Source organism: Camelus dromedarius, chromosome 9 (genome assembly GCF_036321535.1).
Source record: "Camelus dromedarius isolate mCamDro1 chromosome 9, mCamDro1.pat, whole genome shotgun sequence".
Lineage (NCBI taxonomy): Eukaryota > Metazoa > Chordata > Mammalia > Artiodactyla > Camelidae > Camelus > Camelus dromedarius.
Window position 1 is genome coordinate 73,555,683 of NC_087444.1, and position 548,737 is coordinate 74,104,419.

At 48.7% G+C, this 548,737-nt stretch overlaps 40 protein-coding genes, 6 long non-coding RNA genes, 1 other non-coding gene and 2 pseudogenes across 100 annotated transcripts; 19 read left to right on the plus strand and 30 right to left on the minus strand.

Annotated features, from left to right (window-relative positions):
* The first annotated feature begins 23,389 nt into the window (after positions 1 to 23,389).
* Positions 23,390 to 24,521, plus strand: LOC116154933 (uncharacterized). The gene is made up of 3 exons (XR_010382542.1): positions 23,390 to 23,518; positions 23,742 to 23,823; positions 24,146 to 24,521. It is a non-coding gene; the product is annotated as an uncharacterized LOC116154933 (long non-coding RNA).
* Positions 24,522 to 24,980: 459 nt separating this feature from the next.
* On the minus strand, positions 24,981 to 54,509 carry LOC105098941 (uncharacterized). Of its 2 annotated transcripts, XR_010382389.1 has the most exons (4): positions 53,839 to 54,509; positions 49,195 to 49,304; positions 27,344 to 27,528; positions 24,981 to 26,766 (listed from the first exon to the last, which is right to left on the minus strand). It is a non-coding gene; the product is annotated as an uncharacterized LOC105098941 (long non-coding RNA). The 2 variants fall into 2 exon arrangements; XR_010382388.1 differs by having other exon boundaries at positions 24,981 to 27,528; positions 53,839 to 54,508.
* Positions 41,816 to 76,334, plus strand: SULT2B1 (sulfotransferase family 2B member 1). The gene is made up of 7 exons (XM_031459012.2): positions 41,816 to 41,987; positions 64,642 to 64,781; positions 68,941 to 69,149; positions 71,235 to 71,361; positions 71,820 to 71,914; positions 74,247 to 74,427; positions 76,108 to 76,334. Exons 1-7 carry the CDS (start codon positions 41,917 to 41,919, stop codon positions 76,305 to 76,307), a joined length of 1,023 nt encoding a protein of 340 aa, XP_031314872.1. The 5' UTR covers positions 41,816 to 41,916; the 3' UTR covers positions 76,308 to 76,334.
* A 340-nt stretch (positions 76,335 to 76,674) lies between these two features.
* Positions 76,675 to 86,555, minus strand: FAM83E (family with sequence similarity 83 member E). Its single transcript, XM_010996412.3, has 6 exons — positions 86,160 to 86,555; positions 84,559 to 86,055; positions 83,118 to 83,285; positions 82,655 to 82,779; positions 79,061 to 79,508; positions 76,675 to 77,561 (listed from the first exon to the last, which is right to left on the minus strand). The coding sequence occupies exons 2-6, from the start codon at positions 85,030 to 85,032 to the stop codon at positions 77,286 to 77,288; spliced, it is 1,491 nt and encodes a 496-aa protein (XP_010994714.3). The 5' UTR covers positions 85,033 to 86,055; positions 86,160 to 86,555; the 3' UTR covers positions 76,675 to 77,285.
* SPACA4 (sperm acrosome associated 4) lies at positions 80,734 to 81,188 on the plus strand. The gene has a single exon (XM_010996397.3). It carries the CDS (start codon positions 80,734 to 80,736, stop codon positions 81,115 to 81,117), a length of 384 nt encoding a protein of 127 aa, XP_010994699.1. The 3' UTR covers positions 81,118 to 81,188.
* A 334-nt stretch (positions 86,556 to 86,889) lies between the features above and the next one.
* Positions 86,890 to 91,678, minus strand: RPL18 (ribosomal protein L18). The gene is made up of 7 exons (XM_010996391.2): positions 91,539 to 91,678; positions 90,281 to 90,367; positions 89,832 to 89,939; positions 88,355 to 88,453; positions 87,722 to 87,845; positions 87,524 to 87,593; positions 86,890 to 87,009 (listed from the first exon to the last, which is right to left on the minus strand). The coding sequence occupies exons 1-7, from the start codon at positions 91,539 to 91,541 to the stop codon at positions 86,934 to 86,936; spliced, it is 567 nt and encodes a 188-aa protein (XP_010994693.1). The 5' UTR covers positions 91,542 to 91,678; the 3' UTR covers positions 86,890 to 86,933.
* A 26-nt stretch (positions 91,679 to 91,704) lies between these two features.
* Positions 91,705 to 99,765, plus strand: SPHK2 (sphingosine kinase 2). Of its 4 annotated transcripts, none has more exons than XM_064489474.1 (7): positions 91,705 to 92,287; positions 92,773 to 92,921; positions 95,722 to 96,190; positions 97,093 to 97,242; positions 97,358 to 97,452; positions 97,543 to 97,658; positions 98,078 to 99,765. In XM_064489474.1, the coding sequence occupies exons 3-7, from the start codon at positions 95,791 to 95,793 to the stop codon at positions 99,168 to 99,170; spliced, it is 1,854 nt and encodes a 617-aa protein (XP_064345544.1). In that variant the 5' UTR covers positions 91,705 to 92,287; positions 92,773 to 92,921; positions 95,722 to 95,790; the 3' UTR covers positions 99,171 to 99,765. The 4 variants fall into 4 exon arrangements, with proteins under 4 accessions (XP_064345544.1, XP_010994696.1, XP_010994694.1 ...); XM_010996394.3 differs by having other exon boundaries at positions 91,705 to 91,877; XM_010996392.3 differs by lacking the exons at positions 91,705 to 92,287; positions 92,773 to 92,921 and adding an exon at positions 94,125 to 94,344.
* Positions 99,766 to 99,940: 175 nt separating this feature from the next.
* On the minus strand, positions 99,941 to 105,844 carry DBP (D-box binding PAR bZIP transcription factor). The gene is made up of 4 exons (XM_031459015.2): positions 105,023 to 105,844; positions 103,724 to 104,134; positions 101,992 to 102,203; positions 99,941 to 100,446 (listed from the first exon to the last, which is right to left on the minus strand). The coding sequence occupies exons 1-4, from the start codon at positions 105,159 to 105,161 to the stop codon at positions 100,231 to 100,233; spliced, it is 978 nt and encodes a 325-aa protein (XP_031314875.1). The 5' UTR covers positions 105,162 to 105,844; the 3' UTR covers positions 99,941 to 100,230.
* A 336-nt stretch (positions 105,845 to 106,180) lies between these two features.
* Positions 106,181 to 111,856, minus strand: CA11 (carbonic anhydrase 11). 2 transcript variants are annotated; one of them, XM_010996383.3, is made up of 9 exons: positions 110,990 to 111,856; positions 110,826 to 110,900; positions 109,947 to 110,059; positions 108,280 to 108,465; positions 107,989 to 108,084; positions 107,756 to 107,828; positions 107,505 to 107,659; positions 107,078 to 107,243; positions 106,181 to 106,309 (listed from the first exon to the last, which is right to left on the minus strand). In XM_010996383.3, exons 1-9 carry the CDS (start codon positions 111,054 to 111,056, stop codon positions 106,284 to 106,286), a joined length of 957 nt encoding a protein of 318 aa, XP_010994685.1. In that variant the 5' UTR covers positions 111,057 to 111,856; the 3' UTR covers positions 106,181 to 106,283. The 2 variants fall into 2 exon arrangements, with proteins under 2 accessions (XP_010994685.1, XP_010994684.1); XM_010996382.3 differs by having other exon boundaries at positions 109,947 to 110,089.
* LOC105102904 (galactoside 2-alpha-L-fucosyltransferase SEC1) lies at positions 106,242 to 138,546 on the plus strand. 19 transcript variants are annotated; one of them, XM_064489482.1, is made up of 8 exons: positions 106,242 to 106,311; positions 108,673 to 108,774; positions 116,895 to 118,017; positions 118,590 to 118,681; positions 119,519 to 119,719; positions 121,458 to 121,575; positions 125,924 to 126,035; positions 130,402 to 138,546. In XM_064489482.1, exons 6-8 carry the CDS (start codon positions 121,549 to 121,551, stop codon positions 131,427 to 131,429), a joined length of 1,167 nt encoding a protein of 388 aa, XP_064345552.1. In that variant the 5' UTR covers positions 106,242 to 106,311; positions 108,673 to 108,774; positions 116,895 to 118,017; positions 118,590 to 118,681; positions 119,519 to 119,719; positions 121,458 to 121,548; the 3' UTR covers positions 131,430 to 138,546. The 19 variants fall into 19 exon arrangements, with proteins under 19 accessions (XP_064345552.1, XP_064345550.1, XP_064345547.1 ...); XM_064489480.1 differs by having other exon boundaries at positions 118,593 to 118,681; XM_064489477.1 differs by having other exon boundaries at positions 116,895 to 117,120; positions 117,841 to 118,681.
* On the minus strand, positions 117,187 to 123,948 carry NTN5 (netrin 5). Its single transcript, XM_031459016.2, has 6 exons — positions 123,104 to 123,948; positions 119,950 to 120,138; positions 119,607 to 119,756; positions 119,166 to 119,219; positions 118,871 to 118,951; positions 117,187 to 117,551 (listed from the first exon to the last, which is right to left on the minus strand). The coding sequence occupies exons 1-6, from the start codon at positions 123,732 to 123,734 to the stop codon at positions 117,187 to 117,189; spliced, it is 1,470 nt and encodes a 489-aa protein (XP_031314876.2). The 5' UTR covers positions 123,735 to 123,948.
* A 161-nt stretch (positions 138,547 to 138,707) lies between the features above and the next one.
* LOC105102923 (amyloid protein-binding protein 2-like) lies at positions 138,708 to 143,090 on the minus strand (annotated as a pseudogene).
* An 11,226-nt stretch (positions 143,091 to 154,316) lies between these two features.
* On the plus strand, positions 154,317 to 157,366 carry FUT2 (fucosyltransferase 2 (H blood group)). The gene has a single exon (XM_010996410.3). The coding sequence runs from the start codon at positions 154,651 to 154,653 to the stop codon at positions 155,728 to 155,730; it is 1,080 nt and encodes a 359-aa protein (XP_010994712.3). The 5' UTR covers positions 154,317 to 154,650; the 3' UTR covers positions 155,731 to 157,366.
* A 970-nt stretch (positions 157,367 to 158,336) lies between these two features.
* Positions 158,337 to 170,484, minus strand: MAMSTR (MEF2 activating motif and SAP domain containing transcriptional regulator). 4 transcript variants are annotated; one of them, XM_010996379.3, is made up of 10 exons: positions 169,713 to 170,484; positions 169,061 to 169,144; positions 167,861 to 167,899; positions 167,069 to 167,244; positions 166,705 to 166,889; positions 166,301 to 166,403; positions 165,893 to 166,087; positions 165,415 to 165,612; positions 165,282 to 165,336; positions 158,337 to 165,080 (listed from the first exon to the last, which is right to left on the minus strand). In XM_010996379.3, exons 2-10 carry the CDS (start codon positions 169,116 to 169,118, stop codon positions 164,797 to 164,799), a joined length of 1,293 nt encoding a protein of 430 aa, XP_010994681.2. In that variant the 5' UTR covers positions 169,119 to 169,144; positions 169,713 to 170,484; the 3' UTR covers positions 158,337 to 164,796. The 4 variants fall into 4 exon arrangements, 3 of the variants coding, with proteins under 3 accessions (XP_010994681.2, XP_064345565.1, XP_064345564.1); XM_064489495.1 differs by having other exon boundaries at positions 169,061 to 169,204; positions 169,713 to 169,752; XR_004139016.2 differs by lacking the exons at positions 167,861 to 167,899; positions 169,061 to 169,144; positions 169,713 to 170,484 and having other exon boundaries at positions 158,337 to 158,929; positions 159,542 to 165,080; positions 167,069 to 167,634.
* LOC116154936 (uncharacterized) lies at positions 166,082 to 178,594 on the plus strand. Its single transcript, XR_004139026.2, has 7 exons — positions 166,082 to 166,237; positions 166,743 to 166,901; positions 170,826 to 171,335; positions 171,597 to 171,748; positions 172,416 to 172,486; positions 172,908 to 173,061; positions 176,660 to 178,594. It is a non-coding gene; the product is annotated as an uncharacterized LOC116154936 (long non-coding RNA).
* Positions 170,617 to 182,885, minus strand: RASIP1 (Ras interacting protein 1). Of its 2 annotated transcripts, none has more exons than XM_031459021.2 (12): positions 182,738 to 182,885; positions 182,361 to 182,501; positions 181,127 to 181,812; positions 179,342 to 179,697; positions 175,737 to 176,390; positions 174,979 to 175,016; positions 174,591 to 174,742; positions 174,369 to 174,472; positions 172,931 to 173,174; positions 172,552 to 172,724; positions 171,585 to 171,732; positions 170,617 to 171,020 (listed from the first exon to the last, which is right to left on the minus strand). In XM_031459021.2, the coding sequence occupies exons 2-12, from the start codon at positions 182,495 to 182,497 to the stop codon at positions 170,821 to 170,823; spliced, it is 2,892 nt and encodes a 963-aa protein (XP_031314881.2). In that variant the 5' UTR covers positions 182,498 to 182,501; positions 182,738 to 182,885; the 3' UTR covers positions 170,617 to 170,820. The 2 variants fall into 2 exon arrangements, with proteins under 2 accessions (XP_031314881.2, XP_064345545.1); XM_064489475.1 differs by having other exon boundaries at positions 174,369 to 174,484; positions 182,738 to 182,884.
* Positions 182,886 to 183,048: 163 nt separating this feature from the next.
* IZUMO1 (izumo sperm-oocyte fusion 1) lies at positions 183,049 to 187,234 on the minus strand. 2 transcript variants are annotated; one of them, XM_010996408.3, is made up of 9 exons: positions 186,521 to 187,231; positions 186,080 to 186,154; positions 185,603 to 185,689; positions 185,129 to 185,149; positions 184,735 to 184,815; positions 184,447 to 184,547; positions 184,023 to 184,176; positions 183,507 to 183,714; positions 183,049 to 183,265 (listed from the first exon to the last, which is right to left on the minus strand). In XM_010996408.3, the coding sequence occupies exons 1-9, from the start codon at positions 186,756 to 186,758 to the stop codon at positions 183,139 to 183,141; spliced, it is 1,092 nt and encodes a 363-aa protein (XP_010994710.1). In that variant the 5' UTR covers positions 186,759 to 187,231; the 3' UTR covers positions 183,049 to 183,138. The 2 variants fall into 2 exon arrangements, with proteins under 2 accessions (XP_010994710.1, XP_031314909.1); XM_031459049.2 differs by having other exon boundaries at positions 183,130 to 183,265; positions 183,486 to 183,714; positions 186,521 to 187,234.
* A 629-nt stretch (positions 187,235 to 187,863) lies between these two features.
* Positions 187,864 to 191,774, minus strand: FUT1 (fucosyltransferase 1 (H blood group)). Of its 2 annotated transcripts, none has more exons than XM_010996370.3 (2): positions 191,377 to 191,774; positions 187,864 to 190,305 (listed from the first exon to the last, which is right to left on the minus strand). In XM_010996370.3, exon 2 carries the CDS (start codon positions 190,301 to 190,303, stop codon positions 189,218 to 189,220), a length of 1,086 nt encoding a protein of 361 aa, XP_010994672.1. In that variant the 5' UTR covers positions 190,304 to 190,305; positions 191,377 to 191,774; the 3' UTR covers positions 187,864 to 189,217. The 2 variants fall into 2 exon arrangements, with proteins under 2 accessions (XP_010994672.1, XP_010994671.1); XM_010996369.3 differs by lacking the exon at positions 191,377 to 191,774 and adding an exon at positions 190,853 to 190,968 and having other exon boundaries at positions 187,867 to 190,305.
* Positions 191,775 to 192,183: 409 nt separating this feature from the next.
* On the plus strand, positions 192,184 to 194,328 carry FGF21 (fibroblast growth factor 21). The gene is made up of 3 exons (XM_010996368.3): positions 192,184 to 193,257; positions 193,370 to 193,473; positions 193,962 to 194,328. The coding sequence occupies exons 1-3, from the start codon at positions 193,023 to 193,025 to the stop codon at positions 194,250 to 194,252; spliced, it is 630 nt and encodes a 209-aa protein (XP_010994670.1). The 5' UTR covers positions 192,184 to 193,022; the 3' UTR covers positions 194,253 to 194,328.
* An 11,180-nt stretch (positions 194,329 to 205,508) lies between these two features.
* LOC135322077 (uncharacterized) lies at positions 205,509 to 211,082 on the minus strand. Its single transcript, XR_010382391.1, has 3 exons — positions 210,835 to 211,082; positions 206,413 to 206,558; positions 205,509 to 206,140 (listed from the first exon to the last, which is right to left on the minus strand). It is a non-coding gene; the product is annotated as an uncharacterized LOC135322077 (long non-coding RNA).
* LOC135322089 (large ribosomal subunit protein uL6-like) lies at positions 209,006 to 209,619 on the minus strand. Its single transcript, XM_064489571.1, has one exon. The coding sequence runs from the start codon at positions 209,617 to 209,619 to the stop codon at positions 209,017 to 209,019; it is 603 nt and encodes a 200-aa protein (XP_064345641.1). The 3' UTR covers positions 209,006 to 209,016.
* Positions 211,083 to 217,149: 6,067 nt separating the features above from the next.
* On the minus strand, positions 217,150 to 228,581 carry BCAT2 (branched chain amino acid transaminase 2). The gene is made up of 11 exons (XM_031459046.2): positions 228,365 to 228,581; positions 225,044 to 225,118; positions 224,520 to 224,723; positions 220,933 to 221,043; positions 220,725 to 220,844; positions 220,423 to 220,586; positions 219,135 to 219,277; positions 218,882 to 218,967; positions 218,499 to 218,639; positions 218,347 to 218,421; positions 217,150 to 217,565 (listed from the first exon to the last, which is right to left on the minus strand). Exons 1-11 carry the CDS (start codon positions 228,386 to 228,388, stop codon positions 217,527 to 217,529), a joined length of 1,182 nt encoding a protein of 393 aa, XP_031314906.1. The 5' UTR covers positions 228,389 to 228,581; the 3' UTR covers positions 217,150 to 217,526.
* Positions 225,420 to 228,904, plus strand: LOC105102895 (uncharacterized). Its single transcript, XR_838409.3, has 3 exons — positions 225,420 to 225,468; positions 225,911 to 226,038; positions 227,781 to 228,904. It is a non-coding gene; the product is annotated as an uncharacterized LOC105102895 (long non-coding RNA).
* On the minus strand, positions 228,640 to 242,452 carry HSD17B14 (hydroxysteroid 17-beta dehydrogenase 14). 3 transcript variants are annotated; one of them, XM_010996365.3, is made up of 10 exons: positions 242,318 to 242,452; positions 241,853 to 241,991; positions 241,326 to 241,364; positions 241,132 to 241,214; positions 240,448 to 240,514; positions 237,635 to 237,726; positions 231,000 to 231,104; positions 230,700 to 230,767; positions 230,489 to 230,585; positions 228,640 to 230,401 (listed from the first exon to the last, which is right to left on the minus strand). In XM_010996365.3, exons 2-10 carry the CDS (start codon positions 241,938 to 241,940, stop codon positions 230,228 to 230,230), a joined length of 813 nt encoding a protein of 270 aa, XP_010994667.1. In that variant the 5' UTR covers positions 241,941 to 241,991; positions 242,318 to 242,452; the 3' UTR covers positions 228,640 to 230,227. The 3 variants fall into 3 exon arrangements, with proteins under 3 accessions (XP_010994667.1, XP_064345567.1, XP_064345568.1); XM_064489497.1 differs by having other exon boundaries at positions 241,853 to 241,983; positions 242,318 to 242,433; XM_064489498.1 differs by lacking the exon at positions 231,000 to 231,104.
* Positions 242,421 to 261,869, minus strand: PLEKHA4 (pleckstrin homology domain containing A4). 5 transcript variants are annotated; one of them, XM_031459025.2, is made up of 20 exons: positions 261,383 to 261,869; positions 260,723 to 260,812; positions 259,477 to 259,584; positions 257,958 to 258,030; positions 257,741 to 257,841; positions 257,474 to 257,583; positions 256,686 to 256,901; positions 256,036 to 256,315; positions 255,348 to 255,422; positions 254,442 to 254,489; positions 254,234 to 254,314; positions 253,931 to 254,080; positions 253,051 to 253,149; positions 250,963 to 251,103; positions 249,867 to 249,966; positions 249,719 to 249,795; positions 245,192 to 245,353; positions 243,709 to 243,767; positions 243,189 to 243,301; positions 242,421 to 242,884 (listed from the first exon to the last, which is right to left on the minus strand). In XM_031459025.2, the coding sequence occupies exons 2-20, from the start codon at positions 260,804 to 260,806 to the stop codon at positions 242,619 to 242,621; spliced, it is 2,343 nt and encodes a 780-aa protein (XP_031314885.1). In that variant the 5' UTR covers positions 260,807 to 260,812; positions 261,383 to 261,869; the 3' UTR covers positions 242,421 to 242,618. The 5 variants fall into 5 exon arrangements, with proteins under 5 accessions (XP_031314885.1, XP_031314882.1, XP_064345566.1 ...); XM_031459022.2 differs by having other exon boundaries at positions 261,262 to 261,869; XM_064489496.1 differs by having other exon boundaries at positions 260,723 to 260,863; positions 261,383 to 261,532.
* Positions 261,870 to 263,416: 1,547 nt separating this feature from the next.
* PPP1R15A (protein phosphatase 1 regulatory subunit 15A) lies at positions 263,417 to 266,703 on the plus strand. The gene is made up of 3 exons (XM_010996362.3): positions 263,417 to 263,656; positions 264,390 to 265,910; positions 266,284 to 266,703. The coding sequence occupies exons 2-3, from the start codon at positions 264,399 to 264,401 to the stop codon at positions 266,623 to 266,625; spliced, it is 1,854 nt and encodes a 617-aa protein (XP_010994664.1). The 5' UTR covers positions 263,417 to 263,656; positions 264,390 to 264,398; the 3' UTR covers positions 266,626 to 266,703.
* A 1,078-nt stretch (positions 266,704 to 267,781) lies between these two features.
* On the minus strand, positions 267,782 to 274,154 carry TULP2 (TUB like protein 2). Its single transcript, XM_064490020.1, has 11 exons — positions 274,132 to 274,154; positions 273,576 to 273,790; positions 272,710 to 272,847; positions 272,351 to 272,467; positions 271,412 to 271,533; positions 270,440 to 270,751; positions 269,435 to 269,547; positions 268,795 to 268,909; positions 268,611 to 268,709; positions 268,210 to 268,381; positions 267,782 to 267,938 (listed from the first exon to the last, which is right to left on the minus strand). The coding sequence occupies exons 1-11, from the start codon at positions 274,152 to 274,154 to the stop codon at positions 267,805 to 267,807; spliced, it is 1,560 nt and encodes a 519-aa protein (XP_064346090.1). The 3' UTR covers positions 267,782 to 267,804.
* A 1,347-nt stretch (positions 274,155 to 275,501) lies between these two features.
* On the plus strand, positions 275,502 to 293,144 carry NUCB1 (nucleobindin 1). 3 transcript variants are annotated; one of them, XM_064489499.1, is made up of 13 exons: positions 275,502 to 275,522; positions 276,115 to 276,281; positions 278,825 to 278,932; positions 281,378 to 281,510; positions 284,931 to 285,034; positions 286,611 to 286,796; positions 287,066 to 287,156; positions 290,579 to 290,637; positions 290,906 to 290,998; positions 291,090 to 291,182; positions 291,465 to 291,635; positions 292,072 to 292,168; positions 292,287 to 293,144. In XM_064489499.1, exons 2-13 carry the CDS (start codon positions 276,126 to 276,128, stop codon positions 292,397 to 292,399), a joined length of 1,404 nt encoding a protein of 467 aa, XP_064345569.1. In that variant the 5' UTR covers positions 275,502 to 275,522; positions 276,115 to 276,125; the 3' UTR covers positions 292,400 to 293,144. The 3 variants fall into 3 exon arrangements, with proteins under 3 accessions (XP_064345569.1, XP_010994661.1, XP_010994663.1); XM_010996359.3 differs by lacking the exon at positions 275,502 to 275,522 and adding an exon at positions 275,588 to 275,730; XM_010996361.3 differs by lacking the exon at positions 275,502 to 275,522 and adding an exon at positions 275,589 to 275,730 and having other exon boundaries at positions 276,115 to 276,251.
* Positions 293,145 to 298,389: 5,245 nt separating this feature from the next.
* Positions 298,390 to 306,262, plus strand: DHDH (dihydrodiol dehydrogenase). The gene is made up of 7 exons (XM_010996358.3): positions 298,390 to 298,622; positions 299,145 to 299,256; positions 299,916 to 300,079; positions 302,276 to 302,528; positions 304,565 to 304,689; positions 305,715 to 305,868; positions 306,115 to 306,262. Exons 1-7 carry the CDS (start codon positions 298,533 to 298,535, stop codon positions 306,222 to 306,224), a joined length of 1,008 nt encoding a protein of 335 aa, XP_010994660.1. The 5' UTR covers positions 298,390 to 298,532; the 3' UTR covers positions 306,225 to 306,262.
* Positions 306,263 to 311,742: 5,480 nt separating this feature from the next.
* BAX (BCL2 associated X, apoptosis regulator) lies at positions 311,743 to 315,641 on the plus strand. Of its 3 annotated transcripts, none has more exons than XM_064489503.1 (6): positions 311,743 to 311,866; positions 312,447 to 312,498; positions 312,598 to 312,744; positions 313,129 to 313,264; positions 314,900 to 315,009; positions 315,385 to 315,641. In XM_064489503.1, the coding sequence occupies exons 1-6, from the start codon at positions 311,833 to 311,835 to the stop codon at positions 315,575 to 315,577; spliced, it is 672 nt and encodes a 223-aa protein (XP_064345573.1). In that variant the 5' UTR covers positions 311,743 to 311,832; the 3' UTR covers positions 315,578 to 315,641. The 3 variants fall into 3 exon arrangements, with proteins under 3 accessions (XP_064345573.1, XP_064345571.1, XP_064345572.1); XM_064489501.1 differs by having other exon boundaries at positions 314,900 to 315,004; positions 315,435 to 315,638; XM_064489502.1 differs by having other exon boundaries at positions 311,792 to 311,866; positions 312,608 to 312,744; positions 314,900 to 315,004; positions 315,435 to 315,637.
* Positions 315,642 to 318,778: 3,137 nt separating this feature from the next.
* FTL (ferritin light chain) lies at positions 318,779 to 320,570 on the plus strand. Its single transcript, XM_010996356.3, has 4 exons — positions 318,779 to 319,141; positions 319,305 to 319,451; positions 319,795 to 319,920; positions 320,268 to 320,570. Exons 1-4 carry the CDS (start codon positions 319,040 to 319,042, stop codon positions 320,418 to 320,420), a joined length of 528 nt encoding a protein of 175 aa, XP_010994658.1. The 5' UTR covers positions 318,779 to 319,039; the 3' UTR covers positions 320,421 to 320,570.
* A 77-nt stretch (positions 320,571 to 320,647) lies between these two features.
* On the minus strand, positions 320,648 to 336,317 carry GYS1 (glycogen synthase 1). Of its 3 annotated transcripts, XM_064488654.1 has the most exons (17): positions 336,000 to 336,317; positions 334,364 to 334,545; positions 332,222 to 332,413; positions 331,157 to 331,342; positions 330,771 to 330,915; positions 329,789 to 329,906; positions 329,373 to 329,493; positions 329,027 to 329,133; positions 327,788 to 327,847; positions 327,620 to 327,698; positions 325,918 to 326,031; positions 325,500 to 325,626; positions 324,465 to 324,560; positions 324,107 to 324,270; positions 323,568 to 323,648; positions 323,284 to 323,407; positions 320,648 to 320,820 (listed from the first exon to the last, which is right to left on the minus strand). In XM_064488654.1, exons 1-17 carry the CDS (start codon positions 336,115 to 336,117, stop codon positions 320,690 to 320,692), a joined length of 2,145 nt encoding a protein of 714 aa, XP_064344724.1. In that variant the 5' UTR covers positions 336,118 to 336,317; the 3' UTR covers positions 320,648 to 320,689.
* Positions 336,318 to 336,529: 212 nt separating this feature from the next.
* Positions 336,530 to 350,717, plus strand: RUVBL2 (RuvB like AAA ATPase 2). 2 transcript variants are annotated; one of them, XM_010996353.3, is made up of 15 exons: positions 336,530 to 336,669; positions 339,461 to 339,515; positions 341,554 to 341,609; positions 341,910 to 342,051; positions 343,306 to 343,435; positions 343,590 to 343,656; positions 345,912 to 346,018; positions 346,102 to 346,195; positions 346,561 to 346,684; positions 346,924 to 347,018; positions 347,114 to 347,232; positions 349,347 to 349,466; positions 349,882 to 350,011; positions 350,369 to 350,483; positions 350,606 to 350,717. In XM_010996353.3, exons 4-15 carry the CDS (start codon positions 341,922 to 341,924, stop codon positions 350,629 to 350,631), a joined length of 1,257 nt encoding a protein of 418 aa, XP_010994655.1. In that variant the 5' UTR covers positions 336,530 to 336,669; positions 339,461 to 339,515; positions 341,554 to 341,609; positions 341,910 to 341,921; the 3' UTR covers positions 350,632 to 350,717. The 2 variants fall into 2 exon arrangements, with proteins under 2 accessions (XP_010994655.1, XP_010994653.1); XM_010996351.3 differs by having other exon boundaries at positions 336,546 to 336,924.
* A 61-nt stretch (positions 350,718 to 350,778) lies between these two features.
* LHB (luteinizing hormone subunit beta) lies at positions 350,779 to 351,898 on the minus strand. Its single transcript, XM_064490021.1, has 3 exons — positions 351,884 to 351,898; positions 351,411 to 351,713; positions 350,779 to 351,124 (listed from the first exon to the last, which is right to left on the minus strand). Exons 1-3 carry the CDS (start codon positions 351,896 to 351,898, stop codon positions 350,882 to 350,884), a joined length of 561 nt encoding a protein of 186 aa, XP_064346091.1. The 3' UTR covers positions 350,779 to 350,881.
* SAXO3 (stabilizer of axonemal microtubules 3) lies at positions 351,712 to 355,462 on the minus strand. Its single transcript, XM_064489504.1, has 5 exons — positions 355,300 to 355,462; positions 354,838 to 355,038; positions 354,577 to 354,738; positions 353,695 to 353,822; positions 351,712 to 353,172 (listed from the first exon to the last, which is right to left on the minus strand). Exons 1-5 carry the CDS (start codon positions 355,453 to 355,455, stop codon positions 352,800 to 352,802), a joined length of 1,020 nt encoding a protein of 339 aa, XP_064345574.1. The 5' UTR covers positions 355,456 to 355,462; the 3' UTR covers positions 351,712 to 352,799.
* Positions 355,463 to 356,997: 1,535 nt separating this feature from the next.
* NTF4 (neurotrophin 4) lies at positions 356,998 to 359,875 on the minus strand. The gene is made up of 3 exons (XM_031459057.2): positions 359,741 to 359,875; positions 358,578 to 358,701; positions 356,998 to 357,950 (listed from the first exon to the last, which is right to left on the minus strand). Exon 3 carries the CDS (start codon positions 357,936 to 357,938, stop codon positions 357,306 to 357,308), a length of 633 nt encoding a protein of 210 aa, XP_031314917.1. The 5' UTR covers positions 357,939 to 357,950; positions 358,578 to 358,701; positions 359,741 to 359,875; the 3' UTR covers positions 356,998 to 357,305.
* Positions 359,876 to 361,652: 1,777 nt separating this feature from the next.
* KCNA7 (potassium voltage-gated channel subfamily A member 7) lies at positions 361,653 to 366,096 on the minus strand. The gene is made up of 2 exons (XM_010996403.3): positions 365,527 to 366,096; positions 361,653 to 364,441 (listed from the first exon to the last, which is right to left on the minus strand). The coding sequence occupies exons 1-2, from the start codon at positions 366,079 to 366,081 to the stop codon at positions 363,626 to 363,628; spliced, it is 1,371 nt and encodes a 456-aa protein (XP_010994705.2). The 5' UTR covers positions 366,082 to 366,096; the 3' UTR covers positions 361,653 to 363,625.
* Positions 366,097 to 375,766: 9,670 nt separating this feature from the next.
* On the plus strand, positions 375,767 to 391,075 carry SNRNP70 (small nuclear ribonucleoprotein U1 subunit 70). Of its 3 annotated transcripts, none has more exons than XM_031459058.1 (10): positions 375,767 to 375,927; positions 376,705 to 376,861; positions 378,235 to 378,297; positions 378,413 to 378,467; positions 382,905 to 382,969; positions 383,118 to 383,180; positions 383,865 to 383,946; positions 387,146 to 387,247; positions 390,085 to 390,172; positions 390,254 to 391,075. In XM_031459058.1, exons 2-10 carry the CDS (start codon positions 376,715 to 376,717, stop codon positions 390,909 to 390,911), a joined length of 1,323 nt encoding a protein of 440 aa, XP_031314918.1. In that variant the 5' UTR covers positions 375,767 to 375,927; positions 376,705 to 376,714; the 3' UTR covers positions 390,912 to 391,075. The 3 variants fall into 3 exon arrangements, with proteins under 3 accessions (XP_031314918.1, XP_031314920.1, XP_031314919.1); XM_031459060.1 differs by having other exon boundaries at positions 375,787 to 375,927; positions 390,281 to 391,075; XM_031459059.2 differs by having other exon boundaries at positions 375,815 to 375,954.
* Positions 391,076 to 394,641: 3,566 nt separating this feature from the next.
* On the plus strand, positions 394,642 to 398,166 carry LIN7B (lin-7 homolog B, crumbs cell polarity complex component). Of its 2 annotated transcripts, XM_031459062.2 has the most exons (6): positions 394,642 to 394,724; positions 395,147 to 395,265; positions 395,538 to 395,609; positions 396,256 to 396,465; positions 397,541 to 397,701; positions 398,057 to 398,166. In XM_031459062.2, exons 1-6 carry the CDS (start codon positions 394,688 to 394,690, stop codon positions 398,076 to 398,078), a joined length of 621 nt encoding a protein of 206 aa, XP_031314922.1. In that variant the 5' UTR covers positions 394,642 to 394,687; the 3' UTR covers positions 398,079 to 398,166. The 2 variants fall into 2 exon arrangements, with proteins under 2 accessions (XP_031314922.1, XP_031314921.1); XM_031459061.2 differs by lacking the exon at positions 398,057 to 398,166 and having other exon boundaries at positions 397,480 to 397,684.
* Positions 398,167 to 398,206: 40 nt separating this feature from the next.
* C9H19orf73 (chromosome 9 C19orf73 homolog) lies at positions 398,207 to 398,854 on the minus strand. Its single transcript, XM_031459063.2, is given in 4 exon segments — positions 398,207 to 398,598; positions 398,600 to 398,632; positions 398,634 to 398,704; positions 398,707 to 398,854. Coding segments are annotated over 4 exon segments (465 nt in total). The 3' UTR covers positions 398,207 to 398,385.
* Positions 398,855 to 403,718: 4,864 nt separating this feature from the next.
* PPFIA3 (PTPRF interacting protein alpha 3) lies at positions 403,719 to 419,957 on the plus strand. 3 transcript variants are annotated; one of them, XM_031459065.2, is made up of 29 exons: positions 403,719 to 403,958; positions 404,214 to 404,315; positions 404,682 to 404,846; positions 405,173 to 405,247; positions 405,708 to 405,782; positions 406,104 to 406,325; positions 407,444 to 407,590; positions 407,678 to 407,812; positions 408,240 to 408,323; positions 408,451 to 408,582; positions 409,040 to 409,102; positions 409,250 to 409,329; positions 409,602 to 409,746; positions 410,283 to 410,470; positions 411,498 to 411,720; positions 412,374 to 412,537; positions 412,666 to 412,793; positions 413,481 to 413,574; positions 413,946 to 414,027; positions 414,739 to 414,939; positions 415,578 to 415,640; positions 415,807 to 415,833; positions 416,909 to 417,084; positions 417,505 to 417,602; positions 417,799 to 417,974; positions 418,062 to 418,130; positions 418,391 to 418,562; positions 419,015 to 419,086; positions 419,171 to 419,957. In XM_031459065.2, the coding sequence occupies exons 1-28, from the start codon at positions 403,719 to 403,721 to the stop codon at positions 419,071 to 419,073; spliced, it is 3,585 nt and encodes a 1,194-aa protein (XP_031314925.1). In that variant the 3' UTR covers positions 419,074 to 419,086; positions 419,171 to 419,957. The 3 variants fall into 3 exon arrangements, with proteins under 3 accessions (XP_031314925.1, XP_064345577.1, XP_064345578.1); XM_064489507.1 differs by having other exon boundaries at positions 419,015 to 419,957; XM_064489508.1 differs by lacking the exon at positions 415,807 to 415,833 and having other exon boundaries at positions 419,015 to 419,957.
* A 2-nt stretch (positions 419,958 to 419,959) lies between these two features.
* HRC (histidine rich calcium binding protein) lies at positions 419,960 to 424,205 on the minus strand. The gene is made up of 6 exons (XM_064489509.1): positions 422,037 to 424,205; positions 421,891 to 421,961; positions 421,276 to 421,344; positions 420,960 to 421,014; positions 420,443 to 420,479; positions 419,960 to 420,260 (listed from the first exon to the last, which is right to left on the minus strand). The coding sequence occupies exons 1-6, from the start codon at positions 424,006 to 424,008 to the stop codon at positions 420,224 to 420,226; spliced, it is 2,241 nt and encodes a 746-aa protein (XP_064345579.1). The 5' UTR covers positions 424,009 to 424,205; the 3' UTR covers positions 419,960 to 420,223.
* A 1,180-nt stretch (positions 424,206 to 425,385) lies between these two features.
* TRPM4 (transient receptor potential cation channel subfamily M member 4) lies at positions 425,386 to 462,540 on the plus strand. 6 transcript variants are annotated; one of them, XM_064489510.1, is made up of 25 exons: positions 425,386 to 425,508; positions 425,818 to 425,885; positions 429,909 to 430,083; positions 430,555 to 430,735; positions 430,917 to 431,080; positions 431,244 to 431,427; positions 434,882 to 434,943; positions 435,098 to 435,289; positions 435,573 to 435,672; positions 439,433 to 439,545; positions 439,834 to 440,166; positions 440,348 to 440,482; positions 444,936 to 445,065; positions 445,241 to 445,386; positions 446,562 to 446,674; positions 447,040 to 447,117; positions 450,287 to 450,718; positions 455,210 to 455,342; positions 455,519 to 455,693; positions 455,929 to 456,106; positions 460,875 to 461,068; positions 461,359 to 461,491; positions 461,702 to 461,774; positions 461,866 to 461,971; positions 462,215 to 462,540. In XM_064489510.1, exons 1-25 carry the CDS (start codon positions 425,485 to 425,487, stop codon positions 462,217 to 462,219), a joined length of 3,627 nt encoding a protein of 1,208 aa, XP_064345580.1. In that variant the 5' UTR covers positions 425,386 to 425,484; the 3' UTR covers positions 462,220 to 462,540. The 6 variants fall into 6 exon arrangements, 5 of the variants coding, with proteins under 5 accessions (XP_064345580.1, XP_064345583.1, XP_064345581.1 ...); XM_064489513.1 differs by lacking the exons at positions 429,909 to 430,083; positions 430,555 to 430,735; XM_064489511.1 differs by lacking the exons at positions 455,929 to 456,106; positions 462,215 to 462,540 and having other exon boundaries at positions 460,875 to 461,127; positions 461,866 to 461,972.
* On the minus strand, positions 459,684 to 460,368 carry LOC105100220 (histone H3.3A-like; annotated as a pseudogene).
* Positions 462,541 to 470,554: 8,014 nt separating the features above from the next.
* On the minus strand, positions 470,555 to 496,389 carry LOC135322080 (uncharacterized). The gene is made up of 3 exons (XR_010382394.1): positions 495,710 to 496,389; positions 483,072 to 483,332; positions 470,555 to 474,233 (listed from the first exon to the last, which is right to left on the minus strand). It is a non-coding gene; the product is annotated as an uncharacterized LOC135322080 (long non-coding RNA).
* Positions 496,390 to 497,361: 972 nt separating this feature from the next.
* Positions 497,362 to 501,980, minus strand: LOC135318459 (orphan sodium- and chloride-dependent neurotransmitter transporter NTT5-like). Of its 2 annotated transcripts, none has more exons than XM_064489516.1 (5): positions 500,814 to 501,980; positions 500,215 to 500,416; positions 499,936 to 500,095; positions 498,644 to 498,806; positions 497,362 to 498,426 (listed from the first exon to the last, which is right to left on the minus strand). In XM_064489516.1, the coding sequence occupies exons 1-5, from the start codon at positions 501,030 to 501,032 to the stop codon at positions 498,181 to 498,183; spliced, it is 990 nt and encodes a 329-aa protein (XP_064345586.1). In that variant the 5' UTR covers positions 501,033 to 501,980; the 3' UTR covers positions 497,362 to 498,180. The 2 variants fall into 2 exon arrangements, with proteins under 2 accessions (XP_064345586.1, XP_064345587.1); XM_064489517.1 differs by having other exon boundaries at positions 500,215 to 500,739.
* Positions 501,981 to 501,991: 11 nt separating this feature from the next.
* Positions 501,992 to 504,951, minus strand: LOC105100219 (sodium-dependent neutral amino acid transporter B(0)AT2). The gene is made up of 4 exons (XM_064489518.1): positions 504,235 to 504,951; positions 503,418 to 503,544; positions 503,050 to 503,225; positions 501,992 to 502,564 (listed from the first exon to the last, which is right to left on the minus strand). Exons 1-4 carry the CDS (start codon positions 504,634 to 504,636, stop codon positions 502,319 to 502,321), a joined length of 951 nt encoding a protein of 316 aa, XP_064345588.1. The 5' UTR covers positions 504,637 to 504,951; the 3' UTR covers positions 501,992 to 502,318.
* An 8,288-nt stretch (positions 504,952 to 513,239) lies between these two features.
* LOC116155042 (U6 spliceosomal RNA) lies at positions 513,240 to 513,346 on the minus strand. Its single transcript, XR_004139072.1, has one exon. It is a non-coding gene; the product is annotated as a U6 spliceosomal RNA (small nuclear RNA).
* Positions 513,347 to 520,568: 7,222 nt separating this feature from the next.
* On the minus strand, positions 520,569 to 543,045 carry LOC105100238 (orphan sodium- and chloride-dependent neurotransmitter transporter NTT5). The gene is made up of 11 exons (XM_031459080.2): positions 542,494 to 543,045; positions 541,903 to 542,060; positions 541,199 to 541,717; positions 540,854 to 540,964; positions 540,446 to 540,687; positions 525,288 to 525,474; positions 524,746 to 524,947; positions 524,455 to 524,614; positions 522,495 to 522,657; positions 521,637 to 522,275; positions 520,569 to 520,586 (listed from the first exon to the last, which is right to left on the minus strand). The coding sequence occupies exons 1-10, from the start codon at positions 542,918 to 542,920 to the stop codon at positions 522,021 to 522,023; spliced, it is 2,424 nt and encodes an 807-aa protein (XP_031314940.1). The 5' UTR covers positions 542,921 to 543,045; the 3' UTR covers positions 520,569 to 520,586; positions 521,637 to 522,020.
* Positions 543,046 to 548,737: the final 5,692 nt, after the last annotated feature.

Here is a 548,737-nt window from a genome sequence, read left to right on the forward strand (position 1 = left end):
ACAAGTATCATAGGCACAAATATACACAGACACACAGCAGATACACGGAGGGACATGCACATCACATACACAAATACACACAAACACATACAATATACATCTATATATTTACAAATATATAAAAAATACACACATCTCTCACCCAAACACACATTTCACCAACATGAATACACAGAGACACGTCACATACACAGGTACACATGTACAAAAACAGGTCATACATCAATATAGACACACAATACATTCAAAGAATATACAAAGTTACACAAATCACATACAAAAATGCACATAAAATTACTGATACATGCATGTCACACACATCTATGCAGTCACACATACATACAGAAACACACGCAACATAGGCACACACATTGAACACACAGATACACAAAGACACATCGCATACCTAAACACTCGTGGACACATACACGACAGATGTACACACATTTCACACGAAGTTACAAGGACACATTACCCCACCGTAGTCACATATCAGATGCACAAATACACACAGGCATACAGGACACATACAAAGATACACACAGACACATGCATCACAGATACCCACAATTCCAATGAGGTTACACAGCCATTACACAACCAAAGGCACCTGATTCTTACAAAAGATAACATGGTCATTGTTTATTTAATTTATTTATTCTTTTGAGCTTTTACTCCGCGCAAGGCATTGTCCTCAGCGCTTTACACATACTACTTTTAAATCCTTACAACTGCCTTCTGAGACAGCTTCTTTTCATCATTCCCATCGTACAGATGAGGAAATTGAGGCACAGCGAGGTGCAGACATCTGCCCCAAGGCACACAGCCGGGAAGTGGCCAAGGGGGTACTGAGCTCGGTCTGTCAGGGACACAGACAAAACAGACAAGGACGCACACATCACGTGCCAGGCCGCCGCCGTCTCGGGGTCGCCCTCCCCCTCCCACCCCCGCACGGCACCCGGAGCTGCAGACACACCGGAAGCACGGACTCCCACCCTACGCGGACGTCTCCGTGGTCCGTGAGCCCCTGCGATGCGTCCCTCCCGGGTGAGGCTGGGCCGGAGCTGCGCATCCCAGGCGCAGCCTCACAACACACCGCGGAGGCGACCCAGACAACCCTTCCAAGCACAGCCCACACCGCCCCCGCCCCTGGCCCCCAGCGTGGGCCCAGGATCCCCTGGGTCCAAATCGCGCAGCCAGCACACTGGTACAGGCGACCCCATTGGAGGGGGAGGGGGAGGTGGGGGAGGGGGAGGAAGCTGTCTCTGAGGGGGGGCTCGTTCGAGAAACTGAGGCAGGTTCATCACGCCAGGAGGGGTGGGAGGAAAGGTGTGCCGGGACCATGGCTGCAGGGTAGGTTGACCATATATATATAGGTAGAGAGAACGGAACTGGGGGCTGGGGGTGGTGAGGAAAGGTGCAATTATCTGCCCGGGTGGGTGAAGGACACAGAACCTGGCGGAAGCAGAGGCTTATGGGAAATGTAGTCCCAGCCCTGAGACTTGTGGGAAATGGAGTTCTGGTTCATCCAGAGGGAGGAAGCCGCGGGTGGGTGATGGTAGCAGGATCCTGGTCTCCGCTGCCTGGGTCTTTGGAAATGGTGTGGACAGGATTCTTGAGTCCTAGAGACGGGCACAGGCGGGGATGCAGGCCTAACTCTGTTCCTGGCTTTCTGTTCATTCACTCAACAAACATTTATTAATTCCACTATGTGCTTAGCCAAGCCCTTTGCTGGAATTTTGGGGGCGCAGCACGGAACAAGTCAAACCCATTCTCTACCCTTGTTGGGGAGGATGTGTGTCGCAGGAACTTACAGAAAGTCTCTAGAGTTTTTCAAACAGTGAGCCATTACTGAGGTCTGACATGAAGCTTTCAGGTTGAGACCAGAGTTTTTTGAAAAACAACATAGAATAATCTAGAATATGAAGGGAAAATACCATGTAGGGAAGTTTTATTTCTGACAGGTCCCTTATCTGAAACCCTGAGGGCAGATATATTATGGATTTTGTAATTTTTAGATTTTAACAAGGCCATAAGAATATATACTGTATATTCTGAACAGCCCCAGTGTGGTCTGGGGCAGCCTGGCTGGCGTATTTCTAAGGTAAAATGTATGGACAGTCCCAGTAAGAGGGATAAATAATTCAAGACTGTGACTCTGTTTAGGTCACGTTCTGCCTCCAAACCTATGATAAAACTTTTTGTTTACGGCGCTTTTTTGATTTCCAAACTGTGGGCCTGTATGTCAGTAGGTTCTCAAAGTGTCCCCTAGGGGTCCCCGAGACCCTGTCAGGGGATAACGGAAGTCAAAATTCTTCTCCTACTAACTCTGAGATGTTACCTGTTTTTTTCACTCTCCTTCTCTCATGAGCGTCCACTGGAATTTTCCAGAAGCTACACAGCGTGCAATATCATGACTAAACACAGAAGCAGCTACAAGGGTCCAGCTGTGTTCTGTTGACCCAGATAGTAAAGAGATTTGCAAAATGATAAAACCAATGCTCTAAACTTTTTTGTTTGGGAAAGTCATTATATTTCATAAAATAGGTTTCTATGTTAACTGCAATGGGTTTGTTATTATTTTTAAATACATTAATAAACAAATATTTTTAAATGTATCAGTTAATTTCTAATGTGGTAAATATAGATAGACATAATTTTTAAGAGTGTAAAGTCTTAAGAAATGTTGCTTGTGTAAATATATATGACCTAGTCACAATATTTATCTAGTATGTGTGTATATATATATATATTTTTTTTTTCCTTATGGGTAACAGTAAAAACTGAAACAAGAAATTACAAAGTATTAGCTGAAATAGTATCTGAGAGACAGGGACATGAAACTCAGGCCCTGTGGGAATTAGCCAGAGGAAACAAGAGGGAATAGTGTGTTTGGGCAGAGGGAACTGCGCAGGCAGAGGAAGGTAGGAAGTGTCTGTTGAGGGCAGGGCAATGAGCACAAATATTTAGTTTGCTCTCATTACATGTCAGGCACTGATGCTCACCCACCCTCGTGGGGCCCTACCTAAGGTGGAGGCAGCCACTGGGCAAAATGTCACAGGAACGGACATGCAACTTCAAACCATACTAAATGCAATAAGAAAGAAGTTGAGGGAGGAGTCAAGGAAGGCTTTTCTTGGAAGGTGACATTAAAGCCCAGATCTGTGAGGGGAAAGAAAGAGGTAGGGGAAAGCAAGGCAAAGAGGACTGGTGCAGAGGGAATGGCACTGGGGATGGCTCTGAGGCTGGATAGCCCTTGGGGCATCAAGAAGTAAATAGGAGGCTGGTGTGGTTGGGTCTGAATGGGCAGGAAGTGGGGACATGGGTTACATCAGAGAGGTGAGCAGGGGCTGGCTAGGTGAGCCAAGCATGGTGAGAATTTGGATTTATTCTCAGCCAATGAGGAACTATCCAGGAGTTCTACTCTGAGGAGGGTGCAGCCCCCTGATTGTGTGAACAAAGGAAGAGCCTTGGGCCGGAATGGTAAACAAGTTATAAAAGGCTGCAGACTCAGAGGTGAGAAGGCTGGTTAGCCAAGGATGGGTAAGATCCCCAGAGGGGGGCAACCTAAGACAGGCACAGCCGCCTGAGTCAGAAAGAATGTCATCAAGCAGCTGTTTTCCTATATGTTCTGCCTGATACAGTGTAAGTCCCACTGGCTCCATGACGAGTGTAATCTATTAAAAATATCAAAGGATCTTAAGATCCTGACCTTAAAATAATCTGTGCGTCTAGGGGGTCATAAAATGTCATACCATAGTTAAACATTTTCCATACTTGTTCTCTTTTGCTTTATAAGCCTGTGTAGTTTAATAAACTTTTAGAGTAGCCATCAGCTCTCTCCGCATATGGTGTGTGTGTGTACATTGATATTGCGACGCCAACGTTTGGTGACCCCGACGTGATATCAACTTGGCGGCATTTCATACATGTGAGTATTCAGGGGAATTTTCTTTTCAGCCAGTCAGGCCCGCCGTGATTTACCATGGCTCAGCAACTGACCGTGCAACAGAGGTTATATTTTAAAAATTTGCAACAGCTCTTAAAAGCTATTTCCGTTTCGCTTTCTCCGACGGATCTACAAAATTTATTGTTAGCAATTGCCAAACATTGCCCTTGGTTATGGTAATGCTCTGGCTACAAAAATGGAGCCATTGGGAAACTTGAAACGGGGCATTCTCCCCAGTGCCCCGAAAAAACAAATATGGGGAGCAATGGTCAACAACAACAACGACCACAGCGCCTGTCAGTCCTCGATCTCGTTTCAGCCTCCCCTGGGAGCGCTGGAATAGATCTGATGACTGTCAACGATGGAATTTTAAATGATGCTGAAAAAACTTATCTTCTGCCCACTGGAGTATGGGGTCCCTTACCCTTTTCTTACTTTGGTCTATTATTGGGACGATCTAGCACCGGGTTAAAAGGACTTACTGTTCTCCCCAGGGTAATAGACAATGATTACACAGGAGAAATTAAGATTATGATCCGTTCCTCCTCTTATTACATTATACCAGCTTATACATGTATTGCTCAGCTAATTTTAATTCCTTATCTAAAACCCCAATATTTTGAGAAAGAACAAAGAGGCCAGCAAGCTTTCGGACATTCTGCACAGCAGGCCTTCTGGATACAATCATTAACTCATAAAAGGCCCACTCTTACTGTAACCATTCAAGAACGTGCTTTTCAGGGATTAACAGACACAGGGGCTAATAAAACCATAATTTCTTCATCGCAGTGGCCTATAAGTTGGCCTAAACAAAAAACTTACGTGGCTGTCCAGGGCATAGGAGTTATTATGACCCCTGAGTTTAGCTGCAATGTCTTAAAGGTCAAGGGCCCTAAAAACAAAATGGCTATGGTGACTCCCTTTATATTACCAATTCCTTACTCCTTATGAAAAAGAGATTTACTGACTCAATAAAACTTATCTTTAAAAATAGACCCTTTTTAATAGGGGCCACTGAGCTCACCCACAGTGTTCCTCCCATTGCCCTAACATGGACCCAACAACAGCCTATTTGGATGAAGCAGTTGCCCCTTCCTAAAGAAAAACATAAGGCATTTCAAAAACTGGCCAAGAAACAATTGTTGTTGGGTCATATAGAGCCTTCTACTTGTCCTCGGAACACTCCTGTTTTTGTTACTTAAAAAAAAAAAAATCAGGTAAATGGCGTCTACTACAAGACCTAGAGCCTTTAATGCCATCATGCAGCCAATGGGACCCTTACAAAGAGGGTCACCCAACCCTTCTTTAATTCCAGACTCCTGGCCTTTACTAATCATAGATATAAAGGATTGTTTTTTCTCATTACCTTTGCATGACGATGACAAAGAGAAGTTTGCCTTTACTATACCTGTATGCAATAACCAGGCAGTTCCTCAATGATACCAATGGAAGTTTCTGCCCCAGGAAATGAAAAATAGTCCAACCATTTGCCAGCAGCTAATTGGAGAACTTCTCCGCCCTAGAAGACAATTTCCACGTGCCTTTATTTTCCATTACATGGATGACAATTTGCTTGCAGCTGAATCCTCTGATACTCTCTCTAAATTATATCACTCTCTATACTTTCTTTTGAAATCTAAAGGCTTACTTATTGCTCAAGACAAAGTTCAAAATCGTACTCCCTGGAAGTTCCTGGGCGTGAATATTGATGCACAAACTATTAGACCTCAAAAGTAAATATCAAACAGACCATGACATTTATACAATTACAACAGTTATTTATTAGGGCATGTTAATTAGATTCGACCATTTTTAGGTATTCCTACTTATTGTTTACACCATCTATTTTCTTTACGGAAAGGAGACAGAAATCCTGCTTCCCCATGAACAGTAACACCTGAAGATCTAACAGAGCTTCAGTGCCTTAATTCAGCCATAAAAAAGCAATTCTTAAATAGGATACAAGTAGACCTTCCAATATTGCTTCTCATTATTAATACACCACAAACACGTACAGGCCTCTTGGCACAAGAGAGGGATTCACAAATTTATTTTTTGGAATGGGTATACTTATCTCATTCCTTTCACAAGGTACTACCCACCATTTTCCATACCTTTGCTGATTTAATTAATAAAGGACAAACACGATGCCTGCAATTACTAGGGTCAGACCCTCACAGCATAAATCTTCCTTGTACATCTTCTCAATTTCATACTTGGTTCTCTACTAATGAAGACATTCAGTTGTCTCTAGCAAATTATTTAGGACAGATAACCTTTAAAAAATTCTCTCATCTTCTATTACAATTTTGCATGCAAGTGCCTCTTAGCTTTCCTGCTGTCTTGTCAGAGATGCCATTGGCCAAAGCCTTAACTGTCTTTACAGATGGATCTGGAAAAACAACAAAGGCAGCTATAGCATGGCACGATGGCAACAAATGGGGCACACATTATTCCAAAGGACATAAAAGTACTCAAATTGCGGAATTGGCCGCTGTTAAATTAGCCCTTCGACAACATAAGGATATTCCTTTAAATATTATTACTGATTCTCTTTATGTTGCTAATGCGGTACCCCTTTTAATCACTGCTATTCTACCAAAATCCCCCTCAAAGATACACTTACAGCACTTTTTTGGCAATCAAGGGGTTACTGATGGAAAGAGAACACCCTTGCTTCATAGCTCATATACGATCTCATAATAAATTACCAGGCCCCTTAACAGAAGGTAATGCACAGGCTGATAAGATCTTCTCAGGTTTTACACGAGATACCTGTAAATCTATAAATATTTCTGCCTTCCTTAAGGCACCACATTTTCATGAATTACATCATAGCAATGCAACAGCCTTGAGAGTTATATATTCTCTTACTAGGCATCGAGTACAAAGTATAATACAAGCCTGCTCTCAATGTAATCAATTTACTGTAACAAAACCCTTATATAACCTTGAAGGTATTAATCCACGAGGAATCAATGCTAATCAAATCTGGCAGACAGACACTACTTTCTTCCCACCTTTTGGCAGGTTAAAATATATTATTGCTTCAGTAGATACATATTCCAAATTCTTATATGCCACTCTTCACACAAAATACAATGCTGCTAACGTAATTAGACACTGGCTTTCTGCTTTCAGTGTGCTTGGGAGGCCACTATACATGTAGATGGATAATGGGCCTGAGTTTTCTGCAAAAAGCATTTCTCAATTTTGTCAAGATTGGCAAATTCAACATAATACTGGGATTCCTTACAATTCTACAGGACAAGCTATTATAGAAAGATGTCACCGTCCTCTGAAGTCTTATTTGCATAAATTAAAAGGGGGGAAGTATGGGGCACAGGAGGTGCATAATATATTACGCCATGCACTTTACAGTGTTGCTTGTTTGAGTCACACTAAGGATGGCTCTACTGCTGCTGTCCGTTTTTCAACTCCTCCCATACCTATACCCTCTGCAAATAAGAAAGCTTGGGTGAAGAAACCATTCGTGGGTAAATGGGAGGGGCCCTTTGAGGTGAAACGTTGGAAGAGGGGGTCTTTATGCATTGACACAGGTGATGGTCTTCAGTGGATTCCGCAAAAATATGTTCGTTCGTGCTCCACGGCCGATGAAGCTGACCTTTCTACAGGTTAGTATGCTTTCTGTATACTTACGCATGATGGGTATCTCAGCTTCTACTTTCACTTCTGCAAGCATGAATCTATGCTATTGGGCTTATATTCTGAATCCTCCTTTATTTACACCCTTAACTTGGTGGCGTGCAGTTCCCCCTCTTGCCTCTAACGATTGAGTGGACAGGTGGAACATGGATCCCACCGGTGACCAGTACTGGAAATTAATCTGCGCAGCGACGATTCTCTGACGTTGTATTCTCACAACCCTCCGATATGCACCCAGTTTGACAACACAAGCGATTCTTCATGCATAAAATTGCAAGCTCAATTGTACTTATACTACCAACCAAAAAAGGGAGATATCGCAGCAAACCTTACATCTATTACTGCTGTATCTACATCCTCTACAACATTTGTAAATGCTTCTCGAGTTCCTCCTATACCCATTTCCCTGCCGAAAACAGACTGGAGGTGTAAGTTTTATTCGGTGCAATGGGCCCCTTGTCTGATTCCTCAACCCGGAAAAGACTATTTTTTTTTTTTGAGGGGGAGGTAATTAGGTTTGTTTATTAATTTATTTTTAGAGGAGGTACTGGGAATTGAACCCAGGACCTCATGCATGCTAAGCATGAGCTCTATCACTTTGAACTATCCCCCCAACCCCACAAAAGACTATTTTTAACGTGACTTTGCTGGATTGGGGGGCCTCATGGATATTTAAGCAGTAAAAATGTCTCCATACCGTTTGACAAATTCTTCAGCTCCCATCACGTGGAGTGAACATGGCCTTTCCGGACCGATACTACAACTCATGGGTGGAAATACAATTTTTAGTCCTGTACATAAAAGTTTGGAGGTTGGGATTGCCTTTTATCAACAGGCTTCTTTATCATGGCCGATATGACAACCATTCTGATAATTATTCCATGAAAGTAGAACGGAATGTTTCCAATTCAGTTATGATATGTACTACGCATCCATACATCCTGGTATGGGGGCCTGCAAAGCCCAATATTACTATTGATCAATTGTATACGATCAAATTATCCTCACCTTTCTGGTATTCTGATTTTTTATCTTATGCTAATGTAACTTCTCATAATGTGTCTTTTGTTAGGGCATTGAAAAGGAGAGCTCGTGTCTGGCTACCGGCAACACTTAATAGGACTTGGTCTAATGCACAAAGTTTATATGTACTTTTACAGTCCTTTAAAAAGATTCGACCCAAGATTTATTGCTACGCTAATAGCTTTCATAGTATCAGCTGTGATTATAATTGCCTCTGCTGCTGCCGCTACTACAGCCCTAGTTTTGTCCATTAACACCGCTCATACTGTGGAAAAGGTGTTAACCAACATCACACGAGAATTACAAACACAGGTGGATATTGATAGAGCATTATGGCCAGATTACAAACGCTAGAGGCTGCAGTAGAATGGCTGGGGGAACAGCAAGAGGCCTTAGCTAGTAGATTACGCCTCAAATGTGACTGGCAATTTTCTATGCAATGTGCCACTCCTAGACATTATAACGAAACGCATATACTTTGATATATGGTAAAACATCATTTACAAGGGGCATTTAACGCGTCCCTCAATGAGAAAATTGATGACTTGCAAACTAAATTAGATGAACAAGTGCAAAGTATTCACTCTGCCTTTGCAGAGTGAATTTGCAGATTTTCCTTAATGTGGGACTTTGTTGCCTTCTTGGTATCATTATCCTGTGCATGTTACGATGTATGTGTCGATTGTATAAACAACAGCAGGCACAAGAACAAACACTGGCTATGATGGGGCTTCTAGCCTCTGTACAACACGATTGCTTCGTTGCTTTAAAACAAAATAAAAAAGGGGGAAATGTAGCTCCCCGATTGTGTGAACAAAGGAACAAGCCTTGGGCCGGAATGGTAAACAAGTTATAAAAGGCTGCAGACTCAGAGGTGAGAAGGCTGCTAAGCCAAAGACGGGTAAGATCCCCAGAGGGGGGCAACCTAAGACAGGCACAGCCACCTGAGTCAGAAAGAATGTCGTCAAGCAGCTGTTTTCCTATATGTTCCGCCCTGATACAAAGTGAGGCTCACTGGCTCCATGACGAGTGTAATCTATCAAAAATATCAAAGGATCTTAAGATCCTGACCTTAAAACAATCTGTGCGTCTAGGGGGTCATAAAATGTCATACCATAGTTAAACATTTTCCATACTTGTTCTCTTTTGCTTTATAAGCCTGTGTAGTTTAATAAACTTTTAGAGTAGCCATCAGCTCTCTCCGCATATGGTGTGTGTGTGTACATTGATATTGCGACGCCAACAGAGGGCAGGACTTGACCTTGGTGCTAATAGGTTCTCTCTGCTTACAGTATGGAGAAAGACAGAGGGCAGAAGCTGGGAGCCCAGGCAGGAGGAGACTTTGATTGTCCAGGTGAGAGATGGTTCCTGGCAGTAGAGAGCAGAACGCTTCAGGACAATAACAAATGTTGACAAGGATGCGGAGAAATCGGAACCCTTATGCAATGCTGGTGGGAACAGTGCAGGCATTTTGGAAAACACTTTGATAGTGTTTAAATGGTTAAACACAGAATTATTATATGGCTCAGCAATAGCACTCCTAGTTATTTCCCCAAAGAAATGAAAACACGTGTCCACACAAACATTTATACAAGAATGTCCACAGCAGCATTATTCATAATAATCAAAATGTGGGAGCAACCCGAATGTCCATCACCTGATGAATAAACAAAATGTGCTATATTCGTACAGTGGAATATTATTCGGCCACAAAAAGGAATGAATTAGTGACAGATGTTACAACATGCATGAACACTGAGAACATGCTGTGTGAAAGAAGCCAGACACACATAGCCACATACTGTACGATTCCATTTATAGGAAATGTCAAGAATAGGCAAATCAGATAGAAAGTAAATTAGCAGTTGCCTGGGGCTGCAGTAGGGGTGGCTTAGGGGTTTCCTGAGGTGGTGAAAATGTTCTAAAATTGACTGTAATTATCGTCACACAACTTGGTTAATATACGAAGCCCCACTGAACTGTACAATTTAAACGGGCAAATTTGCATGATATGTGAGTTCTGTTTCAGTAAAGCTGTTGAAAAATTGCTTCAGGGTATGTTTGGGTGAGAGACTGTAGCAAGCTTAGTGATGGTTTGGGCTAAGAGAAAGGGAAATATTTGGAGTACCTGCTGGTGGGGGGGGGGGCTTGAAATTGGACAACCGGTCAACCTTCTTTCAACATTGCTTGCACAAATTTCTGAAGTTTTGTGGTCAGTAGGACATGCTCAACAAATGTCAATTATTATTGCTGTTGTTACGGTGATCCTGCTGACTTGAATCAAATCACATCACTCCTCTACTCAGAACACTTCCGTGGCTTCCATCTAACTTGGAGTAAAAAAGGGAAGTCCTCCATGTGGCCCCCAAAGTCCTGCCAGATTGTCCCCTTCCCCTTCCATTCCCTCTCTGAACCCTCTCTAACCTCTATTCATCAGCCCTGGCCACGCTGGCCTACTCCAAGTTCCCCCCATATTCTAAACACATTTCTACCTCAGGGCCTCTGCACTTGCTGTTTGCTCTTCCTCAATATCCACATGGCTTCTTCCTGATGTCCTTTAGGTTGATGCTCAAATGTTACCTTCTCAGTGACTCTGTGAAACCTCCCTAATCACCTTATGAATAACTGCCCCTCCTCACACCCCCACCTCATCTCACACATGGAATCCCATTTTTTTTCTCCATCATCATCACCATGAGACACACTAGATCTTTTACTTCTTTGCTTTGATTATTGTCGTCTCTCCTTGTAGAGACCCATGAGGGCAGAGATCTGCCTCTCCTGTTCCCTGCTCTCTTCTCAGTGCCTATTAGAGTTCCTGGCACTAGGCATAGTTGCTGAATGAAGGTATGGATTCAAGGTCATTTCCTGTTGATGCATTTGCTACCTGGCTAAAGCCATGGCCCCTCCTCTGTCACTCAAGTGTTACCCACTTGGCCCGAGGTGCTGGCAAATAAACTCTGACCGTCCCGTTGGGAAAAGAAGAGCCAGGTGTTGTGGGGCACACACAAGAGGGCACACCATGCTGAGCCAAGGTTAAAGAGAAGCTTCCAGAGAGGGTGACATTTTGGCTCAGCTATGATGACAGCAGGGGCGAGGCTGAAGCTGGAGGTGGGAAGTGGAGAAGGGAGGGCATTCCAGGCTGGGGGACTGGAACGCACCAGGGCCTGGAGGTGTGAAACAGCTTGGTACATTTACGAAACTTCCACCTGCCTCCCCAGCTCAGTGGCTTGGGCCCAAACCTCACAGTCATTGCTGACTCCAGTCTCTTTCTCACACCCCCACGTCCAATCTGTCAGCTGACTCTGCTTTCAAAATATTCCCAGAGCCTGACCACCTCTTGCCACCTCTACAGCTACCGTCACTGTTTGCTCAGACCATTGCAGTAGCCTCTTCAATGGTCTTCCTACATTGGCCAACCCCCGCCCCCCACAGTCTCTTCTTGAGAGGGAAGGCTGTTAACACCTATCAGTTTGCATCCCTCCTCAGCTCCCAATCCTCCCGTGGTTCTCATTTCACTTAGAGTAAAGAAAACAAAATTTATCCCTTGGCGCACAAGTGCCCAAACAGTATGCCCCTCAATATTTGTGTCTCTACCTCTGGCTCTCTCTCCCTCCTCTTCCAGCCACACTGGCCTCATTCCTTCCTTGAACATGCTGTGTAAGTAGGAAACTGCCCCAGGGCCTTTGCACCAGCTGTTTTCTCTAGGGAACACCCTCTCCCCAGATCTCCTGGCTGATGTTCTTGCTTCAACCCAGCCTCTGCCCATGTATGGCCTTCCCAGAGCACCCTTTCCTGGCCACCAAAGATGCATCCCCAGCTCTTGCCTCCTCCAGCCCCTCTGCCTGATTCATTCTGCTTCAGTGCAGTTAGCACTACCTGACATCAGGCTGCATGCTTGTTTATGGAGCCCCCAAGGGCAGAATCTTGGCCTATCTTGTTGCCAGCTCTCTCCCTGGTACCTGCACCCAGAAGGCACTCAAGAAGACAACTGGATGGGCTTTGACAGATGCATACATCTGTGCAAGTTTAATATCCCAGTTAAGATATAGAACATTTCTGTCCTCCAGAAAATTCCCTTTCACCTCTTCCTGGTCAACCCCTCCGCCCCCAGGCAACCATCAGTCTGTTTTCTTTCACTATTTATTAATGTAGCCTGTTCTAGAGCATTGTATGAATGGAATCATACTGTTCATATCTTAAGAGCTTTTCATTTGCACAGAATAATGACTTCGAGGCGCACCCATATTGTTGAATGTATCAGTGGTTTGCTGCTCTTCATTGGTGAGGTATATTCCATTGCCATGGGTGGACCACAATTTGTTCATCCACCTCCTGATGGGCCTTCTTCAATTTGGGGTGATTACGAATAAAGGTGCTGTGAACACCTATGCACAGGTCTCGGCGAGGATCTAAGTGTTCATGACTCTTGCGTAAACACCTAGCAGGGGAATTATTGGATCAAAGGTTGAGGATATGTTTAACTAGATAAGAAAAGCAGCAGCATTTTTTGAGTGTTTATACACACTAAACACTCACCAGGAATCATATGTTGTCAGACAGCCCTCAGAGACAGATCTTGTTATCAGCCCATTTTGTAGGAGAGAAAATACAGGCTCAGAGAGGATATAATCTTTGCCCAAGGCCACAAACACTAGAAGTGACAGGGCTGGGACCCAAACTCAGGCCTGAAGGCAATGCATCCAAGGGCTGTGTCATCAGACCCAGGTTGATTCACTGGGTTTTATCTAGTAAAGGAGAGAGACATTTGTGCAGATCTGCCTACAGAATCTGAAGCCACATCTCCACCACCGAGGTACTGTCTGCCATTTGTCTTTGATTGTCATTTCTGTAAAAGTCACAAATCATGGGAAGCTACCTTAATATTCAACAGTAGGGAGTCGGTTGATAAACAGAGGTGCATCTATCCTACGAAATATTATACAGCTGTTTTTAAAAAATGAGGAAGAGCCATGGACTAATAGGGAAAGAGCTCTGAGATGTATTGTTGACTGAAAAAAGTAAGTTCTAGAACATTAAGTATAGTGTGATACTACCTCTAAAAGAAAAAGAATGTAATAACAGTCCAAAGCTGCTTTTTGAGGCTCATACGTACATATGCTCAGAAAAAATATGCAAGCATATAAAACAAACTTGGCAACAAAATCGGGGGTAGGCATGAAATGTGAAGTCTGTATCATTTCAATTTAAAGAATATTCTGGTTACAAGAAACCCGCTTAATTTTCCCCCAGCTTTAATGAAATAGAATTGGTATACAGAAAACTGCACATGATGTATATAATTTGGTGAGTTTAGACATCTATGTGTGCTCATGTTAGTCCCTTTGTTTGTGTGTGGTTTGGTTTGGTTTTGTGTGGGATTTTTTTTTTTTTTTGGGTGGTAAGAGCACTTACCATGGGATCTACACTCTTTGATCTTAGATCTCTACACTCAGATTAAAAAAATTTAAAGTACACAGTAGCATTGTTAACTATAGGCACTATGTTGTACAGCACATCTCTGGAACTTTTTAAGAAGAAAGTATTCATACATACTGTGTCTCTATTTTTAATTGTTAATTTAAAATTAGATAATGTTAAGGACACAACAAAGGTTTGAACCAATGTTGTCATATACACAGGTCGAAGCAAATGTTTTTATTGGAGCAGGCGTTGTGCGTCATTAGGGAAGCAAAGGAGATGGCATTTGATCTGGGCTCTGAGGAGCCAAGAGTTTGCCAGATAGATAATAGGGCAGTTGGGAGAGATTTACAAGAGGAGGGCTCAACAGCTGCAAAGGCAAGGAGGTGTGAGGGGACAGGGAGCGGTTTGGAGCATCTTGAAGTACAAGATGTAGCTATGAGTGTTTGCATTGCGGGGAGTGAGGGAGAAAATGGAACAGTGAGAGAGGTGCTTCTTTTAGAAATTGTGTAGCTACTGGTAGCCCAGAAATATCAATGGCTTAAACAAGATGGATGCTTATTTCTTGCTCACATTAAAGAAATCTGGAAAGCAGCAGTTTAGAGATGATATGGGAAGTCCACAATGCCACCAGGACCAGGACCTTCCAATTTTCTGCACCACCACCTTATGCATATGGCTGCCATCATCCAGATTGCCTCATGGTCCAAGGTGGCTGCTGCAGCTCCAGCTTAATGTCCACACTCCAGGTAGGAAGAAGGAGGTGGTGGTGTTGGGAGGGAGCAGAGAAAAGGGAACATGCCAGATGTCTGTGCCCTTTTTAAGGAGCTTTCCTAGAAGTTCCACCCTACAACTTCCACTTACATCTCATTGACCACCAGTTGCAAGGGAGGTTGGGTAATGAAGTCTTTTAAGTGAGCATATTTCTGGCTCAAAATTAGGGCTCTACAACTAAGGAAGGAGAGAACTGTTGTTGGATAACAATAAGAAGTCTTTGCATTTTAAAGTAGGCCCTGTCAGGAGAGTTCTCGAATGCTCAGTTCCTTGGCCTCTATCCTCTGGGCAGTAGGGGGTCGGTTTTGAACAAAGTGGGATATGCAGACCCTCCCATGGCAGTCACGTCTTAGATGTGCCTTCCTTGCCCCATAATCTAGGTTGTATGCTCTCCTAGAACTTGACTCCTTTCTTTTAAAGCTTTTTGTCTTGGTTTGTAATATATTGTATTAAGTAGTGTAATTATAAATATCTCCCTCCTCCACTATACTATATGTATCAGGCAAGCAGAGGCTGTGTTGGTTTTGATTGTAGTTGTATCCTCAGAAGCTAGCTCAATATTTGTTGAACAAGTGAATGACATACTTTAGAACAGTTGTTTGAAACATAACACCTCTTCTGGGGTGTAGAGAAAAGGGAAACCTCCCACACTGTTGGTGGGAATGGAAATTGGTGCAGCCACTATGGAGAGCGGTATGGAGGTTCCTTACAAAATTAAAAATAGAGTTACCATATGATCCAGCAAGCCGACTCCTGGACATATATCTGGAAAACATGAAAACTCTAATTCAAAAAGGTATCTTCACCCCAATGTTCATAGCAGCACTATTTACAATAGCCAAGATGTGGAAGCAACCTAAATGCCTATCAACAGATGACTGGATAAAGAAGATGTGAGATAGATAGATAGATATGCGATGGAATATTATTCAGCCATAAAAAAGAATGAAATAGTGCCATTTGCAGCAACATAGATGAACCTAGAGATTATCATATTAAATGAAGTCAGACAGAGAAAGACAAATATCATATGATATCACTTATATGTGGAATCTAAAAAAAATTGATACAAATGAACTTATTTATAAAGCAGACTCACCAACGTAGAAAACAAACTTATGGTTACCAAGAGGGAAAGTAGGGGGGATAAATTAGAAATTTGAGATTGAAAGATACATACTACTATATATAAAATAGATAAACAACAAAGTCCTACTGTACAGCACAGTGAACTATATTCAATAATAATTCAGTAATAATCTTGTAATAACCTACAATGGGAAAGAATCTGAAAAGGAATATATATAACTGATCATTTTACTATACACCTGAAACATTGTAAATCAACTATACTTCAATAAATTTTAAAAAACACCTTGGGGGAGGGAAAGTATAGCTTGGTGGTAGAGCACATGCTTAGCATGCATGAGGTCCTGTGTTCAATCCCCAGTACCTCCATTATAAACAAACAAACAAACAAACAAACAAACCAAATTACCTCCTCCCCCCAAAATGAAGACGTAAACTAAATTAACAAAAACCCACCTCTTGCATCCTCCTGGAAGTTCTCATATCTGAACTCGCCTAACTCTGGTTCAAGAGTTCTTAGTCTTGGGTCCAGGGACCCTCAAAAGGTTTGTGGATAGAATTCATGCCATCCATGAATTTGGATAAGAAAGAAAAAAAAATCACATCTTCCTTTTCACTAACTCCAACTGAAAACTAGCATTTCATTCCATTTCGTGGCAGATTGTAGGTTCCAAAGATGCCCTCAACAGTATCTCCCATTCCACACACTCTTCTGCCATTTCCCCATTAAGAGATGAAGTCCGTGTCTCTACACCTTGAACCGGGGGGACAACCTTGCTCAATAGGGTGTCAAGGAAGTGAGATTTTGTGAGTTCTGAGGCTAGGTCATAAAAATACCACGCACTTCTGCCTGATTCTTTTGGGACAAATGCATAAAACTCAGCCTCTGCATTGTGAGGAAGCTCAGGAGTCCATGGGGAAGCCCACACACAGAGGACTTTGGGGTCCCCCAATCCCCAGCCCCAGGTGAGGTAAGAAGCAACAGCCGGGATCAACTCCCCAGTCAGATGAGTGAGCCATCTTGACCAGGAGGCTCCCCAGTTCCCAGAGGAGATGTCTCAGTTGTTGCTTCACGGAGCAAAGATGAGCTGTCTCCGCTGATCCCCACCCAGACTGCAGATTCAAGAGAAAATGAATGATCACTATTGTTTTAAGCCACTAAAGTTGTGCTGTGATTCCTTACATATCAGTAGATAACTCATACAATTATGAATGTAGGTAACGAGACACAATCCCTGTGCAATCCCTGTGACTTTGTTTATTCTGGAACCAATTATTCCAGTGATAGAAATCACAGCTATGCCCCAACCACATCACAGCTGTTGCAGATATCTGACATATTATTTACCCTCCTCACCACTTGGAAATTACAGTAATTACTAGACCTGCTGCTAGTCTTTGTTATTCAGTATGTTAATCAAGAAGCAAAAGTATTGTATCAAAGAGAGATCCTTTAAATATTTTTAAAAGTGTGTTTTCATTGGTTTGTCTTGTAATCGTATGAATTTCCTTTCAAGTATTTACACATCATTTCAGAAGGTAGTGTCAAAGTATAATTTTCAGAGAAATAGTTAAAAACATGATCCATACAAATGTATTGTAAGCGCATGTCAAAGATTCACGGAATACAGTAACGAGAGAACCAAAGCGCATGTGCCAGGCACGAGGTCCTGGGTTCAATCCCCAGTCCCTCCATTAATGAATGAATGAATGAATGAATGAGTAAATAAATAAACCTAATTACCTCCCCCACAACAATCAATCAATCAATCAATCTTTAACAGCTTTATTGTGGTATGGCTCCTGTACGGTAAACTATACACATTTTAGATATACAATTTGATGAATTTTGATAGATGTACACACCCACGAAACCACCACCACAATCAAGATAGCTAACATTTCCATCACTCCCCAAGAGGTACATTTTTCAAATTTCCAATTTGTCCCTTCCCACTCCCTTTACCCTCTGGTAACCATAAGTTTGTTCTCTATGTCTGTGAGTCTGTTTCTGTTTTGTAAACAAGTTCATTTGTGTCCTTTTTTAAACATTCCATTTATAAGTGAAATCATATGGCATTTTTCTTTTCCTGGCTTACTTCACTTAAAATGACAATCCGTGTTGCTGCAAATGGCATTATTTTATTCTTTTTAATGGTTGAATAGTATTCCATCATGTATATACATCACATCTTTATCCAGTCATCTGTCAATGGACATTTGGGTTATTTCCATGTCTTGGCTATTGTAAATAGTGCTTCTGTGACCATTGGGGTGCATATTTCTTTTTGAATTAGTTTTTGTCTTTACTGGCTATATGCCCAGAAGTAGGATTGCTGGATCATACAGTAAGTCTATTTTTAGTTTTTTAAGGAACCTTATACTGTTCTCTATAGTGGCTGCACCAATTTCCATTCCCACCAACAGAGCAGGAGGGTTCCCTTTTCTCCACACCCTCTCCAGCAGTTATCATTTGTAGACTTTTTAATGATGGCCATTCTGACTGGTATGAGGTGGTATCTCATTGTAGTTTTGGTTTGCATTTCTCTATCAATTAGTGATGCTGAACATCTTTTCGTGTACTTGTTGGCCATTTGTATGTATAAAAAAACGAGAGAACCAGAAAGACAGACTTGCTTAAGAGCGGACATGAGAAACTGATGGAGAGATAGTGAAAGAGAGAATTCCAGAGGGAGATAACGGAGTTAGAGACAAAAACAGTTCATGACTCAAAGGGCAAAAACGTTGGGGATGGACTTTCTACTTGAAAAACAATCATTTCAATGTATTAATTTAAAACAAGTCAACATCTAACTTTACAGATGGGAACTCTCACTCAGTGATAAAGAGTAAGTCAAACGAAGGAACCTTCCGCTAGAATAGGGGTTGGCAAATTGCAGCCCTCTGGCCACATTCGGCCCACTGCCTGTTTTTATCAGTAAAATTTTATTGAAACACAGCCATGCTCATTCCTTTCTTGTCTATGGCTCTTCTTGCTCTATAGCAGTAGGGTTGGGTGGTGGTGACGCAGACCACATAGCTGCAAATCCTAAAATATTTATCTGGCCTCTTACAGACAAAACTTTGCCTCTCCATCCCTGGTGTGTCAGAAGACCCTTAGGTGGGCTTATTAACGCCCTAGCACTCCTCTGTGCACTATGGTTGCCTCCGGTCACTCAGTCACTTAAATGTAATTGTGTAGGGATTCTGGGGGGCCATCTTGGAGGCTGCCTGCTGTAATCTGGGGTCCATAATTCACAGTGGCAAATGACTAATTATCATAGGGCCCTGTTTGTCTGTGACACTCAACTCAGCTTTCAAAGCTGTAGCTGAAATGGTCCCCACTGGCCAGCGACACCCCTCACAACGCCCAGGGGACCATACTGCTCTGTTCCCCGGGACGTCGATGCCCTTTCAACATCCATCCAGTTGTCCCCGTTGTTGGTGTCGCGATACCATGTACACATACACACCGTAGGCGGAGAGAGCTGATGGCTACTCTGAAGCTTTAGTAAGTTACACAGTCTTATATAGCAAAGAAGAATGACAAGGGAAACGGTTAACAGGCAGCGTCTGGCTCAAGGTCAGAAGTTCCTTTATGTTTTGGTAAATCATGTTCGTGTTGGCACCAGCGAGCCTTACAGCTTATCAGGGCGGAACGTATGAGAAACGGCTGCTTCACAACATTCTTCTTGGACTCAGGCGGCTGTGCCTGTCTTAGGTTGCCCCCCTCTGGGGATCTCACCCATCCTTGGCTAGCCAGCCTTCTCACCTCTGAGTCTGCAGCTTTTTATAACTTGTTTACCATTCCGGCCCAAGGCTCGTTCCTTTGTTCCCACAGTCGGGGGCCTACACCCGTGTCACCTTCTGGCTTTGTGTTTGTGTCTTTCACGTCTGTTATTAATTGAAATGAGGCAGAGTCTGCACTCTGAATGCAGAGAATGAAAAGTTGTGGGTTTTACTGTACCTTTAATATAAAGGGAAAAGAAGAGGGTGTTGGTTTGACAAAGGCATCTCATTAGGTATGCCTTTCAGGGAATTCAGAACTGGCAGTTAATATGATTAGCAGATATGAGAAGTCACAGGCATAATTACTTCGCAGGGTAGGGCCCAGGGACACAAGGGCTCGAGTTTGGTTTTGTTTTGTTTTGTTTTGTTTTGTTTTTTAAAAATCTGGTGCTAGCTAACTGGTTTGTCCACTTGGAATTAATTCACCAAGCTGTCTACTTCTGAAATGCATTCTCTTATATAGGTAATTTGTAGTTCAATAAAAACTTAAAAAGTTCGTTGCCAGGAAAGCAAATTATCAAATAAGATAACTAATTAGTGTCTCAGGTTTTTTAGAAACAAAATTGCCTGGTGGTTAAGAGCATGGGCTGTCTGCCTTTGAATCCCAGCTGTGCCACCAAGGCTGTGTGGCTTTGGGCAAGTTACTTGACCTCTGTGACCCTTCATTTGTACAGCTATGAAATGAGATACCTACGGGGCAAAATTGCCTGAGATAAAGAGTAAAGCATTTAGTAGAATAGTTGTCACAGAGCAGATGTTGAATACATGATACCACTGTTGTTTTTGCTTTTGCCATAGTTGTGGTAAACAAAAACCATTTATCCTCATTACTAACTCTCTTAATAGTACGACAGCAGGGTCCTGCTGTGGAGCACAGGGAACTATATTCAATATCTTGTAACAGCCTATAATGAAAAAGAATATGAAAAGGAATATATATGTGTATAACTGAATCACTCTGCTGTACACCAGAAATTAACACCACATTGTAAGTCGGCTATACATCAATTTTTAAAAAAGTACATATTGCTCTCTGATATGATCCATCCACTTATTGATTTACTTGATTACTGTCTATCTTGCGCCCCTTCATGCACTAGAACAAGTCTGTTTTGTTCATTGCTGCATCTGCAGTGCCTAAAACTGTGCCGGCCAAGCAGCAGGTGCTCAATAAACACTGATGCAACGAATGAGTGTAGAAAAAGTGACGGGGGGAGGGTGTAGCTCAGTGGTAGAGCGTGTGCTTAGCATGCACGAAGTCCTGGGTTCAATTCCTCAATAGCCCCCTTCAAATAAATAAAAACCAAATTACCTCCCCCTCAAAAATATAAATAAATAAATAAATAAATAAATAAATAAATAAATAAATAAATAAATAAAAAGAAATGAAAGTGAAATTCAACTTGTCACTGACCAGTAGTAAAGCTCTGATAAAACGATAACATTTGGTAATAACGAGGGTGCGGTGAGACAAACTCTGCCCTTCTGTGCTTTTTGTGAACAGGTGGAAATTATTTTAACCTTTCTAGAAACTGACTTGGCACTCTTACCCAGTAATTCCATTTCCGGGACTCTATTGTAAGGAAATCCCAAAAGATCTGCACAAAAGTTTATGCACAAAGATATTCTCTGTTGCATTATTTGTATCAGTAAAAAACAACTGGCTACAACAAATATTTGTAATACTAAGTTTTATACATTTACAGCGATAAGCTTTAGAGGAAAGGCTCTGTAAATTACGGAATAGCAACATTATGGAATATTAGGCAATCATTTTAAATGAACGGGGAACATGTTTTTATGACATATTAAGTAAAAATAAGCAGAAGGCGGAAGTGCTGTGTGATGTACTCTCAACAAGAAATGGAAGAAAACTATTCATAATTTTAAATTATTGGAAGAATCCATAACAAATAACCGGGGGCAGAATCACCATGGTTTCTCTCTTTTTTTATATTTTATTAATTTATTTTTTAATCGGAGTATAGTCAGTTTACAATGTTGTGTCGGTTTCTGGTGTACAGCATAGTGATTCAGTCATACATATACATATATTCCTTTTCATATTCTTTTTCATTATAGGTTACTACAAGATATTGAATGAAGTTCTCTGTGCTATACAGTAGAAACTCTCTATCTATTTTATATACTGTAGTTAGTATCTGCAAATCTTGAACTCCTAAGTTATGCCCACGGTTTTTCTTTTCATCTTTTGGTTATCTATAGTTTCCAAACTCTCTACACAAACATGGATGCGATTTTTTTCAGTGCCCACAAAGAAAGCAAATCATTTTCAGAGGAGAGTGTTTGCTTCCTCTGACTGGTCAGGAATTTAGTTCCGGAGATGGTGGAACTCATCCAAAATGCAGAAATGGCGCTGGGCACAAACACAATTATCCCACAGAAAACTTGGCAAAGAACTCAACATCTAACCATAGGGAATTGGGGAAGTAAATCATAATCCACCCATAGAAACTCGGGCAGCCATTAAGAGTTATGTTTATGAAAAGCCTGAAGCACCATGGCAAATGTTTGTGTTTAAAATCATCTGTAAAACAGCAAGATATAAAATGACATATGCAGGGGGAGGGTGTCGCTCAGTGGTAGAACGCACGCTTGGAAAGCATGAGGTCCTGGGTTCAATACCCAGTACCTCCGTTAAATTAAAAATAAATAAATAAATAAATAAACCTAATTACCCGCCAAAAAGGGCTGCGTAAAAAAATGACATATGCAATATCATTCCCTCTGTGAATATATATATACATAAAATCTCGTGTTACATACAGAGGGAAATATATATATATATATACACACACACACATACATACACAGAGAAGATTTTATATATATGTATACAGACACATACATAACATAGAGGCATAGAGAGGATTTTACATACGCAGAGAAGGAAATGAACATATATATAATATAAATGTAAATTTTATATATAAACATAAAATATTCATTACTATAAATATATAAAATGTATATGTAAAATTATACAGATGAAAAATATACATATATGAAATTAGGAAGCAAAAACAGGATGCTAACAACACAATTTTACAAAGACAAAACCTGGAAATAAACATGTTAGACCGCTACTCCTGGTTGTTTCTTGGTGGATTAATCTTGCTGCTTCAACTTTATAGGAAAAGCCCCTCAGCCACTGGACGCCTCTCCCTGGGGACCAACTTTGTCTGTCAGATGTGTCACTTCATAGGGTTTCCCCCCCCCCATGTATTTCCCACATATTTAAACCTTTATAAATACAGACTTCTGTAAGTTTTTTTTCCACCTAAACCTTGTATATCGTATGAATCGTTCTGCAATCTGCCTTCATCACTTCATAGGCTTCAGAAAATTTACTCTGTCAGAAGCACCGCCTTGGGAGTTTAATCGGCTGCCTCGCATCTCATAGAAGCGCGGACTCCCAGTTTATTTGACGATTCCCTTATTGGTGGCACGTGGGTCGTTTCCAGGGCTTTTGCTGTGACACACAGCGCGGTGAACATCCTTGCGCATCCTGCCGGGGGTTCAGGTTCAAGTATGTCTCTAGGGAGATTCCAAGAAGTGAAAGTTGAGGAGGAAGAGGGCGCACGTTTAAGGGTTCCGGGGGCCCTACATGAAGACTGCCCCCTCCTCTTCCTCCTTTTTTGTAATCGCCAGGTTTTCCGTTCTGAGCCTGTTATTTTCATGAAAACAAAAACCAGGCGTGATTTCGAAGAATGCGACTTGCAGCCCATTTTCTGGGAACCAGTTGAGGATCCCCCTGGACTGATAAGTTACCTGCATCCCCCTCAGGTGAGCTCCCAGTGTGTTGAGGGTGACCTGGTCCCACCTCAGGTCTGAGATGGAGGATCCAGGTCCCAGGTGCCCTGCCCCCTCTCTACCCAGCAAGAGGCTCAGAGCAGAGTCTGGGAGACCTGAGATTGCCTACTCTCACCCCATTTAAGGGGGCAGCTCACACTCCCTCAGGGAGCGAGCCGGGGAAACTGAAACTTGTTTTCTCTCCCTCCTGCTGCAGCGCGAGTCTCAGTAAAGCCTGGCTTGGATTGCTCCTCTGGCCTGTTATCAATTTCTATTGATTAAGGAGATCAAGAAGCCAGGTGAGTAGCAGCGAGTTTCATTATCCATAACAAGCCCCTTTCAACCACACCTGAGTTTATGCTAATCAGGTGATGCTCTTGCTCCCCTAGCGATCTTCAGAATAGAGGCTGGTTGCCAAAGGAACCAACCATGTGATTAGAGGGCTGGAAGGTTCAGCCTACCCACCCTGCACCCCCACCTCCTGGAAGAGGAGATGCAAATTAAGTTAATCAGGAATGGCCAGTGATGGAACCAATCATGCTTATGTAATGGAACCTCCATGAAATCTTAAATCAAAGAGGTTCAGACGGCTTTTGTGTTGGTGGATGTATTCACATGCAGGGAGGATGGCTCACCCCAACTTCCTGGGACAGAAGCTCCTGCCCTCCAGACCTCCAGACCTCCTTCATCTTGCTATTCATCTGCATCCTTTGTAACAAACTGATAAACATAAGTGAAGTGTTTCCCTGAGTTCTGGGAGCCACCATGGTATATTATCAAACCTGAGGAGGGGGGTCTCGGGAACCCCCTGATTTACAGCCGGTTGTCAGAAATACAGGTGACAGCTTGGGACTTGTGATTGGCGTCTGATGTCGCGCCAGCATTGTGGGACTGAGCTTTTAACCTGCGGGGTCTGCCCTTACCCTGGGTAATTAGTGTCAGAATTGAACTGAATTGTTGGACAGCCAGCTGGTGTCTGGAGAGTTGGAGACCTGGTTGGGAGAGGGAGGGAACCTACGCATATTTGGTATCAGAAGTACTGTGAGTAGTCTTTTATCCCCTTTTTACTCACGTTGATATAAAATGTTTCAAACATACAGAAAAATCAAAAGGATTGTACAGAGACTGTCCCACCCCACCCTTTGATTCATTGGAGAATTTTCATTCAGTTTGCTTTGTGACCTATCTGTCCATCGACTTTTTACATTGGCATGTCGTTGACACATAATATTGTGTAAGTTAAGGTGTACCAGGTGATGATTTGATAGATTTATATGTTGTAGTGTAATTGTCACTAACACCTCCATCATGTCACTTTTATTATTGTTTCTTTTTTGTGGTGGGAAAAATTAAGATCCAGCCTCTTAGCAGCTTTGCAATTTCTAACTCAGTATTGTTTGTGCTCACTCTACTGTGCATCAGATCTCCAGGATTTATTTATCGACCAGTCGCAATCTTATTTTTTTCAAGTCAGATTTATTGAGGAATAATTTACCTAATAATCATACAATTCTGCACAATTCAACTCATCCTCTTAATAAAGTACATGGTTCAACTTTTCAAGTCTACAGTTTGAGTTTTGGGTTTTTTTTAACTTACAGCTCTATTGAGACATAATTAACATACAATAAACTGTACGTACTTGAAAGTGCACAATCTGGTGAGTTTTGACATGTGTGTACCTCTGCGAAGCCACCACCACAAGCAAGATAGTGAACACATCGGCACCCCAAAAGTTTCCTGTGCCCCCTTGTAATTCTTCCTTCCTACCCCACCCCACCCCCATCCCCAGACACCCATTGACCTGTTTTCTGTCAGTGTAGATTAGTCTGCATTTCCTAGACTTTTATATAAGTGGAATCATACGGAATGTTCTATTTTTTGTGTGTGTGTCTGGCTTTTTTTGCTCAGCAGAATATTCTGAGGTTTGGCCACATTTTTGTGTGCTTCAGAAATTCATTCCATTTATTGTCAAGCAGTATTCCGTGGTCTGGCTGTGCCACAATATGCTGATCCATTTGCCTATTGATGAACATTTGGGTTGCTTCCCATATTTAGTTACAATAAATAAAGCTTCTGTGACCATTTGTGTCCGGGTCTTCGTATACATGTGTGCTTTCTTTTCTCTTGGGTAAATACCCAGGACTGTAATTGCTGGGTCATATGATAAATGTCGGTTTCAATTCATAAGAGTAGAGGGGGGGCAAAAAATGTCCTCTACCGTTCGAGGTTCTTTTGGCTAGTCCAATAATTAAATCAACATAAGACAGATCAACAGGAGAAAAACAAATTTGATTTTGTGTGTACAGGAGCCTCATGCAGACATGAGAGGCTCAAAGACAGTCAGGCAGTTGAGGTCTATGTGCCATCCGGACCTAAGGAGAAGCGGGTGGGCATCTGGGGCTTCAAAAGGGAAGGAAGACAAGTCACAGGAAAATGGAAGGAGCAAGCGTTTGGTAGACAAATGGTCGCCAGGCCATGCAAAGACAACGGGGTACAGAGAGGAGTTTGAACAAACAGACCCTGGCGAGCTCCCCCACAGTTTACCACACGTAGACCATACTCTTTGTAGCTCTTTCTGGGGATAGTTCTCTTCCTGGACCAGGCCCCCGATCTGAATTCTTTTAGGCAGTTAAGGGAGAGATGAAAAGCCCCTGTTGGGCCCATTGGGCATTGACTGTCTTCAGCGTGAAATAATCTACATGCCCAAGTGGCACGCCCTGGGGCAGCCTGCCCCGAACGCCATCAGCCCCCTGCTCCGAAAATTCCCTGGAAGTTTCACACATGAAAAGCAGAGCTGGCTGATTGTTTCATGATTTCATTGAATTAATCTCATAGTCTTGAAAATAGGTCATTGCAGTTGAACAGTTGTGTCTCATTTTTAGGAGGTGGTGATGCAGCCGGTCTCCCCAAGTTAGGCCTATATTGCATGAGAAATTAGGTATTTAATAAGGCATTTCTATGGAAACAAAGGGAAAACAATGCATTAATGACTGGAGCAGATGACAGTCCCGGTTTCTGAGGTCTGAAGGCAGCCAGTTGGAAGATTTCTAGATGTTGGGCTCAGAGAATCTTCGGATGGAGTGGAGGCAGGCCATGGCAATCTGACGGGTTTTCTTGGTTTGTAGTTTGAATGTCTCTGGTGCTTTTTCTGAGTGACCCTGCAGCAACAGGCGTGCAGATTGTCCATGCATGAGCTGTTGTGGATTTTGTATCAAATTGTCCAACTTTAGTTTCCATGGCTTTGAGGAAAAGGGCAGTTTTAGTTTTCAATTTTTCCAAGGCAGAAGGGTGAGGGGGGAAAATAGGAAGTGTTAGTGTGGACAATAGCCAAATATTGGAGGAAACTGGACAAGTTCAAGATCTAGTCCAGGTACAGGTTGTTTACAGGTAGAAAACAAAATCTCAAAGTCAATTCACAGAACTAGAATCTAATATCCACATGTATGTATTATGGTGTCTACTGAAACACAACTTTTCTCTCTACAGTCACCACATTTCCATCACAGATAACCACAGTGAGGTGAATTTGTTTGCAAGTTAAGTCTAGTTTCAAAAAACATGGCTTGATTATTTGCATAAGGGTAGCAAACATAGTGATTAATCGTATATAATCTTTTAATCTGTTTGTTGGATTTTTTAATGAGAAAGCTCAAACTGGATTTTTAAAAGCCTCTCAAGGCTAGGAAGTCAAGTCAAGGACTTACCATCAGACTTTGCTTGCTGCACTTATAGATTTGGGCTAATTCCTCTCTTTTTAGGGTCCTTAGACTGTTCTGAGGTTCCTGTCCCTGCCAGGAAGTGACCTTCCTTTCTCACCTGGTAAGGCTGCTGGGAACCGTGTAAGTAAGGTATCAGGCTGTTTTTCCAAGGGGCTTTATTGGTTCCATTAAGTCAGTCTTAGTTCCTTAAAGCGGTCTGGTCATATGTGATTCTTTGCATGTACTCAAGTAGGACGTTCCCATCAAAGCCTTGGTAATATAATCACTGTTTCCAATTGTGTCCTGTTACAAGGAGAACAGATCCTTAGTGAACTTACGCAAGTAACTATATTGCCGTGAAATAGGCATACTCACTGTGAGTTTCTGAATTCTGGAGGGATCAGGTAGGGAGAAAAGGAGAAATGTTTCATCTTTGTTCACAAAGGTATATTGCACTAAATTGTTCTAAGTCATAGGTATCTTTGGAGAAAAGAGAAAAAGATTTCCTTAATCTGAGAAAAACAAAACAATTTAAAAATCAGCAATGTTTTAAACAAAAAAGTCATAAAAATTATAACCATCCTCCTCAGTTCATTCAGTCCCATGTAATTCATATTTGTTTTGAATCCGGTTTTTCCATTAATTCTGGAAATTCTTACCCCATTCAGTTTGATGATTTTAAAATTATCAGAAACCTGTATTCTAGAGTACTTGTCAGAGTCCTTTCCATGAATCTTTCTGATGAAACACTTTTGCAGGAACACTTTTGCAAAAGCATCAGAATAAAACAATAACTGTCCATAAATAAGAAAAGACTTTAAAATGACATGGTTAAATATCTGATTAGAGTTCATTACAGTGCAATTGACAGGAAATTTCATTATTTCTGTGATATACAACATTTTAAGATAATAATTAGAATTATGACTGATAACATTATAATGACGTATCAGAATTTTAGGGACTTTATACAACTTCTAGAACACCCATGTTACCAACATTCACCTGTACAATATAACCTTAGGAGGTTTATCATTCCCTATTTGACAATGATTTCCATATAATTTAATATACCAGATAAGCCAAATTAGTTTTATCTCTCTTTTATAAGGAGAGAGAACAAATCTTTTGAGATATTCCAGGATCCTTCTAGAAAATCTTGGTTTTGTTCAAGGTAAAAAAGACTTCACTTAGAATTTGAATTTTTGAAAGTTTGTCAAAAATATCACAAAGGTTTGGACACTTTACTAAATAGGATCACAAATAATTATGAAAAAGTGCTAATTAGTCATTTACCCAAAGTGACAAAAAGATTTTTAGGGTAAATATAGATTACATAATTCTGAGCAAAACTCAGTTCAATATTGAAAAGACCCAGTTTATTTAAGTAACCAAATTCCTAATGATAACGTAAAGCATAGGAAATTATTTTAATAAAACATAAAATCTTTGTTTTCTAGGCAGATTACTAAAAAGATAAAGAAAAAACACTTTGTTTAAATCTTTGGAATTAAGAGCAGACCGATAATCTAATAGAACTTTGTCCTTTTAACAGAGAGAGAATCAAATTCTAATTTTTTAATCAGTGTACTTTTGATATTAAAATTTATTCATTTTTAAAAACTTAAATTCATTTCAATCTTAACCAGCTAGACCACACATAAAATTTCTTTCTAAAGTGTCTTTTTTCACAAAGCTTCTACAATTTCTTTTTTACATTCAGATTTTTGGTCCTGTGTTCTTTCTCTTTCCCATTCTGAAATAACCAGCCTCTCTTCAGGACAAAACTACTTTCTTTTCCCTTAACAAACTGCATTTCCATTCCTCTCACTTTCTTTTACCAAAACACATATCCTACTTTCCTAATGTATAAAGATGTTTCCCTTACTATGTCTAGTAGCTTCAACGACATATATCAGAATTTTTACCTTTAAAAACCTTAATTTGGAGAGGGTGGATATAGCTCAGTGGTAGAGTGAATGCTTAGCATGCACAAGACCCTGGATTCAATCCCCAATACCTCCATTTAAAAAAGAACCTTTAATTTTTAATAGACACTAAGAAGTAAATAATTGTGAACTGTTATACCAGCATTCTACAGATTGGCAAATGTATGAAAACACAGACATTAGACAAAGCCAGCCATCATCTCAAGCTGTTTTTCTTGCTGAAAAATTTTGTAAGAGACAACATGAACTTACCTAACTTTAGCAAACCTAGGTAGAATAAAGGCATTCTATTTAACACTGATAACTCTAAAGACATGCCTGTTTTAATTTGAGCCAGCAAACTTAAACTAGCTTTAATAACCAAATATTTCCCTAGGTCATGTGAACCTGAAATCGATTTGGGTTAGTTTCTATTATATTTCTGAGGATTTAATTTATATAAGTGTTTAATTGTCTTTAAGCCAATTAAACAGAACTCTCTTTTACAACTGACTGAGAACACAAAGGAGTGCAGAAGAGACCAGCAGGAGTTATTTACTCTTCCATTCTTTTGCTTTAGGTACCTCTTGCATCATTCATTTTCCCCTAGCTTTTTACAATGAATCTTTCGAAGAATTGGGTAGCCTTTTCCCTGGTAATGCTTAGAGGCTGATTAGCTCATCTAATTCCATTATTTTGAATTTGCCTTTTTATATCAGGAGGAAATTTCCCACTAAGGCAGAAATATAAAGATTTTTAAAGATTTTAAAATTTCTACTAAGGCAGAACTTAAAAGGTCTGGAATTTCAGGGTTTAGTGTAGTATGGCTTTTAAAAGCCTATATAAAGTATTCAACAAAGGCCTTCGTTCTCAGTGCAAAATTTAATCTTAGACCACTTCACTCACCTTAGAGGGGGAAGCCTGTATGAATGTCTCTGTTGGCCTCTGAATACGAACCTCCTGCCTAGACATTTCCCCATTATTTACAAGAAGTCCTAGGAGACTCTCTGGCCATCTGTGTCCTCTGTGTGGGTTTTTCCCCCAGGGGGTGGTCTGGTTTATCTGATAAACCAGAATGTCATATAACCATGGGTGGGAAGGACACCCCTTAGCTGCCAAACAAGATCGCTAAGAGTGGGGTTGTGAATGCCCATTAATCTATTAAATATATCTTTAAATTTGGTAGGATCTTCTGAAAGTGGAGGTAAAAGGATTTGATAATTTAAACGATCTGCTGCTGTCCAGGGGACATAAATTCTCTGAGTGGGGATCTAAGCTGTATCTGCAAAGGACATTGTACAGGAAGGCAGAGCCTGATTATAGAGCCCAGAACATGAGCTGTATCACCCCTCCCTGGTGCTCCTGCTGACTTGCAGCATTTACAAGGGTAACCTGTGCATCCCAGGCCTGGAGATTAGGCTGAAGTGCTCTCTGCAAATCCTGTAGGGAAAAGGAGGCTAAAACAGGCAGTTGGGCCTTTAAGGGATTTTCCAGGAAAGGTGGAGGGATTTTTGGAGTTAAGGGAATTTCCTGAGTTGGGATAAGATTATAAGAAAAGGAATTTATGTAGGATGTGGACTTTAATTTTGTTCTAAGTCTAATCTCTGTTCTTTCACTTTATTAAGGGAGTCCCTAAGACCAGCTATTATGCAATTGACCCTTAAACAACATAGGTTTGAACTGGGTGGGTCCACTTATACGTGAGTTTTTTCAATAGTAAATACTGCAAGACTGCAATAATACATGATCCATGCTTGGTTGGTTGAAGGGTCAACTGTATTTCTTTGTATCCACTTTTTAAGTTTGTTTTTCCCTGGGTACCAACAAGACAATTATTTAGGATGAGAGCTCTCTGAAAAAAATTTTTTTTCAGATACGGAAGTTTTTCCCATTCAAAAGATCCATCATCAAAGAGTAGGATCTATTCATCTGAATAGTGACTCAAACCCCTAAGGTTTTGTTTTTGTTTTTGTTTGTTGGTTTTTTATGGTTTAACCAAGAACACAAGAGGTGTCCCCACAAGAGAGTGCAAAACATGCAGCCCTCACAAGATCCAGGAAATTCACTCCCAAAGACAGGCTAAGAAAGTAAAGCCCTTTGTTGTTACAGGTGGCAAGAATGGTGTAGTGAGAACAGCGTCTCCAGTTTCCCATGAGAACGTGAAACACCTCCAGCCACAGACCCACCAATCTGTGACGCTGGGCAGGACACTGGAATGGGACTTCTCTAGCACTAACAGAAAAAGGTTGAGATGACAAAAGCCCCTTATGGGCTTAGATTCCTTATGATAAACTCCCCTGAGAGCTGAAATAATCAAACAAAGAGAGGGCTGCTTGTGACTTCGTGTCTCAGAACCCTAGTCTATTTGACAGGCCACCAAGATGCGTGCCAGGAAATGCACCTTCTGGGTGGTGGAGACCAGACAGAATATTCTCACTGGTCACAAAGCCAAGCTCTCAAGACATAAAACAAGATGAAAGGAAAACCTCATCTAATTTTTTCTAATATACACAGGAACAGCTTTAGCTAAACCTTGTGTCTCTCAGGACCAAATTAATACCTAAGAGGGATGAGCCACTGCAATGGGGATTATGTGATGTTTTACAGAGTACCTGATTGCGTGGAAATTTTCTTGAGGTTGATGGGTGGTGTAGTGTCAATCTGATCCGTTCTGTGACCAACTTTTTGCAACACGGGAGTCTTTGAGTTAGCCAGTGCATGTTCCAGTAAATTTTAAGTCCTCGACCAATACCCACCAATTTAGCGGCTTTGGTTTCCAAGATGTTCCCTAGCAACAGCCTTTATCTCATGTGCACATTAACCCATAGCTAAGTTTGCCTGAAGAGATGCTAGTCTGGTGAGAGCTGCGACCTCCCCAGTCTTGAACAGCAGGCTTATAGGAGTTATGCCTGTGTTGTAGGGGAGGGAAAAATTTTCCTCCACTGTTCAAGGTTCTTTCCTCTGGTCCAACAATTAAATCAACATAAGACAGATCAACAGGAGAAAAACGAATTTGATTTTGTGTGTACAGGAGCCTCATGTAGACAAGAGAGGCTCAAAGACAATCAGGAAATTGTCTTTGTGCCATCCGGACCTAAGGAGAAGCGGGTGGGCATCTGGGGCTTCAAAAGGGAAGGAAGACAAGTCACAGGAAAATGGAAGGAGCAAGCGTTTGGTAGACAAATGGTCGCCAGGCCATGCAAAGACAACGGGGTACAGAGAGGAGTTTGAACAAACAGACCCTGGCGAGCTCCCCCACAGTTTACCACACGTAGACCATACTCTTTGTAGCTCTTTCTGGGGATAGTTCTCTTCCTGGACCAGGCCCCCGATCTGAATTCTTTTAGGCAGTTAAGGGAGAGATGAAAAGCCCCTGTTGGGCCCATTGGGCATTGACTGTCTTCAGCGTGAAATAATCTACATGCCCAAGTGGCACGCCCTGGGGCAGCCTGCCCCGAACGCCATCACTGGCAAACTGTTTTCCAAAGTGTCTGGGACATTTTGTACCTCCTCCAGCAGTGTAGGAGAGCTCCAGGTGCTCATACTTGCCTGTTCTTTGATCTTTCACATTTTAGCCATTCTAGTGGGTATGGAATATTCTGACTCCAATTCCAATTCCAGCGTGTGGATTTTCTTTCCCTCCACATGCAGAAATTCTCAGACACTAACTGGGTGTACTGCAATTCAACTCGATGCTGACACTGTCTACCTAGGGATAGTGTCAGATCCCACAGGTTTAGAATTCAGTCCTACAGGACTGTTCCCCTCATGCCCGCTTCAGGCATCAATAGAAAGTCCAGGTTGTCACTTGTGATTCTGACTGGCAGATCAGAGGTTTGAATAATTCTTCCCTGGGCTTGACTAATTTGCTAAAGCAGCTCACAGACCTCAGAGAAACATTTTACTTACTAGATCACTGATTTATTATAAAAGAATATAACTCATGAACAGCCACACGGAAGAGATGCATAAGGCAAGATATGGGGAAAGAGCATAGGGCATCCAGACTCCCTGCGAGTGCACCAAACTCCATAAATCTCCATGTGTTCACCAGCCCAGAAGCCCTCCAAACCCCAACCCTTTGGGTTTTCATGAAGGCCTCTTTACATAGGCATGATTGATGAAATCACGGGCCACTGGTGACTGACTCAACTTCCAGCCCCTCTCTCCTCCTCCCAGGTCAAGGGTTGGATCAAAGTTCCAACCTTTCAATCACATGATTGGTTCCCCTGGAAACCAGTCCCCATCCTTAGAGGCTTTCCAAAAGTCACTCCATTAACATAAACTCTGGTGTCGTGGAAAGGGGTTTGTTATAATTATCAAGACAACTTTATCACTTAGGAAATTCCAAGGGTTTAGGAGCGAGGTGCCAGAAACAGGAAGAAAGTATATAATTCTTATTATAAACCACAATATCACAGTATATGAAAATTTTTTGATGCATTTCAAAGTTCAGTATTCACAGTTGTATTTTTAGAACAGGGGTGAAATTTATACAATGCGAAGTGCACAAATCTTAATTTGATGAGTTTCAAGAAAGGTCTAACTTCTGTGGCCCTTTCCTTTTGCTGTTCCCCTATCTGAGGCACTGAAGAGCCTGGCATATTGTCCTGTATAGAACGCCCCACCTCCTGGATTCATCTCTTCCCTTGTAGATTCCTTTAGCTTAGACCCTCTCTCTGCTGCTCTGTGTCTCTCCAAAACTGGAAGGTATGTCTAGAACGAGGCTTCTTGCCTGGGCCCTGCTGACTTTTGGAGCTGGATGATTCTTTGTTGTGAGACCATCCCGGGCACTGTAGGATCTTGAACAACATCCTTGACCTCGACCCACTATTCCTTGTCCCTGGTGGTGAGAAGGGTGGACACAATCTCTCCTCCAGAGACCGCCAACCAACAGGAGAGACAGACGGTTACACTTGGACTCTGGCACTTCCAACCTGTCTCGGCACGGGGAGTGACTTTTAAAAGCTGTCCAGGGGATTTTGATGAGCAATCAGGATGAGAACTGGTGACCCTTTGAGTTACTGTTGATTAAGCATTGATTGAGGGGCAGGAAATTTGTAAAATGCTTTTTTTTAGCATGGGCTACTGGGTTTGAATCCAAGCTGGAAAAGTGATGTTAGCCTTCGGTGTCTCGGTTTCCTCGTCTGCCAAATGAGGATAATAATAGTGCCAGCTGGGTAAGGTCATCGTGAGGACTAAATGAGGAGATGTGTAGGGCTCTTGGCACCATGTGAGGCACTGAGTAAGTGCTACGTAAGTGTCTGACAAACACAGCAAAACTATGACTCTGTATCTTGGTATTACAAGGGTGTCCCTGTGCACTGGCAAGGCGTGTCAGTTTCCCGGAGCTGGAAGAGAGCTTCCCACATCACAGGGGCCCAGCTCCTCCCATCTTTCTGTTCTGCCTGTGAGAGGCAGGGTCCCACCTCCAAAGCTTTGCCCTTGCTGTCCCCTCTGTCCTTTCCTCCTCGACCTTGTTCAAGTACTTGCTCAGATGTCATCACCTTCGTTAAAACTGCAATTCAACTCAACACCCAACCCGTCTCCTAGTCCCCTATTCTGCCTAAGTTTCCTCCATCACACTATATTTCTTTTTTTTAATTTTTTAATTACAATGTGTCAATTTCTGGTGTACAGCACAATGTCCCAGTCATGTACATATACACAGATATTTGTTTTCATATTCTTTTTCGTTAAAGGTTATTACAAGATATTGAATATAGTTCCCTACATCGCACTGTATTTCCATGTTTATTGGAAAGCTCTCCCTGCAGGGCAACCACATACCATTATTAAGGCCATTCAATCCCATACTAATATTTTAAAAAATTCACTTGAGAAAGAGAGGAGATATCTTTCTTTTTTCTTAAAAAAATTTTTTTAATTGAAGTATAGTTGATTTACAATGTTGTGTTAGTTTCAGGTGTACAGCAGAGTGATTCAGTTATACATACATGCATATATATTCTTTTTCACATTCTTTTCTATTATAGGTTATTACAAGATATTGCATATAGGGGGGAGGGTATAACTCAAGTGGTAGAGCACATGCTTAGCGTGCATGAGGTCCTGGGTTCAGTCCCCAGTACCTCCTCTAAGAATAAGTCAATGAATAAACCTAAATACCTCCCCCCACCAAAAAACAACAACAACAACAACAACAAAAACCCAAGATATTGAATATAGTTCCCTGTGCTATACAGTAGGGCCTTATTGTTTATCTATTTTACATATAGCAGTGTGCATATGTTAATCCCAAACACCTAATTTATCCTTCCTCCCCACCTCCTAGTGTCTTCTTTAGTAACCATAGTTTGTTTTTTTTATGTCTGTGAGTTTGTTTCTGTTTTGTAAATAAGTTCATTTGTATCTTTTTTTTTTTTTTTTTTAGATTCCACATATAAGTGATATCATAACGATGTTTGTCTTTCTCTGTCTGGTTTTCTTTACTTAGTATGATAATCTCTATGTCCATCCATGTTGCTGCATTCATTCTCTGTCATGGCTGGGTGACATTCCATTGTATATATACACCACAGGGAGATGTCTTTTTCTAATTGACCCAGAGGCACTGTATGGACACTCAGCTCCCTCCTCAAACCTTCTGCTCCAACCACACTCGCCTCCTACCACATGCTTCTACCACAGGGCCTTTGCACTGGCTGTTCTTGCTGTCTGCAACACTCTTCCCCCAGATATCTAGGTGGCTTGCCTCCTCACTTCCTCCAGGCCTCTGCAAAATGTCACCTCCTCTGAGAGGCCCACCCTGACCACCACCTAAAAGAGCCCCTTTTCCCGATCAAAGTTTTCTTTCTGGTTCTTGTCACTTCTTGCCATTTATATAATTTTTAGCTATTTGCTATCTTTCTCCTTTACCACCATATTAGTTTCTGCAGTGGCTATAGCAAATTGCCACAGATCCAGTGGTTTAAAACCACACAAATTAATTGTCTTCTAGTTCTGGAAATCAGAAGCCCAAAATGGGTTTTACTAGGCTAAAATTAAGGTGTCTGTAGGGCTGTTTCTTCTGGAGACTTCAGAGGAGAATTTGTTTCTTTGCCTTTTCCAAATTCTACAGGCTGCCTGCATTGCTTGGCTCATGGCCCCTTCCTCCAGTTCCAAATCCAGCAGTGTGGGATCTTCAGTCTCTCTCTAACTCTGACCCTCCTGCCTCCCTCTGTCACTTTTAAAGACCCTTGTGATTACATCGGGCCCACCCACATAACCCAAGGTCATCTCAAGGTCCTAAACTCAATCACACCTGCAAAGTCCCTTCTGCTGTCTGAGGCCACATATTCACTCCAGGACTAGGTGGCTGGCTCACTATTCAGCCCGCCACATTCTCATTTTTTGTTCATCATTAGATTCCCCAGTGCCTGGAACAGTGCCTAGAACAGTGCCTAGCACAGAATAGGCACTCTGTAGGAGGTGCTGAGTGAATGAATGAAACAGAAGGAGCAGGAAGGGCAGGATGGATGTCTGGCAGAGCAGGTTTGGGGGGAACTGAGGGCCAAGGAGGAAGTGCCAACCCCAGAAGGGAGTAGGGGCAGTGCCTGTTGCCCAAGACAGGACGGTGGAAGGAGCTGGGAGAAGCCAGATGGGTGGGACAGGCAGGAGGCAGAAAGATGGAGCTGGGACTGGGGCATCCTGTTCTCCAGGACTTGAGCCTGCCTTCCACCCGCCTGCTCACCTAATCCGCCCGCCCACGCCCTGGGGCTGGGCCCAGACCTCCTTGGAGCTGCTGTGGGGAAGGGAGGGAGTAGGGAGAGGGGGTCAAGGGGATGCCCAACTGGCACAGCTGGTTTGGCTGGTCCTGACATCTTGGCAGAGGAGGGCCCTGGGGACAGGTGAGGATGTCACTGGGAGCACCGACCAGGAGCTGAGGTTTGGGGGGAGGCAGCCCCTTTCTTCTTGGGTCCACTCCTGTGGACCTCAGACTCCCATACCCAACACCCCCACCCAGGAAGTTCATTTGATGCTGTCTGTCCCAGTCCCAAGGACCAGGAACCTAACCTCCCCATCTCCAACCTCCTCCTCCCTCAGACCCAGGAGTCCGGGTTCCCAAGCCTTGGATCCCCTCACACATTGTCACCACCAGGCTTGATCTCTTTGGAGTCCTGCTCTCTATGCACCTACGCCCCCGGCTCATCCCTCTCCTCCTTTTGTGAGCACGCAGCTAGTAAGAACAGAGGTTCTCAGGCCTCCTCCCCCCTCCCCAGTCTCTGTCCCCCTCCAGGACCCCAGAGCCAGGATCCCCAGGCACCCACTGCCCCAGAAGAGGCCAGATGTGGCTCCGCCCCCACCCCTGCAGGAGCCGGGGGCGGTGGGGGAGGGGGGTGCGGCGCCCCTCTGTGAGTGTCTGGGGCGGTGCTGGGCCTGCAGTATCGGCCCTGGGGCAGGCTCCTCCAACCGGATGGAGTAATTGGGGTGGGGAGCAGAGCCGGAGGTTTCTGCAACGATGCACACCCCGAGATGGACCCACTGATTAGAGGGAGGGCTGAGGGGAGGGAGCTGTGCCCACTCTGAGGTGTCAGCTGCCCTCCTCCCACCTCACCCAGCATGACAACTTTCTTCCCTTTTCCTAGGGGCCCTGGATAGCCTTGGGGAAATATGCATCCCCACCACCCATGACCTACCCAGGTGTCTAAGCAGCCCAGTTTCCTCTCTGTCTGAGTCACAGGAATCTCAGCCCCCTTCCCTTCCTCCTCCAGGACCCAGGAGTCAGGGCCTCCAGCCGCTGTACTCCACCCCCACCCTGATCCCAGGATTTGAGAGCACTACCTCCAGCCTCTGCCCTCTGGGGAACCCAGCCTAGAAGCAGACAGAGCTGGCCTGTCCTCAGCTTTCCCAGAATTCCCAGCAATTACTAGCTTTTATTGGAAAGGTCAGACTCTGGAGGTGGCAATGGCCCCGATTCTGTGGAAATGTGACCCCGTGACCCAGTGACCTCCCTTTGCCCATGTCTGAGCTCCAAGACCAAAATGGCACCTCGTGGGGCTTCCTGGGAACCAGGTGGGAATCTGAAGATGGGGGCAGGAAATTGACATGGGGGTCCCAGGGAGGGCACGCTTACAGGGGCAGAGGGCATGTCTCAACCGGCCCAACCCATCCTTACCTGGAGCCTCTGGGGATGAGTGTGAGCTCCCACTCGAAGACCCTGGATGCCCCCTATCCCCAGATGCCCCCTCTTTGGACTGGTGGAAATATCTCCCAGCTGTCTCTCCAGCCTCTAGACCTTTGCTGCCACCAGACCCTCCATCTGGATGCTCTCTCCATTCTGGCCACTCACCTGGTGAATTTCCCCCACTGGGGCATCCTTGCCCCTGGGAAGCCATCCCTGACCTTCCCAAGAGGCCCGTATCTACAGGCAGGATGCCAAGCAGACTGAAGGTTATTCCAGGCCAGCAGAGTCAATTCCACTAGTATGCTAGCCACGTGTGTCATTCTAAACTTTTCAGTAACCACATTTTTTAAAAAAGAGAGAAAAAAACGTGAGATTAATTTTAGGAACATATTTCATTTCATCCCATAAAGCCAAAATATCATCCTTCAATCTGTCATCAATATAAAAAATTACCCACGAGATATTTTACATGCTTTATCTCAATTCCAGTGCTCAGTTTCCAAGGGTGAGCGAAGTGTAGTCTTCCCAAAGCATTAATGCTGCATTTAAGAGGAATTACGTTGTTTCTGTTTTTAAAGTTTCTGTTTCTGTTTTTGAATTTAAATTTCACATTTCTAGTGCTTAACAGCCACATGTGGCCGGCAGCTCCTGTGCTGGATAGCATAGCCCTAAGCTGTGTCTATTTACCTATCTTGTTTGTGGACACAATGCCAGGTCCTGATGTTAGTCAGAGGGTTGGATGGCTGGAAGGATGATGAGGAATGGAGGGAGGGATGGGTGGATGGATGGACGGATGGATGGATGGACGGACGGACAGATGGATGGATGGATGGATGGATAGGTGGACAGAAGGATGGATGGTTATACAATCTCTTTTCCTTTCAGTGCCTCCCACCCCAACAGCTGGCACTGGGTTTCCCACCTTCTCCTTCCTACCTGTTTCCAAGTCTCTTCCTTATCCCCAGATGCCTAGGCCCCCCAGATCCATTTCTCTGGGGTCAGTGGTCCCCATTACTGTCCCTTCCCCTTGTCATTGGATAAGATGCTACTTGTGTCTTCTGGGTCCTCTTGCCACCTCCTTAGGAGTCTGGGCCTCTCACCCTCTACAATCAGGCTTTGCATCTCCCCATCTTCATCCCCATGTTCTGAAGGGATTCAACCAACTCCTCCATGCACCACTGCTACCCATCCCTCATTCCCCATCACCCTGTGACAATTCACTCATTCCATCAGCAGCACTGATTGATTCCAGGAGCTCTTACAGGCACTTCCCTTAGGATACAACAGGAGACAGATAACAAGTCTCGTCTTAATGGGGTTAACTGATGAGGAGACAGGCAGAAAGACCAAGGAGTAAAACATTTAGGATATCAGATGGTGATGAGCACTACGGGGAAAAAGCGGAACAGGAAAGGGGGAGGGAGAGGTTGATGGGCAAGCTCAGAGGAGGTGAGACAGAGCAGACTTGGACAAACGGAGGCAGTGAAGCTCCCAGGTGTCTGGGGAAAAGCATGTCAGACAGAAGAACAGCAGGTGCAAAGGCCCTGAGGTGGGAGCATTCTCTGTGTCTCCTTGTTTGGCTGGTCCCTTGCTCACTAGGCACAGCCTCCAGGCCTGCCTTCTCCTTTAAATATCTTCCTTGAAACTCTCACTGGGTCTTCTTGGCTCTTTTTTGTCCCCAGGGCTGTCCCCCGCAAGTTTCCCTCCCAGTCTCCCTCAAGGATCTGGGCATTCCGTTCCCCCTAGACTCTCCCTCTCCTTGGAAACTTGAGGCTCCCAGCTGTCTTAGGTGCCCCTCCCCTCTGGTTCTGGCAGCGCTGTGAGGGCCCTGGGGAAGGGGTTCAAGGGAGGTTCCCATGGGAGGGACAGAGCAAGGTTGTCACCTCCTCAGGGCTAGGAACAAAGGGTCATTGAAGGCAGAACAAAAGCCAGGCAGTCCAGGCCCAAAGGCCAGGCGGCATGTCTCGCTCAGCCCCCCATCACCCCAACGTGGGACGTGCACTCAGCCCCAGACAGGGAAAGCTGGCTCTCTTGACTTTCCTCCTCCCTGTGAAGGAGCCCTTTTCCCAGATGAGAACATCAAGGCTCATACTGAGGAAGGGGGAGGCTCTCCACACCACAGCCTCCTAGAGATAGGTCTTCAGGCAGATAAACTGACGGGGGGCATGACACCCCAGGATGCTTGTCTTCTGCCTGCCCTCAAAGTGAGGGTGGACAATGCTTTGTGAACTTGGGCAAGTCACTCCCTCTCTTTGAGCCCTCTCCTGCATCTATTACATGACTCTGACGTGCCCCCTCCCCCTCCCCTACACAACAACACATGGCAAACTGTACTGGTCAGTAAATAGATTTGTAAGTGGTGATATTTGTGTATTTATTCATCCAACTAAAATTTCTCTGGCACATACTAGAGCGATGAGGAAAAGTTTCTAGAAAGACACCACCAAAATGTTAATGGTATTTAGCTCCGTGAGTAGAAGGAAGGTCACAAGGATTCTTATGTTCTTTCTGGACTTCTCAGCTCAGTTTGTGTTTTTTTTTTTTAAACAAAGTACACACATTTTTTTGTTCTATGAAAATAAGTCATTTCTGGCGAGGAGATTCTGGTGGTCAGACGCTAAGTCTCTGAGGGGTCAGGAGACCAGGGGGTAGGGAGGAGCTGGGTTTGGAGGGACAGAGCAGAAGGAGATGTGGGCTTTGCGGAGCCTACTGTGTGTTAGAGACTCCGCTGAGCGCCTGATAAACGTCCCATCTGGTCCTCACAACAGCCCGATGACGTGGGTACCATTCACAGGTGGGGAAACCGAGGCACGGGGGCTGACGGGACTGGTTGCAGGCTGCGCAGCTGGAGGTGCTGGAGGTGGGATTCAGACCAGGCGCTGTGAGCTTCAGACTCCCATACCCAGCCAGGTCTGGCTGTTGCATCTCTGCGTCTCTGTGTCTCTCACTATCTCTGACCCTCCGTGTTTCTCTTTTCCCCTTGCTCTCTCACCATCTCTGTCTCTCTGTGTGTCTCTGTCTCTCCCTCGGTCTCTTGGTGTCTCTTGCTGTCCCTGACCCTCTGTCAGTCCCTCAGTGTCCCTCTCCCGCCTGTGCCCCTGTAATCCTAGCTGCATCTCTCTTGGTCTCTCGATCTCTTTCTCAGTGTGCCCCTTACGGTGTCAGCCCTCCAGGGCAGTTTCTGTCCGTCTGGTTCCCAGTGGTGTCCTAACCCTTAAAACAGCACCTGACAGACAGGAGGCGCTCAATAAATATTTTTTGAATGAATAAAGGCATGAATGAATGAGTGAATGAATGAACTCTGGGATGAGGTTAGCTCTGTGGTCAGACGAGCAAACTGAGGCTCCCGGTGGGCACAGACCTGCCCAGAGCCACCAGCCAGGGGCAAGATGCCCAGGAGGTGCCTGTCACCTGTCCTCCCCACCCTCACAGAAGGGTGGCTCTCTCCTGGCCTCTCCCCCGTTCGGAGGCGTGGGTAGCAGCCGGGAGAACCGGCTGGATGCCGCCCCTCCCCTTGGGCGTGGAGGTAGACACCGGGCGGGCTCCCCCGGTGGCAGACGCCAGGGCTGCACATACCCGGTCCCTGTGCCGCCTGCTCCCAGCACGTCCTCCTCTCCCCACCCTCACCCTCCTGCCATGGACGGGCCTGCCGAGCCCGGGAACCAGGCCGCGTGGGACCCCTATGAGAAAAACATCTCGGAAATCAGGTGAGGTCCAGACCTGAGTGTGCGATGACAGCCACCCTGGAGGAGGTGGCCTGGGGCAAGAGCCAGGGGCCTCTGCCAAGGTGGCCCCCAGCCTCCCGGAGCCTCAGACCTGGCTGGGCTGGGTGGGCTTGTCCACCCCGGGGTGCAGGTCCCTCCTGAGAAGGGAGTCAGTGACCTAGGCTGGGCTGAGTCACCAGTGGGATGCCTGCGGTGTCCCTGTCCCTCTGAGAGCCTCAGTTTCTCTGTCTGTCCAAGGGGCCCAGAAACCATTCAGTCTCTCTGATATCAGACTGGATGAGAGCAGGGCACCGGATGTGTGTTAGCTGCGGAAACAAGGGTGCCTGTTGTACCCCCTTTCCTCCCCAGACACCCCCCAAATCCCGCAAGCTGGGGTGCTTTCCCTCCTGGGGGCTCTGAATGTGCCACTTTGTTTGCGGGAGGATGGAACAGCAGAGATGGGCGGCATTCTGGAGGGAGCAGAGCCCCAGAACCACAGCCATGCCCCACGGGGGGACTTGGGGGCCCAGAGGAGGGACCTGAGACTCCTCAGTCCTTGTAGGAGTGGTGAGGACAGATCACTCCTCACCTCTGAAGTGTGGCTCCTTTGTTCCTAGGAATGAGTCACAGACTTTTATAGCACCCACTTTTCAGATGGGGAAACGGAGGCTCAGCAGGAAAGTGATAGGGCCATCATGATGCTGCTTGGAAGCAAATCTGAACTCCATCTATCTGACTCCCAGGTCTGTGGTTTCTCCTTTCCTCAGCAGCCTCAGGGATACCCCACTCCCCACGGCTCCTTTTCTCAGAGGAGAAGCAGAGGCTCAGAGAGGGCAGGCAGCCTGCCTAAGATCACACAGCGAGCTGTTTTGATGATGTCCAACCCCTGATATCTTTCACTGTCAGGCGAGTCTATCCTGGCCTCCTGGGCCCCTCCAGCCACCCCTGGCTGTACTGTTTCAGACTCTCCCCTCCCCTCCCTCATCCTCGTGCCCCAGACTCCAGAGATCAGAGCAGTTGAATTCTCATTGCTGTGTGACATAGACAAGACTGATGGTATCTCTGTGCCTCTCAGGGTGAGAGTGGCCACCAGGCTGGTCCCAGCTCTGCTTGAGAAAGTCCCCAGCATTCTCTCCTTGGCATTCTTTTCTCTGCATCCTCTGGGTGCTGCAGTTTCTCCCTCCTGAGATAAGCTGGTTTCCCTCCTGGGTGCCTGTCTCTAGGAAGACTTCACCTCCCACCAGGCCCTGGGAGCCTCTCTCTTCTCTGCCCTCACACAGCCAGTTGGCCTCAGTGCGTGACCTTGATCCAGTCATTTGTTCTCTCCCAGCCTCAGTTTCCCCATCTGAGAAATGGGGTAAATAACCCTCACCTATAAGATACTTCTGGACCTGAATTCTGCAGCCCCCTGGGAGGTGCCCTCAGGACCTCAAACCTCCTTTTCCGTGAGCTTCTGGAATCCCCTGGATCCAGAAAAATGCCTCTCATGAGGGCACTGAACCCCAGGGCCCTCTGACACAATGTCCAGGGTTGTGCAGAATTGGCTTCCACGGAATTGCTCCTTCTCTCACGCTGCCATCTCAGGGATGCCCCACCAGTCACCACGTCAGGCCCCCTCCCCCCAACATTGTCCTTGTCCCTTCATTCCTCTCCCTCCTACACCCTGCCACTCCCCAACTCACTCCCCTGTCCCCTGACTCTCTCCATTCCCATGGCCCCAGCTCAGGCCTCATCTTCACCCCTAGGTCCTCGCCCAGGCCTCCCCACCTCCAGTCCTTCCCAGAGCTGCCCCTCCCCTGCTCCCAGTCCCGAGGCCCTCCAGGTCCAGGCACCCCAGCCTCTCCAGTACAATCTTCTCCCTCACCTGCATTCCATCAGCCCTATTACTTCAGATTCCCTGGCTATGCCTCACTGTTCCCTGCCCCAGTGACTTTGCATATAAGGTTTTCTCTGCTGGGATTCCCAGAGCAGTCTTTTCTAATCTCCTAATCGCCCCCTGGGCTTATTCTGCTCAAGTCCCTTCCATGGCTCCCCAGCACCCACAGTGACAATTTCCAAAATCTTTTTAAGACACAGATTCCTTGGTCCAAGAGAAATCTTACATCCAAGCAGAAATACGTAATAGAGATCAAAACAGAACTGCTCTGGTTTTAAATGGGGGAGTGGAGCTGGGGTTCTGCTGCCAGCCCTACTCCCTCTGTGGGACTGCCTCTGCCCAACTCTCTCCATCCCCACCTTCCTCACTGCCTGGGTCCCACTTGGCTGCTTCCACATCTCCTTCGGTCCAGATCTCACATCTCCGGGCCTTTGCACCTGACGTCTCCTTTGCCTGGGATGACCTCCCTCTCTCTCATCAGGGAAACTCCTCCTCCTTAAGACTCTTGGCCACCACAGGTAGGTCCCAGATCACACTTCTAGCTTCAAGCCCGTACCATGGCACCAAAAGGCTGACCAGTTCACAGACCGAGACATAGTTGGGACCACCTCTGTGGTCCTCGGCTGGGGGCCCTGCAAAGTCTCTGAGGATGATGTCAAGGAATGAATGGAGGGGAGATTAGGCAGGCTTTGAGTTGGCGCTTGCAGGGTGAGTCGGGGGTGGAGGACAGGCAGGGGAGGAGACAACGGACACCAGCTGAGGGAAGTGAATGAGTGACTCAATGTCAAGGGCAAGAAGCGATTCCCAGGACGCCCTCTGCTGCCTGATTCTTTTAACCCTCACCTCCACCCCCACAAAGAAAAGATAAGCAATGTATTGTTACAGGCATATGTGATCAAACTGTCTTTAAAAAAAACACAAGTGGCTGACAAGGATTTAACTTGGGACAGTGGTTGGGGTGTGGGGTGGTGGGAGGCCAGCGGGACATGGAGGAGGCCAGAGAGACCCGCAAGACAGAGTGCTCAGAATGTTTGAGTTCATGGGGTATGTTATGAATTATGGTTTAGAAATTCTCTGTGTGTTCCATGTAGATGTGTATGTATCCCATGGACTAAAAAGGGATCTGAAGGGCAAAACCAAAATTTAAAGAGGAAAAAGTTAGAAACAGGGGGTAAGAAGGACCCAGGCATTTATGCACAGTTTACAGGCGGCAGAGCCAACAGAGACAAACCCAAGAGGCGTTAATCCCTATAGAATTTTTTTAATGCTCATTTGCTGAATATCTCCCACGTATTATCTCATTTTATCCTCACAACAACTGTTTGAGATTAACTCAGGTGAATGATTACTTATGATCATCCCATTTGTAACAAAAGCAATTGAGGCCCAGAGAGGTTCAGTGACTTGCCCAAGGTCACACAGCTGTTAAGTGAGGTGTAGTCAGGATGTGAACTGGGACAGCCTGACTCTGTCACGCCCTGGATGGGATGGGCAGATGCGAAATGAAATTGGGGAGAAGCAAAATGAGGGAGCAGCAGGATCAAGGAGGTAGCCCCTGCCCAAATAGGAGGCTTAGCAGGTCCTCAGTGTTCTGCTGTATTACCTGGATACCTTGTGTACTGGGCTGTACTTTGTCCAGGCCCTTCTGGAGAAGGTCAAGGCCAGAAGCCCAGCTGGCATTTGGACTCACGGTTGCTGCCCCTCCCCTCCCTCTGATCTCAGAGAACCCCCAAAAAGGTCCTTTCTGATCTCACCCTCCTTATGGTTAAGGCTGCCAACCCTGGTTTTACAACCCCAGCCCCTCCTTCCTTGGGGAGAAGGCCAGCCAGCTACTTGAAGCATAAGCCCTGTGGGTTATGGAGCTGCTTCTGCCAAGGGGAGGCGGTCTGATAATAAAAAGGCAATAAACAAATAATTAGATATTGGATCTTGTCGCCTGGGTGGAATTCTGGGCAGGCAGAGAGAAGTCGGGGCAGGGGGGTTCTGGACCTCCACTAATAAAGTGCCTTGTTAAGAATTAAAAAGAAGTGCTCACAGCTCCCACCTCCCCCTGAGCAAAGGGACCCAGGCGTGGAGAGTGAAGGGTGGGATGTGTTTTGGTTCCCGCTTGCTCTCTAGAGGCTGGGGAGTGGAAGGGGGGGACGTGTTCCTGGGGGTCCAGCACAAGGATCGGGAAGGGGGATCCTTCAGGACCCAGTTGGAAAAAACTGAGCAACCCTGTTTGCGGAAGTTAGGCTCTAGGAGAGGGAGTGGGACCCAGCGCACCATCGCTGGTAGCGAAGGCCAAGGCGGGAAGGGAGACCCTAGTCACGCTGGGAGGCTTGAATCAAAGTCCTAGGAGAGGTGTGGCCAGCTACTCACCGGGGAGTGGGGTCCCGGCCAGGACCTGGGCCCCGAGGACAAGGCCACTGCAGGCAAGAATAGCAGCCTGCAGGAAGACAACCCTGAGTTCAAACCCCGCCCATATCGCTCACCAGCTGGGACCCGCCGAACAGACAACAGACAACAACAGTCTCTGTGGGAGCTGCGCACTTGTGAAATGGGCGGAGCTGCGCATCTGTGAAATGGGCGTGGTGGGTGATGCCCCGGGACGGACAGGCCAGACCCGCTACTCTCTGCTGAGTCAGGGATTGCTTGGTTTTCTGTCCTCCTTCTCTAATTCCTGTGACCACTCCTGAGCCAGGAACCCAGGGACCAGGAAGGGTGGGGATGGGGTGAAGCAGGATAATAATTACGACTTTCCTGGGCATTGGCCACGCGCCAGGCTTGTGCGCAAAGCTTCACAACAGCCCTGTGAGGGCAAGGATGCTAGGATTTCCACTTTACAGATGGGAAAACAGGCCCGGGGCGGGGGGGCTCGCACCTCTGGGATTTGCTCCAGAGACCTCGCTCTTTACCCGCATGCTAGACAAAGGGCTCAGACAGGGGCCTCGAACTACAGAAGAGGCTGCCCCTCTGGGGCCATAACCTTCACCCGGCACTTGTCACCCCAAATGGAATCACTGAGTCCAACCTCCAGACCAAAATTTTCCAGGAATTGAATGGAGTGTCAGTGTTTCAGTTGAAATCAGTAATAATTAAATAACCAGTAAATGTTTAGCACCCTGTTTGCAGTGTCATCATTTCAAGGGTTCATGTGGCCAGTGGCCACAGCAGCAGTGCAGAATAGTAGGGGGGCGGGCTGGAGGGTAGAGCTCAGTGGTAGAGCGTATGCTAAGCATGCACAAGGTCCTTGGCTCAATCCCCAGTATCTTCATTTAAAAAAAAAAAGTCCATTTCCATCATCATGGAAAGTTCTGCTGGAAGGGAGAGAGAAAGAGGTAGAGAGTAAGGAAAGAGAGAAAAGTCGAGAAGAGCCTTCAGGCCAAAGGCACAGCACATGCAGAGATTCAACTGAGTGGTGGAGCATGGAGAACGCAGGGAACAAGTTGAACTTGATGGTGGGAGCAGAACAACACTGGCTGTGCTGGCCTGGGGACCCAGGGGAGGGGCGGGCAGTGCAGGCCAACAGGCCCACAAAGAATCTGCTGAGAGACAGAGCCAGGGATGCAGGACCAAGAACCCTGAGAATTTCAAGAGAGTGATTAATTTCTTTAGCTAGATTTTTCTCTATTATTATCATTATCATAAAAGTAATGTCAGTGATATATCTCAATTGTTTTTTTTTAATCGTTTAAAAGTGTGTATAGATTTTAAATGTGCAGGAATTGCCAAGGGAAGAAAAAAGAACAGGGAAGGAGAATATACCCTATCAGACCTTAAAATCTACAAAGTTACTATAATCCAAGCAATATGACCCCCACCCTATGAGCCAGCAATTCCGATGCTACTTATTTGCCCAAGAGAGATGAGAACTTAGGTTCCACAAGAAGACAAGGGTGGTCACAGTGGTTTTATGCATAACAGCTGGGCCTGCACGGGTCAACACACTGTGATTTATATATACAGTCGAATTCTATTCAGCCATAAAAAGGACCGACTCTGATGTACACACAAACAAGGATACATGTCAAGAATATTATGCTAAGCAGAGGGCGGACACGTGGCAGTCACTGCCGCTGTGTTCATTATTCCAAATTCAAGGCGTACAGAAAAGCGGAAAATTCTAGTTTCCATAACCACCCCAGACCCATCCCTGGAGTCAACACTTTCAATGCTTGCCTGCCAGAGAATTTCTGTTTATGTGTATAGCTTGCTTTTACTTATTTTTTCAACATAATTAAGATGCTACTTTATATCTGTCTCTGCCTCTTGCCTTTTCACTCTTTGTAACAGCTATGAAAATTTCAAAGCATATACAAATATTGGAGGAATTATCCCAGTGAACACTCCTCTATACCAAGTACACCTAAACTTTAAAAAAAATTTAAGAAAATTTTTTAATGGAGGTACTGGGGATTGAACCCAGAACCTTGTGCATGCTAAGCACTCACTTCACCACTGAACTATACCTTCTCCTTCAAAAACTTTTATTACATTTGTCCTATCATATATCTGTTTATCTTTCTCTTCATCCAGCAATCCGTCCATATTTGTGATGCATTTCAAAATAGTAAATTGCAGACATCAGAACATACCACCTTAAACATTCCAGGCTGCATATCATTAAATGGACTTCAATAATTGCTTATGTTTTTCTTTTAAAGATGACGTTTATGTACAGAACACTGAAAAACTGCAGCGCACCAGTTTTGAGAAAAATACGTGTAACCCAAATCCCTATCAAAACATAAATGCCTCCTTTAGAATGGCTGGATTCCAATGTTTGCTGGCTGTGATTTATTCATCCAGTCCTGATTTGTTTATCTGGTTCCCTGTCGTTCTGGTCTTATAAACACTGTTGGAATCAGCAGTCCTGGTGCTACGGAAATGACAGGCCAGCCAAGAAACAAGCCCCACTCGGAGGTTTGGAGTACTCAGATTTATTACGCCAGCGGGCTCAGAGGGGCTTCTGCTCTGAAGCTCTGAGCACCTCCAAGACGTGTGCATGAGGTTTTATAGGGTTAATTACAAGCTTGGGGTATTTGGCCAATAGGCGTAGAACAGCTTTAGCAGCATCATGATCACAAAAGAGGAGGCAGGAGGCAGCAAACTAACATTCCAAGGCCAGATATGTCTCTCTGAAAATCCAGCTGGCTAGCAAAAAACATGAGCAGGGAATCAGCAAACCGACACTTATTAACTTAGATTTACCAGTTAGCCCAGCAGAACTCAGATCAGTAATCCGACACTTGTTACACTTAGATTTACAAGTAGGCCCAGTCCGGCTTTTCCTTCAGATTCCCCTCTCTTGGTGCGTTCACAACCCTTGCTGGAGTGAGCATCATCATTTACCTGTTGCAGGGGCTCATAATTGGAGGCTAACATCTGGAGTTTCATAGCCTCTATCCGCTCACTGGCAAAGCAGGTCAGGAAGTTCAGGACACAGGGCCCAAACAGCAGAGCTGTAAAAATCAGGAGCAAGGGACTTATGAACGGTGCCAGCCAGGAGGTCCAGCCCCACGGGCCTGTCCATGGGCTCTTGTCTAAAATATGTTTCCTCTTTTTCACTCGGTCTTGTAACCCTTGAACCATCCCTCTGACATTTCCTGATTGATTGGCATAAAAACAGCACTCTTCGTTAAGGAAGAGGCCCAGTCCCCCCTCTCTGGCTATGAGTAGGTCCAGACCCCTCCTGTTTTGTGAGACCACCTCGGCCAGAGAGTCAATCTGATTTTGCAGCGCTCCCAGGGTTTCTGTTATTTATTGGAGATCCTGGCTGAACTCACCTGTAAGCTGATAATAGTAATAAGAGGATGAGACTATGCCAGCGAGTCCTGTGCCCACCCCTGCTGCCATTTCGAGCCCCACTAGCAAGGGGAGTGAGGGCATTAGCATCAGTAACATCAGCCTTATGATTATCTTAGACATGACGCTGCGGTGATGGCACTAGTTATAACAAAGTATAAAATAGCTATCAGGATCCTATGGCCTATGTCCCAGTCAGGAGGGGCGGTGCTGGCCAGCCCCACTGCCAATACGCAGGCTGGTATAGCAAACAAGGGAAGAGGCGAGGGAGCACATGAGGAATACATTTAACAGTTTCACTGCACTTTCCTCAAGCTTCGGCCGTGCGTTGACTAGCCAGCTTCCGGGTGTGGCTAGAGCAGGGCTCCTCAATCTTCTTCTGGTCCCTCTTGATCTTGATCTTGAGCGGGTCTCCTGGGATGCTCTCAATTCTTTAGGGACCCTCTGTCCGAGGTGAAGTCGCTCACTTAACCCTGGAGTGGTGGATCCAAGGGATGATTACTGCAGCTTTAACAGCTTCCCTGAGCTTTGAGGCTGGTATGCTGTGTTTTTAGTGTCTTAGGATTTTACCCACCCTGTGAAGGTGCAGACGAAAACCAGCAGGTACTTATATCCCTTACTGTGTCCCAGTTTAGTAAAGTACACTTTTAAATCTTTGAAGGGAGCCAATCTGCATCGTTGTATTTTCGTTGGCCCAGTGGGCCCTTGTTTTGGGTTGTTTTCAGCACAGAGCAAGCAGCGCTGGGAGACTGATGTGCACAGAGTAGGGAGACGAGAAATCGGGAAATATCACATTTGGAGGGCCTCCAAAGCCATTTTTCCCGTTGTGTGGCTTCGTGCTGTTGTTGGACTATGCGATAAGCTAGTCATTCCGGGATGAAAACCCTTCCATCCATCCGTCATGATCCACCATCCGTCCTTTGCTTCCTTCCCTTGTTCAGCCTGTGCCCAATTGTTTTCGTCGTGGCTATATTCTGGGGCAGTGGGTAGCTCTGGCGCTGCCATAATTTTAATTATTGAGTGTTTTTAGGTGGCTGCCTCTCTTGCCTTTTGATTAGCCAGCCTGTTTCCCTGGCTCACAGGGCCATTTCCTTTTTGGTGTCCCTTACAGTGAATAACAGCCACCTTCTTTGGATCCCATACTGCCTCCAGTAACTGTAAAATTTCTTCTTTGTTTTTGATCTTTTTCTCCCCGGCAGCCAAAAGTCCTCTCTCCTTATAGATGGCTTCACGTACATGCAAGGTTGCAAATGCGTATTTGGAAAGAGTGTATATATTGACTCATTTTACTTTTCCTTCCCTTAGTGCCTGGACCAGTGCCCAAATCTCTGCTTGCTGAGCAGACCATCCTGGGGGAAGGGACTCCGCCTTTATTACCTCTCGGGTTGTTGTTACAGCGTAACCTGCTCGCCGTTGTCCATCCTGCATGTAACTGCTGCCGTCTGTGAAAAGTTCCAGGTCTGGGTTTTGCAGGGGCTTGTCGGTTAGATCAGGCCTGCTCGCGTACACCTCTTCGATGATTTCTTCGCAGTCATGGTCAGGCTGCCCTTCCCCCTCAGGAAAATATGTGGCTGGGTTTAAGGTTCGCACAGTCTCTAGACGGACTCTTGGATTTTCACATAGAAGCCCCTGGTAGTAGGTCATCCTTGTGTTAGTTATCCATTTGTAACCTGGGCTGTTTATCAGGGCCACCACAGAATGGGGCACTTTTACATTTAAAGTCTGTCCCAGTGTGAGTTTGTCTGCCTCGTTGACCGGGGGCTGTGGCAGCGAGGGCCCGTAGACAGGGTGGCCATCCTGATGCCACAGGGTCCAGTCTTTTAGACAAATAGGCCACAGGCCCCACAATTTGAGTCAGGACTCCGAGAGAAAGTCCCAGTCTAGTCTGGTGTCAGGGGCCCGTGTCATAGCCCACCCCTGAGCATTTAATGTGTCCCTGGGGGCTCGGCCCTGCAGCCATTTTCGTGCTTCAGTGAGAATGTGTCTCTTTTCCTCCATATTGAAAAGAGTCAGAAGCAGCTGGCGAACATCTTCCCAGGTGGGCCGGTGAGAATGAAAGACAGACTCTACGAGGTCAATCAGAGCCTGCAGTTTGACAGCCTGATTACAGTCGTCACACACCACCAAGTAGAAATCATCGTGGGCTGGACAGAGACCAAATATTGGCATGTCTCCGTGAGAAAGCCCCATGACTGTCCCAGCATCACTTCGGGACTGGGCAGGGGCCGGCGCTCCCCGACAGCTGTGGCGGCGGTGGTGGTGGCAGCAGTGGCCGCCGAGGTGGAGACGGTGCCGGGGCGATCCTCCTGATGTTAAACACAGCCCGCTCCAACACTTTTTGCTCCTTTTTCTTTTTCTTTTTTGGAGGGCAGGCCAAAAATCCTGACCGATTTACCAGTGGCTCTTCATCTGCTATTATTGTGGAAGCTCTTTTTTAATTCTGTTCAGACCATGATGTGATTGAAATGCCTGCGGTTTTTCAGAGTAGGAAGGAGTATGACGGCGCCAATTGAGAAGGGCTGTAGTGCTAAAGGGTTGGTAGCAGAGTACGGGGCGCCTGGGCTGAACAGTCCCGTCCTCCCCAGCTTGCTGGGGCCCTTGTGTCCCCCACAGCGGCATTTGGAGGGCCGGCGGTGCTGGCCTCCCGGCTTGTGCTGAGCAGAGTCTCCTTCCTGCAGGCTCAGGCTGGGGGCTGGGCTCTGCCTCTGGGTCCTCAGGTTGGGGAGGTGGTGACACAGAGGGTGGCCATGTCTCCAGTGGGACCGGAGGTGTCGGTGCCCCGGGGGCATACAAAGGGGGCAGGCACATCTCATCCTCTGTGTCTCCCTGGAAAACAGGCTTTTCTCTATCTGGTTTTTGTTTTTGTTTCTGTTTTTTTGTTTTTGCCTGGACCAGCTGAGCTGCTAATATCTTGCATCGTCCAGATCCATTTGAGCAGAACCAAATCCATGAGGGTAGATTCTGGGCAATATTTAGCCAGGAGTCAACATAAGGGAATTGAACTGGGTGGCCTGGGGTTCCGGTGATTATTCAATAGACTGCTCGCACTGTTGCGAGGTCCAGAGTTTCTCCTGAGGGCCACCCGACTCCAAAGGTCGACCATTTAAATTTTCACAAAGTATGGAACCTGCCAGGGGTCATTAAACTCTATAGTTTCCTGAGAACACCTTTTGGAAATTTTTAATCGTGCAGTCCAGAACTGTCGGCTTTGATTTAGAGGCTCCCATTATTGTTAGTTGACAGATTTTACGGCCTATAGGTGTGGGTCTGCTCCTGGCACCAAGGACTGTGACCCCAGTATTTCTGGTTTTTTCCACTCAGAACAGTGAAAATTTTTTTAAAAAAAACCCTGTTGCCTGGCTGGGCCTAATATCTATCTGCTTGGCTGGAAGAGCTGCCAGTGAGTTAGGGTTTCACAATAGGCACTTGTCCCTGAGGTTCTCCTGGGCCTGGATGAGCTCTAGGGGGTCCCTGCACAAAGCATTCTCTGTAGCCTAAATTGACAAAATATGAGGCCGGGATGGCCATCCGGTGGCAGAATAAATGGACCAAAAAGGGGACCTCAAAAGAGGGTTTTAGCCAGTCCTGGGGTGGCTCCCTCTGGCTCAGGTCTTGCGGGCTGTATTTTAGACAGAGGGGTAGTATTGAGGGTGGTTTATTAATCATGACAGGATATTCTGGGGGACTGGTGACAAGGTCGCATCTGAAACTTTTTTAAAGTAGTCTCATTTTAGTCCCCAAGGGCACAGGGGTCGTTTACTTCTATGCTGTTTTATGTCCCTTTCCCTCCCAGTGTAGCCACCCTGTGCCGGTGTTGCAGACAAGACAAGGGAGGGTTTTTGCTGCGTCCGCCTGGCCGCTCCCCTCACGGGGACGAAGGTGCCTCTTAGCTTTGGTGGGTCAGTATAAGCCGCTGACTCCAATAGGGACCCTGAGGGACCGATACCTCCCTGAGCCGTATGAGGTCACCACAGAACTGCAGGTTGGAACTCACTCGAACTCCATAGCAGAATGCCGTGGAGCTACAAACTCGAGCCTGATCGCATGCTTCACAGGATGCACATTCACTCACACACACAGAGGTTAACAACAGTCCTCCCACCAATCCCAATATCCTGTTTCCTGTAGGAGGGGATCAGCCTCCTCTTCTGTCCACTGGGACAGGACCTGATTCCTCCCGGGGGTTCCTACCTTGTCCGGACGGCCACCTGGTGAGTCTGTCCTTCCCTCCACCGAGTCTGGCTCTGGTTGTAGCCCAGCCACACAGGGGGCCGAGTCACCGTCACGAAGGAGAACCCGGAATTATCGTCAGGCGGCACCACCTCGTTCCCTGCTGAAGTCCGGTCCCCTAGTCGGCTGGAGCCACCAGTCCAGTGGCTCAAGGGGCCGGCGTGGTTGAATCTCGCTGGGGCCTCCAGAAATGTTACGGAAATGAGAGGCCAGCAAGAAACAAGCACCACTCGGAGGGTTGGAGTACTCAGATGTATTACGCCAGCAGGCTCAGAGGGGCTTCTGCTCCGAAGCTCTGAGCACCTCCAAGACGTGCGCATGAGGTTTTATAGGGTAAAGTACAAGCTTGGGGTTTTCAGCCAATAGGCGTGGAACAGCTTTAGCAGCATCATGATCACAAAAGAGGAGGCAGGGAGGCAGCAAACTAACATTCCAAGGCCAGATATGTCTCTCTGAAAATCTAACTGGCTAGCAAAAAAAGAAAATGAGCAGGGAATCAGCTAACCGACACTTATTAACTTAGATTTACCAGTTAGCCCAGCAGAACTCAGATCAGTAATCCGACACTTGTTACACTTAGATTTACAAGTAGGCCCAGCCCGGCTTTTCCTTCACAGTGGAACATATTTCTTCTGGCACTTCCTTAGGGGGGCCCCATCCCTTAAAATTCTGGGGGGTCATGTTCATTTGTGCATCTAACAAAAATAATGGAGTGTTGCCTGCCTGTCAGACTCTGGTTCTTGGAGGGGGGACCTGTGAGGAGGGGAATTTCTGCTCCCTTGTAGCTCCACTACTAGTGGGGAAGATTGATTTAAAGAAGTTAATAGACAAAGAAAATAGTTACTAAGTATTAAAAGGGCTGTAAAAGAAGCAAACAGGGTGCTGAGGTGGGGAACCATGCGCATGGAGGGAATGTTTTCTTTAGCAGAGGAGGCCTGTGTAATTTAAACGTTGCCAAGTGAGCTCCCAAAGAGGTTACTCTAATTACTCTCCCTGCTGCCGCAGCAGGGGAAGGCAGGACAGTCAAAGAGCCTTTTCTGCATTCTGGCCAAGGCATGAGTCATTCCACTGAGGTGGAGGTGGCCAGAGAATGTGAGATGCTTGCCCAGATGGGCTCCAAGTGGAATTTCGAGAGGTGAAAAAGAGCACTCCTGTAAGAGAGACAGCCCAGGCAAAGGCGGGGCGGCTGACCACCGCACAGGGTGTTCTGGGAACGGAGGCGCATAGAATGCAGCTCAGACTAGTGGAGTCTTGGCAGCGTTCTCTAGAGAAAGGAGGGTTGATCGCAGGCTCCCGCTGTGAGTCAGCAGGACCGCGGGGCTGCAGAGAAACTCCTGGTGCAGCCGCAGCCGCAGCCGCAGCCAGATGCAATCACATTCTTGGCCGGATAGGGTCCACACACAGGAGTTGGGGGGCAGTTCCAGTCCCACAAAACCCCAGAATCCCAGCAGCCTGCCCTCCCTCCCTCCTTTGCACACACTGTTCTTTCTGGTACCCACACATGACTCTTTCCTCACCTCCTTCAAGTCTGTTCAAAGGTCGCCTCCCCCGAGGGCCCTCCCCTGACTCCATCGACCTAAAATCGCAAACCCTCCCAACCCTAGATGCTCCCTAGCCCCCACCTGCTTGTTTCCCCTATCACTATCCAATACACAACATTTAGAACATTTTGTGTTAATTTTATTGTTCCTTCAAACATAAACCGCAATAGAGGTTTTTTTTTTAATTTTATAAAGCATTGTTATTGTTTTGTTTTTGAGTGTTTTGGGGGGGAGGAGGAGGTAATTAGGTTTACTTATTTTTTTTAATGGAGGTACTGGGGGTTGAACCCTGACCTTGTGCATGCTAGGCATGCACTCTACCACTGAGCTATACCCTCCCCCTGCAATAGGGGTTTTTGTCAGCTGCACTCACTTTTGTGTCCCCCAGTGTCTGGCACAAGGTAGATGCTGGGTAAGTATTTGTGGGCTGAAAGAATGAATTTGACCCATTTCAGGCAAAAAGGCCTAAAGCTACCAGGAATGGGGAGTTCTCTTTGGAGATCAGACTGGGAGGTCCCTGGAAAAGAGGCCCCTGGTATCTTCTCCCTGCCCCATCAAATCACTGCTCATTCTTCAAGTGAGACCAGAGGGGGCTTGAGAGTGACCTCAGGTCACACAGCAAATCCAAAGCAGGCCTGTCACTTAGGCAGGAGTCACTTCTCTGCATAAACCTGGGTAGCCTAAAGGGACCCTGGCCAGCGGGATGTCTTGTTATAAAAATAGCTAATGGGTGTTAAGTGTCTATTTGAGTTTTTTTAATGAATCAGTCAAATTGATTTGTGTTGTGGGGGAGTGTATAGCTTTATGAATTTTAACATATGCATAGATTTGTGTAACCATCACTGCAATCAGGATGGAGGACTGCACCACCATCCTTTTGTAGTCACACCCTCCCCCATCCCTAGCTGCCCTCTCCCCTCCCCTCCTTACCCTACTCCCCCAGCTACTGATCTATTCCCTGTTCACATAGTTTTGTCTTTTCAGAAATATTATGTAGTTTCCTATTGCTGCTGCAGCAAATGACCACAAACTGGTTTAAAGCAATACAGATTTGTCCTCGTACACTTCTGGAGGTCAGAAGTCTGAAATCAGGGTCATTGGGCTAAAATCAAAGTGTCAGCAGGGTTGCAGGCCTCCCGTCTCCTCCCAGGCCTTTCCCAGTTTCTGGAGGCCACCTGCATCCCTTGGCTGCCTTCATCCCTTCCTCCATCTTCAAAGCCAGCTGTGTAGCACCTTCCAAGCTCTCTCCTTTCTGACATATGAGTATCTCTTCCCTCTCCGATTCTAACACTTCTGTCTCCCTAAGGACCTTTGTGATCATGTTCAGGGTCCACCAGATTCTCTCCCCAGCTCCAAATCCTTAACATAATCCTAGCTGCAAAATCCCTTTGACAGTGCAATGGAACCTATTTGCAGGTTCCAAGGACTGGAACGTGGACCTCTTTGAGGGCCATCATTCAGCCCACCGCAGTCATATGGATGGAATTATATAGTTTGTGACCTCCTGAGTCTGGCTTCCTTCACTCAGCCCAAAGCCTCTGAGACTCATCTATGTGGCTGTGGTATCAACGGTTTCTTGCTTACCATTGCTGAGAAGTACCGTGTGGTGGTTGTGCACCACTGTTTATCCACTCAACCTTTGAAGGATATTTGAGTTGTGCCCAGTTTTTGGAGATTATGAGTAGGGCAGCTATAAACATGCTAGTACAGACATTAGTGTGAACATAAGGGTTTTCTTTAAATATTTTAATTATTATTAAATTTTTTAATCATTTTATTTTAGTGGGTGGAGGGAGGGGAGGTAATTAGGTTTATTCATTTTTAGAGAAGGTACTGAGGATTGAACCCAGGACCTTGTGCATACTAAGCATGCACTCTACTGCTTGAGCTATACCCTCCCTCTGCCAAGTTCTTAAATTTTCTGTTGTTTTGGGGGGGGGGGTAATTAGGTTTATTTATTTATTTATTTTAATGGAGGTACTCGGGAATGAACCCCAGACCTCATGCATGCTAAGGACGTGCTCTACCACTGAGCTATACCCTCCCCCCACCTTTTTTTTCCTGACCCCAGCAGCCTCCGTGGCCAGCAAGGTGCTACAGAGGCCCCTTCCCACTTGAACAAAAGTTTTATTTCTCTTGGGTGAACCCCCAAGTGGGGGAGAAACTCCACTTTAAAATCTGTGCTTATATTAAGATATTTCATTGAGGTATATTAATCTACAATATATAATATAATATAATGATAATAATAATAATAGCATATGTCTAGGAGTTAAATATTCCTGCGACCAAGGGGAGGGAGGTGGACACTGAGACTTATCGAGGTTATGTGAATTGCCTGAGGTCAAACCTATGTCTTCCTGACCACCCCCTCCCCCAGCCCCCCACAGTCCCCTCCCAGAAAGAGCACATTTGAGGAGAACCCTATGGGGAGTGGGGAGGAGCTACGCCATGGCACTGAGTGGTTAGGGGTGCAAACTGTGGGGCCACTCTGCCTGGGTTCAAACCCCAGCTGTGCCCTCTGCAGCTGTGTGACATTCACCAAGTGACTTTGCCTCTCTGTGCCTCCATTTCCCCATTTGTAATGCAGGGATAGCAATACTATTGTGGGTGGCCTCCTGGGGTTGTTGAGGGTATAAATGAATTAAAGCGCATGATGTAGTGAGGAGTGTCGGGTCAGGGAGCACTGTGAGAGTTATTTTTTATTTTTTCAACAAAAATTGACTGGGGGTCTTCTCTGGGTATGCCAGTGGTTTGATACATTGGCAATCAAGACAGATTCCCACCCCCTCCCCCCAAAAAATCGCTGGTCTCATGGAGTTTACATACAAGCACAGAGAAAGGCAAGAGACAATCAACATGATATGTAAACCGTAAGAGCTGGTCATGGGCAATGTGATGGGAAAACAAGGCAGGGTGAAGGGATGAGGTGGGTTCAACCGTAAACAGCGTGTCAGGGGAGGCCTCGTTGACAAGCAATGATGTTGGAGCAGAGACTTGCAGGAGGTGAGGGTGCCAGCCACAGGCCTGAATGGAAGACAAAACAGCCAGTGTAAAGGCCCTGAGGCAGGACTCAGCCTGAAGTGTTGGAGGAACAGCTAGGAGACCTGTCTGGCTGGAGCCCAGTGAGCACGGGAGAGAGGGGGAAGATAAAGGCAGAGCAGGATCAGGGTAGATCAGGCGGGGCCTTGCAGTCATGGTGAGACTTTGCTTTTACTTTGAGTGAGACAGACCGAGGGACAGTTTTGAGCAGAGGAGGGACAGGAGCCGACTTAGGTTCTGACCAGATCCTTTTGGCTGCCATGCGGGGAACGACTGTAGAGGGCAGGGGTGGAAGCAGGGAGACCAATAATGAAGTGAGCGCAGTAATCCTGGTGAGAAGGGACAGGTGAAAGCAATGTTAATCCCTACCAAGTGCCCTCTTTCCTAGACTCCTCCAGATGAGAAACTGAGGCACAGAGAGGTCAAGCCGTGTATTCAAGGTGTCAACTTTAATAATGTAATAGTCAGTTATTTTATCAGCAAAAGTGAGTTTATTTGAGAATAGCGAAACGAATTGCAACTCGGGAAATGCAAGCTGTGGTCTCCCATTGGCAAATCCAGAGAACAAGGGAGAAGTTGCTTTACAGGGGAAAAGGGAGAATTGGGAGGGGCTGTGACAACCAACGAATTCATTGGAGGGTTCCAAAGTCTGGAGGTTTTCCATTGGTTGGGCTGCTACAGTCTCTGATTGGCTGGGCTGCTCAGTTTCTGATTGGTTGGGCCATCATGGGCGGGAGTTTCCTTCCTTCCGCGGGATGGTAAGTAGAGTCACCTTCCTGAGACGGAAGCTTCTCTCTCAGGTTTGGAGCAAATGAGTTCATGGCAGGGCATGAATGCTCCCCCTTCAGGCCTCTGACTCCAATTTTAGCTGAGGTTTCTTTAATTCCACAAAGGTCACACAGTTAATTGGAAAAGGAGCCGGGGCCAAATCCAAGTCTGTCCAACCTCAGCCCGTCTTTCCTCCCCGCTGTGTGGCCTGGGCTGCCTCTGGAGGTGGTGACTGAGCCCCCAATACCAGGGAATCTGAACCAAGGATGGGTTTGTTTCCTGCACAGCTGTTGTATGCGAGGCACAGGGGATAAAACACAGAAGGAGGCAGACACACTGTGTCCTAGTGGAGGAGGAAGGAGTGGAGCACATTGACAGGTATTTATTGAGACCTCCTATGAAGACTGCTGTGAGACCTTAAGAAAATATATTAACCTCTCTGGGGCTCCACTGCTTCTGGCATGAAGTGAGGCTCTCAAGACCCACTTCATGGGGTTCTAGGAGAAGTCTGTGATAATGCATGCCCTTGGCATAGCATTTCCACAAGGGTGGCTTCCCCGCCCCTCCTCCCAAGCTGGGGCCAGAAGGGTCTTTGGAGTCTGAGGAGGCCAGAGGAGTGGCAGGCCCCAGCCTACATAGGGCCTTGCATTCCAGGCCATTTCAGAGATGGACAGGAAGGAGAGGCTGGAGGCCAAGAGACTGGGGAGCAGGCTGGGTTGAGGGTCCAGGGGGCGAGGAGGAGACCTGAGCTGGCCGGGGGCAATGAGGACGGAGAGGAAGAGACTGGTGGACTGTGGGGCAGTGGGAGGCAGGAGGGTCACCATGTTGGGCGGTTCTTAGAGTCTCATGTCCTGAGGTCTCCCTAGCAGGGCAGGACAGGCCAGGCCAGGCCAGGCCAGGCCCCTTCGAGGAGGCTAAGTACGTCCTTGGCCCGTTGCCTGTTGTGTGGGCCCTAGCTGTGTCCCCTGTTCCTCCTGCTGCTGGTCTCTGCCCCAGTTCAGTTGCCATCTTCATTCCTCTGCTCCAGCCGAGAGAGCAGCATGCCAGACCCTGGATGGGGCATGGGAACAAAATGGGCTCAGAACCCAGGGAGAAAAAATGTCACCCGGGGCCAGATTTAATTTACAAGGTAGGGAAAGAAATGCACAGCTTCTGCTTGGGGACACACAGGAAGATTCAGCCAAGCCAGAATGCGGGCCTCCCTGGCTAGCCTCCATGCTCAAGCGCAGAGAACGGCAGGGGGAACGACATTCCCGGTGGGAGGAACTGCAGACACAAAGGCCAGGGGTGCATTTGGGGGCTTTGGCTGGAGCGAGGGGTACATCGGGAAGGAGGGACTGGGCCAGAGCTGTCTCAGGCTGAGGTTCAAACCTCACCTCTGCTCTGTACTTGCCGCGTGGCCTTGGCCAAATCGCTCCCCTTCCCTCAATCTCCATTTTGTTATCTGTGGCCTCCTAACCTGCTGGGAGACCCCAGTCCTCTCCCTTTCATGCCTTGGTTATTTACTGACTGTTGATGCCCAGTCATTTATTGAGCAACTGATTGTTCTGGGCTCAGAGAGCCAGTGGTGAGATTTGAATGCTATCGGCTTTGAGTGATTTCAGGCTTTGAGAATTTCTAACGTCCCCACAGGGGATTCTAAAGTGCCTGGGGCTGAGAACCACAGAGGCAGCTGAAAGGACATAGCAAGGGCCCTTTGATGGTCCTCCACTTTTGTCCTGGTAACTCCCTTCATTCATTCACACATTCATTCATTCATTCACTACACCTTCAGTCAATATGCTAACACTATGGATTCCACCCTGGCCTCCTGGGGTGGGGCTTGGATCCCCATTTGGAGATTGTAAGTGCTGAGGGGGGTGGTGGGACACCCTCATATATATACATTTCTGCATCCAGTGACTATTTCGGGGATACCCGAAGGATCCAGGATCTTTGCTTTGCTAGCATCTCTGTTTTTCTCTCCCGTAGGCTAGGGAGGAAATTTCTCCCTCAAGGAGCTGTTTTGTTGGTGAGATCAAAGACTAAACTAGCAAGGAACGCTGAAGGGAGCTTCAAAGTCCTGAGCATTTATCAGGAGCCTGGTGCTTAACATACATTATCCCTTTTAATCCTCAGGTAGGCATTAAAACCCTAAGGTTGAGATTACTGTTATCTTCATGTGACAGGTGAGGAAACAGGCTCAAAGAGGTGAGATCTGCTGCTCTGGGCACAGAGACAGCGTATCTGACCCATCAGAGCCAAGGCCTAGCAACTTCAGCAGCTAATCCGCCTAGTAACTGATGACCTCACAGCTCCACCCACTGGGCTAAATCTGCCTGGCAACTAGTGACATCACTAATTCCCCAGCCTGCACTCAACCTATAGGATAACTGATGACATCACTGAACAATAAAGTAATTACAATGTGCTGAGGGCCTACTGTGTGCCAAAGGCTGTACCAGGCAGCCTCTCCTCTGGGCTCACACAATGCCCAATGTTGCCTCTATTACTGGTATAATGACAATAATTTTAGCCCAGATTTATTGAATGCAGACTAGGAGCCAGGCTCTATTTTAATCATTTTTATTTCCATTGCCGCATGAAACCCTCCAACTAAACCTATTTTTTTAAAAATTAACAAACACGTATATTGTGCTTACTCCTGTGCCAGGCCCAGTCCTAAGCTCTTTTTAACATGCTCACAACAACCTTCTGAGGTAGTGTTTATTATGCTCCCCATTTGATGGATGTAAGAACTGAGGCACAAGGAGGTTGAGTGAGTTGCCCACGGCCACACAGCTGGCGGAGGTATCCTTCAAACCCATGTATTCCATCTCCAGGGTTAATGCTGTTAACCAGCACACCATGCCATTTCTCCTATTCCCATTTTACAGCCGAGGAAACTGAGGCGCACGAGGAAGCACCAGGTCTCACTGGGCTAGCAAGTGCCAAAACCAGACTGAGCCCACAAGGCCCAGCTCCAGAACCACACTCTTACTCATATCAGTTCCACTTTGGTTACTTAGAAGCAGGGCCTGCAAAGCCTCCACCCCTACCCCTTTGAAGTGACCAGCCCTTCCTTCCCTGTCTCCTTGGGAACAGCCCCCAGCCAGGGACAAAGAGGGCCTTTGCCAGCCGACCATAGATCACATACCAGGTTCCTCCACAGCCTCCTCCAGGCCTGCCTTGGGACACTGCCCTTGGGAAACCCTGGCTGTCTGGGCTGAGCCTCACCTGGGCTCTGCAGAGCCCTCCTGAGACTCCAGGCAGAGGACACAGTTCTCCACCTTTGTCCTTCTGCTGTAAGCCTGAGCCTGGTACCAAGCCCCAGAGAAAGTCCTCACCCCTCAAATCTCCCAAGCTGGTGGAGGCCTTCGGGAAAGACACCGGGAGTGGGGGAGGGTACAGCTCAGTGGTAGAGTATGTGCTTAGCATGCAGGAGGTCCTGGGTTCAATCCCCAGTCCCTCCATTAAAAAAATAAATAAATCTAATGACCTCCCCGCAAACAACAACAACAACAAAACAAAAACAAATTAACAAAATCACTGGGAGAGCCCCGGGCAAGTCGCAGCCCTCAGTGGGCCTCAGTTTCCTCATTAGTCAACTGGGTAGACAAGGAAGAATGACCAGAAAAGGCTTGTGCAAGTCAGCTGGGTTTTCAACCTCACTAGGCCCCACATCTCACCCCCTTTTATTCAAAACAATTGTTTTAGTAGGAAAGGTGGTTTTTTTCCCCATTCGTTTTATTCATTCATTCATTGAAAGTTTTATTAAAGGAAAACATGAGTGCTGTGCAGAGAGCTTCAGGCAACCGCTCAGCAAATTTTGCAAAGTAGGCAACGCGGTTGAAACCAGCCCCCTCATCAGCCCCCACCCCCCAAGGCCACCCCGCCTTCTAATACTGTAGGTTACTTGTCCCTCCGTTTGAATGTCCCCTCATTGGAATCATATCCTCTGGGACATCCTGTGTTTCCGAGTGTCATCTGTGTGGTCACACCCCAGCCTTCTTTATGTAACAGAATATTTGTAAATCCCCTTCGCTATCCTGAAACTAAATCCACAGACAATATGACCCACTTACACACACATAATTTTTTCTTCCGGCTCAAAGTACTGTGATAAGTCTACCATAAAGGACCACAAATGTTAAGTAGTACGGTGTGGCGGCCAAGACTGGGCGGATCCAGGTTTTGTGGGGCCTGAAGCTTATCCGGTTTCAAAGAGGTTCTCTCTGAGAAAAAAGATCAGTACGTGTGACTGCAACATGAGGTAGTGGGAATGTTTGTTTAGAGTGAGAAAAGAAATGACAGCGAGTTGTTTCGCTTTGAAAGCTGGCAAACACTCCACATATTCCAGAAAAATAACACACCAGCTTCTGGCTTCAAACCTGTCTCCTCTTCCACCCAAAACTTTTGGTTCCAGGTGCCCTTGGACAGGTGATAGGGTAATCTGACCTCGGACCCCAGCCTTCCGGTCATTAAGCCCAAGAAATGCTCCTGGAAGCACTTCCTGTACCCAGCCAGCTCCCCATCCCAAAACTATACACAGACGTGACCGCAGACCTGATCACTGTCCCACGCGAGCCCAGTGAAATGTATCCCCAACTCGAGTTCTCCTTACCCAGGTCCCCAACATCCCTATCGCTCTCCCACGCCACAGACAGAAGACCCCGGGAGAGCATGCGATTAAACAGATGAGCCATCGGATTAAACGGATGGCTCCTAAAACGTCTCACTTTGGAAAATTTTACTTACGTGTACGGCTATATGAACCCATTGCAGGGGTTTTGGAAAAGCAGCTTGAGTGAGGGGCTGGAAGCTTAAGGCTGTTTTAGCTTCCCGGGGACTCTACATCTGGGCTCTGCTGCTCTGTGACTGCCTAGGAAGGGTGACTGCTTGGGCCTTGGTTGCCCCGTTTGTAACGTGGGTGGTGACTTGGTGTCTTCCTTGAGGGTTGGGGTGAAGAGTAGATGTATGGAAAGCGCTTAGCCCCCCTCGGCAGATGGGAGGTGCTGCATGCCCCGCCAGCGGTGTAGCTTTAGGCAAGCCACTCAACCTCTCTGTGCCTCGCTTTCTTCATCCAGAAAATGGGGAGAATAAGCATCGTCACCTCATAGGATTGTTAGGGGTGTTAATAAATCATCCTCACTTTGTGGATGAGGAAATGGGGTGCAGAGAAAGTTCCTTGTCAAGGACCCGCTAGCAAGTGGGGGCAGCCCTCACTGCCCTCCCTCACCTGCCCTGAGATTCCTCCGCCACTTTTTGCCGCCACGTGTCCCGGAGGCCTCCGCTGTGAAGCTGGACCCTGTGCAGGCTCCTGGAACCTTGAAATCTGCTCAGTCGCAGGCCTTTGGTCTCTCACCCTCCCAGGGGTGACCTCGGTCCTAACCTCCTCCCCAGTCCTCACGGTGTGTCCCCCACCCTCCTACAGCCAGAATTTGTCGGGTGAATACTTCAGGTATAAAGGCATCCCCTTCCCCGTTGGCATCTACTCACCTGAGAGCATCAGCATCGCAGAGAACGCGGATGTGCAGGATGACGACATCTTTATTGTCACCTACCCCAAGTCAGGTAACTGCTGGGCCGGGGCAGGGAGCGGGGACGGTGCTAGGGAGTGTTGGGGTGGGTGTGGGACAGAGGATGAGAAGGGCACAATAGGGAAAATGGAAAGAGGAAAGCGGGGAGGAGGTTCTGAAGGCGCCTTGGGGGGCTCAGGACCAGGGTGAGCTTGGCCTTTGCACTGGCTGGTTCTCCGCCAGGAGGCACCCTTCCCCCAGATCCCTCCCTTCCCCTAGGCTGGCTCACCGTCCCAGGGGTGCCTTCCCTGACCTTTCTGGCTAAAATAGCATCCCCATCCTGTCCTTCTCTACCCCTTAACTCCCCTCATACTGTTCTGCGCTGCCAGCCACTATGTTATATTTTCATTTGTTGATTTTGTCTCTGGTTTCCTCAATACAACACGGCTCCTTGATCACTAGTGTAGTCTTTGAGCCTGAATAATAAATGCCTGGCACATATTCAATAAATATTTGGGGAAGGAACTCTTTTTTTTTTTTTTTTGAGGTACTGTGGATTGAACCCAGGATCTCATCTTTTGAATGTATCATGTTTTTGAAGTTCATCCATGTTGTTGCCTGTGTCAATATTTCATTCTTTTTTATGGCTAAATAATATTCCATGGTATGGGTGTACTGTATTCTGTTTAGTCATATAAACAATCAGTTTTTTTTCACTCTTTTACTCTTATGAATAATGCGTGTAGGAACATTGACATACAAATCTGTCTGTGGATGTGTTTTCATTTCTCTCGAAGTTCTATGAGTTTTGATAGACAAAGTCATAGAACCACTACAATCAAGATACAAAACAGTTCCATCCCCCCCCAAAAAAATTCCTTCACACCCCTTTGTGGTCAGTTCCTCCCATTCATCTGTTGAAGGAACTTTGTGTTGTTTCCACTCTAGGGTGAGTATGAATATGGCTAGTCTGAAGCTTTGCATACAAGTCTACACATGGAAATATATTTTCACTTGATCTTGGGTAAATACTTAGCAGTGGGATCGCTGAGTTTACGGGAAGTACATATGCTTAACTTTATGAGAAACTGCCAACCTGGTTTCCAAAATGGGAACCATCCTGCATTTTTTACAAGCTGGTTTACCATCTTGCCTTCTCACTGGCAATGTGGGTGGGTTCCAGGTGCTCCACTTCCTTGTCAGCACTTGATAATGTCAGATTTTTTTAAAAAGCCTTTCTAACAGGTGTATTCTAGTATTTCGTTGTGGTTTGAATTTGCACGTCTCTAATAGCTAATTATGTTGAGCATCTTTTCATGGACTTATTAGCCATCATATATCTTCTTTGGTAATGTATCTGTACAAAACATTTTTTGCCCTTTTCAATTGGGTTGTTGGTCTTCTAATTATGGGGTGTTGACAGTTCTTTATACAATCTGAGTCCACATCCTTTATCAGATATGCCTTTTGTAAGTATTTTCTCCAAGTCTGTGGCTTGTCTTTTCATTCTCTGTTCAGTGTCTTCTCAGAGCAAAAGTTTAAATTTTTGATGAAATCCAACAGCCAGTTTGTTCTTTAATGGATCAGACTTCTGATGTCATGTCTAAGACATCTTTTCCTAAACTACGGCCAATGAAGATGGCCTTTATGTTTTCTTCTAGAAGTTTTATAGTTTTAGATTTCACACTGAAGTCTCTGATCCATTTTAAGATAAACTTTATATATGGCATGAGATATATATCAAGGTTCTTTGTTTCCATATGGATGTCCAGTTATTCTTTTAGTTGTTTTTTTTTTAATTTAAAATGTATTAATTAATTTCTCTCTTAGAAAGTAATATATTCATGGTTCAAAATTCAAAAGGTACAAAAGGTTTACTCTGTAAAATATCTCTCCTCCCACAGCCACCAGTAGTCCCCATGTATCCTTCCAAAATTTGCATGTACAAGCAAAAATGTACATAATTTTTTAAACTTTTTTCCCACAAAAGTTAACACGTGATACACACCATTCTGTGTCATGGTTTTGATTGGTTTTGCCTTATATTTTGACATCATCCCATCTGAGAACTGTAAACAAATAGCTTCCTGTTGTTGGTTTTGTTTTGTTTTGTTTTGTTTTTTTACAGTTCCATAGTATTCCATAACAGCTGTACAAGAATTCTTGTTTAACTAGTTCCTTCCTGATTAGGATTTACTAGTTTCCAATCTTTTACCTTTATATACAATGCCACATCTTGTACATGTATCATTCGCACACATTTGCACTTACCTGCAGAACAAACTCCTAGACATGGAATTGCTTGGTTAAAGGCTCTGTGCACTTGCAATTTTAATGAATATAGCCAAATTTCCTTTCATAGAAGTTGTGGAAATCTGTTCCCCAAACAGCAGACTTTGTTTGAAACAGCTTTGGAGCTAGACTGTAGTGATATTTGCACAATAATGTGAATGTACTTAATGCCATAGAATCATACTCTTAAAAATGGTTAAATTGGGGGGAGGGGTGGGTATAGTTCAGTGGTAGAGTGCATGCTTAGCATGCACAGGGTCCTGGGTTCAATCCCCAGTATCTCTGGTTAAATTGGTCTATTTCGTGTTATGTATATTTTCCACCCACCTACAAAAAAAGAATTATTAACTGGTAACAGGGGATTATACAGGCAGAGCCAATACAAAGAGCAGCTGCTCCCTCTAGGGCTGAAGAAAAGCGCCCAAGGAAATTTGCTGGGGGGTTGGCGGAGGCCTAAGTGCCACTGGTGTCCCCTGCACTGCTGGCCGCTGTCCATCACAAGAGCCAGCCCGGAGAAGCTCAGGAGAACCAGGAAGAGATAGCCCATCCTTCTACAGGGTTCCTCTGGCGCCCTCTACTGACAAAGATTAACATTGCGCTAGCTGGCAAGGGAGAAATGTTTCCAGGGTCCAGCTCCAACGTCACAAAACCCGCCAATCCAGTGCGGATTTGGAGCTGAGAGGCAATACACTGAGAACTGGCACAGGGTAGCTGTTAGAATCCAAGGCAATAGAATACTAATTCCAAGTGATTAAACAAAAAGAAAAAATTTAAAAAGAAGAAGAAAAAAAATTTCAAGTGATCATTAACATTATTATTATTTCTCATCTAACCTGCCAGTAGTCTCCTAGAATCTGGACCTATGAACTGGGTCATTAATGAGGTCTCTTCCTTCTGTGTGGCGTTTGTGGCTTCCCACAGAAATCAAGGTGTTATTTCCAACCAGGGGCAGTGAACAGAGCTGAGGTTTTAAGTCTAGACACCTAGATTCAATTCCAGTTTCCTCTATGTATTAACAGAGGGCTTCTGTCCTAATACATAAGCCTTAGAATCTCAGAAGCTGAACCCAGTAGTTTATTTCTCATTCCCATAAACTCCAACTGGCGCAGGATGGATGCAGGGAAGTGGGGGAAAATCTATGCAGTCTCCAGCATCCCAGCTCCTTCCAACTCATGGCTCTGCCATCCCGAGGAGCCCCAGTTTCCACTGGCATCTCTGCATCCAGCCAGCAGAGAGGGGAGGGCGGGTGTCACGTGGCAGGTGTTTATGGGCCAGGCCTGGAAATGTCTGCACATCGCTGCCGCCTGCACTTCCTTGGCCAGAACCCAGTCACATGGCCCCACATGTAGCTGCAGGGGAGGCTGGAAAAATGCAGTCCCATGATATTCCCGGTAGGGAAACGAAATGGGGATGGGTGGACAGCTAGCCAGTCCCTGCCACCTGCCGCTTCCTAGCTCTGCTGCCTTGGCTGGCAACTTTGTTTCTTTGAGCTTCAGTTTCCTGCTTCTAAAATAAAGATAACCAACTCTAAGGGGGCGGAGGATGGAGGGATAAATTAGGAGTCTGCGATTAACATATACACACTACTATATATAAAAGAGATAAACAAGGACCTACTGTATAGCATAGGAAACTATATTCAATATCTTGTAATAACCTATAATGGAAAAGAATATACATATATATATGTATCTGAATCACTTTGCTGTATACCTGAAACTAACACAACATTGTAAATCAACTCTACTTCAATTAAAAAAAAAAAAAGATAACCAACCCCTGACTTCTTTGCTGGTTTTAAGAAATCTGTGCAATAAAATAGGTAGCAAATTATGCAATAAATGCAGCCATTACGCTTTTGATTATATCCTTCTCTTCACCCCTCCCCACTTCTGATTAATGTGCCCAATTTCTCCTGACAGGCACCAACTGGATGATTGAGATCATCAGCTTAATCCTCAAGGATGGGGACCCCTCTTGGATTCACTCAGTACCCATCTGGAAGCGGTCACCCTGGTGTGAGGCCATCATGGGTGCCTTCAGCCTCCCCGACCAGCCCAGCCCCCGCCTCATGAGTTCTCACCTCCCCATCCAGCTCTTCACCAAGGACTTCTTCAACTCCAAGGCTAAGGTGATGGAGGAAGGATGGGTGTTGGGGGAGGGGGCTTAACTAACTGATGAACTTAGCACATCCTTATTGAATACCTACTATGGGCCTGGCCCTGATCCAGAACAGCAGTAAATACACACACAAGAACACCTGCCCCGTGAGCCACATTTTAAAGGGGACAGGCAGTGAACAGATGGCCTACATAAGGAAAATATTTAACACGTCCAAGGCGATAAATTCACAGTGAGAAGGGGGAGAGGGTAGGACTAGAGTTAGGGGTGGGGATTTCAATGATAAATAGGGTGGTCATGGAGGCCTCAGTAGGAAGGTGTATTTGAGTAAAGACCTGGGAGGTGAGGGAAAGAAGCCAGTGGGATGTCTGGGGAAAGAACATTTCAGGCAGAGGCAAGAGCAAGTACAAAGGCCCTGGGGTAGGTATGGCATGCCTGAGGCCCAGCAAGGAGGACTATGTAGTTGGATCCAAGTGAGAAAGGGGGAGAGGAGTGGAGATGATGTCAGGGAGGTAAGAGGGGCCAAAATGTGCAGGGCCACGTGGGCTTTGGTGGGGAGTTTGCTTGTCTCTGAGTGGGACAGGAGCCAGGGGAGAGCTCTGAGCAAAGGAGAAATGGAGCCAATTTAGTTTTTTACATGTGCCCTCTGGCTGCAAATTGGGAACAGACCGTTGGGGAGAGGGCAGAAGCAGTGTGCTGGTGAGGAGGCCATAGGCTATAAGGAAGGGGGTGATGGAGGTGATCAGGGTGATGGCCATGGAGGTGAAGGCAAAGGGCTGGGTTTAGGGGTGTATTTTGAATGTGGAGCCCAGAGGCTTTGCTTGGCAGATGGGATGTGGGTGTGAGAGAAACAGATGAGTCAAAGGTGACGGCAGGGGGGTTGGCTTAAGCAGCTGGGAGGATGGGGCCATCATCAACTGAGATGGGGAGGTTGGGGAGGAGAGGATCTGGGGGGAGATGGGGAGCTCTGCTGTGACCCATCGACGTCCAGGGGGAGGTTGCCAGTGGGCAGCGAGATAGACAAATCTGGATTTGACAGGACGGATGTAGGCTGGACGCATCTATTTGCAATCTGTTGAGATATGCATATATGGAGAGAAAGACAAAGAGACAGATATACAGAGACAGAGAAATTAAAGCCAGGAGACTGGTAAGATCACCAAGGAAGGATATGAGTGCAGACAGAGAAGAGACGGCTACTGCAATCTTGGGGTCCCCAAGACCACTTTCAGACTCAGTGATTCGCTAGATGGATTCACAGAACTCAGAAAAGCTGTCATACTCACAGTTACAGCTTATTACAGAGAAAGGGTAAAGATTAAGTTCAGTGAAGGGAAGAGGTGCCTGGGGGAGCATCCAGGAGAGACCAGGCACCAGCTTCGAGTTGTCTCTTACAGTGGAGTCGCATGGACCGTGCTCGGTCCTCCAGCAGTGACGTGTGACAACACGCACAGAGCATCACCCACCAGGGAAGCTCACCCGAGCCTCCGTGTCCAGGGTTTTTGTTGGAGGTTTAGCCATGTAGGCATGGCTGACCTTGGGCTTGGGGAAGGACATCTCTGATGGGGCTGGAGTAGGGTTGGTTGTGGAATCTGACGCTGGTAAACAGATCAGAATGCCAGGCCCAGGGGCCAGGACTCCACCCTGGGCACTGGAGAGCCAAGGAGGGCAGGGTCAGTTTCTGGTGTTGTGTGGAGGCTGGGAGGCTGGGGAGGAGGCTAGGGTGGGAGTCTACGCAGGAAAGAATGAGGCTGGGGTCTTGGCTTTGGGAATAGGCAGGAGAGGAGGCTGCCTTTCTCTGTTGGTCAATAGCCCTCACCGGGATCTCCCCCACCCTGAACCCCATGCCTTCCTCCTCTTCTCTTTATCTCCTGAAGCCAAACTGTGCCTCCACCTGGTCTAGAAACAGTCCCTCTCTATTCCTAGAACATAGTTGGAAGGAACTCTCTCCATCCTGTGGATTGATCTGAGCTCCCGTTAACTGGGAAGTCCCTTGAGAAGTCTAGCTTGAGTCCTTCCTGCTGCAGGATCAGGAGAAAAAGGGCATGCAGCTTGCTGGGCTGACATCTCTCCTCTTCCCAACACCCACGCACAGGTGATCTACATGGGCCGGAACCCCCGGGATGTTGTGGTTTCGCTCTATCACTATTCCAAGATTGCCAGGCAGTTGAAGGACCCTGGCACGCCTGACCAGTTCCTGCAGAACTTCCTCAAAGGCGAAGGTGAGGACTGGGGCAGAGTGAGGTGGGGGACCCCCTGGTAGACCCAGATGGGAAGAGGGACAGAGGAGGGATGGGTAGGAGACAGAAAAAAGAGACAGAGAGATAGAGAGACAGAGATACTGGGCATTATAAAGAGCAATGGAGACAGAGAAGAGACCAAGAGATTGAGAGAGAAAACAGAGACAATAAGATACAGAAACGGGGAGAAAGAACCAGAGAGAGATTGAAAGACACGGAGGAAGCAAGAGAGAGAGAAATGGAAACGGAGAGAGACGGAATCAGAGAGACACAGCAGGAGACAGAAGGACACGGGGAGCCCAATGTAGGGGGCTTGGAGGGAGGCCTCCAGCTGGGAGAGGCCAGGCCTCGGGCCACATGGGACAGGCTGGGCTCCTCTGAGCCCCAGCAAAGGGGGGCCAGCTGCCCGCCCCTCACCCCACCTGCCCCTCTGCCCGCAGTGCAGTTTGGCTCCTGGTTCAACCACATTAAGGGCTGGATTCGGATGCAGGGCAAGGAGAACTTCCTGTTTATCACCTACGAGGAGCTGCAGCAGGTGATTCCCCAACCCCACCTCAGCCCAGCAGCCCTATTACCCCTCCCCTCCTCATGCCCGCCAGCTTCCTTCCGGTAAGACAAAGAGCTGAGGAAAAAAGGTGAGTGGGGAAGGAGGAGGCAGCAGGAACAGCCAGTGCAAAGCCCCTGAGGAGAGCATGTGCTTAATGTATTTCAAGGAGAGCAGAGGCCACCGCCGTGGCCAGAGCCGAGGTTGGGGGTGCTGGGAAGTGAGGGCAGAGAGGGGATGGGGCCCACAGTGAGGACTCCGGCTTTTCTCTGAGTTGGTGGAAGCCCCAGCTGGGCTCTGAGCAGAGGTGACAGGATAAATGGGACGATGCAGAACTGTGATACGTGGGAAGTGATGATGGTTTAATGATGGTTGTGACCTGAAATGTGGAGGGAAGCAAAGGAAAGAAACAGCCTTAGGAGTCAGACAGGGAGCCTATCTGGACCCCATCGAACATCCTGGGGGCAGGTACCCGGGAGAAAGAAACTTTCCTGCTAGGGCAATCAGGGAGGACTGCCTAGAAGAAGGGGCCATACAGAGTGCCTATGGCTTTACCCAGGCAAGGAGATGCTGGGCTTCTAGATGGACCAGTCCACAGTAAATGTGTCCAACTGTTCTACGTTCTTAACAAAGATGTGTCCTGAGACGCTGAGAACTTAAGAGGCTCTCAACACATTCCTTCACCAACATTCCCAGACATTCTCTTCCCATGTGTGCATTTCATGCATTTTTGTACCCTCCTTTCTGTCTGTGCTTTTTGCAGCCTAAAGAGCCTGGATTTTGGTGTTGAAAAAGCTGTTAAAATCTTTTTTTAAAAAATGTTTATAGTTTCTTGTTTATTTATATTTTTTTATTGAAGTATATAGTTGATTTACAATGTTGGTAGTTTCTGGTGTACAGCATAGTGATTCAGTGATAAATATATATTCTTTTTCATATTCTTTTTCATTATAGGTTATTATGAGTTATTGAATATAGTTCCCTGTGCTATACCGTAGGATCCTGTTGTTTAAAATCCTCTTAAAAATCTCTCAGAGCCTCAGAAGTCTCATCCTTAACATGGGTGAAAAATGCTGGAGCAGAGGGTTGTTGTGAGGTCCACAATATCAGGCACTGGCGTATTATAACCATCTGACAAGCTATTGCAAACAGTTAGTATAGTGAGCAAAGTAAGAGTGATTAGGTACTGAGCGAGGGCCTATCTGATTAGTAATAGCCCCAGTATCAAACGTTTCAGCCTCTCTGACAAATGTCAGGCACCAAATGCTGCACACAAATGATTTGGTTTAACCCTGTAATCGGTGAGGTACAGATTAGATCAAACAACATGAAATGCCCGTATTTAACCAGTTTCGAGCTGCAAAAAAAAAAAAAGATAATTTTCTATGCTTCACCCCAATATTGTTATCGCCCCCATTTTATAGAGGAGGAAACAGGGAGGTTATAACCTAGAGAGGGTAGGGGTCTTCCCTGTGGGCCCCGTGGGTTTTTTTTCCCCACCCTCGTAAATCTCTTTTGATGGAAAGATCCAGAAAATATTTCAGCACTACCCCTCCCCCTCTCTTTTCCATCAAGCTTTATTCTCCAAACCCAAAACTGGGTCACGCAGCCTGACAGAGTTTCTGGGCTGCCCCTGGGTGTGAGGAACTGCCAACATGTTTGAATTTCTGGGACACCTTAGTTGTTCAACAGGATAAAGGGATGGAGGCTTATGAAACCAAGAATGACCTGGAAAATTGGGGCCATGGGGTTGGTGGAGCTGACCGGTGCCAGGCGCTGCATATTAGGGAAGGCAGCAAGATGGAAAGGAGGATGTGGGCTTTGGGGACTCAGATCTGTTTTCCTCCTTGGCTGTGTGACCCTGGACAAGTGTCTTCCCCTCTCTGAGCCTCCATTTACCTACTCGGGTATTGACACCTCTCTGTAAGGCTACTGGTAGGTCCGATGGCAGGTATTCATGAGGGGGTTGGACTAGAGATTGGTACACAATAGGCGCACAATCCACAGTGACTTTCCAACCTGAAAGAGGGTGATTCTGCATAAGATGCTGAACTGACCTCCGCCCCCTGCTGTGACCTCTGACCCAGCCCCATCCCTTCCCTCCCTACAGAACCCTCCAAAACCCTAAACTGCAAAACCCCTCAGAGGTCATGGCCCAACTGCCTGGCTTGGAGGTGGGGAAACTGAGGCAGAGGCAGAATCACCCAGATTCCAGATCTGGGTTGGGACTCAGGAATCCAAACTCTGGGACTAAAGTTTCTTTCTCACCTGGGGTCCCCTTCCTCCACTGACTCATCCCCTGCCCCTTCTCCCCTGTCTCCAGGATCTCCACAGCTCCGTGCAACGCATCTGCCAGTTCCTGGGCCGGCCGCTGGGTGAGGAGGCGCTGGAATCCGTCGTGGCACACTCGGCCTTCAATGCCATGAAGGCCAACACCATGTCCAACTTCACGTTGCTGCCGCCCAGCCTGCTGGACCAGAGCCATGGTGCCTTCCTCCGGAAAGGTGTGAGGACTCGAGGGCTCCAAGGCTCATGAGACCTCTGCCTGGCTGTGTGGCTTGGCTAGTTTACTTAACCTCTCTGGGCCTATTTCTCTAGCTCTCACATGGGGTGCTGGGAGCAGAACTGCATTTATGGGATCACTGTGGACCCGGGATTGACTCTGCACACAGGGCTTGGCAAGGGGCCTGTCGTCCCAGGCCCACCACACCCAGAGAGCTCTAAACCGGAAGAAGACACTTGAGTACGTTTTCTTCATAGCCAGCTCCAAACCACTATGAGGCTATTTCAAGTCTTCGTGAACCCTTCTTAGCATTAACGTTCACCCCAGAAATACTCAAGTGTTGGATTCAGGGTGAGGGTGGAAATGTGTTAGTTTCCTGTTCCAGCTGTAACCCAATACCACCAACTTAAGTGCTTAAAACAACACATGTTCGTACCTTATGGTTCTGGAGGTCAGAAGTCCAAAATCAGTCTCACTGGGACAAAATTAAAGTGCCAGGAACATATTCTTTCTGGGGGCTCTAGAGGAGAATCGGTTCCCTGCCTTTTACAGTTTCCAGACCCGCCTGCATCTCTTGGTTTGTGGCCCCTTCCTCCATCTTCAGAGCATCTTCTACTCTCTGACTCTGACCCTCCCTCATCCTCTTATAAGGATGCTTGCCATTAAATTGGGTCCACCCAGATAATCCAGGGTCTTCTCCACACCTCAAGATCTTTAACTTAAATCACATCTGCAAAGTGTGATTTATCAGGTCACATATTCATAGGTTCCAAGAATTAGGTCTTAAACATCTTGGTCGGGAAGTGGGTATTAACCCACCACAGGGAGCCCCACCCCCAGGCCTCACTCAGGGTGTCTTGTAACATGCAGTGTGGGGATCTGCTAAAATTCAAAATACTGTGATCTAAATTACTTTGGCCCCAAGATTCCAGGCAAGGGCTGGTACCTCAGATTATCCTCCTGTGAGATCAGAAACCTAAGCCTCAGAGTGCTTGATCCGGGGCACACAGAACCAGCAGAGCCACGCCCTTTGCCTGATCAATTGCTGGGAGGATTAAAGAGTGAATCCCAGCCAATCTTCATCATGATGCCTGGTATCCACTGAGTGCTGGGACAGCACTGATTCCCAATGTCAGAGCAATAAATGGAGGTAAGGTAGGGCGTTGCAGGAGTGCTGGAGCGAGGAAACCCTGCTCTAGCCAGGGAGCAGAGGGACAGGTCACAGTCAACCTATCCTTGTAAGAAGGTGAAGGAGGGTCAGCGTCAGAAGGTAGAAGATGCTTCAAAGATAGAGGAAGGGGCCATGAGCCAAGGGTTGTAGAAGGATCTGGAAACTGTAAAGGCAAAGGTTGGGAGTGTGTGCAGGAATACTAGATGGGGAGGCGGATATTCTGGGTAGAGATTTAAGAGATCCGTGCAGGAAGGTGAGAAGTCTGCTGGAGGGTTGAGTAGGGTGGGGCGGGGTGGGGGGGGGAGGGAGGGAATGGTGCCCGGGGGTCTGTCCATTGTTAGTCATCATCAGAGGAGGTAAAGGGGCAAAATGGAGATGGGGGGGCGGGGGAAGGTCAGTGCTTCTGGCAAAGGGAACATGGGCAAAGCCCGGGAGGTGGGAAAGAGGGTGCTGGGATGTTGGGGGCGAGGGACGATGCTCCTCACCTCGGCCTCCCTCCCTCCCCTCCAGGGGTGTGTGGTGACTGGAAGAATCACTTCACGGTGGTGCAGAGCGAAGCCTTCGACCGCGTCTACCGCGAGCAGATGCGGGGGCTGCCGACCTTCCCCTGGGACGAGGCCCCTGAAGACACCAGCCCGGACCCCGACCCCAGCCCGGACCCCAGCCCAGCCCCAAGCCAGGCCTCTGAGCACCCCCACCCGTCACCCTAAAAATAAACACATCCCTCCTGCCCGGGCTCAACGATGCGCTGTGGAGGTGGCGTCCCGGCGGCAGGGGGCGCGCGAGGGCGGGCGGGGCGCCGCTGCGGACCGCGGAGGTTCTGGCGAGGACCCCTTGGGGGCCACCCGAGGCCTGGGGAGGACGAGGTCCTCTAACCCACCTGGCACGCTGGTGGAGTCTGTGACTCAGAAGTCTCGCCCAGAGGCAAAGGTAGGGCAGAGAGGCCAGCGCTGGGCACCCGACTCCCCCAGGGTGAGGGTGCTGCGGCCGCGACTCCTGGATCCTTGGGGGAGGAGGGGGCTGGGGGCCTGGACTCCTGGGCCTCCCACTAGGCTGTGGAAATGCAAGTTTCTGGCATGAAGCAGCTTTATTCTAGGCAGAGGTAAAAGGCAGCCCCAACAATTCACCCGCTGGTGCCCACAAAACAGTCCCAGCTCCTGCTGGGTCCCTCTCCACGGCCTTGGCCTGTTCCCCAGCAGGTGTGTCCTCACCGATTTCCAGTCCCTCCCGATTCAGCGCGGCTCCCTGGATGGGGCTCTCTCCTCTCCCCGGCCAAGCTCAGTTTATCCTCAGCTCCTGAGCACGGTGGGTGCAGAAGTTTCCCCTTTGTCTCAGGGACTCCCCATCTTCACCCCACACAATTCCAGCCTGGGAGCCACTCAGCCAGGCCTGTCCTCAGAGAAGTTCTGATCCAGCCGGAAAAGGATGTGTGCTGTTCTAGCTCCCAGCCAGAGGAGACTTTCTGCCCATTTTCTAGGCTGTGACACTGAGGTCTAGAGTGGGCACTGGGGCTTGCCCACGGTCTAGAACAAGTGAAAAAAAACAAAAACAAAAATAAAACCCCTTTCCACTTCCCGGACACTGAGGCCAGAAGCCTTGTCCAAGGCATGATAGCAAGGCTAGGGGCTTCAAGTGACATTTGTCCAAATATCCTGAGACAGGCCAGTCCCATTTGGTTTTGGCTTCTGTCAGGGCCACCCCTGGATTCCTGGCTGGGCGGCCTGGTCTGGCTGCCGAATGCCTCTGGGTTCTGGAAGTTTGCCTGCAGCATCTTTACCAAGCCTCCTTTGGGTCGGGGACAGATAGCGGAGGCGGCGGGCAGGGATGGGGGACAGGGTGCTGCCCCAGGGCTGGGACCAGGCCAACGGACGGGAGTCTGCCTCACCCCAGGGAGCCCCTCCAGTGCCCCGCTGCCTCATCAGGGCCTTGGCTGGGGTGTCCTTGGAGCCCCGGGACTTCTTGTGCTGCGGAGGGAAAGAGAGGGAGGTGAGAGGAGGCTCTTGGGGGCCCAGAGCTGGAGTAGAGAGACGAGGGTGAACAAGGATGGAGAAGGTGGTTAGGGAGAAAGGAGAGAAGGAAGGTGAGACAGGAAGGCGAGAGATGACACAGGAGGGAGGTGAGGGAGAATGAAGGGTGGGGTGAACTCCACGGGGAGGCGAGAAGACCCCTGAGTCTCCAGAGCCAGGAAGGAAGTGAGCAGGAAGGCTGGGGACCCCCCAGACCTACAGAGGGGGCAAGGAGCTGTGTCCCCTTGGGCATGTTTGCAGCTGGGAAGGAACAGGAAGCAGCTGGCAGCTGTGTGGGGGGAGCAAATATTTGCCAAGGGAGGTGATGCTGGGTGAGGGCGGCTCAGGATCAGGTAGAGGTAAGGACCTTGCCCCTGCCCCTCCCTTGGCACAGACTGAGGGAGGCGATTCCTGGGACATTTCTCGCTCAACCTCGGAAGAGGCCTTGAGCTCCCAGTTAGATGAGGAAACAGACTCAGAGGGCACAGCTCGCTAAGAGACTGACCGCAAGTCTGCCTGCGTCCAGGGAGGGTCCACTGGTTTCTCCACAGCCTGCTTTACTGCTGGGGATACTGATGCCCTGCCCAGGGTCCCCTAGAGAGTTGGGGCAGGCTGTTAGAACCCCAGTGTCTAAGCAGCTGAGCTCCCCTAATTCCCTCCCCAACACCCCAGGACACTCAAATCCAGGAAGCCAACAAGCAGAGCATTTAAAAGCCCTGCCTGAGAGGCAACCAGGGCTGAGTTCTGATTCCTCCCTGGTGCCTCAGTTTCCCCATCAGTGAAAGGAGTGGATGGAGAGCTGTAATCACACCTACCTCGTAGGGTTGTGGCAAAGGTGAAATTTAACCACCTCAGTGAAAGCGCTTGGCCTGGAGCCTGGCACGTGGCTAGGAGCCCACAAAAGATCGTTGCTTTGACCTTGAGCAAGTTCGGCTCAACCTCTCCCAGCCTCTGCTTTCCCAGCCATAAAACTGAGCATGAACATTGCCTCACTGACCTTGGATAAGGATGTCATGAAGGCAAAATAAATTCCATTTGGGGGAATTTATGATAATGATGATGATTCTAGTTCGTTCTACCCTTATTGACTCCTCCTCCCAAGCAAACTGAGGATAGGGACAGTCACTCAGCCCACATCCTTGATGAGAACACTGAGGTTCAGAGAGGGCAAGTCTCCCACCCTTCACCCACCCTGGGCTCTCAGAGTTGGAGAATCATGCCAGGTTTCATGCCCAGGGCTCATGAGGTCTCTGCCCCTGCAACCCAGGGCTCCCCTGCCCAGCACACAGTATGGGTACAGGAAGTGGACGATGCAGTTATGAACAGAAGTGAGCAGTTTTGCTTTTCCCTGCCCCTACACAGGGCCAGGCACGTGGCAGGCCCTGGCACGTGGCAGGCCCTCAGATGCCTCCATCCTCTCTCAGCTATTCTCTCTCAGACCAGCCACCAGGTCTCACCTCATTGTCACCGTCACTGGAGCCTGACAGCTCGGACAGGCGGCTCAGGTCCCATAGAGAGCGGCTGGGCCGGGCTGGGGGGCCACTGGGGGTCCGGGTGCGCTGTACGCTCCTCAGGATGTCGCTGAGAGCTGGCCCTGGCATGGCTGGGTTCTCCTGCCAGTCCTCCTTGAAGACCCGGCAGGCGGCCAGGCGCTGGGCCAGCGAGCCATCAGGTAGTGGTGGCGGCAATGCGGGGGCCATGGAGCGGCGGTGGGCCACACGGTGCGGGCTGTGTGCCAGCTGCAGCTCCCCCGGGGCTCTGACAAAGGGTCCTGGGGTGGGTGCGGGCGGGAGTGGCCAGGAGGCCGCATACAGTGTCCGGAACTCACGGCTGAAGTCATCGGCAATCTCACCGGTCAGCAGAGTCACCAGGCCCCGGTGCAGGCGTGAGTCACTCCATGTGAAGCTGAGGGGCACAGATTAAGGGGTCAGGATCTCCAAGTGGTCCCAGAGGCCTGACCCAGCCCCCATCACCTCCAAGTGGTCCCAGGGCAGGCTGTGTGACCTCAGGTAAGTCCTGCCACCTCTCTAGCCTCAACATGCCCCTCTGTAGAATGGGAACAATGAAGTACCTACCCCAGAGGGTTGATGTGAGGACATGAGTTAAGGTACTTATATTATCATCCGGAATCAGACTCGAGTTTAAACCTGGGCTCAGCCCCATCCCCACCGAGAGATGCCTCTGTTTCCCTCTCTGGAAAGAGACAGGATTCCGACACTCTCAGGGACTGTTTTAAGACTTGGCTGCTTCCTATAATGACAGCCATTTATTAAGTACTTGCCATGTGCCAGGCTCTAGGTGCACCTGCTCCCTGCCTCAGTTTGCTCATCTGTAATATGGAGCTAAATCATAGGAAGATTAGAATGAGAGGACATGGGGTCGAGCACAGTGCCCAGTAGGTGCCCAGCACCAAAAACCTGTGGGCCGTGGTCAGCTGCACCCTTAATATTCCTGTGATCATAGAGGTTGTGATTTAAAGTCCCTAGCACAGGTCTTGGCCCACGGCAGGTGCTCGGTAAATGCCGTCTTTGGAATTAAGTGAACCTGGGCTCTAGTCCTGGCTCCGGGGACCTTGGACATGCCACTTTCCCTTCCTGAGCTTCGGTCTGCCCATCTGAAAAAACCCTGCTCACCCTGGGCCGTGTATCTTGTGCCTTAGCAGCTACAGCACCCAGCAGAGAGGACAAGTGCAGCCGGGATGGTGAAGGTGGGTTTGAGCATCCTTACCTTGGCAGGGTGGCGGTGTCCTCGCTCCCTCCCAGCCTGCCCTGGAGATTGTGACACCCCTCCCCCACCTATGACCTCATCCCCAGAGCGGCCAGTGGGAACCCTAGAGGGTCTGTGAGGTCACCCCATTCCGCTCCACAAAGACTCCTGACGGGCCGCAGCCACTGGCTCGTCTCTGTCCCGGGGGAGTTTCTGAGACCCGAGGACTTGAGAGCCGTGGTCACAACGGCGCTCCTGAGAGGGACACAGAGCATTGGGAACTGAGGACACGCCGGGTGCTGACCCTGGGAGACCAGAACCAGGGGCAGAAGTCTCGTGGGCGTGAGGAGTGTCATTCAGCAGTTCCAGGAGGTCCAGGAAGCCCACGGCCTGGCTTGGGCACCGTCACCGCCACTAGGCCACCATGGTCCTTGGCTGGCTGCTGCTTCTGGTGACAGCTCTGCCCCCAGGTACGACAGGCGCCAAGGACTGCGTCTTCTGTGAGCTGACCGACTCCTTAAGCTGCCCCGGTACCCACATGCGCTGTGGCGATGACGAGGACTGCTTCACAGGCCGTGGGGTGGCGCAGGGCGCTGGCCCCATCATCAACAAAGGCTGCACGCGGGCCACTTCGTGCGGCCGCGAGGAGCCCGTCAGCTACATGGGCATCACCTACAGCCTCGTCACCAACTGCTGCACAGGCCACCTGTGCAATGGGGCTCCCAACCCCACAGGCAGCTGGATGGCAGGGGCCACCACTGGCCTGGCGCTGGGCATGCTGCTGCTGCTGCTCCAACATTTGCTGTGACCTACCTGGAGGGCAGGGCTCAAGACTGGTCTCCCGGCTCCACTGCTCCCCGTGCCCCCTGCCTCCACCCCCTTCCCCCATTAAATGGCCAGAGGCCCTGGACAACCTCTTGTGGCCCTGGCCTCATCCATTCTAGGGTTGTCCACCAGAGCCCAGTGCTTGGCGAAGCATCCTCTGGCCTGATTTAGTGGTGGGGACCCGTGCCCAGTGGGTTCGGCTGGACTACTGTATTTTGTTGGTTCTAAGACGCGTATCTTTTCACATTTTCAACAAGAAGCTTCCTTGCTTTAGTGGCACCTTAGAGTTGATGAAATATGGTTAAAAAAAAAAGTAATAATAATAATAAATGACAGCTGACATTCATGGAGCACTTCTTATGTTATATGCCAGGCACCGGTATCTCACTGAATCTCCAAGTGAAGCTGGGATGGTAGGTTCTCTTCAAAACCTCCCAGTCTGGATGCTGGTGGCTCTCCAAGTGTGGTCCCCGGACCAGCAGTGGCAGGATCAATGGAGAACTTGCCAGAAATGCCAATTCTTGGGCCTCATACTAGGCCGGCTGAAGAGGGGTAGGGCCCAGAAATCAGGGTTTTAACAAGTCATCCAGCTGATTCTGAAGCCCAAATCTAGAGCAGTGGTCATCAGTTGGGCACTTCTGCCCCTCAGGGGGCAGCTGCAATGTCTGGAGACACTAGGTTGTCATAACTGGGGAAGGGGAAAGATACTGACATCTCCTGGGTAGAGAGCAGGGTTGCAGGTCAGCCCAGGAAAGCCCCCCACAACACAGAATCACCTAGCCCCGAATGTGAGTAGTACCTCTGCTGAGAAACCTTGCTCTAGAGGCACTAACGATATCATCCCACAGTGGCGAGGGGGAAACTGAGGCACAGAGAGGTGAAGCCAGTTGCCCAAAATCACACAGCTAGGAACTGGCAGAGCAAGGATTCGACCCCAAGCCACCCAGCCCTGGACTCCACGCGCCCCACCACATGCTGCTCTGAGGACACTGGAAGTAGCTATTTTCACACTGTCCAGATGGGAAACAGGTTTGGGGTGTGGGAGGCACCCGCCCAAGGTCATGAGCTAAGAAGTCATGGAGCCAGGTTCCAGGGACCACAAATAGAGCAGAGGAGGGAGATGAAATGGTCGGAGGGCCAGGCCATTTGTACCCTGGCTCTGATTTTTTTTTTTAATAGATGCTCAGAGAGGTGGAGTTACTCACCCAAGGCAGAGCTAGGACTCCAATCCAGGTCCCCCTGGTTCTGAAACTCCTACATCCTAATTGTGGGCCCAGTTTTCCAGATAAGGGAACACATAGTCAAAGAGACAAAGACTTACCCCTAGGCCACTGAACAGCCCAGCACCCAGCCAATGCCAGCTCGTTCTGCTCCAGGACACCTACTCTCCGGGGCCGGGTGTTTAGACCCATTTTACAGATGAGGAAAGAGTCTAGAGAAGGGGATGCCACCTGTTGCCTGAACATGCTGAGGGAGAGCTAGGGACAGGAGACCGGTGGCGTGGTCGGGGGGAGCCGCACCTGTAGGATCCTGAGACGACCCTCTCGCTGTCCAGCAGCACAAACTTCTCCCGAACATTGCCGCTCACCTGCCGACCACAGCGGCTCTGGAAACTGCAGCCCCGTACAACTCGGATGTCCAGGTTCTGGGGTGGGGAAGGCATACCCCCTGCTCAGGCCGACCCCACAAAGCCCCGCCCAGTGCCAAGGGCTCAGGACGCCTCCAGACCTGGAGATCCTGGCCTCTACCTGGGTGGCCCATGACTCTCTGGAAGGGTCTGTTCCAGCTTCCCCAGAGCCTCAGGGTATCTTGGAAATACCCCTAACTCAGAGGGACCGCATGGGGAGATCCCCCCGCTCCCCATGCCATGGGCATCAGCTCTCAAGGGACCCTCAGCTGGCATCCACCTCGATGACCCAGGACCCCATGGAAGGGTCTGGCCCAGCTGCCCCCAGTGCTCCCAGACACAGGCCAGGCCCCTACCTCAGTGGCCCAGGGGTTCACCTCCATCTGCTGGGCCAGTGTCAGGAAGGCAGGCAGCTGCTGACGGTCCAGGAGCAGGTAGACGGGCACCCGGCGGCGTGTGGCTGCATCCACCAGGTCCGAAAGCAGGTCTGGGTCAGTGAAGATGTCCATGACTACAGCCACCAGCTGGGGGGGTGGGGAAGAGGGGCTGTGGTAGAGCCTGGGGCCCAGGGGACAATCTGAGGGTGGGGCTCTGGGGATGAGGTGCTATGGGGGCTAGGGGTTTAAGGGCCCAGGCTCTCTGTGGGATGTTTAGGGGGGCTGAGGGGGAGACCCCCAGACACGCACTGCTGTTCATGCAGCGCCTATGTGTGAATGAGAAGAAAACAGCCAGCCCTTCCTTGAGATCCTGGCCTCTAACTGCTGGAAAGCTGTCATCACAAATCACACATCTGCAATGGTGAATGGTGTCCCCTGAGTTGTGACACTACAGGGCAGCCCTGCTCCAGGGGTCAGGGGCTGGAGGCCCCCACAGGGCACTGTGGGCAGCTGCACACCTGGTCCTCAGGAGCACCCAGCATGCCGGGTGGGAAGGGATGACATGCCAGGCCACCAAGGAGAGCTCTGTGAACCAGAGGATGCTGAGGGCTTAGATCTTGTGCGCAGAAAAAGGTAGTGGAGATAAACTCCCACTCACTGGCCAGAAGGCCTTGGTTCAAATCCCCACTCAGCCACTTACAGGCAAAAGACAACTTCCCATGTCTGTTTCCCCATCTCCTCAATGGATACATTAAGTCTCAACCTAATGGTGCCCTCCTGAGGATTATGGAGGTTAAGCCATATAAAGCACTTAGCGTGGGAGCAGAAAAAGATAAATTGCTAAATAATGAATAGGCTGGGAGTGGGGAGAATATAGCTTAGTGGTAGAGTGTGTGCTTAGCATGCCTGAGGTCCTGCATTCAATCCCCAGTACCTCCACTAAATAAATAAATAAAGTGAACCCAGTTACCTCCCCCACACACAAAGTTTTTAAAAAAGGCTGGTAGAGTGCATGCTTAGCGTGCACAAGGTCCTGGGTTCAATCCCCAGTACCTCCGTTAAAAATAAAGAAATAAAAATAAAGAACAGGCTGGGGGGATGCAGGGGAGATGTCTGGACCCTCCCTGGAAGGAGGCGGGGTAGGGTAGATGGCCAAGACCAGGGTGGGTCATATTTAGTTCCAAGGGGCATGGATGCCTAAGGCACCCAGGTCTTGGGGAGAAGGTGGAATATGCTAGAATACACCACATCTAAGAGGGTGAGGATGAGATCCCGGAAGTGTGGATGCCCAGGTCCTAGGGGCTGGGAGGTGTGGACTTGCAAGTTCCAGGAGGGCCCCTCATGCCAGGGGATGTGCTCTCACTCACAGGTGAGGATGACGGGGTCTGGGGAAGGGACACCAGGCCCCCGAGGCCCCCACCTTGTGGGCGGCCTGGATTTCCTGGCGCACCAGCTCCTTGAGGGATGGCTGGCCCTCACCAGGCGGCTGAGTGTACAGCTGTGCCCGGGTGATACCCTTCCAGGCCGAGTCCTCCGGCCAGCCCAGCCGCAGCATGGGCACTGGCTCCTCCGACTGTCCAGGCCAGTAGGTCAGGCTGCCCAAGTCCCCGTCAGCAGTGGTGGCTCCATCAGCTGCCCTGCCAGACTCCTGCTTGGCTGCTGTCCAGTCCTCGGCTGCCGCCTCCAGGCCCCGGACCTCATCTCCACTCAGGAAGGGCCGCAGCCCCTCGCGCTGCAGGCAGGCCTCGAACACGTCTGCGCCCTTGCTCAGCAGAGCCTCCAGCGCCAGCCGCTGGCCCTCGGAGTACAGGAAGCTGGGGCTGGCCTCGGTGAGGGGCAGCCCCTCAGCGCCCGACTCCGTTCCTTCCAGTGCCGCCAGCTGGGAGGCCGCCATCGGACCACTCAGGTGAGAGGACGGTGAAGCTGGGTGTCCAAGGGCTTGGCTGTCTCTGGTTACTTACCATCTGGGGTTCAGACCAACAGACCACCAGCCATCTGAGTGTCCTGCCAGCCTCTGAGGGTCAGGCTGACCACCTGACACCGTCTCCAACTAGCTGCCCATCTCTGCTACATGACACGACCTCCAACTCTAGCCCACTGGCTCTACAATGCCCCAGCTGACCCTGCAGCTGGCTCAGGCTGACCCCACTGCCATCTCCAGGTCACAGGCTGTCTGCTCGTCTCTGTCCCTGATTAAAGGCAGGGCGGGCTGCCTGTTTGCCCCTGGCCAACGGCACATCAGACTAACCCTCTCTGGATGTTTCTTCGTCTAGAAGACACTAATTGCTTCCAACTGACAAGCTCAGTATCTGACTGCTGGGAGGAGCTCCCAGCTGGCTCCGTTCAAATCTGTTTCTCCCGACGACCGACCTGGCTCACCAGCTCTCACTGGCTGACCATCCTGGAAGCCCTCTCTGGATCTCCTCTCTCAGCCGTGGAAGAACACACTCCAGCCCTGTCTTGGCATCACCCCTCCCCAGCTGGGGAACTAGGTCAGTCTCCTCTGGGTTGAGGACTCTGCTCCCCAAACCTTCACACCCACTCGGGCTGCCCCAGTGGTGGATGTCCTCGGAGGGGGTTTCATTACGATGGAACCGGCCCATCTACATTGAGGACACGACTAACTAGCCACTGTTCCTCAGGCTACTGCCCCTGCCTGTCTCCCGGGCCACCAGTCGTCTCCGTCTGTCCTACAGTCGGGACAGCTACCTTAATCCCATTCTCTCCTGTTATCAGACCACCCATTTATTCCTGGCCAAGGACCACTCCGCTCCCTTCTGGTCCCCTTTCCAAGTTGCCCCCTTGAGGCTCCTGACCCAACCTCTGGTCTGTGGACCTTGTACCCCTGCAAACCAGCAGCGCCTCCTTCCAACCCCAGCACCCAGGGAGCTCCTTTCCTCCAGACCAGTGTCCAACCCTGCAAAGAGAAAGGAGAGGAAAAGCCAGGCCGTCTCCTCTCCCTCCCGTCCCCCTCAGCTTCCCCAGCACATCCAGGTCTCCATCCCTTTCCCCTCCTCTTGCCTTCTCAGAGTCAGATCAGGGAGCTGGAGACTTCCTGCTTGTGTTTCTGCGGTTCTTCCGGCTGTCCTGCCTTATTCATCAGGTTTCTGCCTGGGATCTGGGAAACCCAACCCCTTGAGCAAACACAGGGGGAGGGCCGACCCAAGTCCCCGGAGGTCTGGGGAGCCACACGAGTGTAAGGGAAGGTCCCAGCCCAAGAACACATTCAACAGGTTGCTCACCTGGGGGACAGCAGCTGGCCACTCGGGCTTCGGGGTAGGGGAGGACCTTGCCTGTTCCCACGCACACCCTCCCAAAGGGGCCTACCCCATCCATACTTCCCTGTCCACGCCCCGCCCAACCCCATCCGGGAGGACAGCAAGGGTGCTTTAAGAGTCGGCATGACTAATCCTGAGAGGAGGCAGGTGCACTAACACCTGGCTCTTGGGTGGGGATTTGGCCTTATGGGGGGGGGGAGCTGCGAGGTCCCAACAGGTGCAGCTGCAGCTAGGTCCAGACACACTGACTCCACCAGAGGGCGCCGGCAGGCTTGGTGTGGGAAACGGGCAGGCAGGCGCCTGGGATCCACTGACTTGGCCCCAGCACCGCTGAAGGGGCTCCATCCCTGAGGCTGGTCTCCACCAATATAGGTGCAGCATCCAATTGCCCAAACAAAGACTTTTTCACTAGCAGGCTCCAATCCTTTCTCTCCCCCTGGCCCCAACCTTCCCCAAGAACACACAAAGGGCCATCAGCATCCAAAATCAATTTTTAATAACAAGGCAAGATCTGGGGTTAGTTTTTGTAGCCGCGGCTGGCACGTCGCCCTCTGGCACGCTCGAACTTCCGGCCCTTGGAGCGGACATAGGGTCTGCGGGGAGAGAAGGGATGGTGAGCGTGGGCCCCCGTTACAGATGGAGACAGGGATGCCCCCTGGCGGTCAGGGCCTGCTTGAGAGCTGGGGGCTCAGAGCAGTGCTGCTTGCTCTAACAGTAGCAGGGGGACACCGGAAGGGGGCCTCACTCAACCCAAGAGTATCAGTGGTGACACCGAGTCGGCTGCTGGAAAAGCCTGTCAGTGCAGGAAGCCAAGATGCCAGGAGTGGCTGCTGCAGCACCTGCACTGGGCCCGGGGCCCCCCAGAAACTCAACAAAATGCAAGCCCCGCCTGAAAGATGGGGACAGGCCCTGAAGAACACAGGGAGCTCAACACCCCCAGGAACACCGCTTCAAGCCGAGTTCCGAAGGAAGAGCGGGTAAGATGGGGTGGGGAGTTCTAGGGAAGCCCGAGGCTGGACAAGTAGGAGAAACAGAAGCAGATGAGAGCACAGCAAGGCCTAGGCCTGCAGGCCAGGGCCCAGGGGAGTCAGGGCTGGGTATACTCACTTGGTGTGGCTGTGTGGGGTTCCTGGGGCCTTGCCAAAATGCCTGTACACCTCTCGGCCCTTGCGAGGACCTGGGGAAGGAAGGGGTGGTTCAGGCTGATTTGGGGCAGCAGTGCCCCTGACCTCCCAGGCCTGGGAAGGTAAAGAATGCCAGTGGTCACACACCCCCACCAGTCTTGCGCCATTAAGTGTTACTCACCAGAGAGCAGGACAGTGCCGCAGCCCTTGGGCGAGTCCAGGGCCAGCTGGTCAAAGGTGAGGATCTTGCCCCCAGCCTTGAGGATGCGGCTCCGGGCACGGCTGCTAACTCGCAGGGCACATACCTGGGGGACACAGAGGACAGGCATTTTCAGAGTCCCCTAGATGGCAATGTAAGGGCTGCTGCCCAGGCCCAGCAGAGGCGTCCCACTGCTTGCTCAGCCTGATAACCAACCCCACCAACTACTAGAGGGCACTTCCTGAGCTGACAAAAGCTGTTCTTACCACTTTACTTCTACAAACTCCTTTAACACAGCAACAACCCGCAGCTATTACATGGAAGGAAACTGAGGTTTGAAGAGATCCGGGGCTTTGTCCAGAGATGACAAAGTGGCAGAGAAATCTAGCTCTGAACACTGGCTGGCTCAAGAGCCAGCACCATCAACAGGGTGCCAGCAGGGGCTTGCCCAGGGACACCGGCCATCAATATGCTAATGACAACCCCACTTCCATCCAGGCATGATGCCTACCAGCCCCACAGCAGGACAAGGATGTGAGCCAGGTCTGTAGGACCTCACCTTCAGCCTGTGCTCGTGACCTACTCACCATGCTCCTGAGCCCCCTCCCCGCTCACCTTCAGCTTGGGCACCTCCTGGACACGCACATCATCAGTTATGGTCCCCACAACCACAGCTGTTTTGCCTTCCCGACCAGGAAGCTTCATCTTCCGGATCTTGGTGGGGGGGGGGGAAGATACATATTAGGTAAGTCCCTTCTGGTGGTTTAGTCCAATCCCACTGCTCCAGGAATCCCGAGGACCAACAGCTTTGCCTACTGGACTAAACCCACCCATGGCACACCTCTCAAAACAAGCACAAGCCTCGGCCAACATGGAGAACAGTATGGAGGTTCCTTAAACAACTAAAAATAGTTACCATATGATCCAGCAATCCCACTAATGGGTATATATACAAAGAAAACTCTAACTGGAAAAGATACATGCACCCCAATGTTCACAGCAGCACTACTTACAATAGCTAACACACGGAAGCAACCTAAATGTCCACCAACAGATGACTGGATAAAGTATGTGTGTGTAGTACACAGAGGCATATACTACTCAGCCGTAAAAAAAAAAAAAAAAAAGATGCCATTTGTAGCAACATGGATAGACCTACAGATGATCTTACTAAGTGAAGTCAGTCAGAAAGAGAAAGAAATACCGTATCGCTTATACATAGAATCTAAAATATGATACAAACGAACTTATTTACGAAACAAAAACAGACGTACAGACACAGAAAACAAACTTATGGTTACCAAAGGAGAAAAGGGATGGGGAGAAATAAATTAGGAGTTTGGAATTAACAGACACAAACTACTGTACATAAAATAGATAAATAAGGGTGGTGTGGTATAGCTCAGTGGTAGAGTGGGTGCTTAGAATGCACAAGGTCGTGGGTTCAACCCCCAATGCCTCTATTTAAAAAAATAATAAATAAACCTAATTACTACCCCCCACAAAAAGAAAAAAAATAAAACAAACAAGGGCTTATTGTATAGCACAAGGAACTATGTTTGATATCCTCAAATAATGGAAAATAACATGAAAAAGAGTATGTATTTACATGTATAACTGAATCACTGCTACACACCAAAAGCTAACACAATATTGCAAAACACTATACTTCAATTAAAGAACAAACCAAAAAACCTAACACAACCCTAACCTCAGGTCCAGCCTGGGAAAATCTCCAGAAAAGAGAATGCACCTCAGACTGTTAACAGAGCTCTCCTACAGAAAGCGTTTGACACACAAGACTTGCTCTATGACATGACACCTCAGGAAGACCTCATAAAGCCATTCTAACACCTCCCCCCCAACCGGGTAACCAATGAGAAGGAAAATGAGGCCAAGCCAGTCCAAAACCGCTGCTATTCACCTACAACCAGAGGATCAGAGCTCTGTGCCCACCACTGGTAGAGGTTAAACCAGGTGATGGCCAGCTGCTACCACAAAGCTCCAAGCCTGCCCTTCCTCTTGAAGTCCAGTTCCAGACATGATCCAGTTGCCCCCCAGTTTGGCTATGTTCCCAGCTTTCGTCCCTCACCATCCGAGAAAGGGACAGAGGTGGTCGGTTGGTGCGACTCATGAACAACCTCTTCAGCACAACTTGATTGAAGGTGGAGTTCGTTCGTCTGGCCAGAAACCTGTACAGCTGGAGGGGAAGGAAAGAGAATGAGAACCCAGGGCAGCCCACTCCCTGCTCCCTCCCAGCCTTCTAACAAAGAGGCAAACAAAGGACTTAGGGCTTTCTCCCAACCTGTCAAGCCCAAGGGGGAGAGCTGGCCCAGGCCCTGGCCAGGGATCAAGAAAATCTCCCTCCACACCTGCAAACTGTACACAAACCCAGAAACTAAAAACACTGAAGGAATCTCTGGAAAACAATCAGACTCCAGCCTGCCCTGCAGGCCCCTGGAAGGAACCAATACTCGCAGAGACTCTGGAACTTGTAGTTCTGGGGTGGCCTTGCCTGAAAGTCTCGGGCCCCAGCTTCACCTTGACCAACAGCCTTAGGTAGATGTCCTGGCTCTTGGGCTCCTTGCGCCGAACCTTTCGGTCCTTGTTGTGGCGGATGTCAACTCCCTGCAGGGATTAAGGGAAGACCATGAACTCAACTCTGATCTGGCCGATTACTCAGCCCATAAACCTTCTATTATTCCTTACCTTACCTCTAAGAATTAAAGCCTCAGTCTCTGGAGACAACAAATCCCAGTCTACCACAGGGAGACCCCTGGGAAAAATCACTTACAATCCCGAGCCTCAAATGACCCCTTTGTAAAACTCTACACGAAAAGCTTTCAGCACGCGGCATACAACACCATGAGAGATCTTAACACAGTAGCTAAATTAACTCAAATTTTTGGTTCTTTACAAGTTGTGTTTTTCAAAAACCTCAGTATTATTTCAGCTCCCAAAGCTCGCTCCCACACGTGGAGCATAACCAAAAACATTTCAACCCAGGGCAGATTGTAAAATTATAATGGCAACGCGCTTTTTTAAATTACTGTGTACCAAATCCTACAACGACCTTTCATGCACTATCTCCTTGAATTCAACCACCTTATGAAGTAGTTTCCCAGTTTAGTGATAAAAAACTTGAAAAACCCACGATTTCCACTACACCCCCACTCGCTTTCCTGAAAATGTTTTGTACTGTCATGAGCCGTAAAGAATTACTTAACTATTAATAGCAGCCATTTAGCCAACACTTAACGTGTGCAAGGACCTGTGACGAGCACTTCTTTATTTCTTCCCAAACTAAGTTGAGCAAAATTATCGTGTCCCCAAATGAATAGATGAACAAACTGGGCAGAGGCCGGGAAAGCAAGATGATAAGGTGGGTAGGAGCTTGAGACTCGGAGGCCTGCCGGTCCCCAAAACTCAGGCACCGGACGGTTGACACCCCTAAGAACACAGCTTTTCAGGCTGGGGTGTGACAGGTCCAGAAGCAGCACAGGCAACCGTGGCTGTGGGACCAGCTCCGAATCCTGGGTCCGAATCCGGCTCCGCCACTTACTGGCACTGTGACCAATTTGGTCATCTATTAAACGGGAGCCATAAGGAGTACAGGAGGGGCGGAAGGTTGATACGACTCCCATCCACGGTCTTCGGGCCCCCCAAATAGCTCCCAAGCACAGGAGTCGCCTCATTCAGACACCAGGGGATCCCTGCCTCCCTCTGGAACGTCCCCAGCCCAAGACTGCAGCGGATGGCAGCGGATGGTCGAACCCCAAACGCCCCAAAACGCGCTCACCATGATGGCGCCTACTCCTTAGCCAGCTCCGGAAAGAAAGAGCGGAGCCCGGGTGGGCGGGGAAAGCCTTCAGTGAGTGGCGCCTACGTGACGTCACATGGGCGCGACGGCAATCTCTACCGCGACTCGTGCCTCTCCATGGTGCATCGGAGGACCGGCTAGAGGGGCGATTCCGGAATTGGATGGAAGAACATCTAAAGCTGAACAAACGCCATGCCAAGGAGGGAAGGGCCAGCACTTCGGAAGCCTCTCTGGTCATACCAGTCCTTGTTCTCCATAGTCTTCCGGAAGAAAGGGATCTGGGAGCCAGAGAGATGTCTCGCGGCGCTAGGAAGACAGGTTGGGCGGTGACGCTCTGGCCCGACGCCGACGGCTTCTCTGTGGCTCCTGGACGACCCAGAGAGGGCTGGCTCAGCTAGTCGGGGCCTTGGGAAATCTCTGATTGCATGCTTTGGGCGTTTCCTTATCAGGCTCACCTCTGCTTTATCTCTTGCTGAGCTTTCCAGGCGCGGCAGCAGCTCAGGAAATCTTACTTGAGATCTAACCTGAGCTCTTATTGCTGCAGCCCAGCCTGTGGCATCCTGCATTTCCACCTTTTAGGTTCAGCTTCTCCCTTTGACTCCAGATGGCCCTTCCCTGACCCCTCCTCAGCCTCTGTCACCCGGAGGCTGCTTTTCCCAGCCAGAGAGATTCAGGTGGCCCAGCGGGTTCGGTGAGAGGGATGTGCATTTTACTGGAGCGCAGAGGAGGCAAGCTGAGGCTCCGGGCTTGGAGGACGGGGTGGAGAGAGGGGATGAGTAGAAAACTCTTGAGAATGGTGATGCCATTTGTAACCAAATGCAAATCCTGGCTCTGCTACTTACTCATGGTGTGATATTGGGCAAATCAACCTCTTTGTGATCTTGGGCAAGTCTTGTAACTTCTCTGTGCCTTACTTTCCTTATCTCCAAAAAGGGGATAAGAGGCCTGGCACAAAGAGTGTTTTCTAGTATTACGTAACTTAATTAAAATGCTCAGGACAGTGCTTTTTACAGAATAAGTGCTCAGTTTAAAATTATTGGATGGGACCTTATTGGGTGGGACCAGATGGACTGGTTGGGGCAATGACAAAGCTGACTTGTACACTTTTTTCTCCTTCCTTGTAAAGGCCCTGCCCCTTGGGCCTCCAGCATTTCTAGCTTGACCTCCTGTACTCTGCCCTTGATGTTCCTAGTTACTCACCTCTCCTCCACAGAGCCACAGGACAAGCCATGAGGCCTAGTTCCTTGCCCAAAGCACCCTCCCATGGCCTCTGACCCAGGACCAGAATCTCACTGATGTGGTAACACAGCAGTGGGCTGGGAGATAAATGGACACCTTGAATCCAAGGAGCAGCAGGACCAGGTAAGGGTCCATCTGAAAGTCATGATCACCATACCATGGGACACAATTTCCTCCTCCTCCTTGTCCCCCTATTCCTTGGTCTCTGTCTTTCTTTCCCCTGGAGCCCTGAGCTCACACACTGTGTTTTCCTATCTCTCCATCTTAACTGGTTTCTGTCCCTCTCTTTCTCTGGGACATTCTTTGGCACATATTATCTGGTGCTGTTGCTACTCTGGGTTGAACACTAGGTACATTGTTTGACAGTAAATGAACTTCTTCCTCCATTTATCTCTAGCAAGCTCAGTCCCTATCTCCTTCAGCATGTGTCTTTCTCTCCACAGTTCTGTCTGTTTCTAGGTCACCTGATATTCTTGCCTTGATTTCTTTCAGTTTCACCATGTCTTTGCTCTCTCTGTCTCTGTCAGCATCTTTGCTTTCAGTCTTTTGGTTTAAGTTCCTTGCAGCCTATGGGCCTTCTACATTCTCTCCCTCCCTCACCCCTGATCTAGAGGTCTCTCTCCTGTGTCTCTGTCTTGCCATGTAATTGGGTCACTCACTGGGCAGTTATTTGTGTCATGCTGCCCCCACTCTGGTTTGGGCCCAAGTACAGTTTATGAATTAATGAGCCTTTCCTCCCTGGTTTTCATTCCAAAAGTGTCTGCCCCCATCTCTCTGTGTGTCCGTCATTTTCAGGGTTTTCTTGTGTCCTGACCTTGCATACTCTTAATTCTACTGTCTTTATCCCTGCTTTTCTTTCTATCTGCCTCTCTGACTCTCTGTAACTATCTGAAAAAGAGACAACACTGTTTCCAAGTCTCTTATTGCCTCTGACTCTGCTTCTCTTTTACTCTTTTTGCATATCTCTGGATCTTTGTTACCTGTGTTAGAGTCCTTCTCTACCTGCAGCTAAAGATGTCCTTTCCGATATCCCTTATCTTTCATAAAGTCAAAGAATGGGCGGGCCCACTTGCCCTTAATAAAAATGGCGACAGGATCGCTGGCTGTACGGCCGTGAAGCCGCCTCTACTGCGCTTGTGCCCTCACCTAGAATGGCGGCTGATCTCGCGAAGCGCGATACCCCGCCCAGTTCTCCGGCGGCAGGCCCCGGCGGCAGGCCCCTGCGCCAGGCTCGCGAGTCGGATGGCCCAGCCCCTGCGCGTCCTTATTGGTGCGGTTCAGGCCGGCTGCGCCACCATTGGCTGAGGGGATGCACACCCTCCCCCCCACCCCTAGGTCTGATGGGGGCGGTTGATGCTGATTTGAGGGGGCCGCTTGGAGGACCTGGCGTGTGAGAAGGGTCCGGGGGTCGGGGCAGGGACCCGAGTCTGGAGGACTGAGGGACCAAGAGGAACGGATACGCAGGCCCAGGATTGGGGTATCAGGGGTGTGGGATGGAGATGGAGAACCAGAACCAGGACTGAGGGATCCGGTAATGAAAACCCAGGTCTGGAACTGGGTTCTGGAAATGGGGTGGGGATGGAGGCCCGGACCAGGGGAACCGGAGACAGAGACGCAGGCTTAGGATTAGAGGGACCTATGGATGGAGACCCAGGCCCTGGTGCGGGGTACCTGGAGGGTGGGGAGAATGGAGACCAAGCCAGAGACCTGGGGACCTAGGGATGGAGGCTCAGGCCCAGGGCTGAGGGAGATCTAGGGCTCTGTGCCTAAGACTGTTTTGAGGTGGGGGTGGGGCCTGAGGACCTTCTAAGGGTAGGAGGCAGAGGTAGCTCCTGAGAGTGAGTCCACAGATGGGGGTGTGTCTGGAGCAGTTCTGAGCCTGGGGAAGGCCAGAGGCAGGACTGATAAGTGGCTGGGTGGGTGGGGCAGTGGGGAACAAAGGTGAGCTGGAAGGAGGAGGCAGAAACTGGGCAGAGGGCAGGGGGAAGGGACCTCAGGCCCAGCTCCCACTCTCTCCCTGGAGAGCAGGCGGCCAGACGCCCAGGTCAGTGCTTCAGGCCCAGCTCTTGGCCTCTGTCCCTTGCAGGTGTCTGCATGTGGCTCCTTTACCTCGCTGACCCCTTAGTCCCTCCAAGTCACACCCCTTTCTCAGTCTCTCCAGCTACTACATCCCTTACCTCCTGCCTTTCCTGTCTGCTCTTTCCCTCCTTTCTAAGTCTGTTGTCTTTCTTACCCTCAGAGGGCCCCCTAGAGCCCCTAAACTCTCACTCAGCTCTCTAAGTATCTTTTATCGTACTAGGTTTCATCTCACTGAAGCTATCTGTCTCCTCTCAGTGTTTTCCTGGCTCTCAGACCTTACCCCTCTTTTTCTTTGTGTCTGAGTGTCTCTTGTTACTTTCTCTATCTAGTGATGACTCTGTGGGTATGTGTTGTGTTTTTCTCTGTCTCTGCATGTCTATTCATGTATCTCCACCATCCTGATCTCTTTCCTCTGCATAATTTTTCCCCGAAGCCTTTATCACCCAACATGATTCTTATTTGATTTCTTTATCTTGCTTTCCTGTCTTCTGATTAGAATATAAACTCCACAAAGGCAGGGATTTTTGTCTGTTTCATTCATTTCTGTGTTTGCTGGGCCCTGCACTATGATTGGCACAGAGAAAGTACTGAATAATTATTTGGGAAATGAATGAATGTTTGCATGCCTGGGTGTGGACCCTCTAGGATATGGGCCTCCTGTCCAGCTGACCTCTGCCCTGGCTCCTCAGAGTCTTCCCACATTTGTCGGGGCCTGTCTCTGGTGCGCCATCTTGCCTGTCAGCACTCTTGGTTGTCTCCTCCTATCCACAGGCACTGCCCCTGCTTCCCTCTGCCCACTGTGGGGGTCCTGGACTCTGACTCCCACCCTCCTTCCTCCCCACAGAGGCCAGACCAGGAGCTGACCTGGAGCTGGGGACACAGGCCTAGGAGTGCCCTGGACAGGGCAGAGGCCATGGCCCCCCCACCACCACTGGCCGCCAGCACCCCACTCCTGCATGGCGAGTTTGGCTCCTACCCAGCCCGTGGCCCACGCTTCGCTCTCACTCTCACACCACAAGCCCTTCACATCCAGCGGCTGCGCCCAAAGCCTGAAGCCCGGCCCCGGGGTGGCCTGGTCCTGCTGACTGAGGTCTCAGGCTGCTGCACCCTGCGGAGCCGAAGCCCCTCGGACTCAGCAGCCTACTTCTGCATCTACACCTACCCCAGGGGCCGGCGCGGGGGCCGGCGCAGAGCCACACGCACCTTCCGGGCCGACGGGGCAGCCACCTATGAGGAGAACCGCACCGAGGCCCAGCGCTGGGCCACAGCCCTCATGTGTCTGCTGCGTGGACTGCCACTGCCTGGGGACGGGGGTGAGGCACTGGGCAGCCTCTCTGTCCTCAGGCTCCCTCGATGTCTCTGCGGATCTCCCTCTGTGGGCATCTCTGTCTCTACTTTTCTGTGTGTCTGTCTGTGTGATGTGTCTCTGGGTTCGTACTGAAAGAGCGATACACAGACAGGGGTGAGCTACAGAAGGAACGCTATCCCAGGCAGAGAGCTATGATTTGTGTCTGCGGCTCTCTCACTGAATTTCCATCTCTGCCCCCTCCCCCATTCCATGGGTCCTGACCCCAGATGAGTCAGAGGCTCCCGGGCTGGTGAGAGCAGCAGACTGAGACATGCTCAGTCACCACCCATGGTGACAGGCACTCACGGAGGTCCCCTAGGGCATCTCGAGCCCAGAGATGGCATCTGACCCAGCTGTGGGGGGTCAGAGAAGGCTTCTGGGCAGAGCCCTGTCCCCCCTCTCCACCCCCAGGGTACTCAGTTGGCCCAGAAAGGTAAAGGTTCAAGGGTCCCCATCTGTTGGCCTTTTCTTGGTCCTCCAGGATCCTGCCGGCTGTCTAGGGGCCCTAAAGGGGTGGTGACAGTGAGAGGGCCTTGCATAGTGGAGTAACCTGATCCCGGGTTCCAGGTGTTTGGGGTTGAGGAAAGTGGAAACCACAGCTCTCCTTCCATCTCCCACACATGGGTCCAACGGGCACTGGGATTAGACACCCAAGCCCTGCCTTTGTCTCAGCATCTGGGAGGTGGGGCGGGGCTGTTTACCTGGCCTGAGCAGGTGAGGCTGGGGAGAAGAAAAAAACTTTTAATTACCGCCAGGCTCCAATGCCGGCCCTCCACCAGTTCCACTGGAGGCTATTTGAAGTTATTGTTTCTGATGTGAGGGGCCTGGGTCCCTGACCTGTGTAGACTCCTTCCCCTCTCTCTGCAGAAATCACCCCTGAGCTTCTGCCAAGGCCGCCCCGATTGCTCCTATTGGTCAATCCCTTTGGGGGGCGGGGCCTGGCCTGGCAGTGGTGTAAGAACCATGTGCTGCCCATGATCTCTGAAGCTGGGCTGTCCTTCAACCTGATCCAGACAGGTAAGGGCAGGGTCAGGATGGAGGTGGGAGCTGGGGGCTAGGACTCTTGAGTCCTGGGGAGTGGTGATGGGTGGGGGTGGGACAGCGGGCCTCACTGCCTGGTTCCCCACATTAGAACGACAGAACCACGCCCGGGAGCTGGTCCAGGGGCTGAACCTGAGCGAGTGGGATGGCATCGTCACGGTCTCAGGAGATGGGCTGCTGCACGAGGTAGGGCATGAGTGCCCCACCCGAAGCCTGAGCCCTGGGGGACTGCGGAGGCCAGGACCAACGCCTGGTGTCTGGTCTCCTGCCCTTCAGGTGCTGAATGGACTCCTGGATCGCCCGGATTGGGAAGAAGCTGTGAAGACACCCGTGGGCATCCTCCCTTGCGGCTCTGGCAACGCGCTGGCAGGAGCTGTGAACCAGCATGGGGGGTAGGTGGGAGGAGCCCTCCTGGGGTGATGGGCCTGGCAACAGCTGCCCCACCTTCCCATCAGCCCAAAGAGTCCCACTGTCAGTCACGTTGATCAGTCTGACTGCAGCATGCTCCCCACACCCTTCCTGGATGTTTTTGCCTGTCATGTTCCCAGCTGTATCCCTAGTGCCTAGAACTGTGTCTGGCACACAGGAGGCACTCTGTGGATGCTTATGGAATGAAAAACCTGACAGGAATCCTGGCCCAGTAAGGAGTCCATCTGGAGGTGGCCAAATGGCTGTGGGCAGGCCCAGGACGTGGCCTGCCTGGTTTCCCCCAATGTCTGCTGCCCGTGTGTTTTTCCTTCCTGCTTCGTGCTGTGTCTCAGCCAGCCTGTTTCCTCTTTCCCACTGTGTCCCTCCATCTCTGATTGTGAAGGTTTGAGCCAGCCCTGGGCGTTGACCTGCTGCTCAACTGCTCCCTGTTGCTCTGCCGGGGTGGTGGCTGCCCACTGGACCTGCTCTCGGTGACGCTGGCCTCTGGCTCCCGCTGTTTCTCCTTCCTGTCTGTGGCCTGGGGCTTTGTGTCAGATGTGGACATCCAGAGCGAGCGCTTCAGGGCCCTGGGCAGTGCCCGCTTCACACTGGGCACGGTCCTGGGCCTCGCCACACTGCACACTTACCGTGGACGCCTCTCCTACCTCCCTGCCACTGTGGAACCTGTCTCGCCCACATCTGCCCATGGCCTGCCACGTGCCAAGTCAGAGCTGACCCTAGCCCCAGCCCCAGCCCCACCTGTGGCCCACTCACCCCTACATCGCTCAGTGTCTGACCTGCCCCTGCCTCTGCCCCAGCCTGCCCTGACCTCCCCTGGCTCACCTGAACCCCTGCCCATCCTGTCTCTCAATGGTGGGGGCCCAGAGCTGGCCGGGGACTGGGGTGGGGCTGGGGATGCTCCACTGTCCCCGGACCCACTGCTGCTCTCTCCCCCCCACTCCCCCAAGGCAGCTCTACTCTCACCCATCACTGAGGGGGCCCCGGAAGTACCAGCATCCTCTGGGTTCCCGCCTCCTACCACTGATGTCTCAATAGCTGCCTCTCCTGGGGGCCCACCTGACCACCTTCTCCCTCCTCTGGGCACTCCACTACCCCCAGGCTGGGTAACACTGGAGGGGGACTTTGTGCTTATATTAGCCATCTCACCTAGCCACCTAGGGGCTGACCTGCTGGCAGCCCCCCATGCGCGCTTTGACGACGGCCTTGTGCACCTGTTCTGGGTCCGCAGTGGCATCTCTCGGGCGGCTCTGCTGCGCCTTTTTCTGGCCATGGAGCGTGGGAGCCACTTCAGCCTGGGCTGTCCCCAGCTGGGCTACGCCGCGGCTCGTGCCTTCCGCCTTGAGCCGCTCACGCCCCGCGGCGTGCTCACGGTGGACGGGGAGCAGGTGGAGTATGGGCCGTTGCAGGCGCAAGTGCATCCGAGCCTCGGTACACTGCTCACTGGTCCCGCAGGCTGCCCTAGGCGGGAGCCGTGAACCCAATCTTGTTTCGAGCCCGCCGGGGGCGGGGCCTGAGCGAGGGGGCGTGGCGTGGCTGCTAGAGGTAGGGCAGAGGGCACACCGGTCCTGAACCGTTCTCAGGATTGCGCCCTCCCCTAGGGGACCAGAGGTGATGCTGGAGGGTGTCCTGAATTCCAAGGGGTGGGGGTCCTCATGGTCACGGAGGAATGGGCTCTCCCCAAGGGTAGTGCCTGATCAACTAGGGCGGGGCTCACTCCAGACCCTCACCTCCGGCCTGTAGGAGGCCAGGTCGGCTGAGGGCGGAGCCTTACACGTCGTCCAGTGACGCGACCTGGAATGTATGGGCTGGGGAGGCCTTAGGTAATTGGCCAGTCAGGGCCCGGGTCTCACCCTGTCCACTCCGGTGCCTCCACTAAGCTGGCCAATCAGCCCAGGAGGGGCAGGTTCCCCGGGCCCGGCACTCCGATTTGCACTAATGTTCCTCTCCCCGCAGGTGGGGGCGGGGAAGTTCGTTTCTCCTGTCTTCTGTCTCCCGTGCGTCCCCTGGCCCCAGTCTTCAAAGCAATTGAAAAGGTCTATGCAATAAAGGCAGTGGCTTCATTCCTCTCAGGCCCTCGCCCCTTCCTCCATCCGGCAGCCCGTGGGAGGGATCGGATTCTGGGCACTTCCAGCAGCTCCTGCCTTTTATGGACCCAAGCCCAGGCCTACCCGTGGACTGGGGCCAGTGTGACCCGCTGGCCTTGAACTGGGGCCAGGGCGCTGCCTCCTCCCCCAAGACAGCTGGCTCCGGGGTTCTCAAGATTTATTCAGGATCGTGTTAACGGAGGCGGTGGGAGGATGTGGTCCCCGACGTGCCCGGGGCACACACAGAGGACCCTCCCCGCCCCCGTGAGGGAGGGGGGAGGCTCGCTTTTTCTTAAAAATATAAATGTATTTATCTGCATCATCACGTCCCTGGGGCACCCAGCTGGCCAGCCCGTGGACCACAGGGCGGGGAGGGAAGACGGCGGCAGGGCGCAAGTCTGAGCGAGGTGGAGGAAAGCTCCGCCTGATGGGGGTGGGGGTGGGGGCGGCCTCACAGGGCTCCGTGTTGGGCCTGGTATCGCGACAGCACAGCGCGGTAGTGGGACAGCTCCTGGCGCACCGCCACCACCTCCTGCCGCAGCAGGGCGTTCTCCTTCTCCAGGAAGGCCGCCCGCACCGATATCTGGTTCTCCTTGAGCCTCCGGGCGTCGCGGGACCGCTTGGCCGCCTCGTTATTCTTGTACCTCCGGCTCCAATACTTCTCGTCCTAAGGGATGGGAAAGCACTGAGGTCCAGACGGGGCCCAGCCCCAGCGAGAGAAGCGAGGAACTGCTTTGCTGGCGACTTTAAGGACAAGAGTCCATCTAAGAGAGCCCTGAGGCTGCTTCTCACCCAGCAGTGGGGCCCAAAGGATACCGGGTCTCCCCTGCGTGGGTACCCAAGGGTCTGCCCTTGAAGGGCCCTGGTTGCTAAGGACAGCAGGCCCCTAGCAATAGGCATGAGATAGCCTCCCACCCCAAGCAAGTCAGCTTCAAGTCTCCGCTGTGCAAAGCAGACGAGCTCTCCTCATTTGACAAAGGGCCTGCAGTTAGCCCCTGGTTTGCTAAGGATGCTTGTTCCCTAGCAACAAGGCCTTCAGGGTCTGAGGGTTTCTCCCAGTGAAAAGCACTGCCCTATGCATCACCTTTCCAGATCCTGTTTGCTAAGGAAAGCCTAGGCTCCCAAGTGATGGAGTTTGGTGTCCCATAAAAATCCTCTCAGAGCTGGGCCCTTTGACCTGGTTGCCAAGGCAACCTCATCCCTCCTCAGCAAACAAAAGTGAGGTCTAAGTGGTCCCAATGACCACAGCCAGTCTCTGACCCACTGGCTTTGAATAGAGGCCAGGGAGCTGCCTCTTCCCTAACAGTCCCTGGTTGCAAAGGGGTCTACCTGAGACCTCCCCGCACCAGCCTTGGAATTGGTTGCAGAGGAGGACCACTCCTTAGTGACAAAGGCCACCCAAAGCTCCAAAAGATGCCCCTCCATCCGCATTTCATTAAAGCCTAGTCCCTGCTTGCTAGGGTCAAACCAGTCCCGAGCAACAGGGTCCTGTGGCAGGAGAAACCGCCTGTCTAGATTTGGGGTATAGGGCAGTACTCACTGCTTCAAGTAGTTGTGTCTTACACAAGGGCATGGTAAAGTCTTGTGTGAGAAGCCCAGGCACCTCTTGTTAGGGAAGACCTCAGAACTGGCAAAGATAGAATTCTAGAGAGATGCAGTCACTGTCCAAAGCACCCCAAATCAGAATGTGGCCCTGGAGGCTAATGGACACCTGAGGCCTCTCACCAGTAAGTAGTCCAGGCCCAGGAAACAAGGCCCAGAGGGGCTGGCAAACTCTTCATCCTAGTCAGATGTAATCACGCTGAAGGATGTCCTAAATCAGAGATTAAAAGGCCAACCCCAGCCTGGTTGGCTGCTCAGAAGAAACAGGCTGATACTCCATTCCTAAGGGATGCTGTCCTTAGCATCTGGGCCTGGTAGAGCCTGAAGCCTGCTCCAGTGAGGGTTTTGGCTCCTTCTGAAAGAACCTCTAAGCCTATACAACTGGCCCAGCAGGGCTGGCTGAGTCTGAGTCCCACAGTGATACCATTTTCACAGTCTCAAACCCAAACCTCTGCCCCCTGTGCAGCCCATGGCCAAGATCCTTTGCTGTAGGTTAGGAGAACGTGAGAGCTAATCCGAGCTAAGCCCAGGCCTGACTCTGAGAAAAGGGCCATCCCTGCCTGTGGGGCTATGCCCTCCAAGCCCGTGTCCCACACCCAGTGATGCTCACCTTCTGCTCCTCTGGCACCTGGATCTTCCGTGCCTTCTTCATGATTGGCTGGGGCTTAAGCTCCTCCTCTGAAAAGCGATGTCTCCGAGGGTCAAAGGTCTCATGGCCGGGAATGCTGGACAAGGCTAAATCCGCTGGGTCAGGTTCAAAGGTCATCAGCACCTCCACGGTGTCTGGGTCCACAGGGCTGGGTGTGTCCCGAGAGGTCAGGCCTTGGGGAAACAGAGTGTGCCACCTGAGTGTGTGTTTATTGGGGGCGGGGGTTCCCAGAGGCTACCCCCTGCTTAGGTATCATATCCACTACAAGGAAGGCCCTTACAGGATCCAACATAAAGCCCACCAGGGATCAACCTCCCTAATATAAAATATGAAGGTTCTGTAAGCCACAAAGGTACTTAGAAATCATGGAACCAACTCCACTTTTACACAGGGAAACTGAGGCCCAATCACGCGTGGGTAACACAGGAACCTGGGCTATTGCTTCTAAAACCTCATGACTTCAGAGTCACAGTGTTACATTCTTTTTTATAGTCTACCCTTCTTAACTGAATCGTCAACCAAAGCTAAGACCCCAGGCTGCTCAGGGAAAAGTAATTTAATGCAACGAAAAGACCTCAAGTCAGCTTCCTAAAAGGTACTAGCTGGGAAGAGTTAATGACGTGAATAAATGGCTCTGAGGTTCCAGGAAGTTGGTTCCCGAGGAAGGGCGGCCTGTACCTTTAAGAGCGAGCAAGCCGGGGCCAACTGAGGACACAGGTTCAGGGCCGAGTCACGTGCTGGCGCCTGCTTTCCCGCCCCGCCCCCTGCCGCCACAGGCGCCCTCACGTTCCCCAGCCCCGCCCCCCTCCCGCGTGACCGCGCGTGCGCGAAGCGCGAAGCATGGAGGAGGGAGGAGAGGGCTCACGTGGCGAGGGAATGTGCTGCTGGGAAAGGGAGGGCCCTGGTTCGGCCCGGAGGTCGGACCAGGAGCAGGTGGGTCCAGGAATCCCCCACCTACAGTCCGCACTTGGGGACCCCAAGGTGCCCGAGGGAGCACACCTTTCCTCTTGCTCTCTGGGGGTGGTCTGTCAGCTCGAACCTCTCAACCTCCGAGGATCCAGACCCCTCTGCTCTCGGGAGAACACTCGAAAAGCAGCCCCCGGATCTTCTCCTCAGGCCCCCAACGCCCTCGCCACTAGCATATATACGATTTTGGGGTCCCAGGCCCCTGGGTCCTTGCCCCAATAGAAGACCTAGAATGAAAATCCTTTCTGAAGGACTCCAGTACCCAGGTCCCCAGCCCCTCTCTACTGTGGAACGCAGGAACCAGGGCTGCCAGTCCCTTATGTCCTGGGGAAACAGAAGTCTGTGCCTGGCCCTCGCCTTCTCCCAGTAGAGAGCCAAGAAGTTCTGGTCCTACCCAAGTCCCACTGATTCTGGGCCCAGATTCTGGGGCATAGTCCACTCCCCAGTTAATAACTCCGGTGTTCTGGAACCCCAGTCCCGGCTCTTCGAATATCCAGACCCTTTGTCCTCAACGTCCCACATAAAAGTCCACACACTACTTCACCTAGTCTCTGATCCGTTAGGGGACACAGAATCCGGACTCCTCTCCCAACATCTCCCGATTAGGAGATCCAGAATTGGGGTGTGCAGCCCCAGTACCACTATCCTGGCCCCGTGTCGCACAGACCCGCCCTCTGGAGTCCAAGCCCCGCCCAACAAGGGCCCTGCCCCGCCCCCGCCGTCGCACCTGCTCGGTGGCCGCCGGCGGCCCCGAGGGCAGCCCTGGCGGGGGCGTGCCCCGGCGAGGAGCGAGGGGAAGCCGAGCCGCAGGAGCCGGGCCCCGGGGAGGGTGCGGGCGTGCGCACGGGTGAGGGAGCTGGCGACGGGCCGCTGGGGGGCGGCGGGCTGGGAGGGAGCCCGTGCTCCAGCAGGAAGGCGTCCAGGTCCACGTACTCCACGTCGCCGAACGGCAGCGTCCGCTCCCACAGTAGCGGCGCCAGCAGACCCGGGCCAGGCGCGGTCCCCGGGCGTCCCCGTGGGGACCCGCCGCCCACCACCGCCCCAGCTGAGGCATCCGCCGGGCCCGCCGTCTCCAGGCCCGGCCCCGGGACCGCGGCTGCCGGCGGAGCCGCCTTGCGCTCCTTTTCCTTCAGGAGACCTGCAGGCCAGGGAAATACCGGAGAGAGTGGGGAAGAAGAGGAAGACAGAGATGAAGAAACGATTCCGAGTGGAGAGAGACACGAGGAACAAGAGGATAGAGACCCACACCGCAGAGATCCAGAGAAATAGGGGACAGAAGGGAGGTGAGGGAGAGATCGGAGAGAGAGGGCAAGGATCCAGAGAGAGGAGGGGACACAGGCTCAGAGAGGGAGAGAGACCCAGAGAGAAAAGACGGAGATGGGGTTGGCAGGCCGAGAGAGGCACAGAGGGATAGAGACTCAGAAAGAGGGGAGGGCCGGGATGCCAAGAGGAAGATGGGGACAGAGACCCAGGAAGGCATAGAGACACACAAGGGGGACAGAAGTTCATACAGATGTAGGTGGAAGGTTGGGCAGGTGAGAGAAAGAATGACAGCTCTGTAATTCCCCTGTAATCTATCCCCTTCCTTGCGCACTGTACCCCTTTCTCCCCGCCCCCACAATCTGTAAGGGGCAGGAAGGGGCTCTATTCCTGGGGCACATTCCTCATCCCTAGACTCCATGTGACCCCAGGAGGCCCCGCCCAAGCCCGTGTAACTACCGTGTGAGCATCCGACACACCCCCTCCCTTCTCCCTGGACCCCAGAGGTCCAGATTCTCGGAACCAAAAGGAAGAGGGGTCTAGGGCTTAAAGTCTTGGGTCCTCGGGGTGGACGGGCATGAGAGAGCCAGGACTTTGGGGTACTGAGGGATCTAGGGGCCCCAACAACTAAGTATTTGAGTAGATAAAGGTTGGGAGGATGGACTCTTGGCACATAAGAGGTAACTGTGGGACACCCCTCCCCCAGCAGTTGAGTCCCTAAGAGAGTAGAGTTTCTGAGCTGGGCGAGGTTGGGGCTAGAACTCACAGCTGGCTGGCTCTTTGGGCTTGCTGGTCCCCTGCAGAAGGCTCCGCAGCCCAAGTAGCGCTCCCCCGCCAGGGGGGGCCCCGGCCGGGCCGCCCAGCAGCAGTGGGGCCGGGGTCCTGTCGCTCACGGGCCGCGCCATTGCCGGGCACCTGCCGGCAGGCTCACGGGCTCATGGAGAGGCGAAGAGCTGGCCTTCCAGTCAGCGGCACACTCCTGTGGTTCAGGCGAGTGTCTGCCCAGGGGCGGGCGAGCGTAGCTTGCAAGCCTCCAGTATCCAGAACACTGCAAATCCTAGGAGCGACGTGTTATTGCTGTCCTCGGTGCAGAAACGTGCAACTCAAGAGGGTCCCAGGAGACCATACAGTCTGGGTGAGGGGTGATCAAATCAGGCGGCCGGCTCTTTGCAACCGAGGGTTCAAAAGGACACAAGGCGCTCCTTCTACAAGGTGGGCGAGCCTGGCTCTTGCAAAATCTGCAGCTCTCTCCACGGAAGGAGCTTTGCAATCTGTACCGAGAGGTGTGCGCGGAGGGGCGGGGGAGAGGGCAGGAGGAGGTGGCCGCCTTGAGGCGTGGCCAAAGCAAACTTCTTTCGCGGAAAAAAAAAAAAAGAAGCCAAACCAAAACACCCGACGCCACAGCGCTCACCCCTCCTCTCGGCCCCCGCCCGACTCTAGGGCCCTGCACTCCAGCCGCGTGCCTCCCTCTGGCTCAAAGCGCAAGCCAATCACGTCTCGACCCCTCGAGATGTACAGCCAATGGGACCCCTGGATCCGCCAAGGCCGAGGAGTGAGAGAGGGGCTCAGTGCGTGAAGTTACCGTGCCTTTTGGAGGGAGGCGGGACCCTGACCTACATTTACCCAATGGGAGACAGCGCTGGGGGCGGGACTGTGACCCAGTTCGGACCAATGAGGCAGGCGGGAGGGGGAAGCACATGGCTTTGCGCGTGCTGCCTGACTTGGGGGGGGGTAAGAGGCTGGGGGATGGAGGGGTAGAACGCCGCTTAAAGGAGCCACATACCGAAATGACTGTTCTGGGAAACAGGAAGCAAAAAAACCGAGTTGTGGGGTTTAGGAAGAGGGATATTGGTTTCTAGAAGAAGGCTGCTATTCTTTAACACCCAGATGTTTCCCCACGGCGCCTAGAATCAGACCACTGAGATACAGGAAGTATTCTGTCCCTTTAATAGCTTTGTTTTGGGGGTGACTCCCCTCCCCTTGTGAGGAGGCTTGGGAAAGGCAGGCGCAATCCTCGATGACGAGTCTCAGCGACCGTGGGGGGCACCATCCACTGTAAGATGACACCGGTGAGGGGGGCGTTAGTTTAGGGCAAGATAGAAAGGAGTGCAGAGGGCGTGCAGGGGGCGGGGATTGGGCCGCGCAAGGCTCTACCACAGGTTGCGAAGGGGGAACCAGAGTGTACCAGGTTGAGAAGTTGAGGGAAATGGTAAGATTCTGGCACGGGGCTAAACCATAGGAATGCAGCAGGAGAGTGGAAAAGGGACTCGTTTAAGCTTTAGGCAGAACTATGTGGAGGTATTCATGGGGCGATGTGGGCTGTACCATGTTGAGAAGACAGAGAGGTGAACTTTAGATCACTGGGCTGAACCAAGAGGAGGCTGTAAGGAAGGGGGTTGTACCATGTTGATTCTCAGTAAGGGGGATGTCAGATTATGGAACAGCTAGGGTTGTACCACATGGAAACAGGGAAAAGGATTCGCGGTGTACCATTTCGGAAAGCCATAGTAATAAGAACCACGGGCCAGTAGTTGATCGTACCACAAGGAAGCCAGGGGGCTCGGGTTAAACACCAAGTTGCAAGTTGCAAGCAGTGAAGAGGAAAGACAAATCAAGGACCAGCAATGGTCTATGACGGGAAGGTGGGCTGTACCACGTTGACACAAAGAGGGAAGGTTGAGAGGGCGAGTGAGAGCTCAGGAGGCTGGATCACAAGGAAGCAGTAAAGGGGAAGCAAGGACTGTATCATATTGAGACACCAAGGGGAGACACAGAGGCGGGTTAGACGAAGACATGGAGGGGGGTGCAGACTGGATCATACCATGCAAGCGGTAGTTGGGGCCTCGGCAACGCCTCTCGGGGTGCCGGGGGTCCCTGTTGCCCCTCAAGGCCCTGTGGGCCAAGGGCTGCAAGGGCCGGCCGTTACCGCTGAGGCTCTGGAAGATCTGGGACGGAGGATTCTGGCTCAGGAGTCTCAGGGAGTGCATCTGCCGTGGAAGTGGGGTGGGAAACTCCGAGTGAATAATAAATGGCCCTGGTGACGTCACAAGGAAACCCCGCCTGGGAGCGAGTGGGCGGGGTCTTGCTTAGTCCCACCCGACCCCCAAGGTTGTCAGACCCTCGAATCGACTCTAATTCCCTGTCAATGCGGGGGGGGGACGGTTGGAGGGTAGGTGAGGCAAAGCGACACCTAAGCCAGGGAACGGATTGGGGTGGCAGGGATGGGGGGAATGGGCCGACGGGTTCACCTGGAGGGAGGTGATATTCAGGGCCCTGTCAATGAGGATCCAGGTAACAGTCTCCGAGCAGGGTGGGGTGCTGAGAGAGCCCTGATAGGTGATGAAGCCAAAGGATTCGGGGAATAGCAGCTCCAGGCTGAGGTCTTGAAGAAAGTAGGCATCATCTGCGGGAATAGCAGGCCAGAGTGAAGAGGGGTGCCCCTGCTGAACTCCCCTTCTGTGCACATCCCACCCCTACGCCCCAATGCCCAGGGACTTACTCTTGTAGGAGATGCGGGTGATGGTGTCACGGTTAAGGAGGCGGCTGAGGAATGGGTTTGAGCTACCAGCCACCTGTGTGGAAGTCTGAGGTGAGGAGACAGGAACCCAGAAGTCCAAGCCTCCAATCCCTTTCTCCCCCAGGACCCAGGAGTCTGGGCCACCCTCTCAGAGGCCCTCTTCTCAGGCCCCAGGTTCCAGCCCCTCCCTCCCTCCAAATCTTGCCTGGGCTCACATTGACAAAGAGGCTGAGAATGGCCAAGCCATTGGGGCCCCGGGAGGCGGCGCTGAGGTTCCCATAGAGTTCTTGGTTGAAGTGGATGAGCTGCACCTGGGAAGGGAGCACAGAGAGTGGGGTCCTCCAGCAGAATTGGGGAGAGAGAATGGGTACAGCTCTGAGTTGTTGAGGTTAAGGATTAGTGCTGGGGGGCAGATCTGTGGAAGGAGGATGGGGTGAATGGGGGAGGTGGGAGGAATTGAGTCGACTCAGGGTCAAAGTCGAGGGTTAGAGGTTAGTGGCTGCCACCTCAGCAGAGAAACCCTGATGGTTGATCTGGTGTTCAGAGCCAGCTCCATCCCGTGCTCCAAACAGCAGCCGCAGTTCACTGAGTCGGTGGCTATAAAGGAGGGGCCCCCCAGACACGTTGACCACGGGCCGGGGTGCAGGCAGGAAGGAGACATGGCGACCAGTGTTGTACAGGGTTCCCCGGAGCTGTGGGAGAGGTGGAAACCTTTATGGGGACACACAGAGAAAATCTTTTCCCTACTGTTTTCCACTCCTACATTTCCCACTGCCAACAACCATTTAGTTTGAACACTAAAGTCTTGCCAGGCTCTGTGCTGGTCCATGGTAGATGCCTAATAGTGGTGAATATATTTAATTAATAACTAGTTATTGAGCTGCTACTCTATGCCACAGATTCCAGGAAGAGAGCAATGAGCAAGTACACAAAAATTCTGGGCCTCCTGGAGCTTCTGTTTGAATGGAGGAGAGACAGACAATAAATACTGAATCGCAGAAGTAAGTGCTTAATTAATTACATCCTGTGCTCATGCTGGGAAGAACTGGGAGTTCTGAGAAAGCAGAATGGGAAACCCAGTCTAGATTGGGGTGGGGGTGGGGTGTCAGGAAAGGCTTCCATAAGGAAGTGACATTTGAATGGAGCCAGGAAGGATAAGGAGGGGTTAGTTGCAGGGAGCAGGGAGAAGAGCATTCCACAAGATGGAACAGCAAACGCAAAGGCTCTGAGGTGGCTTGTTTTAGAAGCCAATGGACCAGAGCTCAGTGAGCCATGGAGAGAGTGGTGATGGGAGCCAGATGGTGCAGAGCCTTGTGGGCAGTGATGGAGTATTTTGTGTTTTTATTTAAATAATTGAGTATATATAACACACTTGGCACAATGCCGGGCACATGGTAAGTGCTATATAAGTGTCTGCTGATATTACTTATCCTAATAGGATTTTTGAGCAGGAGAGTGGTATGGTCTGGTTTGCATTTTAAAACATCTCTCTAGCTGGAGATGGAGAATGGATTGCAAGAGACAGAGAAGCAGGCCATCAAGGATGCTATGGCACTGGTCCAGGAGCAAGATGATGGTGGCAGCAGTGGAGGGACAAGAAGTGAAGTGATATTTAGCAGGGAGACCAGAAAAGACATGATGGGAAGTGGCAGTGAGGGAGAAAATGGGATAGGAAATAACTCTGAGGCTTTTGACTGGGGTGGCTGAGTGAAGGATACTGCCAACTCTTAGAAGAAACGGTATTGCAAAGTGGGAAGAGCATGGATTCTGGGACCATACTGCCTGGGTTTGAATCTCAGCCCTAGCACTCTCTAGCTGTGTGACCTCAGGCCAGTAACTTAACCTCTCTGTGCCTCAGTTTCTGCATCCATAAAATAAGGGTAATAATAGCACCTATTTCATGGGGTTGTTGTGAGGATTCGAGGATTTATCAAGTTTTAAAACAGTGCCTGGCACAGGAAAAGGTCTATTTTACCATTGTTTCTAAGAGATGGGAAAACTAGGGAGGATAGACGAATAGGTAATCCATTTTAGACTACAAGGCACCTCATCTCCACCCAGTGTGTAGGCCTCTTTCCCCAAGACTAGCCTCACAACTTAATGCCTCACCCCCCCACCCCTACTCATGCCCAGTCCCCATGGATTCTGTAGCCCCTCCCACCAAGCTCCTTACCTTCTCTCCTCCAGTGCTGAGTCTCAGCGGGGGCAGAAAGGGGTCATAAAGGACCCTCTTCAGCTCCACATCCACGGGGCTCTGCCGCTTTCCCACGGCACACAAACTCCAGGCTGCATTCACCAGGCCCCAGAAGGGAGGCCCTGAGAACAGGGGTGTGGCAGGGAGGAAAGGGAGTCAGAAATATGGAACAGATGCCAATGCTGGCATCTGATGGGAAGGCTGTGGTCTGGACTCTGGATCCCAGGAGATGGAGAGCTGGAAATCTGGACTCCTGGCTCTGAGGGAGGGGACTCGAATCCAGGATCTCGGGTCCTAGAAGAATCTTGGAGGAGTTTCCTAAGACCCCACCCCCACCACTCTCCAGCACCTCCAAGCCTCTCTCTGATCAAACCTATCTTAAAAATCGTCATTGGGGAAGGAACTACAACTCCCAGCAGGCCCAGCGGCTGCCAGCCTACCAATCTACTGCCGGCCTTGCCAGAGCCCATGGGAGTTGTAGTTCCCTCAGTCTCCCTTGTCCCACAGCAGGATAATGAAGGTACTGGGGAGGAGTTGCAAGAGAGGCCTGGATCAGGCGGGGAACGGGACCGCTGAACCCCTTGGTCTCAGCTGGAACCAGGATCTACCTGCCTCTTTCCCTGCAAACACGCACACACTCTTCCACGCTCATACTCCCTTGCCTTCCACTCACTCCCACTCACTACTTGAAATGCACATGTATAATGTCCCACTCCGTTCAGAGGCTGGGTCTCCGGAGGCAGGGAGGAAGGGGCTGGGACTCCTGGGTCCTGGGGCAGGGGTGGGAGGAGAGGGCTCCTGAGTCTCAGGAAGAAGGCGCCTGCAGCCCAGACTCCTGGGTCCCCGCCCTGGCTGCACCTGGCACGAAGTTTCCCTGGAGATTATCCTTGTAGCTCCACCAGTCCTCGGGGTCAGGTGCGGGTCCGATGTGAGCTGGGGAGAGAGCAGCCTGAACCCCTCTCCTTGGCATCCCCACCCCCAGCGCTCCCTCAGGGGCCCCTGCCCCGACCCCCAGGCCTTACCTGCAGCCCCCAGTGCGGCCCAGAGAACCAGCGCTCCAGGGGCGCTCAGGCGAGCTGCACTCCCCATCCCCAGGAGACCTCTGGGCGACCCCTTCCCAATGCTCTGGACCCCCTCTCTCAGCTCTGTCCCCTCTTTCTGGAACCCTGTCCTTCTAGGACCCCCAGCCTTCCTCTCCTCCCCACAGGGAGTCCCAGTTCCCCAGCTACTAAAGCAGCCGGGATGGAGAAACCCCCACCCCACCTGCACCCCCGCCCCTTTTCCTCCTCTCTGAGCCTCTCCTGCCTCTTTCCCGAACCCTCCGGCCTCCCTCTCCCTCCCGACCTTCCTTCTCCTCTCTCTGCCTTCTGCTTCTCCCTCCAGCTACCTCTTGGTTTCTAATCCACACCCTCTTCTTGGCTCTCTTTTCCTCAAGCTCCCCCAGCCCTCTAACTCCGTACCCCACCCTGCTGCTCTCACCTGCTCCTCCTCCTCCCTCTCCCTCTTCTCTGCTCCTGCCTCTTCTTTCTCCCTTCTCTCCCCCTTGTCCTCCCCACTCTCTCCCTCTCGGTCTCCAGCTCCTCTGTCTCCCCACCTCCTCCTCTCCAGCCTCTTCTCTCTGTTTCTCTGTGTCTCTCTTCTCTCTCCTCCCTTCCTCCCTCCTCCCTCTCCCTCTCTTCTCTCTCTGGGTGTTATTCAATTTTTCTGTCGTTGTTTGGGGTGTGGGGGGGTCCTCACAGCAGTGAACACTCCTCCTCGGGTTGGCGTGTGTGGGGGTTGGTGTCTAAGGGGCAGGATGGAGGGGTCGTTGAAGGGCTAGTCCCCACTCCCATCCGCGCTGGGGCCATGGGGGCGGGGGTGGCCCCGGACACCTGGGGCCCAAGAGCTGGCAGTTTCCATCCTCCGCAGAAGGCGGAAGGGGGGGGGGGCGCTTAAGGTGGAGCTGGGAGAGTCCTCGTTGTCTCCGTGCTCAGGGCCGTTGGCCCCGGGGGATCGGGGGTCTCCGGGCTCGCGGGGGCCCGGGTCAGAGGCTGCGCCAGCGCCTGCAGCCCCCGCCCAAAGCATCACTCGGGCCTCGGCCAGGGGCTCCCTTAACCCGGCTGAGGGATCCCCTGGGAGACTGGAGTGCGGTGTGGGCCGCTGACCAGGAGGGGGAGGCAGAGACCTGGAAAGAGAGAGGGAGGTGGGAGGAGGAGCTGGGAAGGCAGAGGCAAGAGAGCAGAGGTGAGATCAGAGAACTGCGGAGGCTTGGAGAGGGTAAAGGAGCTGAGCTAGGTGTGGAGAGAGGACGGAGGGAGAGCCAGGGAAGAGATGAGGGGGCGGTGGGGGTGGGGGCAGGAGGAAGAGAGACTGAGAGACTCACATACCTTGAATGAAAGAGATGCAGAAACGGATGTACACAGAGAAGAGACAGATAGAGACCCCCAGAATGAGAGGGTAAAATACAGAACGAGACAGATACAGAGGGAGGCAGAGAAAGAGAGACAGAGACACGCAGAGAAAGAGAGACAGAGTCACACAGAGAGACAGAGACACAAACAGAGATAGAAGCAGAGAGACCCAGAGACAGAGAGACCCTCAGAGCACTTAAGAGATGGAAGAGCAAGATGCCAGGCAGGAGGTATGAGGGGAGAGACAGAAACAGAAAATAAGATCTAAAGACAGAGATGCATAGAAACACACCCCTAGAGCAAGGGGCACAGAGAGGAGGAGACAGAGAAGGAGGCAGACGCACATGCACATCTACACATAGAGAGACTCATGCGGAGGAAGAGGTACCAGCAGACACCAACAGACAGACAGAAACAGAGACCCAGATACAGAAACACTGACATAAGGGGAGATACTAAAGAGAAATCAGGGAGACAGAGGCATTCAGAGATAGAGAATGAAATGGACACTCAAGGACACAAGATGTAGGGAGACAGACACCCAGAGAGAGGCAGAAATAGAGAGACACAGAGAACACACAAGAAAGAAAAGTTTGTATTCATTTTCCATTGTCACATAACAAATTTCTCTAAAACTAAGTCGCTTAAAGCAACACTGATTGTCTCAGTTCCTGAGGGGTAGCAATTAAGGAGCAGTTTGGTTGGGTGACTCTGGCTCAGACATCAACAGAGAAGTCAGGGTCTCTCATGAGGGTGCAGTAAGCCATTGGCCAGGGCTGCAGTCATCCGAAGGCTTGACTGGGGCTGGAAGATTACTTCCAAGCTCCCCTACATGGTGCTTGGCAAGAGGCCTCAGCTCCTCACCACATGGCCACTGGCTTCTCCCTCAGATTGAGTGACTTGGGAGAGAGAGAGAGAGAAGGTGTCTTATACGACCTAATCCCGAAAGTCACACAAAATCACTTCTGCTTGATTCTGTTCATCGGAGATGAGTCACTAGGTCTGCCCACACTGAAAGGGGAAGTGATTAGGCCTCTCCTCTTGAGCAGAAGTATCTCAAAGACTGTGGACTTATTTTAGATACCATCACAGGTGGGGGGAGGAATAGAGAGCAATGGAGAGAGACAGACTCTTTAAAGTCCCAGGATGCTCTGATGTCAGTGACACACTTCTTCAAAAATGCAGGTATGTGTCGAGAGACACAAAGACAGTGGGAGCTGTAGAGACCAGGAAGAGACAAGCCAGAGGAAACAAATGCATACACAGGTTAATTCATTTAATCCTCATAATATGCCATGTGGGTTATTTCCTATTATCATCATCATCATCCCCATTTTACGCATAAGAAAACTGAGGGACAGGGAGGGGTGTGAACCAGTGATCTGGCTCCAGAGTCCATGCACTTCATGAAAATGGTCTCCTGAGCAGTGCTGTCCAATAGAAGTTTCTGCGATGGTGGAAATGTTCCTTATCTGCTCTGTGCGATATGCTAGCCACCAGCTACCAGTGTGGCAGTGGTTACTGGCTGGATAGCTCAGCTCTGGAGAACTAATGAATGCTGGCTACTTGCTGTGTGACAGTTGCTAAGTCTCGACACTTCTCTTATTCAGTTTCTTTATCAGAGAGGTGGTCAAGGATTCTAGCCAAACCCAAACACATGTGGGTTTGAATCCCTGCCTCCATCTCAAGGTGATGTCCCCCAGGAAGCCTCAATTTCTTCATCTGTATAATGAGTACAATAAGAAGACCTACCTATTTATTCAACAAATATTTATTGACTACTTACTATGTCCTGAAGGCTCAGGTTACAGCATCAAACAAAACAGCCACAACACCAAGTTCAGGGCAGCAGGAGGTGGGATGAAGTGTCAGACCAGACATCATCTACTTTTAAAGTCATCCTCTCTTTTCCTGGAAATTCCAAAAGACTGCTCAACCTAGCATCTCATGATGTCACAGTATACTTTGGGTTCTGATTGGCTGAGGGCATGGCAGTATTGATTAATGTCCTTAATATCATTTCTATTCTATTTCTTTGATATCAAAACATCCTATTTTGCTAGGTCTAAGACAACTCAGCATTTAAGGCTATATTTCTGCTCTCTCTTGCAGCTAAGTGTGGTCATGTGACTAAATTCCTGCCAGTAAGATGATAACAGAGGTGTTGTATAGCAGCTTTTAGAAAACACCTTATACATGAGCTGTGTGGGGTATTTTGGTCTTTGTATCTGCAGAGGTTTGAATGAGGTTGATTTGCAGGAGGTGAGGTCAGCTATGTGGTGGGAGTAGATCATATAGGGCTTTGTATGGCAGGGCTAGGATTTGAATTTTATTCTGAGTAAGATGGGAAGCCACTCAAGTGTTGTATACCATAGTAGTAGCATGATCTGAGTTAGGTTTTCTTTGAGGGGGAGGAGGTAATTAGATTTATTTATTTATTTTTAGAAGAGGTACTGCAGATTGAACCCAGGACCTTGCACGTGCTAAGCGTGAATTCTACCACTTGAGCAATATCCTACCCCGTCACTTAGGTTTTGTAGTCATTATCCTAGGTCTTGTTGAAGAAGACTCTAAGAAGGTAGTGAACAGGCCAGTGTAGAGACACTGTAAACTGGGTGAAGAGTGGTGGTGGCTTGAACCAACATAGCAGCAGTGGAAATGGTCAACATAGTTGAATTTTGAACATGATAATATGTGTAACTAAAGAAACTGCAGGTAGAGTTGGAGGTGGGACAGGCCTGTAGTGGGAGTTCTCAGGCCCCGCCAGGCATCTTCAGTTAACAGGAGGGAGGCAAACCTACATCTCTAATAGGAAGGTGCGTTTAAGTTACTATCTAGCAGAAGAAGAAAACTTCTCTCCGCCTCTTGGCCCTGTTAGCTCAGCCAATCAGAGACTTTAGCAGCCCAACCAATGAGAAGCCTCCATACTTTGGACTCCCAGTTTCCTCCAATGGCCTCTTTGGTTATTACAGGCCCCTTCAACTCTCCTCTTTTCCCTCCAAAGGCAAGTTCCCCTGCCTTGTTCTCTGTATTTGTGTGTGGTCACCTATCTTTGAGTATCCTCAATTGCAATTCTTCTGCTATTCCCTAATAAACTCACCTTTGCTGGTAAAATAACTAGCCGTTATATTATTAAAGTTGGCAAGGAGATATGAGGGTGAAGTATAGGGGTTAATGTTTGATTGAATTGTTTTCAAGATATCATGGAATAAGCCAGAAAGAGAAAGAAAAATGCCATATGATATCGCTTATATGTGGACTCTAAAAAAAAAAAAAAAAAAAAACAAATAAACCACTTATTAGTTATAACTTAGATGAATGATTTCTTGAATATGTATAAGCACATTTGACTGTTATGATTGGATTATTGCATTCTGTTGATTCTTATTTTGTGTTTGGCTTTATTCCTTTGATAACTATGTAAGTTTAAAAAACTAAAGGTCTAAACTGTTCTTAGCAACAATGAACAATAAATATATGTATATTTTAAAATGTGCAGTATATTGTGTATATGTATTTGCATGCTATATACTGTATATGTGCAGTCAAATTATGTCAATTTTACCTAATAAAACTGGAAAAAAAAAAGACCAAAAAAAGAAAGGACAGATAAAGCCAGATAATTAAACAGAATTCTTCTTAGAAAATCCCTTAAAGACTCCTAACTCCTGCTTCAGAGATGCCCCCACCCAGGGCACTCAGTTGGAAGCCAAAGGCAAGCTTCCTCATACATAGGATAGTGTTGGTAGGTTGGGGGATCAAATAGTCACTTCCTCTCCTCAGGAGCACACCCAGAACATTGGCAGGAGGATCTATTCTCTGCCTAGTAACCTGTGACATCATGGCCCATCCTAACTCCCCATTGGCTAAGAGGCCTGCTTTTTTTCTTGGGGGAAGAATACGTTGCTCTCTAGGCCCCAGTAAACCTTAAATCATATCCTTGCATCTGAGATTCCATCAAACTGCTTGTTCAGGGACTCTCCTACAAATTTGAAATTTTGTGGTTAATTGTGGGGGCAGAGGTCAAGGTGGCAAGGAAGATCATAGGCCATGGTGGCCTTCCATTCCATCGTACTTATTGCTTCCTGCCTTTTAAACCCCACCCCTCTGGCCTGTTGGGTGGAATAGATTTCTGTTTAGCACAAAGTCACGTTATAACACTGTGGCTCCCAATTAGCTATTCACTCAGGAAAGTGTTTAGTCTGTGCTTCAAGACCCATCACAATCTTCCAGATTTCACTCAGAGTTCCATTATTCTTTTCTCAGAGACCATGCTGGGGCCAAATGAGAACCCAAGTTTCCTCAGTCTGGAACTTTCTGGAAATCTGACACTGCCGAACTTTCCTCACGTGTATTTCCCGCCTTTTCTGGTCACCCTCCCCTCTCACTGGCTTTGGCCAATCATCAGGCAGTACAAATCTGACTAGCACCCAGTGAAGTCATACCAGCTCTTTCATTGGATTGGCTGTTTGGTCAGAGCTCTAGCCATGTCTAGGCTCCTCAGATTTCCTCAAAGCCTTCTTCATTTTCCCCCCAGAGACCGTCTCAGCACAGATCAGGAGATTCCCCAAGAGTTGAGACTTTATTGAGGGGAATAGCTGCGTAGATCACAGGTCAAGTGTTCTAGCCAGAGACTGAGAGTCCGGCTTGCAGTTTGCTGCCTTCAGTTCAGCATCCCTCCTGCCTGCTCTGGGCCGGCGCATGCCATTGACGTCAGGAGCTCCGCAGTATCTGATTGGCTCGCTGAGGGACGGGCCGTGGAGGTAAAGGCTCAGCTCCGGGTTGCTTCCAGTTCCTTACTTGGCATTCGAGGACCGCAGGCCCAGGTTCTAAAGCCTGGGTTCAGAGCTCGGAGTCGCAGGCTGCAGTTCGCGGCAGCCCCCTGTGCGCTCCTCCTGCTGCAGCCGCCTCAGCGGCCGGCTCCAGCGGGGCCTCCAGGGCAGCGCGAGGCCGTGGCGGTCGAGGACCAGGCGCGCGGGGTCGGGGTCGCCGGCCGCACTGCCCAGCAGCAGGTAGTGGGTGCCTGGCCGTAGGCGCAAGCAGCCGCAGGCCAGGTCGGCGCGGGGCACCCAGGCTTCCTGGCCGCCGCTGCGCACGGGCCGGGCCCGCTGCTTGTACACGGCCAGCACGCGCACGGCCAGCCGCTGCCACACCGGGCCTGCCGCTTCAGACGCCAGCACCTGGGCGCGAAGAACTGCGGGGAGGGGAGATGTCAGGCCTGGGCAGTGGGGAGCTTCCGGGGTCCCATAGGCTCAGTAGTGGTAGAGAGAGGCCCGGGACCCGAGAATGGACTTCCAGGATGCCGTCAGGAAGAAGAGAGACCTTGAACATTTGAGGCTGAGAGGTCTGGGGGGGGGGGGGGTCTGACCCTGCTTTATGAAGAGTGAGGCCTCCTAGAGGAGAGGGGTCAAGGCAACGAAAGCGGGGCTTATGTGATGTGAGTTTGTGTTATAGGATTGTGATTGGGAAGGGGTACCTTCCAGGTGTCTCTCTGGAAGAGGGGAGACCAGACCGGGAGAGGAATCCAGGTGCCCACTATGGATATGCCAGGTGCGGCGCTTGGGAGGTAATATTGGAAGCCGAGGATACAGGAATTACTTAAATGTTGGAGGTACCAGAAGGACCCTACAGTGAATGGGTCCAGGAACAAGGCAGAAGAGGTAGGTCTGCGGTCTAAAATGCCACGGGGTCAGGTGTTAGGAGCAGAGCCCTTGGAAAAGAGAGGTTTTGCCAGGGGAGAGAATCTGGATTAGGGATTAATTTGGGGGCTGGAAGGTCATACTAGTGGTGCTTCACATGGTGTCCTCTCTGAGGAGGTGAGGTGAGACTTGTTGGGAGCAGGACTCTGGCTTGGTAAGCTAGATCTATGAGGCAAAAGATCCTTGTGGGAGGTGGGGGTCTAAGATTGAAGTCTAAGAACACTAGTGGCCAGTTGAAGAGCCTCAAGGAGGGGAGGTCTGGGGTCCTATACCATTGAGGGAAGTTACTGCGGCTGGACTGAACTCCTGAGTGTCCAAGAGAGCAGAATTACCCGACGTCATAGGCTCTGAGGTCATGGGTCTGGTGTGGACTGATGGATTAGGAGACTGGGGATGAGTCTCTGACAGTAGGGCTATGTCTCAAGAGAACTGGGACCCTGAAGGGAGGCAGAGAGGGTCTGAGATAGGCAAGACAGAGCAAGGGTCCCTTCCATTCAACCAATTTCCCTTTCTCTTTCTCCTTCCATCCTGAGGAGAACACCACCCTCCCACAGAGATATGATGCTGAAGGACATCGTGGAACTCTACAAGGCCAAGAATATGAGGGAAGAGGACATATAGGAAGGTAAGGAACACCCCCCTTGGCATTTGTCAGCTCTCCAGTTAGGATCTAGATCAGGTAGGGTCATTTACCTGATAGAGTCCACACCCATTTCCATTTAAGATGAGGAAACTGACGGCCAGAGAAGGGGGTGGCTGTGAGGTAGAGCAGAACGCCTGAACAGCTGCAGCCCTTTTACTCCCCCGCACTCACCGTAGTCCTGCTGGCAGTACCTCCGAAGGCTCATGTATACCCTGGGGTCCGTGATATTGCAGTAGTTTTGACATCGAGGGTCTGGGGAGGGTCAGGCTGTCTGCAGTGGGCTCCTGAGGCCTAGACTACAGCATTCTGCCCCCTGCCCATCCCGCATTCCAACCTGATGGACAGCTGGGGTGCCCGAACCCTTCGGACGCCTCAGTGGGCCACCCCTGTATCCCCACCTAGGGGCCACATCAGCCCCTCCCAGATCCCTCTTGCTGCCAGAGAATTTCACACCAGCCTATCTTACCAGAGCTGTAAGCATCAGGGGTTGTAGCAATGGTGGTGGTTGCCTCGGGAATTCCTGGGAGAGAGCAGAGGAGAGATTTAGCTTTTTGGTATCCTCTCCTTCCACAGCTCCCCTGAGGAATCCAGGCATCCAGACCCCAAATGGGTACTCTCTGGGTGCCCAACAATGTAAGCACAGTTTGTCCTCTCTAGAACCTAGACCCAGGAGTCCAGGTTCCCTACCCCCTCCTCCCTGAGACCCAGGAGTCCAGCCTCTTCCTCCCCCAGACTGAGGAGACTGGAATTTCAGTCTCCACATGTCAAAGGACTCAGAGTTCGGCCTCCAGCCTCTAGCTTCTAGCTTCCATCTCCCAGGGACCCTCACCCCAGCTGCCCACTGGAGATCTGGGACGTCTCCCTCCCGCCCCACCTGGGACTTGTGGCCCTGTCCCTCAGGACTCACGCTGGCACGGCATCCTGGGGGAGCGGCTCTGCTGGAAGCCAGGACCACAGCGGTTGCATGTCAGGCCAGTGACCCCTAACTTGCAGGAGCACTGTCCACTGGTCTGGTTGCAGGTACCACCTGTCGCCCCAATAGGATGGCACTGGCAGGCTACATGAGGGGAGGATCCAGGGATGTGGAGTCCAGGCTCCCAGCCTCTTCTCCCCAAGACTGGGGAGACTGGAATTCCTTGTCCCCTCCTCCCTCAGACCCAGGAGCCACGCCCCCAATCCCCTCTACCCTCAGACCCAGGAGTCAAGTTCTGCCTCCCCTCCCTCTCGGCAGGGCTTCAGGCTGCACTCACCCCTGCAGGCCCTGCGGCTGGTGATGGGCTGGCTGGGGTCCCTCCAGAACCCCGGCTGGCAGTAGTGGCAGTGCCGCCCAGCTGTGTGGTGGCGGCACCGCTCGCAGACACCCCCACTGCGGCCACCCGACAGCCTGAACAGCTCAGAGTTGAACCTGCAGCGGCGGGCGTGCTGGTTGCAGGAGCAGGCTAGGGGCAGGGTGGAGTCGGGGCATGTCAGGCCCGGCCCTGTGTTCCCCTTCCCCACCTTTCTCCCCGCTGCCCTCAGGATGGAGACTGCCTGGGGGTCTGGGTAAATGTGGGCCCTACAACCTCTTCCTTCTCCTCTTTCAACCCGTGCAGTGGACTGGAGCTGTAGGCCCTAGAGGGCTGCTGGATGTCTGTGTGAGCCCAGAGGTGGGCGTAAAGAAGGGTGGCGGCTCCGGGCAGGGGCTGCGAGTCAGGCCCCTACGTGTAACTGTCTCCCTGTGTTCCTTGGGCAAGTGATTTCTCCTTTCTGTAGCTCAGTTTCCTCTGCTGCCAGATGACATTTATAGTGTCTACCTGATGAGATTTAAATGAAACCCACTAGCTATAAAGTGCTTAACTCAAGGCCTAGGCTTGACACAGAGCATGTGCTGGCCTGTTTCGAGTGACCACATACCAGGTGCCATGTTTTAAGTGCTTGGCGTGTTTCCTTCTCACAGCAGCTTTGTTAGACTGGTGCTGTCATCATCACCCCCATTTTACAGACACGAACACTGAGGCGGAGAGGTGCCGTGCCTGCCCATGGTATTGCAGCTGAGGGGAGGTCAGAGGTAGGATTGGAACCCAGGCCTTCTGGCTCCAGAGTCTGTGCTCCTAGCAGCCACACTCCAGTGCCTCTCACACAGCTCACATGAGGACATGAGGCATGTACATTTTCCTGGAGAGCATTGATCAGATTTTCTAAGGCAGTGGCTCTCAGACCTTGCCACTTACCTGAATTACTGAGGAAATGTTTAAAAAGAACAACTCAGATTCCAGGGCTTCTGTGGGCCCAGGGGCCTGTACTTCTAGCAGGAATCCCAGAGTGAGATGCTAACAGAGGGGGCTCATGGGCCATTCTTTGGAGAGATGTAAGGGGTTTTGACTTGAGGAAATTTGAGAGGCCAGGACGGGCAGGTCCTGAGGACCCCAAGGAGTAGTGGTCAGGTCAGGGAGCTGAGACAGCTGTGTGTTCTTGCAGAAATGACTCCCCCTCTCTGAGCCTCGATTTCCTCCCATTTAGTAGGGATCTCAATTCTGCTCTCCAAGGTTTTGTAGGCATCAGAGATGGCAGTGCTCTTCAGATTATGAGGGAGTGCTGTCGGGCTTTGGATTCTTTCTGACCGGACAGTGATCACTTCACCTCGCTTCTCTCTAGAGAACTTGGATGGGGGGATATTCAGGCCACCGTGTCTGTGAAGCCCATAGCTCCACCACAAGAGTTATTCTCACCGTGTCCGCCCAGACCCTTCTCCGTCACAACCCTGTGGTCTCTTACCCAGGCTCAGAGGGCAGTGCCCAGCTCAGCCAGGGGGATGTGGTGATCCTCTGAGGGACTGCCTCCCCAATTCCCAAGCCCTGTCCAGGCCCAGGATGAAGCCAGCCCCACCCTCAGGCCACGTGAGTCTGCCCTCCCTCACTCCTCTGTTGGGGCCTCAGATCTAACTGGTGGGAATGGGCCAACTGGACAGAGTCCTGAGGTGGTGGGGACAGAGGGTCAGAGAAGACCCCAGCGGGGATGCGGACAGAGTGGGGAGCTGTGCCAGTAGTTCAGTCTGTCAGTCCACTTGACATTGCAGGAAGAAATAGAGGGGAGGGACAAAGAATGTGGGAGATGGAGAGAGTGAGATCCATGGAAGTACAGACAGAAAGAGCGTGTGTGCGTGTGTGTGTACGTGTGTACGTACCTGTTGGACTGGAGGTACCTCCCAGGATTAGTAACACACTTAGAGCCTCCAGCAAGGGCTGCAGGCTGGAGGTGGGAGTGGAGGAGGCCTGTCTCTGAGGGGAGCTGCTGGAGGGATGGGGAAGGGCCTGGACTCTGGAGGCCAGTCTGGAAACAGTGTGGAGAGGGAGGGTGTTGCGCCGCCCTGGGGTGTGCTGGTCCAGCTGGAGAGCACGGTGTTGACCCAGCATCTAGGAAGGCTGTTTTCGAGTCCAGTCCTGTCTGACCCTTGCTGGCCATGAGACCTGGACCAAGAGACCCATCCCCTTGGGCCTGACCCCCCTCGTCTGGAGAGTGGTAACCCTGGTGGACTCAGGAAGCTCTTTCTGTGTGCCAGGTACTGCATTCAGCTTTATTCCAAGGACTTTATGGATGTTAAATTATTGAATTTTCACTATAGCCTGTAAAGGAAATGCTGTTACTATCCTCATTTTCCAGGTGAGGAAATGGAGGCACAGAGAGATTAGGTCACTTGCCTGGGGTCACAAAGCCAGAAGGCAGAAGAGCCGGGATTTGAGCTGGTTGGCTGCTGAGGCCACGCTCCTGTCTGCCTGTAGAACGTCTAGTGTGACAGCACCTGACAGAGCCTGGCAGGGACCAGCTAAGACCCTTGGGCTTGGCCTCTCAATCTCAGTTTCCAGCCTTGCCACTGACTGGCCATTTGTCCTTGCCCAAGGTACTTTCCACCTCTAGCCTCGGTCTCCTCATCTGTAAAATGGGTCTGTGTAGTACCTGCCAGTCACACAGTAGATGCTGGTTAAATACATGTCTAATGAATACTTTCCCCACGTGGTTGATTTGATGAGTCCAGACGTCCAGATGAGTGCGGCTGTGCTGTTCCCCTCCAGCCAGTCCATAAATCCCACCCGAGTGTCCAAGTGTGTGCCCCAAGCCAGGCCCTGGGCTGAGTGCTCAGGAAATGTTACCCATCCTCATGATTGAGTGTGGGGAGAGGTTGGAGGCCCTAGTGAGTGTTTAAGTAGCTGGGAATCTGGGGATGGCAGAGATTCGGGGCAGATAGGTGGTGGCGGGTAGTGAGGGGAGGAGACGAGGGGCCCTGTCTGGAGAAGCACATGGGGGGAAGCAAGGAGGGAGCAGCCCTAGGGAAGGACAGAGCTTCCTGCCCCTCAGGGACAAGGGACCCCATGCTGGGGTCATGGGGTCAGGTGGTAGGTGAGTGAGGATGGGGGACCCAGGACTCACGCAGGCAAGGGTGAGGGTGCCAGGGTGTGGCGGGCCGCCAGGGCCGGTCGCGGTGGGATGGGCGGCAGCTCTCGCACCCTGGGCCGGTGGTGTGGTGGCGGCAGCGGCAGCGGGGTGGCCGGGCTCGGGCAGCACAGCGGGCCGCGTGGCCGTGGCACTGGCAGCGGCCTCTCACCCCTGCTGCCGCCAGCCCTGCCCGACCCCCAAACTCCACGCGGAGGTGACTGGCCACTACACTGGCCTTGGGGCCGGGTGCAACTCGGAAGGTCACCCTCTCGGGGCCTCCCAAGGCCCGGGGCCAGGCAGTTCTGTGCCACAGTGATCTCCAGGGACCTCCGGTGGCCCAGGCGGTTGACAGGACCAGGGCTGGGGGTCCTGGGGTGCAGAATCGCAGGCTGACAGATGTCAGGAGGAAGGTCCCACCCAGGGCCAGAGTCAGACTGCCATTGCAGGTGGCCTCGGGACCAAAGTCCACCCCTGGGGAGAAGAGACAGGCCTGGGGACAGGAGGCGGCCAGGCCAGGCAGCTGGGTCACTGGTGGGAGGCAGAAGCGGGGGCCGCCCCCTGGATGGTAGCAAGGGTCTGCACTGGCCTGGCTCAGGAGGAGCAAGAGGGCCAAGGTCACGGGCATGGTTCCAGCAGAGGCAGGTACCTGGAGAGGAGAAGAGTGCCCGGCTGAGAGCCTCAGGCACCTTCAGGGGTCCGATTCCGCCCTGCTCCCCGGGCTCCCTGAGGAACCCCGGCATTCCACCCCCAGCCCTGCCCAAGACCCCTCCCAGCTGCTTCCAAGCGAGGAAAATAGTTCCATCTGGGGAGAATTACTGTTTACATAACCCGAAGGGGAAAGAACGCAAACCAAATCGAGAATTTTGCCTGAACTAATCCATAGCTTAACACCCCAGAGCTATCTGTCAGTCAGTGTCGGGGGGCAGGGGCCCTGGGGAGGGGGCAATGAGGGGGGGACAGATGGGGAAACCTAGAGAGGGCACAAGGGGGAGGGGGATTTAGAGACTGAGGAAGCCTCTGAGACAAAGAAAAAGAGACAGAGATAGATAGAGACACAGACAGAAAGACAGACAGGAGAGGAGGAGACTCAAGTGTAGGGAAGGGCCAGGCAGGGAGAAGGAACCACGAGGAGAGAGGACAGACACAAGGGGAGGCCAGGAGGCCTGGACAGATGGCAGCCAGGCAGCAGAGTCCTCAGGGACTGCAGGGATCTGGTCCTAGGGAGCCTGGGGGCTGGGACAGACAGTGGCAGTTGGACTCAAAGACACCCGTGGAGCAGGAGGAGAGCAGACAGTGCAGCAGGCCTGACTGGCAGGGAGGGGAGCAGGAGAGGGGAAGGGCCAGGGAGCCCGGGGCCCAGGGATCAGAAGCCAGAGGCCAGGCCCTGACCTACTGGGATGAGAGTGGAGGCCCTTTCCCATGTAGGGCCCTAACCTTGTTCTCCACACCCTGGGCATGGAGGGGGATTATCCCAAACAAAGGGGCCTCCCTGCCACCCACCCCCAGCCTCCAGTTGCCCTTAACCCTTTCCCACCCAGGTATGAGGCTCAGAGAAGTGTGCTAAGGAACAGGATGGGGATGTCTGGGTCACTCTGGGTTGGGAAGTGAGTGTGGTATCCCTGTGGGGTCAGGAAGGAAGATACCTTGGTGTCCCTTGGGATCGGATGACCCTGTGCTTGGATTTCTGAGGACTTTTTGGTAATTTCTGCCATCCTAGGCCTCAGGGTCCAAGAATCAGAGCCCCCACTTTCTCTACTGGTCCTAATGTCCCCAAGGCAGATGGGGGAACAGATGGAGTCGGGGTAGTGGGTGCTGAGGCGGTAGATAAAAGAGGCAGGACTGGACAGGACCAGTTGCTGGGGCACTGGAAGGGCCAGAAATCTAGACACCCAAATGATGGGAGGGAGGAACGACTTGGTGCTGAAATGTCCCGCGCTCTCCCTTTCCTGGGCCGGTAGCCCCTAATGAGGAGCTCACTCAGATCTGGGACCTTAGAACTTTTCTGGGCCCCACTGTCACGGCCTCTGGTTCTGAATCTGGACCCAGGTTTGTCCCAGAGCTGGGAGTCTGTTAGGCACCTGTGGGTGCGGGTGGGATCACATCCTCCCCCTGCCCCATATGCTGCACATGGCCCTCTGCGCCTCCGGAGCAGCTTGGCGCCATTTTGCACTCCTCCCTGGGCATTTGCCCCAGTCCTTCAGCACCCGCCTTGTTAAGGACCTCACCCCATCTCCCACCTCTCCTCTCTTGCCTGGGTGGTTCACGGGGTACCACTTTCTGGCTCTTAGCAGCTTGGGCATCCAGGCTTTGTTCCCCAGTGTTCCTGAGGGATCCAGAAGGCAGCCCGTGCCCACCGGGGAGGCCCGATATCCAGGCCCTAGTCCCTACCCCTTATAGGAACTTTAGTCCCCTCGTCACTCCCCCTTAAAGACCTTAAGGAGTAGCTGTGCTCCTACCAGATGCAGAGTCAGGCCTAGTACCTGGGCAGTGTAGGGGTCCACCTAGGACCCAGGCCCCTTTTCCCTGACTCTCTTGCATGCACCCTGCCCTTCACCCCTGATGTCCAAACCTGCGCCCAGGAAGAGAGTGTCCTCTGCATTTAGCTCCTCACAGGTTCTTCCCTCCCGCAGGAGCTTGGCGGCCAGCGTGGGCTCCAGCGTAGGCTCTAGGGAGTGAGTGAGGAGTGGCTGTTCTCAGGCCCCAGGCTAGTGGGGCTTCTGGGCGGGAGCTCAGAGCAGAGCCGGCAGCATCCAGCACCACCCCCACCCCAGTCCCCTGGCCAATGCAACCACGCTCTCGCTGCTCTCTTCACAGGGACCCCTGGCAGCCACACCACCCAAGACTGTGTGGGTTGTGAGCACCGTCACCCTCCAGGGACCTGCAGCCAGACAGTCCCAAGCCGGCTGGCCCAGCAGGCTCAAGGCAGGTAGGAAGGGATAGTGGACAGATGACCTTTCTGGGTCTGAGGTCCCTGCTCCACTCACACTCAGCCCCCTGCCCTTCGGGCTCCTCTAAGAGCAGGCAGGCAGGCAGGCTCAGCCCCATCACGTGGTGGCTGTGATCTCGGGGAAGGGGCTGACCTGCGGGGCGGGTTCAGGGCTCCACATGCTGAAGTGGAAGGTTGGTGTCTGGCTGGGTGACCCCAAACCAGCCCCTCTTCCCCTCTGGAACCTTCTGTCAGCTCTGGGTTAACTGAGCATTAAGGCCAGTTGCTTTAAAGCCTGAAAAATCAATGCTCCTGGAAGGATCAGACCAGCCGCCAGAAAACCCAAAGACGTGGGCCAGTTTCTAAGATGGTGGCAACGAGGTGGAGGAGATAAGAATGCCTCACGCCTCAGAGGTTCTAGGGGCCAGAGGGAGAAATCAGGGGCCCTGACAGGGACAGAGATCCAAGCCGGTCTCCGCCATGGTATATTTCCTGCGAGGCCTCAATACCTGTCGTGAAGTTTTGATGTCAACATTGCTGTCAACTCTGTTACATACCCAAATTGTCTGACTAGAAAAATACGTTTTCCATCAATTCCCACTGAGAAAAGCAGACATTTGGGGACCTACCATCTGGGGTGGGAGGACATAGCCAGGCAATCCGTGATTCTAGTTCAGGGTGACCCGCACTGCAGTGGAGGGGCCCGCCAATTTGAGAGTCAGCTGTGAGGATGTTACCTACAAAGAGAAAGGGACTGAGGATAGAGACACCCCCAAATGAGAAGGGACATATGGGATCTGGGGCGGGCAGTGAGAGTGACAGGGTAGCACAATGCAGCATGCACTGTGCTCATCCATTCAGCTCAGAATGACTTCCCCTGTGTGTGACACTCTGCTGAAGATCCCGTGTGACATGTACAGAATCCCCATCCTTGTCAGGTTCACCATCCAGAGAGAGCAGAGATGGCCACCAAAGAGTAACAGTAATTATGTTCTAGAGTGTGGTGGAAAGTGACAGATGTTTGGAGCGAAAGAAAGGAAGGAAGTAGATGGGGTGGGGTGGGCGTCAGAGGGGACATTTGGGCTGAGACCTGAAGGAGGTGAGGGCAATGCTACCTGGGCATCGGGGCAGGAGTGACCCAGGCAGAGGGCGTTGCCAGTGCAAAGGCCAGTTCTGCCAGAGAAACTCAGGAGGAAGGTTTAGGGCTCACTTTATTCCTGCGCACCTGCAAGAAGTTTCTAAAGCTAAGGTTCCCTGGAGGGAAGCTTGCTTCCTCACTGTTGTTTTTAATAGCCTGTGCTGCCTGAGGTGATTAGCACCCCGGAATGTGGCTGGCAGGGGGTGTACAAGCAGGCAGAGCAGAGAGGAAACATTCCCAGAGTTGAGAAGGGGACACGTGGGGGGATTCCTCAAGTATCAGGCACCTTTACCCTCACAGCGGCCCAGAAAGGAGGCAGGATCTCCCAGGGACCAGCTCTGAAGTGGGCTCAGCAGGGTGGGACCCTCACCTCTGGGCTTCCACAGATCTTTTATCCCTACCTTGGTGTCACCGAAATCACAGAGGCCCCACAAGGCCAGGCAGGTCAACCCCTGAGTAACTGGAAGGAGAGTTTCTTGGCGTGTGCGCCCTCAGGACAAATGGAAAAATCAAGGACCATAATTAAGAGCATGGATTCCTGAATCACTGTCTGTTCAAATCTAGGCTCCCCCTCTTTCCTACCTGTGTGACCCAAAGCGAGTTTCTTAACCTCTCTGTGCAGTAGTTTCCTTATCTGTTAAATGGGCTTAAAAATGTACCTTCCTCGTGGAAAATCGTGAGGACCAAATGAGCCAGGACAGGCTTACAGTCTCGTATCTGAAACTCTTTGGACCAGACATGTTACAGAACCCGTGTTTCAGGCCCTTGTGGGGTGCATAGGTTATATATCACGCAGCTCCCCCAGCGCAGTTTGGGTGGCATCCCATAATCAAACATTGTTTCTGCAGCAAAACATGTGGGCAGTCACACCAGGATAAGTCAAGTCTAGGAACAGCTGCAGGTCTCTTTAGGCCAGATTTGTTCCCAGACGAGTTCTATTCCGGTTGGGCTTTGTCGCTGATCTTCAGGGAAGTGGCAGATAAGGAATTGTGGAGCAGGATATAAGCACTGAAAACAGTGCCTGGCTCCAGGCAGGAACCACAGAAGCATCAACCTTGAGTCATTATTTTCAGTGGCCTTTCAGTTGTGCAGGCTGATGTGAGGCCAGGAGAGGGAGCTCTTAGTACTCGAGGACAGAGGTGGCCGCCAGACTGACTATCTGCTTTGCAGAGCTCAGTACAAAATGAAAAGCCAGACTGCCTTTCTCAAATTTGTGGAGAATTTCTAGCTGGTGCGAGCAGAGCCGGACACAGAGCAGGTCACTTTGGGTCTCAGGACTTGTGCAGCTGCTCAGGTCACACTCCATGGTGGGTCGTCAGGGGAACAGAGGAAGGGAGAGGACAAAGCGGGTCAGGACACACTGGGGACCCGGAGTGAAAAGACTGTTTCTGGGAGCCCAGGGGAGAGCTGGAGGAGAGGCTGACTCAAAAAGAAGCAAGCCAGAAGAAGGGATTATCCACCCCATTACAAGGATGGGGAAACTGAGGTTCATGGAGCCCAGTCAGAGCCCAGTGAAGTCGGGGCGGGAGCTGGATGGGGATCTTGGTGGGTTCAAATGTATAGGCCTCACTGAGATCGCACGGCACGCCCACTGTGATCCAAAAGACAGACTGTAGTGTGTGTGTTGGCAAGGATGTGAAGAAGTCAGAACCCTCATAGGCTGCTGGTGGGAATGGAAAATGAGGCAGGTACTTGGAGAACAGTCTGCGGTTCCTGGAACTGTTAAACACAGAGTTATTTAGTTATCATATGACTCAGCAATTCCACTCCTAGGGAAATACTGGAGGGATATGAAAACTTGGGTCCACACAGAGGTTCGTATGTGCGTGTTCACAGCAGCATTATTCCTGATAGCCCCATGGCGTTGCCCATGTGTCCAGCAGCCGATGAACTGATAATAAAATGAGGCATATCCGTGCAATGGAACATCAGTCGGCTGTGAAAAGAAACCAGTGACATCCTCACAAATGCTGCAACATGGATGAACCTTGGACATGGGACACTGAGTGAAAGAATCCAATCACGAAGAGCCACTTGTACAATTCACTTACATGCAGCGTGCAGGCTAGGTAAATCCACAGAGATAGAAAGTAGATTAGTTGGAAGGAGGAGGCGGGAGAATGGGAAGATTGGGGTGAGAATGGCTAAGGTGTGCAGGGTTCCTTTTTGGGGTGATAAAATTTTCTGCAATTAATTATGATTGTTGCCCAGCTATGTGAATATACGGAAAGCTATTGTACACTTTAAATGGGTGAATTATATAGCATTTGAATATTATCTAAATGAAGTGGTTACCAGAAAAAAAAAAGATGTAATATAAAGACATAAATATCACAGATGTGAATATAAAAGTTAAATGTAGGCAGCTTGAGGTGGCAGCTCAGAGAATGTGACGGAGGCAGGAGGTGGGAACTGCCAGTCCCTGAAGTCCTGGTCTAGAAAGGGCCCAGCATCACTTCTGCCATATTTGATTGGCTGAGGCAGTCACAGGCCCGCCCAGACTCAAGGGAAGGACCGTCAAAGGGTCTGCAGCCAGCTTGAATCCACCACGTCCACCAACAGTGGTAGGAAACACTTAGTTACCCTGGGAGGGGCCCTTCCCAGTGCAGCTCAGCAGGGGCTGTGGTTAACCCCATTTTACAGAGGAGACTGAGGCTTAACTAACGTACTCTGAGGTGCCCCGCCAGGAGGAGGCAGGACCCACGTGCAAAGCTGGGCTGTCTGGCCTCAGTCTGTGCTCTGAACCTCCATACTACACAGCCTTAACAGACTGAGCTCCCCAGGAGTGAGGATTCATGTAGTAAATACTCTAGACGTATTTATTTTACACTTACTGAATACTTCTTGTGTGCTTGGCACTGTCCTAAAAATGTTACAAATGTCACTACCTGTAAGGTAGTTCTGTCAGGTTAGACCATATGAAATGGCTGTTTGTGTAGGTAAAATATGGTTGAATACTGGCACTTTGAAGTGTTTTGACCTAATCTTCGTGTTTAATGGGCAAGGAAACGGATTCAGAGAGGTGAAGTAACTTGACTAAAGTCACACAGCACTGGTAAGGGGTGGAACTGGGATTCAGACCCAGGCCAAACAGGCCCAGGGTCTGTGCTCTTAGACCTCCACAATGGAGGCCACTAGATATGCATGGAGGGGCTGAGTGAGCGAATGAACCTCCTGCCCACCCAGCCATCCCCCCCGACTTCAGTCCTTCCTCTCTCTGCCCTGCAGCCACCATGAAACTCCTCCGGGCCACTTGCCCTTCCTTGTCCACCATCTTCTTCCTCTTTGTCATCTTCGTGGTGTCTGCCATCTTCCACTGCCACCAGCGCCTGGCTCTGGTGCCCATCCCCTGGGCCTACCAGGGTCATGTGGTCCTGGTCTCCAGACACCTGCCCAGCGGGGGCATGTTCACCATCAACTCCAAAGGCCGCCTGGGGAACCAGATGGGGGAGTACGCCACCCTGTATGCCTTGGCCAAGATGAATGGGCGGCCAGCCTTCATCCCACCCCAGATGCACAGCACTCTGGCCCCCATCTTCAGAATCACCCTCCCTGTCCTGCACGACACCACGGCCAGCAGGATCCCCTGGGAGAACTACCCACTGAACGACTGGATGGAGGACCAGTACCGCCACATCCCAGGGGAGTACGTGCGCCTCACCGGCTACCCCTGCTCCTGGACCTTCTACCACCACCTGCGCGCGGAGATCCTCCAGGAGTTCACCCTGCACGACCACGTGCGGGAGGAGGCCCAGAATTTTCTGCGGGATCTGCAGGCCAAGTGGGCCGGGCAGGCCACCTTCGTAGGGGTCCACGTGCGCCGTGGGGACTATGTCCATGTCATGCCAAGGGTGTGGAAGGGCGTGCTGGCCGACCGGGGCTACCTGCAGCAGGCCCTGGACTGGTTTCGGACCCGCTACCGCAGCCCGGTCTTCGTGATCACGAGTGACGACATGGCCTGGTGCCGGCAGAACATCAACGGCTCCCTCCGGGACGTGGTGTTCGCCGGCAACGGCCAGCAGGGCTCACCTGCCAGGGACTTTGCGCTGCTCATCCAGTGTAACCACACCGTCATCACAGTGGGCACCTTTGGGATCTGGGCTGCCTACCTTACAGGTGGGAACACCATCTACCTGGCCAATTTCACCCTGCCCAACTCCCCCTTAGACATGATCTTTAAGCCACAGGCAGCCTTTCTGCCAGAGTGGGTGGGTATCGCAGCCAACCTGGGGCAGGCCAGAGGGAACGACCCCTAGCCGTGCTCCTCTTCTGCCTCGTCTTCGGGTCTAACAGGCAGCATGAGCTTGGACACCTGAGTTTAAATCCAGGCTGCTCTGCCTCCCAGCTGGGTGACCTCAGACAACCTCTCGGTGACTTAGTATACCACCTGAAAAAAAAAAATAATGCAGCTCTTTGTGAGCACGCAGCGAGTTCACTTGGTGCCCTGGAAACATGGGGTGAGTGTTGGCTGCTAACGTACATGTGAGTGGCGCGCCCTGAACATTTGGACTGCTAGAAGAGAGAGGCTTTTTTTTTTTTTTTTGCCATCTCCTTTATGGCTCCAGGAGCATGGAGTCCAAATATCTTGCAGTTGCTTCCTGAGAGAGTTTGGCTCTTCCTGCCCTCAAATGAAGAGGAGCTGGGTGTTTTCAGCAGCTGAGAATTAAAGCTTTGGGTTTAATGGGCCCTTACCATGAAAAAATGTGAGGAAAACAGGATTTGAGAGGATGAATCACAGGGAGATACCCTTGGTGGAGTGTGGGAGGGCCTGACAATGATGGCAGGACTCAGGCAGAACTCAACTCTGGGCTTTGGGTGTCTTTCCTGCAGCGGCAAAGGCACTCACAGTCTACATGACATAGAAGCAGCAGGCGGACCACCTAGGGGCAGGGACCACAGAGATCGGAGCATGGCCGTGTCAGCAGTCACCTGGGTGGCCAGATAACCTCACACCCTGCACTGCCTGTGCCCCCAGGACCTAATGCCACTCTGAGAAACCTCAGTATGGACGAAAGTTGGATGAACTGATTACAGTACTGGTTTTCCTGTGTTCAGTGTATTTTAAAGTATGGAGATACCAGTATTTTTATTGGTGTGCTACTCCTTTTTGGAGATTAAGAAAAAGTTAACGTATAGTTGTTTACGTTCATTTACATTTCCACCAAACATAGGTGCACTGGTTTAGAAAACATTTCAATCACCTCTCTTTCCTGTTTTAAACTCTTTCCAAGTATCTTATTATTTGAATTCCCATTTCTTGGCATATTCGTGAGGTTGAACACCTCTCCTTTCATGATTAATAATATTGTTACCTCCCCAGAGCCATTTTGGGCCCCAGTTGACTTCCTTAAGTCCTTCATGGTGTCATCATGGTGTGGGGGTAAGGTCAAGAGGATGTTAAAGAAAGCAGAAGAAGGGTCTGAAGGGGCAGGGAGTTGGGGAGAGAGGTTCTGTATTTGCTACCTATTGCTGTGTAACAAATTACCCCAAAATTTAGTAGCTTAAAGCAACAACAATAACATTATCTCTTAAGAGTTTCTGTGGGTCAGGCGTTCAGGAGTGGCTTAGCTGAATGGTTCTGTTTGAGATACCCAGTGAGGATGCTGTCAGGTCTCCGCGAGGGCCACAGTCATCTGAAGGCTTGCCTGGGGCTGGGGGATCCACTTCCATGGCTGGCGAGTTGGTGCTAGCTTGAGGCTCTTGGTCAGATCCTCTTGATGTGGACCTTGGTGGGGCTATTTGAGTGTCCTCACCACATGGTAGCTGGATCCCTCCAGAGAGAAACCCAAGAGACCAAGGTAGAAACAGTACCTTTACAACTGAGCCTCACCTTGTCACACACTGTCACATCTGGTGTGTCCCACCCATCACACTGAGCAGCCTGAGTCAGTATGGGAGGGTCTGACACCAGCAGATGAGGATTATTTCAGACTAACTTGGAGTCTGCTGTATTAGTTTGCTAGAGCTGCTATAACAAAAGTACCACAGATGAGGAGGCTTAAACCACAGACGTTTATTGTCTCACAGTTCTGGAGGCTTGAAGTCTGAGATCGAGGTGTTGGCAGGGTTGGTTCCTTCTGAGGGCTGTGAGGGGATGATCTGCTCCGAGCCTCTCTCCTTGGTTTGCAGGTGACCTCTTCCCCCTATGTCTTTACGTCTTCCCTCTGTACATGTCTGTGCCCAGATTTCCTCTTCTTCTAAGGACACCAGTCATAATGAATTAGGGTCCACTTAATGATCTCACTTTAACTTAATTACATCTATAAACTGGGCATAGGACTTCAACATAAGAATTTTTGTGGGGACACAGTTCAGCCCGTAACAGCTCCCAGTGTCCATTTCCAGCCCTCCCCCCCCCCCCGGAGTCAGATTGGTTTTGGTCCCCTTGCCTTTTCTCCTCCATTCTCTCAGGACCAGCCCTTCCTCCTCAAGATAATTTACCTTAGCCAGGATATTTTCCCAGATTCTCTCTTTGGGAGAGACTCAAGCCAGAAGGATAGAGGAACCTCAGCCCTGACCCCAGGTTATCTGTCAAGTGCAACATCATTGGAGTGCAGAAGCGGCTGGCAGCCATATCTCCCATTTCAATAAAACGCTCATGTGGCAGGTTCCTTCCTGCTGCCCCACCACAAACATCGCCAGCTTCCTCCACCCTGCTCTGTGCCCTGGGAGGCTGTCTGATGTTATCTGCTGTGGCTCGAATGTTCCTGCCCCCACCCAAATTCCTGTATTGAAGCCCTAATCTCCAGTGTGAATTTGGAGGTGGGCCTTTGGGAGGTGATTAGGTTGCACGGGTGGGGCCCTCGTGAATGGGATTGATACCCTTCTAAAAGACACGAGAGAGATGTATAAGGGCCAAAGCAGAATTTGGGCAGCTGCCAAAATAAATTGCATGGATTCATTTAACAAATATTGATTGATCTGCCAGTCGGAGTGGGCTGTCACCAGGAAACAAATCAGCAGATCTTGGACTTCTCAGCCCTCAGAATAGGGAGGAATACATTTCTGTTGTTTAAGCCACCTAGGGTGTGGTATTTTTGTCAAGGCAGCCCAAACTGGCCACCATAGGATCTGTAGGCTCCCCTGCCCTATGCCTCCCTGTTGGCCAGGTCAGTGGGATCATAGTCCAGAAATCACAAGAGGAAGGAGAGTGAAGCTGGGGTGTTTATTCTCCCAGATCCATCCCTGCTGACCAAGAGATGGTACCAGCTGCCCACTGTTGCCAGCCCCTGGGAGCTGTACCATCTCTCATAGTTTACCCTACATTCTACCCACATCTTTGTAAATTATCCTGTTAAACTCCTCTCAGGTTTGCCCCCATGAGTGTTCCATCTCCCGCCAGGACTCTGAGTGGTGCCCCCAGGATTTTGGTATTACACAAAAGAAACCCCCCGCCCCCGTTCCCACTTTGCCCCGACATTGAACCCACTAGCTGAAATTCGGGCCAGCTTAGTGGAATGAGGACTTGTTCTCAGTCCAAGTCAAGCTGATTCACAGAACATACTGAAAAGATGTGACATTGCTCGCAGCCCTGACTTGGAGGATGAAGGTGAAATCTCTGGAATGATCATAGCACCCATGGGCGAGAAACTGAGCACTAGTTTCCTGCACATCTTTTCTTGCATGTTCTGGGTACCATATAGATGCTGGAGGAAGATTCAGAAGACCTGTGCTCACAGTCACCCTCTCATGTTACCCGTCAGGAGGTCTCTACCCAGAAAGGGCCCTGCAGGTGGACAGAACAGGCACCAGCTGGCATCTGTGAGCCGAATGGAGCAGTGTGATGTTCTGTATTGAGTTCTGTCTAATCCAAATGCTAAGGCCCCCCAGCTCTGTTCCCTGTGCTTGAAGTGCCCTGCTTGAAAGAGGAAGTTAACTTTTATTGTGTCAAAGCAGGAGCTAGCCAGCTGCCAAAAATAAGTTACACGAATTCATTCAATAAATATTTACTAAGCTCCTTACTATGTTTGCAAATCCAAAGCAGAAGGTAGCAAGCCCTTAAAAACCTTCCTCTTGCTCAGAGGGGACACAAGGATGCCCAGAAGGACAGAAACCACTTACTATCTCCCAAGACAGAGATCTCATAGCCCAGCACACTAGACAGTATCAGCACATAGTGTATGTTTCTTATGGGTTGAACTGTGCCTCCCAAAAGCTATGTTGAAATCCTAACACCCAGCACCTCAGGATGTGACCTTTGGAAGTAGGGTCTTTACAGACGCGATTCGTTAAGATAAGGTCACACTGGAGTAGGGTGGGCCCTTACTCCAACCGGAAGGGTGGCACGCAGACACGCAAGGGGGAAATGCCCCGTGCTGAAAGAGATAGGTTGCGGGCCTCCAGAATTGTGTTTAAATCACCCAGTGTGTGGTATGCTATTACAGCAGCCTCATAAAACCAATACAGCGTTTAATGCATTTTTACTGACTGAACTGAACAAGCCTTGGGTCAGTGCTAGACTCCTGGCTTAGCACAGAAGCAATTAACAGCCAGCACGTCTCCGGCTGCCTTCACCCAGGGCATGTGTTCCTGGTTGGAGCCTGGAACCCGGGGGGCCATTACGAGAACACCAGGGCTGAGTCAAGCAGGGTGGGACCTAGTTGAACAAGGGAAGCTGTCAGAAGCTATCCAGGTATGGCATTGAATGACCTACAGCAATATCTTTGCTTCTGATTTAAAAGTTGCTGAAATCCTCAGAGGCCATTAAGATCGCGTGAAGGATTTCTTTGCAGAAGATTCTCAGTGTTGACTAGATGCCTGGACCACAATTGAGCCAACCCAGGTAGGGCTCTGGGCCCCTTGAGTCATCCCCGGGTGTTAATTTGAGCCCAGCCAGAAATGAGATGCCTGGGTGAGATAGCCTTCTTGGGCATTATTGGACTCAAAGGAACGGAGCCAGCGGGGCTGGTTTTGCTGAGTAAGGTTCATTACACAGTTCAGCTGTGGCTCACAAGCTTCTCGGTCTTACTGCCCCCAAATTCCTGATAAGCCCCTTTCTCAGGGCCACTGAAAGCAAAGCCTCCCCATTCCCTCTGAAACCCACCCCTTAGCACTAGGCAACCACCAATCTGCTTTCTGTCTCTGTGGATTTGCCCTTTCTGGACATTTCCTGCAAGATACGGTTCTTGGGCCAGGCACTGTTTAACCCCTCAGAGAGGTGAAGCCACTTCCTCCAGGATCACACAACTGCCGAGCGCGGGAGGCCAAGTGGGCAGCCCGGGGCCAGAGGGTGTGCACCGACCGCAGAGTCACAAACCCTCTGAGTCATCAGGTGAAGTACAGTCTGTGCGGGGCTGAGTGAACAGAGGCTTTGCTTTCAGTGACTGATTAATGGTTTGATGAAAATGTTCTAAAATGATGGTGGGGATTGATGCGTAGCTCTGGATCCATTCTGATTTTTAAGTCACTGATCTGCAAGCCACTAAAAACCACTGAATTGTAAGGGGGAGGGTATAGCTCAGTGTAGAGCACATGCTTAGCATGCATGAGGTCATGGGTTCGAGCCCAAGTACATCCATTAAGTAAAAATTAATGACAAATAAGTAAGCCTAATTACCTCCCCCACACACAAAAAAACCCCAAAAACAATGACAAAAACAAACCACTGAATTGTATACTATTAAAAATTATTTTTCTTCTGGTTTTATTGGGATATACTTGAAATACAGAACTGTATGAATTTAAGATATACACCTTAATCAAGTCAGATAGTGATTCAATTAACATACATCATAAAGTGATTATCCCAAGTTAGGTGGACACACATCATGTCATACAGACACACAAAACTAAAGAAATAGAAAAAAATTATCATGTGATGAGAACTCTTAGGATTGACTCTCTTTGAATCTTATACTTTAAATGGGTGAATGTTTTTTATGAAGTATAGTCAGTCTGCAATGTTGTATTAATTCCGGGGATACAGCATAGTGATTCAGTTATACGTATATATTCCTTTTCATATTCTTTTTTATTATAGGCTATTACAAATTTAAATGTGTGAATTTTACAGTATGTGAATTCTACCTCCATAAAACTGTTATCTAAAAAAACAAAAAAACAAAAAAAACCCACAAACCAGCGCCAGGCATGTATACATGTGTAATGAGTGTGATCTATTACAACACACAAAGCAAAGAGTGCTCTTGTTTGTGAGCGCTGGGGCAGCGACCAGTGGATCTTCACCTTTGCATGAGGATGTGTTGGTGGTGGTTAGAAGGGAAAAAAGGCAGCTTTGAGACCATCCAGGAAATTATCATTTAGGCTGGGTGTTATATGATGACATATTTAGAGATGATTGCTAATATTTAGATCTAGTAACAGCATGGTGCTTTTTATACATTTTAAATGGTTCTCATCAATCTGAGGAGCACACTGATGTGTTTACAGATTGAATGAGGAAGCTGGGTCAGGTACAGATGCCCAAGACTGTCAATATGTTGAAAATGCAGTGGGTACATGGGGCTGCGTTGTATTATTATCCTGTCTACTTTTGTGCATGTTGTTAAATTTAAATTCCATAGTATGGTTTTTTAGAAATATACCACAACCCCTTTTTGTGCCAGAGGACAAGCTTAGGAGTGGCTTGGCCCCATTCCCAACCCCACATAGCTCTCCGTCTGATGGCGGGTAACCTTGGCAATGGAGGCTGGAAGGATGTTGTAAGTGGTCCTTTAGTTTACGCTGAGTATCTCCTGATCGATGCAGAGGTGGATGACAGGGTGTCGAGGGTTTTATCCGCAGCTCTGGACACCCATGCACCTTCCCTGTGGTCACAAGGGAGCTTTCCATCCACATTCCCACATGCAGCCCTGGGCCCCTCTAAGCCCTCTAGCTCCATGGTTAATAAGCAAAACACATCCTGTGATCAGATACTTATAAACCAGTTTTTCACCTACTTTCATGTCTGGCAGAATGTTCAAAAGTCATGGGGACGCAGGACAGTTCCTCATTAAGCAACTTCTGGCATCGCCGGCCCTGGTTATGAAATGGGATAGTGGTATCCAGAGGCAGACTTTACTTCATTTCCCTTCGCAGATACTGCATTTTTTACAAGTCAAAGGTTTGTGGCAACCCCACGTGGAGAAGGTCTACAGGCGCCATTTTCCCAACACCATGGGCTCACTTCTCTGTGTCACATTTTGGTAATCCGTGCCATATTTCAAAGTTTGCATTATTATTCTATTTATCATGGTGATCTGTGATCACTAATTTTGATGTTAATATTGCAAAAAGATTGTGAGTCGCTGAAGGCTCAGATGACGCTTAGCATCTTTTTAGCAGTGAAGTATTTTTATTAAGGTATGTACGTTGTTTTTTTAACTCTTAAATAGTTTTATTTAGTTCTTTTTTTCTTTCAGGCTTTCTGCAAAATGAATTATTTTTTAAAAAGAAAAAAAATTTTCCTGTTGTTTATTCTACTAGGTTGAAAATATGGGCCAGACTACTTAGACGTGTGGTACATGCTGAATATAACTGAATATATGCTTATTCGTATGGACACTCTGCAAGATAGGGATCACCCACATAGGGTCAATGGACTGGACGAGTGTTTCGATGCAAATTCCAGCCCCAAAAGCCAACATGGTTTAGATTTCACAGTATGAATTCCCTGGAATCTGGGAAAGGGTAACTGAGGTCCTCCCTCAGCAGCTCGGTCCTTCAACATTCTGAGAAATCAGGAAGGACTGCACCGCTTCTTCTGTGGACAGGGGGCTGGTGTCAGTGTCTTCAAGAGCATCGGTCACTGAATACTGCCGATGTCGCAACTGGTTCCAGTTAGACAGAACATTGTGATACTCAGACACTTCCTCATAAGTTCCTGTGGCGTTGTAAAGTTTAATGAGGCCTCAGTAATCATATTACTCTAGTCCTTGTAGCCTTCACCAGTTTCTTCCCAATTGCTATAGATCACAAATTAAGTTTCTCAGCATTTTCATACTGATCCACATTATAATTATATAAAGAAGCCAGATGTCCCACTGAAAGGGCTACTTCATAATCTTCTTGCCCAAGAAGTTGCCCTTTAATCTGAATTGCTTTGACGTGCATTTCTTCAGCTTCCGTAAATTTTCTCATTGTCTGATAAAGTCTCCCAAGTTTTCCATAGTGTTTTGCAGTCTGTACGTTAAATTCACCAAAAGCTTTTTTATGTAGCTGGAGTGAAGACAGGTGCAAATCATGAGCTTCTTAAAGGAGCCTCTGTTCAGTTTCTTTATTATGACAGTCAGCTGCAATCTCCTCTAAAATAAGTGCTTTCACCCTCTTTGAAGAAGCCAAAATAAGATGATCTTCAGGTAGGATGTGGGTAATGATACCAACAGCTCTGCATGAAACAGTGCATCGCCAAACTTCCCAGAGCTATACTGGTGAATGTAAGAATAAGCCAAGTCTTCATGAGCTGTTGCTACATGGATATTTTTGCCGCCAAACACTGACTGCCAGACGTCAAGGGCTGCCTGATAAATTGCAACAAACTGACAGATATTATCTACATTGAGTAAACAGAACCCATAAGCTAGCAATGCGTCAGAATAATTAGGGTGTTTGGATTCAAAATGATCCCGTGCCAAATACACTGCATGCTTAATTAACTGTTCTGCCTTCTTAAATTCACATTTTACAACACAAGCCTTAGAAGCTTGTCTTAAAACATCCACCACAACTTTGACTGGTAAGCCCGCTGTGATTTCTTTCATTGCCTCAATGCACCATTTATATGCCTCGTCATAGTGACTTTTTGCAAATAGGAGTGCACATAGTTCTTCACGGAGTGCAGCTTTGTTTGCTTGCTGGCCTTGTTTTGAGAGTTTATCCATATACGTCTGAGCTAACTTAAATGTTTCTTCACTCAGATGGTATTTGCAGTTTCCATTTTGCACATGAAGCAGCCTTACACAACATTTCTTCTGCACCAAACCAGTGAAGCATCTCATCGTGTAGAGTACACAACTGAAGGCAAGACAGAAAAACTTTCTCAGCATCACTGTACCAGCCTGCATCTGAAAGCGAGCCACCAAAAACAAAGCCAACCTGAATGGCTTTTTCCTTTACCGCAGCATCTGATTCTGCTATATACGTGCACCGTCTACTGAACGAGTTAGGCCAAGACTGAAGCAACTTTCACACCATGATCCTTCAAAGCCTGGACACAATGATGAAGCAATTGTCTTTTATCCAAAGCTCTCAATACTTTAGCAAAAATTTCCAATTCACAAAATTCACTGCCCTGTTGACGCAAGCATCGCTGTTGGTACAGCTTGTTGTAAACATCGAACTGGACGGAACTTTTTGGGCAAGGAGCGAGTATCTCCGCGGGCGTGGATGTAGCTGTCCACAACAGCGGAGATGGCAGCGTTACACAGACTCTAAGATCCGCTCTAGTTCCACGGCCGCCGTCTCCCTTCCCTCCTCTGCCGCCTCTTCCGCCTCCCTCTGTAGCGAACTCCTGTGCGGCCCGGGCCCCGGAGGATTCGTAGGGGCGGCGGTGGCCACGCGGGCACGCAGCAGAAGGGCGCAGCCGCCCTGCCTCCTCCGGGCCAGCTAGGGATGCGGCGGCGGGCGCAGGCCGGCGCGGAGAGTGGCCAGGAGCCAGGCCCAGCCGGGCCCAGCCGGGCCCAGGCCCCACATTCTGGGTTTGAGAGCACCCCGGGGTCCGTCCCAGCGCGGATCTCTGCAGGGGCGGAACTCCGTTGTGGGTTTTTTTTTTGTTTGTTTTTTGTTTTTGGGGGGATGTAATACTACTGCACACTTAATAGTAGACATATAGTGTAGACATAACTTTTATATGCACTGGGAAGCCAAAAAAATTTTATGTGACTTGCTTTATTGTGGTATTTGCTTTATTGCAGTGGTCTGGAACTGAATCTGCAGTATCTCTGAGGAACGTTTGTATACATATGTACGCCCTCCACCTAAACGCACACTAGTTACATGCATAGAGGCTGGTGGGCAGTTGCTGGCTTCCCCCTACATTTCAGGGACATCCGCCCGGGACACGGAGTTCTGAAAAATCCTTCTCTTCCATCCTTCCTCCCTTCCTTCCTTCCTTCAACAAATACAAATTGAGCACCTATTATCTACCAAGAAATGTTCCAGGCAATGAGGACACAGTAGGGAGCAAAACAGTCATGCCTCTCAGCGAACTGCCTTAGTGGAAGGTGTTTCAGTTAGCTAATGCTGTGTGACAAGCCAGCCCCAGCAGAACAACTTCAACTGCAAAATGTATTATTTCTCACAGTTACATGGATTGACTCGGTGCTTCTTCTCTCCTTGTGGTGTCATTGAAGCCTCTTCATGCAGCTGCACTCAGCAGGGAGCTTGGCTGGGACAATTGGGTCTCCTCCACATGGCCTCTCTCCTGAAGGACAGATGGGCTTCCTCACAGCATGGCAGCTGCATTCCAAGAGAACGCATATCAGTGTTCTAAGAAATGCAGAAAGTGTGTGTGCTCAGTACCCATTACAGACAGGGTTAGAGTGATAGTCACTGCTTACTAGTAATTGTCCACCTCCTTGTGCCTTTCCCATGGGGCCTCCTGGCTTATCCCCGACAGTCTCCTGAAGCAGGCACCAGGCTGTTTCACAGGCTGGGGGAGTTCAGATCCTCAGCCCTCATGTGGCAGTCAGGTTTTGAACCTAGGCCAGTGACACTCAGTGCATCTCCCTTCCGTACTGCTGCCCACTTCTCTGCAGCTCACTCCACGCAAAGGACAGCCAGTTTCAGGTTTGTTAAGCAGGGGTTGGACTGAAGGATGGCAGGGAGCTAGAGTCCCCAAAGCAGGATGTTGTGGATTCAAATCCTGGCTCTGGGCTCCTGGGAAGGGCATGACTTCTCTGCCTTGGTTTCTCCATCTGTGAGGGGAAGAGGGTCCCATGAGCACTTGCTCTGTAGGTGTCAGGTCCCCTCTGCATTTACTCAACAGAGACTTTTGAGCTTTTATTACCAGCAACAGTGGTTCTGTGTTCTGGAAGCAGTGAGTGTTGCTTTTCAAAATACTGACTGAACCCGTGTTCACAGCAGCGCTTTCCACAACAGGCAGAAGATGGAAGCAACCCAAGTGTCCATCAGTGGATGAACAGATAAACACAATGTGGTCTATCTGTACAATGGGATATTATCCAGCCTTCAAAAGGAAGGAGATTGTGACACCTGCCACAACATGGGTGAACCTGGAGGACACTATATACTAAGTGAAATAAACCAGTCACAAAAAGCCAAATACTATATGATTCCCTTTATATAAGGTACTTAGAATAGTCAAACTCATAGAGACAGAAAGTAGAACAGTGGTTGCCAGGGGCAATGGGGAGGAGTATTGGGAGTTGCTGTGTAATGAGGACAGGGTTTTGGTTTTCCAAGATGCAGAATTACTGGAGATTGGCTGCACAACACTGCCAGTATATTTAACACTGTTGAACTGTACACCTAAAAATGGTAAAGATGGCACGTTTTATGTTATGTGTATTTTACTATAGTTTTTAAAAACACACACACAACAGATATGGGTTCAAGGTTTAAATCCTAGCTCTGCCACTTCCAGGCTGTGTGACTTTGGGCAAGTGACTGTACCTCTCTGTGCCTCGGTAGTGATAATTTACGGGAGTGGGGAGGATTAAGTTCTTGATATTGTGCAGCAATAAATAACATAGATAGGGCTCCTGCCTGCAGGGAAACAACAATCACTACAAATATTCTGATTCTATTATTATTGTTTTATTATTATTCAAGGTGCAGTACAGATATAAAACAGGGTTATGGGAGTTCCTGGTGGTTTAGGAAGTCAGACTAACTTTGACCCCCAAACTGCAAAGGAGCTGGCAGGGCAAGGGGAGTGTAGGGATTTGGGAATGAGTGACTTGAATTAAAGACCTGCCTCTAGGTCACCTTCTCCTTGTGACCTTGGCCTTCTGAGCCATGGTGTCTAAAGAGAGCAAAGTGGAAGTCAAAGCAAGACAGAACTCTGCTGATGCCCAGGGAGGTGTGGGAGGAACTTAAATCGAAGCTTTCTGAAGAGGCCTGGCTGGGCAGAGGAGGGTTAGGACCAGTAAGATCTCTCCTGGGGGTGACAGGTGCCATGGTGGGGGTTTGGGGAGAGTTGGGGGGTGGTTGGCTCAGACGTGTATGAGACACAGTCGTATCATATTGCCACAGGCTGATGGCAGTCATCAATTCACCATTTTAAGGTGTATGATAGAGGGGGTTTTAGCACACTCACAATGTTATGCAAGCATCACCACTATTGAATTCCAGATCATTTCCATTCCCTCAAAAAAAACCCAGTACCTATAGCAATCACTCCTCATGCCCATTCCCCCACCCTGGCCCCTGGCAACCACTAATCTACTCTCTGTCTTTCTTGATTTGCCTACTCAGGACACATCATATAAGTAATCAGACAGTAAGCAGCCTTTTGTGCCTGGCTCCTTTCACTTTGCGTGTCTTCCTAGTCCATCTATGTTATAGCGTGCATCGGTGCTTCAGTCCTTTTGACGACTGAATACCAAATAGACTTTTGCAAAGTCCTGAGTGACAATACTAATTGCAGGAATTTATTTCACAAATACTGGTCAGGTACTAAAGTTCCCAGAGATTCTCATACCCTTGCCCCCAGAAGAAATCCAGAATATAGTATGTGCTTAATTAAATATCTGAGCAGATAGAATCACGGAAGGTATAGTCTATATAGTGGAGACTGTAGTGGAGAGTGACAGACATGGTAGCCCCTCCCCCCCAGCCCCCAAGCCATAATAGCCCTGCTTGACCTGGACCTTTCCAGAGCAGCCTAGAGGGGACACTGGCAGTCCCAGAATGGAGCATCAAAGACAAGCGATGTAGATCCCAAGCAGTGGTGTGTTGGAGTCAGCACACACCTCTTCAGAGAGAGCTGATAGTTAAATTTCTAGGAATGCTGCCTGCTGTTTGTTAAGCACAGCCATTACCTAGAATTAAATTATACCACTTACAATTGAATATATTACACAACAGGGAATGAGTGCTCAGAACTCATCACACCCTAATTATCTTACTACATTGTACAATAATCTATCTCACGGTTATTTCTCTCTATTGTCTGCATGGCGGGGATATAACCGTGTTTTGCTGTGCACGTTTTTCCAATTCTGTGACCCACAGTGTCCTGTTGGTAGCTTGAAATTGACCATGGTGGGAGTTTTTAGACCGTGGAAATTGACAAATGCTACCAAGCAGGGTTTTCTTCTCAAGAGAGCCGGTTGTTAAGAGTTTACCAGCACACCCCTGGTCCCCAAGAAGGGTTAGGGTGTTAGGGTGGTAGTTCCCAATTCAGGAGTACTGTTCCTCGGGGGGCATTTTTAGTTGTCACAATGGTTGTCTGGCGCTAACACATCGTTTAGTGACTGAGGGCCAGGGCTGCTAAAAGTTACACAGTGAAGAATCGCCCTGTAACCCCATGACTTTTTTTTTATTTACTATGTTGTAATAGTTTCTGGTGTACAGCATAGTGATTCAGTTATACATACATACATATAGACATATTCTTTTTCATATTCTTTTCCAGTACAGTTACTACAAGCCATTGAATATAGTTCTCTGTGCTATACAGTAGGACCTTGTTGTTTCTCTATTCTGTACATAGTGGTTTGTATCAGCCAATCCCACTCATGACTTTTGAACAACCTGTTAGACATCCATACAGGTGAAAAATCTGCTTCTCTGTTTCTGAGCCCCAAATCTGCTTTACATATATTATAAGTACCCCTCTCAATTTGCTACTTTTTTCCACATCATTCAATCATGGGGGAAACCGGGTCATTTGTCCTGTAGACTGCGTCCTACTGGCTGATTTTGTCCTCATGTTGTTAAGTCACTGGAAACTTTGTCCTCTTGTTTTCTAAAAACTGATGATTACAGTGGGAGACTTGATTGGATTCAAGCCCCCTTTTTTTTCCCTTGTGGGGATGGAAGGAGGGCATTTGTACATGTCACCAGTAGGGGAGGTATCCAGAGGGCTACTTGTCCCTCTTTCAGTGTTAGGAGTGCTGGGAACTCTGGTGATGCCCGCCTCACCACCCACCCCTCCAGTAAAATGCTTCTGCAATCTTGAGCTTTGCTTGGACCCATAATATACCATTAAGAGATACAAAATGGTCTTTTCCCAAGAGAATCTTTTTTTAAATAAGGGAAACTGAGAAGAGTTGCTATTTGCCAGGTGTTCTCCAAAATTCTACCCTGCCTGGTTTCATATTCCAGCCTCTGTGACTTTCTAGCTCTGTGACCTTGGGCAAGTGCCTTCACCTCTGTGTGTCTTGGGTTTCTCAGCTGTGCTGTAGGGCACACGAGTGTCTCTCTCACGGAATTGGTGTGAAGGTGGAATGAGGTTGGTAGGCCAGGTAACTGCTAACAGTTGTTTGCCCAAATAAATGTAGGACCCTGAGAAGGCTGAGTCTGGGAGAGCCAAGGCCAGCAGGACTCTGTCCTCCTCCTCCAGGCTGCCTTCCATGTCTACATCCTGGCAGCACCCGGCACCTGGGGAGGAAGGAGGAGCTTGGGCTCAACTGGCTCTGGCAGCTCAGGCACCCTGCCTCTCACAAGCTCCCAGAGGCTGAACAGATTCTGGGCGGGGTTTTCTGGCCACAGGTGCTGGAAGGTTTGGCAGATTCTGAGTGAGAAGTCGTCCCTGAGGGGAGGGAGCACGCTGAGCTGCCACTTTGTTGTCCAGCCAGGACCAGGTGAGAGATGGTGAGGGGGAGTTTCTCCCCACACCCGCAGCCCGCTCGCGTTACACACACACGCGCGCGCGCGCACGGGACAGAGGGCTGGGGAGAGACTTGAACCCAGAGATTCAGCGCCCACCTCCTCTGGCCCCAGCACACGGGCCACCTGACCTCCCGGCAGCCCCCTAGCCGGCTGCCTTTCTCAGCTCCCACTGCCTTCCTTCCTTGCAGATCGGTTACTTGAACCCCCTTCCCCCTCCGTCCCCATCGCTCTCCCTTCCCCCTCCAAGGCCACAGGCTTCCTTCCTCCCTCCCTCCTGTCACCATTTCCCTGGAACCGACCTGAGACAACCTGACAATGGCAAGCCAGGACCGGCCTGATAGTAACTTGAATGACTTGGTCCCATCTTGGTCCCATCTGAGATTGAGACAGACTGCAGGACCCCGATGCTTAGAGACCCCGGGCGGCAGGCCCCACCCCCAGGCCGCAGGCCCCACCCCCAGGCCAGCCCTTACCCCGGAAGTGGCCTGATCCCTGGCTTCTTTATCCCATCCTGAGTCACCATTTCTGTCCTAAGTCTGAGAATAGAGTTGGAGATTTCCAAGTGGTAGCCCAACATTTTTGTCTTAAGCTCTTCCCCAGGGTTGTGGTGATAGTGTGAATTTCGGGAATAGGGATGGACAGCGCAAACCTGTCCATGCCTAGCCGAGGGAGAGCGGAGGGAGAGCGGGGAGCTGGCAGTGAGGCCGGGACTCAGCTGATTGACCTGAGCTGACCTGGGGGAAGGAGGCTGGAAAGGGTAGGGAGGGGCTTTCAGAGCCGAAGGAACAGGTCTGGCAAATCCCAGGGTGTGACAGAACTGGGCTTGAGGAAGGGGAGTGTTGGGGTTACTCCCTGGTGACAAAGCCTGGGGGGGCGGGGGGGTGGGGTGGGGGGAGGGGACAGGACGCCCAGAAGGGCTGTGAGCTGAGGAGGAGGCAGGGTCAGCTCTCATGTGGGGCAGGAAGGGAGGCGAGGAGGCTGTGGCCAGCCTCCCAAGAGAGGAGAGGATGAGGCCAGGCCTGGGTAGAGAGAAGTGGACCAGATGGAAAAAGTTGAAAAGAAGCTATCGGCAGATTTTGGTGATCTCTTTGCTGAGAGACCTGAAGGCTTCATTCCTCCTTTGAAGTTGGGGCTCTTTTCTGTTCTGTATCCTCCTGCAGCCCCTCAAGCGGTGACCCCCCCCCCCCCAGGACCAAGGTGGAGGAAGGGGCCTTGACCCCTCACTCCAAGGCCTAATGCAGCTATAAGACTGAGGGCAGGTAAGGAGATGTACTTCCTGACCTCAGAGGACTGGGGGAAAGGCAGGTTCCTCCAATTTGCCAGAAGCTGCCTCTGGTCCAGACTCCAGCTGCTGGCTTTCCCCAAAGTTCCCCACTGACGACATCAGCGAGCCGCTTTCCCAGTTTCCTCCCCTCCTCGCCAGCACCCGCCCCAGCCCTGGCCCTCCCCCAGGCCTGCCACCCACCCTCCTCTCTGACCAGTCGCTGAGCCTTAGTTTCCTTAGCTTTCAAATGGACGTACTTACACCTGCTTTCCAGGTTGTTGTTAAAATTTACTAAGAGAAAACTGCAGGAAGGGGGACACGAGAGACAGGACACTTGGTTTCAGCCTGACGTTAATGTGAGTTTGGAGTGTGTCCCCTGCCACGGGAGACAGGACCGGCCCACTCGGTGCACATCCCGCCGCAGCCCTGCAGAGCGGTGCTGTTATTATTACCTCCGATTTTTGGATGTTGACACTGAGAGGCACAGACCCTTGGTCAAGATCCTACAGATAATTAGAGGCTTCTGACCACACCTCACTGAGCTTCTCTCCAAACCTAAATCTTTCAGAACCTCACAGCGAGGCCCATGCTCCCAGACCCTGGGTTACAGCCTGTGAGGCTCTTCCCGCCTCCTCCTCCTCTCCCTGCAGCCTCAGTCAAGGTCAGGGCTTTGGTCAAGGTCAGGGGGCTGAGGTCTACAGGCCAGTTAGGCCCCTCAGCAGTGGCCCATCCCCTTTTCCGGATAAGAAGGGAGGGAACACCTAGGGAGACTTAGAGCCATAGTTCTAGAATATTCTGCATTTTTTCTTACCCAGAGGAAACTGGCCTTCTTGTCTTTCTGTCTGCTGTAAACAAATTTTCAAGGGGACCTTTGGGGCACTGGCTGCCAGTGCAGAGATGAGGAGGTTTGATTGTGAAAATCTCTTCTTCCAGTATTCATTGTTTCACCCAGTAGGTGCTGGGAAATGGAGATGTGGGGAAAAAAAGCAAAGAAAAAGGTAGGGATGTAGGGAAGTGAATGAGGCAGGGAGATGTTGGCAGAGACTCAGTGAGAGGGGGAGAAAAAAACAAATGGGGCCAGAGGGGGACTTGACAGAGGTAGAACTTGTACCCCTTCTACATGTGTCTCCTGAGCACCTATTAACATGTGTGTAAGAAAGACGCTGAGACTGAGAGATCCCAAAGGGACTGTCCTGGAGAAGGAGAGAACGGGGACAGAGCAGAGACTGGAGGTGGCACCCAAGTGGCGTAAGATTCATCTTGTCCATCTGCCTCTTTTCTCTCTGTCTCTGTCTCTGCCTCTCTGTCTCTGTATCTGCTTTTGTCTTTCTATTCCTGTCTCTGTCTGTTTCTTTCTTCCTGTCTTCCTTTCCCTGCCTCCCTCTTCCTCTCTGTCTCAGTTTCTGTTTGTCTGTCTCTCTCCCTGTCTTTGGTTCTGTCCTTGTCTTTTCCTCCGTATCTTTCTATTTCCCCCTCTCTCTTTTTTTGGTCTCTTTTTCCATCTCTCTCTCCTCCTTCCCCCTCTCACTTCCTTCCCTCCATCTTTCTGCCTTCCCCCAAGCATTCCCCCTGGCCCCCGGCATCCCAAGTCCCGTCCTTGGCCAGCGGGGAGCCAGACAGAGGTGCCAAGTCTACCCCTTGCCCTTCAAGGACTCACCGTCCAGTTGGAGAAGGGAAGAGAGGACCACAGTGGGAAGAAAGCAGAGGCCACTCCGCAGAAAGCTTGCCTCCTCCTACCGTGGGGCTCCCTCCGCCTTCCCGCAGCTTCCTCCTGCTTCCCAGTCCCCAGAGGGTTCCTCTCCACCCAGAATCAGAGGTGGGTTCTGGACCAGAATGAAATGCCACGTGGCCTTGAGGGAACAGGAACCAAGAACATCAGGACCACAAGACACTTTCACCTCTCTCTAGGGTCTTCATTGATTTTGATTCTCAGGGCTGAATCCCCTCTGCTCACAGATTTCTCCCGTTCATCTTAGACATGGCTTCATGTGCTGCCTCAGCTGGGCCCTCGGGGGCCCTTTAGCTGCCCAGCCCACAGTCAATGGGCCACCGTCTCTGGGCTTCTAACTTCCAGTTCCCAAGGGAGAGAATCTTCTTGGTACAACTTATTCTCTGGAGCCGGCACCCACCCCCAAGCATCATCGCCTGGCCAGTGGATGGGCCATCCTTGGGCCAGTCGTTGTCTTATGATGTACTATGGGCTGTGGTTTTGCCTTTTATAAAGTCACCCATCGTCTTGGATTAGCGCCAACCTCACGGTGACCTCATTATATCTTGGTCACCTCTGTAAAGACCCTGTCTCCAAATCAGGTCACATTCTGAGGGACCAAGGGGTTAAGATTTCAATATATGTTTTTCAGAGGGATACAATTCAACCCATAACAGGCTGTAACAAGGTCTGTGGGCTGGCCGAGCAAAAATACACCTCCTTAATACAGTGCACGTCATGATCGCCCATCGCCTGCTCTCTTTATCTTATGCCTTCAATGCCATTTAAAAAAAAAATCAAACCTCAGTCATGGCAGGTGAATCACAGATATACTCAATCACTCCCCAGAGATATAACCTCCCAAAGTCAGCTCGGTCCACGGGATCTGTCTCTGATGTATGGGGCGACCTTAGTTGATCTCAGAATTCACCACCTCTGATGAAACAGATTCCTCCTCTAGGCCTGCCCTCATCACATTCATGTGTGACTCCCCCCAATTCTATGATCTGTGTTCTAAGGGCTAGATTTGACCATTTACCCATACACCCAATATAAAACGTGGAAACCAACTGGTCACTGGCCCAGAGCCCATATAGACAGCATCTTTTGCTTTATATGGGATAATATCAAAAGTTGATGGAGGGGGGTGGTAATAGCTCAGTGTTAGAGCATGTGCTTAGCATGGATGAGGTCCTAGGTTCAATCCCCAGTACCTCCATTAGGAAAAAGAAGAAGAAAAACTGACTGCATGTGTGTATGTGCCAGGCACGGTTTTAATCCTCAGAGAAAGCTGTGGGAGCTGGCAGTCAGCAGCCCGCAGCCAGAGGGTGTGTGCTTAACCAGAGAGAGACGTGTCCTCTCTGGCTCACTGTGTCAAGTACATTCCACACAGAGCTGAGTGAACGGAGGTTGCACTTCCAGTGGCCAGGAGGAAGGGCCTCACGTGGAACTTGCGGGCAGTAAGACTGAGACTCAGCTGAGCTTTGAAATGAACCTTCTTCAGTCAACCCAGCCTCCCTGACTCCTTTCTTTCAAGTCAAAAAGGGTTAGAGGAGATTGTGCCACCAGGGAGCTATTTCTGGTTGGGCTCAACACCTGGGGATGACCCAAAGGGCCCACCCCCGCAGCTGAGTTGGTTCAATTCAAATCCAGGCATGTAGTTGACAAGCCTCAATCTCTTCTGGAAAGATAACGCTTATGTGCTCTTAATAGCTCAAGGGTTTCAGTGACTTATAAATCAGAAGCAGGGATATCGCCACATTTGGTTTTTTGCTAACTTTTTTTTCGAAGTATAGTTGATTTACAATGTTGTGTTAGTTTCTGGTGTACAGCATAGATATGCATATATATGTATTCTTTTTCATACTATTTGTCATTATAGGTTATTACCGGATATTGAATATAGTTCCCTGTGCTGTACAGTAGGACTTTGTTGTTTTTCTATTTTATATATAATAGTTTGTTATATGTAACATATCTGCTAATCTCAAACACCTAATTTATCTCTCCACCCCCATCCCTTTTGGTAACCATGTTTGTTTTCTATGTCTGCAAGTCTGTTTTGCAAGTAAGTTCATTTGTATCATTTTTTTTAGACTCCACATATAAGTGACATCATATGATATTTGTCTTTCTCTGTCTGACTTACTTCACTTAGTATGATCATCTCTAGATCCATCCATGTTGCTGCTAATGGCATTATTTTGTCCTTTTTAATGGCTAAGTAGTATTCCATTTGTGTGTGTGTGTGTGTGTGTGTGTGTGTGTGTGTGTGTGTGTGTGTGTGTACAGATATACAACATCTTTATCCAGTCATCTGTCAATGGACATTCAGGTTGCTTCCACATCTTGGCTATTGTAAATAGTGCTGCTGTGAACATTGGGGTGCATGTATCTTTTCTAATTAATGGTTCCTCTGGATCATATGATAACTTTAGTTTTTTAAGGAATTTCTGCACTATTTTCCATACTAGCTGCACCAAATTACATTCCCACAAACAGGGCAGGGGGGTTCCCTTTTCTCCATACCCTTCCCAGCATTTGTTATTGGTAGACTTTTTAGTGATGGCCCTCTGCTAACTTTCTATCAGCCATAGTTAACCCGAAAGGACCACACCTGCATAGCTTCCGGCACCTTCCCAGCTTCAGCCAGGTCACACCTAGCTTGATTTAGCCCCAATGTTCTCTTCTTAGTGGCCACTTAGTTCAGTAGTTTGACCAGGAACACAAGCCCTAGACCAAATCAAATAGACATCTTTATCTTTCATCTACCTTGGTGCAAAGCCTCCAGGATATGCTGCGATTATAGCCTGCTCATAAGGAAGAGGTTTTTATACGTGGGTGGGAACCTCACATTCACAGAGAAGGAAGAGGGAAGTCTTTGGAAAAGCTGAGAGAACATCATTCCTTTGACTCCTCCCAGACATCTCCATTCCTGTTCTCTTGGAGCCCCATCTTACACAATTAGGTGCCACTCCTGGACTTCCACTGTGGCAACATGTGCTGGTCCCACCTAGATTGCAAGATGACAAAGTCTATCAGTCATTTCTAGATGTAATCTTTGGCAATAACAAGGTGTTAACTGTGATAACATTAAGTAATTGTCCTGTTCCACTTTTCCTTACTGGCTTCTAGCCGCATAATGGGGAGTCAGAACCGACTTGTTTCCTGCTTTTCTTTTCTTACAACTGCTTTACTTTTGCTCAGCAATCTTATCTTCAAAGTCTCATCCTTTGGGGGCCTTTGATTTGTTCTAAAGAATCCCAGCCAACCGCTTAATTAACTGCTTCACTCTACAAAACACTGGGTCAAGATTTATGTCCCAGGATGGGGAATTCTCCAAGTCCCCTACCTCCTATAACACCATAGTGACTCCTGTGTGTTCTCGGAAGTTCTGGACTATGCAACCACCCTACCCCAGGAACTAATTTCTGTTGTAACCAGAGTTGAAAAGAACAGGTTGTATACTCGTTCAAATATAAGTGTGTGTGTGTGTGTGTGTGTGTGTGGTGGAGGGAGGGTATAGCTCAATGGTAGAGCATGTGCTTAGCATGCACAAGGTCCTGGGTTCAATCCCTGGTGCCTCCATTAAAAATAATAAGTAAGTAAGTAAGTAAATAAATACATACATACATACATACATACATACATACATACCAAATCTCCCCTCACCCCCTGCCCAAAAAAACCCGAAAGAAATATAAGCAGATTTTCTGGGATTTCTTGAGCAGGAATTGAAGTTCTCTTGAAGTCTCTGCACATCCATCTCTTCAGGTGTTTTCTGGTAATTGGCTCCCTCTGCTTCAGTTTGCATCTGACACATCCCAGCTGCACCAACTCCTATGCTCCCTTTCAACATCACCTGTCATGGTTTCATAGAAATCATCTGTGGTCTTTGTCCCCAGTTCCTGGCACATAGCACCTAGAAGCCTTGACATTTCCTGATCGATAAGCGATAGGAATGTCTTTCATACTGATGAGGCGCCTCTTGCCAGGGCTCTAGATAGCTTCAGGATGGGAGCTGGTCACCAGAAAGACCAAACCTCCATTAGAGGATTGGCACTTTCACCCTCACCACCCCGCCCACGCCAGATCTGGAGACGAGAAAGAGACTAGACATCGAGTTCATCACCAGTGGCTAATGATTTGATCAGTCGTGCCTCCACAATGATACCTCCATGAAAACCCCAAAGAATGGGTTTCAGGGAGCTTCTGAATTAGCAAACATGAGCTAGGAGGAGGATCTGCCCCAACTCCAAGGGAACAGAAGCTCTGTGCTCAGAACCCTTCTGGACCTTGTCCTAAGGACCTCTTCTGATTACTCATTTGTCTCCTTTATAATTAACTAGTAAACACAAGCAAAGTGCCTTCCTGAGTTCTATGAGCCATTCTAGCAAATTATCAAACCTGAGGAGGGGGACACAGGAACCCTGATCTATACCTGGTCAATCAGAAGTATGAATAGCCCAGGGCTTGCAACTGGTGTCTGAAGTTGGGGACAGTCTGATGGAACGTAACTGTTGAACTTGCAGGATCTGATACTAAGTCCGGGTAGATAGAGTCAGAACTGAACAGAATTGTTGGACACCGAACAATGTCATGAGGGAAAAAACCAACTGCCTCTGAGCCTTTTAGTAAAAAGGCTCAAGAGAAAATTGGCCAACTGGTCTTTTAGAGCCAACTTACACTTCTCAACGCCTCAGCTAAGGAAAAGAGAAGCCACCGGGGACCCAGGTGTCTGTCTCATGTTCGGTCATCTACAGCCAGGAGGGTGACCAGATCAAGTGGTTGAGCTAATGATGGAAGGGCAGTTTCCCTTCGAAGGGGATACAGACAGGCAGGCATGTCAAGGTGGACATCTCTTGAAACTGGATCCCCAGTAATTAGTAGGTTCATACACTTGTGTTCATCACATATAGACACCATACATGTATACTCACAGTCTATAAACACTCCCATTTAAACATACAATATAATGTATGCATATATATACACAGACTCACGTACACACACATGCTGTCTAGCCACAGACAACTGCACACTATATATATATATATATATATATATATATAAAAACACACCCGTACATGTACACAATACAAATGGAACTCAGAGATATTTCAGGTTCAGTTCCAGACCACCACAATAAAGTGATGACTGCAATAAAGCAAGTCACACAAATGTTTTGGTTCCCCAGTGAATACAAAAGTGACGTTTACCCTATACTGTAGTCTACTAAGTGTACAACAGCATTATGTCTAAAATATCAATGTACATTAATTTAAATTGATTATTTTTATTATTAATTTAGTTTAAGTACAATGTAGTTAATTTAAAAATAATTTATTACTAAAAAATAAAGTCATCATCTGACAACACAGGGTTGCCACAAACCTTCCATTTGTAAACACTGCGGCATCTGGAAGCAGAATAGAATGAGGTGTGCCTGCGTGCACACATGTGTGCAATATACACTGTGCATATGATGTCCATTCGTGTGCACACAAGTGCACACACACTTACCTACATACACAATATATGGATACCCATACATATCATACAATGTGCATGCCATGTGAACACACACAATGCACATAGATCTACATGTGTGAACATGCACATATGAATCCAATGTAAACACATCCACATAGCACACACTGCAGAGGTGCATACGTGTACCTGGGTATTCACACTACATGCACACACGAAGTAAATCCACACACACATACAACCACACAGTGTCTGCACACACAACTGCGCTGCCAGCTTCATGGCCACCCCAGGGCCTCCATCCCCCAAGCTAACTGTCCCTGCTCTCCCTCCCCTGACAGCCATGCACACAGCAACTTTCTTCTTCCCCACGGCCCCCTTCATCCTCTTTGTCTTCGCGGCTTCCACCATATTTCACCTTCAGCAGCGGCTGGTGAAGATGCAACCCTCGTGGGAGTTAGAGATGCTGGAGTCAAAGATGGTGGAGACTCCCTCCAGCCCCCCGCGGAAGGGCATGTGGACAATCAATGCAATAGGCCGCCTGGGGAACCAGATGGGGGAGTACGCCACCCTGTACGCTTTGGCCAAGATGAACGGGCGGCCGGCCTTCATCCCGCCCCAGATGCACAGCACTCTGGCCCCCATCTTCAGAATCACCCTCCCCGTCCTGCACGACACCACGGCCAGCAGGATCCCCTGGCGGAACTACCACCTGAACGACTGGATGGAGGACCAGTACCGCCACATCCCGGGGGAGTACGTGCGCCTCACCGGCTACCCCTGCTCCTGGACCTTCTACCACCACCTGCACGCCGAGATCCTCCAGGAGTTCACCCTGCACGACCACGTGCGGGAGGAGGCCCAGAATTTTCTGCGGGGTCTGCAGGTGAATGGGAGCCGGCCGAGCACCTTCGTAGGGGTCCACGTGCGCCGGGGGGACTACGTTCACGTTATGCCCAACGTGTGGAAGGGCGTGGTCGCTGACCGGCGATACCTAGAGCAGGCCCTGAACTGGTTCCGGACGCGCTACAGCACCCCCATCTTTGTGGTCTCCAGCAACGGCATGGCCTGGTGCCGGGAAAACATTGATGCCTCCCGTGGGGATGTGGTGTTTGCCGGCAATGGCAATGAAGGCTCACCAGCCAAGGATTTTGCACTGCTCGCGCAGTGTAACCACACCATCATGACCATTGGGACATTCGGGATCTGGGCCGCCTACCTTGCAGGTGGAGAGACCATATACCTAGCCAATTACACTCTCCCAGACTCTCCCTTCCTCAAAGTCTTTAAGCCCGAGGCAGCCTTCCTGCCAGAGTGGATCGGAATTGAGGCAGACCTGTCCCCACTACTCAAGCACTGATGTTAGCTGGTCCTCTGGACCCCATTCTCCTTTTTTGGCTCCCCCAAGGTCAGTGCCAAGGCAGGAGGAGCACATTGTTACATGTTCCAGGACACTTCCTCCTTGTATCAGAATGCTTCAGGCTGCAAGTAACAGAAGTCCCAATGAACTTATTTAAGTAACATGTTCATGAGTCTCACACAACAGGAGCAGAGGTGGCACATCTCCTGGGTTAATTTAACAGCTCAAGAACATCATCAGTGACCCCAGTTCCATCCATCTTGTTGAGCTGCTTAATCTCTTAAATTGGCTCCCTCGTGGTCCCAAGATGGCTGCCACATACCCAGGTGTCACACACAGACAGCCTCTTCCCAAGGCAGCAAAAAGAGGTTTGTTCTTATCTTAGGTCCCTTTTGAAGAGTGTGGGAAGCCTTCCAAAACCTCAGCAAGTGGCCCTGTGTCTTAATGACCAGAAGTGAGTCCCATGCCCACATGACTCCTTCCTTACAAAGCACGATGAATCAGACCCTGGACTTGACTTAGCCTCAGATCAAGAAATCTTTGCCCTCTGCAGCTGGGAAATCAATCAGCCTCCTCTGAAGGACACGGTTGTTTGCAGAAAGAAAATTGGGGTGCTCGTATCAAGGAAGAAGGGAAGAATGGCTATAGAGTGCAAAATAGGGAAGCTCTGAGTTATTGTGCAGGTAGGTCACTAAGCAAAGGCACCTGGCTAAGGAGTCAGGTGGGGCTTAAATAGAGCCCACAGTCTTCTCTCCAAGCCGTGTGTTCTAGGGATGGTGCCCACCCAGAGGGCTCACTTTTTTTTCTAGTTAGCCCACCCAGAATAGAGACTTTTTTTTCCAGTCTTCACAAGAGAGCCATCTTGGCTAGTAGTTGGGTGTGAATCCAAGACCATATGCCCCACCTCTGCAACCCTGGGTTCTAGGGCCTCAGGTGATTATTGTTGAGAACTCAGAGACCAGCATGGCTCAATGAACTCGAGGAGAGTCCATCATCCTTGTAGTAACCATGTGTGGTGTGAACCTAATAGACAGGATCCCTGCCCTCAAGGGCTGCATTGACAAAACATAGTGGCTTAAAATGACAATTTGTTATTTCCCACAATTCTGTGGGTCAGCTGGGTGATTCTCTGCTCCATTCTAAACTGGCCGAGTTCTCTCAAGCAACTACATGTGAAGCTCAACTGGTGTAGGACAGGGTAACTTGGACTTACTCACAACATGGCTTTTAAGTTGTTTGCTGGAACACTCACTCTTGGAGTCTTCAGTCATCAGCATGATGTCAGAAGTCCAGCCATCTGAAGCTGCCATGCTGTGAGGACGCCCAAACCCAATGAGAGTCCACATGGAAGTACTCCGATTAAGTCTTAGCTGAGGCCAGCTTCAAGTCACCCCAGCCCAGGCATCAGATATGTGAGTGAAGAAGCTTCCAGATGATTCCACAGAAGTTCCAGTCAACCTAGCATTTAGAGTGATGCAGCTGAGGCACCTGATACATTGCAGAGAGAAACCATATCTGAATTCTTGATTCACAGATTGTGTTGAGCATAATAATGTGACTGTTTTATGCCACTAAGTTTTGGGAAAGTCTGTTATGCAGCCGTCAATAACTGGAATAAACTAAAACAATTACTTTCTGTATTTGCAAAAACTTTTATGACTTCGGCATGAAAAAGGCCAACATGAATTTCCCCATCTGACTTGAGATGTCATGTGCAAAGGCCCTGTGGCAGGAGAAAGTCCAGTTATTTATGTGAGTGAAATGAGGCCAGTGTGGCTGGAACACATCAAGACAGGTATGGGTGGAGAAGTTAACAGGGTGGGACCATAAAATGCCTTGTTGACCCTGCTGAGGGCTTTGGGTTTCATTCTAAGACCAATGGGAAGCCATCAGAGGGTTTTACTTAGAGAGGTGGTATGATCTGATTTGCTGTGTGGACATTTCTGGCTGTTATGTGGAGACATGGCTGTAGGGGCAAGGGTGGAGACATAGAGACCAATAAGAAGGAAGGCTACTGTAACATTTCTGGCAACTAATGATGGTGCACTTTTGAAAAACTTAAATTCTATCCAACTCCAATTATGGTCTGTCTACACCCATTCACCCACAGTCTTGCCGAAGTTGGATATTACCATTTTCTAAATTTTTCTCCAACTTCTTTGGAAAAAAAGGCACCTTTTTCAATTACGTGTCTCTGAGTGAGATCTGTTTTAACCTTTTTTATCACTTCTTCTAAAGTCAGTCTGCTAAGTGAGAGGCTGCCCTCAGGTTCTCAAATGCAAAACTAAGGTGAATTCAGAACTTCTTCACTTTGCAGGTTTTCTCATCAACCACACCAAGTCTTCAGCATCAACCCAACCCAGAAATTTTATTTTTAATTTTCCTTTCTTTATTTGCCATCTTGTATTAGTTATGAAGTCCTGATTGTTATTTTTAAATTCTAACATCATACATGTGAAACATTCATAAAATGCATGGTATAAAGAATAACAGAGCAGAAACTCCTATCCAGGTTAAGACCTGGTGTGTCAGGTTACTCCAAGACCACTCTCAGGTTCAATGAGTTGCTGGAAGGACTCACAGACCTCACCAAAGCAGTACTCATGGTTATGTTTTATTACAGTAAAAAGATACAGATTAAAATCAGCAAAGGTGCACAGGGTAGAGCTCAGGAGAGACCAGGTGGAAGCTTCTAGTTGTCCTGTCCCAGTGGAGTCATATGAACAGGACTTAATTCTCCTGGCAATAATGTAGGACAGGATATATTAAGTACTGTCAACCAGAGAACCTCACATGAGCCTTGGTGTCCAGGGATTCTCCTGGGGGTCGGTCACGCAGGACTGGCTGGGTGCCCGTGTGGCCGACCTTAGTTACTTGTCCTCAGCACTTCTGGAAATCAAGTTGATACTATGTGGTCCAAGGTCCCAAGTAAACAAAGATAGTAAACCGTCAGGTAGAACATGCCAAGGGCTTAGAGGTTATATCCCAGGAGCTGGTCATGGGTCACTCCTTTCTCTGGAATGTGCAGGGCTTGAACACCCCAAGACTGTTGAGTTAACCCTTTACTGCACACCTGGGATGCTGTTGGGGTCCAGAAACAACCAGAAAGCCTCTCTCCCCACCGCAGTTGATGGTGACTCTCAATTCTGTTGACATATTCCTATCTTTCTTCATTCTTTTACCATTTCTGGATATATCTCTAAAAAAGAAAATAGTTTCATTCTGCTTTATCTTTATTTCCCAGTATAATTGAAACACAATTTATATACAATAATGTTCACCCACTAGTTAGTAGTATTCTTTATAATAGCCACAAAGGGGAAACAACCCAGTTGTCCATCAACTGTGGAAGGGAGAAACAAAATATGGTGGATGGAATATTATTCAGCCTTAAAAAGGAGTGAAACACTGATACACCCTAAACCATGGGTGAACCTGTGAGACACGAAGCTGAGTGAAAGAAGATGAACACAATGGACCACCATTATGTTCATATGAAATGTCCAGAAGTGGTCAATCCACAGAGATAAAAAGTAGATTAGTGGTGCCCTCCATACCTCAGAGGACAGGTATGGGAGGGAACGGGCAGTGACTGTGCAGTGTGGATTGCAAATGCCAAACAAGAAGTCCAGGCAGCTAGTGCTTAAAAGAGCCAAACTCCCTGATGACTTCCAGGGAAAGGCTTTTAAAGATGGGGGTGGAGAGGTGGTGCTGCTGAGTGCGTGATCAGCTTCTGGACATACTTCTGATTGGTTGGTGGTGAGGTAATCGGAGTCAACATCATCAACCTTGTGCTTCCAACCCAACCCACCTGAGGTCTATGTGCCTGTGGGCAGAATACAGTTGATTTCTTCCACCTGGTGGGGGTTTCAGTATCTGCAAAACAGCTCAAAGGATATGGCTCAGAAAATTATCTATAGCCCTTGAGGAGAAACTTAAAGTTCTTGAGTTTGTTTAAGGGCTAAAGTGTTACTATTTTGTCTTGCTTGTTTTCCTTTGCTTATGCATTTTGTCACTTCTCTGATTACATTTATTCTTGGGAACACGAGGAAGACCTAAGACGATCAAAGTTTTCTACAAACAATAGGCAGGCAGAGGACATGGGGTAGGGGGTCAGGGGGTCCTGTCCCAGGAAGGGCCCATTGGGTCCTGCTCAGTTACACTTCCTGTCACTTTAGTTTTTCCTTTTCTAAAACTTTAAATAGAGAATCATTCCCCATTTAGTCTTTTCTGTTTGACTTCTTTCACTTAGCATCATGTTTCTGAGATTCATTCATGTTCTTGCAGGTATCAATCATTCACTGCCTTTTCACTGCTGAGTAGTATTCCACTGTGTGGATGTCCCTGTACAGGGTGCCTATCTGTTCAGCACTTGACAGACATTTGGGTTCTCTCCAGTTTAGAGCTATAATGAATGATGCTGTCATCAACATTTGTGTACAAGTCTTTATGCAAACATATGTTTTCATGTCTCTTGGGAAAATACCTTGGAACCAGGTCATCTATGAGGTCAGAGAGAAGTGCTTCTCTGGGATCCGCAGCTAGGGAGAGGCTGGGCTCAAAGTCTGAATGAAGGTTTGGCACTGAAGGGGTTTGCCCAAGGGGAAGAGAGTGTGAATGCTGATGATTCTCTTTCCTTCTTTTCTTCCCAGTTCAGTCACCTAACCCCTCCCTCCCTGGGGTCCGGGGTCCTCATCACCAGGCTGCCTGGGGCCTGAGAATCCCCATCATCCACCTCAGGGATAAACAAGATTTGAGAGAAAGAAGAGGTAACAGCCAGACAGACTGAAAATGAGAAAGCTGGACAACACCAAGGGCAGGGCAATCCCTGGGCACTCATGGTTGTCACAAGGGTTGGCACAGCCATTTGGCAGAGAAGTAGAAGTCACATCAATCCTGACACAATCACTGACACTTAACAAGTGCTTCCTTTATGCCAGGCATTTTTCTAAGCACTCTACACAGGCTAGCTCATTTATTCCTCACACCAAGCCCACATAGAGAGTACTATTACCCTTGTCCCCATTATATAGATGAGTAAACTGAGGCACAGAGAGGCTAAATGGCTTGCCCTAGGCCATGTAGATACTGGTGTAGAGGTAAGTCCACATAGGTTGATCTGGCACCAGAGATGAGACTCAACCACTGTGGCACCTGCCTCTGTGTCAACGCACTCCTGGGTGTGATTCCTGGAGAAATTCTCCCACAGGTCCCTAAGGGGCTGTGCTTGATGGTGACAAACAGGAGGGTGAGGATGAGGATGATGGGGTGGAAGATGATGAGGATGAGGATCGCGGGTGGTTAGTGGAGTTGGGAGCTGCGGGTTGGTCACCACTGATAGAGCAGAGGAGGTGGAGGTAAAAGACAGAGTAGAAGTCAGCAACTGGAAGCAGTGACTAGATATGTGGTAACAGAGAGAAGGGAAGGAGAGAGAGAGACATGGAGGTGGGTGGGGAGAGAAGACGAAGAAGAAGAGGAGGGGGAGCAACGAGGGGGAGAAAAGCAAACAAATACATTCTTCTCCATTCTACCCAATGAATATGAATGTACCCTTCTGGGGAATATGTCTATTAGATACATTGGTACCCTGGGAAATTTGTCAAATATATTCTTTGTCTTTTACATGTTTCCACTGAAATCATGGGGTGGCAGCTCGGTGGGGCGTGGGGTTGGGATCCCCATCTGACATTCTTCTCCAGTGCCCCCATAGGTCCAGCCTTCATTTCCCCTGCTCCCTCCCTTGGGGGAGGCCCAGCCCTCTCATCAGAGGCAGGAGGGAAGGGACTGAAAGGTCTGGAGAAGGGTTGGGGGGCAGGCTGTGGAGCGTGCAGGACCTAAGCCTGTCCCTCAGGCTCTGGATTCAAAACTGCACACTCCACCCAAGCCAGAGCCTGTCTTTCAGATCTCCACCTTCCAGAAAATCCCTTAGCCACCCCTACCCCTGACTCTCTTTGGAACTCCACACAGGCCCCACAGGCTCTCAGCCCAAGGCTGCCCTCCTCTGGACATGGGAGAGATGGGGACAGAGATGGAGGAGGACAGAGACAGGCAGAGACGGGAAGAGGCTGATTTGAAGGTACAAGCAGATAAGTGTCAGCAGGGAAATAGAGACAGAGGAAGCCCTGCCTGACCCCTTCTGATCTTTCCAGGGCTGGCTGCAACCCTTTCCCACCAATTTTCAGCCTGACATGAAGGGTCCTGCAAGACCCAGCCCAACACCCACATTTTTCTCCAGGAACACTGACCTCACAAGGCTCCCCAAGGGGCAGCGCCCTTCACACCATCAAGCCTCTGAGTGTTCTTCTACAAGGATGTTGTCTTCCAGGGGGTTCCTCTGACCAGCTCCTCCTTATCCTTTGAGTCTTAGCAAAAATGCTTTCTCTGACTACCCTGTCCCATTCCCCCACAGCTTCTGGTACTTTCTAGGAATCTTGACCCTGCTGTTCCTCATACCATTACCAAGAAAATGCTTATCAGCCTGCGCTGGGACTCTCTCTTTGCAAATGTCTGAGCTTCACCAGAGCAGAGATTGAGGCTCTTTGATTTTTCAACCCTGAGGGCACAGGCTGTGAATTTACTAATCTGATTTAAAACCCCACTCTGTGTGACATTGGGCAGGTCACTCCCCTTCTCTGATCTTTAAGTATTTCATCTGGAAAGTAAGGATGACAAATTTGACCTGATTGGTTTGGAAGACAGCAAAGTTTTGTTTGTTTGTTTGTTTGTTTTTGCCTCATGGTAACAAACATTTGTTCCCTTCCATTTCTACCTTGGATCTTTAATGTCCATCAGAGTTTATATACTTTGCGACACTAGAATTGTCAATCAGCAGCAATATTTATCAGCACACGTCACATGCCAGGTCTAGTTCATGGACAGTCTCGGTGAACGCTCATCCTCACCAGACTGTCGGTACAGGTGAGGAAACTGATGTGACAGCAGGCCAGGGGAAGTCGCTGGCTCTAGTTGCTGTAACATAATTAATCCCACTTGCACATTCCCAGTTGTAGTGGACACCATTGGTGGCCTGCCCAGATCCTCTCAGATTCCTCTTACCAGTTCTGTGCACCCAACACCCAGCTTCTGCATGCTTTATGCATTAATCATGCCTTTTTTGCATCTGTATTTCTGGCACTTTGATGTCTGGGCCTTGCTGACATTGGAGGGAACGCCCCTCCCCGGGCTAGCCAGTGCCTAAAGATAATAAAGGACTCACTTTTAAACATGCCTTTCATATACGAACCAACCAACCCGGAGCCTAGACCCCCAACCACTTCCTGTATGGAGCTCTTATACTTCCGGCTACTGTTCCTCTGCCTAATCACCCCAGGACCAAGTTCCAGATGACTGGGGGCAGCCCCTCCCCCACCCCAGAGCCTGCTGAAATTATTCAACTAGGCAATCCTAAACTTACCTTGGTCATCTATTCCTTCCTGAGGAAACCACAATAAGGACTCTTGCCCAAGGTTCTCCTCTTTGCCTGTACCACCTCCTGACCAACCTTGGTGCTTCCTCATATAGCCCTGTATAGCTTGGCGTGCCCCCTTCCTTTGGGATCTGTGAGAATAACAAACTATCTTTTCAATAGTAATTATCTTGTAATCTGTTGGCCTCACCATACCTGAATAGTAATAAAACCTATATTTTAAAACACGTTGCTGTTAACAGCTGACACTGTGACCTTGTTCCCAAGACTGCCCTGGAACTTGAGGTGCCCGGGAGTTTATGTCCTGCCCTCTTCCCATCATGATCCATGGCCCACAATGACCAGGCCCCTGACATTCGTACATTGGTATAGTCTTCTCCCATATTCAGCCTGGGCTAGCCTGATTTGAATTAATCAATAGAATATGGTAGAAATGACATTGTGCCAGTTCCAAGCTTAGTTTTTAAGAGACTGGCAGCTTCCACTTCCTCCCCTGGGAATGCTTACTTTGGGGTGCCCTGAGCTACCATGTAAGGAGTCCAGCTACCTGTAGGAGAAAGCACATGGGGAGGGGGAGCACTGAAACTTCATGGAGAATGAGAGCAGTTCCGATGTCCCACAGCCCAGTAGGCTCAAGCCTACTAGCCCTCCTTGCCAGACACATGTGAGTGCTCCATCTTGGATGTTCCAGCCCAGCTGGGTCCTAAGATGACTGCGGCTTTAGTTGACATCATATGGTAGTGAAGAACTACCTTTCTGAGCCCAGTCAACCCATAGAATTGTGAACAATCATAGACTGTTATTATTTGAAGACTCTAAATTTTCAGGTGGTTCATTATTCAGCAATAATAAACCCAAACAGTGATCTCTCTTTGCCTCAAAAACCCAGTTCCCTTTGCCTAAAGGTGGGAAAGACTCTGCAACTTAATTTATCCTTCAGAGCTCCCCATGGGATCAGACTGGGGTTGGACTTCACCTGAAGCCACACTCTTGCTGGTCTTCTTCCTCTTCACTGTAGTGTTTCATCTGTTCCTGTATTGGTTTCTCTTGGAGGCATGTCTTTAATAAATTATGGACACATGAATCTTGTCTCAGGGTCTCCTTCCAAGAGAATCTGAGCTCAGATATGATGCATCTGATTTTTCTCATCTCCAATCAGAAGTCAAGGGTCTGGCTCCCTATTCTCAAGGGTCTGGCTCCTTATTCTCTCTCCCCATTCTTTCTTGCCTGTCTCCTGCATCCAAAAAGCACAGACCACCTTCCAGATTCCCCAGCAACAGGCAGCCATCTAGTCGGTGGGATCGGGGGTGGGTGTGGGGGTGAAGGTGGAAACAAAAACACCCACGTGGTCTCTGAAGGAAGCAGCAAGCAGCGTGTTTGCCCTGGCCAGCAGCAAATGACACCTCCTTGCCCCCAACCACACAGCCATGGAGGGGATCAAGTGGAGGTCAGAAAGACAAAAGTCAGGAGGTTGGCATGTCAGCAGCAGTTCAGGGGCCAGGTGGGGATGAGAGTTGTCTCTGATTTGGGGTCTGCAGTGGGAGGGGCTCTGCTGGTTGTTCCAACCCTTCCCTCAGGGACTCTATCTCTCTGACCTCCCCATCCCCACCAGTTCACAGTCCCTGAAACCCCAAAATCCATCACCATGGATCCTGCAGCAGGTCCCAAAGCCGGGTGCCACTTGAATCGGATAAGTCAGCAGAGAAGATGCTGGGGGCTGGAGGGCCACAGCCCAACGGGGGACCCCCACTCAGAGCTTCCAGCCAATCCAAGGAGTCCGTGGGCCCCCTGGGAGAGCGGGATGGGGAGTTCGTTGGGGACGGGAGCGAGGAAGAGAAGACAGATGAGAGGCCTTCAGAGTCCGGGGAGGGGGACAGCACATCGAAGGAGCCGGGGAAGTCCAGGGGGATGGGGGGCAGCGGGTCTGCAGGGGGAAAATGGAGTGTGAGCTTAGGAAGGCATAGGTCCGGACCCCAGCACCCTATTTGTCCTTTCCAAGAGTCTAGGTCCCCAGCCCACTCCTCCCTAGGATTCAGGAGCCCAGATACCAAACTTCTCCTCCCTTGGACCCGGAAGTCCAGAACCTCGGCCTTCTTTCTCCCCAAATCCAGGAGGTTGCTCTTACCCTCAGGCTCCACCTGATCCTCCAGGATGTCATCGATGCCCCGGTTCGGAAGCAACTGCGGACGAGCAGAAGCGGCGTGAACCTGGGACGCCAGCCTGATCCTGACTGAGACCTTAAGCCCGCTCCCTCTCACCTGCGCTCTGCGGATCGCTTCCTGCAGCTCCTCTTCCAGTGTCAGGGCTGCAGAAGCTGGTGCTGAGGAAAGGGTGGGCACTGGACCTGGAGCAGGAGCCGTCGTCTCAGCCGGAGCCGGAGCCGGAGCCGGAGCTGTCACAGGGGTTTCCGCGGCACGTGGAGGAGGCGGTGGGGGAGATGTTGGACTAGGCTTGAGCTAGAACAGTGAAGAGGGCGTTCCTACAAGCCACGCCCACTGGGAAGCAACCCCACCCACTCGCAACCTATGACTCCACCCCCTGTCGCATCCCCGCCCTTCACTCGTCGACACCTCCCTTCGGCCTCGCCCTCTATTTCATTGGCTTCTCTTCCCTTAAGATCCTCCCACTTTGCTCTTAACCACGCCTCCACAAGTTATTGGCTAGTCTTTTCTCGATTTCCCGCCCCGTCCCGCTTTGTCTTCTCATTGGTCCACACGCGCATAGCCTCGCCCTCACCGAGCCCGGCCTCCGGGTGGCTCCCAAAGCCTTGGGCCTGAAGCGAGGCCAGGGAGCATTTGCGGAACTGTCCTCTCGTCGCGGCTTCTGCCGCTCACGGGGCGGGGTGCCGCTACGCATGCGCTCCAGGAGCATCGACTTGGTCCCGGACACCGGGAGGCCCCGCAGGCGCAGCTGCTGCCGGAGCTCTGAGACCTGGGATGGGAAGCGGGGAGGCCGTGCTAGGCTGGGCTCTGGGGTGCAGGCGAGGGGAGAGGTAGGGGACAGGGCTGGACGTTTGGAAACCAAGAGAGGAGGGACTGGGGACCCCGGGTCCTGGATGTCCGATGGAATAGAGGCTGCAAGGTTAGACTTCTGGGTCCCCACTGAAGGAGAGGGCCAGCCTGGGAAGTTACTCCCCAAACTTACCGTCAACTCTTCCAGTTTGAGGGTCTGAAGTTCCAATTTGTGTGGAGGGGGCGAGGGGCTGGGGACTCCTGGTGGGGAGGGAGTGAGGGAAGTGGGCTTCATCCTGGCGATAGTTGTGAGGGGGAAACAGAGGTTAGAAGGAGAGAGAAAAGACATTATGGAGTCCCCAAAGACAAGGACTCATGAAGATGCAGGAGGGTGAGGGACCCAAATTCTGGATCTCCGAGGGCGCAAACACAGGAGGCTAGTTCCTGTGCTCGGGAGAGGAACTGGGGGCTCAGACTCTTGGATGTGAGGTCAGGATTCCTGAGAAGTGAAGGAAGAGGGTCTGGGGATCTGGACTCTTGTGTCCTGGGAGGGGGCTGGGGGGACTGAACTTCCCAGAACAAAAACAGGGGTCATACCTAGAAAGTGGCTGCTGTGAGTTTGTCTCTTCCCACAGAGGCGGTCCAGGAGGACTCAAGACTGGTCGTTCAGCCTGGGGGTTTGCCCTGGACCCTTGTTTCGGCTCTGGGGGCATGTACTGGTGGTATGTCAGGTTCCCCTTGGGCTTCGGCTCTCTCCAGTGTCTGGAGATCTTAGGAGAGTCCTGAAAAAGCAGGTAAGATGTCATATGCTTCTGCTGCTTTCCCACTTTCCTGCCCCCAGAACCCCATGCAAAGTATGAGGTCAGCTTGGCATTACCAGAGAGGAGTAAGAAGGGCAGCAGCAAGGAAGACCAAGTCTAGACTCTCAGGGGGACTTCCCTGCACTCCCATTGAGACTTACCTTCTTCAGGGACCTCCAAGGGCTGTATTCCGGCTCAGGGAGAAGGACTCCAGGGCTGAAGAGGAATGGGGCAGGGCCGGAGGGTGAGGCTGGGGCTGGAGCCACAGCCGGGCCTGAGGCTGAGATCCACGGATCTGGATCCGAGACTGGAGAGGCAGCGAAGGACCCCGAGAGGCCTGCAGGCAGCAAGCCAGAGAGGGAGAAACAAAGCTGTGTGGGAAGGAGGGCCCTGGAGGCCCCAGCCCCTGTGTGCAGGAGGGCAGGCCTGGGGAGCGAAACCCAAGTGGTGGGAGCTGGGTGTCTGAATTCCTGCATCTAAGGGTGGAGGTGCTAGGGACCCAGACTTTTACAATCTCAAGAAAGGCAGGAATCACCTCCTTGGTCACCAAGTGGTGTGGTGGCTGAGGATCACAGATTTCTGGGGTTTTACTTGGACAGGGGTGGGGCCAGCACTCCTGGTTCTTGGGAAAAGAAGCTGAAAGCCACATCCTGAGATTTGTGTGTGTGCCAAGTGTGGAGTCTGGGATGCCTGTCTTCTCCAAAGAAACAGAATCTGGATTCATGCACTTCACTGGAGTGGGAAAAGCCCAAGAGCAGGAAAAGGGGTCCTAGGGGTGGGGCGGCTGGGGACCTGTACTCCCGGTCCCGGGGAAGGGCAGGATGGGCTTTCAGTGTACCCTGGGGCATAGGTACTGAGGGTCTGGGACCAGAGCAGCATATCTGGTAGCTGTACTCCAGGGTGTCCCTGGGAAGTGGGGCCACCATTCCCTCCCTTTCTGGGCCCACACTTACTTGAGTCCTGATACCGTCTGTGGATCCGAAGCTGGAGGACTGTGGTGGGAGGTGGGAGGAGAAAGGCGGGAAGGGAGTGTCCAAGAGCCTGGCCTGGCAGGCGGCTGTGAGCTGCAGTTGGCGGGACATGCGTGCCCAGCCCCCTTACACACCCCGTGAAGGCGGGTGGGCGGGCAGCCTGCTCCCTTCCCGGGCCTCCTGCCTGCTCCCTGCCAGCACAGCCCCGAAGGCCAGAGCCGTTTGGGGGCTAGGAGGCAGCCAGCATGCAGGCAGGAGGCAGCCCTGCCCCCTGGCTCCACCTGCCCCCTTGACAAGCTATGCCCACCCCAGCCTCAACACAAATTGCCATCTTGGCCTTTATACCTCGCCTCCTTCCATCCATGCACCCCGCTTGGCACACGCCCACTCCCTTCTGTGCTGCCTCTGGGCCTCCCCTCCGTCACCCCTTTGCACACCCACCTTTAAACACGCGTTTTTCTGGGCTCTCGTTTTGCACCTACACCACTTTGGTGCACTTGGACCCTTCGCCCCTCTTCGTCCTTGGCTCAAGGTCTTGGCACATACCCAGCTACATGCACACACTTATTTGCACATTCAGGATTTGGGCCCCCAGTTCCAGAGCAAGGATCTCTCTTTGCACTTTTCTGCTCTTTGTATTCGTACACTTTTGAACACTCCTGGCTTTTGGTTCCTAGTGTCTTGGCACCCACCCAATCACGTAAGCACGCTCATTAACACACTCGAGTACCCTCTGTCGCCTCAGGACTTGACCTCCAGGTGAACTTACTGGCACACTTTCCACCTGCACTGGGACCTGAAATGCAACCTTTGACCCTTTCAAGGCTTGTGGGGACCCTTGCCCACAGTTCCATGCTGGGCACGCTTAAGTCCCCACTATGCACGTGTCAGTTTAAGCCCCCCTTCTTTTGCGGTCCGTGATCCTCAGCACACCCACCCTGAGCCGCCCACTCCCTAATGTTATGTGAGCACTTCACTAGCCATTTGCACCCTCTCTGTCCACCACAACTTGACCCCTTTGCTGGTGCCTCCATGCCCGAGTGATCTTTTGCACAGAAAATACATGCCTCCTGGGTGCCACCGCCCTCCTCCCACTCACTCCGCGGTGCACACTCCCAGAGTCAGGATATAGTCTCAGGACAGGGAGGATCCCTGCCCTGCATGCACAGAGAAGCTTCTCACCAGATCGGAACTTGGAGCGAATGATTTGGGAGCGCTGGGAGGAAGCCGCCAGAGTCATTGCCAAGCCTGGGAGGGGGACCTGGACTTGGGGGAGAGCAGGGCCACCACAGGAGGCAGGGTCAGAGTGGAGGTCAGGAGGCGGCCCTGCAGGTGAACGCAGCAGGGAAAGGGCCTGTGGAACTTTGAGATGGGAGAGCCTTGGGCCTCTGGATCTTGGCGGGGTGGAGGGCACTGGGGGCCAAGACTCCTGGTTGTGAGAGAACAGGGGGCTGGGGACCAGGACTCCTGGGTCTGAGGGAGGAGGAGCTAAGGGGTAGGAAGGACCTGGGGTCTGGGAATCTAGGATTCTAAGAAGGCAGGCATGGGGGCCTGGATGCAGGGTCTATGAAAGGAGAGGAAGGAAAAGGGGGCGAAGGGCAGTAACTCAATATTCTTTTGAGGGGCCTAGAATCCAATAGCCTTGATCAAGAGGGGGAAGGGGACCCGACATGTCCCTGGGGAGTAGAAGGGGTTCTGTCACCTGCATTTGAGAAGGACGTTGGTGGGTGTCAGCCACCCGTGGTCTGTGGGGAAGGGACTTGGATCAGAGAGGTGACAGAAGAGTTAAGGCGGGTTCCCCTCCCACCACCCTCTCACCCCAGGGGCCTCTCACCAGGTGGGCTCCGCGCAGCTGTGCTCTGGAGTGGGTTGAGTCCAGCGGTCTAGGCTGGAGGCCGCAGGCTCCGCCCCACCAGCCTTGGATCGCCTCGGATCCCCCCCTTTTGGGGGCGTGTCTGGAGCGGTGGAGGCGGGCGGGGGAGACAGGAGCCCCCTCCTAGCACCCCGAGAAGGGGCGGGAGCACGGGATGGGAGGGCCTTTGGCGGGGCCAGCGTCGGGGTTCCCTAGCTCGCTCCTCCTCCGAGTCCTCGGGCTGCAGGGTCGGACAGGGCAGTGGTGGACAGATTGACAGAAACAGGTGCCAGGAGAGGGGCGCAGGGTGAGCAGCAGCGGCAGGTGGTCGCGCCCTAGCCCTGCAGGCAGGTGGCACCTGTCGCTTACTTTTTCCCTGACGCAGCAGCGGGAGTCGGATTCAGGAGGATGAAAAGTTCAAACTAGAGCCCCCGACTCCTAGGTCTGAGGGAGGAGGGGGCTGGGGGCACGTACTTATGGATGTGAGGGAAGAGTGATTCCAGAATAGGAACAAGAATGTTGAGGCTCATCAGTGTGTCCGACAGGCAGGAAGGTCCAGAAGGGGCTTGGGAACCCAGACTCCTGGGTCTGAGGGAAGAGACTGGACTATGGACTTTTGGGGGGGTCGAAGGGAGCGATGGCTGTTTCCCACTTGCAGGACTAAGGGCCTGATCTTTGTTAGAACAAGTCGAGTGTTCTGTCCTGATATGCGTGGGAGGCCCCAGTGTTCCTGGGTTGGATTACATGCGAGAGGGCAAGCTGAGGCCGTGGCTATAAATACCTCAGCGGACTCGGCAGGAGCCCAACGCTCCAGGCAAGGGCCCTGATGCCTTATTCCGAAGAAAATCATCATCACTCCTGCTCCCGAGTCTTAACAAGTGAGGCGTTGCCAATACCACAGATACCTTTATTGCTTCTGGCGCTCAAGTCCTAAACCCAACTTCCCAAGGTCCCATCCTATATTACCCGAAAACTCAAACTCCCAGCATTCCACGCCGGGAAAAACCTACAACTCCCAGAAAGCTCTGCGCTCGGGCGGGCTCTAGTAGATGAATTTTCAAGGTTCGCGCGCTCGTTTGCTATTGGTTTTTCAAGGAGGCGTGGCTACAGGAGGTCCGTGGCGGTGATTGGCCGGCAGTTCCTGCTGCTCGAGATCCCAGAGGAGGCGGCGGAGCCTGCGCAGTTCACGGTGGAGGGCGTCGTCCGTCACTGGACCCGTGAGGCAAAGGCGCGAGCTGCCCAAGGGCAGGATGAGGGGAGGATGGGAGGAGAAGCTTTCAAAGATGTCTCCTATAAAACCGAAGAACACAGAGTTAAATTCTGCAAACGGGCAGGAGGCAGTAGTGTCGAGGAGAGCCTAGGTTGCGCCACTCCCGAAAGTAGGAAAAACGTAACCCTTTCGCAACTTCTGGAGTAGGATCCCCTCAAACGCTACTCTTGGAGTCCCCAAGCATCATGGGAGTTGTAGTTCAGACTATGAAAGGCCATCATTGCCTGGGAAACGGGCGATGTAGTTGGGTTCTTGGGTCCGAGAGGAAGGAAGAAGGGCTGGGAAGTTCGTTTTACGGATTCCTTAGAGTGAAGGGGCCTGGAACCCGGACTTAGGTGAGGGGAGTAGTTTGTGGGGGAGGCTGGTGGCCTGAACCCCTCAGAAAAAGGAGCTGGGAACTTAAACTCTTGTATCTTGGGGGAGAATCCTATATCCTGGGATCCAGCACTTAGCACCTGGGGGAGGAGAGGGCTAGGGGTCCAGAATCCTGGATCAGAAAGAAGGAGCTGGGGCTATGGATTCCTAGGTCCCAAGGACAGAAGAAAGCTGACAGCCCTGATGCCTCTGTCCCCATTTCTCTTCACCTGTGTCCACAGCATCTCTCTCTGCAGGGGGAGGATCCCAAGCAGGTGGAGGACCGCGGCCAGGACCCAGCTGGTAGTGGCTGAGCAGATGGTGGAGCTGAGCAGGGGTCAGTGTGGGGTGGTCAGTTCGTAGGCTGCTCCATGAAGCCTGGTGGAAAGATGAGGTGAGAAATCTATGATCATTATGGGGCAGCTGAGAAATCTGAAATGGAAGGCCCTCCACAGAGAGTGTAGATGTAGTGGGTAGCAGTGGTGTCTGTGTGATGTCTTCCAGGCACTGTGAGGTCTAGTTGTCACCAAAGTGATGGTGGGAAAGGGTACACTCTCAGTTTTAAAAAAGAAAAATGTGCTTTGCTTCAGAATGCATAAGGAGGTAGGAGAAGGCAAAGGTGAGGAAGAAGCAAACTGACTATTAGTTTATATTATTGTGTACATATGTATTCGTTATTATAATAACCTACTTCACGGGGCTTAGTCAGCATTCAATGAGAAGGGCTAAACACAGTGCCTAGTGGGGAGGTTATACCTCAGTGGTAGAGTGCCTGCTTAGCGTGCATGAGGTCCGGGGTTCAATACCCAGTACTTCCATTTTTAAAAAAAAGTAAAAAAAATTTTTAATTATAAAAAATTTTTAATTACACTAAAAAAAAACCCACACAGTGTCTGGCATATAGTTTATATACAATGAATGTTTTAGCTGTCACATTCCTTGGTCCCATACCAGACTTCCTGAATCAGCAGGTCTGAGGGAGGGAGCTATTATTATTTATAAGTCCCACTGGGATTTACATGCAGCCAAGTTTGGACATGATGTGCCTGGCTTCCTTCCAGCTGCTAATGCATCACCTATGGTGTCTGAGCTGGGACTGTGGAGAACATGGAGTCCAAGGAGCAATCCAAGGGTGAGCTGAATACAGAGGATGGCTGAGTGGGGTTGGGGAGTCAGAGGTCAGGGTTCAGGAGTCACCTTGAGCAGGGAGGTGCGGGGCACACAGAGCAGGTTCACAGCCATGGAGAGTTTCCGGAAGAATTCAGTGGCGATGTCGCCCAGCCCAGCCCCCTGCAGCCAGTCCAAGACAAGATCCAGGTTGGTTCGGATTTGGACAGCTCGAGACCACTGATAGAAAGGTCGGCCTTGACCTGTAGGGGAAGGGAATGAGAAGCAACGGGTGTATAGGGGATCTTGCCCTCCCACCACCCAGACCTTTCCTATCCTTCAGCTTGGGATCTAGAGCTTGCTGTCCAGAGTCCCTAAATATGTACCCTGAGCCTGTGGTGTGTCTGAATTGAATAGATCTCAGTGGCTCCCATCTCTGCTTCCAGTACTTTTCCAGTCTGACCCTCACCTCGTTCCATCAGCGAGTTGAGAAGGGACGCATTGGAGAAGAAGAACAAGTAGCCGAAAGTCTGAGACACAAGGTCCGGGTGCAGCTCGCACTGGCTAGTCAGTTCCAGGGCTGCCTGGAACACGCCCAGGGTAGGTCTCAACCCCGGAGGCATGGCCCCCAGCTCTGCGCCAGGCCCCGGCAGCTCTGCCCCAGCTGTGAAAGGATTGCTATCCAGGAGAGCAGGCAGTGTTGAATATAGAGTCTGAGGAGATACAGAGATGCAAACAAGTGATCAGACTACAACTCCCTGGAAGCTTCAGGGCAGTAGAGTATGAAGATACTGGGGAGCTCCACAAAAGGCTTCTGGGAATTGTAGTCCATCTACTTTCAACACCCTAAAGGTCTCCATGAGCAAATCCCTACTTTCCAGATAGGTTTTAGCATTCATCAGGCCAGGGACACCTCAAATCTTAAGGGCTTTCCAGAAGTCTCTTGGGTATCTTAAGACCATCTCTGATGCCTTACAGGACTTGTAGTTCTCAACAGGGAAAGCTCAAGTAGGACAAAGGACATTGAACAAAGAGGCTCCCTTCAATCAAATAATTATTCATCCAGAATTCCCAAAGGAAAGGAAAAGAATGGAGAGTCAGGAAGTGGGAGTGGGGTGGCAGTTAGCCAGTGGAAAGTGAGATCAGGCCAAGGACAGGAAATGAGGGCAGAGCCAAAGAAGAAATAAAGCTACCCTTGGCAGGGATGTACAGGAAGTGAAGCCTTGGAGGAGAGGGCTTCACAAATCAAGGCTGATCAAGGAACATAGAGACTATCTGTCCCCAAGGATGCCCTTTCATTTTACAGATAGGGAATCAGGCCCACCAGAAACCAGAAACTAGAAACCCTGAGAGTTCCAAGAAGCGATATTAAGCTCAAGGGAAGTGGTGGGGGACTGGGGCAGAAAGCAAGTTCTGCAGGATGGGCACTCCAGGGAGAAAAGGTTTGTGGCTCAGAAAAGGGAATGAACTCAGAGCTATAGGAAGTGAGGTCAACAAACACAGGAAGTGTAGCCTGATTAAAGCGATTTTGTTTAAATGATGGTACTTAGTACTGTTTGATCCATCAAAATCTATCTGTCTACCTATCTATCAAACTTACCAGTGACTTAAGAGTGGACTTAGAAAACAGCAGCTTGAGAAAGTGGTAATAGTGATATACCCAGACAGTGAAGTCAGCCAAGATGGGATGGTTACAAAGACAGAAAGAGAAGTCAGAAAGGCAGGAAGTGATGTAAACTCAAACAGGAAGTGGTATCAGAACACAAGGTGCTGGAGTGAAATGGGAGGTGATGTCAGAGAAGCAGGAAATCTTAGGAGGTCACATGGGAAGTGACATCAGAGCAATGTGATGTAGTTCAAACAGGAAGTTATGTTATGCTAAACAGGAAGCAGGTGTCAAGGCCAACCTTGGTGAGGTAGTAGACAGACTGCTGGAAGGTACACATGATGACCTCATCCAGGAGGGCCATGGCTTCGTCGCATAATTCCAAGTCATTGCAGAGCTGTGGGTCTGAGGACAGACCTAGGAGTGAGAGGGAGAACCAGAGGCTGGCAGGCAGAAGCCCAGGTCCCCAGGTGCAGGGAATGGCAGGAGGCTTGGTTGAGCATGGACCTGGGTCAGAGCTCACCCTCCTGGTCGGCCTCCTTCTCCATCTCTAGCACCTTCTCCTGCACAAAGCTCAGCAGCTCCGTGGTGTTTGCCATCCACAGCATGAGTGGCCGCAGCTCCACAGACACGGCCTCAGGGGTCAAGGTCACCTCAGGAACCCCCTCAGGGTGGCTAGGAAAGGAGGAAGGGACCTGTAAATCTTGCCCAACCTCCACCATAATGTCCAAACCCCAAGATCTGGGTCTAACTGGGGACAGAGTCCAACTCTCATTTCACAACTAGAAAAGTTGAGTCCCAAGGACTCAAGAAGTTTGCACTAAGACATGCATGGAAATGTGAACAGAGAACTGGATGCAAAGCCTGACCCGTACATCCCTCCAGACCCTTCTCCCCAGAGTTTCTCTTACTTCTCTGGCTGGCGGTCTCCAATTTCCTTAATCTTTTCCTGTGGAACAGTAAGATCAGAATTAAGGTGAGGGGGTTGAGGAAACAAGGCCTATGGGTTAATACCCTGGGTCTTCCTTTTTGACAAAGACTGTCCCCACTTTTCAAATGGACTCTAATCCCCAAGCTTCAGAACAGTCACTCCTCTTCTCACCTTTTAAAACACACACCCCTATGATTATGAGTGGTCTACCTCCCTTTAGGTCCGCTTCTAGTCAAATGGAGTGTATTTTTCCCCACCCCAAAACTTCTTAAACCTTTTCTCTAAATAGGCTCTAGTTCAGTAGGATGGGACCTCCCACACCACCTCTGCCACCCCCATGAATGGCTTCTCCCTGGCACTTCCATCTGTTGGTCCATAGGTTTGTTCTTCCTCGCTTGCAAGAATGGTCTCGCCCACTATGGTCAGGGCCCACCTTACTTCTCACAATGGTCTCTTTCAACTTTTCATCCAATGGGATCTCTTCCCCTCTACCCGTCTCCCAGAATGGTTTCCTCCATAATCCCACAGCTGCAAATTTAGGTACTACTGTACAGCCTGTGGATGGATCCACAACTCCCAGCATCCATGGGGGCCCTAGCCCAAGCCCCCTCCTGGGGTATCATGGGAGATGTAGTTTCGTCCTGCCCAACTACGAAACTAAGGTTAGAGTTGGCGAGGGGACACTGGGGAAAGGACTTGGGGCGCAGATGGGGCTGGACGGCGGTTGGGGGAGCTCACCCAGACAGCCTCCTTGATGAGACGGGCCAGGCGGCCCAGCAGGCGCGGCAGGTGACCCAGCTCCAGCTCCCGGGCTGAATGCTGCACACACAGCGCCAGCAGCGTGGCGGGCCCCAGGGGTGGAAGGTCTCCGGCGCCCGCGGCCGCGGCGCGCACGATCTCGCCCAGCAGCGCCTCTTCCTCGCGCGGGCGGAAGCGCAGCACCGGCTCGCGGCCGTCCAGGTAGGCGGCCAGCGCTTCGCCGCGCTCCTGCAGGCCACGGCCGCAGAGGCGGCAAGAGAAGGCCCAGCCGGGGCCCGGCGGCGTGGCCCCGGGGCGCGCGGGCAGCCACGGCAGCCGCGCCGGCCCCGAGCCCCCATTGCGGGGGTCCTTGTACATGAACAAGAAGTGCTCGCCCAGCCCCAGCAGATCGCCCGGATGCAGCTCGGCCTCCCGCAGCAGGAGGCACCCGTTGTGCGTGACCGGGGCTCCCCGGGATGGGCGCACCATTGCCGGGGGCTCAGGGCCCGCGCGTACTGTGCAGTGACGTGGCAGGATGTCTGGGGCGTTGAGAAAGGTGTCCACATATGGGGCAGGGGACCCACCTCGAGCCGAGGAGTTCCCACCCCGGCCAAACACGTGCTGCTCCCGCATCATCACATACACCACGAAGTCCTGGAGGGAAAAGCGAAGATGCACTAAAGGACACCACTCCACGAGGAATGGATGCTTCCAAAGAGATCCCTTTCCCACAGTCGACTCTTCCATCAACCACATCTCTTGAATGAGCACTTCCAAGGAGATCTCCTGGGATCCCAAAGGACTCACCATTTACCCCCACCTCCCATGCACGAGTAGGCTCTTCAAGGGCAGTTCATATGGTGGACTGCCCTATAACATACAGCCTGCAGACTGGATAAGAGGAAACCCCTTTCTTGATACAGGCTCTACCATTTCTGTCTCTCAAAGAATGGATGCTTCTCAGGAGATCTTTCACCAGTGGACTCTCCCATCTTCTCACCTCCTGAATGGACTCCTTCAAGGCAATCCCCTCCTACAGTGGACTCTCCCATAACATCCAGCCCAAAGAACGTGTGCTTCCAAGAACACCACATCCCCGTTACTAAAATGCACTGTCCCACTACCCTCATTCTCAAAGAATGGACCTTCCCAAGGAAACCTTCTTCTAGGAACTCTCCCATTTCCCTGACGGTGGCCCTGTTTGCCCACCATTCCACCCCTGTGATGGAGGCTTTTCAAGACATTTCCCCTCCCAACAATAGTTTCTCTCAATATTCCCAAAGCAAGGAGTAGATACCTTTTAAGAGACTTTGCCTTTGAACAGTTTTCTTCCATTATCTCCACCCCATGAATGCACGCTTCCAAGGAGACCCACTTTCTACAACGAACTCTCATTTTTCCCTTCATGATGAATTCACTCCCAAGGTGTCCTCCTGCAATAGACTCATCTACTCCCCTCACTCCCATGATGGAGAATTCCAAAGATACTCTCCCTTCCATCAATGGATGCCCTCAACATTCTCATCCCCCCAAAAAAGACATCTCCAAGGAGATCTACATACAGTGGCATGTCTAGTAATCCCATCTTATAAACTGATGTTTTCAAGGAGACCTTCTTAAACTGGAGTGTCCCATTTCATCTACCAAAGATGTATTCTAGAAGACCCCTTCCTAAAAAAGACTCTCTTATCTGCATCCTGTAAAAATGGAAGCACTCAGTCTGATCCTCTCCTAAAACCCTTTTGTTCCCTATTCATGTCTGAGAGAACAGTCATCCAGATATTCATAAATCATAAATCTCCTTCCTACACTGAACTGTCCCATCACCTCTACCCATGGATGGACATTTCTAAATCCCATTCCTACAATGGATTCGCTCATCTGCCTTTCAAGAAAAATGGACCCTTCTAGTCTGACCACCTTCTAAAGACAGAATCTCCTATTTTCCATCCCTGTGTGGAGAAATGGAATGATCCAAAATATATGAACCCCTTTTTACAGTGGCTCTCCTGTTCCTTAACCCAAGAAGGTTCTTCCACCTCACCTACAGTGAACTCAGATTACAGACACCCATGAATAGACAAATGCAAACAAATTCCTTTCTACAAGAGATGAAACTTATTCCTGTTCCCAAGGAATGAACACTTTCAAGAAAGCCTCTTTCTTATCAAGAAATTTCTCATGAACCCTGCCCGAAAGAATAGATGTTTCCAATGTGTCCCTCTCTTCCCATAACATACTCTCTTATACTCTCAGGACAGATCCTTCCAACAGACTCACAGACATAGTAAACAATCTTATGGTTACTGGGGAAAGAGGGTAGGAAGGGATAAATTTGGGAGTTTGAGATTTACAAATGTTAGCCACTATATATAAAAATAGATTTTAAAAAAAGTTTCTTCTGTATAGCACAGGGGACTATGTTCAATATCAATATCTAATAACCTTTAATGAAAAAATATGAAAATGAATATATGTATGTATATGAATGACTGGGACATTGTGCTGTACACCAGAAATTGACATGTTGTAATTGACTGTACTTCAATTTAAAAAAAAGAAAGAAGAAAGAAATAGACTTAGGATAGATCCTTGCAATTTGACCACCTTTCCAAAATAGAGCCTCCCATCCTCCACCTTGTCTAGAGGGATGGACTGTTAGAAGATATACAAAACCCTTCCTACAATGAACTTGCCCTGTCCCCTTGCCCCAACAAGGAGGAATGAATTCCAAGGCAAGCTCTTCTCTGAATAGTTTTAACCCCTCACCCATATACACAGCCAAGCCACCTAACCCAATTGGCTCCCTCTCTAACAGTGAAAATGGAACTGTTAAATAAACTCTATCACTTTCCAGAGTGGGCTGTTTCCAGTGATTCCAGTGGTACCTGTTGAGTGTGGCTGTGCCACTGTTACCCAAAGGTGGACAACACCATAAGAATGATTCTCCTAATCACCACACACACACACGAACATTTCCAATAATACATTACATTTCTATTAATGAAATAATATCCCACTGACCCCCATCCACTAATCCTTTCTCCCTCTCTGCTCCCCAACACTTTAACAATTCTCCTACTGCCACCCAAACATGTAAAATAGAAGTGTCAGCACCACCTGCCCCCATCAGCAATGGTCAAATCGTTCCAGTGTAAACCATTAGCTTAAAAAATGATTTAGCCCACTCTTCACAAGAAAATATAGGCTTAACCAGAACAAGATCCCAGACATCAATCAGACTATCTACCTCCCTCCAGAATATACTTTTCTCTTACTCTCCCTCAGGAAATAGAGGCTTCCAAGAAGATCGTTCTAAAATACTGGCTCTTTCATTCTCCCTGAAGGTAGACAGTGCTTTCCACCAACTTTGAACGAAATAAATCATTCCTTACCTGTCCCTCCAGTGAAATCCTTATCTGCCATCTATTCTCCAACATTTCCACTCTCTGACAGTATCTCCTGCTCTGGAACCTCCCTGGGACCACACCTTCCAGCATACCAGAGACTAATGCGGCCCAAGGAGTTCTGGGAGTTGTAGTTTTGTCTCCCTTCAACAGAAGGGTGGGGCATAAATCTCTCCCCGTAGGAGAGGCTTTGCTTACCTGAGCGTCCTGGTAGCCCTGCAGCAGCAGGAAGTAGGGGCGATTGCTGGGGGCCTGGATGAGGCACTGGGTCAACTGATCGAAGTCTCCGGGGTCTGCAGGTCCGATTTGGGCGTCAGCTGCCCCTGGGGCCATGCTAAGTGCCTGCTGCCTACGCTCCTGCTGCCTCCTCCGCCGCCCCTGCAGACTGAGCTCCGATACGCTGCGCCGCAGGGATAGGTTTTCGGAGCGTTCCTTGCCCCCGGACCCAGCCGGGGGTCCGGACCCCGACCCTGGGCCAGGACTGGCCAGGGCCGCCCCACCCGACGCCGCCCGGGAGCGGTTCTTCTGCGGCCGCCACGAGGCGGCGCCCGTGCCTGCGATGAGAGATGGAACATGATGAGACAGACTGGAAAGAGATAGGGAGAGATTATAAAGAGAGAATTGGCTGCAAAGAGGTGAGGCTGCTTACCACACCTAGGTTTTTGCACATGCTGTTCCCTGTGCTTGGAACACACTTCCTGCCTGATTCCTACCCATCTCCTTAGGTTTTTGCACATGCTGTTCCCTGTGCCTGGAACACTTCCGGATTCCTGCCCACCTGATTCCATCTTGCAGTTCCAGCTGCTTAGTTTATTCGTTCTTTCAGTTAGTATTTTCTGAGCACCTACTATGTACCGGGCACTGTTCTAGGCACTAGGGACTTCTCAATGAACCGAGAAGATCCTGCCCTCAGGGAAACAAACCACCTCCTCTTGAACACCCCTAACATTCCAAGTTGGAGCATTGAATTCCTCCAGGGCCCTAAATAATGCGTGGCCCACAGTAAGTGTTCAATTAGTGCTTTTGAGGGGGATAAAAAGACAATGATGCCGTTCTTTATCGAGCGCCTACTATGTGCCAAGCCCTGTGCTAAAACCCTATACATGATTCCATTGAATCTTTGCCTAGGATTCTGCTGTGTTTAACTGGCAAAGAATGGGTTGGAGTCCAAGCCTGAGTTCAAAGCCCATGAATGTATCTGATACACCAGCGCATCTCCCAAGGGGAGACTCAGGAACAGAAAAGCTGTAAGAAGGCTACCTGAGCAAACTCTATCCCTATGAGCCAGACCCCACCCCTGCCAGGCTCTGCCCTATATTTGCTATTTCACATACTGGCACACCTCCTGTTCCAGGCCCGGCCTTCTCAAAGACCAAGCCTCCGAGTAGCCTGGTCCTTGGCCTTTACAAATACCTCTTTATTTCCCGTGCACTACCCTCAAGACCCTACTCACTTTGCAGCCAACCCAGCCTAAGGTCACCTGCTCCAAGGCCCACCCCTGAGGCTCCGCCCATTCTTGGGCCCTGCTCTAACGGCCCATTTCCTCATTCTCCAGGCTATTTACCCTTGTAGGCTTCAACCACAAAGGCCCTGATCCTCACTAACCACTTCAACCTACTGCTGAGAGGCCTCTTGACACCAGGACCCGCGCCACCAGCATCTGTCCCGCCCAATACCTCTGGCTACTTGTTACTCCATTTCGCGGGCCCCGCCCCTGCATCGCAGGCCCCGCCCATAGGCTCTGCATTTATTCCCAGGTTATCATCCTCTGGCCTAGCCCATCTGGCCGACCTAGGTCCTGTCCCAGTTCCACCTTCCACTTGATCCAGTGCTATAAGCCCCGCCCATCCCCAATGGGCCCCGCCCCTAGTCGGCCATCCGGTTCCCTCGGCCCCCTCGGGCCCCGCCAACTGTAGCTCCGCCCACTAGTCCCAGCCGATCCCTCCACTAGCTCCGCCCCCAGAGTCCAGCTAACAGGCTCACCATCGCTGTCCGCCGCCCCGAAGGCCTCTTGCTCCAGACGGCGCGCCTCCTCGCGGCCGCGCAGCTCGAAACGCCGCGCCCAGCCGGGCCGTGCCCGCCACAGCTCCTGCACCAGCAGCGGGCGCTCGGAGTCGCCCAGCACGCGCAGGTGCTCCGCCCGCCACTCGCCGTTGCCCACGGCGCCCGCCGCGGGCCGGCCCAGCGCGTCGCAGAGCGCGAAGGCGTCCACACAGCTGCTTTCGCCGGGGCCGCCGCCGGGGCTGCCGGCCAGCCCGTAGCGCTCCAGCGCCTCGGCCACCAGCTCGCGCGCCGTGGAGCGCGCCGTGGCCAGCACGCTCTTGTAGTTGGCGCCCGAAGCCAGCCCCGCGCCGAAGATCTTGAGGACCCCCGGCGGCGCCGTGGCGCGGGCGGCCAGTGGAGGCTCGGGGGCCACGCCTGCCGCCAGCTCCGGCAGCTTCTTCTCGCTGGCCCAGCGCTGCGCGGATCCCGGGGTCCCGGGGCCTCCCGCGCCACCAGACCCCGTGGTCCCTGTCCCCGAGCCCCGGAAGAGCTGAGAGATGCGCTTGGCGCGGCTCCCCGAGGCTCCCCCGGCCGCCTTGACCGCGCCCACTCGCCGCAGTTCCACGTGCGGCGGCGGCGGGGGTAACGGCTCGCTGCTGCGGCTCCCCGTGTCGGAAGACGAAGACCTGGGAGCCCACCAGGGAGTGCAGACACAGGAGAGAGATCCAGAAAGACACGCAGAGTCGAGGGTCAGGGGTTAGAGAAGGAGGGAGATGGACAAAGACCCAGGTTGCGGGGAGAGGGGGGACAGAGACCCAGAGATAATGGGGGACAGACACCCACAGAAAGTTGAGAGATGGGGGTGTACGGAGATGGGGGTGGGCAGAAGCCAGAGGCAAAGAGAGAAAAAGAAAATAAATAAATAAAGGGGAGTCCCACAGAAGGAAATCCCAAGAGGTGATCAGGGAGGGGAGGAAGGAAGGTGAATCAAACCACTGCTCCTTCTGTGTCCGTCCCCATGTCCATCCAGCCTAAGCCCATCTCACCAGGCCCTATGTCACTGGGTCCCACCCTCCCCTACGGCCTGCCAGCCCACTTGCCCATTCAGGAGAGGAACTGGGACCAGTCCTTCGAGGATCCCTGACACTACCCTGTGCAGGAACTGGGTCATAAACAGGGAAGATTGGGAGGCAGGTGGGGCAGGGGCCAGAGTCGTGAGGAGGTGGGCACTCACTTGACAGAGGCAGCACTGGGCCAGCGCCGCCCCAGCTTGGCCAGCTGCTTCCTGGGAGAATTGATCCACAGGCCCACGGGGAGATGGAGCTTCCCGAAGCGGGGACTTCCACTCTCCTTTCGCTCACCAGATAACATGGCCCTACGGGAGGGTGGATAAGGCCCCAACTCTTGAGACCTTGAGAGGTAGGGGGTTGGTGGAGGGGGACCTGGACTCCTGGGCCAGAGGGAGGAGGGGCTGGGGCTCAGTCTCTGGAGTCTGGGTGCAAGAGAGGGATGGGAGCCTGGATTGCTGGTAGCTGGGATGGAGGGATGGCTGGGGACTGACTCCTGGGTCTGAAGGAGGAGGGTCTGGACTCCTGGGTCCCCAACTCTTACCCTGCTTCGGGTCCCGGCAGCACCCGGGGGCCTTGGCTCCGTTTGCCCTGGTTGGTTCCTGACCCCGCTGCTCCTGTACAGCCTTTGCTTCTGCCCCAGCTCCCAGCACTGGGTGGGGGACAGGAAAAGGCAGAGGAAACCCGGCAGGAAGAGCTGGGAGGGGGCGTCCTGTGAGGGGACCGGGCCTGGGGGAGGAGATCTGGGGAGGGCTGGCCCTGCCCCACTCCTCGATTCTGGAATTACATCGCAGCCAGTTGGCCCCTTCCAGGACCCAGAGGGCCCGGCTCCCAGCCCCTCCTCCCTCAGCCAGAAGACCATCCCCAGACTTCTCCTCTTGGAGAACCAAAAGTTACAATCAGTCCGGAGGAGTGAGTCAGATACTTAGACAACCAGATAAATTTTTATTTTCTCCCTGATTTATCGGTCTTTTCCGCTGAAACCCCGGAGTCCTGAGCATCTCCATGGCCAGTGCTGAACCAGGAGGACTTTATGAAATCGATCACTTTCCCAGACCCAAAGTAAAGTATCCTGGAAGAGGGTAGGGGCACAAATAGCGGGAACAGGTTAGGTCCTAAGTGAGTAAGGAACATCCCTCCCTGCCTCCCTCGGTTTGATCTTACTCTAGCAATTATCTAAGCTTCTCTCTCCTAGGTAAGCCCCTCTCCCAAAGGAAGTCAGTGCTCCTGGGCTCCCAGACCCCCTTCTGCATTAGATAGTAGGAAACCCCGCGCCTCACTCCAAGCCCTGCCTTCTTCAGTGGGCGGCTCACGCGGTCACAACGCCAGCTATCAGCACAACAAAGCCCCAGATCAGCAGCCCCACGAGGCGGCTTCTTAGCACATTCTCGGGCTTCGAAGACTGTGACTGGAGGGTTGTGGACGGCTGGGGGTGACCCAGAGTCACCTCACCCGGTGCCATCTCATCCTGGGTTTCGGTGTTTGGTGATGGTATCTCCTCCACGATTCTTTTGGGCAATACTGATAGAGGAGGGGTAAGGAGCAGTTCTGGGAGGGTGGGTAGGTCCCGCCAAGGCAAGCTCTCCCCCTGGCAGCCCGCCCCAGGACCCAGGCCCTCTGAGACAGAATCATGCCTCTAATTGCGTGAAGCCCCAACACACCCAGAGGGAAGCCCTGGCCCTGTGGCCAGAGGCCACACTCTGGGCAGGAAGCCACACCCTCGTAGCCTGAAACCACACCCCTACAGGAAGTTATGCCCCATAGGCCATGCCCCTGAAGCTGACGGGCCCTCAGCCTTAGGACCCTGAATTCCCCTTCTCTCAACTGACCTGTGACACGAAAATGGATGATCGTGGCTGGACTGGATTTCACAGAACCCAGCTCGCAGCGGTAGATGCCTGCATCCTCTGGACTCACCATGATCTTGGTCAGGGTTGGCTGTATCCCCTTGGACATCAAGGTCTCAGAATTGTTCCCCCAAACCTAGACCCAAGCTCAAGGGGTCACAGAGGCCTGGGGAATTCAGGTGTTGGGGGGAGTACAGGGGTGAGAAGATCATGGGACTTCAGTGGGGAGATGGGAGTCCAGGGTGTACGAGTTAGGGCAGGGGTCCCAGGGGGTCAGAAGAAGCCAAACTTGGTAAGTCATGGGTCATGGGCATTGTGGATCCAGGCTTGTGAATTCAGGTGCTGGGGGCTCATACAAGCCTGATGGACTTGGAGTGTAAGCGAAACAGGAGTTCGAGGGCCCCACCCTGTAAAAGCTGTAATCGGTCAGGCCTTGAGAGATTTTATGCCAGTTGAGCTCACAGTCCAGGATCATATCTTCCATTTGATGGACCTCGACTTTGCGCTCTGGGGATAGGGGGTTACTGTGGGATGCTCTTTCACTGTCCTTGGCCCTTTCCCAACCCCCTTCCACTTGGTATCGCCCCGCCATTTCTCGTTGTCTGACTCCAGTCTCCGCCCTTTTTAGAGTCGGCCTCTCCTCTGGCTCCGCCCCTCATACGCCAACCCCTCCTGCTGGGGCGAAGTCTCTCACCTCCGCAATCCAAGGACTTTCGACAAGCGTGAACCTGCTCCTGGCAGGTACTGCACCAGATCAGAGGCTGCAACATCAAACCTGAAGGGACAGGATCAAGGAAGCGGGGCTAAAAGGAGAGGGCAGGGCCAAGGGCTGGAGCTGGGTCGAGTGCTGAATCCCTAGGTGGGGCTCGAATGCAGGCCTGTAGGAAGCAGGCTCTACCAGGCTCAGCAAAGCATACAAATAGAATATGACCCGTTTCCCAAGAAATCTGAGGTGCAGAAGGAATAGTGGAGACCAAGCAACCTCTCTGACACAGAGAGAAAAAAAACACAGACCCCAAAGAGGGAGGCTGGATATTCTCGGGGCAGGGATAAGGGATGGAGGACCAGTTTCCATAATCCGGACTCACCACATTTGTTGGGACAAAAACCTGCCTCGGAAAAGAGAAAAAACAAAACAAACAAACAAACAAAAAAAGAGCATCAGATTTCTAAGTGAGGGGGGAGGGTATAGCTCAGTAGTAGAGTGCTTGCTTAGCATGCATGAGGTCCTGGGTTCAATCCCCAGTATTGCCATTAAAAAAAAAATAAACCTAATTACCTCCCCCACCAAAATAAATAAATAAAAATAAACAAAGGATTGTTAATTTTTAAAAAAAGTTTCTAAGTGAAAGGAGATGAGAGAAGGAGGCAAAGGAACAGGGTAGGGCTGGGTCTCTTGGGTTGAAGGGAGGAAGGACCTGGGAGCCTGGACCCCTGGGTCTGAATGAGGAGAGGGTTGGGAGAGCTGAGGGATTGGAGTCAGAGAAGCAGAAGGCTGGGGACAGGGACTCTTGGACTGCGGAAGAAGAAGGCTGGCGTGCCCAACTCCTATCTTCTCTCACCCTCTTTTTGAAACTGAGCAGCGTAGCTGGCAAAGGTATCCTTTGCCAGGTGCAACATCCACAACAGCTCTTTCACAAAGAGCTGACCTAGGAAGAAGAAGGATGACACAGAGTAGTTCAGCGCCCCTGCCCCTCCCAGGCATAAGTTACAGGAAAGCTGGCCTCTGTCGACAGAGCCTGGCATTCAGCTTTTGGGTCTTCTTGGGAAAGGTAAAATTTAATGACCACATAACATAATGTTAGTCACTGGGCTAAGAAACACCTGGGTGAAGGCATTGTCATGGTCTCCATTTGAGAGATGACAAAGCTGCCAAATTTTTTCACTCAAGACCATACAGTTAGGAAATGGCAAGCCAGAACTGGAAGTGAGGCTGTCTGGCTCCAGAGCCCAGTACCTGACAACCAGACCAGGTGTCACCAGCAATCTCTTCCCTGAGCGATTCTGGAGGCCCTCCTCTGTCCCCTCTGTGCATTTACCTTTTACATCGCTGTCTGTGACACGTTTCATATCCTTCAGCAAACTCCAGGATGCCTTTTCTAGTGTTGGTTTATCTGGGGAGGGGGGTGGGCGGGAATAGAACCCCAGATTCCAAGCTTCATTGGCTCATTGGCTCACCTAGTCTTAGAAACTACAATACCAATGGGCCCAATGGGCAAGGATAGGCCTGGTTAAGGGATTTTCCGCTGCCCCCCGTTGCCTTCTGGGAGTTGTAGTCTTAGTACATAAAACTGCAGGATTAAGGATAGGGGAAATACTGTATTTGCCAGTCCTGGAGAGCCCCAAAATCTGCATCCCAGCTTTCTCCATTCCCAGGAAAATCTGCCTCCAGCCCTTTCTCCCCTGCACCTCCCAGCAATCCTAGCCCCAGAACCCTCCTTTCCCAGAATCCAGGAGTCTGCACTCCGCCCTGCCCTCACCGACGACCCCCATATAGGAATCCTCGTCAATCGGCAGATTCTTGAAATCCTCCACGGCTTCCTTTACCCTTATCATCAAATTTTTGTGATCTTTGGCCTCCAGGTGGCCAGGCAGGTAATCCGTCTCCAAGGAGTTTAGAGCTTCCACGACCTTTGGATCACACATGACACAGCCCCGGGCAGGAAGCAGACAGGCGGTCAGCGCCACCACCAGGAGGGGAAGCCACCGCTGCCCCATGGTGGCCCCAGTGCTCAGTTGCCGCCGAACTCCAGGGTGAGTCCTCTTATCCTAAACCGAGGAGGTGAACGCTAAACGGAGAGAAGCTCTTCCCCGAGACTAATGGAGTCCCAATTTGCAGGGCGCACAATTCTCGTTAGGAAACGGAGTCTCAATGCACCCTAAAAAGCCGCTGCTTGACCTTGATACCTGACTGTTGTATCCTCGAACACTAGGGTTCACTGAGGAGTCCAGGTTCTGAGGGTCTTTAGAGAAGACGATCAAGCCACGTCTTTCCACGCTTTTCCCACGACTAAAATTAGGGATTTTGTTTTGCGAGGGTGAGGTTGGTCGCGTGGACTAGAGCTTTTGGTTGGGATCACAGTCACGGTTCGCCCCTTACTACTAGGAACTCCCACAGCCTCCACATTCTCGCTACTCACGTGGGACCCCGAATTCCCAAGAGATATTTCCTAGGGTTTCCTCGGCCCCGCCCAGAAGCCCAACTCTTAGTCTGATTGGACAGCAACATACGGAGGCCCCGCCTATCGCTCCATGATGTCACAGAAGCAGCAGCCTTTTCAGACTAGAATTTTGCCAGCATCTACCGCAGGGAGGTCCCCTGTCAGCTCTGGTTTCCAGAGCCAAGGAAAGGGCTTCTAGCCTTCAGTCTCCTTCCCTTTCTGCGCCCCAGGACCCAGGCTTTTGGCTAGATGCCCAAGGCCCTTTGGAAACCCTGTCGTCGAGCTACGAAAAAGCGGGAAGTGGCCCTTTCTAGCCCTAGGACTAGGACTCCCAGAAGGCTTCGGGTCTTTTCATAGCAAATTACCGCAGCCAACCCCATAGCTTCATGGGAAATGTAGTTCAAGAAATATAAACTTTGCTCACTCCCTCCTCCATCCACCTTCTCTCTCTAGTCTCTAGGGTTGGATGCCAAGGTCCCAGAGGAAAGAGAGGACTGGGAACCAATACTGAGAGGCTCTGAGAAAGGCATTGATGCTCCAGGACCACAACTCACACAAGTGAAGTAGCAAGAGAGCAATGTCCCAAGATATGAGTGATGAGAGTCCCTGAAATTTCCACACCTTTACTCCTCCTCACTCACACACACACTCATGCACACAAGACTCCAAAAAACCTGCAGAGACAGGTTGGTGGTGTGGACTTTTAATTCATACCTCCCTCTCTCCCACCTATGGCAGCTGAATAGAGAATGGTCCCCCAAAGCTCCCTGAGAAGACTAGAAAAGAGCTTCGATTCTCAACAATTCTGTAATAAAATCTACCTCCATTCCCTTCAAAAAGCATCAAAGGGGTCCTGAAATCTGAGCCAAGAATCACATCACATCCTCTTTGGCCAGACCCTGTGCTGCTGCCTGGGTGGGAGCCCAGTCTGGGGTCTGCATACCTTCTGATCTTTTCATCTCTGACTTGCCTGAAGCCAGGTTCAGTGGTCCTAGAAGTTCAGAGGCAGATAGGGGTTGGCAAAGGGCACAGTACCTGCAGCTTTCTGAAAGCCCAGAGGGTACCCTTATGCCAGCTGACTGTCAGTAAATTGACCTCATCATCTCTTGCATCCTCACTACAAAGGAGAAAACTTCCTTAATTGGGAGAGGCAACATGAACTCGGCACCAAAGTGTGCATGCCTACCTTTGGCAGTTTTTGAGCTTCAAAACAAAAAGCCCCTAGATTTCTGGAGAGCCTTGCCCCTTAAGCTGCCACTCTCCCTTTCCCCACCTCCCATGTTTTAGCATATCTGTAGTTTTTTCAGGGGCTGAGAATTTGGGTCCAGTTTCACTCTGTGCACAAACTTTCCCAGCTACAGATCGTTTACCTTCCATCACTTTCTAAAAGTGGTGAGGTGTTGCGCCCCTGGTTGTATCTTCATTAGCTTCTTTGCCAAGGTTATCTGGAATTCCAGAATCCCATCCCCTCTGAAAGGGCTCCACAAGTTCATTACAGGCATTAGAGCTGACTCTCTCTAACGCAAATCCCCCCTCTAAAATCACTCCAGAAACACCAAAGGGGAGTTGGTAAATACTTGCTGTAGAGTAGCCACGAGTTTCTTCAGTCCTGATGACCCAGGGAAGGAGAAATATCTCTTCTAGAAAAGACCAGGCTGGTCAAACACTGGAGCAGGCAGTTCTCTGCTCCTAGGGGTGGCAGCCATCTAGAAGTACTCTGGACAAGGACTGAGAAGAACAGATAGGTACTGTGCCTTCTAGAACTGCCATGAGCTTCTCCAGACATTGCCAGCCATCATGAAAAGATCTGCCGGTTCTAGAATGTTCAGGCAGTTGCAGAAAGCCACTTCCTTTTTTTTCCCCCCTCAAAGTCTAGCCAACTAGAATCACTCTTGAAATGAATGTCCACCTGCTGAAGGACCACAAGCTCCTCCAGAAGCTGCTAGGCTTCCAGAGGCACATAACGCTGGTTCCAAGTTGGTCAGGCTAGTCCTGAAAGCTTCCCTGCTGCCCAGCCTACATGTGGAGTGGAGACAAGTCTGCATTAATGCCCACCCACTCAGGCAGGAAGGCAGCCTTAGGTTTAAAGATTTTCAGGAATTTGGAGTTAGGCAGGGTGAAGTTGGCCAGGTAGACAGTGTCTCCACCAGCCAGGTAGGCGGCCCAGAAGCCAAAGGTACCAATAGTCATGATGGTGTGGTTGCACTGCACGAGGAGAGCAAAGTCCTTACCAGGGGCATCCTCCTGCCCATTCCCAGCAAAGATCACATCCCCCTGGGAGGTGTCAATATTTTTCCGGCACCACCCCATGCCATTGCTGGTGACCACAAAGATAGGGGCTTCATGCCGGGCCCGGAACCAGTCCATAGCCTGCTGGAGGTAAGAGCGGTCTCCCACCACACCCTTCCAGCGGTGGGGCATCACCTCCAGATAGTCCCCCCGGCGCACGTGCACACCCACGAAGGTGCTCGGGCGCTTCCCGGTGCGTCGCAGTCGGAGTCGACTCAGTAAACGCTGGGCCTCTTGCCTGAGGTAGTCGTGCAGGGTGAACTCGCGGAGGATCTGTTCCCGGAGATGGTGGAAGAAGGTCCAGGAGCAGGGGAAGCCGGTGAGCTTCAGCCAAGGCTCCTCCAAGTGGGCGTACTCCTCCGACATCCAGTCGTGCAGCTCGAGCTCCCGCCACGGCGCGTGGCGGTCCACCTCGGGCGCCAGCACGGGCAGGGTGATGCGGAACATGGGGGCCAAGGCGGCGTGCATAGCGGGCTGGATGAAGGCCTGGCGGCCGTTGAGCTGGGCCAGGGCCAGCAGCGTGGCGTACTGCCCCATCTGGTTCCCGAACCGACCATCTGGGTAGATAGTCCAGGTTCCTGAGGACGAGGCTGGATGCTTGGGACAGGAAATGGAGGCGTTGGGGTTTATAGGCGTGCCCGACAGGCAGAAGATGGCCACAGGGGATGTCACCAGGTTATGGTCTGGACACAGGGCAGACAGGTCCAAGGCATCATGAAGGAGATCTTGGTGGATGTGGAAGAAGAGGATTGCAGCAGAAACACAGACCAGCAGGAAGGTCAGACAGAGGTGACGGCGGCTGGGGGCCCACATGTCTGCAGGGGAGGAAAAGTGAATGAGTAGGTACTCAGAGCTTGAGGTTGGATATCAGGGAAGGGAGGCCTGGGGAAGGAGGAAATAATGGGTTTGGACTCCTGGGTCCAACGGAAAAGGGGATCAGGGCTCCTAGATCTGAGTTAGGAGATGCTGGGGCCTTGGAATTTCAAGGCATGGGAGATGGTGAAAATTTGTGGTTTCCAAAATAGCAATTGTCCATGACCCACCACCTTGTCCTCACATCTTGAAATCTCAGTCTCCCAGGCTGTAAGGTGTAACTGAGGTTAGACAGTGTTCCCCCAGCTCCTTTCTCCATGTACCTGTGTGTGAGGGGGAAAGTCCATCACAGAGGTGACAGGAAGTGACAGGCCAAGTCCAACGTGAGAGGCTGGAGGCCCGGAGGAATTCTGATTCATGAAGGAGCAGGAGTTGGGGATTGGGGGTGAGGGAGACTTCCGGGGTCGTAGGGGGTTAGAAGTTGAGAGTGAGCCTCTTAGGACTGAAGATCCAGCTCCTGAGTCCGAAGCATCCGCATTTCCCACGTACCTGAACTCCTGGCTGATGGCAGATCCACAGTCGCCTTGGCGTGGCTGGAGCGCTCCCTCTGCAAGTGCAGCCCACATCCGGCGGCCCCCGGAACACTGCACTCAAGGCTCCCTGGCCCAACAGCCCTCCCCCTCCACGCCGCCTCCCCAGACTGGCTGCGAGGGCTCGGGGAGGGGAGGTACGAGAGGGAGCGCGGTCCGGAGGTTCACAGCCTCCGCCCCTCCCGGGCCAAGCAGGTAGCTCGGAGGCGGAGCCCCGCCCCTTCCCTGGCTGCTAGCCTGACTCCCCGGGCTGGGGTGACAGCCCCCGCCCTCTGAACCCTCCCCGGACCGGGAGATCCGCGCTCCAGCCGCCTCATCCCCGCAACTGGCCAGCCTGGGGCAGCCTACTTGGCCTCCCAGCAGCCGCATCCTTCCGTGGACGTGGAGATCTAGTGCCAGCTGCAATGCTGGACCCAGATATTCTGGTCCATCGACCTCTCCTCTTCCCCTCCAGTTCTGGGTTCGGCCATCCGCCCCGGGTACCTGGATGCGCCGAGTCTGGACACGCCCCGGTGACTGGGGAGGACCCGGGCAACTGGTCGTGGCGAACAGCGCGATCCTCCGCTCCCTCCTCGGGGTGGGCCGGGGGCGAAGTGGGATGCAAAACCTGTTTTCCAGGCTGCTGCTCCAGCGGATGCAAAACCTCCTCCAGCTCTTAGGGTTTCGGCGCGAGAGCCTCCGGCGCGAAAGCGTCCCGGCGCCCACCAGGGGCCGCTGATTCCCCATGCGTCCCGTCCACCCACAAATCAGAACGTCACGGCTCCCAGTCTCTCCTTTGGGGGATCTTGGGGTCTTACGCCTGATTGCTGCTTTCTAGAAGGGCACGTCCCGGAGGCGGCTTCTCCGGAGGACGGGAGCCGAGAAAGCAAGAATGGAAGAGTTTCTCTTCCCCGCCTCCCGCAGGAACCGCAGCAGCTGCCGCCTGGAACAAAAGCGGCGCTCCTCTGCAGACCTGAAGCGCTTTCCCTTGTCGAAGGCCCCTCCCCACCCGCCCCCACCCTGGCCAGAGCAGTCTGATCATTGCCATTCAAGAAATCAGGTCCAGGAATTGGACTTGGCTCCCCAGAAGTTTGACCGTTATTTCCCCAGAACCAGGACTCCAGGTTGTGAAGTCCAAGCCCCAACAGTCAACTTCTCATTCAGATCTGGTGTCCAATCTCTTGCACCCTTAGATTCTGGGAAATTGCCACTCCCCCCGCCACCCTGATTCCCTTTGAGATCTTGGGTCTAACTTCCCCCTCCAGAGCCTTGGTCAGTTGCCAACTCCGAGTCAAAGATTTTCACCCTCCTCTCCCCCTTCCCCTCCCCAGGCTATTTTAAGGACAACTGTCTGAGCCTGGGTAGCTTCTCTGGTGAAAGAAACACCAGGATTGCATCAGGAAGGAGGAGGCTGGGATGTTTGGTGTTTGGGTGCCCGGGCTGAGGTCGCTGAGGTTAAGGTTGGAGGCTTCTGGATCAGGACACCTGTGTCCTTACTGAGGACACTTTTGTCATGTGCTGCCTACTGACTTCCTGATGATCTAGGAACCTCAGTGTCTGAACCCCAGAAACCCAGACATTGAAGTGGGATGCAGAAATTCCAGTTGTGGGCCACAAGGTGCATCAGTCAGCCGGTGAGGCAGTTTTCCAGGCCTCCAGCCCCCTCCTCCCTCAGACCCAGGAATCTGAAACCCCAGCTCCCACCTCCCTCAGACCCAAGAGACTGGGCCACCAGCCCCTTTCATCCAGGTCACAGTTAATCAGATCCCTATCCCCCTGATTCCAAAGACTCAGGAGTCCAGGCCCCCAGCTAGAAGGACCCCCGATTGCATCATCCACTCAGGCTGACCTGGCCACGGTGGAATCCTAGCTTCTGCCAAGTGGGTCAGATATCATGCGTCAGGCGTCGGGAAGGTGATTGGGCAGGTCCATCTGGATATAAATTCTGGAGCTTCTGCATCCATCCCAAGAGACTTGGGTGTCCCGTCAGCTGGGAATCCAGCTGGTGCAGGAGGACCCGGGCATCTGGACTACATGAGCAACCATCCGTGGATCTGCTTCCCCAGATGACCAGGATCTTAAACAGAATCTAGACCATTCAGCTCTTCAAACCCTAGACCCCAGACCTCATCTGAAGACGTGAGCCATTGATGGACTGGGACGAGGCCAAGTTCAAGCATCTGGGACTGTGGGTCCCAGTGCTAACTGTCCTTCTGCTGGGAGCCTGCCAGGCACGCCCCATTCCTGACTCCAGCCCCCTCCTCCAATTCGGGGGCCAAGTCCGGCAGCGGTACCTCTACACGGATGACGCCCAGGAGACAGAAGCCCACCTGGAGATCAGGGCTGACGGCACAGTGGTGGGGGTGGCCCGCCAGAGCCCTGAAAGTGAGTGTGTGGGTAGGGCCTGGCCCTGAGGGAGGGGCAACGTGGGGCCCAGACTCCTGGGTCGAAGGGAGAAGGGGGACTTTCTGAGTCCCTGACCACTTTCTTCCCTTAGGTCTCTTGGAGCTGAAAGCCCTGAAGCCAGGGGTAATTCAGATCTTGGGAGTCAAGACATCCAGGTTCCTGTGCCAGGGACCAGATGGGAGGCTGTATGGATCGGTGAGTTTCTGGGACCCCCATCCTTGCACCCCACCATCCCTCTTAACATTCTCATAATCTGGGGACCACATCTTGCACCTTTGACCTTGGCTCCTACGTGCCCGGCTCATGCTGGATGCAGGGTCGCAGTAAAGTGAACATGACCTTGAGTGCTAGCCAGATGCCCCTGCCAGGACTTCGAGAGCCTTGACAGATCCCTGGGCTGGAATATTCCTCTCTGTGAAGTTGGGGCAGGGAGGTGGGAGTTGCAGGACTGCTTCTGTTGTTTTGTGTCCTGGGGGAGGGGGCTAAGGACCTGGATTCCACATCTGAGGAAGGAGGGGCTCCCCCAGCTCCCCAGGAGTCTGGGAACCCCTGCATCCAGTTAGAGTACAGGACTCAGTGGTCTGAAAGGAGAGAGAGCTGGGGGCCTGGACTCCTGGGTCCTGCAGCAGGAAGATGTACAGGAGTCAGTCCCATGTCTCTGACCTGTGTTCTCCTCGCTTCAGCTCCGCTTCAATCCAGAGGCCTGCAGCTTCCAGGAGTTGCTTCTTGAGGATGGATACAACGTTTATCAGTCTGAGGCTTTTGGCTTCCCACTCCGCCTGCCCCCCAGCAGCTCCTCGAATCGGGATCCAGCTACCCGGGGACCTTCCCGCTTCCTGCCGCTGCCAGGCCTGCCCCCGGCACCTCCAGAGCCTCCAGGGATCTTGGCCCCCGAGCCTCCTGACGTGGGCTCCTCTGACCCCCTGAGCATGGTGGGGCCTTCATACAGCAGAAGCCCCAGCTACACTTCCTGAAGCTGCCGGCTGTTTATTATCACATCTCCTCTTTATTTATTGAGTTATTTATCTTATTTATTTTTTTATTTTTCTTACTTGGGATAATAAAGAGTCTGAGAGGAGGATCAGAGTGAGCACGTGTGTTTGAAAGAGGAAATGGGTTTGCTTCCTTGTCTTCCTTGGTACCCCATTGCCAGGGAGGATCCCAGCCGCTCCCCAGCCCTTTTCTGCTCCACAAAGGCATCCCCAAGGACTCTGGACTATCCCTGCCCTTTGACAGGACAGGACTTGTAATTCTCCCATCCCTCCCTCTTCCCCTGCTCCCAGCCTCATGGTAGTGTTGCAGGAAATATTTCCTTGAGGTACCTCAATAAAAGGGGACATTTTTTAAAGTGACACAGGACATCCACAGCCTCATGGGATATGTAGTTTTCTGGGTTCATTTAGCACTAGGAATGAGAAGACATCTTGGAACTCAAGATTGGGCAAGGACCCTTGGGTTCCAGGGGTGTAATTTATGCTAGGAAGGCACTCTCGGGTCCTGAGAGATCAGAGAGCTGGACATTAGGACATCTGGATTTCAGGAGAACAGGGGAATTGGAACTGCACACCCTGGTCCAAGAGAAGAAGAACCAGAGATTGGGAGTCCTGAGTCTCAAGAAGAGGACTTGAGTATCTGAGTGCTTCCATCCAGGTGCTTATGGACGTTGGAGTGTAATGACTGTTTCACAGAGTCCAATCCCAGTGAGCACTCTCCCTCCCTTCCCACCACCTAGATTTCCATACTGCTCTTCAAGTTACTTCCTGGGTAGGAAGGACATGAAGACAAAGATTTAGACTATACTTTGCAAAGGATCGTGGGTCAGCCTTGGCTGCATCCCCGGTGTCTGACTGACTACAGCAGCCTCATAGGAGCTGTGGTCTCAAGCCCTAATAAATTCCAAGGTCCAAGGGAGAGGAAAACCTCAGACAAAAGAAATATAAGTGTGGGTCCCAGAAGGTCATGGGAGGGATTCAATATCTGGAGGCAATGAAAGTCTGTGTCTTGTAGAAAGGATGGTTTCTACTCCGATGGTACCAGACTGGTTCAGACAAGGGAGAGTTCTCACCGGCAACATAATCTGAAATGCCTCAAGGGGGCAGAGACCCAGATAAATGGGAGGACAGAAACCTAGGAGGAGAGAGAAGGACAAAGATGGTTAGTGTCCCCTTGTCCAAAGAGCATCCCCTGAGGTTGCTGCCAGGTACAGGACTGCTGATCTTCCTCAAGATCTGCTCCAGCATCTCTGTTTCTAGACTCAACTCCTGGCAGGTTCCACTGGGTGAGGTACAAAATGTGATCAGCAAGGAGCTATGATGTGCACCAAAAGAACTGTAAGATTTTGCCCTTAAAATTGATAGCAACCTGGGCAGCCAGTCTGGGAAGGGATCCTGGTAGATGAATTTACTGGCAGTGATTCCAGATTCCAGTGTCAGTTCTAGGGGTTGGGGGTGGCCCTCACTGGCTCTTTGGCTGATGGAGACCTGCACCCCAAGTGGTCTACACTTGAGATGCTTTAGGGTAACTGTTCTCAAAGGCTGGTCCTGGACTGGCAGCATCAGCATCAGCTGGGAACTTGCTAGAAATGCGTGTTCTCTATTTACAATAGCCAAGACATAGAAAGAACCCAAATGTCCATCAACAGATGACAGGATGAAAAAGCTGTGGTATACATATGCAATGGAATACTACTGAGCCATAAAAAAGAATAAAATAATGCCATTTGCAGCAACATGGATGGACCTGGAGATCATCATTCTAAGTGAAGCAAGCCAGAAAGAGAAAGAAAAATGCCATATGATATCGCTTATATGAAGAATCTTTTTTAAAAAAAAAGGATACAAATGAACTTATCCACAAAACAGACTCACAGACATAGAGAACAGACAGATTCACAGACATAGAGAACAAACTTCTCACCCCAAGGGGTGTGTACATCTATCAAAAGTCATCAAATTGAACATTTGAAACATGTGTAGTTTACTGTACAGGAATCATACCACAATAAAGATGTTTTTAAAAAAAAAAGAAATGCATGTTGTAGAGTCCAGATATAATGAATTTAAAATTCTGGGGAAAAGGCTAATTCATAGGGACAGAAACCAGATTAGTGGTTGCCACCAACTGGTGGGAGGATGGAATGGGGAGCGTTTTCATTTCCTAGGCTGCTGTAAGGAAGTACCACAAACTGAGTGGCTTAAAACAACAGAAATTTGTTCTCTCACAGTTTTGGAGACTGGAAGTCTGAAATCAAGATGTGAGCAGGGCGATGCCCTCTTAAAGGCCCTAGGGAAGGATCTGCCTTGTTTCTTCCCAGTTTCTGGCAGTTGCTGGCAAACCTTGGCATCCCTTGGCTTGTAGGTGCACATCTCTTATCTCTGCCTCCATCTTCGCAGAGGCTTCTCCCCCAGTGTCTGTTTCCAGCCATATGGGATTTGAGGGTCCACTTTAACCCACTATGACCGCATCTTGACTTGATTACATCTGCAAAGCCCTTATTTCCTAGTAAGGCCACATTCACAGATTCCAGAGGGACTCACATTTCCAGGGGCTGCTGTTTGACTCAGGACACATCTCTACGTGCAGTTCCCGTACTCCTCTTCTCTTGTTCACAAGTACATTTAGGAATTTTCTTGGTAGGAAGTGCAGTGAGGCACGATCTCTTTCCTAGCCTCCCCATTCTCAGAGTTCATTCTTTGCTGTTTCCATACAGTGTGAAAACATATAACCTCTCAGCATAGCCACCTCTGCAATATTTCAGAGGAAGACCTGCCTCCTCTGTTTCCTCCCCCACCAGGACTTGAACCATCTCTCTCCTTTGCCCCTGGAATTCCTGCCAAATTCATTCTGGGTTTTGCTTTCATTAGTTTTCATGAGAAAGGATCTTTGTCCAACCACTAAAAAGAAAAGATCATCATGTAATGTGATAGAGGTAATTATCACCACAATGCAATCCTATTACAAGATACGTGTATGAAATTAACGTGTTGTAGCCCTTACATTTACACAACGTTATCTGTCAAATGTATTTATTTTTTTGACAAAAAACTTTTATTCTACTATACTGCATTTTTTTCACTTTTTATTGAAGTATTGTTGATTTACAGTGTTCCAGCTGCACAGCAAAGTGATTCAGTTATACATATATGTATATTTATTCTTTTTCAGGTTCTTTTCCATTATAGGTATTACAAGATACTGAGTACAGTTTCCTGCACTATACAGGTCCTTGTTGTTGAATTACAGTTGATACACCATATTATATATATTATATAAGTTTCAGGTATATAATATAGTGATTCACAATTTTTAAAGGTTATATACCATCTATAGTTACTATAAAAATCTGTTCTATTTCCCTTGTTGTATTATATACCCTTGAGGCTTATTTTATACCTAGTATTTTGCACCTCTGAGTCTCAAATATATTTCAGTAACATATTTTTTTTTAAATATGGAGTTTTGTTCTTCCAAAAGAGAGATTCTGTTGAGTAATTCTGAGATCTCTGAGGACCGGGACCACTACCGCATCTTCCAAATTTCCCATAGCCTCCTATACCCACCTACTAATTAGAGGCTGTGAAACTTCACACACACACAAAGATTTGACTGCTGCTGGTGTCACATTCTCTCACCAAGTCCCCAGCCGTGAGGACGGGTGGGAAATTTCCAACTTTCAAAGCACTTTTGCTAGTTTCCTTCTCTTCCTGCACTGGTATTGGTTCGGCCCTGCTCATTCTGATATGTCAGGGTTTGCGGGGCTCCCTTGTCAGCCGGTTTTGCAGAAGGTGTTGTTTGTGAGCTTTTCCTACTTGCTTTATCTCGGTTTGTTTGGGGAGCTGGGGAGTGGAATTTGAGAAGACTGAGAGACGGTGCTGCCTAACCTGAATCTAATCACGAGGAAACGTCAAACAAATTCCAATCGAGGGACAGTCTGCAAAACAACTGGCCTCGACTCTTTGAAAATGTCAAGGTCAAAAGAAAGATGCAAGAACTGTTTATACTCACAGGAGACCAGAGGTCCGCGGCACCAGTAAATGCACTTCGTTGAGCAATCCAGGCGATACCGTGGACTTTAGCAAGACGCTTGATGAAATTTGAATGAGTTCTGTACGTCAGATAGCAGCATTTTGTCTGTGTTAAATTTTCTGGTTTTGATCATTGTACTGTGGTTATTAAAAAGAATGTCCTTAGCGGGGCGGGTATAGCTCAGTGGTAGAGCATGTGCCTTGCGCTTAGCATGCACGAGGTCATGAGTTTGATCCCAAGTATTTCCATTAAATAAATAAATTAACCTAGTTACCTCCCCCACCCCTCCAAAAAAAAAAAAAAAAAAAAAGAATGTCCTTGTTCTTAGCAAATACACAATGAAGTATTTAGGGACAAAGGGGCATGGAGTCTCCAATGTTTTCTCAAATGTTTCTGGAAAGGTAAACACATAGTAATATGAAGACAGAGAGAGTGAATGAGAAAGCAAAGGGGGCGGGAATAATGAAAACTAGGAAGTCTAGGTAAAGGATACGAAGTTTTTTGTCCAAGTCTTTTTTTTAAATTGAGGTATAGTTGATATATGATATTAAATAAGTTTCAGGTTACATAGTGATTCACAATTTTGAAAGGATATATTCCATTTGGAGTTATGAAATATTGGCTGTCTTCCCTGTGTTGTACAATGAATCCTTGTAGCTCTATTTATTTCATATATAGTCGTTTGTACCTCTAACTCCCCTACCCCATCTTGCTCTTTGTGTGAGTCTTGAAACTTTCTATAAGTTCAAAATTGTCTCAGGTAAAGGTTACTCCTACCCCTCAAAAAATCCATGCTACAGCACCTACTGCTCTCATGCCTCTTTCCAAACGTCCTTCTAAATGCATTGATGAGCTTCTAAGAAAAAAGAGAAATCTCCCATCCTCTCCCTTACTCTATCCCTAAAAGAAAGAAAAAGAGAGAGAGAGAGAGAAAAGGATAGATACGATAGGATTCCACTGACAAGGGGTACCTTCAATAGGCAAATTCGTAGAAACAGGAAGTAGGATGGTGGTGGCCAGGGGAAGGGGTGGGGGATGGGAAGTTGTTGTTTAATGGGTACAGAGTCCCAGAGCGAGGTGATGAAAAAGTTCTGGGGATGGACGGTGGGGATGGTTGCATAACGATGTGAATGCACTTAATGCCACTGAACTGAACACTTATAAGTAGCCAGAACAGGGAAGAGGGTATCGCTCAGTGGTAGAGTGAATTCCTAGCATGCATGAGGTCCTGGGTTCGATCCCCAGTACCTCCATTAATAAATGAACACAATTATCTTCCCCCACTCAAGAAAAGATTTTTAAAAAAATTTTAAGTAGTTAAAATGGTCAATTTTATGTTTTCTTGCCCTGCCCTGCCTCACAATAACTTGAGGTGTAGAACTGTCAGAGGAAAATGATTGTTCAAGATCTCTTTTAAAAAATTATCAAATACACACAACATAAAACTTGCTATCTGAGGCCACCTCTCTCTCTCTCTTTGGAGACGGCCCGCACTCTGTCTATGGAGTGTGTATCTACTTTTAATCTGAGCACCCAACCCCCACACCTCGTGGCCTTTCTCTTGCCTTTCAAAGTATCTCTCTGAATAAATCTACCATTACTCAGAAAAACAAACAACAACAACAACAACAACAAAAAAAACCTTGCCATCTGAGCCATTTTCAAGTGTACAGTTCAGTAATAGAGTATATTCACATTATGGTGCGAACAATCCCTACAACTTTTTCGTCTTGCAAAACAAGATGTACATATCAAACAGCAAATCCCCATTCCCTCCTCCTCCTAGCCCCTGCCCACTACTATTCTACTTCCTTTTTCTATGAATTTCACTACTTCCATATAAGTGGAATCATACAGTACTTGTCCTTTTCTGACGGGCTTCTTTCACTTAGCAAAATGTTTTCAAGTTTCATCCATGTTATAGTAGGTGTCAGAATTTCCTTCCTTTTTTGAGGCTGAATAATATTCCATTGTGTGAATAGACTACACTGTGTCATTCACCTATCAATGAACATTTAGGTTGCTTCTGCCAGTTTTGTTTATTTTTGTTTGTTTTGGGGGGAGGTAATTAGTGATTGATTGATTTTTAGAGGAGGTACTGAGGATTGAACCCAAGACCTCATGCATGCTAAGCACACACTCTACCGCTATGCTATACCCTCCCCCCACCCATGATGAGATCTTTCAGTGTCAGAAGAACTTTTGCATCTGGGCACAAATATTCACAACTATTTGGTTTTTTGGTAATGATTAATTACTTTTCAAACAATCAACTTTCCTCTAAACATTCACTGACTACTTCGACCGCTAAAAATAGCAAGCCATGAGTTTCATAATAGTAGATTTCCCAAAACATTTGAACATTGTTTACAAATTTAATCAACAAACTTACAAATCTGGGATCTCAGATTCCCTTAAACGAGTTAGGGACCTTGAAGAGAAGGGGGGAAAAAAGTGATACAATTTTTATTATATTTTTCACAAGTCCAACATACAGATTCTTGCAAATGCATTAAATAACTTCAAGGACAGACTAATAGGACAGTAATTATCACGTTGATCAGTTTCCTTACATTAAACTGGTTACAAAAGGGCCAGCATCATGGATATAAATGGACTTCTTCAATGCCTCTATTCTGATCAAAGATTTTGGTTCAACAAGCTTGATACCTCCTCTTACCTGTGATTTTTCTTAGCAGAAAAGAGTTAGGCTTTGTTCATTTACCAGCTGAGTTAACAGTTTGACAGGTTGATGGTTGAAGATTCAGGTCTGGGGTTCCTTCCAAGTTGATTCTCACCAAGCTTGAGTTTTCCAGGACAATTAGATTTTGTTGTGACCACGTGACCACATGAGTTAGGAAACTGACTTGGGTGATCCTGATTTATTTCCCACAGCTGTTTGTTCAGAGTATCATATCTTTGTAGTACAGCTTGAAGAACAGTTTCTAGGAGTCATGTCATTTTAAAAGGCTGAGAGGTGAGATTATTTAGCAGCTGTTTGTTTGGAGCCTTCCCCGTTAAATGTGTGCAGTGTTTCCTCTTTATTTTACACCCAGGTTGAGCCTGTATTCCCCCTGCTTATTCTGGTGAGGCTGTGCTGCTGTCTCTTTAGCATAACTCTCACCTTCCAAGCCTCTGACCCCTTTTGACAACTGACCAGAGTGGCAGGGAGGACCCAGCAGGAGACTGGGAGGCAGGAGGAGGAGCCAAGGAACTGCTTTCCCACCTCCAGCTCCGGTCTGCTTCTTCCCACAGCCACAGGCAACAATGGCTCCAGCTGCCAGTTACTTTTGGCACTTCCAGCACCAGCTAGCTGTACAGACTTGGCAAGATCTCCAGCCTCCTTGGACAGAGGTACTGTCCCCCATAGGCCATGCCCTCTTGGAGGTCAGAACACCAGATACCTGGAGCCCCCTCCCCAGAGGTCTGAGTTCTACCCTGAGAGACCACTCCTCCAAACTCCTGTGGCCCCAGGTGTTCGAGCTGCTTCTGATAATTACTGTCTCTGCTACCTCAAGGATCATGACTTGCTCAGCTAGCCTCCTGGCACATGTGTAACCAATTCCCTTTAATAAACTCCCTGTATTTTAAATACCTGGAGTGGTTTCTGTTTTCCTCTGCAGACCTAGACACCTGGTCTAGGTTTCAATTCGACTGAAAGTCTTTGGTCAATTTTGAAATCACTGCTTGTGTTTCTAATAATACTTAAGATCTACAACATTAACAATTATAACATGAACATGTTCAAATGTCTGAAGCTTTTTCCTTTAAGGATTAGAAATGAGAAAAACCAAGGCATTATTAAAAGATCAGGCAAGATTAGAAAAGAACAAAGTAGAATTTGTAGCAGGAATGAAATATACAAAGAAATGAAACTGTCACTGAGATGAAAATCTCGGAAGAGTCAAACAGTGGATTAGAAACAGCAAAAGGGAGAATTCACGAAATGAAAGGTGGAGATCAGTGTAAACCCAGAAGGCACCACTGAGAGGCAAGTTGATAGAAAATTGAAGAAAAAAATTAGAGATGTGGAAGGTAGAATTAAAAGGTTCAATAAGCTTCTAGAAGAAAATGTAGAGATGAACGGAGAAGTAAGCTTCGAGAAGATAATGGCTGAGCACTTCAAAAATTGATGAAAGAAGGATTTCTCAGATGTAAGAAGCAGAATATGTCAAAGGATAAAAGTAACGCATATCGAGATGTATTCTAGTGAATCTGCAGAACACCAGAGACAGAGACACCACACTTAAAAAGCCAGGCGGGGTGGAAAACTTGCCTACAAAGGACAGACAATTCAACTGACAATCAACTTGTTAATAGCAACCATGGAAGCTAGAACTCGGTGGTACAGTATCTCCAATGAACCGAGAGAAAATAACTGTAAATTCAGACTTGAGTGGAAGCCACACCACCTTCAAAAAATTAGGACAAAATAAAAACATTATCAGACAAAGAAAAACTGGAAAATGAACCCTAAGGGGACTCACTGGTTCTTTGGGGGCTTCCTGCTCACAGGTCTTCCCAGTGAACAGATTTTATAGATGATACACATACGGGTATAGGTGTAGTTATAGAGCTCACACTGTATATTACATAGGCACAAACAATGTATATATTATATGTTGTGTGTGTATTATGTATATACATATGCATACATACATACATCTATATATTAGATATACACATACACACATATATGGATACTAGGTGAATGTACACTTGTGCATTTCCATGTCTGTTTATGTATATTGAAAACCATGTATTTACAATGATATACCCAAGTCCAACACCTCGAGTTTTCTCCCTTTCCATATGTATCCCCTCCTTCCTTGGCAATGAGAAATCTGATTCCGTTTTCCTTAATTTACTTATTTGATCAATTCCCCTGTATGTGACCTCACCCCCACCCACACTCTCATCCCCCGGCTGGGGTTTTCGCTCCCCAAGCCAATGGGCCCCCTCTTCCAGCACAAACGCCTTATGCCCCCCACTTGGACACCCCCACTCTGCTGAGTTGCTCTAGGGGTAGATGCCCTCATTACCAACCCTAAGATCCCGACACGCCATTCTGGGCCACTGTCCCCACCCCATGCTGGCCTTGCCGGCTTCACACGAGGGCCTTAGGACTATATTGCTCGGGAAGAAAAGGAAGCAGAAGAGGAAGAACGTCTGCTCCTATTTCATGCATTTAAACATATTAGTGTTTTCTTTTACGGCTTCTGGATTTTGAATCATAATTCAAAGGTTTTCTACACACCCAGGTTATAAAAGAATTTTGCAATGTTTACTTTTCATTCTTTTTCGTTTCCTGTTTTACATTGAAATCTGATCCATTTGGAGTGTATTCAGCATATTATTTTTTCTGTTCCTTTCTTCTATTAGGTGGATGGGGTTTACTTTATTCCCTCTTTTTTCATATAGGTTTTGTTTTATCATTATTTTTTCTAATGGAGATGCTGGGGATGGAAGCCAGGACCTCATGCATGCTGGGCATTCACTCCTACTGAGCTATACCCTTCCCCCATTTTTATTTTTTTAATTCAAAGTTATATACTCACACAGCAAAGTCATAAAGTGCTCTGTTCTGTTTAAACTTCCGCATCCTGGGAGGAGGGTATAGCTCAGCGGTAGAGCACATGCTTAGCATGCACAAGGTCCTGGGTTCAATCCCCAGAACCTCCATTAAAATAACTAACTAAACAAGCCTAATTACCTCCCCCCCACCAAAAAAAGGGCAAATAAATAAATAAATAAACTTCCACACCTTGTCCCTTTAGCAATGGGTCCCTGTAATTAGTGAAAGCAACATTAGTCACTGAGGCAGATGAGCTCTGAGATAGCGGACAACTGATTTTTACTTCTTGTTCATGTAAAGTTCAATCAGCAGAGAGAAGAGGGCCAGGAAACAAGGGTGATGCAAGGGAGTTGCCTTAACATGCATTTCCCAAGGTCTCCCTGGCTATAGCAACCAAGCTCCAAAATGGACCCCAGTCATCCCACTTCTTGATAGCCACATGCGGGCTAGTCCCCTCCCACTATGTACTAGAGTTGGTCCGTGTGACCAATAGCCAGTGACAGAGGTGATGGGGTATCACTTCTGAGACTGGGTTATAAAGACCATGGCTTCCATCTTGGGCTCTTTCTCGAGTTCTCATCACTTGCTCTGGGGGAAGTTAGCTGCTGCAGCCAAACAGCCTATGGAGATGCCATCAGACAGAGAAGAACTGAGGCCTCCAGCCAACAGCCATGGGAGTGGAGTGGACTCCTCTAGCCCCAGCGGAACCTTCAGATGACTGCAGCCCTGGCTAACAGCGTGACTGAACCCTCATGGGAAGGCCTGAGCCAAAACCACCCAGCTGAAGCTGTTCTCAATTCCTGACCTTCAGAAACTATGTGACATAATAAATGTTTGTAATTTTGAGCTGTGAGGAATTTGGGGGGCAACATGTTACACAGCAATATATAATTAATGACAGAAACTACTATATACAAAGATAATAAGGTCCTACTGTATAGCACAGGGAACTATATTAATAGCTTGTAAGAATCTATAATAAAAAGAATATGAAAAAGTATATATATAATATATACGTAAAACTGAATCACTATGCTGTACACCAGAAACTAACATAACATTATAAATCATCTATACTTCAGTTTAAAAAAAAGACTCATCCATGTTGTAGCATATGCCTAGATTTCTCATTTTTGAGAGCCAATAAATTCCCTTTTGGGATTCAAAAAAAATAGACAACTAATGCACTAGCATCCACATTTAATCAGCAGGTGAGAAGGGAAAGATGGACACATGGGGAGATTTTTATGAACCAGACCTGGAAGTGAAGCAGAGCTCTCTTGCCTGTATTTCATTGTCCAGAACCAGTCACATGACCCGGTTCTCATGCAAGGAAGGCTGGGAAATGTAGTCTTTCCGTGGACATTAAGGAAGGGGAAGGAGGGAGGGTAAAGCTCAGTGGTAGAGCATGTGCTTAGCATGCACCAGGTCCTGGGTTCGATCCCCAGGACCGCCATTAAATAAATAAATAAATAAATAAATAAATAAATAAATAAATAAATAAATAAATAAATAAATAAATAAATAAATAAATAAATAAATAAATAAATAAATAAATAAAAAAGAGCTTAATTACCTCCCCTGCCAAATAAATAAATATAAATAAATAAAAGGAAGGGGAGCACAAATTCTTGAGGGTCAGTTTACCTTCTCTGCCGCCAACAGTCCTCTGCCTGGGGAATTCCTCTCCATCATGACCCCATTCAAGTGTCACCTTTTGGGGGAGAACTTTCTCAATCCATCAGCCCACACCACCCCTCAATGACAACACTCATTCTACTAGAGTCTCACTGAAATGTGTGAAACTGGGGTTAGGGTTGGGTTTGCCACTAAGCACATCTGATTCACTATGCGTCCCCCCGAACCCTGCTTCCTGGGGCATTAAAAGTGTGTTTCAGTGTTGCTTCTGGGATGTTTTCCCAAGCTGCTGATCTCCACTCAGCAAACTGTGAGGCCAGTACTTCTGATGTCCACACACAAGCAGGCCACGAAAACTTAGATGACCCCATGGGTGATAAGGGCTATCCCTACTTCAGAGATGTTGAAACGCGCCCCTCAGACTGATGAAGAAGGACATATCAGATGTTCTGCCTGTTTGATTCCTTTTGTCCTTTCCTGGTATCCAGGCTAGCAGGCAGCTGCTTTAACTGTGCAAGACAGGGCTGCAAATGAGAGCATCCTTATTTTGAAACACTCAGCAGGAAAAAGTTCAACTGGGGTTGAAATCCATTTGCCTTATGACAGGAACTGTCAACATTACTTCTGTCAATGAAAGAAAAGAGAAAGCTGTTTATTTTTAAACTTTGATTTCTTCCATAATACATACATAAAACTTCGGTGTATGGTATATTCCTTTCCTAAGGTTGCTGTACCAAATTACTATTAATTGAGAGCCTTAAAATAACAACAACAAAAAAGTATTCTCTCACAGTACTGGAGACAGAGGTCCAAAATCAGAATCACCAGGTCGAAATCGAGGTATGGACCGGGCAATGCTCCCTCTGGAGGCTCTTAGGGGAGAATCTGCTCCTTACCTCCTGCAGCTTCTAATGGTTACCGGAATTGCTTGGCTCGTGATCACACGACTCCAGTCTTCAAGGCCAGCATCTTCAAATCTCTCTCTGCTCCATCTTCACATCATCATCTCTTCTGTGTGTATCAAGTATCCCTCTGCCTGTATCTTGTAAGGATACAAGTGATTACATTTAGAACCTGCCCAGATAACCCAGGATACCCACCTATCTCAGGATCCCTCATTTAATCAGATTTGCAATGAACTCTTTTTACATGCTCTACCACTGAGCTACACCCTCCCCCAGAGACTTAAACATGAGACAAGACACTGCAAACTTCCTAGAAGAAAACATAGGCAAAACATTTTCTGACATAAATCTTAGCAATGTTGTCCTAGGGCAGTCTACTCAGGCAATAGAAATCAAAGCAAAAATAAACAAATGGGGTCTAATTACACTGATAAGGGAGTGGGAAGGGATGAACTGGGACTCCGAGATTTTCAGTAGTTAATATACTACTATATACAAAATAGATAAACAAGTTCTTCTATATAGCTCAGGGAACTATATTCAATATCTTATAGTAACCTATAATGAAAAAGAATATGAAAAGGAATATATGTATGTATATGCATGACTGAAACATTATGCTGTACACCAGAAATTGACACAACATTGTAACCTGACTAAATGTCAATTAAAATAATAATAATATAAAAAGAAGTAATTATGAAGCAAACGCCTGAAGCACCAGCATTCAGGTTAAGCAGTATAATATTGTCTCCCCCCAAGTCCTTCACACACACATACACACACACACACACACACACACGAGGAAAACTGCTATAAATTCTAATCAGGAGAAAATACTAGACAGATTAAAATTCAGGAGCAAAGACAAAACACTCAGCCAATATTCTTCAAAACTGTCAAGGTCATGAAAGACAAGGAAAAACTGAAAACTCAGAAATTGGAGGAAAATAAGAACATGTGACAATTCTATGCAATGTGGCATCCTGGGTCGATTTTGGAACAGAAAAAGGACAACTGTGGAAAAACTGATGAAATTCAAATAAAGCCTGTAGTTGAGTTAATAGTATTGTACTGTTAATTTATTACTTTTGACAAATAAACCGTAGTTATTAAGGTGTTTACATTAAGGGAAACTGGGCCAAGGGTATAGGAGCTTTCTGTACTAGGTTGGCAACTTATCTTTGTAAATATGAAGTTATTCCAAATCTAAAAGCTTCTGGGTTGGTAACACGTGGAGGTAATTACTGCAAGAGAGGTGTCGCTTCCCCATCCTCCCATAGAGTTTAAATCATCCCTGGATTACTTATAAGACCTAATACAATGTAAATAGTTCTAAATACACTGTAAATACTATGTGAATAGTTGACAGCCAAGTTTTGCGTTGGGGAAATTTCTGGATTTTTTTTTTTTTTTTCGAATTTTTTCCATCCACAGATTGGTTGAATCAGTGGCTGCAGAATTCCCAGCTAGGGAACGCTTTTCAACGAGGGAAGTAACACAAAACAGCATGAAAAGAAAAATCTCACAAAGCAACGTAGAGTGAAAGAAGTCCTATTTTATTTCTTTTGGTCCTCTCATCCATGGCTGGTAGGGGTGTGAAGCAATACATCTAGTCTATCGGCAAATCCCGTTGTTCCAACCTTCAACATGCACCAGAATCCAATCACTTCTTGCTTCTCCCCCCAGTGACCACCCTGGTTCGGCTGCCATCACCGCCAACCTGGGCTCTTCAGTCTCCACTCGGGAAACTCCCGGCTTCCGCCCTCGCCTCCCTCTGTTGGTTCCCTCATGCGGCCACCAGAGGGCGCCTGTTCCCATTTACAGAGGGTCAGTTTCCTTTTTGGCTCCGTGCTTATTCCCGGAAAAGTTTAACTGCTCACATTGATTTTACAAGGCTCTGAAGGAGCTGGCTCGACTACACCCTGCCCTCATATTCCACCCTCTCCTGCCTCGCTCAATCTGTTCCAGACACGCTGGCCTCCTCCAAGTTCCTGGAACACATAAGGCACCCTCTAGCCTCAGGGCCTTTGCACTGGCTGTTCGCTAGGCTTGGAATGCTCTTCCCTGGGACGCCCACAAGGTTCACTCCTCACCTGCCTTAGGCAGCCGCTCCAATGCCACTTTCTACTGGGGATTAGATATCAAGGAATTATTGTTACTTTCATTAGGTGTGTAAAGGGATTGACAGCAGAGAATGTCTTCCTTGTTGGAAACAACCGAAGTGTAGAGTGGGGAGCAAAGATGGCTGAAACTGACTCACCTGGTTCAGCAGATATAGAAATATAAGACCAAAGAAGCGCTGTGGCAAAATGTGGCAAATTGCTGAATGCTCTCTGTAGATGTAGGTGTGAACTGTACTATTCTTTCTACTTTTCTGTATATTTGACATTTTTCATAAGAAAAAGGGCTTTCTAAAAATTTTTTCTTTTTTTTTCTTTTTTGGGGGGTGGGAATTAGTTTGGTTTGTTCATTTATTTATTTATTTGTTTGTTTTTCCCAATCAACACAGCTTTTATTGTATCCTTAGTATATCACAAATGAATCTGAAGAATCATCTGTCATCTTGCTTTCTGTACCTGGACAACTTGGATATTATTCATCAGCCTGCTGAATTGTTCCTTTTTCAGAAACATAGATACCATCCAAAAATTTTCTGATATCCTTGTTTTTATCTGTTGTGGCTTGCTGAATCAAAGCAGCTGAAGTTGATACCAGTTCAATGTCTTTTCCCTCAAGAACTAACTCATCTTTCTGAGCTTGAGATACTGAACAAGCAACACCTGGCCTCATTCGAACCCCGCGTATGTATTTTTCACCCAAGAAATTTCGGATTTCAACAAGCGAACCATTCTCCCGAATAACGACTTTGATGGGGATGCGAGCATGCACAGACCTCACCTTGTAACAGATGCCCAGTTTAACACCCTTGGTCGTGTTCTGTACATGACTACAGATAGAAAAGAACTGGCTACAGTTCGCACTATTTCCCCACCGCTTGTCAACCTGGAGCCTCTTCTTTTTCTTTCCAAGGAGACTGAGTTCTACATTGATGTGATTGAAGTCCCTCCGCAGGGTGCCTCTGGGGCCCTTCACAATAACTGTGTGTCCCTTCAAAGTGGTGGCGACATTTTCTGGAATGTCGACAGTCTGAGTCCTGATAACAGATTTTCGCAGGAGATGCGGCAAAGAGCTCATTTATTTATTTTTAACGGAGGCACGGGGGATTGAATCCAGGACCTTGTACATGCTAAGCATGTGCTCTACCACTGAGCTATGCCCTCCCACAAAAGGGTTTTAAATGACACCTAAGTGAGACCTTTCCTGACCACAGTATTTAAAAGTGTACTCCTTCCAATACCCCATCGTCTCTCCCTGCTTCCTTTTTCCCATAGCACTCGTCTCTGTTTAACATCCATCCACCCATCCAAGCTTTTATATACTTTATAATAAATACATAAATGTAAATGTATAAATATATTACACTTTATGCTTTACAAATGTCCTTCATAATATATAATACCTAAACATATTATACTGAATAGTATATAAGTATATAAGTATACTTACATATATATACTTTATAATATACAAATGCATACTTTACAAGAAATATAATATAAATATATAATACAGAAATATATTTATGTAAACATAAATACCATAATATTAATAATACAATTGTATTTAATTATAATAATTAATACATAATACGATAGAAAGTATATAGTTTGTAAGGTTGATTTTACCAGTGTGCAGTATGTCTTTCTTTTTTAAGTGGAGGTACTGGGGATTGAACCCAGGACCTCGTGCATGCTAAGCATGCGCTCTACCACTGAGCTATAACCTCCTCCCTATAGTACCTACTCTTACTCCCTGCTGGAACCCCAGTCCCAGCCCAGGGCCTGCCAGTCAGCAGGCTCTTAAACGTTAGTGGCATGAATGAATTCCCTTTCCTGGGTCTCAGAGCAGGCTCAAAGGTCCCTGGAGGCAGAGAGTTGCTTCACCAGGGATGTTAGGATGCCCAAGGGCCAAGGCCCCTGTTTCCTCTGCTCCGTGTGGGTCTAGCTCGGCCCGCCAACTTTCAATGCCTGGAGTTGCGGCACCTCTGATGCCCCAGAGTCTCCCGGGCACTGCCTGGTCCCAGACTGTGCCAGGCATGACTGTCCGAATTAATCTCCCAACAAGCCCATGAGTGAGGTGCTATTATTATTCCCATTTTATAGACAGGGAAACTGAGGCCCTGGGGGATCACTTTGACCAATCCACACATCTAGACAACAGAGGAGTTAAGGTTTTAACCCCTACACAGTTTAGCTTCCAAGTCCACGTTCTTCACCACTGAACATTACCTCCTGGGGACGGCACAGGGAGGGAGGCAGATGAAGTCTAACGTGCTATGCACTCTCTTACCTTTACTAAATTTAGTTTCTTGGAAGAAATATTTCCTGGCCACTGGGACTTGAGTATGTGTGTGGAGAGAGATCTCATCAGCCCTCCCTGGCCGCTGGAACTGTCCACCTCCCAGTAGAGAAGACCCAGTGCTTCGGCCGCCCACCTGGGTCACTTTAAACCCGGCGGGTCCTGAGGCCTCGTCCACCTGCATCTGCAGATTTCCACAGACCCAGAGTCGTGACCATCTGTTCACCAAGCACCCTCGCTGCCTCTGTCCACTGCCTCCTGCAAGCTCCGCTGAGCTGGTGGCAGACAGCGACCACCCCCCAGGAGCTGAAGGTCCGCGCGGGGGAGTCTGGGATCCCAAGCCTAGCGACCACTGACCTCATGAGGTTTCAGCCATTTGATTGGCTACGTGGTCTGCTAGCTTCTATGTCATCTGAGGAATGGGCAGGGTGGGCTGGAAGAGGGATTCTTCATCAGGAGTTACAGATCAGGGCTGGGCTCCTAAACCTTTTGAAATCACATGCGAAATTGGACATATAGCCTAAGCATTTGTGTAAGATATGGGCGCGGGTTGGGGTGGGGGAGAGACACTCTGGGTTACCCAAACCCTTATACTGGAGTAACCCCCGACAGGGGACCTCTGAATCTTACTTAGCATTGCCGTCTGTAAATGGAGATGAGAGAAGTACTGTAATCTCGGTGCCTAGTACCCTTTCAGAGAAAGTCTCGGGAAACTGCTAGCTATCATTTGATTATTATGTTCTGAACATTTAACGTGTGTGTGTGTGTGTGTGTGTGTGTGTGTGTGTGTGTGCGCGCGCGCGCGCGCGCGCGCATGCGTGTGGTAAAACTAATGTAACATAAAATTCACTATTTTAGCTATTTTATTTTATTGAGGAGGAGGAATTAGGTTTATTTCTTTATTTTATTTTATTTTATTTTAATGGAGGATGGAACTCAGGACCTTGAGCATGCTAAGAACACGCTTTATCACTGAGCTATACTTACCGCCCCTTAGCTATTTTAAAGTGTACAATTCAGTGGCATTTAGTACATTCACAAAGTTGTGCCACTGTCACAGCTATCTAGTTCCAGAACATCTCATCATCCCAAAAGGAAACCTTGTAGCCATTAAATAGTCACTTTCCTCCCTCCCACAAACCACTAATCTGGTTTCTGTCTCTATAAATTAACCTACTCTGGAGATTTCACATCAATGGAATCATACAATGTGTGGCCTTTTGTGTCTGGTTTCTTTCACTTAGCTTGATGTTTTCAGGGTTCATTTGTGTTGTAGCCTGTGTGAGTACTTCATTTCTTCCTTTTGTAGGCTGAAAAATTTCCACCATATGGATAGATTATATTTTGTTTATCCACTCATCCCATGATGGTCGTTTGGGTTGTTTCCCCCTTTGGGCTACTATAAATAATGCTATTTAATTTCATATATAGGTTTTTGTTTGAAAGCCTGTTTTTAACTTGTAGTTTTTGGAGGTATATACCTAGGAGTGCAGTTGCTGGATCATTTGGTAATTCTGTTTATCCTCTTAAAGAGCTGCCAAACTGTGTTCCCCAGCAGCTGCTCTATTTTACAAGTTTGCATTTCCATCAGCAAAGCATAAGAGTTCGCATTTCTCCACACCCTCACCAACGTTTATTTTCCTTTTTTTGTTGTTGTTATTGCCATCCTAGCAGGTGTGAAGTGTTGTTTCATTGTGGCTTTGATCTACATTTACATCCTTAATGATTGTGTGTTGAGTATTTTCATATATGTGTCAGCCATTTGTATATCTTCTTTGGAGAATTGTCTATTTAAGTCTTTGTCCATTTTTAAGTTTGAGTTGCCTCTCTGTTACTAAGTTGTAGGAGTCTATATATTCTGAATATTAGACCTATATCAGATACATGATTTGCAAATATTTTTCCTACTCTGTCGGGATGCCTTTTCATTCTCTTGTTAGTGTCACTTGTTGGACCAAGTTTTTAGTTTTAATTTATCTAATTATCTAATTTATCTATTTTTTTCTTCTGTCGCCCGTTCTTTGGGTGTCCCATCTAAGAAACCACTGCCAAATTGAAAGTAATGACAATTCAGCCCTATGTTTTTTTCTAAGAGTTTTATAGTTTTAGCTCTTATATTTAGGCATTTGATGGTTTGAGTTCATTTTTGTATGATGTAGGCTAGACTTCAGTCTTTCGCATGTGCATACCCAGTTATTGTTTTTTGTTGGGTAGGAGATAATTAGATGTATTTATTTACTTATTTATTTTTTAAATGGGGGTACTGGGAATGGAACCCAGGACCTCGTGCTAACTAAACAGGCACTCTACCACTAAGCTATACCCTCCCCCTTCAAGCCAGTGTTTCCAAACAATCCTAAAAAGTGTCTTCCCAAACAGGTGTCCCTCCAGGTGTTTGAAAATTTTTATAGTGCCATAAAAAGGTTTTAACCAATCACACAATGAAAACTGCTGGAAGTCTTTTAGGATGCTCCCACCATAAATCGCCTTTTCCCTCTTCCCGCCTTTGAGACTGTATCCCAAAACTGGCCACCAGATGGCGCTAGATGCATTTCGCAGCTGCACCTGAGGCCAGAGCTGGCTGTGATGGGGTTACCATTTAAGCTGAGATTTATTTACCGTTTACTTTAAATATGGTTTTTCTTTTTCTCAACTTAACCTTATTCTTCATTACTTTTTCTTATAACAAGGAATATATATATTTTCCTCTTATTATCATGTTTATATGTTACTAGGTGCTTCTGCATAAAACATAATTAATTTTTATCAATTTCTTTGATTGGTTATTACTCAGAATTGGTGCTTAGCATTCACAGTTAGACCAAATCTGATTTTTTGGACTTATTACTTATTGTCCTTTTTTTAGAAACCAAGAAAAATGTTTGTATCCAAAAGCATGACTGTTGAACATGATTAGTGGAATTGAGGCATTTACAGCTTCCGAAAACCAAAGCTACAAAAAAACATTTTATTATATATAAATCCAAGAACTTTCTGTGAATCTTGCAGAATTTTGATTAAATTAAATGAAGATTCACATTTTTGTTCTTTCCGCTCCTTGTATATTTACTATTTTCAAATGAAGAACCTTCTTAAGCATGAAGATCACAAAATATTTTGAAAAAAATCAATTTTCTGAAGCTATTAAGGGCTACAGTCCTCTAAGTATTGCATAATTAAATACACTTAATGTTTACAAATATTCATTTCCCCCAGAATTCGACAACTTTTTGAATAAAGCCAGAAAATCAGAAGCACAAGACAAATTCTGTTGTCAAAAATAACAAGAGCAATTTTATAGCACTGTCTACATGCCAGGCCCTGTTCTAAGCACTTTACATTTAATAATTCATTTAATCCTTAGTATAGCCTTAATGGTTGAGTACTATTATCCTCTTTTTAAACATGAGAAAACTGAGACTCAGAGAGGTGCACTGACTTCCCCAAGGTCACACAGCTGTTAGCTTGTTAAAAAACAGTTGATCTCTGAGGAGGCAACGTAAAAGGGTTCTCTGAAATGCGAATGTGTGTATCCCAATAATTCTCATCTTCACACTAAGTGTCTCATTTGCAATGAAAAGTGGTCAAATGAAGCAAGAATGCTATGTAAGCCTGCTGGCATCTTCCAACAGAATGTCTGTTTCACACAGAAAAGGCCTGGGCCATTTTAAAATGTCTACAAATGCAAAACAAGAAACAAAGTTCTTTTATGTGATAAGCTGCAATCCTATCAGATCTGTTGCTTATTTTGTTATTTAACCAACACTCACATCAGCTTGCTAAGCGCCAGACATTGTCCGTGGACAACAAACAAAGTTCTTTTATGCGATAAGCTGTAAGCATTAGCTCTGTTGCTTATTTTGTTATTTAACCAACACTCACATCAGCTTGCTAAGCGCCAGGCATTGTCCGTGGACAGCAGCTCTCAAAATCTTTGGTCCTGAGACCAATTGACACTCTTTTTTCTTTTTCTAACAGAGGCACTGGGGGTTGAATTCAGGACCTCGCGCATGATAAGCAGGGGCTTTACCACTGCCTGTACTCCCATCCCTGACTTTACACTCTTAAAAATCACCGAGGACCCTTAAGAGCTTTAATTAATGTGGGTAACATCTATCAATGTTTAGAGGATTAGAAATACAACAGAAAATTAACAAAATATTCATTAATTCATTTAAAAGTCACAATATTTATCAACTATATTTCGATTTTTTAAGTAAAGTAAAAATCACAATACTTAATCTATTGCACATTATATTTCTCTGTTTAATCCTAGTTGCTGCTGCATCAAGTGACTTTCAAAAACTGGATTTGCCTCTCTGAGCCTCAGTTTCCTTGGGAGGGACTCTGCCTTCTTTATCTCATAACAATGGCTACTTGCCCTTTCCTGATCAGTCCCTTAGGATTCAAATCTAAGATAAAAATCTGGCTGAGGTCTTTATCTGGGGCCCAGTCACTAGCCAGCAACTGAATTGGTTGCTAGAGTCAGGGATTCTCCCTGGATGCAATCAGCACTGATCACCGGGAGATACAGGGAAGCAAAGAAGCTTTTGGCTGCAAGTCACACACACAACACACACACACACACACACACACAAACACACACACACACACATTGCTGTACACAGAAACTACCACAACATTGCAAATGAACTCTACTTCAATTTTTTTTAAATAACTAAAAAAGAAAAAAGATTAAAAAAGAAAAACACAATTGCAAATAACAAAAGACAGATGACCTGACAAACATGGCTTAAATGGGTTTTTGCTTTGCATTTTTTTTTTTTTTAACAAAACAACCCAGACATCAGAGGTTTCATGGTGGGACCAGCCCTGGGATCTTATCTTTGTGCCCTGCCTCCTTCAGTGTGTGGGCAATTGCCACTCTTGGGCATGAAATGGCTGCAGCTGCTCCAACCATCACACCTGCAGGTAATCATAGGCAAAACAGAAAAGGAAGAAAAGAAGAAGGCACCCTTCCTGGGTGTTTCATCAAGGAAAGAGCTTTCCCAGAGACCAGAAGACAAATTTCCCCTTGTGTCCTGTTGGCCCGTGGCCTTCCCTTGAGCAATCGTTGACAAAAGAGAATGAGGGGGCGTGGCAATGGTTGGCTGCTGCGAGTGATTGCTGGATATACCACAGAGACTGCCCAATAGTCCCACAGGGCCTCCCTCCAAAAACTAGGCATGACTGCGTTAGATAGATAAGTGGGGGCACTGGGCAGATAGGTGGAGGAGAGGGAGGATGGTCCGGAAGGTGGCATTATGCCCACCTGCAGCACAAAGGGGCTTTACTTCTTCTAAATGAGTGCCAGCAAGAAGCCAGTTAGAACACGACATGCTCAACTGCTCCACAGTGAGGACTTAACAGGACATGACCCAGTGCTCACAGTAATATAATTAACATTGAAGTTTAGGCGCCCCACCACCACCCCATGGGTTTTTCTGTGTACACCATGGTAAGGACATGTGCAAAGGGGCCAAATATGACTAAGCGTTCCAGGGGCAAGAGCCGTCAATCAGTCAAAAGACCACCTCTAAGCCAGGATATAAGAGAACAGGCAGACAAAGACCGCTGCTTTTCCTCCCTTGATCACCCTGCCTCCCGTTCTTGGAGGTGTACTTTTCCTCTTTTAAATAGATCCTTTAAAATCTTTTGCTACACAGTGCACCATCTCCGGACTGTAATCGAATCTTTTGCGTATGACAAAAACAAGGGTCTTTTCCCATTTCCTTTTGGGATAACACCTGGTCCTAATGCCCTGCTCTTTTGACACTTCCACACAGCAATTGTTAAGGTGTGTATGTGTGAAATGGCCAAGATTAGGAGACATGGCAGGACACAGAGAGATAACAGGGCTTACATTGTATGGACTTCTTCATGTTAGCCCCTCCAACAATCGAGTGTCATGACTCACTCCACACCCACCGGTGCCCATCATCTGCAGTACCGGCAGTAGATGCTGGGAAACTGGAAGAGGAGGGGCAGGGGCAGCTCTGGGTGTACAAAGATCCCTTTGGGGCCAAACTAGAGGCCAGGACAAGGATCTGGGCAGGAGAAGACAAGATGTGAGCAGAAGCCAAGAAGAAGAGACTGGAATGCACAGTGGGGCTATCCCCAGGATAAGGAGGTGGGGGAGGCACAGGGAGAATATTTGTGACAAAGTGGAAAAAATCTTCCCTATCAGAGAAACCCCCAGGACACTGGGGATTAGGATTGCTGGGTCCTTGAAATGGTTTGAAGACCAGGATTCCTGGTTAAGAGCCTAGAGTCTCAGAGTTACATCATTGGAGATGACAGCTAACGTCTTGTTCTTTGGCATTTTATTTCAAAATTGCAGCGAGAAAAAAAAAAAATCAGCGGCAGCACGGGGAGATCCGGCTGAAGGACGGAGATGCAGAGTCAGGATCAAGGTGTATCCTTGACACCACAACACGGAGCAGCTGGGAGTCCAGGTCCCCAAGGCCTGAGCGGCGGGGCTAGGGGCCAAGACGCCTGGCTCTGGCCCTTATGGCTTTGGGAGTGTAACGTGGGAGCGCCGGAGATCCAGGCGTCCCGGGCCCCCCTCCCCTTTATTTCATATTGCACTTCAGGTGAGTCATTGGTATGGAGGCGAAGATCCAACGGAGACGGGATGCTACAGGTCAGTGGGTCCATGGAGTGGTGGGGCACAGCCCACAGCGTCACACCAGAAGCATCCACTCGTGGGCTTTCGTTCCGTACTGGGGGATAACAGAAGGCGGAGGTCAGAGGAAGCTACACTACAACTCCCAGGAGGCCCCGGGTCGTCCCAGGCTGAGTGGGAGTGAAGTTGCGCCCCAGGACCTCATGGGAAATGTAGTCCGCTTCCCGGACGCCCGCCAACAATCATCCGGCGGGCGGAGTCGTGGCAAAGATGGCGCAGAGGCTTAAGGGACATGTAGTTCTGCAAAGAGGAGTTATTGTAAGGCCCTGAAGCCTCTTCGGAGAAGTCATTTTCAGCTGAGAAAGCCTGGAGAGTCAAGAGGTGTAGCTCTAGGTCCTGATGTACAGGAGTTTACAGATGCTCACAGGAAAGGTAGCTCTAGATCAAGTGCCAGGAAAGGAAAGTTATCTCTGCTCACATGAATGAAAAGACCTCCAGAGGCTTATGAGAGTAAACCTTCCCAGATCAGAGCAGGTCACGGTCCAGAGACTTATAGGAAGAAGACTTCTCAGGCCGGAGGAGTAGCCCAGTGCTCCTGGGGATCCTTGGGGCGAGAACCTCAGTGGCTAAGAGGCTGGCTTTAGGTCCCAGAGGCTTGTGGGAAGGGGATTTCTCAAGCCAGGGGTCCAAAGACTCACAGGAAAGGGTCATTTAGCCCCAAGAAGTATTCTAAACCATGAAGGCTCCAGGAAAGCAAACTCAATCCAAGCCCAGAAACCGAAGGGAGGAGCCATTAACTGTTTGTGGAGACTATGAGGGGGACGTTAACTTCTTTGGGGAACAAACATCCAGCCCATCTCCCAGCAAGTGCCCCTCACCTGGATAGCCTTCAGTTCCTTCTGGAAGCGGAGGATAAGCTCAGGGCCGTTTTCCATGGTTGGAACGTGGAGGTGCTGGGGAAGAGAGTGCCCATGAGGATGGCGCCCTGTCCTCTACTTCTCCCTCATCGCCAAGGGCAGCCCCACCTCACCTTGCCTTCGTACAGGATTCGGTGCACGGGGCAGACCTGGCAAGCGGTGCCTGAACCAAAAACTTCCCGAACCCGCCCGTCCTCCAATGCCCTCATGAACTCCTTCATGGTGATCTTCTGCTCTGTCACCCGGAACTCACCCTGTGGGGCAAGACACACTTACATCAGAGCCAGTAGGCTGCCCTGCTGCAGAGCCCCGCCGCTCCCGCAGTAGGGATACTGAGGAAAACAGAGACCCAAGAGGGGGGCGGAGACCCCCAGAGAGAGGAGGGGGGCAGAGATATGCCATTGTGCCCCAGCCCCCCCCACAGCCCCCTGATACTCTGACCCCCAATTCAGCAGCACCCCATCACTCCGGCCACCCAAAGACACTATGTCCTCACCCAGGAATGGGCCAGGTCCAGCAGGCTCTGTCGGACTACTCCAGGCAGGATGACACCGTCCAGCGGGGGGGTCACCAGTTCCAGCACTGGGTCACCAGGAAGGGATCGGGGTGTGACCTGACACCCTCATGCCACTCTCCCATCCTCTTAGGAGCCACCCCACTGACCCCCAAACCCTGAGACCTGCAATCCACTAAGAATTAAGCCACCACCCACTTCACCAGGGCTTGGGTGGGGCCAGGGGTGAGCTCACCCCCATCTTCATAGGTCCAGAAGATGAAGATGTTCATGGTGCCCACTTCGGTGAGTTGGTGGTCAGGCCCATACAGCCAGAGGACCTGTTCACAGCCCCTTTTTTCTGCCTCCTGCTGCACAAACACGGTGGGCCCATAATTCCTGGGGGACAGGCACATGGTTGACCAAGGCAAGGGATCCCCATCCTTCTCCAGCGTGGCCCTATGTGGGTCTTTCCAGACCAGGGCTGACCCTGCTTCTCCCTGACTCACAACCCTTCCATGGCTCCCCAGTGCCCCCAAGAGAGAATCCCTAGCCAGTAGCTTGGGGTCAAGGCTCTAGGTCCCCTCTCCCCACTCCTTTCCACTCTCCAGATCACAAATGCACCACTGCCTCCTCTGCCAATCACCCTCCTCACTCAGCTCTCCAACCGACCAAATCCCCTAATGTCCTTCAAAACCACCTGTTATGTCCCCTCCTCTGAGGGGTGTTTCTGAACCTCCAGGCTGGGGTTTCAGGCCTCCTTCTGGGCTCCCTCAATAAACTGGGCCACCTTGATGATTTCCATATCACCTGTTTTAGCCCTGTCTCTCACCCAGAGCTGACCTCACTCCTCACCTGCTCATAAGCCTTCCATGGCTCCCCACTGCCTCTGGGACAAGATCCCAGCCCCTCCGTTCCATGTTCAGGGCTTAGCCTGGCCTGTTAATCTTTTAGCAAAAAACAGGCTTATTTTTCCTCCCTGACAACTTCTGTGACTCTGCCTCTCCTCCCTGCCCCCATGCAGGTATGTTGAAAGGACCTGCATGAACTCCCAGCTGGGGTCACACTTGCTGCCCCAGCACACCCTTCCCCAGCCCTCTGCCTTATCACCACACTCCTTGCCCAACAAGACAAAGCCCCTGGCAGGACAGATTTACACAGAAAGTCCACACACAGGGTGATGGGCACTGGAGCCCCAGGGGACTATGGGATGGGTGGGATCTTGGGTCTTCAGGGGAGGCTACCTGGGGGAAGACCAGTGAGTTAATTTCATCTCCCTGGGGGCCATCCTAGTTTCTCCGCTTCACTCCACCCAATCCCTTCTGGTCTCTGAGCCGATTTGTCCACAGCACTTGGCCGGGACACCCTGGCTCCCCCAACACCAATACCAATGACATTACAACCCAACATACAAGCAAAGCTGTCCCCAACCATGGGAAACAGGACGAGGACATCCAAAGACACACCCCAAAGCGCGAGCACTACACTCCGTGTCTCTGACACCCAGTGCACCAGACCTGCAAGGTGGGGGAGGGACTACTTACCCCCCCAGCTTGCAGTCGCCGACCCCACCCACCCAGGCCCGGATGAACGTGGGGTCGGCTAGGAGGGAGACAGGGCTCAAGGCATCTCCGGGGAAGTAGGAGCCCACGGGGCAGAGAATGACGTACAGGAGGGCTTGCGTGGGATTGCCAACACCTAGCGAGGGCTGCGATGGGCAGAAGGGTGCATCAGGGACCCAGGAGTCTGGGCCCCCAGCTCCTCTGGGTCCCCAGCCATACCCATTAGGAACCACCCCGCCAAGTGTCGTCCCCACCCCAACCCAACCCACTGAGAGCCGGCCCACCTGGTTGCCAATGAACACCGGCCGCACGTAGAGGCTGCTGCCAGTGCTGTCGGGAACCCAGTCCTTGTCCACTTCCACCAGCTGGCGGATGCACTCAAGCAACTCTACCTTGTCAAAACTCTGGGCAGGAGGCCGATGAGTCAGGCGGCCCTCGCGATCCTCGCCCCTGCCCGCGCCCTCCTCCCCCAGGGCGGCCAGGGCCCCTCACCGGCAGGCAGAGGCGCAGGGCCGAGCGTAGCATCCGGTCCATGTTGAGCCACGGTCGGAAGAGGCGCACCTGCTGGTCCCTACCTTTGAACGCCTTCATGCCTTCAAAGAGCTGCAGGGACAGGCAGGCGGGCAGGCGGTCAGAGCTCAGAGACCACCTCAGCCAGCCAGGGAGACAGGCTGATACACAGGGATATAGACAGAAAAATGCAGAGAGCGGGGAGGAGGTGAACACGCTGAGCACAAAGAGGAGGGGAGAGAGAGAAAAGATACAGATTCAGAGAGACCCAGAGACAGAGGTGCACGGAGGATGCTCTGCTTAAGCCGTTTCCGTGTTACTAGGACTGTTTCTCAGGAATGAACCTACGCTTTTAAAGAGCCCTGTGTTTTGGCAGAACGCTGAAATTGCTATGGATGAAATAATACAATGTCCAGGATTCGCTTCCACATCATACAGAAAGGAGAAAGGGTTAGTAGAAGTCCAGGTGAAAAAAGACGGTGACAAGCCTGTGCTAACTGATGAGGGAGGGTGATGGAGGGGGGAATTATTGTCACACTTTTATGTTTGAAATTTCTCCAAATAAAACCATTTTTAAATAAACAAGGTCCTGCTGTATAGCACAGGGAACTATATTCCGCATCTTGTAATAAACTAGAATGGAAAAAATGAATATATATATACATATATATATATAACCGAAACACTTGGCTGATTCTAACCTGACATGAACACAATATTGTAAGCCAATTATACTTCAATTAAAAGATAAAATAAAGGGGGAGGGTGTAGCTCAGTGGTAGAGTACATGCTTATGCATGAGGTCCTGGGTTCAATCCCCAGTGCTTCCATTTAAAATCAATCTTGGATCAATCAATCAAATTACCCCCCCCCCCAAAAAAAAACCTTAAAAAGATAAAATAAAATAAAACCTTTGAAGTACCTTTAAAGTCACTTAGGAGATTGGAAAAAATCTAAAGGTTTGACAAGGGTCACCCAGGGTAAGAGGAAACAGGCTGGGCTGGTAAGTGTGGAAACTGATACAACTTCTGTGGAGGTGGTAGTGGCTCAACCCCTGTCACAGTTACAAGTGCACATACCCTTTTGTCCAACAGTTTCAGAAACTGAGAGGAGAGATACACTGGCACTTAGAGGAAGTGATGCCTTGGCTGGTTTATTGCAACACTGTTTATAATAGCACAAGACTGGAAACAACCTAAGTGTCCAACAGTAGGGGATTATCTAAAGGAGGCACAGTTAGGATAGACTACTACACAGCAGCAAAAAGCAGGGGGGGGGGGAACTCTTGAAGGGCTGCTCAAGAATCTTACAGCTACTTTTTCTTTCTTTCTTTCTTTCTTTTTCAGGGAGCAGGGGTAGTTGGGTTTATCTATTTGTTTATCTTGATGGCAGTACTAGGGATCGAACCCAGGACCTCGTGCGTGCTAGGCAAGCACTCTACCACTAAGCTATACCCTCCCCACTAAGAACCCTCCAAGCTACTTTAAAGGAAGGCAGCAAGATGCAAAACAGTGAGTGTACCATATGTACCAAAGTGGGTGAGTTTGGTGGGAGAAGAATGGGGTAAAACAATTACACATGTCAGTGTTGCTATCCAGAAAGCAGACCTCTGGAAGGACACGGGGGCTGGTACTGGGGGCTGCTGTTGCGGGAGGTGAAGAGGCGGCTCGGGAGCTGGGGAGCTATAATCATTCCTTCTTTGACATTTTTGAACTGGGTAAATATATGACCCATTTTTTTTAAAAAGCTATTTTTCATTTTAAAAAAACACTCCAAATAAAATTACAAGTTTAAAAATACAGGGACATGGGGAGGTGGAGGTAGAGCTCAGTGGTAGAACATGTTTAATCTCCAGTACCTCTGTAAAGGGAGACAAAAATTGAAAAAAAAAATGCAGGGAGATGAAGACAGAAAGCCAATTAATGGTCGCCAGAAGCTGGGGTGAGGGGCTTGGAGAGTGACTCCTTAATGGGTATGGGGTTTCTGTTTTGGATGATAAAAAAATTTCTGGAATCAGATAGTGGTAATGGTGCCCAACACTGTGAATGTACGAAATGTCACTGAATGGTAGATTTTAAAATGGTTAAAATGGTCCACCCTATGTTTTATGTATTGTTATGGATGTGTGTTATTACCACAAAAGTTAAAAATGACAACACGAGCAGTTGGCGTGTTATTTGACATGGGCCCCGGAGTCGGGATGACATGGGGATGTGACTTGCCCATGCCCTCAGCTGGCCTCAGCCCTCCAGGTGCCCTAGATGGGAGGGGTCACAAAAAAGTGTGTTGTGGATGCCAGGGTATCTAAACTCCTCCTTCTGCACTCACTCCACTAAATGAAAAGGACTGGGTCCTTAGCGGTGGGACACCCTTGGGTGTTGGGCTGAGAGGAGAGGTAAATGGTGGTCTCCAAAAATAACCTTCCTGGGGGGATCTGTGGACATCCCCCGACTGCCCGTCCTTCATATCTAACTGCTCCCAAAGCTGTGTCAGCTCTGCACAGGACAGACTGGTTCTAGTCAAATGTGCAGAGGAGGTGGGAAGAAAAACTATCAAAACTCTGAAAAGAAAAACATGACTAACCTCACAGAACTATGTCTTAAGGGACAAAAAGGACCCCAACTGCAAACCAGCGACTAGACGTGCAGTACGTTCATCCAAGTCTTCTCACAAAGAAAGCTTCCTCAGAAAGACTAATTTCGGCCAGTGCTTGAGGTCGGAAACCACAGGCCTCGGGGATCTCTGTCCTCACAGGCCCCTCACCGAGTCTGTAGGAGCCAGTCCTCCTCCTGTGTCCCCATAGGGGGCCGTTCCCATGGTCTACATGGTCACCTGACCAAACCTCTGGGCATCACCCTTGGCCCTCCTTGCCCTTCTCTCACCCAGCCTGCCAATCCCTGGTGTCCCTGAATGTCTCTGCCCCTGAATCTCTTTGTCTCAACCCCTCCATGCATCCCCCGAGCTCTGGCCCCAGCTCAGCCCTTCACGTGGCCTGAGAGGGGTCTTCCTATACCTAGAGTGGGCCTGCTGCAACCCTGCTCAGATCCCTCCAGGGCTCCCAGGACCCCGACAAGGTCCCAACTCCTCAGCTCTTCTTTGGCCCTGATGACATCCTCAGCCTTCCCTACCAGGCCCCAACCCCACAATCCTCCCCAAATATGTGGGGCTTTTCTTTGCACTGGTGTCTGCACTGGCTGTCCCCTCTCCCTCTAACAACCTAAGCTCCCCTCTTTGCCAGGAAAGACCCCACTTTCTTTCAAATTCGAGGGAGGGTAGGGTTCCTCTTCTGGCCTCCCACAATGCCTCAGCTGCCTCCATCAGAGCCCGGATCTCCCTGAGTTGGAACCAAAAGGTGGGGTTTTCAAGTGACGGAACTGGGTCCCCTCATCTCAGTGAACCAAGCCAGCCTCGCCCAACACGAAGCCTGGGACATGCGAAGCCTCAGAAAATGGATGGATGAAGAAGGCCCAGAAATGAGAAACACACAAAAAGCAAACCCAGGAGGGTAGACCCAGCAAGAGGGAAGAGAAGCAGGGAGAGACGGGGATGGAGGGCCGCCGCCACGCCACCTGCAGGGAGTAGTGGAGAGCGGAGCTAGCCGGGTGCAGCGTGAGGGTCTGGAAGGGCTGGATTCGGGGCTGGCCCCAGCCCTTCTCTCTGTTCCATTCCACCATCAGCATGTGGTCGGTGAATGTCTTCCCAAACAGCAGGGGCTTGCTGGGATCGGGCTTCTTATGAGGCTTCTGTGTCATTTCCAGCTGCAGGTCCACAGCCTGAGGAGACAGGTGTGTCCTCGAATCTGACCACAACCTCCAATCTGAAAAACTAAAACTCCCATGAACCCCTGGGGGTAAGACGCAGAGAGAAGAGGGACTTGCAGCCCCAGAGGCTTCTGGGACATGTAGTGTCATCTCTTCCCCAGGGCCTGATGGCAGGCAATTAGACTACTCCATTGCCACCCACCTTTACCTTTGGGCCTTGGAACTTTTGGAGATGCCCAAATCCAGCCCCTAGCCCTCTCCTCCCTCAGACCTAGTGGTCCAGGCCCCCAGTTCCTCCTCCTAAGATCCAAAAGTATAGCCCTTCGTTTCACCTTGAAGCTGGACGAGGCATATCTTCTGGGACCACACAGAAGCCAAGGGACAGGGAGAAATTCTCGGGCCCAAATCTGGGGGTGGAAACAGAAGTAAGAAAGGTGAGGAGGCCGGGAGAGAGAGGGAGCAGGGGGTCCAGACACCACCTTTGTCACCTCCTGCACTTGGGAGGTCCCTCTGGCCTGCTCTGTCCCAGGCCCAGTGCATTCTAGGCAGGGCATGTGGCCCTGACCAAGAGGAGATCCTGAAGGAGGCCAAGCCCCATCTCTGCCTCCACGAGGCCATCCCTACAAAGAACTGAATCAGCTCGCATCCCTTCCTCCATGCTGGAGCAAAGTCAAACACAGGCACCTCCCACCCCAGGGAACTTTGGCCCCAGCCCTGAGGCCAGTTCAGACTGAAGACGACAAGGGAAGGTGTGCAGGTAAGTGAAGGCTTCCCTGGGGGACCCAAAACCAGAAGATTTAGAAAAGTGAGGGACCTATAGGTCACACTCCGCCGGCCCCTCCTCCCTCAGAACCCGAAATCTGGGCAGTCAGCCCCATCTTCCCTCAGACCCAGGATTCCAGGCCCTAGCCCCCTCCTCCCTCAGACCCAGAAGTCCAAGTCCTTATCCTTTCTGATCAACTGGGCTCAGCTTATCTGAAGCCACAATCCCACACCAGTGATCCCAGTTCCTTTCAGATCCCAGAACTGAGGGGCAGCCACATGGACCTGGGACCACCCCAGTCACCAAAGGACACTGCTCAGATGAACACTTCCCTTGTGGTCCTGCCCGAGGCCAGCAGGGGAGAGTAGGTTTGACTGTGTCCAGCATGGTAAACTTTCATCAGTGGTCTTTGACTTCACAATGCCTCTTTCCTCAGCCCAGGGTGAAGGCAGCTGTGTCATGAGGTTGGGAGAGGCGGAAGAGCCTAGCCCGCTCCTGCCCTATGGGTGAACTGACACCAATCACTGAGAACGGATGTGAGTGGCCGAAGTCACTGGTCAGTAGGTGAGTCATGGGCAGAGGCGGGCTGCAGGGTTGTAATGTCCTAAAGTCTAGGCCATGACATCCAAGCCGAGGGCTTCTGGGATGCGGGTGTGGGAGCAGAGGGCTTCTGGGATGATCAGCATGTGGGTCCCAGGCATGGCCTCTAGGTGGCAATGTGTAGCCTGCTCAAGCCTTAAGCCACGTTTCTGTATAGGAGGGGACAGGACACCCAGAGTATAGAGAAAATGTGGACACCCAGGAGAAAGCCAGCATGTAGTGCAGGAAAGCAGCCCTCAGAAGGAGCCAGAATGGGCAGGGGGTGGGGTGGGGGGGGGAGTGTAAGAGAGGGAAGACCAAGAGTGTGAAAAAGATAGAGACACGGAAATAGAAAACAAACTTTCAAGAACGGAAATCAAGGCCAAGAGATACCTAAATAGAAACGATCAGAAAGAGAGCAAGAGAAACAAGGACCTACTGTATGGCACAGGGAACTAGATTCAATATCTTGTAAGAATTTGCATCAGAAAAGAATATATACATATCTGAATCTCTTTGCTGGACACCTGAAACTAACACAACATTGTAAACAACTATACTTCAATTCAAAAAAAAATTTTTTTTTTCAAGGGAGAGAGAGAGAGACAAGAGACAAGAGGGAGAGAAATTCAGGCAAGGTAAAGCCTGGAGAAATCAAGAAAATGCTGAAGGCAGGATAAAGAGAAGCCATGAGAGAGAATGAACAGGGAAAAGGAGAGAAATAGACAAAGACCAGATGTCAGGTGATAGCACAAAGTAAAAGAGAGACCTAGAGAAATGAGTAAAGACTGGGAGAGACAGACCATTACAAACACCTGGAGAGAAACTGTCTCAGCGATGCTGAGAGACAGAGATGTCCAGGAGAGACAGACAGGAGAGGCAGAAAAACACACCCACAAGGAAGAGAGAAAGTGCCGGGCACCATTTCCAGGAGATACTGAATCTGCATTGTCCATAGAGACCCTGTCACACTAAGAGAAGATGCTTTCATTCTCCCAGGACATTGTTCTAGGGGCAGGAGTCTCAGCTCTGCTCAGGGAAAGTGCCCCTCCATCTGATACCCCAAGCCAAAGGAGATCTCAGGTGGCAGATGGGCTTTGGGGACAAAGGGTATAAAAGGAGTGGGGCTGAATTAAGAAATGAGAAATGGTTGGGGTTGGTGGTATACACAAGGCAGGGCTCTGTGACAGGATGGAGCCTCCACTGTATCCCATTACAGCCCAGGACTGTCCCCACATTACAGCCTGGGAAAAGTCCCCATCATTGTGCAGTGCTGTCCTTGTCTCAGCCAGGAACTATCTCTATCATAGCCTCAAAGTGTCCCTGTCACAGCTCAGCACTGATTCCATGACATGTAGAACTGTCCCATCACAGCCCAGGTCCAATAACAGTCCGGGACTGTCCTATGACACCCCAAGACTCTCCACATCATAACCCCATACTGTCCCTATCACTGCCCAGGACTGTCCCACCATAGCCCGGGAGGGTCACCATCAAAGCCTAGACTGCCCCAGGCCTGTCTCAGTCACTAAGATGCTAAGAAAGTGAAAATCTTTCCTGCTATCTATCAAGCTGGAATAAGAGCCCCAGATAAAGTCAGGTGAACAATTAACAGGAAACACTTCTCCCAATGTTATGCTGCAGCTGTCAAGGGTTGTAAAGACCTCCTTCTTTGAGTTGTTACTGTTTCCTTCCTCACTGAGAAACCCTGTTCTCTAAATTCACAGACTCTCCGAAGCTCTACCTGTTGACATCCTCTCAGTAAGAATGGACGGTCCTACTTTCACCTGGAGGATCTGTCACTGACAATGAGATGCTGCCTCAACTTCCAATGCAGGTGCAGGGTTTCAGATAAGAGATTTTAGGGACACAACATTCTACATTTGTCGTTAAAGAATCGGGCCTTGGGTCCAATTCCCAGTCCAGATTTGAGACTGAACTCTGTGCCTTCATCATACTCCCATTCCTAGAGGTGCTGGATGTCTTATCCTGGTGCCCCCACCAACTAGGAGGCTGACTCTTCCCTCCTAATCCATCCTCCCACCCCAGTCCCAACCCTCCCCATTACTGTCTCCTCCGTGCTTCCTTCCTCATACCTCCCATCCAGGTGCCCTTCCCACTGATTACCTCTCCCCCGCACCCCCTTTCGTGCTCTTTTCTAAGGGGCCCCCGTTTCCTCGGCGCCCCGCAGCGGAACCCGAGCGCGGGAGAAGCGGGGCGACGCCGGACCGGCCGCGGGCGAGTGGTCCTCCCGGAAGTGCGCCTCGCCTCAGGGTCCCCCAGCACCCCCAGCACTGGGCCGAGAACCCACCTGCCTCACTGCGGCCGCGGCCATAGTCGGTGTGGCGGGTAACTGCCCGCCCAGAGCGCAGCCTGAGAAAAAGCCGTTCCAGCCCCGCCCCACTGACGCCCTTTCGTGGGATGGCCACCAGCCGGCACCCCAGATGGACCAGGCCTTCCCAGATGTGGGGCGCCTGCGGGGAGCTAGGCCCTGCTGCAGAGCGCATGCGCTAGAACCGGCAGGGCAAGGCGGCCGAAACACACCCTCCTCCTAGGCCCTCCCCAGCCCCCACGCCATGCAACGTCTTTGAAAAAATGCCTTTTAATAGGTTCAGCACTATTGTGGAGCGCTATCAAGGATAAGCAGCCCGAGCAAGAGAAGGGAAAGGCAGGGAGCAGAAATCTTTACATATCACAATTCTTGCTATAAATGTCGGTGGGCACAGGTATTATGTAAAAATGCACAGGAACAGGGAAAGGACTCTGAAGAGGGTGGCAGGTAGGGATGAAGGGGGAGGTTCACTGTTTGGATACTTCTCTGTTTGAATATAGGTTTTCTTTCCAACGAGAAGATACATGTGCATTCTTTGTAACTTTTTAAGAGTTAAACACACACACGGTTCACCATGCCTCCTTCCAGCCCCTTTCACCAGTGAGGCCCGAAAATTTCCAATCCAGCAATTCATCAATGAGTTTCTATAAACAGCCTGTTTCCCTTCAAGAGTGTCTCCCCAACTTCATGATCCCCAGAGGCAAAATTAGCCGATCACAGCCCCACAGGATCCCTCTTCTCTGTAGCAATTCAAACCTGCATCAGTGTCCCCTATATCGTGCTCGGTAACTGTGCCCCTCAACTCCACCATCCGGGTGACTGTGACACCAAAATATCGTTCCTGCTGTATCCTTAAACTCTGGGTCCTAGGTCACTGTGCTACCCTGGGACATTTTGTCCTCAAATTCTGTTCCCCAGCCCTAAGGGCCACAGGCAGGCAGGCAGATTCACAACCCTCCCCCGCAGGATGTCTCCCTGTTTTTCTTCCCTTCTCCCCAGTCCTCCTCCCCCACCGCCTTGGCTGGAGTCGTTAGGGTGCGGCGCCCAGACCGCTCCAGCCTCCGCAGCGGCCAATCAGAGATTGCCGCACACCCCCGCCGCGGCCAATCCGCAGCAGCAATGCAGCTCCGCCTCCTCACCTGGGGGACTTACCCAAGACTGGGCCTGTCGCCCCGCCTCGTGGAGTCTAGGTTCCAATCCTTCCCAGCCAGGGAATCTACACCCCTTGGTTTTCCCTCCTTCCCCAAACCCAGGTTTTTCCGGACCCCAGCCCCTCCTCCCTCCTACGCAGGAGTTTCAACCCCCAGCTTTCTCTTCCCTCAAGACTTTTGGCGATGGCCACTCTCCAACTCCGCAAGTAGCAAGGTCAACAATCCTCTCTCCTAGGGGCCAAAAATAAAGAGGAGGTCTTTTGCTTTACCTCCTCCATCATCTTCTAATTAGAGTCTAATTTATTCTCCCCTGCGGACCTTTTCATTAGCGCGCAGGTGAAGCCGACCAGCACTGCCTTTCCCAGGAGCCCCTGCCTACATACAGGCTCTTTCTGCAAGGCCTGCCAGGAGTTGTAGTCCCTCGGGTCCAGGGCACGCGTGGGAATGCGTGGGGCTGAGGGGGAGGCGGGGGATGGGGTCCTGGTGTGGTAGGACTCATAAAGGGCTGAAAATAAATGTAATGATGCCCTCCTCCTCCACTGCAAAGTGCTTTTTGGGAACCTGTGAGGTGGTTTAATGTCTCCAATTGGGGGCGGTACCTGAGAGGCAGAATGTAGAAGCTGGAATTTGGGACACTGTGTTTGGGGTGGGAGAGCCCTAGTCAGGGAGGCCCAAGTGGAAATGTGGGAGATCAGGAAGGTATGGTGGGGGTCTCCACTGGGGTGCCCGGACCTGCCTTGCACCCATACCCCAGCTCAGCACCCCCAGTCACCAGCAGCTCAATCCCTGTGCAAAAGGTGGCTTCAGAGGCCAGGAACACAGCGGCAGCCCCCACCTCAGCTGGCTGGCCCATGCGGCCCAGGGGCTGGGGAGAGACAAGCGAAAATCGAGATCAAGAGGAGCCCCCACCTGACCACAACCCCCATACCACCTGGGTGGCCCCCATTCCTACCTGGGCCAGTGTGCCCTCTCGGATTGTGGCAGTGGGATCAGGTGTTGAGGCTGCCAGATCTTCCCACAGTGGGGTCCAGATGTTTCCCGGGGAGATGCTGGAGTGAAAGAAGAGAGGATCAGTAAAGTCTGCTGCAAACACTGCCTCTTGGGCTCACTCATAGCCTTCCCAGTTCCCCCAGGAGGCTCTCAGCCCATGTGGAGCTGCTCACCAGTTGACACGGACGCCATATTGACTCTCATCCAGGGCCAAAGCTTTGGTCATGGCTGTTACTGCCCCCTGCAAAGACAGGGTGAGAAGAAAGTTCAGACCAGGAAAGATGAGGGTCCTCCCATCCTCTCCTCCCAACTAAGAGGCACCAAGTAGGGGCATCAGCATCGGGAAGTCAAGCCCTCCTCGCAGGCTTCCTTGGGAGGTATCAGGCTGTTTCTTAGGAGACACTTGCATAACATAACCTGTCATAGCTGGCTGTGCCTCAGGGCTGAGGCTCCTATAGGAAGGACCAGGGTACCTTAGTGGCCACATAGGGAACTGCCTGGGACTGGCCAATTGCCCCGACCAGACTGGAGATGTTGATGACATTCCCCCGGCTCTTCCGCAGGTGAGGGAGGGCAAGCTGGGGAGACAGAAGGCAGAGTACAGTGCCCCAAACCCTGCTGAAATTCATCCAGATGGCCAGGACAATGGCCATCTCCCTGGTGTATTCACTAGTTGATCTGGGTGTCTAATAGGGACAGCATGAAGGACCGGCCTTCTCTGGTTTGCCCAGGATCTCTGAGTCTCAGCCCCTAAGGAGTGTCTCCTTGTCTGGAAGGGATTTTTCTCTATGTCTCTTCTACTGCCTCTCTCTGTCTCTGTCCCCCACTTTCTGTGCCCCTGTCCCCCTCTCTCAGGGTCTCTGTGCCTCTCTCTCTAGGTCTTTGTATGTTACTCAAACTCCCATCCATAACCAGATAGGAAAATGCAAGAGAGACCAAGATGGCTGCATATTTTACAAAAATGGGAGGAATCCCTTTTATGCATGGAGGGGAAGATGGTTTCTCCGAGTTTCAGTGAGAGCTCTGTGGTGAGAACATGACATGGGAGGCCATGAAATACACCCCATATTCTGCCACCATCTCCCCCACAATCCCCTGGCCACCCAGAGGTCCCTAAATTCTCTCTCAACTCTCTCCCCTTCCCTTTCCTTCTCTCTCCCTCCCACTCTGACTGTTCTTTCGTTACACATGACCTTGAATAAGCTCAAATTCTATCCTTTCCCTTCCTTGTCTTGAGCAGCTGAGCTGACTCTGCAGGGCCTGTCCCTGCCACTAAAGATTAACGGGCACAAGCTGGCTTCCTCAAGAAGTAGTCAAGGAGGGAACCTAAATTATCTCCCTCTCCAGTTCACCTGAGAAGCTCTTTCAAACCTTCTCCACTCACCCCAAAACGGCCTCCACCCTGTCCTCAGTGCTTCAAACATACCCTGAGTGTTCCAACCTCAGGACCTTTGCACGTGCTATTCTCTCTACCTGGAATATATTGCCTGACCTAGCATGTGACTCACTCCTAGGGTGACCAAGTTTCCCAGTTTTCCCAGGAGCTGAAGGGTTTCTGGGGGCATGGGACATTCAGTCCACAGTTTCAGGGCTAAAGCTGGACAATCCTAGCCCCTCAGCAATTTCAAATCCTGTTCAAATGTCACCTCGGTGAGGTTTTCCCTGACCATCCTATTTAAAACTTGCAAACTGCCTCTCCCTGGGCCCCCATGCCACTTCCTGATTCCTTGTCTCTGTCATGCACCCCTTCTGAATTTTATGTATATATATATAAAATATATATATATATATATTATTTATATATATTTTTTATTTCCTCATTTGCTCATTCTCTCTCTCCCACCAGAATGCAAAAACCCACGAGGGACGGTGGAAATTTCTTATTCTGATTCATCCCCAATACTAAGGTATCTGGCACATAATAGAGGCTCAATAAATATCACTGGACTCAATGAATGAATTTGTTGAGGATCAGTTATGTGCCTGCCCCTATTCTCAGCTCTTTACCCCCATTTGCTCATTTAATCCTCACAACAGTACCAGAAAGGGGTCCAGTCAGCAACCCCTTCCTCCAGGTGAGGAGACTGAAGAACAGAAGGGTGACTACTAGCCAGAGGGTCATGTGACACCTGACAGAGCCAGTATTTGTGGCCTGGCAGTCCGAGACCAAAACCCACAACCGTAAACTCTGCCAACTCTAAGTACTAAGAACTTTAAGATAATATCAGCATGACTGATGTGAATATGGGGACCTTGGGGGGTGGGGGCGGGGAGAGGACCCTAATCCTCTAGCCTCCTCCTCAGGGACCACCCCTCCCTTCACCCTCTCCTTCTCCCCTCACTCCCACCCACCTTGAAACCCTTCCTCCCCAAGCCCCCACCCCAGGCCCTGCCCCTGCCATATTTCTCTCCTTCATCCTTATCTCTCCCCGCGGGGCTGTTTAACTCCCTCCCCTCCCCAACCCCTCAAAGGTGTGGTCCATGGGGGCTGAGACACATGTATTCGCCACCCTCATGCCAGCCCTGGGCACTCAGCTGATGCTCAATAAATATTTGTCCTACACTCCCTTGGCCCCTTTCCAGCCCTCCCACATATTCCTTGGCTCCCATACACCCCCACTCCCCACCAAGCTCACCCATTGCACCTCCGCGGATACATCAAGGACCCCCTGGTCTTTTATTGGCCTGACTCTCCCCCTCTTCTCCCTCCCTCTCTTCCGACACCAAATCTGAAAGATCCTGGCTCTCCTGCATGTCCTGCAGCTTCTCTGGGGCCTGACTGCATTTCCCCTAAGGGTTAGGGTTCCAGGGTCTGCTTCTCACTCTCTGAGTTCTGCTGGGGGAGCCCCCACTTGGCTGGTTTTTCCACCAGCATCTCCTGCAATCTCCCTTGGAGCCACCTTCTGAAGCTCCTGACCTGCTACCCTTGGCCATTTCCATTTCTGTGTCTTGCCTGCAAAACTTATTCCATTGTCTCCCCAGAAAATCTGCCCCACCCCCTGGTTCCCAGCCTCCAGCATGGGGTCTAGTCCCTCCCAGAGTCTCAGGCTGGAGACCTGGGGCATCAGGGAGTCTTCTGGAGCCTCCACCTCCTTCAGTTCCTCATGAGACCCATCACCAAGCCCCGGCCATTGTGCCTTCTAAGGATCTCTTGACTCTATACAATTCCCTCCACCTCATTAATTCATTTAACGAACAGTTGTTGAGGACCTATTATGTGCCAGGTACTGTAGTCAACACTGGGGACACTGCAGGAAACAAGACAGGGAAAGATTTCTGCCCTTGTGGAGCCTAAGTTCTGTGGGGGAGGCAGCAAGAAACAAAAAAAAGTACACTACTGAATGTTCTAGAGTGTGATTAGGGATATGAAATCAGAAGTAGAGCAGGATGAAGGGGAATGGGACCATTGGGCTGGGGACAGCTGCAAACAGGGCACCAGGGGAGGGCTTCGGGAAGGTGAGATTTGTGGGGATTTCTTTGAGATCATCGTGCCAGGCAGAGGGAATAGTGAGTGCAAAGGCCCTGAGGCAGGAACAGGCTGGGTGCATTTGACAGCAAAGGGGCCACTGTGGTGGGAGGTGGGATCAGAGAAGCAACAGATTGGGTGAGGCCCTGAAGGCCACCTCTTCTCACTTGCACATGAGCAATCCTCTCCTGATACTAATTCCCACCTGACTTTGCCCTCTGATTTGTTCCTCATACAAGAGCCAGGGAGATCTGTTATAACTAAAGATCTGTTAGTATTAATGGGCTCACATCACTTCCTTGCTCAAATGTCTTCTGTGGCTCCCTATTTCTCTTGAGATCAAGACCAGATGTCTCAGCCTGGCCCCTCAAGATCCCCCCATGTATTTGCCCCCCAACTCCTTCCTGAACCACCCCCTTCACTCACTCCATTAAGCACCTCAAGGACTCCAAACCCTCACTGCCAGGCCTGTGAATAGGCTGCTCTCTCTGCCAGGGACAGCTGCACCTCCCTGTAGCTCCATCAAGAACCCACTGGACTCTTAATGGCCTGACTCACCAGTCTCCCCCACCTTCTCTCCTAATTAATTGTTGTTCATCTTTCACTTCCTACAAGAAGCCTTCCTTGGCTCCCAGAACAAACCAGAACCAGAATACTCTCACCCGTGGAAACTCATCTCGTTTATAGAACACCTAGCTGTCCCGTGACTATAAACTCCACAAGAGCGAAGACCACGTGGTGTATTACCAGCACCAAGAATGCTCCCTGACATCTATGAAAGCTCAGTCTTTGATGAATAAATAGATGAACAAACAGATAGGTCTCTAAGAACCAATCCAGCTCTGAGAGTGTACACCAGACACTTCTCTGTTCAAACATCTTCTGTGGATGCCTGTTGCCCACAAGATAACTATATAAATATTCCTGATTGCTCTATTGTTTTCTCTAGCCTAGGGAATCACTAAAGTTGGCTTGAGTCAGAATCCACCAGGGAGACCAAAACCCCAGAGGTTCTGATTCAGGAGGCCAGGGCTGGGGTCTCAGAACTGACATTTAGACAGCTTCCAAGGGATGTTAGTGGTGGTGGTGATGATGAAGGTAATGAGGATGATGATGTGGGGATGCTGGCAACTGATGAAGATTGTAATGATGACGGTGATGATGGCAATGATGGTGAGGATGGTAATGATGTAAAAATGATGACGATGATGGTAATGGCAGTGATGGTGGTGATGGCAGTGTGGATGGTTATAATCATGATGGTGATAATGGCAGCAACTTAACGCATGTCCACAAATTTCTTTGCAACGGCCACTGTTTTAGCTGCTGGGCTGGAGGCATGAATAAGGAGACTAAAGTCTTTGTCCTCTGAGAAATCAAATGTAATGGGCAGGCTTTGCCTGGAGCTTAGTGTGAACAAACCAACTGTAATAAGACATTTGAGAACCACTGGGTGAACTGAAATAGGGCTTGGGTATTAAATGGTAGGAAGAAATTACTGTTAATTTTCTTAGGAAATCTAACAGTAATTTGGTCATGTTAAAAAGGCTTAATTTTAATTTTTAACAATATTTTGTCAAAACGAAAATAAATGAGCATTCTAATCCATTGGTAGTATTTATAAAGTTCTTACTAATGGAATTATATGTCTGAGTAGGGGATGGCAGGAGGCAATGGATAGAATAAGCTTAACATTATGCTTCTAATTGTTCAGGGGAGATGGAGATGGGAGTTCTCTTGTTCTTAAAACACACCCAAGTGGTTTCTGCCCCAGGGCCTTTGCACACTCTTTTGGTGAGTGAATTACCCTATGCCTTACTTCTCTCCTTCCTCCCCTCCCACTCAAGGTTCAGCTCAGCCTTCACCTTTTCCCTTCTCTTTCTCCCAGGCTTCATTTTCCCAGAGTACATATCCCAGAGACCTCAAACTGAGTGAGGTAGATGGGCTGCAAGGAACAGAATGGGACAAGGTTCATGTTAAACAATAATAACTGGCAGATGGTAAACTCTGTGCCTGGCATGTTCTAAGGGCTTTGTGGGTATTTATTTTAATCTCATTCAATTCTCAGAACAACCCTGTGAATTAGCTACCATTATTAGCCTCATTCTGCACATGAAAAAACTTAGGTGCAGGGAGATGGAGTAACTTGCCTGATGTCACAAGGAGGAAGTGGCAGAGAATCTGGACAGATGGGCTCCATATCTAGACCTCTACTCCCACACAAGGCTTCTGTACCAGCCCCTCACAGGTAACAAAGTAAGGAGGCCCATGGTGGGGGGAGACTGGGGTACAGTGGAGGACGAGGCCACATTTAGCAGACTGTCACCCTCCCCATGGGTCCAGGTAGCTAACTTTTCAAGAGAAATCAGAAATCCAGTTGTTTATGAAACATTTGTATATTATTTTAAAATTTTAATTAATTGATTAATTTTTTGGTTAATGGAGGTAGTAGGGATTGAGCCCAGGACCTTGTGCGTGCTGAGCACGTGCTCCACCACTGAGCTATACCTTCCCACTGCCCCCCTTCTTTTTAAATGCTGACAGCTAATGAGAGAGGGAGGGAGAGAAAGAGAAATACACACACATGCAGTTTACAGGCTGCAGTGGACGTGTGCCTTACTGTATGGAGGTGCCAATTTAGATGGCAAACAGAAACTGGGGACAGGAGCCAGGGCTCGCTGGTTGAGCGAGGGACTATCCAGCTGCTGGGGGACATCTCACCTGGCTGTCACATGAGGTATTGAGGTTGGCATCCGAGGTTCCCCACGTGGCTGACCGCTGACCCACTCCTGGGGCCTCCCCTCTCCTCTGTCTGCATTTGCTTTTCTGAGCTCCAGCCTCAAGCTGGTGTGCTCCAAACCCATGTCTCCAGACCTCAGCCCTTGCCCTAGACCCATGGCCCCCACGTGGACATCTGGTGACTATCCCACACTGGACAGCTCCCTGCCACCACCTGCTCCTCCCCAGGCTTCCCCGGGGTGGCAAGGTGGTGGTTGGCAACACTGCCCTGTTGGCTGCTGGGGGGAGGGGTGGGGCAAATAAATCCAAACCAAACCAAACACCCATTCCTTTCTTTCTCAAGTCCACCCCCACATCGAGTCTATAAGGAAATCCTAACAAGTCTACCTTTAAAATGGATGCAGGGGGAGGAGGGTGTAGCTCAGTGGTTGAGCAGGTGCCTTAAGATGCAGAGAAGTCCTGGGTTCAATCCCCAGTACTTACATTCGATAAATACATAGTAAAGTAATAAATCAACCTAATTACCCAATTATGGGAAGATTCAGAGGAAAGACGTTGAGGAAGAGGGAGATGCTCTTTGCTCCTAATAACTATTCAGTAGGTGGCAAAACTGGAACTCTCTCTGACTGACTCTGGTCCCAACCCTTCCCTCCATATTGTCAACATCCCACACCAGTACCCTCACACCACTCTGGAAGGTTCCTAAGAAGAGGGGGTTCTGTTCCTACAACAGCTAGTCTTTGAGGAATGCAGGGATTTGCACGCATTCATTTGCATTCATTGACAAAAAAAAAAAGGGAGTCCTTTGGGAATAAGATCAAAGCAAGTCACAAAAAAACATTTGGCTTTGCGACAAAGTGGGTCTGACAACCTGGGCCTGACTGTTGTGGCCCCAGCCCTCACCTTGGTCAGGGTGTATGTGCCCAGCAGGTTCAGCTCCAGCAGCTGCCGGAAGCCCTGGGCGGAGGTCTCCTCGGGCCACTGCGGAGGTGGATCTAAGGGTGAGGGTGGGAGAGAGCAGAGATGAGGATGAGGGAGCCTTGAAGACAAGAAAACAGGGAAGGGAAATAGGCATGGGGTTGGGGGTGGGCATAGGATGGTGGGTGACAAACAAGAGGGTCAGTGATCCTGAAAAGATCAGGAGGTTGTATGGTGGTCTCTCAAACAGGAGTCTCACAATTGGATTAAGACGATGTGGTTTGCTGAGGGAAGATAATAAATAGCTCAGGCATAGAGCGCATGCTTAGCATGCACGAGGCTCTAGGTTCAATCCCCAATACCTCCATCAAACAAATAAACAAACAAACCTAATTACCCCACCACCACCAAAAAATACAGAATGAGAGTAACACTTTGTTCTTGGGCTTAGAAATTTCACAAGTCAATATTCGTGCCAGACGCTTTGCACTATAATGTTCTGGTTATCTAATAAACAGTAGGAGGTGGGAGGATGGCAGGACAGAAAAATCCACATTCAGAAGGAAAAAAGCTGGAAAGGTAGGAGTGAGAACAGGAGAAAAGACAGACTATGGAAAAAATGGACTCTGAACCTTCCAAAGGCTTTAGGAGTTAAGTGGATAAGGGGACAGAGAGGTCGGAAACAAGATGATGGAAAGTTAAAGAAATATTGGGTTATTTCTCCCCTAGACACCCAGAGTTTGTGGCCTTGCTTCCTTCAGGGAACAAAATAGACCAAACACCTTCATTGAATCCGCCTGGGATCCTCGTCCAAAACAGCCCCTGTCATTCTCTGAGCCCTCAGTCAGCTTAATTTTTCATCATAGCCTTTATCACTACTGGACATGCCAATGTATTCAATTGACTTTCGTCATTTAAGGCAGCCATAGTCTATAAAGTTGCAGTGGACACTGAATTGGTGAATACTGACCCATTGCTCCTAGGGAAAATATGTGCATACAATATACATAATAATATATACATGTGGACTGAATGTTTTTGTCCCTCACCAAGACTCCTATGTTGAAATCCTAACCTCTAATGTGATGGTGTTCCAAAGCAGGGGGTCTGTGGGAGCTGATTAGGGCACGAGGATGGAGCCCTCTTGAATGGGATTCGTGCCCTCATAAAAGAGACCCCAGAGAGGTCCCTTGCCCCTTCCACCACCATGTGAGGCCCCAGCAAGAAGCAGGCCTACAGCAGACACTGCATCTGCCTCCACCTTGATCTGAGACCTCCCAGCTTCCATTACTGTGAGAAATAAATGTCCTTGGTCTAAGCCACCACAGTCTTTGGTATTTCTGTTAAAGCAGCGTCAACAGATAAGACAGGACATATGTGTGTCAGTCCATATGTACATATGTTTATGTATATAGCTGTGTGGCAATCTAACATGGATTATAATCTTTAATCCTAAAAACAACCCATACTGGTAAACTCTATTTTATTTATTTTGCAAAGGACGTTCAGGAGTTTGAAGTGACTTGCCTGAGGCAGTCCTACTCACGGCTGCCAGAGCTAGGATTCAAACCCACCCAGCTGGACAGAGAGCAAGCTCCTTACCTGCCCTATCCGGTCTCCCTCCTCTGGGCATCTCTTTGTTTGAGAACTGAACCCAGAGGGCAGAACATCACCGTGTTTGGACTTAGCTGGAAAAATTGCTGTGGGCATCTCACATGTTTGCCTCTCCGCGTATGTCCGAGAATACCAGGAAAGCACAGTGAGGACTGATTCGGAGGTTACAAGACACCCCCTCCCCCACGCCCCACACAGCAGGTGAATTTGCAAATATGGAATCTGCAAATAATGAGGATTAGCCCTATCTGTCTTGGGGGTAAAGAGGGTGGGAAAGGATAAATTGGGAATTCAAAAATTGTACCTCTTGGGGTGTGATGGAAATGTTAGCTCTCTTAATTGTGGTAGTGGTTTCACTGATGTGTACATCTATCAAAATCCATCAAATTGTACATTTGAAATAAGTGTAGTTTACTGTACAACAACCATATGACAATAAATGTGTTTTAAAAAGGCACTGCTACAAACTATTTGAATACTTGAGTATTTATACATAAATTATTTAAATAATTGAATAATCATAAATAAATCTAGATATTCAATCCAAAAAAAAATAAAAATTAAAAAATTAAAATCAAGATTAAAAAAAGCATTCATCTTTTCTTGTCTATTTCCCTACTCTAGAATGTGAATCCTATGTGGACAGGAATATTTGGTCTATTTTGTTCACTGTTAAATCCGCAGTCCTTAGGACAGAATATGGGGCATAGTACATGCTCAATAAATATCTTTTGAATGGCTAAAGGACACAGAGAGAAAGGCTGAGCTAGTATCTGTCACCTCTTTAAATTCTTACAAGAGAAGGAAAGTGCAGCTCAGAGAGGGTAAGTCAATTGCTCGAAGTTGCACAGCCAGTAAGAGAGGCTTCTTTCTACCATGGCCTTGCTGCGTGACCTTAGTCCAATCAGTTCACCTCTCTGAGCCTCGGTTTACCAAAGTGAGGCATTCTTATGAAGGGCAGTCATCACGCTGATGGCAAGTTCCCTTCAAAGCCTCTACACCAAGCCCAATAAACCATGAGCTGAGAGTATGTCTTCTCAGGGAAAAAAATGAGAAGGGCCATCAGCCTCACTTTGTAGATAAGACACTGAGGCTACAGGGATTGAACAGAGCCAGAAATGGGGTGGGAAGCCACGAGGTCGGTCGACACCAGTGGAGAACGGCCCTTGGGCCTCACAACTTACGGTAGCCGGCGTTGTTGACTACACAATCCAGGTGGCCAAAACGGCGGACAGTCTCAGAAATGAGCGTCTGAGGAGAAAGACTGTGAGTGAGCGGTGTTTGCAACCGGCCTCCCAAAAATAAAGCAAGGATGGGAGGCTAGATTCACAGCTGAGGGGACAGGAACCAGATGTGGGGGACCCCTCCCAGAATCACCAGGCATGGCAGGAGAAGAGGAGACTGGAAGTCAGGGGTGCCAGGGACCAAAGATCTGGTGACATTCACATGGCAGTCATTACTCCAGAAACCCAGGGACCGGGTGAGAGTGAAGGGCAGATGTCAGAGATTCCACTAAAGGGAAGGGATAGAAACACTAAAGAAAGAGAAAATCTCTCAGAGGAGAACTTCAGTGAAGAATTTATTGGTTCCACTCCATGCGACAAGTGTGACAAGCCTTGAAGGAGTGGGAGATAAAGGAGACTCTTCCCAGGAGACACAGAACCTGGCCAGCAGAGTTGGGGAAATTCTTGGGGAATTAGGGAAATGATATTGAGCTGAAACCTTTGGGATCAGTACAATGTAGCCAGGAGAAGAGGACAAGGTAGAGGGAACAGCATGTGCAAAAGCCTGGAAGAGCACAAAGCTAAAGAGAGAGAGAGAAATTGAAGATGGGGTAGGGGGACGGTAGGGACAGAAAATACGCTCACCTTCACATCTTCCTCCTGAGTCACATCACAGAGGAGAAAGACAGTTCCAGGAAGCTCTTGCTCCAGAGCCTGACCCCTGGACTCTGCAGAAAGAGAAGGGCTGGGGTCTGAGGTAGGAGGGGCCTGGCGGCCTGGATTCCTTCTGGATCTAAAGGAGGAGGGGTTGGGGTAAGGAATGAGGGACCCTCACTCACCATCTTTGTCACAGATAACCACTTGGGCGCCGCTTTCCGCTGAGAATAGGAAGGGAACAGTTTATATACCAAAGCAGAATTTGGCAAAGGCTTCTGCTGTCCTCTTGTGGCCACCTGGAGTGGGGACTGTCTCCCCCTTGCTCTCCTAGTGACCCCAAAGTCTCATGATGATCCCCCTAGGACAAAGGCAGAAGCCTGGACACCTATTCTCCTTGGCTACTCCAGGTGCCTGCTGGGGTTCCCGAGCCCCCCAACCCTGGTTTCAGAGTAAACCCTAAACCTGCAAGACCCGCTTTGTAGCTATAATTGAGACCCAGAGAAAGAGATGCAATGGAGATTGGAAATGCGCCAAAATCTCAGGCCCCAGGCTACCACTCCCTAAGTCTTCGTTAACTTTGCAAATTAGATTTCGTAAGGTAAGAATCTACATTCCAGTACAGAAAATACTCCTTCCCACACCCACTAACCCCCCAGGGGTCCCTCTTCTCCCAGACTTCAATATTTAGAGCCAGCCAGACCCCACTCACCGAAGGCTCTAACTATCCCTGCTCCGATGCCGCGCCCGCCCCCTGTCACGACGACCACCTTCCCGGCATAGCGCGTTCCCGATGCCATTCCGCAGCAGACCGTCTCTCCCTCTGTCACTCACTCCGGGCTTCTATCCACCTCCGAAGTCAGGTGAGGTAGTGTGATTGAACCGTAAATAGGGGCTGGACCCTGGAAGCCCGACCCTGAAGGGGCGTTGCCAGGAAAGCTAGCAGCTTGGAAGCTTGGCCAGGGCCCCTTCCTCTTTCAGACCCGGGAATCCAGGCCCCCAAATCCCTCCCCTCTCAAACTCTGGATTCCTGGCGTCTGGCCCCCTCTACCCTTGGACTCAAATGTCCAGGTCCCTAATCCTCCCTTCCCTCAGACCCAGGAATCCGGGTCCCCAGCCCCCTCCTTCCTCAGACCCAGTAATCCAGATCCCGAGCTCCCTCCTTCCTCAGACTTACAAGCCTGGGGCCCCTGTCCCCTCTTCCTTGGGGACCCAGAACTCCACGACTCCAGCTCAACCTCTCAGAGACATCAGTGTCACAATCCCAAACAGACACAAAGTTATTGACTAAAGTTTCTAAGTTTTAATTCAAATTTGGACAAGTGTTGGGAAAACCAAACTTTGGCCTCAGAAAACTACTCCCCTTCTAGGTCATGGGACCAGATCACGCCCGGAGGTGCGGGGAGGCGGTCCAGATCTCGGGGCGGTACCGTCAGGCCACGCCCTCACGCTCTGATTGGCTGTCGCGTTTGGGTGGGTCAGAAGCTGGACTGCAGCAGAGTGACTCGCAGAGGCCACGCCCCCTCGTCTTGGATTAGGGCGGGAGGGGCGGCCCCGGAATCCCAGTTGGCCTCCCAGGAGGTGGGGCCTGCATCGCGCCCACCACCACCTCCCCGGGAGAACCTCGTGGAGCGGAAATCGGTCACTGGAGGAGATCTTGGGGGCGAGGACACCTGGAGCGTGGGGTCTGACGGAGGCGGCGGCGCAGGGGGAAGAGGGTCACCTCGAGAGTCCACATTTCCACCTGGAAAGGACGAATGGGGAATGATAATGGCAAACTTTGGTACCCAGATGGCCGGACCCCCAGACCTTTCCTCTCAGACTTAGGAGTCCGGGCTCCCAGTCCTCTCCTCCCCTAGACCCAGCAGTCCTGGACCCCGGTCTCCTCCTACTGGAATGTAGAACTCCCAAGTCCTGTCCAACTTTCTTCATCAAGACAAAGGAATCCCAGCAGTCTTCAGATCCCTCCCCACGAGAACCTAGGATCCCAGGCCTCCGACTCCCTGTTTCCTAGAAACCAAGAGCCCAACCTTCCAGCCCATTCTCACTTGTCATCATTCTGTGCCACTGTGACGCCTCAGTGGCCAGGGCTTGAGAGAGACTGAGAACTCGCTCGCGGTGACCTTCGGATGTCGGCAAATAAGGGATGGTGTTCCTCGGGCTAGAAAAAAGAAGATTTGAGGGGCTTGTATAATTAGCCTGTACAGTAAGGACCACAGTGCCGCGCGTGTCCTTCTGGGAGCTGTAGTCCCTAACACGTGGCTATAAAGGATTTTAAATATTGCAAGACCCTCTTTTTAAAAGCCCGCGTGCATTATGGGATTTGTAGTCCAGTTGCCAGAAAACTACCCCCTATTTCCTAAAATAGGGGTAAAGTTTGACATTCACCTAGGAACTGCAGTTCTCTCAGCGAACTACGGCTTTCTGATTCCCCAGGAACTCAAGCGTCTCTAAAAGGTTCTGTGATCTATTCTTTAGTACTGGGGAGTACTCAGGAGACAATAGTAATGCTAGTCTTCTTCCCTTTGTTGATTTCCCTGCTCTTTGCCCCGCTCTCCAGTTCCTTACCTGCTCCAGGACCCGGAGCTTCTGAGCCATTTCTGGGCGACTGAGTGTCCCAGGACAGGCTACAAAGGAATTGGGGCATTAGAATTCCTCGCGGAAGTCCTCATGTTCTCATTTTGAGGGTGAAGTGAAGGGGGCTCAGAGAGGGGATAGAATTGCCCCAAACACACTGCCAATTTTTAACTTTACCTGAGTTCCTGGAAAACAGGGAGAGTTAGGAAAATCAGCCCCCTGCCCCAAACACACACACACACATTCTTGTGTTCTGGGAAGCATGCTTACTGCAAAGAACCCTTCTTCTCCGTATGACTTAAGATAAGATTGATGAAATTTCTATTTTAAGACAGGACAAGAAAAATTAAACATAGAATTCCCTCTGTGTGTTTGTTTGGGCCTCCTCCCTCCTTCCATAATAAGCAGTGTGCATCTGTGTTACACATCAACCAGAGCTCCTCAGAGATGAGAGTGATTGGTTCATAGTAAAGAGCAATCCCCCCTCCCTCCCCATCTTCCGGTGCTTAGCAATGTAACTTCTTAAATGAATAACATCCGTTCCCATCTCCATAGGGGATCACAGAGACTTGCAGCTGGCTTTGTGCATGCTTACTTGGACTATGCATCCCTGGTGAGTTTTACGTAAAATATGAATACATCATATTGATGTACTATCCTTTGTCTCGAAAATGTATATGAGCGTGCCTTTGACTTCTAACAGGCAGAACAGTTCTCAGAGCTTTCTGAGTCAGTCACCTGGTTTACAATCCTCCATTTGAAAATTCTTTTTTCTTCCTGATTTTAATTGAATTTTCATTGACAAGACTTACAGATGACACCCCACCGTTGTTTACCTATGACAAGGGAGAATCAGATCTTCCGAATTCACATCCCTTTGCCATAAATGATTAGCTGAACTCCTTGTCCTGTCAAAACTAGCTAGACATAGAGATAAACATTTGGTGTTCCCCTGACTGAGATGCCTCCTGCTTACAAAAACAATCCCAACTGTAAAATCACCCCACCTATGACTGATCTAATTCCTCCCTAGAAAAGTCCAAGGTGAAACCATCCTGCTCAGACATTCTGACCTTTGGATCTGGTGTGTGTTCCTTATTGCAACAGTGTGAATAAAATTGATTTCTTTACTTGCTCAATTTTTTTTTTCTTTTTTTGCCTTTGACAACAGATAGTAACTGAAAAAGAAAACTGGGCTTCCAACCCAGACCCATGACCCTCCCCCCTAGGAGGGAGAATGCTGGTGAGATGGCGATGTAGTCTCTGGCCCACCCCACCCCATCCCACCCTGTCCTCCCCCCATTAAGGGAGCCAGGATGCTGACTTCAGCACAGGTACAGGGCAGGTAAATCTGGAAATCTATTCTGGGTAAGGAGGTAGGAAACAGCTCCACTTTACAGAGAGACAAACTGAGGCTCCAAGGGGGAACAGAGGACCCACTGCCACCTCACTGCCTCCCCACTGTGCCCCTCACTTTTGGTTCTGCATCAGGCTGGCGTCGGGCTGGGGATAGTGTCCTCCCCAGGGTGAGGAGCCGGGGGGAGGCCGGGCGGGGGAGAGGCCGTCCACATTCCTGGTTTCTGCGGATTCTCTCCAGCTGCTCCTGAGCGCTCATCCGGGGCCGGGCCAGGGGGACCTGGGGAGATGAGAAACATCTGGAGACTCCAACCTTGGCCTCCGTTTTCTCTCTTCCCCAAACCTTTCAGTCTCCTGTCTTGCCCTTTCCAGTAAGTTCACCGCTGAATCTTGCTACACTTGTCCCTCTGCCATGAAAACAGGGACTGGCAGGAGGGGATAGCTCAGGTGGTAGGGTACTGGGTTCAATCCCCTGTACCTCCTCTAAAAATAAATAAACCTAATTACCTCCACCCTAAAAAATAGTTTTAAAAAAAGGACTGGGCTGAGGACCTTGCCTTGTAGAGTCTGGCACTCAAGAAGGGTCTGAGATGTTCCTTGACCTGAACTGAACAACCTTTCAGTTGATGGATGGCATTCTGGAGGCCAGTGCTCTGTGCTCCCCAGAGACCATGTGCAGTTGTACCAGTTGCACACTGCCCAAGGACGGTGCCCTCCATTTGAGACAGGAAGGGGGCAGGGCACAGCCATTCAAGGAATGATACAGCAATTAACAGTGGAAGATTCAACCCCCAGTAGGCTCTGAGGCTCAAGATGGCAGGAGATTTGACTTCTAGTAGAACTTCAGCTTCATTATATGCTCATTGTAAAATATTAACATGGTGAATAACATGCCCACAGGCGCCATGACAGTCCCAAGGCTAGCCACAAAAGGTCAAAGAGTGGGAAATGGCCAAGTTCCTGGGAATCCCAGCCCCTTCCCCAGGCTAGTTAGATTGGTCCTTCCACTTATTAGCAATATGAAGCCACCAAGCCCATAGAAACTGGCAACAGGGTGCCTCGCAGCCGCTGCCCTCTCTCCCTCTTCGGAGATGGCCCACACTCTGTCTAAGGAGGGTGTACCTACTTTTAATCTGAGCACCCAACCCCCACACCTTGTGGCCTTTCTCTTGCCTTTTAATGTATCTCTCTGAATAAATCTACCTTAACTCAACTGGGACTCGCTCTTGAATTCTTTCCTGTGCGAAGCCAAGGACCCACACTTGGCAGGGCATGTCCCAGGGGCTCAACCAAAGCCTGGGACACAGCCCTCCTCACGCCACACATCTGTTTTTCCTGCATCACATTGACCAAGCCAGCCCCTGCAGAAGGGGCATCTGTCTCTAATTCACAAAAAAGGCAGCCTGTAGGCTAGCAGAGGCTTCCTAAATCCCCACCTCAGTCTGGACATTGGCACCAGCTCTTTCCCTGCTTCCCCACTAATAAATTCTAACTCACTCTTCAAGGTCTCTCTGCCTCCAGGAAACCATCCCCAACATGCCCAGGCTGCCCAGGAGCTGCTCTGTAATGGCGCCAATGCTTTGTGCTTTCCCCATATTAGCACATGCCTCCCTCTCTTCTGGCAGTGTTTATGTCTGAAGCTCTTCAGTGCCTGAGATCTGGTCTGATTCAGCTCAGGAACCACAGTGCCCAGACAAAACCCAATCCACAAGAGGCCAGGGGCCACCCCAGCGCCAATGGGAACAATGCCAAATAGGCAGCTTGAAGTTAATTAACATATTCAAACCTGAACTCCCCACCTTCCATCCACCCAAATCCCTCCCCATCTCCTGCCTGCTAACTCCCTCCTTCCGGATGCTCAGTAACTCCCTCCTTCCAGATGCTCAGGCCAAGAACCTTCTAGTCATTCTTGAGTCCTCACACCCCACCTCTCATTGGCCAGGAAATCTTGTTGGCGCCACCTTCAGAATCAGTTCCCCAAATCTCTTATTTGCCACTCCAAAAATAAACAGCAATCTTACAGCCGATGTTTGTTTTTCTAAGTCGGTGCTGTTATCCACCTGGTGGTCGTGATGGATGGCATCCCCCAAGTCTCCGCACACCCTCCATCATCCGAGCCTCTGATGTCAATTGCTATTTTCTTGCTTTTTGTTTTGATTTTCTAGTTTGATTGCTCTCTGAAGATGTCATAAAATGCCAAAAATAGCCACAAGGAGAGTGAAATGAAATGAACAGAAACATCTTGTCACTTCCAAGAGCTCAGAAAGTAAAATCACATCAGGAAGAGGATCGAGGAGCGTCTGCTGGGACATCTCACTGAATAAGACCCTCGAGATGTGATGCGATGTAAACAGAAAGAGTGGTTGTGAAAGTTGTACTCTGACAGTGATACCAGGAACTGATGACAGGAAACTCTGCCCTGAGCAAAACATGAAGATCTGAAGGTAACCGGATGGTCTTGCAGGCTTTTGGTCATGAAACAAGCTAGAATATTCCATGAAGACTGGAAAATTGATCATGAACCTATGACTGGCAACATATGACTTAAAATACCTGAAGATCTGGGGTGGCAAAGCAGCAGCCGGTCATCAATTATACTGATGGGTTTGCTAAGATATCAGAAGGAAACTCAGTGCTGCAAAAAAATGTATACAGTGGATAAAATGGCTTCTGAGTGATGTTGTCTGCCTACTAAAATGTTACCACAGCAATGAGAGAGGATAATGACAGGCTTGAAGGATGCCAGGCTTGGGGGGGTCTGTTCTTGGGCACACTGGAACCACAGACACACACACACACACACACACACACACACACACACACACACCACAATTGGTAGTGCCTGGAAAAAGCTGACATCTAAGGTGTTAGGAACATGTCTATGATTTTCCTGACGATTATTATGCAAACAAGAAATCATGACATCTCTACATACGGCTTGTAACGATGCGGGTTGACACTCCATGAAGAGCAAGAATGACCACCAATACCACCCTTAAAAAAAACCCAGAAAAACTCCATACTGGCTTCAGGTCTTGGGAACCCGGGACCCAAGACTTTTTAGGGATGCCACCTTTGTAGCTTCGAATACTTGGGATGAGGTTGATACACCATCACAAACAAAGGCAAACACAGACTTAGGGCTCCGATGAAGCTTGAAAACAATGCTGCAGCCGAAAACAAAAGGACTGCCTTTACCCTAAGTCCGCAAGCAACCAGATTTGGTGTCGCTGATGAGAAGAGGATGAAGCTGAACTTTGTTCTTCTTGCCCAAGGTGATCAGGTACAAGCGGAACCTCCTACCGGACCCAGCAATGACTCACCCGGTGGGCACTGGTTCGGGGACCGAGAAACTGCTGACATGGTGTGAGATTCGGGAACGTGAGAGGGTGACAGCGATGCTGACGAGGCTGAGACACAGGGGGAAAACTCCCCACGGACGAAATGGTGAAACGGGCGGCCAGTTCATTGCTGCCCTCCAACAGTAGGTATTTATCAGCAACCTAGAGAATCTAACCCGTTTACTCAATTAAAAGGGCACTGCCCAGACAACACCCTTGGTTAAAGAGCAAATGACACAGCCAGAAACTCTACCAAGGCCATCTGCCTCATCCTCGGGGATCCCACCCCTGGCCCTGCTCCAAATGTCCCACTCCAGCTTTATGATGTCATTGCTGCCCCAACCAATGACCCCAGTCTCCAGAGTCCTCAAGCCACCAGATGCCATGAGCATTCACTGCAGGTGAATATTTAGGTACTTTGGTTTCCTTGGTACTTGGATGTGTGACATGATGTTTTACTAAACCTTTTCCTTAGAAACAAAAAACGCCTGATACTTACCATCTATTTTTAGTGCACTGACTCCTTCATGAAAGTAATTCATTGCTTTATTTTTAAAATAAACTTGACTTTTAAATGGAGATATTATTTACAGCCTTTATCCAATTTAGTATGCATATTCATACATTTTATTGGGGAAACATTCATGTGTTTGATGAATGGTGCTGCATCAGACACCACGGCTGCTTTTATTCGGTGTAGAGCATAGGCACCAAAGTACCAGTCTAGAATCTGCAAAATTTTGCATTTTGAATGACATCTGGTTCCAAGGGTTTTGGATAAGGTTTGCAAACCAAGATATCTAGAACCTGACTCCCTCTAGACATCTCCTCTTCTTGGAACCTGGTGCAAACAACTGTTATCTCGCGCCTGGACTCTCCCAGCGGCCCTTTCACTGCTTCCCGGCCTCCGCCCTCATCCACACACACTGCTCTCCATGTGGCCACCAGAGGCCACCAGTTCCCACTTACAGCAACGTCCCTGTGCTCAGAACCCTCCACGGTTCCTGTTCAAGCAGTGTCAAAGCTAAGTCCTCATCTTGGACCACAGCCCCAGCACTATCTGCCCCCATTTCCCCTCTGCCCTCATCAGCACCGGTCTCCTCCTCTCTCGGTTACTCTGTTCCAGCCGCACTAGCTTTCTAGTTACTTTCTCCAACACGCCAGACTCACTTCTGCCTCGGAATCTTTGCAAACGTTGTTCCCTTTGCCTCTAACACTCTTCCACCAGATATCCCCAAGGCTCCCTCCCTCACCTCCTCTGTGGTGGTCAAGATGGACCTGAGGAAGCGGGATGGACTGCCTACCTTGGTTCCTGGCTGTGGGGAAGGGGGGCGGCGACCCTCAGGGCTGGAAGCCCGGGAGACCCTTGGAGATCCAAGACCTGGAAGAGCAGAACAGGACCAGTGAGGACAGAGAACGCCGAGAAAATCCCGCCCGACCCCATATACTCACCTGAGCGAGGACTGGCGAGCTCTCTGTCGCCTCCTGGGGGCCGCCCCCAGTCAGCCTCGGGGGATCGAGGTGAGCTCAGTTCTAAGGACTCAGGCAGGCTCTGGAGGAGTCAGGAAAGGAAAATCATCATGATGATTACCATTTCTCAAACATAAAGCAGCTGAGACACAGCATAAGTAGGATTAAGATTGAAAACCAGAAGCTAGACCTAGTTTTCAACCCTCAGCTCTGCTTTTTTTTTTTTTTTTTTTTGGCTGTGTGACCTTGGGCAATTTACTTTACCTCTCTGGACTGTATGTCACCTTTTGATATGAGGATTAATTCATGCATATAAGGCATTTAGAACAGTGCCTAGCACATGGCAAGGCATTATAAGTGTGAGGTTCCGCAATGATTAAGCATCTGGCATGGTAGGTACTAAGTACTTTATCAGCATTATCTCATTGAATCCCCTCAGTAAATCTACAAGGCAGCTATTATTATCCCTTTTTTATATGTAGGGAAACTAAGGCTCAGAGAATGAGGACAAAGACTAATGTCACAAAGATAGCAGAGCTGAGATCTAAACTGAAGTCTCCCGGATACATGATCTGATGGTCAGGACCAGCAGCAGCTCTACCTGGCTATGGTCATAGTGGCTCCCGCTTCCTGATGGCTTACTCTATATTAGGCATTTTCTAGTTACAATTTGTCCTTCTTACAGAGCCTTGCAAGATAGGGGTTAAGATTAGCAATGTCTGGTAAATGTTTAACAATGGCCTCTCTGGTAGGAAAGAGCCCTAGTTTGCAGTGTTTGCCAATTTCTGCAGTTTAAATACCCTCACTGTGATCTGTTTCAAGCTACCAACTGAATGTGACATTGAGAAAAGATGCAGGCGATTGGATCTTGGGAGGTCTTGGGATCTGGCTCCAGCACACCAGTAGACCACACCATAGTATAAGAAATAAGAAAACAAAGGCTTCCAGAGCTTAGGATACTTGCCTGAGGTTGGTTAGCTGATCCAGGGAGAGAGAAACAGGTGAATGGGTGATAAGCTGGGTCAGGGGCAGATAGGACAGGAAGCTGGGGATGGGGAAAGGGGTGTGTGAGTCTCACCTCCCTCTCTGAGGACTCCTCGCCTTGGAGTGCAGGGGATGGGGAGTCAGGCTCAGTGTGGGGGGGTGGTTTCTGGGGGCCTCCCAGACCTGCCAGTGTGTCTTCCACCATCCACAGCTGCTGCTGAGCAGATACTCTGTCCTGGGGAAAGGAAAGGAATTTGTTGCTCAAAGGTGGGAAGATGTAAGGAGGGTTCAAGTTGATAAGCCATGGAAAGGGTCTGAAATCAGTTGGGCTTTACTTATGGAGTCATAAACGGACTGTGTGCATATGGGGGCTATATTTGTGGATATCCATTTCCATATGGATATCCCACTAACTGCACCATTTATCATGAACACTGTTTTTCCTATACTGCTCTGCAGTGTTACCTCTACTATAAATGGGTGACCATATAAATGTATGTGAGTCTGTTTCTGAATACCCTAGTCTATTCCTTTGGTCCATTTGTCTAAGCTTAATACTACACTGTCTTCTTATTAACTGTAGCCTTATACTCAGACTTGACATCTAGTTTGTGTTACTCCTGCAGCTTGGTTCTTGGAGGCTCCCTTGGCTACTCTTGGCCTTTTGCACTTCCAGATAGAATTTTGAGTCAGCTTGTCAATTTCTACCAAAAAAAAAAACAAACCTTCTGAATTTATACTGGGATTGAAGAGCTCCACTGGAGAAATCAATTTGGGGAGACCATATCTTTACATTAGTGTATCTTTCCTATCCACGAACATGGTATATCTCTCCATTTATGTAGGTCTTCCTTAATTTCTCTCAATGTGGCTTGCAGCATTGATGTCTTTCATATCTTTCATTAGATTTCTTCCTAGATATTTAGTTTGTTTATGTTAATTATAAACACTAGTGTTTATAAATATATATTTTTCTAATTGTTTGGTACTATCATTCAGGAAGACAATTGATTTTTGCATATTATCCTTGCATTCAGTTACCTTGCTGGATTTGCTTATTCTAACAGTTTATCTGGACATTATTTTGGATTTTCTACACACATATCTTTCTGTCATCTGTAAATAAAAACAGCTTTACTTCTTCCTTTTTGGTCCTTATACCTTTGATTTATTTCTCATACTGACTTGTACTATCTAGGATCCCTGGTACAATGTTGACTGGAACTGGCAATAGCGGACATCCTTGTCTTATTCCAAATGTTGGGGGAAAGTTTTCAATATTTCACTGCCAATAATAATGTTTGCAGTAGATTTGTTATAGATGCCTTATCAGATTAAGGAAGTTTCTTTTTATTCCTACTTTGCTGAGAGCATTTATCATGAATGGATGTTAAATTTGTTTAATGTTTTTCTTGCATTTATTGAGATGATCATGTGGTTTTTCTCCTTTATTTTATTAAATGTGGTGAAGTACATGGACCTATTTTCAAGTGTTAAATTAATCTTGCAGTCCTGTAATAAACATAATTTGGTTTGTGATGCATTGTTCTTTTCATATATTGCTGGCACTGAGTAATATTTAACATCAATAGGTGGGGGATTAGAGTTGAGGGGTGGATTTTAGGAAGAAGTGGGAGATGTTTGGCATGAAGAAGGTGGGATTTAAATCTTGAGTATGCATTTAATAATAGAAGCCAGAGTTTTTAACTAAAGATACATGATTTAGAAATTCTACTGGTAGGCTTAGAATGAAGAAGGGGGTCTGAGGCTAAGCAATGGGGCTTATACCTTAGGAGTGAGGCTTGAAGTAAGAGATTGGATTTAGAACTGGAGACTCCAGAAGATAAATTTAACAGCAAAAGTCAGGATGCAGAATGCAAGAGATGAACTGGCAGGATGGGACAGGGATGAGGGGTGGAGTTTTGACACTGAGGGCACGGCTTCGAAATAAGAGGAGAGATTTAGAACCAGAGGGTAGAGTGATTCTGAATCTGAAGATAGGTCTTGAAGGGCATGGTCTTAACTACAATAAAAGGTTTAAAGTGAAAGGAAAAGACAGAGGGGGAGGCGCTTAAATAAAATGGGTGGGGCTTGGTGCTGTGGGCAGGGCTTACATGCCAAAAGGTTTCCAAGTGAACTTAGAGAGGAGGGTGGAGATTGGGAGCTTGGGGCAGGGATGTACCTGGGGGGACCCAAGGTGCAGCAGGTACTCAAGGGTCTCTCTTAAGGTGCCCAGCTCCTGTTCCAGGCCGCTGTATGTGTCCCAAACCCGCTCTCTCTCCTCAGGTCCCAGAAAGAGGGAGACAAAAGGTTAGCATGCCCACCCCCCAGATCTTTCCCCATTTCATCCTACCACCTGAGCAAGAGGAAGGGTGGCCTGGCCCCTGGTGCCTTGGGGCCAGGGGACTACAATTCCTAATGGAATTGAATGGACTACAATTCCCAAGGGCCTCTTTGCTCAGACTACTGGGAAACCCAGAGTTTGTATAGACCCTGTCATTCCAATGAACTTCTAGTATAGACAAATAACAGCTTTCCCTGAGTCCTCTGGATTACCTCTGCACTTACCATGTACCAGGTACTGTTCTTAGCTCTCTAATTTTTCTGAAGTAGGTACTATTAATGTCTCCATTTTACAGATAATAATTACAGCTAACACCTAAGTATGCTTACCATATACTAGGCACATAAGTGTTAAATATTTATTCATTTATTGACATATATTTATGAAATTTCACAATGACTCTATGAAGTCAATATTATTTTTATCATCTCAAGTTTACATAAGTGTCATCTAAGGCCCAGAGGGGTTAAGTAACTTTTCCAAGGTCACACAGCAACTATAAGTGGGAGCTGAGATTAAAAGCCAGGCTATATTAAATATTGTTGTTTCTTGTCTGCTTGCCCCTCACCCTCTAGGACAAGATCATTGGTTTAAAATTTGGGAGGGAGGGATTCTCAAGAACTACCTTCCCATGAGCCTTTGAGAGCAGGTTCACTTTAGTAACAACTTGTAGAGTCCTGGAGTCCCTTGGGAGGCATGGCCCTTCCTAGATGCTCACCTGGGTCAGGTGACAAAGAGTGGCCCTCACACTGACTAATCGGTCCTGCAGGAGGCGCTGGCGCCCCCAGGCCCTTCCAGGAGCTGCAGCTTCCCTGGTTGTTTGGCCCATCTGCTGTCGGGTCAATTCCAGGGCTGCTTCTAGTTGCTCCTGCATGGAGAAGGAAGGTGGTTAGACTTCTGAAACCACACCAAGCCACAGGAAGAGAAGGTATCCTTCTGTATCCGGGCATGCTGGGGATCAGGATGGGCTAAGGGTAGGTGGAGAGGCCAGGTGTCCCTCCCCTGTCCTAGAGCCCTGTACCTTCTCCTCCTGCCTCCGGTCTATCTCCTCCTGCAGCCTCCTCAGGAGCCGGTCCTGCCCACACAACTTGGTCAACAAAGTCTGGAGAAAGGGGAATAGGAGCTATTTATGGACCAGATCTGGCTCTTCCCCTTGTCCACTCCCCCATCTCAAACTTTCCCTTCTCAACTCTGAGAACTTAGCAAAGGTTTGATCAAGGAGAACTTACATCTGTCTCCAAGCTTTGGTGGAAGGTTGAGTCCAGTGGGGGACCCGGCTGAGGAGAAAGAGAAAATTGGGGGTCATATGCCCAAACAGGTCCTTATTGTAGCTCAGTGCTAAGATGAGCCCTGTTTCCACTGAGAGACACCCCTGTCCCTGTTAGCTTTGTTCCAAGCTTTAGCAAACCTCAGTAGACCAATTGCCAGATTCTTGGCTTTAGGAAGACCCAATGGGCTCTGCTACCAAATAGCTATAGCAAATACTATAATTCATAGAGAAAACTTAGACATTTCCTTTTTGACTGAGAATAAAACAAGGACACTCACTACCACTGTTACAGTATTAGAGATCTTGACCAGTGCTATAAGATAAGACAAAGGAAACAAAAACTGTAAAGATAGGAAGGGGAATGACAAAACCACCATTGTTTACAGATGAGGTGCTCATCTACCCAGAAAAACCAACAGAATCAAAGAGTATTTAGAACAAATAAGAGAATTGAGGTGCAAAATGAAGCTACAAACTTCATTAATGGCATATATCTACATCATCAATAACTAGAAAATAAACAAATGTATTTTTAAATATAAAAAAGAAGAAAAAATGTATCATTCAAATAACTATAAAAATGATCAGGAATTTAGGAGTTACCTTAACTAACAGCACACAAAATCTCTATGGAAAAACTTTAAAACTCAAAGACCTAGAAGATTATATGAACGAATGGAGAGATATTCTATATATATGCCACCCAGGTTTCAACAGCCCTAGAAAACTTAATATAAGCACCTATCCAGGCACCTTGACATACCCTGTCTCCTCTAGGCACACTAGTCCAGGAGATGACATTCACCATAGCAAAGAAAGCAAGGGAGGGGGCTATCGCAGATTCAAGGTGCCCCAGGATACCTACCAGTAAAACCATGGAAGCCCCGGTCCCAGGAGGTCTCGGGGGGAGCTGGAGATATGTGGAGGAACTAGAGGGGGCCTGGAAGGAATATTGATATAGAGATGTTGAGAAATTAGAATGTGTGTGACCAGAATTTAAGTGCCTTAGGAGATTCTTTGAGGTTCAGAACTGGGACCCCAAAACTGCCTCAACTGCCTGCTCTCCAGCTGTGTGACACTGTAGGGATACAGAGGATGATAATAAATGGACAAGCCTGGCAAAACTGTCCCAGGAACTGATGAAAGTTGCACTTTACTCTCACTCTCATGTTTGTGGTTAGTTATGGATTTTCTGGGCTACAATCCCGTGATGCTGAGAGAAAACAGCAGATGACCAACTTGGAAAGATAAAACTGAAGACACAGGCAGATGCAATCCACACTAGCTTTCTCAGTATTGTCTTAGAGAAGAATATTCTGGACTACAATCTCCATAATGCTTAAGGGGTCATGGCCAAAGACCAGCCTGAAAACAGCCCTGAGAACTGAAGGAAGATAAAGTTCACTCTCCCTTTCACACCTGAACCCAGCTGTGATTATGCTGAACTACAATCCCCAAGATGCTCAAGGAGTAATGGCCTAGAGACCAGCCTGGAAAGACAGCCCCATGGCCATAAGGGAGATGTGGTCTCCTACCCTGTTGCCTCAGCTCACCGGTATTCTGGTCTCCTGACTCCAGTGCTGGGGACTTCTGGGGGGCTTTCCTCCTCCAGCTTCGGAGGAGAGTCCTCGGCGGGGAGTAGGGGGCCTGGAAAGGGTCTGGCGCTGGGGACCCCAATCCAGGGGAGGCCGGACATCGATGCGACTCAGTGGGGTATGCGGTATGGCAGAAGGTGCTGTATCTCCAGAGGAGGGAGGGGGTCTCCGTGCAGGAGCAGAACGGGGCCGGGGGAGGCTCAGAGGGGAGGGAGGGCGAGAGAGGGGTGTAAACAGACTGTAGGGAGGAGAAAATAGGTGAACTGGGTCAACTAGAGCCCCCTCACCCCGCTAGCCATCAAGCTAGTCTCCAAGATGTATCTCCCTTCAGTGTGTCTCACTGTTCCTCTGGAGTAGAACCCTCCTCTATTAGCCAGATTCTAAAAAACTTCCGCCTTCGTGGCGTCCCCTTCTTAGGCCTTCTCCCGGACAGGCTCTGGCCCCACAAGAACCCCAGCAAGTCACCTACACATCCACATACCCGCGAGAAAGCACTTGCCTCCAATCAGTCACAGACCCGCCCTTCTCTTAGGCCACGCCTCCAACTTTTTCCTCTGGAGCTCAGCCCTATAGAACTTTTTGGTCCCAGACTCCCTCATCCAACTCACTCTGGGCTCCTCGTCCTCCGAATCCGGGGTCCAAACTGCAGGTCGGCCGTGGGGCTAGGTGCGAGCAGCCCGGGTCGGCCACGACCCCTGGAGAGCCGAGCCACTTCTGGAGATTCTGAGCCACGGCCCTCTTCCCCTCTGCTCACCTCTGGGGGACCACCAGGGCCGCCAGGGCCCTCCCCAGGCTGGGGACGTGCAGGTGACCTGGGTTGCCCACTAACGAATGGGCATGGAAAAAGACATCACTCCTTTGACCCTTATAACAGCCCTTATTCCCATTTCACAGATAAGGACCCAGGGACCTACAAAGAAAACAAAGGAGGTGGTGTACTATAAATCATTGTCCCTATTTTGTAGATGGGGAAACTAAACCCCGAGTGCGGAAGTGACTTGCGCAGGGCCACAAGGCCCATCCAGGTCGCTGGGCCGAATGCCCCTGACTACGCGTCGAAAACTGGGGCAGGCAGAGACAGCCTGGAGGCTTTCTCTTTTTTTGAATCTGATATTGTTCAGAAGGCAGCTGCAGAGGGTGGAGACTTCTGAGCAAGTCAGAGAGTGAGCAATATTGATGGACAAAATGGTGGGCGGAGCTTACAAGAGAAAGCCTTTTTGCTGATTGGAAGAGTTGGAGTTCCCTGGAGCTGCGGCCTGAAGGGCGGGGTCTCCTTAGCCAGAAGACTTGTGATTGGACATTGAGGGGGCAGGTCCTCAGGGGGAGGAGTTTGGGATGATGAGCCAGACCCAGATTGGAGGTACAGGGTCAGGGCGTGGCCTTTACGTATACTCACCAATCGTCGCCCTCCGCGCGGGAGGCCCGGCCCAGCGCCCGTAGCCAGCCCCGCAGGTCCTCTAGTGTGTCGGCCGCCAGAACGTAGGTCCTCATGCCCGGGTGCTCCGCCTGAGGGAGGAGAGAGCTGGAGGACCTGGACGCTTGGGCCCTTTAAAAAGGAGGTTGCCATGCACCTTAGTCAAGGTCTCTTATCTCCAATAATGGATGCTCTATGTCTGCTCCTAGGCCTAATTCCTTAGTACCCTTGGGGGATGGACGGACTCACTGTGAAAGTGAAGCGCCGTCCTCGGGGGGCTCCTGGCCCATCTGGCCTGATACTGTAGCTAGGGAGCAGGACGCTTCCTAGGACACTCTCCTCGCGGCTGTCTGCAAAAGAAGAGCTGGGGTCAGGGATCACAAGGATCTGGAGGCTGAGAAGCTAAAGAAAAGGGAGGGTGACGGGGTGGGGGGGCTGCCCACCCCATGCCAGCTGGGGCACTGACCCTTGTAATAGAAGAGGCAATGGCCAGAGAGGACAAACCAGCGGCGTTTCCAGAGCCGGAGCCCGGAGCTGTCCTGGGGGGAGAGAGTGGGAGCAGAGGGCTGAGTAGAGCCAGCAGGTAAAAAAGAGATGGAGACAGTGACACTTGGGGGCAAAGATCCAGAGAAAGGAGAGAAGCAGAGATACATGTTTGATGCAACAGATTCAGATGGAGAGTGGGAAACATGTGGGTTACAGTTGACGGGACACAGAATCTGGACACAGTCAGACCTGAGTTTGACTCCTGGCTCCACCATTTTCAAACTCTGCACTTAAGCAAGTCATTTCCCCACTAGGAACCTCATGTTTTCTCATCTATCATTGAGGATTGAGAAGTTACAGGAAGGTTGGGACAGATACTATACCACTCATGGCAGGGGCTTTATATAGGAAGACTTGGTCCAATTATTATGGTGTGTGAGACCCAGAGAGGCTGGGAAGGTGATGCTGAGCCACAACCTGAATCCTGCATCTCTCCATCTCCTCTGCCAGAACTACTCAATCGCCAGCCTTGTGCCCCTCTTCTCCTCTTCCATCCATTCCCACAAAAGCAGCATGATCTTTTAAAATTATAAATCAGATCATGTGAGTATAGAAGGTAATTAGGTTTGTTTATTTATTAATTTTTAATTCTTATTTTTAATTGAAGTGTAGTCGATTTACAATGTTAGTTTCATGTGTACATCAAAGTGATTCAGTTATACTACACATATAAATTTTTTCAGATTCTTTTCCATTACAGCTCATTACAAGAAATTGAGTATAGTTCCTTGTGCTATACAGTAGATCCTTGTTGTTTATCTATTTTCTACATAGAAATGTGTATCTATTAATCCCGAACTCCTAATCTATCCCTCCTCCTCTCTTTACACCCCCGACAACCACAGTTTGTTTTCTATGTTTGTGAGTCTATTTCTGCATTGTAAATTTTATTTTTTATTTTTAATGGAGGTACTGGGAATTGAAGCCAGGATCGCATGCATGCTAAGCACATGCTCTACCACTGAGCTATACCCTCTCCCCACAATGGGCTCCTTCTTGACCTAGAGTTTTCAGCTCAAATGTCATCTCCTCAGAGATGACTTCCCTGACCAACAGTCAAATGTAGCTCTCATCTCTCAACCACTTTCCAGCACATCTCTCTGTATTATTTCTTCGCAGAGCTTCATTTGCTACCATGTGAAATCGAGTCCACTTGATATATACGAATTTATTATTCATCCCTGCCCTGCCCCCATCTTGCATGTACTATAGATACTTGATTGTCTTATTTGCATGACGTGCTCCAGGGCTTGGCATATTGTAAATATTCAAGAAGTGATCATTGAATGAATGAATGAATGAATGAATGAAACAACGACAGAATAAGGGAGGAAGCAGTGATAGAAAAAGAGACTTGGAAGGAGAAAAACAGCAGAGAGCCAGGGGCACAGCCTCCAGCATCACTTGGAATGTCCTTTCCCTTCTTCCACTTGCTCTACCTGTTTATGAAGCCAGCCTCGGATGTGCACAGGGAGGTTGGGATCCCTTCTGAGTGCATTGCTTCTCTTCCCAAAGGCATGCACCTTGCTTACTGCCCGGGTGGGCTTCTGAGGAGAGAAGGAGGAAGGAAGTGAACAGGGCCTTGGGATGGGCTTGGAAAGGTGGTGCAGTTGGACCCAGGCAACCCGAGGCTCAGCTGCCTTTAGAAATCAGGTCAAGGAGGAAGCTGAGTTTGGGGATCAGAAGGACCTGTGAGTACTGCAGAGTGGAGAGATACTTTTCATGGGTGGAGGGAGCTGTTTGGAGGCAAGGAAGAGGCTACTGGCCAATCAGGAAGGAATCTGGGAATCAAGGATCCACTGCCAAGGAAAGGATGCCCTTGGCCACCAGAGCCAGAGATGTAGTAGAACTTTCGGGATCTGAACTGGCAATACTGCCGGGGAGGTCCCCATAATCAGGAGGGACCTCCATGCTGAGTCCTTGGTGATGGGCCAGCTGGAATCAAAGGACACCCCAGCACCAGGGAATGACATCCCTTAGTGACCATGTCGAGGGTGCTGGGGGGAGCTCCAAATCCCTCCATCCCAATAGATGGAGCCCCCTCCCTGGTCCACACAGATATATCAGCCTGATTCTCACAGGATGCCTTTCCTTGGCAATGGCGCTGCCCCAGGTTGGGATCAAATCTATGGATTCTGAACTTGGGAAGCTAGACATGAGTGAAGGGAATGGCCAGAGGACAAGGAAATGAGTGTCATCACTGAACTTTGGACGAGGGTGATGATTTGGGACCCAAGTATCTCTGGCTTCATGGGGCCTGATTGTTGGAGAAGGAGCTTTCCTGGTCAGATTTCAGAACTGGGTAGATTGGAGGGCTAGAAATAGGACACGAATTCTCAGTCCTAAGAAGAATAGCCACTGCTTCTGAGTTCCTGTATGGGGAGAGGGGAGGGCTTGGCTTGGGAGCGGCCTTATGTTAGCAACCAGAGTCAAGTGGGGTTGTTACTCCGGCTTCAAATTAGGAAAATACGAGGGGTGGAGACAGCTGGGAGTGCCTTGGAATTCCTAGCGGTGGCTGGTGGGCAATTTGGGACCTCTCTAGGGCTGACAGACCCAGTTTGCTAAAGATCTTTGCTCTTAACAACCGGAGTCCCTAGGAAGGCACCTAAACCACGGCTTGGATACAGGAGATAGAGGAGCCCAGAGTCCCCCACCTCCTCCCCAGCCCCACCAAGAAGCTCGAACCTTGGTACTCAGGCTGCCGAGTGAGGAGATGGTGGAAGCACTGCTGGCCAGGCTGAGGCTGCTCCGAGGTCTGCCCTCCTCCATCAAGGGCTTGGGGAGAGAAAGAAAGGGGCTGTGTGCGTCTCTCTGCAGATGACCCGGCTGGGGACAGAGACAGGGTCAGGGGCTTGCAGGTCAGAGGAGGCAGAGGAGAAAGAGCCTGTTGTTTGGGGCTTGGGGGGCTGGGGGAGGCCCTGGCCCCGGATCGCATACCAAGAGTGATGCCAAGAGAGGTGGGCGGCACTGGCAGCTGCGGGGAGGGGGCAGCTGTCTGCAGCCTGGGACCGAGAATAGGGGCTTCTTTATTCTTGCCCCCTACACTCTGGTCAGGAATTTGACCTTCTCTGTGCTCGGGACCCCCTTAACCCCTGCCTCTTTCTGGCTGCCCCCAGCTACCTGTCTCCTGCTGTCCCACAGACACCCCCAAACCATCCCTGCCAAGCCCTGGGACACCAGGAATGTGCACCCAAGCGGCCCCTCCCCCCAGCCAGGGAACTTACCAGCTCCGGGGTCCCAAGGACAGAGGGCAAAAGAGGGCAGGGTGGGTGCTGGGACACCCAGCCACAGTCTCCCTCCTCCTCTGTCTCTTAGGTGCTGCCTCTCCTCGTCCCCAGTTCTCACCTGCTCATTCACACCCTTTTTGTCTCTTTGTCTCTGATGATGTCTTCTTCCTCTCACACTTTCTCTTTTATATTGTCTCTCTCCACTCTCTCCTGTCTCTCTCTCTTTCTCTCTAATCTCTGTCTCTTCCAGTCTCTCCCTTACTTGTTCTCATCCCCACCCCCATATCACTTTCTCTTCCAATCTTTCTGTTTGCATCCAAATCCTTCTCTGACACAGAGTCTCTTCTTTTAAGTCTCCGTCCCGTTCTCTCTCTCTCTCTCCCCTCGTCTCTGTCTTGCTGTGTCTCTCTCTCCCTCACATTCAATCTCCTCTCTCTCTCTCTCTCTCTCTCTCTCTCTCTCTCTCTCTCTCTCTCTCTCTCTGTATGGCCCTCTACATCTGCTGTTTCCTCCTCTCTCTGATTCTCCCTCTCATTTTCTCTCTTCCTCCCTCTCCCAGTTTCTCTTTCCTCTCTGCTGGACTTTCCCTCCCTCTGCCAGCCGCCCACGCGCCGCTGTCTCCCCTCCCAATCCCGGCTGACCCCGCCCCTCTTGGCCTCCCCACCGCAGCCTGACCTCTTGCTCAGTTGCCCCCACAGTTGATGGGAGGGGCTGGGTCCACAGCACTGCTCCCCTCACCCAGATCCCTGCTGGGCTGGGACCTGGGGAGCTGGGGTCCCATAAATGGCTGAAGCTGTGATTCCTAAATGTTTGGAAATTAGGAGCTGGGGCCTGGACTCCAGGGCTTCAGTAGGCTGGGTCATTGGTAGCCCCTAATGGAGATAGCTGGGATCTTGGAAGGCGTGGGAGCTCAGAATCCTGGGTGCCTGGGAAGGCGTGAGCTATGAGTCAGGACTTCCAGCGTTGTGAATGAAGCCAGGGGTCTGGAAGTGTGGCTTTAAGTGGATGAGTCCAAGTCCTCCAGCAAGGAAGGAGTGGCACCAGATTCCCCAGTTCTGCAAAAGCAGTGTCCAGTGGCCAGTGTCAACCTCCACCTCAGACCCAGGTGAGAATTCTGTTCTAGACTAAGGATGAGAGGGAGACATTGTTCCTGGGAGTATTTTGAGGAAAAAGGTTATGGACCAGGTCAGGCGTGGGAGGCGTCAGAGAACTGGGTCTGTGTCCCTGGACCTGGAATTTGTGGCAGGAGACCCTCCACTGCCATGAGGTTCAGTTGATGCTACCCAGCCAGAATTTCAGTTTGTGTAGCAGAAGTTTTGTATAAATTTGAAGCAGGTGATATATAAAATAGATAAACAACAAGGACCTACTGTATAGCACAGGGAGCTATATTCAATATTTCATTATAACCTATAATGGAAAAGAATCTGAAAGAAAATATTTGTATATACATGTATAACTGAATCACTTCGCTGTACACCTGAAACTAACACAACATAGTAAACGAACTATACTTCCATTTTAAAAATGGTTTAAAAAATTGAAGCAGGTGAAACCCAGGAGTGGAGCCTTGTGACTCAGACAGGGCAGGGGTCTGAGTATTTGGTTTAGTATCTTCACATCTCATATTTGTTGAGCACCTACTATGTGCCAGGCACTGAGAAGAAAGCAGTGAGCAAAGTAACGTGCCTACCTACAGGGGGCTTTCACGTTCTCGTTCTCTTTTGCAATGAACCTAGACTCTTCTTGTGACCATCTTGAGCAAGTGATTTCATTCTCAAGCCTCAGTTTCTCCGTCTGTGAAGTGGAAACATTAATGCTCTCCCACACTGGATAGAAGACGGCCGGGATGGGAAGGTGGGAGACCCTAAACTGGGTCCTGCTGGTTAGATTAAGGGGAAAGGACATTTGCCTGGAGCAGGGGTTGAGCCAGCTCCCTCACTGTTCAATTGGTTCACGAGTTTGATTGACAGCTCGCTTGCTTCGGGGCGTGGCCACATTCGGAAACGCCGTCGTGACATCACAAAGCCCGGAATCTCCGCGAGAAGTCCAACCTTATTTTCTGTTCCGTCTCTCACGTCTACGTTTCCAAACCCCACCTCCCGCGTCACGTCAGCACGTCCGGCTGCGCTGGCCTATAAAAGCCGTGCAGGCGGTGTCAGCGTTAACTTGATCCGGTTCTTACAGGTTTGTTTGTATACGTCTCCCTGCAGGACTCTGCGCCTGTTTGTCGCGACAGCGCTTGCAGCAGCCGGTAACAACTTGAGTCCCCGAGCCAGGCGCCGGAGGGCGAGATGAACACCCTGGCCTCCCGAACCTTCTGGACCTGCGATCGCTTGTGGCAGCCCCAGCCGGTACTCCTGCCCCCAGGGTGACGCATAGTACCCAGCCGGTGAGTGGCGGCGTTGGAACGCCTAAGTCCCCAGGGGTTTGGGAGCTGGAGATCAGACTCTTGGTCACTAATGAGAAAGGAGCTCAAACCTTTGGGTTCCGAGATAGAAGGGCTCGGGGCCTGGACTCCTGGGTCCTACGGAGGGCCTGGGAACCTGAACGCCTGTGTTTGGAGGGGTGGGACGGGGACGGACCTCAGGGATCGGATTTAGGAAGGAGAGGGAATTAGGAGATTGGAGTCCTGAGCCGGACAGAGGAGTAGTCTGGGAGCCAGACTCTCGGGTCCCAAATGAAGGAGCAATCTAGGAATCGTAATTTTTGTGTCTCCGAGGGAGGTGGGTGATGGGGGCCTGATTTGTCAATCCTCAGGAGGATGAGAAGCAGGGACTAAGGACTGTCCCCAAGGAAAGCAAGTAGAAGACTTGTCTTTTTGCTTCTTGGGACTAGAAGTCTGAGAGGAGATGGGGCTGGGGGCTTTGGGGCTAAGCAAGGAGAGAAGGGGGACCCATATTCCTGGGTATTCAGAGATGAGGCAGGAAACAAAGGACCGAGATGGGAGTGGCTGGGATCAGAAAGGAATTTGGGGCAGGGACGCCCTCTCTCGTGTTGCTGTTTGTGTTACTATTTCCGTTGCTATGACTCAGAGTCATTCATCCTCAGAGTCATTCATCCTCTGATGTGATCCCCTAAATGGCTTCTAATCTTTATTCCTTTTGTTTCTCACTTTCTCCCAGCCCAGACAGATGGCCCCAGGCCAAGTGCCCCATCAGTCTGCCCCCTGGAAGGATACCCACCCCTTCTTCCTCCTGTCCCCACTGATGGGCCTCCTCAGCTGGGCCTGGAGCCGCCTGAGAAGCCCAGGACCTCCAGAGCCCTGGCTGGCGGCACCAGTAACAGGAGCAGATCAGGGAGAGGCTAAGGCTTCTCTGACCACCCACCATGCTCCCTGGAGCAGGCGCCCTCCAGAGGAGACTGGAGACAATGGAGCAGCTGAGAGCGATGGAGCAGCATCGTCGGGGGCCTGCCCTGACCTGAAAGCCAAGTGTTCTCTTCTCGAAGCCTGGAGACTTTCAGGTGATGATGATGAAGAGAATGGCAGAGAAGAAGCAACCAGAGTCCCTAGCAAGCTGGGAAGTGAATTTATAGAGGGCCAGCCTGCTCCCCTGGCCTCCAGCCTTCGGATAAGATCCCTGCAGGACCCTCCTGGGGAGGAGAAATCTGAGGAAGGAGGAGTTGCTAAAGATAAAGAGATCATGTTCCCTTTTCTCCTATCAGGCTGGGAGTACTGTCCAGGCTCGGAGTTAGAGGAGGAGGGGGTTGGAGCTGTAAATAAAGAAGCTCCGAGAACATCTACGTCCCCCTTAGCTCCAGGATCCACGCCCAGAGCTTGGGTGTGCTGCCTTCCAGTGGAGGAAGGGGATGAAGCCACAGTGGAAGAAAGAACAGAGGATAAAGCAGCCACGAAGACCTCTACTGCCCCCTCATCTGTAGGCTCCCACCCCAGGGCCTGGGAAGGTTGTTCAGGGGAGGAGCGTGAGGAGGAGGCGGACAACAAGGCTGAGACCAGAGCAGCTGACCCAGAGCCACACTCAGTTCTAGCCCAGAGGCCCCTGCTCAGGACTTGGCAGCATCAATCCAGTGAGATCACAGAGGAGGATGAAGAGGAGGATGAGGACAGTGCTTTGTGGGCAGCTGAGGGTCTCTCTTGTGTCCCACGCACCAGTGCCTTCCTGAGGGCCTGGGTCTATCGACCAGGAGAGGACACGGAGGACGAGGATGACAAAGAGGACAACAAGGACAACAAGGAGGAGGACAGTGATTCAGGAGCAGCTGAAGAGGAGGGAGAAGCTGAGGGTCCTTCTTCCATCCCCCCTACCAGTACCTTCCTAAGGGCCTGGGTGTATCGACCAGGAGAGGACTCAGAGGAGGAGGAAGATGATGAGGATGAGAATGAGGATGAAGATAATGAGTCAGAAGCAGCTGAGTCGGGAGCAAGTCCCTCCCTTCAAGCCCAGAATGCCCTCCTCAGGGGCCGGATCTATCGGCCTGGAGAGGAAACTGAGGGAGAGGAAACTGCTGAGGAGTGGAAAGAGGCTGAGTCCTGCCCCTTCCGCGTGGCCATCTATTTACCTGGAGAGAGAGCGCCACCTCCCTGGGCTCCTCCTCGGTTGCCCCTCCGACTGCAGAGGCGGCTCAAGTTTGAAGAAACCCCCGTCAGGCATCAGGACCCTGAGCCTCTCCTAAAGACCAGAAAGGTGGGTGCCGAGAGCTTAGATTCTTGAGTGTTAGGGAGGAGAGGGCTGGAAGCCGAAACTCCTGGGCTTGGGGCCAGAAGGGCTGGAGGCCCTGACTTCTGGGTCCCCTGTGTTGCAGAGGGTTGCGCTGGGAGGGCTGTGTTCACTGTAATGCAATCCTTTGCAAGAGGCTGGGCCCCTGTGGGAGGAGGAAGCAGTTGTGGCTCAGGTCAACCCCGGGGAACCACCTCCACCTTCAGGGGGCTTGGCTAATGACTAGCCAGATAACAATCATTGTTATGCAACTAATTTTTGTTTGGTTCTCTCTCTCTACCCACCTCCCATCTGTGGCTGTTTGTATCTTGTGTCTATCTCTGTGCTGGTCCATCTCCAGGTGCGCTTCTCTGAGAAGGTCTCTGTCCATCTCCTGGCTGTCTGGGCAGGACCAGCCCGGGCCGCCCGCAGAGGCCCTTGGGAGCAGTTCGCCCGGGATCGCAGTCGCTTCGCCAGACGCATTGCCAGGGCCCAAGAGGAGCTGGGCCCCTACCTCACCCCTGATGCCCGAGCCAGGGCCTGGGCACGCCTCAAGAACCTTTCCACTTCTGTGGCCACCATACCTGCCCCTACCCAGACCTTACCAATGTCCCCCATCCAGGCCACGCCCTTGAGCCATGCTACAGCCTCTCCCCTCCTTCATATGTCTCCTTGCCTGGACCTCAGTGGGAGGCGTGGCTAAGATGATGTAGTTTTCATGTTATTAACTATTTATTTTTTTAAGTGTTGGTTTATGTAGGAATAAAGTCTTTTGTAGTGAGCAGTGTCTCTGTGTCTGAACTGACAGCATCCACTATTCCTGGGTCCCCAAGACAGTTGGGAAGAACAGCAAAAGGCGAGTGCCTCAATAGAGGATAAACTACATTCCCCATCATCTCTTGGATTTGCCTTTTTTTCATTGTGAAGCTTCTATTGAACTAAGGGCTGGTGGGTTTGGCAGTTTTTCTTTTGCTTCTGCCTAAATTTTTGTTAAACTTGGGATGGTTATCTCCCCAAGGGGGCTGGCAGCTGGACTCACTAATCCCTCAGAAAGTGTTAAGCTCCAGATTTCCGTGCCTCCTGGAATGTAAAGACATCCTACTGGCAGGTGTGGTGAGTTCCTCAAGGCTTTCAGCTGCCCCGTTTCACATTTATAAGCCCTTTTTCCTTACCTACAGCACATGGCTAACAATCGCACATACCTTATGAGACTGTACAGCCCAAAGGAGTTCATGTTTAAAACAATGCTTCAAATAACAAATGTTACGTAAGTGTTAGCTAGCATTGTAATTATTCTCTCACCTGCATGCATGTCCTTTAATTACTCACCCTATTTACGTCTCCAGCTTGGAACTATTCTCAGCAGTTCAAACAAGAGTGGCCCAAATGTCCTGCACCGTCCAGCCTCATACCCTCCCCCTCTGCACTGGTTTCCCCAAGTTCCTCTACACTATCATTTCATTCCCAAACCGACCAAGCCCCCTTCCACCTTAAGATCTTTGTAGGAGCTGTAGCTACTGCCTGATGTTCCTATCCTTGAACCTTCTGGTTCAGCTAGTTCCTTGAGATTCTTCAGATGTAGTCTGAAAATCATTTTTTTAGAGATGTTCTGACCGAGCCAGTTTGTGCCTCCATGTGCTTTCCTCCTTTATAGCAGACGAGCATTTTGATTTTTTGTTGTTTAAGACCCATCTCCCATGATCGGCCTGTGATTTCAGGAAAGCAAGTGCTGCTGAACAGCCCACTCCCTAGAGCATAGTACTAGGCACCCAGGCGGTGGCTAATAAGTATGGGTTATTAGTAAACTGGGGCAAAAGAAGGCATGTTGGGGCCCTTTGTCCAAATGAGCAGGCACAGAAGCTGATGGGAGTATTTCATTGAATTACTCACACGCCAGCTTCCCATTGAAAATGGACAAGCAGATGGCGAAGGCTTGGAGAGGGCAAAGTGGGAAGCAGAAGTCCATGGTGAACGCGTCTGGGGCTACGCGGCCGAATTGGAGCACCACGTAGTTCGCTGAGGAGGAAGTCAGGAACTAAGCCTCGCGTATCTCATTTCCCTGCTGCGGGCCTCTGAGCCGGGAGAACTACGACTCCCGAGAGGCTGTGCGGTGCCCTTTTCTATGCCCAGAATCCCTCTGAGGGCCATGCAAACTACACTTCCCAATAGGCTTTGCAATAGCGTGGCGTCCGCCCTGCCTAGAAAAACGCTCAGGTGCTCATGGGAGAAGTAGTTCTCGTCCGCTTATGCCCCCCTTTCCCAGGTAAACCGGTTCCTAGAAGCTCACGGTCATCCGGATGCACGATCTGGAAGTTCTTGACTGAGGCCCGGGTGACGCGACCATGAAAATCGAGCACATAGGTGCCGCTGTCGTCGCTCCACGATGGGGCTTTATTTTGCAGCAGGGCCAGCCCCTGGGTGGCACCCCGTTGGAGGCGACTCAGTAGCGACTCCTGTTCCTAGAGGGTAAAGTAGGTGGCATGGTTAACCTCCCACCAGCCAGCTTCCTACCTCCGGACGGCAGATTTTGAGTCCCTAGTCTGTCCTCACGTAAGTCTGACGAAGTCCTCCCAGCTTTACACGTGACCTTATGCAACCTATCGGCCCTCTCCCTCGTAGGAATTATGGCCTGTCCCCCAGCCCCTCCTCTCCCATTGACCCAGAAATTCTCAGCCTTGCGGGACTCACATTTTGTGGCTGGACGCTAATTCTCTGGTTTTGGGCGTCAATTCCTGGAATGATTACAGTCATTTTCCGAGGCCCTCGGAATCCCAAGACGTTGGTCTCCTGGGGGTAGCAAGCTCCATTTGGCCTGTGTCTTTCTCCCTCCCCACCGTCCTGTTCTATTCTCTTTCGTCTCCCGGGCACTCACATAACACACAGCCCCCAGCTCCTTCCTGATCCGAGTAGTCTCTGGGAAGAAATTCTTCTTTTCAGGATTCACCCCATTGTCGAAGATGGAGAACTTCGTGCCCAAGACATTAGATCTACTCCAAGAGGGGAGTGATCAGCATAAAAATAATAATTATTACTGTTTTGCTGTTAACATTAACTGCTTTCCCATCTCATCTCATCAAATCTTCCCATCAATCCTCTACATAAGATTCATGTTCTGTGTCCCATGTATTCAGTCCCTGCCCTCTCCCATTCTTTGGTAAGCCATGAGTTTAGCCTCCTACTTCGGCTCTAAGGAATGCTCTTCCCTCTAAAACTAAAGAACTCATATATCCCAACCCTCTTCTCCCCCAGTGCTTAGGAGTCCCAGCCCCTTGCCTCTCAAGAAGTCAAATGCCTTAAATGTCAGCCTTTGCTCCAAAGCCTTCAGTTCTTCTGTTGCCAACCACCCTGGGCTTACAACTTGAAGAACTACAAAACCCATCAGCCCTAAGAGAAAAGGTCCTAGAGCAGATGGAACTTCTACCTGATGGCCTGATGGGAAATGTAGTTCAATTGTCCCTTTCTTCCCCCAGGCCCCCTGCTACCTGTTTCTCGCACATCAGTACTCTGCCCACCTGACTTTACCCACAAAGTTGTCTCCCTCCCGAGATAGGTCTGTGGGGTCCAGGGAGATGAGATAATTAGAGGTTTTGCTTCTTTTTCTCTTGCGCGCAGCCAAAAGGAAGTACTGTGGATGTAAGAAATAGCCTATTAGAATCGATTTTTGGTATCTGGCTAGGGCTAGGGGCCCAAAGACAAGGAAACACCCTGTCCCCAAGACAGAGGAAAGGGTAACGGAGTAATGTGTCCCAAGGCTTGCTGGGAGATGTGGTTCTCACTGAAGGAAGTCATCAGCTGGGTCCTGAATAGGGAGCTTCATTTCACATCTTAATATCTCCCCTTCATTCCTTACACCATTGGGTCCAGGGTTGGGGCTGAGCCCAGGCAGGGATGAGCCTGACTGGCAGGCAGGGCCAGGCTTTGAAGAATAGGGAAGAGCCTCTCTTGGAACTTTGCAGCAGGACTTTGGTAGGCGTTTCAACAGGGAAAAGCAGGTCTGGCACTGAGTAGGGAAAAAGCCTCTTCTGGGAGAGAGGAGTACCTTGAGGAGAGACTGCCACACCCGGGAAGGGAGTGGCCAGACTAAGAGGAGCTAAGCTTGGCTCCGGAAGGGAAATCCACGAGGGGAGAGGCTTGGTTCCTGAGAGGCAGGGTTTATCCTAGGATTGGATGGGGCCTGATTAGCACAGAAGGCTCGGTGAGGGACCAGACTTTGCCCAACAAAGATGGGGCCAATACCTCAAGAGGCCTGTAATGGGTGGGGTTTGGGACCCTGTGGCCTGGCTTTGAGAAAGACTGGCCCACCTGAAGGGTGGACAGGGCTTGATTATGGGATGGGGAGGGCCATAGGAAAGGAGAGGAGACTAGTTCTCTGAAGGTCAGGGCTTGGTATTGGAGCTGACTGGTCCTAGTTCAATGGCGACCAAGTCCGGGAATTGCGAAAGTCTTGACCTCGCTCAGAAAGGGGCTGGACTTGCCCCTGGGAATTGAGGCTTGCTCGCAAGGCTGCCAGACCGTACCTTCTGGCCGTCGGGCACCTCCAGGTAGAGATAGTAGCAAGGGAACATGCCCTTGTCTACGCCGCGCTTGTCACGTCTGATGCAACACTGCACCGTGCAACCGCACCGCGCAGGCCTCAGCACATACGCTTCCATGTTCCTGCCCGGCCAAGGGCCTGGGGCGCGGGGAGGCCAGCGGGGCGAGCTCCCTGCATCGCTGCTGCCCGTGCTACCCGTGCCTTCCGAGGCCTCGGACACCTCCTCGCCGGCCGCCCCTGGGGAGTTCCTCACGGTAGACTCCGATTCCTCTTTCTGCTCTTCCAGGTCTTCGCCCTAGCCCACGTGCCAAATTCAAGTTGAGGGACAGCCGAGACCTGCCCTTCACCCAACTTGCCAACTAGTGATTGGCCATCCCAGCTCAAGAGTTACACCCTCTCTCAGACAAGTTTTCTACCTATTGGTCAAATATCTCGGCCACCTGCTGATTGGCCACTACGTTCAAGGGGCCCACCCAGCCAAGTTCTCATCATGTTTACTGGCCAGTACCTTTAGCCTCCCTCTGCAACCACACCCACTCCACCTACCTATTGGAGAATCCCGTTGAAAGTACTGCCCATTCCGCTAATGCCAGTGTTCATTGGGCTAGATAACTCATAATACCGCCCAGATCTACTCAACTGAAACTATCGCACCTTCGTCCATACGAAGGTGAGTGCCAACTGGCCCTTTCTATCACTGTTTCACCCTCTCCAAAGCTCACTGCCTTTCAGTGGGCTGGGTTTTAATGTCTATGCTCACATCAATTCAGATCCTCTAGATTGACTTACTAAATGGTGCATCACAGAGCCTCTGCTAGCTCAAACATAACAGGTTCCACCCACCAGTAAAAAAGGACCTTGACTGGACTTCAGAATTTTAGCCATCCCTCACCCCGCCAGAGTCCGAGACTAGCCGTCCTCCACCTATATTCTTACTGGCTGTGCCACCTCCCACCTTGTTGGAGGCCAAGTCTCCATGGCCCCCATCACCATCCATTCCAGGGTTTGGTCTCGGACTAGGCACCTCGTATTCATCTCCAACATCCTGGGATTCACTCTCATCCTCAGCACTGCCCCCTAAGAGGTGGAAGAAGCCCTAAGAAGACTGAGCTCAGGACACCTGGGTCCCAGGAGTTTGGGACAAGGTCACCAATACTAGTTGGAAAAGGCCAGAACTCCTGGGTTTCTGACCCTTATTTATTTCTCATCAGCCTCACTTGCCAGATGCTCCTCCCTCTCCTTGTGCTCAGGGGTCTATACAAGCTGAAAAGTCTCTGTTCTGGATCTAAGGACAAGGAGAGGTTAGAATCCTCCCTTTCCCTTGTCCTAGAGAGAGCATTGGAGAGACTGGGGAACTAAAATGGGATGGTGAGCAGAGTTTGGGGTGATAACCCAGAGTCCTGTTATTGAAATCATTGGTCATGTCATGAGAATAAAAGGAAATGTCACTACAATGGAATATTATTATGAAATAAAAAGGAATGAAGTACTGATAGTGCTACAACATAGATGAACCTTGAAAACATGCTAGGCAAAAGAAACCAATCACAAAAGGTCATATACTGTATTAACCTATGCATGAAATGTCCAGAATAGGCAAATCAAAAGAGACTGAAATTAGATTACTGGTTACTTAGGTCTGGGAGAAATGGGGAGGCAGGTACTGATAAAAGGTTCAGGGTTTTCTTTGGGGGGTGATGATAATGTTCTAAAATTCATTGTGATGGCTGCACACCTTGGTAAATACACTAAAAACCACAGAATTGTTAACTTTAAATGAGTGCATTGTATAGTATGTGAAATATATCTCAGCAAAGCTATTACAAAAGTGAGGAGGGGAGGATTTGCCACGTGGACCAGAGGGCCAGATTTCACCCGAGGTCCCCAAAATTACCAGGTCGTTGGCGGGCTGGCCAACCCCTGCGTCGAGTCCCCGGAGGCTCTTCATAAGGAGGTGAAGAGGTGAGAACATCCTCCACAGAGACTTCCTCCAACTCCGGATTGGAACTGTCTGGTAGTCAGGATAGGGAGGGGGACTAGAGATTGGGATTTCTGAGGACTGGGGAGGGAAAAAGCTGGAGATTCAGATTCTTGGGTGTTGGAGAAGGAGAAAGTTTAGGACCTGGACTCTGTGGTGGGAGGGATAACGGGGTTCGCGGGGATCCTTTGGAGAACAAAGATTGAGGTCCAGACTCCTGGGTACTAGTGGGAGTGGAATTCTAGGGTATAGGCTGCCCAAGGATTTGAGATTACCTGCCTCTGTCAGCGATACCAGTGGGCCACACTCGCCACTGCCATCTCCACAGCAGCTCACAGTGCCCAGGACACTGTGGATAACAGGGCGCAGATGTGCCTCTGGCACGTTCTCCTGAAGAAAAGGGTTCCTGGGGCCTGGGAGAAGGTGCCCATTATCAGGATGTACAAATTCTGGTCCTCTGAGAAGATCCGTCTCCTCACTGGGCTCCCAGACATTGCCCCTGATTGACGACCCAAATCCCCGAGACCCACTGAGAACCCAAATTCCATCCTAAGGTTCAAACAAGCACAAGCCTACCGCTAAACAGTCGGCGGTTCCGTGTGCAAATAGCCCCACGCCGCGCTCTCAGTCTCTCCAGTACCTCGGCTCTAAATCACCCAGGCCCAGCCCCCAGCACTTCACCAACTTCAGCCGTCAGGGACTTCCAAACTGCATCCGGGCTTTCCCAGGCCACGCCCCCAGTCCTACCAGGCCCGCCCCAGGACTCCTTAGACCTCCCCCACCAACCCCGCCCTCTCTGGGCGATCCCCGGCTCTCCCAGGCTCCGCCCCAGAGCTCTAACAAAGCTAATTACAGGATTCTTTCGGGCCCCACCTCTAGTTGCACCATAACCTGCACCTGCGCTCTTCAAGGCCCTGCCCCAAAGTCTCACAGGTCCTGTCCCTGGGCCCCAACAAGCTCTGCACTCAGGCTCTCCTGAGCCCCGCCCAAGGGTTGTCAAGCCCCGCCCCCGTGCTCTACCAAGTCCCCGCCCCAGGGCTCCGCCAGGCCCCGCCCATTCAAGTCCTTTAGACCCCGCCCCCACACTCCCACAGACCCTGCCCCCTCCACAGGCCTATGCTCCTTCTGGACTATTCCTCACCCCTGTCTCCCGAGAGGCGTTTCTCCCGCCACCATGGTCGCCGGGGCCGCAGGAAAGCATCCAGATTGGCCCGAACCATGAGGGCCTCTTGGCGCTTCCGTCGCTGCTTCTTCTCAAACAGCCGCCGCTGTGGGAGCGGCAAAAGGGTGTGTGGCGGCCAGGAACCCGACAGGAAGACAGGGATGGGTGAAAGGGGGCCTGGGCCAAGGGGAGGCCTGCATCGGTGGGAGAGTTCCAAGAGTCGAGGCCTTCAATCCCTCAGCAACTCCTTCCTTAGATCCAGGAGTCCTGGCACCCTGTCCCCTCCTCCCCCAGGACCTAGGAGTCGTGCTCTCCAGAATCCTTGTTCCTTAGAAATTTTGGAGTCTCAGCACCAAGGGTTGCTTATTAAGATCCTGAATTCCTATTTTCTCATTTCCCAGTTGCAAAACGTGAGGCTCTGGAGAGCAAATGAGGGCCAGGAGTTCAGAACAAGACCTGGGGATGGGACTTTCGGGGAGGTATGGAAGATGGAAGAGGGGGTGGGGTTGGCAGGATTCCTGGGCATAGTACCTGCTGTTCCAGCTTCTGTAGCCTCATGGTGGCAAGCTCATCCCCCAGGGCCCTGAGAGAGGTGCAGGCTCATAGTGACAGCAAGCAGGTCACCCTAGTTGCCCAAGAGCCCCTCCCTCTCCTCATTCCCTCTGCTCAACTTAGGGTTCTGAGCACTTGTGAGGTCACAGAAGGGGCAGAACTTGAGCCTGCTCCACCAGTTCTGAAGCTTTTTCTCCCAGCACTTTGTCTGTCTAGAATCCAGAAGTCAGAGATCCCAAGGCCCCTCCTGTCTCAGGACTCAAAGCCCCCAGCCTCTCCTCTTTCAGACCCAAGGGTCTCCATCTACAGCTCCTTCTCTTTAGGTAGGACCCAGAAGTCCAGGCCCCCAGCCCCTTCCTGCAAGGACCAGAGCTGAATGGGTGTGGGCATAATGAAACTTTGAGAATTCCCCCCTGCACCTGATTTCCACTCCTGCCCACCTTATTTCCCCACTCACTCTTTCTTCCATATGTCATTCTCCTGAGACATTCTAGAGAAGCAAAAAGAGGAGTCAAGACCCAGACCCAACATCCCAATGGACTCTGCCCTCCAACACCTGATCTTAAACTTTAAGATTTTCTCCTGGACCTATACAGCCCAAATTCCAGTACCTACACTTGTTACGGACCCAGCAGTCTGTTTCTAGCTTTTATCACTATGAGGAGTTCTCTTCTCCCCAAATACCTAACTCTCCTAAACCCAGGCATGGGAACACAGGACTTTTGACCCCAAACACCCCACCTCCAGAGACCTGAGACCCCAAGCACCCACCTGCCTGGGATCCTGGAGACTCCCTCTCCTCCTTTGGTGCCTGGAGAGGCTTTTCACATTCACACCTCAGTGTCTTGCCTCTCTGGCCAATTTCTAAACATACCTGACCCTCTCTTTGGGAGCTGGGGACCTAATTTCTGAGTTTCTGGGAAATAAGCAGGGGAAAATAAGAATGCTCAAAGGGAGGGGGGATTCCCCCTGGGACCTGCCTCCTGGCCTCCCATGCTCCACTTCCAACAAAGCAATGACCCCTGGCCTCTGCTGCAGCCAGGTAACCCTGCTCCAGGGGTTCTGAATTGGAAGAGGATGTGGGTGTTCCTTAAAGGGACCTAAGAGAGGCTGCATCTCAGGCTCTGTCTCATATGAGAGACTTAAAAGGTGACCTGTGCCCACTGCTACCGATCTGTAATTCACAGTCACCTCTTGGGGAGAAAATAAATGGGAAAACTACAACTCCCATGAGGCGAAGGGGCCAATATGCCCGCGGAAGTTGACTCATTTTCCCCCGTTCCGGAGGGAGTTGTAGTTCTCTTTGAAAGCCCCTTTTCTCCTTTCGCCTAAAAAGCAGGAAATGTGGCGTCACAAGATAGAGCTTCCAAGAAAGTAAGCCAGGCTTTCGAGAAAAGGCCAGCGACTTCGATGAGGGGCGGGGCCGCTAGGCAGAGGCCGGAGGGACTTGGAGCCAGCGTAGACCAATCTGGCTGCCGAAGGCGGGTCCTCTGCTGGAAGGTGGGCGTGGCTTAGGGGGGAAATCACCGAGAACGCAGCGGAGGTCCTAGCTCAGGAAAACGCCCTCTGCGGTGAAGGAGAGGTGAGGGGCTGGGGGGACCCAGATTCTTGGGTTCCGGGAAGAAGGGAGACAGGGGACCAGAGGCTGGAAAACTGAGTCTCGGAGGAAGACACCAGTACCTCTAGATCCTGAGAAAAAAGGAGGCTGGTGCCCTGGACCTTTGGGTCAGGGGAAAGAGAGGGTCGAAATCCCGGATTCCTGAGTCTAAGCGAAGCGGGTGCTGGAAACCAGGATTCCTGGGTCTGAGTTAGGGAAGGTCAGAGGCACTGTATCCTGGGTCCCGGGAAACGAAACGCTTTGAGTCATGACTCTTGGAACAGGGCAGGGTGGGGAGGGTCCAGACTCCAGAGTCCAGGGGAGGAGGAGGCTTGGGACAGACGTATTCCACTTCTCTGCCTCCCACAGACCACCCCGCCATGCCTCCCTCTGGGCCCTGGGCCGCCCTCCTCATCCTGCCACCTCTGCTGTTGCTGCGCGTTATTCTGGCCGTGCCTCTGGAGCGGGGGGCTACCCAGAAGGAGAATCCCGCGACCGAGAGCCCCGTGAGTGGCCCTGCCCTGCTCGCCAGCCAGGTGTTTGCAGTGGTACTACAATTCCTGCGTCCTCGGTGGCCCCTGGGTGGCTACTCCAACCCACGGATGCGGCTTGTAGTTTGCCTGCCATTCTTTGCTATCCCAGGGCTTTGAGGTGGTGAAAAACTTGGGGTGTGGGGGAGGGGGTCAGATTTCTAAGCCCCTGACTTTGAGGTATGGGAAACCAGGTCAGATTTTAGATTAAAAAAAAATCTGCATCACATCCCCATCTAAACCTCTCTGCTCTTTTACGACGCCCTCCTCTTAAGAAGGCATCTGGAAAAAAAGAACTACATTTCCCAGTAGCACCTTGAGCAGGTGGTGTTAGCTAACTGGGGTGTCCTCGCATCATGGCGCTCATGGGAGTTGTAGTTTAAATTATGACTGGGGCGTGTAAACTGCTTATTACAACGAGCGTTTATGGAACCCTATGAAACCTTTAGTTTTAGGGAATTTGGAACTTTAAAGATCCTCAAGGCCAATACCCTGATTTGTGGCCGGAATCCTGCAGCTCCCAGTAGGGATGAGCACTTCACTATCTGTGGAACAGATCTTTCCACGTGTGGTAGGTCCCCACCTAGCAAGTTAAGTCTCTGTTCCATGAAATCTTTGCAGTCACAGAAGGGCTGCTTGAGTCCCCTTTCCTTTCATTCTTTTGACACATTTCTTGAGCATCTACGAGCCAGGCACAGTGCTGGAACAAGCCCCATGCCTGATTCACTGGGAAGACAAACAGCAAGGCTCTCTGAGAACAGACATCAGGTGACATGGTCAGGGAGGAAGGAAGGGTCACTTAAGCTGAGATCCAAAGTGTGGGAAGGAATGTTCCAGACGGAAGGAACAGCCCGGCAAAGGCTGTCTGGTAGGAGAAAGCAGAGTGGTAGAGGGACTTGGAGGATGCCAGTGAGGCAAGTGATGGGGAGCTGAGGTCAGAGAGGGGACAGGGCAGATCACACTGGGCCTTGTGGGCCATGGTGGAGAATTTCTTTATTCTGGGGCTAATGGAAACCACACAGGGTTATAAACATCAATCATAGCAATCATGACAACATTGACAGCTCCCACTAAGTAGCGAGTTAAATATTTAAAGATATTAACTCCTCTGATCCTCACAACAGCCCCTATGAGGTGGGTACTCATTACCCTTACTTTACAGGTGAGGAAGCTGAGGCACAGAGAGATTAAATAACTTGCCCAAGGACTAAGATTGCCAGATTGGGCCAATAAAGACACAGGACACCCAGTTAAACTTGAATTTCAGATAAACAAAGAAAAATTATTAGTATAAGTGCACTCCACACAGTATACTTATACTGAAAGTTATTTGTTGTTTTATCTGAAATTTAAATTTAGCTAGGCATCCCAGCAGTCCTTAACAAGGTCATATAGCCAGTAACTGGCAGATTTAGGATTTCAGCCATTGTGTTTGGAATAATGGCCCCCCAAAATGTCCATGCCCTCATCCCCAGAACCTGTGAGTATATCACCTTACGTGGCAAAGCAGTGTTTGCAGGTGTGATTGAGTTAAGATCTTCAGGTGGAGAAATTAGCCTGTATTATCCAGGTGGGCCCAGGGTAACCACAAGGGTTCCCTATAAGAGGGAAGCCAGAAGGTTGGCGTCAGAGGCGATGTGATGATGTAAGCAGAGGTCAGAGTGATGCAGGGCATGACCCAGGGAAGGCAGGCAGCCTCTAGAAGCCAGAAAGGTGAGGAAACAGATTCTCCCCTAGAGTCTCCCGAATAACCTCAGCCCGGCTGACACATTTTGGACTTCTGACCTCCTAAGAGAATAAATTTTTGTTGCTCTAAGCCACTTAGCTTGTGGTACTCTGTTACAGCAGCAGTGGGAAGTTGGTATACCCACAGCGGCATGGCTGGTGATCTGTTATCATTTGTTACCTATGATGTGTTCCACAACATATCTAATGATAGCACTAGCAGATGGGGACTATCTTCCACAGCCTTATCATAGTGCCAGGCTTTTTATCTCATTTAATTTTCACCGCAGCTCTGCGAGGTAGGGAATTTATTGCCTATTTTACAAACAGAAGAGGAAAAGGCCAGCCATCTACGCATGGCAGGGCTACGACCAGGAGTCCAGGAATTTCTATCTTGTTCACTTGGCTGTGTACCCTGGAACCGTGCCTGCTACATGGTAGGAGCTCAGTGAATGCTTTTTGAGTGAATGAACGAATGGATGTATATGTCATTTCTTGGAAACAAGTACCAGTGTGTTCCCTCTGTGGGCAGCATTGGACTGGGTGTTTACCCATGTGAATTCCATTTCATCTTCAGTACAGACAGACCTGGGAAGAGGTGAGAACTGTGGCCCAGAGGATCAGGCAGTTAACCGAGGGTTACAGAGCAGCTGGGGTCTGCTGGCTCCAGAGTCTTTGTCCCACAGAGTAGGCCTCCTGCTGAGGGGTGGGGTGGGTGGTCTCTGGGTCCCTCAGCAGGTGCCCAGGGAAGCAGAACCTGGATCCTACCTGCAGGGGAGACCCAGAAAAGGTTGGGGCTACTATATTCATCCTTGTCGCCTCAGGATACAGGCCTGTACTATCACCGGTACCTCCAAGAGGTCATCAACGTGCTGGAGACCGACGGGCACTTCCGGGAAAAGCTGCAGGCTGCCAACGCCGAGGACATCAAGGTGCGGCTGTGTGCCAGCGCTATGGGAGAGGATGCGCATTCAGAGGGCAGAGCTCAGGAAAGGACTGAGTTCCCTAAAGGGAAATCTTCCAGCTATTACAAAACTGAGCCTTGGAGGGGGGATTCGCTTCTCTGGGTCACACAGCTGGGAAGGGATCTGGGAAAGACCAGATGTGTGGTTCAGTGTGGCTACACATGACACAGGTTCCCAGTCTCAGTTCTACCATTTACCAGCTGGGTGACCGCCCCTCACTGTGCCTCAGTTTCCCCATCTGTGAAATAGGGTAATAATAGAACCTGCCTCACAGGACTCTCCGAGGTAAGATGTGTAAAAGGCTTCGAGGTGCACAGTGGTCATCCTCAGTAAGCACAGAGTGAGGGCTGGGTCCGGGGGTACTGGGCACTCTCTACCCAGGAAGAATTCAAAATAGGGGAGATGCTGTCATCACTCATGTCACCCCTAACTCTCACATTAGGCCCCCAAAGGAGCCATGATTCTCCCCATTTTACAGAGGCAGATGCTGATAGCAGTATCTGTCCTTCTTGTAGGCCCCTTGAGCTGGCTGCACCCGGAGATCATACCCCCGCCATTCCCCGGGGCAGCATCCCTTAGAAAGGATGGTGTCACCCTCTGTGAGGAGAGAGGGCTGTCTGCCCCCACTCCTCCATCCCACCCTGAACCCCCTCCCCATTTGGGTGCAGGTTGGAATGTCCCACCTAGGGAATCCACCCTGAGTTCTCCAAACACTTCGGCCCAGGGAAGTCCCCAAGACTTGGGACTGATGGGGAGGCAGCCCTGCTCCCCCCAAGACCTCCCAGCCTTCCTGGGACTCTTGTCTGTCCCCATCTGCCTGGCCCCGGGCAGTGGACGGCAGACCTAGAGACTGCTGAGCCCAGACTGTCCCACTGCCCAGCCAGGGAAACAGAGATCCTAGAGGCCATCTGGCTTGCCCAAGGTCATACAGCTGGGAAGTGACATCAGAAACAGAGTGGCCATATAGACAGGCAGGTTCTGCAGTGGGATGGTGCCGCATTCCAGTCTCATCTCCACCTCATGCTCTCCTGGGCAAGTGGCCACACCCCTCTGTGCCTTGGTTTCCTTCTCAAGAAACCAGGAGGCTCGTGTAGCAATTTCTCTGTTGAGAGGGGTGAGGGGGGGATTGTGCAAATCAGCGATAATCCCCACTTCAAGGGCTTGGCAGAGAAGAGATGTGCTGGGGTCACGCAGTGCAGTGGTGCCAGGGCTGGGATTTGAACCAAAAACTCCCACTCTGGGGAGCCATGACACTGCCTTGGTCACCAGGCTGGAAACTGGCTGCCCATCCTCACTGAGGGACTATGGGCCAGCAGCTTCTCCTCCTGGGCCTCCGTTTGCTCATCTGTAAAATGGGGTGGAGGGCAGGATTAGAGGACTGACTCAGTGAGTTCAGCACAGGACTTGGCTCATAGTAGGTGTTTGACTAGTTGAGGTTAATATGACTGTCACTGGGATCCCTTGTCCTGCTGCCTCTGCAAAGGCCACACCCCTTCACAGGCTGGAGAGACCAGATGTGAGTCAGGAGTAGCTGAGAAAGCCCTCTGAACAATAATGGAGGTAGTGGGGGTGCTGGGGAAGCCCCAAGAGGGACCCAGTCTGTCTGACAAGTGAGGAAAAGGATACTCCGAGTGAGGTTTGAAATTCTGAGTGGGAGTGTCTGGTATAGAAGTTGAAATGTGTATATGTGGGAGGGGGAAAGGATGACATTTCAGACAGTAGGAACCATGTGTGCTGACGAAGCATTCTGGTGCCTTCAGCTGGTGGCTGGCAGTGCCTTAAAACTGACTTAAAGACAAGGGGGATGGGGCATGGGCAGGGTGGGGGGTGGGCATGGGCAGATGGAAGCTCCTGCAGGGTCTTGAGTGCTCGGCCCAGGGATTCTGTCCTGCTGATACTGGGGAGCCATGGGGAGCTGTGAGCAGGAAAGGAATGAGGTCAGCTCTGACTGAGAAACAGACATAAGCCAAAGCAATGATACAGGTCGCTCAGAGAAGGCACTTGACTCAGTTTGTGTGTGTGTATGTGTGTTTGTGTGTAGTGGGGCCAAGGGGTTTGTCAGAGGATTCTTCCCAAAGGAGATGCCATCTGCTTAGAGTTTTGAAGGACAGTCAGGATGATTTGGTTAGGCCTGAAAAGCATTGGCAAGAGAGAATCCCAGGCAGAGGGACCAGCATGTGCAAAGGCCGGGAGGTGGGAAAGAGCTATGATCATGGGGCCCCCATGTAAGTATTGCTGGAACCAAGAGTGTGATTTGATGAGTGACAGGAGATGAGAAGGGCCTTGACTGCCAGGCTGAGGGGTTGGAATCTTGTCTCAGGGGCTCTGGGGAGCCCCAGGGTGGGGCATGAGAAAACTTGTAGAAGGTTCCAGAGAGGGCAGCCTGACCAGTGTCCCTCCTTCTCCGGGCAGAGCGGGAAGCTGAGCCGGGAGCTGGACTTTGTCAGCCACCACGTCCGCACCAAGCTGGACGAGCTCAAGCGGCAGGAGGTGTCGAGGCTGCGGATGCTGCTTAAGGCCAAGATGGATGCGGAGCAGGAGCCCAGTAAGCAGAGGCCGGTGGGTGGGCGTGGCCAGCGGGTGGGCGGGGTGGCCTCATTCTCTCCACCCCCGTAAAATCTGCGTGGAAGACTGATCAAGTTTCCTTCCTAGCACAATCTACTATTAACATTAGTCTGTTGTTAGTTGCTCGGTTGGTTTTTTTTGTTTCAGGTTTTTAATTTTTATTTTAACAAATCAGGGTCATTTAAAATTTTGATGTAACTTCAAACTTAACAGAAAAGTTGCAAGAATACCACCAAAAACTCCCCAATACCCTGATTCTCCAGTTGTTAACATTTGCACCATTTAACTGCCCTTGACATTTGTGAGTTCCTTGCAGACACCGTATTCCTTTATGCCTAAGTATTTCGGCGTGATTTTCCTCAGAATGACAATGTTCTACAAAACTATAGTACAGTGATCAGAGTCAGGAAGTTCAACAGGTTACACTGTATTTTTCCTTGGCTTATTCTCTCTCTCCCTCACTGAAATGATTCTAATTTCCTGGCATTTATATGTAAAGCTGTAATTTATAGTCTAATTTTTTGGCTAAAAAAGAAAAAGAAAAAAAAAGTGCCTGGAAGAGAGAGGTTTGAGTGGATTCACATTCCAAGATCCCATCCTATTTCTAACATTCCTAGAGATATAGTTTGTTATAATCTGTGTCTGACCATGCTCTTTCTTTTAAATGAGTTTATTGAGATAAGATTCATATACTAAACAATTTACCCATTTAGAGTGTACAGTTCAGTGGTTTTTTAGTATGTTCACAGGTATGTGCAACCATTATCAAAGTCAACTTTAGAGCATTTTTATCATCCCCAAAAGAATCACTGGACCCTGTAGCTTCTACCCCACTATTCCCCCAACCCCTGGGAACCTACTTTCTGTCTCTAGATTTGCCTGTTGTGGACATTTAGTACAAATGGATTCATACGATATGTAATCTTTTGTGTCTGGCTTCTTCTAGTGTAATCCTGCAGCTTATATCACTAGTTCATTCCTTTTCAGGGCCAAGTAATATTCCCTTGTCTGGCTCTACCACCATTGGTTTGTCCATTCATCTATTGATGGACATGGGTTATTTGCACCCATTGTCTGTGACGGACCGGGCTGTTTCACTCATGGTAGCTTTGTGGGGTATTCTGGTACTGTGGGGAAAGTTTTGGCCCATCACTAAGTGTAAGAACAAGCCCACTTTCTTGAGATTTGCCTTCTGCCTCTCCCTTCATTTCCTGATACCTCGTAAGACTCATGTTACAGATGGGGACCCTGAGCAGATGGTGTTGAGGGTCAGAGAGCTGAGCTTTGTTTTCCTTCCTATCTGATGTCTTTTATCCATTGACCCAATATGACTTGAGTCCTGCTTTGTGCCAGGTGCTGAGCTGAGTGCTGGGGCTCTAAGGTGACCAGATAGGCATGGTTTCCTTCGACATAAGCATCCACGCCTTCTCTGTCCTGCTGTTTTAATTACTATAGTTTCAGATTCTGACTTGATCTCTGGTGAATTAAGTGTTCCCTTGTCACGAATGAGAAAAATCTCTCCTGTCAATTGACTGCTTATTATGTTCCATGTGCTAAGCTGCATACTTCCACTTTTGTCCCTTGGACAACTCAGAATATCTCTAGATTCTGACCACTTCCCTCCACAGCTGTTGCTGCCACTTAGGTCCCACGTGGATCAGAGCCGTTGCCTCCTCCCTGGGCTCCCTGCCACCACCCCTGCTTTTCCCAGTGTTTTCTATTTCCCAGAGAGCAGCCAGTGTTAGCAAATCCCGTAAACACCTCGGTTGGTTTCCTGTGGCCGATAGAACAAGTCACCAAACAGTGGCTTAAAACAACAAGCATTCATTCTCTTAACAGTTCAGAGATCAGAAATCAGCGATCAGTTTCACTGGGCAGAAATCAAGGTGTCAACTGGGCTTCGTTGATTCTGGAGGCTGGGGGGCAGGGAATCTGTGTCCTTAACTTTTCCAGCTTCGAGAGCTGCATTCCATGGCTGAGAGCCTCTTCAAAGCCAGCAGCATAGCGTTTTCCTTTGGTCATCACCTTGCCTCCTACTGGAGTCAGGTCTCCTGCTGCCTCCCTCTTAGAAGGATTACATTTAACCCCTCTCCCCCAGATAATCCAGGATCATCTCCCCATCTCAAGATCCTTCATATAATCACAGCTGCAAATTCCCTTTTGCTCCGTGAAGTCGCATATTCACAGATTCCAGGGATCTGGATGTGGATGTCAGGGGGAGAGGGGGAGCTGCATGCAACCTATCACAGCACCCAGTTCAAGTCCTGTCCCTCTGCTCAGAATCCACTATGAGGGGGAAGGGTATAGCTCAGTGGAAGAGTGCAGGTTTAGCATGCATGAGGTCCTGGGTTCAACCCCCAGGACCACCATTAACTAACTAAATAAATAAAACCTAGCTACCCTCCCCCCCAAAAAATTTAAAAAAAAATACCCATTATGGCTCCCCAGTGTCCTCAGGATTAAGTCCACCCTTACTGCTACACCCGTCCCAGCTCCTCCCTTCGCATGTGTGCCCTGTCGCCTGCCCCTCTGGCATTAGCATTTTTAGGGTTGTTACGGAGTACCACACACCAGGTGGCTTAAATAACAGACGTTGGTTGGCTCCCAGCTCTGGAGGCCAGAAGTTCAAAATCAAGGTGTTGCCAGGGTTGGTTCCTTCTGAGGACTGTGAGGGAGGCTCTGTTCTGGGTCTCTGATGAGCAGATGGCCATCTTCCCCCCATGTCTGTTCACATCATCTTCCCTCAGTGCATGTCTCTGTGTCCAAATTTCCCCTTTTTATAAGGACACCCATTATATTGGATTAGGACCCACCCTAATGACCTCATTTTAACTTGATCACTTCTGTGAAGACTCTCTCCAAATAACATCACATTCTGAGGTCCTGGGGGTTAGGACTTCAGCCCCCATGTGAATGTCAGGGCATGAGATTCAACCCAGAACAGAGGTTGAGGGTCACATGCTCTGGAGCCCAATGACTGTGCTAATCCTCACCCTGCCACTTCCCAGATGGTGACCTGGACACATCACTTCTCTCTGGGCCTCAGTTTTCGCTTCCATAAAATGGGATAATCACAGAACCTATGTTTAAGATTTCTGTGAAAAGTAAATGCCTTAACATGTTTAATGTGTTTAGATCAGGGCCTGGCATTTAGTAAGTGTTTGATATATGTTGGTTATTATCATGGTCATTATTATTTTAAGCATCAGACTCAGTTGTGGTATTGCCTCCTCCAAGAAGCCCTTCCTGATTGCCCCAGGCTCATTCAAGCCATTCTCTGGGCCTCCCCAGTGCCCTCTGTGACCTCCTTTAGAGCATATCCGGCCCAGGATAGGGATTTTGAAAGAAAGAATGTTGCATGAGTTCTTCATTTTTCCCCCCCATCTTCTCTCTCATCTAGATGTACAGTTGGATCACCTGAGCCTCCTGAAGCAGTTTGAACACCTGGACCCTCAGAATCAGCACACGTTCGAGGCCCGGGACCTGGAGCTGCTCATCCAGACGGTAGTGTGTCGGGGACCTAGAGGCAGAGGACTGGGGGGAGCTTTGGAGAGGGGGAGAAGAGAGCAGAGCCTGGGGCACGAGCCCACTTACCCTTGCCCAGTGTTCTCCGCGGCCAGCGGCTGCAGAGGGCCAGTATTTTCTAAAAATCCTCCCCAGAGTCTGAGGCCTGAACCTCAGCCAGCTGTTTTCTGTCCTGCTGGAGCTCCATCTGGTGGCCATGAAGATAATAGCAACCATTTGATTTAATCCTTGCCTGGCCTGGACCTTGATCCCTGTGGGATATTTTTGCTGCTTATTTCCAGAACACTCCAGAAACTGTCCACTTTCTTCCAGCCCCACTGTCATTCTCCTGGTCTTAACCATTATGTTGAGAGCCGGGCTCCTTGGTTGTGGGGGCTGTTTGTGCTGTGTGATGTTTAACAGCTTCCCTGGCCTCCACCCGCCTGATGCCAGTAGACTCCCCCAGTTGCGACAACCAACACTGTCTTCAGATGTCGACAGCTGTCCCCTGGGGGTGGAAGTTACCCCAGGTTTAGAACCCCTGCTGTTCCATCTGTTCCCCATACAACAGCTGTATTGGTTTTCTGTTGTTGCTGTATAACAAATAAGCACAGACTTAGTAGCTTTAAACAACATGAATGTGTTGCCTTGCAGTGTAGGTCACAAGTCAAGAAGGGTCTTCCTGGGTGTATTAGTTTCATGCAGCTGCTGTAACAAACTACCACAGACTCAGTGGCTTAAAACAACAAAAAGGTATCCTCTCACCGTTCTGGAGGCCAGAAATCCACAACTGGTATCACCAGGCCAAAACCAGGGTTTCCCTAGAGGCATCTGCTTCTTGCCTCTTCCAGCTTCTAGTGGCTGCCAGCATTCCTTGGCTTGTAGATGCATCACTCCAGTCTCTGCTTCCATCATCACTTGGTATTCTCCCTGTGTCCCTCTGCATCTTCTCTGTAGCCTTTTATAAAGATACCAGTCATTAAAATTGGGGCCCACCCTAATCTAGTAGGACCTCATCTTAGCTGATTACATCTGCAAAGGTCCTACTTCCAAGGAAAATCACAATCTGAGGTTCAGGTGCACGTGAATTCTGGGGGGACACTGTACAACCCAGTATAGTATTATTATCTCCATTTTCCAGAGATGGAAACTGAGGCACAGAGAGACTGAGTAACTTGCGTAGGGTCACACAGCTAGTGGGATTTGTTTACACGACAAGGCCTGGATTTGAACGCTGGGCAGAATAGTTAGAGGCCTCATGTTCTTTACTACCTAGCTGCACTGCTTTCTGTATTAAGTCCACCTTGTGTGCTGTTTATTATTTATTCCTCCATGATCTTGAGATGGTGGAGGACTTGAAAGAGGTGAGTTAAAGTTGTCATTGTTTAACTATCCTAATCTTTTTTGAGCAGAGAGAGAAGGTTATGTGTGATGGGGCAAAAAGTGACATCAGGACATGAGACCCAGCACAGGTGGAAGTTGGGCCAGATTCAGAGCCAAAGGCCTGGCATTTGGAGGTTGGAATTAGGGGCTGGGCATAGAGGTGAGACAAGAGTGACCGTGTGCCTTTCCCCAGGCCACCCGGGACCTTGCCCAGTATGACGCAGCCCATCACGAAGAGTTTAAACGCTACGAGATGCTCAAGGAACATGAGAGACGCCGTTATCTAGAGTCACTGGGAGAGGAGCAGCGAAAGGAGGCAGAGAGGAAGCTGGAAGAGCAACAGCGCCGGCACCGAGAACACCCCAAAGTCAACGTGCCTGTAAGGACCCGCATTCGTGCCCACCTCCCACTATGTCCAACTCACCAAGCTCCGGAAGAAAGTAGCTGAAAAACTACAACTCCCAGCAGACTTTGAGGCAAAAGCCTCTTCTGAGGTGTCCAGCTACCCCCAGGGGCTGCTGGGAGTTGTAGTTTTCTTAGATTGCTTGAAGGGCATGACACTTGAGGGATGGGGGTACAGGGTTCTCTAGCTTTATCCTGTGGGACCCAGACTTCTTGCTCATGAGCCCCTGGCTCTCCCTTCCACAGGGCAGCCAAGCCCAGTTGAAGGAGGTATGGGAGGAGCTGGATGGATTGGACCCCAACAGGTTTAACCCCAAGACCTTCTTCATACTGCATGGTAAGGTGGGGAGGGAGTCCCAAGACCCAGGCTAACTCTGGGGCTCTGACCTTTCTGGGGCCTGAACGCTAAGAAGGGGCCTCCCTATCTCATGGGGCTTAGGCAGGCCAGAGAGTCTAAGCCCATCTCCTCTGGTGATCTAGAAGGCCCTGTCCCTCCCTGTTGCTAAGGCTGGGGTCTTCTATGGAAGAGCTGGGCCTTTTTCTGGCATACACTCCACCTCTGGGTTTTAAGGACTGGCTGGTATCCTCTAACTGGGCAAACCAGGCTTGGCTAGGCCTAGGCCCCCCTCCCATGGCAGCCTAGAAGCCCTGGTTCCCTCTGGGAGCCCTGTCACTCAGGGCAGGCTGCTCCCTGATAAATAGGCCTCCAGGGACCCAGGAAGCCCCTTCTCCAGGGTGGTTCAGAGACACATTTCCCTTCATTCTCTTCCTGTCTGGAAACCTAGCCTGGGCTTGCCAGACACCTTCAGGGGTGCCCAGGACCCTGACCCAGAAGCTACAGCCTGTCACCAGAGCTCAGCAGAGCCTGATTCATTCATTCAGCAAATGTTTACTAAGCGACCTCTAAGGACCCAGCTTCACAGAGACCCCATGGAAACAGCTGTGGACAAAACAAAGTCCCCCTGCCATTACAGAGCCAGTGATCAGGCAAACAGATAATTCTGTATTTCAGTGACTCTCAGTGGCCGTGGAGTGTAAAATACACTTGAATGTTACATAAGCTGTCCATTGAAGTGACACACTATCATGATAAGATGCCCCCCAATTTCATGGATGATAAAATACAGGGGGTGGGGTATAGCTTAAGTGGTAGAGTGCATGCTTAGCATGCATGAGATCCTGGCTTCAATCCCCGGTACCTGCTCTAAAAATTAAAAAAAAAAAAAAAAAAAACCAAAAACTAGTTACCTCCCTACCCCAGAAAATAAGTTAATAAATAATAAAATAATAAAATACGGGGTGGGGGAAGCACATCTTATTTGGAAAGGGAGGTAATTAGGTTTATTTATTAATATTTGTTTTGAGGGGGTTTTGGGGGTGGTAATTAGGTTTATTTACTTATTTAATTTTTTTTCTTTTTAATGGAGGTGCTGGGGATTGACCCCAGGACCTCATGCATGCTAAGCACCCACTCTACCACTGAACTATACCCACCCCCAAAAACTACATTTTAGAATCAGTGAAATAGGTTCTATAATAGATGCTGAGGTAGTTAACATGTACTGTGGCTACAAGGGCAGCGGGATTAAGGGCCTAGAGTGATGACTTTAGAGAGCCTGATTGGAAAGGGTTTTTGCTAGACCAGCATTGTCCAACAGAACTTTCTATGCTGGTGGAAATGTTCCGCGTCTGTACTGCCCAGTACCCAGCCACCAGCCCCATGTGGCTATTAAGCACTTGAAATAAGGGTTTTACAATGAAGGAACTAATTTTTTTTTTGATAAACTAAATTTTTTAAAATTTGTAATTGTGGTAAAATACACATAGCATAAAATTTAATGTCTCAGCCATTTTTAAGCGTATGTTTCAGTCGTGTTAAGTACACTCACACTGTTGTACAACTCTCTTCATCCTCGCAGACCTGAAACTCTGTATTAATCATCTCCCCATTACCCCTCCCCCAGCCCCTGATAACTTCTCTTCTCTTTTCTCTCTCTCTGAATTCGACTATTCTAACTATGTCATATACGTGGACTCATGCAATATTTGTCTTTTTGTGACTGGCTTACTTCATTTAGCAGAATGTAAAAGAAATGAGTTTTTCATTGTATCTGGTTGCTCTTAAAGTTCATTTGCCCCACGTGGCTCATGGCTGCTGGATTGAACAGCACAGCTCTAGTGAGATGACATTTGAACCAAGACCTCAGTGAACTGAGGGGTTGAGTCTTACAGATATTTGGGGGAAGAGGGTCTAGGTTGTGGGGAACAGCAGGCACACACAGGGAGGAATGAACTTGATAGGTTTCCAAGGTCACTGGAGCAGAATGCTTGAAGAAAAGAATGGTAAGAAAGACTTGGGGAGGTTACAGCAGCTCTACAGCTGGGATAAGGAATTTGGGTTTTATTCTGTTTTGGGTAGGACACCACAAAAGGACTTTGAGCAGAGGAACTGACACCATCTGCCATAAGTTGCTGACAAAATCCACCTGGGCGTTGTGTCGAGGACAGGCTGTAGGGGCCAAGGTCCAAAGCCAGGAGCCATGTTGAAAGGCATGAGATGCTGGTGGCTAGATCATGGAAGTAGGGAAGAGTGGTTGGATTTTGGATTCATTTTGAAGGTCAAGCTGGTAGGACTTGCAGACGGACTGGATGAGGATTATAATGGAATGGAAGAGTGAAGGGTGACTCAGGTATTTGGCACAACTGGAAAGATGGTGAGGGAAGAGCATGCAGGTTTGGCAGAGAAGATTGGGAACTGGTCTGTTCATGTCAAATTAGAGATGTCTGTTAGACATTTATGTGGAGATGGAGAGTAGGCAGTTGAATATTCAGGTATGGAGGCAGCTTGCAGTTAGCATTAAAGTGGAGGGACTGGAGGAGCCCACTGAAGGAAGTCTTGGCCAATCAAACGCTCTTTGTATCGATGGAAAATGTCCTTTGCTGCCCAAGATGGCAGCCACCAGCCACATGGGGCTGTTGGGTGTTTGACGTGTGGCAAGTGGGACTGAAAAACTGAAATTTCAGTCTTGTGTAATGTTTATCAGTTTAAAGTTAAACAGCCCATGTGGCTAGTGGCTTCCATACTGGACAGATCTGAATATTTGGTAGAGAAGAGGGGTACACCAACGTGTAGAGGTCAGGAAGAGGACAGAGCCAGCAAAGGAAAATGAAGGGCAGCTGGAGAGAAGAGGATAATATTCTGGGACCCAAAGGCACAAAGTCCAGTAAGATAAAGGCTAAAAGTTAACCATCGGATTTGCAAGGTTGGGGTTCCTGGCCACCTCTGTAGGACTAGTGTGGGAGCTGATCTGAGTGAGCAGAGGAGGTGGAAACAGTGGGCCAGACTGGCAGGGAAATGCTCCTCTGGCAACCAGAGTCAGCCCTGGGCTGGTTCTGGGAGGCAGGGATCTCTGACACCCCTGGATCCTGGGCAGAGGGGCTGATCCTCTGCCCAGGTCACTGGATGCTAGGGATCAAGTCATCTTGCATGACACTGGGCCCAAGAATGGTCCCACAGGAGCCTGATCTTCATCTGCTCCCCATTCTTGGGACCCTGGTAGGTAAAGGGCTATCCTAGCAAGGGGCCTGTGGGGCACTGAAGTCTGAAAGCCACCATCCTACTTTCAGAAACCCACTGTTACCTGTCCCCTGAGAACAGACCCTGCATCAGCCCCAAATTCCTTCTCCAGCAGGTCCCTCAGGAACCTGACCCACCCAGAGTCCTCGATCCCCCAAGACACCTTGTTGTCTTTTCCCCAGATATCAACAGCGATGGGGTCCTGGATGAGCAGGAGCTGGAGGCCCTCTTCACCAAGGAGGTGAGCATCTTGGAAGCTGTGGGCTCAGAGGATGCCCAGATCAGTCATGTGTCCCCTCAGTGATCCTAGTGGTCCCCTCAGGTTCCCCTGGATGTGAGTTCAGGGGAAAACTGCAACTCTCAGCAGCCCCTGGGGCAAAAAGAGGCTGCCAGCAGTGGCAGGACTGATGGGAGTTGAAGTTGTCTGTGTAAGGAGGTGGGTGGAGTAGCCTGGGAAGGAGGCTGCCCTGGGCCTCTCAGTACATTCCGCCTCTCGCTTGACCCTGCAGCTGGAGAAGGTGTATGACCCAAAGAACGAAGAGGACGATATGCGGGAGATGGAGGAGGAGCGGCTGCGCATGCGGGAACACGTGATGAAGAACGTGAGAGGGGTGGCAGTAGGGGAAGGTGGGGGTCAGTGGAGGTGGGGGAGGGACGTCCAGCTCTGTTGCTTACCCTTCCCTGGCTCCCCAGGTGGACACCAACCAGGACCGCCTCGTGACCCTGGAGGAGTTCCTCGCATCTACGCAGAGGAAGGAGTTTGGGGACACGGGGGAGGGCTGGGAGGTGAGGACACGGGGATACTCTGGGTCCTGAATGTATCTCTCTCTCCCGGGCCTAACCCTTCTTTCAGGGTCTCTGGCCACTTTCTCTCTGGATCTCTGATCTCCCAGCCCCTGAGTCTTTGTCTCCTCCTCTCTGGGTCTTTATCTCCCACCCCTCTCCGACTCTGGTCTCTCCCATCCCCACGCATGGCCCAGGCCTCCCAGCCTTCTCTGAACCCCCTCCAACATGGGCGGGCCAAGGCTGGAGTCACCCTGCTGATGACCTCTGTCCTCACCCCGGCAGACAGTGGAGATGCACCCTGCCTACACGGAGGATGAGCTGAGGCGTTTTGAGGAGGAGCTAGCTGCCCGGGAGGCAGAGCTCAATGCCAAGGCCCAGCGCCTTAGCCAGGAGACCGAGGCTCTGGGGCGCTCCCAGGGCCGCCTGGAGGCCCAGAAACGAGAGCTGCAGCAGGTGACTGGCCAGGGAAGTGGGTTCATCCTCTAAGGCCCTGGTGGCTCTTGTCCTTGTGTATCCAGAGACCGGGAAGGCCTGCATCTGCTCTGTTAATCATTGGTAGATCCTTGGGTAGCAGCCGCCATCTTGAGGAAGGGCAAACACCCCCATCCCTGACTGCTCTGCGGCTGCCATGTTGGATAAGGGCAGTGGGGTTATAAGCTGTAGAGGGGGAAAGGCCAAGGAGGGAAGAAGGCTTCCATGTCCCAAGGTGTAACTCAAGCCATGACAAGGGAGGGAGAACTGGATCTTTAACTAGTATTAAGCCCAATTCTCAATGAGAGAGAAAAACTGAGGCCCATGGAGAAGGGACTGGTCCATGACTGCTTAACGCATTGCCATGGAGACTCAAGGTCATCCCTTTGAGCCTGGTGATCTCCCCCACCCCCTGCAGGCTGTTCTGCAAATGGAACAGAGGAAACAGCAGCAGCAAAGCCACAATGACCCAGCTGTCGGCCCTGAAGGACAGCTCAAGTTCCACCCCAACACAGGTGCTGGGTCTTGGGCCCAGGGGGCAGGGAGGGAGCTGGGGGCCTGGACTCCTGGGTCTGAGGGAGGAGGTATTGGGATGTCAAGTTCTACCATTTCCTCCCCGCCTGCCATTTCCAGATGATGCACCTGTCCCAGCTCCAGCTGGTGACCAGAAGGATGTGGACACTTCAGAAAAGAAGGTTCCTGAACAGACCCCAGGGCTGCCCCAAGGGGATTCACAGAACCTGTGATCCTTCTGGGATGCCAGCACTCTGGGTTCCTATTGAGGCTGCTGGAAGGGGGATGAGGTGTCAGTCAACCTCCTCTGGGGGCCCGGCATCACCCATGGCCTCCTCGGGGAGGGGAACAGGATGGCATTCCCAAATTGCTGCCCAGGCCCCCATATCTGCCGCCTTCCAGTCTGTGGTCCCTTCTTTCTCTCCCCTTCCAAGGGACCTGCCTTCTCGTGTCCAGTCAAGTGCGCACTGGCTCAACCTAACTTAGGGAAGCCCCTCCATCCCAAGAGGGTCTGCTCCACGCCTGCCTTGCTAGATGGTGTGGCCTCACCGCCCAGGTTGTGACCACTTCAGCATCCCACATCCTCACAGCTGCTGGAATCCTGCCTGCTGCTTTGGGTCCAGCTTCTATTGGTTTACGGGGCTTGGCTGGTCCCTCGAGACCTTTCTCTACCCTTTGTGGGGCCAGCAATGCCTCAAAGATGTCTTCCCCATGGCTGGGTGCAGAGGCTAGAAGAGTCCTCAGCAGAGCTGCTCAACTCTGATCCCAGGAGCCCCAACTCCCCCTGACCCCTGACCTCAAGCCGCTTCAGCTTCAGGCCCCTCCCTAATGTCTTGGCCCCTCGCCCCTTTCCCAGGATCTGGTTCTAGCCCCTCTGCCTCATGCAGAAGGCCCCACCTGCCTTTCTGGCCTTATCTCACATGGCTCCCTGTCCTGCTCTGTACTCTGGTTCCATCCAAATACAGTTTCTGGAATAAATCCATGCCTCTGTTTCTTTGTAAATACTGTTCTTTCTGAAATCCCGTATGCACTTCACCTGCCAAAGTCCTCATTTTTTAAGATTCAGTTCAAACATCATTTCTGAGAGGTTCCATCCTGGCATCTTTGTCCTCTCATGATGGATCTGCTGCCTACACACACACACACACACACAAACACTCACCTTCAGTAAGATCCCTTAAGCCTCAAGGATAGAAAACCCAAACCTAGGCTTAAACAATAAAAAAAAAAGTGTATTATTACCCAAAACTAGAAGTCCCAAGGTAGGGTAACTCCAAAGCCTTCAGGGAACCGGTTTCTCCTATCTCCCAGTTCTGCTGTAGTAGGTGTGGGGGCTGCACGTTTCTTGTCCCAAAGTGGCTGCAATTGCTCTGGATGTCACACCTGTCTGTACTGACAGCTAACAAAGGAAATTGGCAGAGGCTTCAAATTACAGGCCCACCACCACCACCGCCCCCTGCCACAGCCTGTTTACCAACACATCACTGGGCATGAGGCAGGACTAGTTTGGCATCCACAAAGAGGAAGAAGTGTAAAGGAAGCCCCAGTGATAAAAAAAATTATCTGGGAGGCTCATTACCAATACATATTCCCAAACCCTGGAATGTCCAAGGAAGGGTCCTGGGAAGATACGTGTGCTGTGACCCCCCACCTTTCCCCTGCTGAACCTCAACAACCATGAGCTTCACAAACATTAGCCACAGCCTCTCTCTGCTCTTGGAAAACTCGGTGCTGGGCCTCAGTGATGCAACCTGGAAAATGGGCATAAAATGGTAGCAGCTCCAGCATTCCTTGAAGGATCTGATAATAACAATACATATGAGTGACATGGCTTCTGCCCTGAAATTTGAGATTAGCAAGCAGTAGCTGTTATTGTTGCTATGAAATAGACATGTCTATACAACCAGGGTCTCTGGGAGCCAGTCCTTGACTCCCATATCTGAGGAAACCGAATCCAGCCCTCCCAGGATGCTTTTTACATTTTGCAATTCTTTATCTGTAACTGTGTCCACTTGGTTACTCTCTCTCCCCACAAGAGACTCTAAGTTCCAAAAAGCAGTGGGGGAGGTTCACATCTAGTCCGTTACCCCAGACAACAGAGTACCCTGCATACAAGGTCAAGAACAGGCTCACCTCTTCCCCGGAGCAACCCTCATCCCATCCCTGCCTCCCACCTGACCTCCTTCCAGTCTTAAACAAATTATTATGGCCCTTCATGTTTAATTTGAAAATAATTTTCTTTTTGATCTGTGCGCAAAGATTTTACAATGATTACTCTCTCTGCAAAGGTTATACAAGGATTACACTCTCTTTGGAATATCCTGTCCCAGAGGAGCCACAGCTCATGCTATAGACAGGGTTTGGGGTGGCTAGAGAGAGGACTGGGAATCTCAAGGAAGAGACAAAAATGGGGAGATGGGGATGGGGGACTCGTGTTTCCCAGGGATTCCAACTCTGCCTTCACCCCATATTCTGGGTCTCTGTCTCGCTTTGTAGTAACCATGTGATTTTGATGTTTTGACATCTGGGGTCTTACAGACACACTCCCACGGTCAGCCAGTTGCTAGAGATAGTCAACCACTCACCTGCTACTGACTGCACCTTTCCTAAGCAAACCAACCTCTCGGAGCCCAGACCCCAACCACCTCCTTTATAGAGCACCTACAAACTTCCAGCAATATTTCCCTGTCCTAATCACACTGCAATCAGGTACTGGACAACTCAGGACAGCCGCTATACCCCAGAGCCTGCTCAAGCGATTCAAACTTGCCAGTCCTACACCTGCCTATACTGACTTGTCCCTTCCCTCCCATAGAAACCTCAATAAAATCTCTTGCCCATATTTTCCCCTCACTTTCTGTCTCCTGACCAACCCTGGTGCTTCCTCCTGTGGCCCTTCACCTTTTGCAGCAAAAGGGACTTTGCAGGTGTGATTAAGTTAAGGCTCTTGAGATGGAGAGATGATCGTGGATTATCTGGGTGAGCTCAGTGTTATCTCAAGGGTCTGCATTAGAGGGAGACAATGGGGGTGACCGACAGAGAAGGAGATGTGACCACAGATAGTCAGAGTAATTCAGGGCCAAGACATATGCGTGGTTCCTAAGCACCAAAAAAGGCAAGGAAATAAATTCTTCCCTCAGAATCTCCAAAAGGAACCAGCCCTGCTGACACTTTGATGTGAGCACGCTGAGACCCATTTTGGACTTCCAATGTCCAGAACTATAAGAGTTTGCATTTTTTTTTAATTTTAATGGAGGTACTGGGGGTTAAAACCAGGACCTTGTGCATGCTAAGCACACACTCTACCACTGAACTATACCCTCCCCACATTTGTGTTGTTTTGAGCCAGTGAATCTGTGGTAGTTTGTTACAGCAGCTGCAGGAAACTAATATAGTTTTTATCTTTATTTCTCCAGATCCCTGTCCCTCTCACTTCCCTTCTCTGAGTCTTCATTTCATTCATTAAAATACTCTATAATTTAAAAGCCCACAAATAAGAAATGCTGGAGAGGGTGTGGAGAAAAGGGAACCCTCCTACACTGCTGGTGGAAATATAAATTGGTGCAGCCACTATGGAGAACAGTATGGAGGTTCCTTAAAAAACTAAGAATAGAGTTACCACATGATCCAGCAATCCCAGTCCTGGACATACATCCAGAAAAGATGAAAACTCTAATTCAAAAAGATACATGCACCCCAGTGTTCATAGCAGCTCTATTTACAATAGCCAAGACATGGAAGCAATCCAAGTACCCATTAATGGATGAATGGATAAAGAAGATGTGATATATATACACAATGGAATATTATGCAGCCATAAAAAAGAATGAAGTCATGACATTTTCAGCAATATGGATGGACCTAGAGATTACCATACTAAATGAAGTAAGTCAGACAAAGAAATAAAAATATCATATGATATCATTTATATGTGGAATTTTAAAAATATGATACAAATGAACTTATTTATTAAACAGAAACAGACTCACAGACATAGAAAACAAACCTATGGTTACCAAAGGGGAAAGTTCAGGGAAGGGATAAATTAGTAGTTTGAGAATAACAGATACACACTGCTATGTATAAAATAGATAAACAAAAGGACCTATTCTATGGCTCAGAGAACTATATTCAATATTTTATAATAACCTATGATGGAAAAGAATCCAAAAAAGAATATATATATGACTAAATCACTGTGCTCTACACCTGAAACTAATACAACATTATAAATCAACTCTACTTCAATAAAAATTTGTTTTTTTGAAAACACACACACACACACACACACACACACACACACACAAAACTCTAAACTCTCCCTCACATATCGCCTCGCATTTTTATGGTCAGAGCTCTGGGCAGCAACCAGAACTCTTATAGCATAAACACTAATATTTCTGCTGGTGGTGGTACTTTCTCACAGCAGCAGGCAGAAACTAGTACATACTAATACATAATAGCTAACAGTCCCATAGCACTTAGAATAAACCTAATTACCTCCCCCTCAAAAAAAAACCCCCACAAATTTATTATCTTACAGTTCTGGAGGTCAAAAGTATAAAATGGTCTTATTGGGTTAAAATCAAGGTGTCTGGTAGGGGAGGCTATAGCTCAGAGGTAGAGCCCAGGCTTAGCATGCATGAGGTCCTGGGTTCAATCCCCAGGACCTCCATTAAATTTTTTTTTTTTTAATCAAGGTGTGTGCAGGGCTGTGGTGCTTCTAGAAGTTCTAGGGAAGGATCTGTTTCCTTGCTTTTCCAGCTTCTGGAAGCCGCCTGCATCCCTTGGCTCGTGGCTCCTTCCTCCATCATCGAAGCTAGCAGAGTAGCATTTTAAAATCTCTTACTCTCCTTCGTTGTCATGTCTCTTTCTCTGGTTCTGACATTCCTTCCTCCCTCTCATAAGGACATTTGTATTTATAGTGAGCCCACCAGATAATCCAGGATAATCTCCTCATCTCAAAATCCTTAACTCAATCATGTCTGCAAAGATCCTCTTGCCATGTAAGGTCACATAGTCACAGGTTCTGGTGAATAGGACGTGAACATCTGTGGAAGTGGGCGTTATTCTGCCAAGCACAGAGGAAAACAGTGAGTGACATGAGGGTCATCTCTGGGTCCCCCAGAATCACCCAGCACATGGCCAAGTCATGAGTAAAAATGTTTGCAAAATGAATATGAGAGGCATGCCAACAGTGGGTGACTCCATCAGAAGCCACCCACACTAGACCTTTGTTCCTGCCACTTGGCAGTGTCCTCTGTGGGCCCTCCAAGACTTCTCCACGGCTAGCTTACCCAGCCCCATCTTCCATCACACTCCTCCACCACTCCTCCACCATCTTTTTTCCTCAGCCACTCTGGTTTTTTTTTTTTTTTTTTTTCAGGTCTTAGAACATACAGTGCTCTTTCCCAACTCAGAGCCCTCGCTCATGCTGTTCCCTCTGCTGCTGTTCCCCACACTAACAACCCCACTAGACTTACCAACACCTCCATGAGGACATCAAAACCATCTGTCTCCTTTCAGTTAATCCTCTTAACCCTATGTAGGTAGATGCTATTGTGATCTCCGTTTTCCAGAATAGAAATGTGAGCCTCAGAGACCGAAATCCCTCGTGCAAAGCATTCAACCAAGAAGTGGCAAGGAGGGGTTTGGAATCCTGATTCAGGCTGACTCCAGGGCTTCTAAGCAGCACAGCCTGGTTTCTCCGGAAGCAGCCAATTTGCAGGTCTTTGCATCTTGGCTGTAAGACCTCGGAAAAAAAATTAGCATGGCTCTCTGGATCTGTTTTTCCCTCTGTAATTAGGGCGCAATAGAACCTTCCTCGCAGTTCAGTGGTGAGAAATTAGCAACGAAGAAAGCAAAGCGCGGAGCAGGGGGCCTGGGCTACCACATTCTGCAAACGTCAGTCATTAATACATATTAGTAAAAAATTACTAAAAAAAAATTATCTTTGCTATTACTGTCCTCTCTCTCCCTCTGGACAATTCCTAAGGGTGCGCGGCTTTCTGAGCCAGAGTCGGGGGGAAGGAGGAAAGGGGACAGGTTCCAAGGACCTAAATTGTCAAGAAAAGAAAGCCCCTTCCCTTGGTCACGTGGCTATAAGTCTCCAGAGGCAACGAAGTGTTTCTGGTCCACCCCTATTAGGCGGAGCCAACGGTGCGGTCTTCCAATGGGGACGCTAGAATTAAATAACCTGCTCCCTTGCATTGGGACTGTAGGGGCGCGAAAGCCCGGAGACCAACGAGGAGCGGCATAGGGGCAATGGGGGCGGAGAAAAGGGCCACGCCCCCGTGAGCCGGGTATCTGGTCTTTTTAAATCCCCCCTGGGTAAGATAGGGACCATTGGGACTCCGGGTTGCAGCGATGGCGCTTCGCTGGGGCATCGTGTCAGTCGGCCTTATCTCCAGCGATTTCACGACAGTGCTGCGGACTCTGCCTCGCTCTGAGCACCAGGTCGGCCCTCCCTTCGGAGGGAAGAGCAGGCCGAGGCGGGGTGGGAGGGAACTCCTGGGTCTGAGGGAGGAGGGAGCTAGGGTTCTGGACTTCTTTTTATTTGTTTTTGTTTTTTTTAATTAAGTATAGTCAGTTTACAATGTCATGTTAATTTCTGGAGGGTTCCGGACTTCTGAGTCCCCAAGGCAGTGAAGCAATCTCAAATTCCCTACTCCTTTCTCCCTTTCTGTCTTTTAAACACGAGTTCCATGAGGTTTGGGAGGGTCTTAATCTGACCTGCTGTGAAAAGAAGAAATTTAGATACTAGGGGGTTTAATAATTGCTTGCCCCAGATCTCTCTTTCTCAGGACCCAATTATCCAGCGGCCCCTTCACCCGTCACTTCAACCTCCAGGACCACATTCCGCCTCTCCCATCTTGGGAGATGTAATTTCTCCCTACGCCGAGGCCTTCTCCATCACCTTCCTTCCATCCACCTGTCTTCCACACCTGCCCCTCATGTTTGACCCTGGCGCCTCTCCAGGTGGTGGCGGTAGCGGCCCGTGACCTGAGCCGGGCGGAGGAGTTTGCGCGGAAACACGACATCCCAAAGGCCTATGGCTCCTATGAGGAGCTGGCCAAGGACCTGAACGTGGGTGAGTGGCCCGAGGGCTGCGGGGGGGGGCCACTGGGGCGCTGCCTCCTGGATGCTGCCTAGGAGATGCAAGGCTCCCCGGGGATGAGCCAATCCCTCTGGGCCCTGGAAGGACTCTGAGCTGGGAGGCGGAGCTGTAGGAACCGGTTAGGTCTGAAATTAACTGGCGTGAAATTGTGATTAGGGGCTACACCTCCGCGGTAAAGGCAGGGTTTGAATTTCTGAGAGAGGCCTTCCAGGCTTTAAAAATAACCCTGTGGCCTGGGCTTCTGCGTTCTGGAATTGCCTGGATGGAGAGACAGGACAATGTAGTTGGACAACAGCCCGGCGGTGGAGTCAGGCTGCCTGAATTGGCATTTTCCTCTTTTGCTTGCCTTCTCAGTTTCCTCATTTGTAAAACGGGCGAAAGAATAATCTCTACTTCCTGGTGGACTTGTGAGGCTTAAGTAATTTAATACGATAATTTCACAAGGCTGGAAATAATCTGAAGGAAATAGAGTGATGATAGAGAACCGTTAGCTCCGCCCTAATGGGAGGCTAGGGTTTGACTCCTGTGGTGGGACTTCGTCCTGGGATGTTGGGGGCGGGGCTTCTATATTATGGGCGGCCCCGGAGGACTCGGTGGGCAGGTCTGATCTCTTGACTTTCCTCTGACCCTAGAGGTGGCCTACATTGGCACCCAGCACCCCCAGCACAAGCCAACGGTGTTGCTTTGCCTGGCGGCGGGCAAAGCCGTGCTGTGCGAGAAGCCCATGGGCGTGAACGCCGCGGAAGTGCGCGAAATGGTTGCAGAGGCCCGGTCCCGAGGCCTCTTCCTTATGGAGGTGAGGGCGGAGGGGGTCCTTCCAACATCCATCGCAGCACTACTTGCCATTATTAAACATGGTGGCTGGTGGACATTTTTGGAGGAACATAAGGGGGATGGGGTTTCCAAGAGTTAAGATGGCCACAAAATGAACCCAGGTCTTTGCCGTTTGTCAGGAGGTAGTTGCGCTACGCCATGGAAACTACTGGCAACATCTCCCATAGCTGGAAGCCACTGCTTTGGGCTCTTAGCAAACATGGCCGCCTGAAAGATCCTTTGTCAGCCTTTCAGAAGAAGATGCCAGTAAGAAAAAGTGGCACAAAATAGCAATGGGCTTAGTTTGGGTGGATTTCCAGTGATAGAGGTCAGAAGTACCAAGGAACCCCTACCAACCCTCGATGTCAAGCTGCCTCTGTTTTTGCCCTTATCAGACTTGCCTACCTACAGGGGTCTTTGATTTCGCACAGATTGCCAGTAATTAAAATGGCCACCAAACAGCAATGGATAGTGCCAGCAGTAAAGATGGCCACCAGATGACCCCTGGAAGCTATTTTCATGTTAAGGAGTATTAGGTTCATAAATACTTTGCTGTAGGTTCTGCCAGTAGTCGCTATAGCTGCCTCTTAACTTCTCCACATCCTATCTAGGTGTCATATGCCCAGCATTGCTGAGCTTCCCAGTCTGCAAAGGTCTATGTGCCCAACAAGTAGTCAAGATTCATTATGTTACTCAGCGCCTTCTGGTGCTCACTGTGTCCTGTCAGTGCCAAAATTCTGAGTTTATCGCCTCCTCATTTTTATTGGCACCTAATGTGTGCCAGATCCAACCCTAGGAACTTGGGACTCATAATGTTTAAGACTCACTTTTGCAGGAACTCAAGGTCCGTTATGATCATGGAAATGGGCAATCTCTATTACCAGTTGCATGGACTTCATGGACATAGGACTGAGCAGTTGATGGAGCACAGAGGCCCTGGCTCAGCCTGGGTGATGGTCAAGGAGGTTTCCTGTGGGTAGGGACTGACCTATGCCTTAAAGGAAATATCAGTTGCCTAGATAAATATGCCAGATGGGGAAAGCAGAGTTAAGACTTAAAGAAAATAAGAATGGGCAGATTTCATGTATTTAGTATGAAATATATCTTGGACAGGTCAAGATTTCTGGCTTGAGAATCAGAGCACTCTAGACTCCAGTCCTCCAGTTCCTGGCTCTGTGCCTTGGACAGGAAATCTGATTTAACTGGGCCTCAGTTTTCTCATCTATAAAATGGACATGATAGCTACATGGGAGGGATGTTGGGAGGACTAATTATACAAAGCCTGTACATACTGTCTTGCTCATAACGTATACCAAATACACTGGGGCTGATATTAGGCAAAGGGGAGCATTAGAAGAGTATTGGGCAGGGGTGAGACAGAGTCAGCTCTGGAAGGAAAGCTCCTTCCAGGTCATGTAGGGAACAGACAGGAGCAGGGAAACTCGGTGTGTTAGTGTGTTAGGGCTGCCATAACAAAGTGCCACCACGGATGGAGTGGCTTAAACAACAGAGGTTTATTTTCTCAAACTTCTGGAGGCTAGAAGTCTGAGATCAAGGTGTCAGCAGGGTTGGTTCCTCCTGAGGCTTCTCTCCTTGGCTTGTAGATGGCCGTCTTCTCCCTGTGTCTTCACTTGGTCCTCCCTCTGTGAATGTGTCCTAATTTCCCCCTCTTATAAGGACACTAGTCTGACTGAATGAAGACCCACCTCACTGACCTCATTTAAAGTTAATTACCTCTTTTAAAAGCCTGTCTCCAAATACACTCACATTGGGAGGTACTGGGGGAGTGGTTAGGACCTCAACATGAACTTGGTGGGGGACGGCACAATTCAGCCCATCACATTGGGAGCCTGGTGTAATTGACATTTTATCTCATTTAATGTAATACTTTGTAATGGCCCTATGAGGCAGGTTCCATGAATATCCCCATTTTAGTCCAGATGAGAAAGGACAGGGCCAGATGGGAACGGAGAGGAGAGAAGAGGGCAGAGAGAGTCAGGACCACACAACTGGAGGACTAACAGGCTGTGGAAGGAAGAGGGAGGGATCTTGTTTGGAGCAGCGGGTACCCCATCAAGATTGGATCCTTGAAGGGAGAAGAACTGGTTGGTTAACTCCTGGGTCTTGACCCTTTGCCTTCCCTTTCCACATCCTGCTTTCTTCCCTCTGTGGTCCACAGGCCATCTGGACCCGCTTCTTTCCTGCCGTAGAGGCTCTGAGATCTGTTTTGGCCCAGGGAACCCTGGGGGACCTTCGAGTGATTCGGGCAGAATTTGGAAAGAATCTCACCAATGTACCTCGGAGCATAGACTGGGCCCAGGCTGGAGGTGGCTTGTTGGACCTTGGCATCTACTGCCTCCAGTTCATCTCCATGGTCTTTGGTGGGCAGAAGCCAGAGAAGATTTCAGCTGTGGGAAGGCACTATGAAACAGGTATGGTCTATCCTGAATGATATAATGGTGATAGGAGTGGTCCTCTCTTCCTGGAAGCACTGCTCTGGGACTAAGTCTCCTAGCCCATGAGAATCAAGTTAGACAGCTGGAGGAACTTCCTGTATGAAATCAAAAGAGGATCAGAGTTAAGAGGGTGGGCAGGCTTCGTGCTGGGACCTTGCTGTGTGATGTTAGCCAAAGGACACAACATCTTTGAGTCTTAATTAGTTCCTGGTAAAATGTCACAAATAGGGTTGTCAGAAGGAGTTAATGAAATAACTATTGAGGCAAATTGTAAGCAGTTACTAAATATAAATGGTGGTTAATTTTTCAATTTGTCTCCATCAGCCTTTGCTGCATAACAAACTACCCTAGAACGTAATGACCTCCAATAATGATTATTTATTAGTTTGTGATTCTGTGGATTGGCAGTTTGGGCTGCGCTCAGCTTAGGTGGTTCTTCTGCTGGTCTTCGACGTGCAGCTGCACTCAACTGGCTGTTTGACTGGCGCTGGATGGTCTAGGATGGCCTCACTATGTCTTACAGGTGTTGGCTACTGTGTGGAGAGTCTTGGTTCTCTTCCACGTGGCCTCTCCAGCTGGCTAGTTCAGGCTCATTCACATTGTGGGCTCAGAGTTGCAGGCGTAGCAAAAACACCCCAATGTGCAAGCACTTCTCAAACTTTGGCTTGTATCATATTTACTACTGTTCCATGGCCCAAAGTCAGCTCAGATTTTGAGGAGGGCAAATAGATTATACCTCTTAGGAGGATGGAAGGAGTACCTGCAAAGGGGCATTCATAGAGGAATGAGAGGAATTACTGCGGCCAGCGTTGCAAGCAGTACCACAGAAGGCAATGAACAACCAGGAAAATAATACTCGCTCTTTAGAAAAAACTGTCTCAGTCTAGCATCTGGCCAATTCCTAGGCTAAATAGTAGCTGTAACAACAGATCCCACTTTTCAAGTGCTACCTCGACATTAGGGTTATTATACAAATGATCTTTCTGATCTATGAAGGTTGTCCCCATTTTACAGATGAGGAACCTTAGGTGCAGAGAGAGGTAGTGACTTACCCAGGCTCACACAGCAGATCCAGGATAAGAACTTGAACTTACCCGAAATCAAAGAGAACTAGGTCAGTAAATTCCTCCATCTGTGACCTGCCTGATGTGTTCCAAGACCAGGCTAGTACTTTAATCTAATTTTTAAGAGTTTTTGTTTGTGTTTTGATTTTTTATGGAAGTTCTGGGAATTGAACCCAGGACCTCGTGCATGCTAAGCATGCGCTCTACCACTGAGCTATATCTCCCACCCCCAATGTAATTTTTAACTGATGCATGTATATCACTTATTGTAATCTAAATAGCCTTCTAAGTGCTTTTGGACATTTTATCTCATTTAATGTAATACTTTGTAATGGCCCTATGAGGCAGGTTCCATGAATATCCCCATTTTGGATATGAGGATACTTGAGTCTCACAAACCTGCACAACAGATATTTACAGAAGAGGAAACTGAGGCTCAGAGAGGTGAAGTCTCCCTCTCTCTCTCTCTTTTTTTTTTTAGCATATTTTTGTTTATTTATTTATTTATTTTGATAATAGACTTACTGAGATATGTCACATGCCATACAATTTATTCCTTTAAAGTGTCTAATTCTGTGGCTTTAGTCTAGTCACAGTTATACATCAGCACAATCAATTTTAGAATATTTTCATTACTCAAAAAAAAAAAAAAATAACCCACACCCAATTCTCCTATTGCCCTGGGCCCTAAACAAGCACAAATCTACTTTCTGGCTCTATGGATTTGCAAACAGCAGACATTTCACACAAATGGACTCCTACACTGTGGGACCACTCATGTTTGGCTTTTTTGATTTAGTGTAAGTGTTTTCAGGGCTCACCTGTGTGGGAGCACACATCACTGCTTTGGTCTCTTTCATTGCCATGTTAGAGATGAGATCTCTTACCCAAGGTACCACAGGCAAGATTTGAGGCCATGCTTGCCCCTGTCCTGTGTCCTTCCTCCAGGTGTGGATGACACTGTCAGTGTGCTACTCCAGTACCCAGGAGGGGTCCACGGCAGCTTCACCTGCAGCATCACTGCCCCGCTCTCCAATATGGTCTCTGTGAGCGGTACCAAGGGCTTGGCCCAGGTGAGGCACGATCGGCCGGGCTGGGCTGGGCCCAAGTCCCAGGAACCATGGCCCTTAGCAAGAGGGGTAGGCCTGTTGTTGCTTCTGGAGCTGGATATGGACTGAACCAGCCTTTTCCCACACCACTGCTCAGGGATCCATCCTTAATCACCAGGTCATGGGATGGGGTCTGGATCTCCAGGCTCCATCCTGAGGGTGAACCCATTGGTCTTTCAAAAGTCCTTAGGCCCAAGTTGAAACCACCCTCAGAGAGCAGCTTTAACCTCTCAAATTGCTTTCAGGACAGGATACGGGCGTTATCAAAGAACAGCTTCGTCGGGCTTCCTGGAGCCCTGTTGCTAAAAAGAAATTCTATTCTCAGCAGAAGAATTTGGATCTTGCCCCAATCTTGGACTGTAGAATTTGGACCTTGACCCAGCTGCACCTCTGTTTACATTTTCATTTAGACTTAGATATTGAATTAGTTTAGGCTTCCCAGGGCTCTTTGGCAAAAAAAAAAAAAAAAAAAAAAAAAAAAAAGTCTCCTAATGGATGAGAAGGTACTGGGTTGTCTAAGCCTCTTCCTTGCAAAAGGGATTTGATAATTAAAAAGCTAAAGATCTAATCTGTTCTTAGGAACAATAATTAGTACATATATGTAACCTAAAAACGTGCGGTATACTGTATATATGTATTTACATGCAATATAATGTGTATGTGCAGTCGAACTTATAATTTAAAAAAAAAGGGGGGGATTCGCTAAGCCATCTTCACAAGGCCTGAGCATGGGGTTAAAGAAGGATTTGTTCCTGGGGAAACAAACAACAAGATAGGCATCTGGTGCGGCATCTGTGCTGCTGAGGAACAGTCCCCCAGCAGCCAGAGCAGGGGTGGGGGTGAGGAGGGGGGCCCAAACCTCCCTGAGGATGGAGGGAGATCAGCCCTTAGCCACCAGGTGTGAGAGGGAAGGTCCTGAGCATCCCCAAGCGGGAGCCCCAGCAGCCCTGTTGGTGAGGGCAGTAGGGCCACCTGTTATCTCTCCTCAGATCCTCAGCCCCTGCTGGTGCCCGACAGAGCTGGTGGTGAAGGGGGAGCATAAGGAGTTTCCACTGCCCCCAGCCCCAGACAAGGAGTTCAATTTTACGAATGGAATGGGCATGATTTATGAAGCCAAGCATGTCCGGGAATGCCTACAGAAGGGTAAGGATGTGGAGGACAGCTGTGGGAGAGTGACAGGGTGGCAGGGTAAGCCTGGTAGGGGAGGTGGGTATCCTCCCCATCCCTCTGCCACTCAAGCAGCTGTTTAAAACTACATCTCCCAGCACCCCTCTGGGGCATCCATATGCCTGAACCAGTATTACTGTGCCTCATGGGATTCTGGGAATTATAGTTCTTTGGGTTTTGGGGATGTGAGCAGGAGGGGTCTCTAACTGCACTCTCCCTCAGGCCTGAAGGAAAGTCCTGTGATTCCTCTGGCGGAAAGTGAGCTCCTGGCTGACATCCTTGACGAGGTGAGGAAGGCCATTGGAATCACCTTCCCCCAAGACAAACATTAATGTACGCCCTGAATAAAGAAACACATGGTTTCCACAGAGATCTTGGTGGTGGTGGTTTGGTGGGAGCTGGAGAGAGCCCACCATCAAACGGGTCACTAGAGAATAAACTGGGTGGAAGGATGTGGGGAGGGGGAGGAAGGTGGGATCAGGACCACATTGCTCACAAGCTCCTGGAGCAGACACCTGTGGACAGATCCACGGTTGCCTTCCTCAGCCCGTGTGCCCTGGGGCAGGGAATTGTGTGTGGGTAGGAGGTGTCCCTAACTGAACTCTCCCCAGCCTCTCTCTGCCTTTGTCTCCTCATTAGTAAAGGGGAGATACCATACAAACCCCTCTCTGGTGAGTATTAAATAGGATGGTTTATGAACAGGCCCCAGCACGCAGTAGATTCTCAACAGATGGTAGCTGATAGCCCTTTACTTTGAGGTAAGGCCTCCATTAAGGTATAGAGAGTCATTTCAAAAGAAATGTTTACCTCTGTGTGGCAGAGGTAGGAGGTCATTCCCACCGAAATTACAAGCAGTTGAAGGGGGTCTATATGCAGGTGCTTGGTCAACCGATTAGGGTTAACTCTGTGCTCTAGGAAAAATATAACTTTCATATTTTTCTACAGTCGTGAGTATAGGTTAGGTTAAGCTGTAGTAACAAACAACCCCCAAATCTTAGCTTAGCATAACAAAGTTTCTTCCTCACTTGTGTTCTGGTCTGTATATGTCTGAGACCCAGGCTGATAAAGCCATCACCATCTGGAATCCTGCAGATCAATGTGGCCAAGGAAAGAACACCCTGAAAGCTCTTATACCAATACTTAAAGGCTCTGACACAAAACTGATATACATAACCTCTTAGAATTTGTTAGCTCAACCTAGTCATGTGACCTGAATGAACCACAGAGTCCGGGAAGTTCAATTCTACAGATGGAGATGGATATATTGGGTATATGACACTAATAACTCTCACTCTGGGAAAATCAGTAATTTGGTAGAAATTTGAGAATATTGAGAGAGAAGACATCAGCCAAATGAGTTTTCTACTGTTTGCTTATTCCAAGTCCCATTACACATCATTCGGCTATAACCACATTAGTTTCTGTCCTTGGCTTGCTTGGGTTCAGTCATTTAATTGTGTGGCAGAGATGCCTAGATGTCCCCTTAATAATTATTCACCTATGATAGGAAAGTTTCACTGGACACATGGCTGCACAGCTAATGACTACATTTCCCAGGCCCCCCTGCAACTAGCTTCTTGCCATGTTGAATGGCTTCTGGCCAATGAGATGCATGCAGCATCTGAATTATAGCATAGCCTTCAAAGGCAAGGAACTTGACATCCCTTTCAACCTCTCCCTTCCTGCTACTGTACAGGGGATGGGGTGTTGGACATTGCGGTGTACATCTTCCACTATAGGATGGAAGCCTTGTGTTGTGAATGGTGGGGCAACAAGCTAGAAGGTTAGAGGAAAGACATGATTATGGAGGTAGGCATGCCCCCAAGATCTTTGGGATGAACTGGCAAACTGGAGACCCAGGAGAGCCGACATTTAGTTCCAGTCCAAGTCTGAAGGCCTGAGTACCAGGAGAGAAGATGGTGTGGTTGTTGTCTAAAGGCTGGCAGATCAAGACCCAGGTAGAGCCAATGTTTCAGTTTGAGTCAGAAGGCAGGAAGAAAGCTGATATCCTACTTCTGAGGGAGTCAATCATAAAGAATTTCTTCTTATTCAGAGACTTTTTGTTCTGTTCAGGCCTTTTGTGCAATCTGCTTTACTAAATCTGCCGATTTAATATTGATCTCATGCAAAAACACCCTCACAGAAACACCCAGAATAATGTTAGACCAAATATCTGGGCACCCTGTGGTCCAGTCAAGTTGCTACATAAAATTAACCATCGTAGTCCCTGATACTGTGGAATTTTACTCACTGATAATATCACTTAGGATTGCTTATTCTTGGGCTATTACATGAGAGGGAAATAAACTTCTGTGTTATTTAAGCCACTGTTACATTAGTCTTTGCTAAAGCAACTGAATTAGTGTGCTACCTTATATTTTCCAAAGATATCTCCTATGCCCTCACTTCCCCCATTAAAAAGCAGAGTCTCCTTCCCCTTCCCCTGAAGTTGAATGGGCTCATGGCTCACGTGTGGCTGTTGCAACACAGCAGAAGTGACGCTGCATGACTTCTGAGATCAAATCAGGAAAGGCAATGCAATTTCTTCTTTCTTAGCTGAAATATTCCAAAACTTCAGCTATCAGGCAAGGAATTCAACTGCCCTGAAGCCACCAAGCTGTAAAGAAGCTCAAACTATCCTACACAAAGAAACCACACGGAAAGCCTTGAGGCGCCATGAAAATAGAGACAGCTCCATCAGGTCCTGACACCCTCTAGCCTCTCTGCTCTTCTAGCTCCAGCCACTGTCTGACAGCAAACACGGAGTGACTCCAGGCTAGAACTGCCCAGAGAGCCTTTCCCAGTTTTATTACCCACAGGCCTATCAAAGATAATTAGATAATTGTTGTTTTAAGCCACTAATCTTGGGGCTGATTTGTCACACGGCAATAGCAAACCAGAACATCTGGTATAACTTTTACAATGTGAGAGATGGAGTCATTTTTAATAAATCTAAGGAGAAATCCTACCCATTTTTCATTCCAGAAACTTTTCTAAATCAGCCACCAGGGCCCTCTGCTCCTGAATAACTTAGCATTTATGATACATTATCCCTTTCTTTTGCTGCCCTTCCTTGGTGTATGAAGGTTCTTCCTTTCCTGGCATGTAAATGGTTTCTAAAATGGCTCTCAAAGACCTCCACCTCCTGGTATTCATGTCCTTGTGTAATCCCCTCTCCTGTGAGTGTGCTGGATTTAGTGACCTGCCGTTCATGGCAAAGGGGATGGGATGTCCCTTTCAAGGCTAGGTTATAATAGGCTATGACTTTAGTCTTGCTTGCTCACTTTGATGAAGCTACCTGTCATGTTGTGAGCTATGCTATGAAGAGGTCCCAAGATAAAGAAAGGAGAGTAGCCTGAAGCCAACATCCAGCAAGGAATGGAGGCCCTCAGTCCAGGATCTCTCAAGGAACTGAATCTTCCCCCAAACCATGTATATACAACAACCATGGGCTTGGAAATGGATCCTTCCCCAGGTGAGTCACTGGATGGGACCAGAACCCCAGTCAACATATTTTTTTTTATAGCCTTGTGGAAGAATGCAAAGCAGAGGACCTAAGTAAGCCACACACAGGCCCCACCTATAACTTCCATCTTGTAATATACATCTGTAACTTTAAAATACCCATACATTATATTTTCCTTTATTAGAAGAGTCTTACTATATCATTTTCTCCCTTTTCCCTTTGCGTGTACAATAAATAACAAATTCTACTAGATTCATTGTCTTAAAGTAATGTGCAAGAGAAATTTGTAATTACCATAGGAGAGCTGTGAGTAGGGGAGGGCCAGGGTCAGCTCTGGATATGAAAAGACCCTTCTAGGTCCATGTTGGGGATGAGCTGGAGGAGAGGGACAGAAGGCTGGAGCCTATGAGTGGGGCTGCGTAAGAAAGCCCCATCCAAGTGACACAGGTCAAGCTGGAGCCTCATACAAACTCTTAGGAGCACCCATGAAGACCAGACAATTTTGGCACATCTATCTCCCTCTCTGAGCTTTGATTTCCTCATCTGTAAACAGGCCATAATTATCCTAGATGTATTGGTTATCTATTGCTGTGTAACAGACTAGCCCCAAATTTAGCAGCTTAGAGCAACAATAAACATTTACTACTATCTCACACAATTTCTGGGGGTTGGAAATCCACAAGTGGCTTAGCTGGGTAGTTCTGGCTTAGGATCTCTCATAAAGCTGCAGTCAGAATGCTGATGGGGACAGCTGTCATCTGAAGGCTTGACTGGGGCTGGAGGCTGTGCTTCCAAAGTGGCTCATTCAGATGGCTGGAGGACTTGGTTCCTCCACATGTGTGTTCTCCAGAGCATGATTGTTTGCATGTCCTCAAAATATGGCAGCTGCCTCCTCTAAAGCGAGTGATCCAGGAGCGAGCCAGGGTGAAGCTGTAGTGACTTTTATGGTCTAACCTTGGAAGTTACACTCTGTCATTCCACAGCATCCTGTTAATCACACTGGTCAGCCCTATTCATTGTAGGAAAGGATGACACACAGGGGCATATGTACCTGGAGGTGAGAATCTTTGGAGCCCATCTTGAAGGTGGGCCTCACAGATGCTGATATAGCATCTTTATTATTACAAACAATTTTAACTTCAGAATTATCTCAAAATTTTCTCCCCTCTACTCAACAGCTGTACTTTTGAGAGGTCCATGTCTGCATTAAAAGTCCCTTCTTCCTTTTCTGTAACTGGAAGGGAGGGAGGAAGGGCTAATTCATTGGGCTGGACTAACAGACACAAAGCCAGCTTCAAGATTAATAGGAAACACTCTTTCTCTCAAGGACATACTTTCTCACTTACAGAGAAATATTGTTCTTTAAAATCATCAAATGTTGGAAATTCTATCAGTAAAAATGATACATCCCCTCTTGTTTGTAGGATCTAAGTCATTTGATACAGAGTAGCAGCCTCAATTTTCAACCCAGGTGCAGAGCAAAGGATTTCTGGACCCAACACTCCACATCTACATTCATTGTAGTTTTCAAGGATAAAAGACCCTGGTCCCCTTCACTGTCCACACTTGATGTTGACCCTGCTTTGCTTTAAGCCTATCATTTAGTTGTCTAAACTTAAACTCCTCTCTTCCTCCAAATCCTATCATAACTATACCTTTTCCTTTGTCAAGATGCTCCATGATTTCTCTGTTGTGTGGTCTCCATCATCTCAAGGGATCAATAAACTTGACTGTCTGACTATGTTCCTGGTGGTATTAGGCTGAGGGACTAAGACACCTATAATCTTCAATTGCATGGCTTCCAGCCACCCTTGGGCCATAGATTCCCTTCTCTTACATGCCCAAACAATTCATCATCTGACCCCAGCCTATTTTTCTAAATCTGAGCGTTTTTTCTTACTATTTTATTTTTAAAGGAGATATAATGCTTTTCATAAAGTACACGTCTTGTGTGTACATCTCAATTAATTTTTAACATGTGTATGCCCAAATAATCTCCACCCAGATCAAGATATAGCGTATTTCGGGCACCCTAGAAGCCTCTCTTGGAGCCCCTCCCTGTCCACACCCTGCCGATCTATCACCATGGATAAGTTTTGCCACTTTTTTAACTCTTAAGTTCTTTCTGCCCCGGGAAGGGCTCAAGGGCTCAATATTTTCAAACTTCTGAAAATACCGCAGGACTGAATACCTGACTAAAAATTATAGCTGCGATTGAACGTGTAGCCGGCGGAATGGCGCCACGACCAGGTCCTAAAGGGAAGTGCCGACTGGACAATCACGTGATACGAGCCAAGCCTCCCCCGAGCAGGTGGCACAGGTGCGGGCGGCCCTGCGGGGCAGCGGCGCGCGGCGGCCATTTTGCGGGGCGCTCACGTGAGAGGACGCACGCGCAGCGGGGCGCTCACGTGACCAGGGGCGCGCTGCGGCCGCCCGGGCGGACCCGGCGAGAGGCGGCGGCGGGAGCGGCGGTGATGGACGGGTCCGGGGAGCAACCCAGAGGCGGGGGTGAGGCGGGAGGCGGACGGGCGGGAGGAGGGCGAGCCCCTCGCCGGCCGACCCCCGCCCCCCCATCCCTCCTGCCGGTCTGGGGCCGTGCGATCTCCAAGCACTCCGGGGCAGAAACTCCCGGATCCGGAGCTGCCAGCCTCCACCCCCTCCCTCCCCGGGGGTCCCCGGCTCTCTGGCCTCCGCGTCCCAATCCCTTCCAGTCTGGAGCTCTTGGATACCCGAGAGGCTAGAGAACCCCAGAATCCAAGCCCCCGGGCAGGCCCGGGCTTGTTGCCGGCACCACTTCCTGGTGGGAGGGGCGGGTCTCCCCTCTGTCCCCTCAGGCCAGGGGTCTGGATGCATGAAGTGTTTCTTCAACATCCTCCCCCGGAAGAATGAAAGATAGAGGCCCAGGACCCCTGCCTCTTTCTGCATCAGGCACTCAATTGCCCAGGTCCCCAGTCACTTTATCTGCCAGGGACCCAGAAGTGCAGGGCCCCCTAGTGTTGTCCTCCCTCAGGGATCATGAGCCTTACCGCTTCCCTGAATCCCTTAGAACCCAGGAGTCCAGGCACTTCTTCCCTCCTTTCTCCTCTAGGGCCCACCAGCTCTGAGCAGATCATGAAGACAGGGGCCCTTTTGCTTCAGGGGTGAGTTTGAGGTCTCATTATTGCGGAGCGGATTTAAGGAGTGATGCCCCATTCTGATTCTGCACCCCCCCCCCCCCACAACTCCATTCCCACTCTTAGTTTCATCCAGGATCGAGCAGGGCGAATGGGGGGAGAGACACCTGAGCTGGGCCTGGAGCAGATTCCCCAGGATGCGTCCACCAAGAAGCTGAGCGAGTGTCTCAAGCGCATCGGAGATGAACTCGACAGTAACATGGAGTTGCAGAGGTGTGGCCCCTGGGACCCAGGAGTCAGGACAGTGTCCCCCTTCTCCATCAGTACCCAGGAGTCCCAGCTCCCCTGGGAGCCTGGAGTCCAGGCCCACAGCCCCCTTTCCCCTCAGACCTGGGGTGTAGGGCCCCAGCACTCAAGTCAGCACTCTGGACCCCTAGCCCTCCCCTCTCCTAGGATCTTGAAACCCTCCTTCAGGGAGTCATTTCTCCCAATGCCCTAAATGTCCATCTTGTCCCTTTTCCCCATGATGGCCTCCTGCCATTCATTTGAGCCTGGCTCAGGCCTCAGTTTCCTTATCTTTGGTATGGAGTGGACGCCAGAGTTTCCACACTCTGCCTGATCCTTCCTCCCCAGCACCGGCTCTCCTCTCTCCTGCAGGATGATCGCGGCTGTGGACACAGACTCCCCCCGAGAGGTCTTTTTCCGAGTGGCGGCCGAAATGTTTTCTGACGGCAACTTCAACTGGGGCCGGGTTGTAGCCCTTTTCTACTTTGCCAGCAAACTGGTGCTCAAGGTGGGCAGCTGCAGGGCTGTGAGCTCCAGGAGGCTCCCTTCAACTGGGGCCGGGTTGTAGCCCTTTTCTACTTTGCCAGAAAACTGGTGCTCAAGGTGGGCAGCTGCAAGGCTGTGAGCTCCAGGAGGCTCCCTTCGGACCCACAAGGACCTGGGAGTTGCAAGGTCAACCCTTGTGGCAGCCCTGTAACCACAGAGGGAACGGAGAGAGACAGCTGTGGGCCAGTTATCTGCTTTTTCTTTCATTTATTCATTCAACAAACATTTATTGGGGCTATGATGTGTGTGACCTATACTTGGCACCCAGGACATAGCACCGGACAGAACAGGCTAGGTCCCTACTCTCATGGGGCCCACAATGCACAGTGCCTGTTAAGTGAAATAAACTAGAGTCATGTGATTGTGCACCATGGTCAGGAAAGACTTCTAAGAAGAGGTGACATTACAGCCAAAGTTGGAATAACAAGATAGATTCAGTGATGTGTAAGGATGAGGGAAAAGGCATCTGGGAGAGGGCACGGCAAATGCAAAAGCCCTGAGGTAGGACCAAGTCTGGTGTGTTGAGGACAATGAGGCAGCCCATATGGTTAGAACAGAGTGAGAAGGCGGATAAGGTGAGAGATGAGGGTAGACTGAGGGGTGTCGTGGGCCATTGCAAAGCCTAGCTTTACTCAGAGAGTTAGGAGTGACTGGCTGGCTTTAAACAAGAGAGTGAGGTGACCTGATTTATAAAAATATTTTCTAGCAAGTATGACAAAATGTTAATTGTAGAATCTAGGTTGTGTGTATATGCCAGTTCACTGTGAAATTTTAAAAATTTTCTCTCTGAAGATTCTCATGATCAAATATTGGGGGAGGGGAAGCTCCACAATATTGTTTTGCCTCCAGTGGGTAGAAAAAGGGATTTGGGGGGACAAGGGCAAAAACTGGGATGCTGGGTACCACTAATCATACTGGCAAAGGACTGACCTGGACTCAGGTAGTAGCAGTGGATGTGGGGAAGTCGATTTCTTGATGTGTTTGCAAGACTGGGCTGATGGGGTTGGAGGTGAGGGGGACAGCAATCAGGGTGATGGCAGGGCTGAATGTGGAGCTGGGGACAACAGGTGAGAAGCAGACAGATAAAAGGTGGGAAGGGAAGCTTAGGGAGTTGAAGAGCAGGTCATAGGTATGGTCTGAAGGTCAGAAGCCTTATCTGGGAAGTGACATTAGACCTGAGCTTGGAGGGATGAATGAAAATTCCCTTGGTTGTGGCGAAAGAACCAGCATGTGCAAAGATCCTGAAGCAGGGAAAGAATTTGGTGGGAATGAAGATATGGAAGAAGGGTAACGAGGTACAGAAAAGCAGCAGAAAACTGGATCAGGTCAGAACCTTCACACAGGGCCTTGTGGGCCAAGTTACGCTTTTGATGCTTATCCCAGAGGTACTGGGGAGCCACAGAAGGTTTGTGAGCATGGCAATTGACAGTGATGAGATCCAGCTTATGATTTATGAAGCTCATTCTGACTGTGAGTGGGAAAGAGACTGCAGAAGGGCAGAAGGGGAGACAGAGAGTTGAGAAATGAAGCTTGGGGCCACTGTCCCCAGACAGTGAGGACAAGGCTTGGTCCCTAAGGCCCACCCCGCTCCCTGCAGGCCCTGTGCACCAAGGTGCCTGAACTGATCAGGACAATCATGCGCTGGACACTGGACTTCCTTCGAGAGCGGCTGCTGGGCTGGATCCAGGACCAGGGTGGTTGGGTGAGGCCCCTAACGCCATCCCGTCCCCCAGTCCTCTGGGATCCCTGGGCCTTCCTGAGCCCACCACAGTGGAGGCCCATTCCCCACTTTCAAATCATCAGATGTGCTCTATAATGCGTTTTCTTGTGTATCTGATCAACTCTTGATTCATCTAATCTCTGTTGACCTCTCTGTGACCCCTGACCTCCTGGTGATCTCTGACCTTCCAGTGACCCCAGACTGGACTAGTGCCTTCTGCCCTCCCTGCAGTTATCAAATTCTATGATAACTCTTTGACTCCAAGTCTTTAGTACCCATTAATCTTAGGCCCTTTCCCCCACTCCTGCCCTCTGACCTCTCCCTGCCCCTCTCCCTCCCTGATGCCTCATGTGCCGGCCCAGGGGCTATCCCTTGGCCAAGATGCTGAAGTGCCCAATGTCCCTGTCCCCAGGACGGCCTCCTCTCCTACTTTGGGACACCCACGTGGCAGACAGTGACCATCTTCGTGGCCGGAGTGCTCACCGCCTCACTCACCATCTGGAAGAAGATGGGCTGAAGCCACCAGCAGCCTTGGACTGTGTCTTTTCTGCATAAATTATGGCTTTTTTCTGGGGGAGGGGGGACTTGGGGCCATGGGCATTTTTCTTACTTTTGTAATTATTGGGGTGGGGTGGGGTGGGATGGGGAGAAGTGGTCTGGGGTGGGCAATAAACCTCTTTCGGGCCACACATGAGTCTGAGTCACTGGGGCCACTCCTTGGTTGTTGCAGGAGACCAGTCTTCATGTGCTGACACATGTTTTTTCTGAGGGCCCTTGGTGCCCTCTTTGGGTCAGTGATGAGTTTAGGTCCCAGCCCTGCCTGCAAAGAGCCCACAGTCCTGAGGGGGATGGGGGCAACTTGAGATCACATGTGTTATGTGTCGCAGCCTAGAGTGCTGTGTTGGAGGAAGGACTGGGCAAGGCCCAAGCCCAGCAGAGGAGCCTGGGGCCTGGGATGGGGGGTGTAGGCAGGGGCGGGTGGTGGTGGTTAGAGATCAGGGCAGCAGGGTGCAGAGAAAGCCTCCTGGACCTCCAGGAACTAGGGCCTGGAAGCTTCCACCATATGGGAACACAGGAACTTGCACATGTACTGAGGTGGAGAAATGGGGGAGGAGGGATGGGGGTGCAGACCTCGGGAGGACTAGAAAGGAGGGGAGGGTTCTGGAGCCTTTTGGGGAAGCTCCTGGGGTTTGGAAGACTGAGGAGGCTAGAGAGAAGGTCCAAGGAGACTCCAGATGAGGCCTGAGCTTGTGCGGTGTGGCCAGAGAGGAGGGACGGGCAGGAGGCTGACAGGGTGTGCCAGGAGGGGCTGGAAGAGGAGGAGGAGCTCTGAGGTCTGGCCCTGTACCTGGGTGGGACCCTCCAGGAGAGGGTAGGGGGTGGAAAGATGCCAAGCTTAGAAAAAGGCACAGTAAAAAAAGAAAAAAGGGGGGTGAGTATAGTTCAGTGGTAAGAGTGCTTGCTTAGCATGCACGAGATCCTCAGTTCAATCCTCAGTAACTCCATTAAAAAATTTTTTTTTTAAAGATTCACAGTAGATTTAGACACAAGAGCAATCAGAAAAGGGGATTACAGAGATTAAGTTCACTCAGAGAGTCACGATTGTCTCCTCTCTGGCTCTCTCTACCTCCTCTGTGTCTGTCTCCGTCTCTTTGTTTCTGTCCTCCTCTCTCTCTGGCTCTTTCTGTCCCCTTCTCTTGTCTCTGTTCCTCTGCCTCTCTGTCTCTGGCCCTCTCTGGGTCTCCGTCCCCCTTTCTCTGTCCCTGTCTCTCTGGGTCTCTGTACACCATACCCCGTATGCTCCCCCCAACTGTCTTTCTTCAGACCATCTTGTCTCCCCCCTTCCTCTCCCCACCCCTGTGAACACTTACCAGGTCACCTCTGCTTAGATGGAACCTGCCGGAGGCTAAAGGTCTTCCGGCTGAGGTATGAAATTTGGTGAATGAGTAACTCAGGTCCCATTGTGACTGTGTGCCTGGGGCAACGGCCCCTCCCCCAGAGACTCTCACCAGAGACACCAAGTCCTGGGAGAGGTGTCAGATAAGATAGCCGTGAGGGGAGACTGAGTCACCACCCAGAGAGAGGGGACAGGATGGCCACAGGCGGGAGCCCAGGGAAAACATCAAGGGAACTAAAAAGACAGTAAGACCCTGAGTCAAAGCTCACTCAAGGCCGCACCTTGGGGGAAGGGGCCAGACTTGCGGCCGAGCCAGGCCTAGTTCCCAGGGTCCCAGCCAGACTGTAGTCCACCCCGAGGAGATGATGTCAGTCAGTGGGGCCCCACCCCGCCCCTCTGCTGGAGCCCCTTGCGGAGCTGAGTTCAGCATGACTCAGCACAGCTGCTCTCTTGGCCACTGGCCCAGACACCCCCTTAGGACCCCAGATACTGAACTAGCTGGAATCCCCTTGCTTGGGGGGGGTGCCCTGCCTGGACTTCTTGGAGAGGCTTCTCTGCAAAGCAGGCCCTGACCTCTTCCCCCAGCGCCACAGCAGCTTCAGCTACCCTGCCCCAGCCCACCAGTTATTTCTATTAGGGCACTTAAATAGGGTCAAGTTCCTGTCTTTGTTTCTCTTCCCCTCCCCAACCAACAACAGGGAGCTCCTGATGGGAGCCAGCTCTGCCACCCAGACACCAGCCTGGACTGGGTACACCTTACAAATGTCCATTGGTTGAAGACAGATGTCCCATCCACAGGTCTCCTGTGCCTCCTTGTTTCCCTAGGACCCAGTGCTTCTCTGTCATCTTGAAGGAGCTTGTGTCCGACAAAACAGGGACAACTTCAGAGAGATCGCTTTCAGAAGCAAAAATGATTCCCAGTCTCTGGCTGCCTTCAAACTAGTCTCCACGAAGTGCAGCCTCACAGAGAGACCCCCCCCCCAAAGCTCCAGTGTCATTGCACCTCTTCCCATTGCAGTTCCCCTCAAAATAATGAGCCCCTAAAAATAGCCCTTTAGGTATTCCAAGTAGACCAGATCATCTTTCCAGGGCTCCAAAGGGCTCTCCAAGACCCCCTGCCTCTTTTAAAAGCCCTCACTAGGCTTCCAGAAACACCCCCTTCAACTCCGAGGCTGAACCCCAGGACTCTTCACGTCCTTTTAATCTTGTGGATCACCTCAAGGGTGTAAAGACCTCCCCCAAGAAGTTTCCAGGAAAACATGGACTTCTGTTGTGAACTCTTAAGGCTACAGAAACCCCTCTACCTTTGAACAAACCCCAGGGCTCCAGAACCCCCAACCAACCCACCTCTCAGAAAGTGACCCAAGGTTCCAGAAATAATATCTCGCAGCCTTCCAAACTTCCCAATGATCTGGGTACGCCCTTATCTCCCAGAGCAAACCCCAATCATTTGGAGATTTCTGCATTTCAGAGGAACTCCCAGGGTTCCAGAAAAGTACATGCTTTGACACAACCCCAGAATCCAACCTACTTTCCTGAGACAGCCCCAGGACCCAGGGATCATTACTTTCCAGGGCTCCCAGTGTTCTTATTAATCTTTCACCTACCAGAGTCCTCCCAGTATCGCTTGACTTCCCAAAATTAGCCCCACAGTCTATGCATCCAGCAAAACCCCCCAACCCCCAATTCCCCGTTTCACAACAGCCTCGCGCTACAGGCGCGTGACTTCCCCACCTCCCGAAGTCGGGGGGGTGGGGTGGGGGGTCTGGGACTTGTCCCCGCTCCTGATTGGTCATGTGTGGGCTCCAGGACCCGCCTCCCACCACCGCAGATTGGCTAATGGCCTTCCCTCACCGCCCCACTTCCGAGGGCCCGCGCGCTATAAAAGAAGCCGCCTTGCCCACACCCCCTTGCAGTGCGCTCGGCGGTCCTGCGGATCTGTCTCTTGCTTCAACAGTGTTTGGACGGAACAGACCCAGGGACGCCCCTTGCTCCAGCCTCCGACCACCCTTCAACCTTTTTTCCAGTCGCATCCTTCAGAACCAGCCACTGTGCTATCTTCAGCCTCTGGGACCAGCCAACACCGTTTTGTGAGCTTAACTCCTTATTACGGATCAACCATGAGCTCCCAGATTCGTCAGAATTATTCCAGCGAGGTTGAGGCCTCTGTCAACCACCTGGTCAACATGCATCTGCGGGCCTCCTACACCTACCTCTCTCTGGTAAGGGTCCCCAAGACGCCCCCGGCCCAAGTTTTCCTCAGCTGCGCGCCTTCGGCGCTCTGCGCAGGCGCTGGCCTTTGTCCGATTGGGTATTCAGAAGGCGGAGTTAGGACTCCTGGCGTCACATCTTGCTAACCATTGTTCCTGCCATCTCTTCCCGCAGGGCTTCTATTTCGACCGCGACGATGTGGCTCTGGAGGGTGTTGGCCACTTTTTCCGCGAATTGGCTGAGGAGAAGCGCGAGGGCGCGGAGCGTCTCTTGAAAATGCAAAACCAGCGCGGCGGCCGCGCCCTCTTCCAGGACGTGCAGGTAAATAATGTGGGGCAGCGGACTACATCTCCCAACTGTCCTTGCACTGGAGGCCACTAGACCATAGCTGTTTAGGTACCGCCGAGGTTTCTGGGAGATTGAGTTCTGTCTTGTGTGAGTTGTTAGGGCTGCAAATGGAGGCGCCCACGGTTCCCTCAAGACGTGGCAGTCCAGTCCACAGCGTGTGGTATCGTGGAACGTGTAGTTATAGAACACTGATGGATGATAGATGCAACTTTTTTTCGGACTAAGCCGTTACTCTTGCAGCTACTGGAAAATTACTAGCTTTTAGTCCTTTCCAGAGTGTGGCTTGTACTGAGCCCTCTCTTGTCTGTTTGTATAGAAGCCATCTCAAGATGAGTGGGGTAAAACCCAGGATGCTATGGAAGCTGCTATTGCCCTGGAGAAGAACCTGAACCAGGCCCTTTTGGATCTGCATGCCCTGGGTTCTGCCCGTGCAGACCCACATGTAAGTGTCCCGGTTCACGTCTGCCCACCCTTAAACCTTCCCTGGAATGAAGCTTACATTCTGTCTGGGGTGGGGGGGCGGTAATTAGGGTTTTTAAATTTTAATTAATTAATTAATCAATCAATCAATTAATTAATTAATAGGAGGTACCGGGGATTGCACCCAAGACCTCGTGCTTGCTAAGCATGCACTCTACTGCTTGAGCTATGCCCTCTCCCCCAAGCTTACATTCTAACTAAAGCTTTGGTCTCATTTGATTGGGGCAGATTTCTTTGTGAGCCTCATTTGCCCCATCTGTCACATTGTTAGATCGGTAAGTGGCAACAGTTTTCTCTTCTGTCACTCAGCTCTGTGACTTCCTGGAGAACCACTTCCTGGATGAGGAGGTGAAACTCATCAAGAAGATGGGCGACCACCTGACTAACCTCCGCAGGCTCTCTGGTCCTCAGGCTGGGCTGGGCGAGTATCTCTTCGAAAGGCTCACCCTCAAGCACGACTAGGAGCCTCTGCAACCCAGCGGCCTTTACAGAGCCCCTCTGGTGTCAGGGCTTCTGCCTGAAGCCTCTCTGCAGTCACCAGGCAGCTTTTTAACCATCCTGGAGCCCTCTCCCAAGCCTAGGACCAAATAGAAATAAAGCTTTTTGCAATGGCTTGTTTTGTGTGTGTGGTGTGAGAAATGGGGTGGGATCTCACAGAAGCTAGGCTTCTGGCTGGACTAGGCTGGCAGGAAGAGAGGAGTTGGTTCTCTTTACTGTTCTAAGGCAAGTTATTACCTGTGGAGTGTTGCAGTAGTGGGTTCTCTGCTTTGCCCGGCTGTTGCCTGCTGCCCCTTCTCGACGGTAGAACCCAGACTCCAGGGAGAGTCTAGTAAGACCTGGGGTTGGTCACTGGAAGCAGATGCTGTTAAAGATACCAGACTGTAACTAGAAACTTGTTCAGATGAGTGATTGCGTTGCCAGGCTCTGCCAAGCTCTGAAAGTAACTGTCTCTGGCTCAATTCTGGGAGGTTGAGAATTGTGAGCTCCTTTATATGGGTGAGTTGAGGCAATTATGTAAGTTATGCATCTCAACCAGAACTCACCCTCAAGTCTTGACTTCCAAAGGCTACTTGATACCCCTCTCAAATTCTAAGAATAGTAGGTAGAATCCAGCAAGTGGATCTGAGCAGCTGGGAGCATGTGATGTGAAAGAGGTGCTGAGCTAGGGCTTTAGGGCTCAGCACTGAAACAGGATGTGAAATTGTCCAAATGGGAACTGAAGAAGCTCGAAGATGGCTTAGCAGGCAGTTCCTGGGCCTAACAAGACAATGTCAACTCTGACCCCTGTACCCTTTCTCTGTCTTAATCAAAGAGGAAATGGCTGCTGGACATGTGTTCTTTTGTCTGCTCAGCACCAGCCCCTCCTGCTGGTGATTCTGGTGGGGGAGGGGGCTTCTGGTGGGGGAGGGGGTAACAGGAGGGATGATCACACGTCCAAATCCAAACAATTGGAGCTTTCTACTCCCCTGAAAAGCCATTGGTTTAGAGATGAACATGTAGCCTAGTGAAGACTAGAACTGAAAGGAGAAATATTTGTTTTCAGTCATCCAGTGGACAGTAGGGCCAAAGTCCAGAGGACACAGAGTCCTGGAAACAGGCTCTAAGCTAATTCAATAGAAGTTTCTGCCATGATGGAAATGTTCTGTATCTGCACTGTCCAATAGGGTAGCCATGAGCCACATGTAGCTGCAGTGGCTGTTGAGCCCTTTCTACTGAAGAAATTAATTAATTTAAATTTAAACAGTCACATATGGTTCATAGCTTTTCCAATGACACAGCCCCTTTGTGTCAAAGAGCTTGCACCAACTTTTTGCTGCTTAAGTCAAAAATGAGAGGTGACTTCCTTTGAAATAACCCTGGAATCCAATGGCAATCCAAGTCTCTAAGGCAACAGGATGAGACAAGAGGTCAGGGACCCACTGGTGGGCAGGAGGAATAGGAGGTAAAGAGGAGGGAGAAGCCAACCGAGCCCTCACGTCAGACTAGACCTGAGATTCTTAAATATAGCTGTATTTTTTCATCTCTGGACAGACTTCAATCACACTCCCTCTGCCCTTCCTCTCCCAACTGCAAACCAAGTGCATCAGACACAGCACAGCACACATGAGGGGCCCCTCCCTTTCACCAAATTTGGGGGCAGGGCACAGCTTGGGGATGGAAGAGGCTTGAGGTAAATATGAGGTTCTAGAATCCAGTGGGCTGAGTTCTAGACCTGGGGAAGTTACTGGGTTGCAGCAGTGGCAAGGTTCCAGATTCAGCAGCCGGGACCTAGAACCCAGTGGTTTCATGGTGGGTCTAGCAGCTGGGGTTGTGTGTGGGGTTGCTGGGGAAGACAGCCAGTTGTCCTCAGCAGAGGGATTTCCTGGAGGGCACAAAAGGAGGAGATGGGTCTGGTCCAGAAAAGGCCAGAAAGGCATCTAGGCCAAGACAGCACGTTCTCCAGGAGGAATGAGAAGCCAAGTGGTCTGCCCCCACTTGCTTGGCCAAAGTGTGGCGGAAGAGGGGAGGACTGGTGGAGGCAGAGGGAATCCTCCAGGCAGAGCTGGGCACCCCAGGGAGGGCTAGATCAGAGTAAACAGGAGTGCACTGGCCTGTAGCCCAAGTTCTGGAGTTACAATGGAGGATGTATATTCAATTATGTCCCTGAAAAAGCCCCAGCTCTGAACTTGATTGTCTTATTAGCAGGGACTCCACGTGGTTTCCAGTGCAAGGTGGCCCCTAGGCCAGGCCTGAGCTTGGCATGCTAGGTATGCTGTAGAATTAGCAAGCCGTCAAGGGCTCTAGGAGCCATAGCATGGAAGGCAATAGACCAGGTTTCCGAAAACCGCTGGCACCACAGCAGGGTAATGGCAGATTTCCTGGCCTCTGGAACTTGGGCCAGGCCTGGGAGACTCCAGGGCACAGATTGTACATTCTGGAACCCAAGAAAGGCACGCATAGTGGATTCTGGAGTGTTGGGGATTCCAAAAGGGGGGCTAGAGGGGCTGGAGTGTATGGTGGAGGGGACGGGGCTGTGGACCCCATGGAGGGTTAGGGATCTGAAGTGGAGTTTAGGAAAAGTGCCATTCTGCATCCACCCTCCGGATAAAGAAGGCAGGGCTGGCAGGGAGTGTGGGGCAGGGGTCTTAGTTGCGCTCCTCGCCCAGGGAACTGGCAGGGCTGAGGGGCTCGCTGGGGGTGCTCAGTGAGCTGGAGGGCGCTGTGTCCACCGAGCCGCGCTTGCTCCCGCCAGAGGAAGAGGTGCAGGAGGCGCGGCGCGGCCACTCAGGAGCGCGGATATTGCGCCGGTCCTTGGCGGCCTCCTCGTCCTCATCGTAGCGCTCACCGTCTTCATCCGGTGGTACATCCCTGGGCTCCTCCTCATCCTCGCTCTGGTGCGGGCTCGAGTGTCGTGACAGTGAGGGTGATGGTGGCACTGAGGCTGGCCGTGGGTAGCGGTAGCCCTGGGTCTGTGTACAGAGGTGTGGGCACAAACCACAGAGTGAGCAGTGTCTCCCTACAGCCTGCCTGGGCGTCTAGCTTTCCTGAGGCCTTCTGGAGGGCCGGACACCCTACCCCACCCCACCCTTCTAGCTCCTGGCCCACTAGAGAGACCCCGGGTCCACTCACCGCGTCAGCCTCGTGGGGCTCGTAAGTGAAGTGTTCCGGAAAGGCCTTGGCCAGTGCCATGTGGCGCGCGGACATGTAGTACTTATAGGGGGTAAAGAAAGGGAGCAAGGATCAGGGGCGGACTCGGCTCCCGCCCAGATTTGGAAAGGGTGAGTTGAGCCCTGGCTACACCATTCATGCAAATAAACACGTCTTGCGGTGGGTTCACGGTGGGTTCACGGCTGGCACCTAAGCCAATTATCTTATCCATTTTTCTGGTCCCACCCCTTATGCAGATAAGCAGAGCTGTGAATGGACAGTCTGAGTCACACCCACTTAACAAGGTGGAATTCTCCACTCAGGGACCTCTTTGGCCACACCCTTATGCAAATAGAGGATTTTGAGTTGGTCTTCCTGCCAAAGTTGATTAATTTCTTAAAGGGACAGCAACCGTTACAAGTAGAAATTTAACCGCGCCCTTTGCGCCAGCCTTTGATGCTGAGGAACCAGGGACCCAGAGAGGCTGATTCACCAGCAGAGAATGGGGAAGGGAGTTATACCCGGCCTAGGTATTTCCAGTCCAGAAGATCAGAGAGGCGCTCCGTGCGGTTCCGCTGGATAATGCGCTGCCGCCGGCTCTGCTGGCAGAAGCTGTAGAGGAAGGAGGTGAGCTGCGAGCAGGAATCATCCAGGCTGCGGAACCGCCGGTCCAGGATGTAGATGCCTGTCGGGGCCAGGACGGGGTCTCAGAAAACAGACTGAGGAAACCCTCATTCTCTCTGAGACTCTGCGGCACCAGGACGCGTCTTCCCATTGGGACTCAGGAGTCCACCCCACTCCTCTCTTCTCTTAGTGACTCAAGAGTCTACGCCCCTCCTCCCCAAGATCCAAGTCCCGGCACTCAATCCGGGCTCTGACCGTAAGCTGAGGGGTCTGCGATGTGTTCCTCCATGAAGCAGCCGAAGCCGGAGAGGTTGGTGGAGATACTGGGGATACCCATGACCGTGCACTCAGCTGCGGGAAGGCACGAGAAAGGCCCGGTTAGCGTTCCCCTCTTTATGGTCTTGAACTCCAATAAAAGCTCCAATGGTGCCCTCTACTGGTGACTTTACCAAGTGCTGGGCACTGTGCGGAGCAAGCCAGGAGCCAGAAAAATCAGGGTGTGCGTTAGACTAAATATCATAGTCCCTATTTCTTAGAGGGGAAGCTAAGAGGCCGAGATAAGAGGGGAAAAAAGAGGCTGAGAAAAGGGAATTCACTTGCCCTAAGTCCTGAGGGTAAGGAAGTGTCTATAACTGGGTGATAAGAATGCTAATTTATTGGATCAGGGTACTCTGGATCACGTCTACCATTTTAATTAATTCTCACAAACTATAAGCTACTTTGTGCCAGACCATACTGTTTTGGTTAGCATATAGCTTCAGAGTCTGTTTTAACACGAGGTAAGATGAGGTCTCATATTATCATTATCACTGTGTATGCAGCACTTTCACTGCCCTAAATAATGCTGAGAAATGCCTCAAGGAGTTTATTATAATTCTTATACAAGTGTTTCTAAAAAATTAGACCCTAAATATAATAAGGCTTATAGGAAAAATAGGTTTGGGGCTGGTCACACAAAACCTATGCACCATTTTAACCATGGCCGAAACAAAACTGGCAAAATTCCTAATTATCACACAAGCACAGTCTCCGTCACACTCAGTTGTGTTAATGAACTGAATTTAGCTTTTGTTGTTTGGGGGACCAAACAGTAGCAAATTGGGGTAAATCACATGTGAACTCTGACATCAAGCCTCTAATGACTCATCCATCACATGAGCTACTGTGTCACAAAAACACATGCTACAGCAGAACAGACTGTTGCCATTGTTTCTGTTTTGCAAAGGAGGAGCTTGGGGATCAGGGAGGGCAAGTGCCTTGTCCCAGGATCATGCCAGACACTACACTCACCTGGCGTGTAGCCCCAAGGCTCATAGTAGGAGGGGAAGACCCCAAGGTGGCAGCCACGGACAAACTCTTCATAGTCCACGGGGAGCAGGGGGCTTGTGGAGGAGAGGAACTCTGGGTGAAAAATCACCTGGCAGGGAAAAAGAAGGATTCAGCCGAAGCACCTTATGTAGCTACTCCCTGGGATCCCAGAGTGGCTGGGAGACAAACTTGTCTAAAGTCACACAAGTCAGTGTCATGACAAAGATTTGAATCGCAGTCTGTCTGCCTCGGAAGCTAAGGTTCTTTCTAAACATAGTAATCCTTTCATAAGCTTGGAGAGATGGGGAATGTGAGGACTAGGCTCCACTCCCTCCATGACTCCCCCATCCCCTGCCCCCATCCTTTACCATGTCCAACCCACCCTGGCCCAGGCCCTCACCTTGACCCTGTCGGCACTACTATTGAAGAGGCCAATTCGGCGGATGGTAGTCAAGATAGGGTCCGAGGAGTCATCCAGCATATTGTGGGTGCACACAGGGGGAAAAGACTGCCGCTGCAGAGGCCACAAGTGGGGTGAGGGGTTAGGGAAGGGACAGAGGGCTCCCTACTTCCCATGAGCCATGCTGAACCTGGGGACCCAAGGAGACCGCAATTCCCACCAGGTTGTGGGGCAAGAAACCCAAGAGATTACCAGGAGTTGTCAATTTCCTACTTGGTTCTATCTGTAAAGGTTTTTTTTTCTCCTTAACCACCACGAGCCAAAAAGTAACTACAATTCCCAGTTGTCTTTGAAGCAAAGCCAGGGCTAATATGCCTCATGGACTACAGGGAGCTCTCTTGTTCTATACTCTGGGCTGTCATCAAAGAAATTCAAAGGAATAGAAAGGGGGCAGAGATAGTGCCAATGTGATAGCAAGCTTCAAGGGCTGCTGGAAGGTATAGCTTTGTTATGAAAATCCTGGATCTCTTTCTCTCCAAGTCCTCTTTACTCTCCATCATGTAAATCCCTCCACCTCCACCCTCAAGAGGCCCAAAGACACCACAATACCCAAGAGTCACTGGAGGAAGACAAAGCTAGTGTGATAGCATCCTTGGGGGCTGCTGGGATGTTCTTTGCCCCTGTCCCATGATTTCTCTCATTAAAAAATCTACTCATCTTCAGTCAGCTGACTCCAGGAGCCTGGGAAACTGCAACTCCCAGCAGCAAGCACCATGGCTGAACCATCCTCAGTGAGGCAGACTGCTTTTTGGGTATTGGAGATTATAGTTTGGCCAAAAGCAGTTCACACTCTGTTTGGGTAACTTGGCTGTCTAGGCTTCCACTCCCCAGGAAATGGATCACCAACACTGATCACAGGTACCAAAGACTCTCAACTCCAGAGAATAAAAGAACTCTAATTCCCAGAAGTCTCTGGGGCAACGGAAGAGTCAATGTAGCAGAAATTCCAGGGGCTGCTGGGAGTTACAGTTCTCATTTTGTGACCGCCAATTTTCTCTAAGGTTTCCCATTCATCTAATTAACCCCAGGTATCTAAAGAAGTTACAACTCCCAGGAGCATCTGGGGACTAAGACACAGCCAGTGGGATAAGAAACAGCAGCTGCTGAGAGTTTTCAATGTTTTGTTTTGTTTTGTTTTAAACCTTTATTGTGGTATGATTCCTGTACAGTGAACTACACATAAGAGTTTTCAATATTCTTCAGGGAATAAGTGTTTTAGCTGAACTCCTGGTTCTATCCCTAGAGGTCCGACAAAATGACCACTCCCAGTAGTCTCTGGGGGAAGAGGTGGAGGCAGCCTGCAGCAAGGCCCAAGGACAGCTGGGAGTTGTAGTTCTCCTTTTGTGACTATCTTGACTTTTAAGGCCCCTTTCACCTTTTGTTCATGGATCACCCCTCCAGGACACCAAGAAACTACAACTCCCAGCAGCTCCTGTGGCAGAATAAGCTGTAGGAAAGCAGGCTGCCCTAATGGCTTCTGGAAATTGAAGTTCTACCAGTTTCACACCCTAATGTGGATTCCTAGAATAAGGGCTGCTAATAAAGCAGAACTCCCAGCAATCTCTGGGGTCAGAGCTAAAATGGCAAGCTGCCTCCAGGGCTGCTGGGATTCACCACCTCTGCTCAGGAGTCCAAACCATACCTGTGTGGCAAAGATGGCTCTCTTCATCATAGTGAAATCCTCCTTGTCCAGCATCTTGTTCATGTCTGGGAGGCTCCCCCTGTAAGGCGAGCAGGGGTTTGCATCTGGGAATGGGTGACGAGAGGATTAGAACCCAGGAGGATGTAGGGCTGAGGGCAGGACACTCACACCAGCAAGGATTCATAAAGTTTCCTCCCAAACTTCTCCTTCACTGTGTTGGCTGTATCCCTGGAAGGAGAAGAGCAACAATGTCACATACACACCCACTGCCATTTATGGTTAGGCTTCTGGGGCAGCTGGGGAGTTGAGGTCTGAGCAGAGAAGCCCTGGAGATTTCTGGCTGGAGGATGGAGACTCGGGGAATAGGCCCTGGAAGGCTCAGATCCCTTGTGCCTTGCATCAGCTGTGTGGCCAGGGACAGGTGGCCTTCCCTCTCTGACTTCAATGACTCATCTGTCAGATGGGGATAAAAATAGAAGCAACCTCAAAGGTTTGAAATGAGAATTCAATGAGGTCATGACAAAAAGTGCACAGTGCCCAGCACACGAGCCTTCCAGAAATGTCAGCTATTATTAGGACCTGTGCTAGTCCTGGCAGTGGTGATGCTAAGCCCCATTTTATTAAAAGGAAAATGTATGTACCCAAGTAAAGCTAGCAAAGAGCGTGACCCTACAACTTCATTGATAGTCCTCTGTTCACAGTCCTCTCGTTGCTCTGGCCTCATTTTCTTACCCCAGCTCCCTAGGGCACTCTGCTCCAGCCCCACTGGCCTTCTTGCTGTTTCTCAAATATACCTCAGGGCCTTTGCACTTGCTGTTCTCCAGATACACAGAGCTCCCTCCCTCACTTCCTCTATTGGTCTCTACCCTATGGCACTTTCTCAATGTAGGCTGTCCTGACAACCCAGTCTCATCTTACAGTCCTGCTTTTTTGGACAGAACACTTTCTATAGAATTTTCTAGAATGTGAACTCAGTGAGGGCAAGGATTTTATCTTTCTTGTTCACCGCCGTGTTTCCAGTGCCTGGAACAGCACCTGGCACACAGTTGGAGCTCAATGAGTATCTGATGGCGAGGGAATGGGTTTTACAGATGAGGAAACTGAGTCTGGGAGAGAGGGAATGGTTTGCCTAAAGATACAAAGCCAGAGAGGGACAGTGGCACAAGCGAGACCGTGCCAGTTTTGTATCAGAGCCTCGGCTGTGCTGTCACAGTTGTCCTGCCTGCAGCTGTGACTTCATCCTGCCCCTAAGCTGTAGGCATCTGCATCAAGTGACTTTACTAGGAATCGGGTAGCAGACAGTCGATCGTGTTACAGGTAACAAAACAGACGCCAGGAGACACAGGGGCCCCAAAGCACACAGCGGGGAGTGGGAGCCGCAGGAATGCTGGGCTAAGGGATGCCAACCAAAGCTGCTTGCGCACGGCTTGGCCCTTCAGGGTTTCCACGTTGAAGTTGTTGGTCCGAGCCGGCATGATGAAGAAGGCGACCACTGTCTGCTCGCTGCCGTTCACCTGGGGCAAAGGAAACGTGTGGGTGAGGATCACATGGGAGAAGGTGGAAGCTGCCCACCTTTTCCACCCCCAAGACCACTAGGACCCTGCCATGCCCCTTTCTGACAAGGAGAATTATAAAACAGAGCTACCCATTCACACATGGGTTTCCCTGTCCCCATCTCCCTGGGTCTCCATTCTCCCCAGTCGTGTACTGGTTTTTCTCATCCTCCTTCGCCCCCTTGCAGCCCAGGCCTTACTCTGAGCAGATAGTTGAGCCGGGCCAAAGCCTCCAGGAAGACATCAGCCCCCTTGTTGGAGAACTCATAGCGGCCAGCAATAAAGAAGTACAAGGTCTTGTCCAAGTTGAAGTCCAGGTGCCTAAAGAAGCCACAAGGTTGGGTAAAGCCAAGACCTCACCGTTTAGCCCCGGCCTTGAAACTACAAACCCCAGAAGCCATGGGGGCAAAGAACATCTTAGGATAGAGGCATCATGGGAACTCCTGGGAACTGTGGTTCTTTTCTCCTTAGATGGGGATATCCTTAACTTCTCAGCTGTTGTTCTGATGCTCAAGAACTTAAGAGGCTGAGCCCTCAGCTGTCCCCTCTGTTGGCCCCAGGAGTCTGGGCTCCCAACCCCCTCCTCTCTCAAAACCTAGGTATCTGGCCTACATACCCATAAAAATGGCCCCGCACAAACTCCTGGATTCGAGCCTTGCTCTGAGCATGGAGGTTCTGGAATTCATGCATGGCAGAGAATTTCTTCACATTCAGTCCATTGGGGGTCACGATATCTGGGATTGGGGGAGAAGGTCCCACATTTCATTTCTTCATTTCTTCATTCAGATCAATGTGGCTGAATGAATAAATGAAGGAAAGACCCCTTTCCTTTCCAAATTTCTGTTTCAATAGCTCCTCTGTGAGCTCCTGTGGTGACCCAGCTGCCCTGCCACTCAGATACCTTCTTGCCAAATATTGCTTGTTTATGTTCACAAGCATAACTACAGCTCCCATCAGCCCCTGTGAATGGCTAACCAGACAGGGAACCAATCAACTTCGGGGCTTCTGGGAGTTGTAGTTCTTTTGTTTCCCCTATTCCAACCTGTGCTAGAGGAGTGATTCAACATCCCCTTCCCGCTTTTCTACCTTCAAGCCTCTTTTGGGGCCCCAACCATTTCCTATTCTCAGAGAAATTAAAGCATATCAGTGAAAAACCATAACCCCCATTAGCTCTTGGGGCAAAATTGCAGAAACATAAGAAGCTGACCAGCCAAAGGCCTTCTGGGAGTTGTAGTTCTCACCTTATATCCATTGAGAATGGACACTATAATTTGGGAAGAATAACTGGTTCCAATACTGTTTTTCTCAAAAGCAAAAGCCAATGAGCTTCCTTCCTCTTTCAGAAGACCAATATCCACATTAGCCAATAAAATAATTTTACCATTTCTGAAATATTAAAGAAACTACACCTCCTATTAGCCTCTAGGGTACATAGCCAGGCAGTCTCATATGCAGGTCACCAACCTAGGGCCTTCTGGGAGTTGTAGTTCTCTGCTCTTTACAGCAAAAAAAAAAAAAAAAAAAAGAAAAAAAAAAAAGGTACTGGCCTTGGTACAGCCTACCTCATACATGTCTATGAACCCCAGCCTATTTCCTACCTGGTTTCCTTTTGAGCAGGTGCTGAGCCTCGATGGCGGTAATCTGGGACACGGTAGTGAAGACATGAGCGCAGTGGGCTGCTGCCCGCTCCATGCAGTAGCGGTGATAGATTTGCCTCTCACCTGCTTCCTTGTCCACATTGAACTGACCAGGGAGGGAGGGCAATCAGATTAGAAAAACTGGGGAGAAGACAGAAGGTCCAGACTCCAGGGTCTTAGGGGAGATTGGATTTGGAAGCTAGACTCCTGGGTCAGATGGAGGACGAGGCTGGGGACTTGGACTCCTGGGTCCTGAGGGAAGAGGGAACTTGATCCCCTGAGGGAAGAGGGACAGCTTTGGGCTGTCTGAATGCTGGCAGCCCCCATCTCCCACATTCCCAGCTCACATTCTCCAGGTTATTGTAGAAGTCCACAGCACCGGCACATAGGTATCGCCCCAGCAGCGTGGCATGGGTGGTGAAGATTGTAGCCACAGGCAGCCGCCGGGCACGGCACAGGCAGAGCCCGACGCCCGCCAACCACTCATGGAAGTGCGCAACCACATGTGGTTTCTCCTCGCTCTGGGCCAGGAACTGTGGGGCAACAGAGAAAGGGCCACTTTATCTCTATGTGTGTTGTGAAGACAACCAGTCAACCCCAAGATGGATGAGGAAGCAGGGGAGAGGTCAAACTGTCTCCACTACTGCACAGAATGGGTGCTGGCCCACTGCAATCCCCATCAGGCAAGGAACTCTAAATCCTTGAGGCAGTCAGACTAGCTGACCTCATCCTCAGAGGCTGATGGGAGCTGTAGTATTTTGGCCAGCCTTCTAAGTCCCACCAGGACTAATTGGAAAGACTGAAGTTTTAGTATGCCCAGGTCCCGTGCACAATTCCTGAAGACTCTTTATGTTGATCAAGAACAGACCTATACCCAGTAATGGGCCGAAGGACTACAACTCCCAGAATGCCCTAGGACCAGTTCGTTCATCAACTGTTTGTTCTAGGCTATGGGAAAGAGTTTTCTGAGCCTTTTAAAACCTAAATGGGGGTCAGAATCAGGATTCCTGGTTCTCAGACAGGCTGGAGATTCCCAAACATCCAGGGACCCATCTGAGAGCCAAGTCCCACCAATATTGATACAATTAGAGAACTACAACTCCCAGAACTTTCTGGGGTGAGCCCTCCCCTCACACCAGCATCCCCAAGGGCCAACGGCTTAGGATTCCTACATTTGGAAGATTGGAGTGAAAGAAGCTGGGGTTGGGACATTGGGTCTCCGAGGAAAGAAGAATCTGGGCCCCTGGATGTCCATGTTCCCAAAGATCAGAGCTAATCCTTGGATTAAAGGACCTACAACTCCCAGAATTCTCTGGGAGAAACCAGCCACCCTCTGGGCAGGGGCTCATGGCCACTGTAATTTGGGGCCTGAGGTCGAAAGGGGTAACATAGGGACCAGTAGTGGGGCCTACCTCACCCAGGAACCAGGTGGTGAGGAAGCCAAAAAGGACGGCATCGTTAGCCTCCCGGTCGTACCAGGGCACCCCGATGTTGCACGTGTCCCACAGCTCGCCCTTCCAGCGCTCCAGGGCCCAGGCTGAGGCCCCCACGTCCAGGAGCACCACCAGGGGGCTCCCCTCGATCAGCCAGCGCCCGAAATACACCTGGAGGGGCCACAGGGAGGCTAAGGGTTTTGGCCACAGGTCTCTGGACACAGCATCTGAGCTTCTCCCATCCTCAGGCAGAGGCCTGGAGTCACGGCCTTGGTTCTTCTACCTTCTGTTTCTGCTGCTAATTTCTCACCTGCTGGTTTTTTTCTCTACCTGCTGGTAGTTATTCTCACCATAATCTTTTCCCATCTCTGCTGCAGCATCTCTCCGTCCTCTGCTTAGTTTCTGTATCAGCTGCCCTTCTCCCACTGCTGCCCCCCTTTTCTACTTAAAACCATACCTTGTGCACATCCTGTCTCTGTGCCCCCACTGCCTTGTTTTTCCACCCTGCTAGTCATTTCTCCAACCCGCTGCCTTTTTTCTGTGTTTGCTGCCACATTTCTCTCACCAACCATCCAGCTGCTTTTTCCCATCATCTTTTCTTTCAGCCGCTCACTCTTACCACTGGATGCTTCTTTTACTGTTCTCACTGCCACCTTTCTTCCACTCGCTTCCCTGTTTCGGATCCTTACCCCATATATTTGCCACTTGTGTCCGCTTTCCTCCACCCAGAGGCCTATACTCCACAGCCTCATTTCTAACACTGCCCACCCACTTTCCACGCCCGGGGGCTGCATTTTTCTACCCACTGCCATGTTTCTAAGCTTTGTGGTCTCATTTCTGCCCCTGCCACATTTCTCTGACTGGTTGCTTTTCTCCTGAGATTGTGGCCCAGATCCTGGGCCTGCTGCCACAGCTCTATCCAGCCAACAAGCCGTCATACTCCTCCCCAACCTGGCTTTTCCCGGCTTTGCAAGCCTGCCCCCGAGGCCCCTCCCCCTCCCAGCTGTTGTCTGCCCTTTCGTTGGGGGGGGCTATTCTTAGGCCCCCAGCATAGGGACAGCAGCTGCCCTGGGGGAAGGACTGGGCTGCCCTAGGGTTCCTTAGGGACACAGTCCTGCCTGGCTGGCTTCCAGACCCCACCCCAAACTGGAGTCTGTGAATGATTCAAGACAGCATTGGATCTCCCTCTCCCAGACCCCAACCTGTCTGTACCTCAGCCCTGCTACCTTGTGGCCCCCTCCCTGGGGGACAGCCACCTCTCTGTACTCACCCTTCAGTCCTCATTTGATGCCTGGGAATATCCCCTCCTGAGCTCTTTAATTCTTGGCTCTGCTCATCTGAAACTCTGTCCCCTGGTGGGCCTGGCTACCTCTCCTCTCTTCCTCAGTAATTCACTTTTCTCTCTTCTTCGAGATCCTTCTCTCTAAAACATCAGGCTACCTCCCTTCTGTATCTAAACTCTGTCTATGTCCCTACTGCTCTAACCCCTCGGGCTACCATCACTTTCTCCATCCGGCTCTCTCCTTTGTCCGCCTGTCCACCTCACCTGCAAGCTTGGCTGTTTTTAGGGATAATGATGATGATGATGACAATAACAGCTCACAGACAGTGCTAACTACATCCCAGGACCTGTGCTGAAGACTTTTATGAACTCGGTCATCCTCCCAAGAAACCTATAATGTAGACGGTATTTGCCAAGGTCATACCACAGGAAGCAGAGAAGGTGAATTTGAGCTTCAGGCTTCAGAACCCCTGCTCTGGCCTCCTGCCTCACCCTAAGCCCACCTCCCCTGGGTTCTGTCTGGCTGTCCATCTAGCTGTATTTCTCTCCCTGGATCTGAGGTTCTTGGCCTCTTGGAACCATTTTTCAGTCTGTCCTGTACCTGCTGTCTGTCCATTCACTAATTTCTGAGAGCTGGGGGTTCACCCACTTACTTCATGGGGCCCTGCATCTGTCTGAGTGTCTGTCCATCTTTCCTTCTCTGTGTCTGCCTGGGTAAGTACTGGGTCATCCTGAGTTTCTGTCCATGCCTCCTCTCCCTGGGGCTGTTCACCCCACAACCCCACCGACTCCTTCTCTTCCACTGCTCCCACCCTGCCCTCAGCCAGGCCATGTCCCACCTTGCAACCCTTGCTGTTCATGGAGTCCAGCGTCCTCTTCAGGGCCGGGGTCGGGGGCTCGAGCAGTTCCACCTGGGTCCTCACGCCCTGCTCCGTGTACGGTCCCACCAGGTAGTAGTTGTCGCCCCACTCATCCCCTGTCACCTTCGCCTTCGTCTGCAGCACCGTGTAGATGCCGCCCACTGTGGGCCCAAGTGCGTGAGGCCAGGCCCCAGCCGAGGTCCACAGGTCTGGGGCCTGGAGCAGGGCTGGGGGGCCATGGAAGCCCTAGACCTCTGGCTCAGAGGGAAAAGGGGACTGGGAGCCCATACTTTGGAGTCAGAGGGCGGAGGAGAGAGGAGGCTGGAGGATGGTACTCCTGGGTCTATGGGAGAAGGGGGCTGGGGTCGGGACTCAGAGGGAGGAGGGGGATCAGGCTAGATTTCTGAGTCTGAGAGAAGGGGCTGGGGGCCTGGGCTCCTAAGTGTGAGGGAATTAGGGGGCTGGGGCCAAGGATGTCAGAAGCTGACAAGAATCATCAAGATCCATGTTCCCGAGCTCCTGGCTTACAGGAGCTGGGTTTAAATTCCCAATCAGGCTCTAGGACACAGTAAGGGAGACTCCCTCTTCATGGCCTTATTTAGGTTCCCACAGTTGCCCCAAAGAAGCCAGAGTTGTCCCTCCTCACCCCTCAGGGACTCTGCCGACCTGTCCCCCAGTTTCCTCTCTCCAAATAGGGACACAGGCATGCAGGTCCCTGCCCCTGCCATGACTCCATTCCAGACCCAGGAGTCTGGGCCTCCAGCTTCCTTACCTTCTGGAGCCTGGGCCCTGGAGATCCATTGCTCTGTGTTCGCAGGCCCCCCCTTTCTCTCCCAAGACTCAGCAAAGCAAAATCCCAGCTCCCTTCCTTCTGTGGAGCACGACTGCCTAGCTCCTGGGATTCCAGCCTCAGCCTCCTTCAAACCCAAAACCTTAGGCCCTTTGGAGCCCGGGACCCAGAAATCCAGGCCCCCAGCCACTCCCATCCCAGGGCCCAGCCCCTGACCAACTTAGGACTTCCCAGCCTTCCCCTATTCCAGTGCGCATGTGTTTGAGGCCACGGGCTCCTCTACTCCTAGGAACCCAGAGCTCAGGCCCTCAGAGCCTAGGCATCCACGCCTAAATTCTGTCATCCTAGGATCTAAGAATTAAGGTCTCCAGCCTCCTCCCATCTTTACTCTCAAATGGCCACTTCCCCAAATTCTTCCACCATGATTCAGGCATCCTATCCCCCAGGCGGCTTTCTCCCAAACCGGAGTTACATCCCAAGACCCTTCCCCCGGGGCCACAGTTCGAAGTGCCAACCGCTACCTTCCCATCTCCTTCCCTATTCAGGACCCGGGTCTCTCGTTTCTTTCATTTTAGCCCCTCTCTCCTCTAGGACCCAGGACTTGGGTTTCTAGCCTGGGTTTCATCTTAGTCAGGCAACATATCCCCTCCCTCCAGGGCCCAGGAGACAAACGCTAGACCCTCCCCAAGGACACATGAGTCACAGGCTCCTTGTCCAGGACCCAAGAGTCATACCATGCAGCCTCGTCCCCCAATTACTCAGTAGTTTTGGGCCTCGACCCGTGACTGCCCTTCTCGTCCGGGCCCCTCCGCCTGGCGTGCTCACCCTTGTTGGCCACCTCCCAGGCCACCTCGAAGAGCACTGTGTTCTCCAGGTCGAATTCATCTTCCCAATCCTCCAGTCCTGGCAGTGAGGACATGGACAAAGTGCGGTTTAGAGGCATGGCCGACGCGGGAAGAGGGCCCCGGGGGCCACAGGTGGGGGCCCCAGAGGTGTCTGAGGAATGCACTAGGCAGGGCGCTGGGCCAGGTAGCTGGTGCCCGACGGGAAGCTTGCACCGCCCTCGGCTTCCTATTGCACGACCGCACTACCGCACGCAGTACTCGGACCTGGACTGGAGGCGGCCGCAGCGTCACTGAGCTCAGTGGGGCTCCTGCAATGAAACCTTGCGGCCGCCAGGAGGCGGGGCCCGCCCCCCGGCCAGCGCCATTGGTCCGCGCCCGGGGGCGGGGCTCTCGTGTCTCCTCATTGGTGGACGGTGTAGAGTTCGCTCATGCCCTCCACCGCCTTGGTGGTCGAAGCGAGCTCCAGGGGGTGGGGCTTATCGCTGGGCTAGCTGATTGGCCTTCAGCTCTGTAACTCCGAAGCTTGAGGCCGCCCCAAAGTTGGCGGGGGGAGGGAAGACGGTGGATAAGGAAGAAAGGAAGCGTGGGGGACGTGTGGTTGCCAAAGAAGTGTTAAGAATTTTGCAATCGACCTCAGCAAGGAAGATTGGGTAAGAGGAGGAGGAGCCATGAGGCATGGGTTATAGACCTAGAGGTTCTGGGAACTCATCTTCCAGTACAGCTGCGGCGGATGGGCGGGGCCTAAAGAGTGATGCCACGCCCCAGCAGGAGAATTTGCATATTTATAAAGAACCATCGAGAGTTTTGGAGGACCTGGCAGTCTAGAGGGGCCAGGACGCCTCGTTCCTAGCTCGTTTCCGTTTCCGCTAGGATATTGGCGGTTGGTGAGCATCATGGCAACCGTGGTGAGTGTCGGCATGCGGAGGGCTGAGGAGTCTCATGGAGGAGGGGGCTGGACCTGAACTCTTGGATCTTAGCCGGGGCCTGGGCTCCTGGGTCTGAGGGTAGAAAAAAGAAGGGACTAGGATCTTGGAATCCTGGGTTCAAGCGAATATTTACGGTCTCAATGGTCAAATCTGAATCCATCATATTATAAGAATTACAACGTCCAGTCCTCTGGGCGCAATCAGTGGCCAGTTCTGCAGTCCTTTGCCTTAAAATCTGATGAAGGTTATAGTGTCTTGGGCTCCAAGCCATCCAGCAGTCTTGGGTTGTTGATGGCGTGAATGGTACCTGAGTACAGGAAGGAAGTGCAGTTGGGGACCTGTCCTGTGTGCTTGAGATCGTTGAGTTGCTTATTGAATCCGGAGCGGTAAGAGTGTTGAGAGCCCAGAGGGTGTCAGTGGAGAGGGGAAAGGGCCAGGGACACACTGGCTTGGAATCTTGTCATGGGATGGTTTGGGTCATTTTAATATTTCCAGCACCTGATAGGGGTGTGCTCAGTTTGGATGATCAGTGAATGAGTGCATGTGAACTCCATTAGGGAGAGACTAGGTACACGGGGCCAGGCACCGAGTACTTTCTCGAGAAACATCTGAATGAAGAAGGAATGTGTCCTTACCTTGGGGGTTGGACATGGCTTCCAGGTGCCTAGGTTCCCAAGGTGACCCCAGTCAAGGTGAAGATAGGGTCGAGGTGAGAGTACTGGTGTCTGAGGGGTGAAATTTGAGTCTGTTTCTGTTGCCATGGCAAAAGGGGTGAATAGGGAAGTGGAAAAGGAAAGGGCAGAAACCACACTCCTGAGACCCAGTTCCCATGCATGTGAATGAAGTATTGGAAGTATGAGGGGATGGTAGGATCTGAGTTCTCTAATGACCTCTGTTTCCATGGAATTGGGGGCAGTGGTGGGTGGGAGAGGCTTATGGTGAAAGGAAAGGTTTTATGGAGGCTGGTACGTTTATGTTGGGATTGCCCAAGGTTTGGATTTCTGGATCAGTGTCTCTATTTTTTGCCTGGATTAGAGTCTGCTAGGCTGTGTAGGGGTGGATGGGAGAATGTTCTCAATCCTCTGATAGTGGTTTAGGGGCAGTGACGAAGTTCTAATGAGAGTAAGTGGGACGGGTCACAAACAGCAACGGAGGAGGCTTGTGACCCTGTGGGGTCACAAGGAGGTCTGAACTCTTGATTCCAGAGAGAGGAGGGTTCTCCTCTGGTTGGATGCCTGCATCTCCTCTCATTCTGGTTAGGAGACCTGTGAGGAGGAAGAGGGTTGGGGGCAAGTGGCCAAGGAGCTGGGGCAACAAGCTGGCTTCTTAGGCCTCCCTTTCTTTGTCAGCCCCAGGCAACCACTAACCTACTTCCTGTCTCTGGATTTACCTATTCTGGACATTTCACATAAATGGAATCCTACAACACGTGACCTTTCATGTCTGGCTTCTTCCACTCGGCATGTTTTCCAGGTTCATCCGTATTGTAACATGGGTCAGATTCCACTCCTTTTTCATGGCTGAAAATCTGTGGTATGGCTACCCCACGTTTTGTTCATCCATTCATCCATCGATGGACATTTTGGGTTTTTTCTACCTCTTGATTGTGACTAACGCTGCCATGAATATTTGAGTGGATCTCCCTTGGGTTCTGGAATTGTCCCAGGTGGTGTTGACTCATCTCTCTCCCCCACATGAGAAGGGACAGTGGCTGACTTCTCTCTTTGGAGAACTGGGGACACAGGTGGCCTCTCTACTGGCTTGTTGAATGAGCTCAGCATGTCAGGACATCGTTTATTGAGACCCTAAACACTGAGCCCTGAAGGGAACCAATGAGATGTGGTCTGGCCCTTCTTGGGACTCACATCCGTTGAAGCCAAGAACATCAATCCAGCAGTCTCCCTTGTGAATGTGAGGTTACACAGGGAGATTGGGCTCCCAGAGGAGGCCCTTCCTTCTGTCTGGACATCTAGAGACCCTAGAACTAGCCAGGCAGAGGCTGAGGTCAGGGAGGGCCTCCCTTGATAAATGATGCTTGTTCAGATTCAGTGAGGGCAGTGGGGAGAGCAGGCTGGACTCAGGCACCTGCACATGCTAAGGCCTCGTGACAGGGCTGGGGCAGAGAGGTGCCAGGGGTGCTGGGAAATCAGCAGGGGCCAGAACATGTCCAAGTTGACGCCTGCTCTGCACCTGTCCTTACAGCCCTGGGGGGTTGGGAGGAGTTCTTCCTTCAGCAAATAACTCCTGGCCACCGAATGTGTGCCCAGCCCTGGGGACGGGGCTGTGAACGAGAGACACAGTCCTTGTCTTCCTGGGACTTGACAGTGTCATGGGGTCAACCAGCCAGCCTTAGTGGGTGACAACTGAGGGGGGGGCTGGTGTTTGGGCTGCCAGCCTACCCATGAGGAGGAGTGAAGAGGACTGTCTCATGGAAGGCTGGCAGGAGGGACAGAGGAGGGGTTGGTGAAAACCGGGACCATGAAGGCTCTACTGACGCATCTTCCTCTGACCCCAGACAGCCACAACCAAGGTCCCAGAGATCCGTGATGTGACGAGGATTGAGCGTATCGGTGAGTGAGTGTGGTTCAGTAACAGGATCCAGCCCCTGCCTGCCCCTGCACCCTGACAGAGCCAACCTACCCAGGACCCCCGAGAGGGAGGCGGCCTGGGCACTCTTCCTCCCCACTATGCCCACCTTGTCGAAGAAGGGAGGGCCCTGAGTTCCAAAGCGGGGTCAGAAGGCTCAGGGGAGACCATGCCAGGCCCAAACCCCAGGCTTTACTGATGCTGGCTTAGCTGCCCTGGCAGAGGAGCCCTTGGTGGGGCTCCCAGACTCCCCAGCATCCTGCTTAGAAATCGTGATTGTGGATATTTGCTGAGTGCTTTCTGGGGTTGCCTTTGCACTGACTGTCCCTTTGGGGGCATCAGCTCTGTGAGGGCGGTGACCTGGTCTGGCTCCTTCCTAGCTGTCCCCCCAGCATGGGACCTGGCCAACCAGATGCTCTACAGATAACCACTGAATACGTGAGTTTGCATCCCCTGAATCTTTGCAATAGCCCCACAAGTTGCCTCACGTGACTGTCATCCCATTTTTAGCCTAGGTGACCAAGACTCAGAGCAGTCAAGCCCCCAGTTTCTGCTCCCCCAGGAGCAGGAAGTTGGGGTGTAGTAGGGGCAGTGGGGTGTAGACTTTGCAAAGAGCTTTACTTGCAGGGAAGAAACTACACTCATTCATTCATTCAGTGTCTCCGAGAGATGCAGTAAAGGGCTTTTGGCTATGAGCGTGGGTTCTCGAAGCACGCTGCTGGTACCACTTCTGAGCCGTGTCCTGAGGGGCTGGTTCCTCTCTGTGCCTCAGTTTCCTTATTTGCAAAAAGGAGATAGAGTAATTCACCTCTGTGGTTGATACACGGTTGAATAAGGTAAAGTCCTTAATGTGCAGGAGCTGCCATGGTTTCAGCTATCACGGGCCAGCCCTGCTGGGAGCTGAGGACCCAGGAGACACTAGCTGCACCTGGTCACTGCCCTCGGGGCGTTCAGGGTCCAATGCAGGGGTCAACAAATCTTTTTTATTTTTCTTTATTTCTTCTTTTTTTTTTTTTTCAGTGGAGGTACTGGGGATTGAACTCAGGACCTCATACATGCTAAGCATGTGCTCTACCACTGAGCTGTTACCCTCCCCACTGACAGATCTTTTCTTAAAGGGCCAGAAAGTAAATCTTTTCTATCAGAAACATTCAGTTCTGCTGCAGTAGTGTGGGAGCAGCCGCAGGCAGTGTATAAGTGAATGGACGTGGCTGGGTGCCAATAAAACTTTATTTACAAAAACAAGTGCCCTCTCACTGGCTGTGTGGTATTAGACTAGGGATCTAACCTCTCTGAACTCCTCCCTGAGTCCGTGTCAATCAATGAGGGAGCTTCAGGCGTGCTCCCAGGTGGTAATAGCTGGGACTCTCATTTCTTAGGGCTACATGGGATGAGATTAGAACCTGTGAGGTCACTTAGGCCACGAGTAGCCTAGGGGCCACTCTTTTTTTGATCATGGTTTTATTTTGAAACAATTACAGATAATTTATAGTAAGTTTAAAAAGAAGTGCAGAGAGTTTCCATGTACTCTTCACCCAATTTCCCCCAATGGTAACGCCTTAATAACTATAACAAAACCAGGAAATTGACATTAGTACAATCCACAAATCTTACTTGAACTTTGCCAGTTTTATATGCACTTGTGTATGTATAAAGTTCTGTGCAGTTTAATCACGAGTAGATTTGTACATCAACCCCGTAATCAGGATACAGACCTATTCCATCACCACAAACATCTCCATCAATACTGTCTTATAGTCATACCCATCTCCTCCTCTTTCCGCTCCCTCCCACCAAGTCCCTAACCCCTAGCAGCCACTAATCTGTTCTCCATCCCAAGAGCCATTCTTGTATATGGAGCCTTTACCATTGCCAGGCTGTCCTCCCGGTGAAATGGGGATTTGGGGCCCCCACATGACCAAGGAGGAAACCAGGCCTCAGTGGGGAAGCCCTTTCCCTCAGGCCACGCATTGCCGCTAGCTGGCTGGTAACCATGTCTTCTGGTTCTATTCCTGCACACAGGTGCTCACTCCCATATCCGGGGACTGGGGCTAGACGATGCCTTGGAGCCACGACAGGTAGAGCCCAGGAGGCCGGGGTGGACGGCTGCTCCCTGGAGGAGGGTACCCAGGGCCCTGAGGAGTGTGGGGGCTGTGTTAGGATCTTCCACACATTTGGCTGTGTATTTATAAAATTCAGCCACACGTGGAGTTTTATTGGTCTTAAAAAAAAATTGGGATAGAAAAGGCTTTCTTGGCCTTTTTCTGAAGTACCAGCTGACAATGTACTCTTTCATCTCGCTAACCTGGAGGTGGTGGAAATGCAGTGGTCACCCAGTAGGAAGTCACCTTATGTACTCTGTCGCCTCCCACCCCCAGGCTTCCCAGGGCATGGTAGGCCAGCTGGCAGCCCGGCGGGCAGCCGGCGTGGTGCTGGAGATGATCCGGGAAGGGAAGATTGCTGGGCGGGCAGTCCTCATTGCTGGCCAGCCAGGCACCGGGAAGACAGCCATCGCCATGGGTAAGTGACCTCTTGGGGTAGGAGCTCTTCTGGGCTTATCCCTCCTGTGTAAGTCAAGTCAGGTTCAGCCACATTTAACAGACAGCCCCAAATGGCAGTGGCTTTAACATTCCAGCTTCATTCCATGGCAAGGTCACCTCGTGTTGCAAGAAGGTGGCCTAGGCTCCAGCCTTCCCACCCATATTCCACGTAGGTAGAAGGAGAAAGAGAAATTGCAATGAGGGGATACCTCCTAGAGATAGCTCCCTTTGAGCAGCTGCCTTACTACTCCCATGCACTGTTGCTTCTATTTTATTGACTAAACCTTAATCAAATGGCCACCCTTTGCTGCATGGGAGAGTAAGACGTTAAAACTTTTTTTTGTATTTTAATTGGGACCACTGCTTCCTTAGTAAAATGGAAGTTCTCGAACTAAGGAAGATGGGAAAGGTGGGCATTGTATAGACAACCAGCAGACTCTTTTGAAAGCCATTATTGACTTAAGAGCTTTTTACTCACAACTGTCCCTCATCCTTGTTGAGCTCCTATCCACCCTTCAAAACCCTATTCAGGCATCTTTTCCTCAGTTTCCTGAGCTTTCCTGGACTCTCCTCTCTTCCCACTCACTCCCACCAGGCAGTGAGAATCAAGGTAACAGCTAGGTCTCCAGTTAAGATAAAGTAGCAGTCATTGGGGTGCCCTGGTGTGCTAGGCCCTGGACTAGACACTGAGGTCACTGAGATGAGTAAGACCAAAGCCCGGACATTAAGGAGCTTCCAGTCTGGGGCAAGTGTTCGTGGACAGGGTCCCATTCAGGGTAATGAACAGAGGAGGCTCCCATCCCAGCGAGGGATGGTGGGGAGAGGACGGGGTGGCAGTTGTCAGGAGAGATTTCCCGGATAAGTCAGGGCCTGAACTAAGACTTGCAGGATGTCTGGGAGTCTCCTGGTCAGACAGTAGCAGGCAGGAGACCTAGGCGTAGAGTGTGACACACGTCTGTGAAGGGGACCAAGAAGAGTTCCCACGTCCTGTGAGGTGGCTTCGAAAGATTATAAATTCATAAGGTTTACCCTCTGAGCACATGGGATTCTAATCCAGGCCTCCAGATTAGAATCCTCTCCCTCCCTTCCTCCGTGTCTCCCTGTCTGCCCCTAGCGCTCGGCCCCTCTCTTCTGCTCTCCTTCCTGAGGAAGGAGAAGAGCTGGTTTACCACAGAGTGGGTGTTGGGGACCCGGTGCCAGGCCTGCCCCCTCTACCCAGACTGCCTCCCCCCAGGCATGGCGCAGGCCCTGGGCCCCGATACCCCGTTCACGGCCATCGCGGGCAGTGAGATCTTCTCCTTGGAGATGAGCAAGACAGAGGCACTGACACAGGCCTTCCGACGCTCCATCGGCGTTCGCATCAAGTAAGCAGGGGGCGGTGCCGGCTCCTAGCAGCCTTGGGATGCCCCCCCTGCCCCCAGCCTGGCCCTGGCCAGCTTGTCCTGTGCCCGAGGGCTCATAGGAGTGAGCGATGCCTGAGTGCCCAGGGCTGTCTCCTTAGATCTGTTTTCTGGCCAGGGAGGAGACCGAGATCATCGAAGGGGAGGTGGTGGAGATCCAGATAGATCGGCCAGCAACAGGGACGGTGAGTCTGCTCCCAAGTCTAGGCCACCTCCAGAGCTGGAGGGTGGGGGTGTCAGGTCTGCACTCAGGTCCCAATCCTATGGAAGATTAGAGATGCAGGACGGAGCTATCTGTGTGCCCACCACAGGGGGCCAGCTGAGTTGACAGCAGTTCATCCATTTGTCAGGGGCACTGTGAGAAATTAAAACCAAGTGGTGGAATGACCAAGAAGTTCTAGAATTTTCTCACAGTTAATTCCTGACAGTTAGGCTTGAAAACCCATTCTGTGGGATTTATACAGCCTAGTACCCAAAAGGCGTTTACCACCCAGCTTAAGTGAGGTATGATTCACTCCCATTTTTTAAGCTAAGATTAAAAAAAAATTTTTGGTGGGGGCAGATAACTAGGTTTATTTGTTTTATTTATTTAATGGATTAAGCTAAGATTTTTTTTAACCTTGTAAAATAAAGCAGATACAAAGAAACATGTAAAATAAGCATGTAGTCAAATTATTATAAAGCAAAAATCCTCATAAATGCCATCAAGTTGAAATACTAGAACTTTGCCCCCCAAGCCCCTTCTTTATGCCTCTTTCTGCAGTACCCCCAAGTCTCCCCACAGAAGTAGCTGCCCTCACCTGCTTGAGTTTCCTTAGTTTAATCACCCAACTGTGCATTCCAAGACACTCTATTGCCCATCTAAAAAATTTCATATCTCTTAAGTCTTTTTTCATAGTCTGGTTTCCCTTTGTCTTACAGTTTTCTATAGGTCTCTCTTTTTAATTGAGGTAAAATCACATAACACAAAATTAATCATCAACCAGTTTCAAAGTCTCTGTCCTTCCCCTCTGGCCCCCAGCCCCTGGCAACCACAAATCTATTTTCTGTCTCTGGATTTGCCTGTTCTGGGCATTTCATATAAATGAAATCATGCAATGTATGATTTTTTGTGTCTGGCTCTTTCATTTAGTGTGGTGTTATTGAGGTTCATCTATATACATAGTTCTCTTTTAATTATCAAGTTACAACTGCTAATAAAATGCTAAATAAATCTGAAACGTGCTTCAACCATTAACCTAATGCATAGTCGCCCTCCGTGTTTCTGTGTCTTGTCACGTGGACACCATTCTCTTTTTTTCATTTACTCATCATTTTCATTGGAAATTGTAATTACAGCAACTTTCACTTTTAAAAAAAAGTAATAGCAAACTTGTTTATTGAAAAAACTACTATTTCTTGACAACTTGCCCTTTTCACTCTTAACAGCCTCCTAAATTAGTCCCATCTACTGGCAATTAAATTTTGACTTGTAAAAATCTGGTAGGACCAGAAATTGACACAACACTGTAAACTGACTATACTTTAATTAAAAAAAAAAAAAGGTGGTAGGAGAATATTTACGTATAGGGAAAGCTATTCTCTAGATAGTTCTTTAAATTAGATTCCAATTACAAAGAATCCCATGGATACATCCTTCTTTTATTAGTATTATTATTTTTAATTGGAATAACTCCCTCCCCAACCTCTGTCCTTTTATCCTGCCACCTGTCCCTACAAAGGGAGCAACTCACTGTAGAAACAATTCCAGGAAACAGGAGAGACTTGGATATGCTGGGGGAAAGCCTAGACTTGGTGACTGTTTATCCTGTGGAGAGGGAATCTGGCATTTTGTTTTCATAGCTTATCTTGCGGGAAGGGGTGTGGCATTTTTGTTTTCTTAGCTGTGTTTAACTTAGCTCTGTCTTCTGGGTTTGTGATCAACAAAAACCGCCTTTTATTTGGGTATAAAAAAGGAATGTTAGAGTGGGACCCCCTTGACCATTCTGTGGGCTCTAAGATCCCTGTTGTTTTGTTGTTTTTTAAATTGTAGTATACCTGTTGTTTTTATAGACTTTGTCTTTTAAGTTTTCATTTGTTTCCTGACTAGCTTTTTTTTTTTTTAATTGAGGTATAGTCAGTTTACAATGTTGTGTCAATTTCTGGTATACAGCACAATGCTTCAGTTATGCATGAATATACACATATTCGTTTTTCTGACTGGCTTTTAAGTAATAACTTCATTAAGGTACAGTTGACATACAATAAACCACGCCCTTGAAGGTTTGCAGGATGTTAGGTTTTGACACACCTGTGCACCCATGAAGCTATCACCATGGTTGTGCTACTGAACATCTCCATCAAGACCCTAAAGCTGCCCCATGTCTTGTCTGTTCTGAAGCTGTGTTGGGGAGACATTGGGGCCCTCTCTGAGCCCCTTGCCTGGCATGTCACCCCTCAGGGCTCCAAGGTGGGCAAGCTAACCCTCAAGACCACAGAGATGGAGACCATATACGACCTGGGCACCAAGATGATCGAGTCCCTGACCAAAGACAAGGTCCAGGCTGGGTGAGCACTGGGGGCCGCACCAGGTGGCCAGTGCGGGGAGCTTCGGCCCTTCCTTTTCTCACCTCCACCCTTCTTCCCTGCAGGGATGTGATCACCATTGACAAGGCCACGGGCAAGATCTCCAAGCTGGGACGTTCCTTCACTCGCGCTCGCGACTATGATGCCATGGGCTCCCAGGTGGGTTGGGGCTCTGGGGTCTCCTCGATCCAGGCACCAGGATGTTTCTGTCTTCTCCATCACCCCCAGGGCCACAGGGTCTGGATCCTCCTGTCACCCCAACCACTTCCCTGTACCTGCTGGGACAGCTGAAGTTCCTTATCTGGGCACTTTGCTCATGGTTTCCAGGTCCTCCAGGGACCCCCATATGTTCTTAAATGCCCAGCCTTGACTACCTCTTCGCCTGGGGTTTCTGGATAACCCCCATCTGGATTCCCAGCCCCATTCCAGGGAGCCCCAATCTCCCCCAGACAGCTCCTTTGGACCCCACTTCATGCTCTTTTCTGCTCTGACTCTGCCCTCTACGCTGCACCCTGCCCCCATAGACCAAGTTCGTGCAGTGTCCAGATGGGGAGCTCCAGAAACGCAAGGAGGTGGTGCACACTGTGTCCCTGCATGAGATCGACGTCATCAACTCCCGCACCCAGGGCTTCCTGGCCCTCTTCTCAGGTGAGGCAGTCCCACTCCCCCTGGCCTGGTGGCTACCCTTCCTCCCTCCTGGGTTCTCTGACTGTTCCTCCTCTCTGGGCTGTTTCCGACTCCCCCGCACTCCTATTACGTTGTCTTTCTGGCCTTGGTCTCCCTTCCCTCTGCCCCCCACATCCCATCTTTCTCCGTCTTCATCCACCCTCCGGCCCTGGATCCCTGTCTCCTCTCTGACGGCCCTCCGCCACCCCTGCCTCTCACAGGCGACACAGGGGAGATCAAATCAGAAGTCCGAGAGCAGATCAATGCCAAAGTGGCCGAGTGGCGGGAGGAGGGCAAAGCAGAGATCATCCCCGGTGTGAGTACTGGGGCAGGTGGCGGTGGTGGGTGGGGAAGCACAGGAGAAGACGGGCCACGGGTGGTGGATTTGACATCCACCCCAATGGCTCCCAGGTGCTGTTTATTGACGAGGTCCACATGCTGGACATTGAGAGCTTCTCCTTCCTCAACCGGGCCCTGGAGAGTGACATGGCGCCTGTCCTCATCATGGCCACCAACCGTGGCATCACCCGGTGAGCACTGCCGGCCCCCTCAAGGGCCCCTGTGGAGGATGGGGTGCTCTGGCGGTGGATGTCCCACAGGCTAGACAGGGCACATTTGTTGAGCACCTCACTAGAGAGGAATTGGCTCGGCTGCTGTAGCAAGGATGCCCACAAGGATGCGATGGCCCAGAGGAGATGGTGTACTTTTCCTTCAAACATGGTGGGTGGTGGGCAGCTCTGCTCCACAAGGAAGTCCAGGGGCTGTGTTCTTTCTGTCTTGTTCCTGTAGCCCTTAAGAGTACTACAGTTCCCTAACTGCCTACCGAGGCACCCCAGGGTGCTACAGAAAACACAGGAGGGCTGTGGGATGTTTTCAGTTTTTGAAGGACACACAGTGACGTGTGTTGGATGCTGGGTAAACGACTATAATTAAGTCACTTCTACCTAACTGCTTAATGGAAGTAAAGGGAATGAAACTTAGTATTTCTCTTGGCTTGAGGATACCACAGAAAGATTCCTAAGACATGGAGGGCACCAGACACCATAAAGCTTGGGAACCTCTGCCCTGGGGTGTTGCCCTGCCCTGTCCCCCCAGCTGGGTCTTCCCCGCTTCACCTCCATGTCAGGAGTCCACAGGGAGGGAGAAGGAAGTGGTGGACAAGTGACTGGGGCCTGGAGGCTTCAGCCAGCACAGCCACCTGGACCCATTGCCGAGCACTGCTCGGGTATATGGCCTTGCATGAGGCTGAGGGCTGTCCCTCCGGTGCTGCGGCCACGTGCCCGCTGAAGCACAGGGAAGAAAGGAGCGTGGCTGCTGGGGGCTCCGGGCAGGTTGTCCCCGGCTCTGTGCTCGGCACTTTTCTGGGATGAACTGCTTGGCCCTCCAGAGGAGCTCAGGGGCTGGAGAGTGTCTCAGCCCCCCTTATAAGATGGGGGCAGCAAGGCCCGGTGACTTGCCCAAAGTCACATGGAGACAGTGGCAGGACCAGAATTTGCTATCCAAATGCCTGAGGGTTAGATGAAGACCAGCTGGGAGCACATTTGAAGCAACTGCAGGTCAGGCCTTGGGAACAGGGGCCTTTCTGAGAGTCAGCAAATCCAGTCAGTCCTCATTGTCTGCAGATTCCGTATTTGTGAACCTGCTCACACGCTACAGTTTATTTGTAACCTCCCAGTCGGTGTTCACGACACTTTTTGAGTCATTCGCGGACATGTGCAGAGCAGCACAAGATCAAATTGCCCACCGTAGACGCTCCAAATGAGGGTCCAACTGGGCCACACTCTGCTTTCTGGTTTGAGCTCACATGCTGTAAACACGTGTCCTTTTACAGATCTCTTTAGTGCCATATTTGTCACATTGTATGCTTTTTGTTTGTGGTGACTTCACCATTTAAAATGGCCCCCATGGGCAATAGCTCAGTGGTAGAGCACGTACTTAGCATGCACAAGGTCCTGGGTTCAATCCTCGGTCCCTCCATTTAAAAATAAATAAATAAATAAAATAAAAATAAATAGATAAAATGGCTCCCAGCTGTCCAGTGTCTCTTAAGCACAAGTTCAAGTGCTGTTGGATATGAGTTCAGCATGAATAAGTCGTGAATAATATATATTAGACAAGGGGACTATAAACAGAAACACATGAAACCAGGTTATGTGTGGGTTGGTTGACAAAAATGGTGACCAAAGGCTCACAAGAACCTAACCATGTATTTCCCTCAAGAGCGGTAGTTCACTGTTCGCTAATTGAGTGTTCACCCCTGCATGATGGAATTACCATGAATAATGGGAATCTGCTGTTTCCTAGCACCTGTCATGGGCCAGGCCCTGGGCTGGCCAGGGGCAGTGGGGGACAGGATGGGCACAGTCCCTCCCCTGTGGCGCTCAGAGGAGTGGGACCTTGATCCCTTAATCCCAGACATAGATATCTAGCTAAAGCGAGCCTGGCTCTAGAGGGGTATTGATGCAGTCAGGGGCTGGCTGCACAGCCAGGCGGTGACGCCAGCCAGGAGCTGAAGGTCACCTGGTATTTGGCCCAGTGAGTGGGTTGTGATGGAGGGGGAGGGGAGGGGTATTGGGAATAGAAGGAATGGCTGCCTGGGTCCTGGGAGCATCACCCTGACAGCCCTCCCTTTCCCCACACTCAGGATCCGAGGCACCAGCTACCAGAGCCCCCACGGCATCCCCATTGACCTGCTGGACCGACTGCTGATCGTCTCTACCTCTCCCTACAGCGAGAAAGACACAAAGCAGATCCTCCGCATCCGGTGTGGGCGGGGCCCCCTGGCATTTGGGTGCAGGACCAGGCGGTGGGCGGGAGAGGCAGCACGGGTGTCCGCTCTGTTTGACACATGAGGACACTGAGGGCTGAGGGGGAGGCCATTGGGCCTGCAAGGAGTCGGGCTGGACTGGGCATCCCAGCAGTGGCCTCTGATGGGGGAGGGGCTCTGAGGGGCCGTGCTAGTGACTGACACCAGGGAAAGAGCCCTGGAACAGAGAGGGTCAGGAGGCCCAGGTTTAGGCCCAGTGCCTCAGTGGCCCTTCTTGCTCAGCGTTTTGTGTGATGTGGACTCCATGTGTCCTCCTGGGAGATCTAGCAGGGCCCCCAAGGGAAGGGTCATGGGGTGGCTGCAGTCAGAGCCCCAGTCCTGGCTGAACGCCCCCTCCCCTGCCTGCCCGAAGGTGCGAGGAAGAAGATGTGGAAATGAGTGAGGACGCCTACACAGTGCTGACCCGCATTGGGCTGGAGACTTCACTGCGCTACGCCATCCAGCTCATCACGGCTGCCAGCCTGGTGTGCCGGAAACGCAAGGTCAGCAGGCTGAGTCCGCCCATGGGTGTCGAATGAGCAAGTGGCTGACTCGCTGCTCCCAGGGCTTTCCGTGGGTGGTTGTGATTAGTCCTAGACCTTAGGTTTTCAAAGGCAGGGGACTTTGGTCTCTCAGGTTGATTTCTGTACCACACAGAAGGTGTTGAGTAAATATCTATGGGCTGCAAGTTGGTGCTGTTAAGTCCATTTCACAGATGAAGAAACTGAGGGATGGAGAGGTGGGGCCACAGCCAGGAGGTGGCCACAGTGGGAATTGAACCCAGAAGACCTGGCCCCAGAGTCCCTACCCTGACACCCCCCCCAAGAGGGGCCCCACTAAGGTCTCAATGCCCCCCGCAGGGCACAGAGGTGCAGGTGGACGACATCAAGCGGGTCTACTCGCTCTTCCTGGATGAGTCACGTTCTACGCAGTACATGAAGGAGTATCAGGATGCCTTCCTCTTCAACGAGCTCAGTGAGTGTCCCTGCTGTCCCCCACCCCGGGAGTGCCCGCTTTGGGGAGGGAACCTGGCCTGGAGAGCTCAGGCCCCGCCCTCTAGGCCACATTGACCCCTCTGGCCTTCTTTCTCCCCACAGAAGGTGAAACCATGGACACCTCCTGAGCTGATGTCACCCTCACCCCCACCTGGCCCGTTTTCTACCAGAGTTCTGACACTGTGACTTTATATAAAATGGTTCTGAAACTGGACCCACCGTGTGTGTGTGTGTGTACACAGGTGTACAAGCCCCCAAAAAAGACAACCCCAGAGTGCAGTTTGAAAAGCCTTTATTGGGAGGGGAGGGAAGGGGAGAGGGGAGCATCTGCTGGCTCCAGGAGTTGGGGTGGGTGTGGGAGGTTGAGGTGGGGGAGCTTTAGAGGAAGAGGAGGCCTGGGAGCAGGGGTCGGTCACAGGCCAAGGGTTGGGCTCTGGGACCCCCGCAATCAGAGCTGCTGAGGCGGCAGGGCCCGCAGTGACAGCTGAGGGCCACGGGGAAGGAAACCATTGGGTCCACGCCAGGAGGGCAGCCAGGGAGCCGGACGGAGGCAAAGCGCAGCTCACGGTAGGTGCACACCGGCTGGGGCACAGGTGGCAGGGCAGCCGGCAGCACCCGTACCTGGAAGTGGTGGGGACATGGCTTGGGGGTCTGCCTGAGGCCAAGCCCTTCCCCAGGCTCCCCCACCACACCCTGCAGATCCCTAACTCAGGTGTCCAGGGAACCCTGTATGCTCTCCCTCCCATATGCCCAACTCTGACAATTCCCCAGCCCCTCGGGTAGGGAGTTTCAACAGGCCACCCTTCCGCCCCTGGTGCCACTTCCTGTCCTGCGGGCCTGGCCCTGAGTAATCCACTTGGAGCTGAGGTGGCAGCACCCTGGCCCACACCCACCCTGAGCAGCTCACCATGCTGGGGCAGTAACCCGCACAGATGCTGGTGGTGAAGGTGATGCAGACAGGGCAGGCCTCGTTCTCCGCAGCCAGGGTAGCATTGATGGGCCGGCACAGTGGCCGCAGTGGCCCCCTGGATGCCCACACCCCACCCACGCCCAGCAGCACCCACAGCAGCAGCCCCTGGGAGAAGGCCAGTGTCTCAGGGCCAGCCTGAGACCTCTGCCCAAGCCCCCATCCTTGCTGGGGACCCCTATCCTCTGCCTTACAGCTTCCATTCAGGGGTCTCCCATCCCCATACCCAGGGACCTCAGATAACTGCCCTCAGGCCCTGCTCCACCTGCTTCCCTTCTCCTGACAGTAAGCCTGCTGGCTGTCCACAGCCTTCTAGAAAGAGGCCTCCTTCACAAGGTCACAGGACTCTCCGTCTTCCTGTCAGCTGTGGCCTGGATGGGGTTGCAAGGTGCCCAGGGGCCCTACAGTCTTACCTGGAGCATCTCCATCTTTGGTGTTTCCTCTGTCGTGTTTACCTGGTCTTATACCTGCAGGCTGTGGGGGCGGCAAGGCCACTGAGGGTGGCAGCATGGTGGGGTAACCTGGACACTAATCTCCTCGGGGGCGAGAAGCAGACAAGGTCAGGGAGGTGAAGGAGTGGCTCAGTGGCCCACTCCACCCCCCTTCCCCACCCGCTCCCTGAATGGCTCCCACACCAAGAAGCCGAAGACACCCATGGTGAGGCTAACTTTGCAGACTCAGTCCCCCGGTGCTAGCGCAGTCGTGTTGGGGTCATAAGAAATAGGGGATAGGAAGCCTTAAGTTGTGCCTTCTGCTGTGTTGGCCTGCCTCTATCAAGAGGGGAGCCTGGCAGAGGCTGGAGCAGGGCCCTTCTGACAACCCTCGAATGGTGAGGGACTGACGCCTCAACCCTGCTCCATCTACCATAGACTTTCCAACCTCTTAGGAGGGACATGGCTTCAATACTGGATTCTGTAACCAGAGGTGGGGGATCCGCCGGCAACCAGATGAGCCGCCCCTCCACAGGGTATTCAGCGTGAACCCCACTTCCCTCACACTCAGGGCCCCAGCAGCCAGAATGCCGGAACCGAACCCAGCAAAGAGAGTGGTTTAGGGTATTTAACTCTCATTAAGCTCTGTCCCGCAGAAGGCGTGTCCCATCCGCCAGCCCACAACCCTGAGTATACTTAACAGGCTCAGTCCCGCCCCCGCAATCGACTAGAGGGATGTGGGATTCGCCCCGCCCACGGCTCGGGGGTTGGTCCCCAAGATCTGCCCCGCCCCCAAGTGACGGGCGGGGTTCCAGGTCTTAGTCCCGCCCGGTTAGCTTCTAGTCGCTGACTTCCAGGCTCGGGGGGGCGTGTCCAGGGCGGGGCTGGTCTGTCTGTCTCAGACGAGCGCGAGCTTTAAGCTGCCATAGTTGGAGTTCTCGGTGCGGTAAGCTTGTGGCACGCTGTAGATGCCTGACACGGGCTTCCAGTGGGGGCCGCCCCAGGGCAGCTCTAGCGGGCAGAAACGGTCGAGCCGGTGGAGTGGGTGCAGCGGGGGTCTGTAGGATTCCTGAGCCAGAGACAGCGCCCCGCAATGCGGCACAGCTGGCGTCATTAGGCTGCCGCGAGGCACGCGGATTTTCGGTGGCCGAGGCAGCCGAGAAGAGTGCGGACTGGGCTGCTGCTTCGGGCCGTGGCCCCAGACCTGGGGCGTCTCCTCGAAGCTCCAGTAGGTCAGCGAGCCCTTGGGAGGGCATCCCGACAACTCCTTGCTGTTGGGGGTTGGGGTGGAGGCAGGATGGGGAGGGCACAGCTGGATCCACGGGATGAGGCTGAGGTTCAGACCTCAGGACCTGAGGAGGCTGTGGAACTCCTGCGTTTCGAGGCGAGGACACATTTGTAGGAATCGGGGACCCTTTAGGAAGCATGGGGATGGTGACTCCTAGCCTGGATTCCTGCATCCTCGAGGTATTTAAGGGCCTGGAATCTAGGACTTTCGCATCCTTGGAAAGGAGTATCTGGGGACTCAAATACCAAAGGAGGCCTGTCCTAGACCCTCAGAGCCACACCCCTAGATCCAGAACTCCCTCTTGGGCCCTTTGCAGGCTTCATGTTCCTGAGAGTTGATACTAAGGATACCAGCACCCCCCCCCCTTGAAAAAAGTAGGGGCTGGTTTCTTGCACGTGCAGGCTGAAAGCCAAGACTACTGAGTCAGACCGGGGAGCCAACACCAGGTGACTCGGGGTCCCACCAGCCTATGAGGGGGCTGTGCCAAGCGAGAACCAAGGCTCACTTCGAGTAGGCCTTGAAGTCCCGAGCCGTCGTGGTCAGATAGGGCTGATGGCGATCCAGGATGCCCTGGTCAGATACTGTGAAAGGCCGGCCGGCCAGTTTGGAATTCTTCGTCCAGGGGATTAGAGCCTGAGGAGGGATTAGCAAGAAAGTTTTCAAACCCCATTCCATGCCCTGTGTCCCAGACTGAGAATTTCTCTTCCTTCTACCTCAACAGCTCTTCTGAACCAGGCCCAGACACCCGCTGCCAGAACCAGAATCCTTCCTGACCAATCGCACGCCAGTGCACTTCAGCATCGGTCCCCAAATCAGAACTCTTACTAGCCTCACATCCAAAATCCAAATACTTTCTGCCTGTCTTCGAACACAAAGCCAAGCCCCCAGCCACCAAAAAGCCTCCCCGGCTCTGCCCCAGACTCCAACCGTCCAGGTCCCGCCACTGGAATTCAGCAGTGCCTTGGGCAACCATTCCTCCTTACTTCACCCAAACCGGCAAAGCCTAGCAACGCCTCCAGCCCCAAATGAGTCTCAGAATATTCAAGCTCCGCCCACACGTCCTGTCCACCGCCTAGTTCCGCCCCCAGCCTCAGTACAGCCTCCTAGGCCCGCCTCAGGGTTTACATGTTGCGCCTCCAGCCTCAGAGCTGGGGTTTCTGGTTTCCAGTCCCCTCTTCCTCTGGCCTCACCTACAAAGGTCCCAGCCCCTCCCCCAGTGTACATAACCTTCTGATTTGGCCCCAGACTCTCTGGCCACACCTCTAGACTTAAAATTCCTTCCGAACCCGCCCCAGGGTCTCAGTTGGGTCCCTAGCCTCTAAGACCCCCTAACCCCTCCCCGGGCGCTCCAAGTTTTGCCAGACCCTGCCAGCGCGGTCTTAGCTACCTGGGAAGGACCCCCGCGGTGGTGGTCTGCAAGCTCCAGGGGCTGGGGACCGACATGGGTGGTGGAGGGCGGCTCCAGGCCGGGCCAGCCGGTGTACTGCGCCCTAGTCTCACTGCACTGGTACTTTGTGGTCAGAGGGAGGCGCCAGCCGCGGTGTCTGAGCTGGGGAAGGCGACGCGGGGACCCAACGTGAGGGTGCACGGGATTCCAGGGCGGTCCTCAGCCCTGTCTCCCGTGGATCTGGGCATCCCAGAGCCTTACTTTTTCCCCTAAATCCTTGATCCCCACAGTCCGCCTGGGGTCCGCAAGATCTGGGGCCTCGGGCTGCGCATAGGGCCCGCCGTGGGTCTTGGGCACACAAGCTGAGCCCGAGGTTGTCTCCCATCTGTTGATGACCTCGTCGAAAGCCCAGATATGCAAATCCTGCTTTGCGGCTGCGGGCAGGGGCTCCGCGACCGTGGACTGGGGAGAAGGTGAGGGACGTCAGCTGAAAGGACATGGGAATCTGGCCCGCCATCCCTGATCTCTTCCAGTGAGTCCCCAGGCCTTTCCTCCCCTGGCCCCTCTTCTCTCACACCCAAGACTCTGGGACCCTTCTCCTTCAGTCAGACAGGAATTTAAGCCCCCAGTCCCCTTTTCTCTCAGCAGGTGTTTGGATCGCCAGGCCCCTCCTTCAGTCTGGGCCCCAGTTTCCTCTTGGCCTAGAGCCTAAGGTCCTCTCACCTGCACAGTGGGCGGAGGAAAGGGCACGGGCGGGATAAAGCGGTGAGCGACGCCACTGCTGGTGAGATGCCAGCTGGGCCAGAATCCAGGTACCTCAGTCCCAGAGATGGGGGACCAGGGGGCACCATAGCGCAGAGCTAAGTTCCGACCCGCCATGGTCCCATCCCCGCCCGGTAGCCTAGCAGAAGCAGGCTTGTTGTTGCTGTTGCCCCAGGTAACAGAACCCGCCCACCCTGAACTCACCCAATGAAGGGGCCTGCAGGCCTGTGGATGGATGGATGAAGTGAGAAAGAGACCCAGGCCTGGAGGGACAGGGACTCTGAGAGAGGGGTACAGAAACTCAGAGAAGTGGAGTGAGGGTGAACCAGAGGGAGAGGAGGGCAGAAACGGGAGAGGACGAAGAAAGAGAAGTTCAGAGTTTAGAGAGTTTTGAGACACAGAGACCTGGGGTGGGGGGGTGGCATGTAAGAGAGCCAGAAATTGAGGAACAAAAGGGGAGGACAGAGCCACCCAGAGCATCAGGGAATCCTGGAAAAACACCTCCCATTCCTTTAGGGATCCAGTCCTCTTGGCCACCTCCTCCCTCTGCCAGGACAGCCCACCTTCAGGGGGGAAGGAGTGGGGGTAACGATTTCCAGACTTCCCTGGGGCTTGCCCCCCCTCCCTGCATGTGCTGGAGGAGTCAGCATCAGCTTCTTCTGTCCTGCCTGCCTTTGATTTGGTTGAAAACTTCCACCTGGGTAGGGGGTGGGCGAAGCGGGAAAGACCCACAGGGAAGTAGACAAAAAAGAGGGGAGTGTGGAAAGAGCTTGGATAAATAAGAAAGAAACACATACAAGAATTCATGTGAGACAGTGAGAAACAGGGACAGAGTGCTACTGACCCAGAGATGACGGGACAGGAATTTGAACAGAAAAGGAAGCAGCAGAAAAGAGAATGGGAACCACAGACCTAGAACACAGAGATGTAGAAACAAAGGCAAAAGAATGTGTGTGTGTTTGCACGCGTTGGCAACAGGTGTGAGGCTATGGTGTGGTAATAAACAAAGGGGTGTCCTGAGGGTGTGTGTTCTACCCCTGACTTCCCTTGTCACTTCCTCACTTTAAAGCCCTTTTGGTTAATGTCTCTGCCTCCTCAGCCCCCGTTAGCTCATCCCACTAACCCATTCTTCAGACAGGGAAAACAGGCTGCCTTCTGTAGCCTGGCCCAGATTCCCACTGATTCCTTCATTCAGGTTTCTGGGGCCACTTCTTCTGTTGGATTTTCCTGGCTCACTCCAGGCTGACCTATGTCCAAATGACCCCTGATCCCCGTGGTCAAAACTTTATGCCCTACTCAGGCTGGACAATGTTGAGATCTCTTTCTTTCAGAGTATAGGATAAAGGTTGGGAAGAGAATGGCTCGTAAACTTCCTGACTGCCTTTCAGTCAACTTTGCTTGTGCTCTTACTGTGATGCGTGGCTCACTACCTCAACACAGAACATTCTAAGCCAATACTTGCCCCATGTGACCAAGTAAGATGTCTCATTCGAACCCTAGTTCCCAACTACTTGCTTACATGTTCCAGTTTTTATGCTTCTCTTCTTAACATAGCCCTTCCTTGTTATGCTCTCCAGGGTGGGCGAAGTGATACCCTCTGAAATCACATGGTCATCAACTCAGAAGGTGAGGGCTTTCAATGGTCAAATCCACCAGAGCTGATCTGACAAGTTGTGTATTAGAGCTGATAAACAGTACACACTCAAAATATTGGCTATCATCATCATCATCATCATCATCATCATTACCTTCAAGTTCATCCAAAAGAACTCCTATTCATCCTTCAAAACCCCATTTGTTCACCATTTGTCTTGCCCAGATTGAGCTCTCAAAAGTCAGAGAGCTGTTATTTTTGTGACCATCTGACAAGTTCCCAAACTGAGGCCACAACAGCTGGGCCACCTCTGAGGTCTTACAGCAACCAGCTCTCCTCTTCCTCTGCCTGCCCAGTTCCTGGGTAGGGGCCCTCAGGCCCGGCCAGTCCGGCTGAGAAGCGTGCAGACGCAGGCAGTGTCAATTCGAATCCATCGCCAGCCCACACGACCCTGGGCATCAGTGGTCAGTGCCCGCACATAGGACTGCTTGGCCTTACACTCAGACATCCAGTGCCTCCGGTCCACACCCCGGCAGCCCCCTCCATCCCCACCGGGGCCACCTTCCCCAGTGCTGTCAGCCTTGCAGCGGGTTTCGAAGAAGTACTGGCGAAGGGGACTGCCACCAGCTGCAGGCACCTCGCCCAGCACCTCCACCTCACGGCCACGCAGGTCCACGGCAGTCCGGCGGTCTGTCACCCAGCCGCTGACTGCATCACACACAGCCAGCTCTCCCCGGCGACTCGCTGGTGCTGTCTCACTCACCCCCCGCCGACTGCGGTTGGCTGGGCTGCCGGCTGGCTCCCCGAAGGCCCCAGCCTCTAGCAGGAAGAGCAGAGGGGGCCCCGTGGGGGTACCCCTCGACAGGGCTACTCGGGGGGACAAGAGGTCCCACTCAGGGGCTGGAAATGGGGGCAGTGGTGAGGGTGGGGGATGGGGCTCCATTGGGACACTGGGGAGGAGGAAAAGTAGGAGGATGGGGAGGGAGCCTGAGGGGTGGGGGAGCATCTCGCTGAGCACCTGAGGATAGAGAGAGGGGAGCTGGAGTTAGACAGGAGGATATAACAGAAGGGAGGGACAGAAGGGAACTCCAGGGGGACCTGTGTGCCAGAACCACAAGGAGACCCCTTTCTAGAACCTTGGGGGACACTATATTCTAGGACTTTGATAATGATCAAATTCTAGAGTAATCATAATTATTCTACTATTATTACTAACTATAGCCAACAAATGGGGAAATACAGGCTCAGAGAGGTTAGTGACTTGCACCAGGTCACACAGCCAGCAAATGCCAGAGGTGGGGCTTGAACCTAGTCTGAGCAACTCCACTCTGACATCCTGCCTCAACAATACCAATGAACCCTAAGTCCTGCAGCCTGGAGGAGGTTTGAGGTTCCAAAATTCTGAGAAAGGTCATATTCTGGAATCTTAGGGAGACCCAAGTTCAACTCAAAGCTGCTACTGAGAAGGCAAGACACTTGCTATCAGGTGGGGTGCCAGTTTCCCTGTCCATGAAATTGACCCAGGGCTGAGAGATGCTGGCAAGGGCATGGATATTGCAGATTCTCTAGAACATTCTGGAAGCCTGTGGGTTCTGGAAAAAGGTGGCCTGGAGAGGACTGAGAAGCGACGAGGTGGTTACCAGACCTGTCAGCACCTCCTCCACCTCCGAGCTCCAGGGCTGGGGGCCCCCAGGCTCCGGGGAGCCCCTGTGGGGGACGCAGGACGCCACCTCCTTCCTGACATCTCAGGAGAGGGAGGGGGCAACCACCTAGGGGAAGAAGGAAACAGGCAGGTTAGAGGCAGGTGGGGGAGGAGGCCTGAACACTCCCCTTCTCCGTGTTCCTCTTAAAGTGTAGGGTACCAAGAGTCAAGGCTGCACCCCCTACTCCCAGAGGCCCCTGCCCTGCTCAGGTGATGGTTCCTGGATGGAAAGCAGATGGGGGGCGGAGAGGGGAGGGGAGGGGAGGGGCTGAGGATGGAGGAGGCTGGAAAAGATTACATCCTCCTCAGCTCATTCATCTCTCAGACGGGGTGGGGGTGGGGCTGGCCTGGACACCCGGGTCCCCGAGGGCCCACACTCAAGAAGCCCTGGGTCCCCGAGGCTGCTTCCTGGAATGTTCTCTCCTCACAGGACAGGCCAGGGCCCGTCCAAGACTTCTACTGCACATACCTGGAGTAGCTGCCTGCCCTGGCTGGGAGATGGGGGAATGGGAAGGGAGAAATGTGAAGAGGGACACATGTTGACCCAACCAGAACCAGAAGTGGAGGTTCCCAGCTGCCTCTTCCCTCATATCAGGAGTCCTGGTCCCCAGTGGCCTCCCGCCTCAGATCAGGAGTCCTGGTCTCCAGCTGCCCCCTTCCTTTGGAGTCCAGGCTATCACCCCCTCCTCCCTTAGACCCAAGAGCCCTGGGCCCCAGCTGCCTCCTCCTTCAGGAGCCCAGGCCTCCAGCTTCCACCCTCAGATACAGGAGTCCAGGCCCCCAAATCCCTTTTCTCAGACCCAGGAGTCCAGACCCCCAGTGCCCTCCTCCCTCGGACTCTGCAGTTCTGGAGTTCAGGTCCCTCCTCCCCAGGTACTGAGAAATACGGACTCCTAGGACCCTCCGCCCCCAGAAGGTTTAGCCGGGGGTCTGGACTTCTGGGGTCCTGCTGGGGGTGACGGGCGGTCCATCTGGGACACTTTACTCCTGCCTCAGTTTCCTCCGCGAAGCCCCGCCCCTGCCGGCCCCGCCCCCGTACCTCCCTACCCGGGGGCAGGGCGATCCAGACGCCGGAATCCCGGGGAAGGAGGCGTGGAGGCTCTTACCTGGGGCGCCCTCCTCGGCTCCCCTGGCTGCCCCTGGCGCTGCGGCGGCGGCTCCTCCTCCTCCTGCTCGCCGGCTGCAGAGACGCCCGCTCGCCCGCCGGCTCCTCGCTGCACACGCTCTGGAGGGCCCGGGTCGGGGGCGGGGGCGGGGCGGCGCCCGACGGCGGAGGAGGGGCCGGGGGATCCCGCCTTCCACACGCGTGCCGAGACCTCGGCAGCCCGGCCTGGCTCCCTCAGCCCTCGGCCCGCCTCAGTCCCAGGAGGCCAGGCGCCAACCCCCTCCTCCCTCAGACTCAGGAGTCCGGGCCCCCAGCCCCCTCCCTCAGACCCCGGAGTCCAGACCCTTCAAGCCCCCTCCTCCCTCAGACCCAGGAGTCTGGGCCTGAGATTCTTTTGCGTACTTTTGCCAGTTAAGTGTCAATCCCCGGGCAGATTCCCACTCTCTGCTCTCATCCCCAGTTCTCCCAGGAGCTCCAGGCCAGACATTAACCAGCTGGGCTTGGGCAGAGATAAGGCCCGAGGCCCGAGGGGACGGTGGGGTGGATGTGGGGGGCTCTCCCACATTGTCGTCTCTGCTGGAATTTCCTGGGTGGGGACTGGGGAGAGGGTCTTGTCCTGAGTTCAGATAAGAGAAATTCAAGGTGTTACAGGACTCGGAGATTGTCGACAAAGATATGATTTGGGAAGAGAATGACCTGCTTAGAGAAAGAAAAGGGATAGTGACAGATGAAGGGAGACTGGAAAAGGGACAAAAACAGAGAGGAAGAGGGGACAGACGCCAAGAGAAAGAGGGGGACAGAAACCCAGAGAGAGAAGACACAGACCCAGAGAAAGGGGGAAAGACACACTGAGGAAAGGGGACAGAATCCCACAAAGTGGACAGAGACCCAGAGAAAGAGACCTTAAGACAGAGGGAGATCAGACAGGAGTTGGAGTCCCAGGACAGACCTACCGTGGGGCCCTTCACCCTACCCCTGAGCTATTTTCAGGAGGAAAGCTGACACCCGCTTTGGGTGGGTGGGGGGGTCACCCCGTACCCCTCCCTCATCCTAAATATAGCATGGCAAGGGGGCAGGAAGGGTGTCCCCGGATTAGGGTGTTCCCCTCACCTCTTGCCATCCCAGCCAAGGCCACATAGAAGGCGGCCGCAGTTGTTTATTGGGGGTGGGGGAGGGGCACTTCCCAGACTTTGAGTGTCCACTCAGGTCACTTCCCTGACCTCTCCATGCTTCCCGCATCCCTAAGCACCCAACGTGCCCCACCCCCCACCAGAGGATCTCTGTGGAATCTCCAGTCTCTAATGGGGTAGGAGGGGTGAGTTTTCACAGAAGAGTTAACTGGGAAACAGTCTCTGTCCCCACCCTCTCTCTCTGAGTCCCTATCCCCTCTTCTCTCCTGCTCTCCCAACTCCCCTTGGGCATCTCTGTCCTCTCGCTGGGTCTTGGGTCCTCTCTGCATGTGTCTCTTCCTCAGGTCCCTGTACTGGGCTCTGTGCCTGCTTCCCAGACTCTGCCTTGTGTCTGTCACCATGGAAGGGGAGACGGTCTGTCTCCGTTTCTGTCTCCAAATGTGCCTTCCTCTCCATTTCAGAGAGAAGTGTTATATTATTTAAAGGTTATATTATTTTCGACCTTTATCAAACTCTTCCCACAATCTGTCCCTTCTTCTCTCGCTCTGTGAAAAAGGTGGTTGGATTAAATCAGGGGGTTCCAGACTGAATTTCCTAGCTGCTTTCTGAGTTGCCAAGAGAGACTCCGTGAGGGGAACGTCCCCCTCAAACAGTTCCCTTCTGATACGACACTCTTGCTTCTAAGTAAGCTTTCATTTGACCAAAAAAGAAAGGGGGAGGGGGTTAGAGCTAAAAATAACAATGACAACTCTCTGTAAACCACTGAATGGATTTTAATAAATTTATACAAGTACTTTGAATAATACCTGCCACATAGGAAGTCCTATATGTGTTAGTGATTTAACCGTCCTCTTCGTCCTCCAAATGCCCTTTTAGTACTGAAAGATCTCTGAAAAGGTTTTGTGACCTTGGATAACACCCTGCCCTCTGAGCCTCGGTTGCCTCATTTGTGAGACGTGAAGCTGTTGGACTGGGGAGGTCCTGTGTGTACCGGCAGGCGGATGGGGACATGTGGGGTCACGCGGCTGGCCACAAGTCTTGGCCCCCGGGGACATGCCATGGGACCTCGGGAAGCCACTCCCATGCTCTGAGAATCTGGTTTCTCCCCAGGAAAAGAGAGCAGGCCCTGAAGCTCGTCTGGCTGACTTCTTATGCTGCAGGAGGAGGGGGTGGCTTGCCATGATTTGGGATTCCTTTGTGATCCTATGGAAGAGAGACAGCGTTTCTCTTGGGTTCAGTTCGGGGGCACTGACTTTTTCTGCCTGTTTCTTTTCTGGTTCTCTTTCTCTGGGGTGCTCTGGTCTCTTTCCAACTCTGGGTCTCTGATCCTCTCTCTCTGGGTGTCTGACACCCGCCCCCCTGGGTCTCTATCTCCTTCCTCTGGGTCTCTGTCTCTTCTTTGGGTATCTCTTCTTTCTCTGGGTCTCTATCCCTCTCCAGCTGTCTGTCCCCCTCTCTTGAGTTTCTGTCCCCCCATCATGTTGGGGGGGACAGGGACAGAAACATTTTCTCCAAACACTTTCTACAAACACTTTCTCCCCATTTCCCCTGCCCTTGTGGCTCTGATCTCCATTCAAGAGTCTGTAAGCCAAACTCTGTGGAGAAGACAGGTGGAGAAGAGGTTTGAATGGCAAAACAAAGCAGGTGTGGGGTAAATGGAAGGAGCCGCTACATCTTCCTAGTTTATCCAGAGTCCCTCTGCATGAACACCTGAATCTACAGCCCCCAGCCCTGCCCCTTACAGTGAGTGACACTGGGCAAGCCAGTTCAGTTTGCCCACACACCACATTCGCTCCTTGATACATGATTCCTTCTCAGTGCTCTTATCCTTGGGTCCTAGTACTGCTACTAAATGCAAACACAAACCAACATGGCCCTATGGAGCTCGTACATACAGTTCAACTTAACCCAACATTCCTGCAGGACTCAACGATACAACTTGTAACTCAACTCAGTACGGCCCTATGAGACTCAAAACAGTTGTACCACCCAACTGAACTGGCCCCACAAGACTCACATGATTATACAACTCATTATGACTCAACTCAGCGTAGCCCTGAGAAACTTCCAGCCACATAACTCTACACAATTCAGCACAACAGAACCCTGAAAGACTCCCATGGTCATACATTCCAACCCAACTTAACCTAATGTGACCTAGAAAGCTCCCATTTTATCACTTGACTATTTGTATTTCTACATAACTCACAAGTTCACAGAACCTAAAATAACATGGCCCTAGAAGGATCATAAAGCCACACGGTTTCCACCATGTCTCAACTCAACTCCACAACACTATGCAGTCCCAACAATGCCATGGGTGACCACCTTAGCATGGCCCTAGGGGATTCATAAAACCACAGAGTCCTGCACAATGCAGTTGGACAAGACTCACCCAGACTCGCCACCTAACCCAACCCAACATGGAACTAAGAAACTCACAAAACTATGTGACCAAACCTATCTCAACACTACCCCAAAGGCTCCACAAGTTTTGCACAGCCCAATGCAATACAAACCAATGGAATCTCCCCCTCAACTCAGCACAAGCCATTGCCATTCATTGTCACCTAAGGAGGTACCCACAGGAGCTACCAAACCACAACTCAAGACCCAACAAGATTTAGTGTTCCCAGCTCATTACCACCTAACTTAGTTCTTCCTAAACCCAACCCCCTCCCCCCATCTTCCCCTCTGCCCCTCCCTCCATCCCTCCCTCCAAGGAAACATGAGGTCCCGCAGACCTCAACTGTCCCTCACACTTCAGTGACCATATGTTTCCCAGGGGGTGCCCAGAGTGGAGGTGGTAGCTCAGGCACCTCTCGATCCACCAAACCCCCATTGACCTTGCCCTCCAGTGGGCCACAGGGCTGTGTGTCCACATGGCTGAACATCCCAGCCTCTTCACCCTCTGTCTCCCGGTGGTAAAAGTAGCTGAAGTTGGAGACAATAACTGGAACAGGCAGGGAAATGGTCAGCACGCCTGCGATGGCGCACAGAGAGCCCACTATCTTGCCACCCACAGTGACGGGTGCCATGTCTCCATAGCCAACTGTGGTCATGGTGACCACTGCCCACCAGAAGGACTCAGGGATGCTGGTGAAATGGGAGTCTGCCCGGTCAACCTCAGCAAAGTAGACTGCGCTGGAGAAGAGGACCACACCAATGAAGAGGAAGAAGATGAGGAGGCCCAGCTCACGCATGGAGGCTCGTAGGGTCTGGCCCAAGATCTGCAGGCCCTTGGAGTGTCGGGACAGCTTGAAGATGCGGAAGACGCGCACTAGTCGGATGACTCGAAGGATGGCCAATGACATGGCTGGCTGGCCCACCCCCCGCTGCCGGGCCAGCTCAGTACCCAGTGCCACAAAATAGGGCAGGATGGCCACGAAATCGATGAGGTTCATCACATTCTTGAAGAAGGCTGTCTTGCTTGGGCAGGTTGCCAGGCGCACCAGCAGCTCGAAGGAGAACCAACAGATGCACAACGTCTCCACCACAAAGAACGGGTCATCGAAGGGCAAGCGAGGTGTGGGTCCAGGCACTGGGCTGGAGCCGTTCAGTCGAGCCGGGAACTGTAGGGAGGAAGAGATTCAGGGAGGACCATGCCAGGGCTGGGACACACTGGAATGGCCATATTCAATGTTTAAATATTCAACTACTTCTTTAAAAATTGGTCAATAGCTGCTTTCCCTAGAACCCCAGTGACCCAGCTGTCACAGACTCCTTCCCAGGACCACAGGGATCATCCCTGGAAGGCTGACTTTAGGTTCCTTGATCCTTCACTGGCAAGGCCTCCTGAAATGATGCTTGAGTAGGGCTGAACCCCTTCCCTCCCAAAATCTGGCCCCCAGCTGATTTTCCAGATGAGGGGGGCCCCGCCCTGGCCCCACTCCCTTGTGCCCTGCCCTCCCCAAACCCAGTCCAGACCTTATCTGTATGTCAAAATCCGGGCCCCTCCTCTCACTGCTCTCAGTTTGACTTTCTTTATGATGGAGTCTTCTTGACCCAGCCCTTAAGCCCCATCCATCATCTTCAGCTCCTTCAGCCGCTTTCAGGACCCAGATCTCTCCACCTCCAGCTCATCCTTACCATTGGGAACTGCCAGCCATATAGACCCCTTATTTTTCAGGCTCCCCTTAAATTTGCGAGGGGAGATAATTAGGTTTATTTATTTTAAGTGGTGGTACTGGGGGTTGAACACGGGATCTCATCCATGCTAAGCATGCGCCCTACCACTGAGCTATACCCTCCCTCTCAGTTTCGATTTCTTAATGTACCTGTCCTCCAGCCCTCCTGCCCTCCACAAGCCATGTTTCTCCCCTACCTCATCTCCCCCCTTCAGATAGGGCAGGTCCTCCTAGCCAGATCCTCAGGCTATATCTTCTTGCCCCCAGCCCATTTTTTCACGGTAGAGCCCCCTGGTCAGGCACTACCCCTGGGTTGCCCACCTCTCACGGCCCCTTGCCCATCTATGATTGGCTAGGTCTTCCCACCCAGGCCCCCCAATGCCCTGACCACCCAGATCCAGGCCCCACCTTCCTGAGATGCCCCGCCTCCCATTGCCCCTTACCCCATCTTATGATTGGTCAGGTCCCTGTGGACCCCGTCTAGCTCCTCCCAAACCCCGCCTCTTCCCATTCAGGCCCCGCCCCCTCACCGGGCCAGCGGCAGCCACCGCGGCGAGCCCCGGGTTGTCGCGGTCATCGCGGAAGTCGGGCAGTGTCTCGAGGCAGAAGACGACGATGGAGACAAGGATGACAAGCACAGAGACGACGGCGAGCACGCGCGCGGCCTGCGAGCTCTCGGGGAACTCGAAGAGCAGCCAGAGCTGGCGCGCAAAGGCGCGGCGGGGCAGTGGGCGCTCGGACGGCAAGGGGCAGCCCTCGTCCTCGCGCAGGCGCGCTAGCGCCGCCGCGCCCAGACCGTAGAAGGCCACCTCCTCCAGGAAGACGTCGAGTGGCACGTGCGCCGGCCGCCTCAGCCGGCCGCCGGACTGGTAGTAGTAGAGCACCGCGTCGAAGCTGGGCCGGTGTCGGTCGAAGAAGTACTCGCGGCGCGCGCCGTCGTAGAAGCGGCTGCGGCGCACAGGGTCCCCTAGCAGAGTGTCCGGGAAGCGGCCCAGCGTGCGCGCGCGGGTCTCGAAGCGCAGCCCGGCCACGTTGAGCACCAGCCGCTCGCAGCAGCCGCATGGCGGCGGGCACCGCGGCTCCATGGCGCGCGCAGCCCCGGCGACCCGCGGACGGACGTGTGGCCCCGACGCCCGACCCGGCCCGGCCCGGCCCCTCCTCGGCCGCCGCCGCCGCCGCCGCCCCAGCCTGGTGTCCGGTGTCCACGCGTAAAAATAGCCCGGCCGTGCGGCCAGGGCGCGGGGGAGGGGGCGCCGTGACCCTGGCGGGGCAGAGGGCGGCCGCGCGCCCTCTGCCGGGGCGCCCGCCCCTTCCCCCAAGCCGCCGCCGGGCTGTGCTTTCTCCGAGTCCATCCAGTCTTCACATCCCCTTTCCCTCTGTCTCTCTGTCGCCTGCGATCTCTGTCCTGCGTCTCTCCGGATTTCCATGTGTGTCTCGTCTATTTTTTTTTAATGAGTATCTGAGTCCCTCTGTTGCAGTCACAAATTTCCATCTCTTTCTGTCTCTGTCTGTCTCTCTCCTCTTGTATGCCTCCGCATCTAGCTATGTATCCTTCTGTATTTCTGACCTCAGGAATGTATCTCTGAGTATCTCAACGGGTCATTTATCTCTGAGTTTTGCCGTTCTAGGGTCACCTGTGCCTGGGGATTCCTGTCAGTCTCTGTGTCTTGGTCTCTCGGAATCTCCGTCTTCGTTTTGATTCTTGGATCTCTGTCTGTTTATCTCTTGTCTCCCTTGGACTCTGTCTCTTCTCTGGGTCTCTTTTCTCTCATTATCGTTCAGCCCTTTGGGTCTTTCTTTCCCTGTATCTCTGAATTACTGCAAGTCTCTGTCTCAGGGCCTCTGGAGGACTCAGGGTCTCCGGAGTCCTATCTCTGAATCTCTCTCTGTCCATCATTCGAGGTTGATTCTGCCACATCCTGGTGGTGGCCCCATCCTAGGGACGCTCCAGCAGCTGCGATCACAAGCATGTGCCCCCCCCCCACACACACACACCGGGTCCCCTCGCTCGGGTCTCCCCCGGGATCTCCACCTGAAGACGTTCTGACCCAGCAAGGCCTGGGCCGTAGCCCTGAATAGTGCAAAAGGAGACCGGGCCTACCAGGAACAGGTGGGGGGTGGGCTGGAGAGATGCCGCAGGGTCACTCAAAGGGGCCGAAGGACAGACAGACGATGGCCTTCCAGCCACCGGTGTCCTATGACACCGCTTAAAAATAGCCCCTTCGGATGCGCTTGAGGGGAACTGGTGCGGATTGGTCACCCGGACTCCAAGGAATGAGGCCCTAGGCGCCCTCTGCTGGAGGAGTGGAGAGAGACACTAAAGGTCTTTCTCCTTCCCTCTCTGGTCAGCCCCCTTTCTCCTCTGTCTTCTCTATTTTCTCATTCTCAGAACCTACAGAGACCCCTCTTTGTGGGTTTCTGAACTCTCTGTGTGAACTGACCCCTCCTCCTCCCTGCACCTGCCGCCTGTCTCTTACACCCTCCTACCACTGAGCCTGGCGGTGGGTGTTCCTTTTTGCCCTTTCCAGACAACTCTCCCTCTCTCAGCCCCTTTGAAGCTCAAGTTATCCATGGACACCTCTTCCCAGCCTTCCCTAAAGAACTCATCCCTTCCCCTTCTGGCCACTCCCACTCTCCCGTAGAAGATTTTAGATCCTGGCTCCACATCCATCCCTTTAAAACTACTGTCATGACTTTTAGTCATTTTAATAGCCCCATAGATGATTCTGCCAAAACCTGGCCTGTGATGGATTGTCTTTTCCTAAAAGGGCCATATTTTTTGTGCTACAGTATAGTCCAAACCTCGCCCTATCTTGTGGAGTCTTTGTCCCCGGCTTTTGGTGAGTCCTTCAACTAATAGACCACCTCATAAGGAACACTGTGTGATTTCTGAGGTTAGAGCCTAAAGGGCAACTTTCCACCCCACCCTTTTCCTTGGGACACTTGTGCAAAGCCTACATGGAGAGGACCCTAGGTTCCCGGGTCCTGACTGGACTCACAGCTGATTACCAGCACTGGCCGGCAGTCACGTGACTGAGCAGTCTTAGAAGAACGTCCTCCCACCCAGCGGGCTACCTGCCCTGATGCTTCTGGAGCAGAGATAAGCCTTCCCCCTCCAAGCCCTGCCAGATCGCAGGCTTGGGGGCTAAATAAATGATCTTTGTTGTTTTCAGTCACCCAGTCTTTGGGTGGTTGGTTACACACACCACAATAATAGATAATCCGAACATGGCCCGTCGGTACTCTGAGCCCATCATCTCTATCCATCCTGCCCTTCACCCTACCCCAGTCTCTTCCTTCTTTCTCTCCTTCTTTCCTTTTTTCTTTCCTTCCTTCCTTCCTTTTCTTAAGTTTTATTGAGCTCCAATTCATTTACCATAAATTTACCCATTTAAAGTATACGACACAAAAGAATGAAATAATACCATTTGCAGTAACATAGATTGACTTAGAGATGATCATACTTAGTGAAGAAAGTCAGACAAAGACAAATATCATATGGTATTACTTACATGTGGAATCTTTAAAAAAAAATGACACAAATGAGCTTATGTACCAAACAGAAACAGACACAGACATAGAAAACAAACTCATGGTTACCAAAGGGGAAAGGGTGGGGGTTAAGGGATAAATTAGGAATTTGATATGAGAAGATACACACTACTAGATACAGAATAGATAAACTACAAGGTCCTACTGTAGAGCACAGGGAACTATAGTCAATACCTGGTAATAACCCATAATGAAAAAGAAGATAACTGAAAAAGTACATAACTGAATCACTATGCTGTACAACAGAAACTAACACAACATTGTAAATCAACTATACTTCAATTTAAAAAAATAAAGTGTGTGACACAATGACTTTTTCTCTATTCATAAGACTTGTGCTTCCATCACCACAATCAGTTTTAGAACATTTCTGTTGTCCCCCCAAAGAAATTCTGCACCGGTTCTCTGTCATGGTTCCCACTGTTCCATAGTCCACCAATAAAGTCACTCTCTTGTGCATGTCTTTACCTCCTTTGCCTATGACCCCCTCCAGGGCACTGTTGGGGCCAAATCTTCACCCTAGTAAATCTTCTCACTTACTTCGTGCCTTCCCAGGGGGCCCTGAGGGGGGCTGGACCCCTGCCTGCCACCCTGCTCCAGGTTCCTCGTCATTGTACCCTCAGCTCCCTCAAGATGGTTGTTACCCATCTTCCTTCTCCTCAAACCCCCACAACACCCAGGCCCTCCTCACCCTCATTTAGTCAGCAGGTCCGCTCACACCTCATTCCCCTGAAAACACAGAAGCTGCCAGAACACTTTATTTCCCCACAGCTCATTCTGTCAGCTGCCCAGATGCTCTGCTTTTCATCCATCCCACCAGACCCAAGACCAACGTCTTGCTTTGTGTCTGGGGTCCCTTTTTCCTGTTCTACCTGCAGACTCTGCTCCAGTCATCACTCCTAATTCTCCTGTGTCATTTGTATGAGAGGCAGAATTATGCCTTCCCCTGCCCCCTGCAAAGATGTCCATGTCCTAATCCTGGAACTTTAGGATATTTTATGTAGCAAAAGGGACTTTATGGATTTGATTAAATTAATTTTGAGTTAGGGAGACTATCGCAGATGATCTGGATGTGCCCATTGTAACACAAGGGTCCTTATAAGAGGGAGGCAGGAAGGTCAGATTCATAGATGATGTGAGGATAGAAGCAGAGGTCAGAGCGGAGAGAAGATGCTACACTGCTGACTTTGAAGATGGAGGAAGGGACCATGAGCCAGGGAATGTAAGTGGCTCCTAGAAGCTGAAGAAGGCAAGGAAATGAATTCTCTCCTAGAGCATCCAGAAGGAACATAGCCCTGTGGACCCATTTTAGAATTCTCACCTCCAGAACTATATCATAATAAACGCATGTGGTTTTAAGCCACGAAGTTTGTGGGAATTTGTTACAGCAGCAATAGGAAACTAACACAGATGGTTCCCCATTCCTCAGTATCATTCCTGTCATTCCTGGGCTATAATAAAATCATTTTGTTTTAATTTGGAAATATTTTCAGACTCACAAAAGAGTTGAAAGATAACAGAGAGTTCGTGATACCCTTCTCCCAGTTTCCCACTCATGTTAACAACTTACATTGTTGTGGTTTGTTTGTTAAAATGAAGGAACTGATGAGGAAACTGACATTGGTACAATACTATTGACTACATGATGCTCAGATTGCCTCGGTTTTTTTCCATTCATGTCCTTTCTCCATTCCAGGATCCAATCCAGGATTCCATATGGCATTTAACTGTCATACCCTCTTAGTCCCCTGCAATTCTGCAGTCATTTCTTACTTTTTCCTTGTCTTCAATGACCTCAACATTTTGAAGATTACTGGTCAGTTACTCTGTACTGCTCCTCAATTTACATTTATTTGGTCTTTTATATTTATTGTTTGTTTTTTATTTATTATTATTTTTATTGAAGTGTATTCAGTTTACAATGTTGTGTTAATTTCTGGTGTACGGCACAGTGATTCAAATATATATTTATATATATTCCTTTTCATATTCTTTTTCACTAGAGGCTATTACAAGGTACTGAATACTGTGCTATACAGTAGGACCTTGTTGTTTATCTATTTTATATATAGTAGTTAGCATCTGCAAATCCTGAATTCTCAATTTATTCATCCACTTCCCCTCCTTTCCCTGGTAGCCATTAGTTTGTTTTCTATGTCTGTGATTGTTTTTGTGTTGTAAATAAGTTCATTTGTGTCATTTTTTTATATTCCACATATAAATGATATTATATGATATTTGTCTTTCTCTGACTTACTTCTTTGGTGTTTTATATTGATTAGATTGAGATTACAGAGGTTTTTGGGGGGAAGAGGGAAAATGGGAGGTGAAGTTCTCTTCTCATCACATCAAACTGGAGGCATAAGATTCTGATATATCTTACACGAGTGATGTTAATTTTGATCATTTGGTTAGGGTAGCATCTGCTAGGTTTCTCCATTGGAGTTATTACTGTTTTCCCTTTGTAATTAGTGAGTATTTGGGGAAGCCACTTGTTTTGTTCTGTCAAGTTTATTGAGGTTTAATTTACATGCAATAAAATTTACCCTTAATAGTGTACACCTCTATGAATTTTGGCCATGTATAGAGTCAGGTAACTGCCACTACAATAAGAATAAAAAACACATCTGTCCCTCTTTCAAAGTTCCCTCCTTCCCTTTGTAGTCAACTGCTTCCCCCACTTCCAGCTCTTGGAAACTAATGCTCTGCTTTCTCTCCCTCTGTCCTTGTAGTTTTGCCTTTTCCAGAACATCAAATATAGTTGACCTTGAACAATGCTCAAGGTTGGTTAGGAGCTTGGACAGTACATGCAGTTGAAAATCTGAGTGCACGTGGTTCCTCCACACCCACGGTTCCACATCCAGGGATTCAACCAACTGGATGGTTCAGTACTGCAGCTGTTACTCTTGAAAACAATCCACATATGAGTGAACCTGTGCAGTTCAGACTCGTGTTGTTTATGGGTCAACTGTAAGTGATATCATACAGTACAGAGCCTTTTCAATATGGCTTCTTACACTTAGCATAATGCATGGAAGACTGGTTCTTTTCTGCTGCACGTATCAGTTATTTTTCCTTCTTTTTAAAATTTTTGTTATTATTTTTTTTAATGGAGGCACTGGGGATGGAACCCAGGACCTTCTGCATGCTAAGCATGCACTCTACCATCAGCTATACCCTCCCTCTGGTAGTTCTTTCCTTCTTAACGCTCAGTACTATTCCAAGTTATGAGCGTGTGTCCATCTATTTATCCATTCACTGTAGGAAGGACATTTGAATTTCATTTCATTTTTTTAATGCCTTTTTTTGGAGGGGAGGAGGCAATTAGGTTTATTTATTTTAATGGCGGTACTGAGGATTGAACCCAGGACCTTGAACATGCTAGGCATAAGCTTTACCATTGAGCTATACCCTCCCCAACTTAATATATTTTCTACCTTAAAAAAAAAAAAAACCTTCCTTGCCTCTACTTTCCTCTTCCACTATTATTGCTTCTCTCTGCTCCCTTGGCAGCAAAGCTTCTCTAAAGGTTTTTCCCTACCCGAGGTTTCTACTTCATCTCCCATCATCTTGTCAAGGCCATCTACCGTGGCCAAACCTCAGTCCTTATGGTCCTGCATTTCTCAGCAGCATGAGACACACTGAACACTGTCTTCTTGAAGCACTTTCCTTCTTGGCTTCCTGGACACCTGACTCTCCTGGGTTTTCTCCTACATTTGCCATCACTCCCCCTCATCTCCTTTACGGGGTCTTCCTGCTTTATCTGAGCTCTGATGGAGGGCCTTGGGACTCAGTTCTCAGACTTCTTCCTTTATCCATCCTTTCTCCCCTCCTAGCTGAGTCCATCCAGTCACATGGCTTCAAATGCTATCTCTACACCAATGACTTCCAAATATAGGTTTCCAGCCTCAAACTCTTCCATGATTGTCATATCTTCCAACTTTCAAGGCCATAGCTCCACCTGAGTGTCAGACATCTTTGGTATGTCCAAACCCAGAACTCCTCCTCGACCATTACATGTCTTTCCTCTCTAAATCAATGGCACCATCAATGAGCCAGTTGATTAGTCAACAAATCTAGGAGCGAGGATTATTATTAAGGGAAGATCAACTTCATTTAAATGTTTTCATTAAACTTGTTATTTTGAAATCATTTCAGACTTACAGGAAAGTTGCCAAAAACGGTACAGAATTCCCATATATCCTTCACCCATCTTTCACCAATGTCAACTTCTTTCATAACCATACTACAATAATTTGTCAGGAAATTAACAATAATATAATGCTGTTAACCAATAATGCTACAAACCTTATTTGAATCTCACCAGTTTTCCACTAGTGTTCTTTTTCCAGGTCAGAATCTTCTCCAGGATCCCACATTGCATTTAGTTCTCCTTAATTTCCTCTAAGTATTATTTTTAACATCCCTCTTTTCCATACACTCTAATTCCACTCCTATAGCAACTGAATAAGTGAGCCCTACCGTCACAATACATCCTGAATCTCATCACTCCTTTCCACCCCACTGCTACTGTGATGGAGGAAGACACTACGGGGTCTTCTTAGGACAGACTCCCCACCATCTCCTCTGCCTGCTTTTTGTCTGTACAAAAACTTTAGCCAAAGAATAAATTTAACCAGAAAAAAATGAAAAATGAAGAAGCAAAGAAAAGCAGTCAAACAGGACAAAATAATAACAATTTCATCATTAAACACACTCAAGAACCTTTAGTTCCTCCTCAAGGGCTATAGTTAGTATTCTGAGCTATATTTTTGGAGCCGTTTTGCAGATACTGAAACCCCCACCAGGTGGAAGAAGTTACCTACATGATAACCAGACTGTAGCCATGACAAGCTGATCCATCTTGCACAATTTCAAGAACTGTCCTCAAAGAAATGGGAAAAACCCAGTCCTGGAACTAAAGATTAACTGCACTTAAAACAATCAAGATGACACTGATCAGACCACCACAGGACTAACTTCAAGACAATTGTCAGACCTGACTGTGCTGTTCTGCATGTAGCCCCCTCCCTCTGCATATACACCCCAGAGACTCCCCTTTAAAAGCTCTTGTCCCCTGATTGGCAACTGCAAGTTGGCTTTTCTCCATAAGTCCACCTCCTCCCCAGGTTGCTGGCCTCCTGAATAAAGCAACTTTTCCTTTCCTACCAACACCTGTCTCTCCAGTATTGGCTTTCAAGCAGTAAGCAGCCAAAGTGAGTTGGGTAACACTATCATCTCAGGCCAAGCCACCATCTCTCCCCTGGAAATTGTAGCCTTCTAAGCATCTACTGTTCTTCTTCAGCCTCTTCTCTACGTTTTTTTTTCTGTCCATCCACCTCCTCCTCCTGAAATGATCTTTTAAGAATGTAAATTAGGTCTGTCCTCCTGATCAAAACTCTTTAGATACTTCCTATTTCATTTCAAATAAAATCTGTCCTCTCCCCCAGGTAACACTTGATTCAGTCAAGGATCAGCAATGGCTGCTACAACCATGGGGTGAGAGATGCTTGGGGAACAGAATATTTGCCCAGTGGCAGAGTCTCACTGCTCAGATTACCAAAGGGAAAATGTATCTTTACAAGGAGAGATCTGGCAGTTAGCTCCTTGACCAGGTGACCAAACTCAGCATCATAATAGGGGGACCTCCTGACATTATGCACCTCCCAGATGTGATGCAAATACAAAGCCTGCAGTATCACCATGGAAGCGTTCTTGCCAAAAATGCTCAATGTCAGTCTATTCAAAGCTTCCAACTCAATTTTCATTTTATAGGCAAAACAGGGGTAGTGGAATAAACTAAACACGAGGAAACAATCAGACAAATCCAGAATGTGGGACATTCTACTGGAAACTGCTCTGAACTCTGGGGAAAAACCAACAACTAATGAGAAAAAAAGTGTGTAGGTGTACATGCGTGTATCTATTCTATATTAAAAGAGACTAAAGAGATGTGAACCTTGATTGGCTACTGGTTCGGATTAAAGCAAAATACTTGTGGGTCAATTGGGAAAATCCGAATAGGGGCTGGATAAATATTCTCAGAGGTGAAAATCGTTTTGCGGTTATGTAAAAGAATGTTCTTATTCTTAGGAGTTACATGCTGACGCATTTAGAGACGCAGTGCCTCGGCAATTTACTTTCAAATAGCATAAAAGAAAAATATGTTATTAAAGCAGATTTAGCTTTTTCTTCAAACTTTTTATTTTGAACGAATTTTAGAATTACAGAAAAGCTCCAAAAAATAGCACAGAATTCTCACATTGATAAAGCAAATGTGATAAAAAAAATTTTTAAGTAATATGAATTTAGTCATTTAAATTTTGTAATAATTTCTGTAATTATTATTAAACAGGCAATTAAATCTACCCTCAAAACTTAAAATACTTAACTTCTTACAGGTTTACAGGATCCTAAATAACACGGCCGCCAGCTCTCTGCTCTCACAGCCAACAACATGGGATTCCTAAATCAGGGCCTTTGCACTTGCTGTTAACCCCGCCCAGATCTCCCCTCCATCGGGCCTTTGTTCAAAAGTCACCTCTTAAGAAGAGCCTTCCGTTATCACCCTTTCTAAAATAGACCCTCTTTCACTGCCCAACACCTTACTCTGCCCTGTTTTCCTTTATTGTGCTGGCCACTATCCTAAATTAAATTTATTTTTAAAATGCCTTTATTGTCTCCCGCAGTACAACGTACGCTCCAAAAAGGAAAAGACTTTGCTTTAGTCACATGCTACAACCCCAGTGGCCAAACACTGCGGAGCACACTGCCGGCGCTCGATTACTGATTTAATATGTTAGGTAATCACACTGTTCATGTAGGGACTCTTTGCCAGGCGGCGGAAGGGTATATACCATACAAAACAATATAAGCATGCGCACAAGATCCGGGAAGTGAGTTAGGGAAAGGGGTGGAGCATCGAAAAGGGTCTCGCGGACAGAGGCGGTTGGAGCCCAGAGCGCGAGGTGAAAAAGCAGAGCGTGGGGAGGAGCGCGCGTGCGCACTACGGACTCCAGCCGGCCGCGGCAAAGGAATTTAAGGTGTCCGAAGGCGGAGCAGTGACCTCGCGCGTGCGTAGTACCCGCGGCGGCGTCAGAGTCCCTGTGTGTGGGTTGTACTTGACTCGCGCAGCGCGTGCGCAGTGCGGCCGGCGGAGGGATTTGAGGCTGGTTCCACCCCTTGCCCCTGCCGCGAGCTGGGGCCGCGCGGGCTTGTGAGCAGCGGCCTGGTGCGCGCGGTGGGCGGGCGACAGAGACTGAGGGACGTAGACCCTGCCAGAGTCGAAGCCAGAGCAGGCGTGCCTATTGCTGAGGGGCTGCCGCAGCCGCCGCGAGCCCTGGGACCGTCGCCAGGCCGAGGAGGGCGCCGCGCGGCGGGTGAGTGTGACTGACTGGCTTTACCAGGTGCGGGGCCGCTACCCACAAGCCCCTGCGGTGGGTCCCAGTCCTTTCCCAGCTGCCGGGTCCCCTTCCCGCGCCACCGCCACAGTACCTTTTTGCACCCTTTACCCAGAGTTCTCTGGGCAGTAAGGCTCTCTTCCCATAGACCCCCTTCCCCCTTCAGCGGTCACTTACCCACAGGCCCTTGCGGTGTGTTGCCTTTTTTTCCCTCGCCTCCGCTGCGTCCTGGAACTTTACCCATAATTCCTTTTGCCTGTGGGGGCCTGGATCTATTACCCACAACCCCCTGGCTTGAGGGGTTTGCTACTTATGACTCCCTCCCTTGATCGGAGACGTCCTGCGACCCTCGCCCCATAATCTGTTATCCAAGGTACGGGACCACCAGCCGTCACTGTCCTGAACTTCCCTTCTCAGGATCATTGATGCCTCTACAAGCCCCCAGGGACTCTCAGCCCCGCAGATCCTTGCTCAGGAGTCTGAGACTTCACTACTCAGAAACGCTTTTTCAGTCTTTGTTTCCCTTACCGGCCTGACCCCACCCCTTCACACAGTCCTTCCCCAGGAACTTGCTTTCTCATTCAGATTTTTTCCTTCGTTCCCCGTGACTTAGGATTGCTCTCTGCCCTTAAAGAACCTATTTTGATACTGAAGATTTTGCCTCTGTTTTTCTCTCTTCCTGGGAGTCAAGGAGTTATAGGGGCTTCATCTCTCCCACTTCACCCTAACATAAGGTGGTTTTGCTTCTGCTCTCAGACTTGGCAAGATGACTCAGTTCCTGCCGCCCAACCTTCTGGCCCTCTTTGCTCCCCGCGACCCCATCCCATACCTGCCACCCCTGGAGAAACTGCCACATGAAAAACACCACAATCAACCTTACTGTGGCATCGCACCGTACATCCGAGAGTTTGAGGTGAGTTCACTGAGCAGACCTGGAGCTGGTTGGGTTCTTTGGGGCCTGGGGGCTGGATTTGGGAGTCCAGTCTCTGTCCAGTTTTCTAGCTGTGTGATAAAGGCAGGTGACTTTTAACCTCGGTTTCCCTGTCTTAATTGGGGTAGATGATGCATCCCTTGTAGGGTTTTTGTGAAAATTGAGTAACTACCAGTTAAGGATTGAGGCTCTCAAGCTAGGTAGTCCTTGGCTCATCATTTATCAGCTGTGTGAACTTGGGCAAGAGGTGTACCCTCTTAGTGCTGTGATTTCTTCATCTTTTGCAAGGGGATGTTAGTATCTTCGTTGTAATATTGATGGAGAATTGACGAAAAAACTTACGTTACAGGGCTTGGCATTAAGCAGTTAGCAGATATTAGTATTTCTTATCGTACTTGCCATTTTTGTTTATACGGTGATATTTGTAAAGGGTTAGCACCGGGTGGTGGGTTGCTTAAGACCATGGGCGTGAGAATTTTAGCTTTGTATCTGCGGGATAAACATGATTAAACGACTTAGTCTCGTGGGCCTGAGTTTTTTCATTTGTAAAATTAGGATGACAATATCCACCTCTTAAGGTGCATCAGAGAACACCTGAGAAATGCTGGCACACAGCCAGAGGTCAGAAGAAGAAAGTTCTGGCATCGAGTGGGAAAGGGGAGGTGGAGGAAGTTGCAGAGCAGAAGCTAGTAGAGAGATGGTAGATTGGCTGTTTAGTAGGATTTGCCACCCTCAGTGAACCGGTATTTGGAAAATGTTATTAGCCAGTTAAACTAACGTCAACAGGCAGGTGGCAGGCGTGGGTCATGTGCCAATTACTGTTTAATGAGTGCTTGCTGAGACCTTCAGGAAGGGCTCTGGCCCTCAGGGGGTGTCTGGTTTTTTCCTCTGAGCACTGCGCTGTCAGCTCTTTCTGTTTAGGGCCTGTCCCAATTCCTACCTGTAATAAAGGACAACTCCATTGGAGATTGATGCTTTTGAACACATAGGAGAATTATTTTCATTTTTTTCTAGTGTCTTTAAAGAAAGAATACAAAGTAAAAAATCAAATTTTTATTAAGTTCAGTGGGCATAAAACTACTCAGATTGCTGTAGAAGTTTTTGAATACTTATTCTTAGTTTCTGTACTTCTCTTGTCACAGACAAGTAGCAGCAAATATCACTGGTCCGTGGACCATGCTTTGATCTGCGCCACTCCCCTACCTCCACTGGCCTGGGAACTGTCCGTGTTTGTGTGTGTGTGTGTATACATGTGTACATGTAGGGGAGCATGGTCGAGATGCTTACTGTTTCCTGGATGGGTGTCTCTTGCTATTTCCCCCCGTCACTCCCACTCTGTCACGTCTTGTTCCCAGGACCCTCGAGATGCCCCTCCTCCAACTCGTGCAGAAACCCGGGAGGAACGCATGGAGAGGAAGGTATGTAGTGTTTGCCTTCTGACTCCACCACATCTTTTTTCCCACTTTCTTCAGAAAGTTCCGTGACATCGGGGCACTTCTGTCTGTGTTTAGTTGTCTACTTTTCTCCTGACAGAGACGGGAAAAGATTGAGCGGCGACAGCAAGAAGTGGAGACAGAGCTAAAAATGTGTAAGTCCCTCTTTCCTCCTTTCATGTCTCTTGTTCACTCTTGTGTTTCTCTCCCCAAGGACAGCCCAGGACTCTAATTTGGGAAAATGCGATTGTCAGTTCACTTTTTTAGCACCCTGTTTGCCAGCACTCTGTTTCGTTTAGGTATTTAAGCAGCAGAGCGTGGAGTAAGGGTGGGCAGGAAGGGATCCTGGTGCCTTGGGCTGCATCCTGCAGGGGCCTACACTAGCCGGGCCTCATAGGCAGAGGTGGTGAGGTTGGGCTGGTGAGGCAGTCCTGACTCCACCTTAGCTCCCCGGCCCTTGGGCTGGGGGTGTTTCATCCCTTCTGGGTACAGGAGGAATTGGAGTACGTTGTAGCCGTTAACCAGGCTTCACAGGAGGGTCACGTACCAACCTCTAATGGCCCTTTCTTGTTAGCGGGGGCTTTGCAGTCAGAAGACTTGGGTTTTCCATGTGAGGCTGTGGTGAATCACTTCACTCAGAATCTCGTTCCCTGGTGTGGCACATTCCTCAGGGAGCTTATGCAAATGCCTGACAGCTGAATACCTGGGCACCTAGCTGAGAGCCCTCTGATCCCTGACTCTCACTGCTTTCCTGTCTTTTCTTGGATGCCTCAAAGGCATATCAAACTCAGTGTCCGAACCACAATCGTTATTTTCTCTCCCTACCAATCTGGTCTTTGGTTGTTTCCTTCGCTGGAACATGGTCATCCAGCTTTGCAAGTCAGGACCTCAGTTGCTGCCACCCAGTTTGCTTTCAACACCTTTTTCTCACTGTTTCCCCAGCCTGTCACCAGGATCTCTCCCTGTTACTCTCTAAATGTCACAGTTCTGAGCCTTCTCTCTGTGTCCACCATGCAGGGCCCCTCCGGCCTGGACACACAATAACAGTCTGACTGGTTTGCCTATATCTCTGTCCCTGCCAGGTTCTGTGGAGCTTTTTAAAATACAACTCTGATTGTACCTTTCTCTGCTAACAGCTTCCTTTTGTTTTCAGCATAAAGACCAGAGTCCCTCTCCTGCCCACTGAGGATGCATTCTGCCCATGCTGCCCCCAACCCCTGCAGCCTGCACTGGCCTCTTCTCACCCCTCATCCTTCCCAGATGGTCTCCTGTCATTGGGTCTTTGCCCAGGCTGTTCCCCTGTCTCAGATGATACCTTGGTTTATATGGAACTGCCCTTTGTGTCTCTGTCAGCCGTCACTCCTCAGGGAAGCCTTTTGTGACTCCCTTGCTTAAGTCGCATCCCCTCGTGCACTGAAAGCCCTAGGTCCTGCTGCAGGTTGGTCACTTGAGTCTGTAGGAGGGGCTCACTGATACACATTCATCTCTACTTTGGTTCATAGTTACTCCAGGAAAGCAGGGTTTGGATGGAATTTGCCCACCATTGTGGCCCCCGCTCCAGTGGGACCTGGTAGAGAACTGTTGGCAGCAGTTAACTTGGGGAGCCTTTCAGCTCTGCTGCGGGGGCACAGGCCTTGTAGTCTGACCCACTTGAGTGTTAAGCCCGCCTCTGCTGCTTACAGCTGTTGTGACCTTGGATAAGTCACTTCTGCTGGAAATTGTTTTCCATACTTTAAAAGTGGGATCCTGACATGTTGAATGATCCTGAGGATGCAGTTAGCCAAATTTAGAATGTAGAGAATTGTAGAAGACAAATTTGTGACCCAGTTTCTTTAACAAATAAATGTTAAAGGCAGGGGCAGGGAGTGAACCAAATGGATTAAAGAATCACCTCAACCAAATGGTAAGTGTGGAGCTTCCTTGGGTCCTGATTTAAATGAGCCAACTGTAAAAATCTAGTTTTGAAACAGTTGAGGACATACGAACATTGGACACAAGGTCTTAGTGAGGTTAGGGAACTAGTGTTAACTTTTTAAGGTGTAATAACGGTACCATCGTTACTCTTTTTTTTTTTTTTTTAAGTCTTATAGAACTACAATGGTATATCTGGAGCTTAAAATTTAAAGTACTCTGATTTTAAATATGCTGGTGGTGGTAGAGATGTAATAGGTGTAGCTCTGGTGATAATTGAAGCTGGTTCATAGGGGTTCATTATGCTGTTGTGTTTCCTTAAGTGTTTGAACTTCCGTATAGTAGAAAGGAAAAGGAAAGGATGGATCAAGTACAGTAGGGTTTCTCTGCCCCTGAGAGCCTCGGTCCCCGAGTATAGAGACTTGTTGTGCCTTGTCACAGTTAACAGCTACCATTCAAGGGGACCTTGCCCCTTACTGAACACTTAATATATTTCATGTTTTTTACTTCCTAACAGGTTCTAAATGTGGCAGGGGTTGTTACTCCTAGTTTTTAAGGAAATGGAGGTTTGTGGAGGTGAAGAGCATGCTTACCAGGAGGAAGAGTTCTGAAATAGTTTCTCTGCCTTCTAAAAGCCTAATGAGGTTTCCCAGCTCCACAGTCTAGTCCTTGGAGCCCCTGCTCTGGGCTGCTATGTAGATAATCCTTAACCAAGGATTTCCCAAGGGCAGAGTTGCCAGCAGGATGGAGTGGGTTTGTGTGCTTGCTGAGGGGTAAACTGCTGATGAACTGCAGTTCTTTGCCACCTTCTTTTAGCTCATGGGTCCTTTCTTCAGATACGTGGGTACTGGCTCAGATGCACAAGGTTTTACCTTTGGTTACACTCCTGAGCCTCTTGGTTAAACAAGAACTGTGGAGACTCGTGCAGGGTGCCTGGGGTGGTTTCCCGTTCCGTCTGCTGGGCACCTCCAGGCTGCCTGTCAGGAAGCTCAGCTCTCTGCTGTTTGGCCTTTGTCCACCCCGCCAGGCAGTGGTCAGGGTAACACTGTTCTGTTCCTGCTGTACCTGTTAGACCACCTGCTGCCTGGTATTGGCGAGGCTTCGTTTCCTATTAAATACGCCATCAGGTCACATGCTGTCATCTCAGTGAGGCCTTTCTGGACCATCCCATTAAAACTCTTCTCCCCATCTCTGTGATTATCTGCTAAAACTAGATGATTGCCTCATTTACCTTGTTTACTGTTAGCCTTCCTCCAGTAATGTCTGAGCTCCGAGAAGGTAGGGATCTTTTTTGTCTTGTTCGCTGTTGAACCCCCAGCTCCTACAGGAGTTCTGGGTACATAGTAGTGCTTAACAAATATCTGTTGGATGAATGGGTGCAGACTGAGACATCCAGGCCTGGAAAATTACAGCCCCAGAGGGACGAGGTAGGGTGAGGGACTCAGGGGGCAGGCTCAGGGGACAGAGTTATCTTCGAGGGCAACCATCAGTTTCCAGGTAGTTACTCTCTTAAATTTGGGTTCAGTCTTCTGCTTTTCAAGAAATTCCCTGAAGTCATCTTGAACTTAGTTTATGTTTGCAGCCAAACCCTCTCATGGAAAACACATACGGCTTTTAATTCTCTGGCTTCTTGAAACACACAAACTCTTCCTGAGAAGCTAACGCTTAGGGGTTCAGCATATGAGCCTGGGTTGTGAGGTCAGGCCGGGATGTAAAGCCGAGCTTGGCTTCTCTGCTACTCTGACACTTCTCTTCCATTTGCAGAATGATGGTAAACAATTCTTAGTGTTTAGCAGTGTCTGGGCCTAATTATGTGCTCAATAAATTAGTTAACATTTGTTTTCTCATGTTCTTCTAGAATATGGCAAGTTCTAGAATATGTCAAGTTCTCCTGAAGGTAGCACTGTTGGGTAGAAGAACCGCCTCACAGTGCAATGGGCAGGGTGCCTTTGGGGCCCTGACAGGAGTCAGAAACCATTGTGTGTGGTGAGACCACCAGACTTTGTGAAAAGGACTTCTTCTCAGGCCTGACCCATCAGAATCACCTGTAGCGTTGGTTTTGTGACAAGATTCTGGCTTCTGTCTGTGGAGGTGGTTATTCCTCAATGGTTAGTGGTAGTAAGGCTGGGAGTAAGCATCTGATCAGCCTATTGGAAGCTCCAATGCCAGCCTTGAGTTCCTCCCAGAGACCACAGGACAGGGAAGAGAGCAGTGCTTGGACCCTGCTAGGCTCCCACTCCAGGCCTTAGGGGTGCTTGATCTCAGCTTTCATTGCAGGCTGTAGTTGTGGGCCATGCCAGTGGGTGGCACTGTGGCCCTATGGGTGAAGGAGGAAGCTCAGTACCTGGAAGGCTCAGGCTGCTTCCCCAGAGATGCCCCTTTGGGCTTAGTTACTCATACCTGAGAGGGACCTCAACCTCAGAATATGTAGATCTGAAATGGCTATTAGGCTGGCCCCCATACTGTCAGTGTGAAGTCAGCCTTATTCCTTCCCATCATTGGATAAGATAAAGGTTGCTGATAATGGCTGCTGTGCTTCAGGGAAAGCAGGGCTTAGAGGGTCCGTGCCCAAGGTCGCCAGGTGACCAAAGTTCCTCTGGGTCTCTGCCCACCTGTCTCTGTCTGTCTTGTTACACAAGGTTGTGGACACTTTCTTACAAATACTTTTTTTTCCTGCACAGGGGACCCTCACAATGATCCCAATGCTCAGGGTGATGCCTTCAAGACTCTCTTTGTGGCCAGAGTGGTGAGTACCCAGCTCCCAACCCTTGGAACTCCAGAGGAGCTTGGAACCCTGGGGAACTCCTCTAGAGAGTTTGGGTGTAGATAGTAACCTGGTCCTGGGAATGTTCTGAGAGCTGCTTCCTCTTAACTTCACATCTGTCTCCTTGTAGAACTATGACACAACAGAATCCAAGCTCCGGAGAGAGTTTGAGGTGTACGGACCTATCAAAAGAGTGAGTGGACTGGGGCGGGGGTGGTTTAAGTTGGAGGTGTGTGGAGGGAGGGGGAAGGCTGGCTCCCAGCCCTGAGGACCACCGCATTATTTCAGGGTTTGATTCCATGGCCTGGGCTCATATGCTGACTGCACTTCCATGCAGTAGACTTGAGGTAGTGGAAGTAAAATTAAGAAGTAATGACTGCTTGTTACTGGTTTAGAGCACAGATTAGCCAACTGCAAACTTAGTATTTGTAAATAAAGTTTTATGGGTATCCAGCCAGGCCCATTTGTTTACTATCATCTGTGACTGCTATTGCTGTAAGGCAGAGTTGGGTCGTTACGTCTTTGGCTGTATGGCCCTCAGAGCTGGAAATAGCTCCTGTCTGGCCCTTTATAGAAAATGTATGTTGATTCTTGTTTTAGAGCAAGGCTTTAAGTTCAACTGACATTTCTTTATTTACTTAAAAGTCACTCACATGCTCTGGAGTGTAGTGAGAGCTTGAGGTCATCATGCACAGAAACTGATAAACCCAGGGCCATTAGAGCATCAGTGACTCTGGGTCCTTGAAGGGCAGAGGGTCTGAGGCATCTGTCACTGGCACCACTCAGCCCGGGCCTGCCACACAGGCCATGTGACTGATGGGGTGGGGTTTCCCTATGTTGGAACCAACCTCTGTCCCTGCCGCCCCCTCCCCCCTAGATACACATGGTCTACAGTAAGCGGTCAGGAAAGCCCCGAGGCTATGCCTTCATCGAGTATGAACACGAGCGAGACATGCATTGTGAGTACCTCCCACCTGAGCCCTGCCCTCTGACCTCTCTCTTCTCTGCTTCCCCAGCCCCTTCCCGCCGTCTGTCCCCAGCCCCACCCTGCTGGCCCTGACATTAGCGATGTCTCTTCTCCTCCTCCCTCTGTTTCTGATACATCTTTTTTTTTTTTATATATACGTGTTTTTTAAAAAACAAAAACCAAAATCCCCCACAACGTGTGTGTGTGTGTGAACCCGGGGAGGTAAGTGTCACACGTTGAACCTCAGGGGCAAGGAGGGAACTGGGTAGGGGCTGGGGCTAGCTGGAGGTGGGGGGAAGGGTCGGATTTTTGGGGAGCCTCTCCCCATCGTCCCCACTGGAGTTGGGGGCAGCCAGGTTGGAATGAGGACTGGCCTTTGAACCTGCCCTCTTTTCCCCTCAGCAGAGCTGGGGCTGGGCCACCCGACCCTCTGCCTCCCCACCCCTAGCCCCCCACCCTGTTCCTCAGCGGGCAGTGGGCTGGTAGGCGTGTTCAGCGCCTGCCCCCCCATCTCCAAAGCCCCCTTTGAGGCTGCGGCGGCGTCCACATGGGCAGGGATGGGTGGGTGGGGGTGGGCAGGGCTGCGGCGTGTCCAGGGGCCGCCGTATTAATTGACTGTTCTTATTGTCACTGCAGCCACCACGCAGCTGGCTTGCAGCTGATGCTTACGCTCCCCTTACAACACCTCAGTGTATGGTTGGTATAAGGGTTTGTATCATGGGTAAGATCACTCAGCACCGCACACCTGCCCAGTTTAGCCAGGCAGCTCAGGAGCAGCGAGGCATTCCCTCCTCCCGTCCCTAGTCGCCCCTCAACCTCCCCGCACCCAGAACCCTTTCCTCTTTTGGGTGCCCTTTGTCCCTTCTGCCCCTTGATCCATATGTTCCGATAATCTTGCTGATCCCAGGAGGGGATAGATGAACCCCGACGGGAAAGGCAGCTGGCCTCTCCACTTGGGCTCAGCCCAACGCCCTGACTTACCTGGCTTCATGGCAGCAGCGGCAAGGTGGCGGGAATACCGAAGCCGGGATGGGCCAGGGCTCTGGGTGGAACCCTGCAACCCGTCGCTCCCCGGCCCCACACCTTCTGCGGGGCTGTCACCGTGGTGGCCCTGGAGAGTCTTTTTGCTTACTAGCTTTGGGGTGCTCTGCCCCCTTCCTGTCTGCTTTATCATGGTTGAGGCCTCCCAAAGGGCTGTGGAGCCCAGCTGCTCCGCAGAGTGCATGGAATTGGGGACTGGGATGTGGGAGGGATCGAGTAACAGGCTGTCAGCAACTGAAGGTGTTGTGGATTTTACTAAAGACCTTTCCACCGAATAGAGACCTAAGAGAGGGAGAGAGAGAGAAGCCTAGAAATACACACGTCACATGTTTTCTTTGCTGTTACTCCCGGGTTGGGCCTCTTCTGGGGTTTGGGACAGTGAACCAGAGCAGGGTTCCTTTGCTTGACTGTGTTCCCAGTCCTTAAATTCCTTCCCCCACCACCCTCCTCTGGGTTCAGGGGCCAAGTGGCCCCTTCCCCTCAGATCATAGGCAGTACTCCATCTCCTGGACCCTCAAGGCTGTCCCCTTGTGTGCCAGCCTTTGGGATGAAGCAGGTGGTGGGAGGGAGTGTGGAGTTGGAGGTGGAAAGTCATTCCATGTGCTGAGAGAGGGTGGGGCATGTGCCTAGTTGAACGTGGACTTTATTGGGCAAATGTGAAGGTGGACAGGTTTGCTAAGTTCTCCCTAGCCGCCTTTTTTAATTCAAACAAGGTAGTCCCACGGCTTTCTAGCTCCCAGACTTGATGTTAATCCTTGTCTCCCCCTTGGTCAAGGCCTCCATGAGGTTTCTTTGGGGTCCACCACTTCCTCTGCCTGTCTCCAGGCGGTGTAGCAGATGTGGTTCCTCTCCCTCTCTGGCTCCCTAGAATCCCCTCAGCTCCCTTCCCTGTAGCTTTAGCTGACCCCTTGGTGGTGGGTGTGGGGTCTATGCGCGTGCTCAGGTAAGCTTGGGGGCTCCAGGTAAGCGGTCCCGTGTCCCCCCCCGGGAAGCCCGCCTCCTCGCCAGGCCCCCAGGAGTTGCCGAGCCCCCCCCATCCCGCTCGGTTTGGACACCCGCAAGGCCGGCATCGGTAAATGGCACCTTTTTCTCTTCCTCTGGTTGTTATTGGGGGGGAGAGGGCTGGGGTGGGGCAGGGTATTGTGGTTGGTTGAGGACAAGCCCCTAGGCTAGGGCTGGGGGTGGGAGATAGGGACTTTTTTGGCCTTCCTGACAGCCCCATGTGAGACAGGCCAGGGACTGGGCCTGTCCTTTGCTGTGCCCTGCCCAGGAGCAGGAACACGCCTTTCCCCGCATCTCTGCCTCTACTCCTCACCCTTCCTGAGAGGCTCAGGCTGAGGTTGGCCTCCCAGCATGTGTTGAGCTGGGGGTGTGGAGGGAGAGAGGGGCTGGGGCTGGGGTTGGGTGGCAGTCATCTCAGGTAAGGCAGGAATCGTCAGCAGCACCGCACGTCTCCCATGCCTCCCTTCACTTTCCCTCTCGCCTACTGGCTGTGGGGGCCCCTCCAGGCCCCCTGGGAGCACCGTAACCCACCCTTCTGCTCCCTGCCACCTCCTAAAGATTTCTCCCACCCCCCTTCTGGTTCATTTTCTGTTCTGATGTCTGTTCCCCCCCCCCACGCTCATCCTCCCCCCAAAAAAAATACAGAAAAAGGAAACCGGCGTGAACTGGGGTGCAGAGCGGCCCGGCCGGGCCTCCTCCCCCAGCATGATGTTCCAGGGTGCATGTCTGGGGTTGTGGAGGAGCCCTCCCCCACAGCAGAGTCCAGCCTTAAGTTAACCTCCGGTTTCTTTGCAGCGACTTTGGCCTCCTTGATGCGAGGGGGCTGCTCTGTCAAATGGGAGTGTGACAAGGCTGGGGGTGGATGGTGGGAGCGGTCTTGCCCCCCCAATAGTGATTGGGGGGTGATAAGGAAACAGGCGCTGAGATGGAGCAGGCCCCTCCTGGTTGGGGAGAGGGTTGGTCTGGCTGTCAGTTGCCTGGCTGGCTGGTGGGCGTGTGTATGTGTGTGGGTGTGTGTATGTGTGTGTGCGTGTGCAAGTGTGTTGATGGGGACACGGGCTGGGGGATGCCATGTAGCTGGGCCTTATCCTGACTAGAGGACCCTCTGGGGACTCTTCCCCCTCCCCCCCACCCCACATCTGTTGCAGCCGCTTACAAGCACGCAGACGGCAAGAAGATTGACGGCCGGAGAGTCCTTGTGGACGTGGAGCGGGGCCGAACTGTGAAGGGCTGGAGGCCCCGGCGGCTGGGTGAGCACATCCTGCTCAGACTGGGCTTGGGTTCTGCTCTTTGTGGCTTCTTTCTCACCTCTTTTCTGCACCCTCTGCTGCTTCCTGTCTTCTTTTCCTCTCCTAGCTCACCGGCCGCTCACATCCTTTCTCCCTCTCTCCAGCCCACCCTTTCTCATCACTATCATTTTCCTGGTCTGTTTTCTCATTCTGGTTTTTCAGTTAGGAGCAAGAGTACTGACCTTGCCAGAAGCCAATCTGGGATCAAATTCCAGCTTGCATACTTTCTGGCTGGTGGATTTTCCCTCTTCCTGCCTCAGTTTTCCTCATCTTGGAAAGTGGGAATAACCTCAGAATTCACTGAGCTCAGCGAATGCCAAGTGGCTGGCATTTGGTGGGGCTTATAAAAGTCACTCTCTCATCCACTTATACTTTGCTCCTGCTCATATGTTCATTCATTCCTTGGTTCAGCAAATGCCAGTTTGATCACCAGCTGTGTACCAGGCTTCTAGTCAAGAGTAGGACATAAATAGGTCACCTCTGCCCTCACAGCCTCCTACGTTCAGACCTCCTCACTGTCTGTTTCTCATTGTCAGTCACCATCTTAGTCAAGTTCAATTTGATAGCAACTATCAGACATAGATTTGAGCTTCCCAGAGCATAAAGGGGCCTTGATGAGAACCCTGGTGTCTCTCAGAGCCCAGAGACATATGATGCCTATGGGCCTCAGTTGGACCTGGTAGCCGGCCCTTAACTATCAAGAGCCACCTCTGGCATGTCTGCAGCTCACCTTGGCCTTGTTCACTGCTTGTGTAGACTGGGCTCTTTTGTCTCTCCACAGTGGCCCAGTGTGGCATTCCACAGCTCCCTGCTTTGCACGCAGTCCTGGAGGAGTCTCTCCGTTTCAGGGTGGGTGGATCTTAGTGGCTCAGGATTGGGCCTGGACCTGGGGCTGAGATCTTGCCATCCAAGCATGGCTGTTGAGGTCCAGCTACTATGACGGCGAGTGACAGTTGTCAGAGAAAATGATCTTCCCTGGGCAGACACCCACGTGGGTCCAGAAACCTCTGCTCTTATTTCTGCCTCCCAGCCAGCTATTCTCGCTTTTTTTTTTTTTTTTTAATTTCATTGAGTTATAGTCAGTTTACAATGTTGTGTCACTTTCCAGCGTAGAGCATAATTTTTCAGTTACACATGAACTGGCTGTTCTCACTCTTGACTTGCCTTTGCTGAGTAGACCACACTACTCATTTGCTGAGTCTCTGAACTTAATAGATAGGTTCTTATCTCGCTCTCTGGGTTGGAGTGAGTCTTTCAGAGTCTGCTGTTTCCTATTGTGGTAGAATCTTGGAATCCCAGAATCTTATAGTTTGATTCAAGCTTTTCGATGGTGATACCCAGTGCATCTTGGGCCAGGGTACATGAAAAAAAAAAATTTAACCAAAAAGAAAGCTTTTTGAAACTTTATTACTAATAGTAATGATCTTTCCTACAGTCAGTATATACTAGTTTTTTTGTGTTTGTTTGTTTTTGAGTAAAAGTAGATTTATTTAGAAAGGTATACACTCCCTGGACAGGGTGCAGGCCATCTTGGAGAGAGAGAGCCATACTAGTATTTTATATTCTGTTGCTTTATCTTATTTTTTAATATATTGGTTGTAACCCATCAAATTAATGATATGATCCATTGCTGGGTCATGATCTGAAAATGGAAAACACTAGTGCATTCTGTCCTGTACCTGGGACATTCCAGACGCCCGGGCGGTTACTTGTCCCTGTTTGAATGTCTTTGTTACCCAAGCAGCTGCTTTCCTTTTTCACCTTCACTGCTGAAAGGCATGCCTTATATGGAACCCAGGCCTGCCTCACTGATGCTTCCTTCCAGGCAGAGAGGCACTGAGGAGAGTGGAGAGGGCAGGGTCTGGAGTCAGTGGTGAGTCCAGCTCAGCTCTGCCCTTCCTTGCTGTCACCGTGGGCAGGTGACTCTGAGTTTGCTTTCCCATCTGAAGGAGACTCCCCTGCTCCTTAGGGCTGTCAGTCATTTGACTGCTGCAGGTACAGTTTTATATCCCAGGTGCTGTACTAGGTGCAGGTTACAGTGAGCAAAGCTAGATATTGTCCTGACTTGGATGATGCATCACAGGCAGGTGGGGGAGGCAGCTGTTAGTCAACTCACACAGCACATACAAAACTGGAAACCCTACTTGAAGTTCTGGGAGGGACATGTTTGTGGTCTGTGAGCATTGGAGAGCGGCTTACCTTGTAGGTCAGGGAAGGCAGGCTGAGGAAGTGATGTTTGGGTTAACATGTGAAGGGTAAGTAGGAGTGAACTAGACAAGGGAGATGAGATTCCATGGAACGAGGTGAATGATCCCAAAAACTGGGGCAGGAAGGAAATGGACATTATGAGGAAATGGGAAAATGCCTGGAACATAAAAGAGCCAGGGGCCCTTCTTTGGAAGATGGGAAGGAGCCAGTCACCCGATAGGGAGTGTGGCCCGTAGGCGGTGGGGAGCCAGTGAAGGCTGGGAAGCCGGCCACGTTTTCAGTTAGAAAGATTGCAGCAGCTTCGCGTTTGCGTGAGGATGAGGATGACCAGAAAGGAGGGTTTGCCGGAAGGCTGTGTCGGACGTAGTGGTAAAGAATATGAGCTTTGGGGTCTCAGTACCAGGTGTTTCCCAGCCAGCGCTAGGGAAGCCTTGTGATCTGAGTGAGGTTGGCTGGTCATGTTAGAGGAGTCCGCGCTGTAGTCGGCGGCCGAGGGGGTGGTTGTCCTTCCCTTTGCTCTTTGCCACCCTCCCCACCCCTCCTGGGGTTCCCTGCCCAGACTGACCTGCTGTCTTCTGCCTCACCCCCAGGAGGTGGCCTCGGTGGTACCAGGAGAGGTGGGGCCGACGTGAACATTCGGCACTCGGGCCGGGACGACACCTCCCGCTACGATGAGAGGTGAGAGGGGGCAGCCGGCGTCCGGGGCCGGGGTGGTCGTGCTGGGGAGCCCTGCCGCAAACCTCTGCCCACCTCATCCAGGCCCGGCCCCTCCCCGCTTCCCCACAGGGACCGGGACCGGGACCGCGAGCGGGAGCGCCGGGAGCGAAGCCGCGAGCGAGACAAGGAGCGAGAACGACGACGCTCCCGCTCTCGGGACCGGCGGCGGCGCTCCCGGAGTCGCGACAAGGACGAACGGCGGCGCTCCAGGGAGCGGAGCAAGGACAAGGACCGGGACCGCAAGAGGCGAAGCAGCCGGAGCCGGGAGCGGGCACGGCGGGAGCGGGAGCGCAAGGAGGAGCTTCGTGGCGGAGGTGGAGGTGGCGGCGACATGGTGGAGCCCTCCGAGGCTGGTGACGCGCCTCCTGATGATGGGCCTCCTGGGGAGCTGGGTCCTGACGGCCCCGATGGCCCTGAGGAGAAGGGCCGGGATCGTGATCGGGAACGACGTCGGAGTCACCGGAGCGAGCGGGAGCGGCGCCGGGACCGCGATCGAGACCGGGATCGGGAGCACAAGCGGGGGGAGCGGGGTGGTGAACGGGGTAGGGATGAGGCCCGAGGTGGGGGTGGCGGCGGCGGCCAGGACAACGGGCTGGAAGGTCTGGGCAACGACGGCCGAGACATGTACATGGAGCCTGAGGGAGGGGACGGCTATCTCGCTCCGGAGAACGGGTATCTGATGGAGGCTGCGCCTGAGTGAAGAGAGCCTCGCAAGCCTCGGTTTGGACGTGTTCCTACCCACCCTGTTGCTGTCCTCTCCCCAACCTTCTTGGCCACCACCTAAGTTTGCTAGCCAAGGGTAGGAGTTTCCTCATTTGTTCTGGTCCCTTGGATTTAAAAATAAAATTAATTTCTTGTTGATAATGGGCATTTGGTTTCTTCGCTGCTCTTACTGTCTTCCCCAGAAGGTTGTCACCTGATTTTTGATAGCCCTACCTTGCTTGATTTTCCAGGGCAAGCATAGAACTTGAGCTTTATGACTTAAGGCTGGGCCAGCCCAGTACACCAGAGCTGTTTACAGTGGGGCAAGGAAGCCCTCTGGAAGGGTCCTTGATCCTTTTATGTCTTTCTATTTTCACCTCTCTCACATCCCCTGTGGGACTATGCATAACCCTGCCTTGGTTGGGGGATGGGGGGCTCTAGGCACTAGAAGACTCAGTAGAAACTACAACTCCATTGTGTGCAAGGGGAGCTGTTGTCTAAGTTGGAGAGCAGGGGAAAAGGTAAGGGAATGAAACATGAGAGCGAGATAAAAGGGTAAGATGGGGTAGAGCTGAAAGTCCTCACAGGGCCAGGATGGAGGAGGGCCTACAGTTCATGACTGCAGCTTCACCGACTGTTTTTCACATCTAGTGATAGGAGAGGAATAACGGGACAAGAGGTTCCGTCAGCAGTTGAGATGTTGACACATTCCCAGACTAAAGATTAAATAAGATGGTGGTGGGAAAGCTTCAGTCTGGTAACCATTTGAGAAGGAAGCCATTGGCCTTGCAGAGCCTCCAGAGGCCCAAGCCTGAAACTCCAGGTATAACAGGTAGGAGGCTGGAGCAGGATTTGTACCCAGAACAGTCTAGAAGCTGGACATTTGCTGCCTAGGCAAATATAAGACCTACTTTTGTATTTCATTAGTTCCTCAGCCTAAAGGCAAACTTGGCTTGGTAACCCAGAGGCAGTCTGTCCGTGAAATCTGGCTGACATCCACCAGGATTCTAGTATGCTATTTAACTGCCTCAATTTTTACAAACAACCAAAAATCCCAGACACTTGAAAAAGTCCTGCCAAAAGAGACCATAAGATAGAGAAACTGGTCCTGCAAGAACTTAATACCTCTAATTAGTGTTTTTTCATAGATATCCCAGGTGTTGAAACCAGACTACTGGAACTGGCTATGAAGAACAGCCCATTTTGGACTAACCTGGCACAGGCCACTTGTATAACGACTGGACAAAACACATAAAAGTGACGTGAAAGTCTTTGGGGAGTAAACAGTATAGGCCAGACTCGAGGCAGGTCTGAACCCCAAGAAAAGGAAAGCATGCAGAGGTGACTAATATTTTCTCTTGCTTTTTCTTTGAGGACATCTGCCCATTTAGCATGACAGAGTAGACTCAGAAAGTGGCAGTCCTCAGCTGGGCTAAGTTCACAGAGGTTGGACCAGACAGCTGGGACTTGAGCCCCAGAATCTACCTGCAATCTTTCCTCTAGGCATTTGCTAGCTCCTCAGCTGTGCGTTGTCGTTGCAAGACCCCTCCAAGGGCTCCTCAGCAATGACGGAGGCTAAGCTGCTGAGCAGAGATCTGAGCCATGTAGACCGGGGCGGGGGTTGGGGCAGGTTAGGGTTCAAGTCCTGCTGTGGTGGAAGGAGGCTGTGCTTGAGACCCCCCAGAGTGCCACAGTGTTGGAGTTAGGCCGCCAGTTAAATAGACCAGGCCTAAGAAAGCCTAGAACCAGACCTCATCAGGATGTATGTGATTTACCTGCCAGAAGACAATTTAAGCTTCTTTGGAAGAAGCTAGAGCCTCTGGTTTTTTGTACACAATGCTTAGCATCTACTCATAGAGAAAAAAATAGTCAATAGAAACAGACCCAGGCATGATTCCAAGGTTGGAATTAAGAGAGACTAAAATAACTATGTTGAAAGAAATTGAGATTGTGATGAAAGAAACAAAAGTAGTTAGACATTACAGAAAAAAACAGAAGCTGTTCAAGGTAGGAAATGTCACAGAACACTACTTGAGCTCTACAGTAAACCGAAAGTACTTAGACATAATGTGAGCACTTTATTGACTGATCTAAGAACTGGGACCATAAAGCAACCACAGGAAGAGAGGGGCAAGGTTGTAAGGGTGGAAAATCAATATGTAATATATTGCTAACATCTAAAATTTAAAAATTGGAGAAATGCTATGTTATTTAGATACAGAAGCAACCAGTAGATGAAACATCTATACCCTGTTGCCTCTTGCAGTGAGGAGGGTTAGGAACAGGGACAGAGGTTGGTGCTTGGCAACTTCAGTCCTTCTGTATTATTTGGTTTTGTTTTTAACTGTAAATGTTATTATTAAAATAAGAGAAAAATATGAAGGACAGAGGGACAGACAAACCTTCTCTAGTCCTCTCATTTTGCAAAAGCCCTTTTCTGGACTCTCCATCCTACCAATGGTGACGTTAACTGAGGATGTACTTTACCCATTCAGCTAATAGTGAAATAACACCAGACTTCTCCAGTATTGTCTACATCTACATTTTTTTGGCCTCTCAAGAGCATCTGATGCCACAGCCCACTTCCTCTTTCAGAAACTCTTCTCATGGTTTCTCCCACCTACTTTTCCTCCTACCTTTCTAGCCATTCTTTGATTTCTTCCTGGCTTTTACATGTTAGGAGTTTTGAGAACTCTGTCCTAGGTCCTCTTCATTCTAGGTCCTCTTCATTCTATGTTCTCTTGCCTCCAGCATTCCTGTCTACTCCTATGGTTTTATTAACCACCTCTGCCCAAATTCTCAAAACTGCATGCAGGCCTTGGATATTACACAGGCTCTTCAAAGTCAGAATATCCCATATCCCACCACCAGCATAGACCATTTTTAGCAAAAGGCCCACAGGCGACTTAATACCCACCTTCTCCACCTCCCAGTCCTTGTATACAGTTAATCACCAAGACACATTTCCAAATCTGTCCATCTGTCCTCCATGCCTCTGCCCTTGTCCCAGTCATCATGGCCTCCTGATCGGTCCCTCTGCTCCCACGCTTGCTCCCATCCAATCCAGTCTCCCCGTAGTGATCTTAAAATACATATTTGAATATCACATTTTACTCTTCTGAGTTACCATGAAGTTCAAAATCCTCAACACGAGTATGCCAACACACAAGGCTGTCCATCTTGCCAACCTTTTCACCTTCATCATAAACTACTCTAATCCTTACTCTGCTGTCCAGTCATGTGGGCTCCTCCTGCTTGGAAAATGACCCACGCCCCACCTCTTGATGATCTTACCTCCAAGGACTCTGTCAGTGTCCCTAGATCGTCATCTCCCTGCTCCCAATTCTGATCACAGTCATGGTTAGTTGTCTACCTCCCCTCGCTCACAGACTAAGCTCCGGGAGGGCAGTGGACTTATCCGCCCTGCTCAGTGTCGTATCCATCGTCTTGGGCCCAGATGTTAACATAAGTTTGTCCAACGAATGTGGGGGGAAAATGATAGGCAGGGGACAGACAGATGTGGCAAGCAAGACAGGCTGAGATGGAAGGTGGTGCAGACAGACAAAGGCTGCAGTAGGAGGGGTCACAAACCCAACAGACCGATGGGGTCTGAGAGCAGGGCTCCAAGACCCATGCGGCTGCAGGTGGGGCGGTGCACACGCCAGGCCACGCCTCCGCAGGGGGGGGTGCTCGTCGCCGGGGCGTGGCCTCGCGCAGCCCCTCCCTCCTCGCCGGCGACTGGGAAGGCGGGTGCCTTGCAGCGGCCGCGCGGACATGGCTGCGCTGGTGGAGCCGCTGGGGCTGGAGCGGGGTAAGCGCGCCAGGGGGCCCTGCCCACCCGGTCGCGGCCTGCGTCCCAGACCCGGGTCGCCGTCCCTACCACTGCAAGGCCCAGGCGGGTGGGCGGACCCGGCGGGGGTGGGCGGGGCGGGGCACCGAGAGTGGGGCCGTCGGTGGGTGTGGGAGGGTCCGTGGGCGAGCCAGCTAGGGAGGGGGCGTCTGCTGCACACCCCTGCCTGTGTGTGTGTATGGGGATCTTGGGGACGCAGTGCGCCCGGCTGGCTGCAGTCTCTTCCCCGCCACTGGTGACTCTGCGGGTGTCCGACTGGGACTCGGCTGTCCTTCCCGGGGTCTGCGCTCGCCCTTACTTGGTCTCTGGCCGCATCTCTACGTGTTTCTCTGCGTCTTCTTGTCTCTGACTCTGGGTCTATGCTCCCCGCCCCCGCTCCACAGACGTGTCCCGGGCGGTGGAGCTCCTCGAGCGGCTCCAGCGTAGCGGGGAGCTGCCCCCGCAGAAGCTGCAGGCCCTCCAGAGAGTCCTGCAGAGCCGCTTCTGCTCAGCCATCCGGGAGGTGAGAGCAACGCAGCGCCGAGGCACGAGCGGGCGGCCGTAGTCCTCCTGGTCGCCCCGAGCCCGGGGACTACGTCTCCCAGCAGCGACCGGGGCGGCCCTCCTTGAGGTGCCGACGCTTCAGCTCAGGGGTTCTTTGGGAGTTGTAGTTTCTGCGGCCTCCCGGTTGCGGGGGCGGGGCGGATCCCTGGGTGGGCGGGTCTGCGGGCCTGGACTCAGTGTAGAAGGGAGGAGGGGCCTGGCGGCTCCCTGAGGCTGCTGCGTCCTCACCAGGTATATGAGCAGCTCTATGACACGCTGGACATCACCGGCAGTGCTGAGATCCGGGCCCACGCCACAGCCAAGGTAGGTGTCCCCCACCCACCCCATTGCCCATGGTACCCACTGAACCACATGGGTTAGTTCAGTATCTTCCTAACGTCAGTCATTCCTGATTTCTGATCCTCTTTTCTGAGTTTTGCCAAATCTACATACCACCCTTACTATTGTTTATAATTTATTTTAAGTAATCTCACATTTTTAGCTTAAATGTCATATAAAGGCATCTTTAACCACTACAACTGGAAACTAGTACTGCATGCCTGACTAGAAGATAGCCTTAAACATTCATACAATGAAAACAGTGAAGTAGCATTAAACACTGAAATTTTATCAGACTTATTAGATGCAAGTTCTTGCTGCTTCCTGGAGGCTCTCGGCTCTGTCCAGGCCTTGCTTTTCTCTTTAAAAAGCGATATTGGCAAGTGCTGAGTATTCAGGACAACACCCTCACACCAAATGGAGACTTTCTCTTTGACAGTCTGAAGTGTCCAAAGTGACTAAAAGGGACATACTATCACTACCAAGTCATCTTGTGTTGAATTGTAGCAGGCGTTCTGTGCTTGAGGAAAGCTGTTTGGCCTAAATCCCTCTCCCTGGTGCAGATTCTCCACCTTCGTTGGCCTGCCCATCATGGAGGGGCCCTCATTTCCTGAGGTTTTCTTTTTCCTAGGCCACGGTGGCCGCCTTCACAGCCAGTGAGGGCCATGCACATCCTAGGGTAGTGGAACTGCCCAAGACAGATGAGGGCCTGGGCTTCAATATCATGGGGGGCAAGGAGCAGAATTCGCCCATCTACATTTCCCGTGTCATCCCTGGAGGCGTGGCTGACCGGCACGGAGGCCTCAAGCGTGGGGACCAGCTGTTGTCAGTGAATGGTGTGGTGAGTAGGGGGCTGAAGCAGGGCTGGGATCCCAGTCTGTCTAAGGTAGCACAGTCCCTGTTTTTGACATTCATTCAATGCACACTGACAGAGCACTGCCTCTGTGTCCAGCCCTATGCTGGGCATTACTGCAGACTCTGAGAGTAATTGACCTCAGCTCCTACATTCAAGGACTTCCCCTCTCTAGTGACAGAGATAGACTCTGACCAAAAGAATTCTAAACCAGGAAGATAATAATGAGGAAGCACAAAGCATTGTGAGAGCCCAGATATGGCACCAGACTGCTGTAGATGTGGGAAGTTGAAGGGACATTTGAGTTGGGTTTTGTAGGATGAGTAGGAGTTCTCCAGGCAAATAAGTTGAAGAAAGGTGTTACTGGCTGAAGATGTGATAGGTAGGGGCTGTGACTCTGCTTTCCTATGAGCTGAGGAGAAAGGGCTTGGTTCCGATGGAGGACTGGGGCATGCAGGTAATTAAAATTGCTGTGGTTAGAGTAGATGGGGACACAGCTGGATAGGTGGTTGGGGCCAGCCATGCAGGGCCTCATTGCCAGCCTGAGAAGCTGGGACTTTGTCTCAAGGGTTCTGGGGACCCATGGAAGGGCTTTGAGTAGGGGAAGGGTAGGCTCAGCCTGGAGACCTAGAAAAACCTCTTTGGGACTCTGGAGGGGATGGACTGAGGGAAGAGACTGGAGGCCAAAAGGCCAAGGAGGAGGCTGGTAGGGTGAGAGTCCACAGGGGGAGAGAATGAGGCCTGAGCTGGGCCTGGTGGTGGGAACAGAGAAGAGGTAGTCTGGGCAGGAGGGATGGGGCTGGGGGCAGGGGATAAAGATATGGGCCTGGAGGTCTGGCTCAGTGACTGAAGGCTAACATGGGGCTTGTCCCTGACATGGGGAACTTGGAAGGTTTGGGGGAAGGACACTGAGCCAAGAGCTAGTGACTGTCCCATGAGGATGTGAGGCCTTGGCATCTTGGGGCAGGTACCAGTCTCACCAACTGTTGGTCCCATTTCCAGGGCTGGGGCTGGGTGAGGGTGGTGGGCCCCAGGCCCAGCTGTCTGTGCACCGCCCCTGCAGAGCGTTGAGGGTGAGCAGCATGAGAAGGCAGTGGAGCTGCTGAAGGCTGCCCAGGGCTCCGTGAAGCTGGTGGTGCGTTACACACCTCGGGTGCTGGAGGAGATGGAGGCCCGCTTTGAGAAGATGCGCTCTGCCCGCCGACGCCAACATCAGAGCTATTCGTGAGCCCTTTGCCACAGCACCCCTGGGGCCTCTACTGCCTGCCTCCCTTATCCCCAGACTCCCCAAGCCAGGCCAATGACTTCTGAGACCTTGATTGCCTCCCCCAGCCCTGGCTCCTTCCCCTGGGATTCTGACTTTTGATCCAGGCCATTCTTTTACCCCAAGCCATTCTGCCTTAATACTTTGGGGGCTCCTAGCTCACTCCCATACCAAGATCGGGAACCTACTCTCTCAGGAATCCCTCAACCCACTTCCCTGGGCCCTTGGCTCTGGAACCCCAGCCCCAGCTCTCTCCCATGCCTCCTCCCCTCCCCTCCCCTGAGCCTGGCTCCCCTCTCTTTACCCTCCTTGCAGGTCCTTGGAGTCTCGAGGCTGAAACCACAGATCTGGACCCCCTCCCTAACTCCCTCCCCTGTACAGTATTTATTGTCACCAGCTCCTTATTTAAAGATCTTTAACCCTCACTGAGCGTCCGTGTCTGTCCAGCATTCGGGGTTTAGAGTGTCTGGAGATGTGGGGGAAGGAGAGAAGCTGAGGTCGAGACCAGACCCTGAAGAAGCCCTTTTAGAGTCTGACAGCAGAGGTAGAGACTTTCCCCCAGGTCCAAAGGCAGAGGCTGTCGAGCTTCCTAGTGACAAGTCCAAGGGTGGAGGTTGGGACCCAGCCTGGGTCCAAGTGCAGAGTCAGAGCTGAAACCAACGCCCCCTACCCTTCAGAGATTCTGAGGGCGGAGGTCGAGCCCCCTTCCTCCGCAGATGATCGGACGGAGGAGTTCTGAATCGCCGCGAGTCAGTGGGCGGCCTCTGTGTGGGCGGGGCGGAGCGAACCATTAGCCTGGTCCGCCGGGGGAGCCCTGCCGGCCATACAATCGTCCGCGTGGGAGGCAGGGGTGGGGGGTGCCACGTGCAGTTCCCGAGGCGGGCGCAAGGGGTGCAGAATAAGGTGTACTCGTCAACCTAGTATTCACTCCACCTTCCAACCTGAGCGCGTGTCCCAGGAGGCGCCCCCGCCTTAAAATCCATCCTTTACTCTCACCTCGCCGCCAGCCCAACCCTCCCGTCCCGTGCGGCGCGAGGGCCGGCGCGCGCTACCGCCGGAATCTGGGGTCGCGACTCGCGTTCCACGCCGCGCGCCACTCGCTCCAGGTGACATCATCCCCCTGCCGGGCTCCGCCTCCCGCCCCAGCCGCCGCACGCCGCGTGCCTATTGGCCGACGCACCTTGAACCCCGCCTCCCGCTCTCCGCCCGCGCGACCCCTCCCAGCCAGTGCAGAGGTGGAGTTTAGCCGCCGGCCGGCGCCGACATCGCCTCCCATTGGCCACTGGGCGCCGTCCGTCAGTCTTCTGTTAAAGGGCCCACGACCGCCCGGGAGCTGGTGTGGGGGGGAGGAGGGAGGAGGAATTTTTTGGCGGGGGAAGGTGGGATTTTGGGGGCGCTGGTGAGCACCCCTGGATCTGGCGGCTGCGGCCTCGCGGGGGGAGGCTGAACGGTGACAGGGGCAGGGGTCTATTTTAGTGGGTAGAGGATTGTGAGACTGTGAAGGGGAGGGGGGTCCCCAGCGCCCAAGCCAGAGCAAGAGACGCGGAGCCCGCGCGAGCGGCAGAAACAGGGCTCCGGCACCACAGATCCGGGCCCCGGCCGCCGCCAGGGGCCCCGCCCGGTCCCCCCACCCCACCCCACGTCCCTCCTGCAGCCCAGCTCCGCCCGCAGCCGCCGCGGACCAGGTAGGTAAGAGCCCAGCCCGGCCCGCCTGGCAGCCCCCACCTTGGGGACCCTTCGCCGAGCTTCCCTCGCCTTCCCGAAAACCTGGATAGCTTTCTTCATCCCCGGGGACCTCAGAGCCCAGATTTCACAGCCCGACCCCAGAGACTCAGGCGTGCCCCTCCCGGCTCTCTGAGTCCCCAACCGAACCCTAGAATCCCAGGCGTACTGCCGCCTTGCTCCTCCTCCGGAGCCCCAGGAGCCTGGGTTTCCCAATTCAGCCCCAGAAACCCCCTCTGGACCTAGATCCTCCTCCTCGGCCCAGTCCTGGCAGCTCCAGACACCGGCCGCGTCTGTGTCAGACTCCCCCGTCTAGGGCCGGCCGCCCCCCCTTCCGCCCTGTCGCGTCTGCATAGTCCCCCATTCACCGACCCCTTCTGCCCATCTCCGGTCCTCCGGCTTGAACAACCGGTCGAGTCCCTCAGTCCAGGCCCGCTCCGCGGCCGCTCTGGACACAGGCCCGCTCTGGAGCTGTCCATGGTCACTGTTCTCGGCAGCCTCGCCTCCCCCATCTCCTGCTGCCTTCGCCGGGGAGGGGGCGCCGGCTGCTCGGGGATCCCCCCGCCGCGCCTTTGACCCGGGGATACCCGGGCCCTCCCCGATTCGAGGACCGGGGCCTCAGGTTCTGCTGCCTAGGCTCTCAGCCCTGGCAGTCCTCAGCGCCCCAGGTTTCCAAGACCCCAGCTGCTTCTTGAGGAGTCAGGGCTTCTGAATGTTCCTGTCTGGTCCACCTTAGGAATCTTGGCATCCGAGAATCCAGCTCCCACCTGGCTCTGGGAGCCCTGTCAGTCTTCACTTCCTCTGGCTAAAGGCCCCAGCTGGTAGCCCTCATCCCTCAGGATCTAAAAATCCAGTTTCCCAGCCTCTGCCTCCTTTAGAGACCCACTTCAACAGCCCCTGTTCCCCTCAGATAAATATACCCAGCCTCCTGGCACCCTAGCATCTGCTCTCTTAGGGATTCAGGCGCCATGACTCTCTCTCTTTCAGGGACTCAGAATGCAATTCTTAAAGCAGTTCTCTGGTTTCCGCCCACCCTCCCCCTTGGAGACCTAGAGGCCTTGTCCCTGATCCTGCCTCTCCTCAGGGACCCAGGAGTTCAGTACCCACTTTCTGTACTGCCCCCCAAAGCCAACTACCCCTGCCCTCCCTTCCAACAAGGACTCGAGCTCCAAACTTCCATCTCCTGTCCTTTGTCGCCACAAAGATCCTGGAGTCCAGTTCCCCAACTCTGCCTGCATTCCCCACACCAAGTACCTAGCCCCTCAGCTCTTACTCTTAGGGACCCAGATCCCTACAGCTTCACCATCGCCCATCAACTTGACATCTATGGTGGCCTTGAAAAAAACCCCACTTCATCCCCATATCTCAGATTCTGGGTTCCCTACTTTCTCCCCAGAGACCCCTGAGCTTCTTGAGATGTTTCCAGTACCCCATCATGATGTTTTCTTATCCTGAGTGATGTCCCATCCTTCAGGTACACTCTCAGGCTGATGAACCAAACATACATCCCTTCCTCAGATGTGTTCTATGGCCTAGGCTCATTTTGTGATCTAGAACTGTTTTCCCCATTTCCAGCAAAACATGTGTCCTGGCAATGCTCCATGTTCTAGATTCTTTCTAGATCCTAGAACACTGCCAGTCAGCATCTCTGTTCCTTCTTCACCCAAAGCATGTTCTAAATTCTAGGTTGGATGCTAAGTTCTCGGCATGGCTTTTCCCAGGTGAATTCAAATATTTAGATAATGCTCCCAAGCTAAATTCTGATCCCACCCTCTTCTCCTTAGATATGTTCCAATTTTTCAGAGACAGTCTCAAAATTTCTGCTGAAATTTCATTTTGGGTGTGTTCTAGGTTCCAGCCACATCCTAGGCATTGTTCTAGAGTCCATTCTCTTCTTCCCAGGGGAATTCTAAGTGTTAAAATGTGTGGGTTCTTTGACGGGCTCTACTCTTTTTCCAAATTGTGCTATCAATTCTAGAATGCATTTTCCTATTTCAGGTTCCATCTGATTCTACAGTCTTAAGTCTCAAGGATTCCCACTGAAGTGTTGTATGTTACATCTTCCTGCCTCAGGTTTTATGTACTAGGCCCATCCATTCCCACCTTTTCTGTCCTTCTTTTCCCAAGTGTGACCTTCGTTTAGAACTTGTCCCCTTGCGGACTGTGGGCTTCCTCTATCTGCTACTTCAGCATTCTAAGCATGCTCTAGGCTCTCTCCCCTTCTGGAGTCTTCAGCCTAGAAATGTCCTCATTTCTAGAACATCTCCCACCTCCACCCCCTTTGCCAGCTCAGTCCTTATGCCAGTAAATTCTCAGTTCCCGGAATGCATCCTTCTGCATCTTCCTCCAGGCAATTCTGAGTTCCAGGCAAGCTCCTAACTATTTTCTAGGTTTTCCTTTGCCTCCAGGGCATGTCCTGAATTCTAGGGCATGTATTCTCCCTTCTGAGTTCCAGCATTACCTAGACACATGATAAAAACTAAGAATGCAACCTTTGCTATAGTCTGTGTTATACCTTAATCCCTGGTAGGTTCTGAGTTCCAGATTATGTCTCCTGATAGGTTTGTTACACTTTGCATCAGGTATGTTCTTAGGTATCGATATGCTCCTCTCTATTTTTGGGGTTCTGGGGTGACCTAGATACTCCTTTAAGTTATTAGACTGCTCTCGGCTGGTCCAAGGTTCCAGACCTAGGTTCTAGATAATGCCTCTCTATTTGGCCCTACATGCAGATCTTACCCCAAGCACATTGTAAATGTGGAAAAACATGTCCTTTCTGCACTCTGTACTGTGTCTTCATGCCAGTGGCTTTCTAGATTCTACACCCAGCCTAGCTAAATCTTGTTTCCTTCTCAGTGAATTTGAAGTTCTAGAGCAGTCTCTGTAAAACATGCTGTGTTGCACCTTATGAGTAGGTTCTGGGGTTTCAATACCATGTTGGTTTGGGGCCCAAGTTTTGCTTGCCTGCTTATAAAAATTTTCTCTGAGTGTTGGGGTTCAGGTGTCCAGATTCCCAGTTGCACCTCTACAAAGACCCAAGATGCAGGCACCCAGCTGCCTCCCCTCCCAAGTCCCAGGGCCCTCAGTCCCCTCCTCTCCTCATAGGAGTCCAAGGTCCCAGTCCCAGGCTTTGGGCATAGTCTGAATATTGGGTGGGGCTGGGAATTATCTACTCTTAGAACCGGTTATGCCTCTGCCTAAAGGGAGAGAAGGAAAGGAGGGAACAGAGTGAAAGCCCCTCCTGCTTTCAGCTCTGCCAGCTAGACCCGTCTGACCTGATGTCTGACCTGATGTGTGCTGAAGGGGTGGCTCAGGAGACCGCCCTTTGTCTCTGCCCACAGCTCATGCACCTGGACTCCTGGGGCCTGGGGCCCCGGATTTCTGGGTTCTGAGGAAGGAGAAGTCTGAAGGCTGTGATTTCTGGGTCTCAATCTGAAGGTTGAAAGCCCAGACTCTTGTGTCCTGGGAGGAGGGGGATATGGTCTCTGAGTCCTGGGACTAGGGAGGAGAAGGCTGGAGGCTCAGTCTGGGGGAAGGAAGCGACAGAGAGACCTAGACTCATGTGACCTGAGGGAAGAGGGAGCTGGATCTCGGGCAGAGTGGGAGATCACTGGACAGGCCCCCACCATTTTTTTTTCCCAACTGGAGTGGGTCTTTAGATGCTTCTGGAGCTGGGGTCCAGATATCTAGATATCTGGGAAGTTGAAGGAAGCAGGAATCGGGCTGGATAGCATATGAGAACCATCCCTATGACATTATATGGCTAACTAGGTACCAGTGACCTAATTTCTGTAACCCTGTTTTGGGGGCATCCTGAAGGCATGGTTCTCACCTGGGCCTGAGTCTTCTCACTCAGGCAGTTGGTTGAGGGGGATTCTCAGCAGGGCCAGAATAGGTAGACCGATTTTTCCATGTTTGCTCAAGCAATGGGTCACCTGGCTTTGGTTTCTCTGAATAGGATGGGCCTAGATTTGCTTGCTGCCAGTGTCTGATGAAGTCTGACCTCAGTTCCTCCAAATGCTCTTAACCAGGTAGCCATGTATGGTTTCCTGAGAGCAATGAGCTTCACTTTATTCTGTGCCATGGTCGGAATGGATGGGCCTCAGCTTCTTCTGGGCAGTGCTTGGGTTGCCCTGCCCCAGTTTTCACTAAGTAGTATCCCAGTGACCGTGCCTCGGTTTCCCTTCCTGTGCCTTGACCAGGACGGTCTCGGTTCCCTGGCCCCTCCCCACACCCGCAGGCCAGCACCGCCGCCATGATGTGCGAGGTGATGCCCACCATCAGCGAGGATGGCCGGCGGGGCTCGGCGCTGGGCACGGACGAGGCGGGCGGCGAGCTGGAGCGCCTCATGGTCACGATGCTCACCGAGCGCGAGCGCCTGCTGGAGACACTGCGCGAGGCGCAGGACGGGCTGGCTACCGCGCAGTTGCGGCTGCGCGAGCTGGGCCACGAGAAGGACTCGCTGCAGCGCCAGCTCAGCATCGCGCTGCCCCAGGTCTGGGCGGGGCCAGGGCGGGGCCTGCGGGAGGTGGGGCCTCGACCAGGGAGGGCGCCGGGAGGGCGGTCCGGAAGGGGTGGGTCTTGGCACTTGGGGGTGTGTGGCTTGAGGGTGATGGGCGGGGCCTGGGCCGCTTGAAGGGGCGGGGCTTGGAGAGGAGGGGCGGGGTCTCCAAACCTCCCGGTCCTAGGGAATGAGGGAGATGCGCAAAGGATTGATTCAATCGTCCCGATTCTTCCCACGTCTGGACAGGAGTTTGCGGCTCTGACTAAGGAGCTGAACTTGTGTCGGGAGCAGCTACTGGAACGGGAGGAAGAAATCGCAGAGTTGAAGGCGGAGCGGAACAATACGCGGGTGAGTGGTCTTGGGAGAGGAGCCTAAGTCGCTGGGCGGGACCCCGGGGTGTTGTAGCCTGACCCATCCTTTTTCCCCATTTCGCCTTTCTGTCTTCTCCTTGCTCCCACATCTCGGCCGGACTCCTCCTTCCTTCATGTCCTGTCTCCTATCACCTTAACCATTCTTGTTTCCCTACCACTCTTTCCTTGACCCCTTCCCTACCTCCGCTATCCTGTTCTCTTTTCCTGACCTGTCTCTCTCCATACCCCTTTGCTTGGCTCTACTTCTTCCATGTGTCCACCCCCACCTGTCTGAATCCTCTTCCTCTACTCTGCCTCTTTTTCCTTGACTTTTTTCCTCGGCCCGGTGCCCTTATCCCTGTAGCTTCTCCTAGAACACCTGGAGTGCCTGGTGTCCAGGCACGAGAGGTCACTGCGCATGACTGTGGTAAAGCGCCAGGCCCAGTCCCCGGGCGGGGTCTCTTCCGAGGTGGAGGTACTCAAAGCTCTAAAATCCCTCTTCGAGCACCACAAGGCCCTGGATGAGAAGGTATGAGAATCGGAAGAGCCTGGATGCAGAACTGGTTGGTGGGGGGCTTCTTGAATGGAACAAATTCTGGCTGTGATTTGTTGGGGGTCTCCCAAGTGGGAAGAAAGTTGACTGTAATTAATTGAGACAGGCTACGAAGACTAGGACCTGAGTGGCTGATAATAGAAAAATGTTCTAGGATAGGGGATACCAGTGGGTGGGCTTCACACTTATAAACAGAAGAATGCTAGTGTTGCACCATCAGGCCCATCCTATCTCATCGAGAACATCCCAATTGTTCTCTATTGGATCTGCTCTCTTTCACTCTGTCTTGTCCGCATCCCCAGGTCCGGGAGCGGCTGCGGATGGCGCTGGAGAGAGTGGCTGTGCTAGAGGAAGAGTTGGAGCTGAGCAATCAGGAGGTGAGGGCGTGGCCAAGAAGGGGGAGGGACTAAGGAACTACAAATGGCCTCCATCTGATTGGGTGGATTCCAGAATCTCCTGGGGGCAGGTCTAGGGCAGAGGACCAATGGGGTTGGACTATGGAGAGAACCAGCGGGGTTCCTAAGGAGGAACTCACTGGGAAGGACTAAGGCGGTGGGGAGTGGGGGGCGAGTACTGCCCCGTGATAGTGAGACTAAGAGGAGAACCCAGAACTGGGGCTGGGGCTGAGGGAAAGAACTGAAGGAGGAAACGGTTGGGTGGGGAAAGTCAAGGCTAAAGAGGACACCTCCTAAAGTTAAGAATAAGGGTGGACTTACTGAGGGCACAGGGTCTAAGGGTAGACTGTGGGATGGGGGTGGCCCCAGCAGGACCAGTGGCAGTGGGAAGAACGGGGGTTTTAGGACCCCCTTTACCCTGATCTCTCTTTCCCATTGCCAGACTCTGAGCCTTCGAGAACAGCTGTCTAGGCGCCGGTCGGGGCTAGAGGAGCCCGGGAAGGATGGGGACGGGCAGGTAAGAGGTGGAATTCTTTCCCTCCCCTTAATCTTCATTGGTCTTCATCCCTGTGATTCCCCACTTGGCCCCCTGACTTTGTAATAGCCCTTTTAATGTTTGGTATGATTCTCATTGATCCTAGGACATCTGAACCCCTAAGACCCTTACTGGCCTTTGACCTCTGATTCAAGTCAGCTAGCTAACTTTCGTGACCTCCACGGCCCTTACATGGCCTTTGACTCCCCCTCCCCTCCATCAACTTTCTCCTTGCATTCTATCTATATCTCTGTGCCCCCACCCTGGGTTCTGTCCCTTTCTTCATCACTGTGCGCATTCCAGACTCTTCCCAATGGTCTGGGTCCTGGAGGGGATTCGAACCGGCGTACAGCAGAGCTGGAGGAAGCCCTGGAGCGGCAGCGTGCGGAGGTGTGCCAGCTGCGGGAGCGCCTGGCGGTGTTGTGCCGCCAGATGAGCCAGCTGGAGGAGGAGCTGGGCACCGCCCACCGCGAGCTGGGTAAGGCCGAGGAAGCTAACTCCAAGCTCCAGCGCGACCTCAAGGAGGTGAGGCCGGAGCCCCTGGTGGGCTGCCCTCTGTCCCTCCCCTCCCCCCAACCCTCGCTGTCTTTTTACCCATAGTCACAGAGCTCATGCACCTGGATTCAGTCCACAAGCTGTATGGACTCTTCTTTTTGAGCCTCAGTTTCCTCACCTGTAAAATAGGATTTATGACCCTTGTCAGAGGGTTGGCACATTACACGTACATGGTAGTCCCCCAGATCCTGGTCGTAGTTGTTATGTTATCATTGGGAAATTCTCTTGCACCTCTCAGTTTAATTCCTTTGTCTGCATTTGACCCCATCCTGGCTGAGACTCCTTGATCTTAACTCCCACTTGCAAGGGCCTTCTGGGAATTGTAGGGATTCCTGAAGGCATTGGATGAGAAAGAAGAGTGAGCACTTTAGTTTTCATCATTCACTGGGACTTTTACTTCAGATATTAAGCGTGGGGCCTGATGGGAGGTGTGGTCCTATCACACAGGCTCCCAGACAGGAGTCCATCTCTCATGAGGTCCTGGAGCTCCTTCTCTTGTTTTTTAATCCTGTGCTACCCTGAGGGCTCTTGGGAGATGTTTCCTTCCAGATGGAAGGGATCTTTCCTTCCTATGAGACCCTAGGGCTCTTGCTCTGTGATTCTAAACTGGGCTATGACAAAGTTGCTGAAAAATCTAAGGCCTGGAATTTTTTTTCCTGTGGGGGGAGGTAATTGGGTTTACTTATTTATTTATTCTTAGAGGAAGTACTGCAGATTGAACCCACGATCTCATGCATGCTAAGTATGGACTCTACCACTTGAGCTCTTCCCTCCCCATTAAGGCCTGGATTTTTGAGGCGAGTGGGCCAAGAAGAGGGAGGAATTCCCATCCCATGAGGCTCAGTCAGTAATGCCCTAGGACCTTATGGGAGGTGTTGTACCACCATTTTAACTATCATGTCGCAGGGGATCTAATGTTGGCTATTCCTGGGAGCTCTTGGCAAGTGTTCCATCATTCTGACTGCCCGATGGCAGGGGACTTCATTTCCCAGGATACCTTGGGGTACCTGACCTGGGGTTCTAAGCCTAGGGTACTCCCAGGGCCTTCTGGGAGCTGTAGTCCACGTGGCCCTTTGTCATCTCTGCAGGCGCTGGCCCAGCGGGAGGATATGGAGGAGCGGATCACAACGCTGGAGAAGCGCTACCTGAGTGCCCAGCGCGAGGCCACGTCTCTGCACGATGCCAACGACAAACTGGAGAATGAGTTGGCCAGCAAGGAGTCCCTGTACCGGCAGGTGGGGGCACGGCCGGGGAGGGGCAATGGGGGCGAGGCCCGGCCTGTGTGACTTAACTCCTCCCCTCCCCCCGCCCATGTGACCCAGAGTGAAGAGAAGAGCCGTCAGCTGGCCGAGTGGCTGGACGACGCCAAGCAGAAGCTGCAGCAGACGCTGCAGAAGGCGGAGACCTTGCCTGAGATAGAGGCGCAGCTGGCCCAGCGCGTGGCTGCGCTTAACAAGGTGAGAGGAGGCCTGGAACTGGGCCTTGAGTTTCTGAGGAGAGGGGGCAGAACTTGGAGGAAGCGGGGGCCTTGAGTCTGGCGGGTAGGAGACCTACAGCCTGGATTCTGTGGAAAAGGGCAGGGACTGGGGTCTAGGAAAGAGACATGACTTGAAATGGGGGAAGAACGTAGAGGTTCTGTGAGGGGTGGTGCCCTCTGGTTCGGACAGAAAGAATGAGTGAAACAGGAACCGAGAAAGGGACGGGGCCTGTAGACGAGCGAAGAGGGCAGGGCTTGAATCTTGTATGTAAGGTCTGGAGTTCCGTGGGGGAGGAGCCAGGAGCTCCAGGGGCGGGGCCTGGAACCCAGCCTGGGAGGAGGTGGGGCCTGGAGCCTGAGCGGGTTCTAGCCGGGCAAAGTCAGATGCGATGAGTTCCATCTTCCAGGCGGAGGAACGTCATGGGAACTTTGAGGAGCGGCTTCGGCAGCTGGAGGCCCAGTTGGAGGAGAAGAACCAGGAGCTGCAGCGGGTGAGGGCGGGGGCTTTGAGGCTTGGAAGAGGAGCCTAGATGAGGGGGCTGGGCTGCTGGGGTCGGGAGCTTGGAGAAGGGGCAGCGCTCTGGGCTTGAGTACTCTGCTCTGGTCTATTTTGGGCAGGCCCGGCAGCGGGAGAAGATGAACGATGACCACAATAAGCGGCTGTCTGAGACAGTGGACAAGCTGCTGAGCGAGTCCAACGAACGGTTACAGCTTCACCTCAAGGAGCGCATGGGGGCACTGGAGGAGAAGGTGCGCTCCGACCTAGGGCTCTGATAAGTTAGAATCCTGAGGCCCCACACCTTTCCCCAAACCGTTATTGGGGACCTCCTCAAATCTGGGCACCCCCAAAATCGAATTGGACTGATTTCTCTGCTCTCTTGCTGGGACCACCATTCTTTCACCTAGCCAAAACACCCTAGAGCTGAATTCTAGGGGGCACTTATACCCTGAATTCTTAGCTCTCCCTGAAGCCTCTAACCCTATGGACTCTCAAACTCTGACTCCTCTGAGGTTATACAGGACGCTGAATTCTGGGCTCCCTGGGACACACCTCCCCAGCTGCATCTTTGGCCCTACAACCCTCTCCCACTCCAGCTCACCATTCATGCCCTCATTCCCCCTGGGGTCCTCTCTGTGCCCTGGAGGCTGCTTCCAGGCTCCGCCCCCTCACTGCACAACACCCCCCCCCCACCCCCGTCCCCAACAGAACTCGCTAAGCGAGGAGATTGCCAACATGAAGAAGCTTCAAGATGAGCTGCTGCTCAACAAGGTAGGGAGAGGCCTGGGGGGCTGTTCCTGGGGCTGAGGGCCAGGGAATTGGGGCAGGCATTGATGGAGATGGTCTGAGCCTGGCTGGGAGGGGCAGATACTCAGGGTTGAGGAAGATTCTGACCTGACATCTCCAACCTCCCCACAGGAGCAGCTCTTGGCGGAGATGGAGCGGATGCAGATGGAGATTGACCAGCTGCGGGGGAGGCCACCATCCTCCTACTCCAGGTAATGGTAGTCTTCCTGCCCCATTTCTGCCTGTGGAGCCCCCTTGGCTAAGCTCATCCCATCGATCCATGTCTCCCCCCGTCACTCCTAGTCTGCCTGAGACTTCCACTGATCCCTATTATTTTTGACCCCTGACTTCAGACCATTTTTCCTGGCCTTCGACTTGAGATCCCTCTTCCACTCCTCTTACCCCCAGGTCTTCCCCATGACCAGTTTCATCTGTGTCCTTTTCCTGGCCCCATGGTCTCTGACTACCCTCTTCATGCCCACAGGTCCCTCCCTGGCAGTGCCCTGGAGCTCCGTTACTCCCAGGCACCCACATTACCTTCTGGCGCCCACCTGGACCCCTATGGGGCTGGCAGTGGCCGGGCAAGCAAGAGGGGCCGCTGGTCGGGGGTCAAGGATGAGCCCTCTAAGGTCAGCAGCCACTTCTGGGGCCTAGCAGGGCTTGGAAGGGCAGCGGTGGGAAGTGGATCCTGATATGCAGGGCTCTGAGCGGGGGTTGAGTTGAGAAGCAGTCCCCAGGACCCACGCTGTCTTCTCTCCTTCTTCCACAACTCCATCACCCCCACTTGCCTCGACATCTCTTCACGTGGATGTCCTACTGCCTGGTGAGAACTTAAGAGGAACGATGGGGTGGGTTTGGGGGGTCGGTGTGCAGGGTGTAGTATCCTAGAATGGGTGGGGCCAAGTGAAGAAAGGAAGTGGATTGGGTCAAAGGAAACCCCCAGGGGAGGAGGCGGAGTCATGGGTGGACAGGAAAAGGGACCCACCAAGAGAGAAAACTGGGCTGGGAAAAGTGTGGGGGTTGGATCATATGGTGAAGGCAGCCCAGGTCGTGGGACTTGGGCATGGTCATAGAAGGTGGAAAAGGTCAGGAGAGGTGTGGGAACACCCCTCACCTACATCGGCCCCTGTCCACCTGACATCCCTCTGTCTCCACACAGAGGCAGGAGTGGGAGCGGTCTGCCCCTGCAGGGTCCATGCCACCTGCATTCCCAGGGGAGCTGGATGGCTCCGATGAGGAGGAAGCAGAGGGGATGTTTGGTGCCGAGCTGCTATCCCCCAGTGGGCAGGCCGATGTACAGACGCTGGCCATCATGCTTCAGGAACAGCTGGAGGCCATCAATAAGGAGATTAAGTGAGCACTGGCCCAAATCTGTTCTGCTCTGCCTGAGCTCCCCCTGCAGCCCCTCTGGCTCTGGAGACTGATCTGAAGGCCTAAGCCTAACCTTTCTCCTCCTATCCACAAGGAATTTTCCCAGGCCAACACTCTCTCCACTATCCAGGAACCCCTAAGAATATATTCAGAAGTCTCCTATGTGCTATATGTATACATTACACACACACCCCTCCACAGCCAGTCCTCTCAAATTCCCAACGTAGCAAAGGCTGCATCCCCAAATACCACAATTCACAGTCCGATACACCAAGAATCTTCCAATACATCATACGTTCTATGGGTTCACACAAACAGTACCCAGAGACTCCCAGTGCCCTAAGAATCTCAACACCACACAGGTCCCCAGTCCAAAGTACCTGGAGAACCTCAACTCTAGATACCAAGAATTTCTACCTAATATAATAAGAATCTTCAATTTATTAAGAATCCCCCATCACATAAAGTCTACCCTGCTTCTCCAGCAATTGCCCTATTTGGCAATTCTCTAATAACACACTCTCCATGGGACCCAGCAACTACATCAACATGACCACAATCTTCCATTCAAAGACATTCTGACTTGAGGCGTTGACTCTCACAAAATGACTGTATGACCTTCCTAGATCCTAGGCTGACCTCAGAGTCCCTGATCTTAGCCTGAACTTATTAAAACCTTGCTCTTGCTCTCTTCCTTGGAGCTTGACCTCTTCCCCATAGTAATCCCTTTATGATTTTCCAGAACCACTTGGTTATCCTCACAGTCACCCTGGTGTAGACTGTGATCAATTTGTCTCTCTCCATGACCTCCTGAGTCTATCGTGGCCCCTTAACTCCCCCTTGAACCTGTGAAGCCATCATGGATCCACCAACACTCTCTAACCTCATTGTGCCTTCCCCAGAATTATTTTTGACCCACCAAGCCTTCTTGGCTCACTGGGATCCCCAGACTCCCTCTCCTATTGTCTTCCTCAGTCCTCTCACCCCATCTTACCCTTTCCTTCCTCAGGTTAATCCAAGAGGAGAAGGAGACAACAGAACAAAGGGCGGAGGAGCTGGAGAGCCGGGTGTCTGGCTCTGGCCTGGACTCATTGGGACGCTACCGAAGTAGCTGCTCACTGCCCCCCTCCCTCACCACCTCTACCCTTGCCAGCCCCTCCCCTCCCAGCTCTGGCCACTCAACACCCCGTCTGGCACCCCCTAGCCCTGCCCGCGAGGGCACTGACAAAGCTGTGAGTGTTCTTAAGTCTCCTCAGCTTGCTGGTGGTGGTGGTGGCGGGAGGTCATAAACAGGGCTCCCTAACAACGGTCAGCAATGACTGTCACACCAGTGGTTTCAAAAGCAACTTTAGCTTCCCTGAAAGTTCCAACTCAAAGGGCAATGGGGAGGCTGAGCCACGGGGTTCCCAAACCCTAACTTGTACTTCAGTCAGATCGGATCTAATTTTACCTACTTTACACATTAGGTGTCTAAATAGGATTTAAAAAAAACGTTTCTGTAACTAAATATACGTTTGAGAACTACCGTCACATCCTGAGAATTGACCTTGGAGGGAGGCACAAGAGCTATACGCCCTATTTAATTGCCTTAAACACAGCTTTCCTACTTTCAGAACCTGTAACACATTAGCTTTCCTTGAGGTTGAGCAGATCCCACTCCTGACACCAGAAGCTAAGATAATACATATGGACTTGTCAAGCTCCAGGGGGACTGCACTAGTTGCCTTTATATTTCTGCAGCTCACTCCCACTTAATCTGGGCTACTTTCAGGAGTAGTGCCCCAAGTCAGGGACATCCCAGACACCTAGTAGACATCCCAACTAGTGAGGGTCCCCAGCATGACCCCTCCAACTCAGTCTAGCATCTCTACCTCTCTGTCCCCAGAATCATGTCCCCAAGGAGGAAGCTGGGGCTCCACGGGGAGAGGGGCCAGCAATCCCAGGAGACACCCCACCTCCCACTCCCCGCTCTGCCCGCCTTGAGAGAATGACCCAGGCTTTGGCACTGCAGGCGGGTTCCCTGGAAGATGGAGGACCGTCACGGGGAAGGTCAGTAAGGATAAGGGATGGGACAGGGAGGGGCTTACTTAGAAGGATAAGATGGGAGTGGACAAAGACTTGGGATGAGAGGAGGCATTCCAGATGGGATCTACCTTCACACTGTCCTGTTCACTCAGTGAGGGCACCCCAGATTCCCTGCACAAAGCTCCCAAGAAGAAGAGCATCAAGTCATCCATAGGCCGTCTCTTTGGCAAGAAGGAGAAGGGGCGAATGGGACCACCAGGTCGGGACAGCTCTTCTCTGGGTGAGTACACTGATTCCCTCCCTCCCATCCTTCCTTTCTCCCTTCCTTTCTTCTTCTTTACATATTCACTTGACATTCATTCCTGTCTTCATTTGGTAATTCATTTAGAACCTAGAACCTTGGCAGAGGTAGAGGGGAGGAAGAGGGACAAGGAAAGGGCACTCCAAGGCCTGCCTGAATGACTGGCGGGCAAATGGATTTATTTCATTTACCTATTTTTTAAATAGAGAAAGAGGGAGGGACATCTTAAAGGCAGGGCACCTGGTATGCTGGAGCCTGCTTGTCTGCTTGTGACATCCAAGTTAGTTAAATTTACAGGAATTTTGTGAACTGCTTTGATAGCTGGAAATTGGTGGAATTATTTACATCATGGAAATTGGCAAATGCTGTTAATCAGAAAATATCCCCTCCTTTCCCAGGGAGCCAGTTGTTAAACATTTACCAGTACACCCCTGTCAGCTTACCAAGGCCAGCCCAGTGAACCCAGCCCTATTTTGGGGATTTCTCCAATTCCTTGTCTAGGTAGTGACACTGGTCCCTGTCTGGTTTTTTCACTCCCTCTGTGTGGCCTCATTTACTAATCCCTCTGGGCCTCTGCTTTCCTGGCATCCTTCTCAACACCCCCAGCATCAAAGATTCTGCCTCCCCTTTGAGACTCTCCAAATTTTGGCCCCTCCCTGCCTCCAGCTGGAACACCCTCAGATGAGACATTGGCCACCGACCCTCTGGGGCTAGCCAAGCTGACAGGCCCAGGAGACAAGGACCGAAGGAACAAGAGGAAGTGAGTGAGTGTGTGTGTATGTGTGTGTGTGAGGGTTTTCTGGGAGGTTGGTGGTCATAAACGAGAAGAAAATTATGGGAGAGGGTGTTGGTATCCTGAACTTGCTTGCTTGAGGACTTGGGAACTCCCAGAGTTTTTGTTTTTTTGTTTTTTGTTTTTTCTCTTTTCTCTTTATTGGTGTGTGTGGTGGGGGGGTAGGGAGGAAGACTATTACAAAGATTCACATGTATTTTTTTAACCATCTGTCATGTTTCCTACATTCAGAAAAAGTGTTTTGGTGGCAGGGTGGGGGCTTGTTGACGTGGAGGGCCATCCAAGAGGGTTGGGTATCTCTGGCCCTGAGAGCTCCTGCCCTGGCCCCCTCTCCCCAGGCATGAACTTCTGGAAGAGGCCTGCCGTCAGGGCCTGCCTTTTGCTGCCTGGGATGGGCCCACTGTGGTCTCCTGGCTGGAGGTACTGGTGCCCAGAAATGTCCTGACTTTTGATCCCTAACCCCTCTGAGAATCCCAGCATGAGGGCTGGCCAGGTCCACCCAGCACCATCCTCCTAGCCCAGAGGCGGGGGTGGAGGGTGAGGTCCTGGGTGGAGTCAGGCTTCTTGTAGATCTTGTTGCTCTTTCTTCTCCCCTCACCCCTGTCTTTCTGGCCATGTTCACCTTGGTCCTGTTGTCTCTTGCTGTCTCTGTGTCTCCCCATCTCTCTCTTTCTCTCTCTGAGATTCTCTATCTCTTATTTTTCTGCCTCTCTCCCCATCTCTATGTTCTGGTCATTCCCTGTATTTCTTCCATCTCTCTCACAATGTGTTTTGTGACTTTCTCTCCTCATCTCTGTCTCTCATCTCTGTGTGTCTCTCCTCATCTCTGTCTTTCCCAACTCGCTCTCTTTCCCCTTTGACTCTGGTATAACTCTCCTCTGACTTTCCTCCTCTGTCTCCCTGTGTCTCTCTCTGACCCTCATATCTCTTTCCTTTGCCCTGTCTGGTCCTCTCACTGCTAACTTCCCATGTCTTTCTGTTTCTCCTCCACTTGCGTTTCCCCATCTCTGTCTCCCTCTCTTCCTTTCTTTCTCTCCTCCCATTTCTCCCAACTCTTCTCTGATATGTTTCTGTCCCTCTGTTTCATTTCTTCCCCCTCTCTTCCTTCCTCCCTCCCCTCCTCCGGTCCAGCTGTGGGTAGGCATGCCTGCGTGGTATGTGGCCGCCTGCCGGGCAAATGTCAAGAGTGGTGCCATCATGGCCAACTTGTCAGACACGGAGATCCAGCGTGAGATCGGCATCAGCAACCCTCTGCACCGGCTCAAGCTGCGCCTTGCCATCCAGGAGATGGTCTCGCTCACCTCACCCTCTGCTCCTGCCTCCTCCCGAACGGTGAGTGTCCAGGAGCCAATCCCAGCCCTTGCTGCCTTAGGGCCCCGCCCACTATCAGAGTAGCCAATCCTGGGCCGGCTCACTCCAGCTTGGTCGGGTAGACCCTACTCCCCATTGTCTCTGACCTGGATTATCTCTGGGGTGGGGTCTCCCCTCAGGTCTCTCTGCCTCCCTGCTACTCCTAACCCTCATTCTGTCTTTCATGCCGTCGCAGCCAGAGGGATCCCATCCTGGAAAAAAGCCAAATTCATATGGTTCTCTACAAGGCCCTGGATGAGGGGCCCCTGGCCCCCTTTTTCTCCTCTGCTCCTTGGCACTTGCTGCTCCCTTTGGAGCCCTCCTTCCCGTTTTCCCTAAGTCTGGGTCCTTCTCATCCTTGAGGTCTTAGCTTAAATGTCACCACCTCCAAGAGGCCTCCCTAACTCAACAGCCAAACTAGCCACCCGCCCCATCACCCCAGCACATTAACACTATTTTTTCCCTTAGCATTTACTGCTTTCTAATATTTTATCATTTTGTTCCATACAGAAAATTATGTGTTCCCATGCCTAATTCGGCTCCTCCAGGAGCCACGACCCCCTTCCCCTCCCCTATCCAGAAGCTCTCTCACAACTTCCATAACACCCCTCGCCCCTCAGTCCACAGGAAACGTGTGGATGACACATGAGGAGATGGAGTCCCTCACGGCGACGACAAAGCCTGTGAGTGCCCCCTGCCGGCAGCCTTGGGGGTGGCACTAACTTTCCCTGGGGAGGGGCGGGGGAGTGGTGATTCTGTGGCTGTCTGTCTGTCTCTCTGTCCCTCCAGCCCTCCTCCACCTGCCCCTTAACCCACCCCTTCTCTCCCCTCTTCCCATTAACTGGTCAGGAGACCAAGGAGATCAGCTGGGAGCAGGTAGGGGGCGCGGGGCGGGAAGGGGGCGCATGAACAGGCTGTGCATGCTGCATGGACGCTCCTCCTTCTCTGAGCCCCGCCCCTACCCTCGCCAGAGCATTCCATCCTTACCAAGGGGTGGGGGGGGGGGAATGCTGCGCAGAGCTCTGCTCTGGACTGTCATTGCAGCTTGATGAGGGTCGGTGTAGAAGCCCTACTGTTCCATTGTTAGTGGTGCACGGGTCATTCCAGTATGTTGGGTTGCGGAGGCTCCAGGGGCTGTTTCATTGCTATAACTAGAGGGAGATGCTGAGCAGCTCTTTTCCCCCTGGTCGAGAGGGAAGTGGGATTGTTCCACTGGAGCAAATGGGAAAGCATTTGGGGAGGGGGCGGCACCTCAGGCTGAGAAGTTGGGGAGAAGCTACATTTTGTTCTCAAGAGGGGAGAGGTATGAGCTCACACGAGGTAGAGGAGCTGTGTTGGGTCTTGTTTCCCTCAGGGGAAGGTATAGATGGTGTTCTTATACTAAAGGGAGTAAAGGATTGTGGGCTGATCCAGAATATTGGTCTGGGTCAGATACAGCATTAGACTAGTATTTTCTGGGACAGTGCAAGAGTGGTGTTTAGATACATTATTCTTTGTTGGGGAGAGAGCTATGTTGGAAGTATCCGTTGTCCTGACTTGGGGGAGTAGTGATGGACTGGTCCATTGTTCTGCGTTGGGACAATGCTAAACTAGTCCTTCTTAAACTTTAATGTACAGTTCAGATCACCTGAGGATCTTGTGAGAATGCAGACTTCGATTCAGTAGCCTAGGGTGGGGTCTGAAATTCTGTAACTCCAGCAAATTCACAAGTGATGGTGATGCTGTGGGTCCAAGAACCACAGTTGGAGTAGACATGGGTCTATGCTGTCATTATGAAGGAGGAGACAATTTTGGATTGTCCATTGGCCTGAGCAGAGATTGGCCACTGTCCTGCTATGGGGTGGAGAAAGAACAACCTCGGATGGGGGAGGGGGTTAGGCTGTACCCTTTCATACATACACGGGAAGGGGTCAGAGGGCCTGACCCCTCCCCCACCTGCCCATGGCCCCAGATCCTGGCATATGGCGACATGAACCACGAGTGGGTGGGAAACGACTGGCTGCCCAGCCTGGGGCTGCCCCAATACCGCAGCTACTTCATGGAGTCTCTGGTGGATGCCCGCATGTTAGATCATCTTAACAAGAAGGAGCTCCGGGGCCAACTCAAGATGGTGGACAGCTTCCACAGGTGGGGGTTGCCTGGCTAATGATGACAGTTCAAGGGGGGAAGCCCCATTCCTAGAGAGTCTTTGGCAAATAAGACCAGTGATGGGGAATCCCTTGGACTATTTTTCCGTCCTTTAGTTCAGGTTCTCTGAATAGCCTGACTCCTGTGCCTCATCGGCCCATGAGATGGCCCACTAGGAAAATTCCAAATTCTGAGACAGCTTGGCTAGTTGAGCCCATACCCCTTCCAAGATGACCAATAGGAACCGCCTGTTGAAAATATCCCAACTCCTGGGAAGATCAGCGATCAATAGAACAGATCAAATGAAGCAATTCCTCGCTCTTTCCCAGGAGATCACAAACAGCGGGAAGGTCCCAATAGAGGCGACCATCACTGGGGTTGTGAGGGCTCACCTGTGACTCCACTTCCTTTGCTGCTCAGGGTGAGTCTGCATTACGGGATCATGTGCCTGAAAAGGCTCAACTATGACCGGAAGGACTTGGAGCGGAGGCGGGAAGAGAGTCAGACCCAGATCCGAGGTGAGTAGAACAGTGTAAGTGTCGCAGGGAGTTAAGTGGAGGGGTTTGGGGCAGGGCTGGAGGAGGCATAAATAGCGAGGGGGAGGAGCCAGCATAGGGGCGTGGTCAGAAAGAGGAAATGGGGGTGGAGATACGGGATAAATTGAAAGGGACTGGCCCCAGGAGGGGCACAGCTGAGGGTCCATTCCGTCCCCAGACGTGATGGTGTGGTCCAATGAGCGGGTCATGGGTTGGGTGTCCGGGCTGGGCCTGAAGGAATTCGCCACGAACCTCACGGAGAGCGGGGTGCACGGGGCGCTGCTCGCCCTGGACGAAACCTTCGACTACTCCGACCTGGCCTTGCTCCTGCAGATCCCCACGCAGAATGCACAGGTGAGCTGCAGTTAGGCCCGGGACATTCTGGGCATCCTCACCTCGCAGACTGCACGCTGCAACCACTCTCTCACCTCTTCCCCCCAGGCCCGGCAGCTCTTGGAGAAGGAATTCAGCAACCTCATCTCCTTGGGCACAGACAGGCGGCTGGACGAGGTGGGCGCAGCTTTAGTAGCTTAATAGGAGACAACTCTAAGCGGCACCTCTAGGGTCGGAGCTGAAGGGGTTGGGCTTGACTTTCCCAACCAGTGATGGTGGAAGACGGTCCAGGGGAGGGGCGGGGTTAAAGAGGGAAGGGACGTGGAGAGGGGTGGAGTCAAGGATAGGAGTGAAGTCGAGAGGGGTGGAGTTAAGGGAAGGGGCGGAATCGGTACGCGGCCCTGGTACCTCACCGGCTGCCGGGCCCTTATACCTAGGACAGCGCCAAGTCCTTCAGCCGCTCCCCATCCTGGAGGAAGATGTTCCGAGAGAAAGACCTCCGAGGCGTAACCCCTGACTCAGCTGAGATGTTGCCCCCCAACTTTCGTTCCGCCGCAGCAGGGGCCCTGGGCTCGCCAGGGCTCCCTCTCCGCAAGCTGCAGCCGGAAGGTGGGCGGATCCCCAATGCGACAGCTCCTCCTCCCATCCCCTTGGGGTGGGAAGTGGAACTCAACATTCCTGAAGCCTCCAGCCTAGTCCTTTCCCCTCTACCCATGACAAATGGACCGCTCCAATCCTCAGGGTGTGGAATGGATTAATCCCACACCCCCTTTCCAGGATGGGAAATGAACTGGTCCAGTGTCACCTGGAGCACTTTGGAAGAATCCAAGACTGTGGGAAAGGGAGGGAAACCAGCTTGGAGCCCGGCTGTCGTTGTCATCTCGGGAGGGGAAATCTAAGAGAGGAAGCTTGGGGCTGAGGATCGAAGAAACACTGGGGGACACTGGGGGAGAGAGAGAGAGAAAGAGAGTGAGAGTGAGTGTGTGTGTGTGTCTGTCTGTGTGTCTGTCTCTCTGTCCGGGGGGCTTTCCAGGCTGAACCGCTGTTCGCTCTTCCTCCAGGCCAGACTTCTGGGAGTTCCCGGGCAGACGGCGTTTCTGTCCGGACCTATTCCTGCTAGTGTAGGCCTCCAGGTGAGGACTGTAATGGGCGACCTTGGGGTTCGGGGCGGCACGACGGATCCTCACAGCTGCACGTACTGCTCGGCGTCAATGCAGGTGACCTCATTCGGACGGAAGAATCTTTCGGAGGCTCTGTCCCCCCCCCCCCCTGCCCAGAGTATGGTCTCGCCGGGGTGAGCGTGCTGCGAAGCTCGCGCCGCGGACTGGACCATTTGTACAGACAAGCGGGGAGTGCTCGTCCTTGCTTCACAAATGGACTGGGCCTGGACCAAACCACATGCACTGGACTGAGAGGGGAAAAGAAGAGGGCAGGAAGAAATCCCGCCCCAAACTTGCGCCTCCCTTTCCTCTACTTTGTAATTTATTGATCAATTTCCGATGGGAGACGGGTGCCCTATCCCCGCGGGAAGGGGGCGGGGCTTCCCTCCCGGGCCGCATGCGGGGAGAGGCTGCACTTTCTCTTCTTCCCAGTTGCGGGGCCCAAGTCTTCCTTCCTCGTCCGAAAGGAGGGGAGGGGGGACGCGCTGCTAAAAAGCCTCGCCCCTTGTGCCACAGCCCTGCCCCTCCGCGTCAGGTCGCGGGTGCCTGGGGTCCGCTGCGGGCGGGGTTCCCTCTTCCTCTCCAGTGTCTCGTGTCCCTGAGGCCCTTCTGCCCCCCGTGCTGTGGCCGTGTCCGTGCCCCGGGGGCAGTGGGCGCAGAACTGCGCTCCCCGTTCCGCTCCGGCTCCGGGGTTTGCATGGGAGAATCCTTTCCATGATGCTACTGGGCGACGTGGCGTGGGGGGAGGAAGGACGGTGGGGGAGCCCTCGCCCCCGACTCTTGGTCGGCCTCCCTGCCCCAGGCGTCACTCAGTGATCACGGGTAAAGAGAACTGTTTCAAAAAGCTCCGTGTTGATTGATTTATTTAACAGAACCTAAGGAAAGCAAACCAACCACCTCGAGGACCCAGGAGTCTCAAGCCCCACCTCTCTCAGATCCAGGAGTTCAAGTCCCCAGTCCCCACCTGTGTTCCCCAGTGCCCAGAGAATCCAGATCCCCCCCAGACAATGAGGTTTCGGGGAGCACATTTATTCAGAGAAATAAATAGGGCTCGTGGAAAGGGGTTGGGAGACCAGGGAGATGTGTCTGCGCTGCAGCCACGAGCCTGGGTCAGGGTTCCGGAGTTTCCAGCATGTCTGCCAGGGCTCTGGAGAGAAGGATGCAGAGGTTAGACAGCCGAGGTGTCCAAAGCTCACCCCAGGGCGCTTGGAGATCATTAACTTGCCCATTTTCACCAAGGGGGAAATAGTCTCAGGGTCGTCCAATAATTCATACTGGGACAGCACCTTTCCAAACAGGGCCCTTAAACTTCCCCCTCCACGCACTTACTGGTACAGGGACGAGGAGAAATAGTCGACGTAGCTTCCTGTGGGAAAGAAGAGGCTTGAGGGGTACTCCACAGGTGGAATTAGGGGGCTACTTTTCACTCAGTCTGGGATCAGGACTAGCTCCGCCTCCTTTTCCTGATTTCTTCCCCCCTCAAAGAATTCTTCTATTGAGACTCCTTCAAAGGTCCCACTCCTTCCTCCTTGCTCTAGATGCTTTTCTCTAGTAGCCCCACCCTCCCTGCCCTGTCCTTCGAATTCCACTTGCCTTGGCCCCGGCCTCTCGGTTCTAGGCCCACCCCTCAACCCTCCAGCCAAGTCTAACCTCTTAGGCTTTGGCACCTATCCCCAACCTTCCCGCTGCCCAGGCCCCGCCCCTCCATGTTCCTCCGGTTCCAGCCTCAGATTCTCGGCCCTGGCCACGCCCCACAACCTTCCGGGCCCGACCCTCAGGTTGGCCCCGCCTCCACACCAGGCCCCTCCCCTTCGTCACGTTTTTCCTCGGCCCCGCCCAAGCTCACCTGGAGTGCAGACAGTTTCGCAGACTAGCGGGCAGAGGTAGCAGAACTGGCAGTGCTGAGGGCGTGGACGGGGAGAGAGAAAAGGCGGTCGGACGTGGTCTGGGGCGGAGTCAGGTTGGGCCGGGGGCCGTACAGGGGCTGGAGGCTAGCTAGGTGGAAGTTAAGGCTGAGGCAGGATCGGGTTTGGAGTCAAGACTACATCAGGGTAAGGCGGGTCAGTTTAAGGGCAGAGGCCAGAAACTGGGGCTGGAGGTGCCCAGATGGTCCCGGGCCATTCTGAAGCCTGGTGGGTTCTTGAATCTAAGGGAAGTCTCACCTGGCACTGGTCGCAGTGCTCTCCCATGTTCTCCTCGTCACAGTGACAGTTCTCACATTCAGTGCATCGCTGGGGACCAGAAGATCCTGGTTAGATAGAAACTCTAACCCCATTTAGGAGCCACTTGCCAGTCCTCCAGCCTGCCCCCTGGACGTTTCTCCAACACCTCACCCTCATTATCTTCAACATAACTCAGTATTTCCCCCCGATCTGCTTTCCACTCACCTTGTTTCCCTATTGGAGAGCGCTGCCACGTTCCCTGATCACTGTGGGCTGAAACTTCGGGTACTCTCTTCACCCCCTCCCTCCCTATTCTCCTCACAGTCTGTCAGTCTCCAGTCCTGTCCCACTTCCCCTGGCTCCACCTTGCACCCTTCTCTCTGTCCCCACATCCACAAGGGCAGCTCAGGCCTCCCTCTCTTTCCTGGACCGTTGCGCCAGCCTCCTCCCCGGTCTCCTGGCCTCCAGTCTCTCCCCAACGTCACCCCCGAAGTATCTTTGTTCACTGAGAACTACCCCTGACCCTCCTTTGCTCAGAGCCCTCCCAAGGCACACCACAGCCCTGGAACAAATTCTAGTAACAGCTTGGTGGATGGATCTGGGTTGCGGACATACATTGCAGAAGGAGCAGTAGCCACACAGGGACCCTGGCTGGTAGTTCCTGTACTCCTGGGCATCCTGCGGATCTGTGGGGACAAGAGGGCAGCAATGACCCAAGCTGACACCACCCCTCCCCACTCCCATCCAATCAGATCACTTACCCATGTCCTCACCACTCTCCTCCTCACTGGAAGCACTTCCAGCCACCTCCCTTCTGGCCAGTGGGTTGGGGATGATGGTGAAGGGAAGCTTGTCTTCCTCCAGCCCTTCCTCCTCATCTTCTTCCTCCTGGTGGTCTTGGCTCAGTGGGACCCAAACCTCAGCCCTCTCTTTCCTCCTTTCTTCCGCCTCTTCTTCATCCTCTTCTTCCTCCTCCTGGCTCAGGCTGAGGCCATGACCTTCCTCCTCATCTTCCTCATCCTCCTGGTCCAGTCTGCCATGGTGGGTGCTTTCTTCTCCCTCCTCTGAACCTTCATCATCTCCTTCATGGGAGCTGTGGTCCTCTTCCTCCTCAGAATCACTCTCCCTTAAATGGCTTCTATCCTTGACCCCTATGTGTTCTGGGGGCTGGTGGCTAATCTCCTCTTTGATGGATCCTCTGTGGACAGTCCCTTCATCGCTATGGCCTTGCTGCCTGTGACTGGGATCCTGGTGGCCAAGCTTGGCAGAGATGTCTTCATCTTCCTCCGTGGAGACTCCGTGGTAGTGATGGTCAGCGGCTGCTCTTTTATACTCACCTGGGAAGTCCTCCTCCTCAGTGCTCTTGTGGCCTTGGAGTTGGTGGCTTGCAACATGGTGGCTGAACTTTACTGTGACCTCCTCCTCTTCCTCCTCTTCCTCATCTCCAAGGCCATGGTGAATATGTCTGGGAACCTGGTGCCAGTGTTCAGTGGACACAACCTCATCCTCATCTTCCTTGTCTCTGTGGCCTTGGTGTCTGTGGCTAGAGATATGATGGTGGTCATCTGAGACATCCTCATCCTCTTCCTTCCTATGGCCTCTGTGCCTGTGGACTTGGTGTCTGTGCTCAGTGGAGATGACATCATCATCATCATCATCATCATCATCTCCTTCTCCTTCCCCTTCTCCTTCTCCTTCTCCTTCTCCTTCTCCTTCTCCTTCTCCTTCTCCTTCTCCTTCTTCTTCTTCTTCTTCTTCTTCTTCTTCTTCTTCTTCTTCTTCTTCTTCTTCTTCTTCTTCTTCTTCTTCTTCTTCTTCTTCTTCTTCTTCTTCTTCTTCTCCTTCTTCTTCTTCTCCTTCTTCTTCTTCTTCTTCTTTGTGGCCTTGGTGTCTGTGGCTGGGGCCATGGTGGTGGTAGTCAGCTGAGACATCCCCATCCTCTTCTTTCTGATAGTCTTGGTACCTGTGGACTTGATGTCTGTGCTCAGTGGAGATGACATCATCTTCTTCTTCTTTTTCATGGCCTTGGTGTCTGTGGCTGGGGCCATGATGGTGGTGCTCACCTGAGACATCCTCATCCACTTCCTTCCCATGGTCTCGGTGCCTATGGGCCTGATGTCGGTAATCAGTGGAGACGCCTCCCTCCTCCTCCTCATCTTCTTCATCCTCCTCTTCTCCATGGCCTTGGTATACACGCCTGGTGATATGATGGTGATGCTCACTAGACACAGCTTCGTCCTCATCTTCGTCTTGATGGCTGTGGCTCCTGTGGCTGGGGAAGTGGTGCCTGTGCTCAGCTGAATCATCCATGTCTTCATTCACAGGGCCTTTGTGCCCATGGGCCTGCTGAATCTGCTCTGTGAATTGCTCCTCATCAGAGACATTCTCATCTCCCACCTCGTGGCCTTGGTACCTGTGGCCTTGGACTTGGTGATGGTATTCTCTGGATACATCTTCATCCTCCTCTCCATGGTCTCCGTGGCCCCAGAAATGATGTCCATTCTCTGTGGGAACATCCTTATTCTCATCTCTATGGCCTCTGTGGCTGTGCGTGGCATGACCAAACTCACCTGACACGTCCTCTGAAGGCTCCGAGACTCCTGCATTGTTGTTCCAGTTGCTGGGGCCCGGCGCAGCCCCTCTCAGCTGCTGGGTCATGGCTTGGGGGAGGAGGAGGCTGACCACAGCAGCCCAGAGGAGAGACATGTGCAGCCATGGCCCAAGGTGGCCCATGGGGACAGACAGGCAGCAGAGCTTCTCCCAGGGCTGGTTCCTGCTGCTGCTGTGGCTATAGGAGTGAATGTTGGGGTCCTTGTCACTTCTGGGGTCCTTCTCTTTCTTTCTCCCTGTGTCTTTGCTGTGTCTGTCTCTGCCCTCTGGCCTTCACTACCAAACTCTGGACACCCCTCTGAGGCCGCCTACAGAGCCCCCTGACCCCCCTCTCTGGCCCTCCCTCCCACTTCCCAGCCAATAGGGTCTCTCCCCTCCCTTCTCTGTGTCTAAATTTACTCTGAGTTATTCTGGGTTAGTCCCCGCCTGCCCCTCCCCTCCTGCTCCTCTTCCTCCTAGCTGGAGAGTGGGTGGGTGAAGGAGCCTCCCCTTGGCCAGGAGAGGGGGACCCAGAGACTTGACTTTAGACTGCCAATAAGCTCATGTTTGGCAGCTGCAAAGACAACGGCTAGATTTTTAGTGGGTCAGTTTGGCGGAGCCTGGGCCAGCTGGGTGGTGAGCAGGAGGGATGTATCTGAGGGGTGAGACCCCTGCCAAGGAAAGATTGGGGGTTAGGTTATGGGAAGTTTCTGGCTGGAAGGGGCTACTTAGCTGAGACAGTGAATGCCAACATGGAGGCCCTGGAGAGGGGTGAAAGGAATTTTGCTTCAGCACACGTACCCGTGACCTCCTGTCCCTGGAACTCTGATCTGGGGGCAGGGGATGGGGCCAGGCCAGGGCTATAAATACAGCATGGGGTGGGGGTGGGGCACTCAGGTTTCCCAGGAAGCTGCAGCTGTCCATCGGAGAGCTGGCAGGAGACGTGTGGCCCTGCCGGTCTGTGTGTCAGTATCTCTCATTCCTCATCCTATCTCTATCATCCTTGCTTTTTGGGTCCCTATCCTTCTTTACGGGTCTCCTTCTCTCTGTCACTGTTCCTTCACCCACCCTCTCAGGGTCCCTGTGCCCCCCACCCCCAAGATTCTGTTCCCCTGTCTCTCTTGGACTTCTGTCTTTCCCTCTTACTCTGAGCGTCTGCCCTCCATCCAAGTCTTTCTCTCTCTCTCTCTCCCCCTCCCTCCCCCTCCCTCCCTCTTTGGGTCAGTCTAGCCCCCCACCAATCTCTGTCCCCCTCTTTCTGATTCTCTGCTCCCACCTAAGTCTTAGTGTCTTCCACCTTTCCACTTGGGTCAGTGTGTCCTCTCCCTCACTGCTAGCATTTCCTCTCTGGGTCTCTGTCTCACCCTCTCTCTGAGTCTTTGTCCCCCTCCCCCACTCTGTGGCTCTGCACCCCTCTCTCTGGGTCTCTGTCCCAGACCTTGTCCGACCCTTCGCCCCGCCTCCCGCCCTACGCGTCTCTCAGATTCCCCGCCCCCCAGACCTGGCCCCGCCCCAGACTGGGCTGGAAAGCGGCGGATCCGGTTTGTCCTGGGTGCATCAGAAACCCGGGTTAGTGGAGGGAATGCGGGGAGTCGGATAGGTTGCGGTGGCTGCAGCAGCATGGTGGGTGCGGAGAAGGAGCAGGTACGGCGGCCGGACCCCGGGTCTGAGGGAGCAGGGGGCTGGGGGCCTGGTCTCCTGGTTCCCACGGAGGAGGGCGCTGGAAACCCAGATTCTTGAGTCAAAGGAAGGGGTTGCTGGAGGCCCGGACTCCTGGGTCCTTGGGGACAGATAGGAGGTAAGGGTTGGAGGGTTGAGATTCCTGAGTCTGGGGGAGAAAGGCGCTGTGGTCCCGGACTCCTGGGTCTCCGGCTACGGCGCCGGTGGGTCACTCCGTGTCCCATGGGACTGAACTGGATTTCCCCCCACCACCCTTCTTGTTCCTGTCCTCAGAGCTGGATCCCCAAGATCTTCAAGAAGAAGACGTGCACGACTTTCATCGTTGACCCCGCAGATCCGGGGTGAGGAGTTCGCCCCGGGGACGGACCCCAGAGCGCCCCGGGCCCGCTGACCCCGCCCACCGCAGACCCCGCCCTTTGGCTCCTCCCCTCCCCCATTCCTGTCACTGCGGACACTCCCAAGGGCGTTCCCTGGTGGCTCTTACCCTGCGGAGGGCTTGGGTCAGTCTGCAAAGGCTTGCAATTTCCCATTCTCCCACTCAGGGTCAGTGTTAAAGCCCCAGGGCTGGGTTCTGTTTCTTTCCTTCCTCGTGTCTCCTCTGTGTGTCTCTGGCTACTTGTATCACTATCTCTGACTTTCTTTCTTGGCTGTCTCTGTTTCATTCATTCGTTCGTTCGTTCATTCCTCCAAGAAACCTTCAGTCAGCATTCTCAAGGCGGCATGATTTTCAAGAGCACAGGCCATGCCAGGGTTTAAATTTCAGCTGGGGCATGTGCTGTGTGACTTTGGGGAAATCATTTCACTTCTCTGGGCTTCATCTGTCATCTGGGCATAAAAACAGGCCCTCCCTCCTGGCTTATTGTGAGAATTAAACAAGTTAATGCTTGTGGTATTTCTGCAACAGTGCCCAGCACATCGTAAGCACTGGAAAATATCTCTGATTCTAACTGGAAGGTAGCAGTTATCTAGCGTGTGTAGGCCCTGTGCTTGTGCTGAGTGGCCAGGGGGTGGCTGCCCTTAGGCGCTTCTGGCATTCAGTGATGGTTTCTCAAGTGAGTTCTGGCTTTCTAGCTGTCTCCAAGACAACCTTTGGGGTGTGGGAAATGCAAACATTCCTAACTTAGTGTGTGTTTCATTATGAAGATATTACATTAGTGCAGGATGGCTTGAATTATGTAAAAATAAACATACACATTATTTAGGGGTGAGTTCTCAAAAACTTTTACTGATGGGAAGTGTGATCAAAAAAGTGGCCTGGTGGGAGGAAGACGATTGTAAGGCAAGGAAATGGGAGCTGCAATGGACAGGCCACTGGATCAGGTGGGAGCCAAGAGGGGGCATCTGGCTAAGACCGGGGAGGGGACACAGGGTGGCACTAGTAGTTTCTGGAGGATGAGGGTCCAGTGAGGTGACATTTAAAGGATGAGCTAGAGTTTGACAGTTGAAGGCGGACTGGAGAGAAAGGCATGGAAAGTAATTCCAGAAATGGGAACGGTGTAAACTGCCCCTTTGACAATGTAATGTGACTAGGAAATGGGGCGAAGTTCGAAGTGCAAGGAGTGTCTGGAGGAGGGTGGAGCCGGAACTCACAAGGCCTCCAAGGCCACCTGGAAGGGGCTGGAAGGACCATGTCCCTGGTCCATGGGAGGGTCAGGATCAGCTCTGGGTGTGGAAAGACCCTCTGAGGGCCACGTGAGGATGAATAGGAGCTTAAGAGGCTGGGTGAGGGTCTGGGTGGGAGGAGAAGAGGTCTGAGCCAGATCAGGGCTGTGGGGACAGAGAGTGGAGGGGACAAGGCAAAGAGATTCAGGGGGTTAAGAGCTTGGGGACCCATGGATTTGGGGAGTGAGAGGGGAGGATGGACCTCAGACATCTGGTCTGGGGCCTGGGAGACAGTGGGGTTGTCCCTGAGATGGGGACCCAGGGAGATGAACAGGTTTGAGAAATGTTGCTGAGCTCAGAGGGGGACCTCGTGCATGGGAAGGGCCTGGGGGGAACCAGGGGCATCGCAGACCTGCATCAGGGACTTAGGAAAGGTCTGTGATTTCCATTTAAGATTTGAGAAGTCCTGGCTGTAGATGTAATGTGGATGTGGAAGTTGGTGAGATGTCAAGGGTCGGGGTAGGGGGAAGAACTCATAAAATCAGAGGAAATTGCAAAATGGCAATTCTATGCCCGATCTTTTTTTTTTTTTTTTTTTTCATGGAAGAGGATTTCTAAAAACCTGTCTCTGAATGCCTCGAGACAAACATGCTGCCTCAAGTCACCACAGCCTTTGGCACATTCACTTATAATTTTCCACTTGGTGCTTCTTTCCCTTAAGTTACTGATCTGGCCCCTGGGGGCACTGAGTCTGAGACCCTTGTAGGGCAGCCATGTGATCCTGGCTCTGGGGAACGCCTGCTCTCAAGGAAGGTGCAGAGGAAGAGAAAGCTACAGATGAGGCAGAGACAAAGTAGCCAGGAGAACGGGTGTGCCCTGCCAAAGGAAAAGTTTTCTAGAATCAGAGCCTTTTAGCGGTGATCAGTGCTGCTCTGTCAGATGACACCTGACTAGAAGCCACTGTGTTTGAGGATGTGCAGGTAATTGCTGACTTTATCAGGAACAATTTCAGCTTCGGTGGCCACACAGAGGAAAAAGGGTAGGAGATGAAATGTGCGGAGGGAGAGTCTGCCAGGGCTGTCCACCACAACTTTCTGCGATGGTGAAAATGTTCTATATCCACATCCAATATGGCAGCCACATGTGGCTCCTGACCACTTCAAATGTGGCCAGAGCAACTGAGAATGGAATTTTTAATTGTATTTAATTTTAGTTTATTTGAATATAAAGAGTGCTGTATGACTAGAGGCTACTGTATTGGACCGTTCAGGTTCTGGAACATTCCATGAAGAAATTTTGTCAGGAAGGGCTAGTGGGAAGTAGATGGAAGGGAATGAAGGAGGTCCAGGGATGGGGATGAGATGGGTGAAAGGATTAAGTGGATAAACTGAGGCATGCCAGGACCCTGGAGGTAGACTCAGAAAGGGGGCATGTGTTTCCTGTAGTTCTCACTGTGCTAGGATTCTGTGTGGACTGGTTGGTCATTCTTTTAGTGTCTTTACAACTTTTGCCAAATCCACAGGCCACCTGTGCTATTCTTTCCATAAAATTGGTCTTTAAATCATGACTCACTCCATTTACATCAATGCAGGTCTACCCAGTATCTGAATCCCTTCCGGAATCAGGGACCAAAGAGATTTAGATGCATTTTCAAATAAATCCTTCATTCCCCCCAACTCGTGTTGCTTTCTCTATCTCTATTTTTTTTTTAGTTGTTTTGTTGTTGTTTTTTTCTGGGGGTGGGTAATTAAGTTTATTTATTTTAATGAGGTTCTGGGGGTTGAACCCAGGACTTCGTGCATGCTGAGCATTCGCTCTACCACTGAGCTTGCTCTTTAAAACTCAGGTGCCATTCCCATCAGGTAACAAGGGATGCTTGTACATTTATTTAGGTGGAAAAAGTTGAATATATGGTCATCGTAAATGGAAAATCTGTTCCATTTGCCACAAAGAGAATGAAACTTGTAATAAAAGATAATTGCAATGAAAAGCAAATAAAAATATTTACCTTCTAACTGGATGCTGTTGCCAGCTCAGTTTTCTGAGCCTGAGGCCAGCTTTTCTCTGTTACAAAGAAAGAGTAGTAAAGGGTTAGGCATTAAAAATATTCTAGCACCCAGCTGAGCCTCTCTCCTTGACAGTAATCACGAGAACTCAGAAAGGAATGATTTTCTCACTGTGTTATTCAAGGTTATTTAAAGCTCTGTGTGGAGTTCATGAAGACTGGGTCTGGTATGCAACCCCCATTTTAGGAAATGTTGAGTTTTTTCATCGACGCCTCATAGTTCTATGAAGTAGGCTGTGCTATTATTGTCTTTTCACTTGAGGAGGCAATTTAGGCTCAGAGAGGTGAAGCCACTTGCCCAAAGTCACACAGCTGCCTCAGCCTCCAGCTCATGCGTGCTCTCTGAATCACTCTCTGGATTTTCCTTTTCACGTCAGTATATATTTCGTCTGCAGGCAGCAATCATGTTCCCATTTCAGGCCCTACAGGCAACAGTGAGGGTAGGGCCCTGAAGACCTCCCTGCTCAGGCTTACTTGAGCCACTGTGGCTTCCTACTGGTGGGCTAGGTGACTGAGGCTGTCACCTCCCACCCCAGTCTCTCCCTCAAGCTAGTCAGAACCAGAGAGGGGCAGTGCCAGCATCAGCATGGACAGTGAACACTTCTGGGGGGCATGCAGAAATTTGGACATTTCTCTAGGATGCTTGGGGTTGGTGGGGACACCCCTCGGGTTCATGTTCCTCCTCCCCACCCCTCAGAGGGACCTTGTGCCAATGTGGGCATCCTCGGCGTGCCCACCCGTCAGTGGCCGTGGAGGATGCGTTCGGGGCAGCCGTGGTGACCGTGTGGGACAGTAACTTACACACCACGGAGAAGCCCACAGATGCCTTCGGGGACCTGGACTTCCTGGGAGCCGGCCTCAAGGCCAGCAATGTGAGACCCGCATGTCTGGGCAGGGCCAGGGTTGGCCACGGGGCTGCATGCCAACGGGGGCTCCTAGAGCCAGGGTCTGGGGGTGCCTCAGCTGAACACTGTGTCTCCCCATTTGTCCATCCCTGTTTTTACCTCTCCTGGATCTCTGTCCCCTCCACCCCTGTCTGTCTTCTCTGAATCCATCCTTCTCTATCTGAGTTTGTCTGCCTCTCTCTGGGTCTCTGTCTCCCTTTCTCTCGGTCCCTGTCCACCTCCGTCTGGGTCCCTGTCTGCTCCCCTACCCCCGATCTCTGTCATTCTCTCTCTGCATCTCTGTCCCTTTCTCTCTCTGTCCCTCTCCCCTGGGTCTCTGTCACCCACCCGCCGCTGCCCTCGCCCCGCCCCCGGATCTCTGTCATCTCTCTGCGTCTCTGTCCCTATCTCTCTGTCTCTGTCTTCCTCCCCGTGTTCCCTCCTCTCGTGTGTCCACAGTTCCTCCGGCTCTCTGACCGCACGGATCCAGCTACAGTTTATAATCTGGTCACGCGCACATGGGGCTTCCGGGCCCCGAACCTGGTGGTGTCAGTGCTGGGGGGGTCGGGGGGCCCCATCCTCCAGACCTGGCTGCAGGACCTGCTGCGACGCGGTCTGGTGCGCGCTGCCCAGAGCACAGGTGACTGAGGGTGGGAGGGGGGCTGTGCCCTCCCTCAACTTCTCTAAGATGCTGTCTACCCGCCCCCAACCCCCGCCCCGTCAGTCTCTGTGTGGGTTTTTGTCTGACTCTCTAGTCTCTCTGTCTCTACACGCCTGTGTTGTCTCTGGACCTCATCACCACTCTTCGTGTCGCCGTGTAGGGGCCTGGATTGTCACTGGAGGGCTGCACCAGGGCATTGGTCGGCATGTTGGTGTGGCTGTGCGGGACCACCAGACGGCCAGCACTGGGGGCAGCAAGGTGGTGGCCATGGGCGTGGCTCCCTGGGGTGTGGTTCGGAATAGAGAGACACTCATCAACCCCAAGGTAGGACCCAGGGGCTTGGGAATGGAGGGGACTGGGGGCTGGGAATCCCAGGTCTGAGGGAGGAGGAGCTGGGAACCGGGCTCAGGGTCGAGGGAAGAGCAGTTGCTGCCTGTCCTCCTGGCTCTGGTGGAAAGGCTCCCTGGTCTGGTCACTTGTCCCCCAGGGCTCCTTCCCTGCGAGGTACCGGTGGCGCGGCGACCCCGAGGATGGGGTGCAGTTTCCTCTCGACTACAACTACTCGGCCTTCTTCCTGGTGGACGACGGCACGCACGGCCGGCTGGGCGGAGAGAACCGCTTCCGCTTGGGCTTCGAGTCCTACGTCGCCCAGCAAAAGACGGGCGTGGGAGGTGAGTGGCTTTTTTCCACTGGAGATTCATGGCCCACGGCTCAGGATCCCAGGGGGCTGATCTGGTCGGAATTTGAGGGTTGAGGTCAGGAGGAGTGATGGTTAAGTGATGGGCTTCTCCCATCATTTGCTGTGTTAAAAAAAAAAAAACTTTACCTTGAAATCTACAATATGTGGATGTGGACAGCTTGATGAATTTTAAACAAAACTGAACCAGCTTATGCCACCAGCACCCAGATCAAGAAACAGAGCATAATCAGCTCCTTCTTCTGCCCACACCCAAGGGCCACCCTATCCTGCTTGTCACAACGTATGGTAGTTCTGACCATGTTTCACATGAACAGAATCACAGCAGCACGTTTTAAAGTCTGGCTTCTTATACTCAACGTTATTTCTGTGAGATTCATCCATATCATTGCATCAGTGGTAGTTTGTAAATAACCCACCCATCAAAGAAGAAAAAAAGCTAGAAAATATTTTGAACTGAATGATAATGATGTTATGACATACTAACACTTTTGGGATAAGGCCAGTACAATACTTGTAGACTTAAAAGCACATATATGTTTAAAAGAAAAGAAAAGAAAGTCTGAAAATTAATGATTTAAATCTCCAGTGGGAAAAAAACCAACTTAGAAACAGAAGAGCAAATCAAATCTAGAGAAAGTAGAAACAAGGAAATAATCAAGACAAGGACAGAAATTGCTAAAACAGACACAAATGTCCAGTGGAGAAAATCAGCTAAACCAAAAGTTGCTTCTTTGAAACATTTCCTGTATTTTATAAAGTGTCCACTTAATTCTTAAATTTTACTTAGCTTTTTTGGCACCTTTAACCTTATTTTTAAAAATTATCTTTTTGGGGTGTATAATTCTATGAGTTTTAGCATATGTATGGATTCATGTGACCATTTCCTCAGTCAGGACACAGATAGATTCTGTTCCGTTTGGACCCAATGCCTCGCAGCCACTTACCGGCTTTGCCATCCTTCTAGTCTCCTTTTTATCCAGAGGATCATATAAATGGAATCATGACCTTTTGAGACTGGCTTCTTCCACACAGCATAATATTTTATGGCAGCTTTAATATGTGCTTATTGGAACTAATCAAACAGTGTGAAGGTACATAAGGAAATTCTTATTGCATGAGTTGTAATTTGTAAATAAGCCAAGGGTCAAAGAAGAAAAAAAAGTTAAAAGAGTCCCTTCCTAGCTCCAACCCTCTCTATTAAGTAATCAGTGTTATCAGTGTTATTTGGTTTGGAGTTTATCCTTTCATACCTTTCTCTATGCTTATAAAACCCTATGCAATTGTATTTCCACCTCTATGGTGTTTCTTTCTCTCTTTTATACTATACATATCACTTTCTTACTACCATCCCTTTAGGTGCAGATCGCTATCTTGCGTCTCCTTCTAATAGTTGATGATATCCCTTGGTAATGGCTGTACCATCTGTTATTTAAATTTTTCTCAATGGGTGGAGACTTAAAGTTCTATCAGTGTTTGGTACTACAAATAATGCTGAATAAATATTGACATATGAACATTCGTAATAACATCCAGGTGTTTTAAAGTTTATACAGTAGATCACTGAAGTGAGATTGCTCTGTGTGTATACGAATAGATAGTACTAGACAACTTTCTAAAAATTTGGAGCAATTTTCACTTTGTCGAGAATATGTGAGAGTGTCTTTTTCTGTCCAGTGTCACCCAGCTTTGGATACTCTTGCTTTAATTTTTTTTTTTTCCAATTTGATGAGTAAAGAGTGACATCTCACTTTAAATTTGATCTTTTAATTTATCTAACCACTGTTAAAAGATATAAACATATATTTTGTTGGTCAATCCGATTTCCTCATTTATGAATTGGCTATTCCTATTCTTTGCACATTTTGAATGAGGTTACTTCTTTCTTATGTTTTTGTAAGAATTCTTCATAGCCTGTCACTAGTAATGCTTTGACTGTTATATGTACTGTAAATTTTTAACAGATATTTTAATTATGGTGTCTATTTCCACAAAAATTCTATCATTTTTATGTGGTTAGATGTACTTATTATTTCTTTTATAGCCCTTTGGTTTCCCTTGTTTTTTTTTTTTTCTTTAAAGGTCCACTCCATTCCAACGCTATGCAAATATTCCAAGCCTTCTTTTTTAATACCTTGTATTTTTTATTTTCAAATCTTTAATCTATTTGGAAATGCTTTTTACATGTTTTGAGGTAAGGAATCTACATTTTTTTTCTTCTAAATGGGAAGCTTTGTTTTTTTCATGGCCATTTAATAAATAAACCATCTTTTCCCAGTTAACTTGATATTGCTAATTCAGTTATAGGTTAAATTCCTCTCTATGTTAAACTGTTTCTGAACCTTTCTCTCTTCTACCTCTCTATTTATCTCTTCTTGTGCCAAAAATATTTTTTAATTACCAGCAATTTAAAGATGTTTGAATACATATAAGGAAAAGTTTCTCCGTGCTGTTCTTCCTCAAAAATTTCTTGGCCCTTCTGATATTTATTCTTCCATATGAATTTAAAAATTATTTTAAATTAAAATTATTTTAAATTAAAATTAAAAAAAGGAAAATATCACCTAACACCTCCTACCCCCCTCTTTCCCCAAACTGCATTGAAGTTATGTGATACATTGTGACAGGTTACCATGTATTTCTGTATGAATGAATTCCCAGGTGTTTTATTATTTTTATGAAAATATGGCTAAGATGCATATTAGTACCAGTTGGAGGAAAGTTTTTGGCTTTTGTGTATTTTTCTTGTATCAGTCCTCTTAACCAAATTTGCTTACTGATACTTATTTTGAACGGAGTTCCTCCAATATTCTGAGAATATAAAACATCTTTTCTTCAAATAAACATCTTTGTCTGTGCCAGTTTAAAAAAATACAGGTTTTCATTCAATTTTTTCATTTTCTTGTATTATTATGTTAGCTCAAAACTTCCAGTTAAGAAAAAAAAAACTTCCAGATAAGTGTGAATAGTAGTAATGTTGTCTCATTTCTTATTTTAATGGGAATAGAGTTAGTAGAGAACTCTCTCATATGATTTTGCTGTTGGGCTCTGATAAATATCTTTATTGTATTTGGATAGTCCTTTTTATAATTCTTTATTTCCTTTATTTTCTGTTTGAACGTTCATCATCTCCTGGCTCCTGGACAGTTAATCAGTTACAGGATTGACTCATGCCATAAAAGCCCACGTCCTTCAGGAACCCAGGAGTCCAGGCTCCCAGCCCCCTCCTCCCTCAGGAAGTTGATCATTACTGTCTTCAGAATCTGGCCCCTCCCATTGTCCTCAAAGGCATGACAATTCCCATGAGCCTTGGGATTGAGGATTAGGCAGAATCCAACCTTTGCCACAGGGCCTCCTGGGAAATGTAGTTCTCTCCCATCCCTGCAAAGGCTGATGGGAGGTGACCAAGCCCTCTATTCTCTCTTCAGGGACTGGCATTGACATCCCTGTCCTCCTTCTCCTGATTGATGGTGATGAGAAGATGTTGCAGGTATAGGGGCCCGGATGTCTGTGTCTAAGTGAGCAGTGGCTGGGGGCCATACTCCTGGGTCCTGAGTCTTAGGGGAGGCGAGGGCTGGGGTTCTAGACTCCAGGTGAGGTGAATATCTTCCTTCCCTAACCTGACTCCCCCTTTTATCCTGTAGAGGATAGAGGACGCCACTCAGGCTCAGCTCCCCTGCCTCCTGGTGGCCGGGTCAGGGGGAGCTGCAGACTGCCTGGCAGAGATCCTGGAAGACACACTGGCTCCAGGAAGTGGAGGGGGCAGGCGACATGAAGCCCAAGATCGGATTAAGCGTTTCTTCCCCAGAGGGGACCCTGAGGTCCTGCAGGCCCGGGTATGATATTGGGCATCCCACTCTGGATCTTGAGATGGGAGGGAGCTGGGGACCTCAGCTCCTGGGTCTTGAGAAGTGAAGGTACTGAGGACTTGGAGTCTTGGATCCAAGGGAAGAGGGATGGGGGCTCAGACTCATGGATATGAGGGAGGAGAGGCTGGGAACCTGGACTCCTCGGTACTGGGAGTAGAGATTACTAGGTCCTGGAGGGGAGCATTCTCCCGTATCTCTGTGGACAGGCCCAGGTGGAGTTGGGCTGGGGTTGTGGAATTTGGTATTGCAGGTGGAGAGGATCATGACTCGGAAGGAGCTGCTGACAGTCTATTCAACTGAAGACGGCCCTGAGGAATTTGAAACCATCGTTTTGAAGGCCCTTGTCAAGGGTAAGACTTGGACCCCTGAATCTTCCCCACTGTCAGCTTAACTTTGGACACCTCTCCTGGCCTCAGCACTTTATCCATCCTCTCTAACCTAAGGTTGTGTCCCCTTTGATCTCTTTCCTTTTATCGTCCTATTTTGGGGCTTTGCATGGTGCTATTGGACAGATTTCCTAAGATACTTTCATTATGTTCCAACATTGCTTTCTTTCTGTTGCATCCATCCACCCATCCTTTCATCCTTCAACCATCCATCCAACCATATGTAGATCGATCTTTTACCCAGCCATCCATCCATCTTGCCATTTACCCATCCTTCTATCTATCCATTCACATAGCCATTAACAATTCTGTCTACTCATCATTCTTCTAACCATCCATCTTTCAATTTACCCATCCATCTTTTTGTCTGTCCATCCACCCATCCATCCATCTTTCATCTATCCATCCATCTTCTCATCCATCCATCCATCTATCCATCCATTTTTCCATCTATCCACGCACTTACTCTTTCTACCTTTCCTACATGCCTCCAGTATGTTTTAGGCCCTGAGGGGCCATGGAGTCAGAGATGAACCAGAGTGCTGTCTCCCAGTGAGGAACTCCTGATATTTCACTAGAGGAGTGAAGGTGAAAACTGAGGTAGGGAGCATCTTGGCCACCTGGTGGAGGCTGAGGATGGAGCTCATTATTTATTCAACAAACATCATTCTAGGCTCCAGAGATGAAAGCAGACCCATTTCCTGCTCTCAAGGACCCCAGATCCTTCCAGCATTATTTTGACACACCCTTAAGTAAATTCAAAACAAAACATGGGAGAGGAACTGTAGTCTGCAAGGGGAGAGAAATTCAATGGAGAGGTGGTATTTAAATTGGGCCTTGAGGAACTAGTAGAATTTGGAGTTAGTAAGAGGTAAATAAGTGTTAAGGAAGATTCCCAGGGCTCTGTGGGGATGTGGGTGGGGAGGGTCATTTTTGGTGTCAGAAGAGTTTTACAGGGAAAACACCCCCTTAGATTAAAAATTCCCAAGAGGCACAGTTTAAATTTCTGATGTGTTCTCAGCCTCAGATCCTCACCCCAATTGCATCACCCCAATTGCATTGTAGTTCATGCAGAAAGAGTAGCTACTTTTGACTTTGGAATCAGATAAAACTGAAATTTGAATACCAGCTCGGCCCCCTCCCTGCTGTGTGACTTTGAGAAAGTGACTTTCCCTCTCTGAGCCTTAGTGTGAAAAATAGAGATACTATCTGGCAGGAGTGTGGTGAGCCTCAGAGTCAGCTCTTGGGCAGTGCCTGGTCCCTAGTAAATGGGAGCTCTTTTTAATATGATTCCATTTCTTGTGGGGACACATCCTTTCATAGAGGATGTCTGTCAGTGGGCAGATCTGATTCACTTTACAGAAGTTAACTCACCAGCCTCCTGGGAGAAAACAAAGCGGCTCTGGAAGATGTGGTTTGAGGGGCTGGTGTTGTAAGTCCATTGCCTGCAGAAGTGCGAGTGATTGCAGTCTGCTGGGGAAACTGGAGACACCGGGACAGGCTCAGTGACAGCAGAGTCGAACTGATGGGGTTTCAGGAAGTGAGGAAGGAAGAGGAAAGAGGATAAATGCTCCTTAAGAGTCTATGAACAGCCAGGCATTGTGCTGAGCAGTTGGCACGCATTATTGCCCCTGATCCTCCACCCCTACCTGTAAGGATTTGCAGTTTGCAGATGAAGAAACTGAGGCTCTGAGAGGGGTAAAGTGACTTGCCCCTGGTCACACAAGGTAACAGGTCAGGCTTTGAATTCAGGTCTGACTCTCAAGCCCACTGCGTGGGGCATGTTGAGGGAGGGCTAAGAGGTCCACGTGGATGGCAGGAAGCATGTGACATGAAGGGAGGGATGGAGAGATGGCTGGTGAGGTGGGCGGGGCCACACCACCCAGGACCTCAACTGAGACTTTGTCCTGAGAGGCACAGGAGGGCCAGGGTCAATTCTGTGTAGAGAAGGACCCTCTGGGGTCAGGCAGTGTCAGACTAGAGAGAAGAGACCATGAAGAAAAGGAGGAGACTGCAGTGATGGTTGTGGGAGAGGATGAAGCTGGCGTTGGCACTGGGGCCCTGGGGACAGTCAAGGGGGCTAGGCAGAGAGTCAGGGGGCTGGAAAGATGGGGCTTGGGGACTGATGAGCTATAGATCTGAAGGGAAGGAGGGACAAGGACAGCACCTGAGGGTCTGCCTCGATGACTGGGTGGACAAAGGTGCCATCACTGAGACGGGGAGCCCACAGAAGCTTTTTGGGGAAAGACACTGAGCTCAGTATGGACATGGGGAGCAGCGAGGGCTTGGGGGGAGGGGCCCAGGTGACAAATGGTAACATATTAAGGCAGAATATAAAGCAAGATATGATACATCAGTTTTCCCCCTTCTCTTGAAACTGTGAGGGAAGTAGGGGAGATTCATAGAATCATAGAAAATCCAACTCTGAATTTGCTTTAGGGTTTTGAAGACAAATATACAGTTTGTGGCCCCAGGCGTATTACTTTTTCTCTCTGGGCCTCTGGTTTCTCCCACGTTAAAGTTATGCTGGTCAAGCTGCAGATTCCTCCCAGTTTGGGACATCTTCCTACAGTTACTATTGAAAACAATGCCTCCAAGTGGGTACCATTATTATTCACATTTTATAGATGAGGAAACTGAGGCTCCCAAGGTTCAGGGAGACCTGAACCATTCATTTAGTACAATTGGTGGAGCTGGGATTGGAACCCAGGATCGCCCTCCTCAAAGCCCTTTGCTCCTCCACGCTCCACTTGATAACCTAGTTCTGCAAAACCGATTTTTTGGAACAAACCAGATGAGATGATAGGGACATCTGTCTTCCTTTGCTTTGGAGACCGATGTGGAGCAAGTTTAGCCAGAGGGAAAAACTAACTCGATGGCACAAGTGCTCTGAGACCCAGGGATGTCTAGGCTTTGCTTTACTTCTCCTTAGATCCACTGGATGCTTCAGACTTTCCACACATTTGAATCTATTAAATTGCTGGATCAGGGTTTTACAGGCCTCTTGTTCTTCCTTGCTCTCTTTAATGACCTTCAGGGTTTATGGAGTCCCTCTGATGTTTGGATTTTTTTCCCCGCTTCCGTCTCCTCTTGCTTCTCACAAATTCTCCCCAATCAGGAAATCAGAGTGACTCACATTTGCCATCATATCCTGTGTTTTCCTGCACCCAGGCTTTTGCTCAAGCTGCTCCTGCTGCCCTGTGGTTTCTTTTCTCATCTTAGATGCAGACTTGCAAGTCCTACTTTCAAAAGCCCTAGCTCAGTGCCCGTCCTCTGGGAGGCCCCCCTTGCATCTCTCCATCTTTGCAATTGTAGCCTCGCCTGGGCCCTAATCACATTCTATGCCCGCCACCAAGGGCACCGATCACTCTGAGGGCAGTTATGTGGTTCTGGGGCATATTTCCCCCGAATGAGCTACTTCAGGGCGGGGACTGTTTCCGATTTCTCTCTCCACCCCTCTCACTTCCTGGCCCAAAGCCTACCTCAATAAATGTTTAATAAATAAATGATTCCCTTTCCTTTTCTTGGCGGCTCTAAACCCTGAGCTGAGTGACCTTATGCTTGTAATAGCCTGACTTCTTAAAGACCCCAGACTCTGCCCACCAACACTCCCCTTATACAGACTTCAGATGTCAAGTGTCTCAAATAGAAGTAACACAGACATCCATCAGGTGTTCCCAACCTCCCCCTGACTTCTTGCTCCCTCTCCCTCTCACCCTTTCAGCCTGTGGGAGCTCTGAAGCCTCAGCTTACCTGGACGAGTTGCGTTTGGCTGTGGCTTGGAACCGTGTGGACATTGCCCAGAGTGAACTCTTCCGGGGGGACATCCAGTGGCGGGTGAGGGGTTGGGGCCTGGAGGCTGGGGATCCTGACAAAAGGGATGCGTTCTCCCCTCTCCCTGACTTCGTTGATATCTGGTTCTATTTTCCATTAAGGCCTGTTCTGCCTTCTCTCAATTGTCCATCTATCTCTGATTGTCCATCTGTCCTCCCTCCCCATCCATCCATCCATCCATTCGTCACTCATAGCTCTGTATCCTCATCTCTTGTCCTTAACCTCTGACCCCACCTGGCCTTTTGCCTGTCTCGGTGCTCACCTCTACCCCCATTCCTCCCTCCCCACCAGTCCTTCCATCTGGAGGCCTCCCTTATGGACGCGCTCCTGAATGACCGGCCGGAGTTCGTTCGCTTGCTCATCTCCCATGGCCTCAGCTTGGGCCACTTCCTGACCCGGACGCGCCTGACCCAGCTCTACAACGCAGCACCCCCCAACTCGCTTATTCGCAGCCTTCTGGACCAGGTGTCCCACAGCGCAGGCACCAAAACCCCAGCCCTTAAATCCTCTGAGGAATCACCACCCCCTGAGGTGGGGCAGGTGCTGCGGATGTTGCTGGGGAAGACGTGCGCGCCGACGTTCCCCGCCGGGGGCACCCCCCCGGGCGAAGGCAACAGGGAGGATGTAAGGAACCTGGTGGGTGGGAGAAGCCCAAAGGGACCTGGAGGCGGGGCTATGTCGGGAGGGACGTGACTAGAGAACTGGATGTGTGACTGAAGGGGCAGGGGGCGGGGCTGATAGTTGGGGCGGAGTCAGGGAGCGTCTGGGACGGGGCCAACCTTCATCCCACCTTCCTTGCCTGCAGTCCTATCTGCTGCCTGACAAACCTGCCTCAGAACTCTTGCTGGAAGGAATCCCCGGGCAGGCCCCCTGGAGTGACCTGCTCCTCTGGGCACTGCTCCTGAACAGGGCTCAGATGGCCGTGTACTTCTGGGAGATGGTGAGCGCTGACTTGATCTCTGATTCTACTGTCTCCTACATCCCTGCCCTTTATTTCTACTGGACTCCAGTGGCTAAGCAGTAAGATTCCCTGACCTACGTCCCACCCCATCCTACCTTCTTTTGGGGGGATGGGGTGGGGTGGGTAATTAGATTTATTTATTTATTTATTTTGATGGAGGTCCTGGGGATCCGTCCTCCATTCTTTATATATGACCCCAAGTGCTGCTTCTTCCTCCCTCCCACCCCCCACCTATATATTTCTTGTAACTTGCCTTTTCCATTAACAGTATATATTGGGCGTTTCCTCTTGTTCATACATATGCATCAATTTCATCCTTTCAAAATGGATGCCTGTATGCAGAAGTGAGTTGTTATCTGAGGCTGGGGGAGTCATTTCATCATAATTACACTTGCAGTTTAGATGCATCTTGTTACAATGCAGAAGGGAACAAAACTGAATACCTGTTTTCAGTTCTTTGGGATACCAACTTAGGAATGGAATTGCTGGGTAATATGGGAACTCTGCATATAAGTTTTTGAGGCTGTTTTCTATAGTGACCGCACCATTTTACATTCTCACCAGCAGTGTATGGGGGTTCCATTTTCTCCATATCCTCAGCATCGCTTGTTATTTTCTGTTTTTGTATCTTTGTTGTGCTAAAATACAAATAACATGAAATTTACCATTTTAATCATTTTTAAAGTATACAGTTCACTGGTATCAGCTACACTCACACTGTTGTGTAACCATCCCCATCATCCAGGTCCAGAACTCTGTCTTCATCCCAAACTGAAACTCTGCACCCTTTTTCAATAAAATTTTCAATCTTTTTTTTTTTCTTTTTTCGGAGGGGAGTTAATTTGGGTTTATTTATTTATACGGAGGCACTGGGGATTGAACCCAGGACCTCGTGCATGCTAAGCATGTGCTCTACCACTGAGTTATACCCTCCCCCTTGTAAATAAGAACTCCCCATTCCCTCCAGCCCCTGGCAACCACTATTCTACTTTCTGCCTCCATGAATTTGACTATGCTAGGCACTTCATCTAAGTGGGATCATGTAATATTTGTACTTTGATATCTGGCTTATCTCACTTAGTATAATGTTTTCAAGGTTCTTCAGTATTGTACCATGTGTTAAAATATCCTTCCTTTTTAAGATTGAATAATAATATCCCATCGTATGGATGTACTACATTTTCTTTATCCATTCATCTGTTGATTGACACGTGGGTTGTTTTGGCCTTTTGGCTATTGTGAATAATACTGCTATGGTTGGTGTACGAATATCTCTGTGAGTCCCTGCTTTCAGTTGTTTTGAGTACATACCTAGGAATGGAACTGCTGGATCATGTAATTCTAGGTTTAATTTTTTTGAGGAACTGCCATATTGTTTTGCACATTTTACTTTCACCAGCAATGCACAAGTGTTCCAGTTTCTCCACATCTTCACCAACACTTGTTCTTTTCTTTTCCTTCTTTTTCTTTTTTGATAATTGCTATCCTAATGGGGGTGAAGTGGTATCTCACTGTGTTTGGATTTGCATTTTCTTAATGATTAGTGATGTCGAGCATCTTTTCATCTGTTTATCAGCTATCTATATATCTTTGGAGAAATGTCTATTCAAGTCCTTTATCTACTTTTAAGTTGGCTTGTTGGTCTTTTTTGTTGATGAATTTTAAATTCCTTATATGTCCTGGATATTAATCCCTTGTTAGATATATTATTTGCAAATATATTCTCCTTTTCTGTGGATTGTATTTTCCCTTTGTTGATAGTGTCCTTTGATGTACAAAAGTTTAAAATTTTGATGATGTCCAGTTTGTCTTTCTTTTTTTCCTTTGTTTTCTTGTGCTTTTGGTGTCATATCTAAGTAACCATTGCCAAATCCAAGGTCATGATGTTTTATCCCTATGTTTTCTTCTGAGAGTTTCGTAGTTTTATAACTATTATATATAATTATTTAATCCTACATGTTAATCTTATTGAGATTCCTTATGTATGATGAGTCACTTCTGTCTTGCTGATTTCAAGATTCTTTCTTTGATTTGGGCTTCCAATGATCTGATTATAATATTTCTTAGTGTGGATCTTTTTAAATTTATCCTACTTGGAATTCTTCATCTTCTTGGATGTATAGATTCATGTGTTTTATCAAATTTGGGAAGTTTTAGTCTATTATATCTTGAAATATGTTTTCTGTCCCTTTCTGTCCTCTGCTTTTGGGACTCCCATTATGCATGTATTGTACGATTGATGCTGTCCCACAGTGTGTTAGGATCTGTTTATTTTTCTTTATTATTTTTTCTTTCTGCACCTCAAACTGGATAATCGCAATTGACCTATCTTCAAATTTACAAATTCTTTCTTCTGCCCCCTCAAAGCTGCTGTTAAGCCCTATTTATTTATTTAATTGAAGTTTAGTTGATTTACAATGTTGTGTCAGTCTCTGATGTACAGCAGTGATTCAGTTATATATATATTATATATAATATAAATATTCTTTTCTTCCTGTTCTTTTTCATTATAGGTTATTACAAGATATTGAATGTAGTTCTGTGTGCTATACATTAGGACCTTGTTTATTTTATATACAGTAGCTTGTCTCTGCTAATCCCAAACTCCTAATTTATCCCTCCCCTGTTAAGCCCTTTAAGTGAATTTTTTCATTTCAATTATTGCACTTTTCCGCTCCAAAATTTCTATTTGATTCCTTTTTATAATTTATTTTTCTTTATTTCTATTCTTCATTGGCTGAGACATCATTCTCCTGGCTTCCTTTAGTTTTTTGTTCATGATTTCTTATAGCTTTTTGACTATATTTAAGACAGTTGATTTAAAGTGAGTCCAGTGGCTGAGCTTCCTAATTTCTTTTTTCCTGTGAATGGATTATACCTTCTTGTTTCTTTGCATGCTTCATAATATTTTTTGCTGAAAATTGGACAATTTGAATATTATAATATGGCAACTCTGGAAATCAGCTTAACTCTTCCCTTCAGGGTTCGTTGTTGCTGCTTGTTGTGGGGTGTTGTTGTTTGTTTAGTGACTTTTCTAAACTACTTTTGTGAAGTCTGTATTACTTGTCATGTATGGCCACGGAAGTCCCTGTTCTGCTAGCTTAGTGGTCAGCTAGTGACTTGACAGAGATTTCCTTAAATGCCCAGGGCAGGGGGAGGTGTGGAATAAAACTCTCCCACTTTGCAGAATGGCTCTTTGTCGCAGCTGTCTTTCAACACTTAGGCAGGCTGTTTTCAATTCTGCTCTAGCCTTCAATTCCTGCTTTTGCTGAGCCTCAAGTTCAGACAGAGGTGAAAGTTTAGGGTTTTCTTTAGTCTTCTCTGAACACGCATCCAGTCTTTGTCATGTGTGTAGCCTTCTAGATTCCCTGGTACACATAGAAGCTTTTTCAATCCCATATTCCCCCAAATATTTTCTTCCCCAGCTACTTCCCTCCCAAGCCGCTCAGGGTATCTATTGCGTACCTTTACTGGTATTCTTTGCCTTGATTAGCTGAGGCTAATACATTTGACTTTAAATGCTTTCAAACATTACCTGGGAAGCCACTTCTGCTCTGGAAAAGCTCCAGGAAAAGTGAAACAAAAGCAAGTCCTTGAGCTGTCCCTTCAGGGAGCCACCAGCTAGGTTTACACACAACCACAATTATTTAAGGGTAAGATCTGGATTGTTCCCTCTGATACCAACAACCTGCAGCAGGAATATAGGCTGTTGCCTTCGAGGCAACCACTTAGCTGGGGAATTGGCAATGGTAAGCAGGTTAGTTAAAATGTCACAGTGCTCTTTTACCGAAATATAGCATTTTCTTTCATCATTAAGCATTCTCCTGTTTGTTTTAAATTTTATGTTAGATTCCAGACTTCTGGAAAAGTTGATTCTGTCAGTGTTTGCCAGCTTATTTGTTGCTTTTGTGGAGGGATGGAGTTTTGAAGTTCTCTACTCTGCCATTTTAGGTGGCATCTCCAGCTGCTTCTTGGCCTGCCTATAGCCTCTGATGTCATTTATCTCTTTTATTTTATTTTATTTTATTTTATTTTATTTTATTTTATTTTATTTTATTTAGGGGGGTAGGTAATTAGGTTTACTTATTAATTTGTTTATTTGAAGGAGGTACTGGAGATTGAACCCAGGACCTCATGCATGCTAAGCATGCACTCTGCCATTTAATCTATACCCTTCCCACTCTGATATCATTTTAAATCTAGCCCAGCTCCTGGTCTCTGAACCACCTGACTTCTGACATTTCCAGTTTCTTCCAGATTCCTGTACTAGCCTTACTTCATCCTTGGCCTTTGAGGACCTTGGTTAATTTCTGACCTCTGGCTCTGTCCCTTCCCTTAATCACAAGCTTTCCCTCCACCTTCTTCACCCCTCCATGAATCTCACTCCAAACTCTGACCCTGTCTGTGACCCCATCTCTCTCTGTCTCTCCAGGGTTCCAATTCCGTGGCCTCAGCTCTTGGGGCCTGTTTGTTGCTCCGAGTGCTGGCGCGCCTGGAGACTGAGGCTGAGGAGGTAGCACGGAGGAAGGATCTGGCTGCCAAGTTTGAGGGGCTGGGTGTTGGTGCGTGGGGCATGGGTGCCTAGGGCGGGGCAAGGGAGCTACCATAAAGGGGGTTGTAAATCTCCCCATTCCTCTTCTCATAACCCTGCCCCCTCCCCTTCAGTCCCCTCATCTTTTCCCTCACACTGTCTTCCCGCTCCTTTCCCTCCCTCTTATATAAATCTCCCACACCCAGACCTCTTTGGACAGTGCTACCGCAGCAGTGAGGACCGGGCCGCTCGCCTGCTCCTTCGACGCTGCCCGCTCTGGGGCGATTCCACCTGCCTCCAGCTTGCCACGCAGGCTGATGCCCGTGCCTTCTTTGCCCAGGACGGAGTACAGGTGAGCATCTGAGACACCAAAATCCCAAATGGTTCTCAGCTGGACTCCGGGAAGTATGGATGCTAAGCCCTTGCCATGATGGGCGGTCCATGGTCTTGACCAGCCCCTCCCCCAGAGACCACTCCTCCTCCAGAAATTCTCAGCCCTCTCCTAGAGATGTTGCTTTTCCCATAAAAGCCCCACCCCCTACCACAGGAAAGCCAACCTTCCCACAGCAAAGCTCACCCTCCTAAGAAGTTCTATTCCAGATGTGGGGGGAGATATAGCTCCATGGTAGAGCGCATGCATGGAATGCATGAAGTCCTGATTCAATCCCCATTATCTCCATTAAATAAATAAATGAATAAATAAAGTTAATTACCTCCTCCCTAAAAGAAAACTGGAGGGAAAAAAAAAGGATACAGATGTAGGAATTCCTGGGAACTTTAGTAGGAGTCCTACCTCTTACACAGGAAGTCCTTTCTGCTTCTTTAAGAGGTCCCCATTTCCAGAGTTCAACAATTAGAATGATGTCACTGGACAATTACCCAGTGTTTTGGATATAGACAAGCTCTAGGAAATCCTACCCTTCCTATAGGAAATCCTTTCCTTTGGGAAGCCCTGCTTACCCACAGTCTTTCCCATCCTTCAAGCCTTGACATTTTGAAAACTCTCTGTCTCCTTAATCTGAACCTGACAGGGGCTCAGAGAGTCCCACCCTCAGTACAAGTTTGCCCACTGAGCAGGAAGTCTCATCTTCACTTGGAATGATTTGTCTGGCCCTTCAAATAATTACCCAGAGTCCTTTGCTTCGAATGGTGGTTAAACTTACGGATTCCAGCTTTTGCCCCTTCCATGACCTCTTTGTGCCTCATCTGTGAAAAGGGAGAAAATGCTAGTACCTGTCCTCCTGGGGGGTGCGGTGAGGGTTAACTGAAGTAATCTACGTAAAGTTGTAAAGTGCTTAGCCCAGGATCTGGTATATTGTGTTAACAAATGTTGGCTGTTAAACTCTACTAACTAAAACCTGGGACAGGTGGCATTTGCCTTTGACCACTTTTCCCTCACCCCTGATAGTTATGGTCCCCACAGTGAGCACTGCTCTGTGCTCAGGAGCTGTGACCTGATCCTTGCCTGGGGTCTCTGGGAGGGGCTGTGGGGAGGTTCAGGCTCCTAATCTTCCCCGCACCCCACAGTCTCTGCTGACACAGAAGTGGTGGGGGGAGATGGACAGCACCACCCCCATTTGGGCCCTGGTTCTCGCCTTCTTTTGCCCCCCACTCATCTACACCAACCTCATCACCTTCAGGTCAGTCCCCCGGGGTTAGATTGGCGGGAGGGAGGGTGATCAGTTTCTCCTTCCTGCTCAGTTCTGACCCCCTTTCTGCTTGGTCTGTCTAATGGTTCCCTTCTTTGTTCATTCTCTTCCCCTCCCCTCACTGGGGGTGTGTTTTGGGAGGTGAGCTTTTGGGGGGCTCTCTGCAGTGTCTCTCGGGGCAATTCCTCTGCTCTCTGGCCACAGCTTTGCTGGGAGGTCCCTTTGGGGTGACTCCGGGTGGGGGCTCTCCTTTCCTTCCCTGCCATGTCTCTGGGTGACTAAGTTTGGGTCTCTCTGGAGAATTCCTCTCCCACCCTCACTTCCTGTTTCTCACTGTGTACATGCCTCCCTGCCAGGAAGTCAGATGAGGAGCCCACGCAGAAGGACCTGGCATTTGACATGGATAAAGGCATCAACGGGGAAGGGCCTGTCGAGTGAGTGGAGCACCAGGTGCTGGGGGCAATGCCGGAGGGGAGAAGTGGGGCTTCAGGAGATGGTGGTTTCATGAAGCCACTGGAATACTGAGGAAGTCTCGCAAATGCCAAGCTCAAGGCTTAGTTCAGGGATTGGGGTTCATCACTGGAAATCATATTTCCTGCTACGTGTACTTCCACCTTGACAGAGCAAGTGGGACTGGGTGAATCTGGTTCATTTAGGGATCCTTTGCCTATTTTTTTTTCTTACTCCAGGGTCTTTGCGCGTAATCTCTGTGCTGTGGTACCCTTGGAGGTATCTTCAAAATCAGCCCTAAGCAAGTGAAATAGAATATTTATCAATCTGATAATTCTGCAGAGTGGAGGCGCTGAGGGATTTAGCTCTGAGTCAGGCAGACCTAGTTTCAAATCCTGACTTTAACTTTGGAAGTGGCTTCACCCCTGAGCCTCAGCTTTCTTTTCTGCAAAGAGAAGGTTGTGCCTGTGGTAGTCAGATTAGGTAGGGTAACACTGCAATAACAAGCATCCGAAACTCTCAGTGACTGGCAACAACAAGGATTTAGTCTCACTCATGCTCCATTTCTGGGTTGTCTGTGGCTCTGTTCCATGTGGTCTTCACTTTGGGATAAGCAAGCACCTCCCAGCTGAGATGTTGCTGGTCTCACGGTAGATGGAAAAGAGACAGTACCAACCAGGTACTGGCGCTTGAAGCCTCCATGTGGAAGTGACACATGTCACTTTTGCCCACATTTCATTGGCAAAAGCAAGTCACGCAGTAATCCCTTAGCTCCTAATTCTCCCACTAGGAGGGAACCAAAATATTTGGTCCACAGCAATACAATGTACCACAATGCCTGATGGAGGGGTTGGAAGGATTCAAGGAGCTAATATATATAAAATATGGATATCATAGTGCCCAGCACAAAGCAAGTGCTCAATTAATGGGGACTATAATTACTTCTGCTATTATTAATATACTTATTTATTTTGTTGAATGGTGTGTGTGTGTGTGTAGGTATAAGGGTCTAAATCTATGGTAACAGGGAAACAGAAGAAGAGGCCCACATTTATAGCCATCTTTGCACCTTCCATCTCTACTTTAGCCACATAAATAGGACAAGGGAAGAACCTCGGCCCCAATATTGTGGAAGGAAAAATGTCCTGGTAAATGTTAGAAGCATAATCAGACTGCCAGAAGTCTGTAAACCCACTGCATACTTCGTGAAACAATTCAAATTTAAATATATGCATATACATATATTTCTGAGACCTTGCACAAAGGATACAAAATATTTGTCAAGATAAGAGGAGAAAACTAAGGAAAAAAAATTTGAACAGCTGAAAAAAATTAGACACAAGGCCCCAGTGTCAGGGTCAATAATGGTGTCCTTGCCTGGTGAGTTCCCAACTTGTGCACCATATGACACTGATGACAATAGCTGATGTCATAGAACACTTACAGCAGGCAGCCAGTGTGCTAAATCCTTTTGAAAATCAGCTCATTTAATTCTCTCAACAACCCTATGCCATAGGGTCTGTAATTATCCCCATTTTACTGCTGAAATAACAGAGGCATTAATTCACCCACCTCAGATCATGTGGTTGGTCAGTGGTAGAGCTGGGATTTGAACCCAGATCGTCCTGTTCCTGAATCTGTGCACTAAAGCCACTGTGGAGTGCCACCTCTATGGAGAGCTTTATAAAAGGACAGATTCCTGGGAGCTCCCCACTGCAGGGAGGCCCCTGAAATCTGTGTGTGGCCTGGCCGGGGGTGATTCGGGATGGCGGATGTTAGGCCAGAGTCTGACTCACCATACATTTTTGTTATCAGGATCCCACAGAGGGTGCAATGCAAAATACCCGGTCTGTTTCCTCCTGTTATTAGGGACTTGTTTTCTCTGTATCTCTCTTTCTTTAGCTTTTCTGTTCTTTCTGCTTATTTTCTGTAGAACAACTTTAATGAGATAAAATTCACATACCATTCAGTTCACCCATTTAAGGTGTTCAATGCTCAATGGGTTTTTAGTAAGTTCAGCGTTTTGAAATCATCATCAAAATTAATTTTAAAACATTTTCATCACTGCAACAAGAAACCATGTACCCATGAACGGTCATTCCCCACTCCTCCTACCCCAGGCAACCACTAATTTACTTCCTGTCCCTACCGATTTTGCCTATTCTGGACATTTCGTATAAGTGGAGTCGTACACTATGTGGTCTTCTATGACTGGCTTTGTTAACTTAGCATCATGTTTTCAAGATTTATCCACTTTGTAGCATTTATCAGTGTTTCTTTCATTTTTATTGCTGATTATATTCCATTGTCTGGATAGACCACATTTTGTCGATCTGTTTATTAGTTGATGGACTTTGGGTTTGTTTCCACTTTTGAGTTTTCTTTCTGCTTGGTTTATAAAGAGAAGATGCCTCTCCAAGCCAGTTTGCTTTTCCTGTTAGCTTTCAGAATGTATTATTTTTAGTGTTATTCATTTTGCCGTTTCTGATTTGAGGTCAGAGTTAAGAGTCAGGATGAAATTGGGACAGAGGAGCAGAACTCAGGTGAGAAGGGTCAGAGATATGAGTGGACCAGGAAAGTTGGAATTCAGAAGCCAAATATGGCTGTACAGTCGGAAATCAGATATAGGGAAGGGTTATCTGAGAAATCTGGATAATCTGGTATCAGGATTTGTAGGTCAGAAGTTAATTTTCAGGGATAGTGTTGTCGAACCTGGGAAACCAAGGCCATGAAAGTGAGGGGGTCATAGGGCATATTTGAGGGTCAGAGGTCAGATAGATGGTCCAAAGTCAGACATAGAGACTCAGAGGTTGTGAAGGGGAAAGAAGAGGGACTTGGAGACAAAAGTTGGATTAGAGTCAGAGGTCAGCCCTGGGGCCAGAAGGGTGGAGGAAGTCAGAGGTGGAAGGTCAGCAGTCTTGATGGTAGGAGATGTCAGAGGTCAGAAGTTAGATACAGAAGTCAAAAGTCAAGGAGATGGTAGACATCAGGCTCCATTCTGGGTCGAGCAGGGTCGGAAGTCATGAAGGTGGGGAATGCTTTGAAAGGAGGAGAAGGAGGATGTGAAAGGTTAGAGGTTATGGTCATGGTGAAGGTCAGGTGCAGAGGTCGGGTTGAACCCTCCTCCCTTCTCTCTCTCTCTTTCCCCCACAGGCCAGCAGACCCCCCTGAGAAGATGCCCTTAGGGATGCTGAGGCCGCCACGCCACAGGGGCTGCTGTGGGGGGTGCCCCCCGCGCCTGCGCCGCTGGCCCCAGTTCTGGGGGGCGCCAGTGACAGCCTTCATGGGCAACGTGGTCACCTACCTCCTCTTCCTGCTGCTCTTCGCCCACGTGCTGCTCATTGACTTCAAGCCCGAGCTGCCCGGCACCCCGGAGCTGCTGCTCTACTTCTGGGCCTTCACCCTGCTCTGCGAGGAGTTCCGCCAGGGCCTGGGGGGCGGCCTGGGCAGCCTAGCTGGGGGGGGCCCCGGGGCCGACTCCCACCAGGCCTCCCTGAGCCGCCGGCTGCACCTCTACCTCTCCGACACCTGGAACCAGTGCGACCTGGTGGCCCTCACCTGCTTCCTCCTGGGCGTGGGCTGCCGGTGAGTGCCCGGTGACCTTCCACCCCGGCCCAGGCGACCTCTGACCCTTCTCTCCTGGGGCAGGATGGGGGTGGGGGCATAGGGGGTGTGTCTCAACTCTTGGCTCCCCCGCTTCTTAAAACTGAAGTATAGTTGATGTACAATATTATCTAAGTTAGAGGTGTACGGTACCGTGATTCACAATTTAAAAATAACTGTGCTTATTCTTAAACAACAAACAAAAACCCCTTCTTGATTGCAGGCACTGCATAAAGATGGTCTAGAAGCAGTTTGCTCACACATGGCTTTGGGGGTGACAGGTTAAAGTGAGAACCCCCACTGCTATTTATTTTAGACCTGAATGTTACCAGATATTTCTCTGGCCCCCAACTTGGCCCGGCGGCTGCACCCTCATCTGGCTCCCAGGCACCAGGCCACACAGTGGGCCCCACCCTCCCCTCCTGCCTCCTCTTCCACCACAGCCTGAGGTCCCAGGCCCTGTCCTCCTGCCCCCAGCCTCTCTCTGTCCCATCCTTGCCTCCACCTCCAAGCCTGCCTCTCCCACCCGGACCTCAACCCCAGCCTCCTGGACTCCACTCTCTTCTCTCCAGCCCCTCCCCGACAGGGCCCACAAAGGTCTTTGGTACACCCAGAGCTGGCCTGTCCTTCTCCGCTTCTTGGGGCTCCGCTGGGCCTCTGGACAGAGCCCAGCCCCTGGACCTGGTCTGGGTCTGCCCTTCTCTGCAGGGCTGTCTCCCAGTTTCTTTCTCTTTTCTTCGTCTACACTGCGTCTTCTCTGAGACCTACCTGCAATTCCTTCATCACAAGGACAGTGACTTTGACCTTGAGCCTAGGTATTTTGAATCTGTTTAGTTATAAAATTGTAAACTCAGAATTTTACTAGTACTGACAAATTCTTACCAAGGAAATATTTTCCAGTTACTTTAAACTTCCTTGTTCGGTTGTATATTGCAGGGCAGTGACACTAGCTTCAGTTTTTTTCATTTTCAGTTTCTGAAATTATTTCAACTTGGTTAGTTATTATTCGGGTTAAGTTTTTACAACAAATAGTTGATTCATTGTTCGTGTTTTTGTCCATATCAAATTTTGCCAAAATCTGGTGTTTGTGAATTTTACTCTGTGGTTTTTATTTCTTTCACGTCCAGTTTTCCTGGGTCAAATTTTGCAGAGTTAAATTTCATTAGGGAGGCCTGAATGTTCTGTCAACTTTTTCCTCCATAAAAACCTTGACTGTTTCTACTTATTTCTTAGCTAATTTATAAAAAACAAATTGGGAGGAATTACCCTCAAATATTTTCTGTTGCCTAGTTTGGACTATATTATAATATCCATTTCTTCCATAGTTTCTAGATCATACTGTGTGGTACCCAGAGAGAGGGCAAAGGGCAAGTCAAAATGTCCTTGGGGATAAATTGTGTTGTCTTTGGGTCTTGGCACATGCTGTTCCCCCTTCCTAAAACACTTTTCTCTTCTCTCCTTGGCCAAGCCAACTCCCACACATCTTTTAGGCCTCAGCTTTGCTGTCTCTGCCTCTGGAAGCCTTCCCTTCTCCTTCCCACACTCTGGGTCCCTCCTTTGTTTTCCCATAACATCCTGAGAGCCCCCCAAATAGTGCTCTGACCATGGTTCATGCTGTCTTTCTCCTCACACAAGATTATAAACTTCTCAAGCCACATTTATCTTGTTTCCCAGCAACTTAATACATCTTTGAATATAGTCTAGTCCCAAAGACATGCATAAGTGTGTCCTTATTGAATGAGATTATATTCAAATGAAGAAGAGCATAGAACAGAAATGGATTATTTCCCTCAGCCATTTCAACCTTCCTCCTTTTCTCAGCAGTTACCTCCATCAACAGTTTGGTGCACATCCTGCCTGTTCTTTTTCTGTGCATTTACAAAGATAGATACACATACTTTTGTACACAGATAATATTATATTTTATGTATTCTTGTGCACCCTCTTCTTTTTCTCTGTAATATGTCCTGACGTTCCTTCCATGTCAGTATTTGCAAATATACCTTATTCTTTAAAAATGCTACATCAGATTCCTGAAGAAGGGGTTTCAGTCATTGTTGACTGAAGATCAGACAAGACAGACTAACCCTTGCCAGACTTAATGAATGAATGAATTCTTTTCATAAGGCAATGGGACAAAATTTCTGAACTTCAAGGGATAGGAATCAGGCCAAAAGCTTCTCTACAAAGTCTTTTTCATTTCCTACTTAAGATAACATGAGCTTATAATCAAATATTAGCTGCCTTGGGTTCAGTACTCTGATGATGAAGGGTTTTTTTTCCTTCTTCTTTTTTTAAAAAATAAAGTCCTAGCTGTTAGGATGCCGCTCCTTTGAGGAGAGCAGACAAAGAGCTTTGTGGACATAACCTATTGTAACTATTTACAGGGGACAAAAGGACCTGACACCTCTTCCTATAATCTGGATGGGTGACAGCAAAGACTAGCTGGTCTTTTCTCAGCTGACACACTGAGATGCATGCCTCCTCTATGCTGTGTTTAGAAAACAGTACAAAGTAATTCAACCTGAATAATTTATTCAAACAGCAAGATAAGAATGTTTTGCAGAACACTGTGCTTCCTTCTCTTGTATTTTGTAAAAAGTATCTTTTGTGAGGAAAGGGCTCAGGCCATGTCTACCATGATTTAGGAATACCCATGATACTTCAGACATATTGCCAAGCTCACTGTTTTCTAGGTGGGGGAAGAATTTTTACATGGGAAAAAAAAATCCAAAGATCTCGGGTTATAAGGGAGAAACTGCCAGTGTCTCCAGAGTTGAATGGATGAATCATTTTATTTCGCCGATCCCTTCTGGGTGTTCATTTCAATTGCTTCTATTACTTTATTATTCCAAAGTAATAAAAATTTACATCCAACTTGTACACTTTGTAGGTCAAGGGGTGTATGTAATCTTGATGTGGATCGATTTCCTTCTAATATAGCTTCTGGTTACACACCCACCATCAGGGTAAGACAGTGCCCCCTTGAGGACATGCTTGACAATACCTGATATTTTCCATCTTGAACATTTTTGCAGTGCTCAATTGAAACTTTAAAATTTTTTTTGCCAATCTGATGGGTAAAATTGACCTCTCCTTGTTTTAATTCATGCATCCCTGACTACTAGTTGGGTAAGTTGGGCATCTTTCATATCTAATAGCCACATGTACTCTGTCAAATGTCTTTTCATATCCTTTGCCCCAGTTTTTACATTTATTGTGTTCATTGATCTCTTGCATGTATATGTTTTGGTAGGTACTCTCCTTACACTCTGGGTCCTAATCCTTGGTGGTTTTGTTCTAAACATCATCTCAAAGTTTGTAGCTTATCTTTTCACTTTTGTACGTTATCTTAAACATTCTTTTAACTTTTCATTTTGAAAAAACCTGAGACTTATTTTTTAAATGTTGCAAAAACAGCACAAAGAATTTCTGAACACCTTTCATCCATGTCCCCCAAATGTTAATCTCTTACATGATCAAAACCCAGGCATTTTATTTAAATTTCATCCGTTGTCCACCGATGCCCTTTTACTATATCAGGAACCGGTCCAGGATTCCATGTTGCCTTTGGTTGTCACATCTAATTGTTTTTAATGTGGTACAGTTTTTCAGCCTTTCTTTGATCTTAAACACAGCTTTTATTATCTTAACTGTTTTATACAGTCCAGACCAATTATTTTGTAGAATTTGCCTCTATTGAGGTTTGTCTGGTGTTCCCTCATGATCAAATTCAGGCTATGAATTTTTGGCAGAAAATTTGACTGTTCTCCATCCATTATATTTATGTTATCCTATAATTCATGAAAGTTTTATATTTCAAAGTAGTCAAATTATGCAGTCTTTTTATTGTGATTTTTGTGTCTTGTTTATAAGACTTTTTGTCTTATATGACATTTATCATATCTCAAGCTCATAAAGAAATTCTATATTTTCTTCCTAAGATTTTAATGCTTTGCCTTTTACTCTAGGTTTTTAATCCATTCAGTTTAAGTACATGATGATGTAAAATAGGGATATCATTTTAACTTTCCCCTTAGGGATTGCTGATGTTACTGGTCATTTGACCTTCCTCTGTGAATTGTGTGTTATTCTTCATCCTCTTTCCTGTTAGGTCTTTTGTCTTCTGCTTATGGGTTTGCTGGAATTCTCTATATTTTGCCTTTTATAGTTGGACAGATATTCCCGCAGTTTCCCCCCAACCTGATTCTTACAGGGACCTCCCGGCTTTTTGCTAAGGCCATCATTCATGCAGCCATTATTTAGCGGGTGGGGTGCCCTGCGCGGCCCCGCTGGGCACTGTCATGGTGCCAGAATTCAAATAAATCGCGGGTGAATCGGGGGTCCCAGTTCTGGCCCTGGGGAGGCCACATGCTCACAGTCAAGAACTGGTTTTGGGAAGAGTTGGGGTTTTCTTTGGCACCCTGTGGCCCTTTAGTGACCCCTGCTGCGTGTTGTCTCCCCACACCCCAGGCTGTCCCCAGGCCTGTATGACCTTGGCCGCACTGTCCTCTGCCTCGACTTCATGATCTTCACGCTGAGGCTGCTGCATCTCTTCACAGTCAACAAACAGCTGGGGCCCAAGATCGTCATCGTGAACAAGATGGTGAGGGTGGGATGGGGCTGGTGTGGGCGTGGCCAGAGAGGAAAGGGGGCGGGGCCAGGGAAGTGTTGGGAACTTGCAGGTGCACAGTCAGGGTGGAGGCGGGGCTTCAGAGGCAAGCGCGGGGCCAGAGTAAGGGAGGGCGGAGCCAGGCTTGGTCTCATCTTCCTCTTCTGCAGATGAAGGATGTGTTCTTCTTCCTCTTCTTCCTCTGCGTGTGGCTCGTTGCCTACGGGGTGGCTACGGAGGGGCTCCTCAGGCCCCGTGACCGTAGCCTCCCGGGCATCCTGCGCCGCGTCTTCTATCGGCCCTACCTGCAGATCTTTGGGCAGATCCCCCAGGAGGACATGGACGGTAAACAGGGATGAGAGAGCCTGAATGCCCCCCTGAGAGGGATTAGTGCGCCCCTTCCCCCGTCTCTGGGTCTCCGACCCCTCCTCTGTCTCTTTGGGTCCCTGCCCTCCTCCTTCTGGGATTCCGTCTCCCTCTGGCTGGGTCTCTTTCCCACACCCCTCTGCATTTCTGTCTTCCTTCCTTCGAGAGACAGAGACGTCTCTCGGGCCACATCTCTGAGTGTCTCCCTCCACAGTGGCCCTCATGGATCACGGCAACTGTTCGTCGGAGCAGGGCTTATGGGGGCTCCCCCCAGGGCGCCAGGCAGGCACCTGCGTCTCGCTTTATGCTAACTGGCTGGTGGTGCTTCTCCTTGTCATCTTCCTGCTTGTGGCCAACATCCTGCTGCTCAATTTGCTCATTGCAATGTTCAGGTGAGTCCCCACTGTCCTCTGGTCTGACCTTCCCCACATGACCCTTCACCCTGACATGACCCTTGACCCCAGCTTGACCCTTGATTCCAGTCTAAGCAATTCTATTTTTAGCCCTTGAACTCTGATTTAAATTTAGGCTGGTTTGTCCCCAAACTCAGCCAGAGTCTGCTGTGGACCTGGACTTTGGACTCTGATCCTCTCTCTGAGCCCAGGCTGAAGATTAATTTTTTTTTAAAGTGTGGCAAATATATATATATAACATAAAAACTACCATTTTTGCCGTTTTAAGTGTACAGTTCCGAGGCACTAACTGCATTTATGCTATATAGCCATCACCACTATTTCCAAAACATTTTCATCACACCAAACAGAAAGTATGTACTCATTGGAAGCAATAACTCCCCATTTTCCCCTTCTGCCCAGAGTCCCTGGTAACCTCTAAGCTGCTTTCTGTCTCTGTGAATCTGCCTATTGTAGATGACTCATACAGGTGAAATCATACAATATTTGTCCTTTTGTGTCTAGCTTATTTTACTTAGCATAATGTTTTCATTATTCCTTTTTATGGCTGAATTATACTCCATATTCCAGATATTGTATTGATATAAGACATTCTGTTGATCCATTCATCTGTTGATGGAAACTTGGGTTGTTTCCATCTTTTGGCTATTGTGAATAATGCCGCAGTGAACGTTGGTGTTCACGAAGCTGTTGGAGTCTCAGTTTTTATTTCTTTGGGGTATATTTCTAGAATAGAATGCTGGATCCTATGGTAATTCTATGTTTAGCTTTGTAAGGAAGCACCATACTGTTTTCTCCAGCAGCTGCACCATTTTACAGTTCTATTCGCAGTATATGAGGGTTCCAATTTCTCCACATCCTTGCTAACAGTTGTTACATTTCTTATTAAAAGGTTAGTGGGCATGCACTGGTTATTTCATTGTAGATTTGACGTGCATTTTCCTAAGGACTAATGATGTTGAGCATCTTTCCATGTGCTTATCGTCCATTTGTACATTTTTGGAGAAATGTCTATTCAAATCCTTTGTCCATTTAGAAAACTGGGTGGTTTGTCTTTTGTTGTTGAATAGTAGCGGTTCTTTATATATTCTGGATATTAAAGTCCTATCACATATATAATTTGCAAATATTTTCTCCCATTCTGTTGGTTGTCTTTCCCTTTTCTTGATAATATCCTTTGATGCACAAAAGTTTTAAATTTTGATGAAGTTCAATTTATCTACTTTTTTCTTCTGTTGCTTGTACTTTTGGTGTCATTTCTAGGGATCTATTGCCAAACTCAAGGTCATGAAGATTTACTCCTATGTTTTATGACTTTAGCTCTTATATTCAGGTCATTGGTTCATTGACTTAATTTTTATATATTGGTGTGTGGCAGGGGTCCAACTTCATTCTTCTTGCATGTGGAAATCCAGTTGTTTCAGGCCTATTTCTTGAAGAGACTGTTTTTCCCCCCAGTGAATGGACTTGGAATCCTTGTTAAACATCACTTGGCCATTGTATTGTCTCACAGTTTAGAAGTCCCAAATCAAGGTATGGACAGAATTGGTTCCTTCTGCGGACTATGAGGGAGAATTTGTTCCACGCTTATCTCTTAGCTTCTGGTGGATTGCTGGCAATCTTTGGCTGATAGACGCATCTTTGTAATCTCTGCCTTCATTTTCACATGATGTTCTCTCTGTGTGCATATCTGTGTCAGAATGTCCCATTTTTATCAAGACATCAGTATAGTGGGTTAGGGATCAACCCTAATGACCTAATTTCAACTTGATTACCTTTGTAAAGACCCTATTTCCAAAGAAAGTCACATTCTAAGGTACTAGGGGTCAGGATTTTAACACACACACACATATATATATTTTGGCGAGGGGCACAGTTCAAGCCATAACACTTGTAGATGTATGGATTTTTTTTTTTTTTTTTGGCTTCTAAATTTTATTCCATTGGTCAATCTGTCTTTATGCCAGTACTATACTGTTTTGATTTTGTAGCAAATTTTGAAATTGGGAAATGTGCGTCTTCCAACTTTGTCCTTTTTCAAGACTGTTTTGGCTCTCCAGGTCATCTTGAAATTCCATATGAATCTGAGATTTGGATTTCCCATTTCTGTGAAAAAGGCTGTTGGAATTTTGATAGGAATTGCATTGAATCTATAGATCACTTTAAGTAGTATTGACATTTTAACAATATTAAGTCTTTGTGCTCATAAACATAGGGTGTCTTTCCATTAATTTAGATGTTCTTTTAAATGTCTTTCAGCATTGTTTTGGTTAAATTTATTCCTAGGTGCTTTATTCCCTTAAGTTTTATTATAAGTGGAATTGTTTTCTTAATTGCCTTTTTGGACTATTCATTGCAGGTGTTATAGAAACACAGTTGATTTTTGTTTGTTGAGCTCATACCCTGCAGCTTTGCTGAATTCATTTATTAGCTTCATTAGCTTTCTTGTGATTCTCCGGGATTTTCTATTTATAGGATGATATCTTCTGTGAATAGAGAGAGTTTTACTTTTTCCTTTCCAATTTGGATGCCTTTTAGTTCTTCTTGTTTAACTGCACTGGCTAGAACTTCCAGTGCAATGAATAGAAGTGGTGAAAGTCGGCATTCTTGTTTTGTTCTTGATCTTTGGGGACAGCTTTCAGTCTTTTTACATTATGATGTTAGCTGTGGGTTTTTCATGAGTACCTTTTATCATGTTGAAGAAGTTTCCTTCTGTTTCTACTTTTCTGAGCTTTTTTAATCATGTAAGGGTGCTGGAGTTTGTCAACTGTCATTTCTATGTCTTTGTGTCAATTGGGATGATCATGTGTTGTTTTTCCTTTGTCCTATTAATGTGGTTTCTTACATTGACTGATTTTTGTATGTTGAAACACCCTTGCATTCCTTGGGTATATCCCACTTAGTCATGATGTATAATCCTTTTAATATGCTGTTGAATTAGGTTTGCTAGTATTTTGTTGAGGATTTTTGCATGTATAGTCATAAAGGATATTGGTCTAATTTTCTTCTCTTGTGATATCTTTATCTGGCTTTGATATCATCATGGTAATGCTGGCCTCACAGAATGAGCCAGGAAGTGTTCTCTTCAGTTTTTTTAAAGAATTTGAGAAGGATTGGTGTTAATTATTTTTTAAATGTTTGGTAGAATTTACCAGTCAAGCCATCTGATCCTACGCCTTTTTTGCTGGTGGGACATTTTTGATTAGTGATTCAATCTCTTTACTTGTTATAGGTCTTTTGATATTGTCTATTTTTTCTTGAGGCAGTTTAGTTAATTTTTGGGTTCTAATAATTTGTCCATTTCATCTACATTATCTAATTTGTTGGCATACAGTTTTTGATAGCATTTTCTTATAATCCTTTTAATTTCTATTAGGTTGATAGTAATGTCCCCATTTTCATTTCTTTTACTTTCAATGATCCCATTTTATTTATGTATTTATTTTGGGGGAGGTCATTAGGCCTATTTATTTATTACTAGGAGGGTTTTTGGGTTTTTTTTTTTTTTTAGGATTTATTACTATTTTTTTCCAGAAAAATTTAACAGGCTTATTTATAACTGATATAAAGTTGAACTGCTGAAACCTGTTCACTGAAACATTTTGACTCGCATTAATGCTTTATGTCCCCGCATTTATATTAAAAATTCACATACAAATGAAAATGGAAAAACTGCCAATACCTGATTTCTGTCCCCTATTTTTCCACTTGCAATCATATACTTAGGTACATTTTGACCCCATGGGAAAAAAGTATCTAACGTTCAGAACTACCAATAACAGGAAGAGGAGTTGTTTTTTTTTTTTTAAAGGATGAAATGTTTCCCATCATAGTGGATTCTTAAGCACGTTCTCCACGTATGCCGCGTGCTAGCTGGATGTCTTTTGGCATAATTGTTACACGTTTGGCATGGATAGCGCACAGGTTGGTGTCTTCAAAAAGGCCAACCAGATAGGCCTCACTTGCCTCCTGCAAAGCACCAACAGCTGCACTCTGTAAGCGCAGATCCGTTTTGAAATCCTTTCCCGCACCAGACGCTGGAAGAGAAGTTTGCAAATCAGTTCAGTGGACTTCTGATAACGTCCAATTTCACGGAGTGCCACAGTACCAGGCCTGTAAAGATGAGGTTTCTTCACCCCTCCAGTAGAGGGCGCACTCTCGTGAGCGGCTTTTGTAGCCAGTTGCTTCCTCAGTGCTTTACCACCCGTTGATTTGCGGGCGGTCCGCTTTGTACGAACCATGGTATAGAGACCTCCTTACTCACCCCTCTTCTCCTTTGGCTGGAGCTTGGCAAGCTAGAGGTGGTTCGGGCGCTCTGGCGTTGGAGAGCGACGGCGGCGCGGTGGCGGCTGCTGCGAACACCGTTTTTGTTTTTTGTTTTTTTTAATGGAGGTACTCGGGAGTGAACCCAGGACCTCATGCATACTAAGTATGCACTCTACCACTTGAGCTATACCCTCCCCACCTCCAATTTTCCTTTCTGATTCATGTCCAGACTGACTTTTGAACCTGACTACAACGTCTACCTAATTCATTTCAGCTTTCCCAACTTTACCTCTGACGTCTGACCCTGGGCCCTCCTAACCCAACTACTAATTGCATCCTGTGGTAATCTCTGACTTTATTGATCCTGGTATCTGCTTGCTGACTTGGACTTCCAACAGATATTGCCTGATAGCTAACCTTGATCCTCTCTGTCCCAATGGTTTTTGACCTCCAGTAACTCTTGATCTCCGGGTCTTCACAGCCATACCTTCGGCAAAGTACAAGGCAACAGCGACCTCTACTGGAAGGCGCAGCGCTACAGCCTCATCCGGGAATTTCACTCTCGGCCCGCACTGGCCCCGCCCCTTATTGTCATCTCGCACGTGCACTCCCTCATCCGTCGATTGCGCAGGCGCCGGGCCCGCTTGCCACCTTCCCCAGTCTTCGAGCATTTTCGTGAGAGTTGGGCTTGACCCTAAAGAGAGAAACACAATGGGCGGGTCCTGGAGAGAAAGGCGAGCACGTAGCGGCTGGAGGAGGACGCCCACGAGCACTAGTGGGCAGGGCTTAGTCTGCCGGGGGCTGGGCGTGGGATGTTAGTGGGAGGCCTAGACTGGCGCGGGGTGGGGTGGGGGGTGGCCTGGGAGATCACAAAAGAGCAGTTTTGCGTGAGAAAGCTGGGTCTGGGACTGCGCGTGGCCCGAGGATGGGGGGCCCTTTGACTGTATCTTGATCCTACTATCCAGGGGTCCACCTCTCAAAGGAAGCAGAGCGGAGGCTGTTGACGTGGGAGTCAGTGCAAAAGGAGAATTTCCTTCTGGCGCGTGCTCGGGAACAGCGGGAGAGCGACTCAGAACGTCTGAAGCGCACATCGCAGAAGTGAGGGCGGGGCCTGGTGGTGGGCGGGGCTTATGGCCACAGGAGAGAATCCCACGACTTAGGTCCTGCAAAGGCGCAGGCTAGAGGCAGAGCCTGAAGGGGCAGGGTCCCCGAACTCTAGTGAGGAAAGGGGAGCCCCAGGGAGCGGGCCTTCCAAGGTGGGCGGGGCCAGTAGGCTGCTGGCGCAGACCTGAAACCCTGGATCTCCAGGGTGGACACAGCACTGAAGCAGCTGAGACAGATCCGCGAGTATGAGCAGCGTCTGAAAGGGCTGGAACAGGAGGTGAGAACCTGGGCCAGGCTGGGTGGGTATGGCTGGGGTGAAGGGCAGTAGGGTTCCGGTCTGGAGCTCTGATATCCCCCCTGCTCTCCAGGTCCAGCACTGTAACCGAGTCCTAGGCTGGGTAGCTGAGGCCTTGAGCCGCTCTGCGTTGCTTCCCCCAGGGGGTCCGCCGCCCCCAACCCCGCCTGGGCCCAAAGGTCAGTGTGTAGGTCTACCTGGGTGTATCTCCAGCCTCTGTCACTGCCTACGTCTCTTTCCCTGCTTTCTAGGTCTCTGTTCCCATATCTCTCTGAGTCTTTTTCACTTTTACTGCCCTCCTTTTGTCCCTGGTTCACTCTCGGTCTCCTTTGGGCTTATCGTACATCTTTCTTTTTCACTGGTCTCTTATTTTTTCTGTCCTCCTCTCCATGCCCACCACCTGTTCTCCTCTCTTCCTCTAGATTGAGTCCTGCTGGTGGACTTCAATGAAGAGCCGCCATAGGGAGTTTTTCTCCCAGAGTAAGGCCTAGCAGATCCTTGGCCCCTCGCACCTGGCCACCTTGTCCATGAGGTGAACCTGGGCCGCTGTCAGGACCACTGCAGGCCTGGCTTCTTCCAGAACCAGCTCCACTCGGGGAGAATCAGCCTCTGGAGCCCAAGTATTGCCCCTCTGAAGGCTGTACCACAGCCTGCTGGGCTGGAGAAGGCTGCAGGGTCTTTGGGGTACAGGGACCAAAGGGCCCGCTCACAGCTCCCCACACTGGGGAAATAAAGCCATTTGAGAGGAGTAGGGTCTGGATTCGTGATTCTCTGGGAACTGGTGGGTGTCTAGATCCTTTGGGGATGGGGCTGAAACTGAGGGTGTGTTTGGGGTCCTTGGTCTGTTTGCTGCTGTATTTCAGGTATTTCTGGGGCTGTTCCCTCCCCTCAGGCCCACTATTGCTGTCTGACTTGGGCGCAGCACTTCTTGTCTGCACTATTTTGATGGCTCTTACTTCAGTGGGACAAGAACCCCAACCATCTGCACCCCCCAACTCATTCCCACTTAGCAGTGGAAAAAGAACTCAGTGATAAAAAGCAAATTATTTCCTGGAGTGGGGGTGGGTGGGCGCTGTGTGCATCTGCTTGGCAATAGGGGAACAGATGATGCAAATTTGAGTAGATAACTGCATATGTGTCTTTAAAAAGTCTAATTAGTGGAAAATTGCAGGCCACGCACGCACAGAATTGAGGCAAATATGCATCATTATACATGCAGTTTAACTAAACAACCCATAACAAACTAAACTGGTAATGAAAAGGCTGAACTGACAGCAATTATTAGTAAAATAGCAGGAAAGCCACCAACAACCAACACATCCAAAAATGAAAACCAAAACATCCTTTTTCCAAATTGGAGGAATTCCAACTGTCTGCCACTTTGGGTGCAGAGTAGCTTTGAAACGTTGCCAAGTGTTGTGTGGCAACCAGATTTCTCTAGAAGATGCTGAATCAATTCTTCTAAGCCAAGGACTAATAATAACAGTAAGGATGATGCTGGCGATGACAAACAACAGCTAACACAGGGTGCTATGTGCCTGGCATTGGGTTAAGTGCTTCACGTGCTAAGCCAATGAATTCTTATGACATTAGTACCTACCTTATATTCTCAACCACATAAGGTAGGTACCAATGTCTCCATTTTGCAAATAAGAAAACTGAAGCACAGATAAGTGACTCACACAAGGTCACACAGCTGGAAAGTGGCCAAATTTGAATAGAAATCTGGGCAATCTGGATCCGGAGCCTTTTTGTATTTAGAAATGTTAAATGCTGCAAAGCTTTAGGAATTCACTCAGTGGGCGCGCTGGCTTATTAAACTGTTGTCTCTCAGCTGCAAATCTGGTCTTCTATATATATCCTCTGCTCTGTGTTACTCTGGCAAGTCACGTGTTTCTGCGGCTGGGTTCCTGTTAGATTCTGCCTAAAGGGGGCACTAGAGGGAGACCAACTGGAGGAGGGAGAAGGGACTTGCTGCTTCCTATCGGTTCCTGAGCGTAGTCACAGAGCAGTGTCTTGTCTGACAGCACCAGTGGGTTGCAGTTTTCAGCTCTTTTAGCACTGCCAGAACAAGTTTGATGGATGCCCTCGGGCACAGCTGCTTCATCCAGGCAGCCCGTTTTTCTAGCGTGGGTTTCAGCTCTGCAGGGACACTTAAGATTTTAGGTTCTGATAACGCGATTCTCTTCCTTTGTCTCTCCAGTCATGGGGTGACAATCGGCTTCATGCGGTTTACTATTCCTCTGCTAACTCTGTGCTTCTGTTTCTTTCCCAGTTTTCTGAGACTCATTTAATTTATCTGAGACTCTTGAATTGATTTATCTCTGCTGAAATATCTGTATAACAGGAAAACTCCAGGTCTGGCAGGTAGAAATCTGACATGTCATCAAAGTGGAGAGGTACAACCTCCACTTCATTTCCACACATAAATCATTTTCAAAACCGGAAGTCCCTTAACTGAAGAGAAGTCTAGGTGCTCTAGAAGAATTACAAAATACTACCATTAGCTTATATTCTAAATCTTTCCTACTTGTATGTTTTCCTACAATGAACCGATTTCACTCCTCTCTTGCAGAGCCCTAGTGCTGGGTCTCCTGACCCCTTTGCATGACAGTTGGTGGCCACAAAGGAAAATTCCCCACTTGTCCTGGTGCTGACATTTGGAAGCCACATTAGTTTAACTGGGCCATCCCAAAGGTAGATGATGTTCCCTCTTAGGACTGATGGCAGGTCACCAGCAAGGCCAGTAAGTGATTAGGTATCCATTAACTAAGAGTGAGCAGCATAGCCGTGATCTGCTCGTGTAGGGTCCTCTGGAGGGGCTGCTGAGGGTGTGGGACAGCTTTGGCGTTCACTAGCCTGCGATCCAAAAGAACCCCTAGGATATCTGCTCCAGCCTCAGATGTGGGGAAGGGGGAGTGACCATCAGTAGAATACGTAAGCCACTAAAATTCTAAACAAGCAGGTCATTTGAAAGAGAGATGCATTTTATACAAAAAAGAAAATCCCAGGTAAGAAGCTGCAGGTCGTCAGAGAAAAGGAGGCAGCGGGGTGGAGTGAGGACTCAAGAATGCAGGTGCTTTGGGACTGACGGCTGAGGAACCCAAATATTAGAGGGACAAGTGGGGCTAGAGAAGACAGCTGTAAAGGCTGCTCAAAGATGCATCCAAAAACTAGAATGGGTTTGGTAGCTCCTGTAGAGCAAAGACTTAGACGAGCCAAGGGGCTGATATGCACACCTAGATTGAATTGGAGAAAATTGGGTATTGGATGTCTGTTTTTTCTTTCTCTTAGGTAAATACCTAAGATTGGGGTGTCTGGGTTGTATAATAAGTGTGTGTATAACTTTATCTGCAGCTGCTCGACTCAGCTAAGTGGTTGCACCCTTTGCATTTTGCATCTCCACCTGCAGTGTGTGAGGGGATTTCCGTTACTCTGCATCATCACTAGCACTTGCTGTTATCAGTGTTTTAAATTAGCCGTTCTTGTAGGTTTGTAGTGGTGTCGCACTGTGGTTTTAACTTGCATTTCCCTAATGACTAATGATGTTGAGCATCTTCTCATGTGCTTATTGCCATCTGTATCGCTTTTTTGGCAAAATCTCAGTTCAAACCTTTTACTCATTTTAAAAATGGGTTGTTTTCTTACCACCACATTGTAAAATTTAATATATTCTGGATATTCCTTTACCAGATTTGTATTTTGCAAATATTTTTCCCTCAATACGTAGCTTACCTTTTCATTTTCTTAATAGTGTCTTTTGGAAAACAGAATTTGTAAATTAACAATGACATTTTATCAACCTTTTTTTTATGGTTGATGCTTTTGTTGTCCTGAGAAATCTGATCCAAGGTCACAAAGATTTTCTCCTCAGAGTTTTATAGTTTTAGGCTTTACATTTAAAGCTGCAATCTATTTTGAGTTCATTTTTATACAGAGTAATGTTAGAGCAAGGTTTTTTATTTATTTTGCACATGGGTAGTTTAATTTTCAGCACCATTAGTTGAAAAGACTGTTTTTAGCTCCATTGAATTATCTTAGCACATTTGTTGAAAATCAGTTGACCAGTCAATTGACCATATATGTGTGGATCTATTTCTGGGCTCTCTGTTCTGTTCAGTACACATATATATGTGTATCTTTTCACCAGTACCATACTGTTTTGATTACTGTAGCTTTATACTAAATCTTGAAATCAGGTAGTGTGAGTCCTCCAACTTTGCTTTCCCTTTTCAAAATTGTTTTAGTTATTTTAATTCCTTTGATTTTGTAATATAAACCTTGGAATCTGATTGTCAGTTTTGCTAAACAACCCATTGAGATTTTCTTTGGGATTTTGTTGAATCTACAGATCAATTCAAGGTGATTGACATCTTAATGAACACTGTATATCTCTTGATTCGGTTAGGTCTTCTTTGACTTCTGTCATGAATATCTGTGGTTTTCAGCATACAGTTCTTGCACATATTTTGTTAGATGTATTCCTATATAGTATGATGGTATATATGATACTGTTTAAATTTTTTAGAATTTCTAATTGCTTATTGCTAGCATGCAGAAATACTGCTTATTTTGTATATTGACCTTGTATTCTGTGACTTTCCTGAACTGACTTTACTAGTTCTAGTATCATTTTTGCAGATTGCTTAGGATTTTTTATGTCATGCTGTTTGTAAATAGAGGCACTTTTATTTCATCCTTTCCAATTTGTATTTTTTTAATTGTGGTAAAATATACATAATATATAACATTTATCATTTTAACCCTTTTTAAGTGTACAATTCAGTGGCATTTAGAACAATCACAATGTTTTTATATATATATATATATACATATACACACACATATCTATATACATATATTTATTGAAGTATAGTCAGTTTACATAGAACATTCACAATGTTGCACAATCATTACCACCTTCTAGTTCCAGAAGTTTTCACCACCGCACACAGTAACCTTATACCCATTAAGAACTCACTTCTCATTCTCTCTGCCCCCAGCCCCTGGCAACCAACAATCTGCTCTCTATCTCTATAGATTTGCCTATTCTGGATGTTTCGTATAAGTGGAATAATTAAATATGTGGTCTTTTGTGTCTGACTTCTTTCACTTAGCACAGTGGTTTATCCACGTGGTAGCAGAACTTCATTCCTTTCCATAGCTGAGTAATCCCCATAGTATGAATATATAACTTTTTAAAATCCATTCATCCATTGAAGGTCATTTGGGTTGTTTCTACTTTTTAGCTATTGTGACTGATGCTTCTGTGAATGTTCACATACAAGTTACTGTTTGAACACCTGTCTTCAGTGTTTCAGGTATTTTAACTCAGAGTGTAATTGCTGGTAATTCTACGTTTAACTTTTTGAGGACCTGCCAAACTGACTTTCACAGTGGCTGCACCATTTCACATTCCTGCCAGTGATGTATGAGGTTCCAGATTCTTCAAATCCCCACCAACATTTGTTATTTTCCTTTCTTTGGGGGGAGGTTATAGCTATCCTTGTGGTGGGTATGAAGTGGTATCTCATGGTGAGGTTGGTTTGCATTTCCCTAGTGACTAATGATACTGAACTTCTTCCCATGTGCCTTTTGGCCATCTGTACACCTTTGGAAGGAACAGCTTTTTGGTAATGACCTCCACTGCTTGTGTAGCGTTGCCTACCATCCAATCAGGGTTAGCTAAGGATGGCTGAGTCTCAAATGAAGACAAAAATGAAGGCCCTGCTATCCAAGTCATCATCTTGAGGACTGCCTGGGCTTAAACAGACATTCCATAGCTTAGAAAAGACACTGTTGGTCCTGCAGTTTCCAGCTACAAAGGATGTTCAACAAGGATCAGCCTTTGTGGCTCTTGGAGACAGTATATCCCTTGGGTGGAAATTTCACTAAAGCTGATTTTGTGGTTCCTGGCTCAAGCATGTTCTTCAAGCAGGAAAAAAATCACCTGAATTCAACTGACAAGGCTCATTGTGGAGGAAGGGAAGCTGATGTGACCTTGCAGGGTAGGGGCGTTTGGGCCAATTCAATGTGCTGCTGTGGCTTCTGCTATTGAATATATAATTGGTATTGATGTTTTATGTGTTCATACTGTGATTGTCCCATAAGCGTCAGGGGATTCTCCCATCCAGAGACTGTAGCATGTGTGGTCCTCTCCATGGCAGACTATAGAAGCAAGCGAGCATCCCAGGAGAAGGGGAACTCACAGCTCTGATAACTTAATGGCTGTGGGAATACTCAGAAGCCATTTCCCAGTACAACAGCACCACCTGCCTGACGCAGCCCATACATACACCCCTTTGGAGAAAACGCTGCTATTAATTGCTATTCAAGCTCTGTTGAGAGGGACTGCCTTGTGACTCCCTGGTCTGACATCTCCATTTTGGGGTAGGTCAACTTGAACTTGACAACCAGTAAGGTCTGAAATGGTTAGATGAAAATGGTATGTTCAAGAGCACAGCTGGGCTGGTCCTCGGGTCATCTCAGTTTTGCCATGGAGAAGTAGCAGCTTTCCCTTTGGAGGAAACTTTATCCCCTACTCCCCTGCAAAGCTGCTGGCTCGTCAGCGGGGCCCTCGATTTACAGAGGTTCCCATAAGTGACCGGGCCTGGTTCACTGCTGGTTGGGCTGAGTAAAAAGCTGGTGATGCCCACCGGGGTGCAGCAGCCATCCAACCCCAGCTCCAACCTTGGAAGACAGACTGCAGTCAATGGCTAGTTAAGGTGTTGGCTGGGACTTCCTAGTTTCCCTCCTATCCACGTGCGTCTGCTATTATTGATGGTTGGAAGCATCTCCTAGAAAATCAGCTCAAAAAGATTTCTGACTCTACCTTCTTCCCTCCTCCTGGTCCACGCAGCTTGGCCGGACAGTTTGATCACTGCACAGGTGTTCCCAGAGAGGCTCCTTCTCTTCCTGACTGCCTCTTGGATAACAATCTCCTGAGATCTAAGCTGGGGGGAGTTATATAGACCATCTTGAAAATTTAGGATTTGCTCCCTCTGACCATTCTGGGGTCACCTTTCTTTCTGTGGGACAGCTTGGTGGCAACACCTTCTGCATGGCCTCCTGGCCCAAAATGGGCCCATGAGGGGGTTGAAACTAAATTCTGGTTTAGTCACTGGCATTTTCTTGCAGGCCTGACTTGGCCCTAGATCAGGTGTTGGCAAACTACTAGTGGTGCAGGATAAATCTTGCCTGTGAGTTAAGAATGGTTTTTACATTCTAAGAGTCATAAAAACCAAATAACAAAGAGAGTACAGTCGCCTTCTTTGTACCCACATGTTCCACATCCATGGATTCAACCAAATGTGGACTGAAAATATATTTTTTTTAATTTCAGAAAGTTCCAAAAAGCAAAGCTTGAATTTGCCACACTGGTTACTATTTATATAGCATTTACATCGTATTTACAACTGTCTACATAGCATTTACATCATGTTAGGTATTAAGAGGTATCTAGAGGTGATGTAAAGTACACAGGAGGAAGTGTGTAGGTCACATGTGGATGGTACGCCACTTTATATGAGGGACTTGAGCATCTGAAGATTGAGGTATCTGTGGAGGTCCTGGAACCAGTCCTGAGGGACAACTGTATGCCATAGAGACCATGTCCTGAAAGCCCAAAATATTTGTTATCTGGCCCTTTACAGGAAAAGTTTGCAGGCTCCTGTCTTAGCTGCAACTGCTTGCCAATGCTCCCTGTGTGGCTTCCCCCCGCCGGTGTCCCAGTTGTCCAAACCTCCACTGCAGGACCGGCCTAGCGGAGACACCCCTTCCACGCAGCCCGTGGCCGGGGGGCCTGAGGCTTCCGCCCCACGTTCACCAAGGCCACCAATCTCCCCATACGCTGGGCCTCCTTGCATGTGCTCATTGCCCCCTCCAAGCTCGTGGGGCACCTCAGACTGGGGAACATAGGTCACATGCCCTCACCTTAGCCACAAAGGTCAAGAAGTGTTTAATCTGGTGGGGAAATGGAAAATGAAAGGATTCCAGACTAGGTGCCAGAAGACCTCAATTCTACGTCCGCCTCAGCCACTGACTAGTTATTTGACCTCAGGGCCGTCCTTTCTCTCTTCTGAGCCTCCCGCAATATCGACTTCCTGAAAGGAGGGATGAGGGGAAGGAGGCCAGCCCAGGGCCTGTCTGTGGCTTTGTCCAGGTATTAACAAGGGCACAGGGCTTCTCACAGCACCTGGGAAAGTGTCTTTTGTGCCAGGACTTCTCACCCGCCTAACCTTGCACAAAAATGGCTTTAGAACAACAGTTCTGCGTGCAGGACTCATTGTCTACGTGGCTTTTATCTTAACCCCGCCAGATACTTGGCGATACCGGTTCATGGTGGCCCATCCTGACCCGGGGAGGGGAGGAGAAACAGAGGTGGGGGTGAGGGTGGGAGGAGGACCAGGCCCACTCCACCCACCTCCAGTTCCGGGAGCTGGGTCATCCCAGACCCAGGGTCCCTAGAGAGCGAGGGAGGAGGCAGGGGGCCAAGGGCTGAGTCTCAGGGGCAGGAAGGACTGGGGGTGTCTCTGCCCTTGACCTTTTCAGGGCTCTTCTAGTTGGGTCATAGAAGCCGTTACATTGGGAATGCAGGAAGGAAAATCTAGAATTTCTATTTACATCTGTTTTTTAAAATCAAAATGAGCAAAACAAATGAAACTTTACTGATACCAAGTATGTAGAATGACAGTAGTGTACAAGTAAAATATATATGTTGGGGATATTTTCTCAAAAAGTCACTGATAGGGGAGTGGCTAAAGAGTGTTTCAAGGCCTTTGAGGTAAATAAAAGGTGTGAAAAAGCAGGCGAAGATTTGGGAAGTGACTGGGAACCAGGGTGGGTGGCGATGGAAGCTGACATTGATTCTCAAGGCCATGTCCTTTGCAAGTAGGGAGTGGGAGACAAGTTTTTGCCCAGGATGTCACTAAGGGGTGTGTCTTCTACCAGGGGCCCCGGTGCCTCCATCCCGAGTTGCCTCAACTCCATTTGACATTCAAAGCAGCACAGCGGTGTTACCTGCTCCCACAGGAAACCCTAATAAGCTCAAGTTCCCCAAGATTCCTTGGTCCCGAGCCCACCGAAACCAGGCGACCCCCCTCTCGGTGCTCAAGTGGGTGAGGGGACCCTCTCCAAGGGGGAACGAAGCAATGCCAGCCAGCTAGAGAGGGTCTAAGTGCTCCAGGCATGCTGCCCTCTTGGTAGAAGTAGTGAGAGGTGAGTTACGGGATAGATTTAGTATGGTCACCAATGACCAAGTTTGAGTTAGAGATGAGCACACTTTCTAGAGTGGGTGATTCTGATTGCTGCAAGGTTCTACCATGGCATGGCTCAACTCCAGGACAAGGAGGGGTCTAGGGGCTCATACTTGTGTCCCAAAGGCAGAGGGAAATTGGGGTCACCAGACTGGACACTCAGTTTGCCTGAGGTTGGTGTACGTGGGAGGAGGCTGACATCTGGGCTGCTCACCAAAAGAACACTGTGCCCACAGCCTGTGCATGGGGTCCCAAAGAACCCATTTATTGACCCACAACATTGCTGTCTCAGCCTCATTCCAAGAGGGCAGCCCTGGAGAAGTCAGCCACCCTAGTGATCCAGTTTGGTGGTGGAGGTGGGGTGTTGGAGAGAACACTGTCCGTGATAGCTGAGAAGGCTGGGTCCTGGAAAGTGCTGTGAGGCCCATCCCGTCGTGCCAGCATGGTGCCCCCGCCTCACAGGGGGATGAGGGGGCACCAGGTCTAACCCTATGTGTAGCTGAGTTGATTTCTTCTTCTGAGTTCCTCAATCCCAGAGCAGGGTTCCACTTAGCAGAAGCAGTAATATTCCAGGGGAGAAAAGAGTTCCCAGGTTGTCTTTTTCCTTCCAAAGTCAAATGAGTGATGTCACTGGTTGCTAGGCAAGTTTTCCACGTGCCCCTGCCCCTCCTTTCTGGCAGAACCAACTGTTTCTGTAGCTATGCCACTAATGCCACCAGTTACTGGACAGAGATGCTTCCTTGGAGAAAATGGGTGTGTCGCTAGTTACTGAACAGATTTCTTGTGTGGATTTTTTTCATGGTCTTCCTGCCCTTGTTGCGTGCTGTCTATGGTTGTTGAGGCTGGGGTCGCCCGCCTCGAGGCGGGGGCGCTGACACTCCTCGTGGACAAGGCAGATGTCAGGGAGGCTGGGAGAGGCAGGCTGAACCAGGAAGAGCTCTCACTCCTACTCAAGATTGGGCTGAGCCATTGGGAGTCCTGGTTCCACCCCCTGGTGGACAGACTTAACTCTCTAGATGAGGTCTCTCTGCTTCTGTCCTGGGGGGTGAAGCTGGACTTCACCGAGTGCTGCTTAGGCCACTGTAAGGGCTTGGGGGACACAAAGGTAGTCTTTTTGGACAGTAGCTTTTCAAAGGAACCAGGGGCAGTGTAGTCCTGGAGGGACCACCAATGATGAAATGGGTGGACTGGGATTGGCAGCAAGGTGAGGGTGCTGAAGAAGGTGACCCAGCCCAGGGTCCTGTGCAGGTAGGGCTGTTTTACTTCCTGGCTCTGAGGGCAGAGAGAGAGGGCAGCAAGGTGGGAGGAAGAGGCGGTGGGGGGGGGGGGTTCAGTCCATGTGATGTTGGGGATCAGATTTCCCAGGGACTGGGAAGCTGGCCAGACGGTCCCTGGGGATGGGAGGAGCCCAGACTTAGGGGCTTGTTGGGGGCATTTGGACAACGGGTCCCGAAAGTCCAGGTGGGAGGCCCGGGTAGGGCAATCTCACCCCACTGCTGTTCCAGGCAGTGTAGTAGAGGTGTGCCCCCTGGTAGAGATGCATGAGGCAGACGGTGAGGAGGGCCAGCAGCCCTGGCACGGTCACGTAGCACCACAGGAAAGTCCAGAAGGGCCACAGAGGGCGGCCCAGCTCTCTGAACATTTCTTCCCTGAGCCTGGGTTGGGGGCAGTGGGCAGGGACGTCTGGGAAGGAGCCCTCCTCTGGCCACCAGGGCCTGGAGCCCTTGGGAGGGTAGGCCCGCCAGTCCCCTGGTTCTCTCACAGGTTCTCAACACTTAGGGACTGTCAGGTCCTGCCAGGCACTCCCTGAGGTTGGGCTCTGCATCTGGCCTCCCCGTGGGAATCCTCCCATCCAGAGGGGGTACACTGCTCCCAGCCCTCTGCCTTCAGACTAGCCCAACTGGCCAATGGCAGGGGAACCTGAGTCCCCTTGGTCCTGACTGCTTGTTCCATCAGGACCCACCCAGCTCCCCTCAGATCACTCCCTCCTGCTCTCAGCTGGACCCTCTGCTGTGGGAAGGACTGAAGGAGTAGACCATGCCCCAGCTCTCCTCAGAGACCCGGGGTGGGGTCCCCTGAGGCTTGAACATCACCTCCTAGCTCCGTAGATCCAGGTCAGGGCCATGTTCTGGAAGGCCACAATGACGACAAGGGTCAGCGGGACCAGGTGGTCATCAAACAAGGACATTACGTAGCTGCCGGCCTGACTGGTGAAGACGAGGCTGCCCAGAAAACCTCCCAAGCAGATGATCGCTAAGGCAGAGGCAGGTTTGGCCACACTGAGGTCTATGTGTAGCTGGGTCAGGGGTCAAAGTGAGCCCAGGAGATTAGGGATGGCCTAGTGAAGAGGGGCACTAGGGGCAAGGTGGTCACTGGGGTGAGAATCCATAGTACCTGAGAGCATCCTGGGGTAATTCTTGAAGATGGAGATGGAGTTCTGGAGGGGAAAGACAATGCCTTCCAAGATATTTATCAAGTTGTTCAGCCCTATGATGAGCAGGGCTATGAAGAAGAGGATGGCCCAGAAAGAGGCACCAGGGAACAATGAGACGACTTGGGAGAAGGCTGCAAATGCCAGGCCAGGGCCTTCCATGAACTGTTGGGGAGAAGGGCTCTGAGGCAGTGGTGGGGCTGGATTGGGGGGGAATGGTGCAGTGATCGATTAGCAATATCTGTCTCAGGCAGAGGAGAGAGGCATAGTGGTAGGTGGATGGCCAAAGTGTTGGGTGTTTGCCCTTTTTGGTTTCATAAGCTGTATGAGCATCACCTATTAAGTTTCCACCTGAGTTTCCTCCTCTAATAAATAGAGACCCTAGAGTTGACGTGAGAATTAGAGTGAAAATTTAGCAAAGGCCCTGGCACATACTAAATGGTGGTGGAAGAGTAATTCTGTTACCTGCCTCAGAAGGTATGTAGATAGCCCTCAAGGCCCCTGGGAAATACATTTCCCAGGGGCCTCTGGGGCTGTTGGGAAGCACCCACCTGCCCCCACAAACACACCTTTTCCTTTTGCGCCTTGATGCTGCAGGATGGGGAGAAGTGGATGACCTGGTGCTGGAGGTGTCCTGGGAGGTTGCTGATCCAGTCTAGGTAGTCCATGGTGGGCAGGAGCAGGATGTCTTCTGGGGGCTTGACATCCTGTGGCAGCACCCCCTTGTCGATCAGCTTCATCAGCTTTGAGACACTCCTGAAGGGGAAGCAGAGAAAAGGAAAGGTGGTGGAGAACAGACTGGTCCCTCTGCTAGCTGCAAACCAAGGACACTGAGGACAGGAGAGGGACATGAATTGCCCAAGATGAGTGCAGCTGAGTAACAAGGGCAGGGACTGGAAGTCAATCACATAGACTTGGGGTGAGTCGCCCTGGAGCTTCCACCTAAGGGGGCAGAAGATGTTACATTTGCAGTAGCTAATTCCAAGGTGCCTTGGGTTGAGTTGTGTGCCCCTGCTCCCACACTCATACATTCTCCAGTACTGCAGAATGGGACCTTATTTGGAAATAAGGCTGTTGCAGGGGTAATTAAAGATGAAGTACTGGAGTAGAGTGGGCCCCTGTTCCACTATGGTGTCCTTTTATGAAAAGAGGAAATTTGGACACACACACACACGGAGAATACCATGTGAGGATGAAGGCAGAGATTTACTAGACAAGGAACACCAAAGATTGCCAGCGAACCACCAGAAGAGGCATGGAGCAAAGCCTGCCTGACTGCCCTCCGAAGGATCCAACCCTGCCAACACTCTGATCTCAGACTTCTGGGCTCCAGAGGTGTGAGACAATAAATTTCTGGTGTTTTAGCCACCCAGTTTGTGGTACTTTGTTCCGGCAGCTTAGAAAACTAATAATCTCAGAATTTTGTGTCTTCTTGGATCTTAAGTTTAGAATGCTGGGTTAATCAAACCATTCATGATACATTTTCCTCAACTGGCAGAGCAAAGTCTGTTTAATCTTTTTTTTTTCCTCTGTGAATTTCAGTCTTTCCTCTCCTTCTGCAGATACTCACTTTCATGTGCTTGACTAACATTAAATGTGGGTATTTCTTTGTGAAAAATGTTGCTTTGTGTCATCACTTAAGTGTCATTGTGCTATAAATCGTTTTATTTTTCCCCTCAATTTTGACAAAATCTCTACGTTGCTGAATGTATATCTAGTTTGTTGTTCCTGATTGCTGCACCATATTGCATAATATGCATTCGCAATCCACAGTCATGTTTGATTCCCCAGATAATGGCCCTACCTCCTGTGATCACAAACACCAGTCACCACGACAACCATCCATCTGCGGGGCTCCCGGGAGAAGTTCTCCAGGATACACACTTGGGAATGGGGGAGGGGTGTCACTGGGACCATAAATACTGTGCTTAGTTAATTTAGTGAAATGCTGCCAGAGTCTCAGTTGCCTTCTGTGCTCCTGATTAGAAAACTTCTGTAAGACTCTATACCTCCACATTTTCTTATCTAAAGAGAGGGTAATGCTAATCAAAGTAGGTTCTGTGGAGCAGTTGCCTTACCTGGGAACTTTTTAGAAATGCAGACGCTTGGGCCCACCCCAGACTTACTGATTGAGATCCCCAGGAGATTCATAATGCCCATTAGAGTTTGAGAGACTCTATATAATGAAGGGCAGGGGTTTCGGGATGGCAGTCCTTTCAGCTCTACGTGGTCCACTATGGTAGCCACCAGACACATATGGCTATTTAAACTAAAAATCATATAAAGTGAAAAATCCAGTTCCTCAGTCCCATTTGCCATATTTGATCGCATTCACATTTCAGGTGCTACGGCTGGTGGCCACACACGGTGCAGGTGGAGGCTTCCAAGCATCACGGAGCTCTGACGGGCAGTGCTGCCCTGGGAGAGGATGCTTCTCAGTCTAGGCTGCTCATTGGAATCAACTGGGAGCTTTTTTTTTTTTCCTTTTCAACTAGGAGCTTTTTTAAGAAACAAGAGCTGTAATTTTTTTTGAGCTATCATTTACAGACAATAAGCAGCACAGATATTAAAGACACGTCTATGAGTTTTGACCAACTACCCATGTCACCAACATCCCAATCAAGATAAAAAATATTTCCATCACTACAGAGAGTTCCCTTCTGCCCCTTTCCAGTGTGTTCCCTCCACTCCAGAGGCAACTACTGATTCCCATTCCTACATGCTCGTTTTGCCTGTGCTTGGATTTCATATAAATAGATTCATGCAATGTGTCGTCTTTTATGTCTGGCTTGTTCCATCCAATGTAATGTCTGAGGGTCATCCATGTGGTTGCATATATCATTAGTTCACTTCTTTTAAGTGATGAATAGTATTCTGTTGGTTGAATAAAGATACTAAGATTTATTATGTTTACCTCCTGATAGACATCTAGGCTGCTTAGTTTGGACCATTATGAGTAAAGCTGAAACCAAAATGTCTTTAAGTAGGTGAATGTTTGTTTTTATACATGCCTTTTTGTGGCATTGTTTTTATTTCTATAAGGTTAAGTAGCAGGGGAGGAATAGGTAAATTATATGGTAAGTGTATATTTAATTTTTGTAAAAACTGCTAAAGTTTCCAAAAATGGTTCATACCATGTTACACTCCCACTTGCCTATTTGTTGATTGTTTGGTTTTGTCTTATAGACTTGTAGGAGTTCTTAAAATATTCTGGATAAAAATCATTTATCAGTACACGTGTGTGTGTGTATATGTGTGATTTTCTCCCAGTTTGTGGCTTTCTTATTCACTTTCAGTGGTGGCTTTTGCTGGGCTGAAGTTTTTAATTTTGATGACTCCAACTTAGCAACCTGTTTTTTTTATGGTTAGTGTTTTTTGTATCCTGGCTAAAAAATCTTTGTTAAACCCAAGGTCAAGATATTCTATGTTTTCTTCTAGAAGCTTTATAGTTTTGGCTTTTACATTAAGGTCTTTCATTCGTCTTGAATTAATTTGGGGGCACGGTGTGTGGTAGGGATCAGTTTATTTTTTTCCAGGTACTGAAAAGAATTTCCTTTACCGTTGAATTGCTTTGGCATCTTTATTGAAGATCAATTGATCATATGTGTGTTGGTTTAATTCTACTTTGTTCTGTTGGTCATCCTTAGGCCAATATAACATTGTCTTGACTACTGCAACTTTATAGTGACTCTTGAAACCAGATAGTGTGTCTCCAACTTTTTTTTTTTCCAAGACTGATCTGACTACCTAGGTCCTTTGCATTTCCATCTACATTTTAGAATCATCTTGTCATTTCTACAGTAAAATTTGCTGGGATGTGAATTGCCATTTCACTTGGCAATTTAGAGAGAACTTATATATTAATAGCAATGGTTCTGCAAATCCAGGAACTTAATATTTCTATTTATTTAGATCTTTTTCTCTCAGCAGTGCTCCACAGTTTTCAGTAAAGAGATCTTACACCTATTTTGTTAAATATAGCCTTAGAATTTGGTGGGTTTTGATCTAATTGTAAACAGTTTTGTTTATAAATTTTTTGTTTAACTGTTTGTTGTTAGTGTGTAGAAATATTGTTTTCATAGAGTGAATTTTATTTTTGTGACCTTCCTAAATGCACTTGTTTATTTTAGTAGGGTTTTTTTTGAGTAGATTCCTTTAGGTTTTCTTTCTTTTTTTTTTTTTTTTTTTTTTTTTTTGGTGTGTGTGGTGATGGGGGAGGTAATTAGTAATTAGGTTTATTCACTTTTAGAGGAGGTGCTGGGGATTGAACCCAGATCCTTGTGCATGCTAAGCATGCGCTCTACCACTGAGCTGTACTCTCCCCGTCTCCTTTAGGTTTTTAAGTACACACTGATGCCAGTTGTGAATAAAGACAGTTTTACTTTATCTGGCCTCTATGCTTAATAAAATCCTTCTCTTGCCTTCTTTCACTGGCTAGGAACTTCACTATAATATTGAACATAAGTGATGAGAAGAGATACATATTCTTGCCTTGTTTTCAGTATTAGGGGAAATTGTTCAATAATTCACCTTTAAATAAGATGTTAGCTAATTTTCTGTTGGTGGTGGTGGGATCTTTAGCACAACAGTGTTAAGAACAGCTTGGGTAGGTGAAACTACTTTTTCAACTGTATGCTTTTATGAAATCTAAATACAAACCAGGTATTTCCCTTCAGCCTCAAGAATTTCCTTTAATAGTCTCTTGGTACAGATTTGCTAGCGATGAATTCTCTCATTTTAATCTGAAAATGTCTTCATTTCACTTTCATTGTTTAAGGGTATTTAGCTGACTACAGAACTCTAGGTTGTTAGATCCTTTCTTTCAGCGTTCTTAAACATTTCTATCTCATTGTCTTCTGACTTCCATTGTCTCTGATGAGAAATTAGTCATAATTCTTATCATTGTACCACTTCATGCAATGTACTTTTAAATCTTTGAATGCTTTAAACATTTTCTATTTACATTTGGCTTTCAGAAGCTTGACCACAATACACCAAGGAGTGATCCTCTTTTTATCTAACCTGCTTGGGGTTTTCTGAGCTTCTGGGATCTGTGGGCTGATGTTTTTAATAAAATTTGGAAAAAATTTGCCTGCTATTTAAAAACAATTTTGACCCCAATGCTCTCTCCTTTCCTTCTGCAGCTCCAATTATACATATACTACAGGGGGAGAGTATAGCTCAAGTGGTAGGGTGCATGCTTAGCATACACAAGGTCCTGGGTTCAAGCCCCAGCACCTCCACTAAGAATAAATAAGTAAACCTAACTACCTCCCCCCACCAAAAAAATATATACATATATTACTGTTGCAGGTCACTAGTGGTCTTGTTTAGTTTTTCTTTCCTTTTCTCTCTCTCTGTTTCACTTTGTGTAACTTCTATTTAGTTGTCTTCATTAACTGATCCTTTTTTTTTTTGCCGGTTCCAATCCATATTACATACATCCAGTGAAACTTTCATTTACTTTAAATTCTAGAATTTTCATGGGGTTCTTTTTTAGAGTTTCTACAGCTTTCCTAAAATATCCCCACTGTCTTCACACATTTTATTAATCTTTTCTATTAAATTCCTTAACATATTTATAATGGTTGTTTAAAGTTCTTGTCTGCTAATTCTAATGTGTCTGATGATCTTTAGGCCTTCTTTTTTTCTCTTGGCCATGGGTTACATTTTTCTGGTTTTTGGAATGTCTTGAGATTTTTAATTTTATTCTGGACTTTGTGTATAGAAGAACAAAGAAGAAAGGTATATTGTTTTATTTTGCTTAGTCTCAGTAAGTTTAAGCCTTTTATTCTACCAGACAGCTAGGATGAGGGCTAATTATTCACATTTCTTAAGAGTACAGTTGAGTTTGGGTTGGGTGGTAATTTTCATTAGTTGAGTTTTTCTCTGCCTTCAAGTGGAATTAGAGAGATTACTGTTCCCATGAGCCATGCCCTCAACTTTTTGAACCACATCAGGGACTAATTCCTTTCTGTTGTCACTGCTTCAGTTGGAGTGGGTTGGATTATAGCTTTAGATGTTTTTGGTTTATCCAGTGGGGCCACAATCTGAGCACCATAAGACAGTGCACACTTCCTCTGCTTGCTAGCCTTGTCTCTGCTGCATCTTCTGCCACTTCCTCAACACAATTCCTGGGAACAGAGTGAGGGGAAAAGGGGGTCAAGCCATTTATTTGTGTGTTGAGGGCTTCTTGAAAGTCGAGTACCAGTTGGAAGCCCATACTGTCATTAAGTGCTTGGATTTCTTTTTATCTGTGCAAAATCTCTCCATCTGTGACAGGCCTGTTCCTCCACCCACATGCTCCCAGATTAGGCATTTACCCCCAATATAAAGGCATTTATGACTCTTTGCTCACCTATGATGGGCTCATTTAGTTTAATAGGGTTCTTTGTGTCCACTGCTCTTCAGTAACTTTATAGGAAAGTATGATTTTTATTTTGTCCATTCTTTAAATTGCTCCTACTATGGGAACATGAACTTTTGCATCCTTCCAGCATCCTAACTGGAAGAAAAATTACACCTTGAAGTTTAAAAAAAAAAAAAATCTCAATGCCTGAATGCACCCCAGACCAAGTAAATGAGAATCTCTGGGGGTGGGACTCAAACATAAGTGTTTTCTAAAGCTTCCCAAATGGTTCCAATATGCAGCCTAGGCCACAACCACTGATTGTGGCTCAGAATGTTATAACTGCCTCTTTGGTGAGTTAAATAGTTGATTTTGAAAACTTCTTTACACCGTTTGCAATTTATGGAAACCTTGGGACAGTCACAACTCTTAAGACTATTTTCTTATCTATAAAGTGATGGATATTAGAATATTCCCTTTTGGCTGTTTTCTCTGAGAATAAGTATAATATCATTATGGGAGAGGTTCAAGTTCAAAGGTCCATGAGGCTGGGGGGTGGTTGCTAATAAAGAGGGAGGGAGACTCCTCTTGAATCTGCAAGGCTGTGATTACTTACTGCTCGACACAGGCGTGGCCACTGGTGGTGGTCCAGAACCCCAGCACTATAAAGATGATGGATGTGGCCAGCAATGAGGTCACCAGGTTGACCAGGGCCACCAAAGAAGCCACCTGGACATAGCTGTCGCCTCCAGCCTTGCAGGAGAACAAGATGATGGTGCCCATGCCCAGGCCCAAAGAGTAGAGCACATGCCCTCCTGCCTGACGCCACAGGTCCAGCGAGGCCCAGGCAGAGAGCTGTGGATGAAGGTGGGTGAGAGGAGTTTGCGAGTGGGCTCAGAGTGTGGACCCCCCAATGAGCTGGTAGAGGTGGGCAGGCTGGGGTGGAAAGCAGGAGGGATGAGGGGTAGGCTGGGGCAGAAGGAAAGAAGATTCAGGGGAAGGAGATTCAGAGAAGACCTGGGTAGTTGAGGGAGGGAGGTTTGGAGTCCGCAGCCTCACCTCTGTGGTCACCATACGTCTGAGGCTGGTGGTCGCACCTTCCAAGAAGAGACCTCGGATGAGGAAGCAGAGGAGGAGGATGTAGGGGAGGAATACTGAGAAAACCAGCATCTGGCCAGAGGGGTCAGGACAAACCAGAAGTCAGAAATGGGGAGGAGGGAAGACAGGACAGAGGTGAGCATTAGCAGGGTACTGCAGTCAGCAGGAATAGAGAGATGGAGGTAAGCAGTGTTAAGGTGGCCCAGATGTAACAAGAGGGAGCTATGGGAGGCTTTTTCTAGGGAGGCAACAGTGTTGTTTGCGGAAGAAAAATCCTCTAATCAGCTGCTCAAGGGTGAAGAATGAGGCCCCAGGTAAAGGTGGTTTTTAAATGGTGGTGCAGTTGGACACTGTTAATTCACAGACCTTGGTTTTGTGGCCTATTTGTGAGTTTAGGGACAGGAACTGCAAAGGGGAGAGAAGCCAGTGAGGCTGAAGTCTGCATGGAACAACTTCATAGATGATGGGGGAAGAAAACAAATGAAGAAGAAACTTTGGGAGAAAACAACATGGTTAACAGGAATTATTATTTTTGTTCAGGGATAGGTGAGAGAAGCTCCCCCTGCCACCAAGCCTTTAGTAAAATCTAAACCATTTTGTGTGAATGGTTTATTTTGAAGGCTGCAAAGGAATGGTAAGTTGAAGTTGGGCCTCCGGGGATGTATGGGGTGAGCTGATTGCTTGTGTAGATACAGGGGCCAGAAGTTACAGGTAATGTTAACCAAAATGACCTAGTAAACACATTGAAATAACTTTTCCACAGAAGGAGAATATCCAGGTGCCAAGGGGATGGATTGGAAGTATGGATTGGGATAAAGTACTCTAAATGAGAAACTTTGGAAATGTATCCGTGCCAGTTGGCCTCTTTAGGGGTCAACAGTCACAGTCAAAATGAAGGAAGGAGGGACATGCCAGGCTCGGGGCGTGAGTCTGTGGCCTAATCTAAAAGCTGCCTGCAGGTCTTCACATGCAGTGACATGCAGATGAGGGAAGGTGAAGAGGGAATGGGGTCAAGACAAGGTGCTCTTCCATGCTGTGGATGGGAGGAGCAGCTCTTTGTGAGAGGAGCAGCTGATAGCTGCTTAGGGAGAGAACAGCACCTTCCTTAGGAGCCCTGGTGGAGATGCTGGGTGGTCACATCTGAGCTTGCCCTCTGGGTGGGTGGGAGGGTCATGGGGATTGGAGAAGAGAGGTCAAAGGGAAGGGGGCAGGGAGCCTGAGGATCTCTGGATTTGCAAAGGTGAAGTGGTAGTGGGATCAGCAGTCAGGGTGGCTTACCTGCGTTGACATCTTTAGCCCTGTCATCATGACTAAGAAGACGAGGAACCAGACTGCGAAGATGCCCAGGCTGAGATTCAGGACAAGGGCCTTGACCCCCTCTTCTATGTGGTTTGAGGCACTCAGGGTGGTGTGGTACCAGAAGTACTGGTGGGACACAGTCCCAAGGCAAGAGAGGTCTGGGGGGACCCAGGCGCTTAGATACGACCTCACCTGGTGCCTACCCCTGCTCTTCACTTCCTCCCCTTTGGCTCTTGCTCCTTGTTGCCCCTGCCTCCCTTGACTCTTCTGGCCCTGTCTCTCCCTCTCCTCACCGCTGACAGTGATGTTCTTCACCAGTGGGCACTGGTCCCAGGGCAGGGGATGATGAAAGGAGTTGCCCAGGTAGGAGAGGCTCCAGGTGGTGATGACGCTGTTATACAAGCTCACCATGACGCACACCTGGAGGTGGACACAGTGGGCCTGAGGGGCTGGATGGGTGGAGACAGGGAACCTGGAGACCACAAGGGGTGAACTGGGATGCCTCTTGGCTGGGCCCCTCATTCACCAGTATGCTGGCATAGCCTATGCCGCCCAGCCAGGGGGTGAGCTGCTTCCAGACCCGGATGTTGTCCACACGCAGCCATTTCCCCATGATCATCTCCATGTACAAGAGGGGGATCCCGAACAAGAGGAGCATGAAGAAGTGCATCAGGATAAAGCTGCCTGAAGAAGGGAGCCAGGAGCTGTGCTCAGGCAGTCAGGAGTCCTGGCCCCCCTCCTCTCTATCCCCTAGGAGTCTGGCTGCCTCCCTTCCAGTTATCTCCTCCCCCAGGACCTAGGAGTCTAGGCTCCCAGCCTTAAAACTCCTTCCTTAACCCTGGCCTTACCTCCTCCGTTCCGATGACATAGGTAAGGGAAACGCCATATGCTGCTTAGCCCAACAGAGAAGGCAACTTGGACCAAAATGTTCTCAGTTCTTTTGGTCTGAGTAAAGTAGTTGTGAGTCTTGGTGGCCCGAATCTCTTTGGTATTGAGCTTCCAGGGTAGGGTTGAGGAAACTTGGTGTTCTTTGGGGGCCTCGTCCTCTGATAATTCTTCAAGGGATTCCATGACTTTCTTCTTACAGGTCCACTAACTCCTGAGGAAATCTTGGGGTCACCAAGAAGAGTAGACCTTAAGGGACATGTCTCAGATGGCAGAATGTAAAACTCCACAACAACAAGGGTTTTAGAGCAATGAGGGCCAGAGTTTAAATCTTGGCTCTTCTCCTCATAAGTTATCGTCTTTGGGAAAATAATGTCCTCTCTCTGACATTCAGGTTCTTTTTTTTTTTACAAGAATAGATGAATTTCAAAATATTTAGTGACTGTTGTAGCATGAGCACTGCCCAATCAGAATGGATGCCAGCCATAAACACTGAAGTATCAGCTTAACATCATCCCTGCCTGAAAGGACTAAAAGTGACATAGTGGACATTGAGTGCCAAGGACACAGTAAACACTTAAGGCACTCTGGTTCTTTCTTTTCTCCCTCTGGTCTACCTGGCCCAACTGACACACACAGATTTCTGGGCTGGTGGTTCCCAATCCTGGCTGTCTATCACAATCACTTGAGGGACTCTCAAAACATAGAGATTGCTGCCTTTTATTCTCCTAAACTTCCTCTTCCATATTCTGATTCAGTAGATATAAGGTGGAATATAGAGATTGGTAGAATTAAAAAGCTTCCTTGGGGATCCACTTCTGGAAAGGCAGCATGAGGAGCTCTGTGGACCCATTCCCTAGTGAAACAAGCACAACTTGTGAAAGTTATAAACAAAAGAACATTTAAGGTCTCTGGAAATTGTCCTGATACAGCAGTGAAGAAACATTTATTCAAGAAAATCTAGTAAAACTCAGGATAGTGACAGTTTGTGGCATGTGAACCACAGCCTGCTCTCTCCCTCCCTCCATCCAGCCCACTGTTATGGAAAGTCCACTCTAGGTGGATGGAGCCAAGAACACAGGGTTCCCTTTCTCCCTGGATCTCACTCAAAGCCTATGGTGTCTTCCAAAGGGGCAGGCCACCAGCATTTCTCATTCCTCTCTAGCTATGTGTTGCAGAGACTAAATTCCAGGCAAGTGTGGTAAAAGGTGGGGAGCCCTCTTCTTCCACTCTGCCCTCACTTGCATGGCAGAGGCTCTACTTCAGGGATGACACAGTGAGAATACTGGGGCCCTGACCTACCCAACCCCATCTCATTGGTTAGGTAGAGGTTACATGCCAGGAGTGGCAAGTCAGTAAGACCAAAGGCTAATGCCCCATCCAGTACCCTGTTCCTTAAGCACTCAGATAGAAGTAGGTCTCTGTCCCCATCCAGCCTTGGAGTTTTTGTCAAGGGAGAGAGGCAGGCCTTAAGAACAAATAGCTCAGAAGCTCTTCCCCCAAGAACTAATTTATCTGAAACAGACTGTGAGGACATTTAAGCCTAAGGGCATACTCAAAAACAGTAGAGGATTTGGTGGTAAACAATCAAGAGGAGGCTGGTGACATCAGGAGAGATATAAGCAGAACTGTAAGCCAGTTAGTATGCCAGAGAGAACCAGGGAAAGAGCTAGCTAAGAAGATCCAATGTTTGAGGTCAGAACAAACCTCAAACACTGACTTCAAGAACTACTCCTGTAAGGGAGGACAAATTAACTGAATCAGACTGGAACAATTTGTTTCAGAGCATTGTCAAAAACAATAGAGAAGTCAGCTGGAAATGAGTAGATCCTAAAATCTGGGTGTGGTCAGGGGAAGAGAAAAAGGGATCCCTCCTAAACCCACTGTCATACCAGGGTTATGCAGCATGCTTAAGGCTCTGGCCTTCGAGGATTATACACCTTGACCAAGTGGGATTTATCCCAGGAATGCAAGGTTGGTTTAACATCTGAATATCAATTAATGTTATACATCATATATCTATTTAATAGAATAAAGGACAAAAGCCATGTGTTCATCTCTTTGAAGAAAATGACAAGCTGATGATAAAACTCATATGAAAATTCAAGGGGCCCAGAATAGCTAAAGAGAAAGAAGAACAATGTCAGAGGGCTCAGACTTCCCAATTTCAAAACTTACTATAATGCTACTGTCATCAAAGCAGTGTGGTATTGGCATAAGGATACACAATAGACCAACAGGATAGAGTAGAATAGAGAGCCCAGAAGTAAACTTTCACATAAATAGTCGATTAATTTTCAACAAGAGTGTCAAGGACATTCAATAAATGGTGCTGGAAAAACTGGATATCCACATAAAATAATAAAGTTATTTATTTTATGACCCTTTTCTTATACCATATACAAAAACTAACTTAGAATGCATCAAAGACCTAAATTATAGAGTGGAAATGATAAACTCCTTAGAAGAAAACATAGGGGCAAATCTTTAAGACCTTAGACTTGCCAATGGTTTCTTAAATATAATACCAAGATATGTCCTTTGTGAATCAAAAGATACTGTCAAGAGAGTGAAAAAATAACCACAGAATGGAAGAAAAATATTTGCAAGTAATATATCTGATAAGACTCTAGTATCCAGGATATATAAAGAAATCCTACAACTAAACAAAAACAAAACCCATACAACTCAATTTAAAAATGTGCAAAGGACTTGATTAGGCATTTCTTCAAAGATGTACAAATGGCTAATATAAACGTGAAAAGATGCTCAACATATTTAGTCATTAGGTAAGTGCAAATCAAAACCATATAAAAAAAAACCATATGAGATACCATTTCACACCCACTAGGATGATCATAATTTAAAAAATGGAAAATAAGTGTTGGTGAGGATGTGGAGAAATTAAAACTATTATGCATTATTGGTAAGTATGTAAAATGGTGCAGCTACTGCGGAAAACTGGCAGTTCCTCAAAAAGTTAAGCACAGACTTATATGATCCAGCAATTCCACTAAACAATTGAAAGCAGAGACTCAAACTGATCTTACACACCAATGTTCATAACAGTACTCTTCACAACAGCCAAAAGATCAAAATAGCCCAAGTATCCATCAACAGATGAATGGATAAACAGTAGTATATCCACACAGTCATAAAAAGAGATGAAATTCTAATACATGTTATAACATGAGTGAACTTTGAAAACACTATGTTAAATGAAATAAGCCAAACACAAAAGGACAAGTATTGCATGATTCCACTTGTATGAAATATGTATAAAAGGCAAATTCATAGAGACAGAAAGTAGATTAGAGGTTACTAGCAGGGCTGGAGAGAAGGAAGAAAGGGGACTTAGTGCTTACAGAGTTTCTGTTTGGGGTGACAAAAAATTTTGGAACTAGATAGAAGTTGCACAACATTGTGAATGTACTAAATTCCACCACATTTTTCACTTTAAAGTGACTGATTTTACATTATATGAATTTCACCGTAAGAAAATGATAAAAAGTAAAAGTGAAATAAAAATGCTTTCAGACAAACAAAAGTTGGGAGTACTTGTTATCAGCAGACCTGCACTACACAAAATATTAAGGGAAAATCTTTCAGCTGGAGGAAAATTATCCCAGGTGGAGCAGAGCTATGCAAGAATAATGACCACATGAAAGGGTGAAAACATAGAGAACTAGAAGAGACTCTTGACTTCCTAAAGCAACAAACATAGCAATGTATTGTGGGGTTAATAATATGTAGAAGGAAAATACTTTAGAACAATGGCAAAAAAGGTGTGAAAACTAGGAATAGAAGGAACTCCCTTAATTTACAGCTTCCTTAAACCTGTAGCTAATACTACATTCGATGATTAAATATGAATGCATTTCTCCTGAGGTTGGGAACAAGACAAGTCTGTTCATTATTATCTATTATATTCAGCATTATGTAAGAGGTCCTAGCTAATACAATAAAGTAAAGAAGGGGGGGGGGAAGCATAAAGATTAAATAAATAAAAAAGCTTTATTTGAAGATGCTGTGAGTATACATGTAGAGATTACACATCTAAAAAGAATCTACAAACTAATAGAATTAAATTTGTAATTGAATTTAGCAGTTTCTAGATAAAGTCAATATAAAAAATCAATAGTATTTCTGTGTATTAGCAACAAACAATTGGAAAATGAAATGGGAATACCATTTATAAGAACATCAAAAAACAGATCAACAGAGATTTCACTATTTGGTATTATTTGTACTAGAATTCATAATACATATGCTTATCATGATCAAGGCAATATTGAAAACTTGGTAAAGAACTGGAAACTACAAAAGAAAAAAAAGAACCAAATGGAATTTCTAGAACTTAAAAATACAATAACAGATATGAAGACTAAACATGTGGATCAAAAAGTAGATTATGCACAACTAAGGAGATAAATAGTGAGCTGGCATATATATCAGAAGAAGCTATCCAGAAAGAAGAATGAGAAACAAATGATGGAAATTAGAGAAAAGAACATATGAGGATACAGTGAGTAACCGGAATACCAGAAATAGAGGAAAGAAAATAGGACAAAAGCAATCTGAAGGGAAAATGGCTGAGAATTTTCTAAACCAAATGAAGAACATCAAGTCACAGACTCAAGAAGGTCTGCGAGTCCACAAGCACATAAATAAAAGGAAAATAACACCTGGCTCAACAAAGTAAAACTTTGACAAACCAAAGAGGAAATACTAAAATGAAAACATTACCTACAAAGCAGCAACAGTTCGAATGACAACTAACCTCTCAAAAGAAATAATGGAAAACAAGTGGGCACTGGAATTAAGTCTTTAAAGTGATGAAAGAAAATAACTGAATTTAGAATTCCATTTCTAGAAAACATATTCTTCAAGAACAAAAATGAAGACATTTTCAGGCTAGCAAAACCACAGAGTTTTGTTGTCAGAAGCCCTGCACTACAAAAAGCACTACAGAGGATTCTTCTGGAAAAGGAAAACTTATCTCAGAAGAAAGGTCAAACATGCAAAAGGAAATTGAGAGTAATGAAAATGGAAATATGTAGATAAAATTGAGACTGCAAAAAAGTAGTAACAGTAACATCTTATTTGGTTTTAATTAAGTAAAGAATTAGTACACATAACAATGAAGATTAGGAGGGTGGTAAATGGAGTTTAATTGTTATAAGTACTTTTCATTGTCTGGGAAGAGGAAAAAGTACAAATAAATATCATTTGATAAAATGTATGCATATTTAATATGTAGGGAAACCATTAAAATAATAGTAAAAGTGTCTAAATTCTAAGCTATCCGAGAGAAAATGGACTAATAAAAATAATGCACAAAGAATGCAAGAAAGAAAAGAAAAAGGAATATAAAGTAGGTAGGACAAGTAGAAAACATCTAATTAGATGTTAGTTTTAAACCCAAACCTATTACTATTAACATTAAATGCAAATGAATGCTTCAATTAAAAGATGAAGTTTTCAGACCTAATGAAAAAACAGAATCAGACTAAATGCTATTTGCAAAATACATCTAAAATGTAAGAATATGGAGTAGTTGAAAGTAAAAAGCATGGAAAATAGTATTCCATGAAAACTCTACCCAAAAGAAAGTTTGTACAGCTTTTTAGTATATTAATATATAATTAATATTTACAAATTAAATATATATTACTATATTAATATGATAGTTAATATAGTAATATATATCAATAGATAATATAGTAATATATATCAATATCAATATATTAATGTGTATTTAATATTTAAGGCAAAAAGATTTTCCAGAGATGAGAGGAAAATTTAATAATGATAAAAAGTTCAATTCACCAGAGATATATGAATTCTAAAATGTTACGTATGTATTAATATGGCCTCAAAATAGAGACAATTAATGGAATCTACTTATCTTAGACATAAAAGATAAATAGCAAAAATTCATTAAGGATACAGAAGATTTGAACTACTTAATTAACTAACTTGACCTAATGAATATATATGTATGTACACACACATATATAAAGCCATATTCAACAACAGTAGAGTACACATGCTTTTCGAGAACACACCAAACAATTACAAAAATGAACTACATTTCCAATAAAATAAATCTCAATAAGCTTCAAAGGATACTTCTGACCACATGCAATTAAGGTAGAAATTAATAATAAAATTAATTTAAATATCCCTGTTTGGATATTAAAAAGTACATTTTAAAATAGCTGATGGGAAAATGTTCTCCTAGGGCAGTCTACCCAAGCAATAGAAATAAAAGCAAGAATTAAACAAATGGGACTTAATTAAACTTACAAGCTTCTGCACAGCAAAGGAAACCATAAGTAAAACAAATGACAACCTACGGACTGGGAGAAAATTTTTGCAAATGAAACAGACAAAAGCTTGATCTCCAGAATATATTAGCAGCTCATACAACTTAATAAGAAAAATCAGACAACCCAATCCAAAAATGGACAGAAGACCTAAACACTCAATTCTCCAAGGAAGAAATACAAATGATCAATAGGCACATGAAAAAATGCTAAGTATCACTAATTATGAGAGAAATGCAAATCAAAACCACAATTAGGTATCACCTCATACCAGTCAGAATGGCCATCATTCAAAAGTCCACAAATGACAAATGCTGGAGAGGCTGTGGAGAAAAGGGAACCCTCCTACACTGCTGGTGGGAATGCAGTTTGGTGCAGCCACTGTGGAAAACAGTATGGAGATTCCTCAAAAGACTAGGAATTAGACTTACCATATGACTCAGGAATCCCGCTCCAGGGCATATATCCAGAAGGAACCCTACTTCAAAATGACACCTGCACCCTAATGTTCACAGCAGCACTATTTACAATAGCCAAGACATGGAAACAGCCTAAATGTTCATCAACAGATGACTGGATAAAGAAGTGGTATATTTATACAATGGAATACTATTCAGCCATAAAAATGACAGCATATCGCCATTTGCAGCAACATGGATGTCCCTGGAGAATGTCATTCTAAGTGAAGTAAGCCAGAAAGAGAAAAATACCATATGAGATTGCTCATATGTGAAATCTAAAAAAAAAAAAAAAGGAGAAGAAGAAGAAGAACATAAATACAAAACAGAAACAGACTCATAGGCATAGAATACAAACTTGTGGTTACCATGGAGGCGGGGGGTGGGAAGGGATAGACAGAGTTCAAAATTTGTAGATACTGACAGGCATATGTAGAATAGATAAACAAGATTATACTGTATAGCACAGGGAATTATATACAAGATCTGTGGTAGCTCACAATGAAAAAAATGTGACAATAAATGTATGTATGTTCATATATAACTGAAAAATTGTGCTCTACACTGGAATTTGACACAACATTGTAAAATGACTATAACTCAATAAAAAAAAGTTTAAAAAAATAAAATAAAGTAGCTGATGGGTTAAAGAATTGATTTCAATGGACATTAGAAAATATTCTGAACAAAATAATAGTGAAAATACTACATATCAAAAAATGGGATGCAGCTCAAGCCAAATATTAGGAAATTTAAAAACCTGAAAATTAATAAGATAATAATCTATCCCTAGAAATTAGAAAAGAACAGAAAAATAAACTCAAAAAGGTAGAAGGCAGAAAATAATAAAGTTGATAGGAGAAATTAATAAGATAGAAGGCAAACATATGATAGAGAAAATCAGCAAAATCAAGGTTGGTTCTTTAAAGGGACAAATAAAATTGATAAAAATCTCTAGCAAGACTTGCCAAGAAATAGAGAAAGCACAACCAACCAGTGGTGGATAAAAAAGGGGCATCATTACAAATTCTATAGTTACTTAAAATATAATCAGAGACTGTAATAAACAGTACTATGCTTGAAAATATTTGGAAAAATAATACTTAACAGAGCTCACACTTAACACAATATTGTAAAATGATTATAACTCAATAAAAAATGTTAAAAAAAAAAACAGAACTCACACATGAAGAATTAGAAACTGGACTGTCCTATAACTTTTAAGTACACTGCTTCTTTTAAAAAAATTTGAGGGGCGTAATTAGGTCTACTTATTAATTAATTTATTTTTTAGAGGAGGTACTGGGGATGGAAACCAGGACCTCATACATGCTAAGCATGCGCTCTACCACTCGAGCTATCCCCCCCCCCCAAAATGGCTTCTTAATTAGTAACATTCCTCCATAGAAAACTTCTGGCCTGGATGATTTTACTGGTAAAGTGTACTAAACATTTAAGAAATAAATACTACTAATCTTGCATAAAATTTTCCAGAGTAGAATAAGTGGCAAGACCAGCATAACCTTAAAACCAAAATTTGACAAGGGAATCATGAAAAAGAAAATCATAAGCCAATGTCATTAGTGAACATTGATGCAAACATTCCAAATAAAATACTAACAAATCAAATCCATCAATATATAAAAACAATATTACATCACAACTGAACTGAGTTTATTCTAGTAATGCAGGGAAGTTTAAAAGTTAAAAAAAATTAATCAGTGATGACATAATAAAGGATACAAATCCAGGAGGAGGGTATAGCTCAGTGGTAGAGCGCATGCTCAGCATGCATGAGGTCCTGGGTTCAGTCCCCAGTTCCTCCATTAAAAAATAAAATAAACCAAATTACTCAACCTCCAAAAAGGATACAAATCATATGATCTTCTCAATATTTGTGGAAATATTTGATAAAACCCAATAACCATTTATTTAAAAACACTTAGGATTCCAGGACTAAAAAAGAACATCCTTAAATATTTTTCACAGAGGTTATTTACAAAAAAGCTCACAGCAAACATCAAACAGTGATAAAATGCTGAAGGCTTTCCCTTGGAGCTCAGTAATAAGACAAGGATGCCCACTACAATCCACTCTGGTCAAACTGAATTTAAAATTGGGGTAGATTAATAGAATAGCATTAATGGCCCCAAGCCTTCAGTATTTCCTACATTTACCTCCTTTATATTGTGATTCTGCAGATCCTCTTACTAAGACTGTAACCCACACTCCTACCCCTTGAATCTGGGATGGTGTGCCAATTTAGAGCCTAGGCTGCAGAAGACCTTCCTGTTACTGCTTGCTCTCTTACAGTTTTGCTATCATCATGAGGACATGTCTAGGCTAATCTGCTGGAAAATGAGATGTGTAAGTCAGAGCTGAATCACTCCAGTGGGCCCTGCTGAGGCTAGCTTAGATCAATCAATAGCCAGTCAATTCCTTACCTGTTTGCTGAGCCCACTCTAATGACTCATGAGATATAATGATAAATTCTTTTTGTTTTTTAAGTCACTGAATTTTGAGGTGGTTTGTTATACAGCATTTTGATGGCAACAGATAATTGATACAAGGTCCTAGAAAGTGCAGTAAGATTTTTTAGAGTAAAAAGTTCAGAAAAAGAAGTAAAGCTGTCATTATTTATGGATATGATTGTGCATGTGAAAAATAAAAAAGAATCTATAAATACATTAGGATTATAAGTGAGTTTAACAAGGTTGCTGGATACAGGGTTGATGGAATACAATTAAGAGTATTTCTACATACCAGCAAGAAAAATATATAAGGTAATGTTTAGTTTGTAATAACATGAATACATTTCAGTGTTTAGAATAAATCTAACAAAAAAATAGAGGAGACCTCTATACCAAAACCTGTAAATGATTATTAAGTAAAGTAAAAGTTTAAAAAAAAAAGTAAAAGTTTTAAATAAATGGAGAGGTATTCCATGTCAATCCAGAGTATTGCGGAAATGACAGTATTAAATAATTAAGGCGGGAAAATGCATATTCATATGGGAAAAATGAAATTTGACTATTATCTCACATCATACAAAAATTAATACATGATGCTTCTAAAGAAGTTAATGTGAGAGAGTATGTTCATGATCTGGAAGTTAAGAAAGATTTCTTAAACAGGACTTAGAAAGCACTAATCATAAGGAAAATAATAAATTTGTGTTCATTAGATTTCAGTACATCTGTTCATCAAGAGACATCATTAAAAGAGTCAAAATTTACAAAGTAGAATAAAGTTGCCACACATACAGCTGACAGAGGGCTTTTAACTAGAATCTGTAAAAAGCTCCTACAAAACAATAAGAAAAATAGAAATAACCCAATAGAAAAATACTCAGGAAACGAGATCTTTCACCAAAGTAGTTAAAATGACCAGTGAATATATGAAAAAGTTCTCAAGCTATTTAAACAGTGGGGAAATGGCAATTAAAACCACAACGAAGTGTCACTACACACCAAGTGGGCTTGAATGAGAAGATTTGCCAAATATCGGCAAGAATGAGGAGCCATGGGAAGTCTTGTGCACTGCTGCTGAATGGAAACTGACAAAAATTGTTTTGAGGTGGGTTGGCCATTATCTATTAAGATTGAAGGTATGCATATACCATGCATATACCAGCAATTTCACTTCTAGGTATAACTGCAACAAAATCTGTGTACATTTGCACCAAAGGACACATTTTCTTAACAGCATTGTTTGCAACAACCCCCAAAGGAGACAAACACGAAATCCATCACAGTAGCATGGATATATAGTGATATAGCCAGTACAAAGGAATCCTACACAGTAAAGAAAAGAAAGGAACTAAAACTATGCATACTGACATGGATGAATCTCAAAAACTTAACACTGAATGAAAGAAGCTATATCCTAAAGAATATCATATGACTTTGTTTATATCAAAGTCCAAAAACCAAGCAAAACTAAAGTATTTAGATATCCACACTGAGGTGGTAAAACCAGAAATAAAAGCAAAGAAGTGATGACTTTTAAGTGTCATCTCTCTTGGAGGCCAGGGGGATTGGTGGTTGGGAGAGGCTCAAGGGTGTGTTTCTAGGGTGTAGGCAATGTTCTCCTTCTTTGATGAGGATGGTTGGGGTATTTGCTTTATAATAAATCATTGAGTTTGTGTACTTTTTTTGATATGTATTAAATTTTATAATAAGTATATATGAGATAAACAACAAGTTTATACTGTATAGCACAAGGAACTATATTCAATATCTATTAGTAACTTATGGTTAAAAAATATGAAAATGAACATACAATATATGTATGTTCCTATATGACTGAAGTATTGTGTTGTACACCAGAAACTGACACATTGTAAGCTGATTATACTTCAATAAAAATGTATTTTAAAAAGAAGTATATATGGATGCAAGAACATAACAAAATCTCCAAAACCCACTGCATAGTGGCAAGTCACAGAATATCAAATGATACCATTTATGTAAAAATAAAAGTTCTCATAAACAAAAGAGCACATTTCTAAGTGTTTATATGTACACATGTAAATATATAGAAAACTATTTTCTGGCTGCTTTCTCACACTAATGCTGTCCCTTCTGCTCCTTCCCATCCTCCCTTACCCAGACAATGCCAATTCATCACTGGTGCCTCCTCAGATGTAACTTCCTCCAGAAAGCCAACCTTAATCACCTTTGCCACCTCCCTGCTGTGGTGCCTGACATGTAGTTCACACTCTCCAGAGATCTGCTGAGGTTCTACTACAAGCACCTTACACACAAAAGTCCTTTCACATGCCCAGTGCAATGGCCCCACAGGCCCCTTCTGAAGGCAGTCCTGATTACAATGCTTCCACAAACTGCTGAAATCTGGAAATGTTTTGGTATTCAGATGGCACCTCTCAGACTTTTTCTCTCACTAGAACAGGTTTTGTCAGGTAACCAGTTTCGTGGTTTGAAAAATGGGCCGCCCCCCCATCTCCAAACCAATCCAAGAGCCCACTGCACAGACTCCAGCCAGAGGGGCAGTCACCCTTGCCCTGTGAACACCCTTGCCCTGCAAACACCTTTCAGCCTCCTCTGTGAGCAGTGCTGGCACTGGCAGCAACTTTTGCACCAAAGCAGCGTACAGTCCAGCTCAACTCAACCTGGACTTGAGAAGGTGGCTCAGGGAGAACACTATTCTCAAGGTGGGGCCATTTGGCCTCCTCTTACTCTACGTTTGAAATTTTAGTTTGACTAGGTGTCTACACAATCTTAAGAGATCCTATGATTTAAATGTTTGCTCCCTTTAGGTCTTGGAAGGAGGCACAGCCAATCTTATAAAGTGTACATTATCATATTATATGTATATATGAATATTTTTACATGTGTATTTCTTACAAATTAGATATTATTAATACATAGGTAAGTATATTTCTTACAAATTCGATATTATTATGGAACATACATGATGTATTGGATAATACTGTTAAATGTAATATATAGTATATAAATTTATATATACTCTAATATATGTGCATGTATTTCTTAAACTGGAGATATATATTACATATAATATATATCTCCATTATATCATGAGTATTTTTCTATGTAACAAAGCATTCTTTAAAAATATGATTTTTAATGACTACTTAATATTCCAGAGTCATTATAATAAATCTGACCAAGTCTATCATTTGCTTAAATCTTCCCAAGGGGCATCACAGCCCCGTTTAGTTTAGCACCCAGGGTTCTTCCTGGACAGCACATTGCTTCCTGCTCCTGCTCCCACATCCCACCCTGCCTTCAGCTTCAGCCACGCCTTTGTCACCCTTTCAAGACTTCCTACCTGCAATTCATTCTGCGGTGGATGTTCCGATGTTCTGTTTGCTTTCACTCCCGGGAAGTGCAGCCCAGGTAGCACCCGCCTGGGATAAATGTCTCGGTCACCAGTCCGGCCCTGCCTGGATCTGTGCACCGGTCTTTTTCTTGGCCTCCGTGTCCCCTGCTGTCTACTCTCCTCCAAGCTCTCGGAATCAAAGGGGCGACAACCTGTCTGAAGGCCAGCTAAGAAACTCTTTGATCCAGACAGGAGAGTACCAGGAGTCCACCTCGGAGCGAGTCAGTGAAGGACGCGCCTACAACATCCCAACCCCACTGACCTCAGCCCCATCACCAACTGGGGGAAGTCTGTGTGACCAGGGCGGGCCCAACCAAGACCTGGCTGGAGAGAGAAAAGGGGAGGAGAGGGGAGGCGAGCTGGGGAGCAGGGAGTGGGTGAGGGTGAGATAGGCCACCAGACTTCTGCCCCAATTGCTGGCGTTTGCTACCCCGCCCCTTCGTGCACGGGGTCCACCCCCTACCCCCAGATTCAGGGCATTCTGGGCCCCTAAATTCCTGAAAAGAAAGGGAGATGGGAGGGAAAGTTCCGATGTCTGCGTCCAGAGGCTGAGGGGTTGGGGCCAGAGGAACAGATGCCTGTCTGCCGGAGAGGTCAGGAACTGGGGGCCAGGACTACTGCAGCCCGGTCTTTACCCGCCACCGACGCGCGAGTCTGGAAAGACCAGTCGCTTCTGCCGGCGCTTGGGGGTGGGGTGGGGTGGGGGTGGCCCGGGCGCGAGACGAGGGTACCAGGTTTCCGTGGGAGCCACCGCCATTGGGGTCACAGGCGATTTTAATATTTCGCTGTAGCTGGAAGGTGATTTAGGCAATTCACCTTGGAGATGCTCACATCTGAGATGCCTCCCACAGAGCCCCAGCCCATCCCCTGTTGATTCACTCTTCTAGGTTTCGGACCCGCAGCCCGAGATCATGGCGGCGTCTTGGACTTACCTCTCTCACTGCCGCCTTCTCCACCGTTCCCCGAGCTCTGAGAGCTGACGACCTGCACGCTTAGGTGTGAAGCACAGCTCAGTTTTTCCCGCTCCTTTTCACTCCGTCATCCCTGCCTCCTTGGAGCATCTTCTAAGTTTATTATTTGAGGAGGATTCCTACGGCCACCAGTTACCAGGCCAACTTAGCCTGGAGTGAGGTCATTGGTTGCCCGGCAAATTTAGTATGGATAGTGGCTTAATGGTTAACACACTTTGTGGACTGAGGTAAGGGGAGAGCTAAGCTAGAACTCAGGAGACCTGTTTCACGGTTCACACTCTTAACTACTGTGCTATAAAGATTAAACATAGTATACAGCTTCGATATCTAAAACAGTGCGGTTCTGGAGCAGATTTACACAAGCAGCTTGACAGCGTAGAATACAAACTCTAGAAGAGGACCTGGCTGCTGATGTAAATCAGGATGTGATAAAGCGGCATTTCAAATCAGTGAACAGAATATGGAGTATTCAGTAATTGGGTTGGGACAACTGGCAAAACACCTGGGGAAAAATTATGCTTCTTACAACAAAATATACTTCAGATGGGTAAAGACCACAATGTAGAGAATGAAAACATAATTCACTGGGAATAAATATGAGCACATTTATCTTGGCACAGGGAAGGGCTTTCTAAGAATAACATAAGAATAAGAATCTATTAAGTTTGATCAGTTTAACTATTCTTTTAACTATATAAAAACAAAATCTCTGTAGGGCAAAATAAAAAGAAAATTAACCAAATTAAAAGGCATCAAACTTGTAAAAAGCTTCAACATTAATAACAAAGGGCTTAATTTCCCTAACATATCAAGAAATTTACAAATTGCATAAAAGGATCAACAACCCAATAGACAAATGGGCATACGAAATGAACAGGCAGTTCAAAAATGAATAATGTACAAGTTACCTTATGATCCAGCAGTCCCACTTCTGGACATATATTGGAGGGAATGAAATTACTACCTCAAAGAGATATCTGTACTCTCATGTTCATTGCAACATTATTTACAGTAGCCAAAATATGGAAACAAACTAAGTGTCCCTCTATGAGTGAATGGATAAAAAAAATTACACACACACACACACACACACACCATGGAATATTATTCAGCCATGAGAAGGAAATTCTGCCACTTTCAACAACATACATGGACCTTGAGGGCATTATTCTAAGTGAAATAAGTCAGAGAAAGATAAACACCATCACCTCATTTATATGTGAAATCTAAAAATGCTGAACTCATAGGAACAGAGAGTAGAATGGTGGTTGTCAGGGGCTAGGGAGTGGGGGAAGTGGAGGGATGTTGGTCAAGGGGTACAAACTTCCATTCTAACGTCAAGTTGCCAGCCAGGGAGTTCCACTTTGATAAAGAAGTGATGCTGTGTCAGATGAACCAAGTCTTTATGTCCAAGAGGAATTACTCACATGGCAGAAAGTTTTTTCTTGGTTATTTATCCATTTTATTCACCTTCTTTAGGCTTTGCTTCACCTGAAGCCGTAGATGGGCCTTCGGTAAGCCCTCTTTAGCTTCAGGTTTGAGGATAACTGTGGCCCTCCTGTGGGTAATGGAGGCAGACGTCACCTCAGTGAAGGTGTAGAAGAAGTAGGCAGGGACAGGCAAGATGGTAAGGATGATGAGGGCTATAAGCAGGACTTTAGCCCATGATGGGTAAGTTCGGGTCACTTCATCTGACTGTGGAAGAAGGGGAGGAAGTTTTAGAATGTCCAGGTTCTCTGAAGTGGAAGGCTGACGAGGGCGGGGGTAGGAGATGAACCAAAGCAAGAGACTTAAATAACCGAATCTCCAGGGAATCAGGGAATAAGAAGTCTGTGTCGTAGGTGGAAGAGTGGATTGAAAAGTCTTATTCCCACTCCCGAGGGGTTTCTGGGGTCTGGGGAGGGAGGCTCACACTTTTTGAATCCCAGGCCAAGTAGGTGATTTTCTTCACAAACAGGTGAATCAGGGCACTTAAAAACAGGACTAGCAGCACAAATGGAGACAGAAAACACCACAGCCAACGGTAGACGGGGGAGATGGGTCGGCCCAACATGATACTCAGGTCTGCAAGGAACCTGAGAGGAAGGGCCACAAGACTTTGGGAGGCCCATTCAGGCCTTACTCAGCCTTGGTATGGGGGTCAGTCCAAACTTAGCCCGGGCGAGGGCCCTTAACATTTCTTAAACCTTTCTGTTCACCTCCACAACCAATCTTCTTGCTACTAATTCATCCTCTTTCAGTCTGATTTCTGTCCCAACCCCAGGATTTAAAAAACAAAACAAAAAACAAAACAAAACATTTCTCTCCCCTATCACCCTTCAAGATAAAAGCCACCTTCCTCAGCATGGCTTCTTCAAGCCTATATACCCAGCTTTCTTTGGTGCACCTTCTTAATCCCAGTACATATGCAATTCCGCCTAGAACACCTTTCTCTCTTTCTCTCCCTTGACAAATTCCACTTCATCTTTCTAGATTCTGTTCATGCATCCTCTCCTTGCCTGACTCTTCAGTCTTCTTTAGATAAAAATCTGTGTAGAGTACCCTCGGCTGCTTCTGTCATAGACTTACTACCCTGCCCAAGGATATATCTCCCTCTTTGGACTCTGAGAGCAGAAACTAAATTTAATTTATCCTAGCATCTGAAGCACTAACCACAAGGCCTGCCTGGCACATAGAAGGTCCTATGAAATATTTGAGAGTGACTGGGTGTATGAATGAGCAAACTGATGCCAAGAGCCACTATCACCTGTAAACGCTGCCACCGTTGGATTACATGGTGCTTCTCAAATGGCAGCGTGCATAGAATCCCTTGGGGTTCTTGTTAAAATACAGATACAGATTCAAAGGTCTAGCGTGGAGCTTGAAGGTCTGTATTTTTGATAAGCTTCCAGAAGATGCCAATGCTTCTGGTCCATAGAGCACACTTCGAGAAACAAGAGATTACACACCTCAGATTTCTACACTACCCTGGTTAAATGAAGAGCTTAGGAGCCCCTCGGACTTGTAGAGACTGCTCACCACTTTTCCATTTTACAACTATTTTCTCCTGGAACCAACCCATGCTTTTCTCCTTCCTACCCTCCTGGGGGGTCTCCATAAGCCCTGCAATAAGAGATCTGGCAGTGAGAGCAGGAGGGGCCAATGCTCCCTAGGGACCCTAGCTGTCTGAGTGCCCGGCAGGAGATCCTGGACTTGGGACATCACCTCCTGGCCCCATAGATCCAGGCCATGGCCACTGTCTCCAAGATGACAACGAAGAAGAGGGGCAGAGATGTCCAGTAATCATCCAGCAGGTTCACATAGTAGCTGCCCGAGGGCCTCACGAAGAGGAGGCTGCTCAGGAACATAGGCACACAGACACCCACTGGAGGAAAACATCAGATTTAAATAAAGGTCAGAATTCAAGCTGGGCTGTGTAAGAGTCCCACAGGGCTTAAACTAAACAATGGCCATAGGTGGGAGTGGGGTCATAGGTCAGAGTACCTGTGAGCAGCCCTGAATGTTCCCTGAGGGAAGAGAAAGTATTCTGGAGAGGGGTAATGATGCCTTGTATGATCCCTATTACGGTGCTCAGCCCCAGGGTCACCAGCAACACGAAGGTAATGATGGCCCAGAAGGTGGATCCAGAAAACACAGAGATGATATTACTGATCGCCACAATAGCCACACCTGGGCCCACCATAACCTGCGAGTGAAGGGAAGAACGGCGAGGGTTCTGAGCTCAGGCTGTCGATCCCTGGCTCCATTCCCATCCCCTCCCCTAGGAAACTACCTGTAGCACTGTTAATGGATGTAATTATACTCATCTGGCCTTGAGGCATGAGGACTTCCTCCTAAAATAGCCGCTGGTCTAGCAGCTCTTTGGGGTTGGGCTGAAAAAGCTTATATGAACTCTGGTGCCTGGTGCTACAGAGGCTACAACTACCTTACCACTAAAGGATACTGTGAACCTTGGTCTTGGCTGTCCAAGATACTCCTGAGAATTGCCTTTCTCAATTCTGCAGACACCTAAGGAGAGAAGTTTCTGGTGCACTGGGGGTTTTGAGGGGACCTCTAGGGCCCCATCCCCAACCCTTACTTACCTCACTCAATTGCTCAGATAAGTCACAATTGGTCAAATGGGGTAGGATCCTTTCTTTGACTTGTCCAGGGAGGTTGTTGAGCCACTTGGAATAGATGGAGCTCGGATCATGATGCAGACTATCTGGGGGCTGGGCCTCAGGAGGCAGCAAATTCGCAGCTATCAGATCCATCACTGTCTTAGCATTCCTGGGGACAGAGGTAGAACCATATAAAACCATCTGGCCCTTCACAGTAGCCTCCTCCCTTATCCTCTAGATGAGAAGGGAAATCACTAGCCTAGAGTTTTTGATCTGATTAAAGTAGAGCCTTCCCTGAAACCTAGGTCTCCAGAATCCTGGCGTACACTGCCTGACACCTGTTTTCATAATCACAAAGATGTCTGTGGGGAGCCAGAGAATTTCTGACTTAAGTAGATTCCTGGAGGGGGTCTTTTCTATAGTTATCAGTGACAGCTTTAGGACTCCTACCTCCTACTAGACAATCTCAGGATAACATGATGGTTTCTCAGCTTTCTTGACCCGCTAGCCTCTCCAACTTCTTTACTCATAGCTCTCTTAAACCTTCTATATACTTCAGCCATACTCAACTATTAAACCTTCTTCAACTTGCCACACTATTTTCTCAGTGTCTTTGGTACATGAGGTTCCCTCTGCCCAAAACAACCCCACTCTACCCCTACTCAGTTTACCTCAATCATACCCTCTCACCATTCTCCATTTGGCAAATTCCTACAAATCCTTACTGAACTCTGTTTACTGCCATGGAAATTTATTTTCATAAAAGCAAGTCAACAAACTGCAGAGAAGTAATATGGTATGATCTAATTTTTTAAATGGTACGTTTTTATATATAGGTCTACAAATTGAAATATTTGAAAGAATACTAACAGTGATTATTTGTGAGGAGACAAACACAGCTCTGGACTGCCTTCTCTGACTGCCCCAGAAAGTTAGTAACTCCCTCCTCTGTGTCTCATCATCCCGACTACCAGTCCTGATCTATTTGTGATTATCTGTTTAGTTTTTACTTCCTTAAAAGACTATGATTTTCTTGAGGTCAGGGATGGTGGTCTAATTCACCATTGGCTATGTTTCCAGAGTTCAACACATGGGTTGGTAGATAGGAGATGTTTTATAAATGTCTAATGAGCATTTTTGGAATGAATGTTATAGGAGAAGAAAAAGGGGAGTAGGCTATGGACATCCTGGTGCAGTGGGCCTTTTTTTTTTTTTGGTCTAATGGTTCACTTGAACATATCCTCTAATTTTTTCATGGTAACCCCAGGTTAAGAATGGGGTGAATACACCTTTGAAAACCACCAACTTTGGGGCTTTCCTAGACTAGAAAGGCACCTCTGAAAGAGACAGAGTTGGTGAGATTCAGATGTTTCTAAGCTTTAGGATGCCCCAGTTTGAGGGCCTCATACTGACAGCCATCATCCCTGAGTTCTGTGGGCTGTTTCTAAGAGTGGTCTCTGTGATGATCTCCATATGAATGATTGGGCTCACGTCAAGTAACATTTTTCGTTGTTCTTTATGGCCAAGTGACCCATTACAGCAAATACAAACACCGTGGTAGTCATTGAGGCAACCAAGTTGAGAAATGACACAGCAAAGGCATCCATGACACAGTTATTGGACCGAGGGATATGCGAGCTGACTGCTGTGAAGCTGCCAAAGCCGGCGCCCAAGGACAAAAAGAGCTGGTTCCCTGTTCGGCGCCACACTTCCACAGAGTACAGGGCTGGCACCTGAGGAGGAGAAGGACCATGCAAATTGGGATATAAAGGGAGGAGAGGCAAACCATGATGGAGATGGAGGATGAGAAGGGAGTGAAAGCGGGAAGTAGGAGGGCCTCTATCAGACTAACAACCTTGCTGTCCCTGACACCCACCTTTGGAAAAGAGAATTAAAGGGTGGGGGATGCCTCACCTTGGCAGCCAACAAACTCTTGAGACCAAAGTTTGCGCCTTTCAGCATGAGACTCCGGATAAGAAGACAGAAAAGGATGATGTAGGGAAGGAGTACTGAGACATACAGCATCTGGTAGGAAGTATGATTCAGAAATAGAGTTCAGCAAAGGCAGAAGCTGGTAGAGTAGGATCACAGGCTATTTGGAATCAGAGGTCAGATTAGAAGGAGAAGTTGGAGACCTACAGGCATCAAGTTAGGAGAATGTTAGGGAGTCTCAGATAGAAGGAGGCCCATTAGATTAGTAAATTAGAGGGTGGCTTACCTTTCCAGTGGACTTGGGCCCTTTCCTCGTAGAGATGCAGATAATTAACCAGGTCACAAAGAGACAGACACTGAGATGCATGACTGGTATCCCACCTATCTCGATTTCATCTGTGGCCTTCAGTACCTTCCGGTACCAGAAGTATGTGGTAGGTGTTGTCCACGCACATTCAGGATCTGAGGTGAACTGGCCATGGAGGGAACTGCAAGACCAGGTGCGCCTCCCCCTTCTCCACAGCCACCCGCTCCTCCCAGTCCCACTGCATCATCTTCCAGCTCATCCCTGTTCTCCCAGTGATCCTTTTCCTCCTTCATTCCCCTGTCCTTTTCTTAGCCCTCCCACTCCCCTTTTCTTCCCTCTCTTCTCACCAAAACCACTGGAGTTCTTCATTAAGGGACACAGTGACCAAGGTAGTGGAGACTGGAAAGACTGGACCAAATAGAAGAGATTCCAGGCCACGAGCACACTGTAGTACAAGCCCACGATGATGCACACCTAGGGACCATGAAGAATTCTGGAGATAAGGAAAGAAACGTAGGCCAGAAGAAGGGAGGGGATTTGGCCTGAGGATTGGGGAACTGAAGGGACTTGACCCATGGAAGTACAAGGGATGGCATGTAAATGGTAGGCCTGGGCAGCCCAGGGCTCCTCACCATGAAGCTGGTATACCCTAAACCTCCAATCCAGGGGCTGATGACCTTCCATCCACCAATGCTGCCCTGATGCATCCTTTGACCAGCTGCCATCTCCAGGAATAGAAGAGGAACCCCAACCAAGAACAGCATGAAGATGTAGATGATTAAAAAACTGCCTGTGTAGGGGATTCAGGGAAGGGCTCTGAGCACCATCTGGCCTGGACTTCTTTGTAGGTCCAGGAAAACATATTCCCCACCTCTCTCAGGGCCACAGGCATCAGGACTCGACTGTTTCCATACCCCTCACAGTCCCAGGTATCTATCCCTCAATTCCTGGAAGATCCAGGTAGACCTAGTTTCCACTCCTACTCTTGACCCAGGTCTCCAATCCTACCATTCCTATGAACCGAAGTATTCACAGATATCCTGCTGCCACCCTCCCAAGGTTCTGGGTGTGCAGGTACCTGGCCCCCACTTCAGTCAGTTTCCCAAATCCTCAGTCCCTTCTCAGAGACCCCAGAATAGCCAGGACAAGCCTCTAGCTCCTCACCCCCCTGTGGGTCCATGATTCCTGGTCCCCAGGCTTACCACCTCCATTGTGAAAACACAGATAAGGAAAGCGCCAGATAGTGCTCAGCCCCACAGAGAAGTCCACCTGGGCCAGAAGGTACTCAATTTTATTGGCCCAGGATGATTGGTCGTGGGGGGCTTCATCCTTTGGCTCATCTTTATCTACGGTCTCCAATGTTTCTTCATTCTCTTCATCAGACCAAAGGTATGTTGGCAGAGTGTCATAGTTCTGACTCTTCACAGTCAATTCCTCGGTAGGCAACAACTCAGACCTTAAGAATTGGGAAGCTGAGGTAGTAGCAATCAGGGACGTGGAATCCGAAGGTCTAGATATCTGGGGTTTCTCATCCTGGGTCTCCATGTTTTCATCAACAGTTAACATCCTGGGTGGACTCTAGTTCCTTCTTCTGCAGGGATGGGGCCTTCTTTCTTGTTGACCTTAAGGACATCAAGAACTGTAGAGTTTAGGTATATGAGCTAAGGGAAGATGAGATTAATCCTGCAAGAACCTGAGGCCTCCCCAATCCTGTTATCCTTACGTGGCTAAGAACATGGAGTCTCCACCCTGGAAAAGATACCGAGAATATGCCTTCCTCTAGAAAATAATAACTTAAAACAATACCATCTACAATAATACCCTAAAAAAGTTAAAATAATTTTATGAGGAATGATTTTAACAAAAGATGAGCAAGACCTTTAACATACACACACACACACACACACACACACACTATTAAAATGTTACTGAGAGAAAATAAAGAAGCCCTAAATTAAGGAATGTAATATGTTCATGAATTGGAAGTCTCAATAGTATAACAATGTCAATGCTCCCTGATTTGATCTATAGATTCAATGCAATTTCTATTAAAATCACAGCAGGATTTTTGTGGAGCTTGACACACTTATTCTAAAATGTACATGAAAAGCAAAAGGCCTTAACTGGTTAATACAATCTTGGTGGAGAAGAACAAAATGCAAAGACTAATTTTAAAGCTATAGTAATTAAAAGAGTACGGTATTGATACAGGGATCTATGGCACAAATAGATCAGTGAAGCAACATGCAGCACTGACCAATATGGTAGCTACTAGCCACATACGGCTATTTTAATTAAAATTAAATAACATTAACAATATAGCTCCTCAGACATACTAGCCACATATCAAGTGCTCAGTAGACATATGGCTAGCATACCAGAAGGGCAGATATAGAACATTTCCATAATCACAGAACATTCTTTGCATACCACTGGGAGAGTTCAAAAACATACTCACGCATATATCAAAACCTGAGTTACAACAAAGATGATACCGCAAAGCTGGAGAGAAAGGACATTCTTTTCAATAAATGACTAGCTATTAGGGCAGCTATTTCTATCTATGTAGAAATAATTGAACCTTGGCCTCCCCAACTTCATCCATTAAATAAAAATCTATTCAGAGCAGATTGTAGTTCTAAATACAAAAGGTAAAACAATAATATTTTTATTAGCTCCTCACCCCCCAAAAAATTTTTAAAATAACATTTTTTGATGAAAAGCCTAGGTTAATATCTGCATGACTTGGGGGTAGGTACACATTTCTTAAATAGGGTACAAAAAGCACCAATCATAAAGGAAAAGTTTGACATACAGGACTAAATTAAAAAGAGAAGCTTCTTTGAATCAAAAGTTACACTTAATTGAGTAAACAGACAAGCCACAGAGTTGTGGAAGACATCTGCAACACAAATCGTGGACAGAATAACGCCCTCCTCCAAGACATCCACATTCTAATTCCTAGAACCTATGAATATGTTACCTTTCATAGCAAAAGTGACCTTTCAACGCGATTAGGTTATGGATCTTGAAAAGGGGAGATTAACTTGGATTATCTATGATGGGCCCAGTGTAATTACAAGGGGCCTTTTGAGGGAAAGAGGGGGTTAGGAGATTCAGATTTAGAGAAGAAATTGGGATGGCAGAAGCAGAAGTTGGAGTGATGTGCTCTGAATGTTGAGAAAGGGGCCATGATTCAAGGAATGCAGATGACTCCTAGAAGGTGGAAAAGGCTAGGAAATGGATTCTTCCCTATATCCTGCGTAAAGAACACAGGCCTGCCCACCACTTGCTTTTAGCCCAATGAAACTGATTTCAGATTTCTGCCCTGCAGAACTGTAAGATAATAAGTTCATGTTTTAAGCCACTAAATTTGTAGTTATTGTTAGAGCAACAGTAGGAAACTAACAAAGTATATAACCAAAAAAGGGCTTGTCCCTCCCCCAAATTTATAAGAAAGAAATACTGACAAATAAATAAGAAAAGGCAGAAAATCTAAAAAGTGGAGGAAAGGGAAGAGAAAGCTCACACAGGCATATTACTAAAGAAAATATACAAGTGGTCAACAAACATATGAAAAGGTGCTCAATGCTCAACTTCATTAGTCAACAAGAAAATGTAAATTAAAACCACAGCAAAAACAGATAAGATACATATGTGATAAATCAAGTATAGTAATGTGTTAACTGTAGAATCTAGATTGATGGGTGTACGGATGGTCACAGTATAAGTCTTTGAACATTTCTGTATGCATAAGCATTTTTTCACAATAAAATATTGGGAGGATACCACATATATTCACTAGACAAGCTAACGTGAAAAGGACTGATTAAACCAAATGATGGCACATGTGGAAACTTCTGGAACTCACATACACTGTTGGTAGGAACACAGATTGGTACAGCTGCTTCTAGTTGAACTAGTTGAACATATTCACACACTTTAAATATTTTCATACTTCATCACCCATTCCAAAGTGAGTATCTAACAGAAATGTGTCCATAAGTACACCAAAAACTACGTTCAAGAATGCTAATAGCTGCACTATTTGTAATTGTCCAAATCTGGAAACAATCCAAATATCTTTCAAGCGTAGGACAGAAAAGCATATGATGAGCAGACAACAATAAAAAGAGTGAATTACTGGTATGTGCAACAACCTGGATGAATCACAGTCATATTGTTTTGAATGAAAGAAGCCAGGCCCAGAAGAGAACATACGATATAATTCCATTTATAAGAAAAGGCAAAACAAATTTATGGAATCAGAACCCAGGATAGCATGGTCACATTGTGATAATATATTTACCCATAATTATGATTTGTGCATACTTCAATATGTGATACTTCAATAAAAGTTTGTCTAAAAATAAACAACGGGGAAAAGACTCTGGATTTCTATACAGTAATAATAAACAGAAAGTGGGTCGAAAAAAGAAAGATGGCACTTACAACAGTAACAAAAACTTTATGGCATCAAGAATAAATCTAAACAAATAAAAGCAAGAATAAACAAATGGGACCTAATGAAACTTACAAGCTTCTGCTCAGCAAAGGAAACCAGAAGTAAAACAAGAAGAAAACCTACAGAATGGGAGAAAATTTTTGCAAGTGAAACCGACAAAGGCTTGATCTCCAGAATATATAAGCAGCTCATACGACTCAATAAGAAAAAAATAAACAACCCAATCCAAAAATGGGCAGAAGACCTAAACAAGCAATTCTCCAAGGAAGAAATACAAATGATCAAAAAGCACATGAAAAAATGCTCAATATCACTAATTATCAGAGAAATGCAAATCAAAACTACAATGAGGTATCACCTCACACCAGTCAGAATGGCCGTCATTCAAAAATCCACAAATGACAAATGCTGGAGAGGCTGTGGGGAAAGGGGAACCCTCCTACACTGCTGGTGGGAATGCAGTTTGGTGCAGCCACTATGGAAAACAGTGTGGAGATTCCTCAAAAGACTAGGAATAGACTTACCATATGACCCAGGAATCCCACTCCTGGGCTTGTATCCAGAAGGAAATCTACTTCAGGATGACACCTGCACCCCAATGTTCATAGCAGCACTATTTACAATAGCCAAAACATGGAAACAGCCTAAATGTCCATCAACAGGTGACTGGATAAAGAAGATGTGGTATATTTATACAATGGAATACTACTCAGCCATAAAAACCGACAACATAATGCCATTTGCAGCAACATGGATGCTCCTGGAGAATGTCATTCTAAGTGAAGTAGGCCGGAAAGAGAAAGAATAATACCATATGAGATCACTCATATGTGGAATCTAAAAAACAAAAACAAAAACAAACAAAAACAAAGCGTAAATACAGGACAGAAATAGACTCACAGACAGAGAATACAGACTTGTGGTTGCCAGGAGGGTGGAGGGTGGGAAGGGATAGACTGGGATTTCAAAATTGTAGAATAGATAAACAAAATTACACTGTATAGCACAGGGAAATATACACAAAATGTCATGATAACTCACAGAGAAAAAAATGTGACAATGAGTGTGTATATGTCCATGAATGACTGAAAAATTGTGCTGAACACTGGAATTTGACACAACATTGTAAAATGATTATAAATCAATAAAAAATGTTAAAAAAAGAATAAATCTAAACAATGTTTAAAAACACCTAAATAAATGCAGAAATACTCTATGCTCATGGATATAAATACTAAATACCCAATAATGTAAAATGGAATTTCTCCCCCAAATTTATAGATTCAATGCAATTCTAATTGAAATCTCAACATAATTTTTCATGAAAGCTAGCAAGATTTTATAACTGATATAAAAGAATAAAGTGCAAAAAAGAATGAAAAGACTGCTACTAGTCTTCTGTTGCTGGCCAAGATGGAGTCAGTGAACAAAATATAACAAATCTCTCCCACCAATTACAGCCAAAATCTCTGGATAGATTACAAGCAACTACCTGAGGACTTTGAAAAGTAAACAGCAATGGTCAGCCTGGGGTTTCAAGTTAACTTGAATAATGACATAATGGCAGGGATTAGTTTCACATATTTTTCCTCCTTTGTCTCTGATCCAAGAATAAGCCAAATCATGGAACTGTACAATAAGCACTAAAAGAAACAATTCCAGGAGATATCCCCTATTTCCAGAGGACCAGGGAAAGGAGCTCCTATGTGTGGCGGAAACACCAATTTTCCCTTCACAACTCGGAGGCTCACTTTGAACTAGGCAAGTATGGAACAAATGCAAAGCACAGCAAATCTTTGGAAACTGAACAAAGATACAAACAACTGCCCACGTCACGGACTAACCGCAGAGTGGCACATGCTAATCCAAATAGCATAGCAAAGGCTTTGAAAATTGAACTAACATTGTAACAAACACCCATAGAAGATATGACAAAATCTGCCATCTGAACCTAACCAGGCTGATTGTCTGCGTAAACAAATAAGCAAACAAAACTCAACATTCTCCAAAGGATAGTAACAGGATCCTGAGTCTCACAACATAATATTCAAAATTCGTAGGATGCAATCCAATATTACTCACCACTTAAACACACACACACACATACACACACGAAAATCTGACCATTTCCCAAAGGAAAAGACAACAGACGTCAAACCTGAGATGACCCAGGTGATGGAATTATTACACAAAGACTTTATAATTTTTTAAAAACTGTATTATTTTTCTATCATTAATGAGGTATGATTGACAAGTAAAAATTGTATGTATTTGAGGTGTACAATGTGATGTTTTGATATATGTATACATAGTGAAATGATTACTACAATGAAATTAACATCTCTCACTTAACACCATTAAGTTTTGTGTGTGTGGTAAGAACACTTAAGATCTACTGTTTTGGAGGGGTCGGGATAGCTCAGTGGTAAAGTGCATGCTTAGTATGCACGAGGTCCTGGGTTCAATCCCCAGTACCTCCATTAAATAATAAATAACTAAATAACTTTTTTTTAAAGAGCTACTGTTTTAGTGAACTTCAGGTATACAACACATTAACTATAGTCACCATGCTGTACATCCAGAACTGACTCAGCTTATAAGTGAAAGTTTGTTCTCTTTGACCAACAAACGTTTCCCCATTTCCCCCATCCCTCAGTCCCTGGTGACCACTCTTCTGCTCTCTGTATGAGTTAGACTTTCTTAAATTCCACATATTAAGTGAGATCATATAGTATGTTATCTTTCTGTGCCTGCCTCATTTCACTTAGTTAATGTCTATGAGGTTCATTCATGTTGTTATAAATGGCAGTGTTTCCTTATTTTTAAAGGCCAATAATATTTCAGTGTGTGTGTGTGTGTGTGTGTGTGTGTGTGTGTGTGTGTGTGTGTGTGTGTGTGTATCACATTTTCTTTATCCCAGTCATCCATTGATGGACACTTAGGTTGTTTCCATTATCTGGGCTGCTGTAAATAATGCTGCTATGAACATGAGACTGCAGATATCTCTTCAAGATACTGATTTCATTTCCTCTGGATATATATCCAGAATTGATACTGCTGGATCATATAGTAGTTATAGTTTCAATTTTTTTGAGGAACTGCCATCCACTTTTCCATAATGGCTGTATCAATTTACATTCCAATCAACAGCATATAAGTGTTCCTTTTTTCCACATCCTTGCCAACATTTTTTGACTTTTTGATAAAAGCCACCTTACCAGAAGTGAGGTAGTATCTCATTGTGGTTTTGACTTGCATTTCCCTGACGATTAGTGATGTTGAGCCCCTTTTCATACAGCTGTTGTCCATCTCTATGTCTTCTTTGAAGAAAGTATCTATTTAGGACCTTTGCCCACTTGTTAATTGGGTTATTATTTTTTTGCCATTGAGTTGTATGACTTCTTTATATATTTTGGATATTAATACCTTATAGATATATGGTTTGCAAATATTTTCTCCCACAGAATGCCTTTTTCCATAGAATGCCTTTTCATTTTTTGATTGTACAGAAAGTTTTTAATTTGATGTTGTCACAGTTGTTAAATTTTGCTTTTGTTCCTGTGCTCTTGGTGTCATATCCCCCTTCCCCCAAATCATTACTAAGACCAATGTCAGGGAGCCTTTACATATGTTCTTTTCTGGGAGTTTTACTGTTTCAGGTATTACATTTAAGTCTTTTATCAATATTGAGGGGTTTTTTGTGTGTGTGTATGGTGTGCTATAAGGGTCCAATTTCTTTCTTTTGCATGTGAATATCCTATTTTCCCAAAAGAATATATTGAACAGAGTATCCTTTCCCCATTGTATATTCTTGGCTCTTTAAGGTTGGTTGACTGGATATGTGTGGGTTTATATCTGGGCTCTCTATTCTGTTCCACTGGCCTACTTGTCTTACACCAGTACAATACTGTTTTGATTATGATAGCTTTGTAATATAATTTGAAATTAGGAAGTGTGGTATCTCCAGCTTTGCTCTTCTGCTCAAGACTGCTATAGCCATTTGAGGAACTGCCCTCTAAGAAATGTTCAAGGGGCCCTGCAGGGTGAAATGAAAGGACACTAAATATTAAATTGAGTCATATGAAGAAATAAAGATGTTGATAAGGTATGAATACATGGGCAATTATAAAAGCTAGTTGTAACAACAGTTTGTAACTCTACTTTTTATTTTCTACATGAAAAAGACTAATTCAAGAAACCAATACACTGAAAAAAAATAATTTTGAGTCTAAAAGCTAGTATTACAGTAACTTTTGTTCATAACTCTATATTTGGTTTTCTACATAATTTAAGAGACTAGTGCATTGAAAAGAAGTATTAGTTTGTGTTTTGGAGCATACAATGTATAAAGATGTAATTTTGTGACATCATCAACCTAAAGGGGTGGTGATGAAGCTGTAAAGGAGCAGAGCTTTTGTATATTATTGAAGTTAATTTGCTATGAATTCAAATTAGAGTGTTATAACTTTAGGTTATATGTAATCCCCATAGTTGTTATATGTAATCCCCATGGTAACCATAATTTTTAAAAAATAGCTATAGAATACACAGAAAGTGAAATGAGAGAGGAAGTTAAACATTTCACTACAAAAAAATCAACTGAACACCAAAGGAGACAGTAATGCAGGGAAAAAAGGGGCCAAAAAAAAAAAAAAAAGCTGTAAGGCATATAGAAAGCAAATAGCAAAATGAGAGAAGTAAATCTCTCCTTATCAGTAATTACTTTAAATGTAAATGGATTAAATTCTCTAATCAAAAGACAGATACTGTCAGATAGAAACACATGGTCCAACTACATGCTGTCTACAAGAGACTCATTTTTTCCCTTTTCTTTTCATTTTTTGATTTACAATGTTGTATTAGTTTCTGGTGTACAGCATAATGATTTAGTTTATATATAAAAACACACACAAACATATATATTCATATATATATAATATGAATATATATGAATATAAATATATATACACACATATATATATTCTATTTCATTACAGGTTACTACAAGCCATTGAATATAGTTCCCTGTCCTGTATAGTAGGACCTTGTTGTTTATCTATTCTGTACATAGTAGTTTGTATCAGCCAATCCCAAACACCCAGTTTATCCCTTCCTTCCCCCTTTCCCCCTGGTAACCATAAGTTTGTTTTCTATGTCTGTGAGAAGAGACTCACTTTAAATCCAAAGATATAAATAGACTGAAAGTGAAAGGATAGAAAAAGATATTCCATGCAAATAGTAGCCAAAAGAAAGCAGGGGTGGCTATGTTAATATTAGACAAAATAGACTTTAAGTTGAAAAAGTTTAAAAGAGACAAAGGAGGACATTAACAAAAGGTTCAATAGAGCAAAAAAGAAAACAATTATAAGAATTTACACACCTAATAACAGACCATCAAAGTACATGAAGCAAAAATGAACAGAATTGAAAGGGGAAATAGTCCTACAACAACAAATAGAGACTTCTACACCCTGCTCTCAGTAATGGGTACAACAACAACAACAAAAATGCATCTGGAAACAGAGAACTTAACATAATAAACCAACTAGGTCTAACAGATATATACACGACACTCTACCTAACAACAATAGCATACACATTCTTCTCAAGTGCACATGAAACATTTTCCAGTATAGAGAATATGTTAGGCCACAAATTAAGTTTCAATAGATTTTATTTATTTATTTATTTATTTTTACTAGGCAAAAATATGGAATGTTTCACAAATTTGCATGTCATCCTTGCACAGAGGCCATGCTAATCTTCTCTGAATCATTCCAATTTTAGTATATGTGCTGCTGAAGTGAGCACAAGCTTCAATAGATTTTAAAAGGCAGATATCATAAAAAAGTATCTTCTCTGACCACAAAAGGATGAAGTTAGGTATCAGTAACAGAAGTAAAACTGGAAAATTAATAAAACTGTGGAAATTAAACAATACACTCTTAAACAATGAATGGATCAAAGAAAAAATCACAAGGGAAATTACAAAATTCTTAGAAACAAATGAACATGAAAACACAACATACCAAAAGTTATGGGATACTGCAAAAGTAGTACTAAGGGGGACATTTGTAGCTATAAATGTTTACATTAAAAACACAAAAAAGTCTCAGATGAACAACCTAATCTTACCACTTTCACTTAAGGAACAAACTAAACTCAAAGGTAGCAGAAGGAAGGAAACACTAAAGATCAGAGCAGAGATAAATGACACAGAGAACAGAAAAAGAATAGAGAAAATCAATGAAACCAAAAACTGGTTCTTTGAAAAGATCAATAAAATTCACAAATCTTTAGCCAGATGAACTAAGAAAAAAAGAAAGACAACTCAAATTACCAAAATCAGAAATAAGAGTAAGGAATTACTACCTATTCTATGAAAATATAGGATTATAAAAGAGTACTATGAAAAGTTATATACAAACAAACTGGATAGCCTAGATGAAATGGACAAATTCCTAGAAGCACAAAACCTACCAAGACTAAATCACAAAGAAGTAGAAAACCTGACATAATTAGTAAGGAAATTGAATCAGTAATAAAAATCTCCCAGTGAAGAAAAGCCTTGGACCTGATGGCTTCACTGGTGAAATATGCCAAACACTTAAAGACTAATATCCATCCTCCTCAAACTTTTCCCAAAAACTGAAGAGGAGGAAACACCCCCTAAATCATTTTATGAGGCCAGCATTACACTGATACCAAAGCCAGACAAAGACACTATAAGAAAAGAAAACTATAGACTATGAACATAGATGCAAAAACCTCAACAAAACACTAGCAAACTGAATTCAGCAGCATGTTAAAAGGATAATACATCATGACAAAGTGGTATTTATTCCTGGAACACAAGGATGACTCAACATATGAGAACTGATCAATGTAGTATACCACATTAGCAGAATGAAAGATAAAAATTGTATCATCATCTCAATAGATGCACAAAAAACACTTAACAAAATTCAACATCCTTTCATTATAAAAACATTCAACAAACTAGGAATAGAAAGAAACTATCTCAACATAATAAAAACCACAGCAAACACCATACTTAATGGTGAAAGACTGAAAGTTTTCCCTCTAAGATCAGGAACAAGGCAAAGATGTCTGCTTTCACCACTTCTATTCAACATGGTACTTGAAGTTCTAGCCAGAGCAATTAGGCAAGAAAAAGAAATAAAAGGCACATAACTTTAAGGAAGAAGCAAAATTAACTATGATAATAGATATCTATATATAATCTAATATTCTAATATATATCGAAAACTAAAGATTCTACTCAAAAACTGTTAAATTCTGTTAGAACTAATAAATGAATTCAGCAAAGTAGCAGGATAAGAAATCAATAAATAAAAATCAGTTGTATTTCCATATACTAGCAATGAACAATCAGAAAAGGAAATTACAAAAACAATTCCTTTTATAATAACATCAAAAAGAATAAAATACTTAGGAATTAACCAAGAGGTTAGAGACTTGTACAATGAAAACTATAAAATATTGCTTACAGGAATAAAAGAAGACATAAATAAATGAAAGCACATCCCATGTTTATGAATTGGAAGATTTAATATTGTTAGGATGTCAGTACTATCCAAAGCAATCTACAGATTCAATGCAATCCCTTTCAAAATCCTAATTTTTTTTATAAAAATAGAAAAACCCATCCTAAAGTTCATATGGAATCTCAAGGGGCCCTTAGTAGCCAAAACAATCTTGAAAAAGAAGAACAAGGCTGGAGGACTCAAACTTCCTGATTTCAAAACTTACTACAAAGCTACAGTAATCAAAATGTGTGACACTGGCATAAAGAAAGATATATAAACCAGTGGAACAGAATGGAGAATCCAGAAATAAACCCTTGCATATATGGTCAAATGATTTTTGACAAAGGAGCCAAGATCATTCAATGGGGAAAGACTAGTATTTTCAACAAATTGTGCTAGGAAAATGATATTCACATGCAAAAGAAGGAAGTTGGCCGGGGGTGGGGATGGGTATAGCTCAGTGGCAGAGTGCATGCTTAGCATGGATGAGGTCCCAGTTTCAATTAAAAATACCTCCATTAAAAATAAATAAATAAACCTAAAAAAAAAAAAAGAGAGTGAAGTTGGACCTTTACTTAACACCATATGCAAAAATTAATTCAAAATGGATCAAAGTCCTAAATGTAAGACCTAAAACCATAGAACTATTAGAAGAAAATATAGGGCAAAATCTGAATGACACTGGATTTGGTAGCAATTTCTTGGATATGACACCAACGGCACAGGTAAAAAATATTTAGAGAGACAAATTGGACTCCATGAAAAATTTTTAAATTTGTGTATTAAAATTGTAATACCAAAAGAATATTCTGCTAAAAATACCAAACTCACATAAAAAAGTAAAAAAGTAACCCAAATAGTAAGAGAAAATATTTGCAAAATCATATGTCTGATAAGGAATTAATACTCAGAATATATAGAAAATTCCACAACCTGATTCAGAAATGGACAAAGGACCTGAAGAAACATTTTTCTAAAGAAGATATAGAAATGATCAGTAAGCACAGGAAAAGATGTTCAACATCACTAATTACTAGTCAAATACAAATCAAAACTACAGTAAGATATTATTTCACTGTATCCTTAGTATCTAAGATACTATTAGGATGACTACTATAAAAAAAAAAAACAGAAAACAACAAGTGTTGGCAAGGATGTGGAAAAATTGGAGCCCTTGTGCACTGTTGGTGGGAAAATAAAATGATATAGCTACTGGGTGGAAAACAATATGGCTGTTCCTCAAAAAATTAAAAATAAAATTACCATATGATCCAATATTCCACTTCTGGCTATACAGCCCAAGTAACTGAAAGGAACATCTTAAGATTTTTGTACACTCATGTTTGTAGCAGCATTATTCACAATAGCTAGAATGTGGAAGAAATCCACGTGTTCACTGACAAAGAAATGGATAAACAAAATGTGATATATCCATACAATGGGATATTATTCAGCCTTAAAAAGGAAGGAAATTCCAACATATGCTACAACATGGATGAACCTTGAGGATATTAATTGATAAGCCAGTTACAAAAAGACAAAGACTCTATGACTCCACATGTATGAAGTACTTAGAATAATCAAAATCACAGAGACAGACAACAATAGAATGATGACTGTTAGGGGCAAGGGGGAGGGAGTAATAGGGAGTTATTGCTTGACGGGCAAAAAGTTTCAGTTTTACAAGATGAAAAGAGTTATGGAGATGGATGGTGATGATTGTGCAACATTATGAGTGTATTTAATACCACTGAACTGTACACTTAAAAATGGCTGAAATGGTAAATTTTATGCTATCTGTACTTTACCACAATACAAAAAAGTTGGGAAAAATGGAATGCAAACGGGTATAGCAAGTTTGGAAAAGAGTCTGATAGTTTCTTTAAAAAGTTAAACATACACTTTCCATATAACCCAGCAAAACCACTCTTAAGTATTTCTCCGAGAAATTTTGTTTACAAAAACTTAAATGTCAATGTTTATAAATGCTTTATTCATGATTGCGCAAATTAGAAAAATCCAAATGTCCTCCAACTAGTGAATAGATAAACTGTGGTACATCCATGGATGCTTAATCCTAGTCAGCATTAAAAAGGAATGAACTATTAATACACTCAACAGTATAAAGATGGACATAATACTTGCAGAAAGCAAAATCTTTTCATATTTGTACTTTACAAATATGTAAATACTGTAATAATGTGTATTAGCTGTGTGTAATGTTTAATATCTGTGTATAAAATCTGAATAAATGTACAGACTTAGAGAAAATTATATAATCTCAGCATGCTATCATCTACATCAGCTCTTTAATCTTGGAATAATCCCTTTATGTTTAACAATTTAATTTTCCCAACAAATCTGTGGGATTATTTCATCTTCATTTGACAGATAAGAAAGCTAAGACAAAGAAGAAAAAATAACTCACTGAGAGTCACAGAATTACTTAAGTGTTTGATATAACATACATAGACTTATTTATCTCCAAATGCTATGTTCTTCCCACCAAGCCAAGAAGCCACTCCAGACAGGGATTGCAACAACATTCCCATCGGTAAGTATGTCTAGGATTAGTCTTGCTGCCTGTGGACCCCTTAAACAGTGAGAGGACATGTGGGTGTTTCCATTTTAGATGTCTTCAAACTCTATCACAAAGAGTCCTAAAATAGATTTTGCCTCAATTTGCCTCCCTAGGCTCTGGGTCCATCTGCCCTACTCCCTAAGTGGAAACACACATGAATTAGTAGGTCTGGGGATGGAAAACTGATAGAGACAATGAGGTCAATTTGGGAAATGATGAGGGTAAGGGCTTGTGGGCACCAACTTCTAGCTGAGAAGCAACCATCAAGAGCCTCAAATCACATGAGAGAAAAATATATGAATGTTAAGATCCAAGAGGCAAAGTAAAAACCCTATAGTCCTGAATTTGAATTGAAAAAAAAATGAATATGAATTCATGATGTAGTTTATCTTAGGAAAAAAGGTATTTCTTAGCTGTATCTATGGAAAAGGCCTAGAAACAATGACCAATGCAGTAGCAATAAACATACCTCGCACAAAACTGGGATCTCTAAATACAATTTTCCATTAAAAGGAAGTAGGTGTTCTTGGGAAAATAGCTGATTTCAGATCTGGAGCATGAAATATACAAGTTAATCCTAGACTATACAGTTATACCAGAAAGCAAGGAAATTATTAAATATACTGGGATCTTGTCAAAAAGACTGAGGAGTCAACTTGAAGACATTCCCATGAGCCAGAGATGATTTGAGCACCAGTAAGAAATGACTGCAATGGACTAAAATACATCAAATATGTTACATCAATGAGTTCACAGAGATATTAAAAGTAAAAAATCTCAATTATCATATTTGTAGGATATTAGGGAACATACTCATTTTTTTAAGCTGGTAAATAAGGGAAAGAATCAAAATTTATTCTGTCTTTCCAGTACAAACTGTATCCTAGGGTAATGAATGTTTGAGAAGAAGTTTTTCTTCCTACAACTATTCCAGATAATAAAAAAAGAAGGTATAATAAACTTAGAATACCACCATTTTATAATTTCTAATGAATATGTGAATCTAGACAATGATCATCGATGGTTGCTAACATCACAAAGAGACATCCAGGCATTTTTTTGTCCTCCTAATCAAAGTACATAAAACCATTCATGAAGTATTCTTGCCAGAGTATTGAACCTAAAACCAATCAACTTCTCAACCTAACTACCAATTTATTAGAAATACAGGGGACAGAAGAATATATTAAATAACCCCTCAGGGAGGTAATCAGTAGATGGCTGGAAATTGTACAGAACAAATAATCCAGTTTTATTAATAAATATACTTCCAAAAAAAAAAAAAGAGGGAGAGACATAGATTAAAAGATTCTTAAGAGGTATAGCAATGAATTGCAATCTATAATTTTTATTTGGAGAATGATTCAAACTTTTAAAAAATTGAGATAGTCTCTCAAATAGTCAAACACAGAGTTAGCATATGATCCAGAGATTTCACTCTTAAGTATATATCAAAAGAAATAAGAACATGTCCAACCAAAAAAAAACCCCTTTTACATGAATGATCATAACAGCATTATTCATAATAGCCTCAATGAGGAAACAACCCAAAATGTCCCATCAGCTGATAATTGGATAAATAAAATGTGGTGTATCCATACAATGGACTATTATTCAGCAATAAAAAGAAATAAAGTAGGTACCGATACAGGCTACACATGGATGATAAATCTTGAAAGAAACCAGTCAAAGAACTACACATATTGCATGATCCCATTTATATGAAATGTCCACAATAGGCAAATCTACAGAACAAAAAGTACATTAGTGGTTGTCTAAGGCTGAGGTTGTGGGCGGGGACAGTTGGTGTGATGGCTAAGACGTGTGAGGTTTCTTTTGGGATAATGGAGACACACAAAAATTGACGAGTGATGGATGCACAACTCTGTGAATACACTAAAAGCCATTGAATTGTACATTTCTGTGGGTTAGTTGTATTGTATATGAATAATATCTCAATAAAGCAGTTTTTAAAAAACATAAAGCTACCAGAAAAAAAAATAAGACAACCAGAAAAATTTGAATACTCATTGGCTACTTAATGATATTAAAGGATAACTGTTATTTGTTTTAGGTGTGATAAAGTTTTGTCAGGTTTTTTAAAAGGGTACTTATTTTTTAGAGATGTACTATTGTATCTACAGATGAAGTGATAAATTTGGGATTTGCTTCAATATAATGGGGAGGCATGCGGTGAGGGGAGGAGAAATGAAACCAGATTGGTCACAAGCTGGTCATTACTGAAGATGCATGATGAATGCAAAGTAATTCATTACATTACTTTTTCATATATGTTTGAAATTTTCCAAAATAAAAGGGTAGAGAGCCATAAGAACCTTTGTCAGGTTCTACTCATGACTGTGTGAACCTTTCTTACTTCTGGGTCTCCCAAAAAAAATTGAGGCTGACAATACCTTTATCTCACATCATTCTTGTGAGGAATAAAAGTGAAGACTAGGTATCCCACCAAGTGAATAAACTCTTGTGAGGAATACAAGTGAAGACTAAATTACCCTACCAAGAAACAGGGCTCCATTTTGTCTAATGTGGCCAGAGAGTCCTAACAGCAGGCCAAAAGAAAGTCTGCTCATCACGCACAACGGTGCTACTAAACCCAACTTAGACAATAAGGACCCCCAGAGCTATGTAGATAAGCATCTAACATAATCAGTCTCCCTATTTCTAATCAGTAACCCCTAAAGCAATGTAAGATATTCCAAGTTCAAACAACGCTGCCGTTAGGTGCCAAAGGGTGTTCAACAAGTGGTCTGAGAAGAGGCGGAGACACACCAACATCTTCATTCCACTCCCATCGGTTTATACGGTAAGACCCTACTTTTCAACCCTCCGGCTCCGACAAGTTCCATTCCCAAAGCTGGAACTGGAGGAGAGGGGTGCAGGCAGAAAAGAGGTTGAGCTCCTGGGTTCCCAAAAAGAAAGAGGTTGAAAACTCACTATTTGAACATGAGAAGGTGACTACCTCCTCTCTCTGATTCCCACCTTACCCGACTCAATAGCACAGGTCTTGAAGCAGAGGATCGTTGGGATTCGGGCGGGGTGGGGCGGCAGGAAGGAAGGAGCGTGAGAGGGTGGGGCTACAAGGTACAGTAGCCAATGGGTGATGACAGGGGGGTTCACATCCCCTCCAGCCCTCCAATCTTTGAGCTTGAGGAACTGGAAACTCCAGAGGCCCAGAAACTTCTGAGATCTCTGCTCTTTCCAATTCACCGGACCCACCCCCAGAGTCCCACCCTCCACTGGTCGGGAGTGTCTGCTTTTTCTTCCTTTGTCACAGAAGCTTACATAGGGGCAACCTCTCTCTGGGCCTCAAGCAGAGTGAAATCCTGAGGTCTCCTGAACGTTTAAGGGAAACACATTCTCTGGATCTTCAGAAATCCCAAAAGCCTCCACCCACAGCCTCCATCCCCAGTGCACTGACTGGACCCCACCTTTTGAGAAGTGCTTCAGCTCAGTTATGGAGTCACTCCTCCCACAAGTTCTGAGAGACCTACTCAGTTTATCATCCACTAGACAAATTTATTTGATTTAGCCCTGTGGTAAAACCTGCCACGTCCTTTACCAAACAGATATGGGACCCTCATGGGCTCAGCAATACAATTTGGTAGCTCCCCAAGCTGGGTGTGTGTCGATTCACAGATATACAGTCCACTAACAGTCTTGGAACCTCTTTTAAAAAATAATTTTTAGACCAATGATAGGATTACCATGTCCCATCAGCAAGTGCATTAACATCCTTTCCATCTTTGTTGAAGCCACCATTTCCTGGGTTTCTCCTGGCTCAAGGCCAATCCTTGGATAAAGCAAGTCTAGAATTCTAGCATCTGAATTTGCCATGGCAAGGAGAGAGCTGGAACTCATGGCTCGACATCTGGCTCTCAAAAGAATGGAAGACTCCTGAGAGGAAGACTGAACATCTGAGACATTTATAGAAAAAAAAAAATCTGCTCACACCCAGTGCTTGGAATCCCAGTGGACTGATTTATTGACCAGCAGCATTACTCCTCCAGCTTCATTCCATGAGCTGGGTAGACCGGTTGAGAAGCAGGTTCTATAGGCATCACCAATGGCATACATAATGGGCATGTGTATATACTGAGGAAGAGGATGCGGAAAACACAATGAAAGTGGTAACCAGGGAGGATGGGGTCTATAAGGAGGATTGCAAAGCCAGGCAGGCCCCGTGAGCTCCCCCCAAAATAACGCCCGTACCCTTGGGAATAAAATCAGTTCCTTGTCCAGGGACATCAACAGTTGCAAGTTCGTATTAAGAGTTGCCTGTTAGATCTGTTTTGAGGGATATGTGACGTCAGTCCAAATTAATAAAGTTAGGAAGTCATACGACAGGTTGATCAGCAATTTGAACATCACCTTGTAGGATTTCCTCCTTTTGGACCTCTTTAATGGGTGTTAGTTGGACACTTAGGGGTAGGGGTTTGGGGGATAGGTCTGTCCCAGCTGGTGGAGTTGAAGGAATCCCATGGATGAGGCAATATATAAAATACGTGGGAATGGGGAGGATGACAACGAGTAAAAGGGCAAACATTCCGATCAGCCCCCATGATGGGTAATCTCGAATCACTTCTTTTGACTGTGGAGAGATGGGAAAGGGGTTTAGAGCATTGAAGTTCTCAGAAAAAGAAGGATTGTGGAAGGGAAAGGTGGGAGGGGAAGGAGGGGAACCTGGGCAGAGGATTAAGAGTATTCAGGGAATCAGAGAATGAGATGATAGAGTCTTCAGACCAAGAGTGGATAGAAAACCTGGCCCCCACTCCCTACAAAGGTCTGGGGTATGGGGAGGGAGGCTCACACTGCTTGAGTCCCAGGCCACATAGGTCTTGGTCTTCAGAGACAGTCGAAACAAACTAATCACAAACAGGATTAGCAGCATAATTGGAGACAGATAGGACCACAGCCAACGAATGATGGGGTAGATGGGATGGCCCCACAGGATAGCCAAGTCTGCAAAGAAACTGGAAGGAAGGGCCATGAGACTGTAGAAGGCCCAGCTGGGCCTTACCCAGTCTTGGAGGACAAGGCCAGCCCAACCTTAGCATCTTTCAAATATTCTACTTCACCTCCAAACCCTGCGCCAGCTTAAGCCTCATCTTCTTTCCCTTCTTCCTAGTCAGTCTTTCATCCCAACCCAAGAATTTTCAAACATTCCTCTGCCGCTCAAAAACCTTTCATGGTGCTCTCAGGATAAAGGCCAAGGCCAAGTCCCTTTCATTCATTCCATGAATATGAGAGTGTCAGTGATGTGCCAGGGACTCTTCTAGGTGCTAAGTATCCACAGTGAACAACACAGACCCCCAAAAAGGTAACACTCGACCTTCAGGGAGCTTTCCTTAGTTTCTTCCAGACTATGTATCCAGCCTCTACTGAATGTTCTCAATCTCAATAAATATATAAGTGGGGGTCCTTTGGCCTAGAATGCCCTTCTCTCTCCCTCTTTGTTTTAACTATTCATCTTCCCAGACTGTAGTCAACCATCTCTCATCTGGGATGCCTGTGCCAACTCTCGCATGCCACCAGATGTCCCTGCTACCTGTGCTATAGGCTCACCACCTTGTACTGGGATTGTCTGCTTATATGTCTTCCTCCTCGGACTCTGCTCTTTGAGAGGAGGAACTTATTCTAATTTAATTGTATCCCAATACAAGGCTTTCCTGACACAAAGAAAGTCTCAAGAAGCATGTGTTGTGTGAGTTAATGAATGAGTGAACTGGCTCCAAGAACCACTACCACCAGACAATCCTGCCACCTGAACCTTCTGCCCTTGAATTATACCACTTGGATGACACCAGCCTGTTTAAAAGTCAGGCTTGGGACTTCCTTGTATTTTATGTGGATTTTCCCACTCTTCCTTCCACAGTTATATCTATTACGTCCCTGATTATCTTGTTTCCTCTTCTCTGGTAGCTCTTCCTTGCAGAATTAGACCATATCTCTCAGCCTACACTTCTACCGTCCTAGCCCAAGCCATCATTATCTTCCATTTGGAACATTACAATAGCTCCCAACTGCTCTCCTTGCTTCACTCCTGACTCCGCACAGTCTATTCACCACACACCAGTCACAGGTACCTTTTGAAAAACTAAATTTGATAGTGTCACTCCCCTACTCAAAACCTCCCAAGTGCCTCCTCTCTCATTCTGCATAAAAAGCTAAATCCTACCATGGTTTAAGAGGCCCTATATGATTTCCCATTACCTCTTTGGCTTCATCTCCAAACATTCTGTCCCAACCTCTTTGCTTTCCTTTTTGCTCAAAAACTCCAAGCATGATGCTTCCACTTGCTTTCGTACTTACTGTTTTCTCTGCTGGGAAATGTCTCTCAAAATCTTGTCATGGTCCCTCCCCTCATTTCATTCAGTAGTCTGCTCAAATGTCACCATATCAGAGAGGCCTTCACTGCAGTCCTATCTAAATTAGCCCTCATACACACTCCCACTCCTGATTATCTTACCCTACCTTTTGATTTTCTGCTGTCAGTTATCACCAAATGACATTTTTATTTGTTCATTTGGTTACTGTCTGTCTCCACCACTAAGGATGGGGTGCTTGTTTTATTTAACGCTGTATCCCTAGTGACTAAAACAGTGCCCGGCACATATTAAGCACTCAATAAATATGTTAAATGAATGAATGAATAAAAAGGTTTCTCAGAAGACGCTGAAGTTAAGGGTCCTTACTTATGTCACTCTAGTTTAGTGAGAATAGAGGCAACAAGAAAAGGATCAACCTTCCCTATAGACCCAAGCTATCACCTCCTGGCATTACTGGGCCAGCTCACAGCCAAGTTTTCAAATATGATGATGATGATTATGGGGAGGACTGTCCAGTGGTCATTCAGCAGTATGATGTAGTAGATGCCTGAAGGTCGAGTGAAGAAGAGGCCACACAGGAACATAAGCATAAAGACACCCACTGGAGGAAACATTGAATTTGGATCAAGGTCAGAGGTCTGGCTGGGTGACAAGGGCTAAACAGAAGTCATAGACTAGGGTTGGATAAGAGTCTCAATGAATCAGGGTCATTGATGGGACTAGGGATAGTACCTGTAAAAGACTTTGTATATTTCTTGAAAGAAGAAAAGACGTCCTGGAGTGGAGTAATGATGCCCTGCATGATCCCTATCATGGTGCTCAGCCCCAGGGCCAACGACATCAGGAAGAAGATGAAGGACCAGAAGGAAGACCCAGGAATAAATGACATGGCTTCAGTGAAGGCCAGGAATACAAAGTTTGTGCTCTCCCTAATCTGTTAAGAGGAGAAAGGGCAGAAGTTAAAGTGAACTTGAACTTAAAAACGACAACAAAAATACAGACAAAGATACATTCTATCTTCCCCAGAAAATTCCCTAAAAGCCCTCAGTCACTGAGAAAATCAGATCTACAAGCTGACCCCCTAACATGGAAAACCAATCCACCTAGTATTATCCACAGGACAGAGTTCTACAAGCTGTAGTTCTTTGCATTACCAGCACTGCAGCTAACCCTGGTGCTTCTGGAATTTTTTTCTGGTGCTAACAAAAGCTGAAATTTCTGTTTTACAAAAGGCTTTGAGGAACTCTAGGCCCCACTCACCTATTTTTACTGACCTTCAAAAACTGCTTCTCCAAGTTGCACTCAGGCACATGGCTGAGGATCTTCCTCTGGATGGAGTGGGAAAGGCTGTTGAACCAGGAGGTGAAGATGGAGGTCGGGTTACCTTGCAGGTTTGGAGGGGGCTGGGCCTCAGGAGGCAGTATCCCCAGGGTTACCAGCTTCAAAAGTGTTTCAGTATTCCTGGGGATAAGGAGTTGAATCACATAGAACCATTTTGCTCTTTAGAAGATCACTTCATTTTTCCTTATTTTCAAGGTAAGAAAGGACATCACATTACTGATCTGGGTAAGTTAGAGCCTGGGATGAAACCTAGAAGCCATCCACCTTCAAGGTCATGAATTTGTATGAGCCTGGCTAATTTATGACCAAGGGAGGCGGGGGGTCCCAGGAGAAGCCTGTCCTATAGTCTTCTTGGGGACTCTGGGGTCCCTGCTCTAGTGATGGGGTCTCTTATTCACCCCCTACCTCTTCCTTTCTTAGATAAGTAGGTAAAAGTCAACTCTCTAAGCTTTGTACGACAGACTGTCAGGGAGCACTTACTTGGAGTATCACGTGCATCATCGTCCCGTGGAGTTGTACTATGTTGTGAGAAACTGCTTCTTGCACTTTTTGATCTGAGCCCAGCTCTCTAAACTTATCTTCCCACCATGACTCTCTGCACATTTTATAGTCTGGTCAGACTTAACTGCTTTCACTTTTAGGGCCAGCCATGTCTTCTCATGCCCAAGACCAACCCCACCACTGCCATCATTCTTCACTTGGGCTAATTTCTATAAATTCTTAAAAATTCAGCTCGTTGCTCTTTAAGAACTGCAATGGAAGTCTTGCCAAGACTTGCTGAAAACAGCAAAATGCAAGTAGCAGAGAAATAACTATAGTGTGATCACATTTTAGAAAATAAAATATTATATGTTCTTCTGGTAATAGGCAAGTTAAATACTTGGACCAAGCTTCTCACTGGAAATAACTTAAAAGTCTTAAAGATGTTTTTAATAATCTTCTTAAAAAATAAAAATGTTGGCAAGATAATAAGGAACTATAAGACAAAAATCAAAGTACAAACAAAAGCAGCAGGGAAAGGAGATGTCCAAAGCAATTTTGCCCCGAAGATTTATGTCGAATACAGCAAAGTGTACCTGAAGTTTCCAATTTAAAGTGATCTTTAGGAAATAAAAAGAGCATGGGGGTCAGATAAATTCCTGAAATGTCATGACCACAAGCCAGCTTACACCTGAACCCCCGTTGTCTCAAAAGCTCAAGCTAAGGACTGAGTTTTAAGTAGTCTCTTTCTAATGTCCCTATGCATCAAGTAGAAACAAAAGTCCTATCTGGGGGGAAGGCATAGCTCAAGTGGTAGAGTGCATGCTTAGCATGCACAAGGCCCTAGGTTCAATCCCCAGCGCCTCCTCTAAAAAGAAAAAATGAACTTAATCACCTCCTTCCCCCAAACTTAAAAAGAAACAATAATAGACAAAAAAAGTTTTTTAAGTCGTATCTGGATGGATGCACTCTCCTCCTAGGCCTTAAAAAATTCCACGGGGGGGGGGGGTGGGGAGGGTATAGCTCAGTGGTAGAGTGCGTGTTTAGCATGAAAAAGGTCCTGGGGTCAAGCCTCAGTACCTCCATTAAATATAAATAAAACAAACAAACAAACCTAATTACCTCCCTCAACCAAAAAAAAGTAAAAAGAAAAAATTCCTACAGATAATGGTCAAATAAAGAAATAGAACAGAGAGACAACAAAGCACAAAAAGACAAGACACCATGAACAATAACCATCAGAAACAACACAGTAAAAATGATCTAAAGTTACTTTTAAATACTAGAATTATCAAAGATTATAATATAACTAAGCTTACTATGCTTAAGTAATCAAAAACAAGCTTGGATATATTTTCAGGGAACAAGAAACTATAATTGACCCTGAAGATTTAAAAAAATGAAACAGAACCTCTTGAAATAAAAAATAAAATAAATGAGATTTAAAATTCAGTATGGATAATTCTACTTCCAGCCACAATGAAGTAACAGCGGCACAACTTACCCTCTCACTGTAAACAACTAGACAACTGGACAAAATTTATGAAACTGCTGTTTTCAGACATTAGACAACAGGCGGTTTAGGACTGTGAACCCTGAGAGAAGGGAAACAGATGAGGTATGGCATATAACTGCCTGGTTTTCTGCCTCAAGGCACATTCCAGTCTACAGAGCAAAGATCACAAGTAAAGCATGGCAGTCTCACTGAGTTAAGAAGATGGAGTTAAGGGAGGCCAAAGAAGCTGGAAGTTCCAAGGAAGAATTCTGGAGGAGAGGTAGCTATGAAGAAAAAGAATTCCAGAAATTCACATACAGTCTCTCAAGTCTTTGCTGAATTAAGATCCACAAATACAGGATGAAAATCCACAAGGCTATATAAAGAATCACTAGAAAACATCTAAGCTCTGTACAGGGTATTCAGTAGACAGTCCAGAAGGGCTGTGACTTCGCAATGGGGCTGAAGTACTCCTGGGGAAAAGACTACTCTAGACCCACCCTAATGAAGCTTAAAATCAAGCCTCAAAAGGATCAAACTGAACCGCGAGAAACATTACCTGCTACAATAAAGCTTAATGCTCATTAAAGGAAGGCAACAAAAGCCAGACACTCAAAAACATAAAATTCACAAAGTCCAGCATCCAGACAAAAATTCGTAAACAAATGAAGGAGGAAAATGTGACCCATAATCAATAGAAAAATCAGTAAATAAAACAGTAAATTAAATAGAGCAGTAAACGACATGATGGAATTAGCAATCAGGGATATTAAAACAGCTATTACAACTATGGTAAAGTACTTAAAGAAAAACATAAACCTAACAAGTAGAGAAATGGAAGATTTAAAAAAGAACCAGGGGGACTTTTAGAAATAAAAAATATAGTATCTGAAATGAAAAAATCCCAGATGAGATTAACAGCAGGTAAGACACGCCGGAAGGAAAGATCGATAAACCCAAAGAAATAGCAATAAAAACTATCTATACAAAAGGAAACACAGAGAAAATACTGAAAAAGAGGTAACAGAGACCCAATGACTTGCCAGACAATATCAAGCCTTCTAAAATAAATGCAACTGGAGTTCCAAGAAAAGAGAGGGGAGAGTATTTGAAAAATATTGGTCTAAATTTTTCCTAATTTGATAAAAACTGTAAATCCCCAGTTCCAAGAGTCTCAATGAACTCTGAACAGGATAAAAAGAAAGAAAACTGAAAGATGACCTATGATAATAAAGTTCCTGAAAAACAGTGAAGAAGAGAAAATCTTAAAAGCAGTATGAGAAAGAATAAGATACATCATAGGGAAACAAAGATAAGAATGAATGCAGGATGACTGAGACATCGTGCTGTGCACCAGAAATTGACACATTAACTGACTATACTTCAATTTAAAAAATTAAATTAAAAAAAAAGAATGAATGCAGGAGAGCCAACAGAAAGTATAAAAGCAAGATGGCAAAGTCACATCATTAAAATGCTGAAAGAAAAAAAAGTCAAATGAATTTTACACTGAAATATTCTTTCACTCTGAGTGCACTTCATATATTCATATATGGTTCATAACTAAAGGTAAAATAAAGATTTCTAGACAAACAAAAATTGAGATAACTCATTGCTGGCAGATCTGCATTATCAAAAAATGTTAAGAAATTTCTTAAATGAAAATGATACCAGATGAAACCTGAACCCACACAAGGGAATGAACAGTAGTGGAAATGAGAAATATTTGGATAAATATAAGACAGATTTTTCTCACTTAAAAAGTTAAATATATTGATTATTTAAAGCAAAAATAGTAGCAATGTATTATGTTTATAAGGTGCTGAGGAGAAAATATGTGACAACAACAATACAAAGAACAGAAGGAGGGAACAGAAGTGTATTGTTGTAATGTTCTTAAATTTTGTGTGAAATTATTTGAGATTATTTGAAAGAAGACTGTGATGAATCAAAGATGTATATTGTAAGCTCTAGAAAAACCACTAAACACATAAAACAGAGATATAGTGAGTAAGTCAAAAATGGAGATAGAAATGGAGTCCTAAAAATCCTTTTAAAAAAGTGTTCAAAATTGGTAGATACTGACAGGCATATGCAGAATAGATAAACAAGATTATACTGTATAGCACAGGGAAATATATACAAGATCTTGTGGTAGCTCACAGCGAAAAAAAATTGACAATGAATATATGTATGTTCATGTATAACTGAAAAATTGTTCTCTACACTGGAATTTGACACAACATTGTAAAATGACTACAACTCAATAAAAAATGTTAAAAAAAAAGGAAAAAAATTTAAAAAATTAAAAAGCAATCTAATTAGGAAATGAGAAATAAAGCAACAAAGAAGAGATGGGACAAAAAGAAAAGAAGTAGCAAGAGAGCAGGCTTAAATACAATTCTATTGCTAATTACAACAAACATAAATGGCCTACATCATTAAAGAGTCCACAAACGATAAATGCTGGAGTGGATGTGGAGAAAAGGGAACCCTCCTACTCTGCTGGTGGGAATGTAGTTTGGTGCAGCCATTATGGAGATTCCTCAAAAAACTAAAAGTAGTTACCATATGATCCAGCAATCCCACTCCTGCGCATATATCCAGAGAGAACTCTAATTCAAAAAGATACATGCACTCCAATGTTCACAGCAGCACTATATACAACAGCCAAGACATGGAAGTAACCTAAATGTCCATCAACAGATGACTGGAAAAAGAAGTTGTGGTATATTTATACAAGGGAATATTACTCAACTGTAAAAAATAATGTCATTTGCAGCAACATGGATGGATCTGGAGATCGTCATTCTAAGTGAAGTAAGCCAGAAAGAGAAAGAAAAATACCAATTCCACTCATATGTGGAAGCTAAAAAAAAAAAAAAAGAAAGAAAATGAAGAAAGAGGACACTAATGAACTCATCTACAAAACAGAAACAGACTCACATACTAAACAATCTTATGGTTATCAGACTATTATTTATAAAAGAACATAAAACATGGAATCATTAGGGATAAACTTTGCAAAATATGTACAAGACATGTTACATACTAAAACTTGCAAAATATTGCTGAGAGATGAAAGAACATGTAAATAAATAAGAGATACATACCATGTTTCTAAATCAGAAGATACAATATTGTTAATTGTTCATTCTTCCCAAAATGATCCACGCATTCAATACAATCTCAACTGACAGCAGAGCATAACTTTTTCTGTAAAAAACTGACAAGCTATTTCTAAAACTTACACAAGGGAAGTGGTCAAGAGGGAGAAGTAGGAAGACCCTGAGCTCGCCTCCTCCAATAGGCACATCAAAATTATAACTAATTATAACTAATTATAAGCAATTACTGATGAGAACAACATGAAGACTAGCAGAAAAGACAAAGACATAAAGAGCGAAACACAACAGGGCAGGTAGGAGGAGCAGAGATGCAGTGTAATGAAGACCCATACCCCAGGGGAGGTGACTCACCAACCAGAGGATAATTATACTCCCAAAGGAGTGAGGGGTCTGAACCCCACATGGGGCTCCCTAGACCAGGGGTCCTGCACTGGGACAACAAGCCCCCAGAAAAGTTTGTCTTTGAAGGCCAGTGGGGCTTACTTTTTGGAGAGCCAGAGAGCTATGGGAAATAGACTCCACTGTTAGAGAGTACACACAAAATCTCATATACTCCAGGGCCCAGGACAGAAACAGTAATTTGAAAGGAGCCTGAGTCAGCCATTTGCTGATTTTGGAGAGCCTCCCAGAGAGGAAGGAAGTAATTGGGACTCACCCTGGGGTCACAGGCACTGGTAGCTGCCATTTTGGGGAGCTCATTCCACCACAAGGACACTGAAGTTGGTAAGCTCCATTTTGGAATTCTCCCTCTAACTTGTTAGTCCCAGGACCTGGATCCACCCACCAGCAAGTTGGCACCAGTCCTGGGATGCCTCAGGCCAAGCAGCTAGCAGGGTGAGGACCCAGTCCTACCAACCAGAGGGCCCAGGACCCAGCCCCACCTACCAGTGGCAGACACCAGCCCTGGGACCACCAAATCCCTGCAGTCAGCTGTGGCAAGACCAAGGCCACATGTCAATGGGCCAGCACCAACCCAAGGACCCCCTGGACCCCAGCCCCTCTAACCAGCAGGCTGACATCAACTCAAGAGCCCCCAGGGTCCTGTAGCCAGAGATCCCAGGACCCTACCAGTGGGCCAGCACTAGCCCTGGGAACCCCTGAGGCCCAGCCCACCCACCAGCAGGCCAATACCAGCCCTGGGACCACTAAAGACCCACAGCCAACCATGTCAAGACCCTGCCCAACACCAGTGGGCCAGCACCACCACAGCACACTCTGAATCCTGGGCCTCCCCAACAGCATGCCAACACCAGCTCTGGGACACTCTGACCCAGCAGCCAGCCATGTCAGGAACTGGCCCCTGCTACCAATGAGCCACCACTAGCCCTGGGCACTCCTAGGACTCCATAGCCATCTGCCTCATGACCTGGCCTCGCCCACCAGCAGCCAACAGCCTCTGCACAAGGTAGGGCCTAACAACCACCTGGACCAGGGTCCAGTCATGCCTACCAGCATGCCCAGAGTAGTCAGCCTGCTATATATATACAGCTATATATAAACTTCATGATAATCACAAAGTAGTAATCTATAATAGATACACACACACAAAGGAGAAAGGTATCTAAACATAAAAGATAGTCATCAAATCACTACAGCAAAAGGAAAAAGAAACAAAAAATAACTACAAAACAACCCCAAAACAATTAATAAAATGGTAGTAAGTACTTACCTATCAATAACTACCTTAAACGTAAATGGACTAAATGCTCCAATCAAGACACGGAGTGGCTGAATGGACACAAAAACAAGATCCATATATGTGCTGCCTACAAGAGACTCACTTCAAATCTAAAGACACAAAGAGATTGAAAGTGAGGGGTTGGAAAAAGGTATTCTATGCAAATGGAAACAAAAAGAAAACCAGGGTAGCAACACTTGGATCAGACAAAATCAATTTTTAAAAAAGACTGCAGAAGAGACAAAGAAGGACATTATATAATAATGAGAGATCAATCTAAGAAGAAGATATAACAATTGTAAATAAATGCACCTAAATGCATAAAGCAAATATTAACATACATACAGGGAGAAATTGACAGTTAACACAAAAAATAGTCAGGGACTGTAACACCCTACTCACTCAATGGACAAATTATCCAGAAAATATAAGGAAACCTGACCTTAAATAACACATTAGACCAGGGGCTTAACAGACATATAGAGAACACTCCATCCAAAAGCAGAATACATATTCTCTTCAAGTGTACATGGAACATTCTCCAGGATAGATCACATGCTAGGCCACAAAACAAATCTCAGTAAATTAAGAAGACTGAAATCATATCAAATTTTCTGACCATATTATGAGACCAGAAATCAACTACAAGGGAAAAAACTGCAAAAAAACACAAGCACATGGAGGTTAAACAATCGCTATTCAACAACCAGTGGGTCACTGAAAAAATTAAAGAGGAAATCTTATAAAAACATCCGGAGACAAATGGAAATGAATACACAATGTTCCAAATCTATGACAAAGGAGGCAAGAATATACAATGGGGAAGAGATAGCCTTTTCAATAAATGCCACTGGGAAAACTGGATAATCACATGCAAAAGAATCAAACTGGACTACTTTCTCATATTATATATAAAAATAAACTCAAAATAGATTAAAGACTTAAATGGAAGACTTGAAACTATTAAACATCTAGAAGAAAACAGGCAGTACACTCCATCAATCTTAATATATTTTTGGATATATCTTCTCAGGCAATGAAAACAAAAGCAAAAATAAACAAATGGGACCTAATTAAACTTAAAAGCTTCTGCACACTGAAGGAAACTATCAATGAAACAAAAGGCCACCTACTGAATGGGAGAAGATATTTGCAAATGATATATCCAACAAGAGGTTAGTATCCAAAATATACTGATAACTCATAAATCTTGACATTAAAAAAAATTTTTTTAATGGGCAGAGGACCTGAATAGATATTTTTTCCAAAGAAGACATACAGATGGACAACAGGCACATGAAAAGATGATCAACACCACTAATCATTAGGGAAATGCAAATCAAAACTGTAATATCATCTCACACTCGTCAGAATGGCTATTATCAAAAAGACAACAAATAACAGACAAGAATGTGAAAAGAAGTAAACCTTTATACATTGTTGGTGGGAATGTAAATTGGTGCAGCTACTATGGAAAACAGTACTGAGATTCCTCAATAAACTAAAAATAGAACTACTATATGATCCAGCAATTCCACTCTTGGGTATTTAGCCAAAGAAAACAAAAACACTAATTTGAAAAGATATAGGCACCCCTATGTTCATTGCAGCATTATTTACAATAGCCAAGGTATGGAATCAACCTAAGTGCCCATCAAGAGATGAATGGATAAAGATGTTATATATATAATATATATATATTTTATATATATATATTATATATATATCATAAAAAGAATGAAATCTTGCTATTTGCAGCAACATGGATGGACCTAGAAGGTATTATGCTAAGTGAAATAATCCAGACAGAGAAAGACAAATACTGTATGAGTTCACTTATACATGAAATCCAAAAAAAAAAAAAAAAAAAAGACTAAACAGAAACAGAGTCATAGATACAGATTCATAGATACAGAGAACAAACAGGTGGCTGCTAGAGGGGAAGGGATGAGGAAGAAGAGAAATAGGTGAGGGAGATTAAGAGGTACAAACTTACAGTTACAAAATAAATGAGTCACAAGCATGAAATGTACAGTGTGGAGAATACAGCCAATAATTATGTAGTATCTTTGTGTGGTGACAGATGATACCTAGACTTATGGTGATCATTTTGAAATGTAGAGAAAAAAGAATCACTGTGTTGTGAACCAGGAATTAACAGTTTTGTAGGTCAATTATACTTCAAAAACAAACATATGCATAGAAAAAGAGATTAGATTTGTGGTTACCAGTGGCAGGTGTAGGGGGAGGAAGAATTGGGTGAAGGTAGTCAAAAGGTACAAACTTCCAGTTATAAGTACTAGGATGGACTGAGTAAGAGGTGAGATGGTGAACTTAAAGAAAATGGAAGACAGAGAAAATCGTATTTTAAAATATAATGAACAGAGCCTCAGGGACTTGTGGGACAATAACAAAAAGTTTAACACACATACATATAATTAGAGTTCCAAAAGAGAGGGAGAGAATGAGGCAAAAAAAATATTTAAAGGAAGAATGACAGTTAAGTTCTCAAATTTGGTGAAGAATATGAATTTACAAATTTATGAAGCTCAGCAAATCCAAGCAGGATGAATATTTTAATATATTCACATCAGAAACTACAGAGTTGAGATGCACATTCCACCCTGCCTCTACTTAATGCAACTGAAAGCCCTACACAGAATATATGGAAAGACTCTGAAAAGTAAGTGGTAGCAGGCAGCTTGGGGAAGGAAAATTGAATTCAAAGTATCACCAAATTAGCAGCGAGCTTACAATAATTTTTCCCTATAGTATCTCCTGGTCTGGACTCAAAAGGAGCTTGAAACCCAGAACTGTGCATCAGGTATATGTTCTAACAGAAGCCCTATATTTCTGGTCTAAGGAATAGGTAAGAGGCCTCACATCTCACAGAGAATGGGAAAAATCCCCTGATTTTTCTTTTTTCTGTTTATCACACATGTCAGACAATCCTGCAGCAACAATGGTGGCTACGGCAATGGTGGCTGGACAAGTACATATACCTCTAAACCCTCCTCTGACCATATAAACTGTGGTTCCAAGTACATGGATAAGGGAAGAAAATCTCTGTTATTTTTTTTTTTCTATTCTCTTCAGTGTGCAGACACTGGAGGCAGACACAGTTGATAAAGTGGGTAGCAGAGCAGGGAAACTAAAGCCCTAGTTTTCCAGGCAGAAAGACAGGTAGTGGGGCTTCTAAGAGCTGGAAAGTATCTGGGAGACTTCAGGCAAGAGGGAGCTCAAGAAAGGGATCCCATAAAGTGTTATATGAAATCCTGGGCAGCCTATGATTATATCTGACCCTAAACACCATTCCAAAGACTTTGAAAACTGAATTGACATTGGACCCACAGCCCAGAGAAGATGGGAAGATGGGTAGAAACTTATAACCCAAATCTAACTGGGGCAGTTGCCTCCTAAAACTAAAAAAAAAATCAACATTTTCCAAAGAATATAAATGAATATATAAATTCATTTCTCTTATATATATATATGTTCATTTCTCTCATATTTAAAATATGTCTCACATATATTTAAAATAACCAGAGTACAATACAAAATTACCTGACATATAAAGACCCCAGGAAAATCTCCATATGCTACAAGAAAAAAGATAATCAATACACAACAACCAGAAAATGACACAAAAGTTTTAACTGTCAGGCTTTAAAGCAGCTGTTATAGGGAGGGTATACTCAGTGGTAGAGCGCATGGTTAGCATGCAAGAGGTCCTCCATTTAATAAACAAATAAACAAACCTCATTATCTCCCCCCACCTGCCAAAAGAAAAAAGAAAAAAAGCAGTTATTATAATCATACTATGAGAAGTCAGAGCAAACATACTCTTGAAACAAATGGAAAGACAGACTATCAGCAGACAAAAGGTATAAGAAAAATACTAAGTGGAAAATTTTATGACTGAAAATATAACAAATTCACTTGATTGGCTAAATAACAGAATGAATATGACAGAGGAGTCAGTGACTTTGAAGAAAAATCAATAGGAAGCATCCAATATGAAAAACAGACAGGAAACGCAGTGGGGGAAATATACAGAGCCTCAGAAACCTGTGGACAATAGCAAAAGGCCTATGATCTGTGTCATCAGAGTCCAGAATGAGTTGAAAGAGTGCAGTGCAGAAAAAAATATTTGGAGAAATAACAGCTAAAAATTTCCTGCATCTGGCCGAAGTCATAAAGCTTTAGATTTAAGAAGCTCAGCGAATCTTAAACAGGATAAATCCAAAAAGCCTACACCCAGGCACATTAAAATCAAACAAGTGAAAACTAAACATAAAAAAATCTGAAAGCAGCCAGAGAAAAATGACACATTACATATAGGGGAACAATTTGAATGACTACAAGTTTCTCATCAGAAATGGAGACAAGAAGAAAACAGTACCTTTTTTAAGTGCCGAAAGATGTGGACTGTCAACCCATAATTCCTTCAAGAACTGAGGGTAAAATAAAGGCATTTTTAGATGAAGGAATCTGAAAAAATGCTTTGCCAACATACCTGTAATGTAAAGAAATGCTAAAAATTTTTTCAGATGGGATGGAAACAATACTGGAGGGAAAATTCAAACTTCAGAAATGAAGCAAGGGCAACAAAAATGGTAAGTATTTAGGTAAATGTAACAGGATACTCTTTAAGTTTCATCATATGCATGTCAGTTGAAAGCAACTATGTCAGTTTAAAGTAAAAAGTTATAACATTGTTTGATGGGGTTTTTAATGTAGGTACATATAGTACATGGTAACTGTAACACAAAGAGGGGAGGACAAGGGGTCCTATATAAGATTTTACATATCAAAGTGGTAAAATACTAACTTTAATCAGACTTTAAAAGTTTAGTGCATACTTTTGTTGTCTTCTCATTGAGTTGAAAAATTCCTTTACATATTCTGAATACACATACAGTTGACCCTTTAACAATACGGGGGTTAGAGGAGCCAGCCCTCTGCACAGTTGAAAACCCACACATAACTTACAGTTGGACTCCTGTATTTGCAGTTCCTCTGTATCTGGCTCCATATCCATGGATTCAGCCTACTGCAGGTCATGTAATACTGTAGTATTTACTATTGAAAAAAATAGTTCAAACCTGTGTTGTTCAAGGATCAACTGTGTATAGAATATATGAATTTCTCCAATTTTGTGATATATATTTTTATTATCTTTTTTTGTTCCTTCCTATTTTTTCATTTTGTTTTTCCTGTTGTTGTTTATTTTTACAGATTTATTTATTCATTTATTTAAACGGAGGTGCTGGAGATTGGACCCAGGACCTCATGCATGCTGAGCATCTTTATTATCTTAATTGTACCTTTCAAAGGCAAAATGGTTTTCATTTTTATGGTGTCTAATTATTAACTATAACAAGGGCTTACCTACTGAGAGGCAATGAGAACTCTGAAGAATAGAGGAATAGCAGACACAGAGGACAGGAGGTAATACCACTGGGCCTAAGGCAGACTATTAAGAAAGGAATGAATGTGGAAGGGTGATCCCAGGACATTTTGTCAAATTTTTAAAAAATAAAAAACAAGAATATACACAATATGCTATCTTCTGTGTAAGAAAGAAGGGTAAATAAGAAAATACACAGAACTCTACTTAGTTTTACAAATACCAGAAAGAAAAAAACAAAAAAATAATGAGTTTCCTACAGGGGATGGGTGGGAGATTAGGTTGAAGTGATGGTGGGGGAGTGATATTTCTGAGTATTTTTTTGTATAATTGTCTCTTTTAAAACCATTATTTTTTTGAAACCATATTAATGTTTAATAAAAAATAAAGTTTAGAGGGACAGTGAAATGTCATATAAACAGAAACAAATGAACATAACAATATTTCACATGAATAACACAACCATACTGAATGGAGGAAAAAAAAAACCTAGCCCACGTCATTTTTGAACACAGCATTTTGAATGTAAAATTCAAAATAAAGACAAAAAGTTGCAACAAATACTGAAATCTGGGATTAGGATACTTTTACAACAGTACAGGCAAGCAATTCTGTAACTGTATTCTGTGTATTCTACTATCAGGATTAAACAAATGGGTGTGTGTGAGTGAGAGGCAGGCAGGCAGGCAGATGGAGAGACAAAGAGAGATCATTATAATCCTATCAGTACTGTGGAAAGTAATTTGACATTATCTAGTGAAGCTAAAGATATGTGGTAGATTGAAGAAACATGGTCATAGTATTTTGCAGCTCCTCCCATCAAGAGGTAAAGTCTATTTTCCCACTCCTTGAATCTGGGATGGCTTTGTGACTTCCTTTGACCAAAGAAATGTAACAGCAATGACAATGGGAGCATCCCCATGCTTATTAGGCTTCAAGACATTTTGCTGATTCCACCTTTATTCTCTGTGAGCTGCCAAATGAGGAAGCCCAAGCTAGCCACACAGTGAGGCCTCTTGGAAAAGAACAGGCCTTGCTGACCTGCCAACTGACTGTAAGCAGAGTGAGCTCAGCCAACACCATATACAGCAGAGCAGTGCAGTTACAGCTGGCCCCAGCTGAATGCAGACATGGGAGTTAACCCATCCATGCCCAACAGAACTTTCCAGCCAACCCACAGAACTATGAGGAAATAATAAAGCATTGTTATTTTTGGCCACTTAACTTTTGGAGTGATTTGTCACACAGTAATAGATAACTATGCCCCAACAATCTCATTAATACTTATATACCCTAGAAAAATGTGTACATATATAGTACACCAGGAACATGTATAAGAATGTTTAGAGCAACATTGTTTTAATAGCCAAAAACTGGAAAGACTCCAGATGTCCACCAATAGTGGAATAGATAAATAAATTGTGGTATGTTCATATACTGGAACATTATACAGCTTAAAAAGCAGACTAGAGGTACACACAACAATACGGATGAATCTTTCAAACATATGTTGAATGAAAAAAGTAAAAAACAAAAGAATACAAAAAGAATGTATATGTAAATGAACAAATTAAACTACATAAATGGACATAATAAACTACACTGCTTTATATAAGTGTTCAAATTAAACTACATTGCTTAGATATGCATACATATAATGAAATGTAAAGAAAAACAAAGAACTAATTATACAAGTCAAGATAATGGTTAGGGAGGAAAGAGGTTGTAATGAGAGCTACATGGAGAGCTTCTAAGGTCATCCTAGTTCTTACCATGGGTGATGTTTATTTTATAGCTCTTTAACTGCACATTTTGTTTTATGTATGTTCCTGTATGTATATAATACATCATAATTAAATGTTTTTAAAAAACATTTAAAATACCACTATACTCCCACCAGACTGGCCAAATTTTTAAAGTTCAACCAAGTTTAATCAAGTGTTGTGTAGAAAGTGACATACATGGAATTGTCACCCATCATAAACCATGTTAAAAATCAGACAACATATGTTAAGACTGAAGGTGTGCCAACCCTACCCAGCAATTCCATTCCTACATCTGTACATCAGAGAATTCTTGCATGTGTGCATATGTATATGCCCAGCCTTCTTCTAGAAGAAAATAGTGGTTATCTGCATGGGTTAGGATTACCAGGGGAAAAGTTCAGCTTAGGTCTGCCTCCTCTGGGAGTAATTCTCTGAGTATCTCCGGCAGAATGAATGGCTCTGTCTTCTGTCCTCCCCATTACTCCTGCTGCTGGTTCTCATGCATTTATGATTGTATGATTAAGCATCTATAATTCCCCTCCCCTCCTCTCTCCAAAACTGAAAACCCAGTGAAGGCAAGGACTGTGGTCTGATTCACCTGTCCAAGTCTCTGTGGTAGACAAGGAGTACTTTCTAAATGTCTGATGGATTTTTTGAAATTAATACCTAAAGAATTAAAAAAACAGGGGTGAGCAGACAACAAAGGCTCTAGTTTTGAGAGTCCTTTTGGGGTTTAAGTATGATAGATTGACAGAGATCCCTAAATTTAGGAGTGGGCAGTAAAGAATGAGGGCATTCAGGAAGTGGAAGGTTCTCCAGATGGCTGTAGTCTTGGATGCTGTCTGGGACTAGAGTAACCCTGAATGTTTGCATATCTCTGTGGTGGTATTTGAAGGTAGACAGTTGGCAATCTCTGAGTTTAAAGATTTCTAGGGCTAGAAAAGGGCTCTGAGAAGGATAACATGACAGAGATTCTACTGTCTCTGTTTTTCACTATAGGGGAAAGTAGAGGCATGCAAGAACACCTGAAGTTGAGATGGGTGAATGTGGGTCTTTGTAGCTACTTTAAGGTTAGGTTCTCTGGATTTTGTAGTTCCCTGGGGCTGGGACCCTCAACTAAGAAGCTGGCCTTACTTCTCACTGCAGTGGTGCGTGATGACTGTGGCCCAGAAGCCCAGGACAGAGAAGATAAAAGGTGTGACAAGCAGCATGGTGATCAGGTTAATCACAGCCACAACAAAGGCATCACTGAGACAGTTGTTGGATGGTTGCATGTGTGAGGATACGGAGACAATGGCGCCAAAGCCGAGGCCCAAGGAAAACAAGACGTGGTTCCCTGCTCGGCACCACACGTTCACGTTGTACATACTCGATATCTGAAAGGGAGAAGAGAAGTATAAGAGGAGATGTCAAAGGAGAGGAGAACCTTAACAGAAATGGGGATGAGGGGACACAGAGGGAGCTGATGAGGAAAGGACGCCCTAACAATAGACAAGAGGTGTCCTCTAAGGCCTGATAGGGGAGTGAGAAGATATACCTTACCTCGGCAACTGCCAAATATTGAAGGCCATTTACTGCCCCCTCCAGCAGTAGACTCCGGATAAGGAAACAGAGGATGATGAGATAGCTAGCTGATACCAAGACACATATTACCTGAATTGAGAGTGGGACATGGCATGTACCAATGGGAGTCAACCAACAGTCAGAAGGGATCAAAAGTTTTGAGACAGAAATAAGGAGGAGTTAGAAGACAGTTTTCAGCAGGGGTCAGGGGTTATGGGGGTAAAAGGCCAGAGGGAGTGAGAAATTAGGAGATCAAAGAGTGACAATGTTAGGTTAGGGTCAAAGCATCTGAGAATGTTAAGGAATCAAAAAATTATGGCTCACCTTCCCGATGGACTTGAGGCCATTAATCATGAAAGCACCAAGAACACACAAGGACATGAATAAGGGCAGGCTCAGACTGAAGACTGGTGGCCCCCCATCCTCAATTCTGTCTGAGGCCATCAAAGTCATCCGGTACCAGAAGTACAGGGAAGGCGTTGTCTGTGCACATTCAGGATCTGAGGGGACCTGGCTCTGGACATGCCTGCCAGACAGGGTGACCCTCCCCTCTTCTTTAGCCCCTCCCCCACTTCCCTCACCTTCTTCCCCCTCCCACTTCTTCTTCCTTCCGCTATCTTCCTCCCCTTCTTTATCGCTCCTCATTCCTTCCTCCTCTTCCAAATTCCCTTCCACCTCTCTGTTTCCCCACTTCTCATCTTTCACTTCCTCCTCACCAAAGCCACTGGAGTTCTTCATTAAGGGACATTTCTCCCACGGAAGGGGAAACTGGAAGGACTGGCCCAAGTAGAAGAGGGTCCAGGCATTGATCACATTCAAGTACAAGCTGGTGATAAAGCACACCTGGGGGCCAGGGAGGAGATGGTTGGAGAGGAAGTGTGGGGACAGGAAAGAGGAGGGGATTTGACAAAGGACTGAGGAACTGAAGGGACTTGACCCATGGAAGTGAAGTGGGACCCATTCCAGGACAAGGGTTGGGATAAGGACAGGGTGTAAACAGTAGGCCTGGGCAGCCCAGGACTCCTCACCATGAAGCTGGTATATCCTACACCCCCAATCCAGGGGCTGATGACCTTCCATACACCAATGTTACCCTGACGCAACTTCTGACCAGCTGCCATCTCCAGGAAGAGGAGAGGAATCCCAAGCAAGAACAGCAAAAATAGGTAGATGACTAAAAAACTGCCTGTATAGGGGATTCAAGGAGGGGCTCTTAGAACAATCTGGCTTTTTAGTGCCTGGACTTCTTCGCAGGTCCAGGAAAACATGTTCCCCACCAGTGACCTCCCTCAGGGCGACAGGCATCAGGGATCAACTGTTTCCACATCCCTCGCAGTCCCAGATGTCCAGTCCTTTGGTCCCCAATTCCTGGAAGACCCAGCTACCTAGTTTTCACCCCCACCCCTGATCCAGGCTTCTAGCCCCACCATCCTCATGTTCAGATATTCTGCACCTCTACCCCTCTCATGATCCTTGATGTTCAGGCACCTGGCTCTTATCCTGCTCAGAGTACCAAGTCTCCAGCCTCTAGATCCCAGAGACCTTAGAGTTTGAAGCCTAGACAGGCCTCCGTCCTGCTAGCCCCTTGTGGATCTATGATTCCTGGTACCCAGACTTACAGCCTCCGCTGTGAAGCCACAGGAAGGTAAAACGCCAGAGATTGCCTGGCCTCACGGCATAGCCCGCCTGGGTCAGGATGTACTCAGCCTTGTTGGACCAGAGTGGATGGGTAAGGAGGACCTCATTCTCTTCCTCCTGTGGCACCTGAACATTCTCAGGTAAGAGTTCCTGTTTCATGACTGGGGCAGCTCCCATGTCCAGTGAGGTTTGCTTGGGTTGGCTGGCCCTGATCTGAGCCTCGCAAGCCTGAGTCTCCCAGGCCTGAGCCCTCGCAGCCCGGGCCTCCAAAGCCTGAGCCTCTGAAATCCAGGCTATCATAGACCAGGTTCCTGGGCCCTTGTCTTCCAAAATTTGGCTTTCTGAGAAACTCTCAGCAGATGAGGCTTTTGCAAGTGAAGATTCTGAAGCCTGGGCCTCTAACTTCATTCCAGGCAGATTCTCAGGAGCAGCTTCAATTTTTTCAAGGGAGGGTTTGCCTTTCTGAGTAGACCTTAAGGACACCAAAAACTAGATTTTAGATTCTAGAGTCAAGAAATGACTGAGCTCCAAAATAATCCTCAACACCTCCTTAAAGCAAAATTTAATTTCTGTCCCTACTGCCACTGAACTTCAAAGCACAAAAAAATCTCTTAATAAGTTTTACTTCTTTGAAACTCTTTAGTGCAAGGGATACAGGGTAGAAATAGCCAAGCTAATAGTTCCGAATACCATCACAGCATTTCTGAAAACTTTGAGGTATACTTCCTACAGAGGGAAGTTCCATTTATAGTGGGCTTTTAAATCAAAGAAATTAATTTAATACTAAATCTTCCTTGTAAACCAGCCTTAGGAAAGTTGTTTTACTTCTCTGAGCTTTCTTAGCTATAAAACACTCAGGTCTCCGCTCAAATATCACCTCACCAGAGATGCCTTTCCAGCCAACCTATCTAAAATAGCAGCTACCTACCCACCACTCTCCCCATCCTACTCACTTTTATCTTCTTTCATAGCATCTCTCACCATCTGATGTGGCTATCTATTGACTGCTTATCTAGTTATTGCCTAATCCCCCTTCCCCACTGCTCTATCCCCAGGAAGAGGACGGTGCTCTACCTCATATTTGGGGCCACTCTCCTCTCTGTTCTCTGTGCTTCCGCCACTCTGATCTTTTGTTAGCTCCTCAAATGCTCTACAATAGAATAGGCAAGGATCGTGCTGAAAAAGAAAAGAAAAAAAAAAAGGATGTGGAAGAGGGGAAGAGAAAGAGAACTGGAGTTTTTGTTCAGAAGAAGGACCGTGCCACCCAAAAGCAGAGGCAGCAGATGGGTGCCAAGGCAGCACAGGCACAACTGGGTCACAGGAATAAATCACTTGTGAGACACACTGTTTCCAGAGAGTTTCTCAGTAGCTCAGGAAATGACTATACTTCAATGATAGGTTAAAAAAACAAAACTCAGGTATAAATTTCTATCTTTAGTTCTCTCTCTGCTACATTCAAAAATGAAATGAAAGAAAAGACTGAAAGGAAATACATTAATATATAGAAGATAAGAGGATAATAGGTATTTTTACATCTCTCTCTCTCTCTCTCTCTGATTTTAAATTAGCTTAGTAAACTAACTAAAAAAAGTGTTACTTTGATAATCAAGAAAAACATGTATCAATAAGTAAAAATTAAAAATAAAAAGATGATACTGGACACAGAAGTCAGATTGAAGGATACCCCATCAGCCAAAACTGGGACAAAATAAATAAAATAATAGTAACAGATGAGAACTCACAGAATAAAATAACTAAAAATCCATAGTGACATAAATAAGAAAAAGGAAAATCTCTTCCTTACAGTAAAATGCTAACTAATAAATATATAAGGAATGATGAAATTAGAAAATTATGATTTGCCATGAGAGTAATAACTGACTCAACCAAGAATCATCAATTGTTGCTGACAAAAGAAAGTTTGACAGGAACAAATAATTGCTTAGTATTAATGTACCTCCCCACAAGATACCCTCCCCCATGAAAAACAGAAAAATAATACCTGTACAATGTTGAACACTACCTTAACCAAGTAATGAAAGTCAATTGATACCATCTGCCTCCTGATATGATGCACTGAGAACACATCATTTTATTGGTAATCCTACCAAACATGTATAACCAAAATCTAATCATGAGGAAACATCACAAACCCAAATTAAGGGACATCCCATAAAGGAACTGGCCTCTGGTCACCAAAAATATCAACGTCAAGAAGACAGGAAAAATGGAAGAACTTTAAGTCTGAAATTACAACTTCAAGTCTGAAATTATGTCAAAGTAAGAAGTTAATACTAGAGCTTCAAAAACATCCTGGCTGGACTTCAGTTTCTGGTTCCCACGTAAGGAGCTTATAAGGAGGGACTTGCCACTCCATCCTAACAAGTAAAAGGCTGAACAGGCTAAAAAACCAACAACTCTTCTTGGATCCCTAGGGGAGGTGAGGACACAGGGCAAATCACTGCTCTCAAGACTGGAAAGACAGATAGACCAATACAAAGATTCACTGAGTACCAGAGCAGGGACTCCAGAGCGGAAATCACCCAGGAACCAGTACCAGGGTAGGAAAACCTGAACTGTAACTAACAAACTGCTGGAGGCTCAGTGTGGACAACTCTGAGAGTTTAAAACTCCAAGAGGACCCAGTCATCTGAGAACAGGCATAATTTTGTGGGTTTAACCTCTAGGAGCCTGACCGGGCTCTCAGAGAATATCCCCCTTGTGCTTTCAGTAGGGGGAGCGGGGAAAGAACCATTTTGAACCACTCCAGAGCACTCTGTTCTTAACAAGGCCTGCCCTCAGAAGAAACTAGTTAACCAGACCTAATCTGTTGGGATAATATCAGAGTCAAACTGACCTAGGGTAAGGAAATACTCCACTCCACTCCACTCCACTCTAGCCATCCTGTCCCACCTATGGAGAGGAGGGAAAAAGAAAAAAAAAACTGAGGAACACTTGTGAAGATCACAGTCCAGAAACATAGGCTTACTAAAAGACTGAGATCTAGTCACAAGATTAAAGAACACTTCCCCTCTCCCTACACCTCACTACCACATTACTAAAGGCCTATTTACAGCAGTTCCTTTTACCCATTACATCATGTTTAGGCTATCCAGAAAAAAAATTAAAAGGTATACCAAAAGGCAAAAAACACAATTTGAAGAGACAGCAAGCATCAGAACTAGACATGATTGGGATGTTGGAATCATCAGAACAGGACTTTAAAACAATTATGATTAATATTCTAAGGGCTCTAATGGATTAAATAGACAGCATGTAAAAACAGATGGACAATGTAAGCAGAGACGTTGAAGTCCTAAGACAGAACCAAAAAGAACTGATGGAGATCAAAAATACTGTAACAGAAATGAAGTATACCTTTGATAGGTCTATTAGTAGACCAAACATGGTTGAGAAAATAACCCCTGAGCTTAAGGATATCTCAGTAGAAATCCAAAGAGAACACTGAAAATCAGCAGGTAGAAAATCAGTAAGGATACAGTTGAACTCAACACCACCACCAATCACTTGGATATAACTGGCATTACAGATTACTTCATCTAGTAACAGCATCATTCACCACAACAGACCGCATGCTGGGCCATAAAACACTTTAATAAATTTAAAAGACAAGAAGTCATACAACGTCTGCCTCAGTCCACAATCAAATTACACTAGAACTCCATAACAGAAAGATAACTGGAAAATCCCAAAATTTGTGAAGATTAAACAACAAACTAAATAACACAACTCAAAAAAGAAATCTTAAGAGGAATTTAAAATATTTTGAACTAAATGAAAACAAAAAACAACTTACCAAAATTTGTGGGATGCAGCAAAAGCAATGCTTAAAGGGAAATTTATAGCATTGAGTGCATATATTAAAAAAGAAGAAAGATCTAAAATCAATAATCTAAGCTTCCACCTTAGTAAACTAGAAGAAGAATTTAAAATTAAATCCAAAGTAAACAGAAGAAAAATAAGGATTAGAGCAGAAGTTGAAGACAGATATCAATAGTGAATCAACAAAATCAAAAGCTGGTTCTTTGAAAAGATCAACAAAATTGATAAGCTTCTAGCCAGGCTAACTAAGAAGAAAAGAAAGAGGACACAAATTACTAATAGCAGAAATGAAAGGGTGCATCTACACAAATCCAATGGACATTAAAAGGATAATAAAGGAATACTATGAACAACTTTATGCCCATAAAGTTGATAACCTAGATGAAATAGACCAATTCCATGAAAGACATGATCTTCCAAAACTCATTTAAAAATAAACAATCTGAATATGCCTGTCTCTATTAAAGAAATTGAATAAATAATTAATAACCTTCCAAAACAGAAAGCTCCAGGCCCAGATGGGTTCACTAATAAATTCCACCTAATATTTAAGGAAGAAATTGTACCAATTCTCTACAATCTCTCAGAGGATAGAAGCAAAGGGAATAATTCTAGCATTACCCAGATACCAAAACCAAATAAAGATATTACAGGAAAATAAAACTACTGATCAATATGTTTCATAAACATAGACACAAAAATCCTCAACAAAATATTAGCAAATACAATCCAACAACATATAAAAAGAATTATATACCATGACCAAGAGGGATTTATCCCAAGTATGAAAGGCTGGTTCACCATTCAAAAATCAATTAATGTAATCCATCACATCAACAAGCTACAAAACGAAAAAAATCACATGATTGTATCAACAAACATGGAAAAAGCATTTAACAAAATCAAACACCTATTCATGATTTTAAAAAAAACTAAGTAAACTAGGAATAGAGAGGCCTTTCCTCAACTTGATGAAGAATGTCTACAAAAAAACCTACAAATAACATCATGCTTAATGGTGAGAAAGAAGCAGCTTTCCCACTAAAAGCAGGAACAAGGTGAAGATGTCCCCTCTCATCACTCTTTTTCAACATCATACTCAAGTTCTAGCTAATGCAAGCTAAGACAAGAAAAGGAAATAAATGACATACAGATTGGGAAGGCACAAATGAAACTGTCTTTGTTTGCAGATAATGTGATCATCTATGTAGAAAATTCGAAAGAACTGACAAAAATGTCCTGGCACTAATAAGCAATTATAGCAATGTTGCAGGATACAAGGCTAAATACAAAATCAGTAACTTTCCAATAATGAACAAGTGAAATTTGAAGCTAAAAACATACCACTTACATTAGCACCCCCAAAAGGGAAATACTTAGGTATAAATCTAATAAAATATGTTCAAAAATCTATGAAGAAAACTAGAAAACTCTGATGAATAAAATCAAAGAATTAAATAAACGGAGAGATAGTCTATGTTCATGGATAGGATGACTCAATATAGTTAAGATGTCAGTTCTTCTCAATTTGACTTATTGATTCAATGCAATCCCAATCACAACCTCAGAAAATTATTTTGTGGAGAGTGACAAGCTGATTCTAAAGAAGAACAAAGATGGAGTACTGATACAATCTGACTTCAATAACTACTATAAAGCTACAGTAATCAAGAAATATAGTATGGGGGGGAGGGTATAGCTCAGTGGTAGAGTGCATGCTTAGCATGTGCAAGGTCCTGGGTTCAACCCCCAGTACCACTGTTAAAAATAAGTAAACAAACAAACAAACCTAATCCCCCCCCCAAAAAAACCCCAAGAAATACAGTATTGGCAAAAAAAAATAGACAAATACATCATTAGTACAGAATAGAGAGCATAAAAATACACCCACATAAGTATAGCCAACTGATCTTTAAAAAGGAAACAAAGGCAATACAATGGAGCAAAGATGGCCTTTTCAACAAGTAATGCTGGAACTGGACATCCACATGCAAAAAAAGAATCTAGACACAGACTTTACATCCCTTCCAAAAGCTAATTCAAAATAGATCACAGACTTAAATGTAAACTTCAAAGTATAAAACTCCTAGAAGATAACACAGGAGAAAATCTAGATGATCTTGGGTATGACAGTGACTTTTTAGATACATTACCAAAGGTACAATCTATGAAATAAACAACTGATAAGTTGGACTTCATTAAGATTAAAACCCTGCTCTACAAAAGATTTTGTGAAGAGAAGAAGAGAACTAGAAGACAAAACACAGACCGAGAGAAAATATTCACAAAAGATGAATCTGATAAAGGACTGTTACCAAAAACATATTTTAAAAGACTCTTAAAATTCAGTTGCTTCCATATCTTGGCTATTGTAAGTAGTGC

What these genes read in the sequence shown, in the direction of transcription:
- FAM83E (XM_010996412.3), bottom strand. Translation starts at nt 85,032, where the DNA reads ATGGCGGCCTCCCAGCTGGCGGCACTGGAAGGAACGGAGTCGGGCGCT. An exon ending in GTCGTCTCAGGATCCTACAG is followed by an intron (nt 79,509 to 82,654) that starts GTGCGGCTCCCC and finishes TGTGCCCCTCAG; the next exon opens with CTTCACATGGAGTGACTCAC. An exon ending in CCAGTGACGGTGACAATGAG is followed by an intron (nt 77,562 to 79,060) that starts GTGAGACCTGGT and finishes TTCCCTCCGCAG; the next exon opens with CACAAGAAGTCCCGGGGCTC.
- IZUMO1 (XM_010996408.3), bottom strand. Translation starts at nt 186,758, where the DNA reads ATGGGGCAGCGGTGGCTTCCCCTCCTGGTGGTGGCGCTGACCGCCTGT. An exon ending in TTTTTGTCCCAACAAATGTG is followed by an intron (nt 184,816 to 185,128) that starts GTGAGTCCGGAT and finishes CTGTCCCTTCAG; the next exon opens with GTTTGATGTTGCAGCCTCTG. An exon ending in CCGATTACAGCTTTTACAGG is followed by an intron (nt 184,177 to 184,446) that starts GTGGGGCCCTCG and finishes GCTTGGGTCTAG; the next exon opens with GTTTGGGGGAACAATTCTGA.
- DBP (XM_031459015.2), bottom strand. Translation starts at nt 105,161, where the DNA reads ATGGCGCGGCCCGTGAGCGACAGGACCCCGGCCCCACTGCTGCTGGGC. An exon ending in GCCCAAAGAGCCAGCCAGCT is followed by an intron (nt 104,135 to 105,022) that starts GTGAGTTCTAGC and finishes CCTGGCCTGCAG; the next exon opens with GTCTCCTGAAGGAAAAGGAG. An exon ending in CGCCGGCGGCCACCGAGCAG is followed by an intron (nt 102,204 to 103,723) that starts GTGCGACGGCGG and finishes TGTTTCCCCAAG; the next exon opens with GCCTGACCTCTCGGGACACA.
- BAX (XM_064489503.1), top strand. Translation starts at nt 311,833, where the DNA reads ATGGACGGGTCCGGGGAGCAACCCAGAGGCGGGG. An exon ending in GGGGCCCTTTTGCTTCAGGG is followed by an intron (nt 312,499 to 312,597) that starts GTGAGTTTGAGG and finishes TCCCACTCTTAG; the next exon opens with TTTCATCCAGGATCGAGCAG. An exon ending in GACCAGGGTGGTTGGGTGAG is followed by an intron (nt 315,010 to 315,384) that starts GCCCCTAACGCC and finishes GTGCCGGCCCAG; the next exon opens with GGGCTATCCCTTGGCCAAGA.
- LOC105100219 (XM_064489518.1), bottom strand. Translation starts at nt 504,636, where the DNA reads ATGTTAACTGTTGATGAAAACATGGAGACCCAGGATGAGAAACCCCAG. An exon ending in AATCATGGACCCACAGGGGG is followed by an intron (nt 503,545 to 504,234) that starts GTGAGGAGCTAG and finishes CATGGTCCCTAG; the next exon opens with GTGTGCATCATCGTGGGCTT. An exon ending in GAAGAACTCCAGTGGTTTTG is followed by an intron (nt 503,226 to 503,417) that starts GTGAGAAGAGAG and finishes AGTTCACCTCAG; the next exon opens with ATCCTGAATGTGCGTGGACA.
- LOC105102904 (XM_064489476.1), top strand. Translation starts at nt 121,549, where the DNA reads ATGAAGCCAGCCCCACCCTCAGGCCAC. An exon ending in CAGCCCCACCCTCAGGCCAC is followed by an intron (nt 121,576 to 125,923) that starts GTGAGTCTGCCC and finishes CTCTCTTCACAG; the next exon opens with GGACCCCTGGCAGCCACACC. An exon ending in GCCCAGCAGGCTCAAGGCAG is followed by an intron (nt 126,036 to 130,401) that starts GTAGGAAGGGAT and finishes TCTGCCCTGCAG; the next exon opens with CCACCATGAAACTCCTCCGG.
- RPL18 (XM_010996391.2), bottom strand. An exon ending in AGGAGGTGCCCAAGCTGAAG is followed by an intron (nt 87,846 to 88,354) that starts GTGAGCGGGGAG and finishes TGTGTCCCCCAG; the next exon opens with GTATGTGCCCTGCGAGTTAG. An exon ending in ACCCCACACAGCCACACCAA is followed by an intron (nt 87,010 to 87,523) that starts GTGAGTATACCC and finishes CTCTCCCCGCAG; the next exon opens with ACCCTATGTCCGCTCCAAGG.
- SNRNP70 (XM_031459058.1), top strand. Translation starts at nt 376,715, where the DNA reads ATGACTCAGTTCCTGCCGCCCAACCTTCTGGCCCTCTTTGCTCCCCGC. An exon ending in CGTACATCCGAGAGTTTGAG is followed by an intron (nt 376,862 to 378,234) that starts GTGAGTTCACTG and finishes TCTTGTTCCCAG; the next exon opens with GACCCTCGAGATGCCCCTCC. An exon ending in CTGGAGGCCCCGGCGGCTGG is followed by an intron (nt 387,248 to 390,084) that starts GTGAGCACATCC and finishes CCTCACCCCCAG; the next exon opens with GAGGTGGCCTCGGTGGTACC.
- LOC105100238 (XM_031459080.2), bottom strand. Translation starts at nt 542,920, where the DNA reads ATGAAGTTAGAGGCCCAGGCTTCAGAATCTTCACTTGCAAAAGCCTCA. An exon ending in GCCTCAAGTCCATCGGGAAG is followed by an intron (nt 540,965 to 541,198) that starts GTGAGCCATAAT and finishes CTCTCAATTCAG; the next exon opens with GTAATATGTGTCTTGGTATC. An exon ending in TGGCCTGGGACTCAAGCAGT is followed by an intron (nt 522,276 to 522,494) that starts GTGAGCCTCCCT and finishes ATCTCTCCACAG; the next exon opens with TCAAAAGAAGTGATTCGAGA.
- DHDH (XM_010996358.3), top strand. Translation starts at nt 298,533, where the DNA reads ATGGCGCTTCGCTGGGGCATCGTGTCAGTCGGCCTTATCTCCAGCGAT. An exon ending in GAGGCCTCTTCCTTATGGAG is followed by an intron (nt 300,080 to 302,275) that starts GTGAGGGCGGAG and finishes TGTGGTCCACAG; the next exon opens with GCCATCTGGACCCGCTTCTT. An exon ending in GGGAAGGCACTATGAAACAG is followed by an intron (nt 302,529 to 304,564) that starts GTATGGTCTATC and finishes TCCTTCCTCCAG; the next exon opens with GTGTGGATGACACTGTCAGT.
- HSD17B14 (XM_010996365.3), bottom strand. Translation starts at nt 241,940, where the DNA reads ATGGCATCGGGAACGCGCTATGCCGGGAAGGTGGTCGTCGTGACAGGG. An exon ending in TATGGCGTCCGTGTCAACTG is followed by an intron (nt 230,586 to 230,699) that starts GTGAGCAGCTCC and finishes CTTTCACTCCAG; the next exon opens with CATCTCCCCGGGAAACATCT. An exon ending in GAGAGGGCACACTGGCCCAG is followed by an intron (nt 230,402 to 230,488) that starts GTAGGAATGGGG and finishes GTCTCTCCCCAG; the next exon opens with CCCCTGGGCCGCATGGGCCA.
- FTL (XM_010996356.3), top strand. Translation starts at nt 319,040, where the DNA reads ATGAGCTCCCAGATTCGTCAGAATTATTCCAGCGAGGTTGAGGCCTCT. An exon ending in CCCTCTTCCAGGACGTGCAG is followed by an intron (nt 319,452 to 319,794) that starts GTAAATAATGTG and finishes CTGTTTGTATAG; the next exon opens with AAGCCATCTCAAGATGAGTG. An exon ending in CTGCCCGTGCAGACCCACAT is followed by an intron (nt 319,921 to 320,267) that starts GTAAGTGTCCCG and finishes TCTGTCACTCAG; the next exon opens with CTCTGTGACTTCCTGGAGAA.
- PPP1R15A (XM_010996362.3), top strand. Translation starts at nt 264,399, where the DNA reads ATGGCCCCAGGCCAAGTGCCCCATCAGTCTGCCCCCTGGAAGGATACC. An exon ending in CTCTCCTAAAGACCAGAAAG is followed by an intron (nt 265,911 to 266,283) that starts GTGGGTGCCGAG and finishes GTCCATCTCCAG; the next exon opens with GTGCGCTTCTCTGAGAAGGT.
- HRC (XM_064489509.1), bottom strand. Translation starts at nt 424,008, where the DNA reads ATGGGCCACCTTGGGCCATGGCTGCACATGTCTCTCCTCTGGGCTGCT. An exon ending in GCTACTGCTCCTTCTGCAAT is followed by an intron (nt 421,345 to 421,890) that starts GTATGTCCGCAA and finishes TCTGGTCCCCAG; the next exon opens with CGATGCACTGAATGTGAGAA. An exon ending in AGCACTGCGACCAGTGCCAG is followed by an intron (nt 421,015 to 421,275) that starts GTGAGACTTCCC and finishes CCACGCCCTCAG; the next exon opens with CACTGCCAGTTCTGCTACCT.
- BCAT2 (XM_031459046.2), bottom strand. Translation starts at nt 228,388, where the DNA reads ATGGCCGCGGCCGCAGTGAGGCAG. An exon ending in GAATCCTGTACGAAGGCAAG is followed by an intron (nt 218,422 to 218,498) that starts GTGAGGTGGGGC and finishes TCTCTTCCCCAG; the next exon opens with CACCTCCACGTTCCAACCAT. An exon ending in AGGAACTGAAGGCTATCCAG is followed by an intron (nt 217,566 to 218,346) that starts GTGAGGGGCACT and finishes GTTATCCCCCAG; the next exon opens with TACGGAACGAAAGCCCACGA.
- LOC135318459 (XM_064489516.1), bottom strand. Translation starts at nt 501,032, where the DNA reads ATGGTTTTATATGGTTCTACCTCTGTCCCCAGGAATGCTAAGACAGTG. An exon ending in TGGATCTATGGGGCCAGGAG is followed by an intron (nt 498,807 to 499,935) that starts GTGATGTCCCAA and finishes CCTTCCTCTCAG; the next exon opens with GTTCCTTGCAGACCTGAGTA. An exon ending in TGGCCTGGGATTCAAAAAGT is followed by an intron (nt 498,427 to 498,643) that starts GTGAGCCTCCCT and finishes CTTCTTCCACAG; the next exon opens with TCAGATGAAGTGACCCGAAC.
- FUT1 (XM_010996370.3), bottom strand. Translation starts at nt 190,303, where the DNA reads ATGTGGGCCCCCAGCCGCCGTCACCTCTGTCTGACCTTCCTGCTGGTC.
- SPACA4 (XM_010996397.3), top strand. Translation starts at nt 80,734, where the DNA reads ATGGTCCTTGGCTGGCTGCTGCTTCTGGTGACAGCTCTGCCCCCAGGT.
- FGF21 (XM_010996368.3), top strand. Translation starts at nt 193,023, where the DNA reads ATGGACTGGGACGAGGCCAAGTTCAAGCATCTGGGACTGTGGGTCCCA. An exon ending in GGCCCGCCAGAGCCCTGAAA is followed by an intron (nt 193,258 to 193,369) that starts GTGAGTGTGTGG and finishes TTCTTCCCTTAG; the next exon opens with GTCTCTTGGAGCTGAAAGCC. An exon ending in ATGGGAGGCTGTATGGATCG is followed by an intron (nt 193,474 to 193,961) that starts GTGAGTTTCTGG and finishes TCCTCGCTTCAG; the next exon opens with CTCCGCTTCAATCCAGAGGC.
- RASIP1 (XM_064489475.1), bottom strand. Translation starts at nt 182,497, where the DNA reads ATGTTATCTGGTGAGCGAAAGGAGAGTGGAAGTCCCCGCTTCGGGAAG. An exon ending in TCATCAAGGAGGCTGTCTGG is followed by an intron (nt 175,017 to 175,736) that starts GTGAGCTCCCCC and finishes ACTGTTCCACAG; the next exon opens with GAAAAGATTAAGGAAATTGG. An exon ending in GGAGACCGCCAGCCAGAGAA is followed by an intron (nt 174,743 to 174,978) that starts GTAAGAGAAACT and finishes CTCCTTTCCTAG; the next exon opens with CCACCCTGAGGGGGTTCCTG.
- PPFIA3 (XM_064489507.1), top strand. Translation starts at nt 403,719, where the DNA reads ATGATGTGCGAGGTGATGCCCACCATCAGCGAGGATGGCCGGCGGGGC. An exon ending in AGAACCAGGAGCTGCAGCGG is followed by an intron (nt 408,324 to 408,450) that starts GTGAGGGCGGGG and finishes TATTTTGGGCAG; the next exon opens with GCCCGGCAGCGGGAGAAGAT. An exon ending in TCGGGACAGCTCTTCTCTGG is followed by an intron (nt 412,794 to 413,480) that starts GTGAGTACACTG and finishes CCCTGCCTCCAG; the next exon opens with CTGGAACACCCTCAGATGAG.
- LOC135322089 (XM_064489571.1), bottom strand. Translation starts at nt 209,619, where the DNA reads ATGAGCTCTTTGCCGCATCTCCTGCGAAAATCTGTTATCAGGACTCAG.
- NUCB1 (XM_064489499.1), top strand. Translation starts at nt 276,126, where the DNA reads ATGCCTCCCTCTGGGCCCTGGGCCGCCCTCCTCATCCTGCCACCTCTG. An exon ending in CTGCCCTGCTCGCCAGCCAG is followed by an intron (nt 276,282 to 278,824) that starts GTGTTTGCAGTG and finishes TTGTCGCCTCAG; the next exon opens with GATACAGGCCTGTACTATCA. An exon ending in GGGAACACGTGATGAAGAAC is followed by an intron (nt 290,999 to 291,089) that starts GTGAGAGGGGTG and finishes CTGGCTCCCCAG; the next exon opens with GTGGACACCAACCAGGACCG.
- FUT2 (XM_010996410.3), top strand. Translation starts at nt 154,651, where the DNA reads ATGGCCACCCCAGGGCCTCCATCCCCCAAGCTAACTGTCCCTGCTCTC.
- MAMSTR (XM_064489494.1), bottom strand. Translation starts at nt 167,383, where the DNA reads ATGCAGGAATTCAGACACCCAGCTCCCACCACTTGGGTTTCGCTCCCC. An exon ending in TCACAGCAGCCACTTTCTAG is followed by an intron (nt 166,404 to 166,704) that starts GTATGACCCCTG and finishes AACTATCGCCAG; the next exon opens with GATGAAGCCCACTTCCCTCA. An exon ending in AAGCGATCCGCAGAGCGCAG is followed by an intron (nt 165,337 to 165,414) that starts GTGAGAGGGAGC and finishes GCTCGTCCGCAG; the next exon opens with TTGCTTCCGAACCGGGGCAT.
- GYS1 (XM_064488654.1), bottom strand. Translation starts at nt 336,117, where the DNA reads ATGCCTCTAAACCGCACTTTGTCCATGTCCTCACTGCCAGGACTGGAG. An exon ending in CTTTATGAATCCTTGCTGGT is followed by an intron (nt 327,699 to 327,787) that starts GTGAGTGTCCTG and finishes CTCGCCTTACAG; the next exon opens with GGGGAGCCTCCCAGACATGA. An exon ending in CGCAGACCCCTCAGCTTACG is followed by an intron (nt 324,271 to 324,464) that starts GTCAGAGCCCGG and finishes TGGCCCCGACAG; the next exon opens with GCATCTACATCCTGGACCGG.
- NTN5 (XM_031459016.2), bottom strand. Translation starts at nt 123,734, where the DNA reads ATGCCCGTGACCTTGGCCCTCTTGCTCCTCCTGAGCCAGGCCAGTGCA. An exon ending in CAGCCGCAGGGCCTGCAGGG is followed by an intron (nt 119,757 to 119,949) that starts GTGAGTGCAGCC and finishes CCCCTCATGTAG; the next exon opens with CCTGCCAGTGCCATCCTATT. An exon ending in CCCCAGGATGCCGTGCCAGC is followed by an intron (nt 119,220 to 119,606) that starts GTGAGTCCTGAG and finishes GCTCTCTCCCAG; the next exon opens with GAATTCCCGAGGCAACCACC.
- SULT2B1 (XM_031459012.2), top strand. Translation starts at nt 41,917, where the DNA reads ATGGACGGGCCTGCCGAGCCCGGGAACCAGGCCGCGTGGGACCCCTAT. An exon ending in AAAAACATCTCGGAAATCAG is followed by an intron (nt 41,988 to 64,641) that starts GTGAGGTCCAGA and finishes ACCCTCCTACAG; the next exon opens with CCAGAATTTGTCGGGTGAAT. An exon ending in TGGTGCCTTCCTCCGGAAAG is followed by an intron (nt 74,428 to 76,107) that starts GTGTGAGGACTC and finishes CCTCCCCTCCAG; the next exon opens with GGGTGTGTGGTGACTGGAAG.
- RUVBL2 (XM_010996351.3), top strand. An exon ending in ATGCCTTGGAGCCACGACAG is followed by an intron (nt 341,610 to 341,909) that starts GTAGAGCCCAGG and finishes TCCCACCCCCAG; the next exon opens with GCTTCCCAGGGCATGGTAGG. An exon ending in TGGTGTGCCGGAAACGCAAG is followed by an intron (nt 350,012 to 350,368) that starts GTCAGCAGGCTG and finishes TGCCCCCCGCAG; the next exon opens with GGCACAGAGGTGCAGGTGGA.
- PLEKHA4 (XM_031459025.2), bottom strand. Translation starts at nt 260,806, where the DNA reads ATGGAGGAGGGCAGACCTCGGAGCAGCCTCAGCCTGGCCAGCAGTGCT. An exon ending in TCGGCAGCCTGAGTACCAAG is followed by an intron (nt 259,585 to 260,722) that starts GTTCGAGCTTCT and finishes TTCTCTCCTCAG; the next exon opens with AAGCCCACCCGGGCAGTAAG. An exon ending in CCCCACAGCCAGGAACCAAG is followed by an intron (nt 245,354 to 249,718) that starts GTAGGCAGTCCA and finishes TCATCTCCCCAG; the next exon opens with GTCCCCCTGGCCCGGCCCCG.
- LIN7B (XM_031459062.2), top strand. Translation starts at nt 394,688, where the DNA reads ATGGCTGCGCTGGTGGAGCCGCTGGGGCTGGAGCGGG. An exon ending in GCCGCTGGGGCTGGAGCGGG is followed by an intron (nt 394,725 to 395,146) that starts GTAAGCGCGCCA and finishes CCCGCTCCACAG; the next exon opens with ACGTGTCCCGGGCGGTGGAG. An exon ending in TCTGCTCAGCCATCCGGGAG is followed by an intron (nt 395,266 to 395,537) that starts GTGAGAGCAACG and finishes CGTCCTCACCAG; the next exon opens with GTATATGAGCAGCTCTATGA.
- NTF4 (XM_031459057.2), bottom strand. Translation starts at nt 357,938, where the DNA reads ATGCTCCCCCACCCCTCAGGCTCCCTCCCCATCCTCCTACTTTTCCTC.
- SPHK2 (XM_010996392.3), top strand. An exon ending in CTTCAACCTGATCCAGACAG is followed by an intron (nt 97,243 to 97,357) that starts GTAAGGGCAGGG and finishes TCCCCACATTAG; the next exon opens with AACGACAGAACCACGCCCGG. An exon ending in GAGATGGGCTGCTGCACGAG is followed by an intron (nt 97,453 to 97,542) that starts GTAGGGCATGAG and finishes CCTGCCCTTCAG; the next exon opens with GTGCTGAATGGACTCCTGGA.
- SAXO3 (XM_064489504.1), bottom strand. Translation starts at nt 355,455, where the DNA reads ATGGCGGGTCGGAACTTAGCTCTGCGCTATGGTGCCCCCTGGTCCCCC. An exon ending in ACCGCGGGGGTCCTTCCCAG is followed by an intron (nt 353,823 to 354,576) that starts GTAGCTAAGACC and finishes ATCCCTCCTCAG; the next exon opens with GCTCTAATCCCCTGGACGAA. An exon ending in GACTTCAAGGCCTACTCGAA is followed by an intron (nt 353,173 to 353,694) that starts GTGAGCCTTGGT and finishes AACCCCCAACAG; the next exon opens with CAAGGAGTTGTCGGGATGCC.
- TRPM4 (XM_064489510.1), top strand. Translation starts at nt 425,485, where the DNA reads ATGGTGGGTGCGGAGAAGGAGCAG. An exon ending in CCGGCCTCAAGGCCAGCAAT is followed by an intron (nt 430,084 to 430,554) that starts GTGAGACCCGCA and finishes GTGTGTCCACAG; the next exon opens with TTCCTCCGGCTCTCTGACCG. An exon ending in CCCCCAGGAGGACATGGACG is followed by an intron (nt 455,694 to 455,928) that starts GTAAACAGGGAT and finishes CTCCCTCCACAG; the next exon opens with TGGCCCTCATGGATCACGGC.
- CA11 (XM_010996382.3), bottom strand. Translation starts at nt 111,056, where the DNA reads ATGGGGAGTGCAGCTCGCCTGAGCGCCCCTGGAGCGCTGGTTCTCTGG. An exon ending in TCAGCACTGGAGGAGAGAAG is followed by an intron (nt 108,466 to 109,946) that starts GTAAGGAGCTTG and finishes CCTCTCCCACAG; the next exon opens with CTCCGGGGAACCCTGTACAA. An exon ending in ATCAGGGTTTCTCTGCTGAG is followed by an intron (nt 108,085 to 108,279) that starts GTGGCAGCCACT and finishes CTCCCTTCCCAG; the next exon opens with GTGCAGCTCATCCACTTCAA.
- KCNA7 (XM_010996403.3), bottom strand. Translation starts at nt 366,081, where the DNA reads ATGGAGCCGCGGTGCCCGCCGCCATGCGGCTGCTGCGAGCGGCTGGTG. An exon ending in CGGTGGCTGCCGCTGGCCCG is followed by an intron (nt 364,442 to 365,526) that starts GTGAGGGGGCGG and finishes TCCTCCCTACAG; the next exon opens with TTCCCGGCTCGACTGAACGG.
- TULP2 (XM_064490020.1), bottom strand. Translation starts at nt 274,154, where the DNA reads ATGAGGCTACAGAAGCTGGAACA. An exon ending in GCCAGCCCGCCAACGACCTG is followed by an intron (nt 271,534 to 272,350) that starts GTAATTTTGGGG and finishes TCCACCTCTTAG; the next exon opens with GGGGCAGTGCTGAGGATGAG. An exon ending in AGCTGGGGGCTGTGTGTTAT is followed by an intron (nt 268,710 to 268,794) that starts GTGAGTGCCCGG and finishes TGCTACCCCCAG; the next exon opens with GAGACCAACGTCTTGGGATT.
- LHB (XM_064490021.1), bottom strand. An exon ending in CGGGTTACTGCCCCAGCATG is followed by an intron (nt 351,125 to 351,410) that starts GTGAGCTGCTCA and finishes CACCACTTCCAG; the next exon opens with GTACGGGTGCTGCCGGCTGC.